Source organism: Arvicanthis niloticus, chromosome 4, assembly GCF_011762505.2.
Source record: "Arvicanthis niloticus isolate mArvNil1 chromosome 4, mArvNil1.pat.X, whole genome shotgun sequence".
NCBI lineage: Eukaryota > Metazoa > Chordata > Mammalia > Rodentia > Muridae > Arvicanthis > Arvicanthis niloticus.
In genome coordinates this window covers 121293413-121780580 of record NC_047661.1, presented here as the reverse complement: position 1 = coordinate 121780580, position 487168 = coordinate 121293413, and the positions used below count along the sequence as shown (strand labels likewise).

Below are 487168 nucleotides of genomic sequence, written 5' to 3'. Positions count from 1 at the left end.
GCTAGCAAGGAGAGAGCAAGCAGGCAAAGAGCAGAAGCTTCCTTCTTCCATGCCCCTATATAGGCTTCCAGCAGAAGGTGTGGCCTAGTGTAAAGGAGTGTGTTCCTGCCTCAAGACCCGGATTAAAGACATGTCTTCCTAAGTCAAAGATCAGGATTAGAGCAGATCTCCCTAGTTCAAATTAAGCAGCCGCAGCAGCAACAACAACAAAAACCAAAACAACAATCCCTCACAGGTGTGCCTTCCATTTTGTGGTTATAGTTTCAGATGTAGTCAAGTTGACAACCAAGAATAGCTATCACACCTACCCAGGACAGGGTGTAAATGACACTGCATCCTGCATACCCTTTGTATTTGCTGCCCACCCTTAATTTACTTAAGTCACGATCTCATCATCAGATTGATGGCTGTGGCATTGAAACACTTGTGTTTAAGTAACCCTTGTTTTACCTAACAGTGGCCCAAAGGGCAAGACCACTGATGCTGGCAACTGAATGTGCTACAGAGAGGCCATAGATGACTCTTTTAGGTGAAAAGGTGAATGTTTTCTATTTAATTAGCAAATAGAATGTGGTTGCTAAGATCTGCTGTAACAATAAAGCACTATGTTTATTTGTACTCAGAACTGTCATTGGATGGAGCCTTTCACTGTGGGCGGGGCTTAGAGTGTAGCCTCAAGGACTGGACAGAATGGCTTCTGTATTTGCTCTCTCTCTCCCTCTCTCTCCCACAAACCCCCTCTCTCTCTCTCTCTCACACACACACACACACACACACACACACACACACACACACGAATACACACAGACACATAGAGAAATTGAAAATCCAGTGGGAGAACACTACCAGTGTCTCTCTGTGTGTAAATCTTTATATTTCATGCTAACTGTTGGAAGCAAAATATGCACCTCCTAAAAATGAGAATTATCTTGTGAATAACCACAATGTCATTGCTCCAACTAAAAGAATTAACATTAGTCCCGTTGGAATCGTATAATATCCACATCATTTAATTTATAATACAGGTTCAGATTTTCCCCAGTTGTCCCTAAAATTGTTTTAAGCTACTTGTGTGGAGCTAAGAGTCCATCAAGGTTCATATATTATATTTAGCTGTTAAATCTCTGTGGTCTCTTTTAATCTAGCACGTTTCTTATATTTTTTGGCGCCATGATGATGACTTTAACAATTGTTTTGTAGTGTGTCTTTCATTTAGTATTTTTCTGCAGAATTTTGTTTTGTTTTGTGCAGTTTGATTGCAATTTTAAATTTTCTTTCTTTCTTTTTTTCCGAGACAGGGTTTCTCTGTGTAGCCCTGGCTGTCCTGGAACTCACTCTGTAGACCAGGCTGGCCTCGAACTCAGAAATCTGCCTGCCTCTGCCTCCCAAGTGCTGGGATTAAAGGTGTGCACCACCACCGCCTGGCTTTTTTTTTTTTTTTAATTTTCTATAACTACTATATATTTGAATTTAGGCATAGAACCCTTATTATCTTCAGGTTAAACACAGCGGGCAAGAATATTTCATAAATTGCTCTGTGGATTTTATCTCATCAACAACGAAGGTTACAATGCAAGTAAACCCAGCTTTGCTGGTTCTGATTTGATCATATTTACAGTCACAGCATCCTGAGTGAGCCGGATCCCATCCAGATCACATGGTGAGAGTGGCAACTGCCGGATCTCTCTTTGTATCCAGGGCAGTGAGTGGCTTCTTCCAATGGTGCTTTCCCACCCTGTGCACAGCCCCAGTCAGCGGTGGCACTGGAGGTTGAGATGTGACATCTTCCAAGTGTCATCACCCTTTTTCTCTGCGAACAAATGTCCCATCACTAGTTAGAGTGCAAGACTCACTTCCTGAAGGGAAGTATCTCTCCCTTCCTTTTCTCTCTCCGTCGCAGAAGGGGAGGTCATTGTATAATTCATAATTTCATATGGCACCCCTTCTTTGGTATCACTGAGGAATCATAGATTTTTCACATATGTTTTTTACAATCAATGCGAATGTTCAAATTGTCTGGAATTTGAGAAGCAGGAGGCCTTGGAAACGAGCTCCTATGTCATTGTAGCACCCAGAGTCAATCAGCACTTCTCTGCTGTCTGGCCAGCCCTAAGCTTAACTCACACTTTTCCTGATCAGTAACTGGAACCAACAATTTCACCAAAGATCTTGATCCTTTGTAGTTGGTAAAGGTGGGCAGAAAACAAAACCTGTGTTTTGGAGTTGGCTTATTGTTAGAGAGATATCACTACTTTGATACTGTAGAGCAAGAGTCCATCTGTCTGTCCTGTCCATCTGTCAATAGGTACACAATAAGCACTCACACTCTACTCAAACACTCATATATTTGAATTTGTTCCGTATCGGTATTTCCGATTCAAATTTAATGTGAGGGGTTAAAATTGCAAGTATTTTTACAGTAGACACGCTTAAAGAAGAGGTGACAGCATGAGGAATGGTTAGACGTAAGAGGCAAGGAACAAGAAAGGATCAAAGTGACCTCAAAAATTTCTAGCTTGGGAACCAGAGCCAGGATGGAAAGTGTCACCACTGTTGCCTTACTTGTGACAGGGATGAAAAGACAGAGAATAAGCCACAGAGGGAGACTGGGCCTCAAAAATCTATATGCCATGTGGTGGTATGCAGGCCACAAAATGAGTCTACTTGAGAATGTATGTATCAAACTTACACAGAGACGAGACTGAGATTGGCAAGGTGGGGTAATGCAAGCTCTACTCAAAGCCACCAGCAAGGATCACCTCAGATGCTGAGTTGAGTTCTTCAAATACCATTAACATCTGTAAACCTATGTACCTCAGTTCACTGGTGAAGCTCGACGCAGGGGTGTGACTCGTCAGGATGGAAAGAGCTGGCTCAAGCAAAGGAGGGCCATTTTTGTTGTTGTTTCTTTGATGGAGGAGAAGAAGTTCAGGGAACAAAGGAAAAACGTTCCAGCAACCCCAAGATAAAGCTGCATTATTTCTCCAGTGCCGCTATTGCCGGGCACAGCAGGTCGATGGATCAAACAACTTTGCTTTCTCTTGGCTTTAATGATAGACCAAGATCAAGGTATCAAGAGATCTGTTTCCTCCTGGGGTTTGCTGTGTTCATTTCCTGTCTTCCTATACAACTGGCCCTCAACTTAGATGTGGTCAGTGTCTTAATCTTATCCTTTCTTTGGTAAAGATTTATAAAATGTGTTTGTATGTGTCTGACTGTATGTGTGTGGTTGCCTGTCAAATCTCTGGAGCTGGAGTTACAGGCAGTTGTGAGCCACCTAATATGTGTGCTGGAAACGGAGCTTGGGTCCTGTCCAAGGGCGGCAAGTGCTCTTAAACTCTGAGCCATCTCTCTAACCCTAATCTCTTTTCATAAGGACGTTTGTCTTATTTGATTAGTGGTCATCTAGATAACCTCATTTTACCTTACTAACCACTTTAGAGGCTCTGTGTCCAAGTGAGGTCACATTCTTATGTACTGGGTGTTAGAACCTCAACATGTGACCTTTGGGATATGGTGAAGACAGCGCAGCAACTTATAACACACGAGACGGAAAAAGGTTATGTGTTAGAGTTACATGCCTGAGAAAATCAGCACGCCTCTATGACGGGGTCTCCTTTCTAGATGGAGGCACTTCAGTAGGATTAATACCCCACAATGGCTTGAGCAAGTCTGAGCTGATGATTAAGAAGGAGTCATATGTTCATCCACATTGATATGGTCAATGATGAATATACGCAGAGAAAATTGGAGACACTGGAATAGATCCGCCCCATTTCTACCAGTCTTCCCCCTACCCCCAGGCTTTGGACCTGAGTCACCATGCTTAGCTTGCTTTCTGTCAGGGGGTGGCATTTAATCATTACCTTTTGGCTCCTTTTTATTTCCAGGACAATTATCCCTAGGCCAGCTGACTCATTCGATACCACCCTTACCTGTCAAAACGACACGGGCGTGGCGATGAATCTCTCACTGCAGCGATTATTAAGGAAGGGGACTCGAGTCTTGTTAAGGGCCTTAAAGGTCGGCCTCCTCCCTGATGAGGAAAACGCAGGCTGGCACTGGCATGATGACTGGCACAGGGACTCGCTCAGCTACTCAAGGACAGGGCCAGGCTCATCTTGTTTCCTAGCCCAGTGTTCTTTCTACTTCACCACTACTAAGTAACACTAGGCTTCATTTTTCTAATTAAAACTTCCTGGAAATATTGCTTACAAATAAACTTGAAATGCCACAGAACGTGACAGGACGAAGAGGACAGACTGGTCAGGCCAGCCCGTGCTGGAATCCCAGCCGCATCAGTTAACTGTTTAGTAGCTTGGTCTTGAGTTCCATTTATAGAAAAATAAGTATTTCTTCATGGGGGGGATATAAGTAGGGACTGTGCCTACTTCACAGAAACAGCCCGAGGACTTCAGCAAGGGAAAGAACTTGTAAAAAAAAAAACGTCAACGGCGTTCACAGGAAGTTCACCCGTACACGAGGAGTGTTATTATTCACTATAATAACCTCCAACTTGGCAGAATTCAAGTTTCCATTCTGAGGAAAGCAAAACAGCATTCTCGAGGAAAAACAAAACAAAATTAGGTAGCAAACAACTGTGTTTAAGTAGACATCTTTCCACTCCGTAGCAAAGAGGACAATTGTTAAAAGACCAGCCATGCAAAAACAACCCAGCAATGTATTCAATGGGTTTAACTTCCACTGGTTAAAAATCACAGCCTAAGGCAAAGTCCCCATGGCGGTAGGCAGGAACATGACTATCTGGGGACAATAAAAAGATGTTATCAAATCTACAAGTTCAACCAAAGCATTGTGCTATACAGAAATGTGAGATTTACCATATCTCAGACCTTTCCAGCCAAAGTGGCTTGAAAGGCGGAGAAGGAAGTTCTGCTTTAGAGCTGACCCCAAGCCAAGGCTTTAAAAAAAAGTATGAAAATATAAATATTAGGAAATCTGTCCTATCACTTGAAATCGTGTAAATTAAAAGCAACCTAAGTGTCCATCGACATGAGCGTAATGAAATAGATGATAGATAGGCGTGTGCCTTGGCCTTCGAGTTCCTATTTCTCTCTAACCTAATAATGGTGGCCACATGCATCCATTTCTACTGCTTCCGTAGCAGACTGCTTCAATTTTATAGGTGTAAAGCAAGATAAACTAATTATCTCAGACATCCACTCCAGCTAGAAATCACTGTGTGGATGGAGTTACACTTTTCTCCTGTAGTCTAAGAGAGAATGTCTTTCGCCCTTTTTAGCATTGAAAGAACGTGGTTTTGGGGCTGAGGACTCCGATTGCTGGCTCTTAGCTGAAAGCTGCCGTAGCTCCAGGAGTTCTTGTATTGGTGGTGCATGTAAACCTCCACATTCCCAAACAGTAATGCTCCCCTCTCTGGCATGAGACTTCCTAGCTTTACTTCTGGATAGTTACTGTCCGTTGCGTGTTTCCCTTGGCAGCTTGCATTGCTCTTTCATAGACAATGAGAGCGAGGCCTCAAGCTTCCAGATCAATTCCAGCTCACTTGGTCTAAGTCCTATGACATCAGTGTATGATGTCCTCACTAATATGGGCTTGCCTTCAAATTCTGGGAGGCAACCAACGGTAACGTAAGGAAACCAGTGTTTTGGGACTCTCGTGGGGTCCTCTGCCCAGTAACTTGAAGGGAAGTTTCCCTTGCCTGACACTAGGGTCAGCTAGTCTATGGCTCTTGGGAGGTGGCACAACTTGGTCTAATATATGCTAGTGTGTGCGCTTGTGTGTGTGTGTTTTACATATATACTAATGTGTCCCTATGGCTTTTTCAGACATCCTAGTATTATCCCTCCCTCTCCCTCTGTGTTGCTGCCCCTCCCCTTTACCTCTCTCTCCCCACTTTACCTCATTCATCTCTTCATGGCATCCGTGCCCCGCTATCCCCCCACCCCTGTCCAGGATCCACGCCATGGTCTTTTTCTCGATTTCCTGGTTAAAAATCTTAATTTCTGGCAGAGGGAGCATACTTGTTTGTGAGAGGAAAGAGTGGCCGCACAGTCTCTTTTAAGGTCCTGAGAGTAGGTATGAATGAGTCAGCTTTTAAAAACTGGTATCCGTAAAGACAGACCACAAACCAATAAGATGATGATGTGGATGGTAAAAACCCAGTGCTCTTTGTCTGTCCCTCCACATGCTCAGTGTTTATTCTCAATGGAAAAGTACAAATATTGGGATAAGAACATTTAACTGACAGAAACAAGAAACTCCAAACGCTAATCCTGCCTAAAGGGCAGAATTTAATTCTGTTCTAAACTACTGTGTGTTGGATTAAGAGGAGTGCTTAGCCAAACATTTGAGAACAAGTAATTACGGCTGCATCTCTCTAGCACATGCTTGCCTTTCACACTGTTGATACGTCAAGCCCGTGGTAGAGAAAGAGAAAACGCTGTCTGAAACATTCTATTCAAGTTTTTCAGACTATTTATTTATTTATTTATTTATTTTAAAAAATCATCATCAAAGAGAGGTTTTTATTCCCATGGTCTTGAGGTCTTGATTTGGATGCCAGTAAGACAGTTTCTCTCTGTTATAGACACACAAATCACATCTCTAACCTGTTTGTTTGTTTTGTGGCTGTGCATTTCCTGTTTGTTTGTTTGTTTTTATGGCTGTGCAGTTCCTGCCAAATCTTGGTCATCTAAATGTGGGTGTGTATGTGTTTGTTTCTTGAAGTATGTTTAAAGTGGAGATGGATGGGGGAAAGGGTGAATTTTATTTATTCAGTCAACAAACATTTATGAGACACTGTACCCAGAACTGGGCTAGGCTGTCAGGACATAGGGATTGAAACAGGTTCCTCACACTTGTGAGCTTGCAGTGCAGTGGTAAGGGACAACTACTGCAGCCCTTACTACATAGTACAACAACATCCTGAAGTGAAGCACAGAATTGCAGGAATAGGCACATTTGCTCAGGACAGTCAAAGATGACCTCTGGATGTCACTGGAGGTGTGCTTCAAAGGAGCCATGGATATCAAGAAAATTAGAGGGTAAGGCAGTCCACAACTGAGAGAACAGCTTGGGAGAGGCCGGATCATGACATCGGAAGAGAGAGCAACAACAAGGCAGGGTGGTGGTTACAGATGATGCAGGGGCCGTTACTGTTTAATGTTGTTGTCACTAAAGCGACGTTCAGACAGTTAAACATAAAAGCTCAGCTTTGGTGCCTTTCAGAGCAGTTAGTAGTGGACACCTTGCGTATTTCCATCCTCTGTACTGACTGTCAGGACTGGGGGACACAGAGATATCCATCAAGGATACACATTTATCAAACCCCTAGGAAGCACAAACCAGTGTTAAAGAGAAGAGTAAGGGGTGCAATAAATCTGCCTAGCAGCTTGGTTTTCTGGGAGAGACACACAGTGTGTGAGTGTTGGGGGGACGCCAGGCAGAAGTGGAAGGTATTTCATGGAAACAGATTCAGAATCCGAAGTATTATCTAAATACTCTCTGCACACTGCTGTGGTACAGGTCTCCCGTGGGTCTCCAGTGGGTTCTCCCAGGTTTCCGTGGAGTTGAAAAGATGGAACTATACCTCGCTAATAGCTTGAGAAGGAGAAACTTGCTGGAAATGCCAGCATTATCTCTGCAACATTTTGCTCTTCCATGCTTATACAACCCACAGGTCTGGCTGCTTCCTCTCCTAAAGACACATGATAAGAAGACTGCATCAGGGGCTGTGGATGAGGCTTGCTTAGTAAAATGTGTGCTTAGCAAGCATAAAATCCTGGGTTCAGACCCCAGCTCTGCATAGACCAAGCAGGGGGTGGGGGAGATGTTGTAATCTTAGCACTTGGGAGATGGAAGGAGGAGGATCTTTATCTAGGGAATTCAAGGCCAGCCTGGGCTATACAAGACCTGGTTTTAAAATGAAACAGACAATTAAAAAAAAAAAAAGCACAAAAATGAAACTCTTTTTCTACTGGGCACTCCATCTGCCCACATAGCAGAACGACCTCCCCTGAGTGAAAGTTCAGTCTTTGAGCTATTGCTTAAAGATGAACAACTTCCTACCCATCATGAGGCCTGCACGTTCCCTCTCCCGCCTCTCCATTCCAACCCTGTGTTTCCCCGAATGCTGCCTTTCCTGCACACTTTGCCGCACATACTGGGCTCCTGTTCCTAATTATCCATTGTGTAATTTATTGATAAAGCCAAACATGAGTAAGAGGGGAGGGTCTAATTAGACACGGGGCACTCAGTGTCCCAACAAGAAAAATTCCAGGGCTTCGAAAATAGAAAATCAGTGATGTGCCAAGTTTCTTCCTGACACTTTTTCTGTGAACTGAAGAAACCAGCATAGTTCTTCATGAGCCCGAAAGTAGGCTCAAGAGTCAGGGGATGCCATCAGCTCCAGAGACCTGACACTTGTGAAGAAAAGCCATCATACTGAACCAAAATGTGTCCCCAACACAAGAAGGGCGGTGGTATTCTGAGGTAAAAACTGCAGAGAAGTTGTGGTAAGGATGGGAGGAAACACGAGGCCAGCCGCCAAGAGAGGGCATGTGGCAGGCTATGGGTCTGTCTGGAAAAGGTGTGGCCATTTTTTATTTAACGGTCCCGATGAGCTAAATAGTCCACTTGTCTGACTTGAAAGACTCAAGTTTGATTTTGTGAAAGAGGCAACGAAGATTCCAGCTTTGACAAGACAGTGGGCCTATTAGTTCTTGCAAACTGGCCTTGTTCTTGTCTTTCTTCCCTTTTTATGAGTCAGGGTCTTGTTAGCCTGAACTCAGTGCTATGGCCTTCCTGCCTTGCCTTCCTGAGTGTGGGATTATAAACAGTTGCCACCAGACCTGGCTTAAACTTGCTCATAGACAGAAACCAAACCATTTTTTTTTAAATAATGGAGAAACCACTCTAATGGTGAGTATACCCACACCATCTCCTCTGCCTGTGTAGCCAAACACATTTCTAAGTTGACCTCTGACCCAAGGTCAACTGACAGGAGATGTTCTCTACCTTATAGGAAAAACATCCAAGGTCAGTGGATTGAAGTCTTTGAAGATGACAGGACCCAAAACTCAGTGGTGAGTGTCATTGACTTGTCAGGTGATACGGAGTACACGGTTTAGCCTGTACTCTGGTTATCATATCATACAACTGAAATGATATTCCGAGATGCATGTGTGCCTGCAAGCATACTCTCATACTCTCATGTGTATGAGTGTGCATGTGCACACACACACACACACACACACACACACACACACACCACCCCACACCCCCAACTCTGTATCAGAGACAACAGAGGACCAGCCAGAAGGTTCTTAGATCTGCAGGAAATAGCACTGAAGACACAGCTCCAGGGTGATGGCGTAACAAGTCGCTATTTATAGCCCACCATGCATCCACTGGTGTGCACTAGGGTCGTTGCCTGCCAGAGAATAATTTTAGGGAATGAGCTTCCTGGTGAGCTCACAGCTTAGCCCTGCCTATGTCACTATCTTGAGTCAGCAGCAGATAATTCTGTGCAGAATGAGCTAATTTTAGCCATCTGTGGGATCTTTGTAAACACTCCGTAGTGACTCTCTCAGAAGTCCGTGTGAAGTAGTAGCTATCTCTGCCTCATTTCAGCCCCCAGGAATCTACCAGGGATCTTTTGAGGTGACGTGTTCTTACAGGAAATGGCTAGGTGACAGTTAGTGTTTCAGACAGAAGATATTCAGCATTCTGCCATTGATCCCAAGGCCAGAAGGCTTAATGGATCCAGGAAATGTTGCTGCCCTACCTTCACGTCATTTTTTTTTTTTTTTGTCATCTTTGACACATTTTTTTTTCTGTCTTCATTTTGGAGATGTCATCTCAGGGACCCAGAGCACAGGCTCGTGGAAGGGAGGCAAGAAAAAGACATGGTGAGTCCTGGAGCGAGTAGTTTCTCCCAGCCTCAACCCTGTTCCCCACTAGCCCCTCCCTTCTTGCACACTCATGCTGTCCATTTGGAGTGTGAAGTGATGGCTCAGCTCCTGAATCACACCCCTTTCAGGGATGCACCCCTGGGCTTAGAGTTACATTTTCTTCTATAGTCTGTCACTTGATGCAGATACCCCAGGGTCTCATGAGTCTCTGGAGAAGAATGGGGTCAGATGAGACTACACCCATCAGAGCTCTCAGCTCCTAATGTCTTGTCACAGCCTGCACAATTGACCAAGAATTCCTATTTTGTGGAGTGAGAACCATAGGATCTGGCACTAGGGTTGGTTGCTCTGTTTGGATCCTATTTAGGCTCTGACCAGCATCCAAACGGGACATTAAAGGACCAGGAAACGTTGTATCTGTCTGAGTTGGATATAAGAAAGGTGAGCCGGCCAGGTGATTGACATGCTCAGCTCCATTGTCGACATAGGGATACATTCTGTTCTTTCCTGTAACAAGAGATAGGAGGGTTGTCTTGCATTCAAGAGTAACCATGTAGCAAAACCTTAGTTCAAAAAAATGCAAACAAGGGCCAGAGAGAGATACTAAGGTTTGATCCCTGGAACCTGCATAAAAGTGGAAAGAATTGCCTCTACAGAGTTGCCCTCTGACCTCCAAATGTGCACAGTAGCACACTCTTGCCAGCACTCTCACACGTATGGATGCACACACCAAAATATATAAAGCAAAAATAACTCTAGAAACATCTAAATATAGGGTTTATTTGTGGAATAAATGTGGAAACCAAGCAACGGTGCTGAGTTTGGAAGAACAGCTAGGACATAGTCCAGGCCAGTGAACCTGAGCTTGGCGGAGGATATCATCAACCAGGAGCTCGAGGCATCTGGCTGCTTGTGAAGGAAACTCTGTGGAGCTTATCTCTTTGCTGAAAACCTTCAGCCCTGGAATGTTTGAAATCTCTTCTGCCTGTCGGAAAAAGAGAATGAGAGCATCTCAAATGAATTCGTGGGCGGTCAGTGAGGAGAAAGAGAGCACAAAAGATGCAGAAAGGGAGAAACTGAGACTGACTGAGAGGAAAATGATGCATTCTGTAATTATTTTGGTAAGAAAGGCAGCTAGTATCAATTCCAGTGTCGACTTTGTATTTCTTGAATTCTTTAAAAGTCTTTTCAGGACTCTTGTTGGGGGCAAGATTTTGCTAAAGGAAACTTTATTTAAATGCCTGTTTCCAAAGAAAACACACACCATACCAAGACACACACCCTGTGTGTAGCCTCACTGTATTGCTGGGAACTCGACCTCCCTCATGGATTCTCTTTACTGAGGATCCCTGTGTCCTCGGCTCCCCTCTAAAACTGAGTCTCTCTGACTCCCCGGACTGAGTACAGCAAGCCTTTCAGAGCAAGGCACAGGACGCCATCCTTGGCTGTCTGCTAATGCAGGGCTTGTGTGGCGGTCCCTGTGAACCATGTGGGCAGTGTTCTCTCTGAGGAGCCTAAGAAACCGACCTTTTGAGGAACGCAGTGTTAAGGAATGTCTGGAATGTTTTAGCCCCAAGAGTTTCCTGGAAACCTGCATGGTCCCCAGTGAAGAGTGGGTAAAGCAGTATTACAGAGTTAAGCAAGACTGGTTCAGATCAGAGAGAGATGAAGGAAGTCATTAAGAGGGATGAGACTGTCCCCTTCAAGCATGAGAAGCAGGTTCAGAGTTTCTTTCTAGATTCCAACTACATCGAACAAACCAACTCCCATCCTCCCAGGCTGATGAGAGGGCCAGCACTAAATAACCTGCAACTGCTAGAGAGAGAGCAACAGCCAGAGATTATTTCTCTTTCTTTCTTCCCCACAATGGCCTTTGCAGTATATGAATGAGTGAGTCATTGAAATACCTACATATTCTGTGCTGTAATTCTACAGTATCCACAAATGCTATTTGTGGAATATGGAAGTCATATTTCTAGCTTCCTCGTAAAGCTTTTACTATATTTAAAGGTAGAGATTATTTCTCTTTCTTTCTTCCCCACAATGGCCTTTGCAGTATATGAATGAGTGAGTCATTGAAATATCTACATATTCTGTGCTGTAATTCTACAGTATCCACAAATGCTATTTGTGGAATATGGAAGTCATATTTCTAGCTTCCTCGTAAAGCTTTTACTATATTTAAAGGTTTCTGAAACTTTATTTATAGCTAGGTGTCCATTTATGTGGATAAGGGATATATTTGACTTGAATTCTTACACCTGTGAGAGCTTGAAGCTCAACACAGTGATTTAATAGACATGGTTTACCTAGAGTCATAGTCATCGAATACTGTGGCCACTGACTTCAGATATTCTCCTTTTTGGATTTTTCAAATTCTTTTGTCTGCATTCCATGGTGAGTCACTGCATTTGGATGCACATGCAGATACTATTTAAATACACATATAAAGGCATACTGTGTGTGAATATGTTTGGTAACAAAAATTTTTGAAATAAAATTTACCCTTACCTACTTGATGTGTTTTGATATTTTTCAATCTATATTATTACTTCGTTCTTATTGAATATTCGGATGTTTACAGTGACTCATTTTATTTCCCTGCCCACTGATAGGTCATGACGTGGAGTGTGAGAAACTCTGGTCTCCCTGGCCCTCTAAATAGCTTCATAACTGAGTGAAGGAAAATGGTAGGGTGCATAAATGTGGAAGTGTAACTGAAGTGAATCAGGAAACCCGGAAATGCTACTGAAAGGATTCTGAGTTTTCTTATGGTTCTGTCGTTTTAAAGTAATTATTTTCATTTATTATTTGAAAATTTCATACATGCATATCTTGATCATATTTATCTCAACTCTCTGTCTTTTTCCTGGATCCCTCCTGTGGTGGTTTGAATGAAGATGGCTTTCATAAGCTTGTGTATTTTCATGATTAGTCCCCAGTTGATGAATTGTTTAGGGAGGACCAGGAGGTGTGGCCTTCACATATGTAGCATATGTAGTAACATATGATGTTAAGCATCAATGGGAGGAGAGGCCCTTGGTCCTGGGTCGTTGGTCACCAGTGTAGGGGAATACCAGGGCAGGGAGGTGGGAGTGAGTGGGTGGGTGGGGGAAGTAGCCTCATAGAAACAGGGGAATGGGGGATGGCATAGGGGGTTTCCAGAGAGGAAACCAGGGAAGGGGATACCATTTGAAGTGTAAATAAATAATCCAATTTTTAAAAAGGAGGTGTGGCCTTATTATAGGAGGTATGGCCTCATTGTAGGAGGTGTGGCCTCGTTGGAAGAACTGTGCTTCTAAGGGTGGGCTTTGAAGTTTCAAAATTCTTCACTTTGTCTGCTGCCTGCCAGTCAGGATACAAAGCTCTCAGCTACCACTCCAGCATCATGCCTTTCCTCTTTCCATCAAGACAATAATGGACCAACCCTCTGAAACTGTAAGTCCCTAGTTAAACGCTTTATTTGATAAAATTTGCCTTGGTCATGGTGTCTCTCCACAGCAATAGAATAGTTACTAAGACACTTCCCCATCACATGTCTCTCCTTGCTTCATGTCCTTCTTTGAATATTTTTAAATTTATGTACTTATTTTAAGTCACTGTACCTGTGTATGGGTGTGGGCTCATCCACTGGGGAATGGGCAACAGACTAGTGGCCACAGCCCCAAAGAAAACTGACTCTTCCTCCCACACCTGCCACCAACTGTCAATATCAGCAGCTGGTCTGGACAGGACTTTGATTTAAGTTACTTATGGTCAATTTTGTAATGTTACTACATCCTGGAGGCTATCGGCTTTTTAAAGAGAATATGCATGTGCCATTTTCTTTCCTTTTAAATATGCAGCATAAAAATGCTACAAAATTTCAAACTTATAAATTACAAACTGTCTCATTTCCTCGGGATTCTTTAATACTGGCCACTGGTTTTTTTGCCCCCCCCCCCATCTCCTTTTTCTTTTTCCTTTTCTCATAGAAGAGAACACGCTTGTGAAGAGAACACAGAATTAAGAGCCAACATCTGGGTTTATAAGAAAGCTTCAGCCACAGGTTAAGAACAGATGAAGCTGGGCTCTAGGCAACGGGCACTTCCTCAAAACTATTGTTCAAGGGCCTGGAGATGTAGCATAGCTGTTGGAGTGCATAAACCAGGCGGAGTGACCCAGACATGGAATCCTAGCACTCGGAAAGTTCTGAAGGGTCAGCAGGGAGGTCAGAAGTTTAAGATCACACTCAGTTATGGCATTCAAGGGCAACCTGAGGTACCCAAGCCCCTGTCACAAAGGAAAGTCAACAAAATAGTGATTAATAATAGCAATATTAATAATGATGATGATGATAATAATAATAATGCACTTTATAAACTTAGCTTTTGAACAATGAGTACCTGCAGTGGGTAATTATTTAAAGAAACTTTGTGGTGATTCTATTTGTGAGCATGAACGAGTCTATAATTTAAAGTCTGGTGCCCTAGTCCTGGAGCCTTTTATTCGTCAACAGTGAAGGTCTTACAGTTGAGGACACAGAGAAGAGTATTTTTAAAATAGGTCATGTATTTTACCTTCACATCTGGTTGATAAATGCCAATTTTCATATATGGAATTAAATTTAAGTTGAGGCCCTGATGCTAAGTTCCTAGATTGCATCAAAAAAGATTTTATTTTTATTTTTTATTATAACTTTTCTCTATTCTTGATAATTTCATGCATGTATACAATGAAATATAACCATATCCACCTCTTCCCAGCTTCCTCCTCTAGCTCTCTCCCTGTCGCCTTCAGTATGTCCTCCTTTCATGTTCATTCTCAGACCAATCACTGCTACCCATAGGTGTATGGGTATAAAGCACTGCACTGGGTTATGAATATGAAGTTTCTACTGGAATAAACCTACTAGAATACAAGGATTCTTTCTCCCCAAGCAGCTATCAACTGCTGATAGCTCCTTAGTAAAGGGTGGGGGCTGAAATGCACCTCTCCATCTCTGCTGGGATTTTAGTTGGCTTCATCTTGTGCAGATAACCGGCTGTGAGTTTATGCCATATCCAGGAGACAGCCCTCCACAGCGCTCCTCCCTGTCTAGCAGCATTTACATTTGTTCTGTTCTCTCTTCGGAGACGTCCCCTGAGTCTGGACAGGTTAGGGGTGAAGGGGTGGGGTAAGTTGATAAGGATGTTCTATTTAAGACTGAACACCCAGTCTATCATTCTCAGCACTTGACAGTTATGCATCTCTGTCCTGACTACTGCCCCCTGGGAAGAAATAAGTCTCCTTTGATCAAGATTGAGAGCAACACATATCTGTGGTTATAAGTAGAAATATTTAGAAAGCCATTTAAGAACTTGACAACAGAGACAAATAACAGTAGCAGGTGTTATACTATGGCCTATATAACCTTGCCAGCCACAGGCAACTACAGTGCCAAGTTTGACATGCTTTCCTGCAGAGCAGGCCTCAAATTCAATAAGAAAGTAGCTAGTGTCCCCAGAACAGTGACTACATGGAGCTTCAGTACAAACTCCTCCCTCAGTCTAGCATGGGGAACTCAAGCAAGAAGTTTTCAATGGGCCCTGCTGTCCTATTCCAGATGGCTTTCTTCACACATCTTTCCAAGTTTGTCTACTATAAACATAGGAGGGCCGATCAACTCCTGCCTCCTTCCTGGGACCCTCGGGGAAAAGTCAAGATGGTTGTCTATTCTGCTACATCCCAACCTGACACAGCTACATGTGGGGTTGGGTGTCTATTACAACGTATTTAAGGAACACATATATGAATGAATAAATAGCAAACAATTACTTGCTCTGACTTTATAGGACCATTTCAGAGTCAACCTTCCCTGATGGTCAGGCACAGGGTAGAGCAAATGTCAGGCAGCTTCTGGATCACCCTCATTTCCGGGAAGCTCCTAGCCTTTGGGTACAGCCCCAGCTCCCTAGGAGAAGCCCTCAGATCTATTTCTGAGACTGAAGCTTATAGAAACTGCTGACTTATCATTTGGAAACTTCTAGAAGCAACAACTCTGGTGATATCCAAAGTCTGAAAAAAAAAAGGGGGGGGGAATTCACATCTTTTCTTTTTCTTCTCCAAATTGCTTGTGGCAAATGTTTCTCTAACAACGAAGATACTTTTCCAGGCAAATATTTATAGGCAACATTGTCTGAATGTGTTTAATCAGTTAAGACACAAACCAGGAGATTCCAGTGCCCACATTGCTAAGTAGTATCCTTCAGAAACCAGAAATTCTTTTGTTTGTTTGTTTGTTTGTTTGTTTGTTTTTGAGACAAGGTTTCTCGGTGGTAGTCCTGGCTGTCCTGGAACTCATTCTGTAGACCAGGCTGTCCTTGACCTCAGAAATCTGCCTGCCTCTGCTTCCCAAGTGCTGGGATTAAAGGCGTGGGCCACCACTGTCCAGCTGGAAAGAAATTCTTTAACATAGTAGGCTCAACTACCATTGACTGTCCCGAGTATTTGTTTAAGGCATGTACAGTTGTCATGTTAGTTGGTCAAAAAGATCAAATGCCAGCATTTTCCTACAGGTCAACACAGAGTACGTGTAGACATGACACCTCGCACTCCAAAGGAATCAGGACTGAGCTCTGCTGATAAGAAAGTCTGCTGGTACCTCAGGCTTTTAGGGAGAGCTAAAGGAGGGAATTGGAGGTCACACCATTGTCTTGATATCTGCATGGCATATTCAGAGCTTTTCATCGCCACAGGATGTGTGAAGAAAGAAACAGAAAAGGCCTCATTTGGGAAATGCTAGAAGCAATGTCTCTTTTGGAGAGTTTAACAGTTGTGCAAATGTAGATCAGAGTCTGTGTGCTGAAGCATCTGAATGGCTCCATAGAAAGGGAAGCTACTGAACATTGTTTAAGCAAGAGCATTAATTAGACTAATGAAGCATTGTTTGAAGACAAGCCTACTACTCGGCTGGCTGGCAGCTCAGAGCAGAAGGACCATTTATGACCTGTGAGTCAAGGGCTTAAGCCTCACTCTGCCTTCACCACCTAGGCCTGAATGTCTTACACATCCCAGCCGCACAGAGGCCCTCTTACATCTTCCTCTATCGCCTAACAATGGGAAAGGGACAGAATGCCAGACTATTCCACTCTGCGGCACACAGGTTACGTTCTAAACATTTTATATTAAATCAATGCCTCCCATCTATGGTAGGGTAGTGCACTGAATGTACCACAAGGTCCTATTTCTCACAGTGAGCCTCGGATGTGGGTGGGTTTTCTCCCATTTTATAGATGCTCTTCAAAAATTTCAAATTTTGGTTCAAAGGCCAAAGCTGAGATTGAATGATGTCAGTTTGTTCAATTCTTTTGGTTGATTGACTTTTTGTTTTCATGAGACACCGTGTGGTGAGTTTGTATATGCTTAGCCCAGGGAGTGGCACTATTAGGAGGTGTGGCCTTGTTGGAGGACATGTGGGCTTGTTGAAGGAAGTGTGTCACTGTGGGGATGGGCTTTCAAGACCCTCCTCTTAGCTACATAGGACACAGTCTGCTCTTGGCTTACTTTGGCTAAAGATGTAGAACTCTCAGGTCTTACAGTGCCATGCCTGCCTGGATGCTGCCATGCTTCCACCATGCTTGATGATAATGGACTGCATCTCTGAACCTGTAAGTAGCCCCAGTTAAATGTTGTCCTTATAAGAGTTGCCTTGGTCATGGTGTCTGTTCACAGCAGTAAAACCCTAACTAAGACAACACTATCTAACATGGTAGGTCAGGCTGGCCTGTAGCTCGCTAAGTTACTCAGGTTGGCCTCAAACTCACAACAATCCTTTCAGCCTCTTGCATGATGGGATTGCAGGCATGGCTCCCAAACCCAGGTAATGTCAACAATTTATTCCTTCTACCACGTTAATAAGATCTGACCCTGACATAATGTTTATTATAAGCCAGGCACCAAATTTTAATGGATTTGCTTCATAACAAGTCAACAGAGGTGGTGTTGCCAGCTCTGCTTCCTGACTAAGAAAACAAGATGAAGAAATAAGGCAAGCTGTCAAGTTCACGAAAAGGGAAAGAGGCGGGGCTAGAATTCACATGAAGCTGTGCTGTGAGTAGCCGTGCAGTCAGGGAAGTCATGTAGCCATGTTCACTCCAGGATTCTTCAAACACCATTGTCTAGGAAAGCATTATTTGTAGGTAATGGTCAGTTTCATCAAATGTGGCTTGGAGTCAAAGAACTAACTTCTCTCCCGGGCCTGCCTTGATTCTCCTAGCCTGGGCTCTATGTTTTCTACTTGCCCTACCCTTAGAGGCCCCTACAGTCTCTCTTCCTCTCCAGGCAGTAGGAATTCCATGTCAAAACGCACAGCTTGGGCTCTTCTCTCTCAAACTTTATCATGGAGTAAAATTAAGTGGACGTGTCTGCAAAGATCACAGTAAAGAAAATTATTTCAGAACAGAAAAATAGTTTTCCATCTCTTATCAACATAAAGAAAAAAAGCAATCTTTTGTGCTCTGAATATCTGAAAAGTCTAAAACATTCAAAGGTCTCTGGTAATACGAGGCTGTGATTTGCAGTATGGATGGCAGTTCTATGAAGGTCTTTCCAAATCATTGAGCTCAGCGTAAGTTGCCTTTAGTTCCCCTGTGGTTTGGGTGGGTGAGATCTAATGTTTAACAAGTGTCTCATGTGGGCCAACCACTCTGTCCCCAGCTTTACACAGACTTTCTTATTTCACAATAAGCGTGTGAGACAAAGACAGCTGGTGATCCCATCTTACAGAACATAAGACAAGGGCACCAAGGGTAGAAGGAACTCTCCCCAGGCCTGACAGTTCTGCAGCATACACTAGAACCAGACCTTGAAGGCATAGCCTGGCTTTCCACTGTCCCCAGCTGCTTTAGTTGCTAACACTGGGCTTGGACAAAGCCAGCCAAGAGCCTCCAAGTTCTAACAAAGTGATCATTTGCTTTTTGAAAACCCTCCATTAAAAGGAACATGACATCTACAAACAGTTATCCTTGGGGAACCATCAAAATCTGTCAACTGGAAATAAAATTCCAGAGGGGAAACCTGAAAACCTCTAATTGCTCCAAGATGATAGTTGGTTGGCAGATCTGGCTCATCTTAAAAGGACATGTGTTGGAAGGTACAGCTGGCATTTAACAAACACGATCCGGGTTCTCATCCTCGCAAAAATCATAGCTGCCCTTTCCAGGTCTGCTACAAATTTGTTTTCGTGTCTCTCTAGGCTGCAGAACCCAGTGTGGCATGTGGCATACCCTCAGTGCAGCCTGCACTCCACCCACCCCACCCCCACTAAGTAGGCTGTGTTTGTTTGTTTTCACAGCATGAAGGATTCATTTACTGTATATAGACAGTAGGGGAGGATCATTTTACCTCTTAAAGTAATTTACTTTATGTGAATGTATAGATATGTGGTATTGATCTTGTTTGCAAGATTGATTGCAAGGCTTTAAGAAAGAATCTTTAAGAGTTGTAAAGGGGATTTCAGATTTTTCAGAGCAGAGTGGAAAGATGACCCAGAGGTTAAGAGCTTGTTCTGTTCCTGTAGAGGACCCACATCGATTCCCAGCAGCTGTGTTGAGTGGCTCCCAACTGCCTGTTCCCCCAGCTCCAGGATCCAATGCCTCATCACACATGCACACACGGGTACATCGCCACACAGAGACACTGGTGTATATACAGAATCAAAAGTAAAATCTAAGAGTCCCCAAATCTAAAGTAACAGGAGGTTCTGATGGTTGCTTGTCTTCTTGAAACACAACCTCAACCTGGGCATTGGTGGTCCAAGTCTGTAGGCTGAGGAAGGAGACTGAAGGTTGGAGACTAGCCAGGGTTACATAGTGAAAGCCTGTCTCAAAAAACAGCAAACACAACCCCCAAATGATAGGCAACAATACCAACAGACAGAGAAACAACTGTAGATGGACTTACGAGGAGGGGGGAGGTGAAAGCAAAGGATAAAGGTCACTTTTGAATGTGTGTGTATGTGTGTGTGTGTGTGTGTGTGTGTGTGTGTGTGTGTGTGTGTGTGTTACATATGGAGGTTGCTCTGTCTTCCCACTGTGGAAGCAGAGGGATCAAATTCTGGTCATCAGGCCTGGCAGCAACACCCTTCACCCACTAAGCCATCTCATACGACTGTTTAAGTTTATGTGTGTGTAAGGTGCACAAGCTGCCTAGTGTGAGTGGAGATCAGAGGGTAACTTATCAGAGTTCTGGGCTCTCTTTTCTCCAAGAGGATCATGGGAACTGACCTCAAGTCACCAGGCTTGCCTTTATGTACTTTGACCAGCTGAGCCATTCAAACAGCCTTAAATTTTTTTTAACTTAAAATTAACTGTGGCACCTGGCTAGATAAGATAAAAGTATAAAATGCTGTCAGGCTAATAGTGTAAAATAAAAGGGGTTTTATTAGGCAAGAGGTGGGATGTGGAGAGCCAAAGATATGGGTTACTCCTTCCTGATCCAGGCACCTTTGATTCTCGCTCTCCAGTGCTCTGATAACCTTTAATAGGAATAGAAGTGACGTTGGGACCTAATCTTTAAGAAAAAGAAAAACCATAGACATGAAAATGACAGAAATATATTATATGCTTATATGAAGTTGTCAAATAATTATAAAAAAAAAAATCCTTGAGTTCATTATTCTAGGCTGTATAACAGCTTGAGACTCAAGACAAAGGCTCAGAATCATGCAGTTGGCTTCGTTTCTAGGTGTGTGACCTTGAGCAAGTTGATTCCCCTGCCTGGGCACAGTCCCTTCCTGTGTCAATCGGATTGGTAATAAATCTTGCTACATCAGATAGCTTGTTGTGAAAACTGGGCAATATATAGAAAGCCCTTAAGACAATGTCTAGGAAGGCTTGTTTGTCATGGTTGGGATCTTAAGTATTTCCCCAAAGGCTTTCCTACCCAGTGGTGTTCTTGGGAGTTGACAGTTAACTTTAGGCCCTAGTGGAGGATCACTGGACACGAGCCCTTAGCCCTGGTGAAAGACGCTAGGTCACTGGACACAGCCCCTGAGGGGGTGTTGAGACCCAAATGCCGCTTTCTTTGTCTCTCTCCTTCTTGGCTGCCAGGAGGAGAACCATCCTCCTGGTTAATATACCTCATATTGCCAGCATAGGCTGAAAGCAACCATGCAGTGACACCTCTGAAACCCTGGGCCAAAGCAGACAGTTCTTCCTCACAGATTGACTCCCTTGGGCATTTTGTCATAGGGTTCAGTCACAGTTAGCTATTGAACGCAGAAAATGTCATCAAACAATCCAATACACCTGGATGAGGGTCTAGAAAGGAAGTCAAATAAGGACAAAATTCAGAAGATAAATTACATGAGGCTAGTCATAGCTGTCTACCTAAGGAAAAATTATAGAATTGACAGTTCGTAGGTGCTTTGAAAATATGGAGTAAAAGATTCTGTCTATCAGTGAATAATCAATGGAGTCAAGGACGAGAAGTTTACTGTTAGAAAAGCTCAATTCCTTGTCTCTCACGGCCTCTCATGGCTCCCGAGTCCCCTCTGCTTCATCCATAAGACCTAGGATAGCCGCCATAACTCAGAAGAGGCTTTCTGTGTCTCATCGGGGCAATGGAGTTTCAGCTTTTCCAAAAACTATTCTCAAATAATTTTATTCTAAAATAACACACAAGGGTATAGTAAGGTTGAAACCTGGCTAGATAAAATAAAAGCAGTGTAACCTACTGTCGGGATAATGGTGTAAAAATGGTGTAAAGTAAAGGGGATCGTGCTAGGCAAGGGGTGGGATGTGGAGAGCCAAGGATATGGGTTATCCCCTCCCCACCCAGGCAGCTTTGATTCACGCTCTTCAGTGGATTCCTGCACCTTCAGAAGTTACTTTAGGCTTCTTTCCAATTCCGAACCATGAGCAAATCACAAACACATTTGACAACAATATGTTCCTCTTGCGTAAATGTCTCTTCTAGGCCACATACATAATTAAAATCCTGTTGACTCAGGGATACTGTCTCAGAACTGAATGTCCAAGCTCCGTAACTTCCTTTTCTAACCAGACAGCAGAGCTGCCAAGAGCTTCCACGCCTCTCCCTTCTGTGCATAATGATACAGTACATATGGATAGCATAGATGGGATTTGCCAGGAAAGGTTCCTATGACTGCTTATTTGAACATTGTTGTTGTATATACACGTGACCGAAACCACAGTGCACCAGAGCAGCAGTGGGAACGGTCATGGGCTGGGCGTGGGGGCAGCCCGACATTCTCTTTTTCCAGGAACACTTGATGTAAATCTTAAGCATTGTTGCCTGTGAAGCAAAACTCACATAAGGAGAAAGAGCACTTTACGAACTATTGGTGCTACTGTACAGCCCAAATTCTTCTTGTCTCCAACATCAAATGAGGAAACCACTGTTTAAAGGTCTTCAAAACATAGACGAGGCACAAAATAAAGCACTCTGGGTTTCCCTCACCCTTAGGCAGCGCCAGATTTAAACCAGACGTGGAATCGATCCTATGTCACAGCCCTCCAGAGAATGGGGTTTCACAATGATCTTAGGAAGTTGTTCCTCTGTTCCCCCAGGTCATGAAATGCTTACGTTCTAACTTAAATCCCTCATGCTCCAATTTCAGCCTAGTTCCCTCTGCACGGCCTAAATATCACTGCCTGAGGGCTGAAGAGGAGCTGCTGATTTACCAAACCAAAATTATGAAAATACTCGCAGTGGAAGTTAAACACACAGCCGGTCGTGGCCTGCAGCTCTTTTATTCCTGCACAAATGTTTAAATACGGCATGGGCTCTTAGTCAAATTTTCCAAACATCTCTGTTTTCCCGAGGTCCTCGGAGATCTGTTCATCCTTTAAAGCCTTTATGTAATTACTTTCATACATACCTCTATATAAGTTACAAATAATCACATGCTACTATGTTTGGGTAATGTAATTTTGAACTAGATAGTTACTTATTTGTGCTTAGATTTATAACTTGTTTCAGAAAAAGCCTTAAACTTTGGGGAGTGCATTAGAAAACTAAGAGTGTTTTTCTGTGTATGTGTGCTCTGTGTATGTGTTTGTGTGTGTGTATGGTGTATGTATGTGTACATGCCTGTGGGTATGTATATGTGAGTACACTTCATGTGTGCGAGTATGGAGGCCAGAAGCTGACATCAAATGTCCTTTATTTATTTATTTATTGTTTTTACTGGTTATCTATTTTTATTATATGTGTGTGTGTACCTGCCTGTGTGTATGTGTGTGTGTGTGTGTGTGTGTATATATATATATATATATATATATATATATATATATCATGAAGGTTAGAAGAAGGCATCTAATCCCCTGGAACTGGAGTTACAAACAGCTGTGAGCTACTAGACGTCGGGGCTAAGAACCAAACCCAGGTCCTCTGCAAGAACAGTGAGTATTCTTAACCACCGAGCCATCTCTCCAGTCCCTGTTTATTTACTTCAATGAATTTATTGGGGCTGAGAAGATTGATCAACAAATAAGAACTTATACTGCTGTTGCAGAGGACCCGGCTGGTCCCCAGCCACTCACATGATCCAGCCTATAACTCAAGCTCCAGGGGGATCTGAGTTTCTATCCTTTGTGTATTCTTACACTCATGTACACACACACACACACACACACACAAACACACACACACAGAGGGAGGGAGAGAGGTAGAGAGGGAGGGAGAGGGAATGGGAGAGGGAGCGGAGGGAAAGAATGAAAAACAATAAAATAAGTCTGAAACCTTTTTACTTAATTTGTGTGTGTACACGTGTGTACGTGTGAGGGCGTGGGAATATGGAGGTTCAGAGGACACCCTTGGGGAATTAATTAGCTATGGCCTGCCCTTCACCTTGATTTGGAGAAAGGTCTTTCATGGTTTCTACCACTTTGCGCAGACGTCATGCGGTCAGCCTGCAGCAGTCTGGTGACCTCCTGTCTCCACATCCCATGCAGCTGCAGGCACAGAGGGTTACAGATGATGACGCTACAACATCCATCTTTTCATGTGTGTTCCAGGGGTCTTAGGTCAGACCGTCAGGCTTGTGTGGAAAGCTCCTTAACCAAATAACACATCTCCCTGGCCTTTCCACCTTACTTTTTGGAAGAGTCTTACTGAACTTGGAGCTCATTGTTTCGACCAGACTACTTGACCATGGAGCTCTGTCATCCCTGCCTCCCCTGTGCTAGGATTACAGAAGCGTGCCCACATGCCCGAGGGTGAGGACTGGAGTTCATATCCCCAGCAGGTTTGGTGTTATATTTCTTAACCCAGCCCTGGGAGCTGCAGAGTCAGGCAAATTCCTAGAGCTCACTAGCCCCTCACTAACCAAACTGGTGACTAAGGAAGACTTCTACCATGGACCCCTGGCCTTCAAACACACACGTGCGTGCACACTCCAGATAAGGTTGTGAGAAATTTTCTAGATTGGGTTAACTGTTGTGGGAAGATCCACCCTAAATGTGGGTGGCATCATCCCCCAGGTTGGAAATAAATCAGGCAAATGGCATTCGTCTTTTCTGCTTCCAGGCTGTAGGTACAATGTGACTGTTCATCTCTCAGTCCTGCAGCCATGACTGTCCACATGGCACATGCTCCATCACAGGGAACAGTGCCCCCAAACTATGAGCCAAAGTCAACCTTTCTTTCTTTAGTTGTGCTTGTCAAGTGTTGGTCGCAACGATGAGAAGCACCACTGTTCTCCAAGGGGTGAGAACTGAGCTAATGGGCTTCAAAAGACTTCCCTCCCACTCTCCAGTCTCCACCAAAGCTCACCCTGCAGGTCTACAGAAAGGCGCTGTCTCTAAATTATGATCTCTGTTTCCTTTGGAAAAGGTGTTGCAATGCGCAGGCTAAACCTATCTTCCTTTTAAAATTTGGAAATCCTTTTAAGCAAGAAAGAGAAGAAATAACCTATGTCTGCTTGTTACTGTTACTATAAGCACGCCCCGGGGTCACAACACCTTAAGTGAATTATTAGTAGTTTTTAAAATTTTTGTACAGAACAATGGGTTTCATTATCCTATTTTCATACAATTTTAACTACTCTAGTTCTCCCCCTCCACTGATGTCCCCCTCACACTCACCAGCCAATCAGAGTCCACCATGTCCCTCTCACCCGCACCAGCCAATCAGAGCCCGCCAGAACCTATGACGGTGGAGTAACTCACCCTCAGGTTTCCCTCAACACTGCTCACTCTCTGCTGTTGAGAAACTTCTTTCAGTCATCATATCCTCGGCTTACTGTATGTGTATCTCTGTCTTCATGGGCACAAAACAAGAGCCTCACCGAGAAGCGAATCTGTAACAATTTTATTGTTTGCACGTGGACAGCCAGTTTCCCCAGCATCTGTTATAGGAAGGCTATCATTTGTCTAACCTAATTTTTTGACACTTTCACTAAAAATTGGACCTGGAGTTCTGCAGGTGAAGACACTTGCCGACAGGCTGGAAGACCTGAGCGCCATCCTTGGAACACAGACGGTGGAAGAGGAGAACTGGCTCCCTCAAGTTGTCCTCTGCTTTACATGACTATATTTGAACATGAGCACACACACCTGAACACACACAGTCATATGCACAAGTGGGCACACACACACAGAGACACACAGAGTAAAAAAAAAATGATTTAATATTTAATATTTGAAAGTGTTACAGTTTAAAAGGAAAAAAATACGAAAATGCTTTCATAGCACTTGATAATATGTTGTAGCCCAAGCCTAGAGAACAGTGTTCCCTGGGTTTATGTTTGTTTGCTTGTGGGATACAGTAGGATCCTGTGGTGACCAACAACTAAAACTACTTTTTTGCTAATAAATGAATAAATGAGTAAACAAACTTTGTGTTTGTGCATGCATGCATGTGCATGTGCACATGTATGGGTATGTGGGTTCGCGCATGTATGTGTGGGCATGCATGCACATGTATGCGTGCATGTGTGTATGTGATTATGTGTATGTGCATGCATATGTGTGTGTGTGTGTGGATGTGTGTGCCTGTGTACGCGCATGTATTGTACAGACATGTGTGTGTGTACCTGTGTGTGCATGTATACGCCTGTGTGTGCATGCATGTGTGCAGGCATGTGTGTATGTGGATGTGTGTGCCTGTGTGTGCCTGTGTGTGCACATGTATGTGTGCAGGCATGTGTGCATATGCCTCTGTGTGTGTGCATGCATGCATGTGCATGCTTGTTATGATGCACATCTGGAAAGTGGGAGATAACTTCATAAAGTAGGTCCCCTCCTTTCACCTAGATGTCAGTTCCAAGACTACTCAGGTCACCAGCACTAGCTGGGCGAGTACTTCTACTCCGGGAGACATCATGGGTCTGCTCGCTCCACTTTAAAAATAGTTCATAAAGTTTTTACACGCTGCTATAAACTGAACATCCGTGCCTTCTCAGAATTCATTTGTTGATACTTAATTCCCAATGTGATGGTTTTTGGATGTGAAGTCTTTGGAATGTGATTGTGTCAGATGAGCAGAACCCTCATAAATGGGATCAGGGTTCTTACAAAAGACATCCCAGAGTGCTCTCTGGTCTCTTTAGTCATATGAGGACAGCATGAAAAGAGTCCATCTATGAGCCCAGAGGCAGTGCTCACCACAGCCTGCATAGCCTTTAGACTAAGAGATATATGCTGCTGTTAAAAACTACACAGCCTGGGCTCAGATTAATTATTATGATATTAATGTCAGATCAGACTGAAGAGACTAAACCATGAATTCGTTTATTTAATTCTCAGAACAGCAAATACCAATATATAAAATGTAAAATTTTTTTTCAGTCTTCATACTCAAGGACATAAACGGCAGAGGTTCGATTTCAACCTGCATCTCTTTTCTTTTTCTTTCTTTCTTTCTATTTTACTTGTTTTTGAGACAGGGTCTCACTGTGTAGTTCTGGCTGGCCTGGAACTTGTTATGTAAACCAGGATGGCCTCTATCTCATAGACAGCCTGCTGCTGTTCTCTGAGTGCTGAGATTAAAGGCATGCATCTCCACACCTGGCTTTCCAGATTTCTTTGTTTCAGAGCCTGGTTGTGGCCCATGTTACTACAAGGGACAGTCCTATAAGGGATTAGAAAATATAGATCCATTGCAGAAAGGACCAAAATCCTATTGTCATGCCATGACTTGGTCAAAGGTCCCCAAAGGTTGCAGCATGGACAGCATCTGCCTATGATCTTAAAATGTGGTCCTTGCTGGCTATGAGCTTTGACACCAATACTCCCAGCACTGAGGCTGAGGCAGGATGCTTGCTGCTCCTTCTAGGCTACCCTGAGTATAGTGTAAAGCGCTGTCTCTGAAAACCAAAAGCAAACAACCAACCAAACTAAGGAACCAACAAAACCCCCCATACAGTGGTTTCTAAGCCTCCTGATGCTCAGATTCTGAGCCAATCAGAATTTTTAATATCTCCAATTTCCTGAACTGCTAAGCATCCCTTAGAGATTCCTGTCACAAGAAAACACGCAGTTTGTGTCACAGCACCCTGCAATCGCTAGATGTCTCCTTAACTAAGCCCTGCTAAGTAGGCATTGAGATACTCCTGGGCTTCTTTCAGGTTTTAAAGGGAACAGTATCCTGGGCCATGTTAACTTTTTTTTACCGAGAACTCCTATTCATCCCAGACTGGGTGCAGGTGATAGACATAGATAGATAGATAGATAGATAGATAGATAGATAGATAGATAGATAGATAGAAGACAGATAGGCATATAGATTAATAAATTAGATAGACAAGTAGATCAATAGATGATAGATGATATATATAGATGATTGATAGATGATAGATAGATAGATAGATGATAGATAGATAGATAGATAGATAGATAGGAGACAGATATGCATATAGATTAATAGATTAGATAGACAAATAGATCAATAGATGATATAGATAGATAGATAGATGATTGATAGATGATAGATAGATAGATAGATAGATAGATAGACATATCTATATGATATATAGATAGATAGATAGATGATTGATAGATGATAGATAGATAGATAGATAGATAGATGATTCTATGGCAGCCTCACTTAGTGAGCCAGTAAATTTAATTGGGGTTATTCATAGGAGCAAATAATGAATAAATAAATAAATAACTTTTGTGTGGTGCATGCATGTATGTGTGCATGTGTGCATGTATGCATGTGTGCGCATGAGTGTGTATGTGCACATTTGTTATGATTAAGCTGAAGGCATACTTACAGAGACAGAGGCAACTTGCCAGCAACCATGCCACTGAAGAAAATACCCCTTCTCCCTCCCATAGACCATGAATTGCTTACATCTCCTTGGGGAGGGGAGAAACTTCATGAACACCTTCTTCCCACCCCCCCCCAAGACAAATCTTTAACAGAGCCCAATCTTATCCATACTGTGAGGGGGTCATCCCAGCTGCTCGGGATGTTCAGGAGGGTAAGGGAGCATCATGCCTGGAGAAGAGCATTCCACAATAGTCTATCCATAGTCTCAACCAATATACTGGTGGATGAGCCAGGCATAAACAAAAAGTGACGCTGTCAGCATGTAGACCCCCTTGTGTGGTCCCCCAGTGTATTTTCAGATTGTTAGAGACTGGCTAAGTCAAGGTTAGCTTCAAATAACCTTGACTAATCAGGAATTCCTGATTATGTTTGCTGATGTGGGGAAAGATGCCTTCATTTTATGGCCTGGACTGGTCCTTGAGCAGAGGATCGTAGACTTTTACGTAGAGCAAAGAGTGATCTGACCAACAGCATGCATACATAAGTCACCACTCTCTGCTCTTCACTGTGGAGATGTGACCAACAGCATGCATACATAAGCCACCACTCTCTGCTCTTCACTGTGGAGATGATGTGATCAGCTTTCTCAAGCTCCTGCTTTCCCTGATCGGATGGACCTGGAACTGTGGGCTTAAATAAGCCCCTTTCCCTTTGGTTGCTTTTGCCAGGGTATTTTATCACAACACCAGGAAGCTAAGACACAGATGCAGTGGGATCTACACAGGAGACCTACTTCTCCCAGAATGCTTTGAGGCAGACTTGTTACAGGTGCACACAGCACACAGCAGCTGTCTCTGAGCCTGTCTTCCTGTCACCCTGGACCTGTCACCCTAAACTGACCATCTCTAGAAATCATTCCCATACCAGCATGCAGTTTTGATTTCTGCTAACCTGTGATGCCATAAGCAGGTTGAAGGAACACCAAAGAAACGAAAAGTGAACAGACCTCTTTAAACTGGGCCTTGGTAGGTACCACGGCTCTGCTGGACATCAGGATGTCAGCTTCCTGCAAGACTACTTGCATAAGTAGATATTTTGATCAGGTTTTTATGTCTACAGAAGTAGAGCTTGGAGAGAAGAAAATCAATATTGGTATTATTGATAAAGGAGGTTAGACATCATTAACTCAGAACAATCATATCATCTATGGCGAACAGTGAGAGAGTCTGAAGCAGAGAAACGTTTACCCCAGTTAGATGTTGTCTGGGCTTCTGCCAACCCGTCCTACGCCGAGTGCCGAAAGAAGAGATTGAACTGATGAGTACAGAAAAAAAGCGGGGGGGGGGGGGGGGTATGGGTATGTCTAAAAACCTAAAAGTCTAAAGGTATATTGTGACTTTTGTAGCAGTTGAGTTGTTTTTCGGTTTTATTTTTTCATTATTTGGTATTTGAAATATGTTTACAAAAAGGAGCTCTGTCATTTACCTCTTGCCGATTTGTTCATAGGCTCAAGAACGGGTTATACACTAATACACATAAAGTACTATACCTAACTGGTTTTCATGTCTCCTCCTTCTTTGTTTAAGCTAAACAAATTATATGTCAGAAAAATGAAGAAATTTCTGAACAATTGTGGAGCCAAGAACCGCACCCAATATCCAGACTCTCGTACAAAGAAGAGTTGAGGTCAGCATCGACCTATACCAAGACTGGATGGACGTGTAATCATGGGCATGGGGATTGCTGGACACGTACATAGTCTCATTTCTGGGTTTTCTGCCCTCCTTCAGATGTAGAGAGTAAAGAAACAGGATCCATGAATTGCATTTAACCTCATGTTTTAAATAAAACAGTTAAATAAACAGTTCTCAGAGCATACTGTCCCGCTGGACAGGAGTCTCTTGAGCCACTGGGATGGCCGCCAGTGAGTGGCTAGTTGTAGCGCCAGCTAGGAGTTACTGTTCTCTTCAGACACACAGACATCAGGAGCCACGTTGGGTGTTGGCTTTCTCCAGCCAGCACTATCTCGCTTAGTCAGACTGCCCTCTGTACTAGTTGAAGCGGAGAGGGAATTCCTAGCCACCCACTCACTGGGAACCACAAAACCCAACTCTCATCCTGGAGGCCCTGGGGTGGATGGAACACGGCTCCTTTTACCTACCTGAGCACAGTAGCTGACTATCAGGAAACTGCCTGTGGCCTCCACACATTGCCCCACTATTTACACAGCTGATGGAAGTTTGCCCTCATTGAGGAATTTGGCTCTAGAGGATTCTCCTTAAAATTCCCAAAGGGCCTATTCACCCTGTCACACCTACACAGATGCCTGTGGAGATAGCGACAGCGGGCTTCATTTCTAACTTCCTCTGTACGGGACTGGAATTCTACACGTTTATTTAAAAGGAGGGAGGGGGTTGGAACAGCACTGAGGGGGGACTACACAACCCAGCATTATAGGAGGTATTTTTGAGAAGTATTTTCAGCAAAGTCAACAACCCCTTGTCCTACCACTCAGACATTCCTTGGCTTCATCCAACAGCCTAAACTCTGCCCTCCTTCCTCGCAGGCACCAGGCTGAGCCAGATGAGACTCCCAGCAGCTATGAACCTCTTAAAAGCAGAGAAAGAAACACTCAAGGACAAGGAAGAAGCACAGGCTAAAAATTCTTCACCTTTAATAATGTAGAGTCTGCCAGCTCATTGCAGAAGAAAATACCTTAGCCCATGGTTTTATTGTGACAATAAGATCCAGCACAGGGATCAGACTCAAAGTTTCTTGAAGGCTTTCATGCTTTTTCTTTCCTGATAAGAATCAGTTTTTACTCTTTGCTAAGCTGCTAAGAAGTGTTGAAAATGGCAGCTCACTATTAATTTTCCCGTCTCCCCTTGCTGACTGGCAGCCGGGCTTGGCAGCAGTAAGGTCTGCTTTTGCTAGCAGTGAATGCCTCTTTCACTGGGAAGCTGCTCAGGGAACAGCCCTGCATTTGAGAAGGAGGCACATACAAGTTGTAACTATATCCAGAATGTTCCCTTTCTTAATTTCCTTCCCTTACCCTAGGTCCCCGCCCCCAGTCTAAAGAATGAACGATATTATGTTGCTAAACAAATTTCACTCAAATACATTCAATGCAAATGACAGTGTTTTAAAGGAGAGAGGTGGGAGGGGATCAGATGTAATGGGTCATCTTGTGTGTCTCCCACTTCCCTGTTGTTTCTAAGGAGACAGCAGGATAGTCTCAAATTCAAGGGCTTAGGTTTTTATGACAAACTCTGAGTTTGACCAATTCTGCTAAATGAACACTCACAAGACTTTGAACAAATCTTTTTTCTTTCAATATCCTTATTTATATAGTTTTCTTACTTATAAAGGTGGGGGCATGGGTACTTCTAAACTTCTGGTGTGGTCGGGAAGATCAGGGTTCCATGTCTTAAATCCTACCTACCAATATTTCAGAGTACTTCGAAGTCCGAGCATCTCTTCGATAGGTCTTGAATGTGTTTCCCCCAAAACCATGTGTTGGAGACAGGATTGCTTTGACAGCATTCATAGTGTCACCTTGCAGAAGAAATTATCTGGGAGAGTTCTGTTCTCCAGAATAAAATGTAACCATCTTGTCAGTTCCAATCGGTGTCCTGGGGAACGTGGGTTCCTCACAGAGGGGAGAGTTCAGACTTCCTTTGCTTGTGTCTTGTGCTCCCAAAATACCCTTGCCAGATGCGGCCAGCCAACTTGACGTTGAACATCTCAGTTTCTAGAACTGTGAGCCAATACATTGGTGTTTGCTGTAAACTGCCCAGGCTGGAGCTTTCTGTTACAGCTGAGTAAAGCAGACTAAGGCATTGTTACCGGCTTCTCCTTCTCAATGCTGTTAGCTCAAAGGCAGACCATGCAAGATAGACACTAGAGATATAAGTCATATACAGAAGAGTTCTAAACTGTTAGTGGACCAGAAACAAAGGAAAGTCAATACAGTCCTTTAAGGAAAAAAAAAATCTAAACATAGTACAACACATGATCATTTGCAGGAGGGGAAATATTCTTTTTCAAATATTTGATAACAAATGGCTTTTATTTGAGAAATTAATGTAAATCCAGAAAATAGAAGTTAAACTAGAAGATGCATTTATATGACAGAGAATGTCCTCTTTTGGAGAGTCATAATTAAACACGTATGAGTTAAAAGCTCTGAGAAATCCTGCAGGGCACTGGATCACACACAATTAGATGGGTTTCTAGTTGTGTTTCTCAGCCTTAGAACACATTTTTTTTCCCCCGAGACAGGGTTTCTCTGTGTAGCCCTGGCTGTCCTGGAACTCACTCTGTAGACCAGGCTTTCCTCCAACTCAGAAATCCACCTGCCTCTGCCTCCCAAGTGCTGGGATTAAAGGCGTGCGCCACCACTGCCCAGAATTAGACAGGTTCTAGTGGTACCCAAAGTTAACCTGTAAACCCCACCTGCCCAGGAACCAGGTAACTTCCTGGATGCTGGGAGTTGTAGTTCCTGGGAAATAACAAAGCCTCATGGGAAAGTGCAGTGGCCTATAGGTTTGCCTTTATAAGCCCCTGCAACATGTGGCTTGAGGCCATTCTCAGTTGGGAAATTCCAAAGAATGGTCCTGACCAAAGTTTATCCCTTGGTCAGTATTTAATATTTAATAAAGCTTGGTTTTACTTGCTTTACTCCAAAATGGTAGAGTTGTTTTTGTTTTTGTTTTCTGGTGAATCTCATGATTTTCAGTTCTCATCAAGAAAACCTAATTTATTTTGTGTAGCTGGGAGCACCCTAAAATAGGACATTTAACCTCATCTATACATAAATGTGGGTTTTTTTTTTTTTGGAATTAGTTCTTTACAACACACTTAGGTTATGGCTCAATTAAACATTATCTGCCAAGTGGGGAACACTATGAAAAGTGACTATTCACATCCTCCAAAACCTATTTTATATGCTAGCAGTGGCTGTATGGTTAGTAGTTATCAAACTTTGTCGTCTTCCAGACCAGAATCTTGTGGAAGACGTGTTAAATGAAGATTGCTGAACCTCGTGCCAAGGTTTCTCATCCCGCAAAGTAGGAAGGAAGCCTGAGAATTCACACAGTGGTCCTGTTCACAGGGCCCAAGGTACTGTTGGGAGCAGCTGTAGTGGGCTTAGAGCATAAGCATAAAAGGTATCTGCTTAATTTCTCTTTCCACATCTGTACCCTGACCTTAGCTTACAACTGTCTGTAACCCCAGTTCCAGAGGATCTGATGCCTCTTTCTGGCCTTTGTGGACACCAGTCACATACGTGGTACATAGACATTCATACAGGCAAAACAGAAAATAAAATAATATATCTTTTTAAAAAATTACCATTTTCACTGGGCAGTGGTGGTGCACACCTTTAATCCCAGCACTTGGGAGGCAGAGGCAGGTGGATTTCTGAGTTCGAGGCCAGCCTGGTCTACAGAGTGAGTTCCAGGACAGCCAGGGCTACACAGAGAAACCTTGTCTCGAAAAACCAAAAAAAAAAAAAAAAAAAAAAAAAAAATTTTCATATATGCATCACCTTAGAAATTTGGAATTGAAATCTAGAGAGGCACAGTGTCTGGTTATAGTTAAAATTAAATGGAGATATACTTGGGAGAGTGTGTGTATGACATGCGGACAGAACTTTATTTTATACGCCCAGAGAAGGAACCAAGCAAGTAACAGAAAGGTGAGATTCCGTGGTTCCTCTTGAGGTCAGGTTTCCTATTCAGACCTAGGGAGACCTCAGGCATCTGCTCCCACCTGGCCACAGCCAGGGCAGCGCCAGGAACTCTACTAACTGCTGTCTATGTTACATAAGGCTTACTACTCCCCTACTGCCTCCATCTGTGTGTCTGGTACTTATAACAAAATGTTCATAGAAAATATCCCATCTCCCCAGGCTCGGAAACCCCACAAAAACAACTTCTCCCAAGAAAGCTGTGCTCTGCCCACAGACATCCTTTAGGACTTACCGTATGTGTAAACTGAGTTCCCCACCATCATCCACAATGTCAGCAAGGATTTTATGAATGTGTGACCTTAGGTTAAAAGGAGAATACAGACATTGACAAAATCTAAACAGGCCACAAATGTCAACCTTCCAGAGAGGAGAATGCTAGTGAGGAATCCAGGAGACAGACATAAGGACATGAGGTACTCAGAACTCTGCAACCAGGCAAGGAATCACCAGTTTTAATAGTTACATGGCTGTGAGAGATTAGGCTGCTCGGGGTACCTCTGGGAAACAGAAATAAACAGTGCTTGTGAATAGAGCTCCGCTGCTCTGGGACGCGCTGGTTTTCACTGGCTGTTTTCCCAGGCTGCTTGGTAGCTTTTGCCAACAGAACCCAGCATCCTCTGATGAGACTTAAACACCACCGACCAGTGTAGAATGAACAGTGCCAGCCTTTGCTCGCTCAAAGTGTAGGATTTTCTGGATCAGAAGCAAAGACCAGCGCACGTTAAATAAATCTCCAAATTTCCTTCTTTTATTCAACATTGAATGGCTACTATTGATGTCTTTGAGAGACATCGGCAGTCCAGAGATTAGGAAAGAAATGTCCGTCCTCTCCAGAGATGTGATGGAGCACACAGAATACTCGTGGCACAATAGGAAATGAGTTTACAGGAAGCAGGGCATTGTGGGAAATAAGACAGCAGTCTGCTGTGATGCTGTGATGTACTTTCCAGAGGTGACTCTTCAGGTCTGTGTTAATGGAGTACTAGGGAGAACGGGGGTGATCCTATCCAGTGTGAAGGAGCATGGTTCACTCAGAGAATAGAGAGAAAATTGACAATTTGAGGATATGCTGGAGGAAACAGCTAGGGTCAAGATTTGGAGTGGTCGGGCAATGGCAGGTTGTTTGTGCCCATGAGACATACAGTCACTAGGGTGAGGGTGGGCGGCACGGATTCCCAAAGGACGAGTCGTTTTACCCAGTGTTCAATCTGAACACATCTGTTCAAGTCTTTGGTGAAGGGATGGTTAAACCCAGTGATGAACGACTCCCATCTAAGCATCGCCTGTGTCTGGCTCAGCTATTTTATAGATAAGAGGACAAAGAAAACCAACCCCTCTCTGTCCAGCATGACAACGGTCTCCATCTGTGTGTTTGTTACTTATAACAAAATGTACTTGAGACTGGAAAGTTGATAGAGTTTTGTTGTTGTTGTTATTTCATGGTTCTAAGGAGTAAAGATTTTAAGATGATGCTGACATCTCTCTAGCATCTGGCAAGGGCCACTTGCTGCAAACCTGTGTGCAGAGGATCTCACTCAGTGAGCCAGGACAAGGGTGCTGCCTTTTTTATTTTTCTTTTTCTCATTCTCTCCTTGAAAAGCCTTTAATACCACGATGGGGGGGGGGCACCTTCATGACTTTATTTATCCTTGATTACCTCCCAGAGGCTCCGCCTCCAGATATTGCTAATATCTAACTACAGGGAGTAAGTCTCTAACACAAGAATTCTGAGTGCCCTGCTCTCACCAAAGCTCCCTCACCCACCGGTCTCCCTTTCTTTTGTCTTAAATTCTAACTTCTCCTTTGCAACCTTGTATCATCAAAACCACGGTCTTCAAACAAGCTTCAAAATCTGGTTGCTTGGTGCTCACAGGATCTTAGCAGCCAAGAATCTTCCTCACATATCTTCGTGTGTTTCTGTAATTTGACTTCTGGGAGAATAAAGTTCTAGTTGCCCAGCAGAGTGCAGCCTGAGCGCCACCTCCTCAGCAAAACTTTCTTCATTCTTCTCTCCATGATTATGCCCTACCCCCTGGCCGGTACTGTAGGACTGATTCCAGCAAACCCTGTCAATTCTGCATTGTTTTTTAGGCTACCTCTGGGAAGTCTGTTATATCTTAGCTGGCTGGAAGGGAAATAAGGAAGAAGGGAGGAGAGGAAGTGGCTTTGCTTTTGAGTAGACACAGTAAATGATGCCCAGACAAGATATTGGGTATTCAGTAATGGATAGGGCCACTCTGGGATATTGTATTGTAAAAGATAGCTTTTACAATATCTCTGAAGCTTTTCTACCCTGAGGTCTCCCATCAGCAAGGAACCTAAAACTGCCTCATGGAATCTCAGGTGATGTTCTTGTAACTAAGAATCCTGTAGAGACCATGCTACAAAGTTGCTGAGGTTATATCAAAAGATACCAGGAAACTTACACCCTGTTCTCTAGGGATTCCTGTTCTTGGAGTGGTGGGCCACCATGCATAATAAGCAGTCCCCCAGAGTCTGTTGAGACTCTGGGAGATGGGTCCACCTGAGCTCACCCTTCCAGATGTCCCTATCATGGTCCCAAGTGTGTCCTCTCATCCAGCCCAGTAACAGCAATCAGTATCAGGAAGAGAAGAAGCATGACTCAAGTGGTTTGCTTAATATCTGCCACAGGGTCCCCAGCATCCAATAGGCATTGCTTTAAGTGGCTAAATTTGTGGCTAACTTGTTCTGTAGCAGTTAATACTGGGAAATGTAAGGAGTGGGTTCCTGATCTTGCCTCTTAATCCTAACGCTCACTGGTCTTCTGACAAAGTCAAAACACACTCATCAATTCAAAATTAAAGCTGATATATTCCCACCGCCCTCCCCCTCCCCAAAATGCTAGTGGGGTCTGAGATATAGTACGTGTCTAGCACTCTTAAAGCCCAGGACTAGATCCCCAACACTACATAAAGTAGCATGGTGGTGCATGCCTCCAGTCCCAGGGCCTGGAGATAGAGGCAGAGGGATTAGAAGCTTGAGGTCAGCCTGGGCTTTAGACTATGGCTCAAAATAAAATAAAAAGCAAACAAATCAACCAGTACTTTTTGAGACCCATCAGTTGATTTAGGTCCTGACTGTAAATACTAGAGCAGAAGTGTTTTTTTTTGGGGGGGGGGGGCAGAGTAAGCAGCAAAGGGGTGCTTCCTCATCTGACCAGGAGCAGCCACCCATTTTAGGTTACAGATGGTAAAGGCCCTTGTAAAAGCACAGACCCAACCAGAGGAAAGGGCAGATTCGTGATGGTTAGAAAACTGTAAAGGGTAGAGATTTGGTATTTGTTGCTTGAACTGACTGAATCCAGGGACTGACTGTCAGCAATGTTGATGGTTTTGCTTACACCCAAGGGTCACAGTCTGATCAAATTTGGCATCCCTTCCTCCCTCCCTCCCTCCCTCCCTCCCTCCCTCCCTCCCTCCCTCCCTCCCTCCCTCTTCCTCTCTTCTCTCACCCTTCCCTTTCTCTGAGATTTTTAGTTAGAGTGCTTAGGGACTCAGGGATGGAGGCAGCCGCTGGCCTCTGGAGGGATTTCCTAAGTATTCTGGTGGGAGTTATCTGTCTCGCCTCAGGCCTACTGTGGACATCTTGACTTGAAGGTTATACTTCTTGCTCACATAATATTTACATTCTTCCCATCCTGTGGAACTCATTAGCTAAATGTTAGCACCCACGGGTCCCCTAGTGCAGCCCTTCACGGAGAACCACATGAAACATGACTCTCTCCTGAGCTCACAATAGCTTCTTTTACCTAGGGCCATAATTAAGATCTCTCCTACTGATTCGAATCTACCAAAGCCTGAGGCAGGGGCTGACTAAAGACCAACATGCAGGCCTCATGATCACCCTGGGAAGGAATTGTGAGACTTCAGATCACTCAGACCATTTCTTCCTCCTGGGAGAGGAGATCAGTATCGTATCATGGCCTGTATTTTCAGAAGATCTTTAGTAGCTTATCTGTGAAGTGTTTGGGAAAATCATTCTTCAGTCAAAGAATATGCTTCCAGTTAGAGTTTTGTAAGAGTCTGATTTTGTGTGACCTCCAAATGACTAGGAATTCCCTTCAGTCAAATATCACTTTTGTTTTTTTAGCGGAACTGACAGCAAACTGTACAATATTCAAGATCACAATTGCATGTGTTTCCTCATTGAGACATTAGGATTCTGCCTCTGGGAGAAGTCTTTCCTCAATCTCTTTGCTCTTCAGAGATTTCGCAAACTACACCACAACTAAAATGCTAAAGCAAAGAGACTTAAAAATTTTTTTTAATTTATTGTTTTTACTTATTTACTTTACATCCTGCTCATTGGTCCCCTCCCTGTCACCCCCTCTCCCCTCCCCCCTCCCCTTTTCCTCTTGAGTGGGTACGGCCCCCTTTGGGTATACTCCCTACCCTGGCACTCAAGTCTCTGAGAGGCTAGGCGCTTCCTCTCCCACTGAGGCCAGACAAAGCAGCCCAGCTAGAAGAACATATCCCATGAACAGGCAACAGCTTTTGGGATAGCCCCCACTCCAGTTGTTTGGGACCCACATGAAGGCCAAGTTGAACATCTGCTACATATGTACAGGGAGGCCTAGGTCTAGCCCCTGTATATTCTTTGTTGGTGGTTTAGACTCTGAGAGCCCCAAGTGTCCATGTTAGTTGACTCTGTTGGTCTTCCTGTGGACTTCCTATCCCCTTTGGGGCCTGCAATCCTTCCTCCTGTTTCTTCATTAGAGTCCCCAAGCTCCATCCACTGTTTGGCTGTGGGTGTCTGCATCTGTCTGAGTCAACTGCTGGGTGGAGCCTCTCAGAGGACAATATGCTCTTGTCTGCAAGCATAACAGAGTATCGTTAATAGTGTCAGAGACTTGGTGTTTGCCCGTGGGATGGGTTATTGGCTGGCCATTCCCTCAGTCTCTGCTCCCTCCCCCATGTGCCTGCATTTCTTATAGATGGGATAAATTTTGGATTGAAATGTTGGTGGGTTGGTGTCTCTATCACTTCACTGGGGTTCCTGTCTGGCTTCAGGAGGTGGCCTCTTCAGGTTTCATATCCCTAGTGCAGTGAGTCACAGCTAAGGTCACCTCCATTGATTCTTGGGTCAGAGACTTTATCCCAGGGCTCTGTCTCGTACTGGAGATGTTCCCCTCCTCCTCACCCCTGTCAGTTGCAGATTTATATTCATTTTCATGGCCATCTACCCATCTCTCCTGTCCTTTCCCATACCAAGGGGCCAGAATGAAAACACATGGGAGAATTCGCTTCAGAAACAGCGACACACCAGTTGTCTTTAGGTCAGCTTTGGCTGGGAAAGCCTAATGAGGACTGGTTGCCTAGCAAAGGCTGGAGTTAGGGAGCTGCCTGCCACCTTTAACCACCAAAAGGCCTCACACTGCCTACCCAAATTCCTTTGCAGTCACTGGACTAACTGCATAGTAATAGTACATATATTAATTAGTCTATTACCAGATGAGTGTCAGTTTATTAACACGCATTGTTATCTTTACATATTTAAGAACTGCAAATCACATGTAAATAATCTACCTACTATGCTTAGTTATGCAAGGAGCAACAGCTAAGACAGAGACCCAAGAGGCTCATTTTTCTGGGGTTTATCTGCAGCCTTGTCCTCCGAGTTTCTTGAGGCAGCAACTGGGTGTGAGTCATCTCTAACTGCTTCTTGTTGTCTGGCGCTGAGCCTTGCACACTGGAATGACACCTTAAAAGCTTTAGAATGGATGAAAAGGAGCCTCCTTTATAGCTGGGCGTAGTGGTGCATGCCTTGAATCCCAGCTCTTTGGAGGCAGAGACAGGTGGAGCTCTGTGAGTACAAGGCCAGCCTGGTCTACATAGTGAGTTGTTTCAGGAAAGCCAGAGCCACACAGGGAGAGCCTATCTCAAAACAAAACAAAACAAAAAACAAAACAAACCAGCTAACAAAAATACCAAGGGAGAGGAGGAAGAAGAAGAGGGGAAGGAAGAGGAAGGAGGAAGAAAGAGAAAGAGGGGAAGGAGAAGGAAGGAGAAATAAGGAGAAGAAAAAAGAGAAAAAGAGGCCTCCTTGGGTAGGAAGGAGTGGGTTCATCTTGAAGACACACACTGGGCCTCTGACAACAGTTGAGTTGGGAACCATTTGAGCAGCACTGTGCACTTGGAAACACTTCAATACATTCACCGTCTCTTGGCCAAATATCAGTAAGCTTGTCTTACTACTGAGGAAATTCACCTTTAGAGAAACTATGGTATTCGTCCAATATGGTCTGCTTTCCCTGTTTGTGCAATTAGAAAATAAAAATACATACATGCATACAAATGTACTGGAACTCACATAGGTGGTTCAAGGTTTTAATTTTTTTAACACATATTCACTTACTCAACTCATTGTTGTCAAAGTTGTATTTTAGGACAGGTTAGACAGCATGTCTAAAGTATCTGTCTCTTTGCCCGACCAGATCTGTATGGAACTCAGAGTAGCAATGGAGTTGCTGTGGCCAGGCATACTGATTCAACTTCGTATGCATGCACTGAGTTCTGTGTTTGACTTTAAATATCCTTAACAATAAGGGACAGCTCAGAAAGACAGTAGAACACTGACCTAACCCCGTAGTGCAAAGAGCTGCTGGCTCAGGAAGCTAAAATTCAGAGACTCTTAATCAGAAATGTTTAGACCTTCCTGGTGACGTTAGCAATGTGACAGAAAGGCGAAATCTCCATAATATTCAATATCTTGATTTGTTTTAAATTATTGTGTAAGTCATGTAAGAAACAATCAAAACCCAGGACTGAGGCAAGTGCTACTCCATCCCAACTTCTGCAAAACGACTGTGGATATTGGGGGAATGAGCGTTGAATGGTCGGGGATGCTGGCTGCTCCTTCTCTTGGGAACCAAAGCCAGAAAGGTTCTTCACCACTGCTGTCTCTTTGATCTCTTGCTCTCTATTTTTAGAACTCTTCTGTCCAACATCCTCTGCCCCACTGCTGTGACCTTCCATGACACACTTCTCCTGGTGGTTATTTTGAGATCATAGTCCTTTTCCAAAGTGTTACTGCAGCTAGAATCAATGTATGATGCAGAACAACACAACACAAGTCTTTTCTTGACAAGGTACCCAAAGTGCATGTCCCCACAGGAGGATGAGTGAGCTGGGATATGAAAAGCAGGCACATCATCCATATTTTTAGTCATCAAAGCATTCTGGAGGGACCGCTCAATCAATTAGATACCACCAGTCAGTTTTATCTAGGTGCGGAATCCATAGCTAAGGGTTATAACAGTGTGCGTGTGTGTGTGTGAGAGAGAGAGAGAGAGAGAGAGAGAGAGAGAGAGAGAGAGAGAGAGATTTAGGAGACACAGAAAGAAAAGGAGTAACCATAAAGAAGATAAGAGAGTTTATTGTTTTGGGTTCATCTTTCACACCTTACTTCTTTCTCAATCTATAAACCACACAGAATGATCACCAGTTTATTCAGTGTAAGGAAACCTCAAAGAGACTGACCATGCTGTGGCTTTCCAGAAGTCCTTAGAAAATTATTCACGCCTAGCAATTTTAGAAGTAGAATAAAAAGAATAGAGATAAGATGAGCATTTAACTTCAGGGATAACCTGCTCTTCAGTGAAGAGACAGGCATTGCTTTCTGTATTTGTCATTGTACCTCTGTAGCACACACACTTGTTAGCCAGACAGCTATATAAACTAGGAAATTTACATTGACAATAAAGGTTAAGATTTATTGAGCATTTGCATTATGTATATGTAGTAAGAACTGTTTTTTAAGTTCTGTATAAATTATATCATGGAATACTGGCAAACTTGCCATGAAATATGAACTCATGCCCTCTTTGACAAGACTGTTGAAGGGCAGAGAAGCTAGAAATGTTGGCCAAGTTCAAACAGGTGCCCATAGTTTACCACAAAGATTTTTGAAGTTATATTTAAAAGAGCACAAGAGGGAACCAGCAAGATTTCTCAGTGAATAAACAGTATGCTGACCTTGTGTGCTTGGTGACCTGGATTCAATCCAGACCCATATAAAGATAGAAGGAGAAAACCAACTTCATAAAGTTGTTTGGACTCTACATATGCACTGTGGCATGTGCACCCCACACACAACATCCACACACAGAAATAACAATGCCTAAGAATTACAAATAACATAAAAGTTATACTGGAAGAAAATGTTTTATGGAAATGAGACTTCTGTGCACATAAAAAGAATATTTTGCCTTAATGTTATTCAATTAATTTATCTGAGAGCTATCCCCCAAGTCATTGGTCTTGAAAACTTTAATCTTATTACTATATAATATCTCCTAAGAGATATTCTAGAATTTAATAATCCCAGTACCGGAAAATATGTTGCAAAATAGACAATCTTCTAAATTGTTGGTGGCATTTTATGCTAAAATGCTGTAATCTGGAAAAGTTTCATATTACACATCAACATTAATAAAATGATTCATGTTCATTGCTCAGAGATGGAAGACACCAGAAAATATTTGTGTTCAAACTCATTTTCTCAGTGAAATTACGCTAACCACACACTTTAGACTATACGACTTCTACCATGTTAGTGGAGACCTTGGTGTCATCTGAGGCCACATCTTAGTAGTCACCCAAACTCTTTCTTGAATGAATGCTCTTCTGGTCCAAGGGGGAGAAAATCCTTTTTAAAAATAGGGTCTGGATTGGTCAAGCTGATCTGATAGCTAACATTTGGAAAAATAAAGCACAAAACTACTGAAAAAAAAAAACAACAAAAAACCAAAACAAACAAAAAAGCTGGAACCCAATGAAAAGACATGTGGTTCTCAGTTTCTAATGCAAAACACTAAACATGCCAAGAACCGAGACACTGTGACCTAGAACACGGAAAAGTGTTAACCAATGGGAGGACACCTAGAAATAACAAGGGTAATGATAGTGAAAGTTGATATTAAAGCAGTTGCCACCTCTAGGTATAGGTTTAGAAAGAAAAGCACAAAGATAAAATGAATTAGTGAATGAAGACAATCAACCAGAGCCGTTAAGAATGAAACATGTTGGGAGGCAGAGGCAGGCGGATTTCTGAGTTCGAGGCCAGCCTGGTCTACAGAGTGAGTTCCAGGACAGCCAGGGCTACACAGAGAAACCCTGTCTCGAAAAACCAAAATAAATAAATAAATAAATAAATAAATAAATAAAAAAATAAATAAAATAAAAAAAAATAAAAAAAAATAAAAAAGAAGCATACAAGGTCTGAAACAAAAGTTTGATTGGGTAAATTGAAGAACAAATGAGACACTGAAGAAAAATTATCACTGACACTGAGGATAGAGAATGTCAGATATATAAAGTAGATACAGATCAAAGTATTCGTAAGTCACCAAGACTTTTGAATTTATGGAACAAACAGGAGACATACATGAAATCAAATTCACCAAGTTTTTCAAAAATATGCTGAAAAACTTCCAAAAGTATTCAAAGATACAAACCCACATATCAAAGAACATCAATGAATCTCAACAATATGAAAACAAATTGAGATCAAAATACATGATTTTTTCAGTTGCCGAAACACAAGTATAATGTATCAAAAGCAACCAGAGAAGAACATGTAACTGAGGGTAACAGCCGACTTTTGTCAGGAGGAAACATACGTGCTAAGGACGATGGAACTTCTCGAAGGCATAGGAGGGAAGTATCAACCTGGATGTTTACACCCAGTACAAAAGCTCTCCAAAATGTAAATCAAAATTACATCAAAATTAGACAGAACATCGCTGGCATACTTAAACTGTAAAAACCCTCCAGAAAAATCCTTTCAGGAAAACAGAAAACAAGCCCCTTCACATGGAAATGTGGGTCCACACAAAAGAACTCATAAATGTGTGAGGAAATTAGAAATACTTACTGTTTAAACTGTTCCTTAAAAGATAATGTACTGAAACAAAAACATTTGCAGTAAGTTGTGGCATTGATACTACATATAGAAGTAAAAAAATAGTGACACAATATCACAAAGAATGTGTGTGTGTGTGTGTGTGTGTGTGTGTGTGTGTGTGTGAATTTCCTAAGCTCTATGTGAAGCAGTATAATAACGTTTGAAGGAAAGAATGTGGTAAGTTTTAAAATGCATATTGTAACCCCTGAAGGGATGGGTCCAATGTTTTAAAATGAACAGAGTTCTCACATTGGAACTACACAGGAAGTAAAAGAAAGACAAGGTTTAATAAAACCTTGGAGTAATTGAGAATCAGCTTAGACTTACTGTTTATTGTTTACAAAAATTTTGCTTATCAAAACGCATGTGCTGTCCAAGGAGTATCTTTATTTTACTGTATTCTGAATAATGTTAGTTTATAAACTTTGTTATTTTTTTCTATTAATTCTTTATCTCTGATAAAAAATAAATTAGTAGACATTTTGAATACAAAAAAACCCCTGATTTTGTAAAATAGATTATTTGCATAGTAAAATCTTAATCATTCTAATTACTAAGTATTATATTACCACCTCTAACATGGAATTATGACAAAAAGATGGTATCCTTGTGTTTGGGAGAGAGTGTCATCATGGTTGATTGACAGACAAGTGCCTGGGTTCAAACACCAGCTTCGCCTGACTTGAGCCTGTTACTATCACTAGATCTCTATGATGTGAAGGTATCGAAGCCCACCTTAGAATCAAATGATGTAATACACTAAGAGCACTTAAGAAATGGGCCAGTAAGGGTAAGCAGGTAAACCCACCTGCCACTAAGCCTGATGACCTGAGTTCAATTCCAGGGACTCACATGGTGGGAGAATTGATCACAAAGTGACCTCTGACCTCCACATGCGAGCCAGCACACTTATATGTGCAGATGCACGCACACACAAACACACAATAAGAATGTAATAAAACTAAAGTCAAAAAGTACTCAGTACCAGAAAGATAGTAAATGCTGTAAGATAAATTGACTGTAATTATTCATAGAAACTAATATACTGTGGAGAGAGATTTGATTCAGAGAGATAACAAATTAGAAAATGCTGCAGGAAGACAACTTGACAATTAGAGAGACTCTTTTGACTGTCCAGTCAGGAGCCATGTGCTTGCAGACATGACACTGACTTCCTGAGGGCCCCTTCTCTTGGTTGTTCTTCCCACTCTCATTTCCTGTTTCCTCGTGTTCTTCCCTTTCCTGTTTCCTGTTTCCCTCTTGTGTGCTTACTGAGAATCCAGTAATCACACTAGGTTAAATATCAGGATTTTTATTTTCTCAAGGTTATTGCTGGGAAGGTAACGTTCAGAATTCAAGTCACATTTAAACTTAATATTAAATCCAGAATTTAAATAGTTCATCATATTAAATATAATGAGAGTGACCTCAGAATTGTCTTCCATGATGTACCCGTGGGTGTAATCAAGCAAGCGTTGGTACTGTAAGGAAAGCCAGCACAGACTTTTAGGACCCTTTATCTAATTTTGTTGGAACTGATGAAATTACCTCATAGAACTAAACTTTACTAACCGTTCAGAGAGCAAGTAAGAAATTCTCTCTGTGACTTTTCCTTAAAAACAAGATATAAAAGGCACCAAAGGTGAGCTACCTCTCTGACTGAGCCATTGCCAATTCCTTCAAACATGGAAGCTGAAATTGACTTCCCTTTTTATCCAAAGGCACGAAGCTACTGTCAGACAGTATCCTGAGCTTGGTGGGGGAAAACAGAGCTGGTGGGTGTAACCAAAGCACTTGGGAAGCCACATCAGGGGGATTATCATGAGTTCAAAGCCAGCATGAGTTACATAGAAAGAGCCTTTCTTAAAGAAAGTCAAGAAAAAAAAAAACAAAGAAAGAAAGGAAGAAAGGGGGAGGGAGGAAGAAAAGAAGGAATGAAGGAAAGAAGACAAAGAAACAAAAGGTACCATGTAGAGACACTATCTTGTGGGAAAAAAAAACTTATGGTCTATAGAAAAGAGTAGAATAGAAAGCCAGACATCCAGTAGGCACAAAGAATTCTGGGATAGAGCTAGGTACAAAGAGTCTCTGGGGAGACTGAGTTGTTATTTTATTGTATTTTATTATTTGTGTGTAGATTATCTTAGTCACTTAAAAAAGACTTATCAGTGAAGCAGTGTGGAAGGAAGAGAACAGCTCCAATAGAATCATATATTTGAATGTTTGGTCCATAGGTGGTAGAACTGTTTGGGAAGGATTGAGAGATGTGGTCTTGTTGGAGAAAGTATGGCCTTGTTGGAGAAGGTGGGTGTGGTCTTTTTCGAGGAGATGTGTCTCTGGAGAGTATGCTTTAAGAGTTCATGCCATTCCCAAGTAGCTGTCTCTGTTTCTGCCTCAAATAAGGCAGATAAGATGTAAGCTCTCACCTATTGCTCTAGGGTGATAGCTGTCTGCCTGCTGCCATGCTTCCTGCCATGACGGTTATGAACTCTACTACCCTCTGGAACTATAAGCCCCAAATTAAATGAGTTCTTTTATAAATTGCCTTGATTATGATGTCTCTTCACAGCAATAGAAAAGTGGCTGAGATAATCTGACATACAAATAATAAGATACAATCTAAAATGAGGAGAGAAATTAATAGAAATAGAACCATAAATTGTACATGTGATAGAATGAACAAGCACATACAAAAATACTATACCTATATTCTAAATGTGCAACAAGGTCATGGAATAAAGCATGTTAAGTAGTAATACAGAAGACATTTAAAGCTGGGCAGTGGTGGTGCACGCCTTTAATCCCAGCACTTGGGAGGCAGAGGCAGGCGGATTTCTGAGTTCAAGGCCAGCCTGGTCTACAGAGTGAGTTCCAGGACAGCCAGGACTACACAGAGAAAACTTGTCTCAAAAAAACAAAAAGAAGAAGAAGGAGGAGGAAGAGGAGGAGGAGGAAGAAGAAGATGAGGAGGAGGATGATGAAGAGGAGGAGGAGGAGGAAGAAGAGGAGGAGGACAAGGAGGAGGAAGAGGAGGAGGAGACGGAGAAATTTAAAAAGATCTGACCTAATCGTCTGCAGTTGGAAGCAGGTGTAGAGCCTCATGCTGGTAATTTTAGCACTTGAGAAGCAAGAAGTTTGAGGCTAGCCTGTGCTGAGAGAGAGAGGAGAAAATCTAAGCTTGAAAGTACAATATCTGAGAAGAAAAACAGAGTGGCAGAGATGCCAAGCAGATCAGAAGGCTGTCATTTAACAGTGCTGATGAGGAACCAGGAAGATGGCTCACTGGGTGAAGCGTTTGGACAAAAGTGTGAGGGTCTATGCTCAGTCCCCACACCTCATGAAAAGCCTGACAGTAGCCCACAGCTATCCCCGTGTGCCTAGGGCAAAACAGGATGCAGAGACAGAATTCCTGGCTAGCCTGGAACACACAGCAGTGAACACTGACAACAAAAGAGAGGCCCTGCCTCAAGCAGGATGCAGATGAACACTAGCACCCAAGACTGTCCTTTGACCTTCAAATGCATGCCACTGTGAGTTTGTTCACATGCCTGCAGTCACACATATGAACAAGCATACACTATCAGAAACACATTCTTTAAAATATTGATGAACTTGAAGGCATAGCATTAAAATTGTCCAAAATACAAAACACATAGCGTAAGGCTGGTGAGATAGCTCAGTGGTTAAGGTGCCTGCTGTCAAGCCTGGACATCCAAATTGGATTCCCAGAACCTAATGGAAGGAGAGACCTGACTGCTGAAAGTTGTCAGGCCTCCACATTAGCACCATGGCAGGCAGGCAGGTGTGAACACACACACACACGTGCACTTTTGTTCATATACATATATACATATACACAATAAATAAAAATGTAATAACTTACAATAGTAAAAAACACAAACTAAAAGTAAAATAGATATTGTACCATACTTACAGTTGTGAAAACTTCAAGTAACTTAATATACGTACAACTAGAGTCTGGAAAATTCAGTAGGAATTTGTAAGACCAAAAAAAATATTAAAAGACATAATGACTGAAATCTTTTCCACATGTGATGAAAAATATAAACTCCTAAGTACGAGAACCATGAAGACTGCAGCAAGGCATGCCACACTGAATTTGCTTGTAACTGGTTAGAAAGAACAGTCTTGAAAGCCACAAAAAACACACAGTGCGGAGTGAGGACCAGATTCTCAAGCAGCAGTATTCAGAGCCATGAATGGTGTTATTTCAGAAACAGAAGGCAGGAACTTTAAGTAGTGTAGAAGAAAAAAAAAATATCCTAACAACCTGGAATCTAATACCCAGGAAAAGTGTATTTCAAAAATAAAGGATAAATGCACAAATGGGCGTTTGAGATGGCTAGGGTCAATAGTTTAATTAACAAGATTGTCCTCATTAATTTCCTAGCTTTCATGCAACTCAGACGCCACCATTGGAGGAAGCAGGTGACAGGCTCATGGCTGACAGTACTGCTCTATTTTCTAAGTTCTGCAACTCCACCAGATATCAAAATTAGAGGTTTAAACAAAATTAAAACAAAGATTCTGCAGATGCAGAAGAACTGAAAGCATCCATCCCCAGCACACCTGGACAAGAGATTAAATGAAGATAATATTCAGACCAAAACGAGACCTGAAGGAGTGAGGAGCAGCCAGATGGCACATCCGTGGGTAAATATGAAACTTTTATTTTAGATATTTATCTAAAACATTTGACAGTTTAAGGCTAAGACATTAATGATGTGCCATGAAATATGATGTTACCTGTAGAGAAATAAAATGTGACAAAGATAACACAGGGACAGACAGGGAAGTGTCTTGTACTGTATATAAAATAGTGTGACATCATCTGATGGTGGATAAATTTAAATTGATTCTATAAGTTCTAAACCACTGAAATAAAGCATCAACCTCAAAAAATCCAACCCAAGAAAGGAAGAAAAAGGGGAAGGGGAACAAAAGGGATAAGTGGAAAGCAGATAAGGAGAAGGACTTAAACAGATAAGGAGACAGACGGACTAAAACTGTGCTTAGAACCACACTCAGTGTAAGCAGTTTGAGCAACTCAATTAAAAAGTAAAAGATATCGCTTGGATTAAAAAATGCAATTATATAGATTCAAACAAATGGGAAATAAAAGAATAAGAATACCATGTAAGCTAGAGATAAAGAATGTGTTGAGATTGGTGAAACTAATTTTCCAGAGGAAAAGAACCTCAAATATGTGTATCTGTACATGCATGTTTACATGTACACACGTTTGTGTAGGATATGCACATATATGGCAGATATTTTCTTTTTCTACAAAAGATTAGCTCATTATATTTGGAGGCTGAGGAGGTCCATGATCTGTGGGTGGCAAATTGGAGACCCCACAGAGCTGATGGCTGAGTTTCTAGTCCAAAGTCTCAAGACTCTGAAAAGACCAAAACTTCACTTCAAGTCTGAAGGCTGGCGGGAAAGGAAACACGGAAATAAAACAAGAAGCAAAAGCACGCTCCTCTTCAGAAGCACTCAGGCAAGATGAACCTCTTCTTTTTCACAGAGGCACAGCTGTGTTTTAAGGCCTTCAACAGACTACATGAGATCCACTTGCATCAGAGAGAGCAGGATGCCTTAGTCAGCATACTGATTCAAATGAAAAGCTCATCTGAAATTACCTACAGACAGGTGCAGAACAGTGTCTGACCACATATCTGGCACTTGTGCTATAGTCAGAGTGACTCATGAAACCAACAGAGAGTCACTTCATAATTATAATCAATGTAGTCAAAGGATAGGGTGACTCTTAATCAACCTAAAATAAGGTGAGGTAGAGCATGGTGCTTTGGTTAGTCCTTCAAATTCATGGGGCTGAAGCAAGAGAATTCTTTCAGTAGGGTCCATGGCCGGTCTGGGTAACAGCAAGGCTCTGTCTCTTTAAAGTAAACAAACAAGCCAAGTGTTGTTATATGTCTGTAATCCCAACATTTTGAAAGTGAAGGCAGGAAGGCCAGTAGCTCAAGGTTATCTTGTGCTACAAAGCTGGTTTGAGGCTATCTTGTACTACATAGGCAGAAAAACAGGTAGACAGACAGACGATACATACATACTTACATATATACAATTTGGTATCAATACATTAGTGATAAAATGAGACTTAAACTTAAAAAGCATTATCATTGACTTAAAACAAAACAAAAGTAAAATTTTCAAATGCCTGATGTCATTAGGTAGATACAAATCAACGTTTAAGCTTCTCTTCGTGTCTCTCGGTAGGAGCTAGGGAGAGCTTCAAGCATGGGCTGGAGTTGAGACCTAGAAGTTGGGTGCTCCTGCAGGATCCCACTGGGCTCTGAGTTTTATTCTTAGCACCAGGAAAAGAAAAAGGAAGCAAACAAAACTGAACCAAATGGAAATTAAAAAAAAAAAACTACAAGTTTAGATGGAGATCTCAAATGTTCCTCTTTAGCTGCCCAGTGAACAGGTAGGCAGAAGGTACGTGAGGACAAGGAACATGATTGGTTAGACACTAGACCCCAAAGAGCATAATCAGCAAACTTTTCAAATAGGTCATCTTCCCAGACATACAATGAGTCTCAAAAAAGCAAAATAAGTCAAGGCATACATCCTTTATTTTCTTTTCATAAGGAAGTCAAGCTAGAAATAAATAATGGAATAATAGCTGAGAATATCAAACTCATTAGATCCTAAATAACATTTTTAATAATTGGAGTAAAAAATAAAATTACAAGGGATCAAAAAGGTCTTTTGAACCCAAGGAAATGAAAACATGATCTATCAACACTTGGGGGATAGAGCCAGGATGGTGGCTCATGACTTTACTCCTGGCACTGCGGAGGCCGAGGCAGAGGAATCTGTGTGAGTTAAAGGCCACCCTGACCTATATGGCAAACTCCATGACAGCCAAAACTACATAGAGAAACTCTGACTCAAATCAAAACCAGTTAGGGGAGGCAGTTAAAGCAGGAGTAGAGGGAAGCTTGCTACATTAAATAGAGATGGGACTGGGAATATATTCAATGGGCGGAGTGCTTGCCAAGCTTGCCCAAAGTCCTAGGTTTGATCCACAGCACCACGTAAACTGGGCATGGCGGTGTACACCTGCAATCACAGGTGTACTCTGGGCATGGAGGAGGAGAATCAGAAACTTATCATTATCCTTGACTACATAGCAAGTTCAAAGCCAGTCTGAGCTATATCCAACCATACGTCAAAACACAAACAAACCCAATAGAAATAAAAGAAGCTTACATCGGTGAGCTCAATTTCCACATTAAGACTTTTTTTTTTTTAGAAGAAAGAAAGTTAGACCCAAAGTAAACAGAAGAGAGATATCGAGCAAGCTAGATATCAGATCAAGAACAAAGATGGAACACTTCTCAACGTCATCGAATGACGTGGAATCGTGGAATTCTACCCTCTTACCCTCCCCTTGTTGTCCCTTCCACTGAGATAAAGGCTTCTAATTACTGGGCTCATCTTTCCCTCGCAGAAGCTTACAGTTCTATCACATAGCATTTCAGGTAAAGCCAAGAGTATAACTCACAAGCTACAGTCAGGACACCAGAAGATAGAATTCCCTCCCCCCCACCCCCCAAAAGGTAGAAACATTAAGAAGCTGGGTTATTTACCAAGGAAAGTAGAAGGAATATTGATTTGAAAAAATCCCATTCCTTGTGAAGAGAAGGTCCTCAGACATCCTCATCTTGTTTGCTACTGTGTCTTAAGCAGTCTAATCAGAGGAGCATGAAGTTTGTTTGTCCCGGCAGGATTTGTTGAGGAAACTAGCAAGATCAAAAGCAATTCCCCAAGCATGATAAGAAGACCCCATCCCTGGGCCCTGAGTCCACGCCCTTGAACGTCCAGGCATAAGTTGCCTGTGTTTACGAAGTCCTCACTAGATATACTTATAGACACGCTACCCAACTCTCACCTCTCTCTGCTGTACCTTCATCCAGATGTGAGCCCACATCTTAGTCCTCAAGTCCCAGCATGGTAAAAACATTTACTAAAGCCTCTTTAACATGCAAGAGGGGACCCTCTGGAATTGTAAACCTTCACAGACAGCACACATGGAGAAGCCTGGAGATTTACCCCCAAACAAGACAAGACTTCAGACCCAAACTGAAGCCAAGGAGCAGAGGCTTTCTGTCTTCTGAGATTAGATTTTTAAAGCATTTCTTTTAAACATACTTGTTTCCAGGCTTCAGTGAGAGTTTGGGTGGGTCTGGGTTTTATCTGACGCCATCTGCCCATCCTTTCCCCACAGTGCTCTGGAAGACAAACTTCCTATGACTCACAAGTCCGCACACTTCTCAGTTCCTATGAGCCGACATCAAACCGTGTTCCAAGAGAGAAGCATTTACTAAGGATCCAAACCTGGATGTTTCTGGCCTGTGGAAGTAGGTCACACTATAAGGCTTCCAACACAGCACTAAATTAACTGCATTCAGTTCCAGATGGTTAATGTCTAATAACTGGAGATGTGATTATAAGTGGAGATTGTCTCTATCCAATGGATTCTCATTCCACGCCCCTTCAAAGTCTTCCCTGGGCCTTTGCCCGCCTCCATATTTGTCTCATATCTCTCTGGCTCCAGTTCTCAGGGTCCCCAGCATTAAAGTAACACAGATAAGATGGCCCCACTGTGAGAATCAGTCCTTTCTTCCATAGGGCTCTAGGATGCCTCTAGTCAGAACAGAAAAGCTATGATGAAGAAAAGGTAGGAAGCCAGGAGAGAAGAAACACAGAGTGGACCACAAGGACAAAGCACCCTGGGAGTGTAGTCGTCGGAGGCTGCTCTCAGCTTCTCCTATTTTATCAGCCCACACTCCATTCTCAGGCTGACTGCTGACTTCCTCCATCACTGGCCATGCCTCTTCCAAAGACTCTATGGGAGCTCAGGCTGGACCTTGGATTCTAGGCTGAGATTAATTGACAGGGAACACCTCACTTTCTGGAGAGCAGAGAGCAACACTGAACACAGTTTCATTCCACCATCTTTGTAATCTTTGTATCCTCAGACCCCAGCACAGCAAAAACATCTTGTGAATGTGGCAGTGAGGGAACCTTTGAAAATATAAGGGCTCGTGTATAACACCCACGGAAAAGCCTACAAATTTAGCTGAAAACCAGACTTCAGATCCAAGTTGAAAGCAACGAATAGAGCCTTAGAAGAGACTGAGGTCCTGGGAGATTTGGTGGTTAACCTGAAGCCTTAACACAACCAGAGGTACCTGTAGGCTCTCTCTGTCTCTCTGTGTCTCTCTGTGTCTGTCTCTCTCCCTTTCTTCCTATTTCCTATCTCCTTCATATTTGTGCGTGCACACACACACACACACACACACACACACACAGACCCACACTCCAACACACCCCTCTGTTCAGTACTCTCTAACATAACCAGCTAGCTACTGTCCAGAAGTAAACTTCCAGATTATACCACAGTGCTCCTTGGTAGCCTTGGGTTACCATGGCGCCCACCATCTATCTCTTAAATACGAACCCCACAAATTGTGATTCTTTCATTATTTCTAATGATGACTGCATCCCCTGGGGCTTGTCATTTGTCCCTGGCAAACAGCTCACACACATCCAAATCATCCTCCATGGTGTCTGGCAAAGACACAAGGTGACATGCAGGCTCAGTGTCACCATGCTGTTCTCTGATTGTAATGATGGTGCTGATGCTGTCAGTTTGATGCTAATAATCCCATTCGCTTCATTTTGTAACTCCTCTTAGATACTAAGAGTCATCTCTGGCTCAGCAACTACCATTGCGGACCTGAAAGTGCTGCTAAGACCTTAAAGGGTTGGTTCCGTAGAGACACAGTGCCAGTGCGGGGCAACGGTTTATAAAATAGGAGGACTGGGGCTATAGCTCAGTTGGTAGAGCACTTGCCTGCCATGTACAAAGCCCTGGGTTCCATCCCCAGACAGTGCATAAAATCCAGGTGATAGTACAGGCTTATCCTGCCAGCATTTAGGAGGTGGTTGCAGGAGACAAGGTCAAGGCCAACCTTGGCTACACCATGAATGCAAGGCCTGTCTGGCTACAAGAAACCCTGCCTCAGGGAAAAAATAAGTAAATACAAAGTTAAAATTAAAATATTCAAAACAATTGAAAAAAAAAAAAAAACACCCCTCAAAGTACCAGGATGAGGGGATATAGAAAGGACGAAAACCTGAGTTAGAATCCCAGAAGGCCACATTCTAATTGTCTGATTAACATCTCTGAAACTCTGGTTTTTTTTTTTCTTTTTAAAAATTTGTCTATTTTTATTTTAAATGTATGGTTGTTTAACCTGCATGTCTAACGCATGCCTCTGTGCCACGTATGTGAGATTGCTTTTTTCATTTTGGTTTTGGTTTTGGTTTTTCAAGAGAAGGCTTTCCTGTGTAGCTCTGACTGTTCTAGAACTTGCTCTGTAGACCAGGCTGCTCTTGAACTCAGAGATCTGCCCGCCTCTGCCTCCCAAGATGTTGGATTAAAGGTGTGAGGAAACTCCACTTCTTAAGCTTAGAAAAATGTCAGAAAAGTTCATCCCAGAGGATGCATCATAATTTTTAAAAAATTATTAGTAGTATATGTTTGTATATGTGATATATGTGTGTTTGTGTGATTAATGGATAGTGTGTCATGTATGTGATGCATGTGTAATATGTATATATGCATATGTATGATGTAACGTATATATATATATATATATATATATATATAGTATATGTGTTTATGTGTGTATGTGTATATGTATACATGTGATACACATGTATATGTTTGTTTATGTGTAATGTGTGTGACACATGTATGTGTATATGATGTATGTGTGTGGTATATATATATATGATATATGTATGATGTATGTATTTGTGTATATAATATATGTATGTGTGATGTATGTATATGTGTAGATGCAACTGCGTATATGTCATGTTCTGTGCTGTGTGTAGAGATTAGTGAAAACCTTCAGGAGTCAGTTCCTTCCTCCCATGTGGGTTCCTCCAGGGATCAAACACAGGTCCTCAGACTTGCACACACTGAGTTATCTTGCTGCCTGTGAGGATTTCTTAGACATTTGGTGAGGTGACATTGATAGTGTTTGGCCCAATAAGTAGCACTTTTCTTTGCTCCCCAGAAAAAAGGGTTTCAGTGACAAGAGCACACAGCCTGGAGCTTACCCTCTCTGTAATCCATGCCCTCTGTGAGCATACCCCCCAGCCCTGCCGCCAGAAGTTTCTCCTCCAGATGCTCACTAATCTCCTGTGAAAGTGCACATGTTCTTTGTAGTCATCAGTTTCAAACTGAACATGTGTTGTAGGAGGGGCAATGTCAGACACTTCTCATTTATCACAGTAGACATACAAAGAAGCACTTCCATTTTTAAAGAGAAGTAGACCCCATTTATTTGCACTCCTACAGCAGCCTAGACAGAACCAGAAATACCCACAAATATATATTGTATGTATGTAAGTATGTGTAGGTAGTTGCTGGGAATGCTGAGAGTTCCTCCAGGGGGAAGTTAGGCATGGCTGTTGTGGCTCCACAGTTCCCTATGGTGCAGCCCCAGTGACACGAGAAAGTCCATGGGTTTTTACAGGCTTGATGGTGGATGGATCTGGATGCACCCCCCCAAAACCCAGGGCAGACCTGAGTTAAATAGGGAGGGAGAAAGGGGAGGGGCTGGGGAAGAATGCTTAATTGGCTCCACCCTCTGGCCTTCAAGTACCTCATTAGTATGTAAATCTCTCTAGGACCTGAGGCCTGTTCCTCTTGACTGTTGGCCATAAACCTCTCTGTGGGAGGGGTTGTTGGAGGGCTGAAGCTAATTGAAAAGAACCAGGGCCTGGGAGCAGAGCTGAACTCCTGCCATCCAATAAGGTTCCGGGGTTCCAAGCTCATGCTTGACCAAGCACCCAGCTGCTTCTCACAGCCCACTGCCCCACAAGTATGTATGTATGTATGTATGTATGTATGTATGTATGTATGTTTGTGAAATTTGTAGCGGGGATATTTTCCCACTAAATTTGCAATAAAGCTCAGTGATTGGACAGTATGAAAGGTAGGCGGAGTGAGGAGTTGGGAGGAGAGAAGGAGAGGAAGGGGAGGAGAGGAAGGAGAGGAGAAAAAAGAGGCGATTGATCATGGAGAAAGATGGATGGGTCAAAAGCAGTTCTGGGTACCAATTTCTATCAAAAGGTTAGATATTGGGTAACAACTCTAATTGTGTGGGCGTCTTGTTAATTGAGCATTTCTAAATATATAAATCCTTTGGATAATCATTAAGCTTTAAGAGTCTTCTTTCTACCGGTTACCACGAGGATGGCTGGTATTACCAGGGGCTTAGCCTAGCTTTGCGGGAGCAGCGTGGCAGGTTGGCAGAGCCAGCATGCCATGGTGGCATCTCATGGGTGTCATGGTCAGTGTTTCTAAATAACGGGAGCTGCAGACAGAGTGGGAACAGCAGGAACATGGCAGCTGCCCGGGAACAAGCTGGACCGGGCTGCTATATTCTAAATATCTCCCGTTTCAACTATTCCTGAAGCATGAGCCTACACCATGTTGCTGCTTTTATCTATCTACCTACCTATTATCTGTCTGTCTGTCTGTCTGTCTGTCCATCTATCTATTTATGATTGTGCATATGTGTATGTGAGTATATGAGTGTATGCATATATGAGTGAGGACAGTTACTTTATAACATCTTTGCAGAGGTCAGAGAACAACTTTCCAATCTCATCTTTTACCTTGTTAAGGCAGGGTCTCTGGTCTCTGCCTGTTTCTGCTGTGCTTTGGACTCTAGACTAGCTAGCCTTCACACGTCAATTCTCCTGTTTCTGCCTTCCGTCTCAAGATGGGGGTGCTGAGATTACAGATATGGACTTTCTGGCTTTTTGTGCATGATCGAGGATTGAACACAGGTTGCCAGACTTCTGAGTAAAATACAACCCATGAGTCCTCTCTTCAGTCCCAATGTTCCCTTTGTGAAAGCATATGTCTCCCCAGGTCCTGAAGACCACTAAGGCAGAGATCAGACGTTTTTCTCTGCTTTGCTCTCCAAGACAAGGTCACACTCATGTCCCAAGTTTATTAGATGGAACTGAACTGGTCACCCTTAGTCTGTAATACCCTAGTACTTTTCTAAACTTTGTAATTCTTCAGAAGGTTTCTCAGAGCCTCAGAAATTTCAAACATTGAATGCATATTTTTTTTTTTTTTTTGTCCTTTAAGAATCAATGGCATTAAAACTGTTTTGGTTTTCAAGCTGAAATCTAACCAGGGAAATAGCTCGCGCTACCTTCAAGCTGCTTCCAGCTTGCCATAACCTAGGGCACCACCGCCCACCCGAGGCTGAGGGACAGCTTGCGAAAGCACACACTGGGTGTGCTTGCCTGGTGCCTGGAGAGTACTGTGCCTGATAACAGTTGTGAAGGTGGCCACAGGTCGTGGGCGGTGGCAGCTTTGATGCCTCAGGTAACAAAATCAGCATCAGGGTGGTGACTAAGTTACTACTGTGGTATCTCGAAATCTCTGAGAGGTTCTGTTCTCTCTCTCTCTCTCTCTCTCTCTCTCTCTCTCTCTCTCTCTCTCTCTCCATATGTGCACATGTGTGTGCATATGTGTTTGTGTGTCCCTCCTTCCTTCTCTCCCTTCCCTCTCCTTCTTTAGAGAAAATAGGAACAGGCTCAGGCCTGGGCCTTAAAGAGTAAGGTTGTTTTTAACTCACTAATTGCCAAACTCTCATCTCATAGAAACTGGGGGATCCACAGTTACTGCAAACACAAGTAAACTGAAGACATACCTAGAAAACAAAACTGAATTGATGGGCTCAGTTATTAAGAGACTTCCAGAAACTGCAAGGTAGTTCTCAAATTTTAAGGTGGATTCCACAGCAGGACACATACCACGTCGTCCTTAACAGCAGTGACATTTGGAAGCTCTGCTCTACCGAGAGCCTTGCCTTGCACAGAGTACACGTGTTACAAACTTCTAGTAAAGCACCACTTTCTCATCTTTTGATAAAATACACTACAGAGTTGTGTATAAAGTTCAGTTGAATACATATATTCTAGCTATTTAGCCCATGGTGAGCAAAAGCCAAGCACTGTAGAAGGTCCCAGCGGCCCCACGGGTAAGGTCAAGCACCAGTCAGGTCTGACCCTCAGACACAGCACCTTATGTATCTATTTATCTTACTTAGCTGATCTTTGAGGAGCTTCTCTGACCCTTACTGGTCCAACCCTACTTTATTGCCAAAGAAACTAAGACAAACCTTACACTACTCACTACCATGGAGGGCCACAGGCAAAACGGCAGTCTGAGGACTGTATTGGGTGGTCTCTGGTACCCAGTGCATCCTGAATGCTAGGCTCCGTGGGGTTTTTTAATCACATTGTTAGTATACCATATAAATACATGCATGTACAGCCTGAGGTCATCTCCTCTACAGACTAGAAAACACTTTCTAGGATAAGGCTGGCTCATTCAATGCTATTGTAACAAAAGTTGAGATAATCATGGTGCCTAGCAATAGCGGTAATTATAATTTATTACGCGTTTTCTGTGTGCCAAGCATCAGGCTGAGTATTAATACACTCTTATGTCTTCCTGTACACAATCAGCCCAGTGTCACAACCGCCCCCCCCCAATACTTAATCCCCGTGACCTGCAAAAAGCTGGCACAAATGAAAAGATTCAATCTGTCTGTAGACTATCTGTGAGCCTCATCCAGTGTGCCTTTCTGAATCAAATCTTTTCTGAATTCCTAATGCGGTATGTGTGGCTTTTTTTTTTAAGTAGGTAATTAAGAGAAAGGTATTTCCAGAAATACAACATAAAAGGTGGAGGCTGAATTCTTGATTCCCTGAATCTGGAGCCAGCTCATTTGATAGTGACTTATAATTACTCTATTTCAAATTGCTCAATCATCTCCAGAAGATAGATTGCAGGGTGGGGTGGGAGAAGTGCCCTCCAGTTCTTTCCAGCGAAATGTTTCTGTGTTAGCACAAGACAAGAAGTTCTGTAAGGTGAGGGATTTAGACAGAGATGTCGGGCTTCCTGTGGCCCTGCGCCAGGTGGGGGAAACAAACAGATATGGTTCCCATTGGATACAGTGCCCTAAGAAAAGTGTTTCCTATCCTGCTGCCAAGACAGTGCCAGCTGCTCACTGCGATGACTCAGGGGAGAGCAGGAAGGCTGGGTGGTGTTTTGGGAGTGGATGAAAAAAAATGACAATTTTTCCATTTTATTAATAGGTCTTAAACTTCTACAACCAAGAGCTGAGTGGCAAAATGTGTGTGTCTGTGTGTATGTGACTGTCTGTGTTTGTGTGTCTATGTGTGTGTATGTCTGTCTGTATGTGTGAGTCTGTGTGTGTATGTGTGTGTTTGTGTGTGTATGTGTCTGTATAGGTGTATTTGTGTATGTGTGTATGTCTGTGTACGTGTGTGTATACATGTGTTTGTGTATGTGTGTATATGTGTATTTGTGTATGTGTGTATGCCTGTGTGTGTGTGTGTCTGTGTGTGTCTGTGTGTCTGTGTGTGTGTGCCTGCCTGTAGAAGCCAGAGGTCAATATTAGGCATCTTTTTCAATCACTCTTTATTATTATTATTGTTGTTGTTGTTGTTGTCGTCATTGACAAAGTCTTATTGTGTAGCCCTGGTTGGCCTAGAACTTGCTCCATAGACTAGGGTGGCTCCAGACTCAAAGAGATCTGATTGTTTCTGCCTTTCAAAATCAGGGATCTAAAAGGCAAACTCCACCTTACTTTTTTGAGTCAGGGTCTCTCATTGAACCTGTAGCCCACTGATTCTGCTAGGCTGGTTGGTTAATGATCTGCCCATCACCACCTCCTCAGGGCTGAGATTAACATGCCTAGCTGTTTTTTAAAAGGTTTATTTGATGCATCTATTTTGCCTGTATGTATGTATGTATGTATGTATGCATGTGTGTATGTGTGTGTGTGTGTGTATGTATGTATGTATGTATGTATGTATGTATGTATATGCACCATGTCTGCTGATGCTAGCAGAGATCGGAAGAAGGTGTCATATTTTTTGGAACTGGAATTCCAGATGGTTGTGAGCCATCATATGGATGCTGGGAACTGAACTACTGGCTGCTACAAAAATAACAAGTGCTGTCAACTGTTGAGCCATTTCTCCAGTCCCTATACTCAGCATCTTACATGTGTTCTGGGGATCTGAACTCAAGGCCTGGGTGGCAGACACTTTAGCTTCTGGGCCATATCTTCACTTTTGATTCTTAGGTAAAGTCAAGTTTACTTGGCAATGAACTGGGCAGTGGCTGCTCTTCTTGGAAGTTTCACAGGTAGCTGGGAGCTACCAGGCACCCAAAAAGACAAGTACCCTGAAGCCAGCAGTCTGAACATCGCAACTGGCACCTGTAAGGTGTCTCCTTTGGATTTTCAAGAATCAGCCAAACTGGTTAGACTTTACCTAATTGCCCATTTTTAAAACTTTGAAGACTTCACAAATACATCGTATCCCTTGTATCTCTTTTATATGAAAAAAAAATAGGGCTATGTTTTCATTTATCCATACTCAAACAGTCCCCAGCATTGAGGCCAAACACCGTCCAGTATATATCCTCAGCCATGGCCTTCTGTGACCCAGCAGAGCCCAGTAACAACTTAAATGTGTGGGCCCTGGACTGGAATCACCCCATTATCTTATAGAAAGAGAAAGCAAGGCAAACCCTCAGGACTTTTGGCCAGCATAAAAACAAAGTCCTAACGCTGTGACAGGGGAGGCACGTCCCAGCTGATCTCTGACCAATATACAGAAGTGACCCCGTGGCTCAGCCACTGTGTCCTTATACTTGGCCAAGGCCCTACTGCCTTTGTCCCAATGGACTTCCCTGTTAGCAGTTACCTAACTAACTTTCTGCTCCACATTAGCAAGGGCAGCCTTGACTCTCGTGCCTGCTCCTTTTATGTCACTGGTCTGTGGCACTGTGCCAGGACATTTCATGAACTAGATAAACCTGGTGTTTGGAAAATAAAAAACCAGTCCTTTGGTTTGCAGATCTGATTTTTACACCAATATGTGAGGGGAGAAAGAGTTAAAAGTAAACTGATGGACTGTCAAGTAAAAAGTGCTGAAGCTTTTAACTCAATAATAATAATAAGTGTAGTTCATTCCCATCAGGATAAGGTTTCCTCCACAGGTAAGGACTGCTTAATCAGTGTGGTTTGCAAGCTGTCTGGCCTGAAATATCCTCTCCATCACCTTACCATGGTGCCTAAAAACTCTTGTAACTTACCTTTACTGAGATTTAAAATAAAACTTTTTCTTTCTTTCTTTCTTTCTTTCTTTCTTTCTTTCTTTCTTTCTTTCTTTCTTTTTTGCCATCCTCCTCAAAGTCAATTGAGATATGCCCCTTTAGTCAACTTATCAACTATTCTTCTATCTGACGTATTTTTCCTAGACTGTCTGGCTATGTAGTAGCCGAACTACAGAAGTTTTACAAAAGTGATCAAGTCTAAGTGTCTGACTGAGGGACCAGGAGCAGGCAATATAGGCTGTGGTTAAGTTTAAGACAGGTTTGAACCAAGACCTGGGGTCTACTGAGTGGCCTGTATCTAGCTAGTCACTGGCTTTTGGAGTTCTGATTCTTCATTCAGGTACAGAATGATGCTAGCAAGACTGCATGCCTCAGCGGGGCAAGGAGTGACTGGGCTGTAGGCCTTGATCATCAGACCAGCAATAGTGTGTGGTATAGAATAAGGCCTTAGTGACACAGCCATTCTTAGAAGGGGGTGTCCTGAGGTTTGGCCCTGGCGGTGGGAAAGTTACTCGGGCAGGCCTCCTTTGTTGATGTGCACTTGAATCAAGAAAAAAGGCTATGGCTTCAACGCCAGCATTTAGGAGGCAGAGGCAAGCATACCTCTGTGAGTTCAAAGCCAGCCTGGTCCTCAGAGCGAGTTTCAGGATAACTGGGGTTACACAGAGAGACCCCGTCTCAAAAAATAAAATAAAATAAAATAAAATAAAATAAAATATGAAAGAAAGAAAATAGACTTGGAGGCAGCGTGAGCTCCAGCTTGTGTCTTTTGGAAGATTACAAAACAACAACAAAAATAAACAAATAGACCCATTCTGGGCCTGACCCCAGACAACCCCTGGTCCCCACCCTCTCTCTCCAGGTTTGTTCTTGTCTCAGCAAAAGCCACTTTCCTACACAGAGTCCCCAGCCCCCGGTTCCTGGGCGTACCCTCGAAGTCTGGCACAGAGCGGCCACTTGCAGCCCCGCGGGGAGAACGAGTCAACAGCGGGTGGACGGGAAAAGTGACATAATCTTTGCAGCGCCCTGTGCCTCCAGCCTCCCGCAGCGCAGGCCTGGATTCTGCTTTCCAGCGCTGCGGCTGGGGATTAAGGAGCTGCAGACTCCGGACTCGGCCAGCCCTGGGGTCCTTCGCGGAGTGGGGACCCCGGCGTGGGCGGCCAGGATGCACTTTTCAGGAACGCCGGGGCGGCAGCGCGCTCGCCGGGCACGCTCCCAGGACCGCCGCCCCCTTGGAGCCGGATGACGGAGTCTCGAAAGACTTTCACCAAATATGGACCGAGGCTGGAAACGTCCTGTGCTGTGAGCCGCCGGAAACCTCGAGTCGCGGCCACCGCGGGAGTGCGGCTCTCGGGCCAGCGGGCCGCAGGGGGCGGCGGCGGCAGATCCCAGCCCCGTGGCCAAGGCTCGTTGCCCTCGTGCCCTCCCGACCCGTAAAATCTGTCACTCAGTTCCTGCCACCGCTGCCACCATAATCCCAGCCACTCCCACCTATCCTCAGACCATGCCAAACTGTGGGGGTGTGGGAATGAAGAGGGGTGCAGAAATGTGGGGTGACGAGAGGGTGTCACCTTAAAGCTTCTTGCAGACTCGGTAAATGTGGCTAGAAGTGGAGTCGTGAGCAACCCCCACCCCCTATCTGATTATGGACAGCCGGGGCGGGAGGGTGGGCAAAAGTAGGGAGAGGAAAAAGGTATTACAGTGAGGAGAGAGACTTGGAGAAAGAGAAAGGGAGGCAGGGAGGAAAGGAGGAGGAGGGGGAGCACTCCTGTGGTCCAGAGCAGCGTGTGATTCTGGGACCAGAAGCATCAACATCACTAGAGACTTGTTAAAATGCAACTAAGGAGAAAGTCTGGAGTGGGGCCTAGCAATCAGACTTTTAACCAACCCTCCAGGTGACTCTGGTGTACACCCTAGTCTGAGACCCACTAAACTGGGAAGCTGGAGTCGACGGGTTTGGGATTTTGATCTGTCTCAGTCGCTGCGAGACAGTGAAACCTTCTTGGGGTAATCTAAACTTCCCTGGCAGCTGCAAGTGAGACTCTCCATCTCTCAGCTCAAGCCAAGAGCCGCAGAGGACAAGCAGTCCTTTTGCTCGGTGGCTTGCGGCTCAAAGGAAACAAGTCCGCTGGGTGGAGAGCCGGTGGGGGTAAAGAGCCCTGCAGTGGGCACCCGAAGCAACACTTACCCACACCATTTGCACATTTCCCACCCTGTCTGTCAACGAAGGATCTGTAGCTCTCAGCAGAGGAGGTGAGAAGGCGACAGGACGTCTGGAGTTTCTGGACCATCCTAGGCAAGACCTTAAACAGCCGCTGTTCCTCCTGGTCACCAGCAGGCTAAGCTGTCTGCAGAGGCGATGCACAAAGTTTCCAGCAGCCTTTCCTCCTCCGGCACCTCCAGGCCTTGTGGACTCCAGCTCCCCTTCCTCTTCTCACCACACACCCGCTGCTTTAAATGGACAGCTGATGCTAATGTCCTCCCAGTGTCTCCTCAGGGACAATCCCATTCTCTGAGATTGCCCAGTTGGAGTCCAGAAACAAAACCCCACACATCCTCCTTAGAAAACTTTAATCTGATTTTTAAAGGCATCTATGGAATGGCGTGTCTGTTTGAATGCTGTGCAGTATACTGGTCCTCTAGGCTGCTCCCCCCCCCACCCCCACCCCACCTCCCGCAGCAAAGAAACACAGTATATTCAGGCCAGTTGGATCATCCACTGTAACTTTATTTTAAATCATGATCGACAGATTGCGTGAAAAACAAGGAATTCCAAAGAATTTCCTGCTCTGGGAACAGAAGTTAAGTCTATATTTAACAACATTTGAAGCTGTCAAGAATGCCTTGTGGTTGGATAACAGAGGGAGAAAAATGTTAAAAACGCAGGCTACTGCTATACCCAAATATGGAAATATTGTTACGTCTGGTGTCTGATTCACCATCTGGAAATACTTACAACCATGAAGTCAAATAGAAAAGACGCCACAACAGAAGCCAGGAACCCTCCTCTCCATTCTGTTTCTCCAGAACCTCCTTCTACCCTGTTCTGTGCCTTCTCCATCCTCACCCACTACCCTCCCGCCGCTTCCCTAAGATGGAAACAATGAACTCTACGGCTGGAGGAACTGTTCTCTAACTAATAAATTGGCCGGCCTAGGGGACAAGGCCTAGGCTTTGCTTTCTTTATTTGCATAACACTTGACAACCCATTGTCTTTAAAAGTCCCCACCCCCAGAAAGCCTTCCAGATCCTACTGCCTCTAGCAAATTCCTCTAGGACTTACGAAAGGGCACATTTGAATGAATGAACTTAACCCTTTCCGGTAACAGCTGTCTTCACTGGAGTGTGTGCAACAGTTTCTCTCCGTTCTCACAGGAGTCATTCATAGAACAGTCAGTTCAGAAGGTTCTCTTAAGCTAGATCGTGAAGCTGCAAAGACAGAGAGGTCCTAAGTATTAAAAACGAAGAAAAGCTAGTCCAGAGCATTAAAGGGGTAGGGAAATCTAGTACCATTTCTTACTAAAAGGACGTAGGATACGTCTGGAACTTCTGAAGTTTATGAATGCCATTAGTAACACCGAGGAGGGTCTTGTGAGGGGACTTCAGTTGTGTGTCTAATAAGATCTTAAAACCTAACTTCTTCTATTACAGTGCCCTGAATCCCTGTCTCGGAACTTGGAGAGAAAGCCATTGCACTGAAGTGATCTAAAACAAAGGAGTTAAACACGTAGTCGCACCGAGGAACACAGGCTCGCTCACACACACACAGAGAGAGAGAGAGAGAGAGAGAGAGAGAGAGAGAGAGAGAGAGAGAGAGAGAGAAGCACAGAGAGACACACATAGACACAGAGGTATACACATAAGGGGGGGGGGCTTGGGGGAGGGTGTCTGCAAACACACCAGGTCTTTTTTCCAGCTATCCAAAGAGCACAGTGGTCCTGTTGAAATCTGTTTGGTCCTGGCAGCTTTTGCACCTGATGATTTCAGGACAAATCACTCCATGGTGGTCTCCTCCGCTTCTGGTTTGGCTGCTTAGTTTCCACCGCTGCCAGTCTGGGGACTGAGGCCAGGAGGGTTGACCCGGCCTCCCGCATCCGTGAGGAAGCGGACGTCAGGCTCCGGGAGAACTCTGCACTCGTTTCCTCTTGAATTTCCAATGCAGGCAGTGGGCTGGAACTAAAAATGGGAACCTCCAAAAACAAACAAGTACAACATACCAAAAAAAAAAAAAAAAGAGGGGGAGGGATGAGGGAAGACCTCTGGCTGGAAATTTGCCAGCAAAGAGGGAAGCTCCCCCCACCATTCATAAATGCCACTCCGAGTATTAATTTGCAATACACTTCTCTTGGCTAATAAACATCATGCCAGTGCTTTGGGACTTGATCCGAGCATGGCTCTTTGAAGTCCACAAATAGATCCCTGGCTTAGAAACCAACTCCCCCTCCCCTTTGGACTCTAAGTAGATAACTTTACTCTCACCTTGGTTGTAAACAAGCAAACAGCTCGCTGCCTTCCCGGGTAGGCATCATCAAACAAAACCACTTTTGTTCCTCCTGTCTCAGGTCCTCCCGCCCTCCCATGTCTAGGCACAGATCCGAAGTGTTCCCACCAACACATACACCACGCCCCCCACCCCCAATACACTCACGATATACCCTCTTCAATCAAAATCATCACCCTCGCGCCCCAAGCAGCCCGCCCTCCCCAAAGGAAGTTATTATTTAAAGTGGAAAAAAACGAACTTTTTTTTTTTACTCTGATGGATCTGAGAAGAGGGGGGGAAAGGTGCAACGGAGCCAGGGGAGGTGCTTGGCAGCAGCCCGCGCCAACCAACATTCCTGAGATGTTTGAGAATTCTGGAACGCGCCGACAGAGCTACGTCACTGCAACACGCGGCGCCGAGGCAGGCATTATAAAGGGCGGGCTCCCGGCGCCGGGGCAGACCGTGAGCGAGAGCGCCCCAGAGAAGCGCCTGCCATCTCTGCGCCTCCTCCGCCAGCACCTCGAAGAGAAGGACACCCGCCGCCTCGGCCCTCGCCTCACCGCACTCCGGACGCATTCGATCCCGCTGCTCGCCGGCTTGTTGGCTTCCGTGTCGCCGCGCTCGCCTCGGTTCCCCCTGCGCGCCACAATGAGCTCCAGCACCGCCAGGGCGCTCGCTGTCGCGGTCACTCTTCTCCACTTGATCCGGCTGGTGAGTTGGACATTTTTTTTAAACCACCGCTTCCCGGTCTGCCCTCTCCGATCCCTTTCCCCGGGCCCTGATCTTTCACAGCAGGGAAAGTTAGACTGAAAAGTTCGGGGGTGGGGAGAAGGAGCTGTTGCTTATGTCCAGGGGACCTCTTCCTGGGACACAGTCGCCGGGGTAGCCGGGCTGGCAGGACGCCATCGAGACACTTCTGGTGGACGGAGCCCCAGAGCACAGGGCAGTTTAGGTGCCTCCCGGATGCAATGCCGTCTCACGCGCTTCTTGTCCCTCTTGCAGGCGCTCTCCACCTGCCCTGCCGCCTGCCACTGCCCTCTGGAGGCGCCCAAGTGCGCCCCAGGAGTCGGGTTGGTCCGGGACGGCTGCGGCTGCTGTAAGGTCTGCGCTAAGCAACTCAACGAGGACTGCAGCAAATCGCAGCCCTGCGACCACACCAAGGGGCTGGAATGCAATTTCGGCGCCAGCTCCACCGCTCTGAAAGGGATCTGCAGAGGTAAGAGGCTTGTGGTTTGGCCCCCTTAAAAAAAAAAAAAAAACTAATAGTCCCCATAGTCCAGAAGTTTAGTAATTTTGAGGCCATGTATGGTGACGCTTTGTTGATGGTAGCTTGGCAGAAAGGCACATGATTTCAGCAGTCTGGAATGCAATTCAGAGTGTCTGGGCCCAAGGAAAAGCGCATACGGAAAAGTGATTCCTGACTAACGTATTGTTCAGCTCTCGAGTCTCGGGGGAACTGTAGGGAACTTTACCATACATTGAATTGAACAGCGGAAAATATGTATGAGTTTCGGCTTGTGGTGGCGAATCTTAACCTTCTCCTCTCTCTTTTTGGTCGTCTTTACAGCTCAGTCAGAAGGCAGACCCTGTGAATATAACTCCAGAATCTACCAGAACGGGGAAAGCTTCCAGCCCAACTGTAAACATCAGTGCACATGTATTGATGGCGCCGTGGGCTGCATCCCTCTGTGTCCCCAAGAACTGTCTCTCCCCAATCTGGGCTGTCCCAACCCCCGGCTGGTAAAAGTCAGCGGGCAGTGCTGTGAGGAATGGGTCTGTGATGACGACAGCATTAAGGACTCCCTGGACGACCAGGATGACCTCCTTGGATTCGATGCCTCGGAGGTGGAGTTAACGAGAAACAATGAGTTAATCGCAGTTGGAAAAGGCAGCTCACTGAAGAGGCTTCCTGGTAAGTGGATACCGAGTCCTTAAGACACAGTGCAGAAATGCTTTCTTGATCTGCAACTTTGTAGAAACCAGTGTGTGTATGTGCATGCATCTAAGAAGTCTTCCATTTCGTTTATCTTTCTAGTCTTTGGCACAGAACCACGAGTTCTTTTCAACCCTCTGCACGCCCATGGCCAGAAATGCATCGTTCAGACCACGTCCTGGTCCCAGTGCTCCAAGAGCTGCGGAACTGGTATCTCCACACGAGTTACCAATGACAACCCAGAGTGCCGCCTGGTGAAAGAGACCCGGATCTGTGAAGTGCGTCCTTGTGGACAATCGGTGTACAGCAGCCTAAAAGTAAGTTTCTTTCAGGGCTTGACCATGACCTGACAGGTGGGTGGGATATGAGCCTCTATTCAAGAAAGAGAAAAATCCATGCTATCTTTGAAAAGAAATTGTCTTTATGAAGCCCAACACTATGTACAGTGGTTAAATGCACACCTCCAAAAACAACAACAACAACAACAACAACAACAAAAACAAAACAAAACAAAACAAACAACCAACAAATCTCATTCTTGGCTTTCTTTTGTTCTTTCTTCCAGAAGGGCAAGAAATGCAGCAAGACCAAGAAATCCCCAGAACCAGTCAGATTCACTTACGCAGGATGCTCCAGTGTAAAGAAATACAGGCCCAAGTATTGCGGCTCCTGCGTGGACGGCCGGTGCTGCACGCCTCTGCAGACCAGGACTGTGAAGATGCGGTTCCGATGCGAAGACGGAGAGATGTTTTCCAAGAACGTCATGATGATTCAGTCCTGCAAATGTAACTACAACTGCCCGCATCCCAACGAGGCATCGTTTCGCCTGTACAGCCTGTTCAACGACATCCACAAATTCAGGGACTAAATGCCTCCTGGGTTCCTAGTGTGGGTTGGACAGAGAAGCGGGAGCATCATGGAGACGTGGGTGGGCGGTGGGTGAACGGTGCCTTGCTCATTCTTGAGTAGCATTAAGGTATTTCAAAACTGCCAAGGGGCTGATGCGGATGGACAACAATGCAGCCGCAGTTGGAATACTTCGCTTCATAGTACTGGAGCACTGGTTATGCTTCATATTGGAGCGTGTTTACGGACGACGTTCTGTTTTCTGTTTGTAAATTATTTGCTAAGTGTATTTTTTGCTCCAGGTCTTCCCGCCCCCCCTTGGTTCTACAATTGTAATAGAGATAAAATAAGATTAGTTGGGCCAAGTGAAAGCCCTGCTTGTCCTTTGACAGAAGTTAATGAAAGGGCCTCTCATTCTTTCCTGGGGGGGGGGGGGCACTCTGTGAGTGTCCTTGAGACAGCTACCTGCACTCCAAACTGCAAACAGAAACCAGGTGTTTTAAGATTGAATGTTTTTATTTATCAGAAATGTAGCTTTTGGGGAGGGAGGGGAAATGTAATACTGGAATAATTTGTAAATGATTTTAATTTTATATCAGTGAAGAGAATTTATTTATAAAATTAATCATTTAATAAAGAAATATTTACCTAATATCTGAATGTATGTTCAGTATTTTTAGAAACCATTCAAGTTATCAGGAACAATTGTTCTTGTCAGTCATTCCAACAGGATTTTTTTTTCCCTGAGGACCTACTATGTGTCAAGTACTACTTTAGGTGCCCTACTTGGGTAACAGTGAACCAGTAGGCCAGTGGCTGCTGTTGTAAACCTTTAAGTGGTGGCATATAAGCCGCCAGTTTTGAGAGCAAAGTACTGACCACGGGCATTTATGAATCATAAATGGGAAGCTGAAATTTAATCCGTTAACCTAAAACAATGATTTGTTTTAATAAGAATTGAAATGAGAGCCTAGGACTCCCCATCACCGTGGACAAGTGTGGTGGTTGTTTCTTATTTTAGCTTCGGGGTGATTCTGTGTGTCAGACAAGTAGAGGTGGGGGACCTTTTAATAACCTTTGACCATAGCTGCATGGTTGAAGTGTATCTAAAATTTTGGAAAGCTGCTTTAATATTTCACCATGGGCTCGTATCAGAAGAGGGTGGGGGGATTCTTGGGACCTATTGGCTTGTTGGTTTGTTAATAGATGAGCTTGAAGCAAAGACTTGTGTTAATTCTAATAAGCCAGTGAATTAGGGAAACACGCTGCAAAATGCACAGGAATGTGAGGAATTTCAAGTGCTTTCCAGTTGCTAAAGGGCTGGGGTGACCCACCCCCTTCCTTTTAATAGCATACATCATATTGATGGCCGAAGGAGCATTTAGATAAAGTGGGCTATCCAGAGGTCAAAGGCTAGGCTCTGAGCATTCCTAAAAGAAAGGAACTGACTGTGGGTCTAGGAGAGGTAGAGACAGCTGCATTAATGTGTGTGAAAAAAAAAAAAAAAAAAAAAAAAAAGCCAGTAAGCCTGTGTTAGAAAAAATCTACATCTTTAGAAAGCGCTGACAATAAACCTTTTATAGGAGAAATTTTCCTTTCACCGGCAATCCTGGCTCCCATTCAAATCCACAGTGAGATATTGCAGTCTGCACTTGAATCTTTAGACGTAAGAGAAAGTGCTTGGAGAAGCGAGGGAGGGTGACAGCTCTTGGGATTGTACAAGGGAGTTTTCTAGATAGCTGAATTAATACTGATGATTTAATAAAGACCAAAAAAAAAAAAAAAAAAAAAACCAAAACCAAAACCAAAAACAAAAACACTTTCTCAGCATCTGTCTTAGACCTTTCAAAATGAATGGCTAGGGAAGTTTACAATCACAAGTCTTTTCTAATCTTGACAGTACCTTGCCTAAAACACTGTGAATTGTGCCTTCAGAACTGTCAGTTTTCCTCACACAAGGCATTGGAGTTTTACGTTTATTTGGGATTTAAACACCACCTTGCCTAGTTGTGGGTGCAGTTAGGCTTGTCAGTGTGTGATGTTAACATGTAGAAGAGGATGAAGGCATGAGGGTGGGGGAGGTCCTGGACAGACATCAGAATCCATTAGCAACATTCCCATTATGAATCCTGAGATGTTGCCTTGCATCCCGAGAGCCCATAAACTCCTTCTGTCTATGCAGACACCAGAGAATGATGCTGTATGGATCCATCACATGTGTAAATAGAGTGTCTGTGCACTGTCCCAAATGAGGGACAAGGTATCGGAGAAAACCAGTGGATCTTTGAAAGGTCATTGATCTTCATGAACTTACAGTGACCAAGAGTGCTCAGTTACCACAATGATTACTAAGCTCAAATTATGCCCATTTATTTGGACAGAAAAGTACTACAGAAATATAAATAAAGAGATACAGAAAGTATGGAAGAACTTAAAAGTAGTCAAGAATGAAATTACAGTATTCAGACCATACAAGATCATCAACTACGCCTGGAGTGGCTCTTGTTCAGTTCCATTACTGTGAAGACAAAAGCCACTCTCTTTACATATGTGACATGGAGGCTGACTGTACCAACATGCATTGTGAGGTATGTAGTAACAACGGTATGCCAGCAACCACAGTAAAGATTCTCATGGCTCTCTCTCCACCCCAGCTTAGTGTTTCTGGGGTGGTTTTTGGTAGACTTAAGACCAGAGTGCTATAGAATGACCTTAGAGTCTTAGGCATTCTGTGAATTTTAGAAACTATTCTATGAGACACACAGCAGCCTGATCAGTGGTCTTGCTGGGGTGCTGTCTCATATGAATGCTATGTCCTAGCCATTCCTCAAAGAGACACAACTAAGTCAAAATTAGAAAAGTGTACTTTAGGGTTATTTTTTCCAGTACTGGGGACATGTTCAATCTGTTCACAAAGTCTTCTCGTGGGCCTCTGGCACTATTGGAAAGTCCATTGGGTAATAAGCAGAGTAAGTTCAACACAGCCACAGGACAGCAGAGCTGTGTCCTGGGCAGAATGACAGGTGACTCGGCAGAAAAACTGCCACCATAGATTCAGAGGCCTCCTTTCATGATGCCAGCTCTGTCCTCAGCTTACTAGGTGCTTCTGGGAAAGTTTCTGAACCATGTGAAAACGAGGAGACGGCTTTCAGAGTTATTTTTAAAGATTTATTTTTATTTTATGTATGTGCAAATTTTGTATGCATGCATGCATGTGCACCACGTGTTGGGTCCCCTGGAACTGGAGTTACTGACAGTTGTGAGCAGCCGTGTGGGTGCTAAGGATGAAACCCTGGTCTCCTGTAAGAGCCGTGAGTGCTTTTAATCTCTGAGAAATCTCCACAGCACCAAGTTTTAGGCGTTTTGGTTGAAAAAAAAAATGCCCAGACAATTATCATATATTCCCTTTGGTGTATTCCTCTCATGTCTCCTAAGCTGTTGCCTAAAGCACATGGATCTGTAAAGACAAAGCTGCCCATATCTTCCTATGGTTAAATGTACTCACTAAGCCTTTGAAAATATGTGACCAGAACCTTCCATACCATCCCATGCTCTTGGTTCATGAGGCCATGGAGGTCTCTGCACCTCACAATACAGCTCTATGCTTTTTCCTCACAGAATCCCTCTGGAATTCATGCCTCATGAACTTTAATGCACGCCCGAAGCATAGTGATGTATGTGTCCCACGATAAGATCAGGCATCTGTGACAATTTCACCGGTAATCATTAACATCGATGGAATCTTACAATTCCATTCACAAATCCTCAAATGTATTAATTTGAGTGTTACCATTCTGCTCGTATACACTTCTGAATCGACCCCTTTTCCTCTGTGCAAACACGCACACCTAAGTCACCATTTCTTGTGTAAATTGTTGGATGGCCTCTTCACTTTTGACTATGGTTCCCAAAGGTGGCTGCAATGGGTTCTCCTATCCTCCCTGCATGTCTGTCATGTAGTCCACACCAATCAGTGGGGTATGTCTCCTGTTCTCTTGAATCTGAGCTTTTCAGCACTAGCTCACAGTGGAATTCTGGAGCATTCACTTCCTGTCTCTTACACATGAGGGTCCATGAAAAGGAGGACCACTCTTCTGAGCTCAGTGGACTATGTGAAGCCCACTGTCCCATGAACTGGTCCTAGAGAAGGAGTTGGCAAGAGAAGGAGAAAGGTCAAGGAGCATGTGGGCAACATGTCTGTGCAAGAATAGATGCTCTAGAAAGTGCATCCTCCTCCCTCAGATACGGCAACTGATAGCTTGTGAATCAGACATAAACTGCTGGAGTCCTTCCCACTATCCCTGACCACAGGGTAGGGAGCAAACTAGGGTAGCAATTGTAAGGTGGAGAGTTTTGGGTGTAGTTGACAACAGATGAGCAAAACATACATTCTTGTCCTCCAGACATAAACCAGAGCACACCAGCTGTGGCGTAAAGGACCCAACGGTGTCACATTGCTCTGGAATAAGGCTCAGCGTCTTACTTGGCACATGGGTCTAAATGTGCCCTTTGTCACCAGCCACTCTTGCTGCTGACCTTTGGTTTTTCTGGAAAAAAAAAAAAAGCCACGCCAGGTTGCTGAGAGCACACCCTGCTCTTGCAGAAGCCCAGAGTCCAGTTCCCAGCACCTACAAAGGGCAGCTCCCAACTCCCCGGAACTCCAGCCCCAGGAGGGCCAAAGGCAAGGAGAGCTAGTTAGAAATCCTGGCTCATTCTTAGCAAAGCCCCATCTAGATCACCCCTCTCTCAAAGCACGTGCTTAGGGGGAAAAAAATTCACCTTGATAACACTGTTCAACCCAAGAAAGAATAGGATTGCTTTAAATCACTGTGCCTCCTCCTGCCCCACCCCCACCCCCCACCACCGCTTCCTCTTACAATCCCAGCCCCCACCCCTGCTTCCTCTTACAATCCCAGCGTGTGTATTTTTGTAGAGAGGTGCACACCTATCCCATTTATACAACCATGTCACATTTTCCAACTGACACCGGATAAGTGAATCAAAGATACACAGCGCATCCCGAACGCAAGCTGAATTTAACCGCCTATTTTTATAGTAACCAAAGAGGCTATTGGGTATGAGGCGAGAGCGGTGGCAGATAACCTTGGTGGGGTGAGTTTGGGGAGTTTTAAAGGAACAGCTCTGGTTTCACTCTCAAATAAATACTTATTTTTCAGATGTTTTCAAGAAACTCCCGATTGATTGAGGACTGGCCTATGTAACTACTTTAGTTACTGGCTAGTCAGGCAGTCAGCGAGGAGAACGGAGACCTCAGAGGATTTATTGTCTAAGTTTGCCCCAGACAGGCAACCAGGGAACAGGAAGGCACTTGAGTTACACAGAGGTCTGGCCATGATACAGGTTCTTGGTATTATGTGGCTGGCTATACAGAAGACTTCCATCAAATGGACTTCCTAAAGTTGAGTCAGCTCATTCCAAGCATCTCACCTTTCTCCAGCAAGTGGGGAGCAATTCTATATATTCAGGAGATTTGCTAAAGTAAACGCACTCACCCATAACAGGAATTTAAAGTTCAGGCTCCTGGGAAAGGCTTTGTGAAAGGTCCCTCCTATATTCCAAATTTAGTTTGTTCTTGGAAAGGAGCCCATGTCTTTAGCTGACCTCTTGCATTTAAGACGATACTTGGCCATTTAAAATGTTTTGCAATGTTTGGGGTTTCTTGTTGCTATTTTGCCTTTATAAAAGGAAGGCATACAGAGACAAATTCCCTATGATAAGAAAGACTGAATGTCAGAAAATTTTTAGCACTCTGTCTCTGTCTGTCTGTCTGTCTGTCTCCCTCTCTCTCTCTCTCTCTCTCTCTCTCTCTCTCTCTCTCTCTCACACACACACACACACACACACACACACACACAAAAGAGCAGCCAGCCAATATTAGGTAGGCAGCGCATATTCTGGGATTTGGCATTCATTGATAAATAGTGAGCAATTAATTCAAAAAGATAGATGGTGTTTACATTTACTGTGTGTCCCACAGCTCACTAAGTCTTTGTAATAGTTTCACAGGCCTTTATTCTACCAGCGATGAGCCAATGTTATATTTCAGTATTTGGCATGATGGCTACTATTAGGTGCCCACCCAGAGACCACACCCTGTGTCCCTGAGTCCCTGCTGCACCAGCAGAGTCTCAATTTTGATTGAGTTTTCTGCCTTCCACAGAGTTCTAGGAAGGAAATCCCCTGTTTCCATCCTCACTCTCAAGGATTGCATCAGGAATGCCTTAGATCTGACTGACTTAATCTCATCTCATCACACTGAAAGAGAATCTTCAGGGGGAGGGGAGGGGATGCTCCAGAGAATGTCCTTGATCTTAAGAAGTGTAGGAGGAGAAGTGCCTTTCTGCCCTGCTGGACACCACCCTTGTTTGGGCTCCAGGAGAATGACTGGGTAGCAGTAAGGAGCCTCTCTGCACTTAAAGGGGATCCGAGTCACCCAGTCCTAGTCCCAGTGACCCCTCTGGTTGAGTGTGACAATAAACCCCTTATTATTTAAACTATGTTGGTGAGGCATCTGTTGCTTGCAAATAAAGCCATCCTAACTAATACACTTGTTCTCTCTCTCTCTCTCTCTCTCTCTCTCTCTCTCTCTCTCTGAATGTTTATGGAAGGCCATCTTCAAAGGGGGAGGAAGTACTTTTGGATGTGAATGAATGGACCAAAAAAGAAAAAGAAAAATATCCAGTGGGAACCTGCTTCTTTCATTCCTGAGTATAAAGCACATGACAGGCTGTGGGTCAACTGGACATGGCTGTCGAGCAAGGACATACTAAGACATGTTCAATGGTCTGAAAGATGTCACATATGGCAAAGACTGGCATGTCTATAAATAATTTCACTGTGTGACAACACTACCAGAGCACCTGTATAGAAGGAGAGAGGATTGTCAGAGACCCTCCACCAGTCTAAGTGTTGAAGGATGAATAGATGAGGTCAGGGCATTGCCCCCACAGTCAGAAAATGTCACAGGGTTCAAAGCCCAGAGACATTCTCAGAGTCTACAATATAGCCTCAGGCAAGTCCTGAGTAGTGACAGCCATCTTGTATTTTGCTTTTATGACCAACAAGAGGAAAAGAAGCAGCCCTCAGCAAGGCCGGGAACCTGGAGTGGGGGTGGCGGGGATATAATGGGGCTAAGCCTGTGCCAGCCATAGAAATTGCCACCAAAGACCTCCCATCGCGTCAGGAATGAGATCTATTAGCCTGTGAAAAAGGGTTGACACCACCAGCTGGAACCAGGAGCGGTCACTCCAGAGTGCCAGTGTGCCGTACCTGCAGAGACAGAGCAGTCAGCTACCTCCACACCTACAGCAACCTCCTCGGATGGCAGGTAGGTTGGCTGACCTCATGCTGACAGGAACTGACCTTCTGGTGGTCAATTGAGGCAGACTCAGTGACTACCTCAAGACCCAGGGACCCAGCAGCAAAAACAGAAAGGAGGCCTGGAGGGGCGTTACATGTCTAATACTCTTGTGTTTGCACAAGTCAGTATCTGGCAGGAAGTTGCCCCTTCATAGCTTCTGATTCCTCTGGAGGTAACATGTATGTGTGGCTTCCATGCTCAGGACTCCAAGCCTGCAGTAACGTGGCATGTCAACAGAGGAGCTCAGGGAACCTTTTAAACTGAAGCCAATCCTCCCGATGAAAAAGAGCCACTACAGTCCCCTCCCGATCCCAATGGACGGCCGAGAGGTCACAGTGACCCGACTTTATGTGGTCAAGCAAGAACTGCAAAGAAGCTCATAGCCTTCGTATGCTGCATTAATAACTGACTGATGGCTTGGGCCTAGAGAGGTGACTCTGGGTAAGAGCACTTACTGCTCTTCCAGAAAACCTCGGTTCAGTTCTCAGTACCCACATGGTGATTCGCAACTATCTATAATTCCTCTTCCAAGGGATTAGACAACCTCTTCTGATCTCTGCAAGCATCAGGCATGCATGTGGTTCATGAGTACACATGCATGCAGATGAGACATTCATATACACAAAATAAGTAAATGCAAAAAAAATTTAAATTATTTTATGTATTTACATTCCAGGCATTGTGCCTCTTCCAGTTCCCCCTCCCATAGTTCCTCATCCCATTCCTCCTCACCTTGCCTCCGAGAGGGAGAGGGTGCTCCCCACACACACCAGGCCTCCCCCTTCCCTGAGGCCTCAAACATCTTCAGGATTAAGAGCATCTTCTTCCACTGAGGCCAGACCCAGCAGACCTCTGCTATATATGTGCCAGGGGCTTTGGACCAGCCTGTGTATGCACCAGGTTGGTGGCTCAGTCTCTGGGGACTCCCTGGGGTCCGGATTAGTTGAGACTGCTGGTCTTCTTATGGGGTTGCCCACCCCTTCAGCTTCTTCAATCCTTCCTCTAATTCAACCATAAGGGTCCCTGACTTCAGTCCAATGGTTGGGTGTAAGTATCTGTGTCTGTCTCAGTCAGCTGCTGGTAAGTAAAAAAGTAATAAGAAGAAAAGTTCGGCCATAGTGGCACATGCCTGCAGACTTGGGAGGCTGAGGCAAGAAAATCACCATAAGCTTGAGGGCAGCCTAGTCTACATAATGCATTTCGAGCCAGCTTGGGTACAGGGCAAGACCCTGTTTTAAGGCACTGTAGTAGTAGTAACAACAACAACAGTTAAAATCTTGGTCCATATCACTGTGTCAACACAATTGTAAACCTCTGCTGGTGTCTGGTATGAGCGAGCACTCCTCGGAATGGTTTCACCTGACAGTCACCCTAGACTTGGCCCAGAAGCTGTGTATTATCTCCATGCTTCTATAAATCAGAAGCCAGGTCCCCTGGCACCCAGTTAAATAAATAGGACATGGCAGTGGTTCAGCTACAGCAACTGGAGCTTCTGATGTTTGGGTGAGGAATAATGTATCCTGAAAAAGAAAGAGAAGAAATCCCCGGTAACATTAGTAGATTCTAAGACTTTTTTTTCCCCCTCCTGAATTTTGGCCAAGAAGCCAAGATTAGCAGTCACATTGCACTCTCCGTGTAATCAACTCCTGGCCTCAATCACAGAAGTGCTCTCATTTGCATAAATCTACATACCTGTCCTCATTTACATATATCTACATGCCCATGCCCGTGTCTGCCCCTCTGTGTACACACACACACACATATAGATATATATATATAGATGTATCCATATCCATATCCATATCTATCTATCTATCTATCTATATATATATATATATATATATAGAGAGAGAGAGAGAGAGAGAGAAGGTGAGAGAGAGAGAGAGGAGAATAAGGAGTCTTCCATGTAGGAGTCAGGGAGTCAACATCAATGGCACGTGTCGTGTCCTGGCGTTGAAGGACTGCCTCCTAGGCCAGTCTCTGCTTCTTGTGGCTCACCTGGAAGGAAATCAGAGCTAGGCTACACATTGTTCCTCACCCTTGGAGTAAAGAGGCTGAAGTGAGTCCACCCCAATTCCCTTGATAAAGAGAAAGGAAGGACCTTGTTTTACATATAGGACATACATCCTTTGCAAAGTGAACCCCCTCGCATGGTACACTAACATGGGAGCAAGTGCCTCTCCCAGCATCTACTCCCACTTGGATTCCTGTGTCATTATGCTACCGGGTTGTGGTTCCTGTGCCCGATAACATCCATGTGATGCCTTGACCTCTGCGAGCTATGTCATCGGTTCATGACCACCAAGAAAGCCCAGCCAATCAAAGTATGAAGTGCTTGGACTTGGAGAGAGCTCTGTTGGTAGTGTTTGTCTAACATGTATGAAGTCCTGTGTTCAAGTCCCACAACCTCATAAATGGGGTGTGGTGGTGCGTCGATGTCATCCTAACACTTGGGTGGTAGAGGCTGGGGGAGCAAGGGTTCAGAATGATTCTCAGTTATAGTTCGAGGGCAACTGAGATATATGAAATCCTGTCTTAGAAAGAAAGAAAGTAGGAAAGAAAGAAAGAAAGAAAGAAAGAAAAGAATAAAGGAATTCTAAACCATGACACACTACCCACAATAAGATAACATCTGCTTTTAGGCCTGGTAGGAAGTAGCATCAGTGAAGTGTGAGGCTTGAATTTCCTTGATTACGAGTTCCCAGCAGGCCCCAAACAGACTTTGCTGTCTTCTGTACTTTGGTGTGCCAAGCGTCATGTGACACAGAGTCACATGACACGGAGACAGTACCTGTTGAGTGACTGAGTGATTGAGTGACATATCAGTATAATCCCCATCTTCTCCCCCAGAGAAACAAGCACCAAGCTGTTCGTGTAGAGGCAGGAGAGTCTTGAGTGGGCCTTGCTCTGCCTGTGGCACCGAGTATAACATCAAAACCCTCCAGGCTCCTGGTGTCTGGATTGGACAGAGGCATTGGGAGGAGAGAGGGCCTCACCACTACGCCTCTAACCTTCTGTGGAGCAGCTCTGGGCCTACTCACTTTAAGGCCTGGGCAGCTGTAGCCAGACCCATTTCCATGCTAGGCTCCCTGGGGCCCGATTTATGTTTCTTCTGAAAACTGGTATGCAATATCAAACTCCTGAAAAAAAAAGTTTCAGTGCATTATGGGAGCTGGCTATGTACAGGACATTGCTGGCCAGTCCTTCTGTCTCGTTAATAACCATTACCAGGTCTATCTTGCGCATAACTTTGAGCTTGTGTGTATCTTGTTCCCGTAGCACAAGGCACACCCTGATATTGAGTTTCCCCACAGTAGAGCTTTGTGCTAGGTCAGTGACTTGTAAAGCTTTGGCCGTGACCAGCCTAACTCCCTTGAGAGCCATGGCTTGCTCAGGCCCCAGTTAACCACAGTCCTTCCCCAGGTGCCCTGGCTTCTGCACTGTGAAAAGAAGCAATTGGAAACCACATTTGTTTTGTTTCACCGCCCCCCCCCCCCTTAGGATGAAGCTGTATCTCTGACCAGAGTTTTACTTCAGCCCTCCCTCGGGAGATGGGCCACAGGGATAGTACAACCCAAACCTTGCTCAGCCGTGAGTGCAAGTGAGCATGCTACCATGACAGGAGAGGGCTCCATTCGGCCTGAACATGGAGGCACACTGGGTTCAGAACCACCTCTTTAAGGACCACCACCCAGTTACACGTCTCCTGTGCTGTAGGGTTTGATATCTCCATGAGACTTTCCGGTCCAGGGTAGTGGGAGAGGGTAGGATCTAAAGGAGGGTAGGATTGGAGTCTTGGAGGAAAAAACAAAGTGAGGAAAACTCATTGAGACAGTGGGATTCTGTGTGAAAAGGTGTAGCTGTGCAAAGCATAGGACACCCAGGGAATAAGGAGCTACCAATGCCCCTAACCCTGGTGCCCCTTGGCTTTCGTCCTGAGCCAGTGCCAGAGAGGGGAAATGATTCTCTCTCCTGGGTCATCCTTGTAAGAACTGCCTCTGGGAATCCTCATCTTGACCTCTGAGATCTGTTCTCCACAAACTTGTGAGCCTGGGCTGCCCTCTCTAACCCCCAGGGTATTGGTGAAGTTGTACCACTCCCTCCCCTGGCCAGAAACAGGGTCCAAAGCTCCGTAAAGATTGGGTTACTTTGTGGGCCAGAGGGTGAGAGACTGAGGAGGACTTCAGTCAGGGGCAGAAGGTTCCTGGGCAGAGCCAGGAACCAAGGGTGGGCATTGTCTAAAGGAAACATCTGCTGACTTCCTTGAACTTGCTTCGTCTAGCATCCCTGGTCCCCCAGCATCCCTGGTCCCCCAGCATCCCTGGTTCCCCAGCATCCCTGGTCCCCCAGCATCCCTGGTCCCCCAGCATCCCTGGTCCCCCAGCATCCCTGGTCCCCCAGCATCCCTGGTCCCCCAGCTGCTCGGCGTTCAGTTCTGAGGATTAGAGCTGGGCACTGTCATCAGCCATGAAGAATTCTTCCAGTCCGTAGTAGTAGGCAGGTCTCATCTGTCATACGTGTAACACCAAACCTCAGCAGAGGGGTACTGTGGCGATAGTGCTTGCTGTGCAAGTATGGAGAGATAAGAGACTGATCTCTAGCAACCAGCTAAAAAGCTGGTGTGGTGGCCCACACACATAATCTCAGTGCTGGCGAAAAAGACACAGTCAGATCTTTGCAGCTTGGTGTCCAGCCTAGCCTGCCTGGTGAGTTCTGAGCCAATTATATATAGATCCTGTCCCGAAAAGAAAGGGGTCAGTGTTTGATGAAGGACACCTGAAGTTTGTCTCTCTCCCCCATGTGACACTATGCTTGGGAAAGAGTAATCCTTGGCTCCACTGATTTCAGGGTCCCTTTCCCACCTCCTCAGTAGGAGGATACTCAGGCCCTTGACTTTGGCAGAGTCAACTCCACTCCTTCTGCTGGGGCTGACTTAGAAGTGTTTGGAATCCTTCTGAATATTAAGTGGAGACCTGTCTTCCTTGACCTTCAGTGACTGGTCACGGTTCTCCTCCCGCTGGCCCATGGAATGAACCTAATCTCTCAGCTGCCATCTCTCCCTCTCCATCAGGACCGCTGCTGCTCTCTTCTTTTGTTTCGCCTCCTGGGACAAACACGTGTCTATAATTATCCCTCCCACCATCTGGTCTTCACGTCTCATTTCTCAGCCTGCTTGCTCTCAGATTCCCCTCCCTCCACTTATCAGAGTCATTCTACAAATTAGAGAGCTAGGTGGGCCCTCCTGATTTTCTCTGACAGGTGCAGCAAGTTCCCAGCACCCTCAAGGCCCACCCTTACTCTCAGTTCCCACATGCCCCAGTGTAAAAGTGCAGGCCTCTGTTCTGAAATCCAAAATACATACACCATGCAATAGTAGAATTGGGCCCTTCGCTGTCTGGGTAGCCCCAACCCCTAGCCCCAAACCTGGTAACCAGCAGGTGCTCGATTACTGAACTGTCAATCAGAAAGTGTGTTTGTTTAAAGGGAAGCACACTGTACTTGACTTGACTTTCTTAGGTGAGTGTCAGTCTAATGGCTAACTGCTCCAGGGTTTCTACCATGGCCTTCTACAAGACAGTTGCTTGCCAGTGGCACTGTTGACTTTTGAATGTAAATCTAGGGCTTGACACATAGCAAACCCTTCCAAAATGTTGTGGCTTCGAGTGACTGATTTGCCTTTTGTCACTTTGTCACATTGCATTGATTGAAAAAGTTCAGCTGAGGAAACTCATTCAGCTCTGGCCTGGCTGGGGCGAGAGCATCCCGATGCCCTCCGTTCATCTTCTGTGGTCTTTGACCTCACAGATTCTCATCATTGCATGTGGTATTCGGCCTGAGCTTCTTCTTGTTAGTTTTGGGACAGGGTCTCAGTATGTAACCCTGGCTGACCGGGAACTTGTTACATACACCAGGCTGCCTTTGAATTCACGGAAATCTGCCTGCCCGTGTCTCCTTCAGAAGTGCTGGGATTAAAGGCAAGCATCACCATGCCCAGCCTAGCCTAACCTTTACAGCAGAGAACTGGCTTCTAAACTAGAGTGCTCAAACAGGACCAAGCCTGGCACAGAAGCCCTACTAAGCACTGATTGCCTTACACTTACTAGTGCCTCAGGGGAGCAAAACCAGTCAGGGTCAGGGTCAAAACAAAGAGATGTGGGAGGGAACTTCTCAGGGTCACTTGTTTATTGTGCCCAGAAGGTTCTCCTCTTCCTCTATTTATTGTCTATTGATTTATTATTGGTGGGCACTGCGGATTAAACCCAGATCCTCCCGAAGAGCTAGACAAGACTCTACCACTGAGCTGTATGTCCTCAAGTCTAAGCCTTCCCCCTTTATTTTTAATTTTAAGGATTTCTTTTTGTTTTTAATAGTGTGTGTGTAGCATGGGGGAGGTCTGTGCACGTGAGTACAGGTACATACAGTGGCCAGTGGAGTCAGCTCCCCCTAGAACTGGAGTCACGGACGATGGTGAGGTGTCTAATATTGGTGCTAAGAACCCAACTCCAGTCCTTCGGAAGGGCAGAATGGGCTCCCAAACACCAAGCAATCTCTTCAGCGCCCAATTTTCACCTTTAGCCCGAGTGTCAGTTTGGTACCCAGGCCAGCTTGGAATTCACTTTAACCTAGGCAGGCCATGCCAGGCAATCTTCCTGCCTCAGCCTCTGTAGTAGGTGGGATAATAAGCCTGGACTACTGGCTTATTCTTACTACATTTCACTGTTAGATATTTCAGAGGACAAACAATTGTGTCTGTATAACATTCAATGTTTTATGGAGATGGGCAACCCCAGTGATGCTGGTGTTGATGGCAGTGATGAGGATGCAGCCTTCGTTACCTCCTTGTTTCCTATCATCCTTTATGTGTTTATGATTCATATACAACTGGTTATTTCCAGTTCGCATGCAGGGAAAGTGAGGTTCTTAGAACATCGTAAATGTCTCCAAGCCTCACGACTAGCGAAAAGCAAACTTTCAGCCTTAGTCCCCACCTCCTAAGCCTCTCCAGTTGTCCTCTGGATCCCCACTTTTATTTCAAACATGTAATGACTCTCTTTGCAAAAGTATTGAAAGAATTCTAATAGAGAAGCCAGAAGATAACTTTTTATTCTCTGGAATTCTTCAAATGTTTAAATCTCATTTTAAACCTGGGGCATTTTGGTTTCTTCCACTTTGAGGAGTTGGTCCCCCCACCCCCATCCCCGAGTAAGGAAGGCAGCCTAAATCGTGGATAATACAACAGAGCTGGGATGGATATTCAAGTATCTGAAAGAAGGTTCTAGTAAGACTTTAGGCACACAGCTACAGGGCAGGCTTTCCATTTGAAAAGGGAGTTTGAACTTGAAGCCAATCTTAGTCTGGGTCACCAGCGTAACTGGACTCCAGGTGGAGAGCTATGCTTTTTTCTTTATCTACCCTGGTAAATTATTAAAGGACTCTTCTGCCCAGGAGAGATCATTAACTACTGCAAGGCTGCAGAAAGCATCCGCCAGGTGCCTCATGGGGAACCAGGGCAGCTCTGGTTTAGTAGGACCGAGCTTCTTCCGGTGGCTCCTACCTGCTAGCCTTAGAATAAGGAAAAGGCCCCCACCAGGCATGAAAAGGGTCAGGGTGGGGACTGTGGGCAAAGAGTGCAAACAGATTTCAGATTCAGTAGGTAACACCAATCCACCACCACCCCCACTCCCCCAGTGTATTGCATGGCTTGTGCACCTGCATCAACCCACACTCCTTCCTGCTTCCTGGAGGGACAGACTCCTGGGTGGCAGCTGTTACTTGGGGACACAGAGACTGGGGCAAGTTCCATTGGTCATGGGGCAGCGTCTGTGCTGTTGACACAGGACAGTAGAACTGAGCAGGAGTTTCAGAGACAGGGCTCAACCTGGTTTCCAGCTCTGCCTCTTCGTGACCTGCGGTGGTGACATGGAGAGTAGGGTGGCATGGCCAGAGTGCTCTACATAGACAACAAATAGAAGGAAATATGCACCACAGAGATGAGCATACTATTAACTTAGAGCAATTCAAATCCAAATAGGCATATTTCTAAATCATCGGGAAACACAAAATTGTAGCAGCCAGGTCTGAGTGACTGTCTCAGGCCTTTCTATCTACATATGTTACCTTTCTGTCTCTGACTCTCTGTCTGTCTCTTTCTGTCTCTTGCTCACTCGCTCGCTCTCACCCAGGGTGAACGTTGGTGAGGAAAATGTTAATCTAGGAGCCATGGAGAAAGCTTTGTCTGTCATACTGAAATCCATTAATACAGCCAGACCTACACTCTGAGAATGATGCTTTGGGTTAATGGTTCTTGTACTTCAGGGGCAGGGCAGAATCTAGAGATAGGACCAGTTCCTCCATCTCTGGCACTAGACTGCTCCCCCATGTTGGAGCTGTTGACAGTCTCAAAAGAGTTGAAAGTGTGTAGGGCAAGCTTACTGAAATCAAGTGTTGCCCAGCTCACTGAAATCAATTGTTGCCCAGTTCACTGAAATCAAGTGTTGCCCAGCTCACTGAAATCAAGTGTTGCCCAGCTCAAGCCTTTGGCAGTGAGGGATAGCCAAAGAGAGCCCCATGGAGCCTAGAGTTCAGGAATACTAACACTGCTTCCTTCTGGAGGAGCCAGAGGAGGCTACATGTCCCCAGTGCCTTAAAGGACAAGCTGAGCTTGGCCCAGGGAAAGGCATTTCAGGTATTGGGGGGTGGGGGGGGGGCAGCTTAATAGAAACAAGGAAGTCGTCTGGGTTTGCCTAGGGGGTCTGACAAGGTGGAGCCCTGAGCAGTGCAGAGTTCAGGATCAGGAAGAAGTACCAGAGAGGTAGATCCTCCAGGTCAGTCTTCCTCGTGGGAGGCCTCCCAAGGACATTGTGCCTCAGGTTCTTATTGTCTGAGGTCATGGAACCTCCTGAAGGTATGCCAGGAATGTGGACGTCTGACTCACTCTTCCTTGAGAGGTCACAGTCTGAAGTTCGTAAAACCGGCTCTCGGCTCTCTCTTGCCTTCAGTCATTCTTCAAAAATCTGCCCATATGCTTCCCAGCTGGAGCCTGCGGGAAGACAATGGGGACAGGAAAGCAGAATAGGAAGCAAAGAGACTCAAGAGCCCTCACCAAGCTAGCCCCTCAGCTGGCATTAACAATGGCGCTGGCCGCCTCACTCAGGGCAAATCTCCCACAGAGAAGCAGGGCTGCAGAAACCAGCCCCACCGCACCCTGCCTCGGTTTCCTCATCCATACTCAAGGATGACAGCATCTACCTCAGAGGCTTGTGAAGTAAAGATGTAGAAGGTAGGGAGAGTGTCATCTGACTGACTGATGCTCAGGACACACTCACTTATTACCATGCTATTCACTGGTGACAAAGGACAAGCCTTCTAAACACAAGCTGGGAGCAAGGAAGCTGGGATCCTGTGGGACGGAACCGATTCTAAGTTGTGCCCTCTGAGCAGCTGTCTAGGGGAGGAGGAGCCCTGCCACGTCACTCTTAGGAGGAGGGCGGTGCCAAGGCCAGGAAGAGGATAAATGTGAGGATCATATATGGCCTAGGACCAGATGCAGAGCTTCCATTTGGTGTATTCCTTCCTTTTGGAAACAGTCATCATAATACCTAGAAATGCAGGCTATGCAGGAGAGATGTGGCATGTGGGTGGGTCGCACAAGTAGCTGGGGACTACGAGAACCCTTCATTTGTCCTGTTGATGAGTAAGTACGTCAAGAACAGAGGAGGCAGTGTTCTCCATTCTGACTCCAGCACGTAGAGGACTGGGTGTGCTGCTCTCCAGACACGGCCCCTACAAGGTGCTGGTAAGACACATCATGCTGTACCATCCTTGGGGCTAGTTTCCAGATCTGTCCATCATTGGAGATAATAGACAGAACTCGGTCAGTAGAGTGCTTGGCCAGAACGCATGAAATCCTGCCAGTTCAATCCCTGGTACCATGTAAACACATGCCTATAATCCTATAATCCTGGCCCTCAGGTGGCAGAGACAGATGATCAAAACGTCAAGGTCAAGGTCATCCTCAGCTGCAGAGTGATTTCGAGGCCATGATGGGCTACTGGAAACCCTCTTTCAAAAAGAAAGAGAAAAAAAAAAAGAAAAAAGAAAATATCAGTTGTCTTGATTTAAAGGTCTGAGCCTAGGCAGTCTTAACCACTAAGGGTCCTCTAAGACAAAAGACTAGTTCTCTGTCTTTTGGAAGATTTTACAAGTTATGTTATATTCCTCCCTGAGAAGGAAAGTCCAGCAAAGCTACTGGGGTGTAAAGCAGATATGGCCCATAGACTCAGGGTGTGTCTCGTGGGCTTTATTTGTTCCTCTGGGGTCACAGGTCTCTATCCATAACGTGTTTCTTTAGGAGAGGCTGGATACCTGCTTGTGACTGTGTCTGTCAGGTGTGACCAAAAAGTAGGAATCTCATAAATTTGAAAGGTCTTTTAAGTGAAAAATAGTTCTAGTAAAAGAGAGAGGTCAGGGACTTCACTGAAGAGAACCAGAAGAAACTGGCTTAAATGGTGGCTGAATAGACAGATAGAAGAAAGAGACTGTCCTACCACTGGACCAGTCAGCTCATGTCCTTATTAACCAGAGAGGTGAGACGCAGTGATTCTTGAAATGTGACATTATTAGATTCCTTACTATTAATCATTAAAATCCCTCTTTTTTATTAACTAGAATTTTCTAACAATAAATACAGACTTATGGTAAATAATTCAAACAGGAAAAAAAAAAAAAAAAAAAGGAAAGGGGGTGAAAAGTAAAATTCCTGGACCAGCTAGGTAGGTGGCTTAGTGAGTAAAGTTGCTTGCCACCAAGACCGACGACCAGAGTCCGTTCCCTGGGAAAGAGAGATTGGACTCTTGCAAGTTGTGTTGTAGCATGTTTGTGCCTACACACACACACACACACACACACACACACACATACATACACATACACACATACATACACATACATATATACATACACATACATATATGTACACACATACATACACACATACATACATACACACACATACATACACACATACATACACACACATACATACACATACACACATACACACACATACATACATACATATACACAGAAAGAGAGACAGACACAGAGAGAGACAGACAGAGACACACAGAGAGACAGAGATAGAGAATACATACATAAATAAAATATAATAATAATTTATTAAAAACCATTTTTCTCTACTGCATGTCCCCAGCTCTTTCCCTGGGCACCATTCCCAGTGAAACCTCTACTAAGATAGTTTCTTTTCCATCTTTCTAGAACTATCTCTGTGTATTCCAGCCGTCTCTCACACTACTTTCCTGAGCCCCAGAGACCTTTCTTGTTGCTTCTGCTGACTTGGAATTCTTGGGCCTTTACGTGACAGGCTCTCTCTGTGTTCTGTTACAACCTACTCAGAATTAGCACCTACTCAGAGAGCTTTTCTATGACCTCTCTATTGGGACATGCCATCAGGAACGTTGTTTGCTTCAGGCTGCTGGCTACCCAGTCCTCAGCACAATGTCTGGAATGCAGAAGCCATTTGCTACATGCATGATGGATGTGAGAGAGAATACGGGGTGGGGAGTGTACATACTCAGAGTCTTTCCACATCCCATATAAACGGGATGGTGTTCTAGACACAGAATCCAGCAACTTGCTTTTCTACTTCACGAAAATAATGATAATCAGTGTTACTTGAGCACCTCTTGTCCCAAACATATTACATTGGTACTTTTACTTAGTTTTAAAACAACTCCACAATACTAGCAGATATCCAAAATGATAAAGCCAGAAAAATGAACCCTTCCTTTGATCATCTCTTTAGCAAATGGAAAAACATATAATGCATCTGTGTACATACACTTGTAAATTTATATTAATCATTGTGGTCGTTTGAATAAGAATGGCCCTCACAGCCTCTTTCATATATTGGTCATCAGGAATGGTCACCAGGAAGTGGCACTACTTAGGAAGGATTGGGAGGTCAGAAAAGGGCACTGGATCCTCTGGAGCTGGGGTTATAGGGTGCTCATGAGGATCTTGATGTGGGTTCTGGGAACAGAACCCTGGTCCTCTGTGAGAAGAACAAGTGCTCTTAGCTCCCGAGCCAACTCTTTAGGCCTCTAATATCTTCTTAGTTTATTAACTTTGAAGAAAGGACATTAGATAGGCTCTCTGTAGTACACTCCAGCCTCAAACTCTTGACTCACCTGCCTGTGTGTGTGTATGTGTGTCTGTGTGTGTGTGCTTGTGTATGTGTGCGGGCTTGTGTGCTTGTGTGTGTGCATGGACATGGGTGCTCATGCCTATGTGTATGTGTAAGAATGTGTGTGTGTGCATGGGTGCTCATGTCTCTGTGTGTACTTGTGTGTGTGTGCATGTGTGCTCATGCATGTGTGTGTGTGTGTGTGTGCTTCCAGGGAGGTCAAAGGTGTGTCTCTATTGTCATTCCTCAGCCGTCATGTACTGTTTATTCATTCATTTCCTTATTTTATTCTGTTTTTGAGATAGAGTCTCTCTCTAGCCTGTAATTCACTGATTCAGCTGGGCTGGCTACCAGGGGGATCCAGGGCTCCTGATCTATCCCTTCTTGTGAATAGTGTGTTGGATCAGAAAGGGCCCTGCTGCTGGGAGTGGCCTCTCCCTGCTGGCTTGAGATTCTTTATGTCCTACAAATACCTCTCCGTCCCACACTCTCTACCCTTGACTTCTCTAATTAGCTTTCTTGATGCTTTAAAGAGTGTACATGTAGCCAAATCTCACCTCTAGATGTCTCCAATGTTGGAAGCCAGAAGCCCTGGGTTGAAATTTGTGTAAAAAGTTACATCACAGTGAGGCAGGGCAGAATGGCAGCCCTTCCTTCCAACCACCGTCTCTGCAGTCCTGCCTCAATAAGGCAAACTCTTTAAGACCCACCTCATTGAATCAGATTAGAGCTTCAGCCTCAAATTCCCCAAACACGAGAGGAAACAGGACAAAGCATTCTGTGTTTTTACAAATGCCACTTTTGAAACAGTCAAAATGACTTCCAAGTGAAGACACACACAGCAGCATTCACCAGTGTCAGCAAAGAGTTGAGAGATGAGACTAACACATTCCATGAGCTCCTTCTGTGAGTTCCAAGACACAGGGAAAATAGAAAATTGGGAAGGGTGCTCAAACACACAGGGAGGGAACAGGTACTGGTGGAGCCAGGTTGGATACAGTGTCCATTTTGAGTCTGCCTTTTTTATGAATTTGAAATCCCAGACTTTCTAATTGGTCTCCAACATCACTGCCACGCCCACTCGGACACTGAGAGAGCATCTCTTTCCATCATGAGCCTCGGAGGCTCATATGGGGCCAATCACAGAAGCTGTGCTGCCCCAGCAGGCAGCAGGCAGCAGGCAGCAGGCAGCAGGCAGCAGGCAGCAGGCAGCAGGCAGCAGGCAGCAGGCAGCAGGCAGCAGGCAGCAGGCAGCAGGCAGCAGGCAGCAGGCAGCAGGCAGCAGGCAGCAGGCAGCAGGCAGCAGGCAGCAGGCAGCAGGCAGCAGGCAGCAGGCAGCAGGCAGCAGGCAGCAGGCAGGACTGCGGTCTTGTGGAGCCCCCATTCAGAAAGCCATCTTCCAGCACTGTTGCCTGTTCTGGATCCAGCAGCAGAGGAGGGACAGAGGATGCACTTGTGGCACCACGAACTCCCTCTTCCTTCAATAATACAGCTCCAGCTTTGGTCCTTACATTCCAATTTCTTACATGTGCCCCAAAAGGCAACTGGAGAGGCAGCCTAGTGGATAAGAGTACTTGCTGCATTTGAAGAGAACCTGGGTTTAGTTGCCAGTACTAACATGACAGTTCACAAAGGTCTATAACTCCAGTTCCAGGGGATACAATGTTGCCTATGATTTCTGCAGGCCATACAGGTATTTGGTGCCCACGCATATATAAAAATTTTAAACAACAATGCTTTTTTTTAAAGACTTCTCTTTACTCCCCCAACCTGAAACAAAGCATTGTGGTGACCCGGCAAACATGTCTCCAGATCTGACCACACTTAGCTCTTCTATCTGCAAAGCTGAGGCAACTGAGACTTTTCTGTAAGATACAGAAGACGTGAGAACAAGGAAAGAATGCAGGCAGGAAAAGAACAGTGGACTCAGAGGACAAGTTGGGTATAATGGTATATGATGCCTCACCTGTTCCTACAAAAGAGAACAGAGATAAGACATGTCTGCAGAGGAACTCTCAAGGGGTTGCAGAAACCAGGTGTGTGGAACTTGAAGAAGACAACGAGAAGGAATGTTAGCTCGGAGTGACTGAACAGAAGACAAACACCAGGTGACAGGCCAAACAGAAAATGCAACCCACCTGTTCTGGGAAGGGCTGTGGTGCTTGAATTCCTGCTTACATATAGGAATGTAGGTCTTCCTTGTGGTTTCTTATGTAAGTTAAAACTTCAACCATTAGGAAATACAGAAAACAACTTCTTGTCTTTTATTCAAGACGGATTAGTGAATGCCAGACTGTCATTGACATCTACATTTAGAACAGTCTCAGAAGACCAGATCAGAAGACTACTGTCCTGGATAGAGCTTCTCACTCAATCAATACAAACTCCCAAAGGTTTTTGATAATCTCTAGTGTACATGCAGACAGCATCCCAGAGGATCTGTGAATCCTTTAAACAATGCAAACTACACAAAGTATACACAGAGTACTACTCCCCGCCCGACTTCAGTCCAGGTGAGTGAACTAGAAAATGTGGATTTAACTGCACAGGATGATACACACCTGTAATCCCAATACTTGGATATGGAGCTTAAAGGATCAAAATGTTCAGGGATATTACATGGGGCTACACAGTGAGTCTGTGGCCAGCTGGGGTTATGTGGAGCCTTGTGTTGAAACAAAAGAAGAGGCGGGAAGAAAGGGGAAGGGAATGTAGAGGAAGTTGAAGAACAGAAGAAGGGAGATCAAGATTTAACAGTGTTGTAATTCTACTAATTATATCGTCACCCAAAAGTGCTCTTTCAGGGTGGGTGACAGACATGAGTACCTTGGGGATGAATCTCTGTTCTTGCATTTACTGGGCCTGTGAGGATACACTGTTAGTGGCAAAGTGATAGGGTGGGTGGATCTCGGCCAGATACAGAAAGCCACAGTCTAACAACGTGCCACCGTGCCCTCATCATGTTCCAAGAGGACAGTTCCCTTGGTGGTCTGTTCTCTGATCATCTGTCTGAATACAGCAGTTCACAGGATGGCTTAAAGTCCTTGACTTTAAGAGTGTTCCAGGCACAGTCTGGTCAAGACCAGGACACATTTCTGAACAAAGCCATCCTAGTCCTCGTCCTGAACTTCAGATGCTAACTGTCACTCCAGAATGACACCTACCACCGACTGAGTATTTACTGTCAGCCACACAGAGACACACAGAAAGGCTCTTTGCTTCTTGTTTCAGACAGGAGGAAAGCAAAAGCCACTCACAGCCCAGCTGCTTGTCAGAGGTGACACAGCAAGTAAGTGACAGAGCTGGGCTGAGTTCTCTACTCAACCCTTAGCTCATTGGCTTCCTCGGGGGTCCTTTGCTGAGTGGCATCTTTGTACTATGATCTCCGTTTTAAGTTATTATCAAAAGATTCAAATGATGTTTATTCAGAAGCCTGGTTTCTGAAACGTCATGTTGGTTTTATCGTGGATACATATAACTTTCTGTCCTTTCTACACATATTTCCATCAAATAAAACCATTATGCATTGCCATAGTAACACTGCAACACACACAAACATACACACACACACACACACACACACACACACACACACACACGGTACAATCCTCTGGAAAAACAGCCACTGCTTTTAACTGTAAGCCGTCTCCCAGCCCCATTATTAGTGTCTTTCCCATTACTATTATTATTTTATGGTTTCACATGTTCTAGTAAATGAAGATACACTGAAATTAAAAAAAAGTCTCGAGCCACTAGGGATGGTACAGCTGTTCTCAGAGAGGGAGCACTCACTAGCTAAAGGGGAGGAGGTTTGCCGTTGGACCCATCGATCACCTAATGTGGTCCTCGGCCGCTTACCACTGAGCTTGAGATGGGGTTATCCATGGCCACAGAGGTGCAGAGAAATGCTTAAGGACAGCTGTCAGCTGATAGCAAGAAGACGTATTCTTTCTGGAGTGCTCGGCCCAGTGCCAGGTGTGGGAAAATCACTTTATGACACAGCCTGCTCACACACCCAGGAGCCAGACAGGGTTGGTGTTATAGCTTAAGGCATCCAGGAGCCAATGCTGATGCTTTAAATTGGGCACTTGTCCTGTCTCATAGTTGGCAGTGGCAGGACTGAGAGTCCACTTGGGGCCTATGCAGGACTGATTTCCCAGAGGATGGGGTTGGGCTTGCTTAATTCGGGAGGGTTGGGGCGGGGCATAGCTAAGAACCAACCAGAAGGGATTCCACAGACTCAGGCTGACTTTAACCAACTGAAGCAGGCAGGAAGGAAGGAAAACACTTCCCTATTTCCTTGTCCAAACCCAGAGGGGGACCCAAGGTTCAGTCAGGAAGGCTCTTTGTTTAATCAATTGTTCTTGCTTTCAGAACTAAAGTGAAAATGACCCAGTGAGGAAGAAACGGGAGCAGAGCTCGCCCTGGTCACACGATGAAAACATAGACGCTTGCCAAAAGGTCCGCTACCACTCGACCCATCCCTTCAGAGGGAGAAGGACTCCCTTTTGCCCGGGAAGCCTATTAAAGCATTCCTACTAGGGAGTCCCTGCTCCTCAGAGTGCAGCCACACAATGGGATCTGTGTGGATATGAGCTATTATTCTAGACATGCAGTGAAGCATGGCAGATGTTGTATGGACAAAGGCTGGACAGAGGATGCACGCCCAGATGCTGTCTGGGCCAGGTCACAGCGGCAATGATCTAATGTCTTCTGGCTCCTTCTTTCTTTGCTTTTCCAATTTGGTTTGAATATTTGTAGTACTGTATTATTTTCCCTGTACAAGTGCTGCTGCTGTACACGATTAGGTCATTTCATAGTTGGGCGAGGAGACACATCTGCGCTGGGATGTATATCCATCACTCCTTCCCATTGGTCTCAAAGATACTACCTGCACCAAAGATCTAAGTTTACACTTTTGAAATTTACTTTGCAGCACTAGGGAATACATACAGTATCTTGAGATTCTAGGCCAAACGGTCTCCCACTGAGCTACATCCCCAGCTGAGGATTCAAGTTTTAAGAGCGACACTATCTCTTTAAAGACAGGGTAGGCACATCTTGTTTTTGTATGCGTTGGGTTGCCTATCTAGTGACATGGTTCTCAGGGTCAAGTATAGCCCCATATTGAGAGGCTCCTGAGAAAAGACAGGCCTGCATTTCATTGTCCAGAGGCTTGTGGTCCATGGTAGACACACTGAAGCAGACCTGGGGCGAGGGAAAAGGAAAAGAAGTTGTAGAGAAAGGAAAAGGTAAGTTTGTCCCAGGGGTGAATCCAGAAATGAACATGGCTGCTGAGTCACTGTAACTGAGGACTAGTCACCCTCACTGGTGTGGAATCTCATGGATAAATACCCACTCTGTGTAGCTGTCTCAGCTCTCAGGGGGTCTCAGGGGGCTGTGGACTTTTGGTAAAACCGAGGCTGAAGTTCATTTTGTGCTATCTCTGAAAATAAAATTGGGCTAAATAAATGGAAAGTCATAGCAATTAAAGTCACAGGGGAAGATCTCTGGTTCGTCTAAAATTTTTATTACAGTCTTTCTTGTTGATAGGGTGGGGGCACATGCTGAAGTACATATGTGGAAATCCAAAGACAAATTATGGGGGTCAGGTCTCTCTTTCTGGGGTCAAACGCAGTTCCCCATGCTTGTGGACAAGTATCTTTACCCACTGAGCCATCTTGCTGGACTCCTTTGGTTCTTAAAATCCTCCATGATCAATCACTTGTCCAACAAATGCCCCCTTTACAGAGAAACACCTCTCTGGCTCACTGTTAATTCTTCCTCCTGCTTCCTCTTTTAGGGTTTATAGCTAAATCTCTAGCACTGGCCTTGCTTCTCCTGACTTCTATGTTTTTATGCTCAAGTCACTTGCTTATCATTTATTAAGTGAATGTTGGACACTTTCCACGTGTGGAGCATATGTGATATGCTGGAGTAACTCAGCAAGTGGAAAAGGAGGTCTGTTCTTGGGGAGTCCATAGTCTAATGAGGGAGACTGACAAAGCGTGGTGAGCATCTCAGAGAGAGACCCCAGTCTGAGCGTTGAGTAAGGCTGAACGTGAGGTGACAAATGAATACCTCATCCCCATTCTCAGACACCCGATGATGTGTCCGGAACTGAAGAGATCTGTCAGGATCAAACGCCTGGACACCCGCCATCACTTCCTCTTCACAGATTCCTAGAGGCCCACCATTGACTTCTTGTCTGGTTTTTCCTCATACATTCCTTGTACATATAGCTTATGCTTGGGCTTTCCCAGCGCTGATCTGCTCTCACCATAGAAGGCTTCACGTTTATCAGGAAGGCCAAGGCACCTGCCCTATCTCCTTCTGGGGGCAGATGAGCTGATAATCAACAAAGGTAAAAGTGTTTTGAGAGCTAGACAGAAATAAAAACTGACGTGCCAAAGCCGTGATGTCAATAACATTGCTTCAGCTGATGAGTCACCCAAGAGACTGATTACTAATTAATACTAAAATTTAACAATGCATTTTGAAATGCACTGCCACACTCTTACAGAGAAGTATCCATGGGCACACAAACACATGTGCACACACACATGAATGCACACATGCACATACACACCAGAGTCTGCAAACCAGAGTGATGAACTTCCAGCGAAGCTCTTGCTACGTGAGAAAGTCTGTCTCCCGTGTTTATACCGAAGTGCAGCTTTAAAGACCATGTAAAGGAAGGAGACAAGTGTCTTTGAAAGATGGAGAGTTAGCACTGAGGCCTCTGCCTAAAGGTGAGGCCACAAAGGAATAGACACCCAGTGAAAGGGTAGACTACAGCCAGAACAACACACACACAAGCCAAAACTGCTTGCCCTTGAAGACAAAGAAACTGGTGTGTCTCAGCCTGGACTCAAGGTGTTAAAATCACAGGCTTCCCTTCACATATGTTGAGTGAATTACATTCCCTGTATGAGCTGCAAAACGTTAAGTAAAAAAATAACTAGTCCCAGGTTGGTAGCATTCCAGGATATGGGCAGAAGCAGAGATTCTCCAGAGGGATAGTCAGAATGGCTTTAAAGAAATCTAACAAGTGCAGTGTCACTGAGCACAAGGGTGTAGCTTGTCACTGCAGTAGGGGACGAGACACCGTGAGTGGAAGTGAGCATAAACCACAGCAAAGGAAACTATGTCTTTGATGATAACAGAGTGTTTAATAAAGTATAAAGATTAAGAAACCTAAAAAGTAATAAAAACACTGGGAAGAACTGAGAAAAAGAAAAATAGTAATCATATAAAACATTATGTTATATAATGTAATTGTATATTAGAATATGTAAAATATCATAATTATTAAAATTAAAAGCAATGATTAAGTTCCTAGAACCCATCTAGTGGATCACAACTGCTGTAACTCCAGGGTCTATGGATCTAGCGCCATCTTATGGCCTCTGTAGGCACTGCACACATGGGGTACACATTCACACATGCAGATAGTCACACACATAAATCTTTTAAAAAGTGAACATATTATCACTGGAGGCACTCTTATGTGACAGGAAGTGCTGTGTAAGAAAGAAAAGGGCTGTGAGACATTGGCAATAGGAGTTCACTAAGAAGTGGGGCTTCATTGGTGAGAACTCAGAGGCAGGCTTCCCAAGGAAAGATAACCAAGTGTATGAGCCTGAGTACAAACTCATCAGAGTTTGTGAGGAAGAGAAAAGAGATCAGAAGAGAGTCTGCAACTTTGTGACCTTGGAAGGCAAAGGAGATGCGGTCTCACAGGTGGGTAGGGGGACTGGCCTTCTACCTTTTTCTGGGAGCTGAAGGACACTGTAGGGTTTTGGGCTCTGGAGTGATGTGACCTGTCACCCTGCCTACTGGTTGGTAACGGAGTGTAGTGGGGCATGAAGGGATGTGGGGAGGCTGGTTGGCAATATCAGGCATGACAATCTAGCAGCAGCTTGGACTGCATGATGAAAGCTAGGTGTACAGAAACAACTGGATGCCTTTAGTACATTCTGGGGAAAAGGACATGTCTGAAGTAGATGTGAAAGCTGAACGAAGGGGCAAGGAATCGTCTTCTTCCTTCTCCTCTTTGATTGAGCATATGGGTAACGATCAATCAGCCATTCCCAACATGGAACTCTCAGTAGAGTTCCATGGTCAGAGGTGGACAGGAGCATGAAGCAAGTGTTCTGTTTCCTCCAAGCCTCGGAGGCCTTCTAACTTTCAAGCAGACAGCAACATAGAACAGTGGATGATCTCAGGCAGAAGATCCTCAAGTCAAAGACTGCTCACATCTTGAGGCTTATCCTTCCTTCAAGAGTAGATGTGGTCAGGTATACAATACCCAGGGCACTGTAGCCATTTAGAACTAGAGACCCTGTGGGAAAATGTCAGTTTAGTTAGGAGTTCAGAAGACTGCCTGACTCCCTGACTGGCCCAGAAGTACAGCTGGTTCATTCCTCCAGGCCTATTTAATAGATACTTGTGGTTGTCGGTACACTTGTAAGCATTGTGTTTCTGAGGGATGTCAAGAGATTGCACTGTACAAACCCAGGCTCTTGTCTGGGGAAGGGTGGAGAAATGGTCACACAATCTGGCTCCCACCCACTCCCGCCTACCAGTTGAGAACACTGTAGCCAAGAGGTCCAAGGGAGTAGAGGCAAGAACATGACACATCGGGAGAGACAAAGGAAAAGAAGGTCCCAGCATGAGGTAATGACTGAGAAATGTCATAGCCCATTACATAAGCGAAAGTGAAACCCGAGGAGCAAATAAACCCAGGGTATCAGATTGACATGAGTTCACAAGCAGCTTACTTTGTGGTTGCTGACATACATCACTGTGAAAACACAACTGTATCCAAAATGACCACAGTTCGACCTGGAACCACATGGCAGTAGCTCTAGGACCTCTCAAAGAATCAAGAGGAACTCAGCGAGGGCTGGGGTACAGCTCAGTGGTACAGTGCTTGCCTAGCATGTGCAAGGCCCTGGAATCTGTTCCCAGTGCCACCAACAAAACAATGAAAAGACAGCTTGGCAGAGTAGCCACCTCTCCCTGGCTTACCCTTTTGAGAGGAGAGAAACATTCTTCAGAGGAGAAAGGCCATGCTTCACAGAGGATGGAAGCCTCTGGGTATTCCATAGGAAAGAAAAGGGAAGTCGTGCCTTTAGAGTGCACCCAGGTCTGTTAGACTATGAAGTACATGGTTTTCTAATCAGTTATATGTAACAGTATGGTATAACATATGATCTATATACTCATATCTACTATGAAACCGGACTCCTTTCATTGCTAAAAACTCAAGGCTAAGTTAGGTAGGGTGATGATGCCTGTAATCCCAGTACATGAGACGTTGAGGCAGGGGGACCAAGAGTTCAATGTAAGAGTTCGAAACCAATCTGGATACATGAGACTGTCTAAAATTAAAAAAAAAAAAAAAAAAAAAAACCAACAAAACAAAACAAAAACAAAACGAGCCGGGCAGTGGTGGCACACTCCTTTAATCCCAGTACTCGGGAGGCAGAGGCAGGCAGATTTCTGAGTTCGAGGCCAGCCTGGTCTACAGAGTGAATTCCAGGACAGCCAGGGCTACAAAGAGAAACTTTTTCTGGAAGGAAGAAAGGAAAGAAGGAAGGAAGGAAGGAAGGAAGGGAAGAAGGAAGGAAGGAAGAGAGACAGTCAGAGGGAGAGAAGGAGGGAGGGATACAGGGAAGGAAGAAGGAAGAAAGAGAAGAAACAGCACTGTTCAAGTTCATCCTTGGTCATGTCTACTTTGAGCTGGCTTCAAGGAAACTCAGCCAAATTTATGACAATCTTTAATTTATTAAACATATAAAACTTTAGATACTGTGTGGATATATGTTAATCTCATGGTATATTAATTTTAAAAATTTCTGTTGTTTTTGGAGCAAGGTCTCAGTCAGTAGCCCAGGCTGGCCTGAGATATGTTACATAGCCTTGGACTCACAGCGATCCTTCTTCCTTAGCCCTTCGAGGATCAGGATTATATTTGTGAGCCACCGTACTGAGCATCACTTTTTATGCCCTTATGTTTCTTTTATCTCTATTTTCTTATTTTAAAAAGTATACTTAATGCACTGTGTGTTTTTTTTAATTCTGCCCAAACAAGGCAGCATAAAAAGCAAGCACCTGATGGGCGTTGTGACATTTCAGTGAACTGAAGAGGTTCTAATTACTGTCTGCAGACACCCACGTCAGCGTCATTACCTTCATCAGACACAGTGGAATCTGGCTTTAGTCTCTATAGGAGAGCAAATTAAAATGTTCACAGACTATAGGAGGCAAAGCCAAAGAAAACGATCAAAAAAGTAATTTGTACTGTAGTGGGGCTCAATGCCCACAGTAGGCAGGGAAGGGTTTGGGCAGTTCCTTTTGCTTGCTCTGGTGTGTGTGTGTGTGTTTATGTGTGTGTCCTGGGTGTGGCTTGCTCCAGTGGGTACACCCTGGGCATGGCTGGTCTTTTTTGGTGATGAGTTGAAACCCACCTCTGCTTTCTGGAAGAATCAGTAGTTGTTAGGTGGGTGTGGTGGCCGGCATGCTACTGTGATCTCTGCTAGGCCAGGGCAGGAGGATCGCAGTTTGAAACATCTGGGCTACATGGTGAGACTGCTTTAAAGGAAAAAACTCAGCTGTAATGAAGGAGATTGGAAAATAGATAGTCTAGAAAAAAGTCCCTTAGGAATGCAGAATGGACAACGGTTTATAAATGGTTGTGTTTGGAATATTAAATGAAACTGAAATAGAATGATGTGAGGGGAAGTGAAAAATGATCAAAATATAGTATATGAAAAGAATTATTTAAATTGTAAAAGAAAAACTATAGTAACTGTAATAACATAATCAAGTAAACTATTCTTTTAAGAAAATAAAAGTCTACTCAGGGGTTAGCAGGCTTCAGTCTTTCTCCCCATGTATGAGCTTAGCCTTCTCTGGTTAATGAAATTTCAGAGAAAAGACAGAAGGTGATCTTGTTTCTCTCTTGGCAGAGCTGGTTGAGAAAGGAGACATTCCCTGGTGCTGGGAGGGGACAACAAAGGAGGACTTAAGGGTGAGTCCACATCACTTTGAGAGCATGTGCGGACCTAGGCAGAGTAAGTTGCTAGAAGTCTGACTGACTGAGGAGAGATTGCATGAACATGAAATGACAGTTGTCCAGGGTCAATGGTTGGCAGACCCCGCCCAAACAAAGCGTAGAGAATGGACAGAGCCATCCCGATGGAACTCACAGTTCAAACAAAGAACCATGGAATAGTTTTCCAAGCTGGCTGGACCTCTCAGAGGCACAATGCACGCTCAGCAGCCTCTAGACTCTAAGTCTGACCACCACCCAAAACCAAAAATCAAAACTTCCATAGCTTTTCTATGGCCTGAAGTCCTCCATCGACTCTCACAGCGGCTTCCCACAGTTTTTAACAGTAACTATTCTGTCTATCTGAGGTTAATAACAGGGGCCACATCCCTGGTAGGTTCATCGTCTAGGCTAATTCACAGAGACTCTTAACTAGTTAGCCCCGACTAGTGTCATCTGTCTGTAAGAAGATATGTCTCCAGCATGTTCAAATCCTCAGGTTGTCCAGGTCAGTCTGCACTTTTGGTTTCAACGGCTTATAGTTTTCCATGACTGGTAGACTACATATCCCAGGGCTACATAAGATTTACAGTAGTAAGGATGGGATAGCATCCACTCTTAAAAACTGACAAACTCAGTTTCCCTCTGACTCTGTTCTGGACCCCAGTGACATACTTGAGGACCCCACTTTCACTACACAGTCTGCTCCCTTGTCACCGCCTCTTCTTCCTCCATCCCTTAACTCAGGGTTAGGTTATCCAGTTGCTGGACAAGATTAAACTGAGACTTAATTTTCCCCTGTACTGGGAATTGAATCCAGGGCCTTGGGGATGCCAGGCAAGTACTCTACCACGAGTGCTTTGCCTAAAACCATAACTTTTGAGTTTTTCTGTTTTCATTCCTTACGTCCTGGGGAGGGAGAAGACAGAGAAGAGAAACACACATGCACAGGCTGACCTAGACTGCCAACAGACAAATTGACTTAGTGATTGACCACGTTTGGGAAGAGTTAATATTGCCAGGGGTGCTTCAGAAGGCTGGGGATAGGAGGAAAAGACCAGACACCACAGCTGTTAAAAAACAGTTTTGGTAAATATATGCACGATTTAAAAAAGCATATTTGCAAAAATCTAGGTGTCTCGGGTCCAGCCCTTCCTATTAATCAAAGGAGTTGCTGAGGCTCGCGGCTCCGTCTCTCTGCCCACGGAGCCTCAATGAATTCCGCTCTGAGCCTCTGGACTTCCTCGGCTGGCTGGCTGGCTGGCGACTCCTTCCTCCTGGGACAGCCTTTGCCAGCGCTGAGCAGCCTGGCCCCCAGCTGCGCCAGCCCTCTCCGGTAAGAGGAAATGCTTTCAGCTTAGTCCATTAACACAAACATTCAAAAGCAAACACTCTAAAGCCACAGGTCGTGTTCGCATAAATAAAATGTGATCGAGAAAAGCTTCACCCTAAGAAACCAAAAGGGGTGTCTTAAGAAAACTACCCTTGCTTTCTGAGGAGGCAGGCAACAAAGCCGCAACGATTCCATTGGTTTGTGTTCTCCGTGGAGCTGGGTGGCTGAAGCCACAGGCCTTTGAAGAGGAAATGCCATCCAAGGTACAGGCAGCCAGCCAGCCTGAAAGTAACAGGACGGGGAAGGGGAGGGAAGGGGGGCGTCGTTGGGAAGTGGAATGTGGAAGGGACAAGACAGATAAATGAGATTCTTCCCATCTAGGCACTTCGCCCCATGACCAAAGGACAGGGTAACTCACTGTGCCCCTGAGGCAGAGCTGGGGCCTGGCAAATCCTAGGTGGCGGGCACAACCCAGTGACTAAGGCCTCGAGGAGGGGTGTGCGACCTTGCTGAGGGGTGGAGAGGGGTGGTGGTGTCTGGCCTGAGCGATGCCTTTGCTTTGAAAGCTTCAGAGGAAATTAACTTTACAAGGTGCCTCCCTGTCTCCCAGAGTTATTAAAAGAAAGGAAGGAACGGAGAAATGGAAAACTGGTAATACTTCAGGAAGGGCTCTGTGATCTGAGCGAGGAAGTGAGAGGCAGATGAAATGACGAATGGGGACAGACAGACAGACAGTCCTTTGATTACCTAGCGATGAATGACTAATTAGTCGAAAGTCCCCAAGTGAATAAACGGTCAGAACTCCGTTCTCAATATGGCAGTACCAGTGCTGAAAAAAGTTGTGATCGGGAGAGCCGTGCCAACCATGGGGTCACCACAAGTGTTAACCCTGGTAGTCATCTTTATGGTCTGGGCTACGGATAAATATCTAGGTTCTGGCTGCTTTTCCAATGATGGTGAAAAAAAAAGCGATACACCTCAAAATCTTAAGAACAAAGCAACTGTGGGGCTGTTAAATAGAAGCCATTGTACAGGGTGGGAAGCCTGTTTTGCTGTCTTTAATTGGATTTAACTTTTTAAAAGTTTTTTTTTTTTTTATTTAATATATATCTGCATGTGTACCTGCATACCAGAAGGGGGTTTTATTATGAGATGGTTGTGAGCCACCATGTGGTTGCTGGAAATTGAACTCAGGACCTCTGGAAGGGCAGCCAGTATTCTTAACTGCTGAGCCATCTCTCCAGCCCTGGATTTAATTTTTAAAGCCATCTTGCCTAACAATAATTCTCGGATCAGGTGAGACCTTATCCAAGACTGGCAAGCCCAGTCTGTTTGGAAGCACAGTGGGGAGACTTGAGCCTGCCCAGGCACACGCAGCCAGCAACTTCATGTTAAAAAATAATCCTGTGGGGGTGGGGGTGGGGGGGGCAGCGATGGGGATTTAAGGTGAATGAAATACTACTACTAATAATAAAGCATCCTGTTGGGATGGCAAGTCAGTGATCAGAAAGAGTACACTGGAAAAGACAGTTCTTTTTCTACTTCCTGTCTGAACAATGTCTTCCTTCCTGTCCAGTAGCTCTGCAGAACAACACATGGCAGGCAAGCAACATGCTGCTTCCTCCCTAGGTGACACTGAAAAGTGGCCTTTTAATACAAGAGGCATCTGTGTGCTTTCCAGATGTCTGTTTAGCTAATAGTGGTGAAAGAGGAATCTGCAGCTGGTTTCAACTCCCTCCTTCATTACTGCTGTTCTCAGACCCTCATACAGCCCAGCCCTGTTCCCTTTAACCTGGAAGCCCAAGGAGTGTGGGATTTAATCAAATTAAAGCATCCTCAGTAAAGGGCTTCAGGGTAGTAACTGTACAAACCCAAATACACAATGTCATGATGGACAGATCTACCCCCAGTTTTATTTCAGTGGGCTAAATTTATTTTTAGTTTTATAATTACTATGTATCAATAAACTGTGGGCCACATTATCATCCATGGTATATAAGTGCTGATGTGCTGAAATCTTTATTATGCAGAACTCGTGAGAATAGAATCATATTATTTGATTGGTTAGTGGAGGCTTATGGAAGCTTTTGAGAAAACATCAACTAGTGATTTTAATGCTAAAGATTGCACTCAGTCTCACTTAACTTCCAAATCAGTTCCTTTGGTACAAAGAGAGCTGGCATTTGCAAGACTGATGAGAATTTCGTGTTTAGACAGGCATGCATTCTGTGCACTCACCACTAGGGGTATTGGCTGGACAAAGTTAGGTCAATGAATTCCTCATGCTGAATTCTTTATACTTTCAGTCTATAACAATCTCTTGGAGATACACACACACACACACACACACACACACACACACACACATATTTCCAGGTTTTTAATGTCCTTTGCTCATTACACTTGAATAAAACCTATTTTTATTAGGTTTCCAGGGACACTCTCAAGGTCTAGCTATGGGTTAATGAATTGGCTGCTAGAATCAAGATGAATAAACTAGGAATTACAAATGGAAAGTTCAGTTACTTGACTATGGCATAAATGGTACAGTCAACAAACAAACAAACAACAGGGCTAAGGTTTATGACTGACTGGGTAGCAGGGAACTGACCTAGCACATAAGACACAGTTTGATCCCAGCCCTGGCACAGGGAACAGGAGACAGGAGGGAGGATTGCAATGTAAAATGATTAAAGCTGCTATTCAGTGTTCAACCATGGGGTATGATGAGTTGAGGCTGCCTTCACAGAAACCTAAGGTCCAGGACAAAAGCTGCAGTAGTTATGGTCTATTCTGTACTGCAGGTATATTAAGTGTTGTTCTAGACTCAAAGCAAATGTAGAGACAATGAGTATTGAATCAAAAGAAAGATAAGAAAATGATGATCAAAAGCCATCAGCTGTGATGAAATTAGGTATATTGGGAGGTGTAGAGTCATGACTTTGAATGCTGAAGGTGGCTTCAGTGAGCAGAAGCAGAGCTAAATGGAAAGATATTTCAAAGGGTGCGGATTCTGGCTCAGCAAGAATGGCCTTTCTATTAGAATTGCCAAGTGGTATGTGCGCCTCCAGTAGTGGTAAGCAGAGCATCCATGGACAAAGTCAAGCAGAAGCAAGATGGCCACCTGTGAGGTACTGGGGAGAATTCGGATGCTGAAGACAGAAGAGGGTGGAAGTTAAGAGCAGGATCTCCAAGGTCCCTTACCGTTTTAGGATTTCAAATTAATACCTCTCAACCTTCATTTTCAACTGGGCAATCCCTTTAAAACTAACCTTTTTTTTTTTTTTTTTAACCTTTTTTGTTTTTCTAACCTTTATTTTTTCTTCCAATAAAAGCATTGCACCAAACCCCATAAAACTGTAGGTTAGATGTGAAAAGTCCAATGTTTCTGGTAATCACTGATATTTACTAAAGTAAAAAATGTCCATGAAGAACCTCAAAATCACCTTGTTCATCCACTCTGAGGTATATGGGAAGGCTAGCTGATCTCAACAACCCTTTTGGTTCTAAGATTTGGTCATTTGCAGTGTAAATCATGTGTCCTAGAGGGAACACTTTGGAAACGATGACGAGTCCTCTCTCTAAGGAGGTGCTTGTTTGACTCTCCCCACACCTTCTGTATTACTCAGAACTTCACTGCTGCTGCTGGAAGGACAGAAACACATCCCAGAATGGCAAGAGTAAAAGCAAAATGTCACTGAGTTCACCTCTCAGTTCTCTTTGTGGTACCACAAATGGTTCTAAGGGCCCTGTTATTTACATTCTCACAAAAATAAGCCCAACAGGGAAAAAGTATTTAAATTATAATAGTCCGTCGTACTTTGGTACTTTGGTGTGGGTATCCCCATTCCTAAACCAGTTCCTGCTACCCAGACAGCAGTTAGAATGGGGATGTCAATCTCGACCAAATGGTGAAACTGAGGGAAAATCACTTTGAAATCAAAGTAGAGAGTATAAATTTAGATAGAATAAGCACTGTTGTATTCATCAACTCACTGGCTAATATGACCCTACAAGTTCCACAATACAACACTCACAGAGCAGCTCTAAAGGGTGGTGGCAGCCATTGTGCTACTACAGTTAGATTTAAAGGCAATCTTCCATGTCAGCCAGGTTTCATATCAACTGACTTTTGGTTCAGTGATTTGTGGGTAAACAACTGTAGTTTACATATCACAGAGAAGGAAACTAGAACCATAATAAAAACATTCTAATTCCCAAGAGACTAAGAGGCAATTCATGGTCATTGTTCCTTCATGATCTTTGAAAACAAAAGGCAGAGAACTGCTACTCTGGAGTGAAGTCTGGGGTTATTTTGGTTTCACTTCCCCAAAGGGAATTGCACTTGATAATTTCTATGACATCTCTTCCGAGGACCTACAACAAGCTGCCCATTGCTTGTTGGTGTCAATGGGGCGATGGCTGTTGTGGCTGACTAAGAGAGGATGCTTCTTTCCTGGACCTCCGACTGAGACATTGACTCTGATGTCTCTCTAGCTTGTTGACAAACCTGTACAGTTTTGGGACTTGTCACATTCCACAGCTGGAAGTCACTCCTCCAGCTTCCTCTTCTTTTCCTCATATGCTTACTAATTCTGTTTTCCAGTTTCATGGATTCATAGAACTGAAGTGATTAATTGACTCTTGGTTTTTTATTTAGAAATCCAGGTTTAGGTGGCAGTAGATGCCTGGCTTCTGCTTCTATGCTGGTATCCATTGAAGCAATACAAAAGCAGTGATCTTGTCCCAGGGAAGGAAGGGCATATCCATTTGCAGGACACCTAAGGAACATGGGTAGCCCTGCCAGCCTAGAAAGTGAAGTCTGTGGAAAGGAGTCTTAAGGCTCCACAAGACTTCCCTGGGCTTCCTTTTCTCTTCTTTCCAAATGACTCAGTCTCAGGAAGCAATCTGCCTTCACAGGGATCCAGCTGACTAGGACTGGAGGTCACAGGCAAGAAAGGCATCCGTTCAAAGTAAACTGGTCTCTTATAAGATTTACAAATACCTTCAACTTGTCAGCAATGATATATAACCTGAACTTATCTTTTAAATTTTGAGAACTTCATATATGTATACAATGATCATATACACTTCCATTTTCTCTTCCAATTTTTTCCCATCATGCCCTTGTCCCATTTTCATGTTTTTGTTTTGATAAATCATTAAGCCTAGTTAATGTTGTCTGTAAAGAATAATTCTCCCTTCCCCATCAACTACCCTCTCCCAGTGGCTCCCAGTAGTAATCCTGAAGATCATCTGTGTCATTTATATAGGGTTTGGCTCAGCATGAATTTTTTTTTTTTTTTTGTCAAACTCCTTTTAAAAGATTTACTTGTATATATGAGTTTTGTCTACAATTATGTATGTGCACACAGGTCTGGTGTCTACAGAGCTCAAAAGAGAACATTGGACATCCTGAACTGGAGTTACAGATGACTGTAAACAACAATAAAGTACTGAGGAACAGAACCTGGGTCTTCTGTAAGAGCAACAAGTACTCTTAACTACTGAGCAAGCAATCTACTTCCTGTTCAAATCTCCTAATGCCCACAGCCTAGCAGGCATATGGATTGAGGGTCTCAATCTACATTAGGTACAGAATACCCAACTATTTTACTGTATTATAAACTGTGATTTGCCAATGAGCAAATGTGGTAAAGACTGTTACTTGTGTCTCAATACCTTATTGAACACGTCTTAGTAAAAATATTCATTAACTTTCAGTAAAAACCAAGAAAAGACAGCTGGGCAGTAGTAGGGTACACTAACCTCAACACTCAGGAGGCAGAAGCAGGTGGATACATCTCTTCAGTTCGAGGTTCGAGGCCATCTATGATGGTTTGTATATGCTCAGCTCAGGGAGTGGCACTATTAGGAGGTGTGGCCCTGTTGGAGCAGGTGTGTCACTGTGGGTGTGGGCTATAAGACCCTCATCCAAGCTACCTGGAAGTCAGTGTTCTGCTAGCAGCCTTCAGATGAAGATGTAGAACTCTCAGCTCCTCCTACACCATGCCTGCCTGGATGCTGCCACTTTCCTGTCTTGATGATAATGGACTGAACCTCTCAACCTGAAAGCCAGCCCCAATTAAATGTTCTTTTGAGTTGCCTTGGTCATGGTGTCTGTTCTCAGCAGTCAAACCCTAAGACACCATCCTTGTCTACAGTGTGAGTTCCAGGACAGACAGGACTACACAGAGGAACTGGCCCCCGTCCCAACCAAAATCAAGCCAGTCTTCCTTATATTTCTGTTTGGCAAATACCTGCAGGTGAGATATAAGCAGAAATGTGCTTAACACCCGGAAAACTGCTTTTACAGTGATAGTTATGGCTGTTTCTTTTGTAGGCCAACCTAATCCTTACTACTGTGGTAGTGTAGAATACTAAGGTTCTTCTATCTATTTTATGTAGCAAGCCCTATAGTCCAGTGGCCATCATTTACTACACTTCACTTCCTGGTTATTAAATTCTAACAGAGTTGCAAGGGGGAAAAAGAAAAGCAGCATTTTGGCTAATGTTACTGAACACTTCAACAGATAGATGGCATGGCTTACCACAGATACAACTGGCTTCTTCCTAGTCATCAGCAAGACCAGCTTTTCTTAGTGGAGTAAAACAGGTATCTAGCTTTAGCTTTCTGGCAGAGCAGAGTCTGGGCCTGGCCAAGCTCACCACCGTTTCCCATTTTCTTAGGTCACATTTGCATGGTTTTGACCTAAACAGAGAAATGGGAGACTGAACAGTTTAGAGGCAAGACCCACCAGGAGGAGATGGGTCATGGACGTTAAGCCTCAGTGGCTAAGAGCACAGCAGTCAGTCGTCCCCAGAGGCGTGAGCAGGAGCAGAAGCAGGAGCATGCTGAGTGACAAATAGATCTTTACCATGCCCTGTAATGTAACTGAGAAGTCCAAGCCACTCAGATGTACTACTGCTTTTTGGAGAAGTATTAAAAGACAGTGTAGGAGATCACAGAACAGCATAAAGTATCTTTGGCCTAAGTTACTGAAATTCAAATAAAACAGTTTTTTAAAAGGTTTATTTTATATACAAGAGTACACTGTTGCTGTCTTCAGACACACCAGAAGAGGACATCAGATTCTATTACAAACGATTGTGAGCCACCATGAGGTTGCTGGGAATCTAACTCAGGACCTCTGGAAGAGCAGTCAGTGCTCTTAACAGCTGAGCCATCTCTCCAGGCCCTAAAACACTTGTTGACAGGACAAAAGACTTGGTATTTAAGTTGCTTCCCCTCTCACTGCTAAGGACACATAAGCTGGTCAGGGGAAAGAACTGCTTTGAAGAGTCAACTCAAAGGTCACAACTGCCCTCCTTGTCACATAGGAAAGCAATAAAGGAACAACACCTGGGTCATTCCTTCCCTTTGAATGTCCACACAGGTCAAGTCACACAGCAGCTTCCTTATACAGTCATCACCTGAAAAACTGGATGCCCACTTTCTTGGCTCTCTTCACCAGCTCCACTTTTTATTTCACTGCTTAGAAGTTCTGTTTGAGGGTCCAAATGTGGCGAGAACTATTACAGGCTTCTAAGCTGCAACAGCTGCAGAGGCCAAGGATGTTGGCTCAACAACGGACCAGCCTTTCCAGGGGGAGATCTGAAGTGGATAACTTGAAAAACACTTTCCAATTTGTCAGAGACATGGAGAGATCACTGTCTCTTACAGTGGTGAAAGTTCTAAAAGCAGAGAATTTCAGTGCCTAGTTAGCCAGCCCCCCACACTTCAAAACACAGAGACTGGACGCTTTTATTTTTCTTTAGGAACACAGAGTACCAGTCAAAAGGAGGACCACAGGGCTCTAGGAAAATAAAAAGTTACTGGGCTTTAGGGACTGTCTTTGCACCACAGATTTACACCATATGGACTTAAATCAGAACCATTGTTCAGGGAGCCAAAAGAATTAAGATACCAAGAAGTGGATTGTGACAGTTTCTTCTAACAGCAAAAATAACTAGAGTGCTAAACAGAAACCGGAAAGAAACTTGAGTTTTCTGAAATAAAAATGTGAAACTACCGTGTAAAAGTCTGCATCTCCTGAGGGAGACAGGAAGCTTGCTTTTAAAAACAAAACCTACATAGGTTGGTTTTCTTCTTGGATGCTTATGTCAGAGCGTGAACATATGTCTCTAGTCTATGAAATGATCACTCATACAGTCTCTTAAAGACCTTCCTTTTGTCTGCCTTGTTATCTTCATGGATTTCCTTCAACCATTCTGAAGCCTTTCCCAAGAATTCCAAAAGGCCTATCTCCCATAGCTGTAATAGCTCCCACCAAACTCTACCCCTTAAGCCTGTCCTGTCTAAGGGCATGGCCCAACAGTTATAGTTGGATTCACCAGCAGACCAAGCACGCGATTCTTCTGATGTTTAATATGTCAACACAACCGACGTCCAGTTATAGTTAAGTTTATTTTTGCACGTTTGCGTCCTCCCCATGTGGGCCCACTGACCAGGCAGTCTGGGACAGCCATGCTACCTCAGGACTGCTGCAATAGCTCTCAGCAGTACTTAGTTCAGGACACAGTGAAAAAGAACAGATGGCAGCGTTTTGAAGTCCAAAGAAACTGGTATTAACATAAGCAGGTAACTGAAGTCACTGGGGTTTTTACGTCCAAACTAGCAAAGACTTGGAGCAGGACAAACAAAAGGCATAAGAAACTGCTACACATATTGGGAGAAATGGAGAAAAGTGGTCTAACAAATTATGAACAGTAGTCTTAAGAAAAAAAGTGGTGAGATGGGTGTGGTAACAAGCATCTGCCATCATAGAACTAGGGAGGTGGAGGCAGAAGGATTAGGTAGATGCTGAAGGCCATCCTTGGCTACATGTAAATTTGAAGCTAGCCCAGAATACAGACCTTGTCTTTAAAAAGAAAAAACAAAACAAAACAAAACAAAACAAAACCCCAACAAGTTTATAATGAGAGCAGCTTCAGCCCTCATTAGAGAGGTTTCTTTGCTCAGTGGAAGGTGGTCAACAGAAACTCCTAACTGGTCACAAGTATGAAGAGCAAAATGTGGCAAGTTCAGTCACAGTAACTTGAGACAGCAGGAATCCGATAGCCTCTGATAGAGTCTGCCCGAGATTGTAGCCCAACAGTCAAGGATGTAACCTAAGCTCGACTGTCTTGGCTTGAAGGCTGGCTCACTTAATCCAAGTGGTCTTGAGTACAAGCCTTAATCTGGCTGGACCTTAGTCTCCTCCATATGATGATGCTATATTTAAATTACTCTAGTGATCACAAGTAAAATATCACAGCAAGGAAGGGAAAGAAAAAGGGGCTCTGGGGCCTTGAATTATTCACTAAGAATATGAAGCAGGAAGGAGTAGGCTTGATTTTGAGACATTTCTCACTGACCTTGAAGTCAGAGTAAGCCAGGCCAGGTTGGCTGGCCAGGAAACCCCACGAGTCTGTCAGTATCCATCACTGGGACTACATGCCTGACAGCTGTTGCTTCTGTAAATGTGGGTTCTGAGGTTCAAATTTAGGTACTTGTACTTGCAGATTTTATATGTTGTAAATTATGATATTTAATTCTACATGTGATAATTAGCAATTATAAAAAGCCATATTTTGTCTTTGAAATCACTGTTTAAAAAATAAGGGGCCAGGTGCAGCGTCTCCCCTCTTAGAAGGTAATCCATGGATGGACTGCAGAATGACAAACCTGTCACTGTTGCAGTCTGTGCACTGCAGAATCTGTCAGAATCCAAGAGTGAGCTTTAATATTACTGCCTTCCAGGCCCCTCAGCCAACTGTTCCAACCTCACCGCCTTTAAGTATAACATGATTATTCATTATGACACGTGAGGGCTTGTATATGCTCAGCCCGGGGTTGGGGCGGTGTATGTGTGTGTGTGTGTGTCACTATTAGAAGGTGTGACCCTGTTGGAGTTGGTGTGGCCTTGTTGGAGCAGGTGTGTCACTGTGGGTGTGGGCTTTAAGACCCTCATCCTAGCTATCTGGAAGCCAGTATTCTGCTAGCAGGCTCCAGATGAAGATGTAGAACTCTCAGCTCTGCCTGTACCATCTTGCCTTGATAACTGACCGAACCTCTGAAAGTCAGCCCCAATTAAATGTTCTTTTTAAGAGTTGCCTTGGTCATGGTGTCTGTTCACAGCAATAAAGCCCTAACTAAGATAACACATGTTCATTATAAATTGCTTGGGAATAAATATGCATTTAGTCAAGTGAACTGGCAGTTGTATTTAGGTGAACTCAGCCCCCTGCTCCCCCGTTCCTGGGAAGCAGAGAAAAGCACAATAAATTTTTTCTTTGTTGTTCAGTTTTATAAAGCTCAACACTTTTCTTAGACTTAAGAGGAAAGCACTGGACTTCACTGTGAGGAGAGCCCTCTCTACCCCACACTCAGATCACATGTTCTTTCTGTGTACTTTATTCTTCTTTCTCAACAACCCCAGACAATTCAATTCAATTCCTCCACCTCTCCTTCCTGTCGGCTTCAGTGCTAACAAATCTCACATCTGGGTCAATCTGAATCTTGTGAAGTGGAGCTTCCCCATTTTTCTAGTGGTCCTGGCAACAACTCGGTTCCATTTGAACCCTTTGTATATCACACAGATCCAAACAGGAGGACATCCAACTCCTGGAGAGCTGTTTCTCCCATCTAGATGTTTTACTGTGAAGCATTCTCTTCAGAGAGGTGATACCACAGAGAATGCCATCTTTGTGGTCTTTGTGGTTGACACAGGTAATCTTTTGGTTTGATCTTGTGACAACCTAACAAATAAAGTATGTTTTCAGCTTACAGAAATAAGCATATTAAATGTCTAGTAGGGACTACACTAATCAGGTGCATAAGGAGCTCATTCTGAAGAAAGAGGCTTCATAAGTCACTTAATTCAAAGGCAATAAAAGGCAGTTTCTCCCCCTGAAAACCATTATGCTGTTTAATTACTTTTAGACAGACAACACACCACCCACTGGCAGACCCAGTCACCCAGCAACACACGATCTTCTCAACCATCTGGGAACTTCCTCCTTCTTCACAGTGCTTAATTTTCATTGCCAAGCTTCTGGGCAGATTCACTTTTCACTGGAAAAAAACCATGTAAACATACAGTCAGATGTTTATACTGCTCAGTCTGTTTTGTTTTCTCTTCATCTCTCCTCCCTTCTGATGCATAGCAACAGCGCTGCTGCGCACAGGGACAGACAGACCATGGCATGTCCCAGGCAGCAGGACCCACAATCCTGGACACAGGAAACAGAACTGATGGGTGTAAGTGACAATTATCTTCTGTGAGACTGCATCCTTCCTGACTGTGGACGAACTGGGAACCCACCACACAGTTCAGTTATGATCCCACACTGATGACACGAAACAGACCACCATTACCACGTGGCCTGCCTACATGTGGTTGGAAACATTTTTACATATGTAATGGTCAGTATATGTGAATGAATATAGGCTGACAGAAGATTGAGTACACATGGAACATCTCTGAAGCTTTTATGCTCAGGGTGAGCAACACACAGCCAGGCACTGAAGTCAGTCCTTCATGACCAAACCCAACCTCTCCTCCCTGGGTCTGTCTCACCATGTGCAGTAGACTGAACCCTGTAATTGTATGTTACCCTGACTTATAGATCATGAAACTAAAAGAAAGAAACATATTTAAAGCACTTTTAAAATTGTTAACATTAAAGTATGACTAGGCTCTGGAGCAATGGCTCGGGGTTAAGGGTACTTACTGCTCTTTCACAGAGCCAAAGCTTGGTTCCCAATACACACAAGCAAGTGCAGAGAAATTCACAACTGCCTATAACTTCAGCCCCAGGAGAGCCAACATCCTCTTTTGGTCTTTGACAGCACTGTATCTAAGTGTGAGTGTGCACACACACGCACGCACGCACGCACGCACACACAAATAAACTAAATCTTTAAGAGATTCTTTTGCATAAAGTCAATACTGTTTATCTCCATGAGGCAGAGAAGAAGGAAGCTGACAGAGGATTTACACGGGCTGGAAAGATAAGCTTGGTCCTCTGTCTCATATTCCAACTGACTGGTTCCTTGGGCTTCATTTAGATCTACAGTTGTACTGGCAACCAAAATGACATTTGGTGAGTCTTTCCTATGGTAAGGTACCAAAATATTGCCACCTCAGACGATATCTATCTTCGGAGTTTTATAAACTCCAGAACCTCTCAAATTCCTCCAAGAACCTGTAAGTTAGTTATTTTGTCCTTGGCTTTCCCTGTAGGGCTTATCATGGCACCCATGGTACACACAGCTTAGCTGTACTTTGTATGTCTGAGCCTCGCCATCACAATAAACACTCTTATTTTACACAATAAAAGGTAAAGAAAGCAAAGAGGGTTGAAGAAGGATGGGGGAAGGGAGTCAATGAAAGGATTTATTATCTCAACAAGAGACTGATGTGTGAGAGGTGCTCTGCCAGATAATGTCCCTGACTAATCTGCGAAACTCCACAGCAAAGAAGCACACTTGCCCTTTTCTGTGACTTTCCACAGGGCCCTGTCCTTTTCCTCAGAAGACAGCACAGGCTGCTTTCTCAAGTCCCTCCTATCTGCTACTGGATGTCTGCAGAGGAGGTCCCTGTGCTGGCTCTTACACTGTGCTCAGTGCTCTCCACAGGATGCAAAGGTGTGTGCCTGTGTGTGCATGTGTACGTATGTGTACAAGCGTGTGCATACCCTCCCACCTCCACACACCTGAGTTAACTAGCACCTTCCTCTCCTGCCTAGCCCTTAGAGTGGTACAGTTAACTCTTCTCACTCCTTAAAAAGAGAAGGAAGGACAAATAAGCAAGCAAATACCCAACCCCTTTACCTATGAATCTAGGCAGACCTAACCATGGCAATCTCCAACCGCACTGTAACCACCATTACCTGTAGATTACATTTTCCAGAAACACATCCTCCCCCCAAAGAGAACTCTATTCTCAGAATAAAATTTCAATTGGAGAGAACAAAATTTTAATACTTTTCCAAGAAAATGTTGTGTTCTTACAGAACCTCCCTCGTCTGAGCCACCTTGCAGAAGATGGATGCTACAGGATGGCACAGGGAAACATGCAGCTTGCTATGATAAGGAAAATAAATGCATGTCCACAGGCCTGCCCTGCCTGCTAAGAGAGGGAATACACTTAGGATATGACAGCCACACAGGACCCTGTCAGAACTCTGCAGATTCTCTTTGCAGCTCCAGCCCTAGACAGTTTTTTACATAGCAGGAAGAGTCATCTGTGTGTGCCTGAAAATAAGTCCAAAATAAAGTAACAGATCCTCCTTGAAGTTCCAGTACAGGATGAATTACCCTTTCTTACTGCTCATCCCAGGAAGCCTTGCTTGGATGTGCTACTCCTAAACAAGGTGAAAGGGAAGCTGTGTGTGCTGTTTGTTTGCACAGTCCATGTTTGCCCTGGCTAGGAACTCACCTACAGCTTTCCCTGAAACCAACATTTACAAGATTTAACACTATGTTAATCATGTTTAAGAAAAAGGTTTTTACAAACATTAAAGAAGGAAAAATGATTATTTAACACTGAAATTTCTAATATGAAAAAATGGGCTATTCTCAAATGATAAAAAAAAAGAGACAAGAATAAATATAAGGCTTAGAGATTCTTAACTTATTTCTAAAAACTTCATATTTGTTAATTAGAATCTAGTTTCAAGATATAGCATTGAAAGAATTTTCAAAAAAATTATTGTTAATTTTATTCAAGAAAGAAAAAAAATGACATACATACATACATACATACATACATACATACATAGAGAAAACCTTACAAACAGGCCATATTTTGTTATGCAACAAAACGCAATCCATACTTGCTGAATAAAATCATCTAAACGGGCAGATTCACACAGTGTCTCCTGAGTCTGTCGCAATGCAGCCTGGCCTGTATCCACGGTTTCCCAGCTCAAGTGCTACCTCAGGGCTCTGAGTAATCTAGAAGTGACTGCGGTATCCACGGTTTCCCAGCTCAAGTGCTACCTCGGGGCTCTGAGTAATCTAGAAGTAACTGCTGAGCTTCAATCCAGCTATAGACTCTTGTATTATGTGGTAAACTAGGTTACCTTGATCAATGGCTGGAACGCAGGTAAGTGATTTGTATACACCAAACATTCACACCACTCCCAGTTTTAGCAGGCTTAATGTCCTCTCGCATGGACAAAGAATCAGAAGAGGCAGGAGATAAAACAAGGGAGTTTAGAGAGGTAAACAGAGAGGGAGCTACAGCAGCTTAACTAAACACGGCTTCCTGCAGCAGCGCCCTTTCGTAGAAGGGAGGCTATCAAACAGTCATTTCTCGTTTCATGAATCTCTTGAGTTTTCTGCAGACAGTAAACTGTATCTTGACAATTCAAATAAGCCAAAATATCCTTTTCAGCAAGACACTGGAGTCACCATTCTAATCATCAGCATAAATGTCTCACTTTCTAATGGGGCAGAAATGGCACCTGCTTATTTGGTACTTCACCCTATCAGTTGCTGAACACAGTAAATTCTTTTACATCTATTAATGCACTGGGGAAACACACAGATAAAATGTAGTAGCAGTCATGTTATTGCTTGTCCCTTTAAAAGTGCAAATTACAAACTGCTTACCTTGGTGAAGAAGCTGCATGTCATTACTAGATCCTTTCAACACCACATGCAAAGTTGGATATTCAATGATCACTTTGTTCTTCAAGTTGTCTAAAAGACTTTTGTAAGGATCCAGTTCATAATACCTTAAGAAAAAGAACCCACACTTATGTTTTCTAAGAATCCAGGCAAAAAGACATTTAATATTGAAATGAATTGATAAGTATACCAGTGCCTATAACCAAACACACGAGCAACTGTGACAAGAGGTTCGTGACTTTGAGGGTATCCAAGGCTACACACTGAGTTCCAGGCCAATCTGGGTTACACCTTGAGACCCTGCCTCAAGGGATCAAAATCACAACAAACAATCAAACTGTATAGCAAGCAGGGCATGGTGGTACATGCATCCATGTCACTTACATGGGAAGCTGAAACAGAATGTTTGAGGCTAGTCTGAGAAATGACTGCAAGATGCCATATTTAGAAAAAAAAAGATCTACCAGATATCAGCACTTGAAAAAACCTAGACCAAGTCTCTAGTTTTCATACAGACTTAGAAATGAACAGTTTTATATAAAACCAATGTTCAATGCATCATCAACTTTTCTTTGACAGGTAAAATTCAAATTCCTCAAATCTATTTACTTTGAACTTTAAAAAAACAACTGGCTATAAAATACTTTTGTAGAAAGTCAATTCTACCTAGAACTGGTTTCCAGAAGTTTATATTGCCATGAAGTTAAATTTGGTTTGTCTTCATCTTGATACTTTAATACTTTTGGTTTGTGAATGTGATAAAAGTGAGAAATCTAAGAATCACACTCTTATTGGTCATGGTACCAGACATAGCTGGTAACAAGCAACAGTTAATTAACAACATGCACTAAGGAATAAGGCTGCCAAGTTCTTAAAAGACAGAGTGGGCTGAAGGTGCGTCCTCCTGACATCTCCTTTGGTTGCTCTCTGGGCTAGTGTGTCAGCTTACGAAGTACGTGCAGGATCATGCTGGCATCTGAATGTCGTATCAAGTCACAGGAAAATGCCAGGCTTACCAGCTTCACTCTTCTCTACCAATGACATATGACACTCAGAGGCAAACTCTTCAAAGGGTTTTCCATCCTTGCAGAGGACCTGGGTTTGGCTCCCAGCACCCACATGGGTGCTCCCAACCACCTGACTCCAGCCCCAGTAGGTCCCACGCCTCTGGCCTCCTCAGGCATCTGCATGCACACACACATGCTTAAACAATGCACACAATGGAAATAATAATGAAAAATCAATCTTTAAAAATGAAAGCACACTGGAGTGTATGGAGGAGTGAAGGCTCAAGAGCAAAAATGTCACGTGGAAACAGTACAGCCTTCTGTGACTCAGTAAATCACTGGTGAGTTTGGCATCTCTCAATTAACATCAAGTTATTTGTATATGGAGATATAAACTCTGAAAACAGGAATTTCTGTTCCAAGGCTGTCCTGTGCAGCAAGGGAAACAGAAGTGCTTTAAAAATGCAAAGCCACGTCTACCATGGTAACAGGACTTCCTCAGAGGGTGACACTGACTGACTGTGGAAAACCTGGGCATGAGCTTCTCTGATGATCACTCTACCAAGAATTGGAGTATTTATTTTAGAATCACAAAGCATTAAAAAGAAGCATGAAATGCAAAGTAACTGCATTTTCTGAACCAGCATCTGTGGTCACACACCACTTTCTCTCTGGGTAACAGAAGACAGATGTGCAGAAAATATTTTACAAGTGGGTCCAGGATTTAAGGATCAAATGCTTCACATCTTTCAAACATTATTTCCCTTAAAAATAAACAACATGGGGCTGGAGGGTGGCTTAGCAGTTGTCCTTAGTGCTCTTGCAGAGAACCTGGGTTCCATTCCTGGAGCCCACAGGGCACCTCACAATTGTTTGTTACTGCCCTTCCAGGAGACCTGGCGCCGCCCTCCACTGACCTCTGCCAGTCCTACACACATGTGATGCACAACATGCATGCAGGTAAAACACTCATTCACATGCATAAAATTAAATATAAATTAAGAAGCAATTAAAATAACCCCTAGTTGTAGTTACACTAAGAAAAACAGGAGATTATATTAGATAAAGTATACAGTGATGCACCTGAACTTTTCCTAGAGGAAAACACAACCCAGGCTCTCAGTCAGGTCTTTTCAGGCCGCAGCGGGGACACACTTGAAACAGCTTACGTAACTTCTACACATTTTATCCTAACCACAAGGCTTCCCTTAAGGGACTTCACAAATAAAGGGATGTTTCTATTGATTTTAGCTTTTTTTGGCAAATAATTTTCTGTGTATAGTTAATATGTTCAGTATTTTATTTCATTTTGTAGCATTCGCGCTGCACTTGGTTGCTTTAGATTGTCAAAAGTCACATGGAAACTCCACATCGACTCAGCAATATCACTGCTGCTAAAAAAAAAAATAAAAATAAAAACATGCTCCCAGAAAAGGAATGTTCACAGATACATAAAACCGACATACATCAGATGCCTGAAACTGTTAGGGTCACACCTGGTTCCCGTGAGAAGTCAGTATTATTGAGTAAATCAAGCAGCCATAATGCAAAACACTTAGTACACAGATTTTTACAGAGCTGTCAACTAAAGAGCTGTTTTTTAAAACATTTTTTGTTCAAACACAACAGAGTCGATTTGTTGAATGTCTTTTGTTTATGTATGTGGCCTGTGTGTGTGAGTGCATGTCCCATCTAGGAGGTGCCCTCAGAGGCCAGAGGCAGTGGATGCCCCTGGAGCTGGAGTCACAGGTGGCTATGACCCTCCCAACATGGGTACTGAGAACCAAAGTCTGGTCCTAGGTAAGAGCAAACTCTTCTCACTGCTGGGCCACCTCTCTAGCCCCTGTTCCAGGGTTTCAGTTAGTGTCTGCCTGCAGTTATCAGCCTCTACCAGAGGAACATTGCTCTGAAGGCCAGTAAGCATCCAGACCAGTACTCGTTGACTGTGAAGTTCTTATTTCAATGCAGACTCTTAGCTCAAAGTCTGAATTGTTTAGATTCTAGGACATCAGTGTGTACCAGTGACTAAAAGTGCACCACGGAAGTCATTCATAAAGAAGCCTGTCAAATACACACAGGGCTAACATTTTACGGACTTGAAATTTAGCTAAATGAAGAAGCAGTAGGCCTAACAGGAGATCAAGTCCTACTCTGCTACTTACTGGTCTATGATTCTGGATACATCACTTCTAAATTTTTAATTATTTTATCTGTATTTATTTAGCATGTATGTAGTATGTACATGTATGTGTGTACACACAGCCTTACCTTCCACCTTGACATAGGGTCTCCTTTTAGTTTGCTGCTGCACATAACACACTAGCTGGCTCTAGGGCATCTAGGGAGCCCAGACATGGGCTACTGTGCCTGGCTTTCCCAGGGTGCCAGGTGGATTCAAGCGCTGTCCACTGAGCAGCCCCCAGCTCATTCCATTCTTTTACTCCTGTCTCCCACTTGAAAATGGGGATGTCAGTGCTTCTTCAGAGCTCGAGCACCCGGTGCCTAACAGACTACAGCTCACATACTCAAGTCTCGGACACAGCTTTTCACTTTATTGTAACTACAGGACAAAGTCACTGGATTCCCTTAGCTAAAAGGAACAGCATTCATGTTAGCATTAGACATAGTTGTACCTTTGTGTACATTTTGCCTAAGTGTAAGAATCTGACTTTTAGCACAACCCCCAAACCTCTGTTGTATTGTCATGTTTGTTTTCAAGGGTTTAAAAGTACTTAAAATGCTTCTGTTTCCAGTATCCTGAGGCAAGTTTTACAAGTTCAGTTTTGACCCTCTTACAACACTCAGGCTCAGCTCCTTTGTAAGCCATTAGGATCACCAAATCCCAAAGGACACCTTTACCTTTCTGGAGCTTCTACAACTCTGTTATTCCCATCAGCATGACTCAGCTGTCTGAGGATAAACTCCTTAGGTCTGGAATAATCGCAATCCCATCCTACATTTACTTTCTCCTCAGCCTCAGGGACGCTGCAGATATTTCTTCTTGTTTTACTTGTTCAACCTCCTCTAGACCAGCTGACCCTGCTCCCAACAGCACACAAGGACAACAGTGGGGCAGCTGGATTCACTCAGAAGGCTCGTCAGGTGTCTCCAAGGTTGATGTTAAATAAGTCCCGTTCCTCAAGTGTAACCTTGGCCCTGTTTCAGTCTTTCAAAGAAACCGGCCAACTTCTTTGCCTTCTCCGTCTGTCCCAGCAAATTGCAGCGGCAGGCTTCTATATTCTTCACATTCAAGAGACGTAAACAGAGAAGGGCTACAAACGATGCTTATGTCCCATCTAGGTGGTGACACTCTGGACCACACCCTTCCACTATCTAAAATATAAAATATCAAAGCTCAACTTTTCCCAGATGTAACAATTTAATAATTGGCTCTAGTACACAGTATTTTCCCACTAAAAATAAGGTCACTGACTGAGGTGATCATAGCTGTAAAACTGCAAGTTTTGATACATATCTGCCCCAGATATAACCTATGTTTTAGTAGAGTGGTATGTATGTCTCCTCCTACGTTTCTGGGTTAAAACTGAAAACAACTGACCCTAAAGTACAAAACTGAACCTCTGACTTTTTTGCGGGGTGGAGGAAGAGTCCAAGACTTAAAACAGTATAAACCAGCTCAATGCTATCTAGTGGCTTAATTTTTTTAAAAAAATTATAGCCCATTGTAGAATAGTGGAATTCAGTAAGATGCTGGAATTGATTTTTAGTTTGCATATTTTAAAAATTTATTGTTTTAAGGGTTCTGTTTTTAATTAGTTTCCCATTTTATTAGTTATTAAGAATTATATACAATGCATTTTGTTCACATTCATCCCTCCCCACATCTCATCCCAGATCATCCTCCTCTTTTTCTTCCTCTTCCTCTTTCTTCTTAAAAAAAAGAAAAATCAAGTCTCATATACTCTTGGATGTGTGTCCACTAACTGAAGTGTGATCAACATACCAGAGGTCACACCCTTACAGACTCGAAGCTCCTCAGCTGGTGGTGAAACTTAGTGCCTGCTTCCTCTCCCTATGCTGGCATTCTGTCTGTGTACACTGTCACAACTGCTGTGAGTTCACATGTACAATGGAAGGAGAGCAAATGTTACCTTATAATGGGAGTGACACTGCCCCTACCACAGGCTAACAAATGGGCTGCCTCCCTCTCTCAGAGCTATTGACCAGTGAAGTCCAGTATCCGAAACATTAAGAGCTACTGTCAATGCTCTTGGTTATCCTCTAGAATTGACAGTAAGACTACTGTTAAGACACCACATCCCTAAGTCAAAGGACATGGGGAACCCAAGCTCACACTGCCCTGGAAGCGGCATCCCTGCTGGCTAGCTTTCATAGTCTTGGAAGGCGCCATGCATGCTACTGGGCAAGGGAAGTAAGCATTAATCCTACACAGCTGTGTCCCCCTTGAAACCCAGTAACAATGGGCCTGGCAAGATACACCCACTGGTACAACAGTCATAGGAATGTCATGGGAGTAACTATGGTTGGATGTAAGGCCTGTTCCACAAGGTGAAACCCTTGTCTAGCACCATTACCAAGGTCAAGAACTAGAGCTTAAGACAGTCCGTCAGCCCTAAAGGAGAACCTATTATTATTCTGCTAAACTGACTCTTAATGACTTAGCTGTTGGGAACCGCACTAGCCCACGTTTGGGCGCCAAAAATGTGGAGCCAAAAATGTTGAGGGCCCGTACTGCCCGGCTTTGTGGGCCAAAATGTCTCGGACTACTCTGCTCCTGTTCGGGTACCAAAAACGTTGCGCCAAAAATGTTGAGGTCCGAGCTGCCCCACTTTGGGCGGCCAAAATGTTGCGGCCCTTTCCACTCCACGCTTGGTGGCCACTGTTTCCCGGCCCAAGCTGCCGTTCCTGTCTGCGGGTCAGGGTTCAGCAAGAGAGAGAGTGAGGATGGACTCGAAGAATGGAGACCAGACAGAGTATGATTCAATCCCGTTTATTCTTCAGTCTCTCTTCCTAGTCCAAGTCCCAAGTCTTGAGTTCCTAGTTGTACTCCTCGTTGTTCTCTTCTATTCCTACTCCTAGTGTCTGAATCTGTTACTCCAAATTGTTCTCCAAGTTGTACTCTCTAGAGCCAAGTGTCTTCTACCTAATGTCAAGTAATCTGTTGCTTTCTCTGTCTGCCTTTAGCCTTTTATATGTCTCACTTCTAAGCCACTTTTGGAAATGCCTTTAATCATGCTCTTAGGTCTTGTCTCTAAATCTGATCTCTAAATCACACTCTTAAGTCACACACCTTTAATCTCACACACCGAAGGAAAGATCCTGGGTATCCAAAGCAAGATGTTATCAGAGTGTGCTCAGCTGTTGTAGGCTATTGTAATACAAGTCTCATGTCAGGGTATATGGCTCAAGATGGCTGCAAAGCTGATAGCCGCTTTCTGCTAAAAGTTGGCTCCCAACACTTGGTGTTATACCCATCACTTAGTGCATCTCTCAACCCTCATCAGAGAAGCTTCTTTCTGCAATAGATGATGATTTACAGAGACCCATAACAGTCAAGGTGTAGAGCATGAAAGACTTCAAGTGCTCTGCCATAAGCAGGACATCTGTATTATTTCTCTTTCTGCCAAGGCTCAAGGATCACTGAGGTAGAGGGGATGAAATGATTTAATAACCAGAGGTCATAGATGACAAGGAAAACAATGTTCTCCAGGCACGAGGTAGTTAGAGTGAATTTTTAATGACTTGTTTTAAAGCCACACTTAACCAAACTCCTTGAATAAAACACAAACTTTGACTCAGACCATAAGCCCTGGCTACTCAGATGGCTAAAGCAGGAGCTTCAGTTCAAAGCCTTGGTTTACAGAGTGAGCTAAAGGCCAGTCTGTGCAGCTTTGTGAGAATGCTCAGTGGATAAACACTGGCTGGGCAAGCATAGACTTTAGAACCCTAATCCCAGTAAATGAAGGCAAACAGGTTGGCCACCAGCAAGCCCAGCCCTTGGGAGGCAGGCCAACCCAACGGCCTCGGACTGGCCAAACTGCTGAGCTCCTGGCTCAGCGAGAGGCCCCACCTGAATACGAGAGGAGCGCAAATGAAAACAGCATCTGCTGTTTCTTTCACATGCCAGCACGCACGCACGCACGCACGCACGCGCGCGCACACACACACGCGCGCGCGCACACACACACACACACACACACACACACACACACACACACACACACACGTGTGCAATATACAAAAGGGAAGGAGGAAAAAGGAGAAGGGCTGGAATATAGGTTAGTGGCAGTGTTTGCCTAACGGGCATGAGGGCTTTGTTTCTAAACAAGTGCTCTTAACTGCTGACCCACATCTATTAATTCTCATTTTAAGACTTTAATTGCTAATTTTTTTCTGGACTAAAAAAAAAATTGAGCTATTATTATATTTCCAACATTGAATTTTATTGGAAATGAATCTCAATACAGTGTATAAGCAGCTTTTACTAGTGCCAAAGCTGCTTATTTTTGTTATTATAGATTATTAGCCTAAGTGATCCCCCAATTACCAACTAATTAGCAGAATCAAATAAAAAACCAAACAGACAAAAGAGAAAGTTTAACATACCTATTCAAATGCAAATCTATAGTCTTCATTAAGCCTCCTTTTGCCAGATAATTCTAAAGACTCTCCAAGGTCTAACAGCTATTTTAACACACACACACACACACACACACACACACACACAAAATTTCTTTTTCAATTATCTGCAAAGTACAGTTTTCAATTTTTTTGTAAGTCTAACAAGACCATCTAAATTTTCATTTCTCGTTTAAACAGTGTAAAGACTAGTTATACATACATACACACACACAAACACACACACACACACACACACACACACACACCATACACAATACACTGTACCACATATATATACCCCCAAATGAAGACACATACAGAAGAAGAAAGAAATGTACTGTGATGATATGCAGACACAGTGAACTTTAGATTTAATGGAGGTATGTAAGTAAAGATAGCAGGAGACCAGGTCTGGGTATTTGGGAGAAGGGTTGCCAATACATGTAGATCTGGGAGCCATCTGTACAGACCTAACAGCTGCTGCCATCTTAGATGAGCATCTGTACCCTGTGGTGAGCAGACTGTGAGAACAGCTAACACTGACCTTAGTATGCCTCCTAGAAGGAATTATTGGCTAAAGGAAGCGGTTACTTAAAAAACCAGATGCCTACCGAAGGCCAGTGTCGGCCACGAGCAACCTTACACAGAACACATTCCCTCCTTCTACCAAGGAAACAGTCTCCAGGACGCTAAAACCAAAAGAAAGCAAACTGAAATGACAATCTTTTATAGTCACACCATTTTCATAGGATACTTTTCTGCTAAGTAAAGTAATGGAATATATATTTATTGAGAATAATATAAGCAAGAAATGTGGCCTATAAGATCTAATATGGAATCTTTCAATGTAAAACAAACAGGGCTCTAAGTTCTCTGTAAATTGCGTACTCTGGAAAGACAATGTTATTACCACTTACTGGAACAACATTTCACTGATAAGGGATTTTAGTCATGTAACTAATAAAAACAGGCCATTCTCTTTGGAAATCCAGTTGCAGCAAATGAGGTGTATGTGCAGGCTTGCCTGTGGGACCGATACTGTTCAAGTCTTCCAGATCTGACTGGTCTTCAGGACTGAGCACTCTCTGACCGTCTCTCTGCCTCAGGTCCTCTGACGGGCACTCCTGCTGCTCTTCCTTTCTCTACACCAATACCGTCAGCCCAGCGGTCTGTCATGTAGTGTAAGCAGCCTACACTTACCTTTGCTGTCCTTGGGGTTTAGAAGTGAGCACTGTGCCAAACGTCAAATCTGACTAGTTTAATGAGTTCTTACTACGTTTGTTCAACATCCACAGCCCAATTTACCTTGACTTAAATCCAAGCAGAGTAAACCTCATTTTACAGTTAATGAAGGAAAATGAGAACTATGTACCAACCTAAACAAATCAAATAAACAATAAACAAACAAGCCCAGAATGCAAATCAGTTCCTTTTTTTTTTAAATGACTGTATAAAAATAATACAGGCTGCCTTCCCAGGTCTGGTAAAACTGCATTATCAGGCTATCTTAATAGGTAAGTATAAGGCAACCATAACAAGCTCATACTAAAATAACTAAAGTGAATACTGTTTCATTTTGTTAAAAGTAATCTGGGTGTCAGATCCGTGTACGACGCGAACAATAAGCAAGGCATCTGTACATCCCGGAATGGTGACTAATGTCTGCTACTTGCAGTTATCTCAGCACATTTCCCCGAATAGTTTTTTTTTTTTTCTTTTGGTGCAGGAGATTAAAGCCAGAGATTTGGGGAACCAAGATGGCCAGCACTTTCACTGTCTCCCTCATTCCTGTTGACAGAGACAGGTACCACCCCTCAGTAGCAGTCTAGTAGAAGGAGCTCCCGAAGCTCAGCGGTGGAGACCTGGTTCCGGAAGTGATCTAGTCACTGATGAACGAAGTCCAGCGCTCCTCTCTCAGGTCACAGTTTTCCAGAATCCCGCTCTCTGCCTTTCTATGTGGTACTGTTTCTAAGACAGTGTGCAGAAGCCAGCCACCTGATTATGGGAGCTTTTGAGCTTCTAAAATTATAAATATAAATATTGGAACTCACACATTCTTGGGAATTTTTGGCTGCATCTGAGGATACTTTAAAATACTCGAGCCAGTGTGGTGGCACACACCTTTAATTTCACCATTCAGGAGACAGAGACAAGTGATCTCTGTGAGTGAGGCCAGCCTGGTCTAAGTTCCAAGACAGCCAGGGCTATAGAGAAAAACCCTGCCTTGAAAAGGCAAAAAAACAAAAAACAAAACAAAACAAAACAACCTAGATAGGCAATTGCTATAAAACTTGTGATTATTTTAGTATTTTAACTCGAAAGAAGTAAGTTTAGATTTCTAGATTTTTGTTGACAGCAAAACAATTAGTATAATAGTTAGCTACTTCACCTAACCAAGCTAGTTAATTATACATAGAGAAAATGAGAAAAGCAATTTTACCTTATCAAATTTTGCTGCATATTTTCAACCCTCATTAAAATTTGGACCCCAGTCTGTGACTGTGTGTAGGCTTTCAATCTGAAAGAAAACATTACAGCGGAGGAAGCAAAATTAATTTTAAATCTATCTCAAAATAGTCTTTATAGAGACTAAGCATTTATAAGTAGCTAATGTTTATAATTCAGCTATCTAAGAACACAGAGGAAAAAAATGTTTTCTAAGATGTGAAAACAATACCTAACCAGAGCTATTACACATCTGAAATTCAGTCTTGTTTTGTCAGTTCATGTGCTAAAAAATATACTTGTATCAGCAAACAGCTGCTTACCAATATACTGCCTTCAATTTAGTAACAAATGCTTTCCATCAATGCAAACTATGTGAGCAATGATAATAACCAGGTTATCAATTAAACAAGCTTTAACTGTCATAGTTGTCTGAAAGACAAGGCCTACTTCCTGCATAGCTTACAGGAGTCTGGCTGGGCACTGTCTTCTTCAATAGTGAAAGACAACAGGATCAGATCAGACATTTAGGACCCACCAGGTGTAAACTTCAACCCTCTAGGAACCAATCCAGCATTCCCATCTCAAGAACAGGCCACCTAGTGAGAATGAAGTCACTCAGTTCCTGCCTGGGAACACTGACTGGAAACTAACTCACCACCAAGATTCCCATCTGAGCACTGCTGTGTGTATGCCAGGCCCCAAGGACTCCATACTTCTCTCTCATGCTTCCTGATTTTTTTATCTAGTATTATTCTAATTCTAGTGATGGGGAAATTAAAGCATGGTGGTAAAGCAGTTTGCTCTGATCACACAGTTCATAAGAGGCAGACAGAGTTAGCTATTTAATTCACATACCCAGGATGAAACTTTCTACTAAGCTGTGATAGCCACTTTTGACCATGCTGTATTTCTGGAGGCAAAGTATAACCTTATTTAGTTCTTAGAGGACTTGGCTGAAATATAATTTCCTTCTGTAACAGTTACTAGAAAAGCTTTAAGTTTTAGAATTTTTGGTTCGCCGGGCGGTAGTGGCGCACGCCTTTAATCCCAGCACTCGGGAGGCAGAGGCAGGCGGATTTCTGAGTTCGAGGCTAGCCTGGTCTACAGAGTGAGTTCCAGGACAGCCAGGACTACGCAGAGAAACCCTGTCTCGAAAAACCAAAAAAATAAAAAAATAAAAAATAAATAAAAAAAATAAAAATAGAATTTTTGGTTCAACGTGAAAGGCAGTCTGGTCTAAGGCTGAGACTATAGACTTCAGTCCCATGGGGGTCTAAATCTCAGCTTCCTTGCTTATTAGTCACAGAAGGTTATTTAGCCTACTTAAGGCTCAGTTTCTCCACCTGTAAAATGGTATGAGGTAGTGTCTCCCCACACAGAGCTGCTGCAACAGTTAAATGAACTGACTACTGCCTACTGAAGGAGTGTCTGTGGTACAGTGATGGCACTAGTTTTACAATGACTGAACCTCAGCAAATTCCAACAACATATTTAATTACAGTCATAAGTTCCTATAATAAATACACACTTAAAAATACTTTAACATTTGCATCTAGCAAGATGACCCAGCAAGTAAAGATGCTTGCTGTCAAGCCTGGTGGTCTAAGTTCTGACCTTGACAGCCACATGGTGGAAGGAGAGAGCCCGTTCTCCAAAGCTTTCTGCACACTGTATGTGTTCTGCAGCACGTGCATGCATACAAGTGCACAGTCATACAATGTTCTAAGTCAACAGTTTAAATCTTGTCAGAAAGCTAAAAGATTTTTGAAACATACCTCTGACGAATCACAGGATCAGACTTTTCGGGATCGATGTAAGGTTTTAGAATTTCATTAATAGTTTTATCATCTGGTACTCTTTCCAGAGAAGAAAAATAATTATATTATTATTTATAATTGCTACTAAGTATTAACTTAAAACTACTAAATTTGGTGTAAAAACTGGCAAGGACCCTTTATTTTACTCTTGGCAAAATATAGCATTAAACATTCTTTCATGCTAAGTTTTTGAAGAAGAAAAGCATTGAAAGACTTTCTGGGAACATGTGATAAAGTCTTTAAAAATTTAGAAAATCTCCTTATAAATCACTTATAACAATATGAAGCTGCTTTTAATGTATACCCATGTTCACACTTTAAACAGTTAAAACTGAAACATGTATGAAGCTCAAAGAAACACATCTGAAGAATGCTCAGGAGGCTGCAATCAGGCTTTAAAGTTGATACCAGTTTCCCTGGAACAAAGCACTTTAGGTTTTTAAACTTTCCTGTATATGCAGAGCTTTTCTATATTTTATATTCTATATTCTCTTCTATTCTATGTTCTATTTCTATATTATCTACATTTCTATAAAAGCTGTTTAACAAAATCAAGACTCCTCTGAAATAGTAACTTATCCTAGCAATTTAACTCACTGAACCACTCTGTCACATCTCTTTGTATTAAGCAAGACCAGTCATGCCTTCTGCTTGGTTAACAAAATGTGTTGCTAACTCCCTGTGACGATTCCAAAGACAGAATGCACAGTGGGGACAGATGCTGAGGACAGTACCTAACATCCATGTAGAGCCACACAGCACATGGTTAATAAAATCTGAGTGATAGTTGGATACATTCTTAGTCAAAAAACCTTAACAAGCCTTAATAATATTAAGTTAATATTAAGTTATTAATATTAATAATATTAAGTTATTAAGTTATGTACTTATGCATGCATATGTTATATATATTATGATGTAAGCACACATGTTTCATACAAATACCTATAATATTTTTTGAGAATTCTATCACTATAGAGGAGTCTTGCTATAGTAGAATTCTTGGTTATCTTTCATGTCCTATGTAATCACTCAGATTCAGACCTCCTGATTCAGATCACATCCCTTCCCCTAAATCACGCTTCCTGCTCAAATAATTACTGCCACAGCGTATGTTAACGTCTCCCCTTCAAGTTCAACCCACTTTGTAGACATCTTTGAAATGGTTAAAATTTCTGGAGTTTTCCATACTCTAGACAGCATCACGTAAGCATTGTAGATGATTTGATCTGCATGCTGCTGGGCTCAGCTGCTGGTCCCTTAATCACTGCCAATGAGCACTGCATTGTGTGACACGTACAGCTTAGGTGATTCAGCCACTTGCCTGTGTAATTCCAGAGCCTTAAAGTAAAACATCTGTAAAGGACAGTGGTAACATCATACCTTTTTTCTATATACTCCGCTTGACTCTGAGGAAACTGGAGCTTTACATGCCAACAAAACTGCTGTTTCCTAGGAGAGAGAACAATCATGAGCGGATTAACGTAGAAAAGAATCAAAGCCCATAGATCAGATCAGAGTTTCCACTCTAGGATTTTCTACAGTGGGTCTCAAAACTTAAACTACTGCTTTTATTCAGTGCTGCCTGCCATTTTCTAAAGTCTTGGGAACTATGTTCCCAGAGTAATAAACGTGTAAGGTTGACAAGAGGAAAGAACAGAAGTGATACAGTTCTGAACTTGATGGATGTTTGTCTTCCTGAATTAGAAGGTGGTTTCTCATAGCTGGGGCTTTTGAGATCGGTGAGCTTGCATTCAGAGTTTACAGACATTTCCTCATGATTAAGCACAGTGAGTTGGTGTCCTCCTGACTAATCTAGAAAGCAGGTGAAGGAAGTCCTGTCCAGTTGAGTCCAGCTGGTTGTCCACACACTTGTGAGGATGACTATGTGCATTCAGTAGCAAAACAGGACACAACAAGCTGGTTGCTAAGCAAAATGCACCAAGTGCCTCTGCTTTCCATCTAGACTTAGTCTACATGGGACCTAAACCATAACCCACTAAATGTTTGCTTTTAGAAAAATGACCACATATCCATCAGACTCAAATTAAACAAAATGAAACTTAAAAAACCCAACTACTGTTTGAAGCAACATTACAGAAATTTAGAACTCTTCACTTGAAGTGATGGCTTCATATAGCTCTCTTCTGCTTCTTTTTTGAAACAGGGTTTCAGGATCTCCTCTGTGTTTTGTTTTTTTTTTGAAACAGAGTTTCAGGGTCTGACTATGACCCTAGCTAGCCTAGAACACTTGCTTTATAGGCCAGTTTGTCCTTGAAGTTAGAGTTCAGCCTGCCTCTTACCTGGCCTGCCTGGAGATCAAGTTTGTGTTTACAATGCCATTATTATATAAGAAACAGTAACTGAGTTTAGCTTGGTTTTCTTTTTCTGATAGAACATAAAAAAACACACATTACTAATATAGAAGCCTGATGTCTAATATCTCAGAGACAAAGAACTTTTACAAAGATCTGAACACATACAGCAGTTATTAGTTTTAAGCAAGCAATTAGGGGACTAGCATGTAGCTGTACCTGCTGAGCCATCTCACTGGCTCTTCCCTGAAGACTTTTAGTGTAACTGAAATTCATGTAAGTATAACTAATAAGTAATAACCAACAAGAAATAGATGCACATGGACTATCAAACCTGCTCTGGAGACTCAAAAGAATTGTTTTCATATTTTCAAAATATGGTGATACACAAATGACTTAAGATATGAACATCTACTAAAGCCAGAATGCTCCCTGGTATCTTCTGAAGACACATTCCAAGAAACTCTCATCTCATTAGGCTGGCTCAGTGCTTCTCAATTGTGTCAGGGCCAACATTTTAGACCAGCTACTTCACTGTGCCATAAACCCACTGGAGGATACTTACTGGAGTCCCAGCCTGACCCACTACATGTTTTAAGAACTCAGGCTTCCAGTTCTGACAAACTGTAACTGAAAATGCTCCCCAGCATCCCCAGTAGAAAAAACCCACCATAATCGAGTCCTGGGACAGAGGTTAGCACTTACTATCAGTCACTTTAACTCACTAGGGCTACCGTTCCCCAGACTCAGTCAGATGTGTTCAACAACACGATCATTGCACCCTTGGCAAATCCACTTTCTCAAGAATGAAAATATCACTTAGAACATTCTACATAACTTAAACAACCCAAGGCACTTGTTTATAGCTGACTAGATCAGTGAAGTAGTCACAGCTACTAACAGTACCATCCCTTTCTGGACAACTCATAATGAATGCAGTATCAGTTCTTGGGAGTCCCATGAAACCAAAGGTATCAAAGGGTTAGCAAGGCTGTAGTGACATTTTCTTATCTTTCCCCAAATATTCACATGAAAACACACACACACACACACACACACACACACACACACACACACACACACACCAAGCACTCAATAGAGCCAGTACTGTCTCAATGTCTTTTGGATAGTCAACAAAACCTTAATGCATGAGCCTCTACAGGGGCAATATATGAACAGACATCCAATGTGTGAGAGCAAGCACCACAGGATGCAGTTAGGAGGAATGTTTGAAAGGCTCCCCAGGAGAGGGAGGATAATAGAAAGAATGAAAAAACTGATGGCACATGTACGAAATAGGGAATATAACTATTAAGCAATATTTATATCCAAGAGTTATACATATTTATCAACCCTCACTTACTTGGAACTTGGAAGGATCATCCTTTCCAAGTTTCAATAAAATAATATGTAGATGAAGACACTGGCAGGGGGTTCTATGATCATGTGCTCAATTATTCTTGACTTTATTTCTTAAAAACTGCCATTTTAATCCGAAGCTCTATCAGAATCCTAAGGAATATACAAATCCAAAGTCATCAGGCCCTGGTAAACGGTACTGCTGCTCACGCTACAGGGCTGTTCAAATGCAGTGAAAAAACGCACACAGAAAAGAAATCTGGTGGTTATCAGACCTGCAGATATACTCTGAAAATTAGTAGAACCAGAAAAATGGAGATGAATAGACACTGTCCACTGCTGGCCAAAACGCACACAGATAAAAGCCCCTGGCAGTGCAATTTTATAAAAAGCTATAAATAAAAATTTATCATTTAAAACAGTAGGTTTTTGCCCATCAGCTTCATTCCTAGGAATTTATACCGAGGAAAGGACTGGACAAGTAATAAGATATGCACACTGTCCATTGCACCACATGCTATAGCAGGGCTAGCAGAAACAGCCTCCATCTTAAGGAAACAGATTTACATAGTGAATGTTAACTAGTCCTAGGGGACAGGCAGAGCTATGCAGTGAGGTAGCAATGTACGCATGCTGCATGATGTACTTTCAAGTCTGAGAGTAGGACATGAAATGCCTTAATTCTTATTTAAGAATAGGTCTGCATTAAATAAGTCTTTCACATATGATTTGTTATTTTCCACTATTATTGTAACCAAAGATATTTTCTATGAGAAGTACCAGATAATAGTGAGACAAACACTGGAAATAATTCTTATATTTTTAAAAAACTAAAATACTTCCTTATTAGAAATTCGCCTGAACCATAATTATGCTCTAAATGTATTTTGAGAGAAAAGTTTTATTTTAACAGGAAGGGTGCTATGTAGGAGGAGCTAAGGTGGGAGGAATACTGAGAGGAAGAGAAGGAGTAAGGAGAGGAGGAGAAGAAGGAGAGGAGAAGCTAGGTGATGAGAGAGAGAAAGAGGGGGAGACAGGGAGGCAGATGTTCACGTGTCTCCACCAGTCGAAGATAGTTGATGTATCTAGGTTGAGTAGTGGGTTACACTTCTGATTGAGCATTACCAAACTTATAAAGCCTTTGATTAACCTTTTTAAAAAAGTGTATAAATGCAAAAAGGAAAAGGGGGCTTGAGATAGGGGTTTTCTAAGGGGGGGAATGGGGAAAGGGGATGGCATCTGAAGTGTAAATAAAATATCCAATTAAAAAAAAATTCGCCTGAACATGTCTCCAAACAAATTATTACTTGGGGCTGCTGGGGTAGATGGTTCAGCTGGCAAATGGTGTGCTTGCTGAATGACCTGCGCTTAGACCCCTGGAGCACACTGGCTGCCCAGCCTAGCCCAGTCAGTGAGCTGCACATGAGAGATACGGTCTCAAAGCACAAACGACACCTCCCCCCCACCCCACCCCCCCCCCAAAAAAACCCAAAAACAAATGTGGAGAGTGATTGAGGAACACTGACCCCGGCCTACACACTCATAAACGCACAGGCCCAATGAGGACTGGATCATGTATGTAATTATTTTGATAGCCTCAAAGGTATTTTGCTGAGAAATAGGATACAAATTGCCTCCTCTGACTATGTTGGCCCTTGGTATTAGACTAGATTCATAAAGCTTGGCAGCAAGTCCCTTTTCTCATTGAGCCACTTCACTGGCCCTTGTTTGTCGTGGTGGTGGTCATCTCCTCCTCCTCTTCCTCCTCTTCCTCCTCCTCCTCCTTCTTCTTCTTCTTCTTTTTTTTTTTTTTTGGTGATTTTGAGACAGGGTTTCCTGGCTGTCCAGGAAATCAATTTGTAGACGAGGCTAGCCTCAAACAAGAGATCCACCTGGCTCTTCCTCCCGAATGCTGGGATTAAAGCTTGTGCCACCACGCCTAGCTTTGTTTGTGTTTTTAAGAAGTATTTCTAACTATATTTGAGAACCACATTGACATAATGTCAGCCTGAACCATAACTTGAGTGTTAGATACAAATGTCTCTCTTCTAGGATAGATTGCAGACGCCCCAGCAAAGCTCGTGTGCTGGGAACATGTTTCCTACTGCACTGGTGCTGAGGTGGGACTTCTGAGACATGACTGAGCACTGAGGGCTCTGCCCATCTGGAAGGATCAGTCCATGCACATGTCAATAAATGTGGGGATGAACGTATGCTTCTCTCTGGCTGGCTTGTTCTGTCTCCCCATGTGATAGCCAGTGAAGCCTTCCTGCGTCTCTTAAGTCTTCTCAGTCTCTGGGGCTGGAAAGAAGGTTCAGTGGTACTTGCTGCTCTTCTGGAGGACCCGGCCTCAGTTCCCAGCACCCATATCAGACAGCTCACAACTACCAGTTCCAAAGGGCTTTCCTCTGGCCTCCAAGAGTACACATGTGGGATATGTACATTAAAACAGTAGCAAAATTAAGTTTAAAAACCTCTTAATCTCCATAGTCATAAAAATAAAACTCTAGTGTGTGTGTGTATTTATGTATGTATGTGTAATGTATGTGTGTGTATATATAAATAAAAATTACCTGGTCTTGGTATTTTTTTTTTAATAACAAGAGATATTATGAGATTAAACTAAAGAAAGATCTTCCACATGTCTGCATTTCAGAATAGTCTATAAAAATTAGAAACTATTGGTTATTAACTACCAGAAAATCCTTGAATAGGGCAATAATAATATCAATAATAATTTATTGTTTTAGAACTATCACATGAATGTAATTTCATTTTATAGATGAAAACAGGATGGTGTTCAGAGATCACTGTTCAGCTGTAAACTTGGAAGGTGGCATTTGAACACAGAGTATTATAACCCTAGAATCCATACTTAATCTGTTAGAGTAGAGAAAGAAAATACTGCCAGAAATAAAAATTCAACAATAACTCACTATTTTGCAAAAATTCTAACTGAAATATATCACAATTACCTTTTATTTTGAATATTTACCTCCATCTATAAATAATTTTCAGAAGACACAGTGGGCATTATAACTGGCTTCTTGGCACCCATTCCTACCACTCACTTCCATTTTCCTAATCCATAACCATACTCTGGCAATGAACTCGCACCCTCCGTCAGAGTGCTTTCCCGGGTGCAGTGTCTCGGGATTGGGTGGTTTCAGGTTCCAGGTCACCCCTGTACTCCTGACATTTGCTTTAATACAGGCTGCACTAGCAGGGTTTCATGACCATGGCAATAAAGCTCACACCATGGAAGATGCAATGAAGGCCCTGGAGTTAACTCCTTTCATCCCAAAACAAAACAAGAAAAGCAAAGAGAGGACACCATAAGAAATCAGAAAGGAAAGCAGGTCCTTGACATTGTAAACAAATCATTGTCTTATAATATCTTGAAGTCCATCCTACCTCTGAACAGTCTGAATGTCAACGTGAGATTTCACATTGCCAAGCTGGTCTGACCTGGGTATTCTATTTTATGGATCATCAAGCATCCTAACTGATAAGGGACTGAAGTGTTCTCTTCTCAGATGTGCTAGTTTGCTTTCTTTTGCTAGATAAACACCAGGAGTACAAACAAGAGAGAAGAAATTTTATTTGTCTTACAGGTCAGAGTCCATCAAGGAGGGAAACCAACACAGGAACTTAAGGCAAGAGCCTAAAGGTAGAAACTGATGCACAGACCATGGGTGAGCACTGCTTACTGGCCTGCTCAGCTACTCTTCTTACAGAGCTCATGGCAGCAGATCCAGGGATGCTATGCCCCACAGTGGGTTGAGCCTCTCACATCAATTAACAATCAAGAAAACATGGCAAACATGGCAAACATGCCCACATGCTAGTCTGATGTAGGCAATTAATTCCTCAGTTGAGGCTCGCTCCACCCAGGTATGTCTAAGATTGTGTCCGGTTGACGAAAACCAAGACACTACATACACTTCACCTTTCATTTATAAGCAACAAATAGGAAGACAGATGTACACTGCCAGCTGTTAGGACATTTAGAAACATCAAGTAATACCTGATGGAATTTTAGGAATATAAGCATTTTGTTCCACTTGCAGCCATAAAATCTTATTTTAATTGAAAACTGAAAGAAAATCTACCAAATTTGGAAGCCCTTGAAGGGCAAATGCATGAAACAGCTACACAGTCCTCCACTCACAGCCTTCTGACCTTTAAAGTATTTTTCATGACGAAAGCTTAAGTCTCTCAAAAATAAATGCAACACTTCCTCATAAAAATAATTTATTAGGATTAGTACCACGATTAAGTATTTCTGGAAGCATGGATACAAAGGAGCTGCTCAGTTACTTAGTTTGTATTAAAATAACTACATTTGAGAATGAAAACCACAATTTTGTCTCACATCATTATGAAAATACTTTCAAAAGGACCGGTTATATTTTGCCCATGAAGCACCGACTGCGTGGTAAGGGAGTTTATTGAGGCGGTGCTGGAGTGCACATAAGACAGACTAAGAAAATGCATGCAGTCCACGAAAGCTGAGATGAAAGAGAACATTGTAACCACTTACAGCAGTCTTAACTGGGTGTGCAGCAGAAGGAAGCGGCATTTGGAAATGGCTGGCTAGGTCTAAGACTGGGGAGCACAGAGCCATTTACTAGGTAAGGCTCAAGAATACAAGTTTTTCTAGAAAGTATCAAAGGGCTCTACACACACAAAAATAGCCAGAAGCTCCTATGGGGACACTATGACAAAGGAAGACGAGCAGATATATATATGCATACCAAAAAGTGGTATTAATGCTGACCTCTGTTTCATGTTAACTGTGGAGAAAATAAGTACTATAGGAACTTAGGCAAAAGAGACATGATGGAGAGAAGATGAGCTCTGTGTACACTTGCACAGATGGTGACGCAATACAGAAGAGGGAGACATCCCATGAAGTCAGTAGGATCAACACCCTGGGTTTGCTTCAGTTCAGCAGGAAATCAGGAGGGGACAGACTACAGATTACCTGTATATTTATATATACATGTTACATACACACACACACACACACACACACACACACACACACACACACACAGAGGCATATAAGGCTTACCTTAATAAACTCCCTGGTGTAGCATGGCAGGCTTGACCACAGCCCACTATGCCTTACTACCCTGAGCTCTAGACACACAAACTACCTCCTCTGTCTTAAACTCCCTAAGCCTTTGGAGGTGATGTTGCACCAGCAGACCACAAAGCTGTTTCCCTTCCTGAACCCTGATGAGGTCTGGATATACAATGCTCTCTGGCTGGTGGTACAGCTTGGGGAGGCTATGAACCCTTAGAGGTGGGATACAGCTGGAAGAATGAGTTGCTGGGGCTACAGGCCTTGAGCATTTATTAGTCTAGCCCCACGTCTAGGCCCCAGTTTTTCTGCATCTGATCTACCTGGATAAGATAAACCCGCCATGTTTTCCTCACCCTAACAACTGTACCCTCCTCTTAAACCATGATCCTTCCTCTTTTCATCTGCCTCTTGTCAGGGATGTGGTCACAACACACACTGCTCTTACTGGTTTTGTCTTCTGGTCTCAGGCAGTGAGACTTCTACATCTACTGCAGCCTGTATGTAAGCACTCCAATCAGTAGCACCCACTGTGCAGAGTCTGCCAAACAGCTGGGCAGATGCTACTTGGTACATAGGCCAGTAGTTTTCAACCAGAGGCAGATTTCAAACTCATCTGGTGCTTTTTAAAAATAGGAATCCCCTAAGATCAATGAATTAACAGTTTTGTTTATCAAGCCTAATTCGGAGCTTCAGAACTGGGCCACAGTTAGTTCTGAAAGGCACTCTGAACTGAACGCCACTCAAACATCACAAACAGTCCTGTCACTGTACAGACCCTCTTTTATACCGAAGGCAACAGGCACAGAGAAGTGACTTGCCGAGAAAACTCCCCTCACGTGACATCAGCTTGACCACAGTGAGCACGAAACAAGCAGAGAGTATCACCTATGCTGTAATCTTCTTTAACTATAAACACACAAGGCATCTCTCATTCTTCATGAGAAATACCTGAAATGGTCTTTGCTCTGCTTAAAACGTAGAAATTCGGGGAGTGATTGAAAAGCAGATGTTGACTTCTAGCCATGGAAAGAACAAAACATTTCAGACTTTCCGACACAGGCCAGGTGATGAGATTACAGATTTAAACTACTGGCAGGCAATACTGCCAACAGCCAATGGAGCCATGTGCGGCCCTGACTACAGTAGGCAAGAAGCTAGAATATTCTGAGTAGGTGGCCATCATGATAGAAGCACGATGACTAAACATGCCCGGAGTGTTAGGCTCTCCACAGTCCCTGAACAGCACTATGGGAAGGTGTGCCCTACGGAGCACTGTCACAGAGCTCTGTTGCTCCTGCTGGCATGGCCATAGTCAGGGGAGGCTGGACAGGGAACATCAGGCTTCTACTTCTTCATTCTTCACAGTGCTTTTGGAAGACCCTGCAGTCACTCTGAAATTCCTCCATAACATCTAAAAGCCATATGGAAAAGGAATGGCAGAGTTGAACACTTCAGTACAGCCATGAGTCTCCACCGTCTGCACCACGTGGCTATTACATTGCCCTCTGAACCTCACTGTAAAGGCCACTTGCTCTCCACAACTGTGAGACTCACCATCCCACTGTCCTTACTCCTTTCTAAAGTGAAGTTAAAGACAAGTACAAATCTACATTTACATAGATATCATATTAAAAACTATCCTGTGTTTAAAAAAATGCATTGCCCCAACTATTTAAGGAAACGAATGCAATCATGTTAACAAACAAGTAGACAGCCATGTTACATGATGTAATTAGAAAGCTATAATTGTATCTAAAGAATAAAATCTTTTTAAATTTGTAAAATGTTTAAGTCTTTACAAGAGGGACACCTAGTGGCTAACTTCTAAAACAGGACTGGAACACTTAAATACTAGTTCACATTTTTAACAATGGGCATGTCTCTATGATCTTAATTCTATAAAGATGACATATACTTCTGTAGAAAGCAGAAAGCCAAACCAAACCCTAAGTCCAAAAGATGGATTATTAAGTTTAGGACTTACAGTTCTAAGCAGGAGATAGAACAGTAACAAGCACAGGGCTTACGGGTTTTCTAGAACTGGGTGGGATAGAGGAAGGTGAAGCCATACAAGAATACAGGTTGAGAGTAGAGCTAATCACACAGGCTGAGTTCTCCTAATGAATGACTGGCGCCTTAATCAGCTATCTTCAGAGAGGCTTCTTTCTGCAGCACATGGGATCAAATACAGAGATGCACAGCCAGACACTATGCAGAGGGAAGGGAGGGATATATACATCTCTCTCTGTCTCTCTCTCTGGAGGGAGGGAGAGAGGGAAGAGGAGAGAGAGACAGAGACAGAGACAGAGACAGAGACAGAGAGAGAGAGAGAGAGAGAGAGAGAGAGAGAGAGAGAGAGAATGAGAATGAATGAGAATGAATGAGAATGAATGAGAATGAGTGAGTAAGCACGCATGCTTGGAACACACAGCTCTAAACAAGGTATCTTCATCAAATCCCTCTGCTCAGGGCTCAGGGAACCCTTTAGAAGAAGAGACAGAGAAGGGGAGAAAGAAGTGAAGGGATGGAGAACACCAGGAGAACGAGGTCCTTTAAAACAAGTGACCAAAGTTCCTAAGAAGTCACAGATACTGCAATCAGAAGGCCTCCAGAAGTCTGAGGTGGGAAGTGCTTGAATCAGAACTCTGAGACCAGTCTGGGTAGTACAGTGAGAACTGCGTATAAAACTAGAGGCAGGAAGTCTCTCGGGGTTTGAATTTACTTAAGGTACAAAGTGCTGAGTGAGGAGGAATGATCTAATTATAGGAACTTAGCTTTGACCACCCTTTAGAGATTTCAAGTTAGGCTCCCCAAATGCTTCCATGTTCTAGGTCTCAGAGAAAACTTCACAACACTATTATTCAAAGTAGGATTCTCAGCCATGAGCATTACTGGGCACCATTAGAAATGTACACTATCAAATTCCAGCCAGTCACAAATATTGTTGAGGCACTGTCAGAAATACATGCTATCAAATTCCAACTTACTGAGACTAAATCACAAGCATATTTATTGGTTTGTTATGTACATTAACATTTGAGAAGCTTCTTCAAGGACAGTATACATGTCCTTGGACATACACAACAGCCACAGGACACATAATTATCAGTTTCTCTTGTCATCCAGGAACTGTTTACAGATCAGACTTTGTTTACAATGTTCTAAAGCAAACCAAAACCTTATAGGTTGTTCCTTATCAAATTACAACAGCTATATATACAGTAAAAGTGAGAAACCTACCTATGGTCAAAAACTGTGGAATTCTCTTTCCTTTTGCTGAATCCATTGGGTAGAAGCTTCAAGTAAATACCTTGCTTTCGGGCACGATTCTTCATAAAGAACAGCTAACAACAAAACCAAATACAAGTTAACTACAGAATGCCTTACAATTCATATTCAGTTAATAGTATACAAAGAGGGTACAGAATGGGATACAAAGATACCTGTTTTTAACACGTTACTCCATCTGAGTTAGTTATTAAGCTCAAGGAGGTAACTGGACAGTCTCAAAGTAACTCAACTAAGTCTTCTGAGTTAAAGAAGAGACAAGATCACAAAGAGGAAGGGGGGGGGAATCAAGTTTTCTGGTTAAATGGATAGAAATCAAGAGTTGTAATGCCAAGCTGGAGAGACAAGTCATAAGTCCATGGACAAGGGTTAGCAATCACCAGCTAAGTAAGAAAATTACAAAAATAATGGTATGTAATTTTATAAGTCATTAGACTTCGGTTTCAGTAATGACAGTAGTTATAAAGAGAAATTTTTCCACTGAAAACATAGCCAAGCAATGGGAGAAATATATATATAAAGATAAAAATATTTTAAAATTGCCTTAAAAGTATTTATGAGTTGGCAAAACCTCCCAAATTATCATACTTGCTCAAGAGAGAACACAACTGTGACACAAAGATCTATCAAAACAAAAGATAGGAGAGGAGAAATAAAAACACACCACACAAACACCAGACAAAGCACTGGCACCATTTAATTAATAGTGAGTAAAGCAGACAAAAGCTTAGAGCAGTGGTTTTCAACCTTCCTAATCCTGTGACCCTTTAATACAGTTCCTCATGTTATGGTGATACCCTACCATAAAATTATTTTTGTTGCTATTTCATAACTATAATTTTCCTACTGTTACAAACTATAATATAAATATCTGTTTTTTCCAATGATCTTAAAGGGGTAGTGATCTACAGGTCAAAACCTGCTGGCTTAGAAGAAAAGGCAACCTCATAAAGTCAAAGAAGAACTAATTCCTGATGCATTTAGTAATTTAGCTTTAAAGTAATGAAGCAAAAATTAACTAAGTCACAGGAGTCAAAAAGTAATTTTGCTTTTACTCACTAGAAATACTATAAGCAAGGAAAGCCAGGAATGATTTAAGTAATACACACAACAGCCTTGACTTTAAGAGAGCCTACTCTTGTCCCTCTTAGAACCACTGGACACCAGCTGTGCAGATGCTCAAGTCCCTTATATAAATGGTGTAATATCTGCATATGACATTCACACATTCTGTCTATGTGAAGTAATCTTTATGCCTAACACTATGTAGACAGTAGTCAAGAGGCAATGCAGGGAATAATGGTAAGAAAAAGGTTTGTGCCTGCTCAGTATCGATTGAATTTTCACCCTAAATACATCTGACCTATGGCTGGCTGAATCTGTGACAAGGTCAAATGCTTACAATGACTCTGTCTCTTCCAAGCAAATAGGCCACTTGTTGAGTGAAACACATTACAATAAATCAGAGTGTAGCAGAGATACAAGACTGATAAATAGACTAATAAGATGGCATAGAAAGGCTATAACCTAACCGAAGCATTTGTTCTATGGCTGGCTGGCTTATGATAAAAGTGACCTTGGGAGAAAGAAGCAAAAGATGACCTTTCTAGGAAATGGTGCTATGAAGAGGAATTATCTATATGGAAAAATCAAATGGCAGTTTCACTTTCAATAATACTAACAATCAATTCCAGGAAAAGACAAAAATGTGAAATGTAATGCTATAAAGCTTTCAGAAAACAATTACCTCTGTAACTTCAAGATAGAAAATGTTAGGTTCAAAGTGGGCCAGCCAAATGGCAGTGCTGCAGACCATGTACAGGAAGGAATTTCCTTATAAACACATAAACTACTAACAAGCAAAAGATCAAACTTACACTAAAATAGTTTGTTCACCAAAAGAATGAAAAGATAAACCATGAAATAGTCTTAGTACATTCTATCAAGTATTGACCAGTATCTAAAAAAATACAAAGAATTCTTAAAAACTATTAAAGACAGCTCTGCAGGGCTGATGACCCCTCAGTGGGTAAAAAGTCTGCTGCACAGGTATAAAGAGCTGAGTTTGAAATCACGGAACACACAAAAAGCTTAGTGTGCTAGCAGAGTTTGCTATCCCAGTCTCCTACGGAGTGATGGGAGCTAGAGACAGAAGAAGAGATCCTGTCTCTAACAAATAAAAGAACGAAGCACCGGAGACTGTCTTCTGACCTCACATACATGTGTCATGTGTGACTGCCCACACTGAGTCTGAGATAACAAAGCTGACCAACAAAAGGACCAAAATGTGTAAGCACACACTCACAAAGAGGAAATCAAATGTCCACTAGAGAGAGATCTGTCTTCTCAGGAGTAAGTAAATTGTAAATTAAAGCCCAACACAATCAATCCTATAGCAATTAGACATAAACTTAGCTGGACAACATTTAGCTGTAACTGGTCAGAATGAAAACTGGTAATAAGTTCTACTAACATCTAGTCACACTAAGGACATGGACACATCACAACCAAACAATGTCATGTTTAGGTATAAATCCTAGAAAAGCAAGTGCATAGACAAGCTATAATTCAAACCCAAAAAGATTCCCAATAATATTAGTTTCAAAAACAGCTTTTGTTTTTTGTTAATTACTGAAAATTTAAAGTTTATAAACATCAGGATGAACAAAGGCATGGTTGTAAGACAACCCTTTGCAAAGGTCACCAGGTCACTGCAGCACACAAGAGGGCTGGATCTCCAGGGGAGCCAGATTGCTCCCCCCAGGCCAGTGCAGGTTCTATCATAACACTATATTTCCATTTTATGACTTTTTAATGTATGCCATATTTTACAATATAATAGAATCTAGTGACGTTTAATTTAACCTGAGTAGCACTAAGAACTGCTACCTGGTAACTTTCTGCATGTGTAATATCATCTGTGTACCAATAACATAGTTGTGTGAAAGTTATTGAAAATCCTAACTTCTCCACTAGAATGGTCTTTGATTTGATTATAGTATTAATAAACTTTTCACTTACTAATTTTTTCTTGTGTTTAACTATTTTGTTAAAACTGAAATGACATCACTTTGCAATGCTTTCTAACAGCATGCCGAAGCCACCAGCATCGCTGCCATGGCACACACCCCTGCCAACTGTTCTCCATGCTTCCATCTCCCACTGGTACCTAACACCAAGCAAAAGCCATCCTTTTATTAAAATGTATCTTTATTTTAGGTGTGTGAGTGTTTGCCTGCTTGTGTGTGCACTGCCTGTGAGCCTGGTAGTGCTGGAGGCCAGAACAGGGAGTTAGAACATCTACAACTAGAGTCTCACACAGACATTTTCCCATGCTTATCTGCAAGTTGAATACTCTCAACTGCTGAGCTACCTTTCCAGGCTCAAGACATTTTGTTTTTTTTTTTTTCTGACAAAAGGTCAAATGTAGCCCTGCATGGCCTGGAACCTAGAGACCCAGCTGCCTCCATCTCCATCTCCTGAGTGCTGGATTAAAGGCACCACTACGCCTGGCCTCCCTTAGTCTCATGTCTACTTAGAACGCTTGGAAACTGTTACAGGTTTCCCTCACCCCTGTTCACTCATGATGCTTCCATTATCCTGCTCCTCCTGATGCCCCAAGAACAGACATCCTGTACCCAACTTGCATCTTTGTATTTCTGAGTCAGTCTTGCTATGCATTGCTCCTGAGTGCCAGGTCTGTGTGGCTTCTGCTTATGTTTCCACCCAGTTTCCCTCCAAATGTCTCCAAAGTCCATTTCATACCATCAGGTCCACGGCCTACCTGTCCCTCTCAGGAAAGCTCATCTCTACCACAGTGGTGACAATTACACTCTCAACAGTCCGTGCCCCTGTTCTCTTTACTCTCTTGGACCATCTTCACTTCCTACATACCCTTAAATCTATAAGAAATTCTATCTGCTGTTCTATACGTCCCAATGCCTCCACTCAACTACCTCCCTCTACAATCCAAACGCCTCAGGGTAAGTGCTTTGCATCTATCTCAAATAACCACATTAGCCCCACATTGCAGTGGCCACTTGATACAGCTGAGAAACGATTAAACCGAGTGGAAAAGATTTGAACTTGAAGAGATCAGAAGAAATACTTACATATTTTTTGCGCTTTGGTCTTTTCAAGAAAGTATCTCTTGAAACCTGGTCTGCTGTTCTTGCCACATCTTCCAAAAATCGATAGTCTTGTAATTTTAGAACGAAAAAGTTAACAAGTGACATGTGCCAGTGGCCAGAAAGCATTCCTGTGTTGTGCACAAAATGACTTACCACTCAGGAGATTCATCTCAGTAAACTGCTGCAGGGGAACAAAAGCAGTCTTATCCCGCACTCCGCTACACGTCAGTTCCGCTTTGTGTTTCTTTACACAGGGCAAACTGAAGAAACAAAGGGAGGCAGTTCTGTATCTGAAGTCAGAGTGTGTACAGGCAGGGAGTAAGGTAGGAAGTTACGTATCTACCTGCAGGAATATCGCATGCAGCGCGGACATCTGTACTTTGCTTCTTCTGTCCCACAAGTCTGGCACCTGTAAAAGTGCACCTGCGACTTAATACTCAAAATTAACTCTACTTACGTCCTTACAGTCTTAGAATGCAGATTCAAGGGCATTTCACAGTTTATAGGCAGGTAGTCAAAGTAACTCTGATAAAGTATATGACAGCTGTCACTGAAAATTATGAAAATGTTTAAAAGTGACATTTACAATGAAGTACAATTCAAGAAAACTGTACGAAAGAAATCAATGGCCCAGTTTTTCCCCTACAGTACTTAGAGAATAACATGAATTGGTGATTTTTGAAACTGCAATTCATGGACATCTTGTGTGTGTCTATAATTATAATCCACGAGCTACATATGGATAGTTTAAAAACAGATACACTAAAGAAACAAGGTAGGATGAGACCCAGCCAAATTTAAAGAGTGGCAGCAATGTGTGTCCTTCCCCCAGCTCCACAGCCAGCTTAGGATGGACATCCGAATAATGACCCATCTTCTGTCCTCACACTCTCTTCTAGGTCTGGTGATACTGAGAACCAAAGTCAGTTCTATCAGCTCAAGGTGTTTGAGACTGAATCTGATCACAATCTGATCTTCTTGCTGTCACAGAGCACAGTAAAGAGACTGTATCCAAGAAATGAGCATTCATAGAAGCCAGAAATAAATTCAAGAGTAAGTCGACGGTTGTCTGTTAGTCTTCCCTACCCACTTGCTGGTTTTTGGTTTACACTGGATGGCCCCCTAATTCCTATTTTCTCTAAAAGGTAGACTGAGCAAGAGTTTCTTAGTTCCAAGATCTGGTCCCACTAAGTAAGGTCTTCTGATCCCCTGAATTTTCACCCCCTAACTTGACCATACCTTCTGGACAATGTCACTTCACATAGCATCCTAGAATTTGTTACCTAACAGTACGCTTTCCAAGCCTAACCTGAAGCTCGTTATTCAGACTTCAGGGACCCACGTCTTGTCTGGTTTAACTTACCTCACTTTCTGCTGTTACAGACTCGTCCACCCAGTATTTTATTTCCCATCTGGGTTTTCTCCCTGCCCTACCTTGACATAGCCAATTTCCTCTTGCAGCCCACTCGGGGATTCATCTGAGGCTCTTCCTTCACCTTTGTGTCTTCCATCACTTCTCTCTTGAGGCAATCCTCTTCTTTTACGGGCACTCCGTCCATCACCTGCTCCTCCTTTACGTTCTGACCAACAAACAACTCCTGTTTTACGTTCAAGTCCTCCTCCTTCACTTCTTCCCAGTCCGTTACCTCCTCCTTCACCTTCACTTTCTCTTCCTTGACTTCTGGCTCATCCACCTCCTCTTCTTTCACCACCAGGCTACTCTCCGCCTCCTGCTTCACCTCCAACACGCCTTTCTCATCCTTCACCTCAGGCCCGCCCTCCACCTCCTGCTTTACCCAGGGGCTGTTCGAAATACCGTAGTCTAAATCCGACCAGTCCACTACTTCCTGCTTCACCACAGCTAAGTCCATCTTTATCTCCTCCGCATCCTCTGTGATGTTAATTCCTGTCAGTCCGTTCCTCTCCTCTCCATTGCCAGCTTCGGGGCTCCCATCTAAGTCCCTGGCTCCCTCCCCACCAGCCGCGGGCCTCGGCCGCGCCCCCTCAGCTACCCTCTGGGGACCTCCTCCCGGAGTCCCTTCCTTCTCAGCTGCAAACTCCATCAGCTCACGAGCCTAGGCCGATGCTGCCACTCCGTTCTTCGCTGTGACGCTACCGCAGCAAGAGAAATTACCAAACAGGTCACCGACAGCGCCACACGTGCAGCAAACCAGAAGCCGCAAGCTCTGCACGCTCGCTGGAGGCCGAGTTAACCGTAAAGCAGCTGTTCCGGCCACGACTCTTCACGACCAGTAGCGTTCTTTACGGCTCGGCGGCTTTACGGTCCCACCCCTTAGAGCCAGGTGAAACCACGCCCACCAGGACTCCCACCCAGCGGCTGGGGTTTTGCCACACCCTTTCTCAGGCTCTAAAATTGGTGTCCTGGGAACTGAAATTATAGTCTCGAAATAAGTGACCCATTTTAATCAGTATTAAGGATTAAATCCAATAATGTGTTACAATAGAGGACAGACTCCCGTGTTCCTCTGAAGTTTAGACTGTCTAAAGCAGTGGTTCTTAACCGTCTTAATGGGGGTGATTTTTATGTTCCTCATGTTGTAGTGACCTCCAACCATAAAATCATTTTTGTGGCTACTTCATAACTATAATTTTGCTGTTATGAATCGTAATGCAAATGCTTATGGGGATAGAGGTTTATCAAAGGTGTCGCGACCCACAGGTTGAGAACTATTGGTCTAAGCTTTCTTCACCTGTACACTAGAGACCATGGTATTTGAAAACGCCTTTAATCCTAGCACTTAGAAGCCGGAGGCAGGAGGATCTCTGTGATTTCAAGGCCAGCCTGGTCTCCGTAGTAAGTTCCTGGGGCCAGGGCTACATACTGTTTAAAAACAAAACAAATAGGAGACTGAAAAAGAGGAAAGGGAGGATTACATAAAGATTACATAAAACCATGCATGGGGATCAACTACAAAAGGATCCACTGTGCCGGGTGGTGGTGGTGCACGCCTTTAATCCCAGCACTTGGGAGGCAGAGGCAGGCGGATTTCTGAGTTCGAGGCCAGCCTGGTCTACAGAGTGAGTTCCAGGACAGCCAGAACTACACAGAGAAACCCTATCTCGAAAAATCTACTGCCAGCGGCTGAAACTCTGGTTGTTATAGGAGAATTGTAGCGCCTAATACCGTATGCTGAAGCACTTAATCCCTAATACCTCACAATTTTGACTACATTTGGAGATGAGGCTTTTAAAGGCATAACACCTAAAAATACGGCCATTAGAATGGTCCCTAATCCAATCTGACTGGTGTATTTAATAAGAGGGAATTTGACTATAAATGGGATGGACACTTGTGGAGAAGGATACTGAAATGTGAGAAGTAAATCATCGGGTTGCCAACCAGGGAAATCTAAAACCTTTGACTTCTTTTATAGTTCCTTGAACTTTGAGAAAATAAAAAATATATATCTTTTGTTTAAGTCATCCTGTTTGTACTATCACGTCAAAGCATCTCCAGTAAATTGACACACAGGCCAATGACCGTAAAAAACTGGGACCTGCTGTTGTGTGACACTATTTCTGGGAAATAGTGAACAAATGTTTATTTGCCCCAGGAAGGAACTGACAACAGACCAAAGGATTCCACCCAAGTCCACTTTGGTGAGCCAGTGAGTGAATCAAGATTACTTACAGAGGTGTCATCCATATGCCTATCAATAACATTTGTGTTTTAATTAATAGCTGAATAGTACTGTATATATATATGTATATATATACAGTACTCAGCTTTTGTGATATATATACATATATATCACATTTTCTTCATTTGTTAATCTATTGATAGACACCTAGGTTAATACCATCTTGGCTGTTGTGAATAGTGTTTAATCAGCATGAATGAACAGGTTTCTTTTACCTTCCTTCCTTCCTTCCTTCCTTCTTCCTTCCAGAGTCTCTCTACATAGCACTACTGTCCTAGAACTTACTATGTAGACCAGGCTGGCCTTGTACTCACAGAGATCCATCTACCTCTAATGTGAAGGAATTAAAGGAATGTGTCACCACGCCCAGCTTCTAAATTATATTATTATTATCATTATTAGTGTTAGTTTTTTTTTCTTTTTTTTTTCTTTTTCTTTTTTTTTTTTTTTTGAGACAGGGTTTCTCTGTGTAGCTCTGGCCATCCTGGAATTCACTCTGCAGACCAGGCTGGCCTTGAACTCACAGATTTGCCTACCTCTGCCTGTGCTACCACATGATCAGATTATTGTGTAGTGTGATGACTTAGGTTCCTGTAGGTACTTAGGAAGATAAGGTGGTACCTTTAATTTTAGTTCTCTAAGGAACTTCTATACGGATCCCATAATGGCTGTATATTTATGTTCATACCAACAGAAGGGAAGGGTCCTTTTATTCTTAGTGTCCTCCTCAGCTTTTGTTGTTTGATTTCCGGATGACAGCCATTCCAACGGGGGTAAGATGGAATCTTAATGTACTCCGATTTGAAATCTTCTGATGGCTAAGGATGTCAAATATTTTTTCATAGTTTTTGCTATTTAAATATTGTTTATTTACTATTGTATGTGTAAATGATATGTGTGAGTGTGTGAGCACACACATGCTACAGTGTACATGTCAGAGGACAACACTGTGGAATCAGTTCTCTCATATGTGCCTGTATGTGGCTTTAGGGGTAGGGTTGGACTGAATTCAGATTGGCCAGGCTGCACGGTAAGAGCTTTACCTAGTGAGCCGTTTTACTGGCTATTGTGTTGACATTGTACTTTTGAGAATTGTTTGCTCAATTTATTTGACTTTTGTTGATTGGATTTTGTTGTTGTTGTTCACTTTACAGCTCGATCGATGCTCCCCTCCTGGTCCCTTTTCTACACTTCCTCTCCCATCCCCTTCCCCTTCCCCTCTGAGAAAGTGGATGCCCCCCCCCCCCAGGTCTCCCTCCAAACCTGGCACATTAAGTCTCTGCAGGGCTTCTTTCACTGAGGCCAAACAAGATAGCCAAGTTAGGGGAACAGATTCCACAGACAGGCAACAGGTTTAGGGATAGCCCTAAATCCAGTTGTTTGGGACCTACATGAAGACCAAGCTGTACATATGATACTTGTATGTGGGGAGGCCTAGGTCAAACCCCTGTTTGCACTTTGGTTGGTGGTTCAGTCTCTGAGAGCTCCCAAGGGTCTATGTTAGTTGACTCTGTTGAACTTCCTGTGGCTTTCTATCCCAGTCAGGTCCTCAATTCTTCCTTAAGAGTTCCCAAACTCTATCTAATGTTTGCTGTGGGTCTCTACATCTGAGTCAGCTGCAGGGTGTCCCTATCTCTCCACTGGGGTTCCTGCTTTGCTATAGGAGGTGGCCTCTTCAGGTTCCATATCTCCATTGCTGTGAGTCTCAGCTAATGTCACTTCCATAGGGAATCTCCCCTATCCATAGGTCTTGACACTGAGATGTCACCATCCCCACCCTTGTCAGCTGCAGATTTCCATTCATTCTCACAGCCATCGGTCCCTCTCCCCCGTCTCTCCCACACCTGTTCCTGAAGCTCCCCATTCCCTCCCTCTCCCCTCTCCCCACACAGTTCCCTATCTCCATCTGCTTCCTATGACTATTTTATTCCCCCTAGGTGAGGTTCAAGCATCCTTGCTTGGACCTTTCTTTGTTGGGAGCCGACTTTTAGCAGAAAGCGGCTATCAGCTTTGCAGCCATCTTGAGCCATATACCCTGACATGAGACTTGGATTACAATAGCCTACAACAGCTGAGCACACTCTGATAACATCTTGCTTTAGATACCCAGGACTTTCCTTGGGTGTGTGAGATTAAAGATGTGTGAGATTAAAGGTGTGTGACTTAAAGGTGTGACTTAGAGATCAGATTTAGAGACAAGACCTAAGGGCATGACTTAAAGGTGTGACCAAAAGGCATGGCTTAGAAGTGAGACATATAAAAGGCGAGAGGCAGACAGGAGAGTTGAGAACAATTTGGAATAACAGAGATTCAGACACTAGGAGTAGGAGTAGACATTAGACACTCGGAAGAGTACAACTAGGAGGAATACAACTAGGAACTAGGAACTAGGAACTCAAGACTTGGGACTTGGACTAGGAAGAGAGACTGAAGAATAAACGGGATTGGATCACACTCTGTCTGGTCTCCATTCTTTGAGTCTGTCCTCATTCTCTCTCTTGCTGAACCCTGACCCGCAGACCAGAGTGGCAGCTTGGGCCGGGAAACAGTGGCCGCCAAGCATGGAGTGGAGAGGGCTGCAACATTTTTGGCTGCCCAAAGTGGGGCAGCTCGGGCCTCAACATTTTTGGTGCCCAAACGTGGGCTAGTGTGGTTCTCAACATTTCTTCTTGTTTAGCTTATTTGGGTATGTGGAGTGGAGTGTCTGCATCCTGTATTTTATGGCTAATATCCATTTATAAGTGAGTGAGTACATACCATGCATGTCCTTTTCGGACTAGGTTACCTCACTCAGGATGGATGACATTGTCAACTTCCATCTATTTACTTGCAAAATTCATGATGTCTTTGTTTTTAACAGCTGAATAGTATTCCATTGTGTAAGTGTACCACATTTTCTTTGTTCTTTCTTCAGTTGAGGGACACCTAAGTTGTTTCCAGTGTCTGGCTATTATGAATACAGCTGCTATGAACATAGCTAAGCAAGTATCTTTGTGGGATGTTGGAGCATCTTTTGGGTATATGCCCAGGAGTGGTACGGCTGAGTCTTGAAGTAGAACTATTCTCAGTTGTCTGAGAAACTGTCAATTTATTTCTAGAGTGCTTGTACAAGTTTGCACTCCCATCAGCAATGAAGGATGTTCCCATTTCTCCACAGCCTCACCAACATGTGCTGTCACTTGATTTTTGAATTTAGCCATTTTGATTGGTGTAAGGTGGAATCTCAAAAGTTGTCTTGATTTGCATTTTCCTGATGACTAAGGATTTTGAACATTTCTTTAAGTATTTTTTGGCCATTCAAGATTCCTTTGTTAAGAGTTCTTTGTTTATCTCTGTATCCCATTTTTAAATTGGGTTATTGGTGTCTGTGTTAGTTAGGGTTTTACTGCTGTGAACAGATACCATTGCCAAGGCAACTCTTATAAGGACAACATTTAATTGGAGCTGGTTTACAGGTTCAGAGGTTCAGTCCATTATCATTAAGGTGGGAGCATGACAGCATTCAAGCAGGCATAAGTGCAGGAGGAGCTGAGAGTTCTACATCTTCATCTGAAGGCTGCTAGCAAAGTACTCACTTCCAGGCAGCTAGAATGAGAGTCTTATAGCCCTCATTCAACCACAGTGACACACCTACTCCAACAGGGCCACACCTTTTAATAGTGACACTCCCTGGGCCAAGCATATGCAAACCATCGTATTTCACTCCCTAGCCTCCATAGACTTCTTTAAACACATGAGCCTATGGGAGCCATATCTAGCCATAACATAATAAAAATTACATTTAGTCCAACTTCCAAAGTCCCCATAGTCTGTAGTAGTCTCAACAATGTTAAAACTTCAAAGTTCAAAGTCTCTTCTGAAATCCATTCAATCACTTAACTGTAACCCACAAAGCAAAACAGGAAACCAGTTGGGCAAACTCCAAACTTCGCATCTTTATGGCTGATGTCAAAGCAGTTTTCAGATCTCCAACTCCTTTTCCATCTTTGTTGACTGCAACAAGCTTCTTTTCCTGAGCTGGTTCCACTCCCTTTTAGCAGCATTCCTCAGGAGATATCCTATGGTTCTGGTATCTAAAAAAATCTTGGGGTCTCCAAGGCAACTTCAATGTTACAGTTTCTTACTCCAATGTCTGGGATCCACACATGATCTTCTGGGCTCCTCCAAAGGGCTGGCATCACTTCTCCGGCTCTGTGCTCTGTAGCACTCTAAGCTCACATGAATCCATTCCACTGCTGCTGCTGTTCTTGGTAATTATCCCATGGTACTGGCATCTTCAATACACTGGGGTCTTCTGCTGTAACTAGGCTTCACCAATAGCCTGTCATAGGTTCTCTTCATGGTGCCAAGCATCAAATGGTTTGCATAAACCTTTCAGTTCTGGGCCATCAACTACAACTGAGGCTGCACCTTCACCAAGGGCCTTCCATGGCCTCTCACAGTGCAAAGCCTCAGCTGCTCTTCATGACCCCTTAATGCCTTCAGAGCCAGTACCACCTGGGTGATTCTTACACATTACAGGTACAGCTGCAGCAGGAGGTATAACCTTGGCTATCTCTGGATCACAGCTTCTTTATGTTCTCAGAAAACAATTCCCAGAAGATTTTACCTCAGTGATGCTGGTCTCTGCACCATTTCTTAGCTCCTGCTAACCAGCATCAGTTGTCCCAGTAGTCCTTTCTGTTTTTCACTGTAAAGCCAGAGCCACATGGCTGAAACTGTGGTATTCTGTTGATTGCTGGAGCTGGAACATGGCCCTCCTTATTTTATTACCAGCTTTCTGTTTTCCCACTTCCTCTCTGCCTAAGCTTGGCTTTCCTGGAACTTGCTCTGTAGATAGAACTTGAACTCAGAGATCTGCTTGGCTTTGTCTCCTGTAATGCTGGGATTAGAGGTGTGTATCACCATGCCTGGATTTAAGTTTTTCTTCACCTAGAACCTGTTTTGTCCCAGGCTGGCCTTGAACTCAAAAGATCTATTGTGCTTTGTCTCCTGGTGTGGGCTTTCCCTATGGAGATCTCAGGTCTGGCCAGGTTCGAGGGTTCTGGCAAAGGGGAGAGAGTACAAACAGGAAGGGGGAATCACTCCGTTGCCTCTGCTGCTGCCTCTACCCCCCTCCCCACTGCTGCTGCCTCAGTTGCTCCAAGGCGCTAAACCTGTCTTCTGCTCTGAGTTGGGCCACTGAGCCATCGAGACTAGCCAGCATTGAGTGTGGGGAAGCTCTTGAAGGAGTTTCAGGAGAGCAGCTCTCTTCCCAAGTGGCAGTGTTACAGCTCTTATGACAGAAGCTCTCAGATGATGGAGTAATTCTCGCACACCTTTTTTCCTTCTGGATAGGATTCTTAAATACAGCTTTGGGATGGGTCAGGGTCTGGCAGCAGGTACCTCCTGTTGGCTTGGTCTGAGAGCTTGAGGATACCTTATCTACATGTGGGAGGGCCTGGGGTGCTGTTCCTACATGACCAATGGCCACAGACCTCTTGGGGGGGGGGGGCTGTAGCTATGTAAAAGGAGCCAGGGGCCCAGGAGCATGGCCAAACTCCTACAATCCCTGAGAGTCTCCAGGGTTCAAAGCCTGCTCGACCAGGTATCCAGGTGCCTTTCACAGCCTACCACCCCACATCCTGGGATTAAAGGTGTGTACTACCATGCTTGTATCTAAATTTAGCTAGGTATGCTCTTGCTCCCAAGTTCATTAATTTGCTATCTCCTAGAACACAGGATTCAGTTCCATTTAACTTCCTGGTCCTTTTTAAATACTTGGACCATATATTTTATGTTTTTCCTTTCTAATCTTGCTACCCTTTTTCAAAACGCTTGTCATGAGACTTAGCCAGAGAACAAAGTCTCTGCTGGGCTTTTCTGAGACTTCCTTTGACAATGCAATTAATATAATTGCTGGATTGATAGGAACTGAACTTGGTTCCTCTGAAAGAACAGGGCGTGTTCTTGAGCATAAGCCATCACTCCAGCACTACCTCACTTCTTTTTATTGCTGAAAAATATTCTATTATCTGATGAACAGCAGTGTTCTAAGACACTCACTCTTTATGAATATCTTGGCTCTTTACCTTAGCCTCAGGTAGACTCTTCAGACAAGAGCAAAACGCAGCCACATTCGTCACCCAAATACCCCACATTCTGAAATTCTTCTCCACTGAAACCTCTTGAACCAGGTCTGCACAGTTCAAATCATACTCAGCAACAAAGCCTTCCATATTCCTACCAGGATGGCCCATTAAGCCTTATTTAAAGCATTCCACTGCCTTCCAAACTCCCCAAATCCACATTCCTCCAAACAAAAGCATGGTCAGGCCTCTCACAGCAATACCCTAGTCCCTGTTGCCAAATTCTGTATTAGTTAGGGTTTTACTGCTGTGAACAGACACCATAACCAAAGCAGCTCTTATAAGGACAACATTTAATTGGGGCTGGCTTACAGGTTCAAAGGTTCAGTCCATTATCATCAAGGTGGGAACATGGCAGCATCCAGGCAGGCATGGTGCATGAAGTGTTGAGAGTTCTACATCTTCATCTGAAGGCTGCTAGCAGAATACTGGCTTCCAGGCAGCTAGGATGAGGATCCTAAAGCCCATGGCCACAGGGACACACCTGCTCCAACAAGGCCACACTTTCTAATAGTGCCACTTCCTGGGCTGAGCATATACAAACCATCACAGTGTTTAACTTCTTGAGTTCTTTATAAACTTTGGACATTAGCCGTCTGTCAGATGTAGGGTTGGTGAAGATCCTTTCCCAATCTGTAGGCTCTGTTTTGTCTTACTGATAGTGTCCTTTGCCTTACAGAAGCTTTTCAGTTTCATGAAGTCTCATTTATTAAATTGTGTGTCCATAGGTCTGAGAGTTTATTTCAGGGTCTTTGATTCTATTTCATTGATCCTATACCAATACCAGGCAGTTTTTATTACTATTGCTCTGTAGTACAGTTTGAGGTCAGGGATGTTGATGCTTCTAGTTCTTTTATTGCTCTGGATTGTTTTAGCTATCCTGGGTTTTTTGTTTCTCCATATGAAGCTGAGAATTGCTCTGTCAAGGTCTGTAAAGAAATGTGTTGGAATTTTGATGGGAATTGCATTGAATTTGTAAATTAATTTTTTTTCGAGACAGGGTTTCTCTGTGCAGTCCTGGCTATCCTGGAACTCACTCTGTAGACCAGGCTGGCCTTGGACTCAGAAATCCGCCTGCCTCTGCCTCCCAAGTGCTGGGATTAAAGGCGTGCGCTACCACCGCCCGGCGTAAATTAATTTTTTTAAGAAGGCCATTTTCACTATGTTAATCCTACTGATCCATGAGCATGGGAGATCTTTCCATCTTCTGATATTTTCCTCAATTTCTTTCTTCAGTGACTTGTAATTCTGTCATATGGGTCTTTACTTGTTTGGTTAGAGTTACACCAAGATATTTTATATTATTTGTGGCTATTGTACAGGGTATTGTTTCCCTAATTTCTTTATTGGCACATTTATAATTAGTATAAAGGAGGACTACTGATTTTTTGAGTTAATTTTATATCTAGCCACTTTGTTGACGGTGTTTATCAGCTGTAGTAGTTCTCTGGTAAAGTTTTTAGGGTCACTTATGTATACTATCATATTATTCACAAACAGTGATACTTTGACTTCTTCTTTTCCAGTTTGTATCCTCTTGATCTTCTTTAGTTGTCTTATTGCTCTAGCTAGAGTAATAAGTACTATATTGAATAGATAGAAGAGAGAGGGCTGCTTTGTCTTGTCTCTGATTTTAATGGAATTGCTTTAAATTTCTCTCCATTTAATTCGTTGTTGGCTAATGGCTTTCTGTATATTGCTTTTATTATGTTTAGACATGTTCCTTGTATCCTTTGTCTCTCTAAGACTCTTAACATTAGGGGGCATTGGATATTTTCAAAAGTTTTTTTTTTTTTTTTAAATCTAATGAGATGATCATGTGATTTTTTTTTTTTTTTTTTTTTTTTGCAGTTTGTTTATATGGTGGAATACATTGATGGATTTTTGTATATTTAACCATCCCTACATCCCTGGAATGAAGCCTACTTGATCATGGTGGAAGATTTGTGTGTGTGTATGTGTGTTCCTGGATTCACTTTGCAAGTATTTTATTGAGTATTTTTGCATCAATGTTGATAAGAGAAATTGGTTTGATATTCTCTTTCCTTGTTAAGTCTTTGTGTAGTATTTTTGAGTTCTTTCTTTTGCAATATTATTTTGCATTTTATTTATTTATTCAGTGTGTGTGTGTGTGTGTGTGTGTGTGTGAGAGAGAGAGAGAGAGAGAGAGAGAGAGAGAGAGAGAGAGCACAGTGCACCATGTGGAGACTGTGGAGATAAGAGAACAATGTGTGTTCAGTTCTCTCCTTCTACCATGTGGGGATAGAACTCAGGCCTAGCAGCATGTGCATATGGTTGCTTGAATAAAGATGGCCCCTTAGGTTCATATATTCAAATTTCTTACTCCTAGTTGGTGGACTGTTTAGGGAAAGATTAGGAAGCATGACCTTGAGGGAGCAGGTGTGGTCTTGCTAGAGGAAGTGTGTCACAGGGGTTAGGAAACAGGTCTAGGGTCAAAATGTATCATTTAATCTCCATGTGTTCATATAGCTTCTTTTGTTGTTGGTATCAAGGTTGAGTTTATTATGATTTGATAATATCAAAGAAATTATTTTTAGTTTTAATTTTTTGGTATTTGTTGAGACTTGCTGACTGATTCAATCCAGTTTTTCTAGGCTTCTGACTAAATTGCTCTGCCTGTTTTCATACTAACCTTGACAATATGTTCTAATCTTCTGGCTTCTTCTTGTTCTCTAGCTAGTTCTTAGTTCTGTCTTCACCTGTGTCTAGCTTGTTCCCTCTGAAACCTATCTCTGTAAAACTCTCTCTCTCTCTCTCTCTCTCTCTCTCTCTCTCTCTCTCTCACACACACACACACACACACACACTCACACATACCACAGGTCTCAAACATATTTTTTCTCCCTTCTCACTACTCTTAAGTAGCCTCTCCTTTTCTGCTGTTTTCATGTGAGTTGGATGTATCCTACCTCTGACTCCTTCTGTTAAATCTTTCTCTGACTCATCACTTTGTCTGCTCCTCAATTAGACATCACTTTCAGATATGACCACTCCCTTCTACAAACTAACCTTACCTTCATTGTTAAAGATTAAAAGTGTGTACTAAGGGCATGTTTATATTTCAGCCAGATTATATTGTAATCCAGGTCATATCTGCATTCTGGCTGGATCATATTTTTGAATGTGATCCCTTACCAGAGCAGCCAAGTACTGAAATTAAAGGCATAGGCCACCATGCCTGACAATTTTCTTAATGATTATTTAAAGCAGAAAGATCCACTTTAAATCTTGACAGCCCACATAAACAGACATAGAAGGAGAAAATTTTCCTCTCTTAATTGCTTGCTTTTACTCTCAATGACCAGTTCATCTGTCTGCTGCTGAGACATTCCTTTACTGGTATTAGAACCAACTTCTTCAAGATTCCAATAGAGACTAAAGATCAGTAGTTTTGGTCTCCAACACCAGATTGAAAACATAGAGACATACAACTTCATTGACTGAATAACTACCAGGTTCATGGCCTTTTTGTCATCAGATGACTATGGTAGTTTGAATAAGAATGTCCCTAATTGGCTTATATGTTTGAATGCTTCATCAGCAAGGAATAGTACCATTTGAAAGGAATAGGAGGTGTGTCCTATTCCTGCAGTAGGTGTGGCCTTGTTGGAGGAAGTGTGTCACTGGGTGTGGGCTTTAAGGTTTTAGAAGCCCAAGCCAGGGCCAGGGTCTCTCTCTCTCTGCGTCCTTTGAATGCAGACGTAGATCTCTCAGCTTTTCCAGCACCATGTCTGCCTGTGTGTTGTCATGCTCCCTACCATGATAGCAATGGATTAAACCTCTGAAACAGTAAGTAAGCCACAATTAATTGCTTTCTTTATAAGGGTTGCCATGGTCATGGAGGGTATATCACAAAAGCGGCTTCAGGAAGAAAGGCTTTATTTTGGCTCACAGTTTAGGGGCATATAGTTTGTCTGTCATGCCAGAGAAGACATGGCAGCTAGAGGCTGCTGGCTGCATGCATTTCCCATCATGAAGCAGAGACAGAACAGTAGCTAGTGCTACTGTTCAAAAGTTCCCAGGATGCTTAAAGGTTTTATGGTCTTCATGACTTTGAATCAAAATGGTACTGCTCATATCTGAGAATCATTTGGTGAAATTACTACAACTATACATTTTATTATGACGCCTCCCTAATGACTACTGAGCATATGAAATGATTATCTGAATCAATACAAATTCTCATCATAAAACACACAACTTAATGCAGAAGGTAATGCAAATTATCCAGTTAATAATATTTTATGCTGGGCGGTGGTGGTGTTCACCTTTAATCTCAGCATTTGAGTGGCAGAGGTAGGTGGACCTCTGAGTTCAAGGCCAGCCTGGTCTACAGAATGAGTTCTAAGATAGACAAGGATACACAGAGTTTGAAAAACCAATAAAAGAAAACCAAAAAACCCAACTTCTTCTCTCCTAAAAAACCATTTGTATTGATTACTTGTTGAAATGATATTATTTTGGATATAATAGATAATTTTTTTTTTTTTTTTTTTTTGGTTTTTCGAGACAGGGTTTCTCTGTGTAGTGCTGGCTGTCCTGGAGCTCACTCTGTAGACCAGGCTGGCCTCGAACTCAGAAATCCGCCTGTCTCTGCCTGCCAAGTGCTGGGATTAAAGGCGTGCGCCACCACCGCCCAGCTAGATAATATATTATTGAAATTAATTTTTACTTGTTTCTCTTTGCTTATTTAAATGAAGCTATTAGAGAATTTGAAATTATATAGTTATTATATTTCAATTAGAAAGCGATACATTGAGATTTGTTGTTAAAACTCAAATTTAATTACACACAGTTAACGTGAAGTTGATATATAAGAGTTATCTAAACTTATTAGTTATTAATTTGTTAGCCTAGTAAGTAAATATTTGGCTTTTCAAAAGTTCATTTTCCAAATGACAGGTTAGCCTCATTCTGAATCAAAGTTTGATTATTTCAGTGGCCTCTTTCAAATCCTCCAGCATCTAATTGTTGTTCTTAGGATAATGAATTGGAGCCTTATAATAACCCTGCAAATATCCTCATATCATGGCCCATGTGTTTTTTTCAGTCTTATCTCTATTTACTGAAGTATTGCTTCCATGGGTATGTTAGTTACTTTTCTGTTGCTGCAATAAAACACCATAACCATGGCATCTTAGAAAAGAAAGTGTTTATTTGGGCTTATGGTTTCAGAGAGTGAAGAGTCTGTCATGGCGGAGACATGGCAGCAAGCAGCAGGCATGGTAGCAGAAGCAGGAAGCCAAGGGCTCACATCCTGAGCCACAAGCTAGAAGTAGAAAGATCACACTGGCATTGTCCTGAGGCTTTGAAACACACACACACACACACACACACACACACACACACACACACACACACACACACACGCACATATACATACACACCTCTTGCTGAATCCAGTTAGTGCACATGGATGTAGGGCTGAGCAGTAGAGCATGGGCAACCTACTAGCTCATCCATGAAGGAAGCTGAGTGCCCTGTGAGCCTTCCCCCTATATACGTGGAATGTTGGCAGATAGGGAGAGACATGAAACCAGCATGCTTAGCTAGAATAGTAGGTGGCTATGATGCCACACTAAACATTATCAATCCTTAGTTGGGCATGATGCTGTACTTTAATCCCAGCAGTCAGGAAACAGAGTGTGGTGGATCTCTGTGAGTTCAAGGGCAGCCTGAGCTATATAGTAAGACCTTGTCTTAAATGAAATAAAACTGAAGAAAACCAAACCATAAGACCAGTTCTTTTGATTTTTCACTGATAACTATTAAACTAAAAACTTGAAGTGCCTACTCATTAAGTTTTTTCATTGTGTATTCTTATCATTGTAGGAAATATAATACATATCATATGTATTATACACACATATATATGTGTATATACATATATATGTGTATATATATGTATATGTATATATGTATATATATACATATATACACACACACACATATATATATATGTTTTTTCTATTTTATGTTTTTCTGCACTGAATTATGTAGTAACTATTTGGGAATACTAAAAACACTTTAGCTGTGGATTTTGTTATCACTGATCACTTTTATGTAATTTTATGTATGTATATGTGCATGAGTGCAAAGGTCAGAGGTCAACATTGTGTGTCTTCCTCTATGATTCTCCACTTTATCATGAGTGCAAAGGTCAGAGGTCAACACTGTGTGTCTTTCTCTACAGTTCTCCATTTTATGTTTGAGACAAGGTCTCTTACTGAAACCTAAGCACGCTGATGAACTAGACTGACTGGCCAGCGAGCCCAGGACACTCCTTGCTCTGCCCACAGGGGATGGGATTACAGGTGCACACCACCATGACTGACTTTTTATTTATGTGTTGGGATCTCAACTCAGGTCCTTGTGCCTTCATAGCAGGCATCTGACTAAGCCATCTCCAGAGTACCTAACTGTGAATTTTTAAAAGGTAATATTTTGACAGCTGTATTACTAAATGGCTTAACTTCTGTAAATTGGAAATATTCAAGTGAAGAACTTGGATAGAACATAATGAAGTTCAAGTAAAGTTTTTCACCTCTGACTAGCTGAGGTAGGACAGCGCCCCGATGTCAAAAGTACCCATTTTATAAGACTGACTTTCCAGTGTTTATTGTAGGAAGTGAGAAATTTTCTTGCCTTTGAACTGTAACTTTTTCCTGAACCAGATACTTAATAAAATAAAATTATTTTCTAATGTGTGGTTACTAACTTTTTTTGTGGTTATATGTAGTCATAAAAATCCTACTCCTTGGTACAGCCGAGATGATAGCTCAGAATCCCCATCTGTCGATTCTCTGTAGAGGGGCTGTTTTCCTAGCTTCGCTCTGAACTAGTCCAGGCTCTGAATCCAAGACACACACATTGCATAACATGTACCCAGGCTGAGGTGAAAACAACTTCATTATACCTACCTCTTGCAGGCAATCATTACCTAAGTCATGAGGAAAAGTTGAAACATTAAGGGGCTGTACACTATACATTGAAGACTTAGTCCAGACTTTCCATACTATAAACGTTGCTTGCTTGACTGCAAGGGATGAACTCACACACAGTGTGAAGATTCCCAAGGAGCCTACTGGAACACCGTGAGCCAACTGCCCAAGTTTCTCTGTGCCACCACCAGCCTTTTCTTTATTGTAAGTTTGTCAAGCAAGCAAACAAATCCTGTTTGTTTTGTACAGAGAGAACCACAGTTATGTCTCATTTGAGGTGAAGTAGGTTTGGCGAAGACTTCGTGTAGGATCTTCTGCATGGAAGAGAACTTAGTTTTATTTACTCGGTGCTGTTAGCCTGTATAGAGAGCATATTTGGGAGCTGCAGAGGTGGCTCAGTGGGTAAAAGTTCTTGCTACAGAAGCCTAATCACCGGAGTTAATGCCTGGAGTCCACAGTGAAGGAGAAACCTGACTTCTGACTATAGACGCACCATACAACATGTGTACCCAATGTATACTCCACTACGACACATAGCTAATAACAACAAAAGTTATTAGAAAGAAAATTCAAGAAATTACTACCTTGCCATGTCTTTCAAGCCATAGTTTAATATGACTAAATTATTCTGTCATTGGGAAAATATATTTATAGTATATTTTGTTAATGTATAGACTTTACTTTTGGCCAATGGTTATGAGTTTATGTGTATAGGTATTTTGGCTTGGCTATTCATGCTGTTTCTATGTAAGTATAAATGAAACACAAGGAATTATAGGTGAAAAGTGTATATAGACATTTTATTTTAGATCCGAGTTCACGAAACTCCAGCTAGTACTGCTTGAAAGCAGTGCCGTGAATTGATTCCCCAAAACCAAATGAAGAGAAAAACATACTGGAAGAAAAGTACTGCCTTACAGCAGAGAACAACAACATGAAAAATGGCTAGCTTCTTACCACAGAATTGGAGACTAAAAGACATCAGTAAACTTGGAAAAGTAATAAAGACAGCAACCGTGAAAATGAAGCTGGAGAGATGCTTGGCAGCTAGGAGCACTTGCTCATCTCCAGAGGACCAGGTTTTTTTTTCTTGATATCTACATATAACTCATAAATGCTTATCACTATAGCTTCAGCAGATCCAGTATCCCTCCCCCACTCCCACCCCCATGGGTACCTTCATAGAGATGGCATATACTCTCACAGAGACACACACATACATAGATAAAAATAAAATAAGTCTTTAAAAAAACTGAAACCAAGTTTTTAATAGAGAAAATACCTTTTACAAATAAATTACAATAAAATTATAAGTTGAAACCTTTTTATTAGCTTTATGAAATACACAGATATATCATATATGTATCATATATGACAGCGATAAACAAGAAGACTGACATGTGTCCTGTTAAAGTATGTTAAGTATCAATGTGTGATTGGAATACTGGAGGTACTTTGACTTACTATTTTACGTGGAGATAGTCAGTATTCACTGACAGTTGACTGTGATCATTTAAAGCTTGATACTGTCATCTCTATTAGAACATGGACCCGAGGCCACTATTTATTTATTTTTATTACAGATAAAGAAACATCTGCTTCTGATTATTATTGAATTGCCTATATGAGACCAAACCTACTGTTCAGAACAACTATAAAACTTGTACAGAAATAAAAAAAAAGTAGATGTCTGGCAGATTCAGTGACCCTTCCGAGTAGCCAGAGTAAGGATTAGTAAAGAAGAAAATAATGGAAGGGACCTGGACTGCTTCCCTTTTTCCCTGGGGGAAACCGCTGAGCAGAAATCATCCTAGAGCTGTTGGCGGCTGGTGAGGAGGGAGCAAGCAGCCAAGGGGTTGGAAGCTGGAGTTCAGGGCTGATGTAGGACCACAGAGTCCTGAGAGCTACCCTTAGCTTTCCATCGAGGCATGAAGGGAATCAAAACCAGGGAATTAAAAACTACAAGCAAGGAACTGGAGAACGAATGACAGAAGGCTAGGTCATTGATGATGGCCGACTGTCAGAAGCAGGTTGACTTCTTTTGTAAGGGGTAATAGATCACCACTCACAGATTCTGCGGTGTTTTACATGTAGCATCTGATTATTTAACAAGGGATTGGTAGCCATGCCAGAAGACAAAAGAAAATGGCTGAAAACCAAAGGAAAGCAAAAACAATTATAAATAGATCATTAAGATACACAGGTATCATCTGGGATAACCAGTTATGGACTTTCAAACAGTTTTAATCAATAGACCCCATGATAGTAATGGAAGATTTCCCCAAGGTCTTGGAATCTAAGAAAATGATGTAATTAGACTTAAAAAAATGTTGAGTCAGAGAACTGGCTTGGTGTTTAAGAGCACTGGCTGTTCTTCAAGGGGATCCAGGTTCAATTCCCAGAACCCACATGGTGGCTCACCATTGTCTGCAAAAGATTAACTGGAATGATAAAAATGTTTGACCAATAAAAAGGAAAGCAAGAAAGGAAAGGGGAAAAAAACAAGTTAATATAGCAATGTGGAGACAGCGGGTGCAAATATGAATATAACAGTATATTAAATTACCAGCTAGAGCCTAAAATTATCAGATTGTAGTATAAATAAAAATATAACTATCTGTTGCTCACAAAAGACATATCTAAATGAAAGGATGCAGAGAACTTAAGATAAATAAAAAGGACAAAAATCTATCCATGCACCCATGATTTCTCCCTGGCAAGGCTAAGAAGTCTACAACACTAGCAACAGACAAAACAAGCTTTATCTAGGTAAGTACCATGGGACAACAGTGATGGAAGGGGCGTTGCTCTGGTAAACCCTGTAACCAAAGGACACAGGCAGTGTATAGGGACTGGCTTGGCATGGCCGTCACATCTTTATGTACAGTCTTATGAAGCCAAAGCTTGAAATCAGCCATGATAGGAATATTTGTGTAACGGAAACAGCAAATGCCACCAATGCCCTTGCCAGTTGTTTTCCAGCAGAAACCAGATTAGGTGACTGAGAGTAATTATACATACAACGCCAAAACGAAAGCCGTAGAAGGAGCCAAGGTAAACGTGCAGGTAGGGCTGAGGACTATTGTACTCTCCCTCCCATCACTGACTGAACGAGCAGATGGCAGCTTTTGAATATAAGGGAGGAAACAAAAGGGCTTTCCAAATACCTGGAACAAGGAGCGCACAGGTCTGGACTAATGAGGTTTCTCTCTTTAAGTCCAACCTCGTTTCCCCTGTTTTACATCACAGTAAAAATCTTACCATTTAGATGGCTCAGTAGCTAAGCGCACTTACTGTTCTCCCAGAGGATCTGGGCTCAATTCCCAGCACCCATATCCAGGTGGCTCACAACCATCTGTATCTCCAATTACAGGGAATCCAATGCCTCCTCTGATCTCCCCAGGCTCCTGCACATACACGGTGTACAGACATACACCCAGGCACATGCATGTGCACACAAAACAAATATTTAAAGAACTAAAAGAGTTGGAAAGCAACTTCTTATTGATAGACACAGGCATATCTCATTTTAAAAGGACCAAACATACATAAAATATAAAGATTTATATTTGCAAGGGGAATTTCATGGGTAGTCTGACTTCATGTTCAGCAACATCAGACTCCTAGCTGAAATCTCTTATACTGATTTTCATTTAGGGGTTCAGCACAACTCTCCTCAGTGATAACCACACTGACTGAGTCTTTACTGATGACGTAGACCACAGAGGCAGTGAATGTCGGACGTTACTTTGTACCAAGCTCTGCACTAAGAGTTTCCTATGTCAAGTTATTGAATCCATCAGTCAACTAAGTGAGAAGAATACTTTCATTATCTATCTTTATTTAACAGTGGAAAAATGGAGACATAAGCAATCAGTATACTGAATCACACAGCTGGCCTTCGCCATGCTCTTAAACTATTTTTCCACACATATAGACTGTGCTTAAGGTGATTTGTCTTGAATTGAATGTTTCAGCAACATAACTTAAAACCTTTGGTGGTGCACATCTGTGTTCTTAGCATTTGGGACATAAATGCAGGAGGATAGTCCAAGGCCAGCCTTGGCTACATAATAAGTTTGAGGTCAGCCTGGACTACAATGAGATCCTGCTTGAAAACCAAAACAAAAAACAAAACCAAATAAATCAAACTGTATGAACCATAATGCATGTTATTTCTGCAGGCATTCTCTCACCCTGTTTCCTTCCCTTCCTCCCTCTGCTCCTCCCTTCTTCCTCCCCTCTCTCCCCATCTTTCTTGATCAGTCTCTGTGTGCTTTTCTGTATTTCTAAAATGCTTCCTAGAAATGTCATTATCATTTGTGGTTCTGAAATAAGTAGTTATGTTCAGAATAGGCATAGCCCACAGAGTCAAACTCAATTACTGGATATGGTTTTCTGTTGTGGATAGCCCCGGCCTTGTATTTTGATACTAATTCCCCTTTCCTGGGAAGGGCTGCAGAGGAGGAGTGAATCAGTACACAGGTGATTTCTAGTGAACCTTCTGCCCATCTTAATTTGTAAAATAAAGGCTGGAGCCAGTGATTCGGCAGAAGAAGGAGAAGTGGAGAAATAAAGGTTGGTGGGAGAGAGCAGAGGAGGACAGAGGAGGAGAGAGAGGAGAGAAAAGATGACAGGAGGATCATGGAGGAGGACTACTGGGAAGCAGGAAGTAGAAGGACAAACGCAGGGTCTGAAAAACCTTCAAGTTATAAGGGTCTCATAGCTGGCAAACAGAGTAGTGAAGTGGTGACTCTGCTCAATTTTGGCTTGCAGAATATATTCATAATTATTGAGTTGTGTTTCCATTGTCTGGTCTTACTTGGGTTGGATATTTACTGCAACAGTTTTCTCATTAAAATCAACCTCTGAAAACATTTTTATTTTCACCAGACATCAAGTCAGACATGTTTGCTATGGGCCCTTTTAAAGTCACATATGAAACACACATAACAAACTTATTTGAATCATTAAGTATACAATTCAGCGGTGTTGGCACATTTAAATGGTGCAACAGCACTAATCTCTCTTCAGGACGTTGTCATCACCCTAGAGAGAAATTCTTAATGTATTTCTCTATAGATATTTAAGATATTTCCCATCCAATTCCTACCTCTGCTAATCTCTTTTGATTTCTATATGTCTGATGACTTGGTCTGCTCTTGATCTCCCATTTAACAGGAATCTTGCCATATCTGTTTTTTTGTATCTGGCTTAACCTCACTTAGTGTTTTCAAGATTCACCCCTGTTGTAGCATATATTAGTATTTCATGCATTTTAAGGCTGCAGAAGTATCCTATTATATGAAAATACCATAGTTTGCTCATCAACTAGTTAATAATTGAGTTGTCTATAGCTTTGAGTTCTTGTGGATAACGTGTGCTAACTCTGAGTGTTTGTTGTGGCCCAAGCTGCCCCCGTTGGGGGCCAAAATGTTGTGGACCGCTCTGTCGATGTTGGAACTGCACTGCCAAAAGCCTTGGGGGCTAAATTGTTAGAGCCTGCACTGCCCCAAGCTGCTCCAGTCCAAGGATCAGGGTTCAGCAAAAGAGAGAGAGAGTGAGGACGGACGCAAAGAATGGAGACCAGACAGAGTGTGATTCAATCCTGTTTATTCTTCAGTCTCTCTTCTTAGTCCAAGTCCTAAGTCTTGAGTTCCTAGTTCCTAGTCCCTAGTGCCTCCAAGTTCCAAGTGCCTAATACCCAATAATCTTCTTCCCAGTTCTCTAGTCCAAGTGTCTTCTTCCTCAATGCCTAATTCCTACTCCAAGTTGTACTCCAAGTTGTACTGTCTAATGTCTAATACTCCAAGTTGTACTGAACTCTTCTGTCTGCCTCTTGCCTTTTATATGTATCACTTCTAAGCCACACCTCTAAGTCACACCTTTAAGTCATGCCCTTAGGCCTTGTCTCTAAATCTGATCTCTAAGTCACGCCCTTAAGTCTCAGCTCTAAATCACAGCTTTAAGTCTCACACACCCAAGGGAAGATCCTGGGTATCTAAAGCAAGATGTTATCAGAGTGTGCTCAGCTGTTGTAGGCTAATGTAATCAAATCTCTTGTCAGGGTATATGGCTCAAGATGGCTGCAAGGATGATAGCCACCTTCTGTTGGCTCCCCACAGGTCTCCCTTTTTAAATTTTTTTTTCAAAAGGGAAGGCTGGGAAAACTTATGGAAACTGTGCCTGTCTTAGGTTGGAACAAAGGACCCCAGCCTCTCTTTCCCGTCTTTGGATACTCAACAACCATTGGTTGAGCTCCTGTCTTAGGATGGTGAGGCCTTTTTAGGGGCAAGGGTCTTGAAGTGTTCTCTTACCTGTCTTTGACTATCCGGCTTAGTGCATAAGTTAGGGGATAATCCTCGTTAGTCTTGATGACAGAGGTTTTACAATCCCCTACTTCCAGCCTGTAATAATGGACCTGTATGGGTTTCATTTGAATAGCGTCTATCTGTTGTCATACAAAAGCCATCAGTTTGTTGAATAGCATGGACCCAGAGATAAGAGACTTAACAATGCCTGAATAGTCAGTATAACAGCAACACTCTTTTTAAGGGCAACACATAATTCCCTCTATCAGAGGAGTAAAAACTATAAGCCTCTTCCATTCTGTTTATAAATGTGTTATAGCAGAATCTAAATCTATAGAAATACAGAACTGATCATAGCTTTGATCTAAGCAAAACAAGTAAGGAAATCTCTGTTCCTGCTCTAGTCAATCTCGAACCCAATAAACAACTATAGTAAATGTGGTAGTGGGTTTTCTCCTGGGTCTAAATAATGTTCTTCACTAAATAATAAGTTGGGGAACTAAGAGTTCAATAGAGCCACCCTGGAGGTACTGGTGGTGATATCTCCTTCCACACTGGGGACTTTATAAGTCAAGTTTGCTGGTTGATCTGTTCCAGTTTGAAGGCAATTAAGAAGCATCTTCATGTTTCCTACAAAGAAAAAATACGCTTCTCAGGGGGTTTCTCCTCCCTGGATTTGTTATTGTTGTCTATTTGTTTAATCAATCTCTCTGGCAGCCAGCATGCAGCATCTGAAGTTTGGGAATATATACAGACAGAACCTCTTCCCCAGATAAGCACTGGATCTGGCACATTCCAGGTTCCAGTTAATGGGTCTTTCCAGAGGACTGTTGCAAAATTCTTTTTGGTATCAAGATGCCAGAATCTACCTGCAATGGATTTTCCTTCAGAATCCAAAGTTAAAAAATTTAAAATAAAGAGCGTGTGATGAAGGATATTTCTGGGGAATCCCTTGGTAGGGTACCATTCCCCCTTTTTAATTTTTTCAAATTGACAATTAATGGTTCAATGTGCCCTTTCTACCATACCTTGGCCTTGTGGATTATATGGAATACCTGTTTTATGTAGTATTCCCAATTTTTTCACAGAATTGGCAGAAACTGGAGCTTGTATAACCTGGGCCATTGTCAGTCTTTATCTGTTTAGGCACACCCAATACAGCAATTGCAGCAAGCATATGAGTGATCACATGCTTGCTTGTTTCTCCAGATTGTAATGTCACATAAATGAAACTACTGTATGTATCTACACATATATGTATGTATTTTTGATTGCCAAATTTATTATAATGAGTAACATCCATTTGCCAGATACTGTTTGGTATCAGCCCCTTTGGATTTACATCCAAATGAGGAACTGGTAAAAGTGTAACACATGATTGACATTGTTTAACAATTTGTCTAGCTTGTTCTCTGGTAATTTTAAACATAATTTTTTAAAGTTTTAGAATTAAGATGATGTAACTCATGAACCTTTATGGCCTGATCCAAGTTAGATAATCCCTTCTTTACTTTTTCCTAATCCTTTCCCTGGGGAAAGTTCAGAGTTTACCATTTGAGCCATGATTACTTCATTAGGGCTGCACATAATCAATCCCAACTGAGATAACAGATCTCTGCCCCAGAGATTAATGGGGAGGCCCGAGATGACATAGGGTTGTATATTCCCTCTATTACCTTCTTTATCTTTCCACTTCAGCACCTTAGAGCTTTGTTGTGGATTTTGACTTTGACCAATACCCCTTAGATTGATTAAGGCTGAGGTGAGAAGCCAGGTGGCAATCACTTCGTTTTAGGATAGTCACGTCAGCTCCTGTGTCAACCAAGCCTTGGAATGCCTTTCCATCCAGCCATAGTGTCATCATAGGTTTTTGTTTAACTATAGGCTGTACCCAGTATGCATCAGAGGAACCAAAGCCTTGATTCCCTCTTTTAGGATTCTTATATTTGTGATTAGTAGGGTACAATGGAAGTAACAATAGTTGAACTATCCTCCTTCCTGTAAGAATGGTGACTATATTCTGAATTGCCTGTGCCATTACCTTAATCTCACCTTCATAATCATTGTCTATTACTCCAGGAAAAATTTGTAGTCCCTGCATAGTAGTACTTCTTCTTCCCACTGTCAGACCAAACACATTTGGATAGAGTGGTCCAAACACTCCAGTGGGTAAGGCCTGAGGTCCCATTTCTGGGGTTAATACTGTGTGGGTGGCAGAACTGAGGTCCAGTCCTGCACTTCCTGGTGTTGCTTGACTAAGTTCTAGGTCACATGGAATTTTAATCAACCAATGACAATTATGCAATTACCAAATATCTTTTCTTAGGTCTGGTGAATGGTTTACAGAACTTAAGGTAACACTTGACTTCCATCTCAGTTTATTGTTAAAGGATGCAGAAAAGATGTACAGGCAGGGATAAAATACGGTGCATACCTTCTGTCCCCTCCCTGAGCATGTAACCCTTCTGGAGGGTAGATATATTTACCAATGGGGAAGCTTATTATTTAAGTTTTTATTGAGGCTTAATGGCTGAGACCTGCTATTTCTTCCCAAGTGATATAGATGGGGCTGGAAGGTCAAGCTCTAACCATTTGTCCTTGTCTTTTATTTACTCATTTTACACTGCAGTATCAGTTCCTCCGCCTACCTTTTTCTTTTTAATTGGCCATATCCTGAGGCTATTTTAGGTTCTCGTTCTCTCTCTCTCTCTCTCTGTCTCTGTGTGTGTCTCTCTCTCTCTCTCTCTCTCTCTCTCTCTTTCCTTAGCTTGGTGGTATGTAGTTGTTATCCCAGCAACTGGGAGGGGAGGCTGAAGCAAGAGGACTTCCATGTGTTCAAAATCTCCATAGACTACAAGAGTTCTAGGACTTCTTCCTATGCGTTTAAAACCTCCTTGGACTACATGCATTCTAGGTTAGCCTGGGCAAGGCCCTGTCCTAGAAATTTTTATATAAAAATTCCAGACCTATATTACTTCATTGGCATAAACTCATTTTTATTACCTGTTACTTTAAGTGTCTCACTGCAGATAACAAGACCCTCTCTTTTTTTTCACGTAATGCCCCATAATCTAGAGAGTTTTAGGGTCCCATGACATGAACTGGGGACAAATGTCAAGTTCATAAAAGTAATACTATATTGTGGTTTTGAGTCATATTTCCTGAATGATGAGCAACTATGAACATCTTTCACTTACCTGCCCATTGGCATATGTTCTTTGAAAAAATGTTATTTTGAGTCACTTTCTTATCTTTAAAGATTAGGCTGTTTTTATGTTGTTGAGTTATAACATTAGACACCTTTTATATATTAATCTTCTATTAAATATGAATATCAGCATTTTCCACCATCCTGTGAGCTGCTTCTTTGTTCTCTCTCTTTTTTTTTTTTCTTATAAAGGACAATATTTAATTGGGGCTGGCTTACAGGTTCAGAGGTTCAGTCCATTATCATCAAGGTGGGAGTATGGCAGCATCCAAGCAGGCATGGTGCAGGAGGAGCTGAGAGTTCTACATCTTCATCTGAAGGCTGCTAGTGGAAGACTAGGGTATTAAAGCCCACACCCACAGTGACACACCTGCTCCAGCAAGGTCACACCTCCAAATAGTGCCACTTTCAGGGTCGAGCATATGCAAGGCTTCTTTGCTTTTTTGATAGTGTCTTTTATATTCAAGTTTTCTTTAATGTACTCCAATTTATCTAGGATCTTCTCTTAACTGTGCTTTTGGTATTACTCCCAGAAGTTATCATCACATCGGATGCTGAGAAGGCTTTCTATTCTTCCCATGGGAGTGTATTTTAGCTCCCAGGTGAGCTGTTTCATACTACCAAAGACAGATACTGTCTGTCTTCCTTTCTGGCAGGAGGTCACTCAGTTTTCCCAGCCCCTTCGGTAAGAACATTGTCCTTCAAATGGCACTGACATTCCTGTTGGAAATCACCTACTATCTCTTAGGCTGTCACCGTTTCTGTGCTGTGTCTTCAATATGTATGGAAGACAGGTTCCTAGGCTCCTTTTGGTAATCATGTCACATATTTTCTAACTATGAAAATATGCATAGTATGGAATGGCAGAGGCGTTGCCATATGTAATACACAAGTATGATAATAAATGGAGACAGACAAGAATCATTCAAAATGATTTAAAGCGCCTCTTTATTATTGATAGGTAAATGTGGTTTGCTGAGGTTAACAGTATGCTTGTAACAGATGAACAACAGGCTTGTCCATACAGCAGGAAACACCATCTTCTTTACCACTGAACTAACATTGTTCTCTGACAACAAGGAAAGACTGAATGGGCAGAACTTGGTTTTAGTGGATAAAGACTCCCTCATGAAAGATGTTGCTTCAAAGACTGTAAAATTCTTTTAAGCATTATATTTCAGAACAGTGAAAGAAAAATCATTGAGTTCTACAAAGCAAGTATTTTCTACAGAGCATAAATATAACATTTTATAATTTAAAACAGCAGCAATTTCCAAAGGATTGGCTGGATTTAAACTTTACACAATATTTATAAATATACAAAATATCATTCCAGATGATCTTGGAGTTTTAAAACAGTATATCACAAACACCAGTTTCTAATCCAAACCTACCGCTGGATATAGGTGGCCTGAAATACTTTTTACAACAATTTAAAGAAGAAAAACAACAGAAGAAAAGTCCCAGGTCTCTTGAGCACACACATGAGTTACAGCATGCTGGCTTTGACTCCATGTGCACAAAGAGAATTTTAAAATAAAATAAGGAACTTGCATAAATAACTTTACTTGTTATTAAGCATGAGACCAAACAAATGGAAAGAAGTATTAACAATTAAGACATATTTGGATGTAACCAGTACATACACTCTTAATAACAAAGATGAGGAAAGGAGTAAGATAGTCTTATGACAGCCACAGCACCCTGTCTTGGGAAACAGCACCAAGCAACACCAAAAGAAAACATGAAAGAGGTAGTGTGCACTGCTAAGATTTTATATGCCCACGGGGGACCTGAACACAGCTTAGTGTTTGGGACGAGAAGGTGCCGCAGACGGTGGCTTGCAGTTTTAGACGGACACATCCCACCGTTTGGAACACTATCCAGTACAGCTCCATGGTGCCCTGACGCTCCGGCTGTCTCATGGAACGAAAGCACAGGAAACCCTCAAAAATTCCAAGTCTATACAATTTCAGTTCTAGGGAATTCCTTATGAAAACTCAGATCAATAAAAAAAAAAAATTTAAGAGAATTAAATACATAATCAATCATAGTCCTTTAAAAAAAATGCCATTTCTCCTTAGGAGGAAATTGTTTCTTCCTGAGATTTCTTAAGATTTAGCTCCTGTCTTTTTTTTTTTTTTAATCCCCCACACTTCTTAACGTACCTTTCTGTCTACATTTCCCTCTCTGCAGTCACCTGGCCAACAGCATGGCTTCCGCGCTGACCCGGGGGCCTTAGAGAAAGCACACGGCACTGCTTTCGATGGAGTGCTTTTGCCCAGTTCTGAGATGAGGGAGGTTTTGGACTTCAGTCACAGGAAGCTGATTAGGATTTTGGGTGTGAAAAAGGAATTTTGCCTTGTGCCAGCTGCCATCCCGAATCTGTAAAAGAAGGACCAAAATGCTTTCATATGTAAAGGCCTCTCCAAGGAGTCCAAGGCCAAACTCAACAAACAACAGCCTTCCTAGACAACAAGGATTCCTTTCAGATGTAGAGAGACACTGAAGCCAGCTCTCTGGGTGTGTGAGGGAAAGCTCAGCAGCTGGGGAAGGAACCACAAGTTAGAGACCTACTTGAACTACAGGGAATATGGGGGTGGGGGGTGGAGAGAGAGAGAGAGAGAGAGAGAGAGAGAGAGAGAGAGAGAGAGAGAGAGAGAGAGAGAGAGAGAAAGAGAGAGGATAGAAAGCATTTAGAACAATGCTAAATACATAGTAATTACTACCAATCAAAAAACTGGAAGTCTAGGATGTCCCCTTTTCTTATTTCCTCTCTTTCCCATATCTTCTTCCCTTCCCTTCTCTCTCCACCCCCACATCATACTGGAGATTAAATCTAAGTTTTTCCACTTGTTAGCAAGCATTCTATCACTGGGCTACACCCTGAGACTCTTTATATACTGATCAGATTAATAAGATACCTGCCATGCTAACACAGCAACTTTTTTTTTTTAAATACTTAAAGACAAGGTAGTAAACTGCTCAGGCTGGCTTTGAACACATGGTCCTCCTGCCTCAGTTTCCTTGGTGCCTAAACCTACAGACCTGTACCACCAGACCCACTGTGGTAGTCAACAGAATCAGGAATAATCTGGGAGGCTGGCTTCCAATCGTGTTAGTAGGGCATTACTATATTACATTGAGTCAGGGAAACCTTTCCACAGTGGGTGGCAGTATTTCCTGGACAGGGGATGCTGGGCTACATATGATAGAAAGCCAGCTAAGCACTAGCATGTGTGTGTTCCTTGATACTACGAATACATGTGAACAGCTCTGACCCACAATACACCTTTTCTTCCCTGAAGTTGCTTGTGCCAGAGTGTTCTACTACAGCATCGGGAAAAGAAGCAAAGACACCAGGCTTCCTTTCCCTGCAATAGCATTGTCTTCCAATTTTCCCTGCCAGAGGATAATGGTGCCAGCCTCTCTCTCTCTCTTTCTGATGTCTGTGGGTCACTGTAGCAGACAGGAGTTAAAAGTCTGCAGGATTCCCAATAAGGCTCTGACCCATCTGTTCCTTTTTCATGTAATTATTTATTTATTTGGTGTGTGTGTGTGTGTGTGTGTGTGTGTGTGTTTGTCTGTGTCTGAAGTTAGAGGAAAACTAATGAGAGTTAGTTCTGCCCTTCCACCACATAGATCCCAATGATTAAAGTTGGGTCGTCAAGCTTGGCAGTAGAACTTTAACAACTGGCCATCTTGCTACGTTCTGCTCCCTGGTTTTCTTCAGGGTGGTCATTTTTTCTTGAGTAAAAGAGGACTGATTATCACAGTCTCTCTATATTTGTAGCAGATAACTGAGATTGTCTTAGTTAGAAGTAGTTAAAGGATAATCATATCAAGTCATTTTGAGTTCCCTTCCCCTCTCCAAGTCCGGGGTTTTCTATTTAATGGCTTTCTTCTTTGTTCTGCTTCTGCTTTTCTCATTACCGAAGCTTCTGCTATTTATGATAAACGATATGGTCAAAGCTGTCATGAAATGTTCTGTGTTAAATATTCAACATGAGAGAGCAGAGAAACACAATTGCTGAAGCCTTTTAGTCGGAAGCCAATTTACTTGCTCATAGTCTTGTCATGGTCTGAATTTTAAAATCAGAAGAATCTTTAGTGATTACTGAAGCCAATATCTTCATGTTAAAGCCAAGACCATTGAAGTTCACCAATAAGTTACTTGTCTGATGTCCTAAGGTTGCCCATGATAACCAGACCTAGAACTTGGAAAGACTGTGAGATGCATTCACTAACCTGTCAGGCAGATGCTGGATGGACGTGCTGCTGCCCATTAAGCATAATTGAATGAGCTGTCATTTCTAATTCTATTAGAGTGGTTGGGAAACACAAAGGTGACTAACTTAGTTCTGACATCTGAAGTAAATAGCTTAGCAATCTGACTAGGAAGAAGAGACATAAGTAATGCAAAAAAGGCCGTGTATGATACGGATAAGACACAGCACACAGAGAGAGCCTACTGACCATAAGGGCAAAATACATTGTGCAGATAGAGACTGTGTATAGTAAGAGCAAGACATAGCACACAGACTGTGTACAGTAAGGGCAAGACACATTATGCAGACAGACATGCATACTAAACTCTTTATTGCTAGAGAAATCAGGAAATGGTTATGAGATTAAGAATTTAGCTGGGTCTTAAAGAATGCCAGAAACTTTCAGATGATGAGAGAAGTTGAGAAGGGTACTGCAGAGAAAATATGACAACAATGGAAAGTCAAGGTGAAACAACAGATGCCCGGGACCGAGTAACAACAGAAAGGCAACAACAACAAACGCCTGGGACCAAGTACAGATAGTGAAGGATCCAGTTGTGAAGTCGGTCTAGCACAGGGCTGGGAACACCACCTGGAAAAACGGCAGTGAAAATTTAGGCAATGAGATTTTCCTCACATCTTATTTGTTTGTCTGGGAGATGTAGCCAAGGCTGGCCTTGAATGCCCAATCCTTCTGTCTCCACATTGTGTAACTGCTGAGTTTATAGTGTACACTACCAAGCCTGCCTTGGGCTAATTTTTCTTTACAAATGTAAAGATTAATAAAATAATCTATGCACTAAATGATCAATTTCAATGTAAAAAATCAATAAATAGTAGGAGTTGTTGTTGGTATAGTAATAAATAGATCAGTTTGAACATAGAATACAGTAGCAACTAATGAAAACCCAACCTAGAAAGTAGGTTGGGGCCTGACTGTTGTTGAGCTCATTGGTGCTTATAGGTTGTATCTCAGAGGTGCTAACGAGCCACTGTATGTTTCTGGGAAGGAATAGAAGTTGCATGCATTTGTTAAGAATACTGCTTGTGATGGTTTGTATATGCTCCGCCCAGGGAGTGGCACTATTAGAAGGTGTGGCCCTATTCGAGTAGGCATGGCATTGTGGGTGTAGGCTTTAAGACCCTCATCCTAGCTTCCTGGAAGTCAGCCTTTACCTGTTTCTTCAGAACAAGACATAGAACTCTCAGCTCCTCCTCCACCATGCCTGCCTGGAGACTGCCAGCTCCCCTCTTGATGATAATGGACTGAACCACTGAACCTGTAAGCCAGCCCCAATTAAATGTTGCCCTTCTAAGAGTTGCCTTGGTCATGGTGTCTGCTCACAGCAGTAAAACCCTAACTGAGACACTGCTCTTTTCAAAGAAAGAGAATCTGAGCAATCTGCCTCTGACCATTTGTCTATGAAAGGAAGTGTTATAAAAAGATGGCCTCCAAGAAATGGCAAGAGATGTTAAATCAAGGGTGTTCTTATACACCAAGGCAGGGAACGAAGTTGCTAAAAATAATTAATGAAATAATTAATTACACTTACAATTAAATTTGCCATAGTATCTATTGCTTCATTTCAACAGAAAAACAAAACAAAACAAAACGTGAGCTAAAGTCAATTATCAAGAGGGGCAGTCAGTTCACAATTACATTCATCTTTGTATAAGAATTAGCAAAATCAAATAAACTGGTGATTCCATGATGCCTTCCATGCATCAGTAAGATCTAGAGCTCAAAAATATGAAATATATATATTTATGTACAGGCTGTGTCAGTCAGTTGACCAGGTGATCTCCAATCCATCTGTTCATCTATCCAGATGCAGTCATTTTATCTGAGGAGTAGCATCTATGGATTAACATTTGCTTTACATATAAAAACCCACAAGTAGGGGTTGGAGAGATGGTTCATCAGTGAAGAGCATATACTGCTCTTGAAGAGTTTGGCTTCCAGCACCCGCCTCAGACAGATCCCAGTTGCCTAGAACTACAGCTCCAGGGGACCTAACACTCTCTTTTAGCTTCCATGGGTCCACTCATACACACATGGCACACACAGACACACAAAGATACACACTCATACACATAGTTAAATGAGGGGCTGGTGAGGCCACTCAGTAGTCGAGAACACTTGTGTCTTTTGCAGAGGATGCTGGTTTGGTTCTTAGCACCCACATGGTGGCTCACAACCCTCTGTAACACCAGTTCCAGGCGATCCAGTGCTCACTCTGACTTCAGAAGACACCAAGCACACATATGGTGCACATACATACAGACAGGCAAAACATTTATACACATAAAAACGTCCTTAAAAATAAAATAAATCTTTAAATAGACACATTAAAAATCCATGAGTAAGCTGAGCATAGTAGGTAGCACTTGGGAAATAGAGGCGGGGCAGGTGGATCTCTGTGAGTTCAAGGCCAACCTGGGTTATATAACAAGCTCAATGATATCCAAGACTTCATATAGAGATCCTGTTCTAGAAACATGAAACATGACTATCCATGATTATTTATTAACATAATGAAATTTGACTATCTGAGATATCTAGATATATATGTATTATGTATATACATCTATAAATATGCATGTATATACATATACACATAAACAACATGTATATATATGTATAAACAATCTCTCTATATGTATATATGCACATATATATACACATACATATATATATGATAATTGCTGATGGAAAACATAGGAATGCCGGGGACTTTATAACAGCACTCTTCTATAGTTAGTAAGGAAAGTCTTCCTCTCCTTATTTTAAGTCACATTTCTAAAAGAGCCGTTCTCTTACCGTGCAGTCATCTGAGAGGACTTGAGGTTCAAGTAGAGTATTTTCTTCAAAAATCTGACCATTCCATCCTTTGAAGCTAATAGGCCACTCTGGACCATCTGCCTGTGTGCTGGTCCACCTCGGGGTGTTCAGACAGTGAATGGTGATCACGTGGGTGGCTTCTGCGCTCAGCAACTGAAGAAAGTTCATCTGTACTTTGCCGACTCCAAACTCCAACTAGAGTCATAGAAACAAAAGTCACGTCATAACACATGGTGACTTAGAAACATCCATATGGGGAAACTTATGGAAGGGCAGCCTCACAAATTTGGAATCTGCATGCCAATTGATGGTGAAGAAAAGTTCTTATGAGTCTGTATGAACTGATCACAGGATATCATTAGGCTATTGTATATAATAAAATATATTTTTATAATGTTACTTGAAATGCAGTAATAATAGTTATTTGCTTGGTATGATGTTTTCATGAGAATCTACATTTGAAATTAGTTCGATGTGGTCACCTGTTGATTACGTGGGGGTGTAGCACCCACCTGACAGGGATGTTAAGAGGCTTAGCTTGGTAGGTTTTGTAACTGTTGAATCCTGATCAAGCAATTAACAATTATTTTTTTTCCAAAACCTTGACTGTAACTCTCTTGGCATGTGTCTATTAATATTGTTTTGGCTCTGGTATTAGTAGTTTTACTATTCAACATTAATAAATTTTCATGCTGAAAAAAAAAAAACACAAAACCAAAGAAGGAAAAAAACCCACATTGTGGAGTAAGCCCTTCAGTCATTTCATCTCCAGGGTGCTCTTCAGCACACATTCCTGACTGCTGCTCTTTCTGCTGCCTATCGCCGGGACAATTGATTTAGTCATGGAAGCAGCTACAACATTGTTCTTCACTGTTCCCACCTCGTTTATTCAATATTTCCCTTCTTTTATCTCCTGACTCCAAAAGTCTGTATGGAAGTCCTCAGGCAGCTTCTGGGGCATTGAGGGCAAGCATGTGGACATGTACTTTATACAGAGAACTAGTGTGCTTCTCTTCAGTTAGGAGAACATTAGGGACATCTCAGTTCCTCTAGGAACAGAGCAGAGTGCTCCTTCCTCTATTCTTAGAGTGGTGGTGACTCTCCACTGAGATTTCCTACTATAGAGCCATGCTCAGCAAAGGGGAGCAGCCCCACAGAAACCAGCTGCGGACCGTGCCTTCCAGTCTTCTAAAGATGGGTGGAACACATGATAGGCATATGTATTAGCACTTTGCTAACACATGAGAAAATACTCCAAGCTGGTTTAATCAGAAAAAGAGTTACGATTTTGATTTCAAGGTGTTATAAAACAGAACCAGCCTTTGGGTTTTTAAGATACTTGTAACTGTTACTGTTCTATAAAACAAACCCCACATTCATTCTTAGTAGTGCATTTTCAGAATTATCTTGAAACTTAAAAAGAGTATTCAGTGAACGTTTACAGGCTGTTGCGTTATGCTAATCACTGGAATGCAGCAAGCTTTTGTAGCAGAATTATTTTACTGAAAATACAGTTTCAACCAAGCTGTAGGTTGTGGCTGTAGACTGTTGATCAGAATGGTGCAGCTGGTTGGAGATTGTCTAAGGTCTGTGTGTCTTTAAAAACACAACAATGTGCTGCACACACTTTAGGAAACTGAAGAGACAAGATCCATGGAGCACACCATGTGGAACTGATCATAGAATGTATAATCAAAGTGTCAAGGTATATGGCACTTATTTTATTTTTTTAGAACAATGAGAACTGGAGATGTGGCTCAGTGATTGGGAACAATTGACACTCTTTCAGAGGACTTGGGTTCAATTCCCAGAACACAGATGGCGGATCACAACCCTTCATAACTTCAGTTCCAGGCATATGATACCCTCTTTTAACCCCTCCAGGGACCAGACATCTACTTGTTGCACACATATACACGCGGGCAAACATTTCTCTATATAACAAAAATAAATCTTTTTTTTTTTGTTTGTTTGTTTTTTGTTTTTCGAGACAGGGTTTCTCTGTATAGCCCTGGCTGTCCTGGAACTCACTCTGTAGACCAGGCTGGCCTTGAACTCAGAAATCCACCTGCCTCTGCCTCCCAAGTGCTGGGATTAAAGGCATGCACCACCACTGCCCAGCAAAATAAATCTTTAAAATATTTTTAACATTAAAAATATTTCTCATATATGATAGAGAATGGTGAATGGCAACGTTTTATTTCACTCTTAAAAGCCAGCAATTATATGATGGCATTAAAAAAAAAAAATCCTGTTAACGAATACAATACAGAAGCACATGTTCTAAAATTCAATACACACCTTTGTCACAGAAACAGGAGATAAACATGTCTGGCCTCCAGCACTAAAGTTGCAGAAAACCTCAAAGGCATCTGAAGAACATCCAAGATTTGGGTCAATCCAGTATTTTCCTATTAATTTATAACAAACACAAAGTTATTTCAATCTCATACTAAACCATATGAACTTATGCATTGTCACATCTGTGAACAAAATCTCCTGGAAAGAAGCTGTGTAAAGCAGGGAGTGATGGGCTGACTAGAATTTCAGTACTGGGGAGAGATTGGAATGTTTCAGGTCCAGATGCTAATCTCCTGCTCTTGGGCTCGCTCTAGTCTCCCCAGAACAGCCATTCCTTGCCCACCACTGTGTCTGGACTAATGCCTGTGACTAACAGATAGAAACTCTTTAGAATCTATTGACTTAGCAGACCATTAGCTTCCACCAACCCAAAAGCTAAGAATGTCATCAGACTGCATCCTGAGCCTGTGGAAAAGCTCTCCCATCTCACAGTGCCCACCTCTCTGATGCACACACCAAGGTATTGCAAACTTGAGTCCATTTATGACTATTTTTGTCCTGGAAAACTAGAAGAGTTTATAAAACTTTATAAAACAGCTTCCACATTGGAACACTGAAACTGGGATAACCTAAATCTGTGCTCTTCAGCCATGAAGACTCAAAACGGCCTCAGAACAAGCTACCTCTTATTCCCTTTTAAGTTGAGAGCTGTGGTTTTTACGTAGACACATGTTGACACCTGTTGACACATGCTTACACATGTTGACACATCTTATCTGTTCTTATCTTATCTGTTAAAAAGCTGATTGCAAATATATACATTTAGTGAATGAATGAAAGCTATACCCACAAAAACTGTTACCCAGAACTATATTTTCAAGCACCTACCAATTTGAAAGGCATTTCGTAACGTTAATCAAAATGATGGATAGGCTGAGGAGGTGTCAATGAAGGCCAGCCTGTGAGATTGATGGCTCGCTGGGCAAAGGGGCTCACTGCTGAGCTGGCTGACCATGGCACCCAGTGGTGGAAGGAAGTTGCTCATCATTTCTTCTAGATTTTTCCCACTACTGTGTGAGCTATTTTTGTCTAAATAAAAGATGATCCACCAAGCTTTCGTTGTCTGTGTGGAGCCAGGCTTTTGAGCTCAGGCACCGTGTCGTGCAAAGATGATCGAATAAGAGTCTCATGGTAACATGATCATTGGTTTATCTTAAGTCTATTTTATGTGCCTTATATCTTTTGTGAACCCAAAGTTTCTAATTCAAAATGGCCTCTGCCTCGAGGGCATCGCTTTTTCTCCTAGCTCGTCCATTCCAGTTCTGCCCTGGCCTCCTAGTGCTGGACATGGGAAGGCATTGCTCCTGCTGCTGCATCCAGACCATGCTTACAGCTGTTCTCCCCTGAAACAGTTCATGCTGAAATGATCACCATCCTGTTGTATCATCTGTTATCATCTCTCAGGAAAACTACTCAATATTTTAGCTTCTGGCTTGCTACTACTTTCAGAATGTGTGTACAACTTCAGTCTTGGTGTTTTGTTTTAACCCACACGAACACGTACACCTTGGTTCCCTCTGTTCCTGACATTCCAATGTCTGTTATTCCAACCATCAATGTCCGAGGCTATCTACCCTAACCTGCTCTCCAGTTCAAACTCCTCCCCTACTTCAGCTCGGCTTCTTCCTGCTTATACCTTTTAGTTCTTTAATCAACAGTTTTTCTTTTTATATTCCATCAGGACCAACTCCCTATGACCTGATCAGTTGTTTTTTTATTATTGGTTATTTTAATTATTTACATTTCAAATGTTGTCCCCTTTACCATTTTCCCTTCCCCAAACCCTCCATCCCATCCCCCCTGCCTCTATGAGGGTGTTTCCTCACCCACCCACCCACTCACTCACTCACTTACTCCTGCCTCACTGCCCTAGCATCCCCCTATGTTGGGGCACCCAGTCGAGACAGGGCCAAGGGCCCTCTCCTCCCATTGATGCCACATAAGACCATCCTCTGATAAATATGCAGCTAGAGCCATGGGTCCCTCCATGTGTACTCTTTGGTTGGTGGTTTAGTCCCTGGGAGCTCTGGGTGTGGTTGGTTGATATTGTTGTTCTTCCTATGGGGTTGTCATCCCCTTTAGCTCCTTTAGTCCTTTCCCTAACTCCTCCATTGGGGTTTCTGCACTCAGTCTGATGGGTGACATGTGTAACCCCCGACGAAGGAATGAGAGAACCAGAGGCCCACACCAGGTAGCAGCAGCGGGGCAGCTGATCTGTTCTTAAAGTCCTTACATCACTTTTTTTTTTTTTTTTTTTTTTTTTTTTTTGCCTAAAGTTCAGAGTCTTTTGCTTCACTGAATGCTGTTCCTTATGTCAATTCTGAACTCTCATGTCCTATCACCCCACTATATCTGTCCTAGAAAACCCAATCCTAAACAAGAGTCACCTTTCTGACTAATCTGTAAAAAGCAAAACTGGGCTGGCTGGCTTCACCTTCACTGAAAATGTTCTGGAAATTAACTTTTCAGCAAAACAAAAAGTTATAATATTTATAGTATGAGTGACTTCAGACTAAACAAAAATGAAAAGGAAATGAAGTTGTTTTTGACAGTTTAGTGTTTCTCTTACTTAAGTGGTGACCGATCCTCTGGGTTTAGGACATTTCCTTAATGATTGTCTCTAAACCCACTTTTATACTCCTGACCAATGTACTTGAAGGGACAAGAACCTTCTAAGGATGATAAACCACTCTAGTTTGCTATTTGCCGATTCTATTTAAGGCTATTAAATAACATTTATAGGGGGTGCTGTGGAATATGATGTAAAAAATGTGAACTTTGATGGTTTTGGATTAGCAAGGCCTCTGGTAGATTCTTGTCCATCACCCCTAACGTTACATTCTCTTACTTGGATTTAAATATGATGTACACTTTTGCAAATACCAAGTGTGAACAAAGCACAGGCCTTCGTATTTACAAAGTATATCATCCTCAAAGACCATCGCAGTTTTGATGAAGTTATGATAGGTTGTGTTGACGTCTGATCAAAATGGCAGATATCTGAAGTTGAATGCATTACAGATCCCGAATGTTTTGAAATGATGAAGTTAGACTTGGGAATCTGACAGGAAGGACTTACCATCTGAAACCTTGTACTGACAGCTGAGTAAATCCTTGCAGATCCGTGCTGGGTTTTCTCGTGTGCCAAGAGGATTTTTGATGCTGCTCAGGAGACTGCTAAGGTAGGTCAGGGTTTTGAATATCTCTGAACTGTGGTTGATTAAAGTCACTTCAGTGTTCTGGTAACTCTGCCAAGTTATCATAAGAATCATATAAGCAAGAAAACCTCAATAACAACTTGGACAAAGCAGAGTGAGACTGTGATCCTAGTTGCTTTTACAGAGTTTGGAATAGGAAGGAAAGAACATATTTTTCTATCTAACTATGTACATACATCAGCTTATTAACCCCGAATCCCAATAGGAGGTCAAGATTTAGTTTGTAAGCTGACAAGAGACTTAAAGAAGTATTATGCCTACTGAAACATGCTTTTTAAACTCCATATCAAATAATTGGAGTTTTAAATTTTACTTTAAACTTTACTTAAAAATGTTGCAAGTCAGAAAAAAAATCACATGGAAATTAACCAGAACCAAAGACTATTTAACATAATGATTTCCTGCACGGTTAGAACAGTGAATCCTGCATGGTTAGAACAGCCACTCGGAAGTTCTGGAGCATCACATCGGTGTTTACGCCATTTTATGTTCTTATCCACCAGCCAACTGGAAAGCCCACAACAGAAGGAGAACTAGAAAAGCAATTAGCTTTATATCCTTGCTCATGTCCACTGTGTGCCTGGAGTCTTCCTCATACTCTAACATGTAGCTTGTTGAGTTCTTTTCTACGTGTTACACTGCACACACATGCACACTTGCTTGCAGATAAGCATAGGTGATTGACTGGATTCAGCAAAGATGGAGAAGCAGCTTTTTTTCTTCTCTCTGAGACTAAATGATTAAGTAATCATGACAAAGCCAACTGTAAGAAATTTGGTTAACTTTATCTACTATCTCCGCAAACAGTAGTAAATCCCTTTGCAAATAAATCCTTTGAAACTAAGATTTTGTTTCAATATTTTTTCTCATGAAATACCCTGTGCATGTATTTCTGTTTTGTTACACTTGAAAACAGTTTCAGATTTTCTGTTTTAAATACAATCTTGGAGATAATGCCAAATTTTGGCTTTCAAAAAATAAAAATCCCCCTGTTTAATTTGAATAGCGAATCTGCCAATATAAATAGAGCCAGACATATTACCTCCATCTGTTGGGCAGAATTTGATTCTATCAGAGCTTGAATAGCAGCATTGATATCCATTTGTCTCTGTGTAAAAAAAATACAATTGAGATGGCCATAATAAGATCAAGCCTGTTCTGACGAGCTCTGTTCAGTTTGTTCTGGTTATTGTGAAACATACTAGATTGATCTGAATGGAATCTGCAATTCCTGAAGACAGATCCTGCAAGTAAGACCCAGCTATCTTATATGAAAGATAAGATGCTGCCTCCATCCAGATTTCACAGGTCTCATTCAAACAGGACTCAGTCTAAAGCTTCTAAAGCTAACGTAAGCTGTTTGTTTCCGCGGCAGGAAAGTGTGCACACATGACATGAATGGAAGAATGAAACACAATCCCCTCATGCAGTAAATTGTCAACTGAAGAATAAATAAGTGTAGTAATTTTTAACAGTTCTATTCTTGGAAGGAAAGTAGAATAAAATACTACTGTCCTGAGGTAGTCACCGCAATAGTCGAATCTGATACTTCTGCGGTCTTAAAAACAATTTCTGAAGTTGGAAAATGTACCATTAGTCCCAAAAGAAATAACACAGAACAAACTCAATCTGCTCCTGCATTTAATAAAAAAGATATTTTAGGAGAAAAACTCAGCATAACCATTTGTAGTAGCCTTTCTGTAATTTTAAATATATATATATATGTACTGGAAATAAAGATGCATGAGCTGAAGGTCCTGGTAAATCACACCTGTGTAAATGAACTCAGCCATTTCTAATTTACCTCAGAATGATTCTGATGCTGAGGGGATTTTTGTTTGTTTGTTTTTGTTTTTTGCATTCCCACAGGATATACGCTGTTGCTCAACAGTTCACTCTCAAGTCATGGTCAGCCATCAGAAAAGCCATTTAAGATGATGGAACAACCAATAGAAACTACTTTTTCCACTTGTCTTCACATGTGGTTTTCATATTGGAAAATAACTCACTCATTCTGCACACACGGGTTTCCAAACACTATGACAACTATTGAGGAGAAAATGGTAAGCAGCGAAGGAAGTTGTTCCCCTGGAGGCTAACCTTAGAGGCGAAACAAGCATAGATCAGTGGTCTAAAACCACTTGACTGTAAATGGTACACGTGTGATGGAAGAAAAGTTCATGGGACGATGAGAGAAATTTTGAGTCAAAACTGGGATGTGCGAGACATTTGTGAGGAAACGTTGTCTTGGAATGGCACTGTCTGAGTGGACATAAGGAAGCTGGGCAGTGTCAAGACAAAGGAGAGTCTCCCAAGCAGAAGAACAACCCTGGCTAAAGGTCATGACCTCTTCAAGAAGCATGGAATCTTCTTCAGATTAGCCAGTCCTAAAATTTGAGACAAAGTCTTGCTATGTAATTCGGGATGTCTTTGAACTACTATCCTCTGACTCAGCAACCCCTTTGTTAGGATTACAGGTGCATACCACCATGCTGGCTCCTGGCGTGTGATTAAAACTATTGACTGAAACACCTAGCCCCTGGCTTCCTAACTCTTTGGAATCAAAATGTTCTTGGACTTTTAATATGACTAAGTGGGACTGGGGCCGTAATTCATGAGTAACTCTCTAAACACATGATAGGCCAGGGGTTCAGTCCTCAGCACCATCAGACACAAAAACCAACCAACCAAAAGTATAATTGAATACCTCAGGAGACTTTTGCTTATATGACTTAGAATTTTTGGTATTTTCCAAAATAGAAATATGAACATAAAATTTTAAATGACTTAGTAATTGCTTAAAATAACAACACATCTATTGTATAATAAAATCACTAAAATAGTCCTATATGTTATTTTATAAAACAAACAAAGAACCCTTAAGAGTGGACTGCCTAATACTTTTGCATATTTTTAGTTAGATTACGATGGAAGAAAAGAACCTCCCATAGTTTTGCAGTCAGTGGGTTTGTGTTTCTCAGTATCATTTTATCATTTTGACTTGGCTCATCAGAACGGCCATTCCATTTCATATAACTAAGCACTGTTTACAGTTAGAAGCACAAATAAGAGCCAGAGGGCTTATAAAGCCAAATTTATTATGATTTTCAATTTTGACAAAGTCAACAGACTGCAAACTATTATAGCCAGAGGAGGAATTTTACTTCCTGGACCTTGTCTTTATTTGACCTTTCTGGTGGTTCCCAGGAAGACATCTAAGACTGGTTTTTTTTTTTTATTTTTTATTTTTTTATTTTTTTTTATTTTACCTTATCCAGTGGTCACCCAGTAAGTACAAGGGGCTCTCCAAAAGCACATGCAATGAGTTTTTAACTTTGTCTGAAACTGCAGGGAATGAAGCGACCACTAAGGGAAACAAAGTTTCCACAGCAAAGCTACAGAACGTGGTGTCCTTACAGACGGTCAGAAACTCTGACCACATTCCAGAATGTAAAACTCCATGTGGTATTAGCACTGCATATGTGTTTGGAGTCCCGAGAAGTGCCGAGCCCTCACCCCTGGCTGATCTTGAGGTTTTGTGACAGCAGGTGTGATTGTTAACTGCCTGGCTGAACATTGAAATGGTACCACAATCACACTCAAATCCCAAGAGCCAAACCGGTAGGCTTCTCATCCCTGGTGTCTGAGAAAACCTAGGAGGAAATCTCTAACAGAAATTAGCTGAGCACTGACCCGAGCAGAGACTTCAATATTCACACACAGCTAAGAGTGTAGAGATTTCATGATTCATAAATGTCAACCAACAACAACGAAAAGCAACAAGAATAAATTCTGGCTGAGGGCGGGAATCTGATTTTCAGGGGTGTGACACTGTAAAATCTGAAAAGTCTCATTTTTAACAAGGACACAGTCGCAGTTGGTCCTGTGCATGTGAGGAGTCTGTATCGTCAGGATCAACCAAAAGTATAATGCTGCTGGAGAGATGGCTCAGTGGTTAGGAGCCCTGACTGCTCTTCTAGAGGTCCTGAGTTCAATTCCCATGAACCACATGGTGGCTCACAACCATCTGTAATGGGATCAGATTCTCTCTTGTGGTGTGTCTGAAGAGAGTGACAGTGTACTCACATGCATAAAATAAATAAATGAACAAATAAATAAAAATTCCACCTGTACTGAACATACATAAACTTTTTTGGTCATTGTTATCTAAACAATATAGTGTAACAAATACTATTTTACATTGTATTTTATAAGTAATTTGCAGATATAGTGTAACAAATAGTATATTACATTGTATTTTATAAGTAATTTGCAGATAGTGTAAAGGTTACAGGAGCACTTGCAGATAATTTAAAGATTGTAGGTTATATGCAAGTTATACCAATCTATATAAGGAACTCTGGCATTTGTTGTATTTGGGTATTGAAGTGAGTCTTTGATCAGTCTCCCCTGTGAATTACAAAAGATGACTATTATAAGACATGCAAGAAACAGGACAATGTGGTGACTATGCAGGGAAATAAGTAGTCAATAGAAACTCTCTAAAGAACCAGCAAAATGGCTCAGAGAGTAAAAGTGCCTGCCCCTAAGCATGATGACCTGAGTGAGTTCAATCCCAGGACCCACATGGCAGAGGGCAAGAGCTGGCTGCATAGGTTGCCCTCTGACCTCAGCAATCATACACTGACATACATGCTCCCCCTAAAATAAAATAAATAAAAAGTATCTGGGAGACAGCTCAGATTGTGTAAAACAAAGACATGGACTTAGCTATGGTTGAAGAGTTAATGAAACTGTTTCTAAGGGAGTAAAGAATGATAAATATGTCATATCAAATACAAAGTTCCAAAATAGTTTCAATGTAACAGAAGTCACATTGGAAAGGAACACGTAGACACTATGGAGTTGAAGAGAGTCACCAAAACAAACACGTACTGGAGAGACTCAGCTGTAGCTTCAGCAGTGGGAAGAACATATCACTGACTGGAAAGACAAATGGTTTATTGAGATGATCTAGTCTTAGTAGAAAGAAAAACATGGATGAAGATGAACAGAAACTTAGGGGTCTAATGGACCCTGCCAAGCAGACCAAGAGAGAGAGGGGGGGGCTAATATTTTAAATAATAGTGACAGTCATGTTAAATTTATTGAGAAATGTTAATATACACAATCAAAAGAACTCCATGAACTTTCTTCACTCTTAAGGTTTAAAATGTTGAGAAACTGGGCAACAAGATCATAAATTTGAGGCCAGCCTGGGCTACATAGTAACTTATAGGAAACCTGAGCAATCTCAGGAGATCCTATTTGAAGTAAACTAAAACAAAAGAAACAAACAAACAAACAGAATATTCAATGATATAGGTGAAAAGAAAACGTTAAAATCAGAAAGAGGAGAGGTTTATCATGGCCAAGAGACACTCAGAGTAATAGACAAACCCATACAAGTGAGAAGGCAGTGTGGCAGCATTCAGTGTTGAAAGACAAGTGAAATGTTTAAACATAAAGGAAAATCAACACATTTTCAGATAAACAAAAATTGAGATAATTTAATACTAATTTGCCTTGCATAGAAAGACTCTAATGAGGGGCCGGAGGGATGAATGAGTGGTTAAGAGTGCTTGCGGCTCTTACAGAGGACCAGAGTTCAGTTTCCAGCACCCACATGGGGTGGCTAGCAGCCATCTGTAACTCCGGCTCCAAGCGGTCTGGTGTCCTCTTCAGGCCATGTCACATACATGTAGAGAAGGAGATGGTAGCTTGTATCTATAATTCTCATGTTCCTACAGTGAGATGGAAAGGAGAGACAGGAGCATCCCTGGAAACATGTATGCCAACTGTCCTGTGCACACACCACCAAACAATAAGAGACTGTCTCAAAAAAAGTGGAAGGTAAGAGCATCAATACCCAAGGCTATCCTCTGGCCTACACATGCACACCATGAGCCTATTTACACACACACACACACACACACACACACACACACGCACACACGCACCACATATATAAATTAAAAGTAACTTGAATTCATAGTAATAAATCAAGAGAACTGGTAAAAGTCACTTATAGGTAAATGCAAGAGTATAGAGCTACGAAGGGCCTCACATCTCTATATTCGCTGTACTGAGGAGGCCGAGGCCAGCTTGGAGTACATACGGCGAGACTCTTTTCAACAACCCAAACAAGATTCATATATCAGGGACAAGATTAATATTTAGAATCTAGAAAAAACTTTGAAAACCAACTAATGTAAAGTCATGCAGTTCAGTTTTTTAAAAATAGGCAAAAGACTTGAATGAGAAATTTTCAAAGAATGTATACAAATAACTAATACTTTGGGGGAAATGAAATTTAGATCCACAACGAAATACTCTTCATAGCCATTAGGATGGTTGATGTAAAAAAAAAAAAAAAAAAAAAAAAAAAAAAAAAAAAAAGCAAAAGCAGAGTGGGGTGGGACATAGCTTAGTGGTAAAGTACTTGTCTATTACATGTGGGGTCCTGGTTTTAATCCTAAGTATTGCCCCAACTTCTCCAAAAATAGAGAGGGTACTCTTCTGGGTGCAGAGGGCATGCTTGCAATCTCAGTACCAGGAAGGATGAAGAGGAGGGCAACTGAGAGCTTGAGGTCAGCCAAGGCTACACCATGATTCTAGGCCATTCTGGGCTACCTAGCAAGATACTGTCTCACAGTACCAAACCACTGGGACTGGCCTCCACAACCCTAAATTTTGATTGGCTGTGGTTTTCTGTAGTAGTCTCCATCTGTTGCAATATAGTTTAGTTATACACACACACATACACACATATATAATATATATTATTTATACATATATAAATAATAATAATAATAATAATAATATATATATATAACTTATATAAATTATATATACAACAGCAACAACAAGAACAAACCCCCAAAGAACAAAATTGGGACCCTCACTTCTGATTCCTAAATGTACTGAAACTTTATTGTCTCTACCTACCCACACACCCCCAACACACACACACACACACACACACACACACACACACACACACACACACACTCATGTGCACGTACATATATACGTACACACTTGCACTCACACTCAAATGCACACTCACAATACACACTCACACATATGTACATACTTGCACACACACAAGCACACACACACATTCACACACACACACATGCACGCACATACACACACCCACAAACATGCATGCACAGACACACACTCAGGCACACCCACACAAATTCTCATCCTGTTCCTCCCTTTGGCACATGAAGGGCTGTCTCTAGCATCCAGGGGTAGAGTTCCTCATTGACTTGTATCATACCTCAGACACTGAGCTCTAGTCATGAGTAGACCTTACACTCACCCATCATCCACAAACACTGCATTTCCTGAAGCATTAGCTTTCCATTCTCCTTCAGGACTGTGAGTCAGCTTAATTCCATGGCCTTTGATGGAGGGCTGGGGAATGGAAGCTGGGTTCGAGCTTGTCAAGCTTCTTCCATCTTGCCCCCAAAGAAAATTTCATACCATGACAAGGTTCACAATGGACAAAATGGCTTTGCAAAACCATGTCAGTCTTACTACTAATGTTGTACTGAGGTGTTTTTGTGGTTGATTTTTACTAAGGTAAGATCCACGTAGCATAAAAGTCACCAGTTTTATCATTTTAGAACATATAACTGTGGATACAGATAGACATGCCCATCCTTTCAATGCCATGTTACACTTGTATGTATCCATGTCCAGCCTTTTTACATGGGGGCTGGGGATTTGAACTCAGATCTTCTTCTTTCATAGCAAACACTGTCACCCACTGAGCTGTCTCCCCAGGTCTATTTCCTATACATTTATGTAACTGCATTTTTATTACAAAGGCATATTGTAAGAGGGTCACTCAATTGGTTTCATCTTCCATGGAATAATGAACCAACTTTGCACTTTGAAGGTTGCTGGATAATGACTGAGAGGACGAGACGACCTCTAATCCTTTCTTTTGTTTCTCTGAGAGAGGCACACAGTGTCATCCAGCTGGCACTGGATTTTTGATGTTCTGCTTCTTGAGTATGATGCTACATTACTTCATGTGTCACTGTGCTTGCCCAGGCTTCTCCTAACCCTGTCATCTTATCTCCAAGTAAACCTTTTTCCTTAGGGAAGGCATGCTGAAGCAGTCTAAAAGGCATGATGTATGATTTTTGTTGTTGTTGTTGTGTGTGTGTGTGTGTGTGCACGCACGCAGACATGGCATATGTATTCAACAAGTGCATATTAAGGACTTGAATGGAAAACAAACATAAAAAGCACATCAACGAAGAAGAGAGAGATATCAATTCTATCTCAGGGTTCAGTGGGGGGGGGGTGGATTAGGAAGGTTTTAGGGAGACCATGACAGTTATTACTTCTGCGCAAATGCTAGAATCTGTTTGTACAGGTCTCTGCAGACAGTGTGAAGACACGTGCTTTCACATTTGACAAGTATAAGGAAGACAGAGCAGAGGGAGAGGGAAAAGAAGAGGGAAATGTAACACTTATGGGGAACCCATTTGTCAAGCATATCTTCTAGTTTAAGTCTCTTAATTCCTCAAAGTGTATATTCATGTCCATATTTGTTTTCTCAAAGAAGGAACCATTCATGTGTCTTCTTCATCGGAGTTGTGTAGCAACTCATTGATCTTCCAGCTGAGACCAGGGGATATGTCACCTAAAACTACAAACATTTTCTCTACAGCTTTCTAGTTTTCCATTCATTTTGTGACTCTTCTGAACTCGGTTTTAGGAAGACAGCAATGACTTCTCAAAGCCACCATAAGGTGGGGAAGCAATAGACAGGGACAGAAGTCCTTGCATTGCAAGGGCGTGGAGGACAAGGAGGATCATTGAGGCATAGTGTGTATGAAGCATGCGTGGCACTCGCTGGAAAATTATTCCCAGCTGCAGAGCAAGACTGAGGGAAATGCAGAGTTCCGAGTCTGCTGAGCATGGAACACTGTGAACAGCTATCCAGAACTATCATGATGTAAATGACCCGAGAACAACATGTGGAAATGATTACGGCTTGGAAGACATCAGGCTGGCCATTACTTGGAGCAAAGAGTGGATGTCAACTGGGAAGGAAATGTGATCACTTTCCACTGTATGTGACCAGGAGACCGATCAGATGAGGTATGGCTAAAACTGGGGGGAGTATGGAGACCCTACATAGGAAGCAGGGGATCAAAGAACTTTTAGAATACATAGTAGATAGAAGGTCTAAACTTAGAATATTGAAATATCAGAGATAATAGCCAAAGAAATAGAAATGTGATTTTAAAATAAGCCTAGCACATTTTAGGATGCAGTTGTGAGATCAAAAGCAAACATAGGAGCCGTCTGATGGCTTCTCCAGACACTAGCAACTGACAAGGATTCATGTAAAACCTAAGAAAAGAATTATGGTTAAAAAAAAGATTTAAAATGAAGAGCCAAGTCCCAGAAAGAAGAAGAAATGGAGTGTCTATTATGTACTATCCTGTGCTGCATGTTTTTCTCTTGTTCAATGTGCAAAATGAACCCCAAAAAGCAGGAAATGCAATTACTCTTTTCTAGATAAGAAATATGAGGCTTGGATTCCAAGTTATCACGGCTGGTTAGCTTACTGAGAGGAACTAAGGTATACCAGAAAGATGAAATGACTAACAGTTCAAGGCTCACGTAAGGAGTGGGGGGAGATAGCTCAGTGGATAAGAGCCCTTTCCATCAAGCATAAAGACTTAAGTCAGCACAGCACCCGTGTGAAACAGACATGGGTGAACAAGTTTGCGACCCCAGCTGTGGGATCAGGGACAGAGGTATTGCTGGGTCTTACGAGCCCCAAGTTTAGTGAGAGGACCTGTCTCAAAGGAATAAGAGGGTGGATAGAAATAGGAGAGCTGACATCCTCCTTTGTCATCCACAACACACCTGCAACACATGCACGCATATAACATACACACATGCAATACAACACACACACACACGTGTGTGTATGTATGTATGTCACACCATACACATACACACACATGGACACATACAATACACACACATATAATACACACACACACACACACACACACACACACACACACACACACAGAGTTGATATTCTGAGACAGAACAGAATAAAACCAACCAAGAAGACTTACTCGTGGACCAGGTGCTCCAGGTGGACCCTGGAACATAATCACAAAACAAAACAAAAGAAAACCCAGTTAGTAAATATCTCCAAACTAGGCACTGTATGTTCATCAATGGCAAACAGATATAAATAAAAATGAACTCACAGGGGGTCCTGGTTGACCTCTTGGTCCTTGGGGACCCTAAAGGGAATGAAGACAAAGCACACCATGTAGATTGCTTCAGATTTGGTATCAACCAAGATCCAACCTCCGCTGATGTTGTGCAGATCACATATTCACAAATGATTCTGTGTTTAAAAGGTCTTGTCATTAACTATGGCCCACAATTCTGAACAACCTGGAAATCTAATGTGTGTACGTGTGTGTGTGTGTGTGTGCGTGTGCGTGTGTGTGTGTCTGTGTATGCACATGTGGCGGGAGACTGTTTGTTCATATTAACAAATTTAATAAATTATGGCATAAAAATCTTAATTCAGCCTAAGCTATTTCTATTAGCACCCACCTAACCACCAAAGCTGGACCTTCATTGTTTTTATATGTTGTCTTCCTTCTTATATCTATAAGTTGTATCCCTCCAAACATCTCCAAGATACTTCTTCATCTTCAGTGTAAATCATATATTATGGCCTAATTCCCACGTGCCCCAACCTCTGAGTAATGTCCTAGTTTCTATCTTTGTGGTGCATTGGGGCTTTGGGGAGTTAACTGGGCCACACGGGTGGACTCTCTATAAAGGGATTGATTAGTGCCCTTAGAAGAAAAGGCCAAGATGACATGCTCTCCTCCATGCCACTATAAAGGAAGAAGTGGACATTCCGTAAAACAGGAAATAGATCAGCCTATCCATTACACTAATGACAGTCTTCTTAGAAACTGGAATCTGATCATTCACTAAACATCTGATGTCTCTCATTTACTGGGAAAGCATACACTTCTTAATCGTGTGGCTCACCACTCTATACCGAGCTCCATCCACGAGCTAAGTTGTGTGCTGTATTTCCATGTCACACCCCAGAAAGTGAAACAACTGAGCAGCCAGTGAATGAGCAACAGTGGTAAGACCAAAAGTTAAGCCAGCTGAATACAGAAATGATGTTCTTAGATGCCTCATCCCATTGCCACCTCTTCAAGGTGTGGTCTTTATCAACACCCCCCCCCACACCTTCTATAGACAGCTACCTGCACATCTCTAAAGCCTCCTCCCATCCTTCTCTTTCCACCTTCTCCTGTCTCTTTTCCATTTATTTTTTTCTTCCTATAGGTTTTCCTCTCTGTAGCCCATTTGGCTTCAAACTCCCAGTTCTCTTGCTCCAGCCTCCCTAGTACAGGGATTGTAGGTATGTACCACTGTGCCCGGCAACCCAAGTTCTTCATAAATGAGTTCTCTTGCACACACTCCTGACTACCTATAGATAGTTCATTTCTCTCTCCACACTACTTAAAACTCTACATACACCACAACTACCTGTCACGTCACTTCCCTTCTCCTCAACTAACTACTAGTTTTTTGTTTTTTGTTTTTTTTCTTCTTCATTCCATAGAGCACAGCACTTTGGAAAATACCTAAGGTTTGATAGAACGTTTGTTGCTTTTTAGTTTTCTGGAACAAGAATATAGTGCCTGATACATACTAGATGCTCAATATCTTATGACACAATTGAACAACATTGGAAGTGTTATTCGTTTAGAAAGTAGGAAGGCTAAATGGGTATATTTAGATGCCAAAAGTTATGCTGACATTTTTCAAAATGTACTAACAGCAATCATTGTTTATGCCTTACACATCTGCTCAAAGTTAGTTTATTTGACGGTGAATTGAATTTTCATATCATACTGACTCAGGCTCAGATTATAGTTTGAAGACAGCAAAAAGAAGAATTAATATCCAGCCAGAATAATGTTGGTAGTGTAACTGTCTTCGTACTCAGGATGCCTTATGCAAGACTGTTAACCTGCTTTCATTGTGAAGCAGGCTAGAGAACTCTCACTGTGATTGATGGACATTTCATAGTTTGCATGGTCTGTGCTGACGAATTTATTTTACCGTTTTATGCATACAGATTTAATCAGACGGAACCAAAAGCTGTCCTCAGAAGCTGCCTGCTGATTTGCAGGAATGCCATCGTTAGTGACAGTCTAAGTTCAAATCCTGCCGAGGTTAGAGTGAATCTGATCTGTTCTGAATCAGCACTGTGAAAATAACAGACAGCTGTGCAATTGAACCACTTAACATGTTTCTGACATTTACAAAATCCCTTTGATGGTTCAGTACAAAACATCTATCCTATATTTGATTCCAAAAGAGGAGTGTACCAGAGAAAAATGAGCAAAGTCTTCTTACTGCTGACACGACCAAATTCATTTCAGTTTGTTCCTCAGAGCAAGTTAGTTCACCACAAATACGAGCCAATGAAAGGCTTAACAGGCAACAAGAGGGCAGGACAACCTAACGCAACAATGGCATGAGCAGGTCAAGCAAGCAAATAAACTGTGATTCCAAGCACATAACGTGTTCTTAGTCCCCTTATTCCTTCAACTAGCAACACTAAGAAGATTATCTGATTTTAGCTACTGCATACAGGGCTTTGTAGATAAACTGTCACTTTCCTGAGGCCAACCACGTTCGTGGAGACGGCTGTGGTAATGGTTTGAGTGGCTGTACAGAAAGCCTCCATTCCCTTTAAATTATGCTAGTTTCTTTCTATTCTATCCCATAATTTGCATGAATCCCTGAACAGTATCATAGCTTATCATTTGATTTAAGAAAGCTAGTGTGTGACAATACCAAACAACCAGAGCCCCTCAGGGTCTAAACCACCAGCCTGGGAACACATAGGGAGGGACCCAAGACTCCAGCGGTATATGTAGGGGAGGATGGCCTTGTCGGGCATAGGTGGGAGAGGAATTTCTTGGTCCCATAAAAAAATAAACACAGAATGTGTGTGTGGGGGAATGTGAGGGTGGGGAGGGGATAGTGGGGGGGGGTAGGTGCAGTCACTGCCTCATAGAAGCATGAGGAGGGGGATGGGATAGGAGGTTTCTTGGTGGTGGGAGGAAGTGGGGTAAGGGGATAAAATCTGAAATGTAAATATTACAACCAATTTTAAAAAGGGAAAAAAAAAAGAAAAGTTGTTAGAACCAACATCTTTAAAAAAAAATGTCAGCCCACTAGGGAAAAAAAAATTTTTTTCTTGATACTAAAACTTGTTCTGAGAATTGTATATTGCAGAATACACAGCCTTGGTGTATCTACTCATCAAGCAAGCTGAGCAGACCTGCCCAAACCTCCGATGTCCTGGAATTCCATCTGGATTCAGTGAAGACACAGCATCAGAGGCTTATCAACTTACTCTTCCCCCGACCCCTCTTCTAATATCTCAATGCCCGTAATCAGCTTGAAGAAGTTAAAGAAGAGTCAGCGCCCCTATTCCCTGGGCTTGGGGACTAATGTGGTTAATAATGGTCTGTCTTTCTAAGGAATAGTGGTTTTGTTGGAACAGGGAGGATTAGCTAGGATTTATTGCATAGCCATAACCTATTGGTAGAAATCTGTATAATTATTATCAAGATGAAGTTATAATTTCTTAAATGGTACAAAATTTACTTTGATTTCAAATTTAAGGTTTTCATCGGTACGAGCTTCTTATTGATATAAAAGTGAGATGAATATTGACACTCTCATAGGCATTGTGCCTGTATAACACATTTAGGAATACAAGGCTTAGACCCAGTCCTTCTTTAACTTTTTTAACTGATTTGGGATGATTAACCTATGAGTTAAGGGACTATAGCAAATTCATGGCTTTGAGTTTATTGTTAGGAGGTTTCCCATATTTTATTTAGAAATAGCTGAGAGGAGTGAACAGACAACAGTCCAGGTTACCTTACATGGATAGTTGGTTTTCAAAACATCAGAAGTTCATAGAATTGACGTTACAAATATTTATATATTAATGTCCATTCTGATTAGAGACCTGTCTGCTCCTGACAGCTTCCTGTTGTGGATTCTAAGAAGAAATTGAGCATCTTTGGAGTTACTCCAGTTGTGTGATGACAGCCACTAGGCAAGAATTGCCTCTTTCCATTTACAGACAAATTACTGTCCAGAAAAGGACACACTTGCAGAATAGTTGACTGATTATATCTGCCTAGACAGAGTAATCAGCCCTTAATAATTCTACATCACTAAGGTCTGTCAGATGACTCTGGGCCAGAAGGCTGAAGATTTGATGCTCCAACGTCCGGTAGTATAGGGGCTTTTCAGGTGTTCAGCGGTTTCTATAAATTGGCTAAGTTTTAGAAGCTATGTTTAGTGCTTCCCATAACTTCAGTTAACTCAGTCATTCTGGATTTCTGACAGGATTGAAGACCCATAGTCTCATAGCCAATCCTGGCTATTTACCTTGAGAGAAAAGATTTGAGTGGATGTTTTTCAGCTGACATTCATTCTAAAGCCAAGGAAAAAGCCAGGTTCAGAACTAAGTGTTTTAGTTAGGAGAGATGACAGAGGGTCTGGTTAGTCAACAAAATGATGGACTGGGTATTAGGACTATCTTGTACCTCACTGGTACAATTAGGAATAAGTATGCTCTAATTGCATTTTGAGAGAAAAGTTTTACTTTAACAGGAAGAGTGATATGTAGGAGGAGCTAAGTAGGAAGGAGTACTGAGAGGAAGAGATGGAGTAAGGAGAGAAGATGAAGGAGAGGAGAAGCTAGGTGATGGGGGGGGGCATGGAGGCAGATGTTCACATGTCTACACCAGTCAAAGATAGTTTATATATCTAGATTGGGTATTGGGTTACGCTTCTGATTGAGCATTACCAAACTTATAAATCCTTTGATTGACATTAAAAAATTGTATAAAAGCAAAAAGGAAAGGGGGGCATGGGACAGGGGTTTTCTAGGGAGAGGAAATGTGGAAAGGGGATGGCATCTTAAATGTAAATAAAATATAAAATAAAATTAAAAAAAAGAAAGCTAGTGTGTGACCTTGAATTTGAGTATGTGGTCTTTTCCTTATAAAAATTCCTTATTTCCTAACCTTTCTGTAAATGCAGTTGTCGTTTATCTCAGGATATATATATATATATATATATATATATATATATATATAAAATTTATTTTTAAAATTGCTTGTTTTATTTATTTACATTTCAAATGTCTCCCTTCCTAGTTTCCGCTCCACAAAACCCCTGTCCCATCCATCTCCCCTGCCTCTATAAGGGTGCTCCCATCCACCCATTCCTGCTATAGCATCCCCCTTCACTGGGGCATCGAGCCTTCCCAGGACCAAGGGCATTTTCTCCCATTGATGCCAAATAAGGCCATCCTCTGCTACATATGTATCCAGAGCCACGGGTCCCTCCATGTGTACTCTTTGGTTGGTGGTTTAGCCCCTGCAAGCTCTGGGGGGGGGGGGTCTGGTTGATTGATATTGTTGTTATTCCTATGGGGCTGCAAGCCCCTTGAACTCCTTCAGTCCTTTCCCTAACTCCTCCATTGGGTACCCCGTGCTCAGTCCAATGGTTGGCTGTGAGCATCTGCATCTGTGTTGGTCAGGCTCTGGCAGAGCCTTCTTAAGCTGGTTCAGTTTTAAAGTGGTTTTTCCATTTAAATTTAAGGACTTCTATTGCAGGATTCCTATTCTCCGTCTTCCAACTGTCATGAGTGTGTTTCTCTTGTCTGGTTGTGACAACTGGAAAGTGTATCTAATCTTTGCCAAATATTTTTTGGGGCTGTGGAGCAGATGGCTTCTCCTGAGAACGACTGGTTTGGAGGACCTAATTATGTTTTCATAATATTAAGTAAGATTTATTAAACATCAGTGGTGCTAGGCTGGCATCAGTAGATTCAAAGGTTTGAAGCCTGATGTCAAGTTAGGAGTCTGCTCCTCAAGCTGCCCCGTGGCTTATCACTTTCTCTGTACCTCCCTTACCTAGAAACTCCCATCCTTCAGTTGTCTGAGAAGCTCTTTGACTTCTGAGAAGACAGTGTTTGTGAAAGGAGAGACTTAGGCTTTGATCTTTGGAACTGACATGTTCTTGGGTCACAGAGATCTCATTTGAAAAATAAGAGGCTCTATGAGCGTGGTTTTCATGGCCCATCTGAGAGTTTAGTTTTCAGGCTGGAGATGTAGCTCACTGGCAGAGTACTTGCCTAACATAATTAAAGCTCTAAGTTTGAATACACACTCGCACACACAACACAGACACATAGATAGTAGATAGATAGATAGGTAGATAGATAGATAGAATAAAAATTGTGGTTTTTAAGCCTTTTTAAAAGAAAAAGAATATCTCTTTCATCTTTTATAACTGGAGAAATGTGCTATACCCATGAGTATGAGTTAAAAGTTTCCGTTTTGAAGTTTGTATAAGTGTAGGGGAATTTCTAGTTGAATCAAGAAAGTTGTATTATTTTTCATTTGAATTAATTATATAATAAAGGAATAAAATATGCATCTATATATTTTAAATTCTTTCTTTTTAAATATGTGTACATGTGTATGCGCGCGCGCGCGCACACACACACACACACACACACACACACACACACACACACAGGAGTACAGCTGCTCATCAAGGCCAGAAGAGAGTGCTATGTCTCCTTTAACTGGAGTTACAGGTAGTTATGACATGCCCAGTGTGGATACTGGGAACTGATCTTGGGTCCTCTGGAAGAGCAGCAAGTGCTCTTAACCGAATCCACCTCTCCAGCACCTTAAATTCTTAACTTTAAAATGTAGGATTTTTTCATACATTAGCTTTCTTATAATGTGTAAACCAAATGAGAGGCAATAAGATAATTCTCATACTCAAAAGGCTGTAAAGCAATGCTAACTTAGAGTAGTTGAGAAATTGTCAGTGGAATTCTTCAACATTATACTAATTTTTATCTTATCATAAATACAACAAAAATGAAGCACCCTTCCTAAAATTTGTGGGGAATTGTTCTTTTTATGTTTTCCTACTTCTGTCATGTTATGTTTCAAGTTCTGACATTCTGTCAAAACCAGAAGAGAGATAATAGAATGTTATTTTTGGTCTAAGTTAATATTTTTCTTTTAAAATAATTTCATTCTATTATTTCTGACAGTGCTCTTTAAATTTCATCTCAAGCTAATCATTATTGTCCTAAGAGTGTTTTGGAATCCCAGGGAAGTCAGAAAATATTTTTAACTATTCAAAATTAATTTATCAGAAACTCAAGAGATTTGGGTTTCCTACATACTACTACATACTACCTGTGAGCAGATTTCTTAGGACACCTCAATCTGGAGCTATTTACAGAATATATATACATGAGTCCCAGGGTTTAAAAACAAAACCCATAGGCAGCCATACAAGGATCAAATGTAGAATGGAGAAAAAAAAATCTCTCTTACATGGATGTACGGAAACAGAGCCCTACAGGTGGGAAGGACTCATTTGCAACCAATTCTGAAATTTACAGAGTTATGGTGCAGGGGATGTGAAACTTCTTCAATAATAAACCCAATTCTATGGCAAGGGAAAAACATCTCCAAGATGATATTTGAGCAGAGACTGGGATCCTGTGATAGAGCAGTCATTTGCTGAGCAGGTGAAAGGGATTTCTGGGTAACGAGAAGACACATTCCAGAGAACTGAAGAACGTGAGAGCCTCTAGTAGGGCACACACTGTGTCTTGAGACTGGAGGGAAAATAGAAGCGAGGTCTCGTAGGGCTTTAATAATGAGGGGGCGGAGCTTAGATTTTCTTCTGAGTGTAAGAGTCAGGGAAGGTTGAGGTCAAGGTTTTGTTCCTTGACAACATTTCTTGAACGTGGAGAATGGATTGCAGTGGGGACAGTGGACAGAGTCAATGAAAAGATGCTCATAACTGGGGTTGATAGCGTGGGAATACGGACCGAGTGTCGGTGATGGAGGTGAGACGAATGGACTGTGCTGGTAGGTTATAGAGGGGTGGGAACTGAGGCCAATTCTGTATTCTGTGCCTTTGCTAGTGCTTTTCCAGGGGGTTTACTTATTTTCCACTTGCATAGCATCACAGAGAAGATCTGGCAGGAACTTAAATGCAAGGATGATAATCCAGTAACTCTCAGCGATGGCTTTCAGTGCGGGGAACAGCAGCTGCGACCACAGAGGAGTCATTACTGGATCAAGCCCAAGCCAGCCTAGTCTTCTTTCTTCAAGCCAGTGTTAATTGTGTTTTCATTATGGACCGGTGCTATTGACCAAGGACTTCAGCTATCAAAGATGGTAGTTAGCTGTAGTTTTAAATAGTGATATCAAAGATGGCATCAAATATGTACACTGTCCTTTTCCAGACCATTCTCAGTAAGCTTATTTCAGAAACTGAAATCATACTTAAATCATTTGAATTTACCTTCCATAGTCACTCATATTTATGGCTCATTTAGAATTCACTGCTTAGTGAGTGCCTACTATAAGACAGGTATTGGGGTCCCATCACTAAAACAAACACTAAAAGCAAAACAGATATTCTATGGAGTTTATACCCTAGTGAGGGAGACATGCTGAACAAACATATGTAATACAGAAGGTAACAAGGAACTAGGTTAAGGGAGTCTACAGAGTTTGGGGAGGAGCGGCATTGCCCTTACACAGTGGTGTGATGGTTGATATTTATTGGCAGTTAGGTGTTTGAACACAACTCTGGGCATGTCTGTAAGGATATTACCAGTGATGACTGACCTTGAGTGGGTTGGGGCCAGTGGAATAAAAGAAGTACAAGAAGATCAGGAGAGTGCTAAGATTTTCAGCTTTGTTGCCCATCTGCTGTGACAACTGTTCTTCATCACGTGCTCTGCTCCTGTGTGTGTTGGGGGTGGAGGGGGGGCAGGGGCAAGCAATCTTGGACTTAGCACTTTGAAGTCATGACTAAATCAAATCTTTCCTTTCTGACTTGTTTACGTCACATATTTTAGTCACAAACTATGAAAGAAACTAATACTATAGGCTTATTCAGGAAAAGACTTAGTGATAAGAGGCCTCTGAAGAAAAGAACTAAGCTACAGGAGATGGGCACTGTATTCAGTCTTGGGTATTAAGCATTGTTTCCAGAGGTGGGGGCAGGATGTGCCCAATACTCCAGCAAGTCCAGCCTATGCAAATGGCCTTTAAATAAACATGTCTAGACAAACAGAAACAAAGGGGTTTAAAAACACAGCATAGAAAGAAGTACCAGGAACAAGAACTTTAAGTGAGGAGGCTGCAAAAAGAACTGGAGAAGGAAGGCATCACATTGCAGTGCCTAAACATCGTAACTGTCTCACTGGCTTTATAGAACCTTCCAGACCTGGCTCTTGGACCCTTCAGCCATGTTAGAGCTCCCTTCTCTGTGTGGGTTCAGCTCGGTCTATGTTTCATTTTGAAAGGAACAGCCTGCCTGGTCCCTAACTTGTTGATTCTAGATGCCATATTTTTATCAGAAATCTAAAATTGCAGCCATAACTCATGGAGTTTTCAATGCGTCAGAGCAAGTAATTTGTTTTCACATGAAGTGCTTATAACATTCCTGCATTATGACATCGTCATGGGCTCTTGAGGTTTCTTGACCTCATGGAAACTTATGATCCAGCCACTGTGCTTAGGATAAGCGAGGCACACAGAGCTGGAGAGCCATAGGAAGTGAGCTAACACCAACCTGATTTTCATTCCCATTTCTAAATGAAAAACCTAAAAGATAAGAATCTCTATGTGCATGCAAGCCTGCTATATTGTCTGATGGGAAAAAGTCTAATATGTGTTCCACTCTTCAGCTAATTAGTGTGATTAATTCACTCCATGCCTACTGTCTCTTCTCGGGGAAAGCTGTAGTCTGCTCAACATAAATTGTTCTTGTGGCCTGTGGGAAATGGTGGATGTGCCCATTTGCTTCACTGTGGTGGCCTTTTTACTATCTATATATCCAGACGGCTCACGCTACCACTATGTATACTGAACAAATATACAACAAAAATTTTATTAAAAATGTATGTCTGCCATCCCTGCCCTCAGGAAGAGGAGAGGAGACAGGGAAAGCTAGCCTGGGCGACACAGCAAGCAATTGTCTTAGAACAGCACAAACACACTAATGCTCTGAGCTTCCCATTACTGCTGGCTGGGTATAGTGTGTGTGTGAACGTGACCTGGCACGACTGTTGCTTGCGGCCTGGAGAAGGCACATCTCTTCGTGTACATGGTGATCTTGGGAGACTGTGATTGGCAGATCCCTAAGCACATTTAAGGCTCATCAGATCTCACTCTCTTGTACCATACAAGCTATTTCTTTTTTTTTGACAACTATAATTTGATTTTTTGTTGTTGTTGTTGTTGTTCACAAGTTTCAGGCACGACAGGCAAATCTAACATGACCTTTGAGTCCATGGGGATTATCACGGAGAGATAAGGGATGATGTAACCATAAATGTTGTCTCTTAGTTAAACTTACAGTTTCACCTCTAAAGCCTTTTTCACCTCTGGGCCCCTAAAAGAGAGGGAAAAAAGATAGTAGTTCAGTGTTAGGGACCGTTGTCTGTCTGATGCAGTAATGGTTGTACTTAGAAACATGTCATTGTATACTTTTGTTTCATTATCTAGGAAGACTTGTTAATTCATATAAAGCCTAGATTTTCTGGGTAATCAGAAATTCCCACAAAACCAAACCAATCAAGCAATCTACACTGATGGCTTGTGCTGTGTGCCCACCACTCCAAGCCCACCCCACAGTGACTGAAACACCACCATGATCTTACTTAACCAGTGAGGTCGGGACAGCTCTCTGACTTTCATTCACAGATGCATTTGGAAAGGGAAGTCTTCCAATTTCTAAGTTCCAATATGTTTCTCTTTGCCTTTGAAATCTGTGTTTCTAGATTTCAAACAAAAGATTTCTCTTTTGTTTTCTCTCTGTTCCTCTTTAATTTTATTTATTGTGTGTGCCGAGGTGAGGCACGTGTGGGAGCTGGAGAACAGCACTCAATAGTAAACTATCTTCTTCCACTGTGGGGCCGGGGACTGAGCTCAGGCTGGCAGGTTTACACGGCAAGTGCTTTTAGCTGCTTTATTTTCATTTCTTAATGTGTGTTGGGAATAATTTTTCCATACCCAGATTTAAAAGTTCAAACTTAAGATTACGTTTCTAAAAAAAGGGTTCAGACTTCTAGACATATATAGTCCCAACCTATAAGCCACGGCTGAGCTTTCTAGATCAGTTTTTTAAAAAATGATTTTTCTGCTGTTTTTTCATCAACTTTATCTGGGGTTTTAAAAATGGTGAAATGAGAGTCTAATATCTTTCAACCCAGTTAATCCCAATTAATTCCATCTTCCTTCCCTGACACCAGTATAGGAGTGCACACGTGGCCAAACGCCAGTCAATTACGCATTAGAAATCTTCAACCTTAAGGGTGACTCTGAGCACTTGTAAGTGACAAAATTAAAAACCGCATCAAATGTGAAGTCTTTTGTCCTTACTACTGTACTTACTATAAGTCAGTTTAGGTCAGGATTCCTGCCATCTGCAGTTGTTTTTGTAATGATTAAGTTACAATACATCTGCATATCTAATTCTGCCCTCTTGTCTGTTATATTGATCAGCCTCTTTCTTTTTACCACCACGTATTCCGTTACAATAACTTCGCACCCTCGTTATTAGTCTCCGTCACTGCCTCCACCCCTACTGATTTTCCCTCACAATATTTGTGTGTGTGTGTGTGTGTGTATATTTTCAGATGATTATTTCTTATAATGGATTTTTCTCAGAATGGAAAAAACAGAATATGGAAAAAATTTGAAAAGAAATTTGATGTGCACGTTGAATAGCACAATGACCTTTAACAACTATGGTATAAACAGAACACAGTGAGATATTTTCATTGAGACATTTCTTTATCATATTTTCCTTGACCGATAATACTTCACATTTTTGTCAGGGGAGAACAATCATTCCTTAATTGGAACAGCGTGTGCTGCAGAACCACCCACTGAACTATGAGATGTCTCCCACCTACAGTTTTATGTCACTCTGAATAGCAAAGGTTGGAAGCCAAGAGAATGAGTTGCACATTTTATTTCTTTTGAATAAACTCCAGTAACTTTTGTGGCAGATTCTCTAAATTTATCAAAAAGAACTCGCCTTAACACTCGAAACATTCCATTTTCAATTTTAAATACATCTACACACAACACTTTCAAATGATTCATAATCTGGTTTCCCGGAAGGGAATGAGTCTTGGTTTTCCCAGGCTTGACCCTATTGTGTGGCACTTGTCTGGGCTGAAATTGGCCCCCGGGATTGTGTTTCAGTCATTGTCTTATTTCTTGGTTTTGCTTCACCACTGGCACTATGCTGATTCTATGCCCACTCCAGACATGGCTGGGATGGGTGGAGACATCACTGGGTCCCTTACCTTGACGAACCAGATGAACCTCTATAAATGTCATCCACTGAGCAGAAATGATGCCCACCCGAACCATGTGTTGTACCAATTTGAGAAATGTCACAGAAAATGAAGCAAAATAAAAGTCACAGGGATGACAAAAATCTTCTGAGAGACGGTAGTCTCCCACGTTTTCATATTCTTCTCACACTGTAGCCTGCACTGAGACTCCTTTCTGTCATGTCTGATCTTCCACTACCCAGCTTTTCTTGCTCATTTTACTAACATCTTACTCTTTAAAGAGGGTGCTTTTAAACCAGTGGTTCTCAACCTGTGGGTTGCTACCTCTTTGGGTGTTGAACGCCACAACACGAGGAACTGTATTAAAAGGGTCACAACATTAGAAAGGTTGAGAAAAACTGAGGTAAAGACGCAGATCTTTGTGATCGGAAATCATTTCACTTTCTGTGTTCTTTCCTTCAGAACGGGGCCCATTTTTACAGCTGTAGTGACCGCTTCTGTGTTTGCTACTCTCACCCTCCTTGGCTCAGTTTTGTTTTTCTTTTCTCGAGCTTTGAGTGCCTCCACCATTCAAATCTATTTTTCTACAATCCTGAAGAGTGGTCTCCCAGAAGGAAATCTGCCTTTTCAATTTTTGCTTCCCAAATGCCCAGGCTGATTCACTATGGAGTATTCTAGAATTAAGAATTTAGAAAAGGAATCAACAACATTTTTATCATCATCAACAACAACATAATAATAATAAAAGCTATGTTGCAATAAACTTACAGTTCCACCTGTTGGGCCTATTATTCCTTCTCTGCCAAGAGGGCCAGTGTTTCCCTGTTGGGGGTAAAGAAAGCAGTCAGTTTCAGTCTAAAAATGTCTGTTGGAGTGATGTTTTTGTACACTTGTGGACATGAGTCTCTGTCCTTCCTTGCCTACCTAAGGCACCCTTTGATTGGTTAAAATAAAAAGCTTATGGCCTATAGCGAAAGCCAGGATAGTAAGGTGGGGCTTCTGGACAGAGTGAGGAACTCTGGGAAAGAATCAGGCACAGGAGACTAAGCATCTAGATTCTGAGGAAAGCTGGCATACAGAACTGATGAGGGGTAACCAGTCACATGGAAGACATAGACTAGTATAAGCAGGTTGATATAAGTGAAGAGCTAGCAGGGAGCAAGACTGAGCTAAGGCCAAAAGTATTGTAAATAAATATAAGCCTCTGTGTCATTGTTTGAGAACTAGGATGGGCATAGAAAGGCCCACTGTCAATAGCCAGCCTCATTCCCCATATAAGTTACAGAAAAAACATATACCAGAAAACATGTACAATGATAAAATAGCTATCTCTAAATAGTTTTGGTTTCGTATATCATTGTCCCTTCTCGGCCAAGAGGGACAGCATTTCCCTGTTGGGGGTAAAAAAAGCAGTCAGTCTCAGTCTAAAAAAAAAAGTCTGTTGGAGTGATGTTTTTATATTATTAGCGTATTAATATATAGCAGAGTATAATCTTAGCATAAATTATAGTAATTTTGACACCACATGATAAAATTGTTGTATTGCTGTAGTTTTCAATCAAAGAGGTGTAAGTCATTTCTAACTAATACAAATCAAAATTAAAACGTTCATGTGATGAGAAGTCCAAGATTATATTTTGTATGTGGATCATTACATAACAAATGACGTTGCTTTTCTTAGGGGCTCTGGAACAAGGCACGCATTTGTGAATGAGTTTTTGTATAAATGATGAAGGGATGGGTGTCTGGGTTTCATGACACATGGCAGCAAGGGAGTACAGGGCAGAACCAGAGGGCATCTCATGTGACCAACAAGCAGCCAGGTCCTCTGTGAGACACTGCAGAACTGCGCACAAAAGATACTTAGTCTCTGATCTGTTGATTATGAGGATGTCCCCGAATGAGCTGGGTAGCTAGTAAATTCCCTTCTTTAAAAAAAATTGGTTATTTTATTTATTTACATTTCAAATGTTACCCCCTTTCCAAGTTTCCCCCCTGAAGCCCCCCTATCCCATCACCCCTCCCCCTGCTTCTATGAGGGTGCTCCCCCACCATAGACTATCATTTTCAAATGAATATAAAATACTCATTTTATTTATTTATTTATTTATTTATTTATTTATTATCAAATTCTACTTTCCACTTCAGTTGACAGAAAATTTCTGATTTCTGTATGGAATATGCAGTTATAAATACCTAACAGGTTTTCTCTTTTCCTACAACGTGTGGCGATAAAGAAATGTTGTCTACTTAAATCCAATGTGATGTAGCCCATTGTCTGACAGCTCTGATAGTAAGTGTGCCTGCAAACTAGAAATTACTGAGACACTAAACGAGTTGAGATCACTTTTTAAACAAAGCAAACTTTAAGAGATAATTTGTAAACACGGTACTCAAGATTTCAAAGATCTATAATTGAAATGAGAAAGTTGATATTTTAATTTAATCCAGTGTAGCCTCCAGATTCCGTAGATGTTGAGGAAACTTTAGTCTAATTATGACATACGTTTCCCAAATAATGTTACTAGAAGGGTATAGACTAACACTCGGAGAAATACACTGAAGACGGTAATGATTACTACGTACATTTGTCTAAGTGTTCGCAAACATCACATCATGATTTTAGTAGTAGGTACCAGTTAGCTACGTAGTAGGCAGAGATTATCTATGTAAGCATGTTTTTGGAATGGGGCACAATAAAATCCTGATTTTCTAACCTAATTACTCTTACTTAATCATCAAGCTCCTCTTGATTTTGGGAGCAAGAAGCAGACTGGAGAGCACTTACTACCAACAGTGCGTTCTGCTTCTGCAGCTGTACTGAGTAGCCCTGTAGCAAGTGGTTTGGTCAATCAGATAGGGAGACAAATTCTTCCTGTGTTGGCATACTGTCATACCATTGTCTCAGAGATATTTTCTAGAGATTTAGTTTTCTGAGCTGCAATGTGGGGTGACAACACCTCTTGGAAGATTTTAATTAAGATTAAATGACATAAGAGACACAGACTGGACACTGGCACACCTTCTCGAGATCCTTCCCCAATGCTAGCTCATCAAGACCTTTCCTTGTCTCCCAAGTCTTTTCTTACTCCAAGCCTTGTGAGCTTATTACATGAATTGTACCCTGTACTGTTAATCAGGTAACAAAAAGGACTGACCCACGAGGTGATATAGGCTCTATTCCTGGCTCCCTTCATGGAACCCCGTTTATTGGCAGCAGCCAGACACTGACGAGGCCATAAAAGCAACATTTATTTTCTGATTGCCCATTTGCGTAGCGCAGTTGTGGATGGTCAGAAAAGACACTTTATGGAACACACCCACTTTCCTTGGTTCCTTAGAAATGGTGAAAACACCCAACAAACCTACACCTGACCACATGTGCCGAACTCCAAGGGAACATCCATACAATGCTGCTCCTTGTTTCATTAAAAACAAGTTATTGTTGGAATTAGGGAGGGCTACAGAATTTTATGTCTGACTTCATTCACTGCTTTGACCAAGACAGTGGTTCAGGGTCCGTAAGGCTCTGCAGGAATCTTTTCTGCTGCATTTGAGCTGTTCTTTCTCCTCTCTCTCTCCCGCCCACTCGAGCCCTAGCAGCTCTTGCAAAGTATGGCGTGGCTATGACCACAGCCAAGTCACTATTTGAAGCTTTAAAAACCTTTGTTTTATTTTGTTTCTATTTTAAAGCCCATCCCTCACTATGATGGCGCTATTAATTAAAAACCAACCAACCAACCAACCAACCAACCAACCAACCAACCAAAAAAACCTAACAAAGCAAAACTAACACTGACCAGGACTGGGCCTGGCTCGTTTACTTTGCATTCTGCAGGTCCAGGCAGAGTGAGTGCAGAATGAAGTTTGCTAGCCTTTGATTTTTGGAAGTGTTTCAGCTGCCCGTACTACTCTCTTGCCATATCTGATCCTGAGTGGAGAAAACTCAGCTTTGGGGAAAGAGCGGTCAAAGTGTGGTCTTAAGAGCTCTGGTGCCACGGATCTCTCCCCATGTGCTCCCAGGCTGGTGGTTTAGACCCTGGGAGCTCTGGTTGGTTGGTATTATTGCTCTTCTCATGGGGCCGCAAACCCTTTCAGCTTCTTCAGCTCCTTCTCTCTAACTCCTCCAATGGGAACCCCTAGATCAGTTCAATGGTTAGCTGTGATTTGAGGGTGGGGAGGTGGAAGTGGGAGGGTGGGTTGGGGCACATCCTCATGGAAGCAGGAGGAGGGGGGAATGAGATGGGGGCTCCTGGGCTGGGGTGGGGGAAATGGGGTAAGGGGATGACATCTGAAATGTAAATAAAATATCCAATAAAAAAAATAAAAATACTAAATGATATATAAAAAAAAAAAAACAAAAGAAAAGAGAAGAGCTCTGTGCAGAGGCAAGCCTCCCCCAGGTGGCTGGTGTTTGGCCTCTGTATTAATATGCATGAAACAAATTGCTTTGTTTTTGAAGTTGGGGTGGGTTACCAGATATACTGTTTATTCTCCATAGCTACTCTGATTATTCTTTTTTCTTTTTAAAATAAGAACTGAGAAGTGTGGGTGGCCTATGATAGCATTTTGCTCAAACTAATTTATGAGCCATAAAAGGATGGAGCTTGCACATGCTGTTATGAGTTTTCATCTTAAAAGTCACTTTATTACGTTATTTTTATAGTGTGAAGTATATGAATTTAAAGTCCTACACTACGCAAACAAGCAGAAGTCTTGGGTGACAGAATGATTCTATACTTACTATCTGCCCAACAGGACCTTTAGGGCCTACAATTCCAACAATGCCAGCATCCCCCTCTGGACCCTAGAGACACAATGAAAAACAGAAAGCCTGCTTTAACCTTCTATAAATATTTACAAATGAAGAGTCTTATGGCAATCTAGAAAGAACTATCAAGAATAGTTCTTAAAACAGGAACAAAAGACAATCATAAAAGAAAATGGATGGGACATAAGATTATAGAAATGTTGTTTTACCAACGTGCGTGTGTATGTGTGTATAAGTGTGTGTGTGTGTGTGCGCACATGCATGTGGGTGTGCATGTGTGCGATATCTGAGTGTGTATGAGAGTGGATACATGTGTGGAGAGTTAGGGGACAGGCACCATGCCCCACTGTGTTTGTGACAGGATCTTTCTTGCTGCATGTGCAGCCTAGCTGGTCCATGGGTGAGTCTCCGACCACTGTCCCCCATCTTCCCTGTGGCAGTGTCTTTCTTGCTGCATGTGCAGCCTAATTGCACAGAGGGTACTGGGATGAAGGCAGCCTGAGATTCTGTGACTGGCTTTGATGTGGATTCCGGAGACCAGAACCCAAGTCCTCATGCTTGTGCAGCAAGTGCTTTACTCCGTGAGCCAGCTCTCCACTTAATTTTAATTTTTTTTTTTTTTTTTTTTTTTTTTTTTTTTTTTTTTTTTTTTTTTTTTGACAAGGTCTCATATGTCCCAGGCTTGCCTTGAACACTAATCTTCCCAGCTCACTAAGCTCAGCAATTAGACAGGCTTTGCAATCAACATCTTCACTCAAACACATGGGTACACGAATAATAATTTTAAAAATTAAAGAAAGGCTCAAGTCATAGACTAAATATTGATTATTTGAACACCTCTTCTTTTTTTGAGATATGTGTACGACTATCAGAACATATATACACGTACTCTGGGGCCTGGGAATCCTTGGAAACCTGTCAAACCTTGATCACCATGTTCTCCCTGAAAGGCAAACAGACAGGACAATTGTTACTGTACAGTGGTGGCCTGGCTTGTGGAGTAAGTGTGTGGTGATTTCAGAGCTGACACATACAGGCTGTCCTTTCAGACCAGGCTCTCCACGTACTCCTTGGTCACCTTGTGTTCCTCGCTGACCTCTTTGACCTGGAATTCCAGGCTGACCAGGGAGCCCTTGTTCACCCTACAGACCAGACAAAGAAATGTGGTTAGGACCTCAGAATGAATATATATATATATATACATATATATATATATATATATATATATATATATATATATATGTATATATATATATATTTGACATCCCCAATGCCTTGTGCTATTCTGAAAGACTGAAAAATTCTGAAAAAAAAATACGCATTGAGTTTTTCAGAATAGCACAAGGCATTAGGGATGTCAAAATATATCATCTTCATCCTTTCTACCATTTCCTATGCATAAAATTTTATTATAATAAGCAAAAAGTATTGCCATAAGTAAAGAAAATTCCAAGGGTTTGGGTGGTCTGCCCGCAGGAAGAAAAGGGAAGGGGGAGCCTATGAAACGCATAGGAGAAGGCTCAGAGAAAACGGGGAAGGTATGGCGTGTAGAAAGAGTTATGAGACATGAACATGCTTTGAACGTAAGTGATCATTTTGATGTTTCCCTGTGTTCCAGAGACGACTCAGCTACACGGCCCTGGACATCGAGCAGATCCTGAGAGATGGACCCGGCTTTACCGAGATTATCATTCCAGTCCTACCAACCTGAGCAATGGGTGGTTCTAGTATCAGGATTATGCAACAGTGTTTACATTCTGCTTTAGAGGAAGAAGTGTACTTGAGAAAGTATGAATCTGGCACTAAACTCCATTTTTCTAATTGTAGAAGGCAGGTGACAGAGAAGGAGAGCCCAAAACAAATGAGGAAGGAACACTGTAGAAATGTTTCTAGCTCTTGGCGAGTGAGCTATGCCTGGCAGCTGTGAGTGAGACAGAGGACAGTTTGGAAGTCCCACCAGTCATGTGCCTGGTGGCCACAGGAAACAGACACGTGTAGGCCATATATGGTTCTTTTCCCTAATGTGGTTTTACTATTAGCCAAATGAAGACAAACTCAGCTGTGACCTAGTCCGTATATGCAGGATCTTGACACACAAGGAAGGTACCTTTGGTCCCGGAACACCAGGGCTTCCTGGAGGGCCTGATGAGCCCTTTTCTCCTTGAGGACCTGGGGATCCAGCCAATCCTGTTCTTCCTGGGCTGCCCACGACGCCCTAAATAACAGATAAGAAATGGAAACTAGCACGTTTGGAGAAAGTTAATGTAGAGGCTTGATAAATACAGGGGGAAAAAAAAAGCGTGTTTCTAGAGGCTGCAGGTGATGCAATGCCCAGGTTTGAGAGTTATGCTTTCCCTCAGGAGTGAAACAATAAAGCGTTTGGAGCCTCGTCATTCACATGAAATGTCTAATTATAGTTAATAAGATCTTAGGTTTTTAAAATAGAGACTATAAAGCAATACCAAGTTATCAGCAGGCTGTAAAGTATATTTTGCTCCATTCTTACTTAAGGATGCATACTTTGCTGTGCACAGCAACTCTTACAGAAGAATGTCTCATCGCAAAGAGTATTCTGTTCCTCAATTATGCAATTCTGGGAAATCCAGTAAAAACAGTTTGAAAATAAAGATAGACAAGCAAATATATTAAATACATGAAACCAAATCCTGAATCAAGATTGACCATCTATGTCTATCATACCATCTATGTCTATCAAACCAAATACAAGCATTCAGCTGTTGTTGTATAGATTATAACATGATCATAGTTTTTTACATTTGATGATGGGAAAATAGAAATAATAACAATAATTTAAAATGTGAAGAGTATATGAGATTAAAATTTTAATAAATACTAATAAAGTTTTATTGGGACACAGCCACACTCATTCCTTAATGTATTGGTCCTGGCTTTACTTGTGCAGTAGCAGAACTGAGGAACCATGGCAGAGATGTTAGAACTTCCTCTGTTTGCTAAAAGCAGATTGGAGTGAGGCTGAGTTTTAAATGGCACATACGTGGTCTTCCTGTAAATTTTTATTTCTTGTCTTTTATTATTGGAACATACATACTATGTCAAAATAAAAAAAAGGTGAACCTTGAATGTCATGATTTATAGGATGCAGCAGAATGTGGTTTTTTTTTTTTTTTTTTTTTTTTTTTTTTTTTTTTTTTTTTTTTTTTTTTGGCAAACTAAATGACAAACTAGATGTAGTGAAACCCCATCTATCACTAAAACTACATATACTCCAGCAATATCAGACCAAGGATGTATTTCAACTTTACATGAAGGCAAGAGATAGGAAATTAGAAAGAATTTAAAAAGGAGTGTCTTATCATAGCAGAATTCACACACACACACACACACACACACACACACCCTCTTTTAAAGAAGGCTGAAATAAAATAAGGCTTTCAATTGTCAGCCCAGTAAAGAATTAACTTTGTTTGTGGTGACTAAATTACGTTGTGTAGGAAAAAACAAAACAAAACAAAATAAAATAAAAAAAAAAACAAACCTTGTTCAAGATTGTTTAGCCTTTTGGTAAGAATATTGTTTAAAATGTTGACATTTTAATAGAATCAACAGTTGGAGGATATAGGGAATGATTTTAAAGTGGCTTTCTTGCTCTTGGTAAACCAACAGAAGTTTGTAATATTGATAAGTTGTTCATTTGAGGAGTTAACGCTGAGTTTGAAATGATGGAGGAGGTAACCTGCAGGAGTAGGCTGTGGATGGCTGCGAGGAAGACTGTGGTCAGGGAAGTTAGGAAGATAATACAAACTGAAGTGGAACCTTCTGAGAGCTGACAAAACTGACAGTTGTGACAGACCAACAGACAAAGAGCTGCTGGACAAACATCAACACTTGTGAAAATTCTGGTGTTCAAAGCTATAAATCTTCATTGCATTATTTGTCTTCAGGGAATCTGAGGAAAATATTTGAATATAATATATAGATTATCCAACCTGTCTGTCAACAGTGAATTCCATTGGCTTTTGTGGATTTAATTTTCTTTGGTTCTATAAAGTTTTTAATCAAAAAATGAGGGATGGGCTATCTTGATTTGTCCAATTATACAATATCCAGTGGCTTGGTATTAAATGTAGCTTAGTTGAAGTATTTTGAGGCAAGATGAAAACTCCCCTAAATGAGAGAAACATCCCTCTATATAAGAGGACAGTAAATAAGTTGTTTTTAATGTCTGAAATCTTCCCAAAGTAAAGAAAGTCATATAAAAAAAGAAATTACATGGGATGTAGCACAGTGAGTAAATGACTTGTCTGGAATGTGTGGGGCCCTAAGGGCCAATTTCCAGCACTACCTAAACCAAGTGTATGGTCTGCACCTATGACCCTAGTGCCCAGGAGGTGGAGGAAGACTGAGAGGTTATGGTCATTCTTGATAACAAGGTGAGTTTGAGGCTAGCTAGCCTTAGGATACTTAAGACCCCATCTCCAAAAACAAAAAAACAAAACCAAACCAAAACTAAAAACAATTAGATTTTGCTGTTGACATTACAGTGCTTATTAGTTAATGAAACTCAAAATAGCATAGAAGAACAGTGATTGAATATAAAACATACACTGTAATTACTTCAAAACCAAGTGGCATGCAACACTAGAAGCATTATACTGTTGTGTACTGTCAAAAATTAACACAAAAGTGAGATCTCTGCCAGATTTCCTGATCTCTCTTTCAGGTGCATATTTTAGACCTGGGAGGAAGAGGATTCTGTTTTTCTCCGTCTATTTGTACAGTTGAAGAGTTTCCATTGGAAATGATTATGCTACAATATAATGGCATGTTACAAGACAAATATCAAGGGAAAAATCTAATGGAATTCTACAAATTCCTTCCGTGCACTGAATATGTTCAATTAAGATCATATGCTCATAAATTGTGGATTTGGAAGTTTCTGTCTCTGAGTAAAAAACTTACAAAGATGGACTATGTGAAATATGAAGAATCTCAACACAGAGCAGTATAACAGATGAGCAAAAAAAAAAAAAAAAAAAAAAAAAAATTAATAGGGAACTGTAGTGAGCTAAACATTGTCTCTCCAAAGAGGATTGTGCTTTCTTCATCTTTCTTACAAGTAGATCTTATTACAAACATTGTACTCAATTATTATGTGTTAACATTATTCATGAATAGAATTGTGTGACACATCATTTTGCCATACAAATTTCTAAGCAAAACTCTCAGTTCCCTTATTTTCTACGGGTTCTTACTAAATCTGCTAAATTCTCCTTTAGAAAGCACTTGCTACTGTTTGAGTGTGTTCCTGGGATACTAATTCATGCCATTCAATGATTCTCCCATGCACCCAACAAGGATTTTCAAAATTGTAAGGAAGACACCTCTAAGGAATATGCATATAAATATATTCTTTGTCTATTACATAGAGTTTAAAATTTGTGTGTATGTGTGTCTGTCTGTGTGTATGTATGCACATGAGTGTGCATGGGTACCCACAAAGGTCAGACAAGGGTGCTCAATGTCCTGGAGCTGGAGCTGCAGGGTGTTGTGAGTTGCTGGATGTAGCCAGAAGAAAATTAATTCTGGTCCATTGCAAGAGTCGCTAGCTGACCAGGCACTCTTAACTGTTGAGCCATCTCTCCAGTACCTATCTTCTTAAAGGTACCCTTCATAAGTAGATTTTTCATGACTACAAAAAGACTCATTTAAGTATTAATAAACTATGCCAAGTGCTTTAAGACAGATGGCTGTGGGACATAACTTATATTCATGAAAAGTCCCATGGCTAGACTTTGAAGGCTTTTTTGTCCTTACCTACATTCACTATTTTATCTCCTATCATTTCTTTATATTAGTGGAGCTCAATATTTGAGGAATCATTATGAATGCAAAACCTTTACAGAGGGAGGAAAAGAGGACAGAAGAGAGAAGAGAGGACCCATAGAGAAGGTCGTGGGAAAAAGAGAAAGAAGAAAGAGTATAAAGTGAGGAGATAGATAGTGATAGCTATTCTAACATCTATCTATCTATCTATCTATCTATCTATCTATCTATCTATCTATCTAATCTAATCCATTAATATATCTGCCTCTGTCTGTCTGTCTGTCTGTCTGTCTGTCTGTCTGTCTGTCTGTTTATGGGGAATCTCCACATTGTAGAGTTTGAATGTAGGTATTCTAATTCCTCCATATTGCAAGCACTTCACCTTATCCTAAATACATTAGGCTGTCCTATTTGCCTTCCATTGCTTCTCTCTATATGTTTCTCACTGATTTAATGTGTTCTGTGAGACGACACTTCTGGGATGATTTCCTATATCAATCTTGAGAATTCTGAGGGGACAAGATGATTCTTTTTAGAGTCCATCCGTGCAAATGAAAGCACATCTTATAAGGGGCACTTGAGACTTCAGGAAAGTTCAAAATTGGCCAAAGAAGACTTAGGTGTTATGTTAGTGACTGAATATCTGAAGGGATAATGAATTTACAGGAAAGGGGCATGTTGAAAGTGAAGTTTAAGCTGGATATGGTACTGTATATAATCCCAGAAGTTAGAATGCTGAGTTAGGAGGGTCATAAGTTCAAGTTCGGCTTGGGCTACATAGTGACTTTGAAGGCATAATGGACCACACATGAGACTTGGTCTCAAAAAAAAAAAAAACTCACTACCAATAAAACAACACCCAATCCACCTAACTATCTAATCATCCTCTACAACCAACCAACCAACCAACCAACCAACCAACCAACCAACCAAGAAACATCAAAATTCTAATGGAAACATTTCCATTTGGAAAACTCATCAGCCAGAAGACCTAAAGACACTATAATGACTTACAAAATCTTTAAAAGGTCATGTATAAAAGCTGGAAGGAAATGTAGGTAAGGAAGCAAAAACAAAATAAAGCAAATATTCTTAGACCAGCAAAGTAACTTTATAGTTAAAGTTGGCTTAAAAAAATGTGTGAATACAAATCATCATCATCATCATCATCATCATCATCATCATCATCATCATCATCTTGCAAGCTTGTGAGCTACCTTTCCCCAGATGTCACAGGGAGACAAGCCATATGAGTACATTATTCCAGATGTAGGCTAGCTCAAGGTCCCATAATCCCAAAACAGTATCATGTCACCTCTATCATAATTCTAGGTAATTTTCAAGACTGTTGAACAGCCCTGAGGTCAACAGACAATTTAGGCTGTGGAAGTCATCATGAGAAAGCTTGTTAAGGCTACATGGAAAGTTAATTTTGTTTGGATTATCAGACACTCAGCCCAGGCTAATGAATGCACTGCAAGTCATTTACCATTCACGTTGGTTTCTTAGAGAGAAATTCAAGGACAGTAGCAGAGCGTTCTGTACAAAGTTCTAAGAGCGTTTCAGACAAGTAAAGAACAAACATTTTTTTTATTAGGGATACACAGATGGATTAAGTTTGTTTTCAAGAGAAACAGATGCTAATTCCAGGCATTCTGTCTAGTGGTTTCCAAAGGATTATTTGCTTCAAACAATTGAGCGAAGGGGTAAAGTAATACAGGGAAATTTTACAGACAAATAAAATCACAATAATTATTCATTTTGCTAAGAGATGGTGAGATCAGTGAATAGCTTACCTGAATCTTAGAAGGTTAATTTGGTGGCATGCTCATGTTTGAACTAGGAAATCTTTCCCACATCTATACCCAGTACAGTCTAGTCAATTTATTATCATTTTTATAGTTAAAAGGTACTATCCAATTATAAAATAGCAGGTTAATATAGCAAGAAGAGTACATGATGTCTAGTGGCCAGGAAGTTTCATTATTCTCAGACAAAGGCTGTCTCCCTACACAAATGAGTTTTGAGCCCTGCAGGACACTGTAGCCATTTTTGACAGAAAGTGATTAACCAAAGTCTTGAGGGAGAAAGGTCCTGGATTCAATAAGAAATGAATGTGTGTCATATTGTGGGTGCTTTCTGTCACTGTGTACTTCCCATGCCTCAGACATTGGCATCACCATGTATCTGTTGTTTTTGCCCACTTGCTGTCAATCAAGGAAGTGGGAGGTGTCTGAACCGAATAGAAAGACCCAGGAGTGAAAAGCCAGCTTTCCTGTAGACATTGAGAAGAAAAACAGATTCTGGAACTCACTTGTGCGTAACAGTAAAGCACAACAGAGACTCTCTCCTGCCCCCTCTGGCCCTTGAGAGCTGTCTCAGTGCCACTAGTACTCAACAAGCTATCTTGAGAAATCAATGGTAAATAAAATCTGTGAAATCTGGGCAACAATAGACACATTAGGAAGAGGCTCAAGGAGAGGCCGATTCTTTCAAATGACATCGAATGGGTTATAACTTCATGACACTAATTCTATTGATTTTTTTTTAGTCAAATGGAAAAAACTTAAATGACATTGAATTTAATATTATTTGATTTTTTTTTTGAAAATTTCTAGGAAAACAGTATTCCCCTCTTTCTTGACCTTTGTATTGTTATACATCTTTCATATACATAGGGATATGTTCCTGTAGTTATTTATGATATAAGAATAAAACCTAAAATTAATTTATTTCCGGTAGCACAAAAAATTAATCATAATGTCCCAAAGTTTCTTTCTATTGTATTAAACATAGGTATGTCGTTTTTATTTTTTTTATTTTTTTTTAAAGATTTATTTATTTTATGTATGTGAGTACACTGTAGCTGTCTTCAGACACACCAGAAGAGGGCATCGGATCTCATTACAGATGGTTGTGATCCACCATGTGGTTGTTGGGAATTGAACTCAGGACCTCTGGAAGAGGAGCAGTGCTCGTAACCTCTGAGCCATCTCTCCAGCCCCAGTATGTCGTTTTTAAAGCCAGCAAACTCAAGAGGCACAAACAATGCTATGCTTCAACTGCAGGCAGCAGTGAAAACCACTCCTGCTTCAGAAGTTCTCATTTTATTTGATGCTAAACAGCTCCTTCCCAGGAAAGACATGGCTGTTTCAGAATACCCGGGCTAGTAATTGTGGGTAGTAATATGCATGGGGACAGCACATATAAATTATGCCACGTTTGTAACACTGTGCTACAGTTCTAGTCACAAGCAACACGGTCAAGAGCTAGAGTAAGATTTATGAGTGAGCTGTTGGGAGGTAGTTTAAACATCTCAGCATAATAAAGTCTTAACCAGGGAAGGATGATGGCGCTTGCTTTGTGGCTATCTTCAAATCTATGAAACTAACCTCTCACTCAGATGCAACACATGCCAGCACTGTGCTGGTCCACCTCCCAGCATCACCCAGCCCTGTGCTGGTCCACCTCCCAGTATCACCTAGCATTGAGCTGGACCACATCCCAGCATCACTTACAGATTTCCATTAGAAAAAAACAATCGTTTCTTAATCCTGAAAATTCTGAGGAGTGACCATGCCACTATAGTAAGGGGAACCATGTGAAGCCTCCTCTACTTAGGTCTCAGCACACAATCACAGGACTACTGGGGACTAGAGAGGACTCAGCTATACCTGGCCCTTCACTGCTGTGAAGAAGTCAATATGGACCTTCCTATATCAAAAGCAACATCACATCTGTGTATCTCAGTTCATCCTCCAATAACCCTGTGAACAGGCCGACTCTGTCCTGACTATGAACATGTTTATTCTGGTTCCTCCTACTCAGAGGATCTTTTCATATCTGGATTCATCTGACCATGGTCGGGTTCACTACAACCTTCTCAGGGAGCCTTCCCAAGTCAGGTTCCTGTACAACACCATCTCCCATGATGCTTTATCGCATAACTGTTTCTTTCCTTGCACTTAACAAGATTTGAAATTATCTGCTGTGTCTATTTATTTATAGTCTAGTATCCAACCACTATATAGATCCATATTATCAATCCATAAATTCTGACTTTTGTTAAAGGTCAAATATTAAAACTTCGTTGCTGTTTTATGTACTGTTCTCATGTCAGCTTTTGTCACTTTACTATTATATTCTCTAACTCCTCACTTGTACCAGGCACTGAACAAATATTTGTGTTCTAAACTAATGATCCATTAGACAATTCTATTTATTACTGTATAGAGTCAATATTGACTCAATAAGCCTAGACCATGTATTGGGCCCTTAACATTAATTATTTCTCTTGATTATAGTAAAAATCATATAAATCAGGTATTGACATAGTCATTTAATAAATGGTATTTGGGATGATAATTAGTTAACACAAGACACAGTCAACACACAAAGAACATATCTCTCTCTCTCTCTCTCTCTCTCTCTCTGTTTTTGTTTTTCGAGACAGAGTTTCTCTGTGTAACCCTGGCTGTCCTGGAACTCACTCTGTAGACCAGGCTGGCCTCGATCTCAGAAATCCACCTGCCTTTGCCTCCCCCAAGTGCTGGGATTAAAGGCGTGCGCCACCACTGCCCGGCACAAAGAACATTTCTCAAAGATTTAAAGAGCTTTTCCTTTAAGCCTAACAATGTACAAGGTGCCGGGCATCCGAAGAACAAAATGCAAGAACTGCTACACAAGAGTCTATAGTCTCTTGAGAGAAAACAACATAACCAATTGACATCTAAGTTGAGCAGGCTTTGCTGTAGAAATCACCCTGAGTGTATTGAAGTTCTGAGCAGACAGGACAGGAGGTACAATTTGGATGAAGTCCTGAAAGGCCACGAAAATATTCATCACAAAATTAAAGGGAAAGGCGAAAGAGCTTTCTGAGCAGAGGGAATGAATTACATGCATAGAATCAGGAAAGTGAGGAGAGAAATAGAGAGAATTTGGGAGGGAGAGTGATGAAAGTAAGTAGGCACGTGTAACGGAGTAGAGCCTCATTGCAATTGTAGAGCAAGCATCCTTGTGAAGAACAGGGCGCTCACACTCGACTGCCTGGTTTTGAATTCTTATTCCTATGTTTGTTGACTGTTGGATTTCGGGCAATTTCTTAATCTGCCTGAGTACCTATTCCTTCTGGTAAACTGAGGGTAATAGCTATGCTGACCTCATAGAGATTAAATAACTTAATATGTAATCAGCATCTGGGATAGTGTCTGGTACACAGTAAACATTGATAGCTTAGATGTTACTATGCTTGAATGAACAGCACTCATGAGAGCAGGGTGGACTGTCAGGCTGGAAAAGTAAACAGAGGCCAGAAACAGAAACATTCCACGGAGTATGAGCTGCATCTGATGGGGTGGGGCTCGCCGACGATTCAGCGAGGAAACCTCCATCCTCCCGAAGATCTTTCACTTTGAGACTAATGAGCTGCCAAGCGGTGTGGGTGCTGTCCTGGAAGACATCCTAAGGAGTGGGAACCAGTCCAGAGGAAGCAGCCATAGGAAAGGTGGGAGAAGGTTCTAATGAGGTGGATCCCCAACTGGATAATCAAGCCCTTTGTGGTACAGAGTTGACAGAACTTTTTGAAAGTAGATCTATCCGCGGCAAGTAGACAGCATGCTTAATGAAAGAGTTGCAGCCTCTTCGGAACCAAAGTTCTCGAGTACAGCTGTGTCATGAGTTACAGATGAGCAGATGGGAGTCAGGGCTGCTGGAGCTCCTGACTCGGGCTTCCATGGTGGTCAGGGATGGGCTACTGAGGGGCACTTTCCCTCTTATCCAGTGCTGGGCACAACCCACAAGAGAGAGAAGTTCAAGATTCTCAGTGTTCTTTTAAGACAAGAACCTCAGTTTGAGAAATGCGCATTAAATGCAGAGTCACCTGATGAGTGGTAAAAATCAGGCCTGGAAGAGCCTTGATTTGTCCTAAAATAAGTTGTTAGTTACATCTCATTCCTTCCTTTTCAAAAACCAGTTTTATTAGAGTAGTAATAATTTTTTTTAGAAAAGGCTGGTAAGTCTTCGTTTTAGTGACAGGTAGATTTATGATTTTTTCAACGAAAAGTTTTTTTCCCTAAATGATTGAAGTACTCTGTTTGTACAGAAGTCCGACTCAATGAAAACAGCATGGTAGACTCATTTGCTACAGATGTGCTAAGCTGTCTGGCCTCAGAACACTCATTTAAGCAAAGGAAATTCACAAAGGCAACTTGAGCCTCCTTGAAGCTATCCCTCTGCTGTGGTCACATGACCTTGGAAACCACTGAGACTACAGAGTTAATATGCCAGGAATTCTGTAATTCTGTGGCCACATCAAAACTGAATAAAGGGGGAAAGAGAAGAGAAAAAAAAGAAAGGACATTGTTTAGAAAAACTAGGCAGTTGCATAATGCTACAAACCCTAGAATAAATATTTTTCTAAGTGGATAAACCCAGCAGTCTTTAAAGGGAAGCCAAGGAACACCATGGTGCCATGATTTAAATAAAAGGCCAATGGGAAAGATGTCCTTATCCCTGTTTGAAAATACTTCAGGAATCTTCCTTGCTTTTAGCAATGATATTATTTCCCCTAAAATAGCATTTAAAAACTCAGTAGCTTCACCCTTGCTTTAGAAACTATTCTCTTGGACATTACTTGTGCTAATGACCAGGTATCCACTGAAGATATTAGTTTAATTAGTGTAGTCTTTTTAAAAAGCATTATAAACTCAATGTCATATAAATTAATCTGTGGAGAGCAGAGGTACTTATGGAAAACACTCATATCTTCATAAATACCCACCGATGTGCAAATCTTGGTATTATAATGCAGGGTCTGTAACGGAGTGTTAAACCACTGAGCTCATAGTTTTATTAGATTTCTGTTTTAGAACATTACCTGTAAATATCAGAAATTGACCCTGGACAATTTAAGTGGAGGGAAAGAGACAATTGCAGCTCATATAATTGCAGACAGGCAATGAAAATCAGGTTTGAAAATGTGACAATCGAAGGGAAGTCAGGAAGTCAAAATGTGGATACCGAGACACGAACCATGCTCGCTGCTGGACACAGGATGACATTATTAACACAATTACTGCTACTGACAACTGTGTGCTGAGTTTAGTAGCTCCAGAGTGGAATCCTCCTGTGGGGGAGCAAATGAAGTTCTAAGTGATTCTGTTTTGTTGTCAGGAGCAGGGCCATGTCAAGGACCTCGATGCCTCAGTAGCATGGAAATGGTAAAACCTTCCCAGGCCAGGTTCAGAGGAATATTGACACTGCTTGTAGAGACTATCAGCCATAGCTTTCCCCCTCCCAGATGACAGCAACCTAAGGATTCTAGCCTACAGAGACTTCCTTCTGAGCTAGGCTAATCCTCCTCCTCCCTAGTGTCTGCTGCACACATCGAGGGGCTCACTTTTCAGGTTGATGCTTAAACATCTTGACATCAGAGTACATGGCCCATCTGACCTCAGCTTTTCCATATATGTCAATCCTTAATGGCAGCAGTTTGTGACACCCCATCTATTAGTTGTCCCTTCAAATGCTTAAAAATTTATTAAAGGATTAAAAAATACAAAAGTAGAAAATATTAAATGAGATACAGAGGAAGACAATTTTTTTATGCAGCTAGCTGATGTGATTTAAGGTGTGTTACTCTAACCCTCCAAAAATTTACATTCAAATGTTATAATGATCTAAATTAATTTATCACTGAATATGACTGTTTCATAAAATGCATTTACTGTAGCCTACAGTCTACAGCAGCAGAGTCATGGCGTGGTCTCCACATCCACTCACCATAGTTCACTGTCTCACCAGGACAACTGCCTGGATTGCTCAGTCTGGTGCAATATTCTTTTGCACCAGCAGAAGAAAGCTAAGGTATCTATGGAAACCAGGAAAGAGGAACAGAAGGATAATGCAGGGCAATGGGGATGGATGGACTATGGAGATGCTCCAGGTGGGGAAACACTAGCTGCATTATCTCCACGAGAGCAGTAGACAAATTCCTGCTATTTCCGATGCTCCTAAATACAGCATGAAGGGTACCTTAGAGCTTATGTGGAAGAAAAAGTAAGGGATATGAGGAAGTGGGCCATTATTTGAAGGTATCATCTACCTGAAAATCCAATAGCACAATGGAAAATTACTTGAAAAATAGTTTTATCTGTGTTATGCTATAGCTTTCAAATAAGTAGTTTTCATTTATACAATAAAATTAACTAGTAAGTAGAACATGAACAAGGACAGATGGCACCTGATAGCACTATTAATAATCACCAGACTGGCATTTTGAAACCCAGATTCTACCGAGGTGTTCAAAATGCATTGGAATTGTTTCTCTAAAATGGGAGTTTTGGAAAGTCTCAGTAACAGAACCTAGGATAGTAATTTACTATTAGAGAAAAGGTGGGAGCATTTATCACTGGTTTGATCTGTACATATCTTTGGCATGTTTAATTCAACATAAGAGCCCATGGAATTAACCAAATATGCCATGGCTTACTAGAATATGTCGGTGTTCAACTGGAAAGCTTGTAGGTCTTGCGCATATATGTTGAACTAAGAGTAAATCGTTTCTCAGATTCAAAGCCAATTCCTAGACCAGAACCTTCTGAGGGAAATTAGATCCTCCTGGAGGAAACCTTCCATGGTATGGTAAAGGCTGTATTTTATGACTCATGTCCAAGGCTTGATCCAAGAGTCCTTTGGTCAATTACTATGTGACTGAGTACTGGAGAAAGTGAAAACCCAGCCTTTTCAGGATAAAGCTGAAGGCACAGTACACAACTTAATCTTTTAGACTGGGATATTAGGTGAGAGTCCTCTTGTGTGGTGGCTGTGGTACAAAATAATGTCTCATTATACTTCAGCACCCGAGAGAGTGAAGCCAATGCTGGTTGAATAGTCCAGCTAGGTGTTAAGATCCTGTTAGAATGAAGAGATGGAAGAAGAGAGGAATAGGAGAAGGAAGGAGAGGAAGAGGAGGAAAAGAGGAGGAAGAAAAAAGTCTTTAAATAGATACTGCTGTCAGAGGTCTATAAAATATTTATTTCAATAAAATACTCACCCCAGGATGTCACACCTGTCTAGGCCTTAACCTGATGTTCTGATATAGTTCCTCCAAAATAAATAAAAACTGTGTTAAAAGACTCCTTAAAATGTTCATGTCTCCAGATAGAACCCAAGAATGAGTTTGTTTCTGAAATATTTAGATTGGATAAATGATCGTTTCAGTTTCCTTTTGTTTTGAAATACACGAGGTAAGTCACCATAGTGAAGAAAGAACATCAGTGTGGGCTTGGGTTTGTGTACGTCACCTCGCCACATTTGAATAAACAACTAGGGTTGATTTATTACTTAAGAAAAGAGAAACAAGTCAATGGATAACCATATCCATTTTTAAGTGGGAACTTAGAAAGCTCAGTTTTACTGGGCGATTGGAAGAAGATAGTTAGTTATTCTAATGTTTCATGTGAAAATGTAACCCCAGATGACAAACACTTCTGAATTAGGTTGGCACTGATGAAATTCTTCTGTTTGAAGGCCTGGAGAGATGGCTCAGGAGTTAAAGGTGCTTACAGCACTTCAGTTCCTGCCAGCCAATGCAGGCAACTTATAGCCTCCTGTAACTTCAGTTCCAGAGGATCTGATGCCCTCTTCTGAACTCTTTAGGTATCTGCACCCATGATCTCACACACACACACACACACACACACACACACACACACACACACACACACACACACACAGTAACTCTCTTAAAAAATACATGATTTTAAACTTTCTGATAGAATAAGCTAGAAATTTGCATTAAAAACAGGAATGATTTTCTATCATTGTATCACCCTTAAATGAATGCAGGAAATATCCACACGGTTCTTGAAAATACCTAGGGCTGTAAAAGCAAAGGGAAAATTATTCTGGGCAGAACCTACTTGAGGTACTGCCAAGACCAAAATGTTCCGAAGACGGCAAAGGACATTTGGTGAACACAACATGGCCTGCTTATGGAGCCACTCGACGTGCTTCCTTATACTTTATTTGCTTTTTAAAACTTTTACATGTACAGAAAATATAAGTTGCTACTATAAAATACCCAAGAGAATATACCTACTGACATACTTGGAAATTATTAGTTAAATTCCAATGTAACTATTAGAAAATGATTGGCTTAATCAGAACTAATACCCTAGCTATGACTTCCCATGGTCCTTAAAAAGACACCAATGAAGAGGAAATAAGGAGCACAGTACATGCGCACTACTCACCGGAAGTCCTTGTTTTCCCGGTAGCCCAGGCTTCCCAGGGTAGCCTGTCATGCCGTCGACTCCAGGGTATCCTTGTAAGCCTTTTAGCCCGGGAAAGCCTGGAAGTCCCTTGGTAATTAAAGATCATTCGGATTACACACACATATTGGGTAGATAACACTTCTTGGTGTAGAAAAATTCATATATTTCTATACACTGCCCTAAGATCTAAGGCCATAACTGCACATAGAAGAACATTTGTTTAGCATCTAGTAGGCCCTGGCTTCAGTCCAAGTGCCTGAGAAAATGTCCCCTAAACAAAAATAAAAGTGAGTCAGCAATTTGTTGTGTAACTTCTCGAGCCTCAGTGGGATTCTCTGATATTTGTTACTGTGTCAGTCCATCTTTCTCTAGCTGTCAAGAATAGATTCGAGATGGACCTGTGAGCTGGAGGAATCATTTGGAGGTATCAGCTGGAGATATCAGCTGGCGATATCAGTGTTTTCTGAAAATTCTTGTATCATTTTTTCCCCTTAAGAATAAAGAATATGATGCTTTTTTACCCCTTTAAAGTCAGATAAACATGTGACTAACAACCAGCCTGAACATCTTGTTTCTACTCTTGAACAACTGGGTTTTATCTGTAGGGCCTTCGGTATGAATGATCTTTTCCCCGGTTTTTGCCACCATGCAGGCAAAAAGAAGCAGGTGTGTACATCTTGCTGGGTGGCATCAGAAACAGAATCTTCCTAATCATCCAGTCAGCACATACCTACCCCGCTAGAGGAGGATACTGATGCTAAGGTAAAATTAACCTTTATTCTAGGACAAAGGACTTGTTCCCACCCACCCACAAGACTTTCTGCTCTAATTGCCAGAAGAGTGAGAAGCTGAGCCCTCCAACTGAAAGCCAGCTCATGTCTTTTTAATTATACTTGAAGACTGTGACCTTTGTTACCACTTGCTTGGTTATGTTTCCAAGTTCCCTGTTTACAGTGGTTCACCAAGAGGGAGAAGTAAGAGTCCACAGGGAGGGTTCCATAACACGGGGAAATAGCATCCTTCACTCGCAGGGACTTAGATTTAAACAGCAAATCTGGTGTAGTGTTAGTGGTCAAATTTTGGTCCCTCTGTGTTCCAGCATGGGTTTGAAGTTTTTGCAAAGCAGTCTGATTTATCCAACATGACATAACTGGCCCCAAACTATTCTGCTTGCTAAAGTTTTCAATTCTGTTTAGAAAAACAAGGAAGATAAAAGAGATCTGTTACTCACAGGAATGCCTGGTTTCCCAGAAGGACCAGGAACTCCCTTTTTCCCTTGAGGACCCTGAAAATGGGAAGCATGGTCATTAATAGATAGAAATAGACTTACTCAAACAATAGCACAGTACACATAACTAGCTGCCTGTCGCTGGGATGGCCATTTAATCCTCCCAGGACTAGTTTGTGTGTGGGTCACTTCCTCATGGAAAATGGGAGAAACTGAACAGATCACATATGAAATTCCCCTTTTCTCCAAACTCTATGACTTAAAAATTCAAATCATAATTCTAAAATGACACTGTTTTGAAAGTGGCCTCACCTTCAGGCAGGGTCTGTGCCTCCTTTTGAAAGTGGCTAAAATGTAAACTCAATAGATTTTTTTATGGAATATCATGTATCGTGGCATCTGTTGATACATGCTAGGAATTCAAAGGCCAAGTTCCTGGTCACAAGACACCGTGTGGTGATGGATGTGAACCAAGAGCCCAAAATGTGCTTCCATGGAAGCACAAAGAACACACTTTCAAATAAAAAATGGGTATTTATTTCCCAAGGAACTGTTTGTTTTTCCATGTGTGAGATGTTTTAAGTCATAATTGATTCAGCAGCAACTGGCCTGCCTGCAAATCATCCCATTGTTCTGATGATATGCCCAAATTATTTTCAGATGAAAAACATGGAAAAGAGTAACCTGGTGTACAAACAAGGAAACTAATTGTATTGTCATTATCAGACATACTTCTCAGAAAGCATCTGAAGTTACCCCAGACAGGACTGGTAAGTTCTTAGGATAATCACGCTAAAGATGCAGCAAAGTGCACATACACAAATAATCAATCTCAGATGCTACATTTTGGAAGATGGGCTTAAAGGTTTGAAGTATAGAGCACGTGCATCACATTACATCTCTTCTGTAAGAGAGAGAAAGTCTGTTTAGCTGAGCTTGGTGGTATGCAAACCCACCCAGCACCCAGGAAAGCACTCATGCAAGAATGGCTGAGAAAACTTCTCCCAGTCAGGTCACAGTGGCGACCAGCACAGTAGGACTACGGCAGTTGGGGGCCACTAGGGATGCCATACATTTTGGTGGATGTGTGTGCAGCATCCCTGAAGTCTAAAGTCACCTTCACATTATCTTCCTGACCACGAAAAGCTAGAATGCTACTTTGGTCTCAAGAGGAAAAGAACAGATGGGAAACTGTCACATGCAGCAGGTTTGAGGGTTTTTAGAGGGATTAGAGGGAGTTAACAAGCTAGGTGCCCATCATTCAGCTCTGCCTCCACAGGAGATGGACATTCGGGACAGATGTTAGGTTCTACTATAAAGAATACAGACACGGCTCAACTTCTAGCATATTTTCATGTATGTGCTTCAAACATTCAAATCACAAAATACAAGTAAGAAGGTCTGTGCATCGTTACATTAATTACATTACATCCTTATGTTGGGGATTATTTCAGGAGTTAAATGCTGTGCCCCGAGAGCACATCTAAAGAATTGCCACAACTAGAATGTTCTTTAGACTTGGATAGGCATTAGGAAGCATAATAGCACATGATAGCAACAGGAAGTTCATAATAACATGGCACTAAGGGAACTGTAGGAACGTGAGAGATATTTTAAAAGGTCATTTGGCTGATGCTAGAAGGGTAGTCATGGCAACATCCACCTATTGAGGAATAAGTGTTTAACCAACATGAAGATTCTGTTCTCTGTCTTGGATCAATCATTCCTTATTACAGTTATTGTCACTTTAGCTGAAAGAAAGTAGGGGAGCTAGAAAAGCCATGATCTCACAACGGAGGTTTCAATACGGGCAGATTAGTGCACGGAACATTGTTCCTGTGACGGAGTAAGTGTTGTGTGCTCCCCAAATTCACGCTGAAATCCTGTCAGTCATGATGAGGCATAATGTTTAGGCCTCTGGGAGGTACTGAGGCTTTGAGAGAGAAAGCCTTGGAGAGGATTCATGTTCTTCTGAAAGTGACCCCAGAGAGCTCTTCAGTCCTCTCTCTCCCAGTGAGGATACAGTGGGGATTCAGCATCCTCTAATATAAAGGTGCTTTGTCACTAGAACCCGACCACGCTGGCATTCTGACCCTGGGCTTGGGGTCCGGAAACAAAACTGTATTTTCTATAAGCTATATATCCCATGTCATTTAGATATATGAGTCCAGACAATCTGCGTTTTGTACTGTATTGTATTTTGATAATTTTAACATTAAAACATCTCAAAACTAGCACTGCCAGATAGTTTCATAACTCAACTAAGAGTTAAGCATTGCTAAACACTCACCCCCTTACACAGTCTACTCTGCCCAGTAGGAAATTACCTATGGCCTAAGGTGAAGGAAATACACTGTCGTGAAAGTTGCCCCTGGATGATTAACTGGGTTAGACCCATAAGACAGGAAAGAGTTGCACTCCAACCAACACTCCAAATTCAAAGATAATAAAAGTAGACGTATTCTGTGATGCTAGACTTAACTTACTCTATTTTATTTGAACATAAATCCTCCATAAATCCACAGATGGAGTATCTGTCCTTACGTAGGAAAGACAAATGATTCTGCAGGAAAATTTTTTCACAGTACATGGAATTTGTGCTTTCCCCTTTGCTAAGACACAGTGAAAAAGTCACCTAGAGGCCCACAGGGAACCATTTCAGAAGCCCTCCTCTCTTGGCACTCCACTGGCTCTCTGTGCAGAGAAGGTGAGCTAATTCTTATGATAATGGGCATTTTTAGGTCCCCTGTTAATTTAAACCTTGTTTTTTTTGTTTGTTTTTGGTTGTGTTATTTTTAAAGAAATCTAAAGAGTTATCCAAATTCTTAGTTTGCTCCAACTTCCTTTGATTGGCCAACTTTAGAAAGAAAACACAGACCCAAGGCCTTATACATGAATTATTCTTCCTCTCTTCTTTTTAACCAATTCACTAAACTCCAGAAGTTCAGTGTTGAGAGGAAAAGAAGCCCGAGGCTTGAGTCTGAGTCTTCGCAGCTCCTGGGAATTTTCACTTATATCTGCATCACAGGAATCAACAGGATGCAGCGGCTTTTGTCTCCACCTTTTTGTAGAAGTACCTACTCTCGCATGCCCAGTGAAAAAACTCACTGGTTAGTCAGAATTAACTGTATTTTAATTTATAAAAAAGTTTACAATTAATACAAGATTTCAAAGCGATAGCTTATGTGTGATAATGAGATACAAGATTTCAACACATAATGAGACCCAGGCAATTAAGTTCCTGTTTCTGGTTCTGTTGCTAATTAGTTCCGTGATCTTAGGTAACACATAATCTCTCTCGGATTTATGTTTCTTCACTTCACAAACAAGATTGCTGTCCAGATGATTTTGAGGGGCCATTTCCAAATGTGAAAAACAAACTCAAAGCTTTGTAAAAACAAGATGACAGCAATTGGACAGGACTCATCTGGCCACCAAAGGAGTCCTTAATGAATTATACATAACTGGTGGCTATTCTTGTAGCAACTAATGCTAGTATAAACTCTTAGAGGTCCTAAATTGTGCTTGTGGGCTCCATGCACCAGCATGCCCCAGAACAAGAGCAACTGTCTCCGTGGATCACAGAGAAGCCCAGGTGTGGTCAGCACCTTTCAGCTCCAACACACAGGGGCAGCTCACCAGTTCACTGGAAAGGCTGTCATCTGATATAAAAATTTAATTTCCCCTGCTTTTAATCCTAACAGAAACTAACAAGAACTAGAAAGTTTCTTCTTCAAGAGATATTTCCAAAGAGAAAAAGGAAACCAGATACATAGAAAAGTTTTAATTAGAAAATTTTAGGCACTTTAGGATAAAGCCTTGGCAAGCATCCACATTCTTGGGTAGCACGTAGCATTGTTCTATGGGCTTATAGTTCATGCCACGAGTAGCCTGTAGCATGGTTTTATAGGCTTATAGTTTGTTCCACAATTTTTCCACTTTAGACATGAAAAATGCCAAGTGAGAATGAAAGTCATCACATTTCCCTGCATTATGTTTCCTTCCCCCAGGACAGTTATTAATACTTAACTCTTCACTAATCCTTGTTTACTTACTGTGCATGGGTTTGGGTATGTGCGAGTGCATATGTGTGTGCAGGTTCATGTGTGCTTGTATGAGCACATACATGTGGCAGCTAGAGGATAACCCTGGGTATTGTTCCTCAGGCTCTTTTCACTTAAAAAAAGATTTATTTTATTTTAAAATTATGCATATGTGTATTTTATGTTTGAATCATCTGTGTGGAGGTATGTGCACATAAATTCCGGGGCCCATGGTAGCCAGAAGAGAACCTTCTATCACACGGAGCTGGTCTTACAGGTGGTTGTGAAATACCCAGTGGAGTGTTGGGAACTTACTTGGGTCCTCTACAAGAATGATTGCTAAGCTCTCTCTCCAGCCCCTCTCCACTCCTCCCCCATTGACCTACATCTTGTTAAGGAATCCACCTGTCTCTGCTTCTCAGCATATTTTACACATACCTGAGTTTTTAAAATCTGGGTTCTGGGGAATCTAACTCAGGTTTGTAAGGTCAGTACTTTACGGACTGAGCTGTATTCCTCACTCCTAATTCTTTTGCACTAAGGAATCAGATGATGTTACTATATGTGTAACCTGAATATTTAAAACAGCTTCTGTGTGTCTGAACAGCTATTGAGCACCTAGTCACTCTATCGATCTGTGTGTCTGAACAGCTATTGAGCACCTAGTCACTCTATCGATCTGTGTGTCTGAACAGCTATTGAGCACCTAGTCACTCTATCGAATCCAACCTCATTTTATTACTTAGCTCCACCAGTTGGAACACAAATCAGTCTAAGGACACCTCTACAAATTAGGAGAAACAAACTCACCATTATTTTTCTACCAATTCCTATAAAATTTAAAATTAAGTTACATTACATATTCTTAAATATTAAATTTTAAGAGCTAGAGGTATAGCTTAGTGATACTTCTTAGTGTGCCCAAGGACCTGGGTTCAATCCCTAACACTAGAAAGAAGATACTATGAAGTCAAAATGTTTCGAGAAGCAGGACAGCCATGGACTGCCAATGAAAAGCCACTTGCTATATATGTTTGAGGCCAGATTTGCCTGAAAGAGGTTTAAATTTAGTGAACCAACGGAGCCTCCATTTGTTGGATAATGAGTAATTGATTTGTTTTATGAAAAAAGCCCTCTTACACCAAAGCCTATCATACATAATCAAATAGCTGTTTCTACCTCTATCCTATGAGATAGATTCTTTGCTCAGACAAACTTCAATCAGGCTCCCCATCCTGGGACAATCTGTTCACATCTTTATAGAACCAAAGTACAGCAGATTTGGCTTGGTAAAAACCTGTGCCTTGTCTGTCCTTCATCTCTGATCCCTCCAGATGTGAGGTCCTTTACTGCGCACCCCATGTGGTGTCTGATCACCATGGCCTGTCCACATCAGTCCCCCTAGCCTGCTTATCTGGACTCCCCTTCACATAGGATACCACCCTTGGTAATTTTCCATCCGTGGATCCTTAGCCTGCTCCTTCCCTTTACATTTTTATCTGCTGGTCCTATATTCAGAATCAAATTTCAGTCCAACTCTAAAACCTCACTGTGGGAGTCCCTATACCTGCTGTGACCGTCATGAACAGTCTCATTATCCTTCTTTAACAAGTGTTCAACAGTCTTCCTTGTTAGTAAGTTCTACGACTGGCTGTATCTGACTGGTAGTTTTTCACTCTACAATGTTGATATTTCTGTTTGCAACCTCAATAACAGATCTTCAGGGATATCCTCAGGCAATATTTTACAAGGTCAGGGTAGAAAAAGTACAACGCAGATTCTAGTCAAAAGATAGAAATCACTCAGTCATGGTTTACTGCAGAGTTTGGCAATCTGACTCTTCAGAGGCTTACAGTGATCCCCGTTCAGGAGAGCAATGCTATTTGAATTATAAACAACTTCTTGCATGCCTGCTTTTTAAAGCCAAAACCACATTTTACATTGTCTAACAAGTACCACTTACTTTGGATCCTCTTTCTCCTTTCAGTCCTTGTCCACCCTGGTCACCTGGTTCACCCTTTAATAGGAGCCAAGAGAGAAATATCACGTAAAGCAGACAAGAAATGAATTATGTTAATGCACTTTTCTTTAAATGTTGGAATTACAGAACACTTTCATAACATACTGGGGGTCCTTGTTGTCCAGTGGCACCTCGGAGTCCCGGCACACCCATGTGGCCCTGGGAATAGAAAGGATTGTATTAATTCAAGTAAGCTCAGTCATGTAACCTACAGTGTTATCACTTAAAATGGAAGCAGAGCATTCTAGAACTTAATTTAAATATAGTCTTCCTTAAAACAGAATAGAAAATAATAGTTGATGGATATTTTGAGGAATCTAGTATGTTATGCTGGACAAATTTTTTAAATGTGAATTTATGCAGAGGATTGGATGGCAATTAAGATGGTGACTGATCTTCAAAGCCTATAAATGTGATATTATTTGGAATTATGGGTGTCATTACAGTAAGGATCTCCAGGGCATCTGAGCTAGCTGCAAAGCTCAGGATGATGGTGGTCTGCCACACTCTGCTGCCTCCCTGGCTTGTCATAGCAGGGAGACCTTTCCACAGTGACCACATAATCACCAGCTGTCTCTATGGACTCTCCGAAGTTGTGGCAAAATTCTCACCAGTGATAAACCATTTCCTAGGGGTTCCACTTCAAACTCTGCTATGTCTTGGTCAACATTGACAATTTCAATTTTTGAAACAGCAAAAGTTAAATGTGAGACAGTAAAGGATTTTGTAAGGTCTTGTGAGAGAACATAAGGGAACTGGTGGATTCTGTCTTATGGTATTAGTGATGGAGTGAGCTGAGTGGTCATGGGATCATGTAAGCAAAGTAGGGACAGGTTCAACCTCAGAGAAACCACATTCCAGATGAAACTGGTAGAGGAAGGAGTGTGGGAAGCAGAGATTTAGGTGACAGAATTGGTAAGTGGATTTGAGAGGGTTATGGTTGCAAGTCTAGTTAGAGAGCTACTGAAATAATCCAGAGAATAGGCATCTTGAGAAGATCAGTTGAATAGCAGCAATCATCTGTCTAGCTGTTTATCCAATCAGCTTGGCTAATCGAAGTCTGTCTTTCAGAAGTGACCACAGAGCATCGACCTTGAGGCAGAAATGAACTGAGTGAAGTAATCTACCGGGGCATTATTACAAGTATTTTATACATAGAGCTTAGAACTAAACATTATACAAGATCTAAGGCACTACATAATTAAAAAAACAACTAGCAATGATAGAGCAACAAAAGACAGTAAAATGTCTTGACTGACATGCAAGCAATATTATAGGGCTTCAGGGTGAGTCCAGGGATAAGAAAGCTATACACAAATTATAACTGTCAGATAGGGTCTCTGTAAGTGACAATGATGTGAGGCTGGAAGGGACAGAGGATCTTGTGAGACATAAGACTGAAGCAACAGAGAAGCTGACATTGTAAACAAGAGTCAAGAGACAGAAGGCAAGCACAGAAGATATCAACAGGAACGTGAGTCCAAAAATAAGTTTGAGTAAGTTCTATATGGGCTAAACATTTCAGGGGATTATGTTTATTTTGTAGCTTGCAAGGATTACCTTATAGCCTTCTTCGCCATGTTCCCCTCTCTCTCCTTGCTCCCCCATTGGCCCCTAAAGAGATTACACACAAAGACAACCAGCTTCATGGCTGTAATTCTTTAGTACAGATGTTGCAATTATGGTGTTTTATTCTTTTGCCAAAAATATAAAGATCAATGTACAGTATCTTAAAGCCTGCTACATGTAACTGAAAAATGGTTGACTTTCAAGTGATGTCAAAAGTGCTACACAATTAAAAACTTGATCTATAATTTAATGACTTATACAGTTGCCATATGATTTCAAACTTTTTATATCTAGATATCAGAACTAATATAACAAATTACAACACAGATATAATCAGTATGAGGTTTACTGTTAAAACAGGATTATACAAATATAATCTCATATGATTCTGTTATGTACTGGAGAAACAATGCCTAGTAAAGCCTTGAATTTTATGCTTATAATACCATATTATAAATCTTGTAGTTTTTTAAAATGCCAAATGAATTGAAATTTATGCAAGAATTAATTTTATTTATTTTACAGGCTTCAACTAACCTAACAAAGTAAGATTTACTTTTAAAATACTTCTCATCTGAATTATTTGATATGATAAACTGTTCAAATTACAATATTTAAAACCTACATAGAGTGCTAGTTTTCACACAGGAGAATTTATCATAGACTATTGATAGATAAAACTTACCTTACTCCTAAATGAATGGTTAGTAGGCATAATGCAAAGACAGAAACTTTGATCCTTATTCTGGGTATCCTGTTTAAAATCTCACCCCTATCTTATATCTACTGGGAAATCCCACTGTAATTATATTTTTAGTCCCCAAAATATTTATTACATTTCAGCAGACAGAATTTGATTGGCATTCTAGAACCTAGGAAACCAAATACTATTATTCTATACTTAGTAATTTTTTTCTGTTTGTTGGACAATTTTTATATTATTTCCATATATTTCCCTCAAAGTCAGTGGTTCTCAACTTTTCTAATGCTACCCGTTAGTACAGTTCCTCATTTTGTGATGACTTCCAATCATAAAATTATTTTTGTTGCTACTTTACAACTATAATTTTGCTGCTTTATGAACTGTAATGTAAATATCTGATATGCAGGAGATCTGATATTTGACCCCTGTAAAAGGGTCATTTGACTCCCAAAAAGGACAGACTAGAATATAGTTCATAAAGACACTTAAAATACTTGTACAGAGAGATTGCCTTTATATGAAGTGTCTTGATTTAACTCAAAACATTCTAGAATTTTCTATATTCTTTTCTACAGTAAAATATCAATGGCAACAGTAGCCATAGAGCCAGACCAAAATACTGAGACTATATATTCTGATGTCATGCCTCTGGCATCCTTATTTTGAATGATACTACATGAAAAAAAATCGAAAATACAACCATTATGCTTATTTCTGTGAACTTAATGTTATCCACCCACTTCAATTTATATGTGTCTTTCACATCTTGTTTTAGCCTTAAACATCAAACAATTGACTATTCAGATATCAAAGCTACACTAGTGGCTATGTCTCAAAAACAATGGTGACAGATTTTTTTTTTTAGAATGTTGGATTTGATGGCTAACAGGTCCACAGTCTTGAAAAGCTAGTGGCTATAATGACTGGTTATAAAAGCTGGCAAACCATTTAGCAACTGTTGGTAAATTCTGATAAACTTGTATAGATTAGGTGTATATATCTATCATGCATTCAATGTTGAAGGTTAGGTTCATAATTAATTTTCTTAAACATACATCTTGGCTAAGAAGCTTGACTCCTGTATTTTTCATATCTGAGGTTTTTACATTATGTAGATGGTATAGAGATAAATATTGATTTAATATAAAGCCTAGTGATAAGACTAACCAAATAGAACTCTGAAAAAACATAACCAGCATCAAAAGCTTCTGATTGAATTTCAACTTAGGAACCAAAATAATTTTAGAAAAGACATACTGGTTCACCTCGAGGCCCAGGAGGTCCCAGGACTGTGCTGTCTTCTCCTGGGTAGCCCTTAAAGAAATATAGAAATTTATTAACACAACTCAGTTAAGAAAGTACACTTAAAATACTCTGTTACTTTCTTTTTCTATTGGATATTTTATTTATTTACATTTCAGATGCTATCCCCTTTTCCCATTTCCCCTCCCTAAAAACCCCCATTCCATCCTCCCTCCTTTTTGCTTTTATACCATTTTAATTACATGCAAGTATTAAGGTCAGTTCTAGGTTGAGAAAATAACAATACAATAGATGCAAATAGTCAAGGAACAAGCAAGACAACAAACACAAATAGTCAAAGAACAAGCAAGGCAATAAACAAAATTCCATGAACAGTCCTGTGATTACTGTTTCTAAGGGCTTATCAGAGTGACCAAAATATCTGAGCCTACTTATCTGCCCTAGCCCAAAGTTATTTTCATGTCTGAAGCCTACTTCCTTGTTCTAGCCTAAAATTTAGATTCCTGCCTGAAATTACTTCTTTGTTCTAGCGTAATGTCAGATTCCTGCCTGAAACCCATTTCCTTGTCCTTAGTCAATGTCATATTTCTGCCAAGCAGCCCATTTTCTTGTCCTTGGCCAATGTCAGATTCTTGCCAAGCAGCCTCAAAAGCTCTCTGCCACTCCCCCTTTTTTACTTCATAAACAATACTGAGCCTGTCTTAAGTCATTCTGCCAAGAATGCCTTCCTTACCCATCATGAAATATGCATTATCAAAAGCAATACTCTTCTGTCTTAGGTTGGTAAGGCTCTGTGCAGAATCTTACCCATCCTTGGCTTACCAGCCTGTTAATTTAATAACTTTGTCTGGGGGTCCATTTTCAGGTTTAAGCCATGTACTTTGGCTGCCAACATGTTGATGTTGTTAAAGACAAGCTTTAACACAATGGGCAGGAATAAAAGTATTCCCAGGACAAAAAGGGCTAGCATGATCAAGCTATATATGCCAGTCTTGAAGCTTGACCAAAATAGAAATACTGACCTCAGGCCATGGGTAATTTTATCAGCAGAATCTGCTGCATCAACACTCAGCAGAGCAGCATTTTTTAAATTTATAAGCTCAGTGAGTTAGAATTATGCCAAATATACTGCAATGTGTTTAAACTTTTTCCTAATTGTAATAACTACCACTGTAAATTTTAGAACTAACATGAATCCAGTTGTACTTGGCATGACACTCGAGATGGCTCCTGCTACTTTCTAATCTGTTTTTGGCACTGTATTTAAATGAAAACTTTGTAGCTAAGAATTAAGTATATCATATTTTATATACAATTCTATTATGTATATAATTTTTTACTGACATGTTAATCTGTTTTAATTGCACAAAATTAATCATACATTTTTTCAACATGTATACTTTCAATTAAATTACAAATCGAGTCCTGCTGTAGTTATTATTAACTCATTAGAAAATTTAAATCTGTTAATATTTGTAAGCTTATGGCAATTTTATCCAGCACATCTCAGCCTCTTTCAATAAATAATTTTGTTTTTATGAAACTGTGCATCACAAAGTACCTTTACATATACTGTTTCACCTTAATCTTCAATTAATTTGTGGAAGATATTTAATATATTTAATATATTTTATTATATTTGAGTTTTAGTTCCTTGGTATTTATATTCTCCTAAAATTTGCAAATTTTCCAACTTGAAAATTGGCTCTTCTATCTCCTGCAATATTTTCATGCATTCATTTAGAAAGAAATCATTGGTTTAATACATAACTTTGGAAGTAAAGGGTGAACACACACACACACACACACACACACACACACACACACACACATACACACACACACACATTTTCTCCTTTAGGTCCTGGTAATCCAGAGGGTCCTGGCTGACCTTGATGGCCCTATAAGAATAGCAACAAGTAAAGAGAGAGTCCCCAGACTAAGCAGACATGTAGTAACTGTTGCTACCAACTCCATGCTGTTTTTCAGTGCATTTTCTGAGAAGAAATGCAGGACACAATTTACAGAAGGTTGAGAACTAAAATATCGCAATGCTTTATCAAGGAAAAGAAACATTTTAAAATAAGTGTTGATTTTACTTCATTTTCTTAAGTTTGTTAGGACTTTATTTTTGGTGGTGGATATTTGAAGCTCCACCATGGCCATTCTAATTGTACAGACATTTTTTGAGACTTTGGGTCTAATTTCATTGCATATATTTTTCATTCACATGTTCTTTATAATAAAGTTTTAATAATAGAAAAGTGAACCTTAATTTGCACATTTGTGATATAATATGAACTAAGACCACTTTCTTGTCTATGAATAAACATATTTATTTAAAATCAGAAATGTTTACTCTGTATCCTGGGATTCCTGGTTCGCCTTCAGGTCCCAACAATCCTAATGGACCCTAAAAATCAAAATAAATATGAGAGAGAAAATAGACAATTGTGTGAATCATTATACGTCTATGACTATTATTAAAAACTTTACCTTTAGATTTTCATGATTTAAAATTCTACCCAGTAAATCCAGAAAACAGAAAAAATAACACCCCAATTTTTGTCTGTGTTTCTCCAAGACCATAGAAGTTCCCCAAAATTATGTTTCTAGTTAATTTCTGGACTAAAAAAAGCACATTCACTTATTGGAAAGCTGCTGGCCCTAAAAGGCTCTTGGAAATGCAGGTTTTGTCTTTCACTGCTCGTGGTCACTGACTATCAGAGTGTGGAATCTGACAGTGTTTGATATTGTGACTTTGGGATTCAGAACAGCTCTGTCCTCATAGGTGATTCCAGACACTTCCTGGAGTATGGCTTTAATTCAGGCCAATGTTGATAGAATAGAAATACTAGAAATGAGTGTGTCATGATCACAGTAAGATTATCGTTATCAATATTTTACAGATGACCAAGCCATATAAATTAAAGACTGATCAGTGAACACTCTTACTGTATCACTCAGACAGTTGAAAACCAGCTAATGTAATGACAATAAAATGCCTTATTTTTCATATTATCAAAGAGTTTGTACAGCAGTTTCTCCTCTTTGGGTCTCAAGACAAAGAGGATGCAAGGACGTAAAGGCACAGAAGAGGTATGCAACTTGCCATGTATTATACTAAGCAGGTGTGAGAGTCTGTGTATAGAGTTACATCTGATCAAGCGGCTTCAATATATTTCATGTAGAATGCATATTTTGCTATATTTCTTAAAACATTCATGTTACAATTATTAAACATAGATTAGAAATTCTGAAAGATTTGAATAGAAACATGTTTCAGCTTAAGAAAGAACTATGAAAATCCAATTTAAGTAAGAATTCAGACATGATGTATTAGAGGGCTTTTTATACATAATTTCTGGACCAAAAATCTGTGACTTGAGCCAAAAGTTATGTCTGAACATATGCAAAGAAGAAAATTATTTCTGTTGTGCAAACAGTTTCAGACTCTAAAACATAGAGATTGAAAGAGCGGGGTGGGGCCAGCTTTACTAATTTGGGAAAGGACCGGAAGCTTTTCCTGTTTCCTTGGTTGTTCTGGGTACTGAGAGGCAACAGCATTTCCTCAGAGGTTAAATGAGGCGGCCTTGTAGCAGTGTCCAGAACGGCAGGCAGAACTTATGGCTGCTGCTGGCTCCAAGGATGGATACCTGGGAGCTGCCGCACGAGACATACAAAGTGTGCGAGACGTACAAATGTGAAGGGTAATGAAAATAGGGAACACAAACCTTAATGTACTTAAGAATGTATCTGCTAGACACAGGGAGACAAAATGTTGAGTTCAGGGAGAAGAAAGGATGTAGCAGCTTCTTTTAGAAATCTTCTTTTAGAAATTTTATTTTTAGAAAATAAAAAGAGAGTGCCGAGGATTGGGGAATATAATTCAATAGGGATATGTGGAATTTTGCACTCACACACCTATAGAAGACACATGACTTTACAAATGTTCAGTCTATTACAGTCTCAAACAAGAAAGGATCAAAAGACAAAAAAAAAAAAATCTACTTAAATTTTAAAATCTTCAGAATAACTCTTCCTCAGAAGAAAACAAAATCTGTAGTTACAAGCTGTTTACAAATGAATGCTGAGAAAATACCAACATAAAAAAATAAAGAGAAATATAGCCAGTGCCAGTCAGAAAGAGATAGATTAAAATGTATTTACTAAATAAAGAAAAAAGGGGCCTCCCTGTGGCAATCAAATGTTTGTTGAAGGTTCTAACATTTTTTCTGGGATTTCAGCTATTTCATTATTATTGGGTTCAGTTTTTGAGGGGCTCCAAGGCTTTGGAGGTGCATAGTGTCTTGTTCGCTAATACTTTGTGTATGTTTCTTGCTGTGGCTTGCACATCTTTTGGAATAGATGTGTCCTTCGGTTACATTTTTTTTTTTCAGTCTGTCTTTTGTGTGTTTCTTTAACCTTATGTGAGCTTTCTTACATGATACCAACTTATGCTTAGAGGGAGTTTCTTCAAGGTATTTGATCACATTGTGAACCCTGAAATTGTGAACTGGAAAACCCTTTTTCTTGTGGTGTGGCTTGGCCATTGGCACACAACTTTAACCCAGAGAGCTTTCTATAAACAAAAGCTAAATGAAGTCAATAATAGGTTGAGAGGCAAAGCGAGACACCAGTTGGCAGGGTGTGAACCTAAGAAAACCCAGGAAAGAGAAAGGAGGGCCTTTGAGTTGAAGGGTATTTAAGACAGTGTGGAGAAGTAGAAGGAGCCTTTTTTGGCTGGGACATCAGTGGAGTAGGAAGGTCATCTGGGTGCTTTCTCTGCCTCACTAAGTTAGCAGGCTTTCACCACAGCATCTGGCTCCCGAGTCATCATCAGGTATATCAGATGTTTGGGATTTCGTTTTAAAAAACAACAGGAAGAAGCAGGCAACATTTATAGATACAATGATGTGACAATAAGCTCTCATTAAAATGTATTTAAAAAATCATGTGAGCATTCTAGCTTCACTCTGGAAAGGCAAAGAACCAGGCAAAGTGGGACAGTGTTAGTGTAAATGTGACATGATGATTGTTCAAACCAAGTGTGTTAACAAGAAGCAAAAGAAGGAGAAATGGGCAAGGGAACACAGTAAATCAAGGAAAAGCATGAGAAACAAACGGTATGGGAGAACTCGGTGTCTACATGTAGAAGAACGGAAGGAAATTCCACATCTTTCTGCTGTTCACAAATAAACTCAAAATGGGTCATAGACTGGGATGTGTCATAACTGAAACTCCGACCCAAGCCAATGTAGTAGAATTTAGTAAAACTTGAGATCTCCTAGTCGAAACTGCCAAAGAAAGAAGGACGTTTCTCTGAAGGACGAAAGTGTATTTTGAAAATAATTCTTGACCCTGAGACCTCAGGACCGTTCTCACCAAGGACAGGTCACGTAACCCCCAGTCCTTGCCACTCTCTGAATTCCCGATAATGGAATAAGTCAGAGGAGTAAGCAGTAAAGACAGTATCTCTCTTCATCTGAAGTTTATTTATTGAATGTGTGCTCAAAATACAAACGTAAATAGATTTTCTACACAGCACTAAATGAAATAATATGATGGAAAAGGGATTATTATATTAATCTGAATAAAATTTATTGAAAACCAGAATACACCTCATACAAAAGATGTTAGAACAGAGAAAAGATGGAATAGCCTTAAGTTATGAGTAAGTTGAAACATGTCATATGTTTCTTTGTAGAAAGGTCAGATACTAGAAGAAACCGAAGGGCTGATTCTTAAGTTCACACCTAAGATAAGCGTAAGAGCCAGGCCTCTCTGAGAAGGGAGCATGGAGGGGGCTGCGGTAGCAGACTCCAGAGGATGAGATGCCATGGTAGACAGAACAGAACTGTGGACTAGAAACACTGACTGAAGGAACCACTGAATATCAGTTTAGTCACAGTCTTGCGCGAAACTGGAAGAAAAATACATTGAGTGTTCAATAACAGAATTAAGAAAACATTCAGTGGAGAGAAGACAAACATCTCTCTCCCATAACTCAGAAAATAAAAAAAAAAACCCTCTACATATCTTAAATAATTAAAATCAATGTTATACATGTACTTAGATGAGACTAGAGAAGGACATTTTGTATACTTTAGGTGGGAATAGAATTTCTAATGAATAAATAAAATCTAGAAAATGTAAAGGAAAATATCGAAAACTTTTACTATTAAAATTAAAATGTTCTACTTAGCAAAAGACACAAAATTAATAGATAATTGACAGAAAAAAAGTCTATTGTAATTTATTCTGTAACATGTCTGACAAATTATATCAACACTTCATACTTAAGAGTAATGGTTGCAAATCATCAAGAAAAAATGGCCACCACATGTACTATGTGTGTGTATACATGTGTATATACATATACACATATATATTTATTAACAAGAAACTTTCAGAAGAAAAATATATATTAAACAGCTATAACAAGGAAAATTTAAATATGATGGCAAAATTACATATATATTTTCCTTTATCAGATTATCAAACACTAAATGAATTAATATGAAGTGTGAACAGTGCAGCTGTAGCTTCAGAAAATGGACCGAGAAGGCTGTGAGTGTGATTTGTGCATCTATAGACATATATAGCAATAATAATCAAGGAAAAAGAAGCCATACATTTGAGAGGGAGGGGACACGGGCAGGAAAGACAAGAGAGGAGAGGAAGTGGTGTAATTACATTTTAATTAAAAATATGTATTTAAGAGTTTTTAAAAGGTGAATACTTTTACAGAAAAAGTTCCAAAGTTACATTAAGGGCAATATTTTTGGGTTGCATTAATTCTGATGTTTATTAAATATTAACCACATTATTTAATGTTTTTTTTTAAACAGGTAAAGACCAGAGAAATATTGACATAAAACAACTTAAGGCCTGGGTGCTAAGGTGTCAGTAAATAATGGCTAATTTTCTTGAGAAAGTAAAAGGACCTGGGAGTTTAAAGGCCTTGGTGACAGGCCTGGTGTTGGCTATTTAAAGATGAGATTAATGTGCCCACATGTTATAAATAAGTTCATGAATAGAAGATTATCTTTTCAAACATCTTCCTTCCACACTATGATTTTCTGAACAGTCCATCACAAACCAGCAATACATGCTTGCTGTCACAGGCTCGGAAGCATCATGTGTCAGCTCTCTATGTCGGGCAAAATTCATGCAAAAGACGAGCTATAAATAGATGCTGGGGAAATTTGCCCCAACTGTTTAGAAGGATAATCTCGAATTCAAGCAGGGCAGGTCCAAGAGGTGGATGGAAATACATTTCAAGTTCAGTTAATTTTCAAAGTGATTTGCCAACACGACCACGACAGCTTCAGGCAGATATTAGATCCTGATTTGAGGTGCTCTGTGTATAAACTTTCCTACTTAACTTTGGAGTTAAAATCAGATTTTTAAAACTTCATTTCATATTTTGTTTCCATTTTCAATTTTCTCTTTCCTTCTTCACATCTAAAACCCACTAAGCCGTTTAAGACTGTGGAATGCTTGCAATGCCCGCCATCCCACAGAGATGGATTATGTTTAGTGGAACCTTTGCGTCCTCTGTAAAGTCAATCAAGATGACTCTCTGAGAGCAAGTACAGTTCTTTTCCATCCCCACTGAGTCAGTGCTGAAAAGAAATCAAATACTGACCACAGCACCTCGGGTTCCTCTGGCGCCCTTAGGGCCGTTTTCCCCAACACTTCCAGGAGAGCCTCTGCTTCCAGCTTCGCCCATGGGTCCTATTTGTCCTTTATCGCCCTGTGGATGACATTAGCGTGACTGAAATTAAATGTATTAACTTATTTAACTATACCATATGCTCGAATGACTCAGAGGACATGTGGCAAGCAGAATTCTATGAATTATTCTTATAGCTACTCCGTCTTGTTTTGTGAGGTACACAGGGTTTCACTGTATTCTATCATACCTCCTCTAAATTTGTGTAAATTGTTAACTTTGCTTCAAGTTACCAATACCACAGATTATCATTAACAACAAGAAACTACCATCACATGTCATTTAAAAAGTAATAAAGTTTCAAGAAAAAGATTAAAGAGGCATTTAAAAAAAAAACAGCCAATCTAAATAATGATCTAAAGAAATCCTATGTAGCCAGCTTTCAAAATACTTTGCTTTTTCATATATGTCTCTCTTTTGCATGTGTGCACTGTAATACTGAGATAACAGGCCTCAGGAGAGTCTCAGATTTACTTCAGCCTCCCAGAGGTATGCTGTATGCAGGAAAGAAGTGAGCGCGCATGTCTGCACTTTGCAGATAATTGCTCACCCATTCAGAGCAAGAAGCCATATTATTTCCTGTATCACTTCACATGCCTTGGAAACCTGCATGGCTTCTCTGGAATCTCACGTATAGGCCCTTCTCTGGCACCACAGCACAGGTGCTCATAACCACCTTCCTCTTCTCAAAACAAGACCAGCCCAATTTACTATTGATGCTCAAAGTGGGAAGAACACAGCAGACCTGTACTCGATCAGTCAGGATACTTGAGACATTCCTGACTGCTCATGGGATCTATTTCACTTTCCTAGGGAGTATAGGTTGTTGTAAAGAGCCACGCTGCCGCTAATGCTGATTTCACTATGGGTTTCAGGTGCTTCTTGGTGTGTGTGTCTATTTCTGTGTGTGTGTCTTTGTGTGAGTATATTTTTCTCTCTCTGTCTCTCTGTGTGTGAGTCTCTGTCTGTCTGTCTCTGTCTGTCTCTGTCTCTCTCTCTCTCTCTCTCTCTCTCTCTCTCTCTCTCTCTCTCTGTGTGTGTGTGTGTGTGTGTGTGTATCACTTTGGACCAAATACTGTCAGGCAATTATAAATCTCCCCCAAACCAATACTGATAATAGTTGCATTATCATGCACCATGAAAGAGACTTCATGATGGGGGGGGGGGGATTTCCACAGTTAGAAATGGGAGTTCAAGCTTTTCTTGGCTTCCTATTGGCTAAAACTGAGACCAATGGCTCAGGTACAGAACTGAAATTTGGGGAAGCACACATTTAATTTAACGTTAACTGTGTGAATGTGTAGTCAGCTGTCACAATCTGTTAAAAAAACTGTTACCATACTTCCCAATACTGAGACAAATTACTGATGAATACAAAGAAGCATTTTGATTAGGATCATACAAATACATCAAAGATTTTGTTTGTTTGGAAAAGTAAAACAAACAAAGTAAGCAAGTAAAAATTTCTTGTTTTCTGGGTTTTGTTACATAAGAAAAGTAAGAAAAAATAAACCTTTCAATTGAGAAACCATTTCTGATTAACCTAGAAAGAAGAGTAATCCCAATATTCTCCCCAGATAGTTTACTAAAATTGTTCTCAAATGTCCCAAATGAAATGATAGTTTTGCTTTATATCTTTCCTTGTCCATAGCTTTTTGGTAAATAAGAGACAAAGGAAAGATTGACTTTTCAAACTATAAAGAGGAAAATCTGTCCTCAAACAATGACAATAATATGCACTCTTATTAAGTTAACCAAGTCTTCCCTAATGACACATTTATAAATCTTTACACCTTATGTCTAATGCAAACACAGCCATCACAGTACTCTGTAGATCTCTGGGCATGAGAATGAAGAGAGCCCACACAAAAAGATGCAAAAAAAAAAAAAAAAAATTACCTTTTTCCCTGGTCGACCTCTTTGTCCTGGGGTTCCTACAATTCCTTCAGGTCCCTGATCATTTGATATAAAAAAGAAATAAATGATTAAAGAGAAAAGCCTAGAGTTTGAATACTTCTATCAGATAATCATTAAAATAAACACTGAATATCAATAAAGGTTATTTTTAATATTTTATTTTTAACTGTTATGTGTATGGCTATTTCTCACAAGGTCACAGTGATTAAAAGGCAGAGCTGTTACCAAGCTATAAACTTCATATGCACATGTGATCAACATAAACTTTAAACTGTTCTTTAGGAAGGAAGTTTCTGGAATACACCCAGTTTAATTACCGAGATTGTGATGAAGGTGCACCCCAATGTATTCTAGTGAGTTGTATTTAGCTCAGCATTTTATTGAAAGAACAATGTTTAAAAATATATCTACATGGTCAAGGCAAGTCTCAAAATACTATTGAAGTGGAGAATAAAAAGTAGACAAAAAGAAAGGAAAGGCAGGGAGAAAAAGGGCAGTCATAGTAAACTAAAACGATAATTTAATTTCAACTAGTAATTTGTTTGCTTTGCAAAATCAAGTTTTTATGCAACAGTAGGGTGCTATATGGAGTTTATATCAACAGTGAGCAAGTGCAATCAATAGTGGGCTGGGCTGCCAGTCCTAAAATAGATAATAATTACAGCTTTCTTTTCATTAGTTGGAAGTGGAAATGGAAATTTCAAATTTGTGTCCCCGAAGCTTGGCAAGCTTCTGCAGACAAGAAATAAATGGTGGTTTACCACTGTGCTATGCAGGCTCTTGATAAATATTTGTTGAATGAATAAACAGATCGCTGAGGAAGTGACTCACACCCTACACTTCCCAGCAAACACTATTCTAGTCTCAGTCTCTGAGTCCAAGATAACCGTGTCCTGTTGTTATAGTACAGCTGCATCCAGAGGTAGAAATGGAAGCTGCACCAGACAAACAACTTTTTAAAAAGAAGTTGATTAGCCTGCTTAGAGTTTTAACTGTCTGGTTTGGGCACTTAATTGTTACACAGTGAATGGAAAATTGTTTAATTTATTAAATGACTCTGGAGTTAGACAATGATTACTGCTCTTACAGCAGACTTGAGGTGGCACACACAATTACTTGACCCCAGTTGCAGGCAGATGCAAGCCCTCTGTCCTCTATGGCATCCACATGCATATTCCCATGCAAACTCGGACATTCCCACATACTCATATATACCTTAAATTTATTTAAAAAGACCTCTGTTTACTCCTCAGATAAAAGGAAAATCTCATAAAAATTCTTGGAAGAGTTACCGAGATGTAGTGAGATTACAGTGCACATAAAAATTTGAATAATATTGGCTTAGAATAAAGAGCTCAATAAAGGTAGCTCTCACTAACATCTGCCCTCTAAGTGTATTTTCAGCACTTAAAAAGATATGAAGAAAAACAAAACACAACAAAAGCCCATGTGCTCACTCTCCATGTATAAAGCAAGAGGTGAAGCACAATATCCCCTTTCACAGTGGGAAGGGGTGCCATCATTGTCTGGAACTCTCTTGATGCTATTAGCGCATTTCTCTGTCTCCTTACATCCTATGCCACTGTTCTGCACCTTTGAACTTTGGGCAGTGTTGTACCTGCAGTTTTCTGACACTTCTGACATTCACACTCTTCTTGCTGTTGCCATTAGCCACCACATCTTTAACCCTTTCTCCTCTCTAATCCTTTTGTAACTGCTACAGGACTCCATATTATGGCCAAACCACAGTTTAACTACTGTTTCCCAGTGGCTAGTCTTCCTTCTCCTTGATAACTTTGGAATAAGCAAATCTGGATATGACCATGACAATAGTTTTTAAGTTTTTTTCTCCTTGAGTTGAATTGCTACTTTATATTTCTCCTTGAGTTGAATTGCTAGTTTATATATATGTAAGCACACAGTTTGTGTGTGTGTGATTTTTTTCATACATGGACAATCAGTTTTTATGCTACAATTTACTGTATCATGATCTTTTCTTATTAACACATAATGTACAATCAAATGATCAAACATCATTTCAAAATTGACTCAAACTGATTCATTGGTATTTTTTTATTGTCATCTATGAGCTATATAAAATTAACGACAACATGGTAATCTTAATAATGCTCTGATAGCATGTAGGTCAGTCAAGTCATTCTATCTGCCTCCCTCTCCAGGCTTCTCCAGGCTATTCTTTAAAACTGTCTTAATATGGGATCTTTAATCTTCAGTACAAACTCTGAGTTAATTTTCATCAGTCAAGTTCCATAAAAAAATCCTGTAGAGATTTTTGACTGAGATTGAATTAAATGTAAGCTGATTTAGAAATATTTTTGCAATAGTAAGTCTTCCTGGTCATAAATGTTGTTACATCTCTTTCCTTATATTTATGTCTCTTAGGGTTTATTTAGGTTATATTATTCTCAAATTGTAAATATCTACAAAATTTTACAAATACTGTGTTAAGACATAATCCAAGGAGCTTACTTTTGTTGCTCATTATAATAAAATTCTTTGATGTTGTTAAAGAAACAAAGAAGCCATTCTTGTGTATTAATACTTCATTTGACATCACAATGAACTCTTACTGATTATAATTTATAGAATATTTACCTCATTATACAAGTATTTCTATATTATTATATGTAAATAGTATTAATATTAAGAAGAAAGGAGAAATGTCAACCTTAGTTCATTTCTTAGGCATTTCTCAGCAAGCATAATAGTTAAAGTGTTAATATAAAGTTTTAATAAACGTTTTTTGCTTCATCTATTGGAATGACTGTATTCCCATGTTAAACTTTGTAAAATATGTGACTCACATTTACAATATTTTAAAATGTTAAACTTTTTGAAGAGTTTTGGTCTGAGGAAATTCACAAAACTTTTAGGTGTTATTAGTATTTTTAGATGAAGTAAATTTATTATCTGTGTGCTCACTGATGTGTGTGACTCCACCTGTCAACAACCAATTCATCTCAGGCACCACTTGTTTACTACAAGAACTACAATTTGTGGGTCTGAAATGCATGATGAAAGTGTTGCCACGGATAATAAGTCTCTACGACTGAGGCATTTCTTTGAAGATAGATTGCACCTTCATCTCTGCTTTCAAACCTTTTCTCACACCATTTTCAAGTTACTAGTTTTGTCTCTCATCTCATTAAGATATTGTAGCAATCAAACTAGGAATTGAAGTTCTCTTCCCAAACCTTCCTATACCTGTGGCTCACTCACACATACCTGCTTCCTTCTTTGTCAGAGAAATAAGGGTCCATTTCCTGGGTGAGGCCAGTGCTCCGCTTATGTTCCTGATCCCAGACTCACTCATTTACCCACGACCCCTCCTTCTGAAAGAGTCTAGTCTGAGTGTACTGGCAACATTTCTCCTGAATGCATCACTCCTAACTCCATCCATACAGGTCTAAAGCCACGTGAGAGAATCCCCAAGCTTATGTGTTTCTCCCTTTTTTCCTCTCTCTCTCCATTTCCTTCCTTCTTTCCCTTTCCTTCTTCCTTCCTTTCATCCTTTCCTTTCCCTTCCTCTGTCCCTCCCTCTGTTCCTCTGTCTCTCCCTCCCTCTGCCCTCTGTCTCTTCCTCTCTCTGTCCTTCCTTCCCTCACTCCCTTTATCAGACATTCATTTACTTCTGAGTTTCCAGAGCCATTTTTCTGGATTCCTCTCTTCATATCAAAACTTTTTGAAAGTTGTGTTTATTCCTCTCATCACTGACCTAATCTCTCATCTCTCTTCAGTTGGGCTTTTGATCCTATCACTGACACCAATCTCTAGGAAGCCAAATCCAATGACTATTTTATTTGAAACATTTTTTCCCTTAAAACTTTCTAAATCCTTTGTTTTCATTGCAGCATGCTTCCCTAGTTTTCATGTAGGTCTTAAATAAAGATCTTTCCTCCTCTATCCAGCTTTTTAATACTAGAGAGACCCCTTCTTTTTTATCCCCCCAAGTGATCTCATCACACCCCATGTTATGAAATACCACTGGAATTTTCATAATTCCTAAACTATGTCTGTCACAATCCCTCTACCTCGTGATAACTCTTCTTGAATTTCTAACATGCTTCTCAGATTTTATGTACTCAAATTCAATTCTCAAATTCCCTCCTCCCACTCCAAACCTGGTCTCTCCTTGACCTCCCGTCTACATTGTAATTGGGCAACACTATAAAAATTATTAAAATACCTTTCTCTTTTGCCTATTTTGATATCAGAACTTTGTCCCTCCCTTTTCAGTCTAAAGCCTAAGGATGGAATGTCTTGAGAGGACTGTTCTATTCTCCTTTTCTTTGTTTTAAAGAATTTACAAGCTCAGTCTTTAAGGATTTTGCTAGAGGGGAGAGGCATGGGACTAAGACATAGAAGCAGTGAGCAGGGTGTTAGATCTTCTCCACAAGGAGGAGAGAGAGGAGAATTAATAGACTCTTCCTCAATGTAAATTTAGGTTGATATTCATCGAGCTGCAGAGGTCCTTCTGCTTCCATCCCTCCACAGGGTTGGGGCTGCAACTTTTTAAAAGGACTCTGGGGATTCAATTCAGGTCCCCATGCTTGTGCAGCAAGCATTCTTATCTTGGCCATACCATGTTCATCTCCGTTCTATAGTTAATATATGTTGAGCAGACACAGAAGGCATCTTGATTTTGTGTATTGAAAAATCAGGCCTGAGTATCTGAAGCTTTATGAGAGCAGTTAATTTGCTTTCAGAAGTGCTGTTTCCCATTGATTGTCTTTTTCACAAGTTTATTCATTGTATGGGATTTATGTACATTTAAAATGTACAATGCTCTTATTTTTAATGGAGTCCATATCTTTTTGTCACTGTTTGTGGTTCCTTTTTTAAGCTTTACCTAAGAAGCCCCTGTCTATTTTAAGGCCATGAAGATTTACCCCCCAGCCCCTGCCACAATTTCCTCCAAGGCTTTTATAGTTGGAGCTTCAGAGCTTCTAAGAGTTCATCTGTAGAATGAACAGAGTGCTTACCTTGAGCACACAGCTAGACTGATGCCCTAGAACACTTATTTGCAAAGATCATTATTTCCCTAATGGACTTGCCTGGTGCATCACATGAATTCTCATCCAAATGCATATTGTTTATCTAAGTTTATCCTTAGATAACTCCTGGCATTAGACAATGGTTTTTTTGTTTGTTTGTTTTTTTTTTTGTTTTTGTTTTTTTTTTTGTTTTTGTTTTTTTTTTTTCTTGACAGGGTTTCTCTGTGTAGCCCTGGCTATCCTGGAACTCACTCTGTAGACCAGGCTGGCCTTGAACTCAGAAATCCACCTGCCTCTGCCTCCCAAGTGCTGGGATTAAAGGCGTGCGCCACCACCTCCTGGCCCGGCATTAGACAATGTTAAACAAAGTGGAAATTATAAAGTGATTTTCACCAAAGACTATATTCTTCTGCCTGAATCCTTTCAATATCCCCTTCACTCTTTGAATCAAATCTGCGTTCCTTACTAAGCCTTTAGAGATCCCACATGTTTTGTTTCCTACCTATTTCTTCCCATTTAGAACATGCAAACAGACACAGAAAACAAACAAGCTGACGTCTGACTATTCGTGGTGCTGTGCTGCTTTCTGGGTCTAAAGGTGCCCAGCTGACTCACTTCCACACCTTTGCCCTTGCTGCTCCATCAACCATAAAGGATCCCCTTCTAGTTCTTGGAATGGATTTGAGCTCAGTCATCAATTATTCAAAGAAGGTGTTAACGGCTCCAGCATGTTATGTTCTCTCTCTGTGGTGATTAGTTTTCATTGTCAACTTCCCAAAATTTAGAATCATCTGGCAAGTGAGAATCAGTTGAAGAATGATCTAGTTCATGTTAGCTCATGGGCATGTCTATATGGTATTATCTTGTTGGCCTTAATTGACATGGTAAGACCCAGCCTACTGTGGGCAGCACATCCCCTTGAGCTGAAGTAACAGGTCATGTAAGCTGTCTGACACAGGAACTGAGCTTCAGTCTTCTGCTAGAGCAGTTGTGCTCCTCACTGGGGAGCCAGCCCTCCAGCCCCAATGAATGCTGTTTTAATGCCACAAAGCCTTCTCTTTTGAAGAAAATCTATACAGAAGCTACAGGTTAAACAAATGTGTGCTTTCTGATGGAAGTAAGAATATCAGGAGCAGAGCCATGTTAGGTCAACAGCCACAATGGGAGGATCTACAGGAGCCTCAGCCTGGCACTCTATGCAGTGAATATATGAAGTATAAGACCAGAGACTGGCTTGCCCAGTGATGCAGCCCTTCCCGGGGAAGGGGCAGGAACCAGAGCATTAAAAACAGCAGTCAGAGTAGGACTTCTGTATCTATGATGCTTACGATGGAACAAAACCTTAGCAGGACAGTCACAGAATATGCCAGGTGACAAGATTTAGGTATGTTTTTTATTCCCAAATGTCACTTAATGTCACCAACCTCAAATTTCCAATCAAAATTTCTCCAGGGTTCCTAAGGAAACTCTTACTCTACCTTAAGCAGATCAAAAAAAGCCTATTTCAGTAAGTCTGCCTGGAGTTTTCACTAAAGGCATAAAACAAAATAATCTCATTTTAATATGCCCTACTTTGGAGTTCCCACATGTGTTTGGAGATGAGATGCCATTGTGGTAGATTCTTCCGATGTGGATGACTGACCATAAGTTAGACAGATGTTCTTTCCTAGCGGAGATATGCATTTGGGCAAGTGAACATTTTAGAATAGAATTCATGCATAAAATATGCAATTCTCTCTTCTGTTTAGTGGAGCAACAACTTGGATTTTGAATTTGTCAATTGATGTTTTCCTGTACATTCCCTTAACACCGATCTCATTCCCAGTCCTCCAGAGTAAAGGGCTGCTGCTTCTTCCTCTTTCTCTTCCTCCTCCTCTTCTTCTTCTCCTCCTCCTCTCCTCCTCCTCCTTTCCTCCTCCTCCTCCTCCTTCTTCTGAAGAAAAAAAGTCTTTTCTTTCACCCCTTTCCTTGTTTATTTTGTAAAAGTTGAGGTAGCATCTTTGTGACACTGCCGAAGGAACAATTTTAAAAGCGCAAAATAAAACCAACATCAGGCTGCCTGATTAAGTAATAGCTCCTCCTTGGATCATAAAATTCTTTTGAAAAGAAGTGCCACGGTATTTTTATTGAGTGTATAATCTGAAAGGCATTTAAAATTCCAAAGAGAACAACAAAAAAGAAGAAAAAAGAAACACACATGTGTTGTTGCTAAAAAAAAAAAAAAAAAAAAAAAAAAAAAAGGGGGGGGGAGAGAAACAAAAAAGTAACCAAGATGTGTACTGGGCAGGGTTTGTCCTAGGAGGCATTGGGAAGCAGATGGAGTCTGTGTTTATCATTTTCCATGCTTTGTTTGGAGCCTCTGTTCCATCTCCGCTCTCCCCATCACCAGCTGTCAAATGGCAGCATCCTCAGAGTCCCTGGGAGACTGTGCTGTGTGCACTTGGACCCTTCTTTTCCTTCATTGTATGTTCAAGGTAGTTATTTTAAAAGTCCTTGCTGAAGTACAAGTTACTGGAGGTGTATGCACACACATGCACATGCACATACACATACACACATACACACACACAGAGTATATGAGTATGTGTGCACACATGCTGGAGATAAAACCCACCTATGCATGCTAGACATATGCTTTATCCCTAAACTACATACCTGGCCCTGAAAACCATCCGTTTGTCAAGAATTAGACCAAATCACAATTTCTTGTCCCTGGCCACTTTGCTTCTTTTACAGGTACTGATACTAATGGAAAAATTAATTCCCTAAAAATAATAAAACCTATCAAGATCCCTAGGAAGGTAAAACTTAGAACCCGAAATGAGTATTTCAATGAGGTTTAGGAGATGCTGAAATCAAGAGAATAAAGGAGTCGCCGTCAGCTCTGGCATCTGCTACAGTACTGTTTTTTTTTTTTTTTTTTTTTTTTTTTCCTGCTAAAAGGAGGAATAATAACATATATAGATTCTTAAGAGGATTCTATGAGAGGAGGTGCATGAGTTCATGTTGTTTAACCTCAGGGAGGATCTTTAAGGTAACATGTTTGCTGGGTTGAGATGTCAGGGCAGAGGAAAAATAGGCAATTAACATGATGGTAAAACTGGACAGAACAATCTTCACCTGCCAATGTTCAAACACAATGATGTTTTTGCTTTATCCACATTTTTCTTTAATTAGTTAATTTATGTATGTAAGTGCATGTCTACAAACATGCATGCACATCAGGTGGATGCCTGGCACCTACAGAAGTCAGAAGAGAACATAGAACTCCCTGGGACTGGGGTTACAGAAGATGGTTGTTAGCTTCCTTGTGGATGCTGGGAGCCCTGTCCAGACTCTCTGCAAGAACAGCAAGAGCTATTACCTGCTGAGCCATCTCTCCAGCCCCTTTACGCTCATTCTTTAGATGCCAGTCTGAAATACACTGGTGCAGTCCCCTCTTATTTGGGGGAGAATATATGTTATATTATATAACATTAATTATATTATAGCATCACTTTCACTGTCATGAAAGGAATTGCAGTGGCGGATTCCTGTGAGTGACGAGAGAGCCAGTTATAGCTTCATTTATGGTATTTGATTTTCAAGACAGCTCTTTCATGTCAGTGAGGCAACTTAGCTGAGCTGATTGAGGCAGGAGCTATACCACCGATATGACAATATATTGATTTGGATTTTAGATGCCAGTGAAGAGACACACAGTAAAAACACATAATGATTGATCACCAACCAACTTTATAAATCACTGCTGTGTTCCCTGCCTTCCTGCCTGGTGAATTCTCCCAGGGCTAGTTCCTCAGTCTTTGCAGAGCTCTCATGTGGAAAGACAAGGGTCCAGAAGAATGTGGTTAATGAGGAGAGGAAAGACAGAAATGTGCTGCTCCAGAGATTTCTTCCAGGGAGAAGACTTCCACAGCTCAAAGTCAATGTTGATTCTCTCTCTACAAGGCTGAAGATTGCCAGGACACAGAGGAGAGGGAAATCTTGTTGTTTAGTAAACTCATAGGGATTCTTCTACCAAGGAATGAACAATCTCTAACTTCAAGCAAACTTGGAGAAGAAAAACTAGAGTAATTCTCTATGCTTAAAAGTATCAGACCAGAGGTAACAGTAAAACTTTAAACTAACAACCACCCAAAGACAGGAAGGCTGCATGTGGAACAATGTCACAAAGAGCCTAAGAGTTAGAGACTGCTCTCACTTTAATCTACATCTTAAAACATTTGCCTCAAAGTGAGGAAATTGGTTCACTATGACGTTTTCAATTTTCTTTGTAACTCAGGAGCAGGTATTGGTACTACATCATGGTTACAAAGAATTTTCATCTAGGGGCTTGGATGTTATTCTAGAACAAGAACATGGGTTCATAGCAGAATATTTACACAAATTAAGTCTGAGACAACAGAAGACTTTCCCCAGCAAAAGCTTTATGGCAGAAGTTTATGAAAAAGTGTATTTCCCCCTTTGCATCTCAGGACAACTCACAGTCTGGCTTTATTACCCACTCAAGACTCAGACAACATCTTCAGTCACCAAGCAGACATAAAAGGGGGGTAAATTGTGCGTGCCAGTGCCTGTACCCATGCCCGCCTCATGTGTGAGTACACATGTGTGTGTGCACATGGGTGTGCATGTGTATGGTGTATATGTGTGTGCATGTGGCTGCACATGGGTGTGGTATATATGTGTATGTGCATGTATGTGCACATGGGTGTACATGTGTGTGGTAGATATGTGTATGTGCATGTGTGTGTGTGATGTATGTGCATGTGTGTGGTATATATGTGTGTGCACCTGGTGTACATGTGTGTGACATATATGTGTGTGATGCATGTGCATGTGTATGTGGTGTATATGTGTGTGTGCACATCAGTGTGCATGTGTGTAGTATATGTGTGTGTGCATGTGTGTGTATGAGCATGCACACATGCATGTGTGTATTTATTTGTACATATAGCACTGAGTTAAGTGAAGCAGCAGTACTTACTGGAAGGCCCATCTGACCTGGTCTCCCCACGGGCCCTGCTGTTCCTGGTAAGCCCAACTCTCCTTTGTCGCCATCCTCTCCAGGAAGTCCGCTTCCTCCTGGAGCTCCCTGGAACCCAATGACAGATGTTTATTCTTAAGAACGTAGTGAAATCAATATGTCATGTAAGAAGTATATTTTTATTTGACACACAAAAGTAATTAAGCCTGATGTCTTAAATATTCTACTTAAAATTATAGTTGAGGGCTAGGATGTAGCTCAATTGCTAGTGTTGATAGTACATATGAAGCCTTGGGGTTGATCTGTGGCACTGAATAAAATTCATAATCCCCAAACTTAGGAGGTAGAGGCAGGAGAGTCCAAAGTTTCCGTCATTCTCAGGATATATTGTGAGTTGGATGCTAGCTTAGTACACATTAAATCAAAAAAATACATCCATCCATCCATCTATCCATCCATCCATCCATCCATCCATCCATCCATACGTACATATGTACATCCATCCATCCATCCATCCATCCATCCATCCATCCATCCATCCATCCGTACATATGTACATCTATCCATCCATCCATCCATCCATCCATCCATCCATCCATCCATATGTCCATCCATCCATCCATCCATCCATCCATCCATCCATCCATACATACATACGTACATATGTCCATCCATCCATCCATCCATCCATCCATACATCCATACATACATATGTACATCCATCCATCCATCCATGCATACATATGTCCATCCATCCATCTATCCATCCATCCATCCATCCATCCATCCATCCATCCATCCATCCATCCATATGTACATCCATCCATACATCCATCCAGTTTACCTTTAACCCATCGTTTCCTTGGACACCTTCTTCTCCAGGAGCTCCTGGTTCTCCCTATTTTATTTGGTAGCAGACAAAGTAAGATTAAGAGTTTGGTCATGTCGTTGATCTTCCTGTGCACTTTGCCCCTCGCAGGTGTAGGAAGTAGCTAGTTTGTAGTCATTTATTCCTACTTCAACCTCATCTCTAAAGAGGATTTGACGGTACAACAAGCATGGCTGAAGTTTCCTGGAAGAGCTCTGGCAATGCCTAAGATGGTCACTGTTGTACATTCAAGTGCATTGTGCTTCTGGACTGCTAACACATCCTAGATAATTAAAGGCAACACATTCATCTGGAGACTGGACATTAAGCTAGCTGGATCGTGCCTCTTAGGTCAGGGAATGTAAACACCGCCACGGTAAGAAACGCAGTTCTCTGCTATAGTGAACTTAATGTGGGTGAATGTAACCAAGCTCATTCACGATTGTTTTACTAGACTTTCAGTTTCTGTACTTTCTCCCTTCCGAGAGGCAAGGATTATGGCCAAGGCACACCCATAAACTGCCTTTTAGATATAGAACTTGCAAAGGCATAGAGCATAGCTTATGAAGCTGTTAAGGCAGTGTTGCTCTCTTTATAATTAAGTTAAAGTGAACTAACCAATACTGTTTAATAGATCCACACCACTTTTCTTTATGATCCATGTATTAAACTGACTTCTAGTCCCTAGCCCCTAAAAGGAAGACCCAAAGCAACAAACCAGATGCAAAAAAAAAAGTCTTCATACTTTATCTTCTTAGTGAAAAATTATCTTGAACATTTTTATTTTAGGAAAAAAGCCCAATAAAAGAAAAAAAAGCCAACTTATCATGGCTTAAAGAAGGTCTATATTATATAACTTTTCTAGGCTATTAAACTACAACTACTCACAAACACTTCCTTGTATCTCATTACCTTCACAGGGTCCTGGGATGGTTTTTAAACACAAATTACATTTCAAGCTCTTATCTGTCTGCCAGGTTCGACAATGTCCTGAGTGTTGATCAGTGATTTGTAAAGTTCCTTTTCATGCATTGCTAAGCAGTAACCACGTGACTGCACATTTTTGGCACGCTCTTTAGAGCACACCTGAGTTTGAGAAAAGACACTTCCTTCGGATTCCAAATGCCTAACTTAGAATGTAAACGAGGTTTAGTATGTAGTTTTTTAAAGCCAGGAAACATTACATAGTGCATATGAAAGGCTTATTACACTACTCTTTGGTGTGATTAGGGTAGTTAAGTTTTGAGTGCCCCCAAACAAGTGGGTGGGTGCATTAAGCTTGATATTGTAGGTACTCACTCGTGGCCCCGGCTCCCCAGAGGCTCCAGCGCTGCCGATAGATCCCACATCTCCCTGGAGAGACAAAGGGAAGGCTAAGCTGGAAGGCTAAGCTTTTCTTCACTTAAGTTGTTCTTCTAATCACCGAGTGCATATTATATGAATCAGCATCTTAAGTACTTTCTGCTCTCCTGAAGGTCGGCCTTTATCTGCCTTCAAGATGGTGGTGCCAAGTATGGTGGCTCACACCTTTACTCCCAGCACTTGGATACAGTGGTTCTTGGTGTGTTTCGGCCAGCCTGCTCTACATAATGAGTTCCAGTATAGCCCTGGCTACAATGTGAGACACTGTCTCCACCTTGCCCCCCTCCAAAAATAAAAACGATGGTGTTTGTCAAACTGGGGAAAGTATGTGTGTTAAGTTAGCGATGTCCTTTTTGCTTACACTTTCAAATGGTTGGTTACCTTAGCACCTGGTTCACCTTGCAGGCCAGAGTCTCCCTCAGTGCCTGGAGGTCCCTAAAAGAGAATGATTTGACAAGTTACAAGGTCTGTACCAACCCAAAAAAAGGTAGTTTAAGTTTCAGCTCAAAGGTGAGTCCATGTGTAGAAGAGGGTTTGGGCTGACTCTACACAAACATTCTAGGATTCCTTAATAGTTCAATTATCAGAAACAGCTTCACTTGAAGCCAGAAAAATTAAGACCATTTTCCCCCAAACTCTCATCATTGAGACCTCAGATGATATGGAAAGACTACTTCCTACAACCTCAAGTTTCCTATCCTCAGATTTAAAAATCTTTCTCTACCATTATCATCACGTCCCTTCTTCCTGTGCCCATCGAAACCAGCTCCCTTAGGATCAATGAATGGTTCTCATATTTTTTAAAATAAAATATGCAAATGAATTAAGGATAAAGTTGTCACGCCAAAAAGTAGATGTACTGAATTATTTTTCTAGTCTGTTTTCATGGAGAGTCTAGCATTGTTGGGGGGAGCTTTGATTGTTTTGACCTTGAAGACACAATTTCTTGCTATCTTCGGTTCTTTCAAGGTCTGAGGCTTCAACAGCTGCAGTTGTTTACTTTCTGTCTCCCAGAAGCATAAATGGCGTTTTGTTTTGGCTTTGTTTTTTCGTCTTGTATGTGCCCCTCCCCAGTCTTATTATTCTCTCTAGTCTTCTATTCTTTTTTATTAATTCGTCAGGAACTTTGTATATGTGCCATCAGACCACGCCATCTCTCCTAAGTCTTCCCCAGTTCATGCCCCTACCTACCCAACTTTGTGTCATTTAAAAAAAGAATCCTTCAAGACCAATTAGTTCAGCCCAGATCTTTTTGAATACGTGATCTTCTACAGGAGAGCGGTCAGCTTATCAAGGGCTATAATCTTTGAGATACCCCCACTTTCTCCCTGTAGCTTACAACTCCCAATCGCTCTATAGCGGGGAGTGGAACTGTGTGCCTCCCTTTACCCGCCCCCCATTTTTACTCTTCTTTATTTTTTATTTCCTTTCAGAAATCCTGCAATATTTTTGATGCACAGATGAGACTCTCTTTTATAATTATTAGATTAAAATAATGATTGCATAATTTAATAGTATTTTAGATGGAGGAAGTTCAGTTTTTCTTTTTAATAAATCACTACCATCCATAGTCACTCTTTTTCAGGATAAAATGAAGGTAAGACGTGCATACACAACAGAAGAGATGGGCAGATAGTGAAAACTCTGCTTCCACTGCTTAGAGGAAACTAGGCTTTTGTGTTTTGACTCCTTGGTGTTTATTTCTTACTCTATTTACTTATTTATATTTTTAATTTTTTTATTTTTTATTTTTCCTAATCTTTTTTTATACCATCTTAATTGCATGCAAGTATAAGGTTAGTTCTAGGTTGAGGAACTAGAAATAAATGTTGAGGCTGAGCACCTGGGTTTGGATCTGAGATTGATATTAACACGAGCTAGTGTTCTTTGGTTCTTTTCACACCTCAGTTTCTTCCCCTGTAGAATGGGGGCAATAACTGTACCTGCCTCATGAGGCTGTGCAAACCTGCAGAAGCAGCAGAACACACAAATTCTGCGAGTGGCCCAAGCACGCTTCAGACGTCAAGTGTCAGAGTTGGGGTCCTTGGTCACTCTGCTGCCGGGTAAGGCTGATAGGTGCTCTCTTTTCTGCTACCTTCCATCCTCTGTTGAAACCTCTGCATTTTCCTCAGCTCCCCAAGGGCATTTCACATCATGATCACAACAGAGTCTTATCTACTCTCTTTAAAAATTCAAGCTCTGAGGTGAATTCTCTGGGGTTTCTTCAGGCTCAGGTTGTGGTGCAGCACTGGTGATCGTAAGTGTTATCCTTTGGCCAGATCTTAGCTCTGTTATTTGTAAGCTATGTGCCTTGGGTGGACAAGCAGACTGTGGCATCTGCTCCCTTGCAGCCTACTGGACTCAGGAAGAGGCACTGTCACTTCTGTCACATGACCTAGGATTGTCAGAATGATTTGAGTTCTCTTTCTGCTCCATTTCCTGAATTCCACATATGAAAGATCTGTGGAATTTATATGACAAGTATCTCTGTGTGTACATCAGTCACTCGAGTTCACCAGCTTCCTTTGTTCCTTCTTTCCTTTCCCTGTCTTCCTTCTTTCCCTCTGTCCCTCTGTCCCCCTGTCCCTCCCTCCATCTCCCTCTCTTCCTTCCTTATCTTTTCTCTTTGAATAAGTCCTCACTGCCTTAAATCTATCCTTCCTTCTCCAGCTCTCCTGCAAAAGGCTAACCTCTGCCTTTACTCTCTCTGTCTCTCTCTCTCTGTCTCTCCTTTCTTTTCCTCCTTTTTTTCTTCTATTAAAACTTCACAGCATAACCCGAGCTGTTCCAGAGTTCACTGTTTCACAAGCTAGCCCCAAGCTCAGAATAATCCTCCTGCCTCAAAGTCTCAAGTGCTAGGATTGCAAATGTGTGCTCACCTGACCCTCTTTACAACAAACACTTTTAATAGGTAGACCTCTCCTTACTTACACTTGCTGAGAAACATTTCCCATTCAGCTGCTACAACTATTTTTCCCAAAATATGAATTTGACTTTATTACTGCTTTGTTTGTATAATAACTTACAAGATCCCAAGATAAAAAGGTCAAGCTTTTTAGTAGAGTACTTGAGTCCTTTTGTTAGCATTCTGTCTAAGCTCCAGCCTACAGTTACCTGGCCTGACCGGGTAGGCCTGACCCATTATAAAAGGGGCTGCTTGCCCCCTCCTCTCTCTCTTGCTCTCTTGTTTTCTTGCTCCTGCTCTGTCCCTTCTCCTTTTACCCCTTCCTTCCCCATTCCCTTTCCCCCCTCACTCTCCATATACTCATGACCTGCCTTTTTGCCTCTCTCTTTCTCTTTCTCTCTCCCCCCCTCACTTTCTCTGCCTTTACTACCCTCTTAATTCTCCTTTCCATACTTTGAATAAACTATGTCATGTGACTGGTCCTTCAGGGGTAAGAGATGTCTTGGCATCGGCCTGCCGAGGCACCCCCTTCCCTCACACCTCACCACACCTCCATAGAACATATCCCCTACTCTCTTTATCTTTTAATAAACACATCACTTTCCATGGTTTCCTTCTGGCCACTTTCCATTCTCTATTGACAGTTAACATTCCACACAGCCCCACAGTCTGCTCATCTCCCTAATACCTCCCTTCTTCCTGGGATTCTCTTATCCAGTGTCCTTTCTCTTCTCTCGAAAGCTCCTTTCTCACTCCTTCAATCTCATTTTTCATGTTCCCATATACATGTCTTATTTCCTTCCTCCCCCAGGCAGGGTCAAGCATCAACTTCTCTGTTCCTATATTTCCCCGTCAGTTTCTGCAGCACTGAGCCTGCCCATTGCAATATAATGATTGTTGATGTTGACTGTACTCTGAAATAGATTATGAGCTTGTACAGGAGTCAGGGACCTTATCTTGCTTGCATTCTTGTATCCCTTGCTGAGAGCACAGTAAGAGGCACGGTGTAGCCGAGGAAGGGGAACTGTGCCACCAAGCCCAGGAGGAGTAAACTGTTTAGAAATTATTCTGTTAAGAAATCAGCTAATTTTGGTGTGTGGATTTTTTATTTGCAAGTTTTTAAAATAATAAAGTTCATAAAATTAAAAAAGGAAATGGATATTTATTGTAAAGATCATGCAACTTTTAAATAATCCCAAGAATGTTGTAAGAAACATAAACTGGAGATGATTAGCTGAGGGCTTGAGGGGAATTGGAAGAGACATGGTATAAAGTGGAAGGTTAGGCTTTTGCAGGAGAGCTGAAGAGAGGAGGATAGATTTAAAGCAGCAAGGGCGCATTCACGGATAAATGATAAGGAGAGGTGAAGAAGAAGGACTAGCTTAGGATGACTCTTGGGTTGGGTGTGCTGAGAGCATCATGTGATGTTTCAGTGAGATGCTCATGAAAATGGAAGGACAGGAAAGTAATGGGCTTTGCATATAGAAACAGAAGAAGAAGAGTGCATGGATTTTGCACATGAGATGCTTATGGGCTATCTAGGTGGATAGATACATGAAAGGCTATCAAGATGTCAACGGTTACTTAAAGAAGAGAGACACGAGTTAGAGCTTTTATTACATTAGTATTAGAATACATTAGTATTCAGCTGCAAAGCCGAGGAGGTGGAAGAGCAGTTCCACAGGAGTCTGAGAAAGGAGAATGAGAAGATAAAGTGAGGAAGCAAGAGATAGAGACAGACGGACAGACAAACAGGGAGATAACTTTAGAAGATGCCAGGGAAGTGCGGGGGGGTGGGGTGGGGTAGGGATAGGGGGTGGGGGGGCGGGGAATGTACGGTTTTACTACTGAGTCAGAAACAGAAATGAAGTGATTGAATTTCATAATTAAAACAAATGTGGTTTATTATTCCAAATGGTATAGAAAATAGGGGGATGCCAAAACTCCCCATTCTCTAAAGGATGTCGCCTTTTAGAGTGAAGAGCTGTCAAGTTAGTTCTCATCAGGGAAAGAAAATCCTTATTCATTTTTGGTCCCATCATTTCGATGAACTATTTCTTAAAGGAGAACTTTGTATGTATGAAATTATCTCCACACATTGATTATTTCTGCGTTTTATATACTTAATATAAAGGAAAATTCTATAAAATCCTCCATGACATATACTTAATTATTCAATTCAACTTGTTTTATAGAACACATTGATTCAAAATTCCAAATGAATCACAAAATGTTACCTCCACACCCATTTCTCCAGGAAGTCCAGCATCACCAGGCAGGCCTCGTGGTCCCTATATGCAAATAAATTAAAAATATGAGAATCAAAGTTTACTCTTTTTAATAAACAACACATCTCAACTTCATTTTAATAAATAGTATCTGACCAACATGTTACTTTGCTTTATGTATAAATACAATTTTAATTTTGGTTGATTCATCTGTGTTGCTTCATGAATGATGTTAAACTGTGCTCATACACAAAGTAAAAATAGAGCAAGGGGCACTGTTACATTCTATTCTCTGGTTCACTCATTCATTTGACAAATATTTGTCAAATACCTAATAATTATCAAATATTGTGCGGCCCTAGCTATCTCTTACTGTGGGCATGTTTGTGGGAGGCTGTCTTGATCTGTAGTCAATGTGGGAGAGCTCAGACTATTGTGGGCAGCACCATTCCTTAGGCAGGTGGTTCAAGGCATTATAAGAAAGCAAGCTGAGCATAAAGCTGTAATTTATGCTCAAGCCAGCAAACAGCATGCCTCTACAGTTTCTGCTTCCAGGTCCTGCCCTGACGTCCCTCAGTGACAGACTGCAATCCATAAGCTGAAATGTACCTTTTCTTTCGCTTTTGGTCAGAATGCTCTATCTCAGTCACAGAAATGGAACTAGAGCACGTGCTAAGGGCTTTCACAATGTACCTTATTTAATATGCACGACAGTCACATATCTCCTTAAGAACTCTGGCAAATACATGACAAACAAAAATATTTTAAAGAAAAAAATATGTATTTTCCCCCCTGTCTCTATAGTTTTGCCTTTCTCAGAATGTCATAGTGTAAAGCTTTCCAGTTTGGCTTCTTTCATTCAATACCATGCACTTGTGGTTTGTCTACAAATATTTTAACTTGACGGCTCTTTTTCTTACTTTTTTTTTTAATTTGCCAAATAATATTATGTTGCATGCATGTAAGGAACTATATCCATTTTTATGGCTTTAAAATTATTTTCTCATAGGCTTTTCTCATAGGCTTTTCTTCATAGGAAATTGGAATAGGGATTTCCCTTCTATTCCAAGTTTGTTGAGAATCTGTATTTTTTTTTTTAGCATGAGTGGATATGGGAATTTGTCAGATAATTTTCTTGGATGTATTTATGACACTGTATTTTCTTCTTTAGACTATTAAGTTGATGGATTACATACATTTTTGACTATTAAACTTCCCTGCATACCTGGAATAAATCTTACTTGGTCATGATATACAAGCAACGGTATTGGATTGTTATAATATTCTGCTGAGGATTTTGTACTTACATTCCTGAGCGAGATTATCTGTGCTTTCCTTTCCCTGTAACCTATGTGTGTGGTTTTGGTCCTGGGATAATTCTGGCCTCTTGGAATGAGCCAGGAAGAAGCTCCCCCATCTCAAGCTATACAAAATTTCTGCCATTTGTTTGCTAAATGTTTAATAGACTTAGTCAACGAGATCACCAGGGCTGTGCTTTCTGCTTTGTAAAGTTATTAATTATTGAGTTAAGTGACTAACCCACATAGATATATACAAATGGTCGGTCTTTACATGAACTCTGTTAAAATAGTCTTTTAAGTAGCCGGTTAATGTCTGAGTTACAGAGTTTGTGGATATAGGAACGTTCATCCTTTTACTGTGTATGCAATCAGTAGAGATGGCTTCTATCTAATTTTTGGTATCAGTAGTTTGTGTTTTCTTATTAGTATCTTGATTACTCTGCCCAGACATTGAGAAATTTTCTCTGCTTTGGGTTCATTGATTTTTTTTTGAAATAGTTTTGTCTTTTCTATCTATCACATACTTTATTATCCTTACTCTATATTCAATCTTCTCTTATTTCCAAGTGGAATTTTAGACTATTTGAAACTATTTTTTCTAATATTTTTTAAAATAAAAAAAGAATAATTCTTTTATTTTTATTTTACGTGCATTGGTGTTTTGCCTGTATGTATGTTTGAGGGTGTTGGATCCCCTGAGTTTGAAGTTACAGACAGTTGTGAACTGCCATGTGGACCTTGGGAATTAACTCAAGTCCTCTGGAAGAGCAAGGTACCTGCTCCATCTCTCCCACTTCTCTAAAATTTATGTGGCAAATTTCCTTCAAATCCACAATTTTTTAGGCCGTACTTTCACTTTTATTTAGCCATGGCATTTAATTTTTTCCTCTGAGTTTTATCATTAGGTTGTTATGTGTGTGCATGTGTACACATGTCTACGTTTACATGTGTTAATGGGTACATGTGCATTACAGAGTAGCGGCTTGAGAACACTGGAAGGAGCTGCTTCTTTTCCACTGTGGATCCCAGGGATTAAACTAAGGCCATGAATCTTGTGCCCTTCTACCTGCTAAGCCTTGTTGCTGGCAGGAAGTTGCATTATTAATCAGTATATTACTTAGAAGTGTGTTTTTATCTCCATGCTTTTATTTTTAATTTTTAACTTAATGCTGCTATTGTCTGTGAGTAGACATTGTATTATGTTTATTCTTTGAAATTTGTTAAGATGCACATTTTAGCCCACAATGTGGTCTATCTTGGTGCATGTTTTATGTGAGCTACAAAAGAGCGTGTATTCTGTTATTGAATAAAGGTTTGGTCTCTCCTGGCATGTATAGAAATTTATTTTATATATATGAAATGTCCCAGTTCCTAGGCATTTGCATTATATTTGCAATAGTCCTTGTCCCCACACTTGCTCGCCATTATAAGATTAAGCGAAGGCTACAGAGAACAAGAGAGGACCTGAAGGACCAAATGAGACCACAGGTTAACGGACACGAAACTTTTCTTGGAGGGTCAGCTAGTATTTGGGGGTTTGTGGGTCACATGGTCTTTGTCCCAGCCAGTCCATGTTGCTGTGGTCACAGCTTGAAGGAGTCACACAGTGTGGCTCTTTTAGGAACACTTGATCTCTAAAACAGTGAAGGGATTGCCAGCTATAGCCTGTCTCTTACTCCTACATACTAAGGCAAGTCTGAAACTTCCAATTTATGTCTGATTGCCCTCACTTACTTTAGCCTTTACTTTTGGTGTTCCTCTCCTTTTCTACCAACATTGAAAGTTTTAAAACTTAACTTCAGCCTTCCATCCACTACAAAAGTCACTGGAGAAGGTCATTGTTTGGGATCAAGACTTCTCATTAAGCCCCAACAGAACAGAGTGAAGCGCAAATGCTACAGAGCAGCAACAAGGAACCAAAGAAGGTGCTGCAATCCTGACTCTCCGAGGAATCAGGCAGGAATGTACATCTCCTGTTTCAGTCAGCACAGTATTGATGCTCCTCCAGCTTTGACCCACCAAAATCACATGAAGGCTGTTCGTCTTCTCTGTGACTGTCTGCCTCACTTTACATTTGACATTGATTTTGAAGCTCCTGGCTCTCCTTTGCTCTTTTGTTTCTGATTTCCTTGGACTATTCTGTCTATAAAACCCATTCTTTATGTTCGGTTCTTTGGAATGTGTGTCCTATTCTGTAGAATAAAAGATTCACCTCTGTAGACTAAAAGAAGTACCAGCTGACATTAAGCTCAATTCTCATTATATTTTTTATTATTTATTTTATATCTATTTACTTATTGTGTTGTGTGTGTGTGTTGCCACAAAACACCAATGGAAGTCAGAGAGTAACACCCGGGAGTAATTTCTCCTCCACCTTCTTCCACCATGAATGTCCCTGGGATCAGACTCAGGTGGCCATGTTTAGCCATGAGTTATTTTGTTGGTCCTATTATGTCTTTTGAAAGACATTTTCTTCTCTCTCATCTCTGCTGTCTCCAAGCAATGATGTTTATGTCTTTCTGAGCGTTTGCTTTCATGTATATACGTGACCCTAATGTGTATTTGGTGCCTACTGAAGGCAGAGGAGGGCAGAGATGCCCTGCAGCTGGAGTTACAGGTGGTTTGGCTGTGGACTGCCACACCGTTTCTGGTTTCTGGGAAGCAAAAGTGGATCTTCTTCAAGAGCAGCAAGTGCTCTCAACTTTTGAGCCATCCCAGCCCCAAATTTATCGCTTTAGTGCATTCCTTTGATCTGAATCCAGCAGACAACGTAACATTTCTCAAAGGCATCTCATATTCCTCACTCAGTGTTGTAACCTTCAGTTCTCCAGCCCAGGGTTTCAATTGTCTTCCCACTCCAATGACTGATATTCAATGCAAGAAGCCAGACACTCGGGCATGACACTCACAAACAGGCACTGTCTCTCCCACTGTTTTAAAAAACATTTTTGGAATCTTTTTCTTCTCTCCACTTCTTTCTTGCCTGCTTATCAGAATTTTGTCTGCATCTTATTTGGCTCTTGGCTCTCGACTCCTTCATCTATGTAGTTTGATAATATTTATAATCTGATTACTGTTCTTTTCCCCTAGTCCTTAAAATAACTGTACAAATCCTTTGGGCTGGGGGCACAGAGCTGTGTGTGTATGGTCAGTATGTCCCTTTCTGGTCTTGTGTTGTACCTTCTTTCTGTCCAACTATCTTAGCCATGGTGCTGAACCTCTAGTTCTGGAACAAGATTTCCTCATCTTGGCTCAGACAACTAAAACTTTCCTGTCAGATCACATGGTTCTGCTCATGGAAGCTTTCTTGAGCTGCTAGATCATGACAGCTTATTTATCATAGATCCTCTAAGTCTGAATTCCTGCATAGTCTCCTCTATCTGTTCTGCACTCATGGATTTAATCAACTACAGAAAAAAGAAAGAAAACAATCTGAAAATGTCTACATCAAACACACACAGACATGTTCTTCTTCACAGTGTTCCTTAAACAATATACTATAGCAGTTATTTACATGGATTTATATTTTATTATGTATTATAAACAGCTCAGAGATGATTTAAAGTACACAGGAAGAAATAAATAGGTGATGGGAAGACTCTATTCCATTTAATACAAGGGTTTTGAGGACCCACAGCCTGCCACTGAGCCCTGAACAGCTCTCCTATGGGGACTGAGTTCTGACTATACTTTCTGGTATTTATCTCACTTCATAATCATCTATTTTTATGTGTAATTATTTAATCAGTAACGTATTTTTCACTAGACTGGAAACATTATGCTTGCTGTTAAACACTGAGAGAAGATTCCTAATAAACAATTGTTGAGTAAATCTGAATGAATAGTTACCAATTCATTCAGTTGCTTGTCTTACAATGGAGATAAAAGTTTTAAATTTTGGCTATAGAAAGGTTTCAGTTCTTATTATTTTTTAAATATAAAATACACTTTATTTTTGGTGCTTATTTTACCAATTTCCTTCATTTCTATGATTGAAGCATTAGTTCAAATATATGACACAAATATATTAATCCATCATAAATTGGTTTATATTTTATTTAGCAGTTCCATGACCCCATGACCTTCACATTGACATTTTAAACACTACTAGGTTATTTTGCTAAGAAGTGTTTTCGTACATCAATTTAAAGTATAAGTCTTTCCTCATTTAAATATTAAGATTTTTATCTCCACTGTGACCATGGCTCGATTGACATATTTATCTAATTAAATCCAACTGGTCTTCATACCAGTTCCCCAGTCTAATGTTGTTTACTGTGTCCATGATATCTTTGGGTATATGACCCTGTGTTTATTCAATTTAACCAACACATATTAAGTAAATGGAATCTGCTGGGCATTGTACCAGGAAAAGAAAGCGCAAAGGTAAAGAAATGGTCTCTGGCTTGTGGGGTTTTCAAAAGTGCACTGTACTATTTCAGGTCAAATCAACTTTAGTGATGGCACAGCAGGTTGAAGCACATAAAACAGAGAGCAAACCAAAGGCTTAGCTATGCAAAGTTCATGCCACATCTTAGATACTTATCGGGCAAGAACTACACACACTGTGAGCCCTTATTGTCCAATGAGCTTATGTCATAGGTTAGATGTGAACCTTTTACTGTTTGGTAAGCTTTTCCACTTATTACTAACTAAATTACGCAAAGGCCACCTGCAAACCGTGTGTCAACTGGTGATAATATCAACCCAGTGGCTCAAAAGACCATATTGTGTTACGAATCTCAGAAGCACATTACAGCATCTGACATCTGCCATGATTGCCCTGAAGAATGATTTCATTGGCAATAAAGGCTAAGCTGTGAGAAAGGACTGTGCGGAGTTTCCCCTTTGCACAATGCACTTTCTATTGACGCTCCAGAACCGGATTATAGCTATGGAACCATGGCATATGTGTTTTGTACTGATGATGTAAAGGCATTTCTATCATATTTGCAGATTTAGGCCAATCAGATACAAAGACTGGCTTCACTACATGACCTTCATTATAGAGCCGTTGACTCTGTGTGTGGCAATGTACAATTATAAGAACTACAGGCCATCTAAAAGGGCATTTCTGAGTGTCACTAAAAGTTTTTTTTTTTCAAAACCAGAAATACGCCCCTTATAACAGTCACAGAGAAAAGCACCGAATTTGACTACATGGAGCCATAAAAGCAACAAAAACTCTAATAATACACACATGTATATATTTATGAACTTATGAATGTGTGTATGTATGTATGCTTGTTTGTTTGTATATATGCATCCTGCAGAATTGATACAGTAAAATGCCCATTCTTTAGACTTTGTCTTTTCTATCTAGGGTCAGTACTGTTTCTAAAGCAAGCCAACTTCAGCACTGTAGACACAGTCATGGAAAGTAAATGGACCTCATAGAAAAGCCACAATTAGAAGAACATAAAGAAACTTACTGGTTCTCCGGCAGGGCCCCTCTCTCCTGAGCTGCCAGGAAGTCCTTGTAAGCCCTTGACAAACAAATGAGAAATTTGTAGAAAAGAAGCATATTCAAAAGTGTTTTAGCTAGTTTACACACCTGCCTTTGCTTGTGGGGTCTTTTCTATGTATTCCTCATGTTTTTCTCTTTGTACATAAGATTTATCATGAGCACAGTTAAGAGTATAATTCTTTAGCATTAAATAGATCCACAATGTTTATCAACCTTGTCCACCATCCATCTCCAGAACCATTTCATCTTCCCAGTTGTGACCCTGCCAATAATTCACTTATTCTTGCTGCCACTTTCCCTGTAACTACGTCTGTCTCCATGAATTTTACTGTCTAGATAATTATAAGTGAGACCGTATGACACCTGTTATCTTGTGTGTCTGCCTTATTTACTGGGTAGAATGTCTTCAGGGTTTCCTTGTAGCTTGTGCCAAAACATCCTTTTTAAAGGGGAAAAATATTCCCATCGATGCATAAACCACATTTTGTTCATTCATCTGTCAGAGGTCACTTAGGTCACTCATCTGTCAGAGGTCAGAGGTCACTTAGGTCACTCATCTGTCAGAGGTCACTTAGGTTGCTCCAGCTTTTGGCTATTGTTAACATGCTACTGTGGACACGGGTGTGCAATATGTGAGTCGTGGGTTTCCATTGCTTTGGGCATATGTTAGACATGGAATTGATGGGGTATATTTTAGTTCTATGTAAGAGGAAGCAAAACTGTCCATTTTTTCATTTTAAAATTATATTCATTTACTTATTGTGGCTAGAGCTATAGTTTAGTTCTGGAAATCATATGTTCTTCATTCACTTCAGGCTCCTAAATTAATAGACAGGATCAATACAAAGAGCTCTGTTTGCCTGCTATGTCAAACGAAGTGTGTAATGGAAGTGCAGACCTTTATGTGGTGTCTGCTCGGTTTGCTCTGTAAAGCATGCTTGGACACAGCACCAACTTAGTATTTCCATTAATACTGTGGATTCTGCACAGAGGTCATTTTGCAAACCAAGGACTCAATTTCCATGTTCTCAATTTTTATTGAGGATTAAGAGGAAAAGCACAAATTGGCTTAAAATAAAAATCCTGCTTTAGGCTTTTCAGATGTTATTAATGATATATGACTCTGTAGCAGAAGTGACTACTCTATGGCTTCACCTCAGGAGTTATGGGAACAAATGACCATGAGAATAACAAAGACTGTTGTGGCTATTGATAGCCATGAAAGATTCATTTATTCATTTTTCTTCTTCTTCTTGTTATTATTATTATTGTGTGTGTGTGTGTGTGTGTGTGTTGTGTGTGTGTAACATGAATGTGCCGTTACCTGTGGAAACCAGTAGAGGGCATTTGATCCCTTTGAGCTGACACTGTAAGAAGTTGTGAGTCTCCTTGCATAAATGCCTGCAGTCAAACTCAGAGCCTCTGGAAGAGCAGCTCATAACCCCTGACCCATATCTCTTCAATTCTTCCCACTCAGATGTTCATTTTTTAAATGTAGATAAACTGAGACTCAAACAGGTAGAGTAATTTATACAAAGCCGAAACATAAAAGTAAGTGGTAGAACCAGAGTTGTTTGACCAACAATGCGTGTAAATACAAGACATGCGATGTTACTGTAAGGAGATAATGACAGAAATACATGAAGATTTCCCTTGATGGCCCTTCTCTCCCAATGGCCTCTTTATGGTGCTGAATGACACCTAGAGTTTTATATACACTGAAAACTGCCATCAGGATTAAAGGTGAAAAAAATAATCACACAATTCACAGGATAATTCATCATTAGCAGACTCTCCTAAAAGGAACTTAGAAGATGTTTCATAAGCTCCAGGGAAATGACAGTGTTTAGCCATTTAAACCTCCAAGAAGAAATGAAGGTCACTAGAAATGGCAAAGGAGAAGATGGATAGAGAGCTGATCTCCTCACACCAAGCTCAAAAGCATTCAACTGATTTATATTAAAGTAAATACAATTTTATTAATGTTCAGACAAAAGCTTTGTTTCCAATGAAGTTTCAGAATGCACGTGGATATAATATGTAAAATAACCACAGTGTACAGACAGCATGTTAATAAAGTATCTTATGGTCTGCAAAGATTTACATATATACTCTGGAACATAATGCTTCCTTGCTGACATTTTATGGGAAATGTTTGCTGACCCTGACCTAGAATAACTACTTTAGTTAATAATGAGGGGTACAAATCAAAAGTCAATAGGTAACTTAAGATATAACTTACAGACAGAAGGCCCTGAACAAAACACAGAAAAGCAAATAACAAGATAGTAGACCTAAGTCCAGTCATAGCAGTAAGATTAAATAGAAATGGACCAAATACTCTAATTAAAAGGTAGAGATTATCAGACCAAAATGCAAGATCCAACTAGAATAAGTTCTAGTTAAATAACAAGACCAGCTGGTTTAACAGAAAATTCACAAGAAGAACATGTCAGGCAAACTGCACACCTGTGACAGCTAGCAAGATGGATGTTCATTGTAAGCAAAGCCAAAACAGTATTGCTAGAAGAAAACATAGTCAAAATTAAACAAAGTTATAATAGAATTTCAAGCTACTTGAAGGAACATTAGAAAGAATTAAAGGGAAAAAAGAGAGACAAACAGAATCAGAGAGATCTTTGTGCATCTGGCATCAATTGAAAGGATGCTTTCATTGAAAACTTGGTAATGTATGAAATGTTATAATTTCCATGATTTACATAATCAAATACAGCCTCCCAGGCTCCATGACCCCAGAAAGCCATTGGATCATGGTCTTTCTGATTTTGATTTTTGGATCAGATCTACAGGTGGATGGGAAGAGAATTGGTCCATAGATAAGTACACTTCCTGATTGTCAGGATTTTTAAAGTATCATGTTTATTGTTTGATTCCCTTAATATTTGTTTTGATAATTCTGACAGTCTGGGTTCTTGGCAATCTAATTGATCAGTGATAGAGCATGCACTTAGGCCTTGGGTCAATCTCTATGTGCAGAGGGAAGGAAAAGGAATAAGTGTGTGTGTGTGTGTGTGTGTGGGGGGGGTTATGTTATTAGTTTCTTCAAGGGTGAATAGAATATGCTCTAGATAGACAACCTACTAAAGCAAGGTTGTGCAGTTTTTCAGAGCATGCAAGAAAAGCTGTCTGATCTCTAATATATCTTTGTGTTATAGAGGATTGCCTACTTTTGACATTTCCTAAAGGACTAGAGACTATAAGATTACTCTGAAAGATAATGTAAATCTTTGGGGCTTATTTAGCTTTTCCAATAAAATGTTCCCTGCTCCCCAAAATTTCATTTCATTTAAGGAAGAATCAATGTGGGCAAAGATTTAATAAACCTCAACAGTTATCACAAACTCATCATTTTTTGTCTAAGCTGTGACATCTTTTAAGGTGGCTTTACCCTTCCAAGAGACCACAGGACTTGTGTGCTGTAAGACAGTTGCAAAATAATCCTAGTACCTTTCATGGGATTGAGGAGATGTCTCATTTGTCTAAGCAGAAAATGAATATAAAATTCTAAGAAAAGTCAACAGTACACATAATGAGTAATCCTATTTCTGTGAGCCTCATTTTTTTAAATTAAAGGAATAAAGTTTTTTAAATTAAAGAAATAAAGGAATCAGCCTTGCCTGCAATATAAATATCAAAGTGGTTAGAATCCACAGAAGCATTGCTAACCCTGACTATAATGACTAAAACATGATAAATATGAAGACACAGAGGGTGCTCTCTGAGAACGCCTTCAGTTAATGCACAAGGCTAAACACACCTCTTTTTTCAGGACAGTCATTTACTTTCAAATCTCTGGTATTTTAGATTTGACTGCTGTCAAACACATTGCTATAATCAAAGACAACAGGCAGGGGGCAGCAGATTTCAAACAGGAACAAGCAAACATTGTCCTAGGTGACAAACACCACCAGCCGAAACCCCTACATTCTGGTCTTTTCTAACCCCTCATCTCCAATCCATTGACTTTTAAAAAAGTTATTTAGATGTAAGCCATAAGATATATTCATATGACAAATCAAAGTTTCACTAACATTATGATTCAGAATGAAGGCAATTAAAAATAGTTATATGTGTAAGCGGAGTGTTCATTTTTGTAATCATCATATATGAATGTTTGTATATGTATTTTTTCAATATTTCTCTACTCTTTCATGATGATGGCCACAGAAATTACTGATGCCCAGAGGAAAATGTGTTCAAGTCTAGTCAGATTTAGATGGTAGGAAAATGTCTAGCACTATAAAATACTGAGACTCTTACAGTAGTGTAATGAAAGAACAAGACGCACGTAACTGCACCACAAAAGACAAAACAGCACCCAAGGTGAGTTAGGATGAAGCCTGGAGAGAGGCTCCAGAAGCTTCTTCTATGATTTTGTCATGTCCTATACAGTTATGAGTCACATCATTTCTTTTGAAAGGAGTTTTAGAGAAACAATAGTCATGGTGAGAGTGAAGTAGAGTTACAATTGCCATATCAGCTCGATTATTAATAACAATAACACAGTAAAGACAAAAACTTACTGGTTTTCCTTGAGCTCCCCTCTCTCCAGGGCTTCCAGCCTTACCCTACACATGAGAGACAAAATGCTTAGGTCAGACAGACAAAATAGCACACAGGAGAACGTCAGAGTGTTCACGTGTAAGGAGATGCGGTTTGCTACTCACGGTAAGACCAGGAAGCCCTCTCTTTCCTTGGTTTCCTTTTTCACCCTAACAAAATATCAATATCACATGGATTGATCAGATTTGAGCCACGAACTTACATGGTACCACAGAGAAAACAAGGCATCAAGTACAGAGCTCAATATTAAAAAAGAAAACACTGCTGGTTTGTATTAAAAACTATGCAGGAAATACATCAATATTTAAATATACAAGCCATAATGACTCTGCCAAATTTAACTACAGAGGAAATGGACAGTCAGCAAGTACCTTGGCACCATGTCCACCTTGATCCCCTGCGAGGCCATCTGGTCCTCTGGGTCCCTAGAGGTAGAAGGAAAATATCCCATTGTTAATTTGAAATGTTCCTCTTAATAACAAATAAAATCAAGTTCAAGTTTTAAAGAATGTATGCCACAGAGTGAGTTAGATAAGTACAGAATTAGCTATAAGAGTTGTTGAGGTGTTTCTAACCTAAGTTGATTATTTTATTATTTTTTTACTCAGTAGTCCTATGGGATTTATTCTTAAAATGACTAAGTTAATTAAAAGAGCTTGGGTTGTTTGCCTAGGCAGTCTTCTTAAGTTTCATTATTTTGGAATTGTTCTCTCTCTGCAGTTTTAGAAGATGAATGTTCAGGACACTGCACTTGCTATGTGCCCATTGGACAGCAGTTACTGGAAGGTGGCGGGGGCTCAGAACAGGTAAAGACAGCACTTGTGGGCGAATCTTCTCAATCTCCACTCAAGAATTATCTGCAGAGAGAGCCAGCTGCTCTCCAACAGCTCTAAGTCTCGCTCTCTAAAGCAGACACAGCTCGAAGGGCTTCGTAACGAACTTAAATCCTAAACCCGCTACGTGGACACTACTGTAGAAAAGAGATAGCGACTGCTGTGTGGACACATAATCGTGAGTTTCTTCATCGTGGAACCTAGCTAGGGAACGCAAAGTTATTTAGTACTTAATTTATTTCTATGATTTCATAGAAAGAGTAAATAGTTCAAGTGGGTGATGGGTAAGCAGAAGGTTTCTATACAGCACAACTTTACAATCTTGAGACCCTGTCAAGTGCTGAGGTGAAGGTGTTGGCTCTAGTGCCGAGATCCAGAATTCTATTATCAAAGCTGTTTGCTACACCAGGCCTCTTCAGGCTGGATTCCTGCATTCCTGGTTTAAGTGTATTCCCGGGAACACTCTAGGGTGTTGGGGGAGCACTGTTACTCCAGGAGGATCCGTGAGCATCTCCCTACTAAGGCGAAATTTATATAAAACATCTGTGTAATGTTTTACATTAAAACACTTATGCAAGACTGTTTCACAGTGATTATTGTTGCCGCAACTGTTATTATCCCGGTGGTAAATCAAGGTCTCTAGCAGGCAGTTCACCATTGAACTTCTGCTGGCCTTTTAAATTTTTGTTTTCACATTTACTATTTCATTTACCAAGAGATATTTATTTCTATGCTCTCAGTGATAAAAACAAAAAACCCACATACAGTGTGAAAATAAAAGTCTAAGTCAGGAGGTCACAGTAAGGTCATAAGGCAAAAGTCACCCTGTGAGGGTTTGAGAGCCCTGCTCTAAGGAAGGCTGGTACTGTCCTGTCTATGCTTCAGGCAAGCATGCGCTAATGAGCTAGAGGTATAGCCTGGCAGCTTAGTAGGTTTCCCTCTGGTGGCAGACATAACCCTCACTGCTGATGTGACTCCTGAGGGAAAATAAACAAGGCCTAAGAGAATTAGACATTCAGTGCTACAATAGGCACGTAACCTGGCATCATATTTAAAAAGTAACAGCTTGAAAGTGTCTCCTGGATCTGTCATTTTCTGGGTAAAAGCAAGCTACATACACAGAATACCCAGACTTTTTTCTGTGCTGTTAGGAATGTCAAAGCTGGCTGCGGTGAGCTGGAAGAGGGTTCTTAAGGCCAAAGAGTTGAATACCTCAACTCCACTGAAGAAAAGCATTGAAGAAATATTGCATATTTGAAACATAGGTAAATTCATCACAGAGTTAGCCAGACTCACGAGTGAGCAGTTTGCAACATAATGCATTGGGTGGCAGGCTCCAGGCCTTCTATTTCATATAAATACTAAATTAAAAGAAGAAACCTATAGTCAACTAAAATGTCAACATATACTGCATGCTTGGTTTACTTAGGAAGACTTTTCTGATAACCCTGAGCCCATTTCTATGGCCTCTGTGATAGGTTATGGCAGGCTGAGTGTCCATAAGTGAAGGAAATAACTGTATCCACAGACAGATGGACTCGGTGTATTTATATGTTCTCAAAGTCAGATCTGAATCTTGATATGACTCCTATTAATTTTCAACTCACTCACACGCCTAACTCATGATGCCAAGCAATCTTTTTCTGGCCCTTGCTTTACACAGCCAGAACCGAGTGATCCACTGATCAAAATCAACACTGTCAGGCTCTTGAGGAAAGGTCCCTGCTGTAAACATTGGACAGAACAGAGGAAAAAGCTTCTATCACTAGAGACACTTCAGCTATTACCTAGCACTGATCCTAAATACAAATGCTACCGAAGCCACTTTACCTTCAAGTGACACGCAGCCCCTTGAAGGGACCAACTTGCAGAGTGTTTATCTCCACATAAGTGTCACTGTTGGAGAGAAAACCCTAAACTGTTGCACATTTCTAACAAAGTTATCCCTCCACCGCATCCCAATCTTAAATAGCATGGTCTCAGTACCAAATCTGCCGGCTGCCTGCCTCTAGAGAAGAGGCTCTCGAGAAAGAGGATAGAATTTAAAGGGAGCTGTGATCACAGACTTAATCTCTGCCCGCTTGTGTAGGTGACCTTGCTTTTGCTCATATCATTTCACTTGTCAGGCAGCTGGACACAGAGGGAAATACTGGCAGGTGTCAAAGGGTCCTTTTATCAGTAATCCCCAAAGTGTCAGCTTATATGTCAGCAATGGCTCAGGCTGTGCTGACTCCTAGCTGCTCGTCAGGCCAAGCCTCCATCATCTGGGCTAGAGTAGCAAATCTGTCAGCTCATATCATCTATTGAAGAGAAAGGATTTTATGAATTGCATGCAGTAGTTTTAGTATAATAAATAACTTCTCTTTACCTAACTGTTCTCCAGCTAAACCTACCAGCTAGGAAAAGATTAAGATGTTTAATGTTTAATATATTTAATGTTTAAATAGAAAGGGCATTTATATAACAATTTAATATATTTATGACTACATTTTAATATTTATCTTGTTATTATTATGCAGTTATGTAAATGGCACAAATATACAATTGTCCCACTTCAAGTTAGAAAAATTTTCATGATACTGTTAAGTTTACCTTACTTTTTAGACATTCATATAGTGACCTGCTTTGATTCTCCTTCCCCTTGGCAGATTTTAGCATTCTGTAGCATTTCCCAGTTTCAAGACCATAAGTCAAGTCACAAGACTGGAAAGCCCACTGTGGTGTGAAACCTGAAGGGTAGTTGACAAACAATCTTCTGGGTTACTAGTTAAGTGTTATATGAACCATAAGAAATCAGGTTGGGTAGATATACTGTAGGTTGTCAGTAGGCAGAATCGCCCAGGGTTGGTCCTACCATTCATGGCATTTGTATGACCATTTGAGAACAGTTTAAATCCTAGACCAAATAGGAAAGTGAATAAGCACTAGATCATTCTGTGTGGATTCAGAATGTATGTGCCTAAGAGTAGAGTTTCCCTTCAGGGTCCTGTCACACAAAGCAGTGGCAGGTGTGCCAGAGAATTGATTCCCTTAGCTTTTGTGGTTGCACCTGAGGATGGACCCGAGATCTTGGAGCCAGACACCTTTTCAACTTACCTCAATAGGCCAGATCAGGTGTGTGTGTGTGTGTGTGTGTCCAATGTCTGTGGAGACCATAAGAGGACACTGGACCTCCTTGAGCTGGACTTACAGTCAGCTGTGAGCTATTTGACATGGTGCTGGCGACACAACTCTAGTTCTCATGACTGAGCATCAAGTGCTCTTAACCAATGAGTCAGTCATCTTCCCAGCCCCGTTCAGTTAAATTTTTTGTACAAAGTCTACCATTAACAATATTCTCCTAGTGAAGAAAGACATATTAATTATTAACAAAGTTTCCTTTTGCAGAAACTCCTGAGTGACGTGGTTTAAAGTTGTGTGGCACCATTTGAAGAGAGTCAGGAAACTGCATCTGGAAAATGATGGAAAGGCTTGCAGATGTGACGGATGAGGGCAACGTGACATGTCAGGAAAGCAGGGAGCTACTCGTGGTCCCAGTGAAGTTAGAAAACTGCAGAGCAAATGAACTCGCAGCAGGTTTTATGAGACCATCCAAGTGGTTCAGCATGTACCACGGTTAGGGACATGGATTTGCCTGGGAGTCACTGAGAGACCTAAATCACTTAACTAACAAAAGGTTGGGATAAGTATGTTTTTAAATCCACCTGCCACAAGCCGTTGTGCTTCCTCACTATGACTCACACTGGACTGAATAAACACGTCTGACCTCACCAAGAACTGAGTCCTGGCCAGCAGGAAGCAGCAGAAGACACTTAGAGTACAGATCCCTTCTCTTTTAGTTTTAAATTTATTTATGCTAAGATGAATCAACTATCACTGATGTTTGCAGACAGTCAGTCACTCTAAAAGCCAGGAAGGAAAATGGTTTCTCATAAAATAAATAATAATAAAGACAAAGGTCTCTCTTCAGTCCTCACCTACCACACAAGACACAGAATCAAAGCTGTTCTCCAACTGGGAGTCTGCAGGACTCTCTCAGTTTTACAACTGGGAAGTTGCAGTGCTTTCATCTTTATTATTTTTCAATTTTAACAGTCTTTGTTATTTAGAGACCATGTTTTAGAATTAAAATTAGTCTCCAGTGGCTCTAAAATTTAAGCCAAGTGAAGGGCTGCATGAAATGTTGTCCTTAAAGCCACATGTTCAGATGGAAAGGTTTGCTGAATATTCCATGTAGCATCTGATAAATGTTGGCTTTGGAGTCAGATACATCAAGGCTTGAATATAGATTGAGACATTTCTCTGTCTCTGAGGATCATATTCCTTGGGTCCTGGTTATAATTCCTTTGTTACAGTATCTGTGTTATAGTGTCATGCCTTCTTACCATGGCTCTGAGTATCAAATAGGACAATGTGCATAAAGCACATGTGTCAGGTATATTCATGATGGCCTGATGCTTTTATGAAAAGTGTTAATGTTTAAGGGACAACTTGGTGGATAAATATTTTTGCATATTTTCTGCACATATTAATTATTACATAATGATGACTAAAATACCTTTGATCTATAGTTGATAAGCACTAACTCATCTCATGTATATTTATTCTGTTTCTTACTGTTTTATTTTGTTATCATTTTTCATGGTATATAAATCTGTTGTGAATAGAAATGTAATTTATTTAAAGATATTTATAATGCCCCTACAGGATGAAAAGAGAGATTGGGAATAAGAAAAAAGAATTCTATGATTTTGTAATATGTGAAAATTAAAATGAAGTATGATTTTATAAGTATTAATTATATTTTATAAGTATTTTATAACATTTTATAAGTATCAAATATGTAACTATAATACATAGTTATATTAGTTATATTATTATTTATATTTCAATTGCTATCGGTAGTTCATATAACAGAATAAAAACAGCAAAGATCCAACATGTAAGTATGATTCTAGATTGTGTAGAGCTGGCTTTGTCACACATCACTATGAGATGACTTTTTTGAGGTTAACATACTTTTTGTTACTTACTCTTTGTCCTTTAGGACCAGGACTCCCAGGTGCGCCTCTTGTCCCAACAAGACCCTACATATTGAAAATTTAAAAACTGAGATATCAAATTCATAACATAGTTACTAGAATAGTATCTGTACTTTATGTGACATTTATTTTAATTGATTTTTCAAAATGAAATTTGTCTCCCTACAAATACATTGTAATTAATAAATACCATGTGTTGTTTCCCTACAAATAAAATTTAGTTAATCAATACCACGTGCCCCTCCCCAGTGTTCTGCTTTCAAAATATTTCACTCTTTGGATAAATGCCTTTTATGGGTGAAATGGATTGGAAGGGTTTAATAGTCACTGAACAAACAGTGTTCAGGAACACAAAGGAAATGAGGAAGGAGAGATCCTCTTAGTCGGTTAAACTAGTCTAATATCCCCGGCCCATCAAAGAAGCAATGGCTATTACTGTTACAATTTCTTTGCTATTATTAAATATATCTGTTATAACCCCATGTATAAAATTTGTATGTTTTCTGAACCCATGAATACTATCATAAGTGATTTTAAATTAATGTATCAAAAATGAAAATTAAGAAGTTGCTATTTTAAAGTCAAATTTAGTGACGTATTACAGTCTCCTATAAAGAGTTGGTAGAGTATAGCATAAAGTTATGGCTACATATATAAATGTATAGATGGAAATTAGAAGGCAATACGATCATTTAGCCAAACAATAAAGTAGGTCCCTCAGTAGAGCATATGACATTCACAGTCTTGGGTTTTGATCAGGTTTACAACATCAGACATGAATCCCCTCCTGACAGCAGACCTCAAATACAGTCAGAAAGCAATTGGTCCCCCCAAAACCACGACACCACTACTGCACTGGTGGGTACAGGTTGCCTGGTAGGTTGGCAAAGCCTAGACTTGGTTAAGACCTTTGATTCTTTTCTCCATCAGCAACCCACACAGCATCTGCAAACACTATGAAAGCAAGCCAGCAGGGACTTTCTAGTCAATTTGAGACTGATGTTCTGGGTCCTGGAGCCAAAGTATGTGTCATCTTCAGCTCCCAGGTCTTTCCTTTTGGTCACTGAGAGTAACGACAGTGACAATGCTCTGTGTTGTTTCGGTGTCGTTGGGGCTTCCCTGACCACACACTCATAGAGTATATTCTGATCCCAGCACCAAGATTTTAATTTAACAACCCTTGTCTTTTGTTTGACTATGAACTTTATATAGATAAAAATGGGGCAAATTTTAGCGTCTCAAGGTAACTCATCCTTTTCTGTGAGTGACGAGATGGGCAGCTGTGCTCTAGTCATTTTTGTTTTGGAAGTCAACAGTATGTTTATGAATATACTAGGAAATCAGCTTCCTTTATAGAATGGAAGCATCATGAGACATAATATAAACAATTTCTGTGAAGAGAAATTCTGCCCAGACACCACAGAGGCTGAACTTCTTCAGATTCATGTCCACAATAACTGTCAAACCTTGACAAGGGAATGTTTTCTCTTTAGGGGCAAAATTTAATTATCTTCCTGAAAACAACAGATGGAATATGTTCAAAGCTCAAGTGTTACTTAGCAAAGGTGCATTTCCTATGAATTTTAACTGTTTATTTGGGAGTATTTGCAAAATTTAAGAAAAAACATTTTAAAATAACTCCTTGTGTTTTGTTAATTCCTTGGCTCTCAGCTGTATTTTGGTTACTGATTCTATTTTCTTCCAAAAGGAGGATTACTTTTTCCCTTTTTAGTTTAGACTAGAGAACTGAAATTGGTTACTATACATAGTAGGGTTAAAGGAATTCAAGATACCAAGAACTACTTCAGAATGTTCATATGGTTTGGGAGGGAAGCAATGGAGATTATTTTATACATCACTGACTTAAATGAGACTCAGAAAGTTGGCACAACAAAGCCATGAATTAAAATTAAAGTGGACAGTCAAGAAAGCACCACAAATCTGCTCGATACTTACAGGTGATCCAAGTGGTCCCATAGGTCCTGGAGCCCCAGGAGGACCTGGGTAGCCCTATGATTAAAATGAAATATAAAAAACATATAATTAATCATTTTCCTTTTAGAAAAAAACCCACAGTAAACCACAAATGGTGACAAAAACAACAGTTTGACAAGATTACCCTTTCTACCTAAGATACACGAGGCCCTAAGAAACACTGTATAGTAGGATCATAGAAATTAAAGATGTGTTTCCATAGAAGCTGCATGTCACTTATTAGGTTGTTGCTTTAAAAAGAAAGTCACTAGGTGGCACCATGTGTTACAATACCTCAGGATCACCTTCACTTCCTCTTTCTGTAGGTGGTGACATCTTATGTGTGGACTATGCTCTATGATGATATAAACTATGACTTAGGAACTTTTCAAAGAGGTCAGCAAATCCCATGATTAAGGAAGATGGATGCAATTAATCCAACAATGTTTGGAAAGAACACATATATTATGGTACTAACATTAATTTTGAAGATTTTAGGAGGGAAAGATTCTTGAATTCAATTGGTTTGTGAATAAGTTAGGTTGACTACCTGTCCCCACTAGAAATTGCTAAAAAAAAAAATCTTGTGGTGCTCTTCTGATAATACGAAAGTCAAAAATAAGGAGTGAAATGTGGAGTGAACTTGTAGATAGTGTTACATGACAACATTATTCTATATTTTCTGAAAGGGGGTGTTCTAAAACTGATACTGATTATCCTTTAAATTTCCTATAACACTTACAAACTATTAAATAAACTAAAAATACAACTCAAATATAAAACTTATCAGTTGTCATTATCTTGAGGATATAAACAAATAAGACAAATTTTTGGTGCTGACACTCTTATGTGCCAAAGACCTACCTCATGGCCAAAAGATCTACTCCATGGACAAAAGACCAACTAATGGCCAAAAACTGGTTTATTACTGGAGAGCAGTTGAGAATGTATGTAATATAAACTTTATTTGCACAAGAACATGCAGATTTTCAGTTAACTTTTTAAAATCCAGTGTGGCTAATGTATCTCCATTTAATTATTCTCCCAAATTATAGATTATTTTTTATACTAAGGAAGTTTATTTTTATGCTTCTTCATGGATTTGGTGCCATAGAAAGAACATCATTCTAGGATATAAAACAGCTAAGAATAAAAGTTCAATAGAAATTTTATTATAAAATAACATTTTCACTTAAATTCCGGTCAGTGTGGGTCTACCCCCAGAAGGCCTTGGCTTTGTTATTATGTGTGTAGGAAACAGAGTTTTTAGATCTGTGAGTTCTTACCATGACACCTTTTTCCCCCTGGGGACCAAGTGGGCCTGGACTTCCACGTTCTCCCTTGTGAAACAATAAGGAGAGAAGGCAACACTGAGTCGTGTTAGTGATGGTTGAGCTATGGTACCAAGGGAAGCCACCACAACCATCTTGCTTACATGCACATCCTGTCTTCACCATTAACACCTCTGAGACTTACAGAGCTTGTATGTTTAACCCCATAGCTGCAAATCTCCTAATACAATAAAGTTCTCTTGGTTGTAGTCTTACTGAAGTGAAGATAGAAATTATGGATAAACGAGATCTTCTTTAAAAAGCACGCAGCCTGCTAAAGTTTTATAAATGAGAATTCTAATGAGTTCTTACAAGAGACTTGCAGGGTAGTAAATTCTTGAAAACATCAAGCAAATTGAAAAAGGAGGTAATCTCTAGAACAATGGAAGAATTTATTTTTTTGGACTACAGGCCTCAGTGAAGAGTTGCAGATCTCACTCTGGAGGCTCGTAGGAATCAAATCTTCACCAGAAAGTTAAAAGTAATGTAGTCACATTAAAATGCCTCACATTTTCTAAGTATTAGCTCATTGAATTATAACCAAATAATTGAATAATTTCTGTACTTCGTTACATTAACAATCAATAAGCATATATTAAGAATTTGTATTACGTTATCAAGTTAAGTTTATATTCTGCTTTCAAGTAACTATAGATTGGTTGTCAGCAGGAATGAAATAATTAGAGAAAAGTTGTGGATGGCCCTGGTGTTGTTTGTACTTTGATGTTAATTCTGCTTTCCCAGGAGGGGCTGTCTGGAACAAGAAATGAGTCACGTACTCAGGTGACTTCTTATGAACCATCCCCTAATGAATAAAGGAGCCAATCACTGGACAAGTAGGCGGGATTTCCGTGTTGGAGAAGACGAGATTAGGCAGGAGAGAGATATTTTTTTTTCTTTTTTCTTTTTTGGACAGGGATAGTGAAAGGACAAGATGTAGCTACTAGTGTCTCCTGGTTTCAATGGAGGATCCACCTGGATTAGCCACTGGAGGATTTAGATTTAATATGGTTTACAAGATTAGGATTCTAGTTGTGGTGCCCAGTGACTGAGTTACCATTGTTTCTGAATTAAGTTTGTGTGGTGTTTTCCTTCACAGGGCAGCTTGACTAGGTTCCTTGGAGAGCGGCAGCAAAGCGTGGGTTTGCCTAATGTGCACCACAAAAGGTTGTGACAGTTTTGAAGCTTGGGGCTGGCGTGGTAGTGACCAGCCAGTGGGAACTTAGTGAGCTGGGTGGAGAGACTTTGGAGCTCTCAGAGTCTCCACGAGATAGGAACAGGCCGGTCATTGCTGGCCAGTGCATGGCCGGCCAGCCCGCCCGGGCAGAGAGTAGCTGGGTTTAGAGCAGGATGGTGCCGCTTTTAAAAATAGTTCCTGCAACAAAAAGTTAAATTGTAAACTCTGTAGAACTTTTTCTCACCCCAGGGAGGGAGGAAATCAGAAAGGAGTAGAGATGTGTGAGGACATTTTCCAAGAGGGTGAACATTAGTGGAGTCCAACAGTTTGTCCACGAATAAGTCTGGGACGGAAGAGAGTAAACGGTCAGGTAAGCAACTAAACATAGCACAGGTGTCTAATGAGTTGGGAGAAAGAAAAGAGTAAACCAAACGCTTACTTTTCTGATTCAGAATTGCTTCCAAAGAGGTTTAAAGGTAGAATTGCATAATTGTTTTTCTGATTCTACACTGGCCGTTTCATATTTGCTTTTCATATTACATCTTTATAACCAGAAGGGTATCCTACCATTAAAATGTAGAAACAAACATGTAACTAGCCACATGTCAACATATTTAAGAGATTCACTAGAGGTAAGATGTTTTACTTTTGAATAAATCTTCCTTTTAGTAGCATAGATTAATTGTACAAAGTAGTAATTTTCATTGTTCCATTTACCAAGTGCTCCTAGCACACCGTGATCACACGCACACACTCTCTTACTCTTCCGTGTCTCCTCCTGCTTTTCCTTCTGCCACCCTAATTCTCTCCCTTTTATGCTCACTAAACTCCACATATGAGAGAAACCATGGAATGGTTTTCTTTCAAGCCTGGCTTGTTTCCCTTCACGTCCTGATTTCTATTCCCAGCAATCACTCGCGATGGTATATAATTTCATTCGTTTTATGTCTATTTAGGGCTCTAAATGTCTCTTGGATGCACATATCTTTCCCTACATTTGAAATATTTTTCTGCATAGCTCCAGCAAGTAGATTTCTTGTGGCTTTAGTTCATGGATACATTCTTTTTCTACATTGAGAATTCTTAGTTTTCTTCTGATGATCATGTCCCAAAGTTATTGAAAGACGTGGTCAGGATTGCTTCTTTTTTTCTTTTTTTCTTTTTTTCTTTTTCTCTGTCTGAATGTAATAAATTACTTAACCATATCATCAATCTGTGAAAACCTTTCCTCTACCTAATTTAATTTAATGGTAATATTGTCCACAGTTTAAATTTTGATTTATGGTGACTTTCATTTCCAAAATTTCCGCCTTTCCCCTCTCTCAGAATCTGTTTATTTATTAAATTTCTCATTTTTCTTACTAAATTTCTTCTCTAAATCTTGATTTGACTTTCTTATCCCATTTGTCTGTTTGTTTGACTCCTCTTTGAGGTCGCTGGCCCTTTTTAAAAGTAAACTTTTGAATGCTTTGCTTAGTCTTTTAGCCTCTTCATTATTTTTGGACTCAGTTATTGAGGGCTTGTTAACTTTGGTGGGAGTCATATTGCCTTGCCCTTCCATTTTTCTTGTGTTTCTATGTAAATATTTTTGCATTTGTTGGGATCTCCCTTTCTGGTTTTATGTGAAAGTGTTCGTAGGGGGTGATTTTATCTTGAGCTCTCACTCTCCATCTGTACTCAGAGGGGAGGAAGCAGACCACAATAGAACAATTCAAAAACAAATCAGATATTTAAACTCAGCAGCAATAACAACAACAACAACAACAAAAACAGCTAGAACTATCAACAATATTCCCTTAAGGAGACAAAAGTAAGGAGCTAAGGCACTTAGGCTCCAAGGCCTGACACTATTACTAATGCTATGGTGTGCTTACAGACAGGAGTCTAGCTAGCATGGCTGCCCTCGGAGAGGCCTAACAAGCAGCTGACTGAGACAGAAGCAGATACTTATGCCCAACCATTGGACTGAAGTCAGGGACCCCTGGGGTTGAATTAGGAAAAGGCTGGAAGAAGTTGAGGAGGAGGGTGACCCCATAGGAAGACCATCAGTCTCAACTAACCTGGACCCCCGAGATCTCTCAGACACTGAGCCACCAACCAGGCAGCATACACCAGCTGGTACGATGCACCTGACACATACACAGCAGAGGACTGCCTGGTCTGGCCTCAGTGAGAGAAGATGCACCTAACCTTTGAGAGACTTGAGGCCCCAGGGGAGTGGGGAGGTCTGGTGGTGGTGGTGGTGGTGGTGGTGTGTGTGTGTGTGTGTGTGTGTGTGTGTGTACATCCTCTTGGAGATGGGGGAGAAGGGATGGGATGAAGAACTGTTGAAGGTAGAACAGGAGGGAGGGGGATAATGACTGGACTGTAAAAAAGGATTAAAGATAATAAAAGAATAAGATAAGAATTGAAAAGCTATTCAAGCTAAAAGTATTGATGATTAAATAATAAAATGACAGAGAGTAGGGGGAAAAGAGAATAATCAGCATTGGAAAGAGAGGGAAATGTACGTGTTGACAGCAGAAGGAAATGTGGTGGGAGTAACACAGTAACAGAAATACAGGGCAAGGCACGCTCAGAGAGAAAACAAGACCAATCAGAAATACAGGGCAAGGCACACACCCAGAGAGAAAACAAGACCAATCGGTTTCCTCCTTGCTGAGGAGGCAGAGGATAAAGATGCTCTGCTCTCTCCTAAACTCATCCTTGGTATTGGGAACAGGAGGGTACTGAGTACTGTGCTTTCTGTAGTTCCAACAGATTAGACCAGAGAAGGCTGAGCCAGCCTCACGGGCTTTTTCACTGGGCTTGATGGCCAACCACTGGGTTGAATTACTGCCAGGATACAGGCTCAGCAATACAAGAAAGTAGAAGCCTCCTTCAGGTTGTTGGTAACCAGCCAGTCACCAGGTTGGATGGTCCCTCATGGCGAGGCGCTCCATTAGTGCAGCCTCGAGTATGGGAAATGCCCAAGCAGGGAAACTGGATTTCCACCAAGTGTTTTCTTGGACTCTGGTGTTTTGTTGTAGAAGTGTGGACACACAGAAAAGTGATCACTGTCTCTAATCCTCCATCCTCCAGTCCCCGATTAGTTCCCTTTGATCAATCACCATAAACAGCTATATAGAAGATTAGTTAGCCTGAAGTTCTTAATGCAAAACAAAATAACACAATGAGTTACCTTTTCACCAATGCTTCCGGTTATCCCTACTTCTCCAGGTAAACCAACAGGACCCTTGTAAGAAAAGAAATGACAGAAAATATGCATACATTACATTGGTTTTTATAGCATCCTGGTTTTAAATCACCTATAATTACTGTTTAAATCTACTTCATCTTAATTTTATTTGGAGGCAAATTCTTTGTAGAACAGGTACATAACCTATGACTTCATGTTAGAGTTAATTTATTCAGTCAGTCAACAATACCTAAATCAAATTTTAATGCATAACATACACTTTGTTGGGAGATGATGTAGTCTCTGTCCTTATAAACTAATAAGCAACAGAATGTTGTAAAATATTTACATCTTCCATATCTACTTGTTGGGGACATGTTAGCATAAAATTTTTGAGACCACCTTCTTTGAAAGTATCTTAATGCCCATTTGTGTTCATTTATTTGTTCAGTTATAAAAGAACTTGATATCTATTCTGAGTGGTACTGGTTGCCAAGGTAAGACAGATTCAGGCCCTGTCTTGATGTCATAGTTAGCTCCAGCTGACAATTTGACACAACCCACAGTCACCTGGGCAGAGGAAACTTCAATTGTGGAATTACTTCAGTAAGCTTGGCCTGTGGGCATGTCCGTGGGAGCATTTTCTTAGTTGTTAATGGATGTAGTAGGATGGGTGGGCCTGGGTTGTATAAGAAAGTAAGCTGAGCATGCCTAAAAATCCAAGCCAGCAAGCAGTGCTTCTCCATGGTTACTGCTTCAAGCTCCAGCCTTGGCTTCCTTTGGTGGTGAAACTAAAACCTGTACGTTAAGTAAACTCTATCCTTCCCAACTTGCTTTTGGTCATGGTTTTATCACCATAACAAATCAAGCTGCAAACACTTGGAAAATCAAACCATCTGGTAACACAGAAGGGAAACCATTACCAGTTATAGGTATGATCTAAGCTCACGAAGGAATAAACTGTGATGATAGAGAATGAAATAGAAGGCATTTTAGCAAGGAGAGTCTGGAGAGGGCTGAAGCCAGACAATCTGCAGCTTGAGTAGGAAGAGGTCAGCCAGGAAAATGAAGAAGGGAGGCAGGGATTCAAGCTAGTACACATTTCTGAGTAAGGGACAGAGTTGTGAAGACAGAGGGAAGAAAGCCACCAGCAATGGCGTTCTGAAGGAACATGACTTGGGCTCTCCCTGTGTTTGTATTTGTGCATATTTATTATTTCTTCTTTAATAGATGTAAAGAGCAAAAAATAAATAAACATTAGAACCAATTACACACATTACAGTTCTTTCTTAAATGGTAAGGGAGTAGTAACTTTCGATCTTTACTTAAGGACGTGTGACATGTTTTTAATAGCTACCAGGTATAAATCCGGCTTAGATAGCTTTTTATATAATATGTATTTATATATACAAAGCAGCAAACCATGATCAATGGGTGATTGAGAGTTATCCACAGGTTCGTAGTAATATCTGTATCAGTATCTGATTGGCTGGCACATGATCCTAGGTAGAATAACATGTATTAGGAACTTTGTGTGTGTATGTATCTCTGTGTGTGTGAGTTCATGTATGTGTGTGCGCACGTGCGTGCACATGTGAGCATGATTTCACCATCACTAACTTTATTATCAGAACCTTCTTTTACAGATGAGGTAGCTCAGTTAAGAAGAGGAGTTTAAAAGGCATGGGTAAGCTTAGGTAGACACCAAGTGCTTCAAATGTGACTCTTTTAATAGGCGTGCACTGTGTTTTATTTTGAAAACTTTATTTATATATTCTTCAATGATGTGCATTTTTTTTATGTCTTTTCTATTTGGATCTTTAATCCATCTGTAGTTTCATCAATATAAGACATAAGAGGAGCCTAGAATTATGTTTCTGTCCATATAGTGACTCAGTAATATCACACACACACACACACACACACACACACACACACACACACACACTTAAACTTCTTAACTTAGCTACCTCAACTGTAAAAGGAGAATCCTGATAACACTACCAAAGTTAGTGGTCGTGGTTATGAAATCGTGTGTGTGTGTGTGTCTGTGTGTGTGTGTCTGTGTGTGTGCGTGTGTGTGTACTCCTATATACATAAATAAACAAATATATATATGTGTATATATATATATACACACACACATATATATATATATATATATACACACACACATATATATATATATATGTGTGTGTGTATATATATAATGTCACTGCCTTTTATTGCTTTGTGGTACCACGCTTAGGCATAGCTTACTTCCAAATTTTCTATTTTGTGTCATTGGTCATTTTCTGGTTTTTCTCCTTTCGCACACTTTTCTCACTCAACTGCTTTTAAAAGCTTTTCTAGCTGCCTTCAACTGTCCTCATCAAAACAAGTAAGCCAAGAGGGGCTTTAGTCAGTCCTAGCAAATCCGACACCCACAGGGTTTCCATTCCCTTACTCTTGAAGTGTGTGTTACCATTTAATACAACCCTAGCTACACATTTGGCAATAACAGGAAAATCCATTTTTACTTGAAATCTATCAAATTTCATTAAATTTCACATGACACCGATGACCTACATTTTTATATTTCCAAAGAGAAAAGAAATCCAATAAGCATATGCGATTTGTCAGTAATTTTAAGAAATATCCCATTTTTAAACTTAGTATGTTAACATGGCATGCTAGGTTGAGTTATTCAAAGTATTCACTGCTTAATTCTGTAGAATTACACATCCCTGTGGGATTTCTGCCAGGCTTGCCATGGATCCTACAGTGACCCTCAGTATGGAAAGAAAATTGTCATCCATCCTCCTGACACTAGGATTCTCTGTGTGACTTACTCAGAACAAAGAGAAAGGTGGGGACATGGTATTCATCATGCTGCTTTGTAGGGGCCACAAAACTAGCCATGACTGAAGGAGACTCCTCGTGAGCCTCGGCCTTAGGATGCAGGTAACATGGAACAGACACAGGTAGCTCACAGTGGGTAGAGAGAGAGTGAGAAAGAAACCTTTGCTATTGCAAGCCACTGATAGTTTGAAACTACTCTGACTGAAGCATGTAAGTCTGAAAGCTGGTAATATGTGGCACATGTTTACATGAGCAATAACTAGATTTCCTCACCGTTTTCTACCCCAAGTGAGAACGGTCCCAAGGGAGTGGGAACTATTTCAGTTTAAAAGCCTGACTTTCTTAATTGCCGTAGAAACATGAGTAACAATAGCTTTGCATCATGTTGGAACACTCAATTTTGTGTTTATTTTGATCCAGTGGCTAATATTTTCCTAATGAGACAACAAATTAAAATGACATATGAATTGACATACAATTGGAAAATTTGAATCTAACTCATTGTTTCACAGTCGCCTCACAGAAATGGTTGTAATTACCAGAAAAATGCAGCATACACACTACTAAGAGCAGGACCATTACCCTTAGTATCATACACACTACTAAGAACAGGAATAATACAATGAACGAGGAGAGGATCTTAGTGAAGATTGTTCAGAGATGAAAAGAGATACACAAAGAAAGCCAAGAAGCATGGTTTCAAGGAAAGAAAAAAAAATCCTTAAGGAAAAATTCTGAGAGAGTGACATGATTTGACACTGTAGGGTCAGTGGTGACCCCCAAGGACAACTTCAGTAACTCCCACATGTTTGGACATGACTGCTGAAGGGTTAACAGTGTCCACATGAAGAAAGCATGGAAAACAGCTTGTATAGCTGACGCTCTTACAAAGTTTGGCAACAGAAAGGAGACACGATTACCATTGGAAACCATGGCTTGCAAAATTATTCTATTGAGAACATGATTTCTGCTTGGCCAGCCAAGTCAAAGTAAGTTCATGTACCACAGAAGTACACTTCTGAACAGAAAGCAATTATACCTAAGATATATTTTCTCTCAGTTGCCCAGAATGATTCTTCTTAAACAACATGATATTGGAGCCTAATCTATCATAAGTGGTTGGGACCAATACATTTATAATGGCAAGACAACGCTGCTTGGTTTAATATTCCCCTGTGGGCTAATTCCTGGCCAGCTTCCCCATAGCTAGGCAGCCTCCTTGCACTGGAAACTCATTGCAAGTCATAGAATTCATGCTGGGAGGTGTGTATCAGCCAATGACGCCTATGTCTTCCTCTTCCTCCTTCTCTTATTACTGTTATTATTGTTGTTGTTCCTCCCTCCCTCCTCCCCTTCCCTCTTCTCCTCTTCCTCCTTCTCCTCTTCTCTCCTTCTCTTCTTCCTCTTCCTTCTTTTTCAAATTACAAATACTTTCCAAAAGGACAGATCACAGTGTCCTGACTAGTTTTCATAATCATCCATGAAATAGGTAGCCCCCATAGAAGTAATATCTAGGACAAGATACAATTCAAAACCAGAAACAAATTTTTTCATTTTGAAGTGCTCAAAAGCTAGTTGGGTATATCTGGGCACAATCACAATTTATTTAAGTACCAGTGGATCTAGCATCTATTCATTCTTTTTCATCTTTAAAAAAAAGTTCTGGGAAACTGGATGTCCACAAACAGAAGAATGAAACTGGATTTCTATCTCACATTCTGTATAAGAATTACCCCCAAATAGATTAAAGAAAGGCCTTTGTTGAGATGCGGAGCTTGGTAACTGCTATAGGAAAAAGTAGGGGAAGCATCTCAGGTAACAGGAACAGGCAAAGGCCTTCTGAACAGGACTCTGCTCAGGAGATAATGTCAGCCTTTGACAAATGGAAATTCATGAAATTAAGATGTTTCTGTACTGCGAGGGAGATGGCTAACTGAGATTTAGCTTGCAGAAAGAGAAACTATAAGTGATGCTATCCATCTTTATAGATTCTATGCTGTTGACTTAGTTCTTGCATAACATTGTCTCCCCCAACATAAATGGGTTAAAATAAGAAACACTCGGCCCCCATTTCTGTAGCTTCCATGGGCAGCTCTGGCTCAGGTCTCTGACATTAATAGATGTCAGACAGACTAGCAGATTTGAACCTAAGAAGGATGTGGACCCGAGGCATCACAGCCTTGCCATACAGAACTCTTTGGGGACCAATCACGTGATGTTTGTCTCACCACAGAGCAAGTGATCCCAGATAGAAAGTGAACAAGGTGTACACTACCATGCCTCTTATGCCCTACTTACATACCGTCATGACACCCAGATCACACTCATTATCAGTGTTCTTGTTCTCTCTCTCTCTCTCTCTCTCTCTCTCTCTCTCTCTCTCTCTCTCTCTCCCATTCTCTCTTACATGCCCATGTGCATATATGCACTGCGGCCAACCACCACCTTGGCGAGGCTGACTGCCCAGTGAACTTCCAAGAGCCCCTTGACCCAATGCTGGGTCGGGCAAGCATAGCCATACTTAGATTTTTAGTTTTACCTGGTGCCAGGAATTTGAATTCAGGTCTTTCTGAAATCATAGCAAGTACTGCTACATACTGAGCCATCATCCCAGCCTCAAGATCCTCCATTCTAAAAGACAGAAATTAGAGAGCTCTTCTCTCGGGGAAGACTAGCGAAGAAAATGTAATATATATATATATATAAATATATATATATATATATATATATATATATATATATATAAATGTATATATATAATGTAATATATATATATGTAATATATATATATATTTAAAGTTATAATGACTAAAGTTTACTGTTAGCTAGGTTGATAATGTATTAAAACTTTGATTCTTACTAATTATTTACTTTCTATATTTTTTAAAGTTTGCATATCCTTGACATTGCATATCCCTACTGGTTATCAGCCCTCTGCCCTGCGCTTGCATGCTGTAAGGACAACCTAGTGTAAAACCAGACCACATGGCTCATGAAGCGCCAATCCGTTCTGTTGTGTAGTTAATGGATACAAAGCAGTTGTGGACACCACCCCGTTCACTTTTAGGAATTACCAACAGCACATGCCTTTTGGGGGAAGAACACTCATCAAGTCTTTCCCATGCACAGATTCTACACGTAACACACGGTGAGGAATATGACACAGTCTTCAGCTAGAAATGCTCTGCTTAGGAGCGAGAAGAACCACGTAATAATTGAAAACATTTTGCAAAGTGGGCTATGTAATGGTCTATTTAAAGATTTTGTTAACTAAAGCCAAATTGTGGAGGCCAAAAGCCTGATGTGGAATAAATGGACTTTTAGAAGCAAGAAGAAATATTATTTTTCCTCCCAAAGTCAGTAAAAACTTTAGAACATTCTACTTCTATTTTTTTAAAAAAACTAACCACATCCTACTGAATCATTCTGGGATTAATATAAAATTAGAATGTTTCCTAGTTGAAAAAGGTGCTATAAAACATTTTATAGAAAGTTTCTATACTTCATAATTATCCTCAAAAGTCACTGTGTCTTACAGAGTGTTTGAATGTTGAATGTTGAAGAGTTCAAATCTTCAACATGTAAACAACTGCATAACAGGATAAAGGAGGGCAGACCTTGGAGATTTCGAATTTTACTTCAAAACACAGTGCAGAAAGCAAATTCTCTAGAACGCTGTTTTGTTGCATCTTGGGAAGTCATTAGCTTTAATACTTACATTAGTGGGTTTTGTTTTTGTTTTTTTCAAAGCTACACAAAGGATCTACGTTATCTTACCATGACAAATGTAGACTCTACCCACTGTAGAAAAACACTAATATTTGGCCATTTCTTTTAACCTTTCAGGTGGAAACTTTGCATATCAATGTAATATGAACTTTCGGTGACTGGAGAAGCAAAGGTTGAGCCACACATGAAAAAAAAAATCTCCATTTTCAAGCACTAAATGGGACATGTGTTCTCACAGGACCTGTTTACCTCCATCATGTCTTCCTAGTCACTCCATTTTCTAAAAAGATGGCCACACAATCAGTTGTTGAGGGGCAGGTAAGAAAGAACATGTCGTCTAGCTGAGTGACACAGCAGAATTACCATTCTCCTTTTCTTTTTTTGCATGCATGTGTATATGCAGGGACTCGTGTCCATCTGCGTATAGACACCAGAGGTTGAGGCTTCGTGTCTTCCCTTCTCTTTCTCCATCTTTTCTTTTGAGACACATGGTGGTCATTGATTGGCTAAACAGGCTGGCCAAAAAGCTCTGGGGGAATTACCTGTTTCCTTCCTATCAGAGCTAAGGCTAAAGACATACACTATCACACCTGCCCCTTTTTATGTTATGTGTTTGAGATCCAAACACAGGTCTTTCTCCTTACAGGACAAGCACTGTACCAACTAAGCCATCTATCTCCCCAGTCCAAGAATCCCTTATTTATTTATTTGTCTGTTTGTTTTGATGTATGTGGGTGTTTTGCCTGGTATATCTGTGTGCCATGTGCATTCCTTGTGCCTGTAGAGTCCAGAAGAGGGTTTCAGATCAGTGGAATTGTGATTCATAGACAATTATGAGCCATGATCGCTGTGCTGGGAATTAATCCATCCTGATCCTCTGGAAGAATAGCCAGTGCTCTTAACTGCTGAGCCATCGCTCCAGCCACAGGAATTCCTTTTTAAAATATGATAAAGAGGAAGCACCAGTAAGGGATTCTGGTAGGAATGTTCAGTGTACGGATGAAAATGTGGGCCTAGGGCCAAGGAATTCACAGACCATGAGGAAAAAGTCATAACTAAGAGTCAGCCCTAGAGAATATGCATGTAGAGAGGAAAAGATAAGAAAAAAATTCAGATTTATTACACAGAGAACATAAATTGGCAAAGGATGAATGATGTCTATTATTTTTGTTTTCAACAATTTTCCTTCAGTCTTTTTATTTGAGGGTAATTTTAAGGCTTATACGCGAAGCCTTTCTCATTATTTGTTAATATATCAGTTTTCAAATGCCCAATCTTTGGATCACTCATTTACATTTTCAAGTGAAATCTATGTTCTCAGAAGTTACTCCTTTGACAGCATGACTTGGATCAAACAGCTTTTGTGTGTGTGTGTGAGTCACTTGAGTGAATTCAGAAACATCTGGGAATTAAAAAGAGGACATCTGTGGGGTATTTGTGAAGAGTTTTGTGGATCATAAAAGCTTTTACTTCATTAATAGCATAGACGATCACTTGATAGATTCATAAGATGTGGGTATTGGAGGTGGGATCTAGCTGGAAGAAGGCTTCTGAGGAAGCCCTGAGGGATGGACTTTACTCTGACCTCCTCCTGCCCTCTGCCTTCTTTCTCTGCTTGCTGTCTACCAAGCACAGCTCTAGAAACATGCACCCAGTGCATGTTTTATGCTGTTCAGCAAAATTACATGGGTTCAGACTTCATATACTCTGAGCCAGAATGAGAGCTCACTCTCTTAAACATTTCTTTCAGATATTTGGTCACAGTGACGTAAAAACCTGGCGAGTACGTTTTTTAAATCCATCACTGTTTAGGAAGACATGACCTTCAGTTTATCAGTCTGAGTGTCCTTTAAGGTATCTCCTTCTCTTATGTTTAGCATAATTCCTGGACTACAGAAGATATAAATATATTTTGACTAAGTCAATGAACAACTTAACTAAAGCAGAGGTGGTGAACCCACATACATACTACCCACCCCCCTCTTCTGTAACTCATTGCTTCTTAAATCAGCACCTTACGGGTTAAGGCCTCAGCAGACAGGCTTACATCCAGGCCTGATGAGCGTACACAGAGAAAGGCTGGCTATTTAACTCACTGATGGGTCATGTATTACCCAGAGCTCACTGATAAGATGGTTGGGCAATTATGTCTTTTAGTGGGAGGGCAGAGAAAACTATGCCAAGTTCTTGATTTATTCACCACACTGACCAAACTCCAGAGAAGCTTAAACTCTCAACTGAGACTACTTTAATGTGCTGAGGTCAATAGAAAACTGGTTCAGGAAAAACTAGACTATGACATTTGTGAGGGAAATGTCTAGACAGAGGTCCCTAAAGAGTTTGAACCATTAAGCCCTAAGTCTTCCTGTTTATAGAAGTGGCCTGTCCTTTATCATAGAAAGTTAGCATTGTCCAGCATGTACCTCCCCTTTAAGAACACACACACCAACAATGGTGGTAGGATTGCAAGCTGGTACAACCACTCTGGAGATCAGTCGGTGGTTCCTCAGAAAATTGGACATAGCATTACCTGAGGACCCAGCTATACCTCTCCTGGGCATATACCCAGAAAATACTCCAATATATAACAAGGACATATGCTCCACTATGTTCATAGCAGCCTTATTTATAATAGCCAGAAGCTGGAAAGAACCCAGATGTCCTTCAATAGAGGAATGGAGAAAAAATGTGGTACATTTACATAATGGAATATTACTCAGCTCTTAGAAGCAATGAATTCGAGAAATTCTTAGGCAAATGGATGGAACTAGAAAATATCATCCTGAGTGAGGTAACCCAATCACAAAAGAACACACATGGTATGCACTCACTGATAATTGGATATTAGCCCAAAAGCTCGCAATATCCAAGATACAACTTACAGACCACATGAATCTCATGAACAAGGAAGACCAAAGTGTGGGTGCTTTGGCCCTTCTTAGAAGGAGTAACAAAATACTCATGGGAGCAAATATGGAGACAAAGCATGGGACAGAAACTGAAGGAGGGGGCCATCCAGAGACTGCTCCACCTGGGTATCCATCCTTTGTGTAGTCACCAAAGGTAGATGCTGATGTAGATGCCAGGAAGTGCATGATGACAGGAGCCTGATATAGCTGGCTCCTTAGAGGTCTGCGAGAGCCTGAAATATACAGAGGTGGATGCTCACAGCTAACCGTTGAGCTGATCATGGGGTTCCCAATGGAGGAGTTAGAGAGAAGACTGAAGGAGCTGAAAGGGTTTGTGGCCCCATGAGGAGAGCTACAATACCAACCAATCAGAGCTCCCCAGGATCTAAACCACCAGCCTAGGAGTACATAGGGAGGGACCCATGGCTCCAGCTATATATATATATAGGGGAGGATGACAATGTCAGGCATAGGTGGGTGAGGAAGTCCTTGGTCCAGTGAAGGCTGGACACCCCAGTGTGGGGGAAATCGTGGGAGGGGAGGTGGGAGTGGGAGGGTGGGTGGGGACATATCCTCATAGAAGCAGGAGGAGGGGAGATGGGATAGGGGGTTCCTGGGTGGGTGGGGAATGGGGAAAGGGGATTACATCTGAAATGTAAATAAAATATCCAATAATAAAGAAAAAGAACACACACACACACCCTAATTGAGATTTTCATGTTTCTCTCTAATTATTAGATTGTACTCACATGCCACCTAGGAATTTGGTGTGCCTGATATAGACAGAAAAGTCCCTCTCTAAAGAATAAAATGTCTAGCTAGTATATATGGTAGCAGCTTAGGAGTAGGTACAGGACCTGAATACATAGGTACTTTACCTACACAGCATAAATAAAATTTGGCAGGAAAAAATTAATTTGGGACCTGGGTAAGGTTTTTCTCATTTGTATGACTAAATACATGACAGGAAGCAACTAAAGGGACAGAAGATTTATTTGGGCTCTTGGTTAAAGATATAGTTCACCATGGAGAAGACATGGCAGTGTCCAGTGGAAAAGGTTGGCTTGGACTCTTGTTTGGTGGACTTATAGGTAGAATCAGAGGGGGAGGAGGCAGAGGAGGAGGAAGAGCAAGAAGAGGAGGAAGAAGAAAGAAGAGAAGGAGGAAGAGAAGGAGCAGGAGAAGGAAAAAGAAAAGGAGGAGGAGGAGGGAAAGGAGGAGGAAGAGGAGGAGAAGGAGGAGGAGGAGGAGGAGAAAGAAGAAGAGGAGAAGGAGAAGGAGGAGGAAGAAGAAGAGGATGAAGAGGAAGAGGAGGAGGAAGAGAAGGAGAAGGAGGAGGAGGGGAAAGGAGGAGGAGGAGAAGGAGGAGGAAGAGGAGGAAGAGGAAGAGGAGGAGGAAGAGAAGGAGAAGGAGGAGGAGGGGAAAAGGAGGAGGAGGAGAAGGAGGAGGAAGAGGAGGAAGAGGAAGAGGAGGAGGAAGAGAAGGAGAAGGAGGAGGAGGGGAAAAGGAGGAGGAGAAGGGAGAGGAGGAGGAGGAAGAGGAGGAGGAAGAGGAGGAGGGGAAAAGGAGGAGGAGGAGAAGGAGGAGGAAGAGAAGGAGAAAAAGGAGGAGGGGATGGGAGAAGGAGGAGGAGGAGGAAGAGGAGGAGGAGGAGGAGGAAAAGAAGAGGAGTATGGTGGCACTGCAGCTGGCTATAACCCATAAGACTTTCCCTGAGTGAACTGCTTCCTTCAGTAAAGTCTACTTTCTAAAGGCTACACAGCCTTCAAGACAATGATAAGCAGTTGAGGACCAAGTCTTCAAACATATGAGCATTTGATGCTTTGAGGTTTCTAGTCACTGATGATACACTCTCTGTACACATTGCTTAACAACCAAAGAGAAATAATTTTATGAAAATCTTACATTTATCAATATTTTATTAAGATGTCATAAAATAGATACTGTTTTATTTAGTCAACATAATATGTGTTACACTGAAAAATACAACATATTGTTTGCATAGTCAATCAAATTTAGACTATAGACAGATATTTTGTAATTTTATAGGTTCCTGAGGGATTGGACAGGTCTATTTGGGGTCATAGAGTTTGTAGTCCAGCCGCTTGCCATATGGATACATAAGGTTCCCCTCCAAGTGTCTGCTGATGGTCTGCCAAGTATCCATGTGGAAATGTCAGACTCTGACATTTCCCCATCTACCTGACTCTTATTCTCTAGGCTCAAATGTACAGTCATGAAGCAAAAGCTCAGAGAGAAGCTTTACCACTGCCAGGCAGCTCTGGCAATGATCAGGAGGCAATGCCTGGAATGTCCTCTGAGCAGATGCTTGTAGTCACACTCATGTTACGAGAAAGGAAAGGGTCCTCATGCTGTACCAAACTTGCGTGGCTGTGTGGCCAACGATGAGCCTCTGGGTAATCAATCAAAGGTGATGATGAGAGCAGCCACCTATTTTTATTCAACTTAGGCCATTTTTTTTTTTTAAAGTAAGTTGGATGAGAAATAAAGGAAATTCTCCTGCAGTGACACTTGTGTTGCAATAACTTCTTCACTGTGCGGTCTCCCTGAGACTAATAACTAGCAGGCCCATTCACAGAGAGGATGTGCACTTCTGAGCCCAGAGTATTTGTTCAAATATGAAGAACAAAATTAGTTCTGGATGTCTTTCCAGGCAATCCTTGTAGGAAAGGCGATTTTGTGAGCTCTATCCAAGACAAAATTAGAGTGAGAGAAATCACTCTCCCAAGTTCCCATCACTCTCACTAACCCCAAATCATTGTAGCTGATAAGGGGAGGAAATGACAACAGGCTATGCCAAGACTTGGGTTCCAGCTTAACACTTAAGTTCCGAAGAAAGTCACTGACAGGTTTGATCTCACCTTTCTACTCTGAAAAACATGTGTGCAAGCTGCCTCATCTTACATCATCCAGCTTTAAAATTCTATTTAACCACAGGTAGAACAGTATCAGTTATTTTAAAAAGCATTAAAAATCTTTTTCAACACTCAAGAATGGAATGTTCATATTTACATAGAAATAGAATTAAAGATTTTTCTATTGAGGAATTTTATCCAGTGTTCTGGAGCCATGGGATCACTCAGAACTGTTTTACTGATAATCTCTACATCAGGCAGATGGGACGGCCAAGATCACTTTCCCTTTAATGCTCAAATTGCCATCCTGATCTTGCATGCGGTCTTTGAAGTGGGTTCAGTGTCCTGTTCAGTTTGATCTCTCCCTTGAGAATGCAAATGATCATAACTATTTGTAGAAGGAAGGCACCATGTAAACTGGCTAGTGGTTTCTTCACTAAAATGCCGAAATGATGGGAAATCCTCACATTGTATTGACACAGACAAATCAGTGACCTTTATGTGTTTGCCTCAAGTCTCAAAAAAAAAAAAAAAAAAAAAAGAAAAAGAAAAAAAAGGGAGAAGATACAGAGGGAGAAAGATGTCCTCACAAGACTTCCTTTTTCACTAGGCACTGATAAGTCTCTGTGCAGTTCTCTCATAACTGTACTGTGGACTTTTTTAGTAGCACTTGAGTGATCCTGTGACACCTCAGAGCCCAAGGGTACGGTAGTGCCTTTAAAACACAGTGCAGAGAAGCCCAAGATGCTCCCTTGAAAAGTGAAGACATCATTTGCCATGAGGAGATTACATCCAGCCACGTGGTTCTTTCTTTCTTGTATTATTATCATGCCTTGTATGGCTTAATATTATGCTAAGGAAAAAAAAAACCTGAAGCCATTCATAAGTGAGGCTGAGCCCACATGTAAAATATCTCATCTCAATGGGAAATATAACACACAAAGAGAGTATTTCATTGTTCTTAGAAACACTTCCTGGTAATAATCTCAAGTGTTTGATAGAGGGGAAATGACAAATTCTAGTTGCATCCTTTGGCTTTACATGTGGTCCACATATAAAAAGCAAATAAATTCATTGTGTTCGCAACTAGTACAAAAGAAGAAACAAAGAAACAAAACCGTACCAGTGAAAGGTGGCAGCACCACCTGCCTGATAACTTGAATTGGTTTTTGGATTTGAAACTAAGATCCAAAGAAATCACATTTGTGTTCATTGCTTTTTTGTTAATGCCAAGAGACTAATGAAGCAGGCTGTACACAAGACAGACACAATAAAGCGGCCACATCCTAGAACAACTATAACATGGTAGAACAGAAAGAGACACACTAAAACCTGTGGCCCAATCCCACCTGTCTGGTTTTATAAATAAAGTTTCACTGGAAGCAGAGCCAGGCTCCTTTGTTCATTGTCTGTGGTTGGTCTCACAGTACAGCACCATAGGACTACAACAGAACCCGTATGGCTCAGAATTTTAAACATACAGCCACTGGTCCTCTACACAAAAGCTTGCTGACTCCTGTTCTATGCTATTTATAATCCTTAACAGTGGAGACCTTAGCCTACAAGTTACACAGGTCACGGGTTCTTTTTTAGGGAGAAGCATGGGTATTTTCGCTAGCCTAGCTCCAGGTTGCCATTTGATCATCATATTCTGTCAACAAAGTCTTTCCAGCTGGAGTCCTCAAACAACCCTTTATTCTTGACCCTTCCATTATTTCCACGAACCAGTCCATTTACTTCTTAAATTAAAAGGATCAACACATTCTCTGACTTACATATTTTTCAACAAAAAACAGGGACCTTTACCATTGTGCTGGCATATAAATATGTGTATAAAAGAAGATACAATATACTAGCAATATACTACCATACAAACACAGCTCCAAAAGAAGACTATGTATAAATATGTATATAAAAGAAGATACAATGTACTAGCAATGAACAAAACTCGTTGCACACAAACACAGCTTGAAGGGAAGACTATTAGAACATCATTCCAACAAAAAATGCCAGCATTAGACCCTTTCCAGATAAAAACTTAGAATACCATCTCCTCAAAAGCTGCTATCCACACTGTAACCAAGCCAAACCCAAGAGTATGGAAATGTGTTTTCAACCAAAGTTAATTTTTTTTCTATCAGCACACATATTCCTATGAGCCATACCAAAATAACCTTTATTTCTTTTTCTTAGTGTATCTTATGTAATGGAACAGAGTTTTCAATAAAATCATATGAATATCTATTTGTCATCGTTTACACTAGAAACTACCTAGACAAATAGCCTTATTTAATAGTGTCTAGCACTCAAAATTGTTCAGTAGGTACTTATTGATGACAGATACATAAATGAAGACTGAATTTTCATCTTTCTTTGGCTGTAAAAGTCTTTGTATCTCTGGAGGCTGAAAAGATGGCTCTTCCTGCATACTGCTCTTACAGAGGACCTGGGTTCAGTCCGCTGAGTCTGTTGCTAGTTGCTGGCAAAACTACAGCTCTGGGGAGATCTGATGACTCTAGCCTTCACTGGCATGTGTCCTCATGTGTGCATTCACACACACACACACACACACACACGTACACACACACACACACACACACACACACACAGAGAGAGAGAGAGAGAGAGAGAGAGAGAGAGAGAGAGAGAGAGAGAGAGAGACTGAGAGAGAGAGAGAGAAAATGAGAGATAATAGATAAAGTAAATCTTTGAAAAAATGCTATCCTTCTAAAACACAGAAATACAGATTCTAGGTGAAGAAAAATGGGATGTACATCTTTATAAATGATAAAGTTATTTAAAATAGATGAAATAGATGGCAATTCATGGGTGAGAAGAGTAAATATCACAGCAATGTCTAACCAAAGCATTCCACATGTTGGTGCAGACTCTGTTTAGGCGCTGGCGAGGGTCTCCATGCCAGCCCTTTGGTGCCCCCTGTTAGACCCCCTTTTGGTTTATTTTTGGAGACAGGATCTTCTCTAGTCCATTCTAGCTGAGGAAAGCCTTGAACTCCAGATCCTCCTGCCACTACCTGTGGAGTGCTGTGCTGACAGGTGGTCCCCACCACAACAGGCTTCTCTTCTAGTATTTTATGCCCTCATAGACGTAATACTAGACACGGTCGTGGCTTTTTAATTAGACTCACAATGTTGTTTCTGCATTTTGAGGATGATCTGCTGTGACTTTGGAAAAACCTGCTTCTCAAATTGTGGTGTGTGATTTGTATTCCCAGGTAGTAAAAGCAGGTGTTTATTAGGAACACAATTGGAAGTCTGCAGCCCACTGCCAAGTGGCCCCACGATAATAATCTAGAAACAGTAGAGATAACTCCTTTTAGCCCTAACTTCACTGTTATGCTCCTTGACCATGGCAATTTATTCCAATAGTCAGAAATATCAGCTATTTAAAGCATAGAATTGGAATAATAACACTTACCAAAATATTTGTGGATATTAACAAATATAACATAGTCAAAGTTCCTGGTTTATCACATGTTCAATAATGAATGCCTATTTTTTTTTTTGGTAACATATTCAATAAAGACCCATCTGAGGATAGAATGTGTCCGCTCTTCATAATTTTCCATTATGTAAGAAACATATCACTCATGTCATTCAGGAGACTGACAGAGTATTTACAGTTCTGCCCTAGGCACGTGTAAAGAAAATGACGGCAAGACTCAGAACAGGCTGAGGTCAAGGTAATTTGCGGACAACTGTAACATTCCCTTTACTGCTTTGGTTAAATCATGTTCCCTGCCTCTGGATCTGTTCCTTCAAGGAAACAGGAGTTATGATTTGTAGGTCCCTTTAAAGCTAGCAATTTCCCCTTTTGAAAAAGGGGAAAAAAGCCTGGAACATAATAAAGTGGATCTGTATCAAGCTAATTCCATGGTAATTTTACCCAATCACAGCCCCAGGCACTCTGTCAAGCCAGGGTTTATGTGAGAGCTTCTGAAACACTTCCCAGTCCCTCCAAAATCATTTCTGTTTCCATTATAGATAAGTTTCCATAGCCCTTGCAAACTAATAATATTTGACAATATTTTAAAAAACACGTTGCCAGGTTGGCTTAGGATATTACAGGTTAAAACCTTGGTCTGCCCTTCCTTACAGTGTTCCCTTAATATTAACTCAGATCTTCCTGACCGCTCATTCCCAAGGATGTACTTCAATGTCCCATTGAAACCATGGACAATTTGGTGCTTACTATGTGGAAACGGAAGAGTCTGAGAGATGGAGACTAGATACTTGGATCGTGACTTCCGAACCACAGCTTACAGGTGACACAGACTGGGCACATTCCACAGTGATAAGGGTGCAGGATAGTCATCTTAAGGTGGAGGATGGGTCCTTAATAGGCAGAATTTTTGTCTCTATTTCTCCCTCAGTTTTTCTCCCGTTTTGGCTTTGAATAACCTACTTAGAAGCCATCCAAGGATTGCCCATCATGGCATACCTGATTCTGAAGATTTTATTAAGAAAGGTGGGGTACTTCATTTTGAGGATAATCCAGGACTTTCCTGTTTCTTTCTGTTCACTGCTCACTCATCACCATTAAGTACAGCATGGCAGAGAGGCAGAGGATAAATCTCCATACGTTAGTAAATTAAGAAATGTATAGAGTAAAATCTAACCAACGAGGCCACATTTTTAAGGAATAAATTAGGGCGACTAGACTATAAGACAATCATGAATGTCACCACGTGGGAAGAAATGTAATAACTGAAAATTAATGTAATCAAAGATGCTTTATGGAAAATATTTTCACTTCTTGTATTTAAGGCAACAGAGGACGGAAAGATTCTAGACAGTCACTGTTGATGTTTTCCCAAAGATATCTCCACTTTTCTGTTCTAAGAACATGCTTGCCTGGCTTTGAGCATCATCAATGATAAAAAGAATTCCATAGAAGTTCGACTCACAGCCATGGCTAGGAAGACATGGCCCCCTAATGTCCAGTGGGTAGAAGCACTTGATGCTCTTGAAGATGACTAGTTTGGTTCCCACCGCTGTTAAGTAGCTCCTAACCACCTACAATTCCAGCTCCAGGGGATCTGTCACCCTCTTCTGGCTTGTGTAAGCATTTGCCCCTGTGTGCACACAGAGAAACACACATATAAATATAACCATGTAAATCAATAAAATGTATCTGGCCTGCTCATCCCAGCTTCAGAAGGATGTAGTGAGACTAGAATAGGGCCAGGGAAAAGTTACCAAGTTGGCAGATGAGAGGAAGAACAGGCACATTAAACTTCCTAGAAGAGAGTCGTGGAGTCTTAGAATTGGAATTATTCTTTGACATCATATACACCAGACTGTTCCTGACAAATAACTAAATGTTTAGTTATTTGAAACCAGCTCTATGCCAAGACCATCTTAGAGTCCTTCTCTGTTTTGTCTGCCATGATTTCTTCCTGTATTACACAGCTGCTTGTAAATAATAAATTCAGTGCATTTTAACCTTTAAACAAAAATTTTAGCCATTTAAATGATAAAGTATGCTTACTATTACAGGTACATTTAAAATAACACAATTTTGAAAACTGAGAATACTTGAAAATACTGAATTATTGTCCTTGAATCTCAAATAGTGACATGCCGGGAATTTTAAAACACTAAGCCATGATCTTGTTACATTGTATCATTGTTGATGCACAGATTGCATCACTGTTGCTGAGTAACTGTAGGGATTTTTTAAAATAAAAAATTAAAAGGAAACTGGAGCCTTATGAGAAGCATTTACAGAAATTAAGTTTGTTATTTTTAATAAAAATAATAATGAAAATTGGATACTTTGGAGCACATTTATAGAAATCAACTCTTTGAATATAGGAGATGACTGTAAATGAATATAGATCACGTAGATAGCATTCTTGAGCTTGATAGGTTGAGTAACAGACTTGGTTCTAATTAGTATGAGTAGAGGAAGGAAAAGTCACTCAGTTAAGACATTAAATAACTATCAAAAACATCATCTGAAGCAAAAACTGAGATGCTAGGGCATGCTGGCTTAGTCCAAATTTCAAAGGCAGTTGTAATGGCATGCAACTATATATTCTATAACTTTCAAGAGAGGTCGTTCTTTTGGCAACAGAATTCTAGACATATACATAGAACCTAAACTTAAGATAAAATAAAATCTGGGAATTACAGAGAGCACAAAATATTCTTTAGGCAAGTTAGATTTTTAATTAACTCAATAAGGGAGTGATGTTTTACAGAAGAAAGTCCTTCAACTCACATGAGGGAAAAAAATCAGAATTGGGAAGATCCTTTATTTGCTAACTTATCAAATGCTCAAGGGGTCTTTACAACATTGTTGTAAAAGGAGCCAAATTGTTGTTTAGTAATAATAAAACATGTTAAAACTAAGATTAAACTTAGCTGATGCTCACAGTATCTCTGCAAAATCCAAACCAAATGTTTTTTAAAAACTAATATTAACAATGTGAGCATAGTGTGAGGTGAGCACGGAGTGAGGTGAGTATAACATGAGGTGAGCATAGCATGAGGCGAACATGGCATGAGGTGAACATGGCATGAGGTGAACATGGTGTGAGGTGAGCATAGCATGAGGTGAGCATGGCGTGAGGTGAACATAGCGTGAGGTGAGCATAGCATGAGGTGAACATGGCGTGAGGTGAGCATGGTGTTGAGGTGAGAATGGCGTTGAGGTGAGCATGGCGTGACTTGAGCATGGCATGAGGTGGCGATTCGGGTCTTGAACTTGGAAGTCTGGGTTGGAGTTAAGGTTTAGTTAGATAACTATGACCAGTCATTTCCTGCTCTCTGATTTCCTCACTGTACATCTAGGGAGTCGTGGGCGCTAGAATTAAAGGAAATATTGCATCATTGGCTGATGCCTGAAACATAGCAGCGGATTAGTAAATGTGATTCTCTTATTTCAGTCACAGAAATCTAGCACCTCGGTAGTCCACACTGTCTCTGGGCAGCAGGGGAAACTGCTGGGCCTTATGCTGTGTGGAACTAATCTAGTGTGACTGAGGAAATGACACTTGGAAATTTAATATGTAGCATGTGAGAAGATGCTGTTTATTAGAATTTTAAACTCTGAATCCTGACTGTAGTCTCTGTCTCTGTCTCTGTCTCTCTCTCTCTCTCTCTCTCTCTCTCTCTCTCACACACACACACACACACACACACACACACACACACACACACACACACACACACACAATTCCTAAGCAAGCTGACTCTCAAATTCTTTGACCATAGAAATAAAAACACTACAATCATACTAGATATTTTATAGAATCTGATCTAAGTACTTCACTAAAAGCATAGTACTTTTTTTTCTTGGCAAACCACAGATAAAATGCTTACCTTCTGCTGACCGAGGCTTACCTGGAGGTAGTAAGAATTCCTTGATAATTAACTACCCCTGTCTATTTTTGCCAATATGGTAATGGTAAAACGAAGACTGTCAGAGTACTTTTTTCTTATTACAACACCAGGATTAAGGATTGTAAAACAAGTTAAGCTTTAAAAATGATTTTGTAGAAAATTTTACTTCTATTTAAGTCTTAAACTAGGCTACGTGGGAATTTGCTCATGGAGACAAACTATGTCACTCACTTCCTTTGTGACAGCAAACCTTGCATGTAGTAGACTTTTTTACCCTTGACAGTTCATCACTTTACTATATAGGTTCATTTGTTATTTTTTGTGTGTATTTGTGTATATGCAGTACATGTGTGTGTGCATGCGTGCATGCATGTATATGTATGTGTACACTCGGTGTGCAAGTGTGTGAAGGTCAGAGGGTGACCTCAAGTGTCCTGCTCTCCTGCTCCTCATGGTAGTTTTTGAGGCAGGTGACCTCATTGGTCCACTGGCCAGTGGCCTGACTGTCCAGCAAGCTCCCAGCATCTGCTTTTTACTTCGAGTGTTAAGATTATAGATGAGTGCTGGTCTTTGCTTGGGTTCTGGAGATTCAAACTCAGGTCCCTATGTGTTGTGTCCACAGCAAATATGTACTAACTGAAACATCACCCCAGTCTCATAGAAATTATTTCTGATGGTCTTCCTAATTATTGAAAATAGGTCCAAATTAAATTATTTTTATAGACATAAGCACTATATGCAGAGTGTGAGAGGCGGCCCAGCAGTGTATATAGTACTCTTGCAGTGGGCCCAACTTCAGTTCTCAGCACCCTTGTCCAGTAGTTCACAACTGCCTGTAAATCCAGCTCTTCAGGCCCCAGCTGAGCCATGTCTCCAGCCCTTAATGTATGCTTTAAATGCCAGAAAGTAAAGAATCACAGAATGTGACTTCAATACATACTCATGAGCACACAACTAAAAAATGCATCCTAAAAAGTTACATTGTACTTTTTGCTACAACTGTAAGGTAAACCTAAACAAACTGCATTTGATAAAAGTAATACCACACTTGACATTCATTGCTTTTCCTTGATCCCTTCCCTTCAAATCTTAAGTCAGGTTACCAGCACATACCCTGTTATGATCTAACCAGCTTTTTCAGGTTCTTTATTCTTTGAGACAGTGTTTTGTTATGTAGACCAGGTTGGTCTTGAACTCAGGAATCCGAGACAGAGTGCTAGAATTATAGGCATTTGCCACCATACTTTGTTAAAGATACTTTTTCCCCCTTAAGGTCAAATTTAGACTGAAGCTAGTGAAACTATAATGGAATGTCAAATAGTAACAAGAAAGATGCCCCTAATGCCATAAACATAGCTTAAATTCAGTGAAAATATTGCCTGGGTTTTCTTTACATCTCTTGCATGGAAGCCTTCCATTTATCAACAGAGCCATCACAAATGCGTGTAAATCTGTGGCAGATAAGTTGTATTCCAATGCTTGCTAACACAACAATAGCTAGAAGATCAAGGTTAAAACAATTCCCAAGAAACACAGAGAATGAGAAATAAAATCGAGCATAGAAAACCAGCTTACTGTTTCACCAGTTTTCCCAATATCTCCTTGGTCTCCCGCTTCTCCCTGTTGATCAAGAAGATAAAAGTGACTATTTGTGAACAGCACTAATTATGACTTCTTCTGTTTCCATTCTACATTCTTATCTAGTATCAGGAAAAAGATCAACAGCAATCTCAGTTATTCAAACTTATTTATACAATTTTTGTGAAATGTGGCCTTTCCCCCACTTTTATTCAAACAATAATTGTTTACATATTGAAATCACATTCCCCGATTCATTACTTTCTGTCATTAAAAAAAAAAAAAAACATGCGTAGGGCTGGAGGATGGCTCATCAGTTAAGAGTATTGACTGCTCTTGCAGAAGTCACAAATTTGATTGCAGCGCCCACGTAGGAGCTCACAACCATCTGTAAATCCAGTTCCTGGGGATCTAGTGCCCTCTTCTGGCCTCCATGAGTACTGAACATTTGTGATTCAGAAATCCATGTAGACACATTAAAGTCTTTGTTAAGTTACATTTTAAATAAAATATTTTACTGTAGTGTGTTATTTTCCACTGTTGCCAAGCCTAGAAAGCCTATCGTAGGGAAAGAACCAAACCCTGGACGTTATCTTTTGGCCTTCACCTGTACCCTGTCCACTCTGGCATGTAAATGTAAAAGTATTTTCAAAACAAATAAAATGCACTATAAAAGATGTTAAAAATATAATTAAAGCCTTTGCACCAAGGATTATGTTCTTCCAGCACAGATAACCCCAAAGCTGTCCACAGGGTAAAAGCCTATAAGCCCCAGTCAGTAGAGCTGGCACCTGGAGACAGGTCATTTATTTATTTATAACTCCCAAAGCACAATTTTGTAGTCTACAAGCTCTGTGAACCCAGAGATTTCCATAACACATTTGATAATAAATTTGACCTAATCTGAGTTACTTGGCGCTAATTTCTAACCTAAGAAAATCCCTTCATGGTTACTTTCCCATTTACTTGGAAATTACCTACATTTTAGTGTGGGGGTTTTAGTGCATCTGGTTTGGGTGTGCTGCTCATAGCCCAGGTGTGGAGTCAAACCTACTATAACCCAAACTACTCTTTGTGACTCCAAATGAAGGATTTGAAGCTCACTGGAGCTGTACCCTGCAAGCAGGGGCCACTTCTCTTCCATAAGAGAAGGTAAGGACTGATTAGCTGAATGTAGAAGACTGATTTCCAGACACCACACACAGTGGATGTGACAGGGATCTACAGTTCTTTTTATAGAAGAAAAAAAATGGTGTTTTGGGTTAAAATGAATAATTCTCTCAAAGTGTAGGGTACCAAGATATTAGGATACCAAACAATATGGTGGCCACTGGTGACATGTGGCATAGGCTGTTATGAACTACAGTTGACAGAAGCGTAAAATACATATCCTGTCTCAAAATCATTGTATAAGGACTACAAAGTATCTCAATAAGGTTTTCAATATTGAGTACACATGAGAATGGTAACATTGTTATACCTTGTATTAATTATACTATTAAAACGAAGTTTTTTTTTCCCTCTTCATTTTACACTATGGCTCACATCTGTGCTTGATGCTACATGTCTACAAAGTTGTACTGATTTTAAGCAATGAAACCTAATAGTCATCACAAGGAAGTGCCTACATAAGTTTTCTGTCCAATGAATACACATTTAAGTGAGTGGCAACAGTGAGACATCTGGAGGGTGCTGTACGAGTTATTGATGAACTCACTGGAGAGTGTTTGCAGAACATGGATGGCAGGATCATCTATGAATAATTAGTTTTCTAATCTGTTTCTTTCCTCATCTAAAAATTACATTTTCCTATAAAAATAGATGACCTTTTGTTGCTTACAGGAAGTTTGTTTGACAGCAAAGAGTTGCATTAGCATGCAGATGCCCTGCATTCTTGGTTTAACATTCAAAACCTCAGAGAGTAAGAAGAGAAGCCTTGTCATGGACAGAAGAGAGAAAGGGTAGGTAGCAGGAGAGAAGGGAGAAACATGGAAGGAAGGAAGGAGGAAGAAAGGAAAGAAGGAAGAAATGGAGGAAGGAAGAAAGGAAGGAAGGGAGGGAGGTGAGGGAAGAGAATAAAGTGTTTGAAGACTTTGTTAGTAAGGTCCACCATAGCTCTCCAATCTCGGGGCAAAATGGAGAATTCCCTTATGTGGATAGTGACTCTAAGCACAGGGTCTGAGTGATCTGCAGGATGACTTTACACAGAGTTTCCTGCAAGTGTTGCATGATTTAGTGCATTAGGCATTAGTCGTGCCCAGTCCTTCCCGCCTGTATGATAATTAGATGCTGTGTGATGACCAATCAGGCCTTTCTGCCTGTATGATAATTAGATGCTGTGTGATGACCAATCACGCCTTCCTGCGTGTATTATAATTAGATGCTGTGTGATGACCAATCAGGCCTTCCTGCCTGTATGATAATTAGGTACCATGTTATGACCAGTCAACCCTTTTTACCCATAACCCCCAAAGCCCTTATATACCCTGCCCACTGAAACAATAAAGAGAGCTGTCTCACTGAAGCTGTCTCTCTGGAAGTCCTTCCTACAAACTCAGAACCCTGCTCGCTGCTCTTGCTTCCTCAACCCTCATGGGCCAGTAGCCAATGACTCCCGAGGAAAAGGAGACCCACAGTAAGAGAAGAAGAAGGAAGAGATAAAGGTGAGTAATGAAGGGAGGACAGACAGAGAAGAGAAGGAAAGTGAACAAGGGGAGGGATTGAGAGAAGAGGAGAAGAGAGGAAGGGGAGGGAAGTAGAAAGAAAGACAGAGACACAGAGAGACATAGAGACAGACACAGAGACAGAGGCAAAGACTAAGGTTGAGTGAAAACTTGGTGCACCACCACCACCTCCCAAGTATTTCCCAGGAATAGCTCCCAGGTCACAGGGGCAGGTTGTAGCTAAGGAGGGGCAGTCACTGAAGGATTTCTTCAGGTTCTTTGATAACAAAGGTGCGACCTGCTTCTGGTGTGATTCTGGAGAGGAGGTGCCTTTGGCCAATCACAGAGATTCAACTGCTAGCCATTTTGTGGACACTGGGGCACAACATTGAATGTCTTAGTTCTATTTGGTAAGATAGAGATTAATCCCAGGGAAGAGAATTGCTTAAGCTTTCTGGTTTTAAATCATCTTTCTGGAGTTTCTGAATATAATTTGAGAAAGCTGGACACACATTCTCCTAGTATGTTTTAGCTATCAATCTGTTGATACATTAAAAATGCTTTGTCTTCCTCCACTGACCTAAAACTTGATGTCTAGCTCTTTTTTTGTAGAATTTAACATCATAAAAATTTATTTGTTCAGTATATATGAAACAAGCCTTAATTTGGGAAATTTGGTAAGAATACTCCATCACTTCTATGAGTTTTAAATTTAAAGTTTGCAAAAAGTTAACCATCCCTATAAACTGGTCTCTTCCACACACTGAATCTCTGTGCTATTGTGTATTTGTTATTGTAAAGATCATTTAAAACATGAAAATAAAGCAAGAAACCATGGGCTAGCACATCCTTTCAAAGCCACACAGTGATGAAGGCTACACAATGATTGTGTAAGGAACAGACTCAGGTGGATCAACTGTTAGTTGTTTATTAAAGAACATATATATATATATATATATATATATGTATGTATGTATATTCCAGTATATATCATATATATTATATAATATATATTATATATATATTCCAGTATCTAATCTACAAATACTAGCATAATATTTATTACTTGGTATCTTATTTGCAAACATATATAAAATGTATCCTAGCATTTCTTTATTAAATTGTATACCTATACAAATACAGAAGGAGATATATGGCTTATAAAATTAATGTTTGAACAGTGTTTAACATGTTAATGGTTGTCCATGAGTTGAAATTTGTTCATTTATTTTGTATAAAAGTCATAGCTTTATCTTCTTGAAAATTTGTATTTTCAAACTTTTAAACTTTTCAAACTTCAGACCCTTTACCTTTAAGCCTTCTGGCCCTGGTTCACCCATATGCCCTTTTCGACCTGGTTTTCCCTAAAAGAAAAAAAAAAGAAAGGACAATAAGCATAGTAGTCATCACTAATAAAGGTGTCAAAGTGTTCTAACATTTAGGAAATGCAGTCTGTTCTATGCAATGGACAACTTCAAGGTATCTATCTGATGCTCTTATTATAGTCATTAACCACTCAGACTACAGATACTGGAGAGTCTCCAATGTGTCATCATTCTCAATTGTGAAGATAGAGAGAATTGCTCGCATAGAACATATGCTTCAGGGAACATGATAGAACAGTGCAAAATGCATAATATATGTATTGTGAACACATACGCATGTATGCATGCGTGTGCACACACGTGTTATATTAGGTTGTTGTAAATATAAAGGAAACAAATTAAGCAGGGAAGGGAGGTACCAACTCTTGAAATCTTCGTTTCTATGGTTTCTATGGAAGAAGACCTTACTGAGAAGCTGGCACTTGAGTACAGATTTTAAAAAGGAGCAAACCATGTGGACATTGCAGGAATCACAGTCCGGGTACAGGCAAAAGCACTCTGGGAAGATGATATGGAATATGGAAGCAAGCATGGGGAGTCAGTGTGATGCAGTGGAGATGCAGATGAAGAAGATGGAGAAGAAGATGAAGTCAAGAAAGGGAACGGGGAGTAGGAAACTGGATCACATAAGACCTGGTAGTTTCAGTAGGTTACTGGGCTTTCATTCTGAGCGAGGCAGGAAACCTTAGGGGAACCTTGAGAAGAAATGTGGTATGATGCATATTTAACAGATCTTGATGCAAGCACAGAAGGAAAGAGTGTGAATGGGAATCTGCTGCAATGACCCTGACCCAGTGAGGGATGCCCACGGTCTGGCTTAGGGCTGCAGCGCAGGCAGCTGGGAGAAATGGTAAGACAGGATGCTGTGGCAGAGGTCAGGAGCTGTTCATGGTTCACATAGGGGATGTAGGAGGAGAGGCAGCATGAACTCTGTAAACTAAAGTTCCTGAAAAAAACAAAAACACACCTGCAACTGGACCTTCAGACGTATGACTGAATACAGTGTCAATTGTTATGGGGAGTTTGGAATGTGGTTGGTTCAGAACCAAAATACCAGGGTCAGTTTTCAGTACCCTTAACTGGCCATTTACTGCTTTCCTGTGTATGTAACCTAACATCTTTGTGACTATTAGGTACAGCGTTTAGAATGTACAGAGAGCTAATTTCCGCCAACCATAAGGCTAACACCAGAGACTCAAAGCTTCAATTTCACTGCTCTTCTGGAACCTGACCTATCTTACAAATGTTTCCACAAATGTAATTGTAAAGTGTTGCAATTTAAATTGTTTCTTTGTTCTGTTACAATACAAACTTCATGTAACCGTTACTATATTGGAACATAGTATTTTAGGTAACCTGAATCTGTGTTCCTGGGCTTGGGTACTCATTTTTGGCTCTAAAATAAATTCACTCTTTTGAGGTGATGGTTGTGATTTTGCATCGACAACTAAATATTTTCAGTTTGAGTCACTAAATAATTGAAAAGAGAAGGAGCCCAAGAATAGGCTGGATGGCACATCAGAAGCTGCGTTTCGAGCATTTTTAGTTAATATGGCTGTTGGAGTTCAAGAGTAGAAGGTTCTGATTGAAAGATATTATTCTGGAAGTCGTCCATGATGTTACTTCACTTGATAAGACACAGAGACTTGTCTAGGAAGTAGTGAGGATTGTTAAAGAGGAGAAGTTTATACACTGAGACTTGGGGTTTCTAAACTTTTGAATTTGAAGAGATTAACATAATAGGAAAGTTGATACCAGAGACCTAGGGCTTTTGCCCTCATAATCTTCACTATGTAAATAAATAAAATGATTTCCAGAAGACAGAGTTGATTTTCATAAGCTCTCAGAGATATGGGTATTGACTACTATGAGATTTCAAGGCTGGGAAAAGGCTGATGGCTTCAGTAGCAGAAGCAACTGCTCTGTCTGCCACTGTTGGTCTGGAAGTGCTGGGACTCAAGTGGGCAGAGAGGAAATGGAAACAGAGACGAGAGTTTTACTGAGATGAGAGAAACGGGACAGCGCTTGGGAAAGGGAGCAAACCCTGTATGTTCTGCTTTTATTTATAAGGTGAAAGAAATAATAGTAGGCCTGTGTGCTGGTAAGAATGGTCCCCCAGATGGAAAATGACTACCATGTCAGGAGGGTAGAGTTATTGGATGAGCTTCTCTGAGTTGCCAAAGTATGTGGTAAAATGAAGAGTGAAATGGAAAGTTCTGACTTCAGGAAGATCAATGGACTGACTATTCATTCACCAAACAAGACAAAAGGCTGAGGAAAAAGGGAAGGACAGAGACTGAACAGGTGCAATGGAAACTGTAAACAGTGGTGAGACTTCCTCTGCTTTAGATGGAGAAGGGAAAGCAGAAGAATGAAGATGATAACAGAAGCAAACAGTTGCAGAGAGAAAGTCATGAAATAGTAATTCAGAAACAAAAGAATAAAATGGAGAAAGAAACAGAATTCAGAATGCAACCAAAAAGATAGCATTGGAGGCCTGTTAGTGAGGTATTTGGAGTCACGAGGAAGATGAAGAACCATGGCGAAGCACTGAGTAGGTGTAGGCATCCTCAGATTGGAGACTATGCATCAGGAAGAAAAAGCAAGAGAAATAAGATGCTGGCTGGAAAGTGAGAGACATAAGGACATCCTGGAGCAAGAAAAGTGTGGGACTCCCTTTCCTGTACCCCATAACACAATTGTGTAGTACTGAGATGGGACAGCCTCACTCCAGCCTGCACCCAGCCCTGGGTGTGTCCAGTACGGACCAGCAGAGGACAAGCATCAGCTCTGTCCTAGGATGCTAACACAGCAGACTGACATGGTAGCCTGCCCATCCATCCTTCCAGTCTTTAGGTCTGTCTGGATTTGGACCTGATTCTACCCCTGCTCTTGAATCAGATTCAGACTTTCACCTGAATACAGGATCAGAAATTTAGCTAAGAGTGAAATAATTTCATTTTTTTCTGAAACTGACAATATTTTTTAGCAATCCATTTTTATTAAAATGGATTGGAAAGTGCCATAGTGAAAACATTGCTTTTAATTCTTAACATACAACTCATTTAAGCACCACAGAAAACTATGGAATACTGTACTAAATCTACACTGTAAACAGACACTGTAAACAGGTAGCTCCGAAGTCACTACACTCACAATCTTTGAAACCAAGCCATTCAGGACAGTCACAATGGGATTGCAACTTATGGCCCCGTTTAATCACCAGTACAAGGGTTTGTTTGTTTGGGGAGGGAGTTAGCCTTGAAAATGAAATATTGAAATCTTATTTCCATATAATATCTTGCATAATTTTCAGTATTAGTGCTCATTCACGTGATATGCTTGAAGCAACCCTAGGTTCTAGATTGGTCCTCTGTGATCAGAAGTGAAATAATACAGACTACTGAAGAGTATGTGGTTCTCTTGTTTTCTAGGGAAGAAAATTTTAAATGGCCTCACTTTTACTAGGCTCAAATAACATTTTGTTTCCATTAAGAGCTCTTTCTTACAAAATGGTGTTTCCTTTTCATATGAAAAGAAATGTTGACTCAAAACAGCCAGTACGTGCTCCTGTGAGACAAGGGTACAATGACTAATTAATGTCCCTCTAAATACAAAGCAAAACCTAAGAGCGTGTCATCTGTGACATGCTCCAGTAAAGAAGCAGTCATACTTCACACGCGTTCAATGCCTCTTAGACATAACACACACATCCTAATTACTTTGATTGCAAGCTTTGGCTACGGATAAAAAAATTATTCCAATTTATTTCCAGGTCTTAGAAAACAATAGTTTATATGTTACAAGATGATACTATCTGATTATAATCAGGGGGAAATTACCTACTAGTTTTCAATAATTTCTATACTGGCATATCAATAAATGAGCATTTTCCAGAAGTATTCCTAAAATTACCTTAACTGGTATTACTTGAAACCCCTTAATACTTTCCATAAATTTTTAGGGCTATAAAACCACTGGGAAAAATGATAATTACTAATATAATAAATGGGTTGGGAATTTAGCTGGGTGATAGAGTGTTTATTTACCATGTCCAGGGTCCTGGGGTCACCCCTCAGTTCTGGGAGAAAAAACATCTCTAGAAACATTTAGTTATCAGCTTACTTTATTTTGGGTGTTTTAGGATCATGATGGTTCTAGCTTTTGTTATTAATTAAAATATACTCTCAAACTATTATAAGACTATTTTAAAGATAAACACATGCAGCAAACTATTTAATCAATTTATTTTGAATCTATCTATCTATCTATCTATATCTATATCTATATCTATATCTATATCTATATCTATATCTATATCTATACATATATATATATCTTCAACAAGCATGAAACAAAAGCAGTTTTTCTTTTCCAATCAAAATTACACACTTTAATTTTATAATTAAAAATTTTTACCTTTAAAACATTTTCAGATAATAAGACATTTACATTTCTTCCTGTTTCATCCCAAACCCTCCGATTGAGCCAAAGTGTTATTGTACACTTGGGGCTAGCCTGGACTTGTTATTATGCCAGGCAGGCCTTGTCCTCAGGATCTTCTTGCCTTCTCCCCAAGTACTGAAGTGACTAGCCGGTACCACCTTACTAGGATTTAGGGCATCACTCTTGTGATACTTACCCTTGATCCCAGTTCTCCAGAGGGTCCAATTTTTCCTTCTTCTCCCTTAGAAATAAATCAGAACAAATCATGGCCTGAAATAGTGTTTAAATACAGAAATCTTTATGCATTGCATTTACTCTGACATCTGAAGCTTGTTAGAGGATACAACAAAAATTCTACTATAACTCATATTTTGGAATCTAATCCTCCTATGTTTTAATATTTTGGTGATTATTTTATATTTACTTCAAAAGGAACATGTGACATTGGATTGGTTTTTAAATTGGTGGATGGCGTATGCTATACAAGAAATTAGGATGGAGGAGATTAACGTAATTAGGAATCTCTGAGATTACTAAGGATAATTTCTAATTTGTTGTCTACAGAAAAATGCAACTCTGTTCTTGTCAGATTTACAGTATATTTAATAATCACTTCTATGGAATGTGCTCCAATCCCACTTGATACTTCATTCATTCTCTTTCCCTCCCCCTTCCTCTTCCTGCTTCTTCTTTTAAGACTGAGTCTCTTCTGTAGGCCAAGCTTGCCTTGGACTTGTGATCCTCCTGCCTCAGCTTTGCAAGGGATGAGATTACAGATGGCGCTGCCATACCGGGCTAAAGGCCTACGTTTGTAAATTTTAGTTTTGTCTGCGACTCTAGACACACAAAAAGCACATCTGATCCCTATCTGAACATAGCTTTCAGAGCACACTAGGTCTCACTCAAGTGATGCTTCCTGTCGAACACTGTATTCTCCACTAATTTTTAGTCAAATTAGCTATAATGTCACAAAATGTAAAAATCCGGTATGCTTTTGTAAGTGTCGAGGGTGGAAAGAGAACGGAGATAAAATTATCAAACAAAACCAATTTCCAGGCATTATTTTCCAAGAAGAAAGAAAAAGCAAGTGTGCTCCACTTACAAATGTGTTGATATGTATTGATTTTCTCACCTTTAAATGAATGGTTGATATTATTAGTTTGTGTTACCACTCTTTTTAAAATTTTATTTATTATTTATTGTGGTACTGGAGATTGATATGTATATTTTTTAATCTTTCTTGACTGCATATATAGACCTCTTTAGCATCACATGCCTTGTATATTTGATAAAAAGACATTTTGTTTGATTGGCAAGTCAATTCAATATAATTTATTAAGTCACAAATATAAAATAGTCATAAGTAGTAAACATGAATTCTAGTACAAATAAGTTTCATTCTGGTTTCAGATTCTTCAACATTTCATTGGCGACTACTGAAATAAATCACCAAAGAGCTCAGAACTCTGTAAAATGATTCCAAATTCCACCCATAAGTGCCAATAGAAATAACCTGAAATTCTTTGCAGAGAAAAATCGTTCACGCTAAGGAAATTCTTTTCATTAAGCAAAAACCCAAAGTGTCACAAAAATAAAAAAGGAAATCCCAACTAAAAAAATGTTGACTGGACATGAATTTCCTCCATACCTGAGTTCCTTTGAGACCTGGAGGCCCAGGGGGCCCTCTGTTTCCAAGATGTCCCTATAAAAGCAATGCAAATATAGAAGATGAAAATTATACACTGATATATTTCTATCAGCCAGTATTACCACAGAGGTGGGAATACTGTTGGGTACCATTTCTCATTAAGAGATATCAAAGTGAGACGAGATTAAAGCTGAGCAAAACCACAAAATATCTAGATGATGCTGGGTTTCAAATAGTTTTTGTTATTTTTCAACCTTCAGATGTCTTTCAGGACAATTCTTTTTATTTAAAGCAATTGGCACAACTGTTGTTATTCAGATAGTAAATACACACATTACATCAAGCGTTCCAGAAGTCTTTTGAGAGATCAGTAGAGTGTGGCATTTGTTATTCATATAAACGGTCCTTCAACTCCTTCACACATGTTGCTAAAATGAGAAAGGTAATTTGCAGAAGAAATGAACCTTATCACCAGACTATTAAACACTATTAAATTCTTCTATTAACAATAAAACATTTTAAAATGTGATTGCTCACTGGATGAGAACTTGTTCAAAATAACTGTACAAATGATCTTCTGTTCACCCAACATCCATCCAACATGGCATTTTATTAGAGGTTTTGTTGGAAGTGTGCCATGTCTCAGAAGAGTTTTATGTCCAACTTTCCTAAGTTTATTTCACATGATTGTTACAATGTTTCTGTCACAATTAAAAGTTTAATTTTTTAAAAATCTGTTTTAACTGTAACAAATAATTCCATGGCATTGAAGAATATATGTGCCCTGGTGACTTGCATTTTTAGTTTTGGAATTCATCAGTGACAAGCCATTCAAGACCTTTCTCTAACTCTTCTTCTTTCCTGGCTATGCTTCAGTGCAAGTAAGAAATGGAAAATGGCTGCTGAGCCTTAGTGTGCATCCTTGCAAGTGTGAGACATGAGTATTATCACTCATGAAACTACAACACTCAGGCTAGCAAAACAACTTTTAATGGACTTTTCCTGTTTTTGAAAGGAAAAGACACATTAGGGAATGGAGATGAAAATATGCTATTTTATGTTAGTCTAACACATTGATGCGTTTATGACAAAAATGACTTTAATTTCCTCCAAGGAAACATTTGTTTCCACTCTTGACCTTGCGGTTTGAGGTTAAATGTCTCTAACTCTGAATATAATGGTAGATGTGCAACAGAGACTGAATTTCATCAACGTATTCAACATCCCTAGGGACAGTGATTTGTTTAGCAGTGAGCAAAGGACAGGCATCTCCATCCCAATTTCCACTTTAATGAAACTATGGAGTAAACAGAAGAGCCAGTAAAGATGCCCAGATAAGGTAAAAGACATCATGTGTCTGTTGGGACATTAGTATTGTTAAAATGCCCAGGGTCCAGGAGACCAGCACAGTCAGTGCTTCATTGTAAAACTCCAGAGTTGTCTTTTGTAGAAACACACACACACACACACACACACACACACACACACACACACCCTAAAACTCATACAGAACCACAAAAGATGCTGATAGTACAAAGTCGTGGAAGGAAACATGAAGCTGGAGTTGTCGTGTTTGCTGACCTTAAAACGTATCATACAAAGATGTTGAAATCACCAAGCTGCAAACTGCCATAAGAACATGCAATGTTTAAGTCAATAGAATAGGAAATCAAAAAATGAACCCATCAAAGTCTCCTTGGTAAGGATTCTACACAATGAGAAAAGGGCAGTCTTTTCAACAGTGTTGGGAAAACTGCTCATTTCAGGATGAAACTGAGCCCCCTTTCAATACCTCACTTCAACACTCTAAAATGGACCAGACTTGAATTAGTAGATCTCAAACCATAGTCATATTGAAAAAAAATACGGGAAAATGTCAAAATGCTGCTGGTGCCCATGACATCAAAGCACAAACAATGAAAGTACAAATAAGGACGCAAGGTGAACTCACACAGCGAGCTTGCACACCAAGGACACGAGCAACACGTCCAAAGGATAGCCTACGAAGTGGGAGACCATGTCTGCAAGCCACAAACCCGCTGTTGCATTGAAATCAAAATGCATCAGGAACTCCTACAGCTCAAATCAAAGCCCCAAACAGCCCACTAAAATTTGGGCAAATGATTCGGGGTATACATTCAAAAGACTTGTGAACGGACTCTCAGAGATCTGCATGTCTGTATCTGATGACACATTATTTACAATAGCCAAGAGTCTGGTTCCTCTTTTGTCCGCTGAGGAGCAAGTAGAGAAAACGTGTTATATACAAATGACGCAACTTTTAGCTTTAAAAAGAAGGAACTGTTGTCACAGGCTTCAAGATGGATAAACCTTGAAGACATTATGCTAATGCAATTAGCCAGTCACAAAACAGCAAGTTCTGCAGGACTCAACTTACATAAGGTATATAAAGTACACAAAATCATAGAAGTTCATAGTGAATTGGCCTTGTCTGGAACTGAAATATCAAAGGGAGTTTTTTTTTAGTGGGCACTTTAAACAAGCAAGATGAAAAAGTTCTGGAGATTGGCCCTATAACAACAAACATACATATTTTAAATAATACAGTACTTGCGACACACTGATGAAGCTTTCAGGAAGACGCTCTACGTTGTGGGTTTTAAACAAACCTACATGTTTGCACATACACACACCATTTTCTATAGATTTGTCAGGATTGTGGTTTATATGCTTCAATTTTATATTTTTATATTTAATATATGTCACAATTTGCTTCTTAACCTCTCTTTCTGTTTTCTATGCTGTGCTCTTACTGTTATTATTTTATAGACTCTCCACTTGACTAAATCTAACCCATTCAACTCAAATCCCAGTTCACCTGTGAGTCTCCAAGAACTACGGCCGCACTGACTGGTTTCTCCTCTCAAACCCTCAGCTGTTCACTTGTCCCCTCCTGCCTAGTAATTACGTCTTTAACTTTTCCCACGTGCAAGACATGTTTCTAGAAGATTATAAACTCCTAGTACAGAGAAGACTATGTCTTAACCTCATTTTCTGGTTACTGCTTAATATATTAGAAGCAATAACACAGAAAACATTTACCCAATATACAAACTCAATAAATATTTCTCAGTTGACTAAACATTGCCCAGAGAACCGAACTGTTAATGCCATAAATATGCCCATAAAATCTTGACTTAGTAGATGGAAAGTCATCTAGGAGATTGATCTAAAGGCATGCATCTTTTCCCTGCTAAGTTGACTTCTTTCTGTACAGATAAACATATGACATGTTGGTGTCAGTCAAGGCTAGAACTAGTTCCATGTGTTACACAACAAAATCTCACAGATACTAGGCTTTCTCTGTATACTTATCAGGGTCGTAATACAAAACATAGTAACAGCTGGTTTCAGAATTCCTAATTGCATAGCCAAAGCAACAACATAAGCCACTGGAACAACAAATACAGTATTCCTCTGTTTACTGGAGAGCAGAGAATATTTATTGGGTACTTTCTCCAGTGACCAGCAGAGGATGTGGTTTTGCTGATGTTATGGTATTCTTGAAAACAGATTGCCAAATTGAGTGTCTCTCAGGAAGGCTTACTGAAGAATGTTTGTATCTGTATACAACTACACACAGAGAACTCCACAGTCAGTAGAACCATAAACGACACAAGTTTGCAATCCTGGTTTGAGGTTTTCAGTCAACTGGCAGAAAATGAAGAGAAGATGAAAGGCTTTCACAGAGCTTTGGCCTGGAAAGAATCCTCCCTTTTATTGAACACAGGGCAACCATTTCTTTTCAAATACAGTATGCATGGTTTTCTTTTAAATATATGTGTTTATGTTTATTTCATGTGTATAGGTGCTTGTCTACATGTATGTATTCAGATCATGTGTGTATCTGGTACCCACCAAAGGGACAAGAGGGTGTCAGGTCCCCTAGAACGAGAGTTACACATGTTTCTAAATCACCATGTGGGTTCTGGGAACAAAACCTGGATCCCATGCAAGGATAGCAAGTGTCTGTCCCCACTGAGCCATCTCTCCAGTCCTTACCTGGTTTTCTTGATTATGCCAATACTTACCAAACTTTAGTAATTTATATTATTCCTACTTCCTAAACAAGACACATCATGCAACTAAAGTTTAAGGATGTATCCAGGACACAGTATACATTGCTGAAGAATCATGTCATATATGTGGTGTAAGTATGGTTGGCTTTATTTTTCCTGCCTAGAAACAATTTCAAGACAAATGAGAAAGACCAAGTATATAGATAGAAATCAGATCTCTCATTCTTAAAACAGAAAGTCATAGTCTTCTCACTATTACATTTTCTAATTCTTTTGATAAAATAATGTCCCCTAAAAGTTGTTTTAAACTCCAGGCGTGTACACAAAATAAATTAATCAACATTATTGGTGTTAATGCATCTATAAGATCTTATATTGAATAAATAATTTTAGAACAATATACTCCAAGAAGCAGTCATGATCTGTCAATTCAATTCAACAACTGGTATTTGTTAAAGTGTCTGGCTTTCAGGCCTTTTATTCAACTTTTTAAAAAAGATGTGTGTGTGTGTGTGCATATGCATGCTCACACATGTACACACACATGTATGCATGCTAAGACATTCATGAAGGAACCAGAAGATAGGCCATGGTAATCTGTTCTGTCCTTTCACTATGTGAGTTTGAATGTGTGATTGATCTAGAGTCTTCAGGCTTGGTAGTAGGTGCTTCACCTGCTGAGCCAACCAGAAGGCTCATTGACCCATTTTTAACATTGCTTTTAAACATTACTTTAAAAGATTTATTTATGAGTGTGTAAGCTGGTTTACCTGTATGTACACCATTTGCACACATCTTCCAAAGAAGGCCAGAAGGGGGCATCAAATTCCCTGAAACTGTTACCAATAGCCACCCAATGTGTGTGTTGGGGATTGAACCTATGTTCTCTACAAGAGCAGAAAGTGCTCTTACTTGCTGAGCCATCTCTCCAGCCTCTATTTTAAACATTTCAGCTGTAATACTAAAAGAATGACCTAGAAGAGACTTCTTAAGATCACCATTGCAATCATACTAAGAAGTGCAGCTGACTAGTTTTTTCTCTTCCACCAAACTGAGATGCACTATGGCTCTCCACCAAGCACAGTATTCATCCCTGCACATCAAAGTCAATGGTCATTTCCTGATTTCCAAAGACCAAATCTGTTGCTCACTTCTAGTGGCTCCCACAGAGCACTGTCAGCTCTTTTCAGCAACTTATATATTTATTATATATGGTGTGTGTGTGTGTGTGTGTGTGTGTGTGTGTGTGTGTATGCCTGCATGATTTTATCTGCATCATATGTGTGCAGAAGCCCACAGAGGAGAGAAGAGGGTGTAAGATTCTCCAGAGCAAAAGCTGCAGGCCACCCTGAGTTGTCATGCTAGGTTCAGGAGACTGAACCTGGGTCCTCTTCAAAAGCAGTAATCTCTTTTAACCGTTGACCTATTTCTCCAGCCCCTATCATCCTTTTATACTGTACTTATAGTTTGTCATAACTATTTATGTTTCTTGTCAAACTAGAACATCCACAGGAAGCTAATGCTTCTTACACAATGGTTATTTTACCCTTAGCACCTGACATAACAAAAAAAAGCAATTCAACGTAGATTGAATGAATGAACTATTGAATGAATGAATAAAGAAACAGAGAGGTTTATGTTAAAGTTCCTAAGCAGGTAAAGGCTAGTATAGACTAGACCAGAGACACTGTAACACCATTCTCTTTCTCGCTTTCTTATTTCTATGTTATATCTTAGTTTTCTGATGGCTGTTATTTTTATATGTCAAAGTATCTTGTCATACTCATCCAGATCTGCAAATTCTCTATATTTTTTCTATTATAGGTCAATACATTATGTTAAACCAAGGTCTCTGTTTTACCTTTCTCTCTCTTCTATCATCTTCCTTATCAAGTTATCAAGTTGCCTTTTAAAAAAATATATCTTCAAAGCAAATTTTACCCATAGTTAGTCAATAAATCATCCAGCCAGTGAATCTCAAGTTTCTGTTATGAAATTCCTAGCATTTTATTCTAGTTACTGTAATATATTTAAAATAAATTTATGTCTTTTCTCAAAGACCTTGTAGTCTAGCAGAGAGGCAGACATGCACTAAAACAGATATAATTTATGGCGATAATTGTTTAATAGGGGTTTTTCATGGTCCTGGAGGAAAGTAAATTAGATGCTAAGGAAACGTGGACAGTGTTGTATGTGATGCCCAGATACTGGCTGGCAGATGAGAAGTGCAGGAAAGACGGTTACATTCCGATAAAAGAACTGCATCCAAGAAGCTGGGAGGTTTGAACAGGCACAGCGTGATTTGTTAATCTAAGAAGTCTGCTAGAGTGGATCCTTTAAAAAGTGATGGTGAGCATGCATGTGTGCTGCAGAGTCAGGAGATGGTTAGAGCACAGAGGACCATGTGTTAAAAATAAAGATGTGCACGTCTTCACAGAGATGCACTGCAGAGCTCCTAAGGACCCAAGCACAAGAGTGGCAGCCCGAGATGTATACTTTCCGCAGATTTTTTTCCCCTTTGGCATCATCACTGTGGGGTTGATGGAATGCCAGACTGGAGCAGAGAGTAACTTAAGATCTCACACACTAATCCCGGATAAAAATGAAGAGGGCCTAAGCTACAGTATTGGCAGTGAAAATGGTTTCAAAAAAGAAAGAGGGGGGAAATTTTGAGTCAAGGGAAACGGTAAGAGGTTATAATTGATGGCACAAGGTTGCTCAGGACTCCTCAGACGATTTGATGCAAAGCATATGTGGGCGATGGATGTGCAGAGCCATGGAAAGGAAGTGAAACATGGCTGCCCAGAGAGGTGGCGGTGGGTAGGAGGTGAGCTTGCCAGGTAAAACACAGGATGCACAGTTACATTTGAATTTCAGAGCAGCCGTGAGTGACATTTAGTTTCAACACTTTCCAAATCCCTACGTCTTCACTCCTTCACAAGTTACCTTTACCTGAGGGTCACATAGCCCACCTGTTTGCTCCTCAGTCATCCTGTCAGTCCAAGTGTTACCTTTCTGACAACCGTGCACACCTTCATTGTGCGTAATAACCGGTATTGCCATGAGAAGGGTTTCCATGCTTGCAGGCATTGCAGATTTCTTTAGGGCGTATGTATGTGGCAAGTGGTCAGAATGGCTGGAAAGTAAGCCCAAGTGCTCCCACATCAGTCACACCGAGATATTCCTGTGGGTATCAGAGATCTAAATTCTAATCCTCTTGCCATGTGTCAGGTAATTTACCTCGTGTGTCTTCTCTCCAGCCCCCAGCCTGTAAAGTTCTTGAAAACACAGATTAGGCCTTTCCGTCTAGGGTCTATTACAGTGGCTCCTACTTGGGAGTCACCCAATAAATATTTGCTAAATGAATAAATGTTCTACATCAAATCTTTATTATTTCTCCAGGCCTAGCTCCACTAGGACATCCTGTGCTCTGGCCCAGGGTGGTAAGTCTGCTATCTTAAATAGAAGCCTTATGCACTCAGGCTAATCCTCAGACAGGGCTGGAGGCCCACACCCACACCGAGCTGCACTCTGAGGAGCCCTGCCCCCCCCCCCCCATGCCTTCCCAACCTCTAGGCTTGGGCAAGGAAGCACACTTAGTGCCTTCCCAGGGCCTCCCTTATTATTTCTTACAATTGCATTTATCATTATTATTTATTATTATTGAGTGTGTGTCTGTGTATTGGTGTGTACACGTGAGTGCAGGTATCCTAGGAGACCAGAGGCTTCCGAAGCCTCTGGACCTAGAGTTATGGGTGGCTGTAAGTTAGTTGATATGGGTTTGGGGGATCAAAGTTGGGTTCTCTCTAAGAGCGGTATATGCTCTAAACTAACTACTGAGCCATCTCTCCAGCTCATCCCTAGATTCTGTGGTTCCTCCATTCACCTCCAGCTTCTTCCTGGTTTAAACTATCCTTTATAGTGACTTGAGGGCTAACTTCTAAAGACACAAACCAGATGGCACATTTGCTACTTAAGTAACTGATTGCTCCCTTATGCCTGTATGATCAAGTAGAAACTATGGTCTGATCATGGGTGTTCCCAACTCTGTGATCCCCAAGCCAAGTGTGAAGAGCCCAGACTTGGCAGTCACCTCTGTGTGAAAACCCTAGCTATGCTGCTTTATAGTTATGTGACTGAGGACATATCTGCTTTTTACATTTTAAAAATGTTTATTTATTGCATTCACAGATGCTGTGGTCAACATCTGGATGGTGGAAGAAAACTTGGGGGAGTCAACTCTTTTCTTCTATCATGTAGGGTTAGGGGTTCGAACTCTAGCTGTGGCTTTGTGGCAGGTACTGTTCCATATGTATACATTTTCATATACATATACACATATACATATAATATAGTACCATTCCATTATATATATACATATATATGTATACACACAAATTATATACATATACATATATACATACACATGCACATGCACATGCACATACACATACACATATACATACATATACACATATATATCACCAGACAGTACAGTGCACTGACAGGTGTACCTGTTATCAGTGTCTACCTTCCTTGTCCTGACATTTCCTCCTCTCTTCCTACTTAACCCTAACACCTTCCCCTTTAGCTTGAATTCATTAACTCCTTCACTCTCAAATTCCATTCATCATCACTCCATGGTTTTATTTCTAATGCTTGTTTACTTATGACACTCAGTCTGTGTGTCCCATCTGGGTCATGTCTTGAATACTGAAACTTTTGATGCTGACTTCCTTGTCCATACACAGAGTAAAGGCACGACAGTGTGAAGGTTTCTTTGTTTACATCAGGTTTCCTTGTGTTACATCAAGACTCTGGGATAGCATGTGTATTCTTTTATTATAACAATGGGCATTTTATCCGTGCTAAAATCTTTCTACCACTTACTGTCAACTATGACTTTAAATAGTTGCTCTCATTATTTTTATCTCCTTTAAAAATCTTTTAAAGTGATATCTATGAGTTTTAAATATTATCCCTCTAATACTTACAAGAAATTCAGAAAATCACTTAAAGCCGAGTGGATTCTGAACTCACAATGTTTATTAATTACTGGTAATTCTGGCATTCTTAAGATCTTTTTCTACACATATTAAGAATTTAAATAAGAACATTCTAGATATCCGCATTCAGCATGGTTTCTATTTGTTTTTTACCTTTGGTCCTTCAGGTCCATTTGGTCCAGGAATTCCAATGTCTCCTGGAAAACCCTGGTAAATATAAATAGGTAGAGAGTTTATTCCAACGCCAATTACTTTAAATCTATAAGCATATAAAACATCTTGTTGACTGTATCCTTTGTCCAGTTAAGACAATTTACTTTCTTCATAATTCAATGTAAATGATTATTAAACAAATGATGCACACTGGGATAAAAACAAAACAAAACAGTATCCTAAAAAGAGAGAATTTACTTTATGAATGGTTCTGTGAACCTCACTGTGTGAAGAAAAGAAATGTATACTCTGATAATTTGCATACCAGATTTAAAATATGGATTATGTGGAGAAAAAAATACATTGAGGAAATTTGTGTCAAAAGACAAGTAAGGCAGTGTCCCTAAGGACTTCCTACCAGGCTGGTTGCCAAAGGTTATGAGATGGTTAAGACAGATTTATTGATTGTTTTACTGGTCAAAGGAAATCAGGTCCACCTGATATTTATATTCATGCATATATAAAACTGTATTCATCTAATATTTTCAAACCTTCTCTCTTGAGTACTTTATATTTAACAGGAAGAAAAGTCATGTTGGCCTTGAGGCAATATACTTGCCTTCTAGTTCTTGCTGAAACACATGGTAGCTGACCTTCATCTCTTACCCAGCATTCTCCTCTCCCCCAACATTTACTACTTGAATGAATATTACCTGGAGCTCCAAGCCAAAGGGTTTTATACATCATCTTTAAGCACTTCTTTTTCTTCTCTTAAAACTCTGACACCACAAAACAACTTTACACAGTGTTTTGTCTTGTTTTACTTTTCTGTCAGACTGTAAACTCCTTGGGTGTACTTCCTGTGTTTTCCAGTGTCATACTCCCCAGCAAGTACGACGACATCTGGTTTGCAGTAATTATTTTTTGTTGTTGTTGTTATTGTCGAGTGACTTGACTTATTTCTTTTGGAAAAGAGGACAGCATGTCCTGTGGCTAATTTGCGATTCTTGGTCCTCATTTACAACCAGTCAGAACACTGGCTCAGAGCACCCTGAAGGACACATTCATGAATTGTCCATTTTCCAGATGACCCCAGACCACCTTATCATACCAGCATGATATGAAGAAAGTTATCTATCATGAATGTTGAAGCTAGAGTAAGTTAAAAATAGCTCTTAAGGTGCTTGGGTGGGAGTTCACAAACTAAATATGGGGGGGGGGGGAAGGATTTTTTCCAATGGGGAGAAGAACTGGATTGAACTTAACTACAATAAATATATTTAAATGTACAAGTTCAAACAAATCAACTTTAAAATTGGCCGCATATCTACAGGATAAGTGGAAGCTCACTCATTATGTAGAAAAGTGATAAGAAAAATCAACAATTAAGCATTTATTTGCCCATGTTTATATTCTTTCATCCAAATAGTAGGTAAGGGTATTCCAGCCCTCCCCAAAGCCTATAGCAACACCTCACATGCATCCCCACAGACAGAGCATGACAAAGACATGTGCTTGCAGATGGAAGAACATAGGACAGCCTGCTGACTTGCCAAAACAAACCCCAGTATGGTCAGGACTCTGGAGTGTGACTAGCAATTTTCAAGAAAAACAGAAATCAAGGAACATATAACACTACACCATGAGACTATAATCAACAGAGACTGTGTAAGTCAAATAGCTGCGTGCTTCCTCTGCTAAATTATAAGGGGTGAAGAATGGAGAATGAACGTACACACAGAAAAAAACCACAAATTGGAAAACTAAAGCAAGACACAAGCAGGGTTTGGGTGGCATCAACCAATACTTCCTTGACCTTACAGTGCTCACAGGAAGTATGTCTGAAATTTGTGTGTGATATACATTTGTTTTACAGTCTCTTGTGATTGTGACTTCTTTTTACAATGAAACAATAACAAAGTCAGGTAATTCTAGTTAAGCATGGCATGTCTGACATACGTAAACACTTGCATCTTTTGTAACTCAAAATATCAAAAGGACACATGAAAATAGATGCAAAGTGCCACAGAGGAAGAGAGCAAGAACAACGATATCAAAAGAAGTAGATTGTTTCAAAATTAAAAGTTTACCAAAGATCTATGAAGCACATCTGCACAGTTATTAAAAGAAACAATTCTATGTCCTCCCCACATGGGTTAGCTTAGAAACTTGGCCAATGGTTATTTTCTATATTTTAAATATTCATAGCTAGACTACTCCCAAGTAGAGATATTTTCATTTAAATAATATATTTTAAAATAGAAGAAAACAGTTAACTGGGTCAGCAGAGTTTTATGATAACACCCAGAGAGGAATTTTCAATTTAATGTTTAAGTTTACTGCTCAATCTGGAAAGCCAGTGATGGCACATGGATACCTAAGCCAAGCACTGAAATGTCAGAGAGTTTACATGCTAAAAAATTACAGAATATTCTTAGGGCCAAGACTTCTTTATTTTAAAATCACATTGTCAGGCAAATCTACAATAAGTGAAGTAAAAACAAAAATCGGATTAAAAGATGTCCAGATTTAATACTTTATATTTAAAATAACAGTGACAAGTCAGAACATTTTCTCCCACAAAAAGCTTCACTATTTCAGTTAAATCATCACATGACACTTCTTGAGAACATAATACCCTAGAAAAGAGCAGGAAGAGAAGAAGGAGGAGGAGGAGGAAGAGGAGAAGGAGGAGAAAGAAGAGGAGGAGGAAGAAGAGGAAGAGGAGGAGGAAGAAGAAGAGGAAGAGGAGGAGGAGGGGGAGGAAGAGAAGGAGGAGGAAGAGGAGGAGGAGAAAATTCTGACTTCTGGGGCTTTCTTAACAGAAATTCTGATCACAAATTGTTACTGAGAAGCAGAAAAATGAGGTAGCTTTAAAAATAATAAGTGCAAATGTGTCTTCTATTTTCAGAGCCTTCACATCTGTTTGGTGTACAGAGAGTGATTCAGTGTTCTCTCCAGTAAAAACAAAGTTTTATTATTCTCTAATCACTAAAGGCTGGAGACTAATTCACATGCATTTTTATAACAAAACCTGGGAACCAAGGCACTAGCAGATTGCATTTGGTTCCTAGGAAATCATAAAAGTGAAATACTGCCTTCTTACTTAGTGGTAGCCAAAAGCTCAAAAACTAGTTTCCTAAGAAGGTAAATATATGATATTTCATGACACACATTGATATTTTGAGTAGCTTTCCAATGAGACCAATATATTTCAGTTTTTAATCGAGATCTATATTTCTTCCAATTAAAGTTGCAAACGGATAAACAACAACCAAAAAGCAATTATAATGGCTGAATTAATGAAAATCAGTTGGAAGATGGAATAAACTGCATGAACCACAAGTGTCTCATGCTACGTGAAAAAGGCCAGACTATGAGTCATTTATATAAATACTTTGGAAAATGTGGATTAATGTAGAATAATAAAAAATGTTTCCTCCAAAGGCTTCCTATGGAAGAAAGGCACAAGAAGAATAGAAGAAAAGGATAAAAGAATTTAAAAATTTTAAAGATGCAATACCTGGCTTTGACAGCTATATTTGTTGTTTTGACTTAATAATGATATCATAAATTATCCATAGGTAAAAATATTCAATTAAATAGTTTAAATATTTCTATTTCTACCACCTATCAATTATATAATTTAACAATTCTTTTTGGTTTTTGTTTAATGAATTGGTATTGGGTATTGTGATGGATGATATTGATAATTAACTTTATAGTATCTGAGATCACCCAGGATACATGCCTACAAGCATATCTGTGACTAATATTTAGGTTAGCCTCTTGGTATGATTGTAAAGGTTAGTCTTGATTTGGTTAACTAAGGTGGAGAGAACCACTTACACTGTGGGCAACACCATTCCCTAGGCTTGCATACTGTGGTTGACACCATTCCATAGGCTTGCATAAAGAGAAGGAAGCTAGTTAAGCACAAGGATTTTCTGCCTCTGCAGATGCAATGTGGCCATCAACTTCTGTTCCAGGGCTTCTTTGCCATGATGGACTATATCCTTGGACTAGGAGCTCAAATAATCCTTTCTCCCTTAAGTTGCTTTTCTCAAGAGTATTTTTTTTTATCATAGCAACAGGAAAAGTAACCAATGCAGGCATGTTAGATAGTTATCTTTTTGTGGTAGGTAACTGTGTGTGATGATGCAAACATCTTTAGGAAAAAAGGTGGAATTCACTCACTGAATTAGTCCTTGGGTATATCAACAAATTATTTGATTATTTTTCAACAGATTATTGGATTACTTTTTCGGTAGGTAGCATGTTTGATTATACTACTAGCTTGAAAACAAAAGTCTGTGTTTTAGATCATTTGGGATGTTCTGATTTTTTTCACAGTAGCTTTAAATATTATAAATTTATATTAAATATTATAGATAATATTTAGGCTACTTAAGATCATTGAAAATGTTTAATTCTTGTAGGTGGTGCTTATTCTTGTACTTTAAATACACAGAACACAGTATGATTTGGATCATACTTATCCTCTGAGTAGCTTTGAAATCCAAAACTAGTAGAGATGAATGCAGTCATTTATTTTTTTTAAAAAAATATCCACAAAATACAATTGATAAAAGCAACGTGTAGATTATGAATTTGTACATGGAAGTTAGGGAAAGCCTCATCTGTTATTTGTTATATAGTACATTAATTAAATGGAATGTTTAATAGCCTGAACTGGTAGCCAAATTAAAAATGAACCCTCCTGTGTGTGTTGGTGTAAACACGTGGTTACACACATGTGTGTGAACAGTAGACACCTTTGGAAGTCTTTTCTCAGGCACCATGTGCCTTGTTTTCTTTTGAGACAGGATTTCTTGCTGGCCTGGAGCTTGTGAAGTAAGCTAGGCTGGCCGACCAGTGAGCCCCGGCAACCCTCCATGAGTTTGGGATCTAACTCAGCCCGGGTGCGTTAAGGCAAGTGCCTTATGAACTGACTTAAAACCACAGCCCCATTAACTCTAGTCTAGGCAATTACATTGCTATAAAGTTTCAAAAGGTATTCTTTGTCTAAAACTAAACACGAAAAGAACAACTTAGCATAGTTTTGGTGGAAAGGATTGCAGTTTTACATATTCAAACACGAAAGCACACACCCTGCAGGGGAGTGGGTTCTATAAGGGAAGATTTTTGAGACCAAGGTTCCAGCCATAGGATTTTGTTACTTTTGCCTTTTAGGAAAGAGGCATCATGCCAGTAATACGGCAAGTCCAAGAAGGAAAGCAATAATATTAAAAGGAAGAATAAGTTTGACTTTTTCTGAATGAGAATAAGCCTCCCCAAAGAGTTAACGCCAACAAAAATATTTGAAAGGGGAAAAGTAATAAAGTTGCTTTCCCCGTAAACTATAGGAACCAAACTCAAGCACAGAGCAGGGAGCTACTGCGGATGAAGGGGTTTCCCTGTCTTCAGGGAAAAGCACATGCAGAAAACGTGAGCTTCTGCCAAGAGAAATGCAGTGTGAAGACCCCACTGAGGGAGCTGGTTCCCTTTCACCCCCTCCTTGCTGTTTTAGACCTAAAATCCTCCAAACCCAGATTGTTCTCATTATGATATTTTTGAAAAGTTTTGCAACTGATCACTCCTCTCCATAGATTTTCCCCTTTGAGCAATCCCATGTATTTGAGCAGAAAACATACCACAGCTGACTCCCATACATTCAGCATCAGGGATGCCTGGCAGAGAGAGTCCTCAAACAAGAGACAATGCAAGTCCTTATGATGTAACATGTCCCTGGCTCCACATCGCATTCAGCCATCTTTGATATCACCCTTAAAGACACCGACAGGGTCAGACAGGAAGTCCACCACACAAAGCTAGATCAAACTTACAACTTTAACAGACCGTTCTGTTATTTGATATTCAGGCTTCAACAATCAATATTGGCCAAAAGCAGTTAGAGTATGCTGTGTGTGCTGGGGAGGACAGACAATGGCTACAGAGTCAACGAGGAAACTGAGGGATTTGGGTTGATTACGTCATCACTCACTTAGCTTTGATGCTTTCACAATTTATTCATATGTCAAATGTAATTTTTCAGGTGCGGTGGTACATGACTGTGATCTCAGCAGTTGAGAGGTAGAGGCAGGGAGATGTGGACTTTGAGGTTGTTCTTAGCTACGTAGTGAATTCATGGCCAGCCTAGGCTACAGAAGATGCTGCACCAAGAACAAAAAGACGTGTTCCATTTCTTACATATCAGTTACACCTCACTAAAACTGTCGCGGAGACAGCTAGGATTGGATGGTCTAGACAATCATGCTCTGTTGGCACCTAGCGTGTGATTAGAAGACCTTTTGAGAAAAAAAAATTTTAAGACTTAGTTCCTGAACTTCTTCCCATAGAAAACTCAATGGAGTTGGATTTTGAATGATTTCACAGGTAATACCGGCATGATCATCATTTTATTCATGTGTTCAGAAAACTATGGTTTTAGACACGAAATACCTACCATCTGGCCCATTACGGATGTCCCTGGCTGCTTTAATTAATGAAGGTCTGTTGACCCACTTAACACCATTGAATGTACTAGGCACTGTTCTCGGCACTAAGTGTTCTCCAGGGGGAAAGTCCTGGATTCTTGGATACAGGTTCTGTAGACTTTATCTCAAAGAAAGCCTCCTTTTGTGCCTGTGTGTTTTAGTGGGCCGAATGAGCGAGTCTGACCAAGAAGCACATTCACAGTGCCGGAAGGAAGCAGGTGCTGTTGCCCACTATTCTTCTGGAGATGGAGTTATGAACCCAGGGCCCACAGCTTGGCATTCCTCTTATTTTCTTTCTCAAACAAGCTTATTTTTTTATTTTGTTGAATTATGCATCCAGGCCTCATAGAGAACATACCGGCTCCCAGGTTCTGCAATCATGCAATATATTGCCAGCCTAATGCCATGCAGTCTATGATGCCTTTCAGAGTCTGCCTTGGGGAGATTTGAGTGTGTTCTTTATATCTTGCAGAAGTTTGTTAATATGGGATTTGTTAGAATGACTTACAGACTGTAACCCAACAATGGCCGTGTACCAATGGAAAGTCTGTGACTCCTTCAGTCTGTGATGTTGGAGGTCTCAGCTGATCTTAGGCATGTGCTGGAATCCTGAAGAAGTGGGCTCTAATGCCAATGAATGGATAGACACACTAGCAAGGACGAAAGCAAGCAGGCCACAAGAGTCAGCTTCTTTCTTCCGTGTGCTCTATATAGGCTACAGAAGATGAGGTCTAGATTAAAGGTGGATCTTTCCATCTCAAAAGATCTGGATTAAAGTGGGTCTTCTCACTTCAAATGATTTAAATAATTAAAATCCCTCATAGGTGTGCCAAGCCACTTGGGTTTTAGTTAGTTCCAGACATGGTTAAATTGACAAATGGGAACAGCCAATACCAACCAAGAATAACTATCACAGTGGCTATTCAGTATCAGGCATGCTGTATTGCAATGGATGTTTATCCATTCCAGTAAGATGTGCTCTCATGGAGGAAAAGATAGATGTATTTTAACTAACTCCATCTCTCCAGCATTTAATGCTTAATTTACCACTGTGAGATAGTTCATCCTTACTCTTTGCATCTCAGTACATTGTGCAAAGGAGGTGTTGAAATCCACCATTCCAGCATAACTTTGTAGAGTCTTGGGTAAACTCTGTCTGTAGCACAGCACAAGAGACTTGGTGCTCAAACAATAAAGATGATCACTTTCTGGACAATACTATCTCTTATGATTCCCTGTATAATAAATTTAGTTTCCTAAGCTCCATAGACCTCAGGTGCTGGTGTCTAGAACGGCGCCTCTGTGAATCAGTGCAGACCTGGTAACTGTAGAAAGGGTTGTAGATGAAATGACCCACGCTGGGTCTCTGTCTTCAGACTCATGTGCCTTCTACCAGCCTCGCTGAATCATCTGGATAATTTGTTAACTTCCAATAGCATCAAGTTTAGCACATTATGTATTTTGGTAATGAGGATGTGTAAATCACCGAGGCAGCCTTTTGGAATAGGAAGACGTCACGGGATGAAGCAGGTTCAAACTCAATGCTCTACATTGCTATCAATAGCAATATCAATTGCTATTCCCCCAGGAAAACGGCTGTCCTCAGCAACATGCTGAGCTGCTCCAGAATGCCTCCACAGTACCAACTTCTAAGATGTGTTTCCCCTCTATCGGGTATAAAAGAATTGGAATCTGGGACTACTCAGAGCAGAACTCCATTTGGAAGGCTCACTTGAAAATAGAGTGTAAACCTCCTATTTTTCACAAGTAAGTATTACAATATTAGACCAGACTACATAGCCACTAAATATGTTGTCTCCAGTTGTCTAGAATCTAAGATCATATTCAATTTGGTGCCTACTGATTTTGCTTCCATGTTTCTCGAAGTGGTCTTGAGACAAGGATTCAATATATAGCCCCATAATCCTCTTTTCCAAACTTTCCAAGTACTGGGATTATAGAGTGCTTACCAAGTACAGCTATAGTGTTCTCCCTTCCCCCTCTGTCCCTGTCCCTGTCCCTGTCCTGGATTATAGTGTTTACCACATACAGCTATAGTGTTCTCCCTCCCCCCTCTGTCCCTGACCCTATCCCTCCCTCCCTCCCTCCCCCCCTCCTTTCTTTTCTTCTTTTAAATCCTGTGCCAGAAATCAAGCCCAGACCATGGACATGATACATGCCAGGCAAGTTCTCTGCCAGTACAGTTCCGGGTGCCTCATCCTTTTACGGGCTTAGCTGTCATTATACCAACCACAACAAATGTCTACTTCAGCTAATCAGTCTTAACAACTGTGTGTAAGTCTACTATGTGTTATTACCCAGATATCTAGGCTTTGCTTATAAGATTTACCCAGTGTGGTGATTTACCCGGCGTGGAATGGTTTTCCTCTCTCCTAGTATTTACTCATAAATGTCCCAGCTCAGAGCCTATTTCCCATGTTTTTGCCTTCGATGATGCCAACAATAAGCTACACCAACCACTCACTCATTTCTCACATGATGCTTTCACTCTTGTTAGGCGCCATAAGAACCTTGCCCCAAGATGGCAATGGCCACCCAAGGGCCGAGTGATAAACAAGTCCTTATTAGGTGTGAAGGCTGTGCTTCAAGGTGGCCTGATCTTATGCAAACGTCACGAGCCTATGGAGAGATGATACGTGGCATGAGTTCATGGGCTCCTGGCAGGGTTTATAAGCTGTGCCCGGGAAGGGATCGCGGGCTCGCCATCTTGACTACCAACTGCTAAGCATCCTGAGTAAACTGCTGTGAGAAGGAACCGGTTGTTCCGTGTCTTAATTCCTGCTGGTCAGGGTTGGCGCGGTACACACTCTTGTGCATATCTTATTCTTGCCAACAAGAGTGTACATTTTTAAAAACTATGGATGATATGTTAAAATATTTCCTGCAATGTTTATTTGGTATCGCTAAGGGCATAGTAGAAATTCAATAAATAAAGTTTTATTAGCTGATTGAATCACATATACTGCTTTAATTCCACTTTAAATATACAGTGTGTGTGTGTTGTGAATATGAGCATGTGAGGAAGTGCCCAGAGAGGGTGGAGGAGGGTGTCAGATTCTCTGGAACTGGAATGACAGAGGTTGGTTGTAAGCCGGATGTAGGTCATGGATGGAACATGGGTCCTCTGCAAGAGCAGTATACACTCCTAACCACACGCTATCTCTCCAGCTACTGCTAGCCTCTGGTAAAGTGACAATTAAAGAAAAAGAATTCCTAATCAAATCCAACTCCTAAAAGACATCAAGGAAGTAACTGAATTAACTGAAAGGAGCCTATTGACATCAACTAATCATCTGACGCAGGGAGCCAAAGGCTGGTGCTGGCTTATTCTAGTTGAGTCTACCGAAATGTTAAAAATAAATATTCAGTAGGATGCCTCCATTTGATATGAGCAGACTCTCCAAACTATTCTTTCTCTCTAATGAAGACCACCCTGATGGAAAAGAGGAATCCGATAACTAGCCCCTCCCAGCATTTCTGTGATTAGTACTCCTGACTCACTCTTGTGATAAACAGCTGGCCCAGTTTACTAAAATCAGCACCCCAAACTCAAATACTTGGCAGAGCTACAGCCCAGGGGAGTTGACAGCTGAATCAACAAAGCCCCTCACTATACTGCTACCATATTAGAAGTCTGCGTGGGATCTCGGCTCAAGGCCGGCTCTACTATGCCTTGAGAAACTGCAAAGCGTAACGAATATCGTTTAAATATGTCTATTGTAAACAGAAAAAGAATTTTAGAAAGAATGTTTTACATTAACGCAAATGATACTTTTCCTGGACACTCTATGGAGAACAGAAATGCACAGGTGTCCATCTCATTACTACAGCAATTTCATAATTTGATGGAATAAGTAAGACATACAAAACAGATATGTTCTGAAGTGTTATAAGGTCATGTTTATCCAGATGACCTCCAGGGAAGGGAAGTTCTAATCAGTGCCTGTGGCAAACACCCACATCTATGATAGCTTCCACCTACTGCTATTGGCCTACACCTACTGCTGCTAGGATTCTGGGCTTCCTGTCTGCAAGGAACTAGCAGGAGTTGTTGGCCAGCCCTCAAACAGATGCCTGATCACATGGTGTGACTGATTTCAGGAGTATCAAATTTTCCAATCATTCACAGTGACACAACACCCCTCCAGGAGTGATACCTGGGATTGGATAATCATAGACTTTTTGTTACCTTAGTTTCAGGATTCCCCTTAGGGTTGAAATAGAGATGTCTCTGAGGGGAAAATACATTGCTTTTAAGTGTTAATCACTCACTATGCAGAGTGAAACTTATTTATCTGGTCCTTCACTAAAAATAGGCTCCAACTGAAGGACGAATCTCTCTCTCCTCTCTCTCTCTCTCTCTCTCTCTCTCTCTCTCTCTCTCTCTCTCTCTCTTTCTCTCTCTCTCTCTCTCACACACACACACACCAAATACATATGCAACAATTGTGTGCACACTAGATGGCTAAGAATTCATGGCCAAGGGAAGAAAGGATAAAAAGAAAAGATCAGGAGGCCCAGGAGAGAAATTCTTTTTACCAAAACTACAGTTTTTTTCCCCAAGGACTGAGGTGTTCCTAATCTTTCAAGGAATAGTTGTTTAATTTTCATTTTATCACATCTTAAGCACAATGCAAGGAGGCTTCTGGCATATTGAATACTAACTTCTAAAGTATGAGCTACTCGAAGATAGGACATACAGTAATTATCCTCGGCGTTTGGCTGTTAGTGATTGCTTCTAAAAGCCATATTGGAGACGAACAACAGAATTAGACTATGTTAAGAGAAGCCTGAAAGACAGGGGTCTGGTAGAGCCCTGAGTTTTAAGAATCAACCAACCAATCGCACACATTTTCATGCTTTTCAATTATGTGTATGTATTTGGTGTGTGTGTGTGTATGTCAGTCTGTCTGTCTATCTGTCTGTGCATGTGTGTATACATGTGTTGGATAAGGATGAGGAGGACATCAGAGATCAATGTTGTTATCAAAGATATAAAAGATGTAGGGGTGGAGGTTGCTATCAGAACACTGTTCATTTCACCATGGAATGGCAGGATCTACCACAGCCCCGGCTGTAGCTGCTGTGTCAGCCGCAGTGTCATTGTGACAGCAGATTACTAAGACTCCCCAGATTTGCTGTGTAGTTAACTGATTTAGCAAATGTATTCTTTTCCTCCATAATTACAACAGAGAATTAAAAGTTTGCATTTGTTTGGGTTAGACAATAGTCACTTATAGTTTTTCTGTGTTACCAGATTTCTTTCATAATAATATAGTCTGAAGGGGTATGGGCCATCAGACTATGCTACATAGCGACACCCTAAACCACTAAACATAATGTTACACTGAATGGATTAGGAAAGTAAAAGGTGACTACCCCAGGAACATCTCGACAAGAGACAGATAACTCCAGATGCTGAGAGCAAACTCTAGTAAGCTTCATGGGATGCCAATTCTTGGAGGTGCTGAGTCCAGTGACTATCAATGTAATGAAGTCTCCCATAGGACAAACTAAGCACAGTATTATCCATTCTGTCACCAATAGGATGGATCGGCCACTTTGGACTCTGAAAGTGAAACAGCTTATATGAGGAATGCCACTCTCTCCCACACACCGAGTACTGTGAAGACTGCCATTTTCAAGGGGAGGCCCATGAAGCCCTACTGCCTATACACTCACCCCAGAAGACCCTGCACAATTAGGGAAGTGGGTGACTCAGACAGATGCCCTTTAGCTTGTGATAATCTTCAGCAAGAGAAATATGCTACCTTCAGGAGTCTAGGAGAAAGTCATGCCATTTATAGCAGAAAGTCATGTGTCTTATGGAAATAACTCTTGGTGTCAGTGGGTCCTGGCAGAGGAAGAATGCTTGATCCTGAGGTATTGAGTGAATCCACACCCAGCATTTCCTATGTTCTCTGGGAACTGCCAAGTCATAAATTGAGATGGAAAATTTTATAACCATGACTGAACACAAACAGACCCAGTGGGCACAAGAAAAACTGTATGCAGAGATAGCCCAGACTTCCAAGTTAACCCTCAGATACTCATCATGTCTTCTCTCCTGGCTTTTACACAAAACAGTATAGGTTGTCATGGAAACGCAGGACCTATGTACCTGGCAGAGCAGGAAGAAAAGGCTGAGCATGATCTAGGGTGGGTCAGCTTCAGTGGCTGTTACCTGGAGATGGGTAGCAGCTACATGGCAAAATAACTATGGATACCCTGAATCATGGCCAAGAAGAAATACTTGTTTAAAAGATAGATTTGTGAGAGGGATACCAGGTCATTCTACTCCTGGAGAGACAAGACCTAAAGTAAGATGGTGGGACCATCTGATCAATGGTCCAGGTAGAAGAGACATGGAAGGGAAGTAAAGAGGCAGCAGTTAAAGTCATAGAGGAGTTATGTGGGCCAGTGCACCAAGGGTAAAGGATTTTGTATCGCATATTAAGGTTCACTAGCAAGTACATGTCAAAGAAGAATGACTGAAAACCAAGTATGCACAATGTCTTATCCAACTGACATTGGCTAGCCTTTTTTCATTGGCAACCTTCAGACTAGACTGGGTAGAATGGGAGTAAAATAGACATGGTGGCAAAGACATGGGCTATGCATTGGTCTAAAACAGGGACTGCCACTTGCTAAGCCCGACAACAGTTACTGATGGTGCTGATACTGCAAACTGACAGCAACAGAGATAAACACATTCACCAATAAGGCTTCATTCCCTCAGGAAGCCAGCTAGCCACTTAGTGACAAATGTCCTGCCCTTGGTCCCTTCCTGTCTAAGTGTAAGTGCTGACACATGACTACATCAGGTAGTATACTCATTAAAAACCCTCTTCATGGCACTTGTCCTGGATAGGGAAGCTATGAAGGGACCAAGAAGTTGGGGGAGGTGTGGTCCTATTTACTGTAATTCTCAAGGATACACTGTAGTTTATGCTTCATGTCACACAGCCCTAGACCCTGTGGAGTCTGAGGTCATGGCACTCAAATGTGTCTTTCTTGACAGGAAACACCACGAAGTTCCTGGAAAATCTAAAGTTATGGCTGCCCCTGGGACTCTTCGGGTTTCTTGTGGCCAAATATGAGCAAACAGAAAGAAAAGTCACTCTACAAGCATGCCTAACAGACTCACAGAAACATGAGTAAGGAGACGGCTTTTACACAATGAGGCGGGAAGGAATACATGGGAGCACAGATGAAAACTTAGGGGCCTCATGGCCCACGTCCTTCACTTTTGAAATTGTAGGTTATAGCACCAAGCATAAAGAGGAGAGCGGAGGACAGAGAGAGGGGAGCCAGTTGGGTCCATGGGTGTTGTAAGGGAACAGCGAGCTTTTATAGGTTAGGATTTACATCTGACAAAAATATTTTCTAGTCACATACACATCAAATGTTCAAAACAGTGAATATACAGTGGGGCAAAAATAAAACAGGAGTTAAGTTCAGTAACACAGAACAACAGCTTTGATCACAGCACAACAGAACCTCAAGTGCGAGTCACTGTGGGGAGAAGCCTGTCTAAAAAGGATCCCTACAATAATCCAACTCCATGGCATGTTGCTCAGCCGACAGAGGCCATACAGAGGTAACCAGCCACTGTGGTTTCCAGCACTCATAGGGAGACTACAGATGAGGTTTAAGTCAATGATCCTATTCGTGATCCTACAGTGACACTCTGTCTAAACCTTTAAGATGTACAGCATTGAGAGATATTACACGTTCAACAATATTCATGTATATGTCATCAAATGTGGCAATTATTCCCAATTTAAAAAAAAATTTAAAAAGGGAATTGATAGTTTTTTTTTTAAATCTAGTCAAATATATACATAATGTCATCTCAATTCCTGCATGTACATCAGCAGAAATTACTACCTTTCCAGGGAACTTAGGGACCAGGTGAGGATGGACAATACTTTCAACTCTGATGCTGTATTCGCTTCTTCATCGTGCGATTCACTGTGAGAATTGAGTCAGAGGCGTAAGAAGCAGGGAAGAAGAGCTCAAATAATGTGAGTTTGGAAATCACGCACGGGCACAGCTGCAAAGCCCTAGGAAACTGTGATGAAGCTAACTCAAGAAAATAGTAGGGACTCAAATTTTGAAACAACACTGGGAAATCAATGACCTCTGTGTGCACAGACAAAAACCTACTAGCAAACATGAAGGTAGAGAAACTCCACCAAACATTGCAACAAAAAAATATAAAATTGGCGCTGGGAGTGATGTTGGTGCCTGCCCTTAATCCCAGCACCTGGAAGGCAAAAAGTTGGTAGATCTTAGAGTTCCAGGTCAGTCTGATGTACAGGGTTCTGGGACAGCCTGGGCTACACAAAGAAACCTTGGTTTGAAAACCCAAATAAATAAATAAATAAATAAATAAATAAATAGAAACACATGTACAAAGAACTGTGCAAAACTATCATGTGGGAAGATTGTAAATAATTCTCAAAAAAAAAAAAATAGGAGAGGAGATTTGGGCAAATGAAAGACAGGCATTGTTCTCCAGAAGATGACTCACTAGTGTGATTATATCAACACTCTCTTAATCTATCAGCATCGACTCTAGCCAATAAAAACAACAATGGTATTTTTAATGAAGCAAGATAAGACTGATGCCAAACCTTACATGGAAAAAACCAATGCGACTGTACACGAAGAAATACTGAAAATGAGAGGCTAAGAGAACTCGTAGCCATTAAAACATGCCGCAAAGCTTGCGCTGATAATGAGCACGGGGCCTGGCTGTGGGGAATGCTAGAACGGCACAGCTCACTGCACATACTCAAGACAACCCTCACCTCCCTGTTACTCTGCGCAATAGCTGTGTGGGATAAGTCTGGGAAAGGCGGGCCTCCTCCATGCCATGGCTGCTACCCACATGAATGCACAGTTGCTGTGCTTTGCACAAAGTCAAGGTGGTTGAAAGTTTCAGCGTTGAGGAGGGTCTTTCACTCCCACCCTAGCTGAGAGGCCAGTGGCCGGCAATGGCTGTTAAAGGACAGAGTCACTTTTCTTTCGGGGAAGGTGTCCAGTGGTGGGTTTCACATGCCCTAGAGAATGACCTCACACACATGGGCATATGGGCTAGCTGGACTCAGCAGGCTAAAACTGAGAGAGAGAGAGAGAGAGAGAGAGAGAGAGAGAGAGAGAGAGAGAGAGAGAGACAGAAACAGAGAGGCACACATAGAGACAGAGAGATACAGAAAGACACACAGAGAGACACAGAGAAACAGAAACAGAGAGACACAGAGAGACACAGAGAGAAACAAAGAAATAGAAACAGAGAGACAAAAAGAGAGACACACAGAGAGACACAGAAACAGAAACAGAGAGGTGCACATAGAGACAGAGAAATACAGAAAGAAACAGAGAGAGACACACAGAGAGACACAGAGACACACAGAGAGAAACAGAGAAACAGAAACAGAGAGATACACAGAGACACACAGAGATACAGAGCAAAACAGAGATACAGAGAGAAAAGCAGAGAGAGATTGAGAAACAGAGAGAGAGGTGGGAGCAGGTCATGAAGTTGGGAGGCAGATGAGAAATATATTTGGTTGGAGTGTGGGAAGAGTTGGAGAGAGGGAGTGTATACAGGTATGAAGGTTTCAAAACTAGTTTTAAAAGAAGTTACAAAATAATAAAACCTAGAGAGCTACCGGGAAGGTGGCTCTGAGGTCAGGAGCACTTGAGGAGGTTAAAAGCAGAAGACAGGAGTTTGAGTCCAGTACCCAAGCTCCTGACCCACAACCATCTGTAACTCCAGCTCCAGGGAATCTGACAGTTTCTACTGGTGTCCAAGGCACTCACAGTCTCCTGCATGCACACACACAGTGAATAAAAAAATAAAATCCTAAAAGTAAATAAAAGCCAATATGCAAACGTCTAGTCAAGGTGTTTGTTTGCTCTCAGTTCTAGCGCGGGATCCACAGCCTCTAGTTACCACAGACTCCTGCCTTTAGGTCGGACTCATCCCGGCCTCCCAGAGCTATGCTTTCTCTCCATGCCTGCTCCAGCTCCTCTTGGATTCAGGGCACCTGGAAGGTTTTCCCAGCATAACTCACTAGTGGCTTTCTTTTGTTACTTTGTATTATAAACACTGCAGGACACTCCCCCCCCCCCCCCATTCTCTGCTGCAGTGAGTGGTACTAATAATTTTTACAAGGTTGCTGTACCACAGGCCAGACAATTTCCAGGCAGAGACTTGGGGAACGCTCTGACTTTCCCCAAAGCCTAATGCCTTTCTGGTTCCACAATGGTCTCATCCTGTGGAAGTGAAGGCACTTGAGTGGTAAAGAACTGGAAGATAACATGTGTTCACTGCCATTACAGTGTTTACTCTTGAAGGGAGCACGTGGAGCTCAGTTCTATGGCTTCTATCCACACTTGGGTTTCGCCGATCTGTTCATACCGCCCGCTGTCTCCACAGCTCCATTCTGTTCTCGTGCTACATCTGCTTTGTAACTCTCTCCTTCCACCCCAGCCTCCACATAAACCTTCTTTCTTCCTTCTTATTGTCTGGTCTCTAGCTCCCTGCCCTTACCCCGCCCCCCCCATCTACCCACGCATATGAAAATAAAGATCTAGAATTTGATTATGAGGGAAACTTGTCATTGTCTTTCTGGGTCTGGGATAGTTCAGTTAAGATAATACTTTCCATTTTCCTACAAATGTCATGATTTCATTTTATGGCTTAATAAAATTCCATTGTGTATGTACGCAGCGTCAAATGTGGTTGTTGTTACTGGTAATTATCCACAGGATACCCTAAGTGAACCCACTCATCACTGTGGGGGCTGGCCCTAAGCATCTAGATTTTTTTTCCCCCAGGTTCTTTATGTGATGCTGATGTATAGTAAAGGTTGAACAGAAAGTCACAGTCCTACGTTTGGCAGGACTTGGCGACAAAACTCAAGTTGACGCTCAACTAAACAAGTACGTTCTCTAGCCCAGACCCCCTAATGACGTCAGCAAATATGCTAATGAGTCTTAAATCCTTGCTCAATTCAGAGCTTTCTCCTCATTCTACAACGAACATACAGCATCCAGAAGTGACCCTCTAGAAGCGCAAACCAGGAGCTGGGCAGGAACTAAGAGCACTTGAGCTGGGTTCCCTGTACCCGGGTGGGGAGCGCACAACCCTCTTTAACTCCCATGCCAAGAGTTTCAACGCCCTCTACTGGCCTCATCAGACAATTGCATGCATATGACCCCCATACACCTCCCCCCGAAAGTATTAAGAAAAAGAAATCTTTTCAAAAAGCATACATCAGAAAAGCTCACGCTACTGCATCACCTAAGCCTCCGATAACTTTCGATATTAAGCAAAACAGCCTCATTCTCATATTTTCTCTCACCTTTCCTCTCCCTCCCTTTTCCACCCCCTCTCTCTGAGTCAAGCTTCTGCCTATGGTGATGTTGAGGGGTTGGCAGCCAGTGTCCATTGTTCATGTTAACCACACCCTGCCTTGCCGTATGTGTGTTACTGTATACGAAGTGACCTCACGAGGTTAGCACTACAAATATTCCTACTTTGTTGTTGAAGACTTTATCTAGAGACTTTAGATAAATGGTTCGAGAGTCTCAGCCCACCTCCTTCTTAGAGGAGGGGGGGGTGGGAGGATCTGTGTGAGAGGGGACTGGGAAGAGAGGGGATGCTGGTATTCAGATGTAAAGTGAACGAATGAATGATAAATAGTCTCAGCATAATTCCTTGATTTTGACTTAGAAGATGTCAACTCTTGATACTCTTTTTTCCCCAGATATTTTATATTTCATAACCTAAATATTTTATAACCTAAATAGTGAACAAAAACCATCACAAAAGTCTGTATCTAGGTCTTGCCATTTACACTCACTGGTGTCTCTGTAACTGAATTCTGCTTCGGTGTCCTGATATCAATGTATGCTGAGGACGGAGACAGCATTAATATCATAACTTGATGGATTTCGCCTGGAGAGTGAATGTCTTTCTGTCTGTGAGAGGGATCCCTCCTATGTCATGGCTTTGATTAGTAATGTTTGGATCCAAGTCTGTCATCCATACCAATAAACTGTACGGCACTCAGTGGCTGTGTTTTGGGGGAAAGTCTTCACACTATTTTCATTGGTTCTTTGAGAAGTCCTACATATGTAGTGAATTTGAGCCTGCTTACCCTTGCTCCTCCTCTCTCCTAACAATCCTCCCATCATCCTCTCTTCCCATCAAGACCAGTTCGTGTTGCCTGCTAGTCTTGGGGCGGGGGTCTGCTCTGGTAATGTGGTCTCATATTTAAAGATCCCAGACGGTCTCCCTCCCAGCAGCTATTGAGTACTAACAGCTGTTGGGGTTACATGTCTACCTTTCCACATGTGTCCTGGGATTTTGTTTGCATGGGCCTTGTGTGTTCTGGCACCAGCACCGTGAGCTCATGTGTGCATTTGCCTGGTGTGTCTGGGATGCACTGCTTCCATGACAACATCCACCACCTCTGGCTCTTACAATCTTTCTGCCTCCTTTTCCCCAAAGATCTTTGAGCTTTGGGGTGATGGGTGCCAAAGTCCTAAATTTCATCACTAATACAACTCAGACATTATCTTCAGGATCCTCAGTCACCCCCTTATTGGGCTTCCAAGAACCCCAGGCTGCCCCCATAGTCTCCTGCTGCTAAGGCCTTAGTCTAATCCTGATTCTCTCTTGTCCTTCACCCTTTGACTCAATTCCCCAACATGGAAGCTCGACATACCTCATCTCTCTGGGCCGCTATGCAGAGATGAGTTGGTCTGTGTGATGCTTCACGTGGTGGTTTTGTTGTCATTTGTTCTCTATCTATTTTAAACATTTTCTAATTTCCATTGTGTGTGTTTTCCCCTTTCACTTAGACTGTGAATTGCTCAGGAGTGTGTATTTCAGTCACCAAAATTTATCTTACTGCCCTTTGGTTATTAACTTAAAACTTAATTGTCGGGGTAGAGGCATGGCTCAGTGGTTAAGATCATTTGCTACTCAAATCATGGGGACCTGAGTTCATATCCCAGCACCCACACTGGGCAGCTTACAAAATGCCTATAACTCCAGCCCCAAGGGATCCAGCACCTTCTTCTGACCTCTATGAGCACATGCACACATATGAACAGAGACTCACCCTGACATACACACAGAGACACACGTATAAACACAAATAAAGAACAATTAAAACAAGCAAACAAACAAAACCCTTTCATTGCAGCCTAGACAAAGAACATAGATATCTGGGAGGTGGGCACATAGATTTACTATTTCCAGACCTTTAGTCATAAACTTCCCCAAATGATTGCATCTGCTGCAACTGTTTCACACGTAACTCCTATGGTTGCCGACTCTTGTGTACTGTAAGCATCTGCCCACTCTCCTCCCAGATCCTCAGGACCATGGTCTCTGTACAATTATGAGATTCATTTGCATACACGACAAGCATTTCCATCCCAGCAGATCAGAACCTGAGGTCGAATTTCCAGCCACCTTGAACATCTTCCTTTCTTCCTTCTGCGTTTAGTTTCCATTTGTAATAAAGATCCACATTTTATCCAACTAGTCAGGCAAAAATATGAAAATTATATTCTAACCCTCTCTCACAAGTTGGCTGAGCTGAACTGCATAGTTCCAACGCTATAAATTATATTCCTTGAGTTGCTGTTGAAACCGTTTTTACCTTTCACAGGTGAAGTCTCTACACCTCACAGCTAATCCTTGGCTCTATCACATTGATCCTTCTAACAATCAGAAGGATTCGTCTTCTTATAACTCTTCCTTTTTCACATCTAAAAACTTCAAGCCCCAGGATTCTATTTTTCTGCTTAGAAACATGAACTTGATACCCAAAAACATTTACCGGAAGAAATCTATTGTGGAAATAGAATCATTTTAGCTTTGATTTGATATTAAACATTCTTTAAATTCTTCAATCTCCAGTTACATTAAAAGTGTAAAGCTGAGAAGAGTAGGTATAATTCCCAACTACGCTCTCCATGCTCGCTCCTGTATTCACAGGCAGGCATAACTCTTGCTCCTCACCAAAGCAGTTCCTTTTCCAGCAGAGGAGACCATCAAAGAAGTCCACAGTTGGTCATAGTGCAAAAAACGACTGACTTGTGGGTGCCCATGACCAACTGATACATTTATAGCACAACCCATACACCAAAGGCTCAGGAAGCATGGCAAAAGATGGGGAAGAAAATTTTTAAGAGCCAGTGGACTGCTATAAGACACTGCTCATACCCAGCCACGCATGTAACATGTGTTCATGGGCTAGAAGACATATTTGTTAAGGTCCCTCAAACAATCTTCTACTGATTCTTGAAAGACTACAGATAATACCTCTGGGACTTTGGAAAATTTTGAAGCAGATGAAGAGGAACAGGGTAGTTAGAGGTTAGGACTCTTTATAAACAATGTGGAATTAAAGATAATGAAGATAATGTTTTATCTGTTGATGGAAAAATGATAAAATCCTAAATGAAACAGGAAAAATGAACATTTTTGGATGGTAAGATAGGAGGGAAAGACATGCCTTGTGTACTTATAGCCTCAATTTATCTAAAAGAAAATAATTAGAGCATAGTGACACATGAGACAGAACAGCCCGCCCCAGTGCAGTCATGACTCATAACTTGAACTACAACAATTTGCAGTTGGATTTAGGAAACTACTCTTTTAAAAGAATCACATTTGAATTAGATACTGCATCCTCGATGAAAGAGGTCAGGCAAATCCTGTCTATTCCAGAAAAGTTCTCATTAAACTCGGTTGAAATAAAAGAGGATAGATTCATATAAAGAGATACATTTTTACTAATACCGAGTTTGAATTGCTCATTCAGAACCAGGCGCATCTATACCCCACCGCTTCCTTAGCAGCAAAACAAGGGTGTCATGTAATGTTTGATATTTGATCTATCTATAATGAATGTGTTTTAAGTTAGAAAAAAAGAATAACAGTTTACTAAAAAAAAAAAAAAAATCCATCAGCCCTTGAAGAATAGCAGTGGAATAAGGTCAGTAGTCTACACAGGGTGGACCCATTATGCTGTCCTATCCTGACGCCTGCCTAGGGTTCTGCCACTTGGGGAGCTGTAAGGTCTTTGTCTTAGTTATCCAGAAGTCAACTTATATTCTCAGGATGGTTGCTGCATCTGTTGCTCTTGGTTAGACCTTGGCTGTATTTCTTAAACTAGGGTGAAATGCAGAAGCTGTATCTCACATAACATCTGGAATTCAGGATATAATTCAAGAACCTTCAAATGTTTCACCGCTGAAGCTTCTGCTCTATGAAAGCTTTCAAGAAAGAAAAAGGTTCTTTACCAAGCCTGAAGCCAAACTCAGTATTTTAAGGCATATACAAACAAATGTCTACTATAAGCTTAATTACATTTATGAAGTCAGTTGGAGTATGACGTCCAAATGATATATGCATTTAACAAGAATTGGAAGCACTTCACATTGCTAATTCAGTGGAGTTTATATATCCGATTTTGTTTACAATTCTTAATGATGTGTCATTGGCCATTGCTATGCAGAACAGACAAATCGGCTGTGATCTCATCAAAATTAAAACATGGATAGTCCAGAGTTTGCATATCTAATATAAACTCTGATATACAAGATGTTCCTAGATCCTAAAATATGTGCTACACGAGTAGATGTGTATTATCACCTCTGTGACGGTCACAGGTACAACTCAGGACCTGGCAAACATTATACACGTGTCCCTTCTAAGCACATATGAAACAAAAATTTAGATTCAATTCCTACTGTCATTATGAAAAGGATTCAAAGCTTTAAAGTGTTCTGGCCCTGGGAATTTCAATTCACACTCTATTTTCTGTTTCCTTGGGATCTCCGATGCAGTAAATGTGGTCTAAACTGCTTGACACAGACAAATTTCAGAGAGAATCTTTCTCGGGCTTTCCACAAAAAACATACATTTTGTAAATTAAACTTAATTCTCATCATGTTTTGTTTCAAATTTTCTCATCTTTTAATCAATGATTTACCTCTGGTCCTGGAGGGCCAGATGGTCCCTGTGGTCCTGGGTCACCTGGTTGTCCCTAAAAAGGGAAGGGAAAAAATTAAAATATGAATATTAACTTAATAAATAGAACTGAAAATAGGAACTAGCATTTTGCAGCTGAACAACTTTTAATATATTGTGACAAACAAAGTTGTAATGGTTTTCCAGAGACTTAATTTGTAAGTCTTCAGACTCTTACACACTCCCCGTTCTCCACTGTCAGCCCTTGAGAGCTTCAGCTACCTTCTCTGGCTTCGGGCTTCACCCACTTCTCATCACATCATCACTGTGAAACTTTAATATCTGTGGTGCAATATGCATTTACTTCTGTTAGATAGACAATCAAATTAACCAGTCCACTCTGTCAAGAAAAGTGTAGGTGTGAAACTGTGCATGTATGCATATATGTGCACGTGTACATACGCACATGTGTGAGTATATGCCTGTGTGTATGTGTGATTTTATGTGCATGTGTGTATGTATTTGCAGGTATGTGTGTGTATGTATGTATGTGTGATTAAATGTGCATGTGTTTGTATTTGCAGGTATGTGTGTGCATATGTGTGTGTATGTGTGCATATGTTTGTATGTGTGCATATGTGTGTATGTGTGCATATGTGTGTATGTGCAAATATGTGGTGCTTCTCCAGAGACAGGCTGAGAAAGCAGCAGCAAGGATTTCTAGAAGAGAATTTGCTTCTTCTAATCAGAGTCCTAGGACACTTCTGAAATTTTCTCTGGTCCTTGCTACTGTGAGCAGCTTGGTGGAATAGTTATCAACTGGACTGCAATCCTTGATGCTTGGCGTCTCTAAACCTCCCTTAGCTCAACAAAAGATTGTAAGGACAGTGATAATGCTAACACCCTCAAAGTCTTCGTGAAGATTAAATGGGACAACGTGTGGATAGACCAGAGCCAGGGCACAGAGAGGAATGAGGAACTTTAACCAATGTGACTATGAAGAACTGCTCATTTCCTGACCCGGCCCTTCTCTGGGCTTTGTCTGCAATTCCCAGATCACTTTGATTCCGGAATTAAAGTTTGAGGGCTTGGTTTCAATATTCCAAAAGTTACTTTACTCATAGTGAAGCTGTAAAGCAGGGTAGAAGATGAAAGGCGGGGGCATGAACCTGGGGTAGAAGGTGTAGATGCTTCCAAGGGATGACAGTGTAGACAAGAGGAGAGCAGCACAAAGACCCTCCTGCTTTCATTAAGAAAACTGCTGAATTTGCTGATTTTTCTCTAAGCCTACACATGAGCTTCTAACCTGATTAGAATAGGCCCAAGATGACATCAAATTGCAGGACACAACATGTAGGAGGGGACCTATTTCCCGACAACTAGTTACCCATATTGACTGGCTTCCTTCTCAGTGTGAAGCCAGTCTGACATGAGAGAGCTCAAAACAACTACCACACCAGAATATAGACAGTTTGGGCAAAGGGTCATTAAGGGTCGAACGGCAGAAACAAATGTTTAATCTACCTGAATCAGTGTATAAGGCAGTCTTAAATCTAAATGGTCAAGCACCTCTCTTAAAGGTGATGGGATGGGTTTCATTGGGGCCCTCTAGTGGCAAAAAAACAATTAGGATGTAACTCGAAGCACCAAGGGGAAAAATAGCATATCCTTAGGCCTTTGATTTGACTGACAAGCAAATTAAAAACAAAATAACTATGGAGCATTTTAATTCATTTTTCACAATAATTGTTTTTTTTACACAACTTAAGTTGTCAGCTTTCTGGGGATGTCAATTTTCCTTTATAAAACATTTTATGAAGAATTATTTTCAAGTAGTTTACAGAGTGCTAAGTGAGTCTCTATAAATGAGGAAACTTCTAGTAAGTAATGGTAAGGGAACTAGCATATGCCACACACACACACACACACACACACACACACACACACACACGCTAAGAATACATTGTCTTTGTTTTCTATAGCTTTGGGAGAGAAGAGTTCCTGACCCTTACCCAGCGGTAACCTTCCCTGATTTCTGAACTTGCTGAACAAAACCTTCCCTGTTCCAGAGCGTACACACCTTCCACATCAGGCTGTTCCTACATCTGGAAAATATTCTTTCATGCTATAACTCAGATCCACTTGGACTCACTAACAAAAGCCAGTAAAATCTAAGATGACAGAAAACCTGAACTAGGACTTAGGAGGACATCCCGATAGTCATTCCTTCCATGGTAGCAGACAAAGCTTTCAGGCAGGCACAGGCTTGCTTAACCAAGTGTTGAAGTTTGCCTCTTGTTAAGTTAACTGATTTTGTGCAAATTTTTTTTCCTAAAGTAGGACTTCTATCCTCACTGGAGAAAATTTTCAGGCCAAATATCTTGATATTAGTAAAATACAAATGAATTTAGACACCAAAGGATAGGTTCCTTCATCAATATATGATATGTGTGTGTTCATATGGGTGCACATATGTATGGAAGACTGTATTCTTATATGTGTGCATGTGTGCATGTGTGTGTGTGTGTGTGTGTGTGTGTGCATGTGTGTGTGTGTGCACGCATGCATGACTAAAGAGAAAAAACCATAAGGTGAGTAGACATCTCCCTTCTGCCATGCGTGTATCCTGCTAACACCATTAAGCACCAAGACTCAAGCTGTGGCATACACATGTTTATCACAAAATAAAACAAAGTGAAGGTTCAAACCTACTGAAGGTCCTGACTTTCCTCTTATCCCTGGTGGTCCTGGTGACCCAGTGGTGCCCTAGAAGAAGAAATTAGAGGGAAATGGCATATTAAAGAAAAATTTCTTGTATACTATTAAAAATATTAACACATATTCTAGAATTAAAAAAATCATACTGACACCATATCCTTACAAAATACATAGTTGAAATAATGATTTTCTTTGAGCCAATGATTTTAGTTTTTTGTTTTAGTCAAATGAGTGGAATGAAAATTACCTTGTCTCCAGGATACCCGGGTTCTCCTGGTTCCCCTGTCACACCTTGCTCACCCTAGGAAGCACAATTTCACAGAATAGATTAAAGCATGGTGATTCACAGGAAAACAAGTATTCATTATAGAAAAAAAAAACTTTTCATTTCTCCCACTTTTTAGAAAAATCAGTATAATACAAATTAGATCCTATAAACAAAACAAAAATATTTAACAATAATTTCTGTTGACATGAATGAAAGAAGCAACCAGGATGAGAAATTATCTCTGTGAAATGTTAATATTGAAATCACCTTATCACCTTTGATTCCAGATGGTCCTCTATTTCCTGAAAGGCCCTAAAAAATACAAAAGGTGATATTTTGTGACATCGCAGAGAAATTAAAGAGAAATATCAATAAGGAAAGAGAGCCATACCATTGGGCCAGGAGCTCCTGGAGGTCCAACCGGTCCAGCAGGACCGACACTTCCCTGAGAAGTGACAAAATGATATCATTAGGCACAGAAAGAAGGCAGGGTACAGTTGAAAGGTAAACAAACTGAAAGCATTTTGCATATTTTCAGCAACTTTTCTTCTTTTTTAAAATAATACTCAGTTCTCAAACTCTCGGTACCCCATCCTTCCCAGAGTGCTCCAGTCTACATAATCAAACCCGCTTCCATCAAACTCCCACACCCTTCCTGTCCATGACTTTCACTTTGCAGCATCTTTCCAGATGGGTAACATCTTGTAGAAACATTTTAGTGCCAAGCTCCCTACAAATAGTCAAACATATTAATCAACTGTCTCAGCTTTCTATTTTATTCATTATTTAGCAAAAAAATTAAAACACTTAACTTTTATTCTGTGTGTGTGTGTGTGTGTGTGTGTGTGTGTGTGTGTGTGTGTGTGTATGTGTGGGTGTCAGTATATGCACCCGAGTGTAGGTGCCTTCAGAGGCCAGAAGATGGCGTCAGATCCCTTAGAGCTGGGGTTGTAGCTGGGGTTGCAGGAAGACGTGAGTTGTCTCACATGGGTGCTGGGCACTTGGGAACCTCTCTGCAACAGCACCATATACACTTAACCTGTCAACTATCTTTCCCACCCAAAGCTGATACTGAGATGTTGCTATGTGTCAGCATTGGTGTGACTTTGTTTATGGTTTATAATGTGCAGAACAAGAAAATTTACCAAGAGCTCATGAGTATAACGAGTAGCAACCCAAGACTCTACTTCCTGGGCTTATCAGATTCATTCACCATTTACAACTTGGTGGGTATTACCTGAACCAGACACTGATGCTCGAAAAGAAAGGTGAAAAAGATGTGGTCTCTGCTGTTAAAGTTCTCAATACAATGCTCTAATTTCTCAAAAACAGAACTAAAATTCTCACTCCCTATAAGGGTGGGACTTATAAAGCCTCCTTCCATTTGTCACTGTAGAAAACTCAGATCACTAATAATAATGTGCTACTTGAAGAAAGAACTCAAACAAGAATGGAAATCTCTTGATGGTCCAGACATCAGGTCTGATTTCTATTGTGGAAACTCTGGTTTTCTTCTTTCTCTCATGAACTCTGTCCTGGCTTCTCTGTTACTCACCATCCTGGTGAGGGTTCAACCTCCTCTCTACAGTCCCCCAGTGGTCAGAATCTTAAAGTTTTCTACATGCTGATACCTCTGGCTACTCTGATGGGTGAGGGAAGAGTACTCAAGGTCAGGCCATAGCCACACAGTGAGATGACAGCTCAAAAGCAACAAAGATCAAACGCTCAGAGCTGGGAGCACCGGCTGAGGCCAGTAACGCCCGTGAGTCTGGGGTCAATCTCGATTTCATGGGGAGCTGGTTAGCTCCCGGGGCTCTCCTACAGGAAAACCATGTCTGGGAAAGCAGAAACAACCACCAAAAGTTCTGTTTCCGAGATTCTAAAAATGTCACTCAGGTTAGCTTGAATTCAAATCGCCGCGTTACCATCCCAGGCGCTCTCTTTAAGGTGTCCGCCATACCTCCAGATCCTCACTCCGTGTTTCCCCATCTCAGCTCGCTCTATTTCCGCCCCCATCCTACACTCAGCTAGGACTTTTTTCTCTGACCATGTTCCATGTTCATCCTCTCCTTCATGACATGTTCCGAGTCTTTGAAGACACAGTGACGTACCAAGTGTCCATAGCACGTGTCCTCCTAGCCTCTTAATCTGTACATGAGCTGAGAGCAGACACATGAGCCGTTCTTTCTCCGCCTCCTCCCCAGACTCAACCTAGCAAATGTGCGGTAACTGTTTGGAGATAAAGCGTGGAATGGACACTGAAGGAGTTAACTTTAAAATATATTTTTACTTTATACAGCAGTTTCTAGAGTTTTTAGTTCTCAACATTTCCCGACTTCTACATTTATATGAGGCAAATTTCAGAATGGAAAACGTGATGCTGATACTTTTGGAAGAGTCTTAAAGTTTGTGAGTTATAAAAGAGACAAACTATTCCCAATGTGTTTAATCCTGAAATATATGGGACTGTGAGTAGCAAATGGTAATACTTTCCAGTTTAATAAATATTCAAGGGCAATATATCACTGCTTGCAATTTCAAACTCTTGTCAATAGGAAACAGTCGTTCATGTGACTACTGAGGCTAGTTTATTCAAAGCTCATGGCTTTGAAGATTATGGTGGGCTCAAAACTACAATAAATTTCTGTGTTTGGGAACTGTTCAGAAATAATCCATCTAATGACAGAGAGACATTTTATAACCAAAAAAGTCTTTTTCTGTGTTATTTTTTCCTAGACAATATAACATTTTTAAGATTTGTCTTAGTTTAATTTATCTCAAAATACTTAATCTGGCATTTTGAGCTGAATATGTATTATCTTATTTTACTTTCTTGTGACTCTAAAAGAAACATCTCTGGGATCAGGAGATATTAGGAAAAAAGTACTATAAAGAACTTACTAAAACAGAAAGGTTTAAGGTAAAAATTGAGTAGTAAACACAAAGCCATTATTGGATTGATATACTAGAATTGTGTAGCAAACTATCATCCTGGAAAACTGCAGGCAAGTAATGCATGGTGGCTTTATGTGAGTTTCAGATCATCAAGGTAAGCCGAAGATCCTACACCATTCCCTGCCCACAATCCTCTCCTCTAGGAAATGGTGGAACAGACTGAAGATTCATGGGAACTTGGATGAGTGTGTCGGTGCTATAGCCCTAGAGCATAGGAACCCACAGAGCTATAGGCAGCAGAGAACTTCCGAGTCAAAGAAAAGAGACCGAAGGCACATGTTCGTTACGTTAGAAGAAGAAGCTACCGGCCAGTTCATGCCAGTTCATATGAATCCGTTACTGAAAGGACTGAGTTCTGGATGTTCAGTCACGCCTGCCGTACTCACAGATGAACATGTCACTAGAGTAATCAGGACAGCAAAGGATGGTAACCGACAGCACCGGAAGCCAATGCAGGCCAGGACAATGTCGGCCGCTGGTGCTCCCCAACTGGGCAGTAAAGATGGTTTTCACAAGAAGAGGCAATGCTACACTGTTGAAGACACGGAGTCCCTCTAGCTCCGATTAACAAGGCAGTCCTAAGCGGATCCATGCACACAAACGTTAAGCTATAGAAGAGAGCCATTTTAACTTATCCCAAAGGCAGCAATTACCTTTTTGATTTATACTACTGGTCCGACTTTCATTTCTGTTTGAAAAATATGCTTAAGCTGGGTTGATACCCAGCAGTGACATGAAAACTAACTTAGCTAAGTTTCTAAAGCACAACTGATAATTTAAATTGCACAGTAAACTGTTCCACAAGAGTGGTTGTTCAGTGATACTCACTCTAACACCAGGAAACCCAGGAGGTCCAGTGCCACCTACGAGACCCTGTTATGAAAGAAATGTGTAAACGTGTTCATCATGTTCCACACTGCTGAGGGGTTTTCTGAAATGATGTCATATATTCCAGGGAAGCAATATGTCGAAATTATCTTCCACTGAAAGCACAAATTACTTTTATTCTTTTAAAACTGCTTTGGGATGTTACAACTACCCTCTAGGTTAAGATCATAATTCTCTTTGTCTTCTAAGTATTTAATAAAAGATGAAAATGCAATAAGTAACTTGATTACTGCTTGAGTAATCAGTATTACAGACCTAGCTGGTCTGTATATTATCTGAAAGGACAGGCAGTCTGTAATAGAGATTAGGGAAGCATTTTCAGATAGTTAAAGGACAACCCATAATATCTTTAGAAGTACAGATTTTAAAGTCTCTACCTTTATTTTTATGTGAAGAATGAAAATAATATATGCCTTCATTATTAAAAAAAATCATAATCTTATGTGTTACCTATTTACAGGAATGAGGGAAAGAAATGACCTCTTCTGACTCTTTTGTTTAAGGTTTTATTTATTTATTATATGTAATACAGTTCACTGTAGCTGTCTTCAGACACCCCATAAGAGGGCATCAGGTCTCATTACAGATGGTTGTAAGCCACCTTGTGGTTGCTGAGATTTGAACTCATGACCTCTGAAAGAACAGTCCGTATTCTTAACCACTGAGCCATCTCTCCAGCCCCCAACTCTTTGATTTACATTTTGAAACACAAATGTGGTTGAATATTAAACAAAAACCATAAATCAATCTAAAAACATACAGTTTACTTTTGTATTTAAAGGATTAAATTATATTAAATAAGAACTATTATATATTTAAATAAAAACATATTTTGTAATACATGTTTTAAATATGTTGAGTCCAGTTTTAATAGATTCCAGATATATAAAATTGGCAAGCAGTTAAATAACAGGGTCATGTGAGGTCCATAAGTACACAATGTAGACATTTTAAAATCTAAATGATGCTTACTTCATTACACTTGAAGTTAGAAGCCCCCTGCCCCTCCAAAAATTCATGAGTAAGAAAAAGTTGGTAAATATTCTACTCAAAACATTTAATAAGATGATTCTGTTCTACTTTTCTCTTAAACCCCATGACTTAGACACAAGCAAAACCTCAGCTAAGCCTACCAAGTTATCTAACTAATGCTAATTTGGAAACAGAATTTTAAAAAGAAAATAGGTTTACACTCTTTGTGGTACTGACTCACATATAAAGAAATATAGGGACTAATCACAATCTATACTAATATTTGCATTGGATATAATCACTTAAAAAGCTTATAAAAGTAACATGTGTATGGCATAGACTGGAGAGAAGGTGTCAGGCTTTTCAGAAGAAAATAAAGTGGAACAAGTTTCATGCAGTGCTGACCCAGCCCTCCACTCCACTCTTCTGATATAATGCAACCAAGAGGCACTGTGAGGACCTGTGCAGATGTAGGTCGGTGCTGTGGTCATGTTTACCCAATCACTTAAAGATGGTTAAAGTAATCAATGTTAGTGACCATCTGTCACGATGGAGGTTTATCCAAACAACGTTGGGTTATCTCTCATACTGAAAATCAACAAACTGGAGTGCACGCAGAGGGGTGGGAACCGTCCAGATGTACTGTGTGTAAATGTGCTCATAGGATGCCACGTGCAGTTGCCATGGGGGACAGTGACAGACCATCCCTGAGTACTCACAGGACTGCCATCCAGACCAGCAGGGCCTCGGTCTCCAAAGTCACCTGGAAAACCCTGCAGAGGAAGAGAAAAAAGACCTCCATCAAAGCCGGAACATATCAAAATTTATTTTCACTGTGTTTTATAATGAAGAATTTTGTGACGAAAAGTATGTATGTTCTGGATCTAGGGACATAGTGAGTTGGTGGTGTTGTGTATGAAGGCTTTTCTATAATGATGTACCATTGATCTTCCTAATGTTTACAATCTTTTTGTCAGCATCAGCAGCATCATTATTTGGGTCTGTGCATGTGTTTATATAATGTATGTGGAAAGTGGCAGGGCATGCCATGATGCACGTATGGTAGACAGAGGACCAGTTTGTGGAATTGGCACTCTCCTCCTGCCTTTATGTGGGTTTCAGGAATGGAACTTAGGTCACAAAGCTTGCACAGAAAATGCCTTGCCCACTGAACTGTATCACCAGCTGCAAGGTTCACATTTTGTAAAGACTACAAGAACAGCTTATGCGATTTAGTTTTCTAAATATTCATTTGAAATCTCATGTTAAAACAAAAGACACAACTAGACTCATACTTTTTTTTGGCAAGTCAGCATTAAATATTGTATTGAAAAGATTTCCTCAAAAATTACTGGCTCCCCAGTAATAGGTAAATATGTTTGACAATAGTTTAGCAGCAGTAAAAGATGATGCTACTAAATCACAGTTAGCTTGTACAGAAAAGCACACTTTCTCTTATTGTTTAATTAGACGATAACAATAACAACAGCAACTGTGTGGTTGAACACATTGTAACTTTATTCCTTTTAGCAACAGTGGACATTCAAGCCATGATTCTGCCCTCACTGTCCTGTGAAATAAAATTGTTGTCAAGAAGTTTACAAATCTGCAACATATCACTGTGTTCAACCTGAGTGTTTCTGTCTCAGTTTGGGTTACTATAACTGTGATGAAACACTGTGACCAACAGCAATGTGGGAAGGAAAGGGTTTATTTCACTCACAGCTCCATAGAACAGTCCATCCTCAAAAGCTATGAGGAAAGGAATTTAAGCAGGGCAGGATCCTGGAGGCAGGAGCTGATGCAGAGGCCACAGAGGGGTGTTGCTTACTGGCTTGCTCCTCATGGCTTGCTCAGCCTGCTCTGTTGTAGAACCCAGGACTAGCAGCCCAGGGACAGTACCACATACAACAAGCTGGGCTTCCCTCACTGATCTTTAATCAAGAAAATGCCTTATAGCCAGATCTTATGGATACATGTTCTCAGTTGAGGCTCTCTCCTCTCTGATGACCCCAGCTTGTGCCAAGTTGACCAAAAAAAGCTACCTAGTACAAGTACAATGAGCTAACATATATATCTGAAAGTATTTGTGATAGTCAGATAATGAAAACAGAAGAGGAAAAATATTGCTATAAATTTGATAAATTAGAGATGATTGATTGATTTTTTTCCTAAGGACACAATTAGTAGTGTGGGACACAGTAGATGGCTCGCTTAATGTGAAATATCCAGAAGAGGCAAACGCACAGAGATACAAATAGTGATGTGGATGTAACAGGAGGGGCCACAGAGAACTGGGATGCCTTAGTGGTGATGGAGGAAATGTTCTAAAACTAAAAACCATGATGGATCACTAAAGCCCATCACTGCACAATTTGAAGGAGTTAACTTTGTGTTGTGTGAGTTATAGTTCAATAAGTTGTCCCTGAAACAGAGAAGTAGGGCTTCAGACATGGCCCAGCCAATGATGTGTTTGTGGCAAAGCAAAAGGATCATGGTTCCAGTTCCCAGCACTCAGATAAATACTTGAGCTTGGTGACACATGCTTATATTGCCAGCACTGGGGAGAAAGAGAAGTGGATCTCCCTGGCCATCATTATCTAGATAGTCTTGCTAACTGGGTGCTTGGGTGCAGAGAGACCCAGCCTCACAAACTAAGGTTGGAAGCCATTGCAAAAGACACTTGATGTTGACCTCTGGTTTCCATAGAAACACACACCACCGCCACACACACATGAACCCCTGTGGTGATGAGTCAGGAACAAAGCTGGGATACTGACAAACATTCTTGGATATCCACTCAGGATGTGCCAACTCTGACTTAACACCCTATCTCCACTGCCCACCTCTGGCCCTCAACACCACAGTTCCACCACAGTTCAGGGAGAGAAGCCGCTCTCTGAAGTAGCCCCACACAGTTTGTGATTTCTTCCTACAGAAGAGAAAACAAGAGGGGAAAATGGGGAAAGGACTGTGCTCAGCTCCACAGCAGTTACAATTCCCAGACGTCTTTCAAGCAGCGGGAACACACACACACGCACACGCACACGCACACACACCCTTTCCCTTCCAACCTCCTGTTTACTTCTGGTCACTGTCCAACATATGTAAATGCTTGTCACTGCATCTTTACCCCTTAAGCAGTTTAGTTGAAATGATTGGTATCTAGTTTCTGATTTTCATGTTTGTTATTTGAATGTAAACATTCCCTATTCTAGATAGAAAGAATGGATTTATTACTTCTTATTCTATATACATGTTCATCAATACATCATCAAGTTAAAAATAATTGTTGCTAAGTGGAGATGTCTTTTTGTGTTTTCATGAAACTCTACATATCACTTTAACCATGACTTGCTTCACTGAACAAATAGTATATGGTGACAAGTGATGGATACGGCTGCCAAAAATCACACTACAAAATCTGTGTAAAATTCTTAGAACCATGAAAATCAATAGAGATATTTCTGGCCAGTTTGATGGTTTTAGCTGCTGTGGAGAATCTCACACAGCACAGAGCTGTGGCTGATGTCTAGAAGCTGCTAGGCTATGGGGCCCGATGGTAGCTGACTCAAAGCAGGTAGGAACCCAGCACCCTCAAGTCTTGATCAGAGAGTAACTTCTTCCCAGAACCCTAATGAGTTTGGATATAAACTGCACCACTCAGACCTCAGTAATGAAGCCCCATGGAGTCCTTAACATTACTTGATGTGTGAGCACCAGGCTCTGTTAAGCAGAACCTGGATCCTTGCCACAAAACTCAATCTGCCGTACTTGTAGGATTCGTTATGTAGCAGCAGAAACAGGAAACCAGAAACAGGAAACTGATAAAACTACCAGTTTAATCCTTAAGTCGAGAATAACAAAGCCTCGCTCACATATTTTGTGATGGTAACGGTCAGGGAATCTACCCACCATTGCTAGTTTCTTAAGCCTGCCATTGGTTTGAAGAAAACGACTGCTGTCTTATTGTAAGCTCAAGTCAATGAACATCAACATCAAACAGGTTAAAGTTTTCTGTTTACCTTAAAAGTTTTCCCTTAATCTAATGAAATATTTGTATTCTTAAAACTTTATCATTCCAGCATTTCAGTTTTCATTTTCTAATGAAAAGAGTGTTTATCATTTTGGAGAAAATTTGCATCTAATGCATATGCAAATCTAGACTGAAACCATCAGGTGATGTTTGATGCTAAGTATTTGTGATTCTGCAAGTACATCTATTGCTAACATCATATTAATTTTATGACCCCTGGGGTCATAAATAAGGGTACATATGGGAACTGGTCAACAGGAGCTTTGGATTATTAAGAACCACAATTACAATGTGCAAAGGTCCACTACATTCAGTTACACACACACACACACACACACACACACACACACACACACAGCCACAGCCACACACAGCCACAGTATTTCTCTTCTCTAGTGTTTCTACTGCACGACCAAATCCTCATTCTAATTTTATGTCATTTCTGTTTCCAACATTAGTGTCACCTACAGGCTTTCATAGAAGGCATGCACAGAATGTCTCTGGGGACTACACAATACCAAACTGTGACAGGTAGCCTCAGTGTTAAGATCTCAATGTGCTTGGGTACTTACAACTCCTGTTCTTGTATAGACTCCTTCCATGTTAAACCATGACTGATGTTTACTATCCACAGAAAACAGACGTGGCTGGTGCATGATTCATGGAGCTAAAAGATGCTGCGGCCTCTGTACTTTGGACGCATTGTCTCTCATCTTTGGAGAAGAGGAATTGCTGTTCTGAAGACCCTCACATAGTACTATGGAAGTCAGATCTTCCACTACCAACTAGCATCTACCCAGCCAGTCAGTATGCAAACTACCTAAAAGTTAATCCTGTCAGCCCAGTCAAGCCTTCAGATGACTATAACACCTGGCCAAACCTTAACTTTAGGCTCATGAATTAGACTGCTCGAATAAGCCACTATCAAGTTTCCAACTCAAAGAAACCATAATAATATATGCTTATTGTTGCTTAGGACCAGACCTACTTGGAGTTATTTTCATGTAGCATTGAACAACTAATACACTGTAACAACTGTGGTGTCTGAAATTACAGAGCCTGCTATGGTGGCTAGGCATCGAGTGACGTGTCACCTAGCTGCTTTTACTGCACATTCATTGCATTTATGACCTGCAGAACCTTCTAAAGCTCAAAGAATAAGTTTACCTACTTCCCAAGTCTAACAATGATGCTATTACCAAACATGGAAGTTTTCAAACATAAAATGTCACTCACTTCTCCTTGAATATACAGATGGTGTTAATATTTGAGATCATTCACAGATCCTTGTAGTGTATTCAGATTTGTGTAAGCAATGAAAAAAAGATTGTTTTTCTATTTCTACAAAGAAATCATAAAAATAATCCATATAGAATAATAAAATAATCATCAAATTGTGACTACACGTTTACAGAATTTAAAAAATAAAAGCGATATAAATACTAATATGTAATGTACTTTTTTCATTCTAGTATAAGGTTTAAAAACATATTCAGCCTAAAGTAGACTAAATAAAAATTATCGCTAATGCACTGATGATAAAAATATAGTAATAATAAATTTTATAGATAAGATTCACTAAGTTGACATACCAGTATATGGAGAGAGATATCATTCTAAGAAATGAATCACCAGAATCATTTCTCTAGAGTTAGAAAGATGAAGTACAGCCTAGATTTTACTTCTGTGCAACACACACACACACACACACACACACACACACACACCCCTATTTCTAGCATTTAGAAATTCTTCAGGAAGGACACAGTCACGGCTGGCTTGCATCAGGCTCTGTGATAGCCTCTCTGTCCTCACAGCTAGGACAGTTTGATCCACAAGTCCGAGGTGACGCTTGGACTCTGTCTCAACTGAGCCGATGACAGGCTTCAGTAGGACGTCGAGTCACTCTAGGTAGGTGTTATTAGACCATGCCTCCAGTTTTCAGAGTCTTTTCTGCCTTGTTATTGAAGAATGGTCATCACCACGAGCTCCTACTCTGACAATTCCTTTCCCTCATTTCAGAAAGTATTTGGAACACAGCACCTATTTACTACATGTGCTGTTCCCCCCAAACACTAGACCTCACCACCACACACCACTGTGTGTTTCTTACTTTGATGACATACAAGGCTCTCTACATTGGCCATCTGTCATCAGCCCTGAACATAATCCCCCAGCTGTGGATGACACGTCCCTGTGAAATCAAGCTTGTCTGGGGTTTTCCAAACAAGCAGTGGGTGTCTCATTCCCAACCTCATGGGTGAGGCAAACTCAAAGTCCTGGAATCTGGAACTTTGTACTTGTCCTTTATATAGTAGTTAGCCAAATATAGTTGCAATGGATAGTTCCATAAATAGAAAACAGAAAATAGGTACCATTTCCCTGAAGAAGGAAGAAATCATTGGAAAATTAATAGCTATCTACCAAAATATTCCAGCATTTCCTTTATGACCCAATGAACTGCACTTTTTTTTTTTTCCGGAAGCAAAGAAAATACTGTCTCTGCCTTCTCCAGAAGGCGTGTGCTTCTGAGATGATAGTGTGCTCTATGTGTGTTTAAAGTTGCCACGGGCTAAACATAGACACTAATAACAGATGCTGAGCAGAGAGCTTATACTCAACTCTTAACACTGGGGTTAGAAGCCAAAACATAGCTTACTTTAAATGGACTCCTCCATCAGAAAGTTCTATGAGAAAAAGACAGGGCTGGGGCATCCTCTTCTATAGTTAGAAAAGTAAACCTCCCTTAAGGCTTTCGGTTTTGTTTTCCCAGGACTATGACCTAGGACAGTGTTACTTTCAAACTTTAAATGTAATATGATTTCATTACTTGTAATCTAGTCTTATCAAGGCTGAGAAATCATAAAGAATATGAATGTCTACATGTGTGTGTCTGTGCAAGTGTGTGCCTCCATAGAACACACATGGAGGACAGAGGACAACCTTGGTCCTCACATTCTGTTAGAGACAGGATCTCTCATTGGCTTGGAACTGAACCACAGAGGCCAGACTAGTGGGCCCCCAAGCTTGCAGGGATCTGTGTGTCTCCACCACTTCACCAGCACTGAAATCGCAGACACGTACTTCTGTACTCGATTTTTCATGGACTCTGGGGATCTGAACTCAGATCTTCAGGCTTACAAGGTTTACTTTACTAAATGAACCATCTCTCTGCCTAAAACACTGACATTTTTATAATTATTGTCTGGGTGTTATTGAGAATAAATGCCATCTCCTATTTCATGTCTGTCTTCAGTCATGGAAAGTCAGCTGTGGTATATATTTTTTAGATGTGAAAGAATACAACTTAGTACAATAAACATTCTAGAGATACATCAAGCTGGTTGCCCTTTAAATACTTCTGAAAACAACATTAGAATTAACTTCTGACTACTGTCCTACAAAATGAAGTTTGGAAACCACATCGAAAAGTATGTGAAGTTATGTATAATGCATGAAATCTGCAGGTCTCAAATATATACAAATCCTGTTTGCCTTCACTATTTTTCCAAGAGCTGCTACTCTTCATATCAATGGCTGTTTTGAACCAATTAAAGAATACGATTCATGGCATATCTGCTCCAAGATAATATCTCACGTATATACAGTGAAGAGTATGTCACAGAAGACCACTGTGGTGATTTTTAGAAAGTCTCACTCACAAACATTGCTTGCTACCTTGTTCGATGTTTTTTCTCCATCTGAGATCTCTGGAGAATGAATGTTACTTGAGTTCAGATCACAGATCCTAAAGCATGCCCAGGGTTCATCTGTTGGGCCTGTCAGTCTTCAATGGTAGTTTTGTTAATAGGGATTTGCATTCCAGGGGTCAATCCCTGGTATTCAGCCCTTTAGCATTCAAGTTTTGATTGGATTATGACATGCAAACAGGAGAGAAAGATGAGAACTATAAAAGCCGAAGGCCCCAGTGCCCGAGTTAACATCTGGAAGGGCTAACAGCAGCTGGGGTCAAACAGGGTCTTTACCTAAGTGCTGCTTAACAAAAACCTTATCCCTACACTCCTGCATCTCCTAATGAAAGGGGAGAGAGCAAATTTCAGCACCAACAACCCAAGTCCAAAGAGTTTATTTGCTAAAATAACTATTTTAATAGTCTTTGACCCTGAAGTATCGCAAATTCCTAACAAAAACAACTGTCTAGCTTCTAAGTAATAGTCATGATAAAAGAATCTGAAGATATACTGTGTTACAAATACCAGCTAATTTTGTAAACACTGCATGCATGCAGATACTATTTCACTTGCAAGGGGGCAAGTTTTGAAGGAAGTAAGATTTGAATAGAAGTAACTTGTAACAGAAATGTTAAATTAAAAAAAAAAAAACCACAGTATGAGGGTAAATGAGAATTACCTCCGTTGTAAAGTAATTATTTCTTGAATAAGCAAAACAGTAAATCATTTGTAAGTCTGTCCATTTCAATAGTACTTGTATATTTAGACTGTCCAGAAAAGGCTCATCTCACTGTTAGTCTATGCTTTCACTAAACAACAACTAAAGGACCAGACATCATTGAGTTGGTTCCCTGTAGCTGATTTCATGGTTTGTGTTTACTCAGAAGTAAGTGATCATTTGTCAGAAGCATGAACATGTGATTTGTCCAACATTCTCATAAGTGTTAGCTCAGAAATGATACTTACTTACATAGCTAAGAAGAGGGATGGCATAAGAACTCCTCCTGAGGCCCCCAGTACTTTGGCCAACTGCACCTTAAACTGTCCCTCACTCTAACTGCTTGGCCTTATATGTATCACCAAGCCACTTTGTGGCAAAAAAATAAGAAAGAATATATGTAACAAACATGACGTGTTATAATATCAAGTAATTTCTTACTATAAACAATAGTTAGTAAAAACTGGATTTGTGTGTTTTTCAAACACAGTTCTCAGCATCTTGCACAAATGCATATATTTTGAAGCAACAAACCTTTGCCAGTTTTATGAAGTGAAGGGCAGTAGAATCAAAGGTACCAGAAAGCTTTGCACTTCACATTTTTTATACTTTCTTAAACTGCATTTCAGACTATTTATTTGTATTTAGTGTGTATGAGACTTTTGTTTGCATGTATAACTGTGTATCACATGCATACTATGCCCTCAGAGGCCAGAAGTGGGTGTTGGATCTACTGGGCATGGAATTACAGATGGTTGTGAATAAGCAACCCAAAGTTTCCTGTAAATCTCCCTGGATAAATTGTCCCACCATGGAGCAGGAAACTAGAACCTTCCTGTGTGTAGTTGATGCCAAGGTCAAGTCAGTATCCATACAAGACCAAGTATGTTAGTCAAAAATAGTGATTATCCAAGTCATAGATGACAGCGCTTTCAGAAATGCTTGATTTGCTCACCAGTCCCAAGCACTGTCTACTGGTTTTTCTGGTTCTGAACTCTTAAGGTAATTATTAATGGACAATGTGCTTTTTTAAGCATAAGAAGTTATATATTATTATAAATGATTTTGTTGTTTGGTAACTTTGATAGGAACAAGATGGGAAAACTGAGAGCTGTAGACTGGAGCAGAAAAGGCTAAAGCTAATGAGCCTGGCCTATTGTCCACTTGAACAGACCCAGTGCTTCATATTTTGCTTAAAAGTTTGACATATGACAAGTAGAGACTGGGTTCTGTTGGAGTGTGCAAATAGGGCTACCATGCAAAAAGTGCAATACCTATTCATGTAAAATAGAACGTAATAAATAATACAGCACACAAAGTTCATTATATTTGTCTGTGGTTCTCCAGTGTAAATTTGATATGTGACAACATTGATTCATGATGTCAAAAGGTGGGACATCTGTGTGGAACTTCAGATGTCTAATCATCAAGGACAAGGTTAAGCTGTGTTTCCATTTATGTGTTTAGTTGTTCCTGTATGTTCTGGCATTTTTACTTCCTGGCCACAGAGACAACAATTTATTTTGCAGCTATACCAAAAAGAGGCTAAGCGGTACTGCATTTAGAGTTAATTTTATGGCTACTTTTTCTTTACTGTTTCAAGTATTATCTGATACAATGTTAAAGCGACACAAGAAACACAAAGGCAGAGACACTCAGGAACATTTTAAGAAGGGAGAAGCAAACAAGACTGGATCCCACTGGTCCTCAAGGACAAAGAAGCAAGTTACCTGTCTCCCCTTCGGTCCCTTCTTCCCACGGACCCCAGGAGTGCCCTAGAATACAGAAAAGACAAAAGCAAGCATTTGCTGAATGAATGCATTGGTTATTGCAGCTCTTTTTCTCAAATATCAATTAGTGAAATATAAATGAGCATCATGTCCAGAAAAGTTTCCATATATTCATTTAACTTCAATATATTCTTTAAAAATATATTTAATTCTTTCTCCAGAGAAGACTCCTGATATCATTCAGGCTTTCAAATGGGGTCCTTGCCTTCCCTGGCAATAATAGCTCTTTGTGAAGAGTACACATGCCACCAATAATGGGAAATCAGGCAAATAGGAACATCTTATTGGCTACAGCTAAGACAAGATGTCTGTCTTCATGTATCTTCTCTTTCTCTGTTTGGAGATAAAGAGAGTTAATCAAATCCTTGCACTACCAGATTCCAATTTTATGTGAATCCATTACAGTAAAGCAAGCTAGAGAGAAGAGTTCCCTTACTGCTTCAGATTATCTTTTATAAAGATGTCACCAGCCTTTCTTCAACTCTCTGGTCATGGAAGAAGCAGTAAATTATAATAGTCATCTGTCGGACTGGGTACCCAGAACACTGGTGGCCATGTTCTAAGCACTCTCGCGTCCTGCACATGTCAAGGGTCAGCTGCCCTCTCTGTATATGCCCCACTCCCTCATTCAATAATGAGAATAACAACAGCTCTTGGTGGACATTATAGGAGTCAATCTATATGAAGTGTTTTTATAGTAATGCGTGTGTGTATGGCAATTTGGTAAATCCATTTTGAGTTAGAGTATCTATTAATTGATATATAAAGCATCCTTCACAATACGATCACCTTGACTTATGGTCATTTATGATCTCCAGAGAGGAAGAAATCCATCAGGACTAGGCATAGTTACACATAGCCCTATCTTTGTATTTTAACATGCATTTAAAAAATTAAATTTAAAAGTTCTAACCATAAATGGTCGTATAATGTTTCCTACAAAAACTTTATTAGAATGTATAGAAACCTAATGTTATTTCTACAGGTGATTTATCTTAGACCAGGCGTAATTGCTCATTCAGTAAGAATTCCTTCCTGATATGTGAGTGTGTGATTCCATGAAATCAACAGAACACCTTAGATGTTATATTCGAAGAAAATAACCTCACCCTTTCTCCTTCAGGCCCCAGCTGTCCCGCCTCTCCAGGAGAGCCAATGAAACCCTTCAAGAAAGAAAACAATCTTTACATTGTCTCATTTCACTGCTTGCTCCACAAAATTCTAAGTAGAAGTGTTGAAAATGTTATTTATCTTAATATTAAATTTAAAGATGTAAAAATATCGACAGCTTCTCGTGTTACTGTTTTCTGTCAAAGCATTACACGTCAATATTTTTTCATTGATACAAAAGAGTAGCGAGTGCAACCCAAGGCATGGCAGCAACTTCACATTGACACAGCCAAAGCCTTTCTTTCACTGACGTTCTGGGGCAGGAAAACACATAGACCAGTTATATAATAGGGTAGACTGTAAGAAGCACAGGCAAGCATGCATTTCAGTGAGGGGAGGGGAGATGTGCAGCACATAAATCTTGGTAAGCAGACAGAGGTTGCAGATGTACACACCAAACCCAGCAAAGACAGCTATGGGATTGTAATTCACAGCACACTCCATCTATCAAGGTATTTTCCCTTGCTCACTTACTAAGGATGGCTCACATTTGTTCACTTACTAAAGATAGCTCATATTTTCCTTTAAGGGATTAGAAGCATAAAGAGATGCCCCTGATGTGAAGCTGACTTTCTTCTTCACAGGTGTTTCCTTACTCATGACAATGATGATGATTCCTGCACCATCGAATCAATCTCCACCTTAAACTGCACCTCTTCACTGCAAGGCTTCCTCTAAGGCTTTGGTGTGTTCATATGTAAATGATGCTACACTCTGCGAGCACAGCACATCCTAACATCACCAACAGCAAGTTAAGATTGGGAAGGGCATAGTAATGATGTGAACACAGCCTTGAAGGAACCTGGGACAGATGGCTCCTGTGCACCAAACAGAAAATGGCAAATGCATTCCTTTCTAACTGAATTTGCATAAAATTCAAAATGCCTAAGAGTGTGGAGATGGCAAATACTTTGTATCTTTTTCTTCTACTTGCAGGCATACTTAACAAACTGATGAAAAATGGTTACTTACTCGGACACCTTTGGGGCCTGGGTTACCCTCTGGTCCAGCTAAACCCTGGTGTGAACAAGAGACGCTGTCAGGATGGCACAGTATGCCGAGGAGTTAACAAATAGACTAATAAAACTACAAAAAGGTATCATTTCTAAGACTATAAAACTCAGAGCTCAGTTTACCTAAAGAAGATTACAAATGCTCAAAGATTTTTGGAATTTCAGAACCCAAAAGGCATTACGTATAATGAATATATATGTTTATGTCATCTAAACAAAGAACATTGGCAGGTGTTGTCAGGAACAACAAACTACTTTGCTCTAAATTATTTTTCAGTTGGAAGTTATCTGTCTTATGTTAAGACACCAGCTTACTTTAAGACCTACTTCAGTATGTTTTTAAGAGATGATTATGTTTTAAACTTCAAATCATGTATGTTTTCATACTTTATTCTTTCTGATAACATATACCCTCACTAAATGGTTCTAGTACATTATACATACCATACCTTGGGACAGTTCTAAGTGCTTAAAATACAATTTTGTTAAGAAATTTTGTTTGCTATTTGCTATGAATCTACAGTTCAGCATTTAACTAATTATTTTTAGAAACAAGTCATGAAAAGTCTAAAAAGAAAAACTCTGTTATTAATTTATGTGAAATTAGGAAGGAAGTTAGAGGGAAATAGATACAAAATGTTTGAAAAAGATTTTCAAAACTGTACAATGAACTGAATTCATGTCAGATGAGTGTTTCATAGGGGTGTGTGAAGTCTTTACAAGCATGTTATTAAAATAACACTTATTGTGGAGATACTTTCATTTCAGTGAGGTTAGTGTGGCACTCGGTTAAGATCATATTTACCTCTCAGGCATCATAACTTAAAAATTCTACCCCAAAATATGTCAAATATATTTAAAATCCAGACTTCCACATCCAACAAACCAGAATACAGTAGAATATTTGAAGAATTTTTACAACTTTGATTTTGATTGTTTGTCTAAGTAATTTGCCATGAAGGAGAACTAACATATCCATCATTTGAACAACAACTCTTGAAATCAGAATATGCCATGCAGGTGTGAAGAGGGACGTGAAGGAGAAGTATAAATATAGTCACTGCACCTGCCTGCCAGGGTAGCCAGGTGAGCCAATATTACCAGCGAGTCCTGGAATTCCCTGAAATGAAAAAAATCAACAAATAAGACATAGGCAAAACCCAGAGGACACCCAAGGAAACATATTTGGTATTTATCATACCCAAATTTAATAAACAAATAATTCCCATGAAATTATTGAGTATAGCAAGGTATGTATCGTACTGAAATTGTTATTTAAAGAGAAGAAGTTAAGCTAAAAGTTTTAATAAAAATGTATAAGACCATTATATAAAGGCCCTAAGTGTGATACTGACCACTAATAACAAAGGTGGGAGGAAGAGTCTAGTGCTGGCTATGTCAATGAGACAACTGTTTTCCAGGAAGAGCAAGTACATTTCATAATAGTGTTTCATCACCAAGCAGGAGGATCAGTGGATTCCCACCTCTTGTTTCTGACTAAGGTACACATAACTTTATGGAGAGTCTGGTTGAGTAAGTACATCTTGATGGACACATACCTTTATAATGCCATGGGTCTCCCTCAAATTCACAGAGCAGATCTGGAGGATGCGTGGACTGAATATTCATGTTCTGCTCCAAGTTCACACATTGAAATCCTAAGTCCAACTCTCAGGCCTGGTGGTTTAAGGGGTAGTGTAGCCTTTGCGGGGGGGTAGTTATGTTAAATGGATGGAGTCCTCATGAATGGCCCTTTTATGAAAAGGTCAAGAGCTGGGTAGCCCTATCTGTACCCTGCCAGGATATAAGGCAAATGTTTGATGCCCTGAATACAGCCCTCATTAGGTCATCCAGGCTGACCTACCAAGGATCTCAGATGTTCAGCCTCTAGGATATTTCTCTAGGGAGAACCAAAGCTTTGTTGTTTATAAGCCATCTGGTCAGTGGAATTTTGTCATAGTAGCCCACGCTAATTTAGACACAGTGAATTCACTTGGAATTGACACACTTTGTATTCTGGGCTTCAGAAACATTTTGCTCAAAGAAAGCTGATAGAGATTCAAAAGATATCAGAGAGGAATGGCTGGAAAAATGAGTAAAAAATATTAATTTTCTTCATCCCTTTTCACTAATGGTTTTAAATTTTTTATCGACTTACTCAGCTGCTTATGTGTATGAGTGTTCTGTGTACCACGTGCATGCAGTGCCCAGGGAGGTCAGAAGAGGGCAGCTGATCTCCTGGAACTGGAATTACAGATGGTTGTGAGCCACCAAGTGGGTGCAGGAACTAAACCTTGGCCCTCTGGGAAAGAAAGCATCCAGTGCCCTTAGTCACTGAGTCAGCTCTTCAGACACCCATCAATGTTCATTCATCCATTCATCTGTTTCCTCGGGGTTTATGTGTCTTAAGCGACTCTTAAAAGAAGGTGTGCTGTGCTGTTCTCTTTTATCACCACATGCTAGCAGCAGTAGGATAGTGGTAGGCTTTCTAGAGTCCTGTGACATAGAATCCATTTCTAGCTTACTGCCTGTAAAGAGTTAGCAGACTGCCTTTTGTCTGCCTGCTTCTGAGGCACACAGAAGCACTGCCTCCAGTTAAATTCTGAAACCCCAAAACCCCTAAAACTCTGGAAAATCAGGAGGAGGAACAGACCCAGGGCAAAGCAAACTGAGGATACAATTTAGAGTCCCTTCTTTCTATTGGTTTAGTTTTGTTCTCCTGTCCCCTTTGACCAACAATTATTCCTCGCTAAGACTGTTCTTATAGCACATATTTTACCTGTGCTTTACATCTCTTAAGTTGATATTATTTTACATCTAAAGCAATGGGGATATGCAGAAGTAATGGTGGTGGGTAGTCTAATGGATTAAGAACGAACACCGGCCTTCTGAGGCTTACACAGTGAAAATTCTTACCTACACGAGAACAATCTCTAAAACTGTCAATATGAAATATTGCCCTACTGATATGAACTACGTAAGGTATCTAATTCCTATCATATTCACTGAGCATGTTAAACACTAAGCTCCTATCACCTTGTTCAATCTCTTTTAAAAAAAAACCCTATAAAATAGATATTGTTTCTGTGTTATAGATTTGAGAAAATGAGATAAAAGATTTCAGCCACCAGCGGCATGGACACCATGGCTAGTACGTGGGACACCAGGACTTAAATCAATGATTCTAATTTCAGAGACTGCTCCTCACAGAGAATGTGGTGCCCACAGTGAGTGTGATGTGCAGTTAACACTCCAGGAAAAGCCCCCTGCATATGACCTTCCCCTCAGCACATCTACAACTGTCTTCTTTAATGTCTCATCTGATTCCAAAACACACAGAGCTAAGTGGAGAGTCATGAGGCTTTGTGTTTGGATATGAGTCTGGGAAAGGGTGAGACACATTTAAAAGGCAGTTTTTATTTATAGGTCATTGTCTCTCTGACTAACAGGAACCACCATGCCTTTCTCATTCCACTCCTAGCTACAATAGGTGTTTTTTTTTTTTTTTTTTTTTTTTTTTTTTTTTTGCAAGTTTGCAATGGGACAGGAGGGCAATCTGATTCAGGATGGGTTCCTAACACATCCCAGCTGCAGGGAGGAAACAGGAGAATTCCATTGTGTCTCAGCCTCACTCGATCAGACAAACACCAACAGAGCCAGCAGTGAGTGTCCCTCATGGTCTTTGTAAGTCACTAGCACACTGTGGGACAGCCACACTCTAAAATCCACTGTGACGGGCACAGAAACACAAAGGCACCGTGGCTGAGCTCACTCTGTACTTAAAAAAATGGATTTAAAAAATACATTCTAATTGAGCAATTAAGATCAGGAAATGAGGAAGTCTGTCTCAATGTCACTTCTCATGCAAAGGACATCAAAATAGCTGTGCTTAGTTGGGCAACTTCATTAAGAATTGTAGCAACATCACTACATGCCTTTCTACACAGTCTTGGTTGCCTTATGAGCAAAACAGAATGTCACCTGGGTCATGTGACTATTATGTGGGGAGGATGGACATACAGAGGAATAGCTTCTACAGCGGAAGCTGCAGCAGCTACAGCCCAGTGCTTCTGAACATTTGATTAACTAGCACATGAAAAATATTCAGCATCCTGTGGCCACAGTCCATCGTAGTACAGTTTTGCAAAAATGTACAGGCTCAGCCAGCTTTGATGAAAATGAGATGATTGTGTTTTCAAGGGTTTGCTGGCCGATTTACTGACAATTATTTTCCCCCAGAAATGAATCTTAGGCTCATAGCCACACTCTAAGTGAAATGAATCAATTATTGTCCTTGGCATGTCTAGTATTCTCAGAGTTGAAAGGAAAGATTATTTTAACTGTTCCTCAAGTCACTGTGAATTTTGACTCTTCTCTTTCTAGTCTTTATGAAGGGTGTGTGTATGTACAATGTGCATCTCTCTCTGAGTGTGAACGTGCACACACAGAGGCCAAAAGTTAACCTTGGAGCCATTCCTCAAGAGCCATCCACCTTATTTTTGGTTACAGAGTCTCTCACTGAGAGTCAAAGTAGACCCTGACCCAGGGGCAGTGAAGCCCAGGGATCCTTCTGCCTCTTACGTGCAGTGCTAGGACTCAAACTCAGGTCTTCATGGCAAGTGCTTTATAATTTAAACTCTCTGGTCTATATTTTCCAGTCTGTAAAACTAAATCCAGACTCCCCAGCTATAGTAATATTATCCCTCAGAGCAATACTGTGTAAGTTAACAGAACCGAACAACTGAGCAGTTTCAAGGATTCATTATTGGCAGTGCCGAGTTGTCACTACTTCTAATGGATTGGGCTACTTTGTTGAAGTCAATGTATTTCTGGCAAAGCAGAGTTCTAGGGATGCTTTTTCTCCCTGGGGGCTAATTCCTATCTCCCTTCCCGTACTCCCGTCCTGTAAATGCTCACATGCCTTTTAGCACTTGCCTAAGCTTCAGGAAGCCAATCCTGCATCTGCTACTGATATACACTCCACTTTCCTGGCTGTGGGTGCTAATTAGTAATATTGAAAAATTGCACCGAAGGGACTGGAAATGCAATGCTGTCCGGCTTAATATGAGTCAAAGAGGAACCTGGCTTTGTTTCGTTATTTGTGTATTTCCCTCAGACACTCATCCTCACTTCTTATTGTGGAGTTTTCTTTAGGATTTCCTGAGGCTCTACTCAATCATTGGTCACGGCATCATTACCTTAGCTGGGTTCTATTCCTCCTCTCTCACTGTCCATGAATATATATTTTCTATGGCACAATGTTGTTTTTTTTTCTGGCAGGAGAGAAAAGAGGTACCACGATCCAAACCCAAGCAGTTACAAATGTATGTTGACTTTTAAACGGTACATGTGTGTGTACCCACACATAAGGATAACAATGTAGGGACCATTTCAAACCATAGTTTGAATTGCTGATGATTAGGGTCTCATAAACCAATTAGAACTGAATGAATTCTAAAGTTGAAGATCAGCAGTGTGCATGGATATGCATATTTTCTTGGAAAGGGCCTGAAGTCAGTACCGAGTTCTCAAATGGACTTGGGAATCTGAGATTTAAGACCCACTGATCTGAACACAGCAGGGAAAGAGAACGCAAGGAGAGCAAAGCGTCTCTACTCCACAGTTTTGCTGATAATCTGCAGCTGGTCAGTCAAAGGGTTTTCTTTTTACTCTAAATAGACCGAGAATAACTATGAGGAAAAATTGAAGTTGTAAGAGAAAAATTATCTCTCCAGCTAGTTCCTCTATGCCCACCTTTGAGACCAGAGAAGACCAGAAAGCACTTACCTGTTCGCCGCGGAGTCCTGGGAGTCCCGTGTGTCCTTTGAGACCCTACAAGAAAATAAGTGGAGATCTGGCATGGAAAGTCAACCCACAGAAGGCAGTCGGCTAACAAAATGTAGGTTCTAAAATCTGGGGAATCTCTGTTTCTGTGTTTACTTGCTCTGTTTTTTAACACTGCACACTGAACTCAGAGCCTCATACATGCCAGACAAGCAAGCACCCACTACTGAGCTAAATCCCCAGCCCCTAACTAGCTTCTTATCACTGCTTTTAGTTCCCTAATCAATACAATATTCTCTCAATTTCTTACTAAATTTGAATAAGAGTTTAATTTCTATTTGTAAAAAAAACTAACTCTAAAATAGCTATTATAAAAGGCTCCAATCTACCAAAGAATCTGCTAAGTATACTGAGGCTTTTTAGAAGTGTGTTTAGCTCAGTAATACTGAGACAACATGCCTTCAGACATAATCTGTTTATAATTACCGAGAAGTTGGACCACATCCAGTTCTGTCTCTAATCCAGTCACTGTTGTAATTCATGAATGAATTGACCAAGGAAAGAGGTTGTTCACAGATTCATCCAAAGGTCCCTACAAAGCCATCTAGGAATTCAACCATAGACATCTTTTCTAGGTAAGAGAACCACAAATCTTAATCGTTCATTAACACCCTAGGCTATAAAACAGATTGTATAATTCTTCCCACTAGAGAGATCTGCAACAGAATAAAAGAAGGCGAAAGAAAGAGGAGGAGAAAGACTTTGAGGCTTATTGACCCAAACCCAGTGAATCAATATTCCATTTCCAGAGACTTCAGTAAACATAAAAGAACAATTTCTTTCTTTCTTTCTTTTTCTTTTTGGCTTGTGTATGCATATGTGCATACATGCCCATGCATGTGTGCGCTGGTTTGTATGTATTTGTGCATGTGTGGCAAGACCATAGGTTGATGTCTGGTTCTTACTCAAGCTTCCTCCATGTTTTTTGGAGACAGGGTCTCTCAGAGCTTTCTGATTCAGCTTGCTGGCCAGCAAGCCCTAGGAATCCTCCTCCCTCTGCCACCCAGGGCTGTGTTACTGACCATGTCACATTCCTCACTCAAATTCCCTTTTCTAACCTACCTCAGAGAATTGGACTGAAAAGATGAGCTTAGGAGTTAAATAAAGGCCAGGTTCACAGTCAAAGGAAACTCATAAAAATTTAAGCAAAATATAACTTCTGGGGAGCCAACAGAAGGCAGCTATCATCCATGCAGCCATTTGAGCCATATACCCTAATAAGAGACTTGATCACAATAGCCTAAAACAGCTGAGTACACTCTGATAACATCTTGGTTTAGATACCCAGGATCTTTCCTTGGGTGTGTGAGACTTAAAGGTGTGTGACTTAAGGGCATGACTTAGAGATCAGATTTAGAGACAAGGCCTAAGGGCATGACTTAAAGGTGTGACTTAGAGGTGTGGCTTAGAAGTGAGACATATAAAAGGCGAGAGGCAGACAGAAGAGTTCAGTACAACTTGGAACTAGGAATTAGGTTAGAGAGTACAACTTGGAGTACAACTTGGAGTAGGAATTAGGCACTTGAGTCTTGGCACTTGGAGGAAGAGCTTGGAATTAGACATTAGGCACTTAGCACTTGGAAGAAGAACTTGGAACTTGGAGGCACTAAGGACTAGGAACTAGGGACTAGGAACTCAAGACTTGGGACTTGGACTAGGAAGAGAGACTGAAGAATAAACAGGATTGAATCACACTCTGTCTAGTCTCCATTCCTCGAGTCCGTCCTCACTCTCTCTCTTGCTGAACCCGGACCCGAGGACCGGAGCAGCCTGGAGCATTGCAGGCTCTAACAACTTAGGCCCCAAAGCTTTTGGCAGTGCGGGTTTGAACACTGATAGAGCGGCCTGAGACATTTTGGCCCTCAAACGTGGGGTAGTGTGGTTCTCCACAATAACTCATGAACCAACCAGTTAAAAACATCAACATGCCCCATCTATATATTGTATGAAACAAAGGTTTTGGGCTTTTTTTTCTATTTTACTGGTTCACTGTAACCTAATGGTTGAATCGGGATCAGTCACTGTAGGTTAATAAGAGAAGGCAAGTTTAGATAAACAGACTAGAGACTGGAATAGGAATTTGGATCCCTAATGAGTCTACCTGAGAAGTAGATGCTTTCGGAAGCTCTGGGGATGTTAGAGTCATAATAAAAATGCTAATACACAGAACAGCTGTCTTGGAAACCACTGTGGTTGGGATACAGGATGACCTTGCCACAGATCGTGTTAAACTTGGTTCCCAGAGTAACAGTGCTGATGGCAGTGCCTATAAGAAGCGAGGGAGTCCACAAAAAGAGAGATGCCTTTGTTTAGGGGGGAAATTCTCTCTCTCATGGAACTGGCCTTATGTTCTACCTGTTTAAAAAGCATTTCTTTGTCCTTCTGTTCTCCATCATGAGTGACAGCAAAGAGCATGTGGCCCCCACTGGAGGACAGGTAAGAGCCAGCACTGTAGACACCAGCACCATGCTTTTGGACTTTCCAGTCTCCAGAAACAGGAGAGATGAGATAAATCTATTTTCTCTATAAGTTTTTCCAGTATCAGACACTGCTACAGCAATGTAAGCACAGGCTAAATCAGAAACCCAAGAGCAGACAGAGAAACAGGAGCCTAGAGGTGAGTTTTTATGGTCTATATATGAAATGATAGAGGAAAGAGGTAAAGACCTGAGAGCCAATTCATTTGTGATTAGGCTATAAGAAAGAGGTGGAGAAGTGGCCATGAGACAAAGAAAGAGGAGAAAGGAGATGAATGAACTTCCTTAGCCATTACTCATTAAAGACACCATTTCCCAAGATCCCAGTCAGCTGTCACTCGATCCTATGACATTGGTATTACCTCCATTGTTTGTAGCTGAGGAAACAGAAGTGAGTTAAACAACATAACCAACAGCACGGAGAATTGCATAGCTTTGATAGATATGTCAAGAGCTGAGCAATCTCTTTCCAGTTACTTAATTTGTCCCTGTCTTATACTCAGATGCAACCTGATCACTGCCATCATTGTGTCTAAATGGATGAACTGAACAGACACCTGATATTACCAGTCACATGTATATTTATGCTGGACAATACCTAATGTGTGCTGTGTTTTCACTCAGCTTTTAAGATGTTATCTTTTCCAAGATAGCCAAAGATCAATGTCATTATAAAATATGAGGCCTTGTGCCCACTTGTGGATCCCACAAAGCCAGGTTGATTCCTCTGTTAAAGTTAGAGGTAAGAATTCATGAGGTGGTGACTCTCTGAAGTGAGGCAGAACTCTCATCTGAGAGAGAGCCTGGGAGACGGGAAAGAACAGAAAGGAGCCAGGACAGGAGGCACAGAAGTTAGAGTGATTCTCCCAGGACCATCTTTCTGAGGAAGTGTGTGCACACTCACTCATTTTCACTTCTGTGAGTTTGATCTACAGCTACATGCTTCACACTTTTCTCTGTCATTTCCTTCCTCCCTCACCCACAGCTAAAAACAGCATGAAGCACTGGTCTCAGGTCTCTGGACTACTTTCCCAGATGCATTCTACAACAGTAAAACATCTCCTGCATGCACATCCCACTCCTTTTCAGGGAGCCTTCAGTCAGAGAGCCTGAGAAACTAGCAATGCCACCCAGCATGACCTCTTCTTCATGAGTTTACTTCCAGGTGACCTCAACCATTGAAGTTGGCATTTGACCCAAGAGAGAGCAATGCCAAGCCTGGCCATTAGCCCATGAGATCACGTAGAATGAGGAACTTTGTCTAAACACAAAGTAGCTGCTTCAAGTACTCTATCTTTTCTAGTGATAGAAAACAATGTTTCAGGGACTCCCTAGTGGGGACAGTGAGATGCCCGCTTAAGAACAGGAAAACAGGAAATTGAGAGTGATTGGAGATGATGCTGAGAAGTCATCAGAGGAGAAGAAAGGCAACTTTAAATGGTAGAATGAAAGAGAGAGAGAAACAGAGACAGACAGACAGAGACAGACAGAGAGAGATAGAGAAAGCATGAGAGAGAAAGAGAGGAGAGAGAAAGAGGAAGAGAGAGAGAGAGAGAGAGAGAGAGAGAGAGAGAGAGAGAGAGAGAGAGAATGTACATTGAACATCCACAAATGTGCTGCTAAGCTACTCAGATCTGCTTGGCACCAGTCTGTCTCTACAAGGGTCATCATATTACAGCCCTATTTTTAGATTCTGTATGGTCCCCCTTTCCCTTAATGTTTCAGCAGGGATTGAAATTCTGACCCCCATGTGATGGCCTATGGCACCATTCTTCGCAATCAAAAGCATCTAAGTGAAACAAGATGTTGTCTGTGTCTGTTTCCAGTGTTACTAACGTGAACAGAGCAAGCACAGTGGGTTTTGGCTCCAATCTCTTCAGTGACTAGTCATATCACGAGCCTCGGAGTCATCGTGTGTAAAATGATAGCATTGAATTGGGTAATTGCTAAATTGTAGTTGCTAGAATTCTGTGAGTACAAGAATCCCTCAGACAGGACATTGTTGCTTTTGTAAAATTTAGCTGATATATGGACAGAAAGCAGATCTAAGACTCACTGTAGGATTGAAGACATGGGACAAATTCAAGACTGGTGTACCTAAAAGCAAACACAATCTTGGGCTCCAAAGGTTGGCTCTTCACTCCAACAAAAGCAAAGAAGATGAAAGATCCCCACAGGCTCTCAGGTTGGGCACACAATCCTCAGCTGGTGACACTGTTTGGGGCACTCTGGACACTAGAACACGGGGCTAGTGGAGGATCATTGCACGAGTGCCTTTAAGATGAAATCAGGCCCCAATCTCTTCCTAGCTCTGCTTCCCGACCACATGAGGTGAAGAACTCCTCTTCTGCGTGCTCTGTACCATGGTGTAGCCTCATCATGGGCGCACAGTCAGTGGGATCACGGAGCACAGACAAAACTCTGAAGCTGTGAGCAAAATAACTAATCCCTTCCTTCATGCTGCTTACCAGATACAGGAAGGAGACTACTGGGATGAGCAGAACGATAGAGGGTGGATTGCAGAGAGCTGTTATGATCTAGATGAAAGACGTTTGTAATAAGTCATCTCGAGTGTGGTAAACCTTAAGGAGTTTAACCTTAAAGGTTAAAGGTGGTACATGCCTTTAATCCCAGCACTTGGGAGGCAGAGGCAGGAGGATCTCTGAGTTTGAAGCGAGCTTGGTCAACAGAATGAGTTTCAGGACAGCATGGGCTACACAGAGAAACCCTGTCTGGAGAAGACAAAATGGGGAGGGGCTTCTTTCCTTGCCTTCAGTGTGGCCTCTCAGTGCCTAGGTGGGAGTGGATGACGTGTTGGCAAGATGAATGAGAAATTACCTGAGCAGAATAGAGATTCTTACTGTGAGCATTTTATTTGACTAGAATAAAACATCAAAGGTCACAACTAACAATAATATATGACCTTTGTCACTGAAGATGCTGATAATAATGGGGCAAAAACACCCCTTGAAGGACTCGGTCAACGGGAAGTTTTAATATCTCTATGTCAAAACAGATTAAAACACATTTACAATAAATTAAAGAAGTATCTTAAATTTGTGATGTGGCATTCTCATAGCAGGAATTCCCATAAAATAGAGCTTTGAATCTAATTTTTTTACATAGAAATTTTAATTTTAAACTTCTTTGTTTTTATTAATGTTATCTATGTGTGCGCGTGTGCACACGCATGCATGTGCCAAGGATGTGGATGGAGGAGATCAGAAGACCGGCTGCAGCTGTCTCTTTTCTCTTTCTATCATGAGGTCCTGGGATAAAACTCAGTTTGTGGGTTTAAGCTAGTTAGCACCTCTACCTACTGAGCCACCTGCCCAGGCCAAGATTTTAATTTTAATACTTCTTTGAGTTACAACAGGCTTTTGATTTGAAAGCCTGTGCAGAATTAACCACAGCAATGCCCTGTGACAGCAGCTGATCCTGAAGCCATAGATGTAGTTATAGAGGTTAAAATACCGTAAGCCAAACGAAATTATTGCCAATGTTGACATGTCAACAACCTCAATCAGAGTGAAGAAAGATTTTCAAAGCCCTCCAGCTGACAAGTTTTTGGCCACCCCTAGCTTCCATTCCAGGGCATTCAGAGCCATGTGGCCTTGACCTCCAATCCCCTGTTTGCAGGAAGGGCAGAGGACAGACATGGAGACAGGGGAGTTGGCCCAGTTTGTAAGTGGCGTTAGATGCTAGCACATGCTTGACTGAGGACCGAGCCAAGGTGAACGAGCTCTGCAGACTTTTATAGGAAGGAGTTGATGTATAGAACTGGCAATAGAATGGTGGAAATCTTCACGTTGTCTCCTCGGGCCCTGACCTGCAGCCAAGCTAGATTCTTTTATGAGTTTTCCCACTGACGTTCAGTAAGGCTACAGCTCTGCAGTGCTGTCACTGCTTTACACAGCTTGTGAGGGGACTGGAAAACCACAGAGTCAGTGGAAGCAGTTTTTTCTTTTTTTTACTTCCCACAGACTGTTGTGGATCTTTTACTGTGGACTTTTTTCCAAATAGCTTTATCAATTGTATCAAGTAAAATAAGAGTTCCTGTTGACTTATAATGATTATTTAAAGCACAGCACTGCCTTCTGATATTCAAAGAGACCACACATCATGACAGAGTGCTTCAAATGCCGTCATGCTTCGCAGTTAGCTGCTTGCATTCCCACACCCCCTCAAACCTAGGAAAACTTTTGCATTTGATTACACTCCTGACGTTCTTACTCTGCAAAATAGCAGGCTTCCAATTTTAATATCGCAGCTGATGGGCTATTTATAAAGCAATTTGAAAAGCTATCTTTGAATCCAAGCTTGGACTCACATCCTTTGTCCTCTCTCCAACTCAGCATGTATTCTGGATTCAATTTATTTGACGTTTTGGCAAAAAAAAAAAAAATATTAGCAAGTGGGAATTAAAAATATACTTTAGCTCCTAAGAAATACAAGAGTTCCACAAAGATGGTGAATAGAGGCAATGAAATAGAGGGTGAGCAGAGGGGACAGACATTGCTGGATAGAGATGCTACTATTTTAAAATTAGAGGCGAGCCTACACGGAGAAAGATCCAAATAACATAATTCTGCTGGAGAGTAAAGAAAATATGTCAGCCTTCCTACTTTGCTATTTCTCTCAACAGTACTTAAAGTTGTCAAAAACTTTCCACATTAATCTTTATTTATCTCAAGAGTTTCTGTGAGTTTCCTTGCAGTCATTTTAGTTTTTAATATCACTTGCATTTGAGTTTGGTTTGTATTTGGAGAATTTTAATATTTCCAGACCCTTTTCAGAGAAAGAGAATAATGAAACCACATCATCTGTCATCCAGAACTGTTTATCCAGTGGCTTTTTTTTTTTTTTTTTTTTTTTTTTTTTGTAAAAAGTGGTGTCTCACTTCCTCTTTCATACATACTGGAAACAGAAGTATAGAATCCTGAAATTCTAATAACGTAAACGATGAATTAAACAGTAACTTAAGCAATGAATTAGCACATAGGAAATACTATGAAAATATCAAGAACATGGTCACTGTGTCAAACAAACTGAGTCCTAGGTCGCCAGTGAGGTGACTTAGGCTTTGGGTGAGCTATTTAGCCTGTGAAGACCTCAGCTAATTTATAACAGGCATATTCAGCATTATAGACACCCAGGGTTGTTTTTAAAAGTGTTCAGCAGACTAGAACACTACACATAATAAATAGATACTTCATCTATCAGCAGTGTTACCAAAGTAATCCATAAAATGGCTCAACTGATAAAAAAGATGCCATTAGTTCATATCAGTTAAAACTTAAGCACCTTATTTAACTCTCATTATGAACATGCATAGTTAAAAATCCACAGGTTCAGTCTCCAAGGGTCTCTGTCTCGCTCCTGTTGTAACTCCTGTGATGCTAAAAATAGCCTCTCTGGGCTTATTTTAGCTTCTACCCTTAGAGAAATGTAAGTATTGATTTGAGCTTAGGAATTCATCTGCCACTGGGGGAGCACTGTAAGAATGAAGGAACGGGGTGTGGGAGGCATTGTTAGTATGAGCCTCTATTCTAGATTCTTCTAGTACAGATCCTGTTTGTAGGAACCAACTCCACAAACTAAATGGTACCAAAAATTCAACCGTATTAAGGAGTTCCATGTTTAAAAGGTCATATAACTTTTCCAGGTCATAACCCCAAAAGGTTTAAAGGTCATTAACCCCTGCACATTCTATTCAATACTACCTGCCCTTATCCTTCCAAACCAGAAAAGAACAAGAAAATACATCAGGCCCATTTTGAATGTAGATTTGCTGATGGTGACTTGTCTCAGTCCAGCTAAGCAATCAGCAAGTCTGAGTTTAGACTGCACTCATGTGCTTTGCATTCTTAACATTACCTGATTTTTAAAAAAAAAAAAAAAAAATCGTGCTCAGTTTCCATTAACCGATGCAATTGGAAAAGGAAGAAAACAATTTGAGAAATGAAACAGTATCGACTCAAAGTTCTCAACATTTTTCTGAACTATTGCCAAACCTCATTAAGAGTTCGTTTATTAGAGAGCTACTTACAGTAGCTGGGTTAGAAGAAAGAGCAGCTGTCACGTGACTTGCCATGCGCACTTGACTGCGACTCTTTACTAGCTGTTGCCAAGGCTCAGTTTCCTGCAACCCGTTACAATGTAGAAACGGCGCGCCCTCCCTCTACAGCCCCCGGATATTGAAGGTGTGCTCCCACCTTGTGAAGTTATTTTGGGAGATGCTTGGAATTTTAGGATGAAGGCCCTACCTGGAGAAAGTAGACCATTGAGATGGGTTCTTGAGCCAATCTTGTCCTTTGCATCGGTCTTTGATTCTTGGCTGCCATAATGTGAGTAACCGTGCTCTTCCAGTTAGGATTCTGTGCCTCCCCAGCCGGCTACCCAAAGACTGAAATCCATGGACTGTAGCCAGAAGAAATCCTTCCTCCTATTAAATGGCCTCTCTTAGGTATGTGTCACAGTGAGAAAAAGTTCTGACCAGCAAATGACTTCTCAAGCTCACGTTTACAGACACATTCTGGCAGACATTATTACTTCCTAACACGTGAGAATCCTTAGAAAATAAAGTCCAAGTGCATTACAATAGACACCTCATATGAGCATAAAATGTTCCAAAAAACAAAACAAAACAAAACAAACAAACAAACAAACAAAAAAACCCCGAAGAGCCTCAGAGTTAAGATGCCGGTTAATATACCGTAAAAGAAGAAGGACTTCAATTTCCCGTCTGTGACTTTGACTCTGTCCTACCTGTGAGTTTGATCTCCATCACTAAACTCAAGGGTCTTTCTGTTTATTCTCAAGATCTCATCTTTAATGGATCTTAAGTTTTTGGACTAGCATGGGTAAAGTTTTTTGATTAATTTTCTTCTGCTGAGAAAAGGGATCTGAGACATCTGTGTGAGCCTCAACTTCACAATAGGATTTTAGTCATAGAAGTGCTTGGAGATCCATCCGACATTCGATTATGTCAGAGAAAAACGCTTACCTTTTCACCTTGTAAACCAGGGGGGCCCATTAACCCCAAAAGACCTGGGTCACCCTGTAAACAAAACAGAGACGTTTACTGCCATGAAAGATCCGGGGCAGCAAGCCCTACGTGCATGTATTTCTGATCTTGACAATCTGACCTATAATCTCTTGGATCTTCCCAGCATCCTTTTTTATTTTTTTCCAGTATCCCTCCACCCCAACCCCAGGGCCTCCTCACCTCTTCCAGTACTGAATAACTGATATTTTCCCATGTGCATGCTTTGATTCCTTTCGTTGTGTTGTTTTATTCTCTAGGAATACCATTACCCTCAGATTCACACTTTACAGCATTTAAAGGTGTCTCCTTAACCATCGCATGACACATTCAAGTGTTGTGAGACTCAGAGAGATTTTACAGACACAGAGGAAGGACCTTGCCAGCTCAAGGGGAAAGGTAAACTCCTAAACCTCAAGGATTAGGGCTAATTCCTCCCCATCTAGATGAGAACCGATCACAAGGACTAAAGGAACCGATCACAAGTCTGTTGCAGTGTCAACAGGGAGAATCAGATTTAATACAAGTACAGGTTCTAAGAGTCTAGATTTAAATTCTTTTATTTTTTTTTTTTATCATTTTACTTCCCTCTCTCAGCTGGGTGGGTGATGTAGTCCTGCAATCCTACTTGCTCTGGAAAGTTAGGTTGAGGCATCGCAAGTTCGTGCTGTATCTGGTCTGCAGAGTGGGTTCCAGGGCAATTTAATGAGATACTACCCCTCCAATTACAATTAGAGCTGAAGAGCTCTGGGAGGACAGCTCAATGGGTGAACCACTTGCTGCACATGAACAGGGACCTGATTTAAAATCCCCAGAACACACTCGGAGCTGGATCCAGTAGAACACTTCTGTCATTCAGGGCTCTTCTGGTAGGATGGGATAGGAGAGATAGGAGAGTCCCTGAAAGACTGTGGATCAGCCAGCCTGGCTTATGCAGTGGGAAATGGCAAAGTGGCCCTGGCTCCAACAATGTGGGAGGCAGAGACCAACAGTCAAGGTTGTTGTCTGACTTCCACACATGTGCTGTGATGTGTGAATGCCCCCTACACACACACACACACACACACACACACACACACACTCACACACAATATACATACACACATGTATGCAAACACATACAGTGTATATACACACTCACACATACATGCATACAAACATAGGATATATACACATGTGCACACACACAGTATACATACACACACATACACTTGCACATACACATGATATACATAAACACACACTTGCGCGCACACACATACATGATATACATACACACATGATATACATATACACATGGTATACAAACACAAACAGTATATACACACACACATACACCATACACATGCACACAGTCATATATTCACAGGCATACACACACACCATATACATATAAACACACACATATACACACATACACACATGATATACATATACACATGATATATAAACACAAACAGTATATATACACACTTACACACATATACACTCACACACACATACCATACACATGCACACAGCCCATACACAGGCACACACACACACATACACACCATACAGATACACACACACATGCCATACACATACACACATACACAGTATACATATACACATAAACAGAGAAGACTGCTCTACACATAGGTCAGTAACACAGCCTCTGTCTATTATGCTTAAGGCCTGGTAGCCTTTCCATTGAGAAAAGACAAAAGGCAGAGAAATGCATCTACCCAGAACTTGGCTTTCACTTGAAGCTCACTGGAAGTGTAGTATTTACATCTAACAGCATTTTTATATACTCTTAAGCAAAGTTAGTGCACGAATAAGTCAAAAGTGAAAACACTTCAAATGGAGACATGATTCCAGTTTCCACTCCCACACTGAGACACCGTATATTTTATACAAAAAAAAAAAAAAAAATCACAGAGAGAGATAAAACCAAGCATCAGACATGAATGCTTAGCCTTAATCTGGAGTCTCTATTTTGAACTCACCAGAACAGAGTTAGACCTCTAATTTCAACATTTAATAATAGAGTAAACATGCTGCATTTCGGTATTTTAAAAGATAGTATACTATTTCTCAGATTTCCTAGTATTTTTTCTATTCTTATAATGATAACTAGGTCAATGAAGATATTGTCTCTCTGGAAATAGACTTGTATTCATTTTCTGTGTTTTTCTAACTCTTTGAATTCAGTTCTATATCAAAAAAGGAAATTCCTAAAATTTTAGATTAATGTTTTTGAGGATTCCTGATTTGGCTTTAAATTTATTTACATGAAAACTGTCTCTGGGAGTCCCTGTAGCCTTGATACCATGTAAAGGATTAGAACCTTCCTAACACATATACCTTTGCATTGAGGTGTTATCATGTCCTGCATATCAACCGTAAATCCTTTGAAGTTAAGAACTTGTCCTAGGCCACCCATGGTGGGGCAACCACCTGTAATCCCAGACTTGGGGTTCAGAGGAAGGGATCAATGGTATTTTTGGATACACAGAGTTTGAGGCCAGCCTGAGCTACATGAGACCCTACCTCAAAGGAACAAACACACAGAAAAGGTCACATTCTGCTCCAGCTTTCCCCAGCCACAGTGTCAAGAGCCAGCAGACACGGAAGCCAATGAAACGGAATCTACTCAATTCTTCAGATTGTTTGGTCCGTAAAACTCAATAGTTTTCTGCTTTCCTCTCTGGCCACAATAATATATATATATATATATATATATATATATATATATATATATATATATATATTTTAATTTTTTTCCTTTTTTATTGGATATTTTATTTATTTACATTTCATATGTCATTCCCCTTTCCCCACTTCCCCTCCCTATAACCTCAGTCCCATCCCCCTCCTCCTTTTTGCTTTAATACCATTTTAATTACATGCATGTATTAAGGACAGTTCTAGGTTGAGGGTCTAGCAATACAATAGATGCAAATAGTCAAGGAACAAGCAAGGCATTAAACACAATTCCGTGATCACTCTTGTGATCACTGTTTCTAAGGGCTTATCAGGATGACCAAAATATCTGAGCCAACTTTCCTGTCCTAGCCCAAAGTCATTTTCATGTCTGAAGCCTAAATATATTTTTAAGGGAGAAAATAGTATTTATTTATTTATGTGTGTGGTGTGTGTATACGTATGTGCATGTGTGTGAGCATGTGTGTGTGTGCATGTGTAAATGAGTATCCTCATTCACATATGCACATATGGAGGCCAGAGGTAATGTTGGGTCTCTCCTCGGCAGTGTTTGCCTTACTGTTTGAGGCAGGGTCCCTAACTCAACCTGGAACTTGGGGCAAGCCCCTGGGATTTGCTTTTCTCACCTCCCAGCACTGAAGTTACAGACCCCAGCAGCATCCACCATAGACTTTCAAAAAACATGGTGGCTAGGGACCCAAACTCAGGTCTTCATGCATGTGTACTTTACCTGCTAAGCTGTCGTCCCAGTCCCCTGGAAATTTTTTATTTTTAAACATTAAAAAATAAATTAAAATATTTAAATATTTTAATTAACAAATAATTACCTTTTCTCCAGAAGCAGCTTGGCCTGGGGACAGCCCAGGGTCTCCTTTGAGGCCCTGGAGATGACAGTTAAGAGACACTTAGGGAAGCATTAGGTATGTGTTGTGTACCATTGGCTTCAGTCACATGTCCACAGATGCCATACACAGCGTGTGGTATTAGATAACATGATTCTGTGTTCAAGAATTTACAACAGATTTTAAATAATTTTAAATAATTAGAATAATTTTAAATAATTCTCCACTCTCCGAGAATGGTAAATACAGTTTTCACTCTGTGTGAGAGAAGAAAGTACATCTCTTTTCATGGATTTATGGATGCGTCTAAACAGCTCGCAAGCTGATCAACTAAGGAGAGATGATCGGAGGAGTCCTACCCGATGCTCAGTCTTCTCATTTTATTAATTACAAATTTAGAAGGAATTAGAAATATAACTAAGAACCCTGGGTCCTATAGCCAAAGAGACTTTTTGAGAGCCAAGCTTGTTTTCTAGGCTGTCCATAGCTATCACCATTTGTACCAACGAGGCTCTGGTGGTAGGTGCATCTGCGATACAAGATTACTCACCTAAGAAGTAGCCTTTGTGGTATCTTAATATTTAAGAGCCCAACTTACTAAATAGCAAAATAAGAATCTGGGCTTACAGGAAAGTGCAGGCAACCCCAGCATTTGGGATGTTGAATTAAGATGTTTTTGAGTCCAGGAGTTCAACAGTAGCCATGATAACACAGCAGGACCCTAATCTTAAACAAGCAATCAAAAACAAAAAACCCTCCTGTAGACTAAGTGGCACTGTGTATACAAAGGAGGCAGTGATACCCAGAGGCACATGCTAAATCAGAGGTCACGGAGGGATGCTGCTCACTGACACGTTCCTCACTGGGCTTGCTTCTCTGTGCTATTGAGGACCACTTGACCAGACAATTCTGTAAATGAACCATGACCCAGGATTGTCAGACTTTCTACCTCCCAAGCCTAGCTCGAAAGGCAGAGCAGATTTTTCTAAGATGTCAGGAAAATGATGTGATACTCATGGGGATTTACTTACCTTTGGACCTGGCAGTCCAGGCAACCCGGGATTTCCATGCGGTCCTGGAATACCCTGCAAATAATGAGACTGCCTCGTTATTCCTAGGACAGATATAAATAACAGGATTTCTTCTCACATTCATACAACTATTATATAATGTAACCTAATTAAAATGAATGATTAAAAATAAAATAAAAACTATATTTTCAAAGTCATTCCTTCTGCCACCTTTGACATTCTAGTCTTGGAAAGACCAACTATGTTATTCAGACAGCAAAATGGCAGATTCCATGCTTTACATCAAACATTGCCTGGAGGTGTGGCATTACTCACCACCTCTGTCCCCAGCACACAGCTTACTGCTCCATCTAAGTCCTGCAGTGACAAGCCTAACTGTTAGGAGCCGCGTGAGCGTGATAGCATTCACCATTACAAGATGGCGCGGGCATCCTGTCCTCCCACTAGTAAACAACTGACTGCGCAGGTGCAAAAGGCAAAAAGCGCGCCAAAGTCACTGCCCATCCCAGGGCGTATTATGGGTAATGAGTGAACAGCCAATCAGAAGTGAACACGCCACTCTAGGGTACATATAGCAGTGCCTTTCCTGGGCTTTGGGGTCCTTCCACTTCTGCTGATACAAGAATAAAGCCTCGCTGTGGTAACCACCCGAACACCGCCTCACGTGTCTCTTTCGCGGGCGGAGGGGACACGGAGGGGCTTGGAACACCTAACAATGTGTGACAGTTTGGTTTCCGTGCTCGTCAACCTGTGCATTCTTTTCTGCAGTCAAGATCTGCATCTGGGATAGTTCACCGACTTTGCTACATCTTTCCCAGTGATTCCTCAAACCTGTTCTGCTCTACCTTCATTTTAAAACCTTGGACTCATTTTTATGAAGACTCATCTCTCTCCTGACACATCTGTTGAAGCTACTGTACACTTCCTGCCCTTCTGATCCAGTATGTAAGCATTGCGGTGCTGGCTCAACTGTCTCATGACTTGGGCTATTCAGTTTCAGGATTAAAATGTCTTTGAAAAGACACTCACTATTTTACTAGTCTAGCATTCCATGTAGTATCCCATCAGCCACTTGGACATTTGTCAGTTTGATTGTACTATTGCTAAATTTTTAAAATCTGAACTTAAAAATGGATTCTATCCCCTGTGAAACTAGCTTGCACCTTGAGCTATGCTCATGTTTGACATTTCTCATTACTAAGTCATGCAACAACCTTGGGAGATCGCTACTGCAGTCTTCCTTACAAAGGAGAAAAATTAACTTCACACAAACAGTGAGTAGACAGCTGAGACATGTTCTCCTGAAAGCTTCCAGGTCTTCAGGTCCCTGGTGGGTTTTATAATCTCACCTCTGTGTTCTCTGGACATGCATGTTAACATACAACATAGAGTAAGCTTTGCTTGTCTCTTCAGGAGAAAATTCTTCTACAGAACTCAGTGATGACACTGAAGATATGTCTAATAAGAATAAAACTAGGGTGAAAATATTACAGTCCATGGCACTGTAATCTTAAGAAAGAAAAGGAAGTGGAGATTAATGAATGAATGGTTGCTGTAGACTTCAAGGTAATGGGTTTAATCCTGTTTTGCAAAACTCAGTAGTGCAACCATGAGCCAATGCAATGGCTTTAGGGAAACATTGTATCAATTAAAGTTTGGGATTTTTCAAAGAGGAATCATGTGTTGTTGGTAGGATCAAATTTAGGGAGAGAGAATTTGCAAAGCTGCCATTCTCATGGTAGAGAACTGACCAAAGGGGATGAAATTAGGAATGCACCTGAAATAAGTAGTCTCATGAAGCAGATTGTCCTCTCCTTCAGGGAGGGCAGGTTAGGCAAATAAGAGAGCTGAGCATTAGAGGAGACCATGTGTCCTGAGTCACCCTAGAAGGAGTAACAGCCTCAGAGTGACAAAGGAACGGAATCAGTACAAAGAAGGCTGTAAGCAGATACACGGGCTCCAATGTCTCCTCAGAGAAGGTGGAGGGATGATGTGACAGGCTGACATGATGGAGGACAGAGAAGAGGTAAAGACTGGAGGAGATGCAGGAGGGGATGCGGGAGGGGATGAGGGAGGGGATGTGGGAGGGGATGAGGGAGGGGATGAGGGAGAGGATAAGGGAGGAGATGAGGGAGAGGATAAGGGAGTAGATGAGGGAGGGGATGAGGGAGAGGATATGGGAGTGGATGAGGGAGGGGATGTGGGAGAAGATGAGGGAGGGGATAAGGGAAGGGATGAGGGAGGGGATGAGGGAGAGGATAAGGGAGTGGATGAGGGAGGGGATGAGGGAGAGGATAAGGGAGTGGATGAGGGAGGGGATGAGGGAGAGGATAAGGGAGGGGATGAGGGAGAGGATAAGGGAGTGGATGAGGGAGGGGATGAGGGAGAGGATAAGGGAGGGGATGAGGGAGGGGATGTGGGAGAAGATGAGGGCGGGGATAAGGGAAGGAATGAGGGAGGGGATGAGGGAGAGGATAAGGGAGTGGATGAGGGAGGGGATGAGGGAGAGGATAAGGGAGTGGATGAGGGAGGGGATGAGGGAGGGAATGTGGGAGTGGATGAGGGAGGGGATGTGGGAGAAGATGAGGGAGGGGATGTGGGAGAGGATGAGGGAGGAGATGCAGGAGGGGATGCAGGAGGGCCTGATAGGCCACCAACTCCAGAGTTTAGATTCCAAAAGGCAGCTAAAGCACGATGGGATTTGCCTTAGCCTTCAAGTGAAAAATCATTTGCTGTGACTCTGGAGAGTGGAAAGTAATATTTTACAGCAACTTGGCTTTATATTCTTAGTACATTATAAATCGCGGTGCAAAGAGAGTCGATTACATTAAACCCATTTGCATCTGTCTTCATGGCCCACGATTCTTTTTCTAGTCTATTGAAGACAGACTTTCTTTAGCAAAAAAATCTCCATCTATTTCTCTAGGATTGGAGGGAACTAATTCTAAGAGAGCAATAAATCTTTTATGGAACCCGTGTCATGTGAGAACCTGCTGCTGATCTCCGAGGCAGCCCTTTCCTTCCATTGGCTCCAGTATTTCCCTGCAATCCAGGAATGCACTATTTAAGGACGTCTGATCTTTGTTTCCTGAACAAAGCTGACCTTAAAGCATTGGTACCACTCTGTAACTAAGAAGGGTGTGAGAAGCCAAGCAGAGCAGCCACGACTCTAAATTTGATCCTATTTCTTGGACATTTTCGCCGAGAGTTCTTTGGCTATAAACAAGGCTGCAGTGGAAGAGCTAAGTGTGAAGATGCAGCTTTCCAGAGGATGTACATCCTGCCCAGCACTAGGGGTAAAACCACTGTGGAATGTTACACATTTACCAGACAGCATGAAATGAAGTCCATCTACTCACCCGAGGGCCTCTCTTGCCTGATGGACCTGGGATACCCATCGGACCAGGCGGACCCTTAGGAAGCAAATACGAAGGCATTAGACAGGATAAACAGTAAGCATGTCTTTCCTCACAAATCATTATCAGATTTCTACTCCATGATAACTCCTTTTGTCTCTTTCCCTCCTTCCATTCCCTGCTCCCAGTTGACAAGGATTTTAAAGCAACATTAACTCCTCACCCAAATCTGCATGGGCAAGGGGAAACTCCACCTCTCTTCTTCTTTAATCTGGCCAGAAATGACAATGGGAAGTCCATGGCTTATAGTTATAGCATGCTATCTGGCTTTGACACAGAGAAAAACTAGTAGTTTTGTGTGTGATTTTTACCTACATTTATTTTTTTTATTATGGAAGAAGTTCAACATAGAGCTGGTGCCCAAGGATAGTTGGTTTTGTTTGTTTGTTTGTTTGTTTGCTTGTTTTGTTGGAACATACTTCAAAAGAGAACTTTAACTTGGAGAAAGGAAAGCACTAAACATTTTGTGTTCTTTTAAAAGAATTATAGCAAGGATCTGAATAACGTGCTACAATGTTACCTGTTTCAATGAGGTGCTTCTTTTAAAGATGTAACAGATTGTCTTATACCAAACATGACATATTAGGAGCCCACTAATAAAAATAGTTGACTTTTAAAGCAACAATGGAGGGACAGAGAGACAGCTCAGTGGGTAAGAGCCCTGGCTGCTCTTGCAGAGGACCTGGGTTCAGTTCCTACTATGTGGTGGCTCACAACTGTCTCTAACCACAGTTCCTGGCTTTTGCAAGCAGCAGGGATACATGCAGTGCACTCACAGAAATGTATGTAAAACGCTCACATACATAAAATAAAAATAAATCTTAAATAAAGAGGATGAAGACATAATCTCCAGTATGGGAAAATATTTGTAAAGCATTCATCAGACAAGGTAGTAATAGAATATGTAAGAGCTTTAGAAACCTCAGGACAAAATAATATCTGAGATTGGACAACCAACTATGTGAACATTTCCTGAAAGAAGATATACAAGTGTCTAATAAGCATGTGAAAATAATGTTCAGTTTCTCTAGTCCTTGAAGAAATGCAATCAAAACCACAACAAGATATCATCTCCCCTCAGTTATTTTTTCCAAAAAGCATAAAACAACAGCAAGAACAAACAAACAAAACTCAAATACAGCAAGGATGAAGAAACTCTCACAAACTGTTGGTAGTAGGGATGCAAATTAGCATAGCCATTAAAGGAAGCAGTGCAGTCGCTCCACAGAACCTAAAATAGATCTTCACCATTCAGCTCTCCCTGTATTGAATATATACACCCAAAACAAATGAAGTCAGCACGGGAGAGAGAAACCTGCTCCTCCATGTTTATCATGATGCTACCAGCAACTAACGAGAGAGTTAATCGATCTAGGTTCTCACCTGGAGATGACTAGATAACAAAATATGTTATGCAATACAAGCAAAGATATGTTATTCACCCATAAGAATGAAATCCTATCGCATAACAAGGGTGGAGTTCGAAAACTCAGAAAAGCACCATCTATTTCCACTCAAGCATAGAAGCTAAAATTATATTAAATATAGCAGCCTCAAAGAAGATAGTAGAGTTATTTGGAGAGGTTAGGAGGAGGCGGCTGTGTACAAAGGCACTGTTACAGAGGAAAGATGCTTCGGGTCTTGCAGCACAGTGGATGACTAGTTTACAATAGCATACATTTCATGAAGAGCTAGCAGACAGAATTTGAAGACTCTACATACCAAAAAAAAAAAAAATGACATGAAAATAAATGTACCTAATACCTTGATTTTATGTATTTTTCGATTATCATACTGTAAATAAGTATGTGTATTTGTTATGTGTCTATAAACTTTTAAATTTAAAAAATACACCGTGAAAGAACTGGGTAGAGATACACAGTAAAATGTGATTACCCAAAAGTGGGAAACTGGCCGCTCCACGCGGCTTGCACAGAGGCAGTGAAACAAATCTGACACTGTTCACTCTCCAACTAGCACTGTGTAATTTACCTTCTGTTTCCCGAAGTTCTGAAGGCAGACTCTCAAAGCTCAGCTATGGACCTCTCATTGGAAGAAAGGAGATTCCCTGCTGCCACTCAGTTCCCAGTCTTTGACTTCTCTGCAGAATTTTTTCTGCCTTTTGTAATACGTACAATATTTTTGTCTGCACCAGTTTCAACTACTCTGCTTTCTTCTTCTACAACCAAAAAGCAAAGGTTCCCACAGCTCTGGCTCCTAACCCTCTTGTGCAGCTCTTCCTTTGAAAATAGCATGCAACCTTAGCGTTTCAACTGCAGTATTGACAAGGACTCTCAAATTTGTACCCAAGCCTTGACTTCGCTCCCTCAACCCCTTCACTTGATTTCCTCATTGCATCTCTCTTCTTGTCAGCCACTGTCCGCTGCTGTCAACTGCACAGATTCTCTTCACTCAAATAAGTGTTGCTATCATTATTTTCTCAGTCTGCAACCTTAAATCCTGACCAAAACGTCTCTAGTTTCTTCTTTTTACTTGGACCCTAGATCCGAGTAATTCTGAGCTCTGTTACAGATCGTCTTTCAGACTGTTTCCCCAATCCTGCCTTCCTATTTTTACTTCTGCCAACTCAAATAATGTCTCAATCACACAACACCAAAATTTCACCAAGCACTGCCCATCTATTTTGAGTACCATGGCCAGACTGAGTTTGCTAAGTTAACATTCTTGCTTAGAAACTTACAAAATCACTGAAAACAATGTGAAGTCCCAGCTGTCAGTTTGACAGTCAGGACTGCACAATATGACACTACCTTGCTTGGGTTTTGTCTGTCATATTCAGCCCACCAAATGAGTTTAGCCTTAGAGACAGAAAATCTGTGTTCAGATCCCAGCTGTATCATTTACGAGTCATGGTATTATTCGTAAGATAATAAACTCCTCTGACCTTCAGATGCTTTCACTGAGACATGAATACACTTGTACTAATTTTCCAAAGCTCATTCAAGAGAATGTATATGAAGGGCTAGCTAGAGCCTCGTCCATATCAACAAGTGGCAGGTACCATTCTGTCTTCCCCATGATAAGGAGGAAAATCTGCCTTTCCTGTCAATAGTTACTCCTTAAGGCCCAGTCCTATGTCATTCTGTCATAAGAACCTGCCACAAGCAAGGATCCACACCCCCAAATATTATTTTTACCCTACACTTTTAGCTTATGAGATTATGTCTTTCAGAAGCATATGGTTTATTTATTTTAATGTTTTAAGTGTGCGTGCGTGTGTGTGCGTGCGCACGCGCATGCATGCTTTCACACTCATGAGTGCAGTGCCTTCAGTGGCCAGAAGTTTCTGATTCCTTAGAGCATGGATTACAGGTTGTTGTGAGCTGTCCAAGGTGGGTGCCTGAGGATAATGGCGGTGCTCATTCTTAACACTGAGCCATCTCTCCAGCACCCAACAGGATGTACCTTGCTTCACCACAAGACAGAGTTACACATGTACACTAATTTTATTGAAATATAGGTTCCTTCAGAGCAGACACTGTTCTTCTGCCTCAAGTGACGCAGAGACTAATGAACTGTGTGCTGAGCACATCATTGCTCTATGAATCCAGCTGGAATAACTGCTTGAAACGCTACAGAACAGACTAGGAGGTGAATGCTTATCCCACTACACTGATTTTCTGAGGAAAGTAAGTGGCCACCTATTTGTTTATTCTGGCCTCTCAGCAATTAAATAGTACCAATATGTTGTTGTTATTTATAACCACTGCAAAGAGGGGATACATATATACACATATACACATACATACACTATACAGTTACAATACAGATACAATAAGTTATTGTAACTTCCAACAGTCTGCCTTAGGAAGAGTTGTTGAGAAAACATCAGCTGCCTCAAGTAATAACCACAGGGAAATACATGCCAAGGACATAGCATCATCTTATTCCAGACTATGGTTTCAAGAATTCAACCAGTGACTCAAGTTGTATTTTCATTAAATAAAGAAGTATCTTGACGGTGCTAGAGAGATGGCTCAGTAGTTAAGAGCATTTGATGTTCTTACAGAGGACCTGGGTTTGATTCTCAGCACATACAGGGTGGCTCACAACAGTCTGTAGCTCTTTTGGCCTCCCTAGCCACCAGACACCCATGTGGTACAGAGACACATGCTAGCAAAACACTCACACACATAAGACAATTTTAAAATGTGCCTTAGGACATATTAATATACTTAGAATGTTGAAATAAAATTCTGAAGATATACAGGCAAATTACTGAAGCTATCCAAATGTCAACAGCAAAAACAAGCAGTCACAACACCAATTTCAAATGCGGTTTTAAATGATTTTTAGAAATTTTCAAATGTTGATCTCCAGTTGTACCTGTGTAGTGGAAGAACTTCAGAACTGAAAAGTTCAGACCAATGTTTCACAAACCTGTTTGCATATTATTAGATTGACCTGGGGTTCTCCACTAAATAGGCTATTTTTTTTCTCCTCAAAGTAGGTTGGTTGACTGAGTATTTTTATATAAGGTGGAATTTATATTAGTCCACTTGTAAGTTAGCTACATCATTACAGAGATAATGAAATACATTGTTCACCAAAGAAATGCAAATATTTCACTGAGAATGATAAGGGTATAGGTTTCCCCCCAGCATTGTCCACAAAATAACATCTATCTAAAAACAAATATATTTTTTTCTGATCCATTTGATGTGATTTTGATAATGGAATAGTTAATTGGCATATTCACTATATTTTTCTTAATCTAACTTTTATATATACCCTTTTAACATAACTAAGTTTTGAGCATGTGTTTTTGTTTTTCATAAAAAAAAAATATAAATCTATGCTTTGCAGTTAAATTCCTGGGTAGATCTCAACTGAATTAGAAAACCATATAGTCTCCCTACCACTTTACCCAGAATTAGGTAGCTTTCAGCCTACCAATCAAAAACAAAAGTGTAATTTGAGACAGGGCTGTGTTCTGGCTGATGTGTTACAATAAGCATGATGTCATCCACTGGGGCAGGGTACATTTCTTAAACAGATCTGATCTGTCCTATGTTGTATGGTCCCGATGCCTCTTTGAAATACATGGTATCTTAGTGCATTAACACACGGTTTAAAAAGAAAAACTCAACTTACGGGAGGCCCAGTGTCTCCTTTTGGCCCTCTCAGATACTCCACGTCAAGCATCGCATTGTAGTCCTCGTAGTAGTAATAATCATAAGGCTGAGGTTCATAGCTGTTTCCCATGGGATTAGTAGCATCGGGGTAAAATTCACCTTCCTTCCTCAGTTCAAGGTGGTTATCCACTGAGGGCCCATGTATCACTCTATACAAGGTGCTGTTCAAGGTCCGTTCCATTTCCATGAGTTCATTGTTGTGTAGATTTGCTGTGATGGCCTTCTTGAGGTTAGTCATGGCGTCTTGATTGGTGTGTGCAATGCTGGATGATGCTTTCTTAGGCGGGGGCAGGCCAGCTGCCTCCTCATGTTGGGTGATGTTGTCGAGTCCAGCGAAGAGAGGGTCAATTCTCTCCTCTTCATTCATTCTTGCCTCCCTAGAGGGATGATGGGGCACTGACAGGGTTAAATTTGTCTCTTCCTTCATGGTGATTTCTTTAGCTTGAGTTCTGTAGTTTGGGAGAGTCACAGCTGAGATGTTTTCTGAATGGAAAGAAGTTAACTGAGCCCTTGGTGTCTGGTGCTCTTGGCTTTCCTGTACTGTGGCGGAACCATTGCTTCTGTTCTTTGGAATGCTTTTGACGCCAGCGACTGTCTCCTGTGGCAGTTCTGTTTCATCAAATCCTTTGGGCAAGGGAGCCTGCTCTGTGAATGTTTTCTGTGGCAATCCTGTTCCAGCAAATCCTCTGGGCACAGGAGTGTGCTCGGGGTGTCTGGTGGGCATTACTGCTGTGTGAGAAAGACTTCTCTCAGCTTGGGATGTGTCTGTTCGGGGGCACTGCTGTTTGAGGCGTCTGCAGTAGTCAGCAGATGCCGCTGTGGAAGGCACGATATCCAACTGGCACACTGTTCCTTCAAAGTGGGCAGAACTGTTATTCATACTTCCCAAGGTAAACACACTATGAGGGTCAAAGGTGTGAACTTCTGAAGTAGTCTCACCACTAAAATATCTCTTTCCACACTCAACAAACATGGAGACGATGTGGTGGTCAACAGAAATGGCAACTGAGTGCCATCGCTGGTCGTGGACACTGTAGTTGAAGGTTACTGTTTGCTTTCCTCCGACATGCACTATTAGTTTCTTAGGTAGTAGCTGTACGCCGAACTGCAGCCTGTTGCTATTCCGAATGCTGAAGAGAAATGCATTGTTCACTTTGAATGATTGCAACCCAATCAATACCGTCAGTGGCTGTCTTAGGCTAATGGGTAAAATGTTCACGAGAGGTGACTCAATGTAGGCATTGTCTGTTAAAACGACACCCAAATCCGTTAAATGGACCCCCTGAGGTAATGGTGTGGGTGACGATGACGGCACAGCTGTCACCGATGATGTGTATCTTACATCTCTGCCTCCAAGGCCTAGTTGCTGAAGAATATCTATGCCTGGAAATGAAAAGAGAGAAAGGTAGGAAGGAGCTTATTGTTACATATTCATACAGATATCTGAGTATAAAAACAAAACTTTGTTTCCAATTGATATAAGAATGTTCTACCCATGAGTAATTTCTAGGTAGCAAAAGGTAGTGAGAGAGGTGTGACTGTCAATAATGTGAATGAGTCAAGTATAGACACATACACACACAGAAATACACACACATACACACATATATACATACATATACACACACAGATGCACTTTCACACATACACATACACACACATACACACATGTATACATACATATACACACACAGATGCACTTTCACACATACACACACACACACAATATGCATACACACATATCACTATTATTTATGCCTCCAAATAATTTAAAATCAGTTGAGTTCTTTTGATTTTTCTCATGTTATTAGAATTCTTGTCACTCCACAGCTTCTGATTGTCATTCACATCCTGAACTTATACCTGAACATTTAATGACATCCATGTTCAGGTGAAACTGAGAGCCCGCTGACCACAGTAATCTGTAACTCACAACCCTCTATATACACTGATTTCATGCCAGCACTTAAATTCTAATTTTTCAAACATCTTGGAATTTAATCTCAGCTTTCTGTGCCTAAAACCTAAGTAACACGCCACACTTCCAGCCCCTCAGTTAGTTTCCCAAACCCTTGAGGAATGCAGGAAAAGAATTCAAATTTGCTTTGTCTTTCTTTTCTTTCCCCCTTCACCTCTTCCTTCCTCCTGTTTCGGGCACCTGCTCCCTCGGGGCCCCACTCACTCATATGAGGGCATCAGATCTCATTACAGATGGTTGTGAGCCACTATGTGGTTGCTGGGATTTGAACTCATGACCTCTGGAAGAGCAGTCAATGCTCTTAACAGCTGAGCTATCTCTCCAGCCCTTGTGTGAGTCTTTCTTGTCTGTCATTTTCAAGTTTCTCTTCAGTGATTTTTACCCAGTTCATAAACTCTTTTCCAATATTTATCTTGTAATGTACATTTCCTGTAATATGGCTTTGATATAACTGTTGATTTAAAAATATCTATTGTTCATCATATTATTGCCAGTAGCAACCTGATTGTCTCTCACATTCAATTATAAACTCCCGGAAGACAGGTCTGTCTGACTCATCATTGAGCTTCTACTATTTCCTTGCAGAGAATTCTAGAATTTCTGAATGAATGAGCTTCTCCCACCACCATCCAATCAGATTTCATGTCCACCTTTAAAGTCATATAGATTTACATGCCATTCATTAACTAATGAATGAATCCTATCTTTAAAATACAGCGAGCTTAGTCTATGGTGTGATCCTTATGATCCCACTGGTTAGACATCTCCCATCTGCATCTACGTGTGTTTGTAATAATCTCTGGGTAGATTATTATGTATTTGTAAAAGAATTATAATATGTAAAGAAAAATAAAAATGTTGAACTTAGATAAGAATATTTAGCAATGTTAATTTTCCTTTTATGGCAAACTAGTAGGTGTTTGACAGTTTCTTTCTATTCATTGCAATGAATGAGGCATGAAGAGAAACTCTGGGTCCCAAGTCAGACAATATGCATAACAGTGAGATAATTACAGAATCTTAAACATGCCCTGGTACTATATTTAAAAGGCTTTCTCCCAGAGATATGTGCATAACACTCCAAAGGGTTAGAGTACAATTATGTTAATGAAGTAGTTATAATTTTGTAGCAATTCTAAAGGACATAAGTGTTTGTTTCGAAACTGTCATATGATAGTGGATCTCAGTTTTCCATCAAAATATTCTCACCAAGGCAAAACAGTAAACTACCTTAGAGATTCCGTGACCTATTTTAAAGCAATACGACATCATTTGCAAGAATTATCATTGTTCTCTCATGTTATTTCAGTATAATTAATGTCAATTTTCATTATAACCTATAACATGTTTGCATTCATAGGCAATATAAATTACTGACCAGCTAAAGTGATTAACTGCACTTATCTTGAACAACACTCACACTCTTGAAATGTGCTGCATCAGTCTGTAATGTGAGGGATTCCTGCCCAGTACTCTCTAACTCCAAATGTATACATATCTTAGTCTCAGGAGGAAGCCATGGAGGAGTGTTGGGTCTTTGAACATTAGTGCTTACATTTAAAGTTTATATTACCATAGAATCTGCAAAAAAACCCAAAAAAAACCCAAAAAACAAAACAAACAAACAAACAAACAAAAAAAACACCAAACCACATTGTTCTGTGTGTTGAGTAAATCATTCTAAGATAAGATTAATCTCTGATGGGACGTCAAGGGCTGGCCTTGTCTTGGGGAAACCTGCCTTGCAAGAACATCTGTTTCTAGTAGTGATTTTACCTTATTAAAATGAGTTGTCATTAGGAAGAGTATTAATCTGGAAGCTTAAGAATGGATGTGTTCTTGATATCTTATAGGCACTTCAGTATGCTTCCTCCAATTTTATCGTATTATAGTATTTGTAGTGAATGACTTGAAAGAATCGAATGCTTTTGAACCATTATCATTCAGTGAGTTCTCTGTTAATGGACCAGAAGTGCATTCCTGAGGTGGTCTGTTCACTGCTGTGTGTTGCTCTTTGGATACTTACCTACTTTCTTGATTAATAATGTGGGTACGATTCAAGCATCGAGACGCGTCCTGCTAATCTCTTTTTGCCTTCCAGTCCTGTCATTATCGTATTACAGCTACAATCTGCCCAAGCAGTGCCTGAGCCATTGCTGTCTTTGAGATCTCACAGGTGCTGTCTGCATTGGTCTTGTTTTCCAGAAACTGTTTGTATGCATTCCCCACATCGTTTTAAAGGTTTAACATTCCAGTCAACAGCTCCATATTCTAATCTGTTGTCTGATGTTGTTACTACAGTCTGACCTACAGCAATGTGACCACAGTACAGTGAAAACTTATTTTAGTCTGGGCATTTTTCTATCCTAATAATGGCCATAAGCAACCGCAAAGGAATTGATGGAGAATTTATTATGTCCCATGGGGTTAGACTTCACTGTTCTCTTCCTGTAGCCTCTATTTCTTTACTTTAGACAATTAACCAAATAGAAATGGATTATTGTGTTAATTAGATACATTTCTGTCTTACTTTGTCTCCTGCACTGGGTAAGTTCCCTCAGGGTAAGATGCATCTTCCAATTTTATATCTATCTATGAGGTTGTATTTCTATGACCTTTGAGCTCCACAAACCAGCAATTCAAGTGAGTGTTAAAGTCTTGCCAGCTCTTCACTGCCCTGACATCTCATGTTCCTACTACTTCATAGTCTTCTCACAGAGGTGATCTGACTCCCTCAAGTTTCCTTATCTTTTTTTTTCTTTTTTTTTTTCTTTTTTATAAGTGGTTGGGATATCTAACTGCCTCATAGAAATATTTCTGTAGGTATCTTTTTTTGGCTACATTTGTGTGCATTTTTCCATAGCGTCTTTCTAGCCATGCTCCATCAAATCTTTCATTTGCCCATTATTTCTCAGCTGAGCATATCCCGAAGAAGGATGCTGTGAGATGACCATGTCTTCCAATCTCCTCCAGTGGTACCAGTAATTCCTTTCTAAAATTAGTTTTGTGTGGGTCCTCAGACCAGCTCATTCTCCTGCCTCTGGACTCATTCCTGATTGTTCAAGCTTTAGAATGAGTCCATCACCTCAGGAAGTACATTTTTGCATTTTATGAGCCCTCCCCCATGTTGCCAACGGTAATATCTGTACTTCTGTCTTATACCTTTCTTCTGGGCAGTGTCTGCCCTTCTCAGACCCCCACCCCCGACACACACCACAGTGTTTCTCAACCTTCCTAATGCTGTGACCTTCTAATACAGTTCCTCATGTTGTGGTGACCCTCCAGTCACAAAATTGTTTTCATTGCTACTTCATAGTAATTTTGGTACTGTTATGAATCATAATGTAAATATCTCTGTTTTCCAATGGTCTTAGGTGATCCCTGTGAAAGGGCTGTTCGACCCCCAAAGGGGTCTCAGCCTTCAGATTGAGAAGCACTACCCTAGCACTTCTGGTATTCCAGAGCTAAATATTTAGTAGTACTTCCTTTCAGAGGTTTTGTTTCTGCGACTGCTTCCTGCGAGTCGATAGTGAACTGTGTCATCTCTATGCGTATCTCCTTTTCTCTTTGTATTTTAGCCCTTGTATATTTCGTTAGTCTCTGTTTGTTTTTCCTGAACCGAAAAGTTTAGGATTATTTGTCCTATTTAGCTTGCTTCTTTTATACAGAATATAAAAAGAGAAGTGGGAAGATGCTATCTCAGAGCTGATGTTTACTCTGTCTATGCCCAGAGATCGGAGAGAAGGCTTGACAATAAAGAACACTTGTCACTCTTGCAGAGGACTTGGGTTCAGTTCCCAGCAATCACACGGTGGCTCCCACCAATCAGTAATTCCAGTTTTATGGAGCTGATTCCCCCATTCTGATCTCAGCAGGCATCAGACACCTGGTGCACAAATATGCATGCAGGAAAAACGCTTATACATGTAAAGTAAAATAAATCTAAGAGAAAGACAAAGTCTATGCTCACTTCACAAATGATGACATCAAGGAACAGAAAAGCGATGTAACCAGTCAAAGGTCATACAACTGCTAGACAGTTAAGTTCAATTCAAGTCATCAGTGTGCCCTCAAGGTTGACACAATGGCTGTCTCATCCCATGACCTGACATGTTCCTCACACAGCACTTGTAAGATATCACTAGCTAACCACGGCAGGACTACTTTTCCCTACTGCAACTGTACGGTGGGGAATACTCTCTCCAGTTAATCTGGCACCCATCTGTGGTGTAGCTGTTTGCCCTGAAATGAAACATTCCTTCTGGAGGGAACAGAGGAGGCTCTGCAGGCTGTCTGCAGCCTCATAGGACTCACAGAACACAGGCAGGAACTTTCCATCCACAAATACTAATAGGAAAATGACTCTAATGGTGGAGCTGTTTCAAAGCTACACATGGGGCTGCAGGGATGCAGCTGTTCTGGGTCTCCATCCATGCTGGGGTGGGCTGTTCATTGATGCACTCACTGCCTGAGTCCTCTGTGCTACCACAGTGAGCTCCTTCATTCACTAGCTAGGACTGAGTAGCGGTTTTGTTTGTATTTTTTGTTGTCTGTTATTGCCTCTTGAATCTGAGGTGAATAGACACAAACTTCCCAAGCAGAGCCACACAACAGCATCCTAGGTTTAATCTGTCATAGACTAAGCACATTTTGGGAGCAGGAGTTCACAGAAAAGGGAACAGGAAACTCAATGGTAACTCAATGGTGCAAGCTATCTAATCTTTAGTTTAAACCTGGCTTAGATATCACCAATTTATAATTTGAAGATAGATTTAGGTATTTGGCACCAATATATACAACAATAACTAAGTTGTCTGTAACGAGTTAGCCACATGGGCATCCTAACCACAAAATCAACCCAGATCATTAGTTTATGTCACTGAAGAAGTCAGTTACCATTTGGGGGAAAATAGATGATTATCAACAAGGCATTAGAGTTGCCTTGCTTTCTTAATAAACACTGGTGACATTTACTAAATTCTTTCTGTGTACCTAGTCCCTGTCTAAGAACTTTATCATATTGTTATCATAAGTCTCACGGCCCTATAAGCAGATACCACTACTACCCCATCTTATAGTTATGAAAAGTCAGGGATAAATTCCATTTCCAAGGTCATACAACTAGAAAGTGCAGAGATGTCTGTTGAATACAGTCTCTAAGAGTCAATCCTTTACCTCAGTGACTGTCATTTATTCCACTTTACCTAAAAGCAGAACGGACTGCATCTCCTTCCTCTATCTGCTCCTTAAATGTAGAATAAATGGTGGTGTCTCCAAGACAACAGCCATGCTCTCTTTACTGTAAACAGCAGGCCTAATGACGTCATCCAAACCATAGCTGAAACAACCACACATTCTGATTCACAGACCTCGCTTCTGGCTTTGCACAGACAACTGTCTGCTGAATTTATCCAGGAGAAGTTACATGTCCCCACAGCAATTCTAACTCAATATATTATTCCCCAGCTTCTTCTCATGTGCTTCATTGTCTGTCAGGGAAGATTCAGCCAACCACATGGCAGCCAACAGGTCTACAGCTATACATGAGGTTGGGACACAGTACCTTCAATAATAGCACAGGACCTACAATAGCACATGGCATCTGTGCCATCAGTTCCTGTTTTACCGCTCTCAGCTCGCTTCCTGTCACTTCATATCACCTTATTTGACTCCAGAAAAAAAATGCATCTTTTTCTAGTTTGTAAACATTCTGAACTCACTTTGGACTCCTTGTCCTTCATTGGGTGTCAGCTTCAGAATGCTCTAAATCCTTCATACTAATTTTGGTCAGCTGCTCTTGCAATGATTAAAAAATCATGGTGAATTTAATAGATCTTCTTTAAGTTTCGTGGGTTTTCCTAACATTTTGGAGCTGGGTATGATCTTGGGGAATCTTTGAACTTGAACTTGGTGTCATAACTAAGGAAGGTTCTGGAAGCCATGCTCTTGAGAAACTGTGTTTCCTCTGTGGTACAGCCACCTATCCCACAGAACCCTCCACTCTGGATATTTGAATTCTTTCTAAACTTTTTGCTTCACCGAAGCTTATCAGTTTTAAAAATCCCACTGATAGTATCTATCCCCACAACAGGATGCAACTCAAGTGTCACATTATTTAAAAATAGATTTTATCTTAGAGGCAGAATCTTCTTGTTTTGTTTTGTTTTGTTTCTAGCCTGGTCTCAAATTCCTGGCCTTGAGAGATTCTCCTGATTCAGTTACCCAAACATATGATGATCATTAACGAACCTATGCCACCCTGCTCTGTCACTCCTTCTTCCAAAGAGGGAAAGGAAAATGTGAAGAAAATGAAATAACATAGAGGGGTGGGTGAAGGAGGGCATGCGGGAGGGAGAAGTCCAGTCTCAGTAGATATTACACGGCTTCCACACCATCTCTGTAAAAACTTGTAATCGATTCCAGGGCATGTAGACTTCATGTCTAAAATATCCAGATGTTGTAGCCCAGGAATCTACATTAGTTTTTCAGATATAGAATACAAAGACCTGTCAACATCCCGTCCCAAGTTGGAGAACTAGGGGTAATATATGATTATCCCTGAAAGCATACAGATGTTTAATATTTCTTAGTAATTGTAATTAAAGTGATATTTTTAAGTTATCAAATGTTAGGGTCTAACAAGTTGCAGAGTTAACTCTTGCTATTAAAAAATTAAATGGCTATAGATTGATTCTAATGAATTCTCAATATTTCAGATTTTCATACATCTTGGTCAGCCAAGCTCTGCAGCTATATCCTTTCTGATGCTGCACTTACACCAAATGAAAAATACAAAGTCATTGTCCCATTCCCACACTGTCAGCACTAATGAGACTCAGGGGCTACTGTTAATAATAAAATTGTAAAAGAATACATGATGTTAGGAGGTTGTAGGTTGTTGGGTCCTGAGATGAGTTTGAGGACTGTACCAGCCAAGTGGATAAGATGACAATATGTTGTATGCATATATGACATTTTCCAAAAATGAATAAAAATATTTTAAAGTGATTGTTTAATAAGAAAGATTATAAAGTACTCAACATACCTTTCAGCTTATACAAAATTGGCAAGGAAACGGAAAGTATTGCTTAGATGATGACAGTGCAATACATTTTCATAGGATGAAGGCCACAGTCTGGGCCCACTTCTCTTCCCATATCCTCAGGGCATTGAGCAAATAAAAGCAACTGATCATAAATCATTTCCCTTAGTTCCTTACTCTGTGACCTGGAGCCAGGAAGCTTATATTTGAGTCACGATTTTGGCACTGCTCGGAAGTGACTAAAACAACTCTTGCAAAATGAAAATCTCACCCACCTGTGCTACCTCATTTCATTCACCCTAAGCCATGTACGATGATCTGTTGGAAGTGTGGCTTACAGTATTTCAGGAATTCACTCAAGGCCACACAGCTACTTAGCAATATAATCTGGACACAAACCTGGGCTATGGCTGCAGAACACCACTGTCCTTAAACAATGCTGGCATGGTGGGTTTTGTTAAAAGTAGATTTGTGTCTTTCAGGTTTTCTTAACACATTTATCCTGAATAACCAGAACAAGGAAACTTACTCATAAAGTGAGAAATGAAGCCTCACGTTAAAATTGTTGCTGAAGTGCCTAGTGTAAGGGGGTAGAGCTGTTGTCACTAGAATGAACAGCCTGTGTGACATCAGACTAATGCACACAGGAGACAGATAAGGACGTGTCTACTTGTGGGATCCCATACCTTTTGAGAACCAGTTCCATGAGTCCAGTGTGACCCACTGTGGAGTGACACTGTATCTCTCTCCCTGCCACATGTCACTGGCAGCCAGTGACACTGAGCAGGAAGGAGTGCTGCAGCAAGCAGAAAGTAACCATACCAGCAAATCCTCAGAAAACTCAGTCTTCAGAAATCACTTTAGCTTGAAACAAACTCACTTATTCCCTGGGTTACACACAACACTAGGCTAGAAGGCAAATACAGAATTCCTATCTATTAAGGTGATAATTAAAATGGCTTTCCTTAGCTGTGTTAGAATTTAAGAAATTACCGAATTGCAGAAAATCACAATCAACTTTTTCACATAGATTTTAATCACATAGATTTAATTTTGAAGACCTTTTTTAGGAAAAGAGGGAAACATGATTTAACACTACATAAAATCAGTAACTAGAAGAAACACCAACAGATAAAAGACATCAACAGGTTTTTTAAATGCATTAAAGAGCTGAAGACAACAGGAGAATAACTCAAGCAAAACTCCTGAAGGGCTCAAGAATGGAAGGTTTGCTGAATTCTTGAGATTTCAAATTAGGATGTTGCGATAGCAGGAAATAGCTAAACATTTGTACAAGAAACTCTGAGACCATAATAGAAAAATAAAGATTGATTACATTGAAATATTTACCTAATCATTGCAGAAGGTTCAGTGCTACCATGTTGATAATAAGAGAATCAGGTGAGATCTTCACAATCCCTGCATCCAAGAGTCTTTTAACCACTGAGCTCCAAAAGTGATAACCATCATAACATTATTATTCATGTAAATCTGAGAGGGTACATCCTCTCTAAAGACATTTCATGGGGTTGCAACAAGATGGTCAGCCAGGCTTGTCCTTCAACACCCTGGCTTGGAGTGTCTCAGTTATCAAGCCTATATGAAGATAGTTTTCAAATCTATCTTACTTAACAGAAACAACTGCAGACTCTGAAAGGATAGCTACAATCAAGACCAAAAAATTAGAAGAATAAGAAGACAGTAAAAGAAGAAAAATGTAAAATATAATTCTCACCCTTAGCAAGGCTAGAGTACGATATGCACCCAAGAAAACAAGGTTCTGGCTTTTTGGTTTTTGGATACAGATGTACATGTACACATACACACATACACATATACACATATATACGTGTGTGTGTGTGTGTGTGTGTGTAAAGGGAAATCTGAGTGAGGAGGCTATAACATTTAGATAAACAGAAGAGTAATTTAGGAAAGACTCTCATCAAACCCTAAACAAAGATAGAAAATAAGACCTTAAAGCAAGAAAATACATAGTTCAATTGTGGAGATGCAAAATGCAAAACAAAATACAGACTTAAAAGACTTCATTAAAAACATGAACATAATAAAGAGAAATGTCCAGAAAGTGAATGATGCTTCCACACTGAAAAGGCCCACTGAGTACCCAACAGAATTAAAGAAACTCTCATGACACGCTATGATAAACTTCAAAACATCAGGACCCAGTGGTTATAAAGCCCTTAAGAGGAGAATGTAAAGGTCATAGTTCAACCGCCAAGAGTTACTCTTATCAATTTTATGACAGCTCTGTATGCTCAAAAAACAAAAACCATGAAAGCTAATCAATGTCAGAGAAGAAAAAACTGACAATACAATTCTCTCCTCACCTGCACTAACTGTCTTTCCAGGTGAGGGTTAGCCAGACACCTTCTCATTAAAGCAGCTCTGTACAAGCTTCTCCTGCTGCACATTCACGCTGAGGATGCAACTGTACAGTCCACAGCATGCACACTGGGAAACGGACCAAAGAAGAGCTGAGTTCCAAGGGAATGGATCTAACGTGGGTGAGAGACGTTGACAGCATGGGCAGAGTAGAGAACTGAGCTGTCTACAGCTGAGCAAGACAGTAGCTTCTAGAAGGTATGCCTCCAGGAAAATGAGGTAAAACCAAATTAACTAAAACGCTCAGAGTGCTACGACATGTTTGGGAAGAAAATGTTCTCAAAGAAGTTTAGAATTTGTTGTAGCATTTGAACAAATAATCAACAATGACATACAGTGCACACAAAAGGAGCAATGGGAAGAAAAAGAGAGCTATCTGAGGCAGTGTGCGAAGGAAAAAGTCCAATGGACACAGATCAATGACAAAGGTGCCCACATGGACATAAAAAGCCAATTGTGATAGCCAAGAAGTTATTGAAATATATTGAAGTGGAGTCAGGGGAAGAATGAGCATAATATAAAACCATAAATTCTCATAGAGAATAGGAAGTCAGTAACATACTTAAACACATTGTTAAGAAAACAAAGATTAGATTGAAAAGGTGCCAGTAAGTCTCAGAATACGTAAAGGTAAAAGACTTGATTTCCTGGTGCAACTTACCTCTGAGCCATATCCTCCAAGTACCCTGATACTTGTTTTTAAGTCATAAAATGTCTTACAAGTACGGAGAGACTTCTAAGATGTCTAACTTGAGTCTCCAGCTCAAATAGAGTTTTGGCCATATTCAGATTGCAAGTCATAATTGTGCTCACTATAAAGAATAATTTTTCTGATAATTTCCCCCCTTTTTAGGATTTATTTGTTCCTGGGTGTGCATGCCATGAATAAGTGGGTGGCTCCTGGAGGCCAGAAAAGGGTCAGGTCACCTGGACCTAGAGTTACAGCTGTGAGCAGACCAAAATGCCTGCTGGGAAGAGAATTCAGTTCCTCTGAGAGTCCAGCAAGCTCTCTTAAACACTGAGCCAGCTCTGCAGTCTGTCCTGCTTCTTGTCACCTTGCCCTATTAGATAGAAAGACTCCCTTCCTTCACATGCTTTCCTTTTCACAAATACACTTTTCATCTGTAATTTCTTTGCTTGACATTCTTTCAGGTTGTTATTTAGTGGATGGACTCAGGCACAAGTGGCTTGTTGAGTTTATTAGAAAAGCTGATTGTATTACAATCCGGGCAGCTGTGTGGAGTCCTGCTTCACAAAAGCCTGAGAGAAACCCAACCTTGGGATCACACTGGTGGTGTCTTAAATCCAGCACGCTTCCTGGAGTTTCTCTTTGAAAATTTTTGAATCTTTGACAAAACCGCCCTTTTTCTCACTTTGAAGTCAGAGATATTTTTGTATTTATACTTCAGTCATTGGATAGTAAGATACTTCTTGGGAAATAGACACTTTAAAATGTTGTTTAATAGATGAATAAAAAAGGATATACAAAGATTTCTGAGTCCACAAAGCTAGGAGAGCAAACCAAAACACTTTTCTAGACCACCCCGCACGAATTAAATAATGTTCTGAGGCCGTGAATATGCAAATTTCACTTCTTGATGATGCAAATCCAGACGGAAAATTTATTACACGCATGTGTTGTTTCAAGAAGGGCAAAGGTTGTTCAGTTACAGTCTGCCACCCCCAAGAACTCCCACTTCAAATGAAGTCACAAGCAAAGCCTTTTCACTGTACAAAACTTCCCTTTTACAGAGATTTTGCCTAAAAATGTAAGCAATTTCTCAGACGGAAGATCTGAGTAATTTCTTAAAGGTCATATTTACCCCCCAAATTGATTTCTTGTACCCTGTATCCTCCTGAAACTGGCTCTAACCTTTTATTATTATTTTGTCATTTTATTATTAATGTTGACTTTCAGGTTAGGATGACTTGGAAGGCAGGAGCTGTGGCTGCTACAAGCAGGAATGCTGATTGGTTGTTTGTTTTGTAACAGGGTCAGATGTAGCCCAGGTTGGTGACTGACTTGCTAGGTAGCCAAGGCTGACCATCCCTCATGGTAAATGTTGATTGTCATCCCTATGAAATTTAGAAGCACCACAGGAGTAAATTTCTGACTCTATCTAGGAGGGAGTTTCTAGACTGAGTTAACTGAGGTGGGAAAATCCACCCTACATGTAGGTAGCAGCAGTCCATAGGCTGAGCTCAGTTACTGAATAAAAAGGAGTTAGCTGAGCACCTATGCAGACTCAAGGGAAACAACAACCTCAGGCTCCCGCCACCATGCTTTCCCTACAGTGATAAGCAACATCCTCAAGCAGTGAGACCAAACCAACGCATCCCTCCTTAAGTAGCTTTCGTCATGAATTCTGCCACCATGATTAGAAAAACAACTACCACACTTGTTTGGAACATCATATCTTCCTGTCTCTTTTCAAGACATGCCAAGGCTGCTGGTTTATGTCACCATACTCAGCTCAGAAACAATCTTAAAAACAAGTAGCAAGATAGTTCCCCTTACCTTGTCCCCGAGCGTGAACAGTAATCCACACCACACATAGTACCACAAAGCGAAGAAGCAGTTTCCTAAGGAGGGGAAGGAGGAGAAAACAATGGTTAGACATTGACAACTGACAAATCATGTAACTGCTAACTCAGGCATCTGTCGTGTGGTGAAAAAATTGCATTTCTGATGAGTTTCCCTTAATTCAGATGCTGCTGGCTGGAGGACCATCTGAGGCCCACTGATTTAGAACTAGCAGTGTTCAGGAGCTGCTTCACATGGGTTAGATGTTCTTTTGTCTGTCTGCTAGAATCATTTCAGGGCTTGATAGACTGCTAACACTTTGTTACTTCTCTCCCTTCCCACTAAGATTTTGGTTTTAGTGTGTCCATGGTACAGGCAGTGTGCATGCAGATATATGCATGTATGTGTGTAAGCATGCACACTTGTGTGCATCTGTTTAAGCACGTGTGCGTGTGTGTGTGCATGTGTGCGTGTTTGTTGGACATCAAGTGTTTTGTTCCTAGTTATTCTTCACCTTACTTTTTAAAACAGGGTCCCTCAGTGATTTTGAGTTCACTGATTTGTCTAGACCAAAAGGCCAATAAGCCCTAGGGACCCACTGTCTCTGCCTCCCCAACACTAAGATCCCAGCTGTACACTCCTGGACTCAGCTTTTTCTGAAGTGGATTCTGGGGCTGAAACACAGGTCTTCACACTTGCACAGCAAGACTAAGTTACCTTCCCAGCCATGAAATTTCAGATATTTGCCAGATGGGTCAAATGTGCAAAATAAGTTTGAATACTGTTGTGTAAGATTAATTTCTGTATGTGACAGAAGTCAACATTCTCAGACACTTCATACAACTCGGCAAATCTAAAACAAGTCAATATTATAGTGAATAAAATTTAATAAAGATTCAAAAATGAAAACCCACGATATAAATAGATTTCTAGTAAGGCTTGAAATGGTCTGGGTTTAGCCCGCTAGGCCCACCTTCAATATCCAGTTTAACGTGAGTCATATCCAAAACATAACCAACCAGACTAGACAGGGCGAAGACCTAAATGTAGATGGAAAAACAGACATCCAAAGATCATCTTCAGATATTCCGAGGAACTAATCCCTTTCCCAAGAGTCTCCCCTGGATGCAGCTTACAGAGCTATTCAACTTCCTCTTTGTCATAAAAGTCCAGGTTCTTTTGGGACAGTGCCAACAATCTTTCTTTAGGGTACTCATGAGATCCTTAGGATTTATGATACGTGTCTTCGGGCTACCACTATTCATCCCTACAAAGATGAAGTTTACAATTGCAAGAAAGACGTGTGAACTTTTGTGAATAGCAAACTTTTTGATGGGTTGGTGGCTTTCTCTTAAACCGGCAGAGGCGTGCGAAGTAATGCGAGAAACACACATGTAACACACATCCAGTATTTTAACAAGTTTCTTGCATCCTTACTTTTTATGCCAAAATACATCTTTGTCCTGACAGCTTTATAGATTCTGTGTTTGGCTAACTGCTAAGATCCAGAAATAGTAAAAATTTCTGTCTTTCTCAAAATAACTGAGGGAAATCTTTCACCCCAGCAATGAGAATCAAATTGGCTGATTCTAGGGGAAAACTACTGTTAGTGCCTACACACGGTGACATCTCTCAGACTGTCAATCAAACTCAATATGTAGGACTTGCGCACATATCCAATTCTAGGAGCCGGAGCAACTCCTGGATGCAGAGAGAGTAATGCTTAAGGACTTCAGGCATCAAAAAGACTGGAGACACATCAGTAAAGGGCAGAAGAATAGACCCACTCGTCTTGTAACATGAAGGATGCCGTTAAACAGGTGCACGCTAGTGGTGAAGATTTTTGAATGAATTAATCTACCTTCAGCCAGTAAGACCAACAGATGGTCCTTCATTCCTACAACACTTCTGCCAAACTTCTATCTGTACCCTGATCCTAAGAATAAGGAAGTTGTCCAGCTTACAAGGTCTGAAGGCATTTCATTTTCTTCTGTTTCTCTCTGCACCTCCAGTTGCAGCACCTTCTTCCTGGAAACGGTGCTCAAACTAACTTTATTTCTCTCAAACCTTCAGGTACATTGATTGACTCGTCCTCTCTCTGCTTGGGTCTATGTCTACGTTTTCTTTAGTTGAACCTCCCCTTCTTCTGCTTAGAACCATTCTCCCTCCCCTGTCATCCTTGTCCTGCTCACCCCATTCCTTCTCTGTCTCTCCCTCCTCCTTCTCTTTCCTCTTCCCTCTGATTCTCTTTTCCCCTTCACTCCCCAGGATTTCCAGATAACCTTCCTGGACACATCCTTTTCTCCTGTTAATGCAGAGAGGTTTCCTTTGCTCCTCACTGAACCTGCACGTTGTGTGTGTGTTGGGGGTGGTGGGGGAGCATCCTCTCTCTTCTTCAACTATTGTTTACCTACTGCCTGCAACCAGGTTGGACTCTCCACAGCTGATGTTCAGTAGATATTTGTTGAAGAAATGAGTAAATAAGTAAACGAATAGCAGAATAGCGTTAAGCTTTTGTAGGATAAAAATCAAATGGTCCTTATTTCATCTCTCACCCAGAGGGATACATTCTATTATGGGATGTAGTTGCCAGACACAGTTCACAAAGAAACTTGCACTACTTGTCCAGGTGATGTAATGAAACCATTCTCGTGCAACTTCACAGATCAGATTAGCAAGCAGAATGTCTAAACAGCCCTCAAAATTACACACTATACTTCTCTCGAAGATAGCCATTTATTTTAAACATTTATTTGAATTCTGAAATAACTAAGCAACTTAGAAAACAGTATTTAATATCAGCTAGGAAGAACATTACCAACTTTTTAATCACCACAATGACCAGTCCAGGAGACTTTTGTCTCTGGGTATGTTTGATCACTGGTTTTGAGACATTTTCCTCTATAAGACCCAGCTGGCCTGGATCCTCTCTAGTGAAGGTGACCTAGGACCTCTGATCCTCCTGCCATTTCCTTCTGACTACTAGGAAGTACAGAGTTGTGCCACCACATCCATAATAGGCTTGCACAGCAGATGACATGAACCCCCATCTCCATGCATGCTAGACAAGCAGTTCAACAACTGAGCGCCACTCCCAGACCCCAGCAAGTTAAACTGGTGCATCTAACACCTTCCAGGCTTCTTTTACTAATTCTACGAAGTCACATCAAGTAATCTATTTTAAGGACAACGCTGAGAAAGATACTGTCTGTATGGGTCCAATTTTGGGGGAGGCTAACTGGAACTTCCAGACCATCACCACAAAAAGATCATAGTTAGTGGAAGCCTCTGCTATTCATGAGGGTCTCTAAAGTTTAACTCAGTGGCCTGATATAATTATCATCAGCTAATGGAAGACTTCTCCTAAGCCCTGCTGATGTGTTTTCAATGGAAAGAACTCTAAATTCTTTATGATATTTTTTTCTAGGGGCCAGTTTCTCGATCCAGTCCCTACCTTTGCTCCCTCTGCATGTGTGTGGTTGGAGCTGTGGGGATGTGCAGTCTGGTTTAATTGGGAGTTACCCTTAATTACCGAAGCCCACACTCACTGTTTCCTGAGATGGAATAAGTTTGGCATCATGAGATATTCATGGTGGGCCAGGCTCCTGGTCCCAGGCCTGGAGGTGCCCTCAGAGAGATCAAGGAAGACCAAACTTCATCCAGGACCCACTGCCCACTTCAGCACCTCTCCATAAGCCTTTACTGCCCTGATTCATCAGGTGCCATTTTCTCCAGGATTTCCACCAGTGTGTGTGCAATCCTTTTTACTTTCTGGGTCCCACCAGCAACCCCCACCCCAATCATCTAGATCCGATACAAACTCCAAACTGCCCAAGAACATATCCTGGGGCCCTCTAGAAGGGCCTTGCAAACCATACAAGACAAGGGCCATTGACATATTCTTGTGAACACACCATAGCAAGTATTAGTTGGCTACTTGAGCTGGGTATAGTGACTCAGAGAAAGCCTTTGCAGTGGGAGTTGCCAAGAAGAGAGGACCTGCAGTCTGAACAGAACTTAGGGGTCTTCCACAAAGCTCGAGCCCACAGAGGATCAGGCCCTACAGGACCCTACCAGGATATCAACCCAGAAGATGCACTTAGTCCTGTAAGATAAGATACATTCAAGCCCTACCCTGCCTGGCTCTCTTGGAAGATCCATAGAATGCTTATCAAGAAAATCCAAATCAAAAGCCTGGATCTGTGCAAGCCTCTCTGGGAAGGCCACAGGGAGAGCTTCTAGGATCTGGAGACTACTGGGCTCCCAGCACTGTGAGGTACTAAGGATGTCCTGAGTATACTGACTTCACTGTGTCTCCTATAAAAGGGTTTGTGCCTGGAGGTGCAAATGGCTCTTCAGCAGGGAACATTCACACACAAAGCTTGCAGAGAGAGGTCAGAGCAGAGAGCATGAGAGAGATCCTACACACACACACACACACACACACACACACACACACACAACACACACACACACACACACACACACACACACACACACACACACACACACACACACACGGGGCTGGGAAGCACATGTGCACACAAACATTGCCACAAGGCGGGCTTTCTCCATTCCCGCCTCCACCCGTGCTCAGCTGACTCTGGCAGCTTGGCCCCTGCCCTCCTCCCACCTACAACTCAGCAGCTTTCCTCCCTGTATCTCAGGGACCAGATGCAAACTTGGATAACCCACTGGCCCCTATAGGGGCACCCAGGCAGACAGCCAGGGCTGGGACAATCAAGCCCACACTTTTCCCAGCGTAGGGATAAGGACAGGTATGGTGTACCTAAGGTGAAGGTGGACCTACCCAAGCTCTACCAGGGAAGAGATGTCTGCCTGTACTCCCTACCCTTTCCTGCTTCCCAACCCTATCCTGGCTGCAAGCACCGTTTCTCCACTGGCAAAACATATGTCAGGGCTCAGCTATAACTCCATATGTGAGAGTTATGTCTGTTGGTCTTCTAAAAAGTGAGACCCCCCCTCAGACCCTCTGAACAGCAAAGTCTCCCGGCTTTCTAGGCTCTGTAGATAGACATCCTTTCTCACCACCTAAACCTAACCCCAATCCTATGCTTGCAGAATCCACAGGATTGCTGGAGTCTTAGCAATCATCCAGGCTGGGTGCCCCGAGACAGCTGGAAGTAGGACTTCAGCCAAAGCTGAAAGAGGAAAAGGGGAGGGGGGCGGGGTGCGAGAATAGTTGGAGTTGGAGCCCAGGCGGGTGTCAGAGCGGCTCTGCAACTGCCTGGGGCAGTGGCCGAGGGGATGTTGGGACACAGGCCAGCAAGCTTGTCCTCCCCAGCCACAGGATTGCTTTAGCATAAACTGAGACTCGCTGGCAGAAGCTTGCTTCCTTTTAAACACGGTATTTTACAAGTTGAAAAGTCAAGAGGAGGATGCCACGGCAGCTCGCAGGCTCCCTACACCAAAAGGTACCAAGGAGCAGGAGCACAGATCTCCAACTCCACGGTGGCTTCGGGGGTGGAGAGAGTGGGTTGGTCTAAAGCCCCTTCCTCCCCCCTCAGGCGGCGGGTGGGTTACTTACGTTTCTGTGGTGGGGGAGACCTTTCCATGCCTTGTCCTGTAGGCTCCTAAATGCATTTGTATGCATTTGTCCCTGCAGCAAAGCACTAACGGAAAACAGAAGCCAGCTCCGAACTGCTAAACGTGCAGGTACTGTCCATGAAAAGGGGGGGAAAGTTACATGAGAACCATGCTCCAACCCGCGAGTGTAGGGTGGGGTAAGGGATGAAGCAGTATGGGGTTAGGAAGCAGCACCCAGGGGAAAGATAGCTAGGATGCTCCGTGCCTGGCTGCAGCCGGGTTCGCGCTCCCCTGGGGGGACCAGAGATGAGCGAGACTTCAGCCTGAGGCAGCGGGGGCAGCAGCACCAGCCGGAGCTAGGTTTTGAGAGCAGCCCTGGAGTTCACTTGCGGTTCAAAGGAGACTCCGTGACTCCAGTGGAGCTCTCTGCTTTGGGCCTGGGAGGAGAAAGGCGGGGTGGGAGGTGGGGGTGGGAAGAAGGAGATGAAAGTAGGAGAGGAAGTCCTTGGGAGCAGCCTGCACCCAAACATTTGTCAAACAAGCACACACACCCACTTGGGAAATCAAGTTGGTGCGAGGGGGCCGGTGGCAACTGCAGGCGCTTGCTTGCTCGGCAGCGTTGACTGCCGGCTGCTTCGCCTGGAAGAAGAGGAGCCTAGTAAATCCGGCTGGTGTTAAATTTCACCGCGCACTGACTTGCAATGACGTCACTAAACACGGAGCACACCTCCCCCTCTGCCCCACAACCCTTCTTCCACCCCAGCGCCGCCCCCACTGCCCTGGTCTGCCAACCTAGCAGGGTCAGGCTGGGCTAGCTGCACCCTGAGCTCTCAAGTCACCTCTTGCCACCTCTTGAGATGCACCCACTTCCTAGCTGTAGGTGATTTGGGGTCATTCCTTCCTCTCTGTCCCTGTACCAGGGGGGTTCTCCTTTCATGTGTGTCTCTTGCAGGACTCTCCCATTCCCCGGGCTTTTTCTTTACTCTTTCTCCACACCTGGGATCTTCCTGAGCTCAGCTAATTTTTCATTCCTTTCCCATCTCGTTTTGCTTTTATTGTAATTAGCATGGGGGTCCCAGTAGTCTTAGAAATGAAGTGGACCGGCTTCCGTTGCTGCCTGTCTCTTTCTCCGTTTACTGTCCATCCCCTACACTATCTCTAGTGACTTTCTTTCCTGTAATTCACCTTTCCACTTAGTCCCCAAGCCCGACTTTGTTACAAGTCTAGATTCGTACTGCGCAGTCATGCAAGGACCTGCTGACACACAACCTTACAACCTTCACCTCTGATTGCAGTGACAGGCTTTAAACCTAAATTCCTATATTTTTACAGCCCTTTCATACTGGAAAGTTGACCTTTAGAATTTACCAGTAATAAAAGCACTAAATAGTCTCATATGATTTTTCTAATTGATGTTTGTAAATTTAGCGAGACCTACATCTATTCTTTGGCTGACTGCTGTGCTTTCAGCACCTACAACCCGCGGCATGCCTGCTGAGTGAGCACGGTGTGACAATATGTGACGATACCCTTTCTCCACATTTTTCTACTCTCTGCAACCTCAGCTAAGGGTCTTTCCACTTGCTGAATAGGAGCCCACCTCAGAGCAACAGTGAATGTTAAAATCCATCAGCCCAAATATCTGACACTACTCTCAAATTATGATTTTCTCCAGGACTGGACTTCAATCCGTCTTTCGTTTCTTCAGTGTCTTAATTGTTGATTTTGAAATGATGCTTCATGATAGAAAACTAACAAAGTACTTGCATTCTTACCGATCCTTTCTCTGTCATGCCTCAAGTTCCCTGTAGAAGCTTCTCTGTAGAGTAAGTGCACACACCCATCAATGCATTGAAGGTACATTCTATTTCCAAAGACCAGACTGTAAAAATGCAGATCAAACACATGAACCTACCTGCAGAGCCACAGGAGACAACTCAAAGCACAGTGTGACAACCGGAATGTAAGAGAATCATACCTCATCAGCACTGTCCTAGGTAGATGTACACTTCGTTTATTTTCTTTTATATTTTATTTATTGGATATTTTATTTATTTACATTTCAGATGTTGTCCTCTTTCCCCATTCCTCCCCCCACCGAAACTCCTTTATCCATCCCCCCACCTCTGGCTTCTATGAGGGTGTGCTACCACCCATCCACCCATTCCTGCCTCCCCGCCCTCAAATTCCCCCACACTGAGCCATCCAGACTTCAGGGGACCAAGGACCTCGTTTATCCTCTTAATAAATTCTTTAAAATAGGCATTGTCTTTTATCTCCATTATAAGAAGGAGGAAATTAAGTCAGGAAGAAGTTAAACCACCTAAGATTGTAACACTGATAGGATTCAAACCAGTTTAGACCGGCTTTGGATGCAGCGCAAGTTTCCAATAATTCCCTTCTTTCCTTTCTTACTCATTCCTCCCCACTTACTCTTTTTCACAAAATTTTGAAGTCAAGGGTTTAGGAAAATCACATACTCTGCCTTGATCACTCTGAAGATGCAAGGTTCAGTGTACAATGGAGGTGAGACTTGAATGGATTTGTAACAGTTTGAAACTAATTTGAAACAATTAGTCTTAAATATAAGCATTGTATTCTTTTAGAGGTAAGACCCCTTTAAAGAAGAAATAAAAAATTACATTCATGTAATTATTTAGTAATAATGTTTATGGGAAAGCATTAGGCTGTCAGTAATCCTAGGCCGGGTGGAGGAGGGGCAGGGTAGAGGCAAAGATCAGAGCTCACTGGCCACCCAGTCTAGCTAGTATTGAATTCGAAGCTCAGTGATAGACTGCCTCACAGGATAAGGTGAAAACTTACAGTAGAAGATAGCAGATGTTTAGCTTCTGCCTCCATTCACATATGATACATGTGTGTTCACATGTATGTTCTCATACATGCAAATGCACATATGCATATGGCATATTCATAAGGTACATACATACATACACCAGGAAGACAGTATTTTAAAATGTGTTTATGTGACTAAGGAAAGGTAGATCCTTAAGAGCTAGGCTTCAAGACAGACAGACAGACAGACAAAAGAAGAGTTAGCAATATCCAAGCTTGCATAATTACACTGGGGTTGGGGGATGCTATATTTGAGATGTCATGTTGAAAGTTTGTCTCAAACAAAAACAAAACCCTCTCAATGACTTTCACTCATAGTATGTTAAAGCCAACTAGAGCCCTCTACTGGAACAGTGTTCTAGAAGGGGCAGCGTTTATATCTGAAACTAAGAAGTGGCAGGATACCACATCCACGTCTAGAGATGACAGAGATCCTCCTACTCCCCAGCCCACGACTCATTTACCAGCACAACACTAACTTCTACAGTGCCATCCTGTCAAAACAGAACTATTATTCTTCACCAACAAAAAGAGCTGGGATGGGGGAAGGACCTTCAGAGGGCTCACAATGACAAGAAGGATTATAGAGCAACCAACAGATGTTTGCTTAGCCATCTTTGGAATCTTCTGAAGGTAACAGAATTGAGTGGACTGAGCTGTGGGTAAGCAGAAGAGTTTTGGTTCAGATGTAATGAAGTATAGACTGTGATCTTTGGATTTTTAACAAAACTTTAAAAATTCTCTCTCTCTTTCTCTCTCTCTCTCTCTCTCTCTCTCTCTCTCTCTCTCTCTCTCTTTCTCTCTCTCTCGTGTGTGTGTGTGTGTGTGTGTGTGTGCCTGTGTGCTCACACAGGTACTGAAGGAGGATAGAAGAAGGTTCTGGTCCCCTGGAGCTGGAGTTGCAGGTGGTTATGGGTCTTTTGACATGAGAGCTGAGAGCTGGAAAGCAAACTCAGGACCTCTGGAAGAGCAGGAAGTGCTCTTAATCACTGGGCCATCTCTCCAGCCCCATAATCTTTCAGCTTTCATTAGCTTTCTGTGGAGAGAGAGAGAGAGAGAGAGAGAGAGAGAGAGAGAGAGAGAGAGAGAGAGAGAGAGCACTAGAATGTCTCTGGTCTGCCTGCCCTAGAACCTGAGTTCTATTATCCTGCTGCAGAATGAGGGAAGGTCCACAAACGGACTGAACCTGAGGAGGAGATTAAGGGCAGTTTCACTGAATTAAACTTCAAGTGTTGACTGAGAGGCAGGCAGGCCCTGCATGTGTTGTCAGGGACAGGGCTTCACCATCTTCTCTTGGCTTTTCTTTGGGTTGTACTGGCGGCATTCATTACCAAGGAGAACATCTTACCTGTTTCTAATGAAGGAAGCAGCTCAACAGGAAGAGAGAGAGAGAGAGAGAGAGAGAGAGAGAGAGAGAGAATATTTCAATGATTGTTGCCCTTTGAAAATAATTGAGAGTCAAATAAAATGTCTCCAGTCTCCACTGTTTTATTATAATTTTGGTTCTGTCAGCATAAGGTTGTTTTTTCCTATGCTAACAGCTTTAATAGAAAAACAAACTTACAGATACGAGTGTTACCACAGTACCATGGGGACGTACTGTGGAGTTACCTGTCTATGATGTCACATAAGAGCCCTGACTCAGATTCATCATAAGCTAAAATTCCTCTCGCCTTACTATGCATAATAAGAAAATCTCATCAGACATTTATTCTTTAATTTTCCTTATGAATTCAGAATGAATGCAGCACAAACATTTGGCCAATTCAGAATGGAAGTCAGATTAATGGTAATAATTTTGAGGTATAAGGGTCTAAGAATCTTCCAAGACTTTGGAATGAGATTCTTGTAACAACAATAGCAATACTATGGAAACAATGGGCTTTTCCATGGAAGAAGAGGAAAGCTAATGTGTGCCAGGCTTCCCTGAAGCTAAGAGGGTAACATCGAGTGCCTACACACCCCATCAGAAAACCACAGGACTCAGAATAAATGAAATAAGGAATATTCTCTGATAAAGTGAAATTTCAACATAACCTACATCAAAATCATATGAGTTCCTACAAGAGGCTTTGTTGTAAAGCAGAATAACTATTTTAGTATATGCAAATTCCATCCAATAATAATCAAGATTATTATAATGGTGTGATAGTCACAAGCTCGGCACAGGGGACATGTAAGAGGCTAATGACACGCTTGCTGTCTAGTCAAGTGACTGTGAAGGGGACTCAAATTTTATAAACTGACAGAGTTCTCGAGAGGTCCTATCACTTGTAATCTGCTGAACATAAATCAGCTTTATGTGATGAGGTGTAGGCAGCTCTCTTCCCAGAGGGAACACTGGGTTGTTCTTATAAATTCCTCTAGTCACCTCCTCAATGTTGCCAGCTGAAGCATCCAAGCAGAAACGGAGAAAGTAGGTGGGAAAACAAAAGAGAGAGTTGGTATTACCAAACCCTTCTGTGATATGGGCACAGTTCTCTATACTTTGTCTAGTTTGGAACTCAGATCCAGGAAATTCTGAAGTGCATAGTCTTTGCAATGTAGTGATCTTCAGACTTGTGTGTACATATAAGCCACTATCTACAGAGCCAGACACCTAGTGGGTATCGTGCTTGAGATAAGACCCAAGTTGATTCCCTCTTCTTCCTGCTACACCTCGTTCTCCTCTTTCTTGTTTTTATTGAGACAGTATGGGACAGGAAGGTCTGATGCTGCTTGTATTCAAATGCTAAATTCTGTACACCAAGATCTGGTTGCTCCAAGACAAGCAGATCCTTGAGTGTACCAGCTTCTGTTGTATAACCTTGCCCCCAAGTTATCTGTGATTGGTTACTAAAGATGCCTACAACATGTAGCTGGGCTGAAAGGAGATGGGTGGGGCTTTGGTTCCTGGTGGCGTCAGGGAGGGAGAAGAAAGGAGGAAGAACCCACCAAGTGGTAGGTGGATCGGGAGCCCATGGCCATAAGGGCTGGCCTGTTGGAGTAGGAGCAGCCCAGGCAGAACATGGCAAGTGATATCTCAGGGTTATTGACAAGAAAGTAGACAAAATACCACAGGGGGCTGATATCTGCCCAGCTCTAGTGCTTTTAAGGCTTATTGTAATTATAAATATTTTGTGACTTTTATTTAGGAACTAAGTAATCTATGGGGAGGGAGGATAGAAACCCCCAAATAATATTTACCACAACAGTGTCTCATTTTGTAGCCTCCTGCTTCGGTGTTCCAAATAGTAAGATTCCAAACATGAACTGCCACTCTTGGAAGTAATGTTCATTTTTAAACAAACACTGTATACATGAATGCCACATATCAATGTGTTAAGCAACTCCTGGCTTGGCTGTCATCATAACACTTAACTGACTGCCTATGGAACCTCTTCAGGAGTAAGGACTCTGGTCCGTGTATTGTTAGGTGATTAACTGCAACTTAACTAAAAATTTCATGTTTTAAATGTTTAATAACTGAGTGAATGGATGGTCACATGCCAACAATGTATCAGGACAGCACTGTAAGACCAAGAGTTATGAAGATATAACATACTTGGCGCTGCTGGGAAGACATAATAGGGATGGAATGTAACAAGAAAACTTAAGGCATATGGATGGTAGGACAGATAACGAGTCTCCAGTGGCATGGAACCATTAAGATCCAATGGAACAAAACATTACTGAAAATCCCAGAGCTCCAAGGATGAAGGCTTCTGTCAAATAGACAGGAGCCATCAGTCTGGTCTGGGCAGAGGTGGCAGTATAGACAAGAACATGGAGGCATGGTAGGCCAGTGGTGGAAATGGTATATATATATATGTGTGTGTGTGTGTGTGTGTGTGTGTGTGTTTACACACATATATTATATATATATATGCATATAATATATACACATATATTACTATATGTGTATACTATATTAATATATATATACACATATATATATTATATACACATATATAGTAAAGCAGGAAAGATCACAGAATCTTTCAGCCTTTGGGATTTAGCTTAAGTTTCTTTCCTAACTATTAGAGTCGAACAACTTGAAAGGTCAGACGTGGTGGCATACGCCTTTAATCCCAGCACATGTGAATCAGTGGCAGGTGGATCTTGGTGAGTTTGAGGCCACCTTGTCTATATATTGAGTTCCAGGCCAGACAAGGCTACATAGTGAGACTCTGTCTCCAAAAACCCTACAAAATTTGAAAGACTCTTTTCTCCACTGCAAGTAACCTTAATGTCCAAAGAGTGGTGAAACATATGAACACACACACACACACACACACACACACACACACACACACACACACTTATCCTTACTCAGTTTAAAATATGAGCCCTAGAGTTAAGATTTCTTACTCTATTTAAAAGATGAAGTACCTTGGCTACAAGCACAGAGTTTATCAAAATAGTAAGAGAGTCTTTCTGTAGAGCCAGTTGGCGGCCTGGGCCAATAACAGAAAGGATTTCACCTGGGCGCTTCAAGGAGGTGACTAAAGGATTCAGAAGAACTTCATGTTCTCTTTGGGAAGAACCCCACATGCAATGTGTCATATAAAACTTATTTATGTGTGACAGATTACAAGCAATAGGACCTCACACACCTCCCTCATGAGGGAAGGAAACAGATGAAGAGCCTTAATTTAAACAGGGAAGAGTTTTACATTTTAATCCAATCTGGATTTCTATTATTTTACCACTCAAACTTCATAGAGCTCTTCTCCCACAGTTTCCTTTCCATTTGTTTCAGGCTGGGGTTTTCCTCTTTGTTAGAACCTTTATTCTCAGTCTTTTATAAATGTAGTCAAGTGTGTTGGAGTCTAAACAACATCTAAACAGTTGGCAGACTTTTGTGGGATTTCCTAGTTAAGGACCTAGGAAGAGAAACGGGAGAAGTTAGGAGAGAAAGTACTTTTATACACTGAGACATCTCATTGGGTCCTTAATCAGCTTCAAGGGTAGATCCAAGCTTCTTAAATAATTTAAATGCAGACATCAAACAAAATATAATAAAGGAGAATGTGTGCATCGTCCCATTAGCTACTCAGATATTTTATATTAGTATTTCCTCTAAATGTGTGTATATGTGTGTGTACATTTGTGCTCGTAAGTGCATGTGTTTGTGAGTGCATGTGCATGTGTTTGTGTGTGCACACACGAATGCATGCATCCATATCTGTGTATGTGAGCATATGTGTGTGTGTGGGGGGGTGGGTGGGTAGGTGCATGTGCATGTGTTTGTATGTGTGTGCATGTGTGTGTGCATGAATATCTGTGTATGTGAGCATTTGTGTGTGTGTGTGTGCATGCATGTGTGCATGTGTGTGTGCATGCACACATGCTCACAGAGAGACAGAATTCTGGCTGTGAAGGCCTGTGTAGTGAAGGGTTACGGTGGTGCCACACATACCTCTGAAGTTCACAATCTGTCAGCATTTCCATTTTAAGCCCCTCCAGAATGAATTCTAAAAGCTACAGCATTTCCAGGGAGCTCATTAATTTTCAAGTGTGTACATAAAGTTAAATTAAAACTGGTACTTTGGGGTTTCCCTTTGAAACTTTCAGAATTTCTCACTTGGTTCTCTTTTCCATTAAAAATTAACTGCTGCAAACAACATGCTCCTGACAGCAGAGCCTGAAGCACTGCGGCAGACTCGAGAGAACTATGTTTTCTATGAACCCATTAGTGAGTTTCCACTGCAGTCCTTTATAGACACATTATTATAGGTATTTTAGGTATTTCAGGAGTTAAAGGAAAGTTTCCACCCAGATTTACTTTCCCCCGAATCCCCTCTGGCAATTCTCTCATTTTTCACAGGACAAAATTCTAGTTCAAAACTTTGTGGAATAAAAGTTTAATGTTGCATTTTCTAGATAGAATATAATATCACTGTAGATGTGTATAAATAAAAGCACCTTTAAACAGTGAATTAGAGATGCACTAACAGACAATGGGGCCCTCAGGATCACAGTAGTATACTAGTTGTTTCTTTAACACTAAAAATTATCTATACATGCATGACTGGAAGATTAAAGAAGGGATGGAGGGCTAGAGATAGTTTAGCAATTAAAAATGCTTATTGATATTGTTCTTCCCATGGGGCTGCAATCCCCTTCAGCTCCTTCAGTCCTTCCTCCTGGTTAACTGTGAGTATCCGCATCTGTAAGTGGACCTCCCAGAGCTCCCAGAGACTAAACTACCAACCAAAGAGTATACATAGAGGGATCCATGGCTCCAGCTACATATGCAGCAGAGGATGGCTATGTTGGGCATCAGTAGGAAGGGAGCCTCTTGGTCTTGTGCAGGCTCGATGCCCCAGTGTAGGGGGATGCTAGAGCGGTGAGTTGTAGTGGGTGGAGGAACACCCTCGTAGAGGCAATGTAGAGAGTGGATGGAAGGGGAGGTTTGCAGAGGGGGGACCGAGAAGAGGGATATCATTTGAAATGTAAACACATAAAATGATTAATTAAAAAAAGAGAGAGAGAGAGAGAAAGACAAAAAAGGAATGCTTGCTGTTCTTCCAGAGAACTGAATTTGGTTCCCAGAACTCACATCATGTCTCTCACAATTGCTGTAATTTCATCTCCAGGGAATCTGATGCTCACTTTTAGCCGCCACGGGTACATAAACCTGTGCCCACATACCCCAACTAAGCCACAGTCACATACACATAAATAAGAATAAAATAAATCTTTTATAAATTAAAGAGCAATACTAAAATAAAGTTATTGGTAGTGCTTTTGAAGCCTCTGTGCCCTAATTTCTGCCACCAACCCTAACTTTAAGTCACATCTTGTAACATTCAAGAAGAATTTTAAGACAAAATTTAGGATGATGCTATTCTGTTTTCATGTACAAAATATTCATATTTACTTGAAGGCTGAGGAAAAGACTATAGTAGAGTTTTCTATGATGAAAACAAATTCTTTAAACACATCTTCCGGAGCCCTGCATTTCTCTGGGCACTTCATCCATAATTCCCTCTCAAAGGTTTCTCTTGGCCTCTACTTGGAAAGATCATGCCCATCTCTAATCTTGAAGGGCTAGCCCCCTCTGTCTCTCTGTTACAGTTGTTTCTTGGCAGACCTGAAAGGACAGTGTGGGATCAGCAGCAGGACTCATGGTGACTGTGGTTGTATCCACTGGGCTTTACCTAACAGAGGAGAGGAACCCAGATGCTAATAATTGGCCCTCTTATGCTCAAAAACATGATTTCTGGTGCAGTCATTTATTTAAAGACTTCAAAGTTTTCAGATTGATGAGAATTTGAAGATTAAATTTCATATATGTTTCCTTGGTTCTCCTAAAGTTATTTTTCCTAAAGTTACTCATGTCTTAAGACTTGAGACCACTCACTGTGCGACAGGACATTTCCAACCCCCATTATAGCAAAAGCTAAAGCATATACAAACAATGGGAACTCCTTGCTTAGAGGTGTCTCCATTTGTTGTGGATAGCCCTAGCCTCTTGTTGTCATGGTAATTCCACTCCTGGGAGGGGCTGCGAAGGAGGAGTGAATTTTGTGAACCTTCTGTCCAATCGAATTTGTTAAATAAAGGCTAGAGCCAGTGATTGGGCAGTAGAAGAGGAGTGGGCGGAGCCGGAGGTAGGGGAGGAGCGAGAAGAGCCTTAGGGGCAGTTGGCAGTTGGGGAAAGGACAGAAGATGAAGAAGATCATGACCTAGAAAACTGCAAGTTGTAAGAGATCTCATAGCTGGGGAATAGAGTAGTTCAATGGTAAATCTGCCCAATCTAGACGTGCAGCATACATTTGTAATTAATTGAGTTGTGTTTTCCTTGACTGGACTTCAATGGGTCGGAGATTTACTGCAACATCCATTCTTTTTTTTTTATGATACCTTTGCACACGGATTGTTAAATTAAGAATCCTGTGAGCTGGGCCTGGTGCCTCATGCCTGCAATTCCATCCCCCAAGAGGATGAGGCAGGAAGATTGCTTTGACTTTGAGGTCAGTCTGGGATACATAGCAAAAGTTCGTCAGAAAGGGTAGAATTATTATTTTTCCCTGTGAACCTGTCATGTTACTGTTTTATTGCTGTGAAGAGACATCATGAGGCAACTTGCAGGAAAAAAGTATTATTTAATTGTGGACTTGGGCTTGCTTACAGTTTGAGAGGGCTAGTTCATGATCATCATGCTGAGAGTATGGCAGCAGTCAGGATGTTAAAGAAGTAGCTGGGATACCTGTCTCCTGAGAGGTCTGCCAGAGCCCCCGACATACACAGAGACAGATGCTCACAGCCAACCATTGAACTGATCATGGGGTTCCCAATAGAGAAGTAAGAGAGAAGACTGAGGAGCTGAAGGGGTTTGCAGCCCCATGGGGAGAGCAACAATACCAACCAACCAGAGCTCCCAGGGTCTAAACCACCAGCCTGGGAGCACATAGAGAGGGACCCATGGCTGCAGCTGTATATGTAGGGGAGGATGGCCTTGTCTGGCAAAGGTGGGAGAAGAAGTCTTCAGTCCAGTGAAGGCTGGATGCCCCAGTGTTGGGGAATTTGTGGGCCGGAAGGTGGGAGTGGGTGGGAGGGCACATCCTCATAGAAGCAGGAGGAGGGGTCATGGGAGGGGGGTTTCTGGGTGGGGGTAAATGGGGAAAGGGGATAACATCTGAAATGTAAATAAAATATCCAATTAAAAAAAAGAAGAAGTGAAGAAGCTGGGAGTGCACATCTGATTTGCAAGTTGCAGGCAGGGGAGAGACCAGGCCTGGCCTGGGCTTTTAAAACCTCAAAATCTAGCCTTAGTGACACACCTCCTCCAACAAAGCTGGTCCTCCTAATCCTTCCCAAACAGTTCCTCTAACTGGGGACCAAACATTCAAACATAAGAGCCAATGTGGGCCATTCTCATTCAAAAATTTCCAGAGGAATCTCTCTCTCTCTCTCTCTCTCTCTCTCTCTCTCTCTCTCTCTCTCTCTGTGTGTGTGTGTGTGTGTATACACATAGATGAAGACCCAGTTTCTTCCACTGTTACGGCTGCTTTTTGTTTCAAGTTAATTCAGCTCATGTTCACACACACACACACACACACACACACACACACACACACAATCTAGATAGATAGATAGATAGATAGATAGATAGATAGATAGATAGATAGATAGATTGTGTGTGTGTGTGTGTCCATATACACTTATACATGGCACAAGGAGTGTGTAAAGGTCAGAAAGCAACTTGTGGGAATCGTTCTTTCCTTCCACCATGCGGGATTTGGTGACCAAACCCAGATCATCAGTCTTGCTGGCAGCAGCTTTACCCACTGAGACATTACAGTGTCCCCTTCATACTGTAAGTGGAAGGAAGTTGGGAAATGAATTGGAAAATGTACAGATGACTTTTCTCAGAAATTATAGTTATGTTTCAAGGTTCTCTAACACTTTCTCCATTTAACGTGTGGAATTAATTATTAACGGGATAATCTGTGCCAAGATTGACTCAGCTGAGAAGAAATGCAAGAATACCTTGCTATTTAGATAGTCTCAAACTCTGGAACTCGCAATGGCTAGATGCTCACTGCCATTTCTGGTCATTTTTATGAGCATACTTTGGTATTTTACATTTTTCCCACCTTCATAACTGCTATATAGTGGACATGTTGTCACCTCCTAGCCTGAGACTATGACAATACGTTACAGAACTCATTTTGTGTGAAAGTACTTAGAACTTCATCAGCTCCACACCTAAAGTGTGGAACATTACTTTGCTTAAAGAAATACTAAGTGCAGACAGAAAATATTTAGGAAATACAAGAAATGGAAAAAATTAGGGCATGCTTTCAAAAGTAACCAGAATAATTGTAGGACAGATGGATGTTCCTCTTTAAAATCTCTGGTTTAGACTTTGGTTTGAATAAAATACAAGAGAAACATTGCCGAACAACAGTAGCTCTGGAGAAAATTCCCCCCAATCAGCATTTATAAAGAAGGCATGTGGAAGGAAGGGTTTTAAGCTACAATTACATAAAGAATGTAGGCAGCCCCTGAAAGTCATGAATGAGGATCTGCTGCATGGTGCAGCTTCTTTCTAAAGCATTACAACATCAGTACGGTTGTGTAAATGATGAGCAATGATTCTAATATTGTGTGCATATCATCTTTGCTGTCCCATGCATTCAAAAGCTTTTATTACTCCCCCAACTTTCTTTTGCTTTAAGAAAACAATAGGAGATCATAGGAATGTAAATTTCCCCTGCCACGTGAGTGAGAGAATCACTGACCTCTTACGTATCTATATTTCTATAGGCAAACATATAGTTTACAGTAAAAGACACCATGTATACTTACATGTAAGGTAGTAGAGTAGACATCTCCATATGGAATAAAATTTGGGCGTCATCCATGCAACCTCAGGTACATTCCTAACTCTCTTCTTCAATTTCCCTGTGTGAGAGGTGAAGGGAATTCAGAGAGCACCCTAGAGACTAAATAAACATGCCCCATGCAAGGGAACACATGCATGATAAATGCTGCCATCCCCCAACCATGCTTAGAGCTTGGAACTCTAGGGATTGATCCTTTCACAAACGGTGAAACAGATTTAAAACTACAGCTTCAGGCTCGAGGCTAATCCAGAGCAGAGTCTTACCCAAAATATAAATCTTTTCGATAATGAAAACAGCAGTAGTGATGCTACATTTATTTTAACTGTTATTAAGTAATGAGCTTCATGCGTGTTGGATGATGACATTGTACTTTACAATTTAGCATTCTTCAGGAATATTATTATGATTAGGATGTTGAATCCGTTTATCATCAAGTATACAAGTACTTTCCCTGCCACTATGAGGAAGTAACTCTAAGCCTTATACATAAATTAGTTACCAGCTTTTCCCCCTTCTCTTGTAGTTGTTATTTTTTATTTACAACTCTTATCAAGTTTATATTTAAGGCAGAGCACAGATGATGCTCCTGTGGTCTCTGCATCACCTGGACCATCCCAACCCCAGGTGGCTAGAAACAGTCTTGTTTTCATTTGGAACCAAAACAAACTCTGCAACTGCTTAAGCTATCAGCTGGAAAACAGATGCATCTACCTCCAAACCTCCCCAAGTGGTAATGATCTCTGGTTTGAATGTTGCTGACTTGTCACTAATCAAGACCTGTGTTCACATGCTCATACATGGATATGTGCTCAGGCAGCTAGTAGAGGTGGGATTCAAGCATTTCTGTGCAGCTCTCTCAACTGCCTCACTAGGTACCAGCCAAGCTTACAAGGCTCTACCTGGGCTCACAGAAGCTGTTTCAGTAGTGTAGGTTATATTGACAACTGAAAACGATATGGTTAATAAAAGAAAAGGCTTCATTCTTTTTATCGACATCAATTTCCTAAGTCTTTGGAGAATGCAGGAAACCTGTGAAAATGAGATTTTTTTGATGTAGGATTATAAGAGTTCTAAGAATATGTGTACAGGATCCGGAGTGCCATCAAACACATTAGGACAATCCTCTTGCAAGATGAAATCATGTATGATGATGTTAAGAGCAGAGTCAAGTAGGCTCTTGTGGTAATCGATTACGGTAGAGATGTTAAGTATATGAGTTAGAGAGGAATAGTCCAGAAGCAGGGAGACCTCACCCAAACTGCCTGGTCTTTTATAGCTGTCAGTCAAGGAACAGTAAGAGCCCCTTGCAGTGCTGTTAAAGAGAAGGAGCTCTGGATGGGGTTTTGAAAAGGGGAGTATTAAAAGTACTGGATGGTTCCATGGGAGAAGTCCAGGACATCTTCCTGGTTTTCAGCGTGGGTAGATATTGGGCGGGTGGTTGTATCTTTTGCTGGATTTAGAACTCTAAATTTAGGAGCCAGATAATTTTGATATGAGGTGTCTATGATGTAGATACTTATAAGACACTTATAAGATATAGGTACTTTGCTGCTGCTTGATTATACTGACATGAAACTCTGCACTCGAGGTCGAGTTTAAGATAAATTCTTCACTGGGAATGGTTATCTTGAAATTGTCATTGTCCTGACACAGTGTATGAAGTTAAAAGTATATTGGCTTTTGAGGACTAGTGATGCTTTTGAATCTGGAGAAAAAAAGATAGGATGACAAAAAAATAAAAAGAAATATTACAGCAATGATCACTGTAGAACCATAACTCCAGCTCAATACATAGAGAGAGGGAGGGGACTGAGAGGGAGAGAGGGGGGAGAGGGAAAAAAGGGGGGCTGGGTCAGGTTTGGGAAGGGACAGGAGAGAAGTACAGAGGGTCAGAAAATTGAATAGAAATATGTAGCAGTGGGGGATGGGGAACTGGGGGTAGCCACTAGAAAATCCCAGACTCCAGGGAAGCAAGAGGCTCCCAAGACCCAAGAGGAATGACTTTAGCCGAAATACCCAACAAAGGAGAAATAGAACCTGTAGAGGCCACTCTAGTAGATAGGCATGGCCTCCAGTTGAGGGATGGGACCACCTACCCATCTCAAGAATTTTAACCAAAAAAATGTTCTTGTCCAAAGGAAATGCAAGGACAAAAAATGGAGCAGAGACTGAAGGAAAGGCCATCCAGAGACTGCCCCACCTAGAGAACCATCCCATCTGCAGACACCATACCTCCACAATATTGCCAATGCCAAGAAGGCTTGCCAACAGGAGCCTGGTATGGCTATCTCCTGAGAAGTTCTGCAGCACCTGACTAATACAAATGCAGATACTCACAGTCAACCATCGGACTCAGCCTGGGGAACCCAATGGAAAAACTAGGGGAAGGACTGAAGGAGCTTTAGGGGTTTGCAGCCCCATAGGAAAGAACAATGTCAGCCAACCAGACCACCCAGAGCTCCCAGGGACTAAACCACCAACCAAAGAGTACACATGGAGGGATCCATGGCTTCAGCTACATATGTAGCAGAGGATGGCCTTATCTGGCATCAATGGGAGGGGAGGCCCTTGGTCCTGTGGAGGTTTGATACCCCATTATAGTGGGATGCTAGAGTGGTGAGGTGGAAGTGGATGAGTGGGTGGAGGAGCACTCTCATTGAGGAAAAGGGGAGAGGGGATGGGATGGGATGTTGTAGAGGGGAAACTGGGAAGAGGGATATCATTGGAGATGTAAACAAATAAAATGATTAATAAAAAAGAAGTTAGCGCTGCTCGGAAATGATCATTACCAGGTCTTGGAGGTGATGCTGGGGGTGGAACAACCACTTCTCTGACCCTAGGACCAGTCTGTTCACTGGGACAACTTGCTCTCAAGCTAACTATACTTTTTAACGACTAAGGGGAAAAGTAATGTCTCATTTGAAAGCAAAATGAATTACCCCGAGCATGAGAGTTCTTCAGTTGTTTGGTACTTGAGGTTTGTAAAACTAATTGAATTCATTAAAGAGAAATACGTGGAGCTTCGGGACTTTTCCAAGGCAAGGGAATCCCACTCAGAACTGGCTGCAAATATATTTTGGAATAAAAGCCAATAACTGTGATTTTCTTATAAATAATGCTTGTTGAAAGACTCAGACTTATTGACCAAACATCTTGGTCCTGGTAAGATGAAGGAGAGAACTTACCAGCATTAGTAAGATAATTGGAAGACAATTTCCCCTGTGTGCGAGGAAGTGTCTGTGTGCTCCAGTTTTATTTTTAATGGTTTAATGTGAATATGTGGATAATAAATGAAGAAAAATGAATGAGAATAGAAGCCAGAATTATTCTTGTGTTCTGTACACGAGGTTTGCAGAATTCTAGGGGAGTAGAAAGTGCCTGAGATGAACTCTTTCTGGAGAATGAGCTGACAAGCATCTCCTGGGTGGCTGGAAGGACAATCCACCCCCCCCACCTTGGCCTCCATTGTCATTCTGTAATTCATCAAGAAGCCCACCTGACTCACGATGCTGACACAACAGCTGTGTTCCCTCATACAGGGCCAGCACCCAAGGCCCACCAGACCTGGATGAAGTTCAGTTCAACAGCTAATGTAACAACACTGCTGCTCTCCAAGGAATGCTAACTGGCTTTCTCAACAAATGTGAATAGTCTGGAAACTAGTCTACGCATAGGCAAGACTCTATTTGGAAAGTAAGGCATTAAGTCCTTATTATCTTAACAGCTGAATTATTCCTTTCTCACACCATTATGTGACTCATGTTAGGGCTAAGAAAATAAACGTGTATGAAAACTGTGATCCTTCTTCCAGGGTCAAATGATGAGGATTAAAACTTGCCTCACTGGCTGTTGGTTCACTAGCTTGAATATCTTAGCATTAGTCTCCTTTGTGGTGAAGACTACGTTTATGTCCATAAATAAAACAGTATGGACACAGTGCTCAACAAGTGTTTGCAGGAACTGCAGGGATTCTGGGTACCTACATTTACAGAAATCCCTCAGCATCCGCTATCATCCCTGAGTAGGCAGTGGAGCAAGATGAAGGCTGCTTGGCAAATAACACATGAATAGGTCACTCAGCTCTTCAAACCACTGGTGTCATTGCCTGTCGACACCCTGTAGGGCCCAGAGTCTCCAGGTTTTTTTTCTGATATGATTCTTTTTATAATATAAAGCTATCTCTAAAATATTCTGACCTGGGAGGTCCTTAAATTCCCGGTAGAAGGAATTTAGGAGAGAAAGCCACCTAACTGATGGGAGCTGATTACTTACTAACTCACATAGCCACGTGAGCTGCTTTTGGGGTCAAATGATGAGGACTAAGTCCTGCCTTGCTATTTGTTAGTGAGTAAGCATAGATATCTTAGCTCCGTCCTTAGCAAATCACAGAATCTCGGGGCTGAAGGCCACCTTTTATCATTACCTAACCTAGTGCTCCCTGTGTGTATAGATGAGGAAGCTGAAACCCACACTCTTGTCCAATGTTCCTGACAATACTGAATAGTGAATGCATGTTTTACAGGGCTGAATAGTGAATGCATGTTTTACAGGGCTAAATAGTGAATGCATATTTTACAGGGCTAAAATTTGCCCATTCTGGCCTAGTTCTCACTACTTTGATCCAACAAGTATTTCTTAGACTTTTAGGATGCACTTTTAGGAAGAATTAAGAAATGGAGAAAAAAATTCTCAAGATTCTGTTAATGCACTTTCTGTTGCTGTGGCATAATACATGCAGTAGTCAGCTCAGTGGAAAGAACATCCACCTTGGCTCACAGTTTTGGAGGCATCATCCTATGGTTACTATTGGGCCTGTTGCTAGGCAACAAGTCATGGTGGAAAACACATAGTCGGGCAGTATATATTCTCTTCATAATGGTCATGAAGGGGACAGTGTGAGTGAGACAGACACACACATACACACACTGGCATAAGCACATGAACACACACACACACAGAGAGAGAGAAAGAGAGAGAGAAAGAGAGAGAGATCAAAGTGCCACTGTCCCCTCCATGAGTTTGTTCCCAATCATCTTATTTCCTTCCTTCCCTGAGGCTCCACCTCCTAAAGATGCCAGCCCTCCTTCAATACTGCCATAGGCTGCTGACTAAGCCTTCAGCAAATGGTCTTTATGGGAACATTTAAGTGCAGGGCATAACACAGCCCTAAAAGTTCTTAGTCTTAATAGGGAATCTACCACATAAACACATTGGTGCTATGAAGTTGTCTGGAAGGCTGTCCAATGAGCTTTCAAGTGTGTTTTCTGCAAAATGTTTTCTGTCTGCTGCACTTTGGCTCGCTCCTCAGAAATTCCTTTTATTCTTAAATGGATTTGGGTGGTGGCTAGTCACCTGTTCTCTTCTTAGCATCCTAGTCTGGTTGCCCACCCCCAACAAGTACTTATCCGAATCTCTTGTGAAATACTTAAAAAATGCATTTATTTTCCTAAAATATAACTCTATGTAAAGTAAAGCAAGTTTCCAAGTTGTTACCATACTGTTACAATAGGTAATTACATAAATATTTTACAACCATGTATATGTGTTTGCATGCATGTAGGTGTGCATGAGTGTTGAATATCTGTATGTGTATTGTGATGCCTGTGTGTATGATGTGTGTACACGTGATATTTGTGTGCACAAGTGATGTGTGTGCATGTGTTACATGTCTGTATGTGTGTGTATGTGTGTGTGTAACATGTATGTGATGTGTGCACATGTGTAAAGTGTGCATGGGTGTGTGAACATGTTACATCTCTGTGTGTGCATGTGTGTGAGTGTGTATGATGTGTGTGTATGTTTATGTGTATATGATGTGTGTGAATCTGTGCATGTGATTTTAAAAAGTAAACATCAATGTCTACCAAGTAAAAGAATTATGAGAAAATACATTAATGCTTGATTCCCAGACATTATTATCTATATTTGGGTGAACTGGGTTATTTTCCTTCCAAATCAAATATGAAATATTTAGCTCAAAATGATTAAGAGAAAATGATGTAATACAATGTTTATGAATTTCCTGGGGATCACCAATGTTTGCTTAAGAATGGCCAAATCATTAAAATAAAGAGATATAAAATGCTAAGACCAATTCTTTGAAATGATATTATCGTATTTTTGACTACTCATAAATTTCTCCATTCTCTACTTTATTTAGATAAAAGTTGTACTGGGGCAGGGACCCTGATTCTCACAACCTCTCCAAGGATTTCCCTTGCTAGGAAGTAAACCAGATGGTCCCAACACATGGAAGGTTACTTGGGAAAAAATTTAAAGTACAAGATAGCTTTATTAATATTTGTCCCCCAGTAATTTACTTCTTAAAGAAAGATGATAATCAATGACTGTTAAAATACAAAATTTTTAAAGATGATTGCCAACAACAGACAATCAAGTGGCTGTGTGGTAACAGAATGACATCCTAAGGTTGGACAGGATTAATGGCATGACAGAAGAGAAGGAATTCTATAGCCATGTCTGTAACATGCTCCTCCTTAAGAGTTCTGTGTAGTGATGAATGCATACGCCTGTGAATCCATCATCCCATGGAAAGTGTAGAACATTTCTAGAGGCTTGGCAGCTCACGCCTGTAGGTGGTCACCTCAGACTCCTCATAGACACATCCCATCACTGACACAGGAAGTCGCTGCTCTTATCTCTTGCTCTATATATGAAGTTCTATCTTTTCTGGGATTTCCTGCCAATGGAACTGTTGAACATTGTTTTTCCCTCTGGGTTCTTTTTCACTCAATTGGTTTTGAGACTCCCCTGTGTTTTAGAATTATCTATTATATAAACATACTACGGTTCATTTACTCACTCACCTGATGATGGCCATGGGCTGTTTGTAGTTTGAAAATATTCTAAGTGTTAGAATTGTTTTTGCTATCCTGGCTTTTGTTATTGTTGTTATTCCATATAAAGTTGAGAATTGCTCTTTTTATCTCTGTGAAGAATTTAGTTGGAATTTTGAAGGGGATTCCATTGAATCTGTAGATTGCTTTTGGTAAGATGGCTATTTTTTACTATGTTAATTCTACCGATCCATGAGCATGGGAGATCTTCCCATTTTCTGAGATCTTCTTTGATTTCTTTCTTCAGGGACTCAAAGTTTTTGTCATACAGATCTTTCACTTGCTTGGTTAGAGTTACACCAAGATATTTCATATTATTTGTGACTATTGTGAAGGGTGTTGTTTCCCTGATTTCTTTCTCTGCTCATATCTCCTTTGAGTAGAAGAAGGCTACTGATTTGAGTTGGTTTTATATCCAGTCACTTTGCTGAAACTGTTTATCAGCTGTAGGAGTTCTCCGGTATAATTTTTGGAGTCGCTTATGTATATTATCATATCATCAGCAAATATTGATACATTGATTCTTCCTTTCTAATTTGTATTCCTTTAACGTCCTTTTGTTGTCTAATTGTTCTGTCTAGGACTTTGAGTACTATATTGAATAGGTAGGGAGTGAGTGGGCAGCCTTGTCTAATCCCTGATTTTAGTGGGATTGCTAAGTGACTCATTTATGATGGCTGATCTATCATTCTGCTCTTTGTCCTTATGGCTGATCTCTCATTCTCCTACTTGTCCTTTAAAACTCTTTAGATTTCTTTCTCCTTTCCTGTCCTTACTTGAATTAAGAAAATGTGTTACGATATTGCTCTTATATCCTTTATTGCATGCTTTATTTTACTTTATTATTATTTTTACCTTTGTAGTACTGGTTATGAAATCAAGGACAAGTAGTCTACCACTTATCTGTATTCATCCGTTATTTATTTGTTTCCTAGTTTCTGAGATAAGGCCTTGCTGTGTTGCCCAGACTGGACTTCAACTCATGACCTTCCTATCTCTGCCTCCCAAGCCACTGGGAATATAAATTAGGGATGTATCCCCACACTCAGCTGGCTGCATGTTCCAAGTACCTAAACTGGCCTCAGAGTCACAGCAATTCTCCTGCTTCAAGTTCTCACATGCTCACATCTAACAGATGTGAACCACTAACCTTGGCTTCTGAGTTCTGACTTATGTTTATTACATTTTAAAGTGGGGCTGCAGTATCAGCACCATGCATGGTTATGAAGCACCAGACTCCAATGTTTCCCCTTCACTCCTTATACTCACCCAGTGGCAGCATCTCATGTCACATACATAGTAATGACAAGAGCAGAGCCCCCACCATTTGTCTTACCTGCCTCTTAATTTAATAGAGCTGTTTTTTATTTATTTCTATTTAAATATTTTAAGTATTATTTATTTTATGTGTATGAGTGTTTTGCCTGAAGGGATATATGTGAATTACATGTGTTCCTGGTACCTGTGGAGGTCAGAAGAAGGCATCAGATTTCTTGAAACAGGAGGTAAAGGAGGTTGTGAAGCGCTATGTGGGTGCCAAGAACTGAACCTGGGTCCTCTCCAAGGGCAATAAGTGTACTTAAACACTGAGCCACCTCTCCAGCCCTGTTGCTTTTCTTTTAAATGGAGTTTTATATTCATTCCTGACTATGGATTTAAATTCCATATATCATCTTTCACTAGCCTGAAGAGTATTCTTAAATATTTCTTATCATATAGGTCTTCGCTGTAAGAATTTGTAAAAACTGTTTCCAGAAGCTATTCACACCACATTCTTTTTTTTTTTTTTTTTTTTAGGACTTCAACAATATTTCCATTGTCTTCTGACCTCAACTGATTCTGATGAAAACCTATGTCAGTTCTCTTCTGCACTTACGTGTGCCTTAGTATTCTTCTGCACTTTCCCCTCTACATTCAGATGTCTTCTTTAGTTGGCCTTCAATGCTATAACAGCCATTTATTATTTTTTCCCTTTATATTAACTCTTCATATTTTGAATATCAGTCACCGTTTTTAGACAGATTCAGGAACTGTCTCATCATGATATCTTCAGATTTTTGTGTAAATCATGCATATTATACATTTGATATTTTAACTTTATTGCCTTTGTCTTTTTTTATTTTCTTGTGTGTGAGAGAGAGGGGGCAATGAGTATATGCGTTTGTATGTTTTAATGCATGTGTGCATGTTTACATGTGTGTGGGTGCTTGTGCGCCTGTGTGTAAATGCATGTATAATCATTCTTGATTACACTTCTACCTTATTCATTGAGACAAGGTCTCTCAGTCAACCCCCAAGCTCACTGACGTTGTTTATCTTACTAGTCAGCTTCCTCTGGAGATTCTGTCTTTACCTTGCCTGGCTAGAATACAGGCAGGACACTATACCTACAGTGTATTGATGAAGGTCTTAGGAGTCCAAACTCTGGTCATCACATTTGGGTGCAGGTGCTGTAGTAACTAAGCCACTTCCCCAGTCTCTTTCCTTAGCTTTAAAAACTATTACTCATGTGTTAGACTATTAGATGTTTCAGTAGTCCTGAGGCACCCTTCTTCTTTCTATAAAATGTATTTTTGGGACTGGAACTTTTCCTTCTTTTTCCTATTTGTCATATTAGAGAGCTCCATTTAATTCTTTCTGTCTGTTTCTCGGGCTAGATCATTATTTTTTTTTTCCTTTAAGATCAGCAACTCTTTGTAATCTACAGTTTTATGTTAAACACACATCGAATTTGATTTTTCAGTTAAATTATTTTTGTTCTAAAATTTCCATTTGCCTTCTTGTTACAATTAATTCCATACTCAGATGTCACATCTCTTTGTTCAGTAAGATTTTATTATCCTTTAATTATCTGAAAGCATTTTCTTAATTTACTTAATATATTATAATTGCTATTCTTTATAGTGCATTTTTGTTAAAACTATCATGAGCAATCAGAGTTGGTTCATATGGTACCCACTATTCGGTTTCTTTGAGGGACCACTACTATTATGTATATTATACAAAGCCCTGTGAAGACACAAGACTCTGGGATCTTTCTTTGCAAAGTATTGATTTTTGTCCAGATTAGTTCAGCAACTACTTTCTCCGTTTGTGTAGTGTACAGCCTGGATCTGTGAATAGACCAGGATGCTTTCCAAATGTGCCAGTTGGTTAGATTTATCTCAAGGGCTGAAGGATCCTCTCGCCTTAGACTTCTGAGTTCTGACATAGCAGGTTCCAGATCTCCCTTTTTAATGAGGAGCAAAATGATAGATTCTCATCAGACTGTGAAACTATTTCATGATTTATTATATTCTGGCTACGGAAGATGAGGTCTAGTTCTGTACCACACACAGTGCTCTGAGAGAAATGCCAACCACCAATAGAACAGACCTGGGGGGACATGAGCAATGATGATGGATGTACTTGGGTGTTCTCATGGGCTAAGGAATTTAAACACAAATCTACCAATGTACAAATCTGAACCACTGTGATTCAGTTATAATTTCCAGTTTTATCAGTCATAGAATAAAAGATGACTGAGAAATAGAGTTTCACAGTTTGGGCAGTCGTTCAGGAATAATCACTGGCAGGTAGAAATCATATTGTGTGTATCTCTGTGTACATGAAAAGCCCAGCCTCTTGCTTGTGTTCAGCTTACAGCATTCCTACAAGGCTGTTGGCAGGGAAGGGCACTAAAATTCTGAGTCCGGAGTCCTCAGTGATTCACACTGTCTGGGATCCCTGCTATAGAAAAAAAAAAACAAAAAACAGATGCCTAGTGAATCGTATTAATCTAGACTAATCAAGGTTACATGAGGACAAACAGAGAACTCCTGTGTCTTGCTGTTACCTGTACACGTGACCTTATTTGGGAAGAAAACCTTTGCAGGTGTAATCAGGTGAGGATGAAATGCTTCAGGAGGGGAGAAGGCAAGCATAGATGGGGAGATTTAGATTCAGAGATGCAAGAAAAGATCGTCATGAGATGGAGGCGGGCCTTAGAAAGGGGCAGCTGTAAGGGGCAAGGAACACTGAAAACCATCAGAATCGAGGATAAGAGAGCGAAGGATTTTCCCGTGGCTGGCACAGAGAATATGGCCCTGCCAGAAACCTGCTTTCAAACTTTTACTCACCAGAATTACACGGGAACACGCTTCTGTTGTTTCAAGTCCCAGAGTTTAAGGATTTCATTAAGGCATCGCTAGGAAATTAACAAAACTTAAGAAAAAAGGGTCTATTTTTCATGAATTTTTCGAGTTCATTGCAAAAGAAGCCTTTAAAAATAACTTTAGTTGGATTTGCAGTATGGTTTTAGGCAGGAACTTGACACTTCAGTTTCCACTGAAGCTTTTTTGGCGGTGGATGATGTTTCTAAAGCATGGAGGAACGAGAGGCAGTCCACCAGTGGGGCTCTGTCTCGGCGACACCATGATGGGAAGGGGCATGAGTTTCATCTGAGCACAGTAGAACTTCTGGATAATCTTTTTCAGGAGACTACATTTTTGAACACTGTACATGAAACCATTGCATGGAAGAGAATGATGCTTCATGGGTCTTTGGCTGGGGCTTAGAAGTGTTATATGGGAAAACACCAGAATTGGGGGATGAAGAGGAATGGAATGACCTTGCATTATGCTCCCAAATGCCAAATTATGAAGTGTTAAATCCACTCTTATTTCATTGTTTTTGTTCACATTTCTGGAGTTAGTTTCATTTGCATTTTACACAAACACATCTATCTCATTTGGAAATAAAATCAAAATATAAACACAAACCTTTACAACAGAAAGCACACGGTGTTCTTGGGGGATCCCATTTCTACTTAGGAGGGGAAGGCACAGGAGGTGTGCCTCAAAATTGTGAACACACATTGAAACTATCAAGTAGCAGGGCATCTAGGATTGGGGTACTTAGCAGAACAGGGGAGAAGAGAGAGCTTGTAAGTTACAGAGCCCAGGTAATTACACAGCACTTTTACACATCCAGTTACAGCACTTTTACCTTTTATTTCTCTCCCTTGGAAAATGATAGGTCTAACCTGGCTTGTTATTTTAAATGCTCGTTGGAAGCTAATATATACAAGGTAGACAGTAATTGTATTAATAGAAGTTCGGCAAATGTCTTCTGGCTCTCCACATTGAGTTGTTAAAACACACTTAAGATCACCTGCCTGCCTTTGTATCCTGGAACTGGGGAAGGCTGGGTGAAGTGACTGGGTTGTGCCCAGATTTGAACTCTGGTTCAATGACAAGAATGGTCCAGGATCTGCCCTAACTTTTGTGGAACCTGTTGGATTTCTTGATGGATGGAGGGGAGATTTCCACTGGGCAAGACAGGTCTGTGAAGGGCCTGTTTGGCTATTATCACTTTCTGCCCCAACCCTGGAAAGTTTCTGTTGACTTTGCAGTTCTGCTGTGGAGCATAGAGAGATCACTGCGTTAAGAGAAAGGATTAGGGGTCTGAAGCAAATCTATCCAATCTACCCAGCCCTTAATTCCTCCCACTGAAAAGCCAACAGCCAGGGAGGAAGATAGACGGAGATCCAAGACTCTTTGACATACTTCATTTGATGTATGTTCTAGAATCAGGCAGTCATGGTTTAAAACTTAAATCCATTGCCTACAGGAGTTTGGTCCTTGGCAGATCATTTAACCCGTCTGAGTTTCAGTCTGAGTTTCAGGCAAAGTATCAAGTTGAAAGAGTTTTAAAGATTCAAAAGTACTAGACACAGCTGACACAGAGCAGATCCTTGGTGAATGTCGGTTCTGTTTTATTAGATCAGCAGTTCCCGGTGTGAGTCAGAAATCGTCTACGGGACTTGTTAAAACAGAAACAGAAAACACCACACGTAACACCAAACGCTCAGCCCTGAAAGCATACACATAAGCTACATTATGAACCGGGCACACACACAGACACACACACAGACACACACACAGACACACACACACACACAGACACACACACACACACACAGACACACACACACACACACACAGGGACAGGGTACATTGAAGAGTTTGGAGAGGGGAAAAGGAAGGAGCAAATGACATAGTTATATTATAATCTCAAAAAAATATTAAAAATGAAAACAGAAACAAGGTCAGAGAGACGGCTCAGTAGGTAAAGGCACTTGAAGCTGTTGAGCCGGACAACCTGAATGAATTCCTGGGACTCATATGGATCAAAGAGAAAAGAGATCCTGCAAGCTGTTCTCAGATCTTACCTACCTGTGTCTGTGGTGTATGCTCACACGTAACAAAATACACACACACACACACACACACACACCAGAAACAGCATCCTTGTCTTTTGGATTCAGTTGTGGAGTGGGGATGCCAGATACGCATTTGTAATAAGGCCTGGTGAAGCTAGTAGTCTATCTAGGGGTCACACTTATTAAATTTCTCCAGACCAGGATTTGGCAAAGTGCTTTGTTTGAGCCAAATGCGACCCTCGCACGTTTTAATAAAAAAGCCTTATTGGAGTACAGCACCTACAAAGATTTTGGCATGATAACCACATAGCTGAGTAGCTGTGGCGGACGTTACAGGGAAGGCTGGAATATTCACAGTCTGTTTCTTCACAGGAAGTGAGCCTTGCTTCCCTGAACTATCAGCTGGAGCATTTCCCAAGAACTTTTGGGACTCTAACAATTCATTTAAAATTCTTTTTTTCCACCAAAAAGACTAAAAGCCTTCCATAACTGTTAGCAACTGCCACTATTGTGGCCTAGAAAATACACTAAAGGTGCTCTGGTTTCAGAAAAGGATTTTTTTTTCCTTTTCTGGCATGTGGAAGCTTCTTAGTTATCACATGAGGTCACTATATGTATTCATTGTGTGTGTGTGTGTGTGTGTGTGTGTGTGTGTGTGTGTGTGTGTGATACCAACGCAACCAAATACTCTGGTGTAAAAATACTAGCCACAAATCCTGCTCTATCTCTAATGACTATTAAAAACAAGAAGAGTTAGAACAGCATTTTGATGAGGGTAACTTATTAGAACTAATGACAAAGTGAATAGGACCTTCCTCACACCCTTCCATTTTCTGCAGCCCCTCATGGGGCCTTACAGGAGCTTCTAAAGCAGGGAGCAGATCAAAAGTTCTTGAAATAAAAAAAAAAATCCCAGCACATATACTTGTTTGTTGTTTGTTCTGAGTCTGAGATCTCCAGGAAAGTCCCTGAAATAGGCTCCTTTTAGTTTCCATGACATTCCAGCATGTTGCTGGGAGAATTTTGCCTTATAACATCTTTTGTAGTCGGATACCAAGTATGAAAAGATAAAAGGGCCGCCATGACACGTGCAGAATGCATAGCTTCATGCTTTCTTGAGGAATCCACACACGGGGCTATCCTGCTCTCATTCAAGATTCTATCTCTGTGTTTGTGTGTTTGGTTTTGGGTTTGTTTCTGTATATGATGGTGGATCTGGATCCGGGTCTTAGTTTGCCCCTCTATACACGTAAATATACCTGGCCCTCTGTTTCCTTTTCTGAAATGGGATAATACAATAACATAGGTATATTAATATGTTAATACTAAATATGTTATTATAGACATATAGCAATACCTATAAAACGTAGATAATGCGAGCATCAAGCAAGCCAAAAGCGGTGCAGTCTCCACAAACATGAGAACTTTGGGCTGCAATCATCACACTCAATATTCTTTGTACTGTGAGACGAGACTCAGTGGCAAAATACAACTCTCACCTCAAAGGAAAGAAAAGACAGCTTACTCTGGAGCCAAAGATGAGTGACTAGAGCTGGAGACACAGAATCGGGTCACCCCCAAATTTCAAGTTATAATGGTGGCAACAGTTTTATGGGGCTTTCATGACAACACAGTGAAAAGCATCATAAGTCAAGGAATTTTCAAATACTTGGGTAGAAGCATCAGGTAGTTGAATGTTAGCCAAGTAGCAAAATCACCATAGGCCTCAGTCTGTTAAGTCGATACATTCCCAAAGATCTCACTCGTTAGTCATAGTATGTTAGGTCAGACAGAGGAGAGGAAGGGTTGGCTATCAAGGAGGTTGAAAACAGCCCAAGACAAATTAGAATCGGGGTCTGGACTCCAAACTCTCCACAATTACTGTTGTCCTAATCAGTTAGTCAGCCTTGCAGAAGAATCAGCACAAGTTGTGGTTCTTATCAAGGGCTTCCTTCAGTCCCAGAATTCATAAGTGATTTGTCCTTAGCCCTTTCAAAATGATTTTTTAATTAAAAAACTCTGGGTTCTTGAAGCCAATGGTAGCCCTGGTAGCCCTCGCTCAGTGGGAGCAAACCCCCTGGTAAGAATTAAAAGCAGCCTGGGCTAGATTCAGAGAGAACTGGAGAAGCCAGACTGCCAGAGGTCTCTCTTAGGCAGAATTATTGTTGCTCAGAAAAAGCCTGTGGTGTTAATGGGGAAATCACGAACTTGAGGTAAAATAGTAACTGAGTGCCACTTGAAGCAATGACAATGACACTGTTGTAGGAGTGCAAAGGTAAGGAACAAAGAACATGATTGGCACCTTCCACCTGAGTCAAAAACCAAACCCTGGATGTGAAGCTTTGAACATAAACTTGACCAACTCAACTTTTATTTTCCTTCTACTTTTAACCAGAGAAACTTTTCTCCCCTTCTTGGATCCCCCACCCCTTTTCTCTCCTGATTGAAAAAAATGGTTTCCTTTATCCAATGCAATCTCCACACTGCAATCTCCACTCCAAACACGGGTAGCAGAAGGGTTTGACTTTCAGCGTGTCTCTGCCTCACTGTGGATGATACTGAGGTAACTTGCAGAAGTCTGAACTGACTGAGAATGTCATGTTTTACTAATTTGATCATAGGAAGGCTCCAATAATGTCTGGAAGAAGCTTCATGATACTTATCAACTTAAAAATTAAAGATATGATTAAAACATGAAATAACTTGGTTTTCTCCTCAACGAACAGGTTTTTTGCTTGTTTGTTTTGTTTGTTTATTGTTTTTTTAGTCTTGAAATTGAAGTTTCGTTGACGAATATTTTTCATGTGGTTTCATAGATAATGTCTTTAAAAGTTTTCTGAAGCTTTCGAGTAAACCATCAGACCTTTGTAAAGGCACTGGAAAGACACATTAAGGATAAAACTCTCAAATATGCTTTGCCTGCAAGAGGAGGTGGTCCTTACCCAGTTCATCTGGTTTCAAGTTTAAATTTCCATCTGAGCTCTAATTAATCAAGAATTTAAACTTCAGACAGAAAGGAAAATTTGACTAGGTTGGTTTGACCAAGGTTGGTCTGACCAAGATTTTTTTTTTTACACTCGGTTATTACTAATTTATTCCAGAATCTTTGTTCCCCAAAGGGTTTGTAGTCAGCAATAACAATTATCAATGAAACCAACAAAATTACATTAATTGCTTAGATGTTGCAGAAACATCTAGAAATGTTTAGAAAACATGAGCAGTGTCCCCAACAAACGGTTTAGAATTCAGGTAGCATCTTAGGCATCAAATGATGGTGTCCCAGGATATGGGATGACAAGCTCCAGGCCAGGCCATTGTACACAGGCAATGACAATGCCTATTTACACTGGGGAGCTGGTATGGGCTGTCACAGTTCTGGGTGGAGGAAGGAAGAACTGAGGGTAGAAGGAACCACTGCAGAGAAGAACAAATACATACCTCCAGATGGAAATGCTGGAGATGTGTGTGCATACAGGAAGGGGCATATGTTTTGTAAAATGTGGGGTGCCACCAATAAATCAATAAACAGGACTGATAGGTACGTCTTCTAGCACCAATGCTGTGCCTGGCTGTTGATTTGTAACTGTCATTTTTTGATAGCAAATCCTGTATGTTTCATTTCTCAAAAGAACCGGCCCAGTGGCAGAGAAGAACTTGTCAGGAGCATCAGACAATTACACAATGATCTTAGGACAACATGTAAATGTGTCTTGAGGCTGACAATGATGTCTTTGTTTCATGCCAGAACATCTTAATTTTCTTTGGCCTCCTTGATGCTGGCATTGGAAATCACAACCAGCTGTTTAACATCAATGCTTTTTTTTTTTTTTTTTGGGTACATTCCTCACAGTCCATCAATTGTGGGGTGTAATCAGTCAAGTCTCCAATACTGTAACAAGCAGAAGGGCAGATGAGATAGGCTTCCTCGAGATAAAACAATGTCGAATCCGTGTCCTGCATTGCTTTGTACTAGCTTTGTGCCTTCCTCCTCCCAACTCATGCTTTTTCCCACTGCTCTTAGCATCCATGACTAATAGAACCATGTGCCTAATTTCAAGCTGGGCCCCTGTCCTCATCTCAACTTTACTAGTTCACCCAAATTCCATTTTGTTGAGTGAACATCACAGACGGCACCATTATAATTAGTCCATTGGTCGTACAGAATTAGTACTACTTAATGGACAGTGCGACACAGAATATCGTCAGTGGTACAAACCTACCCTTTTCTCTACCTTTCCTTTAGTTATCAATATGATGGGTATTTATTATTGAAGAAGCTGAAGGGTATTTTATTTCATAAATTTATGGGAGTAGACACCCTCAGGGAAAAAAAACTCACTCCACAATGGCAACATTTCGGAAAGCATAATAGGTAAACCGCCAGGAAGAACTATTACCGTCTTTCTAAAATAAATAATGAGAATTAATGGTGCAGGTAGATGCCCCAGTGGCTTCTCAAAGGGAAACATCAAATAACCACTCTCTAGATAAAACAAATAGCACCAGGGAAATAAGAGAGATTGGGCCCACTATTATCTGAGAACTCAGATAATTAATTGAACTCAGATAATAATTAATTAGTGGGCTTTACATTTTGCAGATAAGAGAACCGAAGCTCCAAGAGATTTGTTCTCTAACAAAAGCTGGAAAAAATGTAGTTACATATTGATATATGTAGAGGTGTTTTAAGAAATGTCTAACAACTGAACTGGGGTCAGGGTGACTCTGTTTATAGCTTTTCTGTGGTATAAACACAATGATACTAATTTCTGTTGTGTAAATCTTTCCACTGTAACTGATTTAGAACTAATCTCCTTTGAGAGCTGGTGTCAGCCCATCTCCTTTTCCAGCTTTCCTCAAACATGGTTCTGGCTACAGTGGTAACGTGGCCAGACCTGTTCCCATTGTCCTGCAATGCTTTGTGCTTCAGAGGTACGCAGCTGAACTTCAACCTGCAGGCTTAACACCCACCGCTCCAGATTTTGAGTCTTCTTATCCCTAGACCTGGGGAGCAGAGAATGGGATATAGACGGTCTTTAGCGGTAGGCACTGCTGATGACTTACTAAGCAGCATTGTGTTCTTCGGACTTCCTCACACCCCGGTTCCCTGCTTTGCTTTTGGTTAACTGTGAGAAATTGCAGTCCCTTTGGGGCTGGCTTACTGCCAGGCAACCCTATTGCCACTAAATGTGAGCTTCTATAGATGGTAATTAAAATTCATCCCAGCACACTTTTAAGGCTTTACGTTGCTCTACTGTTTTATAAGTTGTGGAGGTTAGAGTCCCTGAGAGAGTCACCAGCAACTTGATTGGAGAAGGCAGAGTGGGGGGTGGGTTTCCCTGACAAGTACTACAGCTGAATAGCTGAATGGCCTCTAGATTTACAGCCACTAGAGAAAAGGGTGACTGCTAAGGACATTGAGCTCCTCCTTCTTTCTCTCCAGATTTATAAAAGGCCAAACAAATGCATAAAGGAGGTTTTTATATGCTGAGTCAAAGAAACACCAGATTAAAGTTGTGTGTCCCCATCTCGAACAAAAGGCATTCCACTATGATGTCACCAAAGATTTGCTGAGTTCCAACTGTAGCTGAGGAAATTCTTCATGACTACTTATAAATTTGATTATATGTATGTGTGAATATATATTAAATGAACGATAGAGAAATAAATAAATTGTAATGCATGCAGTAAATAGGCTACTATGCTAGAACAGTGGATAGCTCAGTGGATAGAGCACTTTCTGAGTAAGCATGGGGACCTGGGTTTGGTCCCTAGCATACTTAAAGCTGCTGTGGTGGGATAAGCCTAGAGCTGAGGGCAGGCAGACACAGGTACATTCTTAGCTGCTCAGCCAGTCTAACTGAACCAGTGAGTTCCAGGTTCAGTTGGAGATCTCGTCTCTATAAAGAAGGTGGGGAACAACAGGGAAAGTACTCAACACAAGCCTCCTCACATGCATGGACATGTGCACACAAACACACAATTGCTCATACACACAGAGAGAGAGAGAGAGAGAGAGAGAGAGAGAGAGAGGCAGATAGACAGACAGACAGAGACAGACAGACAGAGAGGCAGACAGACAGACAGACAGACAGACAGACACAGAGAAATTACAGGCATCCAACCCTCATGGGGTTATTCTCACTTATTCCCAAGTGGCCATTTGCTGCACATACAAAATTTGCTGCTCCCAGAGAACTATAGTGATTTTATTGCAGAAAACAAAGAATTACTATCGTTTATCATCATTCCTTAGCATGTAAATATCACTGCAACATATTTGGGGGTTGTGCTGTTGACAGTGTTTGATTTTAAAAGTCACACTTGAGTTGCTGACTTGAGATTCATTTTAAAAAGTGAATTTTAGCATGGGATTAAGACAGAATTTCCAACAGTTCCTGAAATTACAAAAACATACTCTTGCCAGTTTGTACTACAATTTCCTACGAAGCAGAATTCTCAACATTAATAATTATGAAAATGAAAACACTGATCAACCCTGAAGAAATACCAAAGATGTTCTGCATGCTATAGTTTCATATTTTAGCCAAATTTTAATTGTTTAAAATAATCACACATAACTATCTCATTAGTGTGAAAATCTGATTTCTTTATATGTAATAAATGTCAAAATTATATTCATCCCAAAATTGTTTAAAATAAATCTATTTCTTGTTTATCATCAGTAAATGTTTGATTTGTATACCTGTGAGTAATATAAAATTTCCTCAGAATAGGGATTGCAAGTGGGGTTTATATAAGAGCCTTACTTCATTCCATTTTAACCAACTTCCTTACACCTTTGACCCCTTCAGACCCTTGAGCCATGAGGACTTAGCTCCTCTGGCTTCCCTCCATTTCTCATGGATCATCCCCATTTAGTGAAAGCATGTGGTTCTTGAAGCTCCTGTCATCCATTGTCCCGGTGTCATTCCTCTTTGACAATGTCATTTGCAGTCCCTCTTCATTAAAGGCTGTAGCACACAGCTATTCTCCTTCCCTCAGCAGCAAAGCCCACTTCTGCATCATTCCCTTATCTAGATTCTCTATTTCTGTTTCCAAGTGGCTAATGATCACTGCAAAAGCAAAAAGCTCTGCTATGTGGAGCTGCTATCGACACATTCTTTGCAGACTTAGTTGCTTCCTCTACCAAATCTCATGCTTTCTTCTCAGTGATGGAAGAAGTGTTTCTAGGAAACACAGCAACAGATTAGATGGAGTCAGTGCCAACATCTATGGCTCGTCCATAAGCTTTCCATTCCCTTTAATACATGTTCTGGGGATACTGACTGGAGTCTTTTAAGCCTGTCTCCACTAAGATGAACACGCAATACCCTTTCTCAGTACAGAGTCCATGAATTCTTTCCTGAGGTTTCTATGTAGCACCATTAGGCGACAGTGTTGGTATGAAGACATCTGCTGGTGACTGGCCTTGGTCTCTTAACCAGAAGGCACCTTCTCTCAGGATTCTTGCAGCCTCAGTATGGCCTCTGGTAGTCTTCATTGTGTGAAATGTGCCCCAAGCCTCTTGATTAGATCCTTAACTGTTTGTACCCATTTTCCTCCTCAGTATGTCTTTCACAATCCTCTCAATGATATACCCCTCCTAACATCACCTTATTCCTTGGCCTTCATGTACACTGGAATCCAACTCCTACTGCATGCTCTTGTACTGACCCTAGCTGTCACTTGCCTGTCACTGCAGACCCAGCCTGGAGCAAACCAGCACAGGTCTTTATCATCCACTGGATCAAACTACATAATGCCCAGGAGATTTGAATTGCAAATTTGGAACAGGCCTCTCTTCCAAGTCTATCACTCTTCCTCTGCTTTAGAGCGACATGAGGAATATTCTTATACCCTCTACCACCATAGTTTAACAATTCTAACTCTATATTACATACCTTGTTAAATCATTTTGTAGTTTCAATGTTCTGATCAGACCCAGACAGTCAAGAACTGATCTTTTCATGCAATGCAAATGTCAGTCAACAGATAACGTGCCAGTATTTGCCACACCCACTTTACTACTTGTCAATCTCCATCCTGCTGCACTCCAGCTCCTACAGGTGCCATTCCACTCAGTTATCTTACCCAAGATCACCAAGCACCCTGGTGCCAGTTCCAACAGAGAGCACTTCTGACACCACTTAGTTTGCTGTATCTGCTCCACATTCTGTCTCATTTCATAACACTTCATTTCCCTTCTACTTCTTTGACAAGTCTTTCTCGTTCTCCTTTAAAAAAAACATCTTCTTCCCTATGTCTGTTCTTCCATTTCCATGGATTTAAGAATTTACACAGGAGCACATCCTAGACCCATATGTGTAGGGGTCTAAAACAGAGAATATTTCTAAGCTTTACCTTCCTTATCTGTCCTCACTTCTTCTGTCTCGAAGACAGCCCACTCCAATGTGTCCAAATAGTGATCTTCTCTGTCAAGTCTGTTTCTTCTGGTTTTTGCATCAGTAAAAAACAGAACTCACCACTTCATGCAAGGTAGACTCTTGGGATCGATCTAATATTTTCATTCCCCCCACCTCTCTTTCCAAAAACATCAGTTATGAAGTTCAATTGATTCCCTTGCCCCCTGAAAAGTTCTTGAAGCTTCTAAAGCATATCCAAGATGTATGCTTTACTGAGAGGGTAAAATCTGAGATAGAAAGCAAGAACCAAAGTATACATGAGAAGGGTTACACGTGGTGGTTAGAGCTTGTCAAAAAGCCCAAAAGCTGAGAATAGTATCAACTGAATCTACATTTTGCTTTGCTCAAAATGGTGAACTTTATCACTCATAAAACATTAACCAAACATTCATTTCAATGTTGCAAGTAAGATATTTTATAGATGTGTAGATCAACATCAGTTGATTTTACATTCAAGAACTTACCCTCAATTGGAGAAAGATGTGTCTGACAAATTGACAAGAATTTATCTTACAATTACTCTTAAGAATAAAAACAAGATTGTCAGAGGAAAAGAAACTCTGCTTCAAGATTACAATATTTATTCACATCTGAATCTCTAGTAAAAAAAACAATCCAACTTTCTAGTCATGTATCTGTATCTGTGTCTCTTCCTTCTTTTCTCTCATCTATCTGTCTTCCTGTATCATCCATCTATCCATGTATACATCCGTCTATACATCTATCTATACATCTATTTATCCATTCATCTATCATCTATTTATTCATCCATTCATCCATGCACCTGTGTATCTATCTATCATCTATTTACCTATCTATCTATCTACCCATCCATCTATGCATCTACCATCTATCTACCTATCCGTCTATTTATGCATCCATCTGTCTATCATCTATCTATCCATCTATCCAGCTATTTATCATCTATCTATCTATCTATCTATCTATCTATCTATCTATCTATCTATGATTCATCACCTATTATCTCTGTCTACCTATTTATCTCTCTCTGTCTATCTAATCACCTCCTGTATCCACCAGTTCCACATTCACGTATTCTACCAATCACATCTGTCCTCAACATGTACATATATTTTGCTTGTAATGATTCTCTAAACAATAGAATATAACAACTATTTTCTTAGAACTTAAATTATATTGGGTATTGTAAGTGCCCTTGCTGTGACCTTTAAGTGTATGCAAGGAAATGCTTATGTTGTATGCAAGTGCTTTGGAATTTCATTTGAGACTTGTGAATTGTGGAACTCAGTAGGTATGTTGAAACAAACTTTTATGCATACCAAAAGATGAGCACGAGTATGTGTGCACTCGTTCATAAGCACACTCATTTCTATGATTACCTACATGTCTGCTGTTGATCTGCTAGACTGATAGCCAGCCCCACAGATGTTACTCTGAAATGAAATCCTTCAACATTCAATATATCACTCCATAGAAAAATATCATGTGCTTATATATTCCTTGTGTAGAACCCTGTGGCTTTGTGGTAATAGCTTACATTTTATTTTAGCATCTGGAAATAAATATTTTTGAGATGTTTATGAGAGAAGAGAATGCAAAATATGGTAAGAGAAAGCCAGTTTGTTTAACAATGAATGGGCTTGACAGTTATAGTAAATATTAGTAAATAATTTCTCCTTTGAGTAGAAAAATAATTTGTTAAATTAGTTCACCATGCCAATGGGACAAAGTCAGGGACTAAATTTTCTCATGCCCATCTCTTAATACTCCTATTTAAGTGAGGAGGAGCTGCAGAACGCAAGGAGGAAGGAGAAGTACTTCCTGGCTGGTAAAGTTCATTGGACTTCTAGTATTGGGATCTGGAAGAAAGGAAAGATGTTGTCAAGTCAGCCTCTTTGTAGCCGGAAAAGCCCACTTGCTTCAGCCATGATTATGGAAGTGTAGACACTCTTGGATCAGGTTTCCCTTGAGAAAAGATCATGATGAGCTCATGAACATGTCTGCCAGCCCCCACCCTGAAGTGATGCATCATAGTTGTCCTAAAAGAGCACTCCCAAGCACATGCTCTTCACTCAAGAAAAATCCATCGGAATCAGCAACCCCAGATAGAGTGCTGTGATTCACGATAACCCCACAGCTCCTGCACAGAGGTATGACAGTCATCCCCATCTTCCTCACTCAGACAAACATTTCAAAGGCTTGGGGTTTTTTTTTATCTTATTTTCGGGGAAGAGAGGAATGGGAAATCCCAGGAAATGTTTTTTAAAAGATGTTTAATAGAGTTGGGTTTAAATTAAACAGGATGACTAAATGTCTCCAGCTAAAAAATATTGCAGATTTCTTTAACTTTGTAATAGTTCCTTGCACTTCAAGCATGCATTAAAATAATTATAGGAGGCATCACCTGAAAAAATGACTCACCAAACTGCTAAGTCAGAAAGTACTGTCAGAAGAAGCTTGATAACATTGCAATAATAAAGAGTCAAAACTTTGGAATATAGTTTAAAGACATTAATGCACATATCAAAACAATTCTTCCAAATTCAATCTTCTTGGTCTGAAATTTTCAAGTGAAATCCAATCTGACCTTTACCTTAAAGATCAAAGTTCACCAAGCAACCAAGTTAGGTCCCCTGCACATCTTTATGACATATTCTTACAGTATGTGAAGACTCGGAGGTTAACAGAGGTCAGGGACTTTCCTGCTTCCTACTGTGGAAAGTTCCATGTCTGAGCCTCACTTGATCAGTACCAGTGCCATGCAACCATTTCAGTGTTAGTAACATTCTGGAAGGACCTAGAGCATTAGCAAAACAAGATGTCAAAGAGCCTCCCTGGTACATGGGTGTTTTATTAAGAGTAAGAATGAAAACTGAACACCAAGGAGAGTTTAAGAAATGCTTTTACCAAAAGCAGTAACTCCTTAGCCTAACCTGCCATGCAGTTGCTATGAAGGCTCTGGTGCTCCATGCAAACCACAGGCTGATCCCTAGACACTGCTCACGGGATCCCAGGCTACACCAGACAAATGCTTTCTGCCTGTTTTTACATTTGTGGGAATCAAATAACCGTGTGAGAAACAAAACGCCAGTGTAGACATGGATACACTGTAACTATCACACATGGTCTCAATGGGGATAACACATAATAAAGTCCCTATAAATAGAGTGTGATCCATAATATATACTGAAAATATTAAATGAGTTGGAGGCTATTTTGTGTAGTAGAGGAACTTGCCGGGATTCTTTTACTGTTTAGCAGCTGCGGGTCACATTAGGCTAAACAATAGAATATAGCGATTGCTATTTGAGTTCTGTTCCAGTTGAAGTGTCTGCCCTGTATTGAAAGTCCAGCCTTGCATTGGTTTTGCATTAGTTACACATTTACTGGGAATGTTTGGCAGTGGGTGTCAATACTGGACCCTCAAAGAATTTATATAGAGTCACTCTTGCCATGGCTAAGTCTTAAACTGCTACAGATGGACTCACAACCAAGAGGCATCCTTGCCCACCTTGCTCTTTGGAGACCCTCATCCCAGATGAGGGAACAGCAGGGTCCAGAGTTGTTCCTTGGCAGCACCTTGCCCGGAACTGCTCTCTCCCCAGAGTGGCTTCTTAGGGGACTAGTCACCAGTACCGTTTGGGAAAGGGTGGGTGATGGCCAAGCTTCTCTTCACTTGGCCTCTTTCCCAGGATGATCCTGGAAGTGGGAGTGTGATGGCTAAGAAAGAGGTGCACTGGAATTTTACTGCTTGTCAGCTCCCTAAAGGTTGGGCTTTGCTCAAATGTCACCAAAGCGGGAACCAAACGCAAGGCAGGCAAACTACCACAGAGATAATGAGAGACTGGGAAACGAGACTCGAGACTCGTCAAAAGATTGGAGGAACTGGAATGATTTATCCTAAGGAAGGCAAGGCTCAACAACACACACTGGGGGCAGTTAGGACTCAGTGGGATGACTCAGTTCTGCTGATTGCTAAGTACTCACACAGGAGCCCAGCCCTGCGTATCCTCAGTTTCTTATCTTAACAGTAACCCCGTGACAGGATGGGGCATTTTACCAGGAGGGACTCAGAATTCTCAAAATACAACCATTTACATGGTCAAGGCAGTGGGTGGTTGGAATTGCTTCTCTGTCCATCTGACTTCCATGAGCCCTCAACAGCAGTGGCTGCTTTGTGAGGGTCCCTGCTTATGAAGCTCGCCCGAAGTGAAGATTGAGATGTGTTGGGAAGAGAGGCACATCTCAGCACCCTGGTTGCCTTGTATCTGCTGATGGCTACACACAGTTTTTCCCAGCATCCTCCTCTCCCTATCACATGCCATGGCATTGACAGCCTACGGAAGAACTCTCAGCTCAATCCTTAGAGTGACTTCAAGGCAAAATGTGAGTCCATACATCACACACACACACACACACACACACACACACACACTTCCTCAGAGCTTTTGGATTGAGGTCATCTATTTCAACAAAATGGCAAATGTTTGCCAGTAAAATTGTGCAGGGATCTGACTTGGCCAATGTTTCCTGGAGAGTTAGACAATAAAATGGAATTAAATCAAATTTTTTTAAAAGTCCCAACTGTAAAGATGATCCAGGTATAAGCATTGCCGGCACTGACTTAAGGCTGTAGGTGACACCAGAAAAGAACAGTGTTCATTCATGCCTGACATTCTTTTAGCTGTTTTTAAAGGGTTTCTTTTATTTTTATTTTATGCATATGTGTACTTCACCTGTACGTATGTAAGTCTATCATGTGTGTTCATAGGGAGGTCAAAAGAAGACACCATCCCCTGAAACTGGAGTTGTGGATGTTGTAGTGTTGCTATCCGAACCTGGGTCTTCTGCAGGAGCAACAAGTGTTCTTGATCACTGAGCCACCTCTCCATCTCCAGACCGACATTCTTACAAGCAGAGAAGGTGGAGAAGAAGAACCTGGGATCACATGGCCTGGTTCCTATCTTACTTTTGAAGAATTTTCTACCAAACAATTTTAATTCAGATAGTACTTGTGATATGTGTATATGCTCAGGCCAGGGGTGGCACTGTTAGAAGGCGTGGCCCTGTTAGAGTAGGTGTGGCCTTGTTGGAGTAGGTGTGTCACTGGGGGTGTGAGCTTTAAGATCCTCATCCTTGCTGCCTGGAAGCCAGTATTCTGCTAGCAGCCTTCAGATGAATGTGTAGAACTCTCGGCTCTGCCTGACCATGTCTGTCTGGATGCTATCATGCTCCCACCTTTGAATATAATGGACTGAACCAATTAAATGTTGTCCTTATGAGAGTTGCCTTGGTAATGGTGTCTGTTTGCAGCAGTAAAACCCTAACTAAGACAGTACTCACACTAAGTTCCATATTTCCTGACCACCACAAGACTGTCCCACCTGACTCTAATGGTGTTACAGTTTCCATTTTCATGGAAAATGCTGAGGGTCACTCCATCTTTCTCCAGGCTGAGGACTTGGGCTCTGCTTTCTGTTGCTTCCCACACTAACCCCCGTCCAGCTCCATACCATTTCACCTTGTTCCGTGGTGTTTCTTGCCTTGTGTGCTTACAGCTTTTCAATTTTGCTCATGTGTTTTCCTTGGCATGGACTTTTGTCTACTACCTAACCTGGCCAAGTTCAAATTATCCTTCAAAACTCAGCTCTCAGTAGTTCTATGTAAGAAAACATCCAGCATTGTTTTCAATGGAAATTACTGTGTACCTGCAGCATAGTCTGTCAGATACACATAACTGCACATACTCATGTGACAGCCAGCACCACTGTCCCAGCTCCATGCTTTACTGTTTTCCTTAATATCTGGCGTCCAGGGTAATTTTCCATAGAAATACCTGTAATCCAGGAGACATAAGGGATCAGTACAGTCTATGGAAACAGGACTGCCTCTCCTAATTTGTTCTGGGTTCAAGACCATGAATTTCTTTCTAGATTATTCCCTCTGGTCCTTGGACTTAGAAAAGTGGCAACTGTTGAGTACAGAAACCCTTTCCAGAAACAAACTCTGCATTTGTTCAAGCAGAGCTCATATGAGGGGAACATTTAAATCCCTTGCCACATAACCGTGAAGCCCTTCGGAAATATTTACTCCATTGGCCTGAGCTGAAGGAACGTCTCTCTTCTGGCAGTAAGGCACATTTAAGATCGTCCTACAGCTAGTGTATGCATATCCTCAAAGCTCCTCCATGTGGCCCTTTCCAGTCTTGGTAGGACGCCATCTGGCCCATCATTATGAAAAGAATTGAATTTATCGCCAACGGTAGCCTCTGGGACCCTGATTAATTCTTCTAACCATCTAGGTGGGCAGCCAGCATGGGGAACTATGAAAGTCATCTGCAGAAGAGTAAGAAAGATGTGTGTGGAAAAGCTTGAAGGTCCAAGCATTGTCCAGGGAGGCAGATACAGTGACTAAAGCAGCTCAGGATCTCTGGCTGGAAAATCCTGCAGAGTATGGAAGTGCAGGAGGGAAGCAGAAGAGGCTAGCGGAGGGTAGCTGGAGTCGGGAGACCTGGAAGGAGGTGATACTAGAAAAGGCAACCAAGAGCTAAGCAAACGTCTGGATCAGCTTCCTTTGTATTTTCTCTGGTACTGCTCCCCAGTTTCTGCCCCTAAACTGCTGACCACTAGTCAGAGAATGGGACGAGTCATTTTCGAAAGTCTCAATGGCTACTGTCACACAAGATGCCATCATGTTATTTCTGAAACAGCCCCCACTGTGAGTTAGAACTGCTCAGGGCCCAGCTGTAACTTGGTCCTCAAGTCCCAAAGGACACAAACTGTTTGCTCGAGATCACACTGAAGCAATGATTCCTTTGCCAAGCATTTATACACTGTGTGGTCTTCGATATTAAATAATGATGATGATGATGATGATAATAACAATAACAACAATAATAGTAATGATAACCATCATCATCATCGTTAGCATTCCTTCTAGGCTCTGCTCCACAGTTACCTGGCAATAGCCAGGTATGCCTGACTCACTATAAGCGAGGCTATTCACCTCCTCTCTCTCTTACTCTCTTATTCTCTGTCCCTTCTCTCCCCATTCCCCTCCCCCCTCTCTCCACATATTCCTGGCCCACCTCTCTTCTCTCCTCCCTCTCCCTCTCCCCCCTCTCCTTCTCTCTCCCTCTCCCTCTCCCTCTCCCTCTCCCTCTCCCTCTCCCTCTCCCTCTCCCTCTCCCTCTCCCTCTCCCTCTCCCTCTCCCTCTCCCTCTCCCTCTCCCTCTCCCTCTCCCTCTCCCTCTCCCTCTCCCTCTCCCTCTCCCTCTTCCTCTCCCTCTCCCTCTCCCTCCCCATCTCCCTCTCCCTCCCCATCTCCCTCTCTGCCCCTAAACTGCTCTCCCTCTCTCTCCCTCTCTCTCCCTCTCTCTCCCTCTCTCTCCTCTTCTCCCTCCCCCTCCCCTCCTCCTCTCCTCCCCTTCCCCCTCTCCTCTCCCTCTCTCTCCCTTTCCCTCTCTTTTCTTCTTGTCTCTCTTCTTCTTCTTCTTCTTCTTCTTCTTCTTCTTCTTCTTCTTCTTCTTCTTCTTCTTCTTCTTCTTCTCTCTCCCTCCCTCTCCCCCCCTCTGCCTTTCTGTGTTTCCACTCCCTCAACTCCCCTCATATGCCCTAAATAAACTCTATTCCATACTATATCCGTCCTATGGCTGGTACCTCCAGGGGAAGGGATTCTCCGAATGGGCCCACAGAGGCATCCCTTTCACCTCACCATATCTCACTCTACCAAACATATCATGGTTCTTTCTTTCATTTTTATAAAACATAACAATCATCATCATCATACCCAAAGAGGTTTATATAAAAATATCTTCTTCCTGTCAATCACATTTTAGGGATAATGTTATTTCTCTCAGCATATAAGCATCTTCTGTAGATAATAATCACCACTTTACCCTCAGCAAGCCACGTCATCCAACGATACACTAACAGACATGTTTAGCTGGTTGCTGCTGTGGGTTTTTACATGTATCTAATTTTATGATATAGGTTCAAATCTTAGTCAGGCTCAGTCTTCTCCATGACAGTGTCTCACTGTTACATAAAAACCTTCATGGATAGTTTGTGAAGATTAAGTGTGTCAGGCACAGAAAACTTTTAACACAGTGCCAGATATTAATTCTCATAAAAGATAATATAGACGAGCCCTTTATAAATCTTCACATTTCACTACTCTGCACTAAGCACTAGGTTCTTGCCCACTTTACTAAGTACGCCCTCCCTGATTTGCTTTGGACACGCCATTCATTCAGTGAAGAAAAAGACATGAAAGTCTCTAGGATGCTTAGAGTTGCTCCAGATTAAAGAATTATGCCATAAAAGCTCTGTGCTCTAGAACATTCCTCCAGACCACTGTGCCCACTTGGAAGGCTCTCTGATGACTCTACACCAACAGTATCTGTTTCTAACGCAGAAGATACAGTGCTTTCTCCATACTTAGGTATGCTACACAAAAGCTTTGGATACTCCACTATACAAGGTGTGGAGAGAGCAGTTTTAAGAAAACTGAGCCTGAAAGTAGCTTAAACAGAGCAGAATCCCATCACCTTTTCATGTGGATGTCTGTGAGCTTATGTTCTACAAGATACCAGAGCTACTAATCATAGGTTTCTTTTCAAGTGATTGCCTAGATCCTTCTCATCAATATAATATTGTAATCAATATTACTAGATAGTGTTTGGATCTCTGTTCTTAGTGGCAGAATATCACAATACTGCTTTCACTGTTGTAAGATTACTCATTGTACTGGCTGGTTTTGTGTGTTAACTTGACACAAGCTGGAGTTATCACAGAGAAAGGAGCCTCCCTTGAGGAAATGTCTCCATGAGATCCAGCTGTAAGGCATTTTCTCAATTAGTGATCAAGGGGTGAGGGCCCATTGTGGGTGGTGCCATCCCCTGGCTGGTAGTCTTGGGTTCTATTAGAAAGCAAGCTGAGCAAGCCAGGGGAAGGTAACCAGTAAGCAGCACCCTCCAAGACCTCTACATCAGCTCCTGCTTCCTAATCTGTTCCAGTCCTGACTTCCTTTGGGGATCAACAGCAATGTGGAAATGTAAGCTGAATAAACCCTTTCCTCCCCATCTTGCTTTTTGGTCATGATGTTTGTGCAGGAATAGAAACCCTGACTAAGGCATTCATTATGTTTAAAGTTTGTTCATTCATAGGATATTCATGAATTAAATGATAATTAGAACTTATCTGCAACATCTCAAAGGAAACACACTCTGGATACCCTGCTATTAAAAAATTAAAAAGGGTGAGTTGCAGGAAGAATGGAGTTGTCTGAGGAGAATTCTGAGTGCTTGTGAGAAACGTTCAAGAAAACCAAGACGAGTCTTGCAACTTCAGTTTCTTCAAAACACAAAATTGTTCTTAGAAATAAGTTTATGTCAGATTATTTATTTCAATGGGCTATTTTTATTTCTTTATATACCTCTATGGAAAAACACGGTTTTGCAGTGTCTAGTTTGTCTGCCACATGCAACTTGCCCTCTGAGTGTGTAGGAAGCTGACCTGACAGACCTGACGGCTGGAAGGCACCGCAGGTCTGTCATCTTGAAAAGCGGACTAAAAGCGGCTGTGGCTGCCAGCCGAGAGAAGCAGCACTGCAACCTCAAAAGCGGCTGACAGGCTGACATTCGCCCGTCAGCCGCTGAGGCGACTATCCAAGATGGCGGCTAACTCAAGGCTTTCAGGGAAAACCATCAGTGCGCAGTGCACTTAGGAATTTGACTCCAGCCCCTCCCAAACGGGGCATGCAAATGAGGTACAACTAGGGTACCACGAACCTGGCCAATCACCCCACCCGGGCGGGGTATGCTAATGAGTATGCTAATGAGTCATTGCAAATTGACCAATCGGACACCTCCATGTGCTTTGCCATGCCCAGGGCTGGGGGTATATAAGTAGCCCGTTCTGGGCATTCCAGTCAGTCTCTCCCAGAAACCTAAAAGAGCGCTTCCAATAAAGGCTGTTGAGAAGAATCCGGTTTGTCGCGTCTTCCTTGCTGGACAAGCGGGGCGCGACATGAGTGTACACTGTATTCATGAGACTACTTTTAATTGCCATAATAGAAACTGTCTGATGCTCTGAATAAAGTTGGCTGTTGCATGAGACTTTAGTCCTGCCTGTTTATCGGCTCCATTCTTCCAGGTCCCATTGTCTCTAGAGGGATGACAGAAGTCCAAGCTGTTAGGTAGTTTGAAGCTGTGACAAGGTCATGGTCTAGAGAGCAAGAGTCTTTCGTTTTCTTGCTTTCTTCCTGTCCTGTAGACTCTAGCCTTCATCTGTTGGGTGAAGCCACCTTTCTCAAATGAAAGGCAAGAATAAAGACGTGGCTTGAGAATTGCACACATGTGTCTTTCATCCCATAAACTGAAACTTGGTCATGTGATTGTTCAGCTGAAAGGGAAGCTGAGCAATATAGCCACACGTGCAGCTAAAACTCAACAGGAAAGCAGATGCCACAGGTCAAGTGGTACCTGCTACAGAGAGCTGGCTTGGCCATGAAGGAAAGTAACCAATTATCTTGACCCTCCTGGATACAGTCATTTCCATAGATCAAGGGCTAAGATGACTTTACTATTGATGCAATGTGTCTCTGCTTCATTGACACAAATGCCTTTCATAAACCCTGACCGTGCACTATGGAATGTTCAGTGTCTGTTACTTGCCTTTTGTGGGTAACTCATCAGCAAAATACATTGAAAAGACCACTGTCAAATATTTTGGACAAATATACTGTTGTATCTGTCTCAACGGTTTATTTTAAGACAAGTGTGATAGATTTCAACAGGTACCTACTGAATGTATGTGTATTGAAGGATAATTTCTAAGCACGTCTTTGTTACCACTGGACACTGTTTGTTAAGGCTCACTCTCTCAGTCTGAAAATGACTCTTTCCACCTTGTGGCCAAATGCCTGACAGATACAACTTGAAAGAGAAAAGTTCGGTTTTTGTTCATGACTTCAGAGAAGTGAGCCCATAGTCACCTGGCTCTGTGCATTTAGGCAGAATCATGGCATTGGCTGGGTCATGGCAGACAGAAGCACAAGATGAGTCAGCAAGGATGGACTCACCTCCTGACCCCTGCCCTAATAACCTACATCCTAAAGCAATCTGAGGCTTAAAGCTCAGGGGTCCAGCCTGCTCACAGAATGGAAGCACGGCAGCAGTTAGAAGACTACCACTTGGCCAGGGCTGACAGAGCTGATAAAGACTCACAGAGAAGTGGGGTCGTGAGCCAATCCTGTTAGAGATAATTCAACATAATTAACCCCAGATGCATGTCTCGGAGAGAGTTAGAGGTAAATAGGCCTGTGGAGGCTACCAGAATTGAGGCATACACCAATTTTCCACAAGGTTTTCCAGCAATCATTTATCTGATAGTTTTTGTGTTTCTGAGAGTTCATTCTCTGCAGAACTTTGAAATAAGTCCAGTGTGCCAGCTTCAACTTCAGAGCCCTTTTCTGTTTGGTTAGCCCTCCTACTGTCTGCAGTGCAGAAGGGCCAGGCTGTTGCTACTATCATAGGTGGAAAATCTACCTCCCATGGAACAGTATTCCACTCCCTGAGTGCACTGCATCCTCTCTGTGAAACTAATAAATGCGATCTTGGTGAAGTCAGAGAGTGTGATGACTTTCTATATGTCTTTCTTATTCCATAAAGACCAATGGCAGCTTATGAAGATATCTAAAGAAAGACAGCTTAAGATGCAAAGAAAAGCAATGGCAGGAACATAAAATGAAGCCAGAAATAAGGCAAATTTTTAATTGCTCCCTTTTACCTACAAAGGCCCACAGGTTTTTCAAAACGTTATTTGTTAATCTGACTCTATGTTTCTGTTGTAAGCAATAAATAAGGAAATTTACTCATTTGTCTAACTCCTGGTTTTTGACATGTCCAAACAAGTCATTTGCTTAGAAGCCTTTCCTAGACTTGAGACTGAAATGGAACTTCTCAATTGCCTCTATGAAGATAATATAGTTCAGCATCTTTGTAAAAATTCCTCATAAGTTTAAGCTCATTCAGCTGTCAGTATAGCTGGTCACATCATGCCCAGAGGTGAGGTGAGCAGCCAGTCTGTGAGGCATTTTCCAAAGACACACGTCTATGTGTCAAAGAGGGCTATCAAAAATAAGCCTGGAGTCGGCAAGTTTACGACAGAGTCAGGCATGTTCATCTGAGACTTGTTAAACCTTCTCTCAGACCTGTCAGTAATGGAATCTTTTCTGGCCATACACAGGTCTGCATCCTCTGTCTTAAGGCTGAGCTGACCCTCTGAACTGAGGTTCAGTTTCCTGATCATTGCAAATGTCTCCTGACTTTTCACACAATAGATTTCCCTGAAAACTCCCCAGAAAGGGCAGCCATGCCCAATGCCTTTCTTACACATCCCATTCTTATGAAGCCAGCCCCAATCATCAGTCCTTTCTAAAGAGCTTCCACTCTCGTCATGCTGTGGTTCAAAGCTATAAATATTGGCCTCGTTTCATAAAACCTTGAGGTATAATTTCAACGCTGAACCTGTCCTTTCATAAAGGGCTAGGCAGAGTTCTCTGGAGGACCATAAAGTATACATATGATCTATAGGATTGGCTTCTATGACAAAAGACAATACCCATGAGCAGCTGCACCACAGAGAGGCAGAGAATTTGGTTTCCAGTCCTAGAATCAGGATGGCTCAGCAGTGGCCAGCCAGTGCTGGACCTTGGAGCTCCCTGGAGGGTTCCACCGACAGGGAAGGAGCAGGAGTCTGGCATTTAGGGCAGAAGTGAAAGATGCACTTACTCAGAAAAGAAAGGGACATTTAGACACAGCTGCCAGCTCTTCAGAAGAGGGCACCCATACTTGGTGTGGGTGCTACCATAATTGTTCTATTTATCTGTCAGTACCCCACAGACCCACACATGAGTTTCACCAGTTCTAGGTGGCACTTGATCTGGTCAAATTGACAGGTGAGACCAACTATCACATCAGCCCTGCAAAGCAATTCTAATTAGCCACAGATAAATTAATTCCATTTGCTCTTGATTGGGTTAATTTTATTCACGATGGACACATGAAACACTGAAATTCTGTACTCAACAAATTGAAAACCCACATGAACTGACTCAGATTTCTGTGACTCAAACACAACTGGTAAAAACAATTTCACTGACTGGGAATAACAAAAGAAGATAGCTGCTTTCATCAAAATGGGATGGGTGGGAATTAGACCTGATCTATACGCCAGTTTACTCTACTGTGGTACACATGAGTAACTTTAATGCTACAAGGAAGCTCTGAGACCAATCATTTTGCCAATATTCTGAGTATGAATAATCTAGTAAAGATTTTAGATATTTATTTTTTCATTTGAAAGTTTACACAATTCAATATTTTACCCAAGAAGCTAATTCCAATAATTTCATAGTATAGATAGGTAAGTATATATATGTGTATATATATACTTATATGTATGTATATATATAGTATATATGTGCGATGCACATGTGTCTGGTATATGTTTGCGTTTTTGTATGTTTGGGGGATGGGAAGGACGTACAGAGGCCAGACAAAGATGCTGGGCATCCTGCTCAATCAGCTTCTGCATTATTCCCTTGAGACAATCTCAGCACCTTGGCCCCAGCAGCACCAAGTCGTAGTCATGAGTGGCCATGCCCAGCTAATACATGGATGCTCGGGATCCAAACACATGTCTCATGCTGCCACACCAAGGGCCTTTACCCACTGAGCACTGAGCCATCTCCTCAAGCCCTATGAATGCTTCTTTCAAATTCTTTAATTTTGATATTTATTTATATTGCTAGACACCATTTTCTACTATCTCTACTGATCAATTATCAAAAAAAAAAGTTTTTTGAAAATACTACCTTACGATGTTTCTCCTATGAGTGATGGAATAATCCTATGTTGCCAATTGGATTGGGAAGTAACTAGGATATAAATAAAGCAGAATGGTATAAGGCAGGGAGGGGCGCCTGAGAACAGGTGTAGTCTCTCACCCTTTTGTGGTCACTGTGGCATAATCTTTTTTGTTTCACCAAGCCTTCCATGCCATATGGAGTCAGAAATCATGAGCAAGCCACACCTTTACTCACTTGAATTACTCTCTTGAGTATTTTTGCCTCAGTGACAGGAAGGCGGACTAATGGAGACCTAACTTGATTCAGTCTAGACCTGATCATTCTAACGCTCAGTTCCACAGGAGCAGGTGTATAGGAGTATTAACAGGTTCACCTGCTGCTTTCACCAGAGAATTCTAGACTGAAAAAAAAGAAAGAAGAAAAGAGATTCCTCCAAAGGACTTAAATGACCCTATATATCCACTACCTTCCTCTTCCTCTTCCTCTTCCTCTTCCTCTTCCTCTTCCTCTTCCTCTTCCTCTTCCTCTTCTTCTTCTTCTTCTTCTTCTTCTTCTTCTTCTTCTTCTTCTTCTTCTTTTCTCCTCCTCCTCCTCCTCCTCCTCCTCCTCTTTTTCCTCCTCCTTCTTCTCCTTCCCCTTCCTCCATCTCCACTTCCTTCTTCTCTTTCCCCTCCTCTTTCTCCTTCTTCTTTTCTTTCCCCCTCCTTTTCCTCCTCCTCCTCCTCCTTCTTCTTCATCATTAGTGCTGATGCTAGGAAAACTGTATCTTGGCCTTGATCACATGTTAACGATGAGAGTGAGATGGAAATTGAATAGGGAAAATGATTAAGAGATGATTGCAGCCACGGTAGAGAAGAAAACAAGCTAGTCCTGAGATGGAAACTTCCTCCTCCCTGATGGCTGGCTTTCAGAGTTGGAAATGCTGTGAGGCCTGCTGGAGGGAAAAGGTGTCAGGGATCCTACCCAGTCTTTGAATGACAAAACTAACCTTCCAAGCGAAAGGTTCCCATGTGTAATAGTGACATGACTGTCATGGGGTAGCAAAAGGTCCTCTGACTTGTATTGAGGTCTGCTCTATAGGAGGGAACCCAAGCATGATGCTGTAAATCTGCTTTCCCACCCATGCCTGAGGAAGACGTGGCCCCCTGTGAGGGAATTACTACAGTGGTTTAGCTAAATTGACAAAACATCAAACTCTTTCCCCCCCCCAAAACTCTCTTTATTCTTGTAAATAAAATATTCTATCCTCAGTGTTAATAATCAGAGAAACCCATCTGTGCAGTGAATGGAGATGTGTGCATATTCCTGGCTTCTCAAGGTTATGAGAAGAAGGTTTAAATGGATATTCTGAACCATATTCATGGTGGTTAAACTTGTTCAGACCAAATCAATAAATGTGACAGAGAGATCTATAGGGAAGATTGAGGAGCAGGAGAAGACAAGGGTAGTTGGCTCTCAGATGGGAGAGGGTGAAGCACTGGACTGGTCAGTATGTATTAGGCACATTGTGAAATTGTCAAAGGACATATTTAATTAAGTTCAAAACTCGAGAGCTAAGAGATGTAGATCTACAGCCAAAAAATAAAACATGAAGCAGACACAAGAGCAAGACTGAGAGCCTAAATACTAAAAGATTGTTCTAGCAACATGATGCTGCATGCTAGGCCACGTCATTGGGGCCACCATATCATGCCCCAGAGGATCTGGCAGGATCAGTCAACACACACCAGTCCTATTTCTTCACAAACCACAAAAGCACCTTGGAAGGAAAGATTCTCATCCTCCTGGAAAAGCTCTGACTTCTCCAAAGACAGGCCAGATGTTACGTTTAAAACTTCAAAGAGACACAACAAAAGTCATGGTCCATAGAAAAATTGGAAGCTCAGGAACTTAGTTTCACAGCTGCCCAACCAGGATGCTGACCAAAAGTATGAAATATTTCTATATTAGGAATAACTTCCCTCAAAATTTCAAGAAAAAGACAGCCAACCTGTTCTAGAGTGTACATAAAAAGCACAAATAAATACATTTTAGAAAATATCAGGCCTCAAAAAAATATTACTCTTCGATTCTGAATGAATTCAAGGCTCTAAAAATATTTTTAGAAGTGCTAAGACTCTCCTGGGAACTACTACCTGCTGTAACATGCTCTATGTTTTCATACACCAAATCCTGAGAAGAAAAATAAAAACATATGTGGCCAGGATTTTCTTTTACTTAGAAAAGCAAACCATATTTAGGGCTTCCTGTCCAGATGTATCTGTGAAATGTGCCTTGTTTGTCTGCCTTTATCACATCCGCTCCTGGGACACGACTTTATGTCAACTGACAGATTCCATCTATGAAGGAGGGTCCAGAAAGTTCCTGAGCTGTAAGTTAACTTGCACCACAACTTTACAAAGATGGATTTAAAGTGGTGATTTGTTTTCCCACCTAAGTAGTTTAACTTCACTTAAAATTGACCACATTCTTATTTGGATAAAAGAAAAAAAGAGTAGGGCATTTGGAGCCCGAACTGAAATGCTATTTTTGACCCTAAGTGTGTTTGGATAAATTTAGAAAATGGGTTTCTGTCTCCCACTTCCCTTTAGAATTTTCTGCATCTTGTCCCTACAGAGTGCCTGGTTTCTAAGTTAGAAAAGTTAACTGTGAGAAGACAGCATAGTTCAGTGTCTTACTAGTTGTTTTTAGAGTTGAGTTGACCTCTGCTTAATAATATGTGACCCTGGGCAAACGACTATCGCATTGTACTCTGGGTTCTGTAAAGTGGATTGGTATATGTCTCATAGGGTAGCCATTAAAAATTGAATGTGATACAGCACAGAAAACATAGAGAAGGCTTAAACCATACTGAGATCATGCAACTATACACAGCAAGCTGTTGGGAAACTAAGCCGCTCCGGGTAGGAAAGGTTCTTTTCTGAGATAGATGAGACTTGACAACTTGGGCCAACTCTCCTACTGCTAACAGCTAGGTGAGTTAGACTATACTTTGAAAATACTAATAAAAATTAAGTAGTGTGTGGGGGGTGCGGGGGATTTGGGACCAAATTCTCAGAAGCAGCAGCACACGTGGAGAGCTCCACCTGGTTTGGGATCATTTTCTCTCTCAGCAGATTCTTCCAATTCTGGAAGAGGTTAAGAAGCTGAGCCGAGCTCTGGTCCATTTCAAGGAGTCAGGGAAGACAACAGCCACAGGCAATGGCCAAAGATGGAGGCTTTGAATGACAACAGAGGAGGTAATAACTGGTTTGAAATGTACACATACGTTATGACGGACAGGAATATGTAGAGAGGAGTGTCGTTAGTGGATATCTGTCAGCACTCAGACACCATGGAGCATGCTTACAGCCCTGGAGATGGTAGGTAGGTGTGACGAGACAAGACAGCCGGGATAGTGAACAGTAACCATCATTGATTTTCTACCTTATTTCTGCTTAATCACTTTCAATGTAGGTTTCGTGTCACTCACTGTGGCTTGTCATTAGCTGACCTGGGAGGCATAATGAAGACCACAATATCAGATTAAATCAAAGAGTAAGAGAAAGTGTTAGAGTCAAGAGAGGTGGTAACCACGAGAAGCTGCTACTTACGTAGTATCCATAGTGCCTAGGGGAGTGGACATCCTCTCAGCAGCTGTGAGGAAGATGGATTTCTCTGCAGGTTCTCGTGTGAGACTGAGCTTCCTACCAATGGCCACCCTCAGTTATGAGGCCACTGTGGTTCCTATGTACACAGGCCACATACTTCTTGGTAGCCTGTTTTTTTCGTTGTTTTTTTCCCAAGTCCAGCAAAGATGCAAGAGTTTACAGGGAGGCTGTGCGAACTTGCCATCAGAACTTGACAATGATATTGCAAGAGACAAACAATAGTCAATTTTTAGATTTTATTTTAAATTATGTGTATTAAGTATTAGTCAGTGTTCTCTAAAGAAACATAACTAATATGGTAGGGGTGTGTGTGTGAGTGTGTGTGTGTGTGTGTGTGTATAAACAACAACCATGGGGAATAGCTGAATGTGGAGGCTTTAGATGGCAATGGAGAAAGTAAGAATCAGTTTGAAGTGTGCACATACATTCCTGATGGCCAGGAATGTGTTGAGAGTTCATCACTGAAGAAACGAGCTTTAATGCCAGTGAAGGAACGCATCAGCAACAGGAGAGATGCACTTGCCAGTGAGGGTGAAGGCAAACAGGCAAAGCAAAAGCTTCTTCCTTCCACATCCTTCTACATGTGCTGCCACCAGAAGGTGTGACCTAGATTCAGGTTGGTCTTCCCACATCAAATAATCCAGCCAAGAAAGTGCAGCTGCTTGGGTGTTAGCTGATTGTAGATGGAGGCGAGCTGATTAGCCACCACAAGGTATCTGTAACGTGAGTGAGGTGACACGGGTGTCCAGTAGTATCAGATCCCCTGGAGTTGGAGTTCTGGGCAGTTGTAAGCCACAAGAGATGAGAGCTAGGAGCTGGACTTGAATTCCCTGAAAGAACACTACACACTCTTACCTGCTGAGCAGTCTCTCCAACCTTCACCTTACTCTTGACCAAGAGACCAAAGTGCTTAACAGAACATCAGCAAACAGAATCTAAACACCTGTCAAGTGAATAATATGTTGTGATGGACAAGCTTATAGAGATGTAAGGATGATTTAACAGTCAAAAATATATGTAACCATACAAAACACGAAAATCCTCCTTTCAAGTGGTAGGGCAGGGGAGTTCAAGTGACTCCCCAAACAAGGTAGGCCATTGGTGTCTCCCTGGTTGCCTCACAGATGTTGAATGTAAGTCCCTATTGAGGACACCATACACTTAGGACCCAGGACTTGGATGATTTGAGCTGGATCTAACCTAAAAGCCTCCTTCCTCTGGTCTAGCTTCCATAGTACCAGAATGAACTACGCAAGCTTCTAAAAGGTAGGGTACTTAATGGTATGACCCAGCTGTGACACCAATGAGCCACAACAATGACTGCCATGACAAGACAGCCGTAAAGTCTATATGCTGGTGACCTAGGAAGAGAGTCTACCACTGTCGCTTTACTAGACCAGCATAATTGCTACAATATTGTTCTTACCCTTGTACTGTATATGCAAATGTCGCTACCACCTGTCATCCAAGATGCTTCCCTTTAAAGCAAATGGGAACAACAACAACAACAACAACAACAACAACACACACACACACACACACACACACACACCTGGACACAGTGCAGAGATCAATGGATTGTGGGGACCCTAGGCCCAACAGATAGAGCTGAGCACAGCTCTTACACCTGTAACTCAGGAAATATCATGAAATAGGGGGGCAGAAATATTGTTGGATCCAGAATACCAGGAAGTCTGTTGTGAGAATATCTCTCTTAGAAATGACTGCACAAACAACACCTGGAGGAAGACAATATTAATATGCATGCTAACTAAGAGGAAGCAAATCTCACACAGATCCACACTTAGACAAAGAACTAAGGGCAACTTGAGCCACCTGACTGGTTACTCAGCACAAAAGTCAGCTCTGAACTACATATATACAAACAACAAAAAGATCTCATATATATATATATATATATATATATATATATATATATACATATATATATCAATAATAAGCAACGAAAAGGAGTGGGAGGAGGTTATGGGAGGGGTTGGTGGGAGAGGACATGGGAGGGGTTAAAGGGAGCAAAAAGAAAGGAGAAAGTGGTGTAATTTTATTTTAATTTAAATATATATGTATATGATCCATCACATCAATAGAGTTAAAAACTTCTCATCATCTCTATAATTTTTATAAGCGCATTTGACAATATATAACATCTATTCATTATAAATGCTTAGAGACAGTAGAAGGGACCTTTCTTAATATGTAAAAAGGTATTTATAAGAAAACCCACTGTGAACATCACACTTAGAAGTGAAAAGGCCAACAGAGTCAACCTGGACCCTTGGGGACACTCAGAGACTGAGCCACCAATCAAAGAGCATGCACAGGCTGGACAGGGGCCCCAGCATTTATGTAACAAATATGTCTTCATGTGGGTCCCCCAACAACTGGAGCTGGGGGATTTCCCTAAAGCTGTTGCCTGTCTCATTCTCCACCTGGGCTGCCTTGTGTGTCCTCGGTGGGAGAGGATTCACCTAACCCTGCAGAGACTTGATGGGCCAGGGTTGGGGGATACCCAGAGAGCCCCCATTCTGTCAGAGGATAGGGGGAGGGACTGTTGTAGGGGACTGGGAAGGGTGGCAGCAACTGGGATGTAAAATTAATTAATTAATTAATGGCAAGAAAGAAATGCAAAGCTAAAAGTGTGTCTGCTAAGACTGGCAAGGGTGTGCACACCCACTGCTATAACAGTAATAGGAAATGTTAGATAAGTGTTGTATAAAGGGAACATTTATTCACATGGAAAACTGCAATCAGTCTGTCTTGTGGTCGTCTCCCTTGCTTCTCCAAAATGACGTGAGACAGCATCAGTGTCTGCAAGCTGTGATGCCCATGACTTTTTAGGGATTTTACTACAACCCTGATGCTTCTGTTAGAATCAGTCAGGCCTCCCAGATAACAGACACTGAAGGCTCAGTTCCACACGCTGTTGAACATCTCCTACATCCCGGGAATTGCTTCAGCTGTTCTGAGAGCCTCATTCACGGGCACAGACGTTAAACGGTCTTCCATAGGGATTTCCTGGTGCCTCTACTGCCAAAGATGACTTTAAAGTGATGGCTTTGCCTCACTTTAAGTGACCGTTTTTGCTTAAGAATTCAACAGACTGGTACAGTGCCAGTTTCCACATGTATACATTTTGGCTTTCAGCTCTCTCTCAGAAAGCTGGAAAAGGAGGGTCTACTGGAAATATGAGAATCAAGAAGGCAAGAGCATGACTTTTGAACAGCCCAGTCAGGCAAGTCAAACTGAAACCAACATAGTTCATGCACCAATTTACCGAAAAGACACACGTGTCATCACAAATAGCATATGCATAATAAGACACAAGCAATGTCACTGCATAATGTAATTCGATTAAAGTTAATTGTACTGAGCGCTGTTTCACAAACATAGCATCCAGGTATGGGAAAATACATTTGTGAATTTCTTCAGATAACAGCTATGACAGGGAAATGGCCCAATGGATATATATTTTTTTATTTCCTGCAGCAAATACTGCAGCTTAATTAAAATTGTCTGATTTCAAGCGTGGTTGATGTACGCCAGTGACTAGACCAGTTCCTGACTTGATGTAAGTTGGGCATTTTTTAAAAAAATAACTATGAGTTAAATTTACAAATACCCAGATAGGCTATAACAAATGCCAGTGATAAGACTAAAACTTTTGAACATAAAGCCACAGGAGGCTGCCAGTCCCTGACAGGACACACTAACTGGTAGCTAGCGTACCACCACGGGCCACCCCAGAAATGTCTTTTCCACTTCCCTTCCGGGTCTAACAATCTCGGGTTATATAACATGTTTAAAATGAATGAATTTGTCTCCGTGATGACTTTCCCAGTCTTCAGTCTTAAAGAGGAAATGGAAAAGACTTGTGGCTCCTGCCTAGAGAAAGTCTATGTGAGAGAGCCTCTCACGTGTCTCATTGTAATGCAGTCCAAAGTAAACTTTGACCCACTGGTACTGTGGGTGGCTCCTGGTGGGGATGGAAGGATTCCTGGATCCAACCAGATCATAATTGTGGCATATAAATGAATGTTTTTGTCGGGCTCTTTCAAAGTCATGGCATCCCCCACCCACCCACTCCGCCCTGCACAAGTCAAAAAACATCCCCCCACATGACCATTCGAATTTCTTCCAAATTCTTTGGATCGCTTAATAAGGAAAATCGATGTAAAATAACTTATCCAGACAGTGTTCATAAATAATTGTTTTTCAAAGGCTTATGGCATTTTAACATTTGAGTTATGTAACTGAAAAGCAACGTCAGAGGAAAATCAGTTTGGGTCTTTTCACATCTAACATTGTCTCGCTGTTTCCTTCTCCATTGGGATGCAGGCATGGGGCTTGTTAAGCTACTGATTCCCTGGATGCCTAGGAAATGTGTGAAGTGTCCATTGGGAGCTCTCTCTCAGGGTTCTGCATTTAAGGTAACGAGATACTGATATGCCTTGGGAACCCCTGAGCTACACTGAACTCAAACGCCTGCCCACTTCCTAATCACAGTCCCCAGATTCACAGCTCTACCTCAGCATCTACACCTACAGAAAGGTACCAAAGTGAGCAAGCCCTTGCATTGACTGTTACAGACGACCAAGAAGCCAGATTCAGCAAAGCTGCTGCTCCTTTTCTTCTGCTTCCATCACTCCACCCTCCCCTTCTTGCCTAAATTCCTCAAAAGCAATAGCTTCTGGGGAAATGCCTTTCCAAAGTAAAAGGACCAGCGTGCAGGGCCTTAGAGAGAAACCCTCAGTTTTTCTTCTAGCACTTTCTGACAGCTCCAGAGAACCCACCTAAAGACCTTGGGTTGCTCAGAATTGATTTCTTGCTTGTTTTTATATAATTTCAATTATAGGGATAACACTCATTATACCTCACATTGACTATTTACTATGTATAAAATTAGTACCAATATCATTCTTTTTTTGTCTGAGAAATTCAAGTTTAGTAGATTTAGACTCTTGTCTAAAGTGGATTATTTACCCCTAGGTTCTATTAACTTATGTTTTCTTTCCTTTGAGGGTAAAGATACAATTTTTATCACTAGAAGGTTGGCATAAGTCATGTTCTCCCTGATGGGCGCTCATCAGCCCATGTCAGAACATTATACATGAGTTTTAGATCACCACCATAAGATGAGTGAGTTTGAAAAATAGTGATGACAGAAACAGAGACAGAACTGTCATAGCTGTCATAGCCCAAGCTCTACCCTAGCTGTCATGCCTTTCCTTGCTGGTCTATTTTGGCTGCCTGCATAGTGTAGTCTACCTGAGCCTCAGTTCTGTGCTCACCTGTCCTGATGGTGTTATACAGGGATTAATAATTGTAAGTACTTTATAAATTCTAAAGGTTAACATAAGGGCTAGATGGAATTCTCACTGCTTGAAGCATCCTAGAGAGTGAGAGGCTTCAGGAGGTCTTGGCTCTGTCTTCAGAGAACCAGGGGTTCATTGTGGAGGACTTCGTATGAGGACTATGCTGATTTACAAGCTCAGGCCAGTCTATCACACAGCATAGTCAGAGTATGAACAGGGATTTCCTTGGTTAAACTGACACATTCTCAACTCCCTGTCTCTGACAGTTCTTGGGATGGGGCTTGGGGGAGGGCATGAGAAGGGGGAAGGGGTGCCTTGCTCATATGCTGTGTATACACCTGGCATGGTGCTTGAAACACAGTGGACACGAGGTAACTAGTGGCTATGACAAACTATGAGAAAACTGAAACCTGGCAATGGATCCCGAGGAAGAAATTAGCTCATTCACTTCCAGAGAAATGTTAACCTTGAAAGAACTGCAGGGTTTTCAAGACTGGAGTTTTTTTTTTTTTTTTTCCAAAATGCTTTATTTATCAACACTTGTATAAACATATATACTTATACACATATACATATATAAACAATAATTAAATAATAAGATGTATTTAAAAAGTATGGGGGGGTGGGAAAAGTGGGAGGAAGGAGAGAAAGGGAAAAATTACGTAAATACAGTGTTCATATATGAAATTCTCAAAAAGGAATCCAGTTTTTTTAAATGTTCAACAGATTAGCTAACATTTTACAATATGAAAATAAATATGACATATAATTATGTTAAAGGACATTTTAACTCATACAAACTTTGAAGTTTAAAATGAGATCAATAAAAACTATTTTACCTAGCATACTAACAAAAACCACAATAGCGTTTTATAATTCTAAGTATTTCTGAGAACAAGAAAACAGATTGTCAGGAGCTAAGTCAGTAGAACCAGGGGTACACTGTGTGTGTGTGTGTGTGTGTGTGTGTGTGTGTGTGTGTGTGTGTGTGTGTGTGTTTTTCTATCAAATCATAATTTTTACTTTTTAACATGAGGGTTATAAACACAAAAATTCAAGATGTGGGGAAGGGGATAACACAGGAGCATAGGTGTTCAGGGGGAGTACAGATATCTTTCAGAACAGGGTATCAGCTGGGTGAAGGTTCAGGGGTCAGGTCATTGTGACTCTGCCTATGATTCACTTGTCCTTATCTAAGACTGGAGCTTTTATGCCTCACTGTTCTGTTGCCCTTTTCTCTAATTTGGGTCAGCTCCATGTGGAGTCTGATATTTTAGCCTAAGCAAATATCAAAAATAGAAAAAAAAAAAAAAACCACCATCACAACAGTTCCTGATGAAAGTAACAGCAAGGCAGAAGAGAGAGCCTAGCATCATTAGCCATGGAAAGAAAATGAAACTGGGATTGAGAGGAATCCTGGGAAACTGTCAAACCCACAGCCTCTATGAGAGCCAGGACAGTCCTTGGGAGAATAATGACAAGCAGCACCCGAGATGCCTTGTACAACTTTCTCTGCAAAACGGACTTGTGCTCTTGCTCCAAACACAGGGATGAAAATCCCAGGCCAGCAGGCTCAGAGGAGGCTGGCTGGGGAGTTGTGGAAGGCTTCGGAGGCAGTGGCAGATGCAGAGGTGGGCGAGCACAATGTAGATTTGGTAGAATGGCGGCTCTATCCAGTTTCCTAAGGCAGAGTGCATCTCCACTCCTCAAAGCCTTCACTCAGGCCCCCAAGCACTCTATGTATGGACTAGGAAATGGGGATGCTGCAGCAGACCTTTGGATCTCCAGTGTCTATTCAGATAGTTTCCCTTCTTAGCCTGGACTAGTCAGTGGGAAGAGAAGTAGGGGTTGGGGAAGGGTGTGGTAGAAGGACTGTCAGTGTATGATAAAGTATTTCAATCATATCTGACTTTGAGTTAGACTCCAGAAAATCCTACCCAGGACAAAGAGTTTAATGGCTTCCAAATGTCATTATGTACTTCAGCCAAGCACATGCCCAGTTCTCAATATCGTCTCTGGGGAAAGGGGAAATTGAAGCAGGAAGTAAAGGAGCAGAAATCCCCCAAACATCTCTCTCTCTCTCCCTCGAATATAATGACTGTCCTGGGCTGTTAGCCTGGTTATCATTGTCTGTGCAACATCGACTCGTGCTTCCTGAATAAGTGGAATCTCTGTTCATATTTACAATATGAATGCAGTGAAATGTGTGATGCTTAGTGTTCGTTGTCAACTCTTCAGAATCTAGAATCACATGGGAGACAGGTTTCTAGGCATGCCTCGGGTGGGTGTCTGAATATGTTAACTGAGGCAATAATATCGGCTCACTGGACGGGGATCCTGGACCTTGTTCAATAGGAAGAGATGGAAGGCTGAGCATCAACAAGGCATTCTTCCTTCTGTTTCCTCTTCATGGCTGTGAGGTGACCAGCCGTGTCAAGCTCCTGTTTCTGTGGTGAACTGTGAGGTAAAATAACCCGTTCTCCCTTAAGTCACCCTTGTCACAGTGTGTTATCTAAAACACCATCCTTCATTATATTCACTCATCACATTCAGTCAGTTCACAAGTAGCAGCTAGCAGCTGTGACGCTTTCTTTAGTGACCAATGGTCTACACTTCCTACGCTTCCATCATCCTATGAGGTAGACCCTGCTGTCATCCATATGGTGAAGAAATGGGCTTAGTTCAAGGGGCTCAATGAAGATACTTGAATTCAGAACTATAAACTTCAAGGATACAGTCTCCCAGTGGTAGATTATAGCACAGACATTGATGTCTGGGAAACTTACATGTTTTGCAGATATAAAAACAGATTCAAGAATTGCTCAAAATTAGCAGCCAGGAACTCAATGGATTTCAATTCATTAGTTTTGACCCTAGAACCTCTGTGTCTTTTATTCTCACCATCCTGCTATGTGTGCAGGGTTTACAAGAGGAAAAAAAATGGGGTTTCAGCTCCATTGATACAATTGAATGGACCTATGCAAATTAAACACAACTGTCATTTATATCTTCCTGACAGATTTAGTCCCAGGACTCTTGAGGAAATCCTGATTAATTAAAATATTCTAAGTCAGACATTTGTACATCATCTCCTTAAACTTAAAACATTCACTAATGCAGAGGAATACCTGGGACAGTTTCCTAAGACATTAGTGTTCAGTTTATCCAAGCAGTCAAGAAGAAATATATCTAACCATTCTTCTTTTGTCTCTTTAGTAACCTCAAAGCATAGTCAACTGGCTGGTATGTGAAAGGCAAATGGTTCCTATCACTGGGAGACATGCCCTTGACACACAACTTAGAAATGCAGATAGAAAGCAGACACCTCCCCATGTCCACTGTTGAGCTCACTCATGACAGATGTGATTTTCGTGCCTAAGCCTGAGTCGTTAGAAGTGACCACAGATATAAGTCTAGATAAATTGTCAAAAACATGCCTTAAATTTTTATCAAAAGCTTCCTTTTTGACAAGAAAAATCTATGCTATTATGACCGGTTGGAATGTGGGGTTTTGCACATGTTTAAAGAAAAAATGAATCAGTGGGAGAAAGAAAACTAGACTGCCTCATAGAGGCTTGCCCATGTTTCATGAAACCACATACCTGCTCCAGTAGGGTATTAACACAGAACGAGGCTCTGTCACCAAGTGATTTCTTGACTGTGCTGTGGTCAGCATGTCACCCACATGAGAGTCATCCATAAGTGTGTCCCACAGTAAGATGAGGTCTGCCTAAGTACCATAGAACAACTTCACTGGGAAATGAGGTTGTTGCAGGTATAACTGGCTGAGAGATCTTACTGGAGTAGGACAGATCTCTAGTCCAATATACCTAATATCATCATAAGAAGATGGGATGTAACTATCGACACGTGGAGAAAATGCTAGAGGTTGACAGAGGTGGGGATAGCAGCTGCTAGCCAAGGAGCACAAAGGAGGTTGGCATCTTAAGAGAAGAGAGCAGGCGGTGAGGCAGGATCCCCATGTAGGTCCAGAGGGAGCATGATCTACCAACAGTGAGATCCTGAACCTGTCTCCAGGAAGGTGAGAATTCACATATCTCTAGTTTTGAGACACCTAGTTTAGGGTGTTTTGTTGCAGGAAACTACTTCAAGTGGTTTTAGGTTCCATCAGAAACAACAAATCCACCCTAGACTGTCCTTGTGGTTTCTATAGGCTGTAGCTCTCATTTGAAATACAAATGCCTAAGAGATGGATGGATGGGTGGATGGATGGATGGATGGATGGATGGATGGATGGATGGATGGATGGAAAAAATGGACAGGAGGACAGACAGATGATGATAGATAATAGGTAGGTAGGTAGATAGACAGACAGACAGACAGACAGATAGATAGATAGATAGATGTAGATAGGTAGATAATAGATGATAGAAAGATAATAAGGATAATGGGGATACTGCAGAAATCAGTTTTTCTGTCTCACCATCATGATCCTAAGAAAGTGACACAGAGCTAAGTCATTGTTGAATTTCAACCTGGACTTTTGCGACTCCTTTCCTCAACTTTCCTCCCATCAAGGACTTCAGGAAAACTGTTCCATATGAATTAGTCTCACTGTTGATGCTACTAAATTCCTATAGATCAAGGATCAAATTGTAAATCTATTGATTTATACATCCCATGGAGATCTTTACTCCTGTTTGTAATATTTAACCTTTGGGTTTTAAGTAACAAGCACCACAGAGAGCCAGATATCCTTTTCCCAGATATCCTTTTCCCAGGTCTCCAAATCATTTGGCATGTGTGTGTTTATGGTCGTACAGTTTACTGATGACTTCACGAAGGCAGTAAGACATCTGCACTGCAGGCCTCAGCTGGAGTAGCAGGAGCCACCAGTGTGCTTCAGAGACTGTCTGTCGGTAACCCTGACCTTCTGAAGCAACTTGAAAACTTTTCTGATTGACAAGTAACAAGGACTCGAGAAAGGATGCAAAATACATGGTCCTGATGCAGTCTTCATGTATCTGAGGATCATGTGGCCCTTGTGTTTCTCAGGTCATTGTCAACCCACATTGCAGACCTATATCAAGGAAGCTGAATCTTGTCCTGGCTTTCTTTGATCTTAAACCCTGGGATCTGAGATCTGTTTTGTTATTGCTGTTTTCACCATTTCATCTGGCTTTAATTTGAGCCACACTTTAGCTAAGCGAGCTGCTTCCTTGAAGCTGAGATTTCTCTAACACTAAATCAGCCGATCATGTTCAATGGAATTTTCTGACTCTTCTTAACTACTCATTTACTTGAAAGCCATCTCAGATCATTCACGTGTTCAGTGCTGACATGTCACACATGATTTATGGCACCATCAAACTCCATGCTTCACACACCGATGACTCCAGTTTCCATGCAAAGCAAGTTCAGTTGGTCTTCAAACTCCCAGTCAATACCGGAAGATTCGATGCTGAGTTGTACATTTCTTTAGTTCAGAAAGGGTTTTATTAACCAGTCACATTCATCACTTAATCTCTCTAATCTACTACTAGTTGGATTCTATGCATCTTTCATTTTTCTAAAAGTGGGACTTTCTTTGCAACTCAATTTTTCCTCTCTCTCCCTCTGACCTGCACCCTCATTGTGTGTGAGAGTGTATGTGTGTGTGTGTGTGTGTAGAGAGGGGAGCTAGAGGACGTTGGGTATCATCCCTCAGGTACCATGCACACTTTTTGAGACTCAGCTTCTCGCTGACCCAGAGCTTATTAAGTACACTGCCTGGCTTGCCAGTGAGCTCCAGAGATCCACTTGTGTTCACTTCCCCCAGAGCTGGGATTCCAAACGGTGTGCCACCACACCTGAATTTTTTTAACGTGAATTCTAGGAGTCAAGCTTATATCTTTGTACTTGCAAAACAACTGCTATCCATTGATCCATCTCTTAACCCATCTTTTCACTACCTTTAATACTAAAATCTAAGATAATCTATAGATTATCAAAGTTTTCTATATTCCAGATACAGTTTCAGATCACATGAATAAGGCATGAAAAACAAGACCAAAGGAAAGAGAAGCCTTCAGAGTCTGCAAGGCTCATAGTCCAAGGCAAATTCTAAGTTGTTCAGAGAGTAATGATAAGAGCTCTAGTAGTTCTCAATCTTGGCTCTATACTGCAGAATTAAATTGCCCTGGAGCTTTAGAACATCCCTGTGCCAGGGCGTCTTCCACTAGACAGTAGCTTGTTTGACTGAACTTTCCACTGGAAATAACTTTAAAAGTTCAGTGAAGCACACACGACTGCTTGGAAGTATTGGAAAGTAAGTAGTTCTGGTGAGGCCACAGGAGATCCCGAGAGAGGTGAGGTACAGATTTACAGCCACCCTGGCTTTTATTCTGGAGCAAAAATCCCAGAGAGGTGAAAATTGCAGGAGAGAAAGCCTGGTGTAATTCACCCTTAAATTACTGGGTGTCTGCTAAATTGTGCATGTAGAGGTCCAGGCTCCCAGAGGCTGAAATGAAAGAAGCAGATGCAGCTTAAACTGCAAGACAGAGTCTGGCAAGCTTGTTCCCAGGGAGATGGAGAATGGAGTTCAAGCCCACAGAGTTCACCTGAGTGGAAGATGAGCACACAGTTTTAAACAGGGAGACATGTGCCTTATATTTATGTGTTTTAAAAGCTTGATGGCCCTGCAAGGTGGGTGAAGAATAGAGTAGCATGGATTAGCAGTCTGTGATGTGACTCAAACAAAAGGTGCTAAGGATACATCAGGTGAAACATAGCACAAACTCATATCTTGTGGCACAAAATAAGATCTATAGCAATCAAAGACCAGGAAGTAGAGAGCATGGAAGATCACTGGGAAATAAAATGAAAGAGGTTTCATTTGTTTAACCAAAGTACACTCAGGGAGTTTTGCCTCCTAGGAGACAGGAGACAAATTCTGGAGACACATTGCTAACCATCCTACACATTGGTCACCATCGATTATCCACAAGAATTACCTTTTCTACAATGTTGTTCCACCAGCGTTGAGAAGTTTTGCTTTATCTGGAGGGGAAAGAAGGTGAGTAGGAACTGAGAGAAGTCGAGGAAGAGAAAACTATAACCAGTATATATTGTATGTGAAGTGTTTCTTTTGGACAAGAAACTACAATTTCCCAAAAGAGTACCACCAGCAGGAGACTAAGTGTTCAGACACATGAGTCTATAAAGAAACATTTTTCCACTGAACTGTAACATTTGTCCTCAGACCATAGGCTCCTGGCAATTCTAAAAGCAAAATGTATTCAGCACAACTTCAAAATTCTCAGCCTCAGAGTTCCAACACTATTCAAAATTCTAAAGTCTCTTCCAAGAATCAAAACAATCCCATCACTGTGAGGCTCTGCAAGGTCAACCCAAGTTCCACATAAGGGCACAGAGCACACATTCCCATTCTAAAAGGGAAGATCAGGAGGAGAGCAAGAAAATATTGGATCAAAGTAAGACCCAAAGACCAAAGGCTAAACACCAAACTCTACAGTGATGTGTTGGGCATCTGGAGCTCATGGTGGTATTGTCTGGGCTCTAACAGTCTTGGGTATCCCTATCCTTCTAATTCTATTGTCTGTGGCAATCACAATGCCTCTCTTAGGATGGTTCCATGCGGTGACCACAGCTTTCCTCATGATGATCCCCCATTTCTCACATTGTTTATTGGGGTCTCCGCTGCAATCTGGATTTTTACTCCACAGTCATACACGGCCTATTCAAGTGTGTAAGGCCATGCAGGGAGTCTGACAGCATTGCTTATTCTCAACATCTTTCAAGAACCTTAGTGCAAGCTTCCACAACCCTCTCACACTTATATCCTGCATGCCTACAAAACTGCAGCATGTGGACGATGCCAAGTTCTGCTGACAGCTCAGGATGTAGCCTAGACTGAATCACAGACACAATGGCCTCTGTACCATCACAGCTGGGCCTAGGTTGAGGCTCCCTTGAGTGCTCCTGCTTCCACAGGTTATGCTGAATAGTGTTTTCTTAGGCACTCTCTTTCCAGATACTCTCCCTTCAAACAGCTGCATTTCACATGCTGGAGCCTCTAATGTGTGGGATCGTACTTACTAGGTACCACTCCTACTGTCCCAGTTCAGAGCACAGGTTTCTCCAAAGTGGAACCAGTATCTTTAGCTGCTGTTGCCACTCTTTCTATATAACTTTATGGTATTTTTCAGTTCTTCTCTTACAAAAGGGCACATTTTCACGCTTCATGCTGTACTCTCTGCTTCGAATTCGTACTCTAAACCTCACTAAACACAGTGAATAGCAACCATGCCACAGCCTGAATGCTGTGTCCCGAAATTTCCTCTGCTACCTTTGAATTCACCTCTATTACCTGGAATTTAGCTTGATTTAAACTTCAACATGCATTGCCAGACTCTGAAAAATACTGTAGGAAATGCTGCTAGTCCAATTCCAGATACACTTTGTTTTCCTCTGAAACCTCATAAGCCCAACTTTTAGTATCCACATTTCTATCAACAATGGTTTTCCACATTCCTCTCCAAAACTGGTTTCAAAAATCTATGTACCATGTAGTCTGGTTTATCACAGCCACAGCCACAGTTTTCCACATCAGTTTTCTGTAATAGTTATTTTTCTCGTCACTGGGATAGAATACCTGGCTGAAGCAACTTAGGAGAAGAGGGATGTGTTTTAGCAAACAGTTTCACTGTGAGATGGGCATGGTGGTTGGGCTTCTGTCCCTGCCAGTAAAAGCTTGAGCCACAGTTTGATACATTCAGTGGATAAGAAAGCAGAGATCCCAGGCCAGAACTAGACAAGCTATAATCCACTATTAACCTCATCCCATGGCCTTACAACTGCCAGCTAGGTTCAATGTGCAAAGGGTGCTGCCACCTCCCAAGATGGTGTCACCAACTGAAGATCAACTTTCTGAATGTGTGAGCCTTTAAGGGATGCTTCTCATGCAAACCATAGCAATTCTTATCATGTCACCCATGCCAATGACCAGGTGACATTATCTCAACCTTAAACATGAGAAAATTACATCTCAGAAACTTTGCATGGTTTTTCTCAGTTATATGGCTATTGAATGAAAAAGTTTGATCACAGTACTGAGTCCTCATATACCAAATACTCCTCTAGTTCTTTCCCCCTCATTAGAAATGGTGTTTCTGAATTTTCCTGCTTCAAAGTCATTTCACCTGCTTCTGAAGCAAGGTCTCAAGAAGTGAGCAGTCCCACAGTTCTTTTCCAGCCTTGGCTCTCAGCTCCACCATTGGAGGTCCATGTGCTTCCTGTGTAAGCTAACCCTGCTACTTTAAGCCAGGGTAACTCATACAGCCCCATAAAAGCATGTTGCAAATTCTAGCAAATCTTCACACCTCTCTGCTCCCACTCACCGCCCATCTGACATTTTGCCTAACTACTCTTTCTCGCCAAGCTCCCAGCCCGTTATTTTATCTACCTCCTTAGCCCCTCAGCCTGTCTTGTTGCTCTTATTGAGTTTTTCTTAGCAACTCTGATGTCTGGGTTCCCCTGCACGCTTCACAGCTAAATTTGAATTTTCCACTTTTGTTCTTTTCCTCGTCTCAGAAATATGACAAAAAGACATTTTTGTTTTCTCTGAACCACGCGTCATGTTTCCCTGCCTTCAACAGGAATCTCAGGAGGATGACTTACCAGCAGTCACGAGCTGGAGTTTAGAAGAGCCTTCCCCTGGAGTGAAGTGTGCAAATGTGAGTATACTGCCTGGGTAGCTCCATATCATGCCGACCTCCTTTGCCTGTGTGTGTGTTCATATATCCTTCTAAGGTATACATCCCTAGGGAGAAAGAAGCATTTCAGCCCTAACTGTGGCTTCCTTTACTTATAGTTCCAAGTGTATCATAGGTCATCTATGTCTTCTATTGCATACGTTTATTTTGATTGTTTTGGGGTTTGCTATATGCTGAATTATTTGTGCTGTATGAGCATTCACGTGTCTCTTCTACATACATATGGGATTTCCCCAAGGACACACACCTAAAAGTGAAATTACTGCGTTTTAAGGCCAAGCATGCATGCTTAGATTTTTCAAAGCCTACTTTTAATAAGTGTTCTTAAAGGCTTTAACATCCCTTCCAGACCACCACCCACAAGAAGTCGTGGAAACGAAAGGTTAGCAAAGCAAAAGAGGATGTGGACCTGTTTAGAAATATTTCTTTGGGGTAAATGCAA

At 41.2% G+C, this 487168-nt stretch overlaps 3 protein-coding genes and 3 long non-coding RNA genes across 9 annotated transcripts; 3 read left to right on the top strand and 3 right to left on the bottom strand.

The window, feature by feature from the left end:
* Nucleotides 1-63791: 63791 nt before the first annotated feature.
* Nucleotides 63792-66095, bottom strand: LOC143442152 (uncharacterized). The gene is made up of 2 exons (XR_013110164.1): nt 64985-66095; nt 63792-64513 (listed from the first exon to the last, which is right to left on the bottom strand). It is a non-coding gene; the product is annotated as an uncharacterized LOC143442152 (long non-coding RNA).
* Ccn1 (cellular communication network factor 1) lies at nt 65998-68998 on the top strand. Its single transcript, XM_034501255.2, has 5 exons — nt 65998-66278; nt 66570-66783; nt 67135-67479; nt 67603-67817; nt 68066-68998. Exons 1-5 carry the CDS (start codon nt 66216-66218, stop codon nt 68366-68368), a joined length of 1140 nt encoding a protein of 379 aa, XP_034357146.1. The 5' UTR covers nt 65998-66215; the 3' UTR covers nt 68369-68998.
* Nucleotides 68999-100308: 31310 nt separating this feature from the next.
* On the top strand, nt 100309-106428 carry LOC143442151 (uncharacterized). The gene is made up of 2 exons (XR_013110163.1): nt 100309-100587; nt 105700-106428. It is a non-coding gene; the product is annotated as an uncharacterized LOC143442151 (long non-coding RNA).
* Nucleotides 106429-108733: 2305 nt separating this feature from the next.
* On the bottom strand, nt 108734-145256 carry Znhit6 (zinc finger HIT-type containing 6). 4 transcript variants are annotated; one of them, XM_034501428.2, is made up of 11 exons: nt 145159-145256; nt 144459-144604; nt 143368-143433; nt 143178-143284; nt 143007-143092; nt 138847-138950; nt 128224-128292; nt 126799-126879; nt 125016-125093; nt 114948-115072; nt 108734-111401 (listed from the first exon to the last, which is right to left on the bottom strand). In XM_034501428.2, exons 2-11 carry the CDS (start codon nt 144581-144583, stop codon nt 111361-111363), a joined length of 882 nt encoding a protein of 293 aa, XP_034357319.1. In that variant the 5' UTR covers nt 144584-144604; nt 145159-145256; the 3' UTR covers nt 108734-111360. The 4 variants fall into 4 exon arrangements, with proteins under 4 accessions (XP_034357319.1, XP_034357318.1, XP_034357316.1 ...); XM_034501427.2 differs by having other exon boundaries at nt 145037-145252; XM_034501425.2 differs by having other exon boundaries at nt 144459-145252.
* A 24963-nt stretch (nt 145257-170219) lies between these two features.
* Nucleotides 170220-419612, bottom strand: Col24a1 (collagen type XXIV alpha 1 chain). The gene is made up of 60 exons (XM_034500238.2): nt 419482-419612; nt 413928-413992; nt 399946-401369; nt 394774-394827; nt 391415-391468; nt 390369-390422; nt 386794-386847; nt 377254-377298; nt 372533-372586; nt 371426-371470; nt 370393-370446; nt 369224-369268; nt 359767-359820; nt 358016-358060; nt 354624-354677; nt 354500-354544; nt 354212-354265; nt 353959-354012; nt 351269-351322; nt 328720-328773; nt 319521-319574; nt 318069-318113; nt 313352-313405; nt 309376-309420; nt 288078-288131; nt 283675-283728; nt 282371-282424; nt 280406-280459; nt 274911-274964; nt 274644-274688; nt 274500-274544; nt 269921-269974; nt 263197-263250; nt 258436-258489; nt 257992-258045; nt 256669-256722; nt 255825-255932; nt 245805-245858; nt 243819-243926; nt 238527-238580; nt 238015-238068; nt 236162-236218; nt 234193-234246; nt 232738-232791; nt 232576-232629; nt 226573-226626; nt 225321-225428; nt 211370-211477; nt 210297-210404; nt 210152-210205; nt 209236-209298; nt 205260-205313; nt 202541-202576; nt 192250-192285; nt 192112-192138; nt 183027-183092; nt 181846-182014; nt 178707-178816; nt 176385-176600; nt 170220-171680 (listed from the first exon to the last, which is right to left on the bottom strand). The coding sequence occupies exons 1-60, from the start codon at nt 419535-419537 to the stop codon at nt 171534-171536; spliced, it is 5199 nt and encodes a 1732-aa protein (XP_034356129.1). The 5' UTR covers nt 419538-419612; the 3' UTR covers nt 170220-171533.
* Nucleotides 419150-436724, top strand: LOC117706992 (uncharacterized). Its single transcript, XR_004606620.2, has 3 exons — nt 419150-419368; nt 419560-419609; nt 434812-436724. It is a non-coding gene; the product is annotated as an uncharacterized LOC117706992 (long non-coding RNA).
* Nucleotides 436725-487168: the final 50444 nt, after the last annotated feature.

What these genes read in the sequence shown, in the direction of transcription:
- Ccn1 (XM_034501255.2), top strand. Translation starts at nt 66,216, where the DNA reads ATGAGCTCCAGCACCGCCAGGGCGCTCGCTGTCGCGGTCACTCTTCTC. An exon ending in TTCTCCACTTGATCCGGCTG is followed by an intron (nt 66,279 to 66,569) that starts GTGAGTTGGACA and finishes TCCCTCTTGCAG; the next exon opens with GCGCTCTCCACCTGCCCTGC. An exon ending in CTCACTGAAGAGGCTTCCTG is followed by an intron (nt 67,480 to 67,602) that starts GTAAGTGGATAC and finishes TTATCTTTCTAG; the next exon opens with TCTTTGGCACAGAACCACGA.
- Znhit6 (XM_034501425.2), bottom strand. Translation starts at nt 145,087, where the DNA reads ATGGAGTTTGCAGCTGAGAAGGAAGGGACTCCGGGAGGAGGTCCCCAG. An exon ending in GCGGAGTATATAGAAAAAAG is followed by an intron (nt 126,880 to 128,223) that starts GTATGATGTTAC and finishes TTCTCTGGAAAG; the next exon opens with AGTACCAGATGATAAAACTA. An exon ending in CATGCAGCTTCTTCACCAAG is followed by an intron (nt 111,402 to 114,947) that starts GTAAGCAGTTTG and finishes GTTTTTTTCCAG; the next exon opens with TGAAAAGTGAATCTGCCCAG.
- Col24a1 (XM_034500238.2), bottom strand. Translation starts at nt 419,537, where the DNA reads ATGCATTTAGGAGCCTACAGGACAAGGCATGGAAAGGTCTCCCCCACC. An exon ending in CTGGTCTGGATGGCAGTCCT is followed by an intron (nt 358,061 to 359,766) that starts GTGAGTACTCAG and finishes CTTTCATAACAG; the next exon opens with GGTCTCGTAGGTGGCACTGG. An exon ending in AAGGATTCCCAGGCCCCAGA is followed by an intron (nt 209,299 to 210,151) that starts GTACGTGTATAT and finishes TTGTGTCTCTAG; the next exon opens with GGTCCAGAGGGGGATGCTGG.